We start from the raw sequence: 427604 nt of genomic DNA, 5'->3' as shown, positions 1-427604 counted from the left end.
CACTCACGTATATATACACATATTCATATTTCCCGCAGAGCTGTGATTGGCCAGATGGTTCCAGCCAATCACAGCTCTCTGTGAGAAATAGGAATATGTGTATATATACGGCCGTGCAGGGGACCATAGGAGAGCAGCCCCCGCATTCATACATTATACAGGAGCATCACAGCGGGTGTCAGGAGTGATACCTGCAGTGATCTTTCCTTAACTACAAGTACTACCACTCCCAACATGCAGTACACTCTGCTCCATGCTGGGAGCTGTAGTACCTGCATTAATAGACAGATCGCAGCGGGTGTCAGAAGTTACACTCGCTGCCATATGTATATTAATGCAGGTACTACAGCTCCCAGCATGGAGCAGAGTGTGCTCCATGTTGGGAGTATTAGTACCTGCAATAAGGGGCAGATCCCAGGGATGTCACTCCTCCTGACACCCGCTGCGATCGTCCTTATGTGAATGTCGGGATCAGCTGTTCTCAGGGCTACAGAGCCGGGAGAACAGCTGACGCTGAGCCGTAGGTATACATCGTATATCTACTGCCCAGCAAGAACTTACAGTGAGCCTGCAATGTGTATACAGTATACACATTGCTGGCTCACTTAACCCCTTGCTGAGCTGTGCGCTATGCGCAAGCCCAGCAAGGGAAGAGTTAACTTACACTGCTGGACAGTGTAGGTTAACCCTTTGGGCGGTATACACTATATACAGCTATCTATAGATAGCTGTATACAGTGTATACAGAAGACGAAGTCCAGCTTAGTTCCCTCGAGTCCCGGGCCGGGTTCGTGTAGCTCCGCCCCTAGTGATGACGTCATTAGGGGGCGGAGCTACAGAAGGGAACAAGGCTAGTTAATCTGAAGCTCTGTTCACATTGTACGTTTTGTATAATGTGAACAGACCCTTCTGGCAGTGTCTACCCAGACAGGGAGACTCCAGCTGTTGCTAAACTACAACTCCCAGCATGCCCAGACAGCCAAAGGCTGTCTGGGCATGCTGGGAGTTGTAGTTTTGCACCAATTGGTGGCTCCCTGTTTGGGTAGACATTGCATCATGGGTGCTCTCCCCAGCGGACAGCGCCAAAAATGTCATAACCAATTTTTTTGTGTTTTTTTTTCTTCTCGTTTCAGATCCGTGTATGCAGAGGATTACTGCGGATTCGATGGATTACGGCGGATTATTTTTTTTCCATTTAATAAAATGGTTAACGAGGGCTGTGGGGGAGTGTTTTTTTAAATAAAATAATTTTTCCAATGTGTTGTGTTTTTTATTATTTTTATTGAATTTTCAGGGTTAGTAGTGGAAGCTGTCTTATTGACGGAATCTTTTTTTTAATTTTTTTTATTTAAATTTATTTAAATTTATTATTTAAATTTATTAAAAAAAAATTTTTTATTTAAATAAAAAAAATTTCAAAAAAAACGCATAGGGTTCCCCGTATTTTCATTCTCAGCCAGATACCAACCAAACAGCAACAGCCTGACGTTACCAGGGTGGGCGAGGACCATTGTTACTGGCCCTCCCCAGCCTAAATAACGCCAGCCTGTTACCGCCTAGGCCCAGGAGCGCCATTTTGACGCTCCGGGCCTGTTGGTACCGGCTCTTCCCGGCACCCCTGTGGCGGTGGGTACCGGGGTAATAATTGGGGGTTAGCGCTAGCTGTTTTTGGGGCTAGCACTAAGCCCTAGCCTAGTAATGGATTCCGTCAATAAGACAGCTTCCACTACTAACCCTGAAAATTCAATAAATTAAAAAAAAAACACAACACATTGGAAAAATTATTTTATTTAAAAAAAACACTCCCCACAGCCCTCGTTAACCATTTTATTTAATGAAAAAATAAATAATCCGCCGTAATCCATCGAATCCGCAGTAATCCTGTGCATACACGGATCTGAAATGAGAAGAAAAAAAACACAAAAAATTGGTTATGACATTTTTGGCGCTGTAAGCTGGGGAGAGCACCCATGATGCAATGTCTACCCAAACAGGGAGCCACCAATTGGTGCAAAACTACAACCCCCAGCATGCCCAGACAGCCTTTGGCTGTCTGGGCATGCTGGGAGTTGTAGTTTAGCAACAGCTGGAGTCTCCCTGTCTGGGTAGACACTGCCAGAAGGGTCTGTTCACATTATACAAAATGTACAATGTGAACAGATCTTCAGATTAACTAGCCTTGTTCCCTTCTGTAGCTCCGCCCCCTAATGACGTCATCACTAGGGGGCGGGGCTACACGAACCCAGCGAGGGACTCGAGGGAAGTAAGCGGACTTCGTCTTCTGTATACACTGTATACAGCTATCTATAGATAGCTGTATATAGTGTATACCGCCCAAAGGGTTAACCTACAATGTCCAGCAGTGTAAGTTAACTCTTCCCTTGCTGGGCTTGCGCATAGCGCACAGCTCAGCAAGGGGTTAAGTGAGCCAGCAATGTGTATACTGTATACACACTGCAGGCTCACTGTAAGTTCTTGCTGGGCAGTAGATATACGATGTATACCTACGGCTCAGCGTCAGCTGTTCTCCTGGCTCTGTAGCCCTGAGAACAGCTGATCCCGACATTCACATAAGGAGGAGTGACATCCACTGGGATCTGTCCCTTACTGCAGGTACTAATACTCCCAACATGGAGCACACGCTCCATGCTGGGAGCTGTAGTACCTGCATTAATAGACATATGGCAGCGAGTGTAACTTCTGACACCTGCTGCGATCTGTCTATTAATACAGGTTCTACAGTTCCCAGCATGGAGCAGAGTGTACTCCATGTTGGGAGTAGTAGTACTTGTAGTAAAGGGAAGATCACTGCGGGTATCACTCCTGACGCCCGCTGCGATCCTCCAGTATAATGTATGAATGCGGCGGCCGCTCTCCTATGGTCCCCTGCACAGCCGTATATATACACATATTCCTATTTCTTACAGAGAGCTGTGATTGGCTGGAACCATCTGGCCAATCACAGCTCTGCGGGAAATATGAATATGTGTATATATACGTGAGTGCAGGGGACCATAGAAGAGCAGCCGCCGCATCTATACATTATACAAGAGGATTGCAAGGGACCCCTGCGATCTGTCAATTAGAACAGGTAACTACTACTCCCATCATGGAAGAGTGTGTTCCATGCTGGGAGTAGTAGTACTACCTAAAAAATGTTTTTAAAAAAAGTGAAAAACAAGCACACACTACATTTTTACTATTGTCGGCTACATTTTTAGTGCTTTACCCGCTCACATAAATTGATCCCTGTTTAAAAATGAATAAACATTTCATAATAAAAATGATACATTTCATTAGATACAATTTTTTCCATCACCACTGTATCTTTTTTATTATGATTTTTTTATGATACCCTATGAAATTTTTATAAAAAAGGTATCTCCATAATTTTTTAGGATCGCTAAAGTCCAAAAAAAGAATAAAAAGATTTACCGAACGTACCCGAATACCGAATGTATCCGAAAAATCAAACTATCTGTATCCTTTATATTATCTTTGTTATCAGAATGAATTCTTCACGTTCGTTTACGGATAACGAATGCATTCGTTATTTACAGCATATGGTCGGGAAATAACGAATGTATTCGTTACTTTGCTATTCGTATTATCGTGGCTATTCGGGAATGTTCAAAATATGTTTTCGTGCATTCGGATCGGTTCGAATGCACGAAAACGGTAAAATTCGGTAATTTAGACATTCGTGCCGAACCGAATTGCACATGTCTATTACTCATCATCAGAGTGGACAGTTTTACAGTTCACATTTAAAAGTAGTATTCCCATCAAGGGTGTTTATGTGGATATACTATAAATGCCTAAAATAGGAATGTCCTATAGGAAACAAAGATACCAAAGTATCAAGTGACCAATGGTAAAGCCAAAACTAAGGGGCTAGGTGGTATGTACTTTAGTAAGATTTTGGTACTGGGTGACAAGTGGTACAATTCATGGTTCCCTGCTGTTGTAGAAACATGTCAAAAGTTTTGACCAGTCAAGGTCTCGGTGTTCAGACCCCTATCGATAACTAGAACGAGTGGGAAGAAGCATGTGTAATTTCCCTGGCTCGTTGTGATCCCCATCCAGTTGTAGGGGGCAGGTTTCATAAGAAGTCTATGAAGTACATCTCCTGAAACTGGATGAAGATCTCAGTGAGTAAGGTGCACACTCACCTGCTTCCTCCTGCTCATTCTCAACATGAACACCCACAACTTGACTGATTAAAGGGGTACTCCGCCCCTAGACATCTTATCCCCTATCCAAAGGATAGGGGATAAGATGTCAGATCGCCGCGGTGCCGCTGCTGGGGAGCCCCGGGATCCCCGCTGTGGCACTGCGCTATCATTACAGCACAGAGCGAGTTCGCTCGGTGCGTAATGACGGGCGATACAGGGGATGGAGCCGCGTGATGTCATGGCTCCGCCCCTCGTGACATCACGGCCCGTCCCCTTAATGCAAGTCTATGGCAGGACGCCACGCCCCTTCCCATAGACTTGTATTGAAAGGGACAGACCGTGATGTCACGAGGGGCGGAGCCGTGACGTAACGATGCTCCGGCCCCTGTATTGCCCGTCATTACGTGCAGAGCGAACTCGCTCTGTGCTGTAATGATAGCGCAGTGCCGCAGCGGGGATCCCCAGCAGCGGCACCGCGGCAATCTGACATCTTATCCCCTATCTTTTGGATAGGGGATAAGATGTCTAGGGGCGGAGTACCCCTTTAAGACTTTTGGCATGTCTCTGTGACTAATTCTGGAGAACCAGCTATATAATAACTCAAGAAGAGCATGAGAAAAAATAACGTAGTGGAAACTTTTCTCCAAAAGCATTTGCTGCACATGCAGTTTGCAGCAGGATGTTTGGAAAATGTAACAATTAGCTAAATTGGGGCTTGTAGAAATTATTGCATACTCTGCAGAAACAAATGTATGAATTTGATTTTAGAAAGATCAAATGAAACTGAAAGATCTGCAGCCTAATCCGCCTCAGAAAAGAAAAACAATATACAGTAGATACTTAACTACTTGAGGTCCTGATTTTTCTTAATACAGCTGGCTAAGTGATGATAAAACACAAGCATGGAGGCAAACATTATATCAGGAAGGTGTAGATATCAGACACAATAAAAGCAGAAAAAATTCACAATAAAAGGCAGATGACCAAGAGAAAGCAAAACAATTCCTTTTTTTTAAATACATAAATGCAAAAAAACTAAGGTGATAATAATGATAATGGGGACCTGGTAACTAAGGAGTCAAGAGAAGGCAGAGCTACTGAATCGGCTCTGTATAAACAAAAGAAGATTGAGAAGCTGATGCAGGCCGGGCCAGCACTGTAAACACATCATGCAATGTACTGAACTGGTTTAAATGTACAGGGTGGTCCATTTATATAGATACACCTTAATAAAATGGAAATGGTTGGTGATATTAACTTCCTGTTTGTGGCACATTAGTATATGTGAGGGGGGAAACTTTTCAAGATGGGTGGTGACCATGGCGGCCATTTTGAAGTCTGCCATTTTTAATCCAACTTTTGTTTTTTCAATAAGAAGAGTCTTGTGACACATCAAATTTATTGGGAATTTCACAAGAAAAACAATGATGTGCTTGGTTTTAACATATTTTTTCATGAGTAATTTATAAGTTTCTGACCACTTATAAAATGTGTTCAATGTGCTGCCCATTGTGTTGGATTGTCAATGCAACCCTCTTCTCCCACTCTTCACACACTGATAGCAACACCGCAGGAGAAATGCTAGCCCAGGCTTCCAGTATCCGTAGTTTCAGGTGCTGCACATCTTGTATCTTCACAGCATAGACAATTGCCTTCAGATGACCCCAAAGATAAAAGTCTAAGGGGGTCAGATCGGGAGACCTTGGGGGCCATTCAACTGGCCCACAATGACCAATCCACTTTCCAGGAAACTGTTCATCTAGGAATGCTCGGACCTGACACCCATAATGTGGTGGTGCACCATCTTTCTGGAAAAACTCAGGGAACATGCCAGCTTCAGTGCATAAAGAGGGAAACACATCCTCATGTAGCAATTTCACATATCCAGTGGCCTTGAGGTTTCCATTGATGAAGAATGGCCCCACTATCTTTGTACCCCATGTAGCACACCATACCATCAATTTTTGTGTTCCAACAGTCTTGGAAGGATCTATCCAATGTGGGTTAATGTCAGACCAATAGCTGTGGTTTTGTTTGTTAACTTCACCATTCACATAAAAGTTTGCCTCATCACTGAACAAAATCTTCTGCGTAAACTGAGGGTCCTGTTCCAATTTTTGTTTTGCCCATTCTGCAGCACCTGAAACTACGGATACTGGAAGCCTGTGCTAGCATTTCTCCTGCGGTGTTGCTGTCAGTGTGTGAAGAGTGGAACAAGAGGGTTGCATTGACAATCCAACACCTTGGGCAGCACATTGAACACATTTTATAAGTGGTCAGAAACTTGTAAATAACTCATGAAAGAATAAAGTTACATTAAAACCAAGCACATCATTGTTTTTCTTGTGAAATTCCCAATAAGTTTGATGTGTCACATGACCCTCTTCCTATTGAAAAAAACAAAAGTTGGATTCAAAATGGCTGAATTCAAAATAGCCGCCATGGTAATCACCCATCTTGAAAAGTTTCCCCCCTCACATATACTAATGTGCCACAAACAGGAAGTTAATATCACCAACCATTCCCATTTTATTAAGGTGTATCCATATAAATGGCCCACCCTGTAGATATGGTCCTAGGTAAATGAAATAAACTGAATATAAGCAAAGCTCCAGGACCAGATGAATTACACCAAAGATTTCTAAGATTTCTAAGATAACTCAGTTATTTCTGTACCCTTGTTTATAATATTTAGAGATTCTTGCTGGTATCTTGCTGAGGGACTGGCACAAGGCAAATGTGGTACCAATATTCAAAAAGATTCTAGGTCTTTCCCAGGTAATTATAGACCGGTAAGCCTAACGTCTAGTGTGGGAAAATTGTTTGAGCTGCTCATTAGGGACTACATACAGGAATACATACAGTGGGGAGAACAAGTACTTGATACACTGCCAATTTTGCAGGTTTTCCTACTTACAATGCATGTAGAGGTCTGTAATTTTTATCATAGGTACTCTTCAACTGTGAGAGACAGAATTTAAAACAAATCCTGAAAACCCCATTGTATGATTTTTGAAAAAGTAATTTTCATTTTATTGCATGACATACATATTTGATACAGAAAGGCATAACTTAATATTTGGTACAGAAACATTTGTTTGCAATTACAGAGATCAAACATTCCCTGTAGTTCATGACCAGGTTTGCACACACTGCAGCAGGGATTTTGGCCACTCTTCATTACTCCTCTCCAGATCCTTCAGGTTTTGGGGCTGTCACTGGGCAGTACGGACTTTCAACTCCCTCCAAAGATTTTCTATTGGGTTCAGGTCTGGAGACTGGCTAGGCCACTCCAGGACCTTGAGATACTTCTTACGGAGCCACTCGTTAGTTGCCCTGGCTGTGTGTTTCAGGTCGTTGTCATGCTGGAAGACCCAGCCAAGACCCATCTTCAATGCTCTTACTGAGGGAAGGAGGTAATTGGCCAAGATCTCATAATACATGGCCCCATGCATCCTCCCCTCAATATGGTGCAGCCGTCCTGTCCCCTTTGCAGAAAAGCATCCCCAAAGAATGATGTTTCCACCTCCATGTTTCATGGTTGCGATAGTTGTACTCATCCTTCTTTTTCCTTCCAACACGGCAAGTGGAGTTTAGACCAAAAAGCTCTATTTTTGTCTCATCAGACCACATGACCTTCTCTCATTCCTCCTCTAGATAATCCAGATGGTCACTGGAAAACTTCAGTAATAGTGTAGCATCGGCACAGTCGTCTATTGGTGATGCACTTGGATGGGTTATAGCATAGTAGAAACAGAATAATTCCCGGCAGTCACTCCAATTTCATGTAGTTTTATTAAAATTGGGGGGAGTGCAGGAATTTTTCCGTTTCTAATATTGGCAAACTTCAGACAGACCAGGGCATGCGCTGGCTTGAGCAGGGGAAACTTGTGTGCGCTGCAGGATTTTAATCCAAGACAGCATAGTGTGTTACCAATGGTTTTCTTGGAGACTTTGGTCCCAGCTCTCTTCAGGTCATTGACCAGGTCATGCCCTGTAGTTCTGGGTTGATCCCTCACCTCCCTCATGATCATTGATGCTCCATGAGATGAGATCTTGCATGGAATCCCAGACCGAGGGAGATCCTGTAGTAATCCTGAGTTACATTCTGTATTATACTCCAAAACTTTACTTACTACTCTGCTTTGCGGGGTCACTGTGTACATAGATTACATTACTAATCCTGTACTGATCCTGAGTTATATCCTGTATTATACTCCAGAGCTGACCTCACTATTTTGCTAGTGCGGTCATTGTGAACATACATTACATAACTTATGCTGTACTGATCCTGAGTTACATCCTCTATTATACTCCAGAGCTGTACTTACTATTCTCCTGGTGGGGTCACTGTGTACATACATCACATTAAAGGGGTATTCCGGCCACAAACATATTATCCCCTATCCAAAGAATAAGGGATAAGATGTCTGATCACGGGGAGCCCACCGCTGGGACCCCCGCGATCTCCCTGCAGCACCCGCATTCTATGCGGGAGCTGCATCTCCAGTTTCGGAAACCTCCGGGTTTCCGGGACTGGGGACGTGGCGTCACGCCACGCCCCCTCCATTCATGTCTATGGGAGGGGGCATGATGGGCGTCACACCCCCTCCCATAGACATGAATGGAGGGGGCATGGCGTGACGTCACGTCCCCAGTAGTGTTGGGCGCGAATATTCGCATTTTAAATTTTTATCGTTTAAATGTTGCGAATATATTCGCTATATATTCGAAATTACAAATATTCACTTTTTTCCCCATATGCGCATATGTGAATATTCGCATATGTGAATATTTGCATATTCCTTCTTTTCACTTGTTGGCCAATTAGAATGATGCAAATACACTTGTCAGAGGTTATCAACAACATATCTAGCAAATAATAGTAAAGTTGCCCACCCCCTCACTGTTTTCTTCCTCGAATATGCGAATATTCGCATATGCGAATATAACGAATACGCAAAATATTTGTCTATATATTTGCAAAATATTGCGAATTCGAATATGGGCAATGCCGCTCATCACTAGTCCCCAGTCTCGGAAACCTGGAGGTTTCTGAAACTGGAGACGCAGCTCCCGAATAGAATGCAGGTGCTGCAAGGAGATCGCGGGGGGTCCCAGCGGCGGGCCCCCTGCAATCAGACATCTTAACCCCTATGCTTGGATAGGGGATAAAATGTTTTTGCCCGGAATACCCCTTTAATTATCCTAAGCTACATCCTGTACATACTCACTATTCTGTTGGTGGAGTCGCTTTGTACAGACATTACATTATTTGTCCCGTACTGATCCCGAGTTATATCCTGTATTATACTCCAGAGCTGTACTCACTTTTCTGCTGGTGGGGTCACTGTGAACATACATTACTTATCCTGTACTGATCCTGACTTTTTCCTGTATTATACTCCTGAGCTTTCTGCAAACCTGCTTTAAAAAAATCAAAGTTGGTAATTTAAAAAACTATTTCAACAGGAAGCCCAAAATAGTCTGTGTAAGGGATACAAACTCCTTCAGCAAAAGTTTATCTCTCTGGTAACAGAAGTGTTGTACAGCGGAATTTACCTTGCCTTACAATTCAGTTCTGACGTGGTATTTTGTTGGTTAAGGTGTCTTTCCAGGATAAGCCGACTCTTGTGTTTACATGAGATGAAGCACTATTTCTGGCAATTTAATGAGTAATCTATGTAATTTTCCCTGTGGTTACCCCCCTTAAAGGCTCCATCTCTGTGTCAGCTTTACCTGAGCTGTAGAGTGGATGCATAGTACACTTCATTGCTTACTATCACTGCTCATTGTTGTAAATGTTTTTTACATTGATGGACTGTCCTCAGGATGTCAAGACATGGCTGATGTTTGTGCAAGCTTCGGCTCTCGTACACATACAAAATGATCATGGCTGGAAGTCATGTGCCATTTATTGTGTAGTGGTGGCACTGGGTTACTGCAGCTCGTCTCCTATTGAAATGAATGTGAGATGAGCTGCACTCACCTAGCAGCACCACTATAAAATTAATGGTGTATAGCATTAATTTTTAAGTGTATTTAAGGGATTATCAAGGGACCTAACCAAAAAGAAAAAAAAAAAAAAAAAAAAAAAAAAGCATTTCACATTGTGCGGAATGTTCTTACATAGTCCCCTTGGCTTGTTTCTGGCACCATTCCCTGCTGCCAGATGCATCGTCCTCCTCTTCTTACTGCTTAATTTTCTCTGCCTTCTCCTGCATACCCTATTAAAACTACATTTCCCATCAGTCCTCTCTACTGATTTTGTTACAAAAAGGGCATGGCTTGTTGTTATGATCAGAAGGGGGCATGGCTTAATTACTTATGATCAGAGGAGGCTCTAGTCTATGTGAGGCCTTAAGGCAGTAGTAGAAGGCCCATTTTAGACAGTAGTAGCAGCCCCCTTTGGTGGTAGTAGTATCAGCAGCCCTTTCTAAGTAGTAAAAGCAGCAGCCTTTTATCTAGTATAAGTAGTAGAAGCAGCCCACAGTATATAGTTGCTGAAGTCCCCTTTAGGTAGCAGCCCCTTCTAGTTTGCTATAGCAGCTCCATTTAGGTAGTAGTACAATCAGTCCCCTTTAGGTAGTAGTAGCCTCATTTAGGTAGTTATAGCAGCCCGCTTTAGGTTGTAAAATTAGCTGCACCCTATAGGTAGTGGTATTAGTAGCAGAAGCCCCCTTTAGGTGGTAGTAGCAGCTGCTTTTAGGTGGTAGTATTTGAAGCCCCAGTTGTAGTAGTGGCAGCCCCTCTTGACAAGAGTGAAAAACAAAAAACAAAGATACTCATTTGGCTCACACATAGTCCACAGGGTGGACTCTCTTCTGTCTTCTCCTCTGGTCTGTACTCCAGCACATGATGACGCCCCTCTCTGCCTCTTGTGGCTGCACAATGCGGGTGGCCACAGTGACTTGACAGTGAAAGGAGCCAATGGCTCATCTCTGTGTCAAACAATAGAGCGCTGCTTTTAACTATAGGCACATCATTATGATGTGCTTACAGTTAAATGTGTCCCAGACTCAGCACTGCAGAATGGCAATGCGTACTCACTAAAGGGGGCGAGTTAGGTGGCTACAAGGCCTCCTCGAGTGCAAAGCCTTAGGCAGCAGCCAAATGCTCTGTGGTAATGAGCTCTCCATAACCTGACAACAGAGGTTTTAGTAAGAGCAGTATAAAACATGGCGTTTTTCTGTAAAAATGCAGGAAAAAAAAGCTGCACAACATTTTTTCATTCAAAATGCTGCTGCTAGATGTAAGGTGGGAGTCAATAAGGAAATATCTACTGCATATGGTGTTTCTGCTTGTGCCATTTGTTTAACCTTTTGGTGTTTTTTTTTTTTTTTTTTGTGCCCTTGACAGTTTTTAGAAATTATGGTATGCTCTGGCATTGTTGTCCCCCAATTTACTTGAATTTTTCAAGTAATATATACAACTTTGGGGAATTGAGGACAAAAAAAAAGGAGGTGCAATATTTTTTCAGAACAAAAACACAGCTAAACAAAATGTGTGTCTAAAGAAAGTGTTATGGCACAGAGATTGTAAAATGTATTGTCACGAAGCAGTTAAATAAATTTTTATGCATGTTTTACTTTATCAGCTATTGAGAAAATCCATGTTTTTGTTAGCCCATCTAGGATTACAGAAACACTTTCACACTTTTACTTAACCTGTTAATGATGCAGAGTGTACAGGTACGCCCTGAATCCCAAGTCCTTAAGGACGCAGAGTGTACCTGTACGCCCTGATCCCACTAACAGGGATTAAACCGTCCTCACCAGCGGATAACGGGTTAAACCCCATGGGTCCCAGTTGCTACCGGCAGCCAGGACCCACGGATAATGCCGGGCACTGCAGATCGGGCCAATGCCCGTCATTAACCCCCTAGATGTCACAATCAGAGTTGATCGCGGTGTCTAAAACGAAACTAAAACTGTCCTGGCAGCTCAGTGGAGCTGATCGGGCCTATCGTGACAAAATGGAGATGTCCTGATCAGCTTACCAGACAACGAGAGGGTCCTCACCTCAGAAAATCAGAATCAGAAAATTGCATGTTTTAGCCCCCTATGGGAGCTAGAAATAAAAAAAGGGGGGGGGGTGGAGTTAATAAAAGTTCATTAATGACTTCCTTATTAAAAGTTTACAACCCCCCCTTTTCCCATTATTTAAATAAAATAATGTAATAAATAATAAAAATAATCATATGTGTTATTGGCACGTGTGTAAATGTCCAAACTATTAAAATATGGTGTTAGCTAAACCGCAGGGTTGATGGTGTACACTTAAAAAAATATCAAAGTCCAAAATTGTGCATTTTAGGCCACTTCACATAAAAATATTAATAAAAAGCGATCAATAAGTCCCATCAAAACAAAAATTGTACCGGTAAAAGCTAGAGACCAATGAGTCAAATAGCCCCATATATGGAAAAATAAAAAAGTTATAGGGGTCAGAAGATACGCATTTTAAACATACAAATTTTGGTGCATGTAGTTTATAATTTTTTTAAGTAGTAAAATAAAATAAAACCTACATAAATTGGGTAGCCTTGTACCTTATGGATCTACAGAATAAAAGATAATGGCCCTCATTTACTATTGCAAACCCGATATGTTTTGTTTGATTGTGCACCAGATTCTGTCGCATTGTGCCAGAAATTCTGTCTGCGTCAGATTTTGCGCCAGAATTGAAAAAACCCAACTAACTCTCCATTTTGGAGAAGAAAACCTGAAAAAGGGGTGTGACCGCCAGGAAAATGGGGCGTGGTCTCAGAAAAGGATTGTGTTCCCGATATTTTCACAAAAAACCAACATATTTACTAAGGTTTCCACATAAAATGTGGTGGATTTGAGCTGAGGAAAACCCTACAGGTCAGAGCATGTGTAAAAAAAAAAAAGCAAAATGTAGGGAAAGTGGAAAATGTAGGGAAACCTTAGTAAATACCGTGGAAATAAATTGTGGGGAATTAAAACCCACAAAGAAACCTACTGTTACGCCGAGCGCTCCGGGTCCCCGCTCCTCCCCGGAGCGCTCGCAACATCCTCGCATTTGCAGCGCTCCGGTCAGACCTGCTGACCGGGTGCGCTGCAATACCTCCCTCAGCCAGGATGCGCTTCGCGATGCGGGAGGCGCCCGCTCGCGATGCGCGTCCCGGCTCCCGTACCTGACTCGCTCTCCGTCGGTCTTGTCCCGGCGCGCGCACGCCGGGTCTCTGCAATTTAAAGGGCCACTGCGCCACTGATTGGCGCAGCTGGCTTAATTAGTGTGTTCACCTGTGCACTCCCTATTTATACCTCACTTCCCCTGCACTCCCTCGCCGGATCTTGTTGCCATTGTGCCAGTGAAAGCATTTCCTTGTGTGTTCCTAGCCTGTGTTCCAGACCTCCTGCCGTTGCCCCTGACTACGATCCTTGCTGCCTGCCCTGACCTTCTGCTACGTCCGACCTTGCTCTTGTCTACTCCCTTGTACCGCGCCTATCTTCAGCAGTCAGAGAGGTTGAGCCGTTGCTGGTGGATACGACCTGGTTGCTACCGCCGCTGCAAGACCATCCCGCTTTGCGGCGGGCTCTGGTGAATACCAGTAGCAACTTAGAACCGGTCCACCAGCACGGTCCACGCCAATCCCTCTCTGGCACAGAGGATCCACCTCCAGCCAGCCAAATCGTGACAGTAGATCCGGCCATGGATCCCGCTGAAGTCCCACTGCCAGTTGTCGCCGACCTCACCACGGTGGTCGCCCAGCAGTCGCAACAGATAGCGCAACAAGGCCACCAGCTGTCTCAACTGACCGTGATGCTACAGCAGCTACTACCACAGCTTCAGCAATCATCTCCTCCGCCAGCTCCTGCACCTCCTCCGCAGCGAGTGGCCGCTTCCGGCCTACGATTATCCTTGCCGGATAAATTTGATGGGGACTCTAAGTTTTGCCGTGGCTTTCTTTCGCAATGTTCCCTGCACTTGGAGATGATGTCGGACCAGTTTCCTACTGAAAGGTCTAAGGTGGCTTTCGTAGTCAGCCTTCTGTCTGGGAAAGCTCTGTCATGGGCCACACCGCTCTGGGACCGCAATGACCCCGTCACTGCCTCTGTACACTCCTTCTTCACGGAGATTCGAAGTGTCTTTGAGGAACCTGCCCGAGCCTCTTCTGCTGAGACTGCCCTGCTGAACCTGGTCCAGGGTAATTCTTCTGTTGGCGAGTACGCCATCCAATTCCGTACTCTTGCCTCCGAATTATCCTGGAATAATGAGGCCCTCTGCGCGACCTTTAAAAAAGGCCTATCCAGCAACATTAAAGATGTGCTGGCCGTACGAGAAATTCCTGCTAACCTGCATGAACTTATTCATCTGGCCACCCGCATTGATATGCGTTTTTCCGAAAGGCGTCAGGAGCTCCGCCAGGATATGGACTTTGTTCGCACGAGGCGGTTTCTCTCTCCGGCTCCTCTCTCCTCTGGTCCTCTGCAATCCGTTCCTGTGCCTCCCGCCGTGGAGGCTATGCAAGTTGACCGGTCTCGCTTGACACCTCAAGAGAGGACACGACGCCGCATGGAGAACCTATGCCTGTACTGTGCCGGTACCGAACACTTCTTGAAAGATTGTCCTATCTGTCCTCCCCGCCTGGAAAGACGTATGCTGACTCCGCACAAAGATGAGACAGTTCTTGATGTCTACTCTGCTTCTCCACGCCTTACTGTGCCTGTGCGGATATCTTCCTCTACCTTCTCCTTCTCTGCTACGGCCTTCTTGGATTCCGGATCTGCAGGAAATTTTATTTTGGCCTCTCTCATCAACAGGTTCAACATCCCGGTGACCAGTCTCGCCAGACCCCTCTACATCAATTCTGTTAACAATGAAAGATTGGACTGTACCGTGCGTTACTGCACGGAACCTATCCTAATGTGCATCGGACCTCATCACGAAAAAATTGAATTTTTGGTCCTCTCCAACTGCACTTCTGAAATTCTTCTTGGATTACCGTGGCTTCAACGCCATTCCCCAACCCTTGATTGGTCCACAGGAGAAATCAAGAACTGGGGTACTTCTTGTCACAAGGACTGTCTTAAACCGGTTCCCAGTACTCCCTGCCGTGACCCTGTGGTTCCCCCTGTAACCGGTCTTCCTAAGGCTTATATGGACTATGCTGACGTGTTTTGCAAAAAGCAAGCTGAGACTTTACCTCCTCACAGGCCTTATGACTGTCCTATTGACCTCCTCCCGGGTACTACTCCACCCCGGGGCAGAATTTATCCTCTGTCTGCTCCAGAGACTCTTGCCATGTCAGAGTACATCCAGGAAAATTAAAAAAAAGGGTTTATCCGCAAATCCTCCTTTCCTGCCGGAGCTGGATTTTTTTTTGTGTCCAAAAAAGATGGCTCCCTACGTCCTTGCATTGATTACCGCGGACTTAATAAAATCACGGTAAAGAACCGCTACCCCCTACCTCTTATCTCGGAACTCTTTGATCGCCTACAAGGTGCCCACATCTTTACCAAACTGGACTTAAGAGGTGCTTATAATCTCATCCGCATCAGGGAGGGGGACGAATGGAAGACTGCATTTAACACCAGAGATGGACACTTTGAGTATCTGGTCATGCCCTTTGGCCTGTGCAACGCCCCTGCTGTCTTCCAAGACTTTGTTAATGAAATTTTTCGTGATCTCTTATATTCCTGTGTTGTGGTTTATCTGGACGATATTCTGATTTTTTCTGCCAACTTAGAAGAACACCGCCAGCATGTCCGCATGGTTCTTCAGAGACTTCGAGACAATCAACTTTATGCCAAAATGGAGAAATGTCTGTTTGAATGTCAATCTCTTCCTTCTCTAGGATACTTGGTCTCTGGCCAGGGACTACAAATGGACCCAGATAAACTCTCTGCCGTCTTAGATTGGCCACGCCCCTCCGGACTCCGTGCTATCCAATGTTTTTTGGGGTTCGCCAATTATTACAGACAATTTATTCCACACTTTTCCACTATTGTGGCTCCTATCGTGGCTTTAACCAAGAAAAATGCCAATCCCAAGTCCTGGTCTCCCCAAGCGGAAGACGCATTTAAACATCTCAAGTCTGCCTTTTCTTCTGCTCCCGTGCTCTCCAGACCTGACCCATCTAAACCCTTCCTATTGGAGGTAGATGCCTCCTCAGTGGGAGCTGGAGCTGTCCTTCTTCAAAAAAATTCTTCCGGGCATGCTGTTACTTGTGTTTTTTTTTTCTAGGACCTTCTCTCCGGCGGAGAAAAACTACTCCATCGGGGATCGAGAACTACTGGCCATTAAATTGGCGCTTGAGGAATGGAGGCATCTGCTGGAGGGATCAAAATTTCCAGTTATCATATACACTGATCACAAGAATCTCTCCTATCTCCAGTCTGCCCAACGGCTGAACCCTCGCCAGGCCAGGTGGTCGTTGTTCTTTGCCCGTTTTAACTTTGAAATTCATTTTCGCCCTGCTGACAAGAACATTAGGGCCGATGCCCTCTCTCGTTCCTCGGATGCCTCGGAAGTAGAGCTCTCTCCGCAACACATCATTCCTCCTGACTGTCTGATCTCCACTTCTCCAGCCTCCATCAGGCAAACTCCTCCAGGGAAGACCTTCGTTTCTCCACGCCAGCGTCTCGGGATTCTCAAATGGGGACACTCCTCCCACCTCGCAGGCCATGCGGGCATCAAAAAATCCTTGCAACTCATCTCTCGTTTCTATTGGTGGCCGACTCTGGAGACGGATGTTGTTGATTTTGTGCGGGCCTGTACTGTCTGTGCCCGGGATAAGACTCCTCGCCAGAAGCCTGCTGGTCTCCTTCATCCTCTGCCTGTCCCCGAACAGCCTTGGTCACTGATTGGTATGGACTTTATTACAGACTTACCCCCATCCCGTGGCAACACAGTTGTTTGGGTGGTCGTTGATCGATTTTCCAAGATGGCACATTTTATTCCTCTTCCTGGTCTTCCTTCAGCGCCTCAGTTGGCAAAACAATTTTTTGTACACATTTTTCGTCTTCACGGTTTGCCCACGCAGATCGTTTCGGATAGAGGCGTCCAATTCGTGTCTAAATTCTGGAGGGCCCTCTGTAAACAGCTCAAGATTAAATTAAACTTCTCTTCTTCTTATCATCCCCAATCCAATGGGCAAGTAGAAAGAATTAACCAGGTCCTGGGTGACTATTTACGGCATTTTGTTTCCTCCCGCCAGGATGACTGGGCAGATCTTCTACCATGGGCCGAATTCTCATACAACTTCAGAGTCTCCGAATCTTCTGCTAAGTCCCCATTTTTCATGGTGTACGGCCGTCACCCTCTTCCCCCCCTCCCTACTCCCTTGCCCTCTGGTTTGCCCGCTGTGGATGAAGTGACTCGTGATCTTTCCACCATATGGAAAGAGACCCAAAATTCTCTTTTACAGGCTTCATCCCGCATGAAAAGATTTGCCGATAAGAAAAGAAGAACTCCCCCCATTTTTGCTCCCGGAGACAAGGTATGGCTCTCCGCTAAATATGTCCGCTTTAGTGTCCCCAGTTACAAACTGGGACCACGCTATCTTGGTCCTTTCAAAGTCTTGTGCCAGATTAACCCTGTCTCTTACAAACTCCTTCTTCCTCCTTCTCTTCGTATTCCCAATGCCTTCCATGTCTCTCTCCTTAAACCACTCATCATTAACCGCTTCTCTCCCAAACTTGTTTCTCCCACTCCTGTTTCCGGTTCTTCTGACGTCTTCTCCGTGAAGGAGATTCTGGCCTCCAAGACGGTCAGAGGGAAAAAAAAATTCTTGGTGGATTGGGAAGGCTGTGGTCCAGAAGAGAGATCCTGGGAACCTGAGGACAACATCCTAGACAAAAGTCTTATCCTCAGGTTCCCAGGCTCCAAGAAGAGGGGGAGACCCAAGGGGGGGGGGGTACTGTTACGCCGAGCGCTCCGGGTCCCCGCTCCTCCCCGGAGCGCTCGCAACATCCTCGCATTTGCAGCGCCCCGGTCAGACCTGCTGACCGGGTGCGCTGCAATACCTCCCTCAGCCGGGATGCGCTTCGCGATGCGGGAGGCGCCCGCTCGCGATGCGCGTCCCGGCTCCCGTACCTGACTCGCTCTCCGTCGGTCTTGTCCCGGCGCGCGCGGCCCCGCTCCTTAGGGCGCGCGCACGCCGGGTCTCTGCAATTTAAAGGGCCACTGCGCCACTGATTGGCGCAGCTGGCTTAATTAGTGTGTTCACCTGTGCACTCCCTATTTATACCTCACTTCCCCTGCACTCCCTCGCCGGATCTTGTTGCCATTGTGCCAGTGAAAGCGTTTCCTTGTGTGTTCCTAGCCTGTGTTACAGACCTCCTGCCGTTGCCCCTGACTACGATCCTTGCTGCCTGCCCTGACCTTCTGCTACGTCCGACCTTGCTCTTGTCTACTCCCTTGTACCGCGCCTATCTTCAGCAGTCAGAGAGGTTGAGCCGTTGCTGGTGGATACGACCTGGTTGCTACCGCCGCTGCAAGACCATCCAGCTTTGCGGCGGGCTCTGGTGAATACCAGTAGCAACTTAGAACCGGTCCACCAGCACGGTCCACGCCAATCCCTCTCTGGCACAGAGGATCCACCTCCAGCCAGCCGAATCGTGACACCTACACTCCACTAAATGAGGGGCAATGTGTAATTTTTTCTTTTCTTTTTAAATCCCCCACAAAATATTTTTTTTGTCGTTTGGCCGCAGATTATATTAGAAAATAAGAGATGTCATTACAAAGTACAATTGGTGACGCAAAAAACAAGACCTTATATGGGTCTGTAGGTGCACAATTGAAAGCGTTATGATTTTTAGAAACAAGTAAAAATGACAAAAGGACAAGCGCCCCTAGTGAAATAAGTACCTTAATTACACCAATAAAAAGTAGAAACAGGGTAGGCTCACTCACCCTGCAGAGTTGCGCTGAAAGCACAACACCTGTAAGCGTATATATTATATATATATATATATATATATATATATATATATATATATATATATAGTAAATATGGTCCTGCAACTGTGTTCCTCCCGATCCAACCAACGGAAGGTCCAGTAATAAAGTAGAAAGATAGGCAGTAAAAACTGGAATTTGTTACAGCGCTGGATCCACTGGCCACCAGTGCTGCTGAACTTTCATTCATCCACTCACCAGCGCTACTGGCTCTATCCCTGCCCCCTTTGAACTACACTACGGACCATTATAGCGCTCCGAGAGACCGGATGTCTCAAGGAGATGGCGCAGTCTCCCCAGATACACGTGGAACTGCGCTAGTTTTTGTTACACTACTAATGTTTTCATCAGTAAAATGACATCTACTACAAACTGGTGTAAGGATTCCTCCTTGAGGATTAGCTCTGGGATCGTCCTGGTCACCTGCCACAGGACATGTTCCTCATAATAACACCACAAACCACAGTTCCGCATACAAGTCTGGCTCCTCGCCAGCTTTATTTCCACAGGTTGCAGGTAAAACAAAACAAACAGGAACAAAATAAAGTCCTACACCATCTGGTCACTGACTACACATATCAGCATGCCCTGACTACGAACTGGGGAGCTACCCTCAGCCAGTAAAACATGTGTCTCCTGCAACCTGTTACTCACAGTTCACACCACTTCTTGGACCAATCGCAGCGCCTTCTGTGTGTCTCCCCCTCTAACAGCCAGCATACTGTTTCCCAGGGAGAGCCCCAACTGTTCTGTTTCCTTTCCTTTTAAACACACTTCCCCTTGCTGATACCTCATTAATCAGGTCACAGGTGGATTCTCCAGAGTTAGCAAGGGAAATACACCCTTTCCTTGCCACACAGCCACATATCTCTCCCCCCCCCCTCTGCTCAGACCTCCGGGAAGGAGCACTTTTATTCAAAAGGCAGAGTCCAACTGCCTTTCCTTTTCCTTGGACAACTTTTGTCCCACAGTCTCTGAAGTCCTTGACTTTTTTCTTACAGACTTTTACCAGCCACCAATTACAAGTCTCTCGGTCACACCTCTCCAGTACCAGGTTCTTCACCCTGGTGTGGGCAGGGTTCTTGAAATTAAGCAGAGAGAGGACCGATGCTTCTAACCTTTGTCTTCTTCTGGCTTGCCGGACCTCTGCCCATGCTTCAGAGAATCTTTCGGCCTCAGTGGCTTCACCAACCACTGTCTTGTTCTCTGTAGCTTCAGAGGACCGCTGACACGGGTGCATCTCAGTTTCAACTTTAGAGGACTTCCCACCTGGTTTCACCACAGTTTTGACTTCAGTGCATTTCTCACATGGTTTCACCTCATCCCTTCCAGTTTTCTCTTCAGGGGCACCAGCTTCCTCAGGTTTGGCTTCAGAGTCTTTGGCTCCTTCAGATTCTTGTGTAGAATCAGCTTCTACTACTGTTTGGCTCTTCTCTGCAGCTTCTTCAGGCTTACTCTTCTCTTCACCTGTAGCTTCAGTTGTGCCATTTTCTTTACTCACAGCTTTTGAGGTTGACTTTGGTTTAGCTTCTGCTTCAGAGGATTTCTCTGCCTCAGCAGTACCTTCAGAATTTTTGGTCTGCTCAGGTTCAAAGGATTTCCCGCCTGACTTCTCCTTAGTCTCCACCTCAGAGGATTTCACACCAGGTTTAAGCTCAGTCCTAGCATCAGAGGACTTCTTACAGGGCTTCACCTCAATTTTAGCATTAGAGGACTTTTTACCGGGCTTCAGAGAAAGCATCCCTGTATCCCGTAACTTCTGCCTCAGAAGCCTTTCTTGAGTCAATTCCACCATAACTTGGTCTCTGCTCTCTTTTAGAACTTCCTGGTGCTCTTCCTTTTTCTCACATTTTTGCCGCTTACACTGGAGCTTAGCGGACTTCATCCTCTCACTGTCAAGAAATTCTGTCAAGTCCCTGAGAGTATCTTCCAAAGACAGCAATTGTTTCCTCAATTGTTCATTGTCCGCCAGCACAGCCACCTGCTCGTAGAGTTGCGCTCCCAGCAAAACCAAGGCAGCTGCATGGGACCTTCTGCGCGTTTCGTTCTGCGCTTCCAGGCTCTCTTTTAAGATCTTCATGTCATCTTCCAGCTTTATATATTTCAGCTGCTCACTCTTGAGCTTTGCAGAGATCATCTTCTCAGTGTCCAGCAATTGTTTCTTGGTCTTCTCTAATTCATTGATAAATTTTCCACTCTCACCAATCTGTTCAGATAGATCTGAGATCTCCTGTTGCAAGTTCTTGTTTTCATGTTTCAGAGTCTCAACTTGTTCCAGGGCCTCCTCATACTGCTCACGGAGCAAGTCATTGTCATAACAAGCAGATTGAAGAGCATGTGCAAGGGCACTCTTTGCCTTGACTTCCTCCTCAACTTGTCTCTTAGCTTTAGAGACACTCTCCAGATTGCTGGCAAGAGCCTCAACTTCCATCTTCATTTCATTCTTCTCTTTTTCTATTTTTTCCATGGCTACCAGCCTAGCCTTGTGATCACTCTGCAAAGCCTGATATGCACCATGTAGAAGACTCACTTCTTCCTGGAATGACATCCGCTTGGCCAGACTCTCCACTTCCCTCTCCTTGCTGGTCACAAGACCCTGGGAGCGGGACAGTTCATCCTGCAGAGCCACGAACTCACTTCTGTGGTGCTCCATTACTTTTTCCAGCTGAAGACTCGCTTTTTGCTCTTTCTTAAAGTCAGCAAGTGATTTGTCCTTCTCCTCTGTCAAGCGATTTACCTCTTTTTCTTTCTCCATCAACTTCACAGAAACCATCTGCAGGGTTTCTTCCAGATTCTGGATCTGCTCCAGTTTTTTTCCAAGGCCAGCTCGTCTTTTCTGAGACCTTTTACTGACAGAGGTCTCCTCACTCTCGCTGTTAGACCTTGAGACATCCTCTGGTCCTCTGGCAGACACTCGACCCAGCTCTTCTCCATCTCTAGATGAAGTCTCCCCATTTTTCGGGGTTGCAGCCACTTGTGCCTCATTATTATCATCAACAACAGGTGCCACTGACACCTGGCACTCTTCCTCTCCCACCACGTTGGAAACTCTGGAGACTCTTGCTAAACACTCCAGTCGGACCGGCAATCCCTTGGCGGTAAGTTTGTTGCCCCTAGCAACAACTTCAATGGCTCTGGGCACCAGCGAGTCAGGATGATTCCCGAACAGTTCCTCTGAACTGTCTCTCGGCTCCTTGGCAGACTTTTCTTTTGTCTTGTCACAGCCTCTCCACGGCCTGGCAAAAATGACTAGGGCTACTGGGTCTGCAACAATATCTGGTCCAGTGGTTCGACCTTCCTGGTTACAACCCCTCTCTGGTCCAGACGCCACATCTCCTTCACTTAGGACTCTGTCTGTGACCGTAAGCGCAGCCCCCAACTCCACTGGTACTCTTTTCTGGAGTTTTGGTTTTTCCACAGCCATGTCCGTACCTTCGATTCCAGTCACCTCTTTAACTTGACTCGCAGACTGTTCTTCAGCTCCCCTAGTGGTCTGGCACACTCCCACCTGACAAATACCTAGGGCCTGCTGACATGCCCTGTCCTCAGCCTCTGCAGAGTTAATGTCCCCTGCTATGTGGTGAAAACCAAGTGTTGTGAGCCTATCAGGTGTTCCTGCTCTAGTCATCTGACTATCATCCCACAACTGCTGAAAAAACAGAAAATCCTTCCCCAGCACTACTTCATATTCTAAGGTAGGCTCTATTGCAACCTTGTGACTTATGGTACCATAGGGAGTAGAAATACACACATTAACTGTTTTATAACCCCAGATACTGGCTTGTATAGACACTACAGCAGGGTCTGGCTTACTGCCGCTGGTCTTTACCAGACTTATTACACATTTTGGATCTAACAAAACTATCATCTTTTTACCTTCTATTTCCAGCTCACAAAGGTTTTCTTTTGTCCTGCGAGAGGTGGCAACAGTACTCTTTACATCAGAACACATAAACATAAGTGTTTCTAGAAAAACATTATCAGCCTGCATGGGTTCACAATATACAGCACCATTCACACAGTCCAGTAGAGACCCCCCAGTCCTCACTATTTCCGGAACCTTTGTGTGTGAACTCTCAGGTGCACTCTCAGCATCGCACAGCTGCCAGAAATACGGAAAGTCTCTGCCCAGTACAATTTCAACTGTAAGTTCCGCACATATCTCCATCATATGGCTTACTGTCCCAAAACATGTATCAAAGGTAATTTGAACAGTCTTACCGGGCTCCGGGCAGGACTTCACAAAGGGAATTATTTCTGGCATAATCCGAGATACAGTCTGGCAACAACTCACGGGACCTCGGCTTCATCCTGGCGACCTCCGGTTGTGGCCCACGTCGGTTGCCCCCAGCAACGGCCTGCCGATGTCCTTTTTCCCGAAAAAAAATCTTGATCCGTTGCCCCTATCAACTCTCCACCACAGACACCATCCTGTGCTTGAACTTCTCTGCTGGGCTCCTCCGACTTGCAATCTTGCAGGGGGTTGCTCCTAGCAACGGCTCCTCTCCAACTCACCCGTTGGTTGCCCTTGGCAACGGGTTGCCCTTAGCAACGGTGTGCCCGCATCCTCCACCAAAATGTAAGGATACCTCCTTTGGGATTAGCTCTGGGATCGTCCTGGTCACTTGCCACAAGACACGTTCCTCACAATAACACCACAGACCACAGTTCTGCATACAAGTCTGGCTCCTCGCCAGCTTTATTTCCACAGGTTGCAGGTAAAACAAAACATAAACAGGAACAAAATAAAGTCCTAGACCGTCTGGTCACTGACGACACATATCAGCATGCCCTGACTACGAACTGATGAGCTACCCTCAGCCAGTTAAACATGTGTCTCCTGCAACCTGTTACTCACAGTTCACACCACTTCTTGGACCACTCGCAGTGCCTTCTGCGTGTTACCTTAACAGGGTCTGTGTGTCTCCCCCTCTAACAGCCAGCATACTGTTTCCCAGGGAGAGCCCCAACTATTCTGTTTCCTTTCCTTTTAAACACACTTCCCCTTCCTGATACCTCATTAATCAGGCCACAGGTGGATTCTCCAGGGTTAGCAAGGGAAATACACCCTTTCCTTGCCACACTGGATATACATTACTTCTGATCTAGGTCACACACCTACTTATGAAGCTATTTTTCATTCATAAAGTATGTCTTCTAGCCTCTCATTTGACAGTGTGTATAACGTCAGTTCACTAAATGATGTCTAACAAAACCTTAATTAGCTTAACCATTGTAATTCCGTGTAACCTGTATGTGTGTATATATATTGGATGTGTTCCCATTGTACTGTGTGATACTCTTTGTCTTGAAGAAGGGCCCAATCCGGGCCTGAAACGTTTAGATTTGTGCCTTAAACAGTTTTCAGTTATACATTGTTTAATGTTATGCCCAGTGGATCCAGCGCTGTAACAAGTTCCAGTTTTTACTGCCTGTGATTTTTAGAAAGGAAGGAGGAAAAGACGAAAATTTGCTGCATCCTTAAGGTGAAAATGGGCTGAGTCCTTTACCCCTTAACCCTTTAAGGACCCAGCCCATTTATACCTTAAGGACCCGGTCATTTTTTGAACATCTGACCACTGTCACTTTAAGCATTAATAACTCTGGGATGCTTTTACTTTTCATTCTGATTCTGAGATTGCTTTTTCGTGACATATTCTACTTTATGTTAGTGGTAAAATGTTGTCGATACTTGCATCATTTCTTGGTGAAAAATCCCCAAATTTGATGAAAAATTGAAATTTCTGCATTTTTTTTACTTTGAAGCTCTCTGCTTATAAGGAAAATGGATATTCTAAACAAATTATATATTGACTCACATATTCAATATGTCTACTTTATATTTGCATCATAAAGTTGATATGTTTTTACTTTTGGAAGACATCAGAGGGCTTCAAAGTTCAGCAGCAATTTTCAAATTTTTCGCAAAATTTTCAAAATCTGAATTTTTCAGGGACCAGTTCAGTTTTGAAGTGGATTTGAAAGACCTTCATATTAGAAATACCCAACAAATGACCCAATTATAAAAACTGCACCCCTCAAAGTATCCAAAATGACATTCAGTAAGTGTGTTAACCCTTTAGGTGTTTCACAGGAATAGCAGCAAAGTGAAGGAGAAAATTCAAAATCTTCATTTTTTACTCACATTTTCTTGTTGACCCAGTTTTTTAATTTTTACAAGTGGTAATAGGAGAAAAAGCCCCCCAAAATTTGTAACCCAATCTTTCTCGAGTAAGGAAATACCTCATGCGTGTATGTCAAGTGTTCGGAGGGCACAGTAGAGGACTCAGAGGGGAAGGAGCGACAATGGGATTTTGGAGAGTGAATTATGCTGAAATGGTTTTTGGGGGGAATGTCACATTTAGAAAGCCCCTATGGTGCCAGAACAGCAGAAAAACCCCACATGGCATACCATTTTGGAAACTACACCCCTCAAGGCATGTAACAAGGGGTCCAGTTAGCCTTAACACCCCACAGGTGTTTGACGACTTTTTGTTAAAATCGGATGTGTAAAAGAAAAAAAAAATGTTTTCGCTCTGCTAGCGAACTACAATAATCAGAAAAGAAGGAGTCACATTTGGCTTTTTGAAAGCAAATTTTGCTGAAATGGTTTTTGGGGGGCATGTCACATTTAGGAAGCCCCTGTGGTGCCAGAACGGCAAAAAAATACCCACATGGCATACTATTTTGGAAACTACACCACTTAAGGAATGCAACAAGGGGTACAGTGAGCCTTAACTACCCACAGGTGTTTGACGACTTTTTGTTAAATTTTTTTTTTTACTAAAATGCTGTTTTATCCCCTAAATTTAACATTTTTACAAGGGGTAATAGGAGAAAATTACCCCCAAAATTTGTAACCTTATTTCTTCTGAGTATGGAAATACCCCATGTGTGGATGTCAAGTGCTCTGCTGGCGGACTACAATGCTCAGAAGAGGAGGAGCACCATTGAGCTTTTGGAAAGAGAATTGGTTTGGAATGGTAGTCAGGGGCCATGTGCGTTTACAAAGCCCCCCATGGTGCCAGAACAGTGGACCCCCCCCACACATGTGACCCCATTTTGGAAACTACACCCCTCACAGAATTTAATAAGGGGTGCAGTGAGTATTTACAGCCCACTGGCATTTGACAGATCATTGGAACAGTGGGCTATGCAAATGAAAAATAAAATTTTTCATTTTCACGGACCACTGTTCCAAAAATCTGTCAGACACCTGTGGGGCGTAAATGCTCACTGTACCCCTCATTACATTACATGAGGGGTGTAGTTTCCAAAATGGGGTGACATGTGGGGGGGGGTCCATTATTCTGGCAATATGGGGGCTTTGTAAACACATGTTGCCTTCAATTCCGGACACATTTTCTCTTCAAAATCCCATTGGCTCTCCTTCTCTTCTGAGCACTGTAGTTCGCCCACAGAGCACTTAACATCCACATATGGGGTATGGTCTTACTCAGAAGAAATGGGGTTACAAATTTTGGGGGGCTTCTTTTCCTCTTTTCCCTTGTGAAAATGAAAAATGTAGGGTAACACCAGCATTTTTGTGAAAAAAATTTTTTTTTTTCATTTTCCCATCCAACTTTAATGAAAATTCGTGAAACACCTGTGGGGTGTTGAGGCTCACTATACTCCTTGTCACTTTCCGTAAGGGGTGTAGTTTCCAAAATGGGGTCACATGTGGGTATTTCTTTTTTTGCGTTTATGTCAGAATTGCTGTAAAATCAGCCACCCCTGTGCAAATCACCAATTTAGGCTTCAAATGTACATAGTGCACTCTCACTCCTGAGCCTTGTTGTGCGCCCGCAGAGCATTTTATATCCACATATGGGGTATTTCCGTACTCAGGAGAAATTGCGTTACAAATTTTGGGGCTCTTTTTTTCCTTTTACCGCTTGGGAAAATAAAAAGTATGGGGCAACACCAGCATAAATTTTTTACACTAACTGACTGGTGTAGCCCCCAACTTTTCCTTTTCAAAAGGGGTAAAAAGAAAAAAAGGGCCCCAAAATTTGTAGTGCAATTTCTCCCGAGTACGGAAATATCCCATATGTGGCCCTAAACCATTTCCTTGAAATACGACAGGGCTCCAAAGTGAGAGAGCGCCCTGCACATCTGAGTACTAAGTTAGGGATTGCATAGGGGTGGACATAGGGGTATTCTACGCCAGTGATTCCCAAACAGGGTGCCTCCAGCTGTTGCTAAACTTCAAGCATGCCTGGACAGCTGGAGGCTCCGTTTTGGAAACACTGTCGTACAAGATGTTTTTCATTTTTATTGGGGGGGGACAATGTCAGGGCTGGACTGGGGGATTAAAAACAGCCCTGGAAATAATTTCCTACCAGCCCCACAGCATTGCAGCACTGTGGCAGCCGCCACAGCTTAAGGCATGGGCCCCTCCACTTGACTACCCCAAGGGCTTGCCCGCTATTTTCCCCAATTATCAATAAAAAAAAATGTAAACCACAGGACAAGAAAAACCAGAGCCCTTTAGTTACATAGTTACATAGTTACATAGTTAGTACGGTCGAAATGGAAAAAGACGGAGGAAATATTATCACCATACTGTCACGATGCCGGCTGGCAGGTAGTGGATCCTCTGTGCCAGAGAGGGATTGGCGAGGACCGCGCTAGTGGACCGGTTCTAAGTCACTACTGGATTTCACCAGAGCCCGCCGCAAAGCGGGATGGTCTTGCTGCGGCGGTAGTGACCAGGTCGTATCCACTAGCAACGGCTCACCTCTCTGACTGCTGATGATAGGCGAGGTACAAGGGAGTAGACAGAAGCAAGGTCGGACGTAGCAGAAGGTCGGGGGCAGGCGGCAAGGTTCGTAGTCAGGGTGGATAGCAGAGGTTCTGGTACACAGGCTTTAGACACACAAAAACGCTTTCACTAGGCACAAGGGCAACAAGATCCGGCAAGGGAGTGCAAGGGAGGAGACCAGATATAGCCAGGGAGCAGGTGGAAGCCAATTAAACTAATTGGGCCAGGCACCAATCATTGGTGCACTGGCCCTTTAAGTCTCAGGGAGCTGGCGCGCGCGCGCCCTAGAGAGCGGAGCCGCGCACGCCAGCACATGACAGCAGGGGACGGGAACGGGTAAGTGACCTGGGATGCGATTCGCGAGCGGGCGCGTCCCGCTGTGCGAATCGCATCCCCAACGGCCATGACAGAGCAGCGCTCCCGGTCAGCAGGACCGACCGGGGAGCTGCAGGGAGAAAGACGCCGTGAGCGCTCCGGGGAGGAGCGGGGACCCGGAGCGCTAGGCGTAACAGTACCCCCCCCCCTTAGGTCTCCCCTTTTTTTTGTCCGGTGACTGCCTCCCCTGGGATGAGGACACCGGGAAGGAATGGATGGTTTCCTCAATGGCAGGCAGTACAGCAGGAGTAGGAATGGGGAGGGAGGGCAGAGGGTGAAGCTTGGCACGGGGCAGGAAGACACAAGGACGGGAGCCATGAGGGGACACAGAGGCTTGCCTGATGGGACTGGGAGGGGGGGAGAGGCATTTCCTGTGGCAGGCAGAGTCCTTAACGACCTTAGGGGGACCGGATACAGGAGGAACCACAGGGTCACGGCAGGGAGTACTGGGAACCGGTTGAAGGCAGTCCTTGGAACAAGAGGGACCCCAACTCTTGATCTCCCCAGTGGACCAGTCCAGGGTTGGGGAATGGTGTAGAAGCCAGGGTAGTCCAAGGAGAATTTCGGAAGTGCAATTGGGAAGGACCAAAAATTCGATTTTCTCGTGATGAGGTCCGATGCACATTAGGAGGGGCTCCGTGCGGAAACGCACGGTGCAATCCAACCTGGCTCCGTTGACCGCGGAAATGTGGAGTGGCTTGACAAGACGGGTCACCGGAATGCGGAATTTATTCACCAAGGACTCCCGAATAAAATTCCCAGAGGCACCAGAGTCCAGGCAGGCCACGGCTGAGAGGGAAGAGCTGGCTGAAGAAAAAATCCGTACAGGCACCGTGAGACGTAGAGAAGCCGACTTGGCATCAAGGGATGCCACACCCACGAGAGCTGGGTGCGAGCGTGCGTTTCCCAGACGTGGAGGACGGACAGGGCAATCCACCAAAAAATGTTCGGTACTGGCACAGTACAGACAAAGATTCTCTTCCTTACGGCGATTCCTCTCTTCCAGGGTCAGGCGAGACCGATCCACTTGCATGGCCTCCTCGGCGGGAGGCCTAGGCGCAGATTGCAATGGAGACTGTGGGAGAGGTGTCCAGAGATCTAAGTCTTTTTCCTGGCGGAGCTCTTGATGCCTCTCAGAAAAACGCATGTCAATGCGAGTGGCTAGATGAATGAGTTCATGCAGGTTAGCAGGAGTCTCTCGTGCGGCCAGAACATCTTTAATGTTGCTGGATAGGCCTTTTTTAAAGGTCGCGCAGAGAGCCTCATTATTCCAGGAAAGTTCAGAAGCAAGAGTACGGAATTGTATGGCGTACTCGCCAACGGAGGAATTACCCTGGACCAAGTTCAGCAGGGCAGTCTCAGCAGAAGAGGCTCGGGCAGGTTCCTCAAAGACACTTCGAATTTCCGAGAAGAAGGAGTGTACAGAGGCAGTGACGGGGTCATTGCGGTCCCAGAGCGGTGTGGCCCATGACAGGGCTTTTCCAGACAGAAGGCTGACTACGAAAGCCACCTTAGACCTTTCAGTAGGAAACTGGTCCGACATCATCTCCATGTGCAGGGAACATTGCGAAAGAAAGCCACGGCAAAACTTAGAGTCCCCATTAAATTTGTCCGGCAAGGACAGGCGGAGGCTAGGAGTGGCCACTCGCTGCGGAAGGGGTGCAGGAGCTGGCGGAGGAGATGATTGCTGCTGAAGTTGCGACTGAAGTTGGTGCACAATGGTGGACATTTCCGACAGCTGGTGGGTTAGATGGGCGATCTGTCGGGATTGCTGGGCGATCACCATGGTGATATCCGAGATATAAGGCAGAGGGACCTCAGCGGGATCCATGGCCGGATCTACTGTCACGATGCCGGCTGGCAGGTAGTGGATCCTCTGTGCCAGAGAGGGATTGGCGAGGACCGCGCTAGTGGACCGGTTCTAAGTCACTACTGGATTTCACCAGAGCCCGCCGCAAAGCGGGATGGTCTTGCTGCGGCGGTAGTGACCAGGTCGTATCCACTAGCAACGGCTCACCTCTCTGACTGCTGATGATAGGCGAGGTACAAGGGAGTAGACAGAAGCAAGGTCGGACGTAGCAGAAGGTCGGGGGCAGGCGGCAAGGTTCGTAGTCAGGGTGGATAGCAGAGGTTCTGGTACACAGGCTTTAGACACACAAAAACGCTTTCACTAGGCACAAGGGCAACAAGATCCGGCAAGGGAGTGCAAGGGAGGAGACCAGATATAGCCAGGGAGCAGGTGGAAGCCAATTAAACTAATTGGGCCAGGCACCAATCATTGGTGCACTGGCCCTTTAAGTCTCAGGGAGCTGGCGCGCGCGCGCCCTAGAGAGCGGAGCCGCGCGCGCCAGCACATGACAGCAGGGGACGGGAACGGGTAAGTGACCTGGGATGCGATTCGCGAGCGGGCGCGTCCCGCTGTGCGAATCGCATCCCCAACGGCCATGACAGAGCAGCGCTCCCGGTCAGCGGGACCGACCGGGGAGCTGCAGGGAGAAAGACGCCGTGAGCGCTCCGGGGAGGAGCGGGGACCCGGAGCGCTAGGCGTAACACATACATATTACCATCATACTGTTACTAACCAAATACTGTATACTGAGACCAATATTACCAATAATACCAGTATACAAGGAGGAATATTATCACCATACATATTACCATCATACAGTTACTCACCAAATCCTGTATACTGAGACCAATATTACCAATAATACCAGTATACAAGGAGGAATATTACCACTGTACATATTACCATCATACTGTTACAGACCAAATCCTGTATACTTAGACCAATATAACCAGTATACAAGGAGGAACTATTCCTCCCATACAGTGACCATATAGTGGTAGATATTAGCTCTACACAGGCTCTGCAGACCATGTAAGGGATTACTGACAGTTACATCAGGTGACGTCTTCTATGATTGGAGGCATTCACTTTCTGTTTTCTTCTCCTAGCGGCCCAGACCATCATGACGACTTTTTCCTTTCACAATTCATCTCCACAGAACCTGCCAGACAAACATTTTAGGCTCCACGCTTTTCCTGCACCTATAACGTTCCATACAGTAATATTAGAGTGGCTAGATAAGTATGTAGACCCCCCTGTATATAGTTGCAGTACCACATATACAGTATAATCCTCCCCTTTAGGTGTTAGTAGCAGCCCCCTTTAGGTAGTGATAGCCAGCAGCAGCCCCCTTTAGGTAGTGATAGCCAGCAGCAGCCCCCTTTAGGTAGTGATAGCCTGCAGCAGCCCCCTTTAGGTAGTGATAGCCAGCAGCAGCCCCCTTTCAGTAGTGATAGCCAGCAGCAGCCCCCTTTATGTAGTGATAGCCAGCAGTGCCCCCTTTAGGTAGTGGTAGCCAGCAGTGCCCCCTTTATGTAGTGGTAGCAAGCAGAACTTAGGTGATTATAAGTAGCCCCCTTAGGAAGGAATAGAAGAGAAAAAACATATTTAATTGGCTCCCACGTGGTCCATGGCCTCTTATCTTATGTCTTCTTCACCATTCTGTGATCCGGCACATGATGATGACGTAATTCATGTGCCGGAGTGCAGAGGACGGAAGCCCGGGCCTCTTCTCGGCGCCTGCACAATGTGGGCGGCCCACAAGAGTGATTGACAGGGTTAGGAGCCAATGGCTCTTCGCTCTGTCAATCAGCCGAGCCCGAGCACCACATTGAACTATAGGCGCGTCTGAAAGACGTGCTTGTAGTTCACTGCATCCTGGACCGGCCATGGAAGCATGAGACTGCTGTGTCTACAGCGGTCCCCTGCTTCTGTGCCACGGCATCTGCAGGAGGGTGCAGCGGGGGCCTGTGCCCTTACTGGAGTACTGGCTGTACCCCCCCTAACGGCGGCCCTGGCTGCATACAAGGTCCTGATACTAGTATCAGGCCCTTGTATGCAAGTATGCATGGGCGGCCCGACCGCGGTCCGATCTATAAGAACGGGTCAGGTCGGTGACTGAGCACAGGCCGGCCACTGCGGCCCCAAGGTGAACGGCCTACCGAGAATTTTCCCAGTATCCCAGTGGGCCAGTCCGACCCTGAATAGTGTAAGGGGGTGTTTATGTAGTGTTTTACCCTTTATTTTGTGTTAGTGTAGTGCAGTGTTTTTAAGGTACATTTGCACTGGCCTGTTACGGTGAGTTTCCCGCTAGGAGTTTGCGCTGCGGTGAAAAATTTGCCGCAGCCCAAACTTGAAGAAGGAAACTTACTGTAAACCTGCCCGTGTGAATGTACCCTGTACATTCACATGGGGGGGGGGGGGGCAAACCTCCAGCTGTTTCAAAACTAGAACTCCCAGCATGCACTGACAGACCATGCATGCTGGGAGTTGTACTTTTGCAACAGCTGGAGGCACACTGGTTGGAAAACCTTCAGCCTCCAGCTGTTGAAAAACTACCACTCCCAGCATGCACTCATGACCGAAGAGCATGCTGGAGATGTAGTTATGCAACAGCTGGAGGTACGCAACTACAACTCCCAGCATGCCGAGACAGCTGTTTGCTGTTTGGGCATGCTGGTATTTGCAGTTTTGAAACATCTGGAGAGCTACAGTTTAGAAACCACTGCACAGTGATCTCCAAACTGTGACCTTCCAAATGTTGCAAAACTACAAATCCCAGCATGCCCACACAGTAAACAGTTGTTTGGGCATGCTAGGAGTTGTAGTTTTGCAGGATCTGGAGGGATACCGTTTAGAGACCACTGTATAGTGGTCTCAAACTGTAGCCCTTCAGCTGTTGCAAAACTACATATTCCAGCATGCCCATACAACTGTCTGGGCATGCTGGGAGTTGTAGTTTTGCAACATCTTGAGGGCTACAGTGTAGAGACCACTGTATAGTGGTCTCCTACTGTAGCCCTCCAGATGCTGCTAGGCAACTTACCGTTTTCCGTAGGATCCAGGGAGCCGTCCTGTTCTGCCGCACGACATCGCCGCCCGCCGTTCACAGTCGCCCGCTGCCTCAGGATGGGTAAGTGGATCTTCGGCGCCCGGTCCCCTTCAGTTCTCCATTCTGCCCCGCCTATTCTGGGTGGGCAGGATGGGGAAAACGAAAGTTAACCCCCCCCCCCCCCGCCCCCGATCTGCTATTGGTCGTCGCTTCTGACGACCAATAGCAGGGATAGGAGGGGTGGAACCCCTGCCACCTCACTCCTATCCCTTCAGGGGGATCGTAGGCGTCTTACACAACCGCGATACTCCTTATATTCCGGGTCACCAGGTCACCATAGACCTGTATAACCCGGAATAGGAGCAAATCGCAAGTGTGAATTCACTTGCGATTTGCGCCGATCACCGACATCGGGGGCCTGATGACCCCCCTGAGCATTTGCGCGGGGTGTCTGCTGATCAATATCAGCAGTCACCCCAGTCCTGTCCCCGCCCGGCGCACAGCAGGGACCGAAATTCCCACGGGCGTATGATACATCCTGGGTCCTTAAGTACCAGAAAGCCAGGGCGTATCCATACTCCCTAGGTCCTTAACCCCATAAGGACCCAGCCATTTTACACCTCAGGACCTGGCCATTTTTTGCACATCTGACCACTGTCACTTTAAACATTAATAACTCTGGAATGCTTTTAGTTATCATTCTGATTCCGAATTTGTTTTTTCGTGACATATTCTACTTTAACATAGTGGTAAAATTTTGTGGTATCTTGCATCCTTTCTTGGTGAAAAATCCCAAAATTTGATGAAAAATTTGAAAATTTTGCATTTTTCTAACTTTGAAGCTCTCTGCTTGTAAGGAAAATGGATATTCCAAATAAATTTTTTTTTATTCACATATACAATATGTCTACTTTATGTTTGCATCATAAAATTTACGTGTTTTTACTTTTGGAAGACACCAGAGGGCTTCAAAGTTCAGCAGCAATTTTCCAATTTTTCATAAAATTTCCAAACTCACAATTTTTCAGGGACCAGTTCAGGTTTGAAGTGGATTTAAAGGGTCTTCATATTAGAAATACCCCATAAATGACCCCATTATAAAAACTGCACCCCCTAAAGTATTCAAAATGACATTCAGTCAGCGTTTTAACCCTTTAGGTGTTTCACAGGAATAACAGCAAAATGAAGGAGAAAATTCACAATCTCCATTTTTTACACTCGCATGTTCTTGTAGACCCAATTTTTGAATTTTTACAAGGGGAAAAAGGAGAAAATGTAGACTTCAATTTGTAGCCCAATTTCTCTCGAGTAAGCACATACCTCATATGTCTATGTAAAGTGTTCGGCGGGCGCAGTAGAGGGCTCAGAAGCGAAGGAGCGACAAGGGGATTTTGGAGAGTACGTTTTTTTTAAATGGTTTTTGGGGAGCATGTTGCATTTAGGAAGCTCCTATGGTGCCAGAACAGCAAAAATCCCCCACATGGCATACCATTTTGGAAACTAGACCCCTTGAGGTACGTAACAAGGAATAAAGTGAGCCTTAATACCCCACAGGGGTTTCACGACTTTTGCATATGTAAAAAAATAAAAATAAAATTTCACTAAAATGTGTGTTTCCCCCCAAATTTCACATTTTTGCAAGGGTTAATAGCAGAAAATACCCCCCAAACATTGTAACCCCATCTCTTCTGAGTATGAAGGTACCCCATAAGTTGACCAGAAGTGTACTATGGGTGAACTACAATGCTCAGAAGAGAAGGAGTCATATTTGGCTTTTTGAGAGCAAATTTTGCTCGGGGGCATGTCGCATTTAGGAAGCCCCTATGGTGCCAGGACAGCAAAAAAAAACAAACACATGGCATACCATTTTGGAAACTGTAAAATACGTGTAGCTCACTTAGGATAAAAGAAATAATGTGCTTGAGGTTAAAGGTGTTGCCTTCACCCAAAAGGCCTAATGTAATATGTAGAAATTATAAATAAAAAATATTTATGTGAACCAGTCCTCAAAAGCACAGGGGAGAGAAAAAGGAAAAGACTAGTGGACATGGGATCCAAGAATGGTCTTTATTATATAAAAAGGATATATATGACCAATCGCCTAGCAGGGCCCTTGCTAAAGGCGAATGGAATATACTGGGTAAAAAATAGATATAATAAAAAATACAGAATATAGTAGGATTAAAATGAGATAAATATGATGGGTAAGTAGCACCAAAGAAAATTCATTAATTAAATATCTGCTGCATATATCAGGAGAAAACGTTCTCAGTCCATATAATTCATAGGGATATTTCAATGAAAAATCCACAAGAAATGTCCAGAATGAAAAGTCACAATTAGTTTGGGTGTGTCCGGAGTAACGGTATATGGTAGTGAGTGTAGCGACAATAGCTACAATAGGAAATTCATGGACAGGTAATGTAGACAATGTGGCAAACACTGTCAGCGATGAAGATGTCAAGTCTCGGTGCACAGCACCACTCACCCTCCTTTGGAGTCCTCAGGTCCGGGCTGGCACGGCTGAGTCCGGCACTCTGGATATCAATGCCCGCCTGGGTGGTATGCTGGGTGAATGGCTGAATCTCCGGGGGTCCGAGTGTCCTGGGCTGGCACGGGAGGCGTCCGGCCTTGGGGAGGATGATGTCCAGGAGTAACTCTGCCGACCGGGGCTGTGAGAGGATGCAGGTAACAGGTGGTGCGGATTGCACGTATGAATAAGGTGCTAACAGCGCGCATGCAGCAGTGGTCCCGGAATCGCGGGCATCCAGCTGTTGCAATTGGAATATGGCAGATACAGTCTATTTGAAGTGATATACACTTATGGATAAGGTGCAGATAATGGGCTAGATGCGTTTCAAGGCCGCGGGCCTTTTCAAACACCTATAGCTACTGAAGAAAAGGCCCGCGGCCTTGAAACGCATCTAGCCCATTATCTGCACCTTATCCATAAGTGTATATCACTTCAAATAGACTGTATCTGCCATATTCCAATTGCAACAGCTGGATGCCCGCGATTCCGGGACCACTGCTGCATGCGCGCTGTTAGCACCTTATTCATACGTGCAATCCGCACCACCTGTTACCTGCATCCTCTCACAGCCCCGGTCGGCAGAGTTACTCCTGGACATCATCCTCCCCAAGGCCGGACGCCTCCCGTGCCAGCCCAGGACACTCGGACCCCCGGAGATTCAGCCATTCACCCAGCATACCACCCAGGCGGGCATTGATATCCAGAGTGCTGGACTCAGCCGTGCCAGCCCGGACCTGAGGACTCCAAAGGAGGGTGAGTGGTGCTGTGCACCGAGACTTGACATCTTCATCGCTGACAGTGTTTGCCACATTGTCTGCATTATCTGTCCATGAATTTCCTATTGTAGCTATTGTCGCTACACTCACTACCATATATCGTTACTCCGGACACACCCAAACTAATTGTGACTTTTCATTCTGGACATTTCTTGTGGATTTTTCATTGAAATATCCCTATGAATTATATGGACTGAGAACGTTTTCTCCTGATATATGCAGCAGATATTTAATTAATGAATTTTCTTTGGTGCTACTTACCCATCATATTTATCTCATTTTAATCCTACTATATTCTGTATTTTTTATTATATCTATTTTTTACCCAGTATATTCCATTCGCCTTTAGCAAGGGCCCTGCTAGGCGATTGGTCATATATATCCTTTTTATATAATAAAGACCATTCTTGGATCCCATGTCCACTAGTCTTTTCCTTTTTCTCTCCCCTGTGCTTTTGAGGACTGGTTCACATAAATATTTTTTATTTATAATTTCTACATTTTGGAAACTAGACCCCTTGTGGAACGTAACATGAAATAAAGTGAGGCTTAATACCCCACAGGGGTTTCACGACTTTTGCATACGTAAAAAAAAAAGAAAAAATCACTAAAAGGTGTGTTTCCCCCCCAAATTTCACATTTTTGCAAGGGTTAATAGCAGAAAATACCCCACAAAATTTGTAACCACATCTCTTCTGAGTATGGAGGTACCCCATAAGTTGACCTGAAGTGCACTACAGGCGAACTACAATGCTCAGAAGAGAAGGAGTCATATTTGGCTTTTTGAGAGCAAATTTTGCTCGGGGGGCATGTCGCATTTAGGAAGCCCATGTGGTGCCAGGACAGCAAAATAACCCCCACATGGCATACCATTTTGGAAACTAGACCCCTTGTGGAATGTAACAAGGTGTAAAGGGAGCATTTACCCCCCACTGGTGTCTCTCATATCTTTGGAACAGTGGGCTGTACAAAATTTTTAATTTGCACAGCCCACTGTTTCAAAGATCTGTCAGACACCTGTGGGATGTAAATTCTCACTTCACCCCTCATTACATTCTGTGAGGGGTGTAGTTTCCGAAATGGGGTCACATGTGGGGTTTTGTTTTTTTTGCGTTTGTCAAAACCGCTGTAACAATCAGCCACCCCTGTGCAAATCCCCTCAAATGTACATGGCACACTCTCCCTTCTGGGCCTTGTTGCGTGCCCCCAGAGCACTTTGCGCCCACATATGTGGTATCTCCGTACTCGGGAGAAATTGCGTTACAAATTTTGGGGGGCTTTTTTCCCCTTTACCTCTTGTCAAAATGAAAAGTATAGGGCAACACCAGCATGTTAGTGTAAAAAGTTAATTTTTTTACACTAACATGCTGGTGTAGACCCCAACTTCACCTTTTCATAAGGGGTGAAAGGAGAAAAAGACCCCCAAGATTTGTTAGTCAATTTCTCCCGAGTACGGCGATACCCCATATTTGGCCCTAAACTGTTGCCTTGAAATACGACAGGGCTCCGAATTGAGAGCACCATGTGCATTTGAGGCCTGAATTAGGGATTTGCATAGGGGTGGACATAGGGGTATTCTACGCCAGTGATTCCCAAACAGGGTGCCTCCAGCTGTTGCAAAACTCCCAGCATGCCTGGACAGTCAACGGCTGTCCGGCAATACTGGGAGTTGTTGTTTTGCAACAGCTGGAGGCTCCATTTTGGAAAGAGTGGCGTACCAGACGTTTTTCATTTTTATTGGGGATGGAGGGGGGCTGTTTAGGGGTATGTGTATATGTAGTGTTTTTTACTTTTTATTTTATTTTGTGTTAGTGTAGTGTAGTGTTTTTAGGGTACAGTCACACGGGCCGGGGATTACAGCGAGTTTCCCGCTGCGAGTTTGAGCTGCCGCGCAAAATTTGCTGCATTGCAAACTTGCAGCCCGATACTCACTGTAAGCCCCTGCCCATGTGAATGTACCCTGTACATTCACAGGGGGGGGGACCTCCAGCTGTTGCAAAACTACAACTCCCAGCATGCACAGTCTCAGTGCATGCTGGTAGTTATAGTTTTGCAACAGCTGGAGGCACACGGGTTGGGAAACACTGAGTTAGGAAACAATGTTTCCCAACCAGTGTGCCTCCAGCTGTTGCAAAACCACAACTCCCAAACATTCTCAGGCATGCTTGGAGTTGTAGTTTTGCAACATCTGGAGGACTACACTTTGCAGACCACTAATACAGTGGTTACCAATCTGTGCCCTTCCAGATGTTGCAAAACTACAACTCCCAGTATGCCAAAACTGTCCAGGCATTCTGGGAGTTGTAGTTCTGAAACATCTGAAGGGCCAGATGTTACAGAACTACAACTCCCAGCATGCCTGGACAGTAAGGGCATGCTGAGGATGTGTAGTTTTGCAACATCTGGAAGGGCACAGTGGTCCAAAAACTGTGGACCTCCAGAAGTTGCAAAACTGCAACTCCCAGCATGCCCAAACGCCAAGGGCTGTCTGGGCATGCTGGGGGTTGTAGTTTACAGGGTCCCAATACAGTAATGCATGTCGCTTTACGGCGACGTGCATTGCTGTAAAGGGCCCGACCGCGGCTGAAAATCTACTCACCTGTCGCCACCGCCGCCGTCTTCATCGTCTGGATTCGGGTCTTCAGGGACAAGGTAAGTACCGGGGGCCGGTCCCCAGCACTCCCCCGTCCCCCGCTGCGTCCTCCGGTCTTCCTCCCGTCCTCTCCGGACTTCAAGGGGCCGGGCAGGACGGGAGGAAGTAACCGCCCCCCCTCCTGCGATTGGTCGGTTAACTAACCGACGGATCGCAGGGAATAGGAGGAGGTGGCAGGCTTGCCACCTCGCTCCTATTCTTTATCATGGTCCTGGCTGTCTGTGACAGCCGGGATCATGCAAAATTACCGGGCGGTCGGGTCCCAGAGACCCAATCAGCCCGGTATCGCCGCAGATCGCAAGGGCGATTTCCCTTGCAATTTGCTGCGATCGCCGACATGGGGGGCCTACATGGCCCCCCTCGGCGTTTGCCCTGGATGCCTGCTGAAGCATTTCAGCAGGCATCCGGTTCCCATCTCTGCCTGGCGAGCGTCAGAGACCGGAAAACGCCAGGACGTACGGGGACGTCCTGGGTCCTTAAAGCCCAGGGTGCGGGGACGTCCCCGTACGTCCTGGGTCCTTAAGAGGTTAAGGGGTTAGGGACGCAGGGTTTTTCCATTTTTGAATTTTAATTTTTTCCTCATTACCTTCTAAAAATCATAGCGCTTTCAATTTTGCACATAAAATTCCATATGATGGCTTATTTTTTGCGCCACCAATTCTACTTTGCAGTGACATGCCAAAAAATCCATGGCAAAACAGAAAAAAAATTCATTGTGCGACAAAATTGAATAAAAAATTTAATTTTGTGATTTTGGGGGCTTCCGTTTCTAGGCAGTGCATTTTTCGGTAAAAGTAATGCCTTATCTTTATTCTGTAGGTCCATATGGATGAAATGATACCCTACTTATATATGTTCGATATTGTCGTACTATGGAAAAAAATTCATAACTACATGCAGGAAAATTTATACGTTAAAACTTCTCATCTTCTAACCCCTATAACCTTTTTATTTTTCTGTATACGGGCCGGTATGAGGACTCATTTTTTGCGCCCTGTTCTGAAGTTTTCATCGGTACCCTTTTTGTATTGATCAGACTTTTTGTTGTTTTTCATTATATAAAAAGTGACCAAAAATACGTTATTTTGTACTTTTGAATTTTTTTGACCATTGACCATGCGGTTTAATTAACGATATATTTTTTATCGCTCGGACATTTCCTCATGCTGTGATATCACATATGTTTATTTTTATTTACACAGTTTTTTTTATGGTAAATGGGGGATGATTCAAACTTTTATTAGGGAAGGGGTTAAATGACCTTTGTTAACTTTTTTTTTCACTTTTTTTTGGGGGAGAGGTCTCCGCTCGCATCCTAGCTGATCGGGACATCGCAATTTTATCGCGATGTCCCGATCAGCCCGACTGAGCTGCCGGGAAGCGTTTACTTTCACTTTTAGATGCGGCGGTCAACTTTGATCGCCGTGTCTAAAGGGTTAATAGCGCGCGGCACAACGATCCGTGCCGCACACTATTAGCCCAGGGTCCCGGCTATCATTAGCAGTCGGGACCGACCCGATGTGATGCGGGGTCACGGTGTGACACCGTTTTAAACACCGGGATCGGGCGTAGGGCATACAGGTACGCCCTGCGTACTGAAGGAGTTAAGGGGTTAAGCTGTATGTGGTATTACAACTCTATTCTATTCACTTCAACTGAGCTGCAGTACTACACTAAAACAAGTGGGGTGCTGTTTCTCTATGGTTTTTAATCCTATTGGTTTCTAAAACCTATTTAACCCCTTAAGGACCAAGCCCATTTTGACCTTAAAGGACCAGGCCAATTTTATTTTTGCATTTTCGGTTTTTCCCCCTCGCCTTCTAAAATCCATAACTCTTTTATATTTCCATCCACAGATCCATATGAGGGCTTGTTTTTTGTGTGACCAATTGTGCTTTGTAATAACATCTCTCATTTTACCATAAAATGTACGGCAAACCCACAATTTTTTTTTGTGAGGATTATGAAAAACACAATTTCTAAAATTTTGGAGGGTTTTGTTTTCACACTGTACACTTTACGGTAAAAAATGACATGTTTTCTTTATTCTGTGGGTCATTACAATTAAAATGATACCCATCTTTACATACTTTTCCATTATTGTACTGTTTTTAGGAAATATCAAACTTTTTGTACAAAATCAGTATGTTTAAAATCGCCCTATTTTGACCACCTATAACTTTTTCATTTTTCGGTATACGCGTTTGTATAGGGCTCATTTTTTGTGCCTTGATCTGTACTTTTATCGATACCACATTTGCGTATGTGAAACTTTTAAATCACTTTTTATATATTTTATTTAATAAATTGTCACAAAAAAAGGCAGCAAATTTGGACTTTCTTTTTTTATGCTTATTTTTATAGTTCAGCGATCTTCTGCTCTGGTCTGCTCGATCTTAGACCAGAGCAGAAGACCCCTGGAGATGGCCTGAGGCAGGTGAGCGGACCGCCGGCCTCCATTTTAGATGTTTGAATCCCCACGGCACAGTGCCACGGGTGATCCGATCATCCAATTAAACAGCCGCAGATGCCGTGATCTGTATTGATCACGGTATCTGAGGGGTTGATGGCAGACATCAGCGCAATCACTGATGTCTGCCATTACCGGCGGGTCCCCGGCTGCTGATAGCAGCAGGGACCTGCAGTGCATGATGCAAGCACTGCTCCAATGCTCACGGTCATGTACAGGAAGTAAATGTACCCTTGCACCAGGACATACATTTACATCCGTGGTCAATGGGATAAAAAATGATCCCACATAGCTAGATCTGCCAGCACATCTCAGTCTAAATGGATGACACCTGTCCTGGTACGTAGCAGATGATAGCAACTGTAAGAGCCTAGATATGCTCTTCCTTGAGGAATGATCCTTGTTGCAAAATTAAGCATACTGAGAAGCGACTGCAGTTCTGCCTTAGTGGATAACTGTGAAATGACAACCTTATGAATGGCTTCCTGGATCCTGATCAATTGGTCACCAGGTAAGCTGGCTTGTATCTTTATGGTATATAACCGAAGGCCTAAAAAAGTAATCTCTGTACTGGTACATAGAAAACCATCAAGATAATGTATCAGGTGATTACAGTGACCACAGTTAACTAAAACCCAGTGGAGAGCCTGGGCAAACTGGTCAAAAATCCACGGGCTACTTTAAGACCCAAAGGTTAATTTGCTTGCGAAATAATATAGACCCTGCCACTTTATACCGTGCCATTGCCACAAGCTACGTTTAATGGGAAGCAACTTAAAGGCATCCAAAATATCTGCTTTGGATAATGCCACCAGCAAAGACGCCAGGTTAATATCCTTGCCTTCTATTATATCTGTTTTCAAATTTGCAGGTATAAACTGAGAGTGAGCCACATTTGGAAACAGCATGGACCCACCTGAAGAACTAGCTTGTGATGTAGTGGGATTAATAGTAACCTGAGAAATAGAAGCAGTAGTAGAAGGCTTGAATAGAATCTAAAGAGGCTGTCTCTTGACTAGGGCCCACGCCATTAGAGGATAGCAGAACAATTCTGCCTTTACTGCAGAAGACGGTATGGTATATGTCTTGTCTGTAACTCTGCCGTAAGTTTCGGAATAGTCCATGCTCTATAGGATGTTATACTGTCATGGTCCGATAGTTGATCGGTGACATCCGGGAGGGAAGCAACCTCATCTATGTCTGAGGCGTGTGACATAATACTAGAAAAAATAAATGCAAGAGTCAAGCAACGCAAGGCCAACAAACCCTACACCAATTCACCTGATTTAGGAAAAGTGCCTACTGAAACCTGTATAAGCTGCTAGCAACTAGTAATAGCAGTTCGTAAACCGTGTGACAAAAAATAATGAGTACGTGTAGTTTATAATTAACATAGTACTAAGCGTAACCATCGTGCCTGTAGCTGCAACAGAGAACCCAAGTGAAACGCGACTAATATAATACATAGTGTCAACCATCGTGCCTGTAGTCGTGACAGGAAATATCCCAACTATGATACCTGGGACCGAAAGTAAACCAAATGTGACTATCGTGCCTGTAGGCGTGACAGGAAATATCCCAATTGTAACACATGAAACTGTAAATAAATTAAGCGTAACTATCATGCCTGTAGTCGTGAAAGAAAAACTACAACTATGACCCCTGAGACCATAAGTAAACCAAACATAACCATCGTGCCTGTAGCTGTGACAGGTAACCACGTGAGCGTACTACAGCACCTGTGTATGAGAAAGGTAAATGACCCAGCATATCTATATATATTTTAATTTTATTTTAATTTTTTTTATTATACTGCTAAACCACAGCACTTATAGCTCAGTGTTTCCCAAACCCAGTCCTCCAGCACCCCCAACAGGTCATGTTTTTTGGATTTCCTTAGTCTTTCACAGGTGATATAATTATGGTCAGTGAATCAGGCATCACTACAGTTATATCATCTGTGAAATACTAAGAAAATCCAGAAAACATGACCTGTTGGGGGTGCTTGAGGACCGCCTTTGGGAAACACTGTTCTAGCTGAATCAGATGTATGTATGATTGTACAACCGATAAATATGAACATCATACCACCATAGTGCAAAAACAAGTGTATCCTTAAACACAAACTAAATGCTCAGTGAATAACCACCCTAACTACCAGAGTGAAATTATTGCTTGACCGTCACCACTAGTAACAAGGTAAAGTAGAGCAAAGATAGAATAACCAGGCAAATTAGATGTCAACAGGAGATTTAATACCTAAAAAGAAATATGAAAACTTATAAAAACCATAGCATAAGCTATTATTAATGCACCCCAAAACACAGGATAAACCAGCTGGCGAGGTGATGGAAAACAGGAAATGGACTAGCTATCAGGCACCTGAAATCGTAAAAACACACAATACATACAACATACAAAATGCATTTACTTATTTAACCCCTATTCTTTTTTAATTTTTAATATTTTTTTAATTACCTAAATTAAGGACTCCAGGGCTAAAAAGGAACACTGAAGCAACACAACAGAAAAAAACTCAGAAAAGTGGTTTAAGTGACAACATGATATTGGCTGAAAAACAGATATAGGAGCAAAATGACATGATTGTAATCTATCTATATAAAAAAAACATTTTTTTTTTTTTTATTACCTACTACTGAGCTTCAACACTTCCTAAGGACGCTTGCAAGAAAAATGACAGACACTGCACCTCCAACGTGACATATAACTCATAAACAGTGTTCATAAACAGTGTATGAAAATAAACTGAAAAACAAACCAACACGCTGTTAGGACCGATATCATCTACTGACCACATACTATTACTACCTGCTGTTATGTGGCAGCTGAGGTATCCCAGACTTCCAGCACGGAGAACAGAACCAGATATTAAAAAAATGAGACTATGAAAACCCTGATTGCATACATTATAGTGTATGCAGTCACCCCTCATACCTAAACTTCTATCCCCTCACAAGCACAGATTGCTCCAGCAGGGATCTGAAACACACACACACACATATCATGATGAATATATATATATATATATATATATATATATATATATATATATATATATATATAAAAGGGGTCAGTACTTTCCTCAGGGAGAGGACACCTCTTCAGGTGTAACGGAGATTCAGGTTAGGCCATTTAGCACTCCGCAGGCATTCTGGGTAGGGGAATATGCAAAGCAGCTCATTACACAACCTTTTCAGGTAGTGTTCCCTGGTATTCCTTAACAGGAGCTTAGCTGATACCAGGGAACACTACCTGAAAAGGTTGTGTAATGAGCTGCTTTGCATATTCCCATATATATATATATATATATATATATATATATATATATATATATATATTCGAGTATAAGCCGAGTTTTTCAGCACGATTTTTCGTGAAAACACCCCCCTCGGCTTATACTCGAGTGAACTCTCCGCCCTCAGTGGTCTTCAACCTGCGGACCTCCAGAAGTTTCAAAACTACAACTCCCAGCAAGCCCGGGCAGCCATCGGCTCTCGGGGCTTGCTGGGAGTTGTAGTTTTGAAACCTCTGGAGGTCCGCAGGTTGAAGACCACTGCGGCCTTCGACATCCTCCAGCCCCCCCCCCCCCTCACCCCCTTTAGTTCTGTACTCACCTCCGCTCGGCGGGACGTTAGAGTGCGCTGGTCCGGTGCTGCAGGACTGTCCGGTGGGGAGGTCGTCCAGTGGGATAGTGGTTCCGGGCTGCCATCTTCACCGAGGGGCCTCTTCTCCGCGCTTCGGGCCTGGCCCCGGAATAGTCACATTGCCTTGACGACGATGCAGAGGGACGTTCATTACCAATGTCCCTCTGCGTGGTCGTCAAGGCAAGGCCTCTATTCCGGGCCCGAAGCGCAGAGAAGAGGCCCCCCGGTGAAGATGGCAGCCCGGAACCACTATCCCACCGGACGACCTCCCCACCGGACAGTCCTGCAGCACCGGACCAGCGCATCCTAACGTCCCGCCGAGCGGAGGGGAGTACAGAACTAAAGGGGGTGAGAGGGGGGGGGGCTGGATGATGTCAAAGGCCGCAGTGGTCTTCAACCTGCGAACCTCCAGAGGTTTCAAAACTACAACTCCCAGCTTGCTGGGAGTTGTAGTTTTGAAACATCTGGAGGTCTGCAGGTTGAAGACCACTGTATCAGACATTGACAAGCGGTGATGATGAAGGTGGGGACATGTGGTGATGATGACAAGGTGATGATGAAGGGGGGTGTGGGATGATGACAGGGGAATGATGAAGGGGGGGTGTGGGATGATGACAATGGGATGATGAAGGGGGGTGGGGATGATGACAAGGGGATGATGAAGGGGTGTGTGGGATGATGACAAGGGGATGATGAAGGGGGGTGTGGGATGATGACAAGGGGATGATGAAGGGGGGTGTGGGATGATGACAAGGGGATGATGAAGGGGGGGTGTGGGATGATGACAAGGGGATGATGACAGGTGGTGATGATGAAGGGGGGATGATGATGAGGGTGTTAATGACGGGGGTCTGGATGATGACAGGGGGGAAGATGTATTTCCCACCCTAGGCTTATACTCGAGTCAATAACTTTTCCTGGGATTTTGGGGTGAAATTAGGGGCCTCGGCTTATATTCGGGTCGGCATATACTAGAGTGTATATATATATATATATAAATATATATATATATATATACATACATACATACATATCATGATATGAGTAACGAAGAGCTCTTAACCACACATGAAAACATGATGAGGCTAGATACTAACAACATAGATGCATACCTCACAACAGCAAGGCACACGGTTCAACCTCCGCCGCACACTGCACGACGTACAAACGACCACCAAGGTGTCAGAGTAACGGCAACAACTTACAGACCAACGCTGCATAAAGCAGATAACAGCACCCTGTAAGACATAAAACCTAGGGTACAGGCTTGAATGTAGCCCCGAACAGCAACCTGCACCCTACTCCACACAAAAGCCCAGATCTTACTTGAGAGCCAAGCACTAGTGCTCAAGCCCACATTTGCCGCTGTAACACACTGTAGAGAGATGAATCCCACCTGATAACACAGTAGGAGGGGAATACCAGCAGCTTATATGGAGGGGAGTTGTCCCTCCCACAAATCCTTAGTAGCTTTGCCTCATACACGTAGTCCCCCTTATATTATTCTTTAATATCTTTTTCAAATTAAAGCTTCTATGTTTTAAACCATTCTGGAGTGCTGGAATTTCATCTCCTGTGCGATTATCCTTTGGATTACATATTAAACATCATTCTATAGCAAACGGTAGATAAAACCTGCATTTTCAATGTAATATTGCCCCTCTATAAATTGTAAAAACGCATCTTGAATACAGGATTCAGTTTTGGGTTCTGGGCCTCTTAACAGACCCCTGCCACACAGTGCAGCTGCAGTCCCCTCAGTGCATGGCTGCCATGAGGGGAAAAAATTGGGGCAAAAGGAAGGGGAGTGCTTTAGAGCAGGGTGCTGGCGTTTCCCCAGCTTTCCGCAGCAAGCTTGCAGCAGGAGGTAGTGGCAAGACTGAAATGGTTTCCCTTGCAGCGTCCTTCTCCAGAGGCCCATGATCGCAGGGGATCTGACCCCCTAGAGGACTATAGGACCCTTCTGCAGGCCATCTCTACTGACTCTCCAGTTTCCCTGCCTAATACGCCATCTAACCTGTGGCTATGGGCCTTTGCAACATCTCGGTCCGCTGCTAAACCAACACTGGAGGTGGTGTTCATTGAGCTCCAGAGGTGTATTCTCACTCTCTACTGCTCAACAACTCAAGTGGACACAGTACAATCTGACATTTCACTCATTCTCTATGATCTGTGAGAACGTACAGATCGCACCTCTGCTGCTGAGGGACGCATCAGTGATATTAAGGATGCCGTCGCCCCTCTGGTACGGGACAATAAACCTCATTGCCAGCATATTGCACTCTTGAAGGCTAAAGTGGACATTCTGTAAAATAGTCTCTGCCGAAATAATGTGCTGATTGTAGGGTTGCTGTAAAATGTAGAGGGACGTTTTTATATAAAATATGTGGAGGGCTAGCTTAAGGACTTTTTTGGCGCTTCTAACCTTACTTCTCTGTATGCTGTGGAAAGGGCCCATAGGATCCCTACTTGATTGCTGCCTCTTGAAAGTCCTCCACAACCTATGCTAGCAAAATTGCTGCACTAACGCTTGCTGTGGATGGACATGTGTTATCTTTTTTTTTCCAGAATACTCTGGAGAGGTCCAGAAGAAAAAGGGCCACCTTCATGGATGTAAAGAAATGGCTGCGCTTCCTTGAGGTCTCCCACTCTATGTTGTATCCTGCATGTCTCCAGGTGGCTGCCATGGTCTTAACTGAACTGGACCACTGGTGGAGTATAAAGCTCTGATAACATTGATGCCTTAGTTTTTTTTAAACGGGGGGGGGGGGTGTTCCAAGTTCCCTTCTCTACTGATGTCACTTAGTCTACACCCTGGGAGGACGAGGGAGGGGCTACAGACTGCTCTTTTGCAGTTTTAGTTTGTTATTGGCAACATTTCTTCTTTCATTTCAAGCAATTTGCCTGCCCTCTGTTGATAGCAGGGTATGCTCACATATGTACACTGTAGATTTTGTTTGCTGTTCTTATGTTTTGATGTTTCTCCCTCTTATCTTTGTTTTCATCTTACTTCCTTTCTCCTTCACATTTATGTCCACTAATGGCAATGGTATCAGTGCCCGCTCATGCCACAAACCACAGCCACACCTAAGTGTGTGTGTGCACTTACTATTGTTTGTTCAGCTTTTGTTCTGACCACTATTCTCTGTCCTGAGTGTATTTTCTGTATTTAGTAGTCCCTCAATGCCGGGCATGTATAATTGGGCACTGCTTGGTGACTAAATAGCTTTTATTGTCTCATGCATTTGATTGCTAAATATGAAAAAAAAATGTTTTTTTTTTGCTTGGGTGAAATATCCGTGGGCTGGGCTGTATTTAACTTGGTGAGACAGATCTATCCCACTATTGTATGTCTCACAGAGACCCGTTTGTTGGGTAATGCTACCTCCTTCTCCAAAGAGCATAGGTTGGTCACTTCTTTCATTCCACCTTTTTCTCTTATGCGAGAGGGCTTAGTGTTTTAGTGCATAAAGCTATCCTGTTCAAGGCTCTATCTACCTCCATTGACCCAAAGGGGCATTTCTTATGTATAGTGGTGTGGTTCTTCAGCATATACTGTCTGGGTTTCTTATTGCCCTGGTGCTATTTTAATGAATATCTGGATGCTTCCTTCTCCATCTTGGCCTACAGGGCTGGCTAAGGTTCTTGGGAAGGTGGGTTTGTTGGACATATGGTGCCATTGCAATCCCTCTGCACGTCAATTCTCTAATTACTCTGCTACTTATGGGGCTCTATAGAGATCTGGCAGTTGGTGATGCCGATGTGGCAGGAATGGTTATGGAGGTTGAATACCTAGCCAGGGGTCTATCAGATCATTCCCCTATTTAAGTGAAGGTGCAAGTGTCACATGATATTAGGGAAGGTTGTCCTCCATGGAAATTGAATCAGTTCTGGCTGCAACTGTTGTCTACCTCAGAAATTATTGCTGCTAAGATGACCGAATATCTCACTCTGAATGCTGGTTTGGTCATCGTCTCGGACTTGCTCTGGGCATTTTTGCGGGGCCTCTTTATTAGAGACATTAGCACTAATAATTACTGTACTAGGAAGCAGTAGGGAACTTTTACATCAGGTGGTTGTGAATGCTGAGAGTAGTTATATTCTTGACCAGATATATGCCGCATGGGAGGATTGGGTTCACAATCAGACCGACTATAAACAATACAAATAAACAATTGGTTGTACAGGTAAATTGCTAGCCTCTAGTGCCAGGTCCCAGTGCACATTGATTGTCTCCAAGACTCTATGGGGAGGGAGGTTACTGATGATAGGGGTATTGTGCAGGTGACTATAGAGGTGTTAGACACGTACACCTCCATAACTGCTTGTTCTATTGCAGAGCTGGATGATTTTGTGAGTTGTGTCTACTTGCCTTCTCTATTTATGGATCAGTGAGATAATGTGGACTATTCTCCTACTCTGGAGGAAATTTCAGGGTCTCCTGTTGCCGCAGCTTTTTTTGCAGCTTTTGCAGGTGCTCCAGTCTGTGGAATCGGAAAGGTCATCTCCCTCGCTCTATGCCTGACGCGAGAGGGATGCACCTTCTGAAGCCGAAGAAGAATCTGCTGCATACTCTGTTGTGTGCTAATGCAAAACTGCTGGCAAGGACACTTGCAAACAGATTGGCGAAGATCATCCTATCCTTGGTCCATGGGGATCAAAATCTCCTTATGCCAGTTAAGTCTACTGTAGACAAAATTTGCCGGGTCTTTCTTAGTATGCAGATGATACTGAAGGATGCTGACACTAGGTCAATTTTTTCACTTAATGCTGCAAAAGCTTTTCATAGCATTGAGTGTAATTACCTATGGAGGGTTATGGGGTTTGGGTCTAGATTCATGTCCTATGTAGCAATATTGAAGAGCATGTAGCATTATATGCAGACAATATGCTATTGTTCCTGCGTGAAACTGAAAGATCCCTGGCTCCCGTTATGCATTTGATTTCTGACTTTGGCTCTTTTTCTGGCTTACAAGTCAGTCCTTATGCCCCTAGACCTGGAAAAATCTAAAAGGTTTGGGGGCTCACACTAAATAATTTATACCGAGGTACTTGTGATACACATACCCTACGCTGTCATCTGTGCCACTCCGGGTTCGACATTCCATCTAGACAAGCTCTCGGACACTACATCTAGGCTGGCCACCCAGCTGTGCCAGTCCCCAGCAGTGAGGTCTGATCATCCCGGAGAAGCTGCAAGCGGTGCAGTGAGCGGTGCACAGCACCAACCTCTTGATACCAATTTGTCTCAAACTTGCTACAATATCGGTGCTCATTTGTTACAAACTTGCTACTAACTGTTGAACTATCCACTATCTGCATAAAACTACTGATACCTTGGATACAATTAACGGCTTTTCCAACCAACTTACGGGTGGCAGTAATAACTATAAATGATTTTATTGTACTTTTATTCCTATCTACTTATACCTGTTTTTTTAATTGTTATATTTATGCTTACAGTCCACAGCAAGGGCCCTGCTTGGACTTATACATTATTAAATATTTTAATATTAATACATTTGAACATACTTGTTTAAATTAGCATTTCTAATTATTCATTTTAATATCTCTTCACCTCTCACATATTCCCCACTCATTATATTTTGTTACATTATATATATTTTAAAATTTTTTATAATTTGTTTTAAAATTTATTATATTTTATATTAATTTTTCCACACCACACTTGCACTCACTTTACCTAGCCCACATTCTGCACACAAATCCATTTCATCACCTATATATACCTAGAGGTCTGTCTGTTTCTGCTTTTTATTGTATTGCCTATAGACCTGTTACTTACTATTCCTCAAATTGCGGCATCATGTATACAGCTGGTTACTAGTTTTAAATATTTAGGAATACAGATCTACAGATTTACCCCTGGAAAATTGAAAGTGTTATGATTTTTAGAAGGTGAGGAGGAAAAAACAAAAATTCAGAAATGAAAAAATGGCCCGAGAGTGAAGGGGCTAACCATGCTTGTTGGGTATTCTAGGATGTAGGGCGGAACCCTCTGGAGTTGAACTGTCTTATGAATATCATGTCAGGCCAGGAAACCCATAGCTCAATACTGAATAAGAGCCAGTCTTTTTACTGTCGCTGACCTAACTATCCTTTCCTTCAGATATAATGCTTGGGGCACTTTTATTCTCTGCCCTGCTTTTGTCTATTTTGGAGGTTAGCACAGATGGATTGGTACTGATGATGGACTTGGGACGGTTTTGTTTGTGGGTGGGGTGGATGGTGCTGTTGGGGAGGGGGTTCTGGGAGAGAGAGGGTTGTGTATATGTGTGATTATACCTGTTAAAATTAAATAAAAAAAATAGAAAAATGGTAAGAACTCTGGCAACTGACATTTAATGTGGATAAGTGCAAAGTAATGCACATTGGACACAAAAACCCAAGGGCAGAGTATAGAATATTTGATACAGTCCTAACCTCAGTATATGAGGAAAGGGATTTAGGAGTAATTATTTCAGAAGACTTAAAAGGTAGGCAGACAATGTTATAGAGCAGCAGAAAATGCAAGCAGGATGCTTTGGCGTATAGGGAGAGGCATTAGCAATAGAAAGAGGGAAGTGCTCATGCCATTGTACAGAACACTGGTGAGACCTCACTTGGAGTACTGAGCGCAATACTGGAGACTGCATGTCCAGAAGGATATAGATACTCTAGAGAGAGTTCAGCGAAGAGCTACTAAACTAGTACATGGATTGCAGGATACAACTTACCAGGAAAGGTTAAGGGACCTTAACCCCTTAAGGTTTTTCGGTTTTGTGCTTCAAAATGTAAGGAAAAAAGCCATTTTGTAACTTTTGGGGGCTTCCGTTACTACGCAGTACATTTTTCGGTAAAAATGACACCTTATCTTTATTCTGTATGTCCATTTGATTATAATGACACCCTAAACCTAGGTTTGATTTTGTCGTACTCATGCATGAAAATGTATCCGTTTAAAAAATTCTCATATTCTGACCCCTATAACTTTTTTTTATTTTTCCATGTACGGGGCGGTATGAGGGCTAATTTTTTTGCACTGTGATCTGAAGTTTTCAGCGGTACCATTTTTGTATTGATCGGACTTTTTGATCGCTTTTTATTCATTTTTTCATGATATAAAAAGTGACCAAAAATACGCTATTTTGGACTTTGGAATTTTTTTGCGCGTACGCCATTGACCGTGTGGTTTAATTATATATTTTTATAATTCGGACATTTATGCATGCGGCAATACCACATATGTTTATTTACACTTTTTTTTATGGGAAAAGGGGGGTGATTCAAACTTTTATTAGGGAAGGGGTTAAATGATCTTTATTAAAGGGGTACTCCGGCGCTTAGACATCTTATCCCCTATCCAAAGGATAGGGGATAAGATGCCTGATCGCGGGGGTCCTGCCATCTAAGCGCCAGAGTACCCCTTTAACCTTTTTTTTTTTCTTTGCAGTGTTATAGCCCCCTCTTGTGGCTATAATACTGCACTAACTGATTTTTTACATTGCTCATTGTTATCTCATAGGATAACATTGATCGATGATTTTGCCGCTTGACTGCTCATGCCTGGATCTCAGGCACTGAGCAGTCATTTCGCGATCAGACACACAGGAGGAAGGTAGGGACCCTCCCTTGTGTCCTCCAGCTATTCGGGACACCGCGATTTCTTTCACTTTAAACGCGGCGATCAACATTGAATGCCGCGTCTAAAGGGTTAATAGCGCGGCACCGCGATTAGTGCCGCCCACTATTAGCCAAAGGGTCCCACGAAATGGAGTGGACTCAGGGCATACAGGTACGCCCTGAGTCTATAAGGGGTTAAAGGGGTATTCTATGGATTTTTTTTATTTGTCTATGCTACAGGGGCTGTAAAGTTGGTGTAGCTAATAATATAGTGTCTGTACCTGTCTCTGATTTTTGGTCACACATTCTTATGTGATCTTTGCTCTGAAGGTTCATTTTTAACAGCATACAAAGTGACTCCTTTCTCAGGTATTCCCAGGATGCAGTGCGGCTGAGACCTCACTAGTCAGGTGATAACAGGGAGCCTGTTCTGCTTCAATGGGTGGAGCGAACACAGGGAATTTGCAACAGTTGGAGGCACCCTGGTTAAAAAGCATTGGTCTTTTACATGGAATTCAGCAGGCTTATCGTTCAATGGGTGGGGTGGCTGATGTGTGGGTGGGAGAAAAGTGGAATTATGGGATTTCTAGTAAAAGAGAAAACTCTAACAGGAAAAAGCCAGCTCACAAAAAGAAAGCCACAGCTTTATGGTATCAACTGGCTCTGGAAAGTTAAACAGATTTGTAAATTACTTTTATTAAAAAAATCTTAATCCTTCTTTCTGACAACAGTGCTCTCTGCTGACACCTCTGCTTGTCTCAGGAACTGTCCGAAGCATTAGAGGTTTGCTATTGGGATTTGATCCTACTCTGGACAGTTCCTGAGACAAGCAGAGGTGTCAGCAGAGAGCACGGTTGTCAGTTAGAAAAGAACAACTCAACTTCAGGAGCTGATAAAAAATCTGAAAACCTTCCAGTAGTTAATAGAAGTAATTTACAAATCTGTTTAACTTTCTGGAGCCAATTGATATATAAAAAAAAGTTTTTTTCCTGGAATACCCCTTTAACCCAAAGACAAGCACAGATCCTTCCAAAGGATGTCCATTACTGTCTGGCAGGTAAGTGCCAAAATCATCTTATGGTAGATAACCCCTTTTAAGAGGTACTCCGGTGGAAAAAAAAAATGTTCATATCAACTGGCTCCAGAAAGTTATACAGATTTGTAAATTACTTCTATTAAAAAAATCTTAAAGGAATAGTCCACTGTAGAACAACTTATCCCCTATCCTAAGGATAGGGGATAAGTTTCAGATCGCGGGGGGGGGGGGGGGGGGGGGGGGGGGGGGGGGGGACCTATCAGTGGGGCCCCTGTGATCTCCCGTACGGAGATTCGGCTGACTGGCCGGAGAGCGAGTGTCAACCACCACACAAAGCGGCGGCCGACATGCCCCCCAATACAGCGCTATGGCAGAGCCGGAGCACTGTCTTTGGAAATCTCCAGACTTGCCATAGCGCTGTATTGAGGGGGCGTGTTGGCAGCCGCTTCGTGAAGTGGTGGACACGCGCTCTCTGACCACCAAGCCGGGGGCCCGTGTGGGATAGGGGATAAGTTGTTCTACACTGGACTACTCCTTTAAGCCTTCCAGTACTTATCAGCTGCTGTATACTACAGAGGAAGTGGAGTTGTTCTTTTCAGTCTGACCACAGTTCATTCTGCTGCCACCTCTGTCTTTGTCAAGAACGGTCCAGAGTAGGACCAAATCCCCATAGCAAACCTCTCCTGCTCCGGACAGTTCCTGACTTGGACCGAGGTTTCAGCAGAGAGCACTGTGGTCAGACAGAAAAGAACAACTCAACTTCCTCTGGAGTATACAGCAGCTGATAAGTAATGAAAGGATTAAGATTTTTTAGTAGAAGTAATTTACAAATCTGTACAACTTTCTGGCACTAGTTGATTTGAAAAAAAATTGTTTTCCACCAGAGTACCCCTTTAACATGTATAGTTTTGAAGAAAGACGACACAGAGGGGATATGATAGAAACTTTTGATTAGATAAATGGAATGAACACGTAAAGGAGGAGACTTTGCTCAGTAGTGGATGCATGGAATAGCCTTCCTGCAGAAGTGGTAGCTGTAAATACAGTAAAGGAGTTTAAGCATACATGAGCTAAGGCTATTCTTCATATAAGATAGGGCCAGGGACTATTATTGGTATTCAGAATACTGGGTAGACTAGATGCTTCTTTTCTGCCGACACATTCTATGTTTCTATGTTACAAATGTTATGTTACAAAAAATGTGGACTACATGAATCGAAACATAAAATATTTAATAGATCATCTGTTTTGTTTTCTCGAATACATCAAACTTTTTATATTTAGAAGGTTAGTAGCAGAAGTTAATTGTTAAAAAAAAAAAACTCTGAATGAATACTGAATGAAAATAAAACAAAATCACAAAGTAAGAATGGAGAACACATGTACAGTATATTACTTCCGTTACCTACTAAATGTCCAAATCCAAATTTATATTACAAGTTGTTAATACAGTAATTCATTATCTTGCATATTTATAAAATAAATTATACATTCTGTTCATAAAAATAGGATACTTTTTTTCCCCAGCATATTATAACAAATGAAAACTAAAATGACAACCGACCTTCTGACACACAGTTTCAAAGGCATTACAGTACTCTTAAAAGGAGTACTCCGCTGGAAAACTTTTTTTTTTTTTTTTAATTAACTGATGCCAGAAAGTTAAACAGATTTGTAAATTACTTCTATTAAAAAATCTTTATCCTTTCAGTACTTATTAGCAGCTGTATGCTACAGAGGAAATTATTTGCTTTTTAAAAAAATATTTTTTGGTTGTCTTGTCCACATTGCTCTCTGCTGACATCTCTGTGCGTGTCAGGAACTGTCCAGAGCAGCATAGGTTTGCTATGAGGATTTTCTCCTCTGGACAGTTGCTGATACGGGCATCAGGTGTCCGCAGAGAGCACTGTGGACAAGCCAAAAAAAGAAATTCAAAAAGCAAAGAATTTCCTTTGTAGCATACAGCTGCTAAAAAGTACTGGAAGGACTAAAACATGTTTAATAGAAGTAATTTACAAATCTGTTTAACTTTCTGGCACCAATTGATAACAAAAAATTAAAGAGTACCCCTTTAATGTTGGTAACTAATGAGGGGGTCTTGAACCTTCACCACTCCTTTACCAAGACATTGGGGGACACATATGTGATTTGGTGATCCACACAAATAAGCCCATATTTGGTCTGCTGGATTTACTAAAAGGATCACAAAATTACACCACATATTGAGGTGGTATATATTTCTGATACTTTAGGTGTTGCAAGTCAGCCCTAAAGTTGCATGTGAAAAGGGCATGCCCCCCCCCTTGGTGTGAGTGCCACAGAACCCTATAAAGTCACAATATTTTACACAAAAATTAGCAAGTTAAGAGGGTCTGTGCCACTGACTTGGCTCGATAAATGTCTCCCACTATCTTCTGACATTTTGGTAAAGATAGTTTGATTCTTCACTTTTAACACTGAATATTACATACAATTACCTGTATGTGTCTCCTTTACTAAATGTCAACCAACTTCATTCGAGCAGGTAGTTTGTTTTCCCAAAGAATGTGCAAGAAAAAGGGTGAACCAGTGAAAATCATGTTGTCATTTGTCAATTGATCGGGTCTATTGCATGTAGTCAAGCTTATACGGACATGAAGAATCTAAAATGTACAAATGGCATCCTAAACTTGAGAATCGGCTAGAAAATAATGTCCAGTGTGTGCTTGCATTGATAGTCATTTATCACATTTTTATATATATATATATATATATATATATATATATATATATCCAATTGTTTACTAGACATGTGCTGGTAGTTACTAAGCTATTACATCAATAAGCCCTGAGACCTAATACAATCTTTAGTTTTTACTTAAATTGTGTAAACCATTGATTCAAGAGGTTACAAACCTGTAGAAGAATATGCAGCATATAGAGAGAAGCAACACTGCTGACTTTCACACAGTGTATAAATGAGATGCATAATACATTACAAAAAAGTAAACAACCCATACTGTAAAATATTTAGGCTCAGCACAAACATTAATGGCATAATGCAAGAATATGTCCTTTATGTTCGCTATGTGGGGGCTCAACCTCTGAGACACGCGCCAATCTCTAAAACATATTGTTTTGTTTTTTTCTGAAATTCCATAGTTGGCTCATAAAAGTCAACAGCCCATCCATGTGGTTTTCATAAAAGATTGATCTGAGACAGTAAAAGTGCTCTTTAAAAAAAAATAAAGTACTGCAGTCACTTTGTACTAGGAATCATCTGGGGGGTCACAGTAGTCAGCCCCCACTGATATTAGCAACATGTCCGTAATGGCGTATATAGATATAACCTCATTGGGGAGATTTATCAATACCTGAGCGTAGGAAAAGTTGACCAGTTGGCCACAGCAACCAATCAGATTGCATCCTTTAAAAAAGCCCTCTGAAAAATGAAACAAGTGATCCGATTGGTTGCTCTAGGAAACTGGTCGACTTTTTCTCTGCACGTTTTGATAAATCTTCCCCATTGTCCTTTTTACATATATAAGGTGTCCATCACATATTTGTGAGCTGTTCAGATTGTGCACAGATGTCCCATCAGGCCAAAATGGTATAGCCAAATAACCGAAAATAGGTTACATCCAGCACCAGATTAATAAAACTTCAATATTTTTACTAGAAAAAACCTTTAAAACATGTTATATATGAATGACAGGATATAACTTATACACTAAGAATTGTAGAAGTTAAAGGACAACTGCAGCACAATATACACTTATCCCCTATCTACAAGATAGGGGATAAGTGTTTGATCGCGGGGGGTCCGACCGCTGGGACCCCCCTCGATCTCCCTAACGGGGCGCCGCCATTAGCGCTCATAGTTGGCGCTGAAGGCGCGTAGCGTCGACCTAGAGGTCCACGTTGACGCCTCGCCTCCCCGCCTCTCCCCTAGAGATGTATGGAGGAGGCGTGCCGGCCGCAACGTCATGCTGCGGCTGGCACTCCCCCTGGCCCCGTACAGGAGATCACAGGGGGTTCCAGCTGTCGGACCCCCCGCGATCAAACACTTATCCCCTATGCACAGGATAGGGGATAAGTGTTAATTATGCTGCAGATGTCCTTTAAATCATACTACCAGTACATGACTGGTCATACAGATTTCTACAGTTTTCTGGATTTAGTGGTGGATGAAACCTGTTTTGTACAATATGCCATCCATGATTGTGCTGGGAAAACCTCTGCTGTACATATTTAGTACGTCCGCTACCTAGTAATAACAAAGTCATATATAGAGGTACTACAGACATGCCATATGCATTTGTTCAAACTCAATAAAAAAAAAAAAAAATGGAGAAAATCAGAATACAACCGAAAATAAATAGGATCCACAGCACAACTATATTTCACCCCAGAGATTTAAATTGCACAGAACCCAGAATGTCAGGTTTTATATTAAGGCAGATGCATTGCACCTAAAGTACGGCCCCATTCACACCATGTTTTGGTGAATACTCAAGACTGTATGTTGGCAATCTGACAAAATGGGATACTGACATATAGCCTGATGTGCCCATTGACTTAATGGACTTACTGCAGCCTATATGAGAATGCGTTCAATACGTTTCTTGAACATAGCCTTTATGTATGTAGGACTTGCAAAGATTAAATCAATGGGCACACTAGGGCTGGGCGGTGGTTCCACGGTATATAACGGTATTTTCACCCCCCCCAATCATGTGACCCGCCAGCGCTGTTCTGCCCAATCCCCCCCCCCCCGCTCCAATCATGTGACCCGCACGCGGTGTTCGGCTTCTTCTCCCCCCAAATCATGTGACCCGCCAGCACTGTTCTGCTCCCCCCAATTAATGATCATCCCAGCGGGGTACTACTCACATATGTCACCTGCAAGCACTGCCCTCCTCCTCTTTGTTGGGGGCCGCAGGCGATGGAACTCACTGTACGCCAGTGGTCTCCAACCTGCGGACCTCCAGTTGTTGCAAAACTACAACTCCCAGTATGCCCGGACAGCCAATGGCTGTCCGGGCATGCTTGGAGTTGTAGTTTTGCAACAGCTGGAGGTCCGCAGGTTGAAGACCACTGCTGTACGCTGCCCGGGCTGCAAAAGATACAGAAAATAAACTTTAACATACCTACGTCGGCCACACGCTGTTCCTTGGGACTGTAACTTCGGACAGCCATCAGCCTATCACCGGCCGCAGCCATGTCCCGCCCCGGCCAGTGATAGGCTGAGTGCACTGTCATGTAAGAAGCCGGCCAAAGCTTCTTCCCGTTTTTTCCAGAGCTCCTTACATGACAGTGGGCTCAGCCTATCACTGGCCGGGGCGGGACATCGCTCCGGCCGGTGATAGGCTGACGGCTGTCCGACGTTCCCGTCCCCAGCGTGTGGCCGACGTAGGCGAGTTACAGTTTATTTTGTTTATCTTTTGCAGCCTGGGCATAGGTATACAGCGTACAGCAGTGGTCTCAAACCTGCGGACCTCCAGCTGTTGCATAACTACAACTCCGGGCATGCTGGGAGTTGTAGTTTTGCAACATCTGGAATTCTGCAGGTTGGAGACCACTGGCGTACAGTATAGAGTTCTAGCGCCCGGCGGCCCCCAACAAAGATGAGGAGGGCAGTGCTTGCGGGTGACATATGTGAGTAGTACCCCGCTGGGCTGATCATTAATTGGGGGGAAGGGGGCAGAACAGTGCTGGCGGGTAACATAGGATTAGTTCCCCGATGTGGGGACAGCGCTGGGCTGACACATTCCCGAGGGGGAGGGGCTCAACCAGTATTGTGGTATGGGGGAAAATTCATATCGTGCAGGACAAAAAATTCGGTATGAAGCGGTATACCGCCCAGCCCTAGGGCACACTAGGCAATACATTGACTTCCCATTGAGAGAAGTTGCTGACATTCTGCGGAGATTATAGCATGGCATATGCACCAAATTGTGGTGTGAATGGGTCCTAAGAAGAGGTGTTAAAAAATACATATACATTACATTTTACATAACAAGTCTGTCTTGTCAGTGTATTTTAATGTTATATGATGGCCTTCTGTCATTAACTTTGCATCTGCCATACAATTAGATGGCTTCTTTCTGATCTCCTGTATCTTGTTTGTAGAAGATCTCCATAACCCTCATCAGTGTCTCCAATTTCATCACCTAGGTAAAATAAGTAAATATGTAAGTACTGTAGAAGCATAAAAAATAGTGAAGAAATAACAAAGACCATCTATCTATTGTAATTCATTACATACCAATCTTGAAGTTGATGTATCCTTCACCTCCACTCATCACTAACATATTTGAGTTTGTTGCCCTCTTACTGCCCCCTCCTGGCAAGGAAAGGTTGATGCAACCTGTTGAGTAAATGTTTTCAGTATTATTATAATCACTATGGGGGAGATTTATCAAAACCTGTGCAGAGGAAGAGTGGTGCAGTTGCCCATAGCAACCAATCAGATTGCTTCTTTCATTTTCCACAGGCCTCTAAAGAGGCCTGTGGAAAATGAAAGAAGCAATCTGATTGGTTGCTATGGGCAACTGCACCACTCTTCCTCTGCACAGGTTTTGATAAATCTCCCCCTATATGTTTTTCTTTATATTCATTTTTATGCTATCACTTTATGCTATGTAGCTCTAGGTGGACACCGCCAGCCGGTGTAAGAAAACAAGGTGTTGGCTGGACTGGATAAAATGACATGAATGTTCCCAGCAAATAAAGTTTTTTCATTGTATACTCCTTGCCAAAATAAATAACACACAGGGGTATAACACCAAACTTTATATGTGTAAATGCAATTATATAAGTAAATTACAATATTGGATATTGAAAGGAATGAAGGATACGTTTATTGGGCAAACTATACAATTAAGGAGGCTCTAGTACCCTGTCGGTTTGCCTACAGCCTTGATACAAAATGTTGCAAGTAGGCCTGTAGATCCTGCACACCCATTGGTTGCTGAAGCTGGTTCGATACGGAAACCCTTGCTGTGTGTAAGGGAGCATTATCCTGCTTAACAATGCCACTGTGACGCCATATCATGAGAGGCAACACATGTGGCTACAGGATGTCCTGCAAATATCATTGATGGCTGCCCTGATCATAACACCCGCAGTTGTGGCAGTGTGTCACCCCATAGCAAAAGCAGGATTAAAATGCCCACCACAAAGCCTCCATATTTGAACCCCACTGCCACCAGATCCCAGACAGAATCTGGATTCGTCACTAAAGATAATATGATTCTAGTACATAGCAGTCAAGGTTTCTCATCCATAGCACCACTATCATTGGCAGGACACATAATGGGCACTGTGCCACCTTGTCTGGATGGTGGGCAAGGAAACTGTGGGAGCTGCTCACCTTTGTAGGCAGATCATATTATCCTCTCAACTGATGGGCTTTTTCGGGCATTCAGAGCCTGTTCGCGGTGCATTCTCACATAACCACTGCTCTTAACAACTACTAACAGCTTGGTCAGAATGACCTAGGTGGTGGGCATTGTGTTGAAACTGCCATCCAGCTTCTCTCACTCCAATGAGTTTTAAAGTCTGTCAACTGGACAAAATGTCTTCTAGTGCATCAAAGAGACATGTCTAGCAGTCAATGATCTCTCACCAAGAGGTCTACTACCTAAAAGTAGCCTATGAGAGCCTTTTTTACAGGACAGCTGGGAAGGCACAGTTTTGCTGTTTTGTGGCAAAGCCAAGTGTCTAATCAGCCCACACCTGTAATTATTTATACATCTGCCTTAGACATAACTGCATGCCGAGTTTTGCAGCAATCCAACAATTCCATCTGTGTGGATCTTTTTTTTCAATGAGTGTACATAAAATAAGTGTTATAACTTAGTATGGCCTCTATTGTCAATAGATATCCAAACAAGGTGGATCTATTATACTGTACAGTGACCCCCCGACCTACGATGGCCCCGACATACAATCATTTTAACATACGACGGCTTCTCAGAGGCCATCGCATGTTGAAGGCAGCATCAACACACAATGCTTTTGTATGTTGGGCCATCGCATAAACGGCTATCCGGCAGCGCAGACTGCTTCAGCTGCCACCGGATAGCCGTTTACGGTGCCCCGTGTGGTTCGCTGACGATCACTTACCTGTCCTCGGGGCTCCGGAGCGTCCTCTTCGGGATCCCCTGCATTGTCGGGGCTCTCCATCGTCGTCATCACGTCACTGCGCACGCCGTCCTGTCATCCAATAGGAGCGGCGTGCGTAGCGACGTGATGGCGGCGACGGAGAGCGAGGTTGCCGTGGAAACAGAGGCCTTGCCAGAGCGGCAGGGACACCCTGGGGATGCGGCGACAGCAATGGAGGGCGACATCCAAGGCAGCAGTGACAGTCCGGAGCGGGGGGGACACGTGAGTATAACCTCCAATACCAGTGATCTTCAACCTGCGGACCTCCAGATGTTGCAAAACTACAACTTCCAGCATGCCCGGATAGCCGTTGGCTGTCCGGGCATGCTGGGTGTTGTAGTTTTGCAACATCTGGAGGTCCGCAGGTTGTAGACCACTTTCCTATACTTTACATTGCATGGATCCCTCAACATACTATGGTTTCAACAAACGATGGTCCATTTGGAACGGATTACCATCGTATGTTGAGGGACCACTGTATATAAGTAAACAAAAAAACTAAAACAAAAGAAGAGTGCATATGTGAGGTTTGCCCAATGGTTACAAGCGACGGATAAATTCTAGGTATCGCTCACTTGATGTGGTTGTATACATGGCACAACACCATAAATAGCCTGCGTGCGCTATGAGTGCTAGAGGAACGTAGCTGCAGCCAAAGATCTACTCTGGAAAATCGGCCACAATACCACAGGAAAAACTGGTGTAAATAAGGCACTATTTGTAGTGGTAATGCTGGTTTACTATATATGATAACCCCTTTAACATTTCTAATATACTTAATAAGAAAATGTTATTTCTTCTAATTCAGGACAATTGATTCTTAAAAAAGACAGCTGTAAGAATAGGAGCTGTAAGTATAGGAGAACCCAATAGAATACAAGGGTTGAAAATAATAATGCATTGTCAAACATATAAGACATAATAGGCCAAATGAATTGCAACAAGGATCATAAACACCATTTCTAGAGGATAACCATCCATAAAAACCCTGCACATTTATTTCTCAGTCTCTTGATGGCCTTACAAATCTTCTCCAACTTTTTCCGAACCAAGTTGGTGTCCTGGGACTGTCAGTTCTTTGGGGAGTGGTCAATGTCTGGTTGTCACTTATGAAGGCTTGTATGTGCGCTGCCATACAGTACCCATATTCGCTACTTTAGTAGTTCCATTCGTGGACCCATGTACAGTACTGTCATTTAAATATACTGTATATTTCATAGTATGTATTAACAAATAACTTAATGCCATATGTCCTACTAGAGTTTAAACAAGTGCCCTGATGATACAGTGCCACACACCCTGCCGAGAGTAATGTCTAGGCAGAGCAGTGTAAGGCAGTCCAGGCGATTGGCCAATGTGTGATTACTGCTGGTGGTAAAACCCCTATAGGTAGACATTTTTAGAAAAAAAAAAATAATGGTGTTGGTCAGAATGATATATATATACACACCTACATTGCAATTTAACTGGCTTTTTTTCTAATAATATCACATTACACTATGGACGCTCTCATAGATATGCCATATGCATAGATGTGCATGTAACTATGAACTTTCAGTTGACCTCTATAGAGCAGGCTCGATATATGCTACACGGGCTGTAAAACTAAAGTAGTTTATAATATAGTGTCTGTACCTGTGTGAGACGGTGGGCTCACAATTCTTCTGTGATTTTCATTAGGGATCGATCGACTATCTGTTTGGCCGATATTATCGGCCGATAATCACGATTTTGGGCATTATCGGTATCGGCAATTACCTTGTCAATAAGCCGATAATGCCCCACCCCCCGCACAGCGACCACCCCCCCCCCCCGACACGCCTCCCCGCCCTGGCCACATTGCCTCCCCCATCCCCGGTTTTATAATTACCTGTTCCCGGGGCCCGAGGTCCACGCTACTTCTGGCTCCTGCTGCGTCCTGCGTTACGCTGTGCGCAATGACGAGTGGCTTGACGTGACCCGGCGTGACGTCACCGTCAGTACGCACAGTGACAGTTCAGGAGGACGCCACCGGAACCAGATGTAGAGTGGACCCCGGGAACAGGTAATTATAAAACCGGGGATGGGGGAGGCAATGGGGCCATGGCGGTGCGGTGGGGGGTGCGACGTGGGGCGGTGGGGGCGCGGAGCGGTGCGGCGGTGGGGGGAGCGGTGCGGCGGTGGCGGTGATAGGACTCAGGACCCCCGGACAGGCAGGGGGAGAGAAGCAGGTGGCGGCGGCGGTCTATGGCACCGCAAAAGCCACTGCAGTTCATTGATTTAAAGCGCCCGCTTTAAATCAATGATCTGCAGCGATGTCACGGGGGGATAAATAGCCGATAACTTATACCGATATTCAGGTATAAGTTATCGGCTATCGGCCCTAACCTCCACCGATTATCGGTATCGGCCCTAAAAAACGATATCGGTCGATCCCTAATTTTCATTTTCAAATATCTGTGATATTTATTTTTTACAGGGTACAAAATTACTCAGGTCTGGGGTTTTCCCAGGCTGCAGTTTGTCGAGGCATGACAGCACTAGTCAGGTGTGCAAAGGGAGAGAGATCATTTTGCAACAGATGTAGGCACCCGGGTTAGAAAACACTGGTCTTTTGAAAGGAATACAACTCATTTGTGTTTCAATGGATGGGGTGGCTGATGTGTGAGAGGGAGGAAAGTGACCTCAAACTTACAAACAAGAAACTATGGGATGTTTAGTTTGAGAGAACAAAATCCAACAGGAAATACCCAGTTCACAAAAAGATATCCACAGCATTATGATAATCTCAGAACATAGCCATTTAGCCCCAAAAGACAAGCACAGATCCTACCTAAGCATATCTATTACTTTCTGGCAGGTATCACCTTATAGTGGATAACCCCTTTAACATTTCTAATATACTTCATAAGAAAATGTTATTTCTTTTTTATATAAATCATGGCTTATAAAATCATGGCTTTGTCCGAGCTTAAGCACAGGCAAAATCACACAAAATCCAGTGAGTGAGGGTGGGCTAGCACTCCTCTGTCTGATAGGACAGGAGAGAGCACAGAGGAGTCCTAGGAGTACTAGCCCAACCTCACTTACTGGACTTTGTCCATGCCTGTGCTTCAGCTTGGACAAAGCCATGATTTTATAAACCACGATTTTCATGGAAAAATAAATAACATTTTCTTATGAAGTATATTAGAAAGATTAATGTTTAGCCAAGATGTACAACATATAAAAGGTTTAGGATCTGACAGAGCCCATTTAATGATGTTACCAAGATAATTCAGTAGCTCTATGCCTGCTGCATGTTCTATAGTTTCACACCTATTTATTTACATGTCCTATGCCTTGCTCTGCTGAAATTTTATGTATGGTTATTATATGCAATTCATTATTACTTGGTCTGTATCATCCATACATGTGTTTGTTGAAGAATCTTGTAATACCGGTAGTTCCAATAAAAAGGTATTACAAGATTCTGCAACAATCATACGGTTGATTTATTTTGGTTAATTTTACTTTGTATCTAGTTGTGCCCCAGCTACTGTGAATATTTCATTTCCATTCATCCATGTCCTTTTATATAACACTTTCTTTGGATATATACTGACTTCTATTGACCAAAGCAAGTTATAACACTTCTTACATATACATTCAGCCCATCTGGATATATGCTGACACCTAGTGTTTGAAAGGGACATTGCTTGTTCTCCATTTTTATTTGAAAGTTTGTGAACCTTTCAGAAATGTCTATATTTCTACATAAATCTGACCTAAAGCAACATCAGATTTTTCACACAAGTCCTAAAAGTGGATAAAGAGAACTAAATCAAACAATGGAGTCAATAACATTGGAGGCAAATATATCTGTGAGCAGCAAAAGTGTGTGAACCTTTGCTTTCAGTATCCTCTTAAAGGGAAACTATGGTACAAAACATCTTATCCCCTATACAACGGCTAGGACACCAACATTTGAATTTGTAAACACAGATGGAGAAAAGCTGTACAAAAACAACACATGGGTGCATATTCTGTACTGCTACATCTGTCTTCTATGCATGTACATTTGAGGAATATTCCCCTTAGTCCTTGTTTGTTACATAGTTCTTTAGGTTGAAAAAGGACCAGAGTCCATCAAGTTCAACCTATAACCTTATTTTGTCCCTTCTGTGTTTATCCAGAAGAAGGCAAAAAATACTTATGAGGACAATTGCCACATACCAGGAGGAAAAATTCCTTCCCAAATCTAAAAATGGCTCCTGAATCAACTTTTAGTCCCTTTTAATTTATTAACCATAACCTGTAATATTATTATTATTAAACACATCCAGGCCTCTTTTTAACTCTTTTTTATTGTGTTCACCATGACCACTTCCTCCAGAAACCTTCTTTTCTCCAGACATCCTCCCATTCCCCTTACTCTGGTTGCCCGTCTTTGAACCCTCTCCAGCTCCACTATATCTTTCTTGTACATTGGTGCCCAGTACTGTACACCGTAATCTATGTGTGGTCTGACTAGTGATTTGTACAGTGGTAGAATTATTTCCTTGTCGTGGGCATCATTGCCCCTATTGATGCACCCCATGATTTTATTTGCCTTGGCAACAACTGCCCGACACTGGTCACTACAGCTAAATTTACTATGAACTAAAACTCCTTTTCCATGTCAGTCGTCCCAAGTGTTCTCCCGTTTAATACATAATCCCAGCCCGGATTTTTCCTTCCCATGTGCATAACCTTACATTTATCAATGTTGAACCTCATCTGCCACTTCCCAGCCCAATCCTCCAACTTATCCAGATATGTTTGTAACAGTGCACTGTCCTCTATTGTGTTAACCACTTTATAGTGCTTAGTATAATCTGCAAAGATTGATACTTTACAACACCTCTACAAGGTCATTAATAAATATATTAAAAAGAATATGACCCAAAACGACCACTGTGGTACCCCACTAGTAACAGACACCCACTCAGAGAATGAACCATTAATAACCCCTCTCTGTTTCCTATCACTGAGGTGGTTACTCACTCACTTACAACCCCCCACCCCCCCAGCCCAATCAAATCAAAATATATCTAAAAGAAGAGTAAAAACAAGCACTCCATATTGTAAACACGCTCCGATGGAGAAATAGAAATATGTGCTAGAGCCGCTTACCGAAGTTGGTTGTGTAGCCTCATACACAACAATGGGAAGCGTGAAAATGAAATATAGGTGTTGTCCAACTGCTGCTCTCCTGCCGTGGTAATAGGATACTGTATAAACAGGGTAAGCTTTGCGAGAGTCTTAAGTTGGTGAGCGCTGAAAGGATCCACCACTGTTAAAGGCCAGGAAGAGTTAATGGTAAATCTTCCTTGCTTTTAACCGTGGTGGATCCTTTCAGCGCTTACCAACCTGCGACTCTCATCAAGCTTACACAATTTAAATCAAGATATATGACATCCAGCGATTCACCCAGGTCCAGTGTTAAAGGAGTACTTCTGTGGAAAACATTTTTTTTTAAATCAACTGGTGCCAGAATGTTAAACAGATTTGTAAATTACTGCTATTTAAAAATCTTAATCCTTCCAGTACTTTTCAGCTGCTGTACGCTCCACAGGAAGTTCTTTTCTTTTTGAATTTTTTTTCTGTCTTACCACAGTGCTCTCTGCTGACACTTCTGCCCATGTCAGGAACTGTCCAGAGTAGGAGAGGATTGTTATGGGGATTTGCTCCTACTCTGGAAAATTCCTGACATGGACAGTGGGGTCAGCAGAGAGCATGGTGGTCAGACAGAAAATAAACTCAAAAAGAAAAGAATTTCCTGTGGAGCATACAGCAGCTGATAAGTCCTGGAAGGGTGAAGATTTTTTTAATAGAAGTCATTTACAAATCTGTATAACTTTCTGGCACCAGTTGATTTAAACAATATGGTTTTCCACCAGAGTACCCCTTTAAGCTCACCTCCTCATAAAAAGCTGATCAGGTTAGTTTAACAGGACTGATCCTTCAGAAACCCATGCTGATATGGAGTCATACATTTATTTTCATTTAGAAACCAGACTAAGAAAACCAGTATACAAACAACAGATGTTAAACTAACAGGCCTATAATTCCCGTGGTCACTTTTAGTCCCCTTTTTGAATATTGGTACCACATTTGCTATGAACCAATCCTGGGGAACAGACCCTGTCACTATAGAGTCCTTGAATATTAGATATAGGGGTCTGTCTATTGCATTACTTAACTCCCTTAGAACACAGGGGTGAATGGTATCTGGACATAGTGATTTGTCTATTTTTTTTTTTTGTAGGCAGCACTGTACTTCTTCCTGGGTCAGAAAGGTGACATATACCGGGGCATTTATCTTATGTTGCTGCATTTAACCTGGCATTTCATTTTCCTCTGTGGCTACAGTGGAGAAGAATGTATTTAATATACTCGTTTTTTCCTTATCCCCGTCTAGAACTTCTACCTCGTCACATTTTAAAGGGCTAACATTTTCATTTTTAACCTTTTTACTATTTATATAGTTAAAGATGTCAGAATAATTGGGCCAGAATTACTTTGCACAATTATACTGGGAGGCGTCCATCATATTTATGAATATACCTTTCATTATATTTCTGATAGTTAGATATGTATTATCTATCATCATTATAATTGTTATTATTAGTAGCATGGTTAAGTTATGTGGTCAGTATACTATGTGTAATCAATGTAGTTTTCCATGTACCTATAATTTTAGCATGTATATAATGTAATAGTCTGATTTTGTCCCATGAAGAGAGTCTGCAGTTATGGCTTATCTTATAGAGTTATAACTAAGTCTAGACAAACTACTAAGGGCCTATTCAATAGTCGATTTTGGGTGGGACCATTAATGCCACGATTTGATGGAAGACCTGTGAAAATCCCAAAATGTATGCTAAATGTCGTAGTCTATTCCAGCTAACTATATTTATTGGTCATTATCTGGAAGGATAACTTGACATGATGGTACAGATTTATCAAACTGTGTGAGAGTAAAAGTGGAGTGATTTTCCTATAGCAACCCATCACAGCTCAGCTTTCACTTTACAAGAGCTCATTGGATGAGCTGTGATTGGTTGCTGTGGGAAAATCACTAATTTTTTTCTCTCACACAGTTTGATAAATCTGGGCTGATCTATCTATATCTTGTGTAATGGCTGGTATTTTTCAGGGGATTATTTTGGCAACTCATGGACAAGAGTGCCCTCTCTGCTCAGTGAAGTAATTACATCTGGGTGAGACAGAGGTCTAGCACATTTTTGCTCTAGGGATCTCTCTCTCGCTCCTCAGTTCACAAAATTGGTTTTTAACAACCAGTTCCGACAAACTGGGGATAAGCCTCGAAATCCCACCCTTGTCTGGACGAGACATCTGGATGGATGGAAAGAAAAATGCCAGGTACACAGACGCGATACACTGGAACGAACTTGCTTCAAACGTTCAGGTTGAAGATAAAAGTTCATTTATTAGCCAAAAGTACACAAACGCGTTTCAAGGTACAGCAACCTCTTTCTCAATGTGAGTTTGGCGCCACACACATGACATTGATACACACATACAGCATACATATATACTTTTTATGCAGGATTGGAAAGTTCCAGGGGTCTCCATCTTGTCTGGTGTCTTTAGCTCCACTTCCCTGCTCTAAGCTTGGCACTGTACACCCTGCAGCGCCCCTGACTGTAGAGCTGTATGCATAGTTTATACAGCAGCAGGAGACCATTGACTGAGAGAGGAGAGGGGCCCTGCTGCTGATTACATCTTCCTGCCTGTCACCAGGGTCAGTATAGTAAGTTGGGAATTGTATGAAGGCAGGGAATGGTGACAGACAGGAGGATACTGTATAAGGCAAAGCCAAGCCCAGGACCATCTTAGCAGGGAGGCCAGCCTGCAGACAAAGTGCAGAGGAAGAGGGGAGGCCCCATGATTTTACGTAAAATAAACACGGGGCCTGTTCATTTTGCCAACATATATGCACTGTGCGAGGCAAAGTCAGGGGCACATATGTTACATATTGCACTTGGCTTACCATACAGAGCTGTGCTGTATAAGTTGGTCAGTAAGCAGTGCAGCTCTGCAGCAGGGAGGAGACAAAGCACAAGTTCAGTGGGTGGGTGCAACCTTATTTGTGGGGTCATGCACATTATGGAACTTAAATGGGCACTGTCAGACACAATAACTTTTTATATGCTGTACATCTTGGCATAACATTAACCTTTTTTAATATACTTCATAAGAACATTTAATTTCCTTTTTATAGAAATCATAGCTTATAAAATCATGGCTTTGTCCAAGCTGGAGCACAGGCATGAACAAAGTCCTAGGAAATGAGGGTGGGCTAGCATTCCTCTGTCTGATAGTACAGGAGAGAGCACAGAGGAGTACTATCAGACAGGAGAGAGCATAGAGAGGAGTACTATCAGACAGGAGAGAGCATAGAGAGGAGTACTATCAGACAGGAAAGAGCACAGAGGAGTACTATCAGACAGGAAAGAGCACAGAGGAGTGCTATCAGACAGGAAAGAGCACAGAGGTGTGCTATCAGACAGGAGAGAGCACAGAGGAGTACTGACAGGAGAGAGCACAGAGGAGTACTGACAGAAAAGAGCACAGAGGAGTGCTATCAGACAGGAGAGAGCACAGAGGAGTGCTATCAGACAGGAGAGAGCACAGAGGAGTACTATCAGACAGGAAAGAGCACAGAGGAGTACTATCAGACAGGAGAGAGCACAGAGGAGTACTATCAGACAGGAGAGAGCACAGATGAGTACTATCAGACAGGAGAGAGCACAAAGGAGTACTATCAGACAGGAGAGAGCACAGAGCAGTGCTATCAGACAGGAGAGAGCACAGAGCAGTGCTATCAGACAGGAGCGAGCACAGAGGAATATTATCAGACAGGATAGAGCACAGAGGAGTACTATCAGACAGGAGAGAGCACAGAGGACTCCCATCAGATAGGAGAGAGCACAGAGGAGTACTATTAGACAGGAGAGAGCACAGAGGAGTACTATCAGACAGGAGAGAGCACAGAGGAGTACTATCAGACAAGAGAGAGCACAGAATTTTCTTATGAAGTATATTAGAAATGTTAATGTTTTGCCAAGGTGTACAACATAAAAGAAGTTTTTAAATCTGACCGTACCCATTTAAGAAAATATATACAAAACAATAGACACAGTATTGGGAGGATGTTACACTGAATTTTATCTACTGTCTAGTGACACCCCAATATCCAGTGCAGGCCGTAAAATATAAACTCTAAACTAATATTTCAAAAACCAAAGAGAGCACAACGGAGTAATTTCAAAAAAACGTATGTGCCAAATATGCACAAATTTTATTATTTCCGTAGAAGATAAGACAGTGCATAAATAAAAAAACATGTATATGCGAGAAAGAGGAATACAACAATAGATGGTGATATCACCGGCTCTGCACAGAAAGAGATCAAGGTACATAAATAATGGAATATATCCCAATTCAAATATAAAAGGTATATGTGTATAAACAGATGGCATAAGCACATCTAAAGTATATATATGTAGCTATTGCACATTAAAGGATATTGCACATAACAAAGGTAGCTCATATATAGAGCTAAACAGTGTAAACATTTAGAAAAAGTGCTCTGTGCATATAACAGCTGCCTGTGGATGCAGCATAAAGGGATACAGACCTAATAGCAGCGTATAAACCAAGGTGCTGTGCACTGGCAGAGACCAGTATAGCACCACTGCAACGTACGTTTCGGTACGTCCCCTTCGTCTGGGACGAAGCTGTATATATTGTATACTGCCCAAAGGGTTAACCTACACTGTCCAGCAGTGTAATTTAACTCTTTCCTTGCTGAGCTGGCATAGCGCACAGCTCAGCAAGGGGTTAAGTGAGCCAACCATGTGTATACTGTATGCACATTGCAGGCTCACTGTCAGTTCTTGCTGAGCAGTAGATATGTATAGCTGAGTCCCGACATTCACTTCAGGATGATTGCATCGGGTGTCAGGAGTGACACTTGCTGTGATCTGTCCCTTACTGCAGGTACTACTGCTCCCAACATGGAGCACACTCTGCTCCATGCTGGGAGCTTTAGTACCTACATTAATAGACAGAGCGCAGCGAGTGTCACTCCTGACACCCGCTGTGATCCTCCTAAATAATGTATAGATGCAGCCGGCCGCTCTTCTATGGTCCCCTGCACTGACGTATATCTACACCTACTCATATTTCCTGCAGAGAGCTGTGATTGGCTGGAACCATCTGGCCAATCACAGCTCTCTGCGGTAAATATGAATATGTGTTTATAAATGGCAGTGCAGGGACCATAGAAGAGCGGCCGCCTGCATCTATAAATTATACAGAAGGATCGCAACGGACCCGGGGCGATCTGTCAATTAGTACAGGTACTACTACTCCCATCACGGAACAGTGTGTGCCATGCTGGGAGTTGTAGTACTACCTGAAAAATGTAGACAAAAAAAGTGAAAAACACACACTACATTTTTTATATTGTTGGCTACACGCCCACATAAATTGATCCCTGTTTAAAAATTAATTAAAATTTTGTTATAAAAAAAAGATCAATTTCTTTAATACAATTTTTCCATCACTACTGTATCTTTATTTTATTATTTTTTTTTAATACGAAATTTTAATAAAAAAAAGGTATCTCCATCACTTTTTTGGATCGCTCAAGTCCAAAAAAGAATAAAAACCGCCTGCGAAAACCCCAAATTTAAAACCCACATGGCGTTTTTCTTGTTTTTTTTTCACTCCCATAGACTTCTATGGGAGGAAAATGCCAAACTTTTCCAGGAAAAACACCAAAGTCTCAACAAGAGATCATTTTTTTAAAAACTGCCAAGGAGCCTAAAAACACCAAAAGGATAAAAAAAAAAGCCAAACTGAAAAACGCCAAGTGGATATGGCATTTTGCAGTTAACTATTGACTTGCAGCTAACATCTGGCCGCAGCGTTTTTTCACAAAAAAAAAACACCATGTGGCAGAATGGGCGTTTTTGCCAAACCTAGCCTTAGTGTGTGAAATGGAGGACTTTAGCTGCTACAGTGCAAATGCCACACACACAGTACAGTGATCTGGATCCTGACAGGCATTACTGTGGCTGTGCTGCTGTGTGTTATGTACTTGCCTTGCCTAGGGTGCTGGCCTGACTTCTACTCCAAGAGTGTTCCTTGACACCTCAATCACACAGTAGGTGACTGTCTTAGAATAACACATCACACAGCGGAACAGGTTAGGAGGACAAAGTTGGACTTTGAGAGAGGCAGAAGAGTCGAGCAATGTATTTGTTTAATTTGCAATTTCAGCCTCAAGCTAGTGGCAAATTTGATAAGGAGGCTTATTAGTTGTTGCACTATATATAATATCTTTTTTTATCCTCAAACGTTAAAGTAGGGGGCAGTCATTTATAGTACACCTCCTTTACCCATCACCCATACTATATAGAGCAGAATTACTTTCAACCAGGTACTCATGGCCAAAGACAGAGGAGTGAAAAAAATAATTGGAAGAGTTGTCCAAGAGCCACGGACCACTTGTGGAGAGCTTATAAAATATCTGGAATTAGCAGGTACTATTGTCTCCAAGAAAACAATAAGTACCGTATTTTTCGCCCTATAGGACGCACCGGCGTATAAGACGCACCCTATTTTTAGGTGCAAAATCTAAAAAAATTTAAGATTTTGAACCCAATAGTGGTCTTCAACCTGCGGACCTCTAGATGTTGCAAAACTACAACTCCCAGCATGCCCGGACAGCCGTTGGCTGTCCGGGCATGCTGGGAGTTGTAGTTTTGCAACATCTAGAGGTCCGCAGATTGAAGACCACTGCATAGGAGGTAATACTCACGTGTCCCCGCCGCTCCGGACCCGTCACCGCTGCCCTGGATGTCGCTCCATCGCTGTCGCCGTGTCCCCGTCGCTCCGGAACATCTCTGCTGCCGGCCGGGTATCCTCCCTCTCCGTCGCCGTCATCACGAACGCCGATGCACGTACGCGATGACGAGGAAGGAGAGCGCCGGCCATACAGGGGATCCCTGAACGGAGAAGACACCGAGGAGGCAGGTAAGGTCCCTCCCGGTGTCCTGTAAGCACTAACCCGGCTATTCAGTCAGGCTGTTCGGGACCGCCGCGGTGAAATCGCGGCGGTCCCGAACAGCCCGACTGAATAGCCGGGTTAGTGTCACTTTCCCTTCAGACGCGGCGGTCAGCTTTGATCGCCGCGTCTGAAGGGTTAATACAGGGCATCACCGCGATCGGTGATGTCCTGTATTAGCCGCGGGTCACGACCGTTGATGGCCGCAGGGACCGCCGCGATAGGGGTGTATTCGCCGTATAAGACGCACCAACTTTTTCCCCCCAGTTTTGGGGAAGAAAAATAATACAATCCGCCACAATGGCCTGAATGCACGCTCACCACTCAAGGCTCCAATGTTGAATAAAAAGCATCTTCAAGCTTGTTTAAAGTTTGCTGCACAACATCTGAAAAAGCCATTGAAATACTGGGAAAATACAGTGTGGTGGTCAAATGAGCAAAATTAAACAGTTTGAATGCCATAGTACAATGTTTGGAGGAGAAATGGCCCTACACCCTAAAAACACCATACCAGCAGTGAAGTTTAGAGGTGGGAACAACATGGTGCGGGGCTGTTTTTTTTTTTTTTTAGCAAATGGTACAGGCAAACTTTACATAATTAAAGGAAGGATGAATGGGCCAATTTACTGAGACATGATTGTCAAAAAATTCCACAAAAAATCAAACACACAGCCAAGAAAACTCCCAAATGGTTTCACAGAAAATAAAGCTGGCCCATTATTCAATACTTTTTCCCTTTGTCATTTCACATTATTACACATAACTTATTTTTCTGCTTGTGTTGGTTGCTTTTGGTTTCTTTGCATGTGTGTATTACTTGGGTTGTTACCAACATCTGGTTTATTGTCAATAGCACCTTTGGAAATATATTTAGTGAGAAAAATAGTGAAATATTCAATACTTATTTCACCCGCTGTATTTTATTTAATTTTGGGTGCTTCAGGGCCAATTATCCCTTTTCTATAGACTTAAAGGGGTATTCCAGGCAAAAACTTTTTTTTATATATCAACTGGCTCTGGAAAGTTAAACAGATTTGTAAATTACTTCTATTAAAAAATCTTAATCCTTCCAATAGTTATTAGCTTCTGAAGTTTTGTGTCTAACTGCTCAATGATGATGTCACGTCCCGGGAGCTGTGCATGATGGGAGAATATCCCCATAGGAACTGCACAGCTCCCGGGACGTGACATCATCATTGAGCAGTTAGACAGAAAACAACAACTCAACTTCAAAAGCTAATAACTATTGGAAGGATTAAGATTTTTTAATAGAAGTAATTTACAAATCTGTTTAACTTTCTGGAACCAGTTGATATATAAAAAAGTTTTGGCCTGGAATACCCCTTTAATGTCCCTATTATCAAATAATTTTCTATCTTTTCTATGGGTACCATCATTTTTGTCCAGGCCAGTTTAATTATTTTGTTTTTCAAAATGATTCTGTTGAATCACAATTTAAAAGCAATTCTGGTTTCATTAGTTAATTTTTACTATATTTTTATTTATTATTACTTTTGTCAGTTTAAAGGTAGGGTAACATGTAGCTTATGCGCCGGGTATTTAACACAGTAGGAAATTCACCAGGCAGCGGAAAATACATAGCATATTTTGCTACAGGCAGATACACACAGCTTCTCCACTGCAACCCTGTGTGCACAGGAAGGTTTGTATATAGAACCAAATGCCCCGGAAGGTGCTGGGGTTAATCTATACAAACACCAAAACCCCACACCTGGCTGGATACCAGGTGGGGGTGCCAGATCCCTGTATTAGTGCACCCTCCCTACTAAAACTTAACTTTTACTGTGGTTATATCCTCTTTTACCCCTGATGACGTGACTGGTGTCACGAAACATGTAGGGAAGGCTGTGCATTTAAGTTTTAATAACAGCAATAGATTCATCCTAATCCCTGTAGCACTGCCGACACAGGGTGATTATATACTCTCAAATTGGAGTTGGTGCACGTTTATAAAAGGGTGATATTGCTGGGTTTTTAAACTTGTTTATGGTTCCCCATAAGTTTTATGATATAACCACAATAAAAGTTAAGTTTTAGTAGGGAGGGTGCACTAATACAGGGGTCTTGCACCCCCACCTGGTATCCAGTCATGTATTGGGTTTTGGTGTTTGCACAGGAAGGTTTGGAGTCGGGCCCACCCATCACAGTCATGTCAGTGCACCGCCTCCACACCTCACTGTGCCCTGTGTGTCTGCCTGTAGGAAAATATGCTGCATAATACCCACTGCATGGTGGATTTTCTGGCAGCGTAAAATACGTGGCAGTTCTTTCATGGAGCATTGTGGATTTTCCTGTCTTTAACGCAAGGTTACTAATAATTTTGCCCATGTCTGTATATGGATTTAACCACATTATATTAATTTTGTCCATGTCTGTATATGGCTTAATATTATCTAAAGGCATTACCCTATGAGACCCTCTGCCTTTTTTTTGTGTTGATACTGACATAATATTGGAAACTTTACTGGACATTCTCTGTGACCTTTGCAAAGGTCATTCCACTGGAGGGGGAACCTGAGCTAAAGCTATTGTGAATGAGGTTTTATCTATATACTGGTGTAACCTTTCGCTATAGTACTGTACAGAACTCTTTCCAGCAGCCTCCACCTTATAAACGTAAACAGGAAGTTTCCACTTAGTTTTAGGCCTAGTGGCTAAAATGAAAACTGACAGATTTTAGAATTACTTTAAAATATAGATGTTAAAATGGAAAATTAGAAAAAAAAGAAAAAAAAAACACCAAAAATTCTTAAAAAATGTTAAACAGAAACTTGTTTAAACAATGGCCCATTTTTCATGACACATTTCCTTTAATTTTGTATTTAGAAAGTAAGTGAATAATAAAAGAAAAGCTTAGGAAAGGTGTCTAGCTTTTTATAATAATAATCTTATGCTAACTTTTGTGTATGTTTAATTCTTCAGTCCATGAGTAAGGTCTGGTAAGGCCCCCTTCACATACATCAGTTGTCCGGCAGTGTTTACTTGCGGCATGCACTGGAGGGAAACTGATGCTAGAACCGACCCCAATAAATTGAATGGGACAGCTTACAATCATCCGGCAATATAAACAACCTTGGGGATGTAAGTCCCCTCAGGGAAACCCTGAATAAAGACCCTCCGGTCTAAAACTTAACTTTTATTCTTTTTCAAACTAGTAATTAAAGGTGCTCATTTGCCACCAGGTGGCAGTGTGTGATTAAAATTACAATCCCTTATTTGTTATATTTCAGTTCTGTAGCATACTATGCTTGGAGGTACCTCACACTCTTGAAAAAGCCAGTTCCTACTGGCGAAACGTTGAGTCAGAGGTTAATAGATTTTAGCTCAATCCCTGTTTTTGAAACTGGTTGGACCACGGAGATGCGTGATGCTAAGTCTGTAGACGGCATCAGAGCAGAGTACTGCAAACACATCTCTGTGGTCATTACATCCAAGCATAGTATGCTACAGAACTGAAATATAACAAATAAGGGATTGTAATTTTAATCACACAATGCCACCTGGTGGCAAATGAGCACCTTTAATTATTAGTTTGAAAAAGAATAAAAGTTACGTTTTAGACCGGAGGGTCTTTATTCAGGGTTTTGTTAGTTATAATCATCCGGCATCTCAGTTTTTATGCTGGATGGTTGAACACGCCAGGCGGCACTGGACCAGCTTGCTACGTTCCTCTGTCCAGCTTGCTGAAACAACGGATGCCGATTCTACACAACCGATGACAACTGATGCATGTTGTCATCAGTTGTGTCGAGATTTAGGCCGAGTTCACCTATGGCGGACACCAGACATACGTAGACCCAGCCTAAGGGAACAAAATATGTAGATAATTTTTGGGAGTTATTTCCAGTTGTTCTCATGTGAAGACCTATGCTGTTACATGCACTTTATGAATTTTTAAACAAGATGAAATAAAAGGATTGAAAGATTTTATGCAAAGTGCTGGCATCAAGGACTTTTTTTTTTACTGAACTGGGAAATAGATTCTTACCTGGAACACATGCAAAGAATTTAACAGAATCTCTGTGGCCATGAAACGAGACTTGTGCACACTCCAGGGAACAGTAGGGGCCAGTTGGATTAAATATGTCTTTGTTTTCTCCTGTCCGTTCCTTTGCTCCTGCAAATTTAGTGCAATCATTATAGTAGGTTTATTGATTTGTTTAAATTATTTTTATTATTGAGGATATACAGATGGTTGCAATAAAGAGAAGACATCAGCTTTGTATTGCCTTTTATGATGCCCCAATTATATAGTGAGTAGTCACAGAAGAAGAGTTGCAGCATCCAGTTACACTGCCTAGACCCTCTTATTGCCCATTCAGACTTTACGGAAGTGCCAAGAACTTCATGCAAAGGGTGTCAATGTTGCCTGTTCTCCTGACTACTTACCAAGTGCCAGGACCGCCAATATAAGTTGTTTTAAAACTTACAGCTACAGCATCAGTAGGCTGTGAATTACATCTAACAGGTAATGGAAGCAGCTTATAGGGCATAAGGACGTTGGCAAGTACTCTATAAAATGTTTTTAAAAACTTAAGAATGCATTTTTTTTCATGCATTCTTATAAACTTACCATGTTTTAAAAGCAACATCGAAAACACTTTATAATATACTCATTTTCAAACATTTAGCCATAACCTTTTACACAGCACAAAAGTATATCACAAAGCTCCAATAGATTACCATACCAGTGAAGATTGCTGTTGGATACTGATGCTTAGAGGTTCACAGGGCTCTCTAGGCTACTGGGGTTTTATAGACCGTAACAGGAGTATGTGGCACAAAAGAGCAACCCCCAGACCACTTTTCAGCCACAGATACAGATGAAGACTATGGTTGAGCATAGAGACATTAGTTCCCTGACCAGCCATTTACTCAGACTACAAAAAGTTAGCTACACATTGAGGACATCTGTACCAAGCTGTGGAAAGCAGATGCAGGAAAAAGTCCTTGCTGCTTATTGTGCTTATTTGGTTCCTGGAACAAAAGGTATACTTTTAATATAGATGGATGGGTAAAATAAACAAGTAACTCAACCACTGTATGGGAGCACAAAGGGAGGTATGATAACCTAGTGGGCACTAAAGAGTACGGTTTTGGGGGTGCTATAACTGTGTGGGGGCACAGAGAGAGAAAACTACTTTTATGTTGGGCACCAAACAGGGACACTATTGCAGTCTGGGGCACTATGCATAGGGAGTTAATATAGGTTCAGGGGTCAGTTGCAGGGTTGGAATTTACTTGTTTTGCCAAAAAGAAGAACATGGACTAAAGATGACCAGGTAGCAAACTCTGGAGTCATCTAAGGAAGTTATATCAGTGGTTGGGGACAGATGAGAGGAAAAGGTAAGAGAACATTTACAATCAGAGAAGAGGAGTCACAGGATTTCAAGTGCGTATTTCATATGGGCTAAACAAATGTACTTTATATATGTTCTTGGTGCTTTTATTGCATGAAAAAAACACTTCAATGGAAGCCCAAGGTGTTGAAGAGGATTTGCACAGAGTCCGCTCTGTCCTCGGGTCACAAAGCTTCTCTCCTCTGACGTCTTGCTCACTCTGTTTCATTAACATACACGGTTTTCCTGCCAGCGGCGAGCCGTGTGTATTTTCTACTAATGCACCATGAATGTGAAGTTGGCGTGACACAGAGTAGAGGTGTTGCAAGCCAAGGGGAACAAGGACCCCTGGCCACACTTCTTGGACACTCTGGGCCAGCACAAAAGTCTTCCTACGCAATAAAGGCACATAGGATTTCACAGCAGCCAACAAAAAAAAGACTCTTTAATAACTTTACAAACAGCAATCAGCAAAATTAAAAATATATGGTTAATTGTATCCCACTAGCACCTATCTGCCGGGATCTGAAGCTCTGCACCTGGTATGGAGCTTACCATTTTTCTTTAAAGAGGACCTATCATGACTTTTAAAGTAAATTAAAGGGATTTTATTTCTCCTTATTTTCAGGTCTAATCAGAGCCTCCTCTTACTTCTTGATTTCAATGGGGTGGTCTCTTAATCTGTGATGGACACTTTAGACACAGAGGATTTGCTGGATGTGTGCAAGCTACTAGCATTTTGCATGACACACTGACAGCATTTTGCATGGCACAAAAACAGAAGAGATGTCAACGATTATGTTTACACAAATATAGGGTTCCTGGCAGATAAACTGGCAGGGGAGATAGTATGTATGTGAAGGATCCTGGCTCTCTGCTGATATGTTTAAAAAGGGTGAGAGGTCAGCAGCAGTCTGGCCACTATTTCAAGAGTGAAGAGGTGGTCTGTAACCTAGACAACAAGCAGCAAACAACGGTCAGAGAGGAGCAGCTATAATGTGAAAGTGAGGCAAGTTTTGAAAGTATATATATATATATATATATATATATATATATATTTTTTTTTTTTTTTTTTTACAAGAGTATATATTTACATGCCCTACAATTTAGTGTTGAATTCCTCTCTTATTCCTTCTTAGGCTCCTTTCACACTATGAGCATTCATCCGTTATTAAACATCCGTTATCTGTGTAAACACGGATGTATAATAATGGATGAAATAATGGGTGCTAACAGCTGAATAACGTCTGTCAAAATAACGGCATATTCATCTGTTAAGACCCGTTATAACATCAGTCATGTACGGCCGTTTTAACACCTCTGCCTAAAGACTCCCACAGCCGGGACTACTACTACTCCCATCATGGAACTGACTTGTTTCCATGATGGGAGTAGTAGTTCCCCGGGTGCGGGAGTCTGCCGTTGGCTGGGGAGGCTACATTAGTGTTTGTACTGCTACCCCCATCATGGAACAGACTCTGTTCCATGATGGGGGTTGAAGTAGAGGGGCTGACGGAATGATCGCACCTGGTCTCACTTTTGAGAACCGATGTGATTAGAAGTTATCAAACAGGGAAGCGGGCGGCATGCTGCGTTCCCCTGTGATGTATGGTGTATTTTTACTTCCTTTTTTAAATTCCCCGCTGGGAGCCGTGAATGGCCGCTACGGAGGAGCCATTCAGGGCTCCCGGCGGGGTTTTTAAACTTCAGTGCGTCCCATTATTCCCCCCCATGTGTATATGTATGATTACCCCCCCTGTATATAGATGTGCTGCGGGGGTCAAACATAGATCCATGTCTGGCCCCCACAGCGCTTCTATAATCATAGGCCTTCACAGTGCTAAGAATGAAAAGTATTCTATCCACAGCGAATCGGGCCGGCCGGAGTCCCGGCCAGATGCAATGCTGTTAGAATACTTTTCCTTCATAGCACTGCGAAAGCATATGATTATAGAAGCGATGTGAAAGGGGCATTAATGTGGGAAGACGACCCAGCCTATTCAGAGTTTTGTAACACACAAAAAAAAAAAAAATCATAAAACACCTTACGGTCTAATTACAATGTTTTAGCCACATAAATCTATAAATCACCTTACCATTGGAGAAAGGGATGGAAACAATAACACCGCTGGAAGTTCCAACCCACAAGCGATCACAGAATACAGACAGTGCAGAAACTTGTGCCATTGACTTAAAACTGCTAAAACCTGCAAAATAAGTTTTCATATTTTATTATGTATTACCGGTATTTAATTTTTATGTTAATCTTAAATCAGAGCCCACAAAAAAATAAAAAAATAAAATAAACTAAATAAATCACCTATACTCCACTAAAAAATTGCAAATTAACACTGCTCTCTGTCTTTTTCATCCTCTCTTGTCCCTCACTTGTCTGCGCTTTGAATGACTCAGCTTTCTCCCTCACTCTGCTGATTCACTGCTCTCTGGAGCAAGCCTGGCAGTCCTGCTATGTAACCCTTTCCTCTATTGTTTTATGCTGTACATGTTACACAGAGAGGAGGAAGGATTATTGGGAATTATTGCCTACTTAAATCTTCCTATGTCATAAACGTGTGTCATCTTTTGGCAGTCCTGTAATGCTGGGACTTGTAGTTTTGGAATAGTTGGAGGTACAGTGTTTGGATAACTATTTAACAGCAGTGTTGCCTTCTGTTGTGTTCCTCCAGCTTTTGCAAAACTACAACTCCCAGCATGCCCAGACATAATTTGGCTGTCCAGGCATGCTGGAGGCACATGTTTGGTAAAACTGTGTTACAGCAGTGTTGCTGCAAGCTGTGTCCCTCCTGTAGCCTTGTCCCATGCTGCTGTGGGACTCATCAGTGTCCCAGGAGGTATGGAGACCCCTAATGGAGTGATTTCAAAGGCAGTTTTCTTTAATAAAATGTGAAAATATTTTAAAGAAGTTTATTAGAAAAACTATTGTTGTTTTGCCATGATGTAAAAGGAGATTTTTTAACACTTACCGTAAAATCTCTTTCTCGAAGGATCCATTGGGGGACACAGACCATGGGTGTATGCTGCTGTCTCTAGGAGGTATGACACTATGGCAACAAAAAAAGTCGGCTCCTCCCAGCAGGATATACCCGCCTCCAGGCCCTGAGCTAATCAGTTTTAGTACCAGAGCAATAGAAGAGGACCGTCAGGTCAAGGAAAAAAACACGAACTGTCCGAGAACCAGAAGAAAAAATATAACTGAACACACCCTCGGACAGAGAACCAAAGAGGAACCCAAAAAGGGCGGGAGCTGTGTCCCCCAATGGATCCTTCGAGAAAGAGATTTTACGGTAAGCATAAAAAAATCTCCTTTTCTCTATCGGCTCCATTGGGGGACACAGACCATGGGACGTACCAAAGCCATCCCTTGGGTGGGCAGATAGTCAGGCAGACGGCTGTTCCACTGCCGCCTGCAGCAGATTACGGCCCAGACTAGCATCAGCCGATGCGAAGGTATGACCAAGTAGCCGTCTTGCAAATCTGCGAGGCCGAGGCCTTGTTCTGGAGAGTCCAGGATGCTCCAACAGAACGGGTAGAATGAGCCACAACCCTGAAGGGAGGAACCTTCCCCTTACAGCAATAGGCTTCCGAAATGGCAGACCGGATCCACCGAGAAATGGTGGCCTTGGAAGCAGGTTGTCCCTTGCGACAACCTTCTGTAAGCACAAAAAAAAGAATCACACTGACAAAACGAATCAAAAGCGAATGACCAGGGAGTCAGGAGTTTGTCTGGCGCAGAGAGGAACCATCAGACAGCCAAGTAAAATCAATGGATTTATTAGATGCAACGCGTTTCGCTGCGCATGCGCAGCTTCATCAGGCATGATGAAGCTGCGCATGCGCAGCGAAACGCGTTGCATCTAATAAATCCATTGATTTTACTTGGCTGTCTGATGGTTCCTCTCTGCGCCAGACAAACTCCTGACTCCCTGGTCATTCGCTTTTGATTCTACTCTTACCCAGGAGGGCTGCAGTGGACCTTCTTTCATATCTCTTCTGCTCTTAACCTTGTTGTGTGTGGGCGCACAACCAACTTTGGTAAGCGGCTTGGGAATCACCGTCCCCTACCCCCACCTGCAAGATCTACTGATCCCGCACATGAGGCGCCTTCCTTTCTTTCTCTAGACTGACAAAACGAAGAAGTGATAGAGAGGTAAGACCTAACAGCCCGAACCACATCCAGTTTGTGGAGTAAATGCTCCTTAGGATGAGAAGGAGCGTGACAAAAGGACGGAAGAACAATGTCCTCATTGAGATGAAAAGCCAAAACAACCTTAGGCAAAAAGGAAGGATCTGGCCGGAAGACAACCTTGTCCTGGTGTAGCACCAGAAACGGAGAACGGCAGGAGAAGGCTGCCAATTCAGACACTCTCAGAATGAAGGTGACAGCAACAAGAAACACCACTTTCCAAGAAAGGAGGCGCAGGGACACCTCCCTAAGGGGTTCAAAAGGTTCACCTTGGAGGACCCCCAAAACCAGATTCAAGTCCCAAGGGAGAGAAGGTGACCGATAAGGAGGGGCAGCATGAGCCACTCCTTGAATGAAGGTCCGGACATGAGAATTAGAAGCCAGAGGACGCTAGAAAAGAATAGAAAGGGCCAAAACCTGACCCTTAAGGGAACTGAGAGACAATCCTAGTTCCAATCAGACTGCAAGAAAGAGAGAAGACGGGGAATAGAAAAAGTAACAGGAGACAAGACCTGAGCTTCACACCAACGAAAATAAGATGCCAGGTACGGTGGTAAATTTTTGCCGAGGAGGGCTTACGAGCCCTGAGCATAGTGTGAATGACTTGGGAAGAGAAACCGCGGGCTCTCAAAACTGCGGTCTCAACCGCCACGCTGTCAAATGCAGCAACTGTAAATTGGGGTGGCAAAGAAGACACTGAGACAGCAGGTCTGAACGAAGTGGAAGGCGCAGTGGATTGTCTTCCAGGAGCCTGACCACGTCGGCATACCACGATCTTCGGGGCCAATCCGGAGCCATCAGTATGGTGGGAATGTCCTCCGCTTTAAGCTTCCTCAGAACCCTGGGAAGGAGCGGGAGGGGAGGAAACAGATAGAGGAGAGCAAACCCCGCCCAAGGAATCACTAGGGTGTCCACAGCTAGCCAGAGGTCCAGAGCTACCCAGAGGTCGCAGAACTGCGCGAAGACCTCTGGATGTAGGTACCACTTGCCGAGGTCGGCTGAGGATCGGCTGAGGAAGTCCCCTTCCCAGTTGAGCACACCCGGAATGTGAATCGCCGAAATGGCCGGAACCTTGTTTTCCGCCCAGATGAGAATCTTTGTCACCTCAGCCATGGCTGCCGAGCTGCGAGTGCTGCCTTGCCGATTTATGTACGCCACGGCCGTGGCGTTGTCCGACTGGACACGGACAGGGCGGGACTGAAGCAGGGACAATGAAGAAGGCAAAGAAGAATCGCCCTCAGTTCCAAGATGTTTATCGGAAGAAGGGCTTCCCGGGGAGACCAGAGGCCTTGAACTTTCAGTCCCTGAACACACCGACCCAGCCCGTCAGACTGGCATCTGTTGTAACCACCTGCCAGTGGAGGGGAAGAAATGATCACCCCTGAAGAAGAAGGGGGGAGCGGAGCCACCAGAGCAGAGACTGACCGATCTGACGAGGGAGAGCAATCTTGCGATCGAGAGACAGAGGAGATCTGTCCCATCGAGAGAGAATCGCCAGTTGAAGGGGACGGTAATGAAACTGGGCAAAGGGTACGGCCTCCATGGCCGCTACCATCCGACCCAAGACTTCCATGCAAACGCAGATGGAAACTGGGACCTAGGCCCAAAGGGAGCAGACTCCTGACAGGAGAGTCAGACGTTTGTCCGGCAGAAGGCAAACCCGGGCAGAGGCCATGTTGAATTGAAGTCCCAGGAAGATCAGAGACTGGGTGGGAGAAAGGACAGACTTGTCCCTGTTGACCATCCACCCGAAGCGATCCAGGGTCTGGAGGGCGAGATCCACATTCTCCAGGGTCTGGACTCTGGTGGGAGCCTTGATGAGAAGGTCGTCCAGGTAAGGGATCACTGAGACTCCTCTCGACCGCAACAGGGCTATCACTGGCGCAAGGATCTTGGTAAAGACTCGAGGAGCAGTGGTCAGACAAAAGGGGAGGGCTACGAATTGAAAATGCCCCTCCGGAACCGCAAAGCGGAGATACTGTTAATGGCCAGGAAATATTGGAACATGGAGGTAGGCATCTTTGATGTCCACCAAAGAAAGAAATTTCCCTTGTTCCATGGATGCCACTACCGAACGGAGGGATTCCATTCGGAAGTGGCGGATGAGAAGATGACGGTTGAGACGCTTGAGGTCTAAGATTGGCCGCACAGAACTGCCCTTCTTGGGAACCACAAAAAGATTGGAAAAGAAACCCCGAAAACGTTCCCTTGGAGGAACGGGGACAATAACTCCCTGGAGAATCAGGGACTGGAGAGCCTCACGAAACTGCTTCGCCAGAGAAGGAGACCGAGGGGCCCGGACTGAAAAAACGATCTCTCGGGAGGGAGGCAAATTCGATTCGGTATCCGTTGGACACCACATCCCTGACCCAATAGTCCTGAATGTGTGTGGTCCAGATGTCTCGAAAAAATAAGAGGCGACCTCCCACCCGAGAAAAATCTGCGGGTGGGGGCATCACTTCATGCGGAAGTGGGTTTGCGGTTGCTCGATTTGGCCGCAAAACGGCCGCTTGGTGTCCGACTTCCAAGACGGGCGCGCCCGGAATGAGGGAGCCTTCTTGTCCCGCGAAGGCGCCTGCCCAGACCCCTTATTGGGCCAAAAGTCCGAAAGGACCGAAAGTAAGAGGACTTCCTCTGGGAAGTAGAGCGAGCCTTATTTTGAGGCAACAAGGAACTCTTACCCCCCGTCGCCTCAGAGATAATCCCGTCAAGGCGCTTGCCAAAAAGACGGGCACCAGTAAAAGGAATCTCAGTGAGAGACCTTTTGGAAGCGGTATCCGCATCCCAAGCCTTAAGCCACATAGAACGGCGGAGGGCTGCCAGGTGACCCACAGCAAAGGCAGCACAACGGGCTGACTGCATGGAAGCTGTGCACAGAAATTCCCCAGCTTTAGAGCATTGGAGAACCAACTGACAGAGTTGTGAGCACCACACCGATAGGGCCTTGGACACCCAAGCCGAGGCGAAGGTGGGAAGCAGAGAAGAGCCTGCTGCTTCAGAGGCAAACTTCGCTAAGGACTCCACATTCTTGTCCGTCGAATCCTTGAAAGCAGCCGCATCTGCTAGCGGCAGTGTAGTAGCCTTAGAGAGGCGGGAAATTGGTGGATCCATCAAGGGAGGGGAAACCACCTTAGAGACAAGGTCCTTGTCGAATGGGTAACGCACCTGAACCTTCTTCATTCCCGGGAACCTCTTCTCCGGATGTTTCCATGCAGATTCCAGAAGGGTGTCAAATTCAGCATGAGAGCTGAACCTTTGAGGTGCTGGTTTAGCACAATGAAAGGATACTTCAGGAGTCACGTCCAAAGATCCTGGGTCCTCTAAGTGAAAGGTATCTCTTATGGCCGCAACCAATGAGTTCACCATTTCAACTATATCCGAGCGGTCCTCCGAGTCAGATGCCGATTCAAAAGCCTCATACGCCTGTTCACCAGGAGAATGTGAACAAGTGGAGGCAGCCCTGGAGGGGGGCGACCCTGATCGGGTACGCGGCTCTGGCGAGGCAGAGTGGCAACTCCGGGAACGTCCTCTGGAGGAGCGACGTTTGTGACCAGATGACACAGGGGGCGGGACCCACGAGGGGAGCACCCACATCTACCTGAAGACTCAATGGAATAGTCAGAAGATGCCCCCCTAGCATGCTTGTGAGAGCATGAAGTATGTGGAGAAGAGGAGCGGGGCCCTTTAGAAGGTCGGCGCAGGGCAGACCTCTTCAAGGCAGACACCACGTCACGGGAGGCCTCAGCCACCGAACGGGAGACTTGAGTCAAGTCAGCCATATATTGGGATAGGGAAGAAACCCAGGCTGGATGGGTGGCCGAATCCATCGGAACTGAAAGAGCATCCGGGGGTACCAGGGGGTCTAGGGCAGCAGAGGAGCAGGCAGAGCAAGTGGGTTCAGCAGAACCAAGCATTTTGGAATTGCAGTTCTTACAGAGAAAATAGGAAAGTAACACTCCAGTTGTCTGTTTAGAGGGAGGAACAGTTCTGGGTACGGACATCATGAAAAAAGAACTCTCTCACCCGAGTCTGTGTCCCTTGTGGCAGCTGCTGTGAGGAGAACTCCGCTCCGTGTAAGAAACAGGCCAGCCAATAGCCAGAGAGGGGCATGCCTGGAGCAGGGGCACTGTCTGATTGGCCTCTGCCACCGAAAATCGCACACACGGCGCTGATTGGAGGACGATTCACACCTCCAGTAAGCTCCGGCAGCCCTGTGGGCGGAGCTATAGCGCCCGACCGCCGAGAAGAACAATAGTAATGGCGCCCGCTCCTTGCCCCGAGTGCACATGTAAGCCGCATATGCACCCGCGGGGAAGTGAGCGGGCGAGACACATATCCGCCGGCAGCCGTCTGCTGCCGAAGCGAAAGTAAGTCGGCGTTTCATGTGCCCGAACAGTACAAGCGCCGCGGCTGTCAGACACATAGAATAACACACACACGTGCATAATAATAAAGTAAAGCACACATTCCCAATATGCCATTGCTCGCCCCTCTTTTAGAATAAAGATAGAGCCCCTAACACAGGCCAGCCCCTTGGACCCTGAAAGGTGGGCCAAAAAATGAGGGTCTCCAGAGATTGCAAGTCAGCACCTAAAGGGAAGGATATATACTCACCTCAGTCAGAAGAACTTACCTAATGGAGTCTTCTGTGAGGTCTTCAGTCAGCTTTCTGTTACCTGCAACATGCCGAGTTACCATGTGCGAGCGAGGCGAGCAGGGAAAAGGGGGACCCATGAGGTACAACCCCAGGCGCTGACCTTTGGCGAGAGGGGGTGAACAGCGCATATACGCAATGTCTGTGCCCCCTCAATCGCAATGGGGAAACACTGAGCCGGAGTTCCTGAATCCCCACCTGAAAACATGAAAGAAAACGGAATAAAAAACTAAACACATTCCCTAACTAGGAAAATAATAAAACAGAAGACCTGGTCTGGAGAAATCCAGACCATGTCCACCTCCTTCAGACACTAAGCTAAAACTGATTAGCTCAGGGCCTGGAGGCGGGTATATCCTGCTGGGAGGAGCCGACTTTTTTTGTTGCCATAGTGTCATACCTCCTAGAGACAGCAGCATACACCCATGGTCTGTGTCCCCCAATGGAGCCGATAGAGAAATAGTTTTTATATGTGACACTGCCCATTTATTTATAATCTGTCAGCTCTATATCATGCTCAAAGGTTGCAAACATTGACAGATAGCTGACAGGGAGAGAAAACAAATGACACCTGTCTCTCAGGCAATGGGCATTTATTTGAAAAGCTATAAAATAATTTATAACTTTACAAACAGCCATTAGCTAAGAGACAGGTATCACTTTCTTTTTTTTTTTTTTTTATCTCCCATGTCTGCAGTTCTAAGCATGATATAGAGATGACAGATTCCCTCCAGAAGTAAATAAAATTTGGAAAAAAATTGTTTTATATATATATATATATATATATATATATATATATATATATATATATATGTATATACACACACACACACACATATATACAGTCATGGCCGTAAATGTTGACACCCCTGAAATTATTCAAGAAAATGAAGTATTTCTCACAGAAAAGGATTGCAGTAACACATGTGTTATACACATGATTATTCCCTTTGTGTGTATTGGAACTAAACCAAAAAAGGGAGGAAAAAAGCTAATTGGACATAATGTCACACCAAACTCCAAAAATGGGCTGGACAAAATTATTGGCACCCTTTCAAAATTGTGGAAAAATAAGATTGTTTCAAGCATGTGATGCTCCTTTAAACTCACCTGGGGCAAGTAACAGGTATGGGCAATATAAAAAAAAACACCTGAAAGCAGATAAAAAGGTTCACTTAGTCTTTGCATTGTGTGTCTGTGTGTGCCACACTAAGCATGGACAACAGAAGGAGGAGAAGAGAACTGTCTGAGGACTTGAGAACCAAAATTGTGGAAAAATATCAACAATCTCAAGGTTACAAGTCCATCTCCAGAGATCTAGATTTGCCTTTGTTCACAGTGCGCAACATTATCAAGAAGTTTGCAACCCATGGCACTGTAGCTAATCTCCCTGGGCGTGGAAGGAAGAGAAAAATTGATGAAAGGTGTCAACGCAGGATAGTCCGGATGGTGGATAAGCAGCCCCAAACAAGTTCCAAAGATATTCAAGCTGTCCTGCAGGCTCAGGGAGCATCAGTGTCAGCGCGAACATTTATCAGTTGACATTTAAATGAAATGAAACACTGTGGCAGGAGACCCAGGAGGACCCCACTGCTGATGCAGAGACATAAAAAAGCAAGACTACATTTTGCCAAAATGAATTTGAGTAAGCCAAAATCCTTCTGGGAAAACATCTTGTGGACAGATGATAAAGCAAATCATTCTACTGTTTACCAAAAATGGAATGAGGCCTACAAAGAAAATAACACACTACCTACAGTGAAATTATGTTTTGGGGTTGTTCTGCTGCCTCTGGCACTGGGTGCCTTGAATGTGTGCAAGGCATCATGAAATCTGATGATTACCAACGTATTTTGGGTTGCACTGTACAGCCCAGTGTCAGAAAGTTGGGTTTGCGTCAGAGATCTTGGGTTTTCCAGCAGGACAAAGACCCCAAACATACATCATAAAGCACCCAGAAATGGATGGCAACAAAGCACTGGGGAGTTCTGAAGTAGCAGCAATGAGTCCAGATCTAAATCCCATTTAACCCCTGTGGATAGATCTTAAAATTACTGTTGGGAAAAGGTGCCCTTCCTTTGCAAACTGCTCCAGGTCTCTTATTGGAAGAGTGGTTCAACATTCCGGCTGAGAGGTGTAAGAAGCTTATTGATGGTTATAGGAAGTGACTAATTTAAGTTATTGTTTCCAAAGGGTGTGCAACCAAATATTAAAGGGTAGCTCCCACCATCCTCTTTTTTTTTTTTTCTGTCCCTGCCTATTGCCCATCTATCCCTAACCCCCTCCCTGCCTTTATTTATTTTTTTATTATCTAAAAAATGGCATTTTGTCTGCCTGGTAGTGTGCTCACTACCAGGCAGACTTCCCTAGCAGGCACCACGTCACTGATGCTTGCTGGGGGCCGACTTCCGCCCTTAGTTCTCCTGACAGGGTGCCTCCAGCTGTTTCACCACTACAACTCACAGCATGCCCTGACAGCTAATAGATGTCAGGGCATGCTGGGAGTTGTAGTGGTGAAACAACTGGAGGCACTCTGTGTTGGAAGACACCCAGCCCCCGACCAATATCACCCCCCCCCCCCTCACCTGTGCCGGAGCATGAGCGGGGGTCCGTAGCAAGCAACAAGCGTGTACCCGGCTTCCTGTCTTGCTCCTACACTCTGTAAACTGTCTCTATGTTTCTGGAGGATTGAAAGTCCTCCAGAACCATAGAGAGAGTTACCAGAGTGTAGGAGCATGACAGGAAGCCGGGTACACGCTTGTTGCTCAGTGTGTGATGGGCCCTCCTGTAAATGGCGCTCCCCCCGGTAATGACAGGACACAACTGCGAGGAGCAGAGAGGAGGTGGCGTATCTCCACTGGAGCCGTGGCTGTAAGGAGAGGTAAGAGCCATGTGCCTCCCTGCTGCAGGGAGAATATGCAGCAGGGAGGCAGCCAGTGTGAGAGTCCAGGGAGCCAATGCGCAGCCCTGAATTTCACTGTGCTCGCTCTCGCCTGTTTGATTGACAGGCGGGAGCGAGCACCGCAGTGACTGGAATTTCGACTCATTTGCCAGGCTCAAATGAGACGAAATTCTGTAGTGACGTCACTGCCGAATGCATTCGGCCACTAGGAGGGCGACCCCTAGTGGCCGAATTTAAAAGTGATTTTAAACTGGTTTAAAATCACTTTTTTTAATTAAACTATATTAGAGATATGTTGTAGTACTTAAGTACTACAACATATCCATTTTTTTTATTTCATGACAGTGCCCATTTAAGTTAAGGGTGCCAATAATTTTGTCCAGCCCATTTTTGGAGTTTGGTGTGACATTATGTCCAATTAGCTTTTTTTCCTCCCTTTTTTGGTTTAGTTCCAATACACACAAAGGGAATAAACATGTGTATAGCAAAACATGCAATTCATTTCTGTGAGAAATACTTCATTTTCTTGAAAAATTTCAGGGGTGCCATGACTGTATATATTTTACTCAACATTTCAGTTTCTCTCTATTTTCAGGATCTTTGTCATCAGTATATGGAAAAAAAGATTTTATCTGCCTGTAAAACAGTACATACGTAAAGGCTCCAATACACATTAGACGTGTCAGTCCACTGTTTTTGGTAAGACTAACAAACTAACAAATGATGTTGGGGGAGAAAAGGACTAAACATGTTAGATTGTAACGGCTCTATCATTTTGTTCTTGCAGCGGTTTACTTTCCCTTCCTTTGGCTAGGACTCCACTGAGATTTTTGCCCTGCGATTTTTGTGGCATAAAAATACCAGAAAAAACACCAGAAAAACCGCCACAGTTTTCCCCTGCGTTTTGGCGTTTCTTCTGGCATTTTTACCTTTGTGTGTAGAATTTGCCTTTTTCGGCCCCTTTTGCGTTTTTTTTTTTTTACAAAATTGTTGGGTACCAAAAAAAAAAAAAAAGGATGCAGTAGGGGTCTAAAAATGTATTTAACTAAATGTTTTTTTTAGCACAAAATTGTAATAATTTTTTTTATAAAGTGTGTGTGTGTGTTTAACTTTTTTATTTTTTGACATTTTTTATCTACTACTACTACTCCCAGCATGGAACACACTGTTCCATGCTGGGAGAAGTAGTACCTGTACTATAGACATATCGCCCCGGGTGTCAGTCTGACACCCGATGCGATCGTCCATAATATAGCAGAGAAGCGGAGCGGCTCTATACAACGCTCGCACCTCTGCTCTGTACTTCGAGTGATGTTCTATTCACATCACTGGCCGGTCATATTTTCCGCCCAGAGCTGTGATTGGCCGGATGGTTGCAGCCAATCACAGCTCTGAGGAAAATATGAATGAATGAGTGGCCGGCCTGGAGTACAGAGCAGAGCATGGATGTGAGCGATGTATACAGCCGCTCCATCTCTGCTATAGACAGGACGATCACAGCGGGTGTCAGTAGTGACACCCGCTGTGATGTGTCCTTAACTGCAGGTACTACTACTCCCAACATGGAGCACCCTCTGCTCCATGCTGGGAGCTGTAGTACCTGCATTAATAGACAGACCGCAGTGAGTGTAATTTCTGACACCTGCTGCTATCTGTCTATTAATGCAGGTACTACAGCTCCAAGCATGGAGCAGAGTGTGCTCCCTGTTGGGAGTAGTAGTAGGAAAGATCACAGCAGGTATCACTCCTGACACCCGCTGTGAGCCTCCTGTATAATGTATAGATGTGGCCGGTGCTCTCCTATGGTCCCCTGTACGCCGTATTTATACACATTCCGATTTCTCACAGAGAGCTGTGATTGGCTGGAACCATCTGGCCAATCACAGCTCTCTGCAGGAAATATGAATATGTGTATATATACGGCAGTGCAGGGACCATAGAAGAGTGGCCATCCGCATCTATACATTATACAGGAGGATCGCAACAGGCGATCTGTCAATTAGTACAGGTACTGCTACTCCCATCATGGAACAGTGTGTTCCATGCTGTGAGTAGTAGTACTACCTAAAAAATTAAAAAAAAATAAACTGAAAAACACACACACACACTAAATTTTTATTATTGTCGGCTACATTTTTAGTGCTTTACCCACCCACATAAATTGATCCCTGTTTAAAAATTAATAAACATTTTGTAATAAAAAATATAAATTTCGTTAGATACAATTTTTTTTCCATCACTACTGTATCTTTTTTATAAATTTTTTTTATGGTACCCTACGAAATTTTAATAAAAAAGATATCTCCACATTTTTTTGGATCGCTAAAGTCCAAAAAAGAATAAAAACCGCCTGCAAAAACGCAAATTTTAAAAACAACATGGCGTTTTTCTTGGCGTTTTTGCTCTTCCATAGGCTCCTATGGGAGGAAAACGCCACAATTTCAGGGCAAAAAACGCCAAACTAGGTTTTGTCGGGTGTTTTGAAAATCCAGCCTCTGAGCCCGAAATTGCTGAAAAACGCCAAAAGGATTAAAAAAACACCAAACTGAAAACGCCAAGTGAATCTGGCATTTTGCAGTTTACTATTGACTTGCAGCTAACACCTGGACGCGCGTTTTTTCACTGAAAAAACGCTGTGCGGGAAAATTGGCGTTTTTTACTGCATTTTTGCAAAAAAAAACCTCAGTGGAGTTCCAGCCTTACAATCAGAACTCAGGATCTCTCCGCTGTACCTTCATTTGCACAGAGAGCATCAGAAGACCTCAAACAGATACATTTTACTTGAACAGATATGTACATAGGAAATTCTTAAAACCAGATTTGTACTACTGGGACATTTATACACAATGGCCCTGATTTACTAGGAGTGGAGTATAGATTTCTTTGTGGATTTTAATTCCCTACAAGTATTTTTCCATGGTATTTACTAATGTTTCCCTACATTTTCCTTTTAGTTTTTTACACATGCTCTGAGCTGCGGGGTTTTCCAGAGCTCAAATCCACCACATTTTCTGTGGAAACCCTTTTTGGTGGCCATGCCCCCTGTTCCTGGTGGCCACGCACCTTTATCAGGTTTTCTGAGTAAAATGAAGAGTTGGTCGGGTTTTTTTCTTTTTTTGGCGCAAATTCTGCCACAAATTCTGGTGCAGACACAATTTGTGGTGCAATGTGCTAAATTCTGGCGCACAATCAGATGAAACAGGTAAGGTTTAGAATAGTAAATCAGGGCCAATGTCAGAACTAAATATAGCTAATTGTTCAGCTTCATATATACTATAAAAGCTTTAATCAAATGTTTCCCTAGGCACTTTTAGCACTCGTGTCCCCTATTGAGTTTTGTTGCAAGCAGTTTAAAGGGGTACTCTGGTAGAAAACTTTGAAATGAACTGGGGACAGAAAGTTAAAACAGATTTGTAAATTACTTCTATTCAAAAATCTGAATCCTTTCAGTACTTATTAGCAGCTGTATGCTACAGAGGAAATTCTATTCTTTTTGAATTTCTTGTTTTGTCCACAGTGGACAGTGGAATTTTTTGTTTCGCCCACAGTGCTCTCTGCTGACACCTCTGACTGTGTCAGGAACTGTCCAGAGCAACATAGGTTTGCCAAGGGGATTTTCTCCTGCTCTGGACAGTTCCTGATACGGGCATCAGGTGTCAGCAGAGAGCACTGTGGAAAAGACAAAAAAAAAAATCCAAAAAGAAAATAATTTCCTCTGTAGCATACAGCTGCACTGGAAGGATAAAGATTTGTTAACAGAAGTAATTTACAAATCTGTTAAACTTTAAGGCTATATTTACATCATGTGTTACCCACTACATATAGGGGATATATCAGCACCCAGTAAAAGGGATGCTGGCATATACTGCCTCATACTGTCAGCAGCTTCGTTCACATTACTGGCCTAAAAAAAAAGTCACCTAGTGACCATGTTAGGGCCATTTCCAACATATATGGTTACTTTGTGGGCCGTAAAACTCAGCCTGCTGCACTGTTCAGTTCTGCCAAATGTATGTTTGAAAAATGGACCAAACATAGTAACTTGCTGAATTCATCCAGACCATTAACACCTTAGCGAAGCATGTCATACATTTACGTCACGTGCATCATCAGGGCTAAGCTTGCTTCATCAGCCGCCAGCACTCATTATGAATTACCAAATACAGTGATGTTGGTAACTTAACCCTTAAAATGTCCCTATCAATAGTATTGATGGCACTAAAAGCAGATAATAATTGCACAAGAACATTTGACATGATATGCGCTGTACATATCACTCACCAAACATTCTTTGAATGAAAGGCTCTAATTCCAGTTCTTGTAAAGGTTGCCCAGTCTCTGGATGGAACAGACGTAGAATAGAATCCAAGCGAACAGATACCCACACTCCATCTCTAGCAGCAGCAATATGTCTTACTTGACTTTCAGAGCGAGGTGTTGCTTCAAACCATATCTAATTGTCAAAAAAAAAACAAATTACATGTAGGTATTTGTAACTATTGCTACAATGATTGATCCTACATTAATGCTATGTGGTCCATTGGCGGAATCTGAGATAAGAGGCTGGAATAAGAGACTAGCAGCTGAGGACTGGAAAGAGCCATAACAGGAGCTGAGGGGCCCAGGTAGGCAAGAGTTTTTCTTTTTTACATTTACCCCAACAGGCATGGACAAAGTCCAGTAAGTGAGGGTGGGCTAGCACTCCTCTGTGCTCTCTCCTGTCTGATAGCACTCCTCTGTGCTCTCTCATGTCTGATAGCACTCCTCTGTGCTCTCTCCTGTCTGATAGTACTCCTCTGTGCTCTCTCATGGCTGATAGTACTCCTCTGTGCTCTCTCATGGCTGATAGCACTATCAGACAGGAAACCCCCCACGTCACTCCATATTGTAAACTACACCCCTCAAGGAATGTAACAAGGGGTGCAGTGAGTAATGACACCCCACAAGCGTTTGACAGATTTTTAGGACAGTGGGCTGTGAATCTGAAAAATAAATAGGGGGTGTAAATGCTCCCAAAACCCCTTGGTTTTTTGGAAGCGTTTGCCTCGGAACCTATGTAACTATCAGCCATTCCAATGCAAATCACCAATTTAGGCCTGAAATATACATGGTGCTCTCTCACTCCTGAGCCATGTTGTCTGGCCCCAGAGCACTTTATGTCCACATATAAGGTAATCTCGTACTCAGGAGAAATTGCGTTACAATTTTTGGGGGTCTTTTTCTACTTTTAACGCTTGGGCAACACCAGAATGTTAGTGTAAAAAAATGTAATTTTTTTTTACACTAACATGTTGGTGTAGCCCACAAGTTTTCCTTTTCATAAAGGGTAAAAGGAGCATAAGCCCCCCAAAATTTGTAACACAATTTCTCCCAAGCACTGAAATACCCCATATGTGGCCCCAAACTGTTGCCTTGAAATACAACAGGGCTCAGGAGGGAGAGAGCCAAGCGCATATGAGGCCCAAATTAGGGCTTTGCACCGGTGTAGCGGACAGTTGCAGGGATTGTGAGGCTCTCATATGGAGGGGATGTGCTGGAGGCTCACCTTACATGCGACTTTAGGGCCAACTTGCAACACATAAAGTTGCAGAAATATACACCTCCTCTACATGTGGTGTATATTTCTATGACTAGCGCAAGGGCAGCCACAAAGCCGCAGGACTTACTAAGAGGCAAGCCCTTTTCATGGCCATACAGTAAAGTGGGGTGTTGTACTGTTGTGGACACGCCACTCCAGTATTGCCTAAGCTTTGGATTATGGGATAAATTTGGATGCCTGGATGGCCAAAAAAAAAACATGAATCTGTGGCTCCTACCGTCCGGAACTGGGGTGCAGATGAGGTCACCTATATGGGGGACAGGGAAAATTGTAAGGGGGACAGGGTTGCTAATATGGCGGACAGGGTTACTTGTATGGGGGTCTCTACTAGCACCACCTTCTAGGGGAGCTAATCATCAATGGATGATGAGGAGGGGGAAGAGGAAGACTCCACTTTCTTCCTCTCCCCCTCCTCATCAACCATTGATGATAAGCCCCCCTAGAAGGCGGTGCCGCAGGGTATTTCAAGTAGAGACCCCCATACTAGTGACCATGTCCTCTTCTCCCTCACTGGTCGACTCTGTTTGAGGCAAGAATAGAGTATCCTCCTCCACTGAAAATACTCTACGGCAGTGTTTCCCAAACAGTAAACCTCAAGTTGTTGCAAAACTACAACTCCCAGCATGACTGGACAATCCAAGACTGCCCTGCCTTGCTGGGAGTTGTAGTTTTGCAACAGCTTGAGGCTCGCTGTTTGGTACACACTGCCCTACGGGCCATATTTAATTTTTATTGGTGGTGGTGGTGGGGGGGGGGGGGGGTAACAGTGTGTGTATATGTAGTGCTTTACTCTATATTTTGTAGGTGTAGTGTGGAGTAGTGTAGTGGGTACATTCACACAGCCGAGTGTTTATAGTCAGTTTCCCACTGGGAGCTTGTGTTGCGGCAGAAAATTTGCTGCAGATCAAAATCGAAGTGGGAAACTGACTGTAAGCCCGCCTATATGAATGTACCCTATACTTTTTTTTTTTTTGTCAGTGCATGCTGGGAGTTGTTGCTTTGCAATAGCTAGAGGCACACAGGTTGGGAAACACTGAATTAGGGTCTGTTACCCAACTCTGTGTTTCCCCACCAGTGTGCCTCCAGCTGTCACAAAACTACAACTCCCAGCATGCACAGCTGTCAGTGTATGCTGGGAGTTGTAGTTTTTACAACAGCTGGAGGCACACTGGCTGGGAGAGCGGGTCGCAGTCATACACACTGCCCCCGGCAGGAGCCCTGATTAGTCGGACCCCCTGACCAACGAATCAGGGCAATCGGGAAGTGGCATCAGTCTCGGACAGAACCAGAGACCGGAATGGCACGGAAGTGCCGTGATTCGCTGCTGTATGCCTTCAAGAAAGTCATGAAGTCTTTCCAGTCAGACATGGTGCTCTTTGCTGCCACCTATGTCCTGTCAGGGACTTTCCACAGGTTTGCTATAGGAATTTTCTCCTGCTCTGGACAGTTTCTGATGCAAACAGAGGTAGCAGAGAGCCCCATGTCTGACTTGAAAGTCTACATGACTTCAAAGAAGGGAGTACAGCAGCTCATAAAGGCTTGAGATTTTAAAATATAAGTAACTTACAAATCAATATACCTTTCTGACACCAGCTGATTTTAATTTTTCTTTTCTTTTAGAATGCCTCTTTAATGCTGACTGATGCCAAATTCTTGGTGAAGAATCCAGTAAGGAATCTTGCTCAGACATCTGTTGATATTACTGTACCCAAAGACAGGCACAGTATGGGCATTTTTGTTTAAGCTTAACCTTTTAATAAAAGTTGGCAATTTGTTCCATATAATTTTGCAGCAATGTATAAAATGTTTGCTCCGGATATGTATGAAATAATTTCATACAGTATGGACTAATATCTGTTCCATTAGAAGAACTGGTGACCTGTTTATGGATGTGATTTCACTTAATTTAAATTCACTTGAATTAACAGAAATAATTACTTTAATTTTGGCCATCCTTGGATCCACGACATATATTCTATTCCTGTAACCACACCACACTTCTTCATGAACAGCCACAGAACAGCGGATTGTTTGTTGTGGCCTACCCAAGTCCACAACTTTTGGATTGTCCAAATCCCAGTACCTAGCTGATAAAAAATAAATTAATTAAAATCCCAACATGAAAGCTTCATATTGAAATCCTTTAAAATTTTCAGTTTTACTTACCAGCATTCCTTTTAAAAATTGCTAGTGTCCCATCACCCAGAGTAGTTACTACACGGTCATTGTTATGCCTGTGGTTAGATGTAAGAAGGAAGACCAATAACCAACCATATAAAAACAAACAATACAATATATAAAATATAATCTCATGTAATAGGGACAAGCAATCAGTTCAGCTCATTTATCTTCTGGTCATTTATTATAATTTTTTTTGACAGGTAAAAACATTGCTTGTTGAACGCACATCTACCCATGCAATAGGGGATGTGTGGCCGACGAACAATGAAGCCAAAGGGCTGCACTAACTATCCAGCGATCGTTCATGTGGCCCTCCTGCGTGATCCTTGTAATAGGCTCTTTAAGTGTGCACCGCTCTACAAGATCAGTGTTCAACTAAAACGCCTTGGGTCATGTAATTGGGCCCTTTGTATATATTGATTACACTACATCTTTTACAATACAGTAAATGAGTTTGGGTTAAATTTTTCTCCATAGGGAGATCTTTTTGTACAGTAGTATGGCAGTAAACTGTAAAAGCGATCTAGTGATAAAAAAGTTAATAAAAACATTAAAAAACATAATAAAAATTTTAATTCCCCCACCTCTTTTTCAAATAAAAGAGTAAAAAAAGAATAATAATAAATGAATGCAAGAATTACTCAGTATTGGTCACATCACCTCCCAGAATTTTTTTTTATAAAAATTACTTATTCATTTTTAAAGTAAAGTAGTGCAACATAACAAAAATTATGTAGATTGGGTATCGATGTAATCGGGTTCTTTTTAGATTTAAAGGGTACCTCTCATCAAATAAACGTTTGATATATTTTAGATTAATGAATGTTGAATAACTTTCCAATAGCATGTTAAAGAAAAATATGCTTCTTTCTATTGTATTTTTCCCGATCAGTCCTGTCAGCAAGCATTTCTGACTAATGCTGGAGTCCTAAACACTCAGAGCTGCCAGCCTGCTTTGTTCACAGCCAAACAGGCTGTGAACAAAGCAGGCTGGCAGCTCTGAGTGTTCTCCTTTGTGAACAAAGCAGACTGGCAGCTTGTAGTGTTTAGGACTCCAGCATGAGTCTGAACTGCTTGCTGCCAGGACTGGTAGGGAGACCCCTAGTGGTCATTTCTTCAAAGTGGAAAATTAAATAGAAAGAAGCATATTTTTTCATAACATGCAATTGTTAAGTTATTCTGCATACATTAATCTATAATATATCAAAAGTTTTTTTGATGAGAGGTACCCTTTAAGGGCACAAAAAGGAGATTTTTTTTGTACTCACCATAAAATCTCTCTTTCTCGAAGCCTTCATTGGGGAACACAGGAGACAATGGATATTATGCTGCTGCCAGTAGGAGGCTGACACTAGGCAAAAAAAAAAAAGAAGTCGGCTCCTCCCAGCAGGATATACCCACCCACAGGCACAAAGCTAATCAGTTGTGTCACATAGCAGTAGGAATAGCCAAACAAAAAAGGATATGCGTCCAAAAGGACACCAGAAAGTAGAGCTGGGCGGTATGAGCAAAAACGTGTATCACAGTATTTTTAAGTGATGGTGGTTCCACTGTATTTAACGGCATTCCTACCCCCCCCCCCCCCGTGTCCTGGTGTCCTGGGCGCCGCTTCTCTTCCGACACCCCCCCCAATGAATTATCAGCTGCGCTGTCCCCACATCTGTCTCCACATCATGTCTCCGCAAGCGCTCCTCCGCTCATCCTCCTATCATTTGCGGTCCGCTGGCGCTAGAAATCTGTACTGTACTACAAATAACGTTTCCCGGGCTCTGGTACCATCTTCACTGTTCTGCGCTGTGGTCCTCTTGCTGTTTTCTTGGGACGGGAAAGTCAAAGAGGCAGGACATCGCTGCGGCCGGCGATAGGCTGAGCGCACTGTCATGTTTGAAGCTGGCCAGCTCCTTACATGACAGTGCGCTCAGCCTATCAGCGGCCGAGGCGGGACATCGCTGCGGCCGGTGATAGGCTGACAGCTCTGTGACGTTCTCATCCCCAGGACTGCAGCGGAGGGACAGTGAGGCCGGTAACGGGGAATGTCGGAAGGTGAGTTAAAGTTTATTTAGTTTATTTTTGCAGCCCGGGCAACGTTATTTGTAGTACAGTACAGATTTCTAGCGCCGGCGGCTCGCAACTCCTAGGAGGATGAGCAGAGGAGCTCTTGCGGGTGACATTATGTGGGGACAGATGTGGGGACAGCGCAGCTGATAATTCATTGGGGGGGGCAGAAGAAAGGCAGAACAGCGCTCGCGGGTCACATATGATTAGTTCCCTGATGTGGGGACAGCACACTGCGGCAGATAATTCCTTCATTCGAGGGGAGGAGGGGACCAACCGGTATTGCGGTATAGGCAAAATTCATATCGTGCAGGAAAAAATCATTCGGTATTCAGTATGAACTGGTATACTGTCAAACCATACAAGAAAGTAACAACAACCTGACCAGGTAACCGTAAATGGGTGGGTTCTGTGTTCAACAATGAAGGCTACGAGAAAGATTTCTCCTTTTCTCGGTCGCCTCATTGGGGAACACAGGAGACCATGGGACACTGTAAAGCAGTCCCTGGGCTGGGAAAAGAACTGCCAGAGAAGTCATGGTCAGGCCAGAGACTGGGCCATAACTATTCGCACAAGAAAGTTGATGAGGCCCAGAGGAAACCCAAATGCAGAAACCAACCTCCTGGAAGCCCCCACAAAACATGAGGGGCGAACTAAGACCCAAAACGAACCGTGCTGAGCAAAAACAACAATAAACGTTTGCCCTGGAGGTCTGCCGGGCCAAACCCATCCTGGCAGGAGAGTGGAACACACCTCCGAAGAATAGACATAAGATGCAGGACCACCAAGGCCTGGTCATAACAGGGAAGAGAGAGCGCAAAGAGAACCCTCAATGCAGAGATTCTTCCAAGCAAGGCGAACATGGCAAGGAAACAGGAACTCCCAAAAGAGAAACGCACCAGAGAGGCTTAAAGGCAGAGCCCTGTCAGGAGGCCAGCCACAACCGAACGACAAAGGCTGAGGAGGGAGGATGACAAGAAAAAAAGCAGCTGAGCATGACCAGCAAGAAGGCAAGACTCAGAAGGTGGAAACCAGAGCTGCTAGAATGGGACGATGAGAGAAATAAAGCAAGACTCAGGTCCAGGCCCGAGCGCCAGCAGCAGGAGGCGGAATACCTCACCTAGAATAGGATAAACGCACTGACCGCATGCGAAAAAACAGGCGACCAGCAAAAAACCCCATATATCAGGGGGGCCAGCAATGATCACATGAGCACTGGTTGGGCATTCTGTTGTAGGCAACAGTAGTAACCACTAGCAAGACCACTGACACCCTCTCTCCAAAGACAGGAGAATGAGACGGACAAACTAGATGGAGCAAATAGCTCACTAAGCTCAATATCATGCCTCCCATGGGAGGGGGACTATGAAATCTGGAGTCAGAGTGGGAACCAACCAAATCCGGATAGAAATCCACCTGAGCAACAGCCGGTACCCTGCAAACAACTTCCTCTAGAGAAGGGGGCAATGAAAATGCTGTATCGGCCAGTACAGGGACCCCGGAAGCTACCCCTCCAATAAGGGGATAGTGTGCCAGCAGTGAAAGCTACAGCAAGTAGCATGCAAATTGCTGCTACTGCAAAGTCAATGAAAGTGGATGCCAGGACTGTTGAGTGCCCCAAAGAACCTGCAGAGTCACACCACCGGATCCCTTGTAGGAGGAGCCGGACACCGTAAACTGATGCCACGTATGGAAGTGATAAAGTGGTCGCTGTTGCTGTAGAAAGTTCCCTTCACCTGCATGGACATAGTCTTTGGTCTCCTTCCACTGGTAGTAGGGGACCGGAATTTCACTGCGGATGAGGTAGACAGTACCCTCCCATGGACGTTATAGAGAGTCCCGCGTTATGCTGGGACACCTTCTCGGGAACTCCCATGGGGAGCAGCTGTAGATGTTGCAAACATCACACCCTTCATGGGTGTTGCAGAGGGTCCATAGCACAACAGTCAACCCAGCGGGGTACCGAAACCGCAGCCTCACATGCGGCAGACGTCACAATCTCTATGGATGTTATAGAGGGTTCATTTTACATCGGTCAACTCTCACTCACAGTGGAGTTATCGGAACCACAGCTGTGGTATGCTCTTCCTGGGCATAGGAGTTGGTCCACTTTACATTGAACCACCATATGAAACGGTATAGGCCGAATCCTATCCATAAGGCTGTAACTCTGGTAAAACCCTATACCTCAGTGAAAGTGACCAACAGAATGCTATGGAAAACGGCAAAGGCCCGAAACAGTCGATCGGGAACAGGGGTCAGAAGGCATCTAGTCCCCTGTATGCAAATGGAACAGTGCGAAGGCCATCACCACAAACACTTGGACCAAGGGTCCAGCATTACTAGGGTGTGAAAGGGCCAGTCAGGTGTTATTCCATCCCCGTCCATCAGATACAACCCCCTACAGCGGGTTACTCATTATCAAACAGAGTCAAGGCGAGAGTATGCCCTCAGGCCAGACGCAGGAGGAAGGGGATGTGTGTCGCATGGGAACACTAGGCCAGCGAATAGAGAGAGGACTACGAAAGCACTGAATCGCTAAAACTGCCTTTGGTGCACTGAAACGGAAGAAACTGCAATAACTACTTTTGGCCACTAGAAGTGGGCCCAGCACAAGATTGAAACAATGCTGTATATAATCCAGCCACTGGAGGGTGCAGAGCGCTCATGATACATATTTTTCTTTATTTTTTACCCCACTCTCCTCTCCTTCTAAACAGTGCGGCCATCTGGAAAGGGCACGCTAGAGAAACCATGCCCCCGGTAGCCGCCCAAAAAAGCGGCCTACAAAAAGTAAGGAAGCCGGGGCTAAAAATGATGGCGCGGCTGGCCCGGCCGCACAGTCAGTTTAGGACGGGGACTGGACTTCTGGCACGGCCGCATCCTCCCCTACTGGGTAGTCGCCTGGCCACATGGGACCAGAGAACCTCTGCCCAATGACACAGGTGCAGCAAGCAGAAGGTCTCCACCCAGCAAGGGAACAGAACGCTGCTACTCATGTGCGAGGAGAGACACACTACTACCCTTCTCAAATTCCGGACATAGCCAAAGCCCTCCAAACTACAGTGGGTCTGTAAACCCTCACTGCAGCCGGCAAGGATTGGGGGAGGCACGCGAGGTAGCAGAGATAGGGAGGGGAATGTGACCCGATGAAGGGGGACAGTACTGTCCCCTGCAGGCATGGCCATGAGGGATCCGGCCCAGCGCAACTACGTGTAATGATGGCTGAGGAGCTGGACGCTGTATAGGAAGAGAATAAGGAAAAAACCTTAGAAAAAAGGGGAGGGGAGCAGTACATATTCACCCGCAGACCCCATCTTCTTATACTCACCCTGAAGTCTTCGGCCAGCTAAAAACTGAGCTGCATCACGCCAAGCTGCCATAGCGAGGTGAGCAGGGGCAAGTGGCTGACCCGGACCCAGGGTACTCCGCCAGGCACTGACCATTGGCGAGAAGGGGTTGACGGCCCATACTCTATGCACCATGCTCCTTTATCACATGTGGGCGATCAGGCAGCGCCATTCTCCTGTCGCCAAACCTAGTAAAATAACAAAGGGAAAAAATCTTAACTAGACGTACCTAGCTAGAAAATAATAAAAAAGAAAAGACCAGGTCTGGAGAGCTCCAGACCTGTGTCTGCCTCCTACTGACACTAAGCTAAAACTGATTAGCTCTGTGTCTGTGGGCGGGTATATCCCGCTGAGAGGAGGAATTCTTTTTTGCCTAGTATCAGCCTCCTAGTGGCAGCAGCATAATACCCATGATCTCCTGTGTTCCCCAATGAGGCGACAGAGGAATATTTTTTGTGCATGTGCAGCCTACACTCTGTTCTCCCTCTATGGGCTTTCCAAACGTTGCATAATAAAGCACTTTGAGCTGTCCTAGCAGTTGGACCCCCACCAATCTTCAAGCCATCCCCTATTCATAACTTGATTAAATACTAATATTCCTTTAAGGATTACTTTTAACTGCATCCTTTCCTTTTATCCAACCCACCCGCTATAGGAGCAGACAAAAGGTCAGTCTGGCATGTCCCTCAGATCCCAACACCCACCAAAAGACAGTATTTATTAAAAAGTATTAGTATCTGTCAATGGCCATTCAATGTTCCAGCATTTACACACTGACCCAAGAAGGCAGTATCAAATAGATGAACATTCCATAAAATATATGTTTATGCAGGATACAGCAATCTTTCTTGGAAGGTGGGAATCTTAACAAGTATAAAGCAGTCGGCAAAAATTGCTTTGTCAGGAAGGGGTTAATATGAGCTGTAGCTCATTGCCATTTTTCATATCTCAAAGTGGCCCAAAAACTAGAAGGGGTTGGGGATTGCTTTCCTTAACACAGAAGATTGGTTGTAAACCTATACAGTAGATTACATACACCCTTACCAATGCTGCAGATTTGCAGCAAAGCCCTTTAATGAAAAATGTATGCTATACCTAAATGTAGCCAAACTTTACAACCTACCTAAGGGTGCATGCACACCACGTTTTCACTGTACGGGTGCCAGATCCGGCTGGGGGAGGAAAAAAGCGTGCGCTCCCATACCCCAGCCGGACCGGCGCTTGAATCCATTGACTTTAATGAGCCGACCAGAGTCACCATTTTACTCTGGTCGGCTAATTTTTGACCCGTATCCGGTTTTCTGACCGGACCTCAAAACGTAGCACACTTTATTTTGAGGTCTGGTCAGAAAACTGGATACCGGTCAAAATGAGCCAGAGTAAAATGGTGACTCCGGTCGGCTCATTTAAGTCAACAGATTTCAGCGCCGGTCCGGCTGGGGTACGGGAGCGCGCGCTTTTTTCCTCCCCCAGCCGGATCCGGCACCCGTACAGTGAAAACGTGGTGTGTATGAACCCTTATTCTGCTCCCTGTACAATAGAAAATGTCATTTTTAAAACAATATGCATAAAAATCTGTCTTACGTAATACTGTGAATTGCATCTTTAAGTTGTATTTTCTGAAGGCATGTCCTCCATCCAGATACAGCCGAATGAATGAATAAACTAATAAAAGTAGTAAAAGTTGAAATGGAAATTAATTAATTGAGAGACAACTAGATAAACATATATTGAATAAGAATAATCTATGAACATAGAACAGGGTAAGAGTGCATAAGAGTGGTCCCACACCATGTTGTGTCCTTGTACTTTATCAGTAGTTGCCGCAAATCTTTGGCAATCCACGGTAACCCATAAAAGTCTGCAGTTTACTGGGAAAGGGTTTTTGCCAACCACAGATGAAGTACCGATACAGCAAAAGTCTACTGCATGTGGTTCCTTTATGCGGTAACACTGAATAGGAGCACCCTAAATGTACACCAAATATATAACGTGCTGAATAAAATATCATAGTTATGTGTCTCCTATGTGACTCTAGGATTAGACACGGTATATGATGTTTTATACTTGTGAGAAAAAGACAAAAGTATTAAACTTGTCTGATAAAAGGTACTTTTGTGCTTGAAAAGAAAAAAAATTATTTATACAGTCATGGCCGTAAATGTTGGCACCTGTGAAATTTTTCAAGAAAATGAAGTATTTCTCACAGAAAAGGATTGCAGTAACATGTTTTGCTATACACATGTTTATTCCCTTTGTGTGTATTCAAACTAAACCAAAAAAGGGAGGAAAAAAAAGCAAACTGGACAAAATGTCACACCAAACTCCAAAAAATGGGCTGGACAATATTATTGGCACCCTTAACTTAATATCTGGTTGCACACCCTTTAGAAAAAAAATAACTGAAATCAGTCGCTTCCTATAACCATCAATAAGCTTCTTACACCTCTCAGCCGGAATGTTGGACCACTCTTCCTTTGCAAACTGCTCCAGGTCTCACTTATTGGAAGGGCGCCTTTTCCCAACAGCAATTTTAAGATCTCTCCACAGGTGTTCAATGGGATTTAGATCTGGACTCATTGTTGGCCACTTCAGAACTCTCCAGCGCTTTGTTGCCATACATTTCTGGGTGCTTTTTGACGTATGTTTGGGGTCATTGTCCTGCTGGAAGACCCAAGATCTTGGACGCAAACCCAGCTTTCTTACACTGGGCTGTACAGTGTGACCCAAAATCTGCTGGCAATCCTGAGATTCAGGGGTGGACATACCATATGTGCAGCCTGTTCAGCTGCACAGGGGCCCAGGAGCCCAGGGGGGTCCAGCCGGAACTGAAACTGTTAGCTAGTCAGTGAGTGACAGTCACTCACTGACTGTTGGGGCCAGGTCCGTCTTTAAAGCGGGGCAAAAGGGGCAGCTGCCCCGGGCCCTCTCATTCCTGGGGGCCCAAAAGCAGCTAGCCCCTTTTGCCCCACGCGGGGCCCTGGTCATGACAGGCGGGCTGGGAAACAGGCGGGGCAGGCGTCAAAATTTTAGACTGAGGGAGAGAGGGAGGGGGCCCACCACCGCCGCCGCCCACTACCTTTTTCGGGAGGGAGGGGGCCTTTTTCTAATTCATTGCCACCGCCGCCCGCTACTTTTTTTTTTTTTTTTAACTCATTGCCGCCGCCTCCGCAGTCAATCTTCCACAGGCAGCCAATATCCCAGGACTGCTGTGGCTGCCTGGGAAATAGCCACGCCCGCTGACGTGATGGGCGACATCACGGCGGGCTGCGGGCATCATAGAGATGAGAGGAGCGGAGCAGAGAGGAGTCCTCCGCTCCTCTCTTTCAGTGATTTACAGCCCCCACACGGCCTCCAGACTGCAGCGTCAATCCCCGCCAGATGGACCGGTATATCATCTGGATTACATGTGAGTTGTGGGGTAGGGGGTTGTTTGGCAGGGGGGTGGGGTTAGGATTGGGGGGGGGGAGGGGGTGGAGCAGGGTTGCGATTGTGTGTGTGTGTGTGTCTGGTGGGGGGGGGGAAGAAATTATGCATGTGAGTGGAGGATAATAATGATTATTATAATCCTCCCCTCACATGTATGTATCATCTCCCCCTCACATGTATAATCTGATAACCCTCTCACATATAATCTTATTAAGAGATTATACTTGTGAGGGGACACATATATGTGAGGGGAGGATTATAATAATCCTCTAACGTGTATAATCTCCTCCTGACATTTATAATCCCCTCCTCACATGTATTATCCCCATCTCACATGTATAATCTGATTTTGCGATTATAAATGTGAGGAGGAGATTATTAGACTATACATGTGATGGGGAGATGTTACATATATGTGAGTGGAGGATAACAATAATCCCCTCCTCACATGTATAATCCCCTCCTCACATGTATATAATCCCCTCCTCACATGTATAATCCCCTCCTCACATGTATAATCCCCTCCTCACATGTATATAATCCCCTCCTCACATGTATAATCCCCTCCTCACATGTATATAATCCCCTCCTCACATGTATAATCCCCTCCTCACATGTATAATCCCTTCCTCACATGTATAATCCCCTCCTCACATGTATTATCCCCTCCTCACATGTATAATCTGATTTTGCGATTATAAATGTGAGGAGGAGATTATTTAGATTATAGATGTGATGGGGAGATGTTACATATATGTGAGTGGAGGATTATAATAATCCCCTGCTCACATGTATAATCCCCTTCTCACATGTATGAGGCTTGGTTCACATTGATGAATCTCAAGAAGCGATCCCTTTGGTCGGCACTAGGACCGTGCAGATCTTTTTGCAGATCCGCTCAGAAATGCATTGCTGTCTGGAGATTTTTCAGTGTGAACCTAGTAATTATAATAGTTATATCCTGTATTATATTCCAGAGCTGTACTCACTATTCTGCTGGTGAGGTCACTGTGTACATACTTTACATTACTTATCCTGTACTAATCCTGAGTTATATCCTGTAAATCTTTTATTAGAAAAATATAAATCATAACAAAACATAAACCAGCACAACTTTGCCATAACGGAAAACAACAACATGAAATAACATAAACCCAAACTTTACATTTAAATAAAAGAACAAAAATCCTGCCTAACCGGCCAGCCCAGCTTTCCTACTAGAACTAGAAATATTATAACTACACCTTTCATAGCCAAACAACACACTCATAAGAAACATAAAAATAGCACTATTTCGCTTTAACTCAAAACACCCAAACTCGGGAAAAATCATACATAGAAAACACAAGCACTCACACTGCACACCATGTTTTTTTTTTTTTTTTTAAATAATAATATTAATAATAATAATAATAACACTATACCACACTCACACATGCACACATATATATCCATATATTAACTACATTTAACCAAGAAACCAAAAATAAATAAATAAATTAAATTCAACTCAAAATACCCAAACTCGGGAAAATATCTCAGAAAACACAATACACACATGCTTACACACATCTTTACTACATACTACATATATAAACCAAAGAAAATAAATCCACAACGGGATACTAAAGAAACATTACTACAAAAACAAAACTGGTTCGACTGCCATGTCTATCTCTCCTATAAATACTATATACTTAAAAAAAAAAAAAATAATAAATAAATAAATAAAAAAATAAAAAATAAATAAATAATAAAAAATAAAAAAATTAATAAATAAATAAAAATAAATTTTTTTTTTATATAATAATATTACATACATTATACATACTATATACATAACTAACTATATACACTACTATGCACAACACTATACACAAACTATATACACCTATAAATAAATAGAAAACACACCTACAAATATAAAAGAACATTCTACACTAAACTGACCCTTCACCCACACCACCCGCCCTCCTGTACATGGGTCAGAGTTTTTTCCATACAGTTCATAGTCCTCAATGTCCAGTCCACAACTGACCCATGCCAGGTCCACCAAAAGAAAAGACCACCACCACCCACAAATATACCCTCCCAACCTAGAACTCCTCCCAACCAACTTAACCATAACCAGCTTTAACATACATAAGCAAACAATACAACCCACTTTAGGCCCAAGTTCGGTGCCTGTAAGCCCTTCATAACCATAGCCTCTGAAAACAAAACAAAAAGCTAGGGTGCACATGCATTAGCCCACCACCAGGAAGAAGGATGGCAATCCTGATACATACAAAATGTATATTCTTTCCCTAACTGCACCCTACCTCTCACCCTACCATTATCCCTAAAGATAAACTGACCCTACTATCACCCTAACCCTGTCCCTGCATCACTGTCCCTAACAAAAACAAGGGTACTCTACCCAAAAGGTCTAGTACCTAGGGCACATCAAAAGAAAACCCTCTCCATAGGAGAGAAGCCCTACTGGTACCAAGACTGCCATACTCCAAAGACCTGATCTTCCCGAGGTCACCGGTGATGTTCCTACAGACCTCCACCTCGGAGAGGACTTTGCGCTGATTAGACACTAAACACCGTGCATTCCACGTGTAGTACCTAACCACTAAGCTGACTAAAAACAAAGTGCCCCGATCTCGGCCACCCAGGTTCCTGAATGCCCCATAAGCCCACTCTGGATAGGTAAGGCCGGCAAGTTGACTCCAGCCGATGGAAGCGCCCACCCGGTTGTAGACCCTTATATTAAAGGGACAATGAAGCAGGAAATGGTCCATGCTTTCCAGCATGTCCCCGCACTCTTCTCGGGGACATCCCCGGTCATCAGATCTCCTGCACTTCAAATTGTCCCTCACATATAGCTTCCCCTGAAAGCAGCGCCAGGCCAAGTCCCAAAACTTCTGGGGGATCCTTTTCATATTTAAGAGATACAACCCCACCCTCAGATCCCGACCTGGGCAGTCCCTGAGCGCCAGAGGCTTCTGGAAGTGGGTCAACAGAACCCGTTTGTCAAGGAACTGCCTTGACTGGGTGCTGATCTCCCACACTCCCAGACCCCACCGACGTATCGCCTTCAGAGTCGGGGTAGCGTAAGCCGGAAGATGCCCATGGGGTGTACGGAGGTCCTTCACTTGCCCTCCTGTCTCCCATTCCTGGAAGAAAGGCCGAAACCATTCCCTGCAGGAGAGTACCCACGGAGGAGCCCTCTCTGACCAGAGGTTAGCGATGTTGGCTTTCAAGAAGGTGTTTGTTAAGAACACCACAGGGTTTACCATAGATAAACCCCCTAGTCTCCATGTGCGGTACGTAACCTCCCTCTTGACTAGGTTCATCCTGTTCCCCCATAACAGTTGGAAAAACAGGCTGTAGATCCTAGTGTAGTAAGCCTCTGGCAAGATACATACACTGCCCAGATAGATAAACAAGGGGAGCAGGTACGATTTGATCAGGTGTACCCTTTCCCTGAGGGTCATAGACCAACCCTTCCACTGATTCACCCTATGAGTGGCATACTGTAGCTTACCGTCCCAGTTTTTGGTGGGATAATCATCCTGGCCGAATGTGATGCCCAGAATTTTTGCTGAGTCTTGGGGCCCTGGGAGGGTGTCCGGGAGATCAAAAGTGGGATCTCCCCCTCCCAGCCAGAGACTTTCACACTTATCCCGGTTGATCTTAGACCCGGATGCCTCCGAGTAGCGTTCCACCTCCGACATCACCACATCGACCTCCTCTCTCGAGGACACGAAAATGGTGACATCATCAGCGTACGCCACCACTCTCTGGGCGACATCCAGCTCCGCCAGACTCATCCCGACTCCCGCCAACGGCCCACAATCTACCCTCCGGACGAAGGGATCGATTGCGAACACGTATAAAAGCGGGCTCAAAGGACAACCCTGACGGACTCCAGACCCCACCTCAAAAGAGCGGCCAGACCAACCGTTCACCAGCGGGAAACTCTCTGCCCCTGCATATAAGGTCTTAAGCCAATTAATAAAAGCACACGGTAAGCCATATCTCAGGAGGACGGACCAGAGGTACTCGTGGTTCACCCGATCAAATGCTTTGGTCTGATCCAGGGACAGCAAGTACCCCTTCCAGAGACCTGCACTACTCCGCTCCACTGCCTCCCGGACACCGAGAACAGCACTTAAGGTGCTTCGGCCTGGAACAGAGCAGTGCTGGGCCCCCGAAAGGAGCCGGGGTGCAAACTTCACCAGCCGATTAAACAGTATCTTGGCCAGAAGCTTCCTGTCCGTATTGAGAAGAGCTATGGGCCTCCAATTCTCAATACGGCTGGGATCTTTACCCTTTGAGAGAAGAATCAGGGCTGACCTCCTCATTGACTTCGGCAGAGTGCCCGAGGAGAGACACTCATTGAATACCTCAGTCAAGAGGGGAGCTAAAGACTCCTTAAAGGTCTTGTACCACTCGGATGTTAAGCCATCCGGACCTGGTGACTTCTTGGGGGCAAGCCCCTCAATCGCCAGTCTCACTTCCTCTTCCCTGATTTTTTCTGCCAAAACATCAAGAGAGGGGTCTACCCCTGGCTCAGGAATGGTTTCAGCCAGGAAAGCCGACATCCCGTCTCGATCTAGATCCTTCCTTCCCAAGAGGTGCGAGTAGAAGGATCTGACGACCTCCAAGATCCCTGATCTGGACCGATTCAGAGATCCCGTACTATCAATCAGTCCTGAAATGACTTTACTACTCACTGACATCTTACAGTTTCTGTAAGGGTCGGGCGAGCGGTACTTCCCGAAATCCCTCTCAAAAACCAAAGATGCGTGCCTATCGTACTGACACCTCATCAGCAAGGACTTCACTCTGGAGATATCCTCCCGGCTACCTCCAGTCGAGACGAGAAGCTCGAGTTTCCTCCTCAGTCCCTGATACAGGCGATACCTATTCAGGGACCTGAGGCTCGAGAGCTGGCGGAAGAACCCCGCAACCCGCTTCTTGAACATCTCCCACCACTCTGACTTACTACTACATAGGCCCAGTAAAGGTACCTGACTCTGAAGAAAATCCTCAAAGGACTGTCTTACCTCCGCTTCCTCCAGGAGGGCCGAATTCAGCTTCCAATAACCTTTACCCATCCGAGGGGTCTCTGAAACATTCAGGGAAAACAAAATCATACAGTGATCGGAGAACTCCACCTCAACCACGGACACTGCAGAAGAGACAGCTTCCTCCTTCAAATAAAACCTGTCTATTCTAGACCTGCAGCTACCTCGATGATAGGTGAAACCCGCGTGGCCTGAGGGGCTCCGGATGTGGGCGTCCTCTAGGCGAGCTTCCCTAACTATACTATTGAGAGCTATGCTATCATAAGCCAACCGATCATTGGAGCCTCTCCTATCTTGGGATCTCGTGACAGTATTGAAATCCCCTCCAAAGATCACCTGTCGGCTTGTAAAAAGAAAGGGCTTAATCCTCATAAAGAGATCTTTTCGTCCCCACTTGGTTTGTGGGGCGTAGATGTTAATAAGCCGGAGCTCTTGCCCCTTCATGAGGACATCTAAGATCAGGCACCTCCCCATTTCTAACTCAATAACCCGTCTGCATTCAACAGGAGCGGTAAAAAGGACCGCCACCCCACTATACGGCTCAGCCGCAAGAGACCAGTGGGAGGGGCCACGCCTCCACTCTCTCCTGGCTTTTACCAGGGAGGCTAGATCTGACAACCTGGTCTCCTGCAGATACAAAATATCGGCTTCAACACGGCCGAGAAAATCAAAGGCTGCGAATCTAGCCGTATCAGACTTTATGCTGGCACAGTTAATAGATGCCAGCGTCAATGGGGTGAGTGCCGCCATCATGGGTGATTGAGTTAGATAGCCCTAACCCCCTCATTTCTGTTTTTTCTTTACCCCCTCATCCCCGGAAGAGGAGGCTTCTTTCTCTTTAAACCTTTTTTTGGACTCAGACTGGTCCATTTTTAAATCGCCATCTCCGCCTGGCTCTGGTTTGGCCCCATCCCCTGAGGAAATTACCCCATGTGGACAGGGCCCAGTTCCCCCTGGAGGCTCCCCCACTTCAGGCACCCCATCCTTGACCCCCCCCCCTCCATGGAGGGGGAGGAGATGTCTTCAAGGACAGAGTACCGGTTAGACAGATCAATCAGAGGGGGGGCAGGTAAGCTTCCGCTTGGGACCTGGTCCGTAGCACGGGGACTAGAGGGCTCTGACCTCTTCTTTCTCCCTTTACTGCCCTTCTTTTTTTGCCTCTCCTCACCCTCCTCATCCACACTTTCACAGTGGGAGGAATCGGAAAGATCGGCCTTGCTGCCCTCTTCTTTACAGATTCTCCCCATTTCCTCATCCAGCACATTCTCCTCCAGGGCCTCAGCAGTTTCAGGACTGACCTCTGGAGCAGGGCCAGAAGCTACCCCTGCCACATGGGAACTCTCCAGTTCCCTGCTCCTTCTGCGATTAGCCTCCCGCCTCAGCTTGGCGGGACTTTTCCTCTTCACTGACCCTGTTGCACCTTCACCCGTATTCGTGCCCTCCCCAGCTGAAGCAACATTACTGCTGTCTCCAGCCAAGGTGACCGTCGCACGGGCAAAGGCGCTAGGACAACGGCTGAAAGGGTGTCCTAAGACACCACACAGATGACACCTGATCTGTCTACAGGATGCGGCAAGATGACCTACCCCACCACACAGAGCACAGACCTGCACAGTACAGGCTGCGCTAAAGTGAGTGGGGCTGCCGCACCTGTGACAGACCTTGGGCTGCCCCTGGTAGAAAATTTGGATTCTGTCTCTCCCAAGAAAAGCAGCTGATGGGATGTGGGCAACAGTGCTCCCCGAACGCTTCAGTTTGACGGAAAACGTCCAGGCCCCAGACCAGATCCCATGTTCGTCATAGTTCTTTTTTGGCATGTCCGTCACATCACCATATCGGCTGAGCCAGGTCATGATATCATAGCAAGATAGTGACTCGTTACGTGTCAAAACGGTCACTTTCTTGGTCAAATTCTGACGGGATATTGCCTTTACGGCAAAATCCCGCCAGCCGGGCTCGTTTTTCACCACCTCATAGTTCGACCAGAAGAGTTCAAGACCCTCCGGCCGAACAAAGCTGATGTCAAACTCAGAAGTAGCGTAGGGGTGGATCAGGGCAAAGATGTCACTTGCCCTGAATTCCATTTGGAGGAGGAGCTCAACCACCTTACCCCGTGGCGGACACGCATCTTCGCCCCTCCACACTAAACGGACCACATTCCTACGGCCACTTTCCTGCTCGGATGTCGGGAGGGACCAGACCACCTCCCCATTATGTTCTCGGAATGCGCCTAAGCCATGTCTTTCTATCCAAAAAGACAGGTCAACCTCACCCCTCCCCTCTACATGGATTGACCTGTCTCCCCTACGTAGAGCCTCCAGTAGGCGCTGTTGCAAGTGACCACCAGAGCCAGACGGAGATGGGGATCCCCCTGATCCCGCGGCAGTGACGCTGGCATAGCTTCTGGGAGAAGCAGCCACTACCGGGGGGGCAGTCGAACCAGAACCTGATCCAGACCCCAAACCAGCACCTTTATTCTTAACAGAGGTGTCTGCCACCAATCCTCTCTCTGGCATTCCACTACCACCCCTTTCTTGCGCTCCACTACCACCCCTTTCTTGCGCTCCACTACCACCCCTTTCTTGCGCTCCACTTGCACCCCTCTCTTGCGCTCCACTACCACCCCTCTCTTGCACCCCACTTGCACCCTTCTCTTGCACCCCACAAGTTCCCCCCTCATCCACACTGCTACCACAACTCCTCCCATGCACACTATAACTCACATTCTGCACATTACCATTTTTAGTCACATTTTTTCCCTCACTTTCACTCTTGCCTACACTGTCCCTTGATGTATTAGAGGCCGGGCTGGCTTGGTCTATAGCTCCGTGTACAAGGGTTGCTGGCTTAAGGATCAGCGCTGCACAGCTCCTCCGTTCAGTCTTCTGGGGCACGGACACAGGCTCCGCCCCCTCGCACAGCGCCATAGATTTTGGTGGGAGCTGTCCCACCGGATGCACTCCCGCCCCGCTTACTGCAGCTGACGGGCGCAGAACCTCCCCCTTCACAGGGGAGAGTCCCGACGCGCCAGAACTGGTACCAACTGTGTAACCTAGGGGACCGCCCCCTGAACCAACAAGGTCCGGCACCCGGACACTCCCCCCCCTCACAGGGGAGTGCCCCGCAGTGCCAGGACCTATACTGCCAGCTTCAATCGGGGGACCGCCCCCCAAATTGGTAAATCTGCCGCTATTTTCTGGTGCCTGGACACCCTCCCCCCTCACAGGAGGGTGCCCTTTTTTTTCTATAGCACCCGCGGCCATTTTGGGTGCACTACTGTATCCCCCATGCTGGCCCCGCTCCACTACAGAAACGGGGTCTGGCAGATTGGGGGACCCAGCACCCTGAACCGACTTTTCAGCCGACCCAGACTGCTGGAAGGGAGAAAAGACAAACTTCACTGCCTGTGTCTTCTTCCTCTTCTTGCCCTTCGCTTTTTTTCTTCTCCTCTGGGCCCAAATCATCCCCGAAAGAAAAATTTTCTAGACGAGTGGGGGACTCCTGCATAACAATTGCCCGCAGGAGACCCCCATCTGCCAAGCCGCTGCAATCACTACAGTCACTGCCATCATCATCATCCTCACTGGAGGGAGGTAAGGCCACCTGAGCCGGGTTTATGTAGTCCTCACTGAGGGTAAGTGGGGGGTCTGGGGTAACAGTGGTGGTACAAACAGAACCCGTGTCCATATCCCCCTCACTCACATCCCCCTCCTCACCTTCCTCCATCTCCTCCTCCTCCTCACTCTCATCTTGGTGACTTTCTTTTTCTGCACCTCTGGAGACCCCCTTTTTGGGGAACCTCTCTTCATTTAGAATCTTCTCACTGAAGAAGCCGGCCCCAGCCACAATGTCCGCTCTCAGCTGAACAATCTCCTCCACCTCTTTCTTTAGTGCTCTCACCTTTGCAGTGAACGCTGCTCTCTTGCCCTTGGCTGCTGTATCCGCCTGGTAAGTTGTAAACCTTATGTCTTCTCTAAGACCACAAAGCTGTTTCCCAAGTTGCTCATATTGGGCCATCTTTGCCTGGATTCTTGAACCAAAAGTCTCCAGGGATTCCCTTGGCCCCTTGACCCCCCATTGCTGGGGTTCTGAGGAGCCTGAGGTAGAAGCCTTCACTCCACTCCTCTGCCTGGATGAGCTTCTTTTCCCAGAGGAACTTTTGCTGGAAGCCTTGCAGCTCCCAGCTGGGGATGGGGCCCCACATGGCGATGGGCCCTGGTGGATCGTCTCACCCCATCCTGGCTGCTGGCCGTCGCATTTTCCTTTGCACCCCCCGCCGGCCGGGTACGGGGAGTGCAAGATGAAGCCTCCTGGGGCTCCATAGCAGGAAAACCCTCTACCCAGGTATCTGCCACACACCTGGGGAGGGGCGGATGGAAATCACTGCTTCACTGGAAGAGTCTGGAAGTAACAGGAGCTCAGACACACCCAACCTCTCTCCAGAGCTGTACTCACTATTCTGCTGGTGAGATCACTGTGTACATACATTAAATTACTTATCCTGTACTGATCCTGAGTTATATTCTGTATTATACTCCAGAGCTGTAATCACTATTCTGCTGGTGAGATCACCGTGTACATACATTACATTACTTATCCTGTACTGATCCTGAGTTATATTCTGTATTATACTCCAGAGCTGTAATCACTATTCTGCTGGTGAGATCACTGTGTACATACATTACATTACTTATCCTGTACTGATCCTGAGTTATATCCTGTATTATACTCCAGAGCTGTACTCACTATTCTGCTGGTGGGGTTACTGTGTACATACATTACTTATCCTGTACTGATCCTAATTTATACCCTGTATTATACTCCAGAGCTGTAATCACTATTCTGCTGGTTAGGTCACTGTGTACATACGTTACATTACTTATCCTGTACTGATCCTGAGTTATATCCTGTATTATACTCCAGAGCTGTACTCACTATTCTGCTGGTGAGGTCACTGTGTACATACATTACATTACTTATCCTGTACTGATCCTGATTATATCCTGTATTATACCCAGAGCTGTACTCACTATTCTGCTGGTGAGGTCACTGTGTACATACATTACATTACTTATCCTGTACTGATCCTGAGTTATATCCTGTATTATACTCCAGAGCTGTACTCACTATTCTGCTGGTGGGGTCACTGTGTACATACATTATGTTACTTATCCTGTACTGATCCTGAGTTACATCCTGTATGATACTCCAGAGCTGTACTCACTATTCTGCTGGTGAGGTCACTGTGTACATACATTACATTACTTATCCTGTACTGATCCTGAGTTATATCCTGTATTATACCCCAGAGCTGTACTCACTATTCTGCTGGTGAGGTCACTGTGTACATACATTACATTACTTATCCTGTACTTATCCTGAGTTATATCCTGTATTATACTCCAGAGTGGCCATTGATATAACAGAACCTGAGGAGCATCACAACAGTTGAATCTAAAAGTTTCCTTAGGAGACTAGGTGAGTGACCTGCTGCTTCCACCATAAGTGGTAAAGTGAGCCTTCATTTACTGCAATAGTTACATTTTGCACAATGGGTGCCACCCATTGTACAAGATGTCACTATTGCGGTGAATGTAGGGTCACTTTACATTATTTATGTACTGATTTATATCCTGTATTATACTCCAGAGCTGTACTCACTATTCACTAGACTGTCCGGGAATGCTGGGAGTTGTAGTTTTGGACCACCTGGAGAGACACTGTTTTGAAAACACCTCCTTAATCAGTATTTTCCAACCTGGGCTCCTCCAGCTGTTGCAAAACTACAACTCCTAGCATGCCCCGGACAGTCTTTAGCTGTCCAGGCATGCTGGGAGTTTTAGTTCTGCAACAGCTAGACGCACTCAGGTTTGGTAGGTAGGTCCTTAGTCCATTGTTTCCCAACCTGGGTGCCTCCAGCTGTTGCAAAACTACAACTCCCAACATGCCCAAACAGCCAAAGCCTGTTTGGAAAACACTGGACTAAGGGCCTACCTACCAAATGTTACGTGGCTACCCACCTACCAACCAAACTTATACCTGCCCACCTACCTACCTAAAACCAAACCTTTTACCTGCCTTCCTACCAACTGAACTTACTAACTGCCTAAATATCTTGCAAATTCACTACTTGCCTACCTACTTAGAAAATGTTCTACCTACCTAACTACCAAATGTACTACTTGCAAACGTACTACCCGCTTTCCTAGCAAACATATTACCTGGGGGGGGGGGGGGGAGGCATATTCTTTGCACAGGGGCCCTCTGCTGTCTGTGTCCGCCCCTGCTGAGATTTCATAATGTCTTGCACACATTCAAGGCACCCAGTGCCAGAGGCAGCAAAACAACCTCAAAACATCATGGAAACTCCACCATATTTCACTGTAGGTACTGTGTTATTTTCTTTGTAGGCCTCATTCCGTTTTCGATAAACAGTAGAATGATTTACCAAAAAGCTCCATCTTGGTCTCATCTGTCCACAAGACGTTTTCCCAGAAGGATTTAGGCTTACTCAAGTTCATTTTGGCAAAATGTAGTCTAGCTTTTTTATGTCGCTGTGTCAGCAGTGGGGTCCTCCTGGGTCTCCTGCCATAGCGTTTTATTTCATTTAAATGTCGACAGATAGTTCGCATTGACACTGATGCTCCCTGAGCCTGCAGGACAGCTTGAATATCTTTGGAACTTGTTTGGGGCTGTTTATCCACCATCCGGACTATCCTGCATTGACACCTTTCATCAATTTTTCTCTTCCGTCCATGCCCAGGGAGATTAGCTACAGTGCCATGGGTTGCAAACTTCTTGATAATGTTGCGCACTGTGGACAAAGGCAAATCAAGATTTCTGGAGATGGACTTGTAACCTTGAGATTGTTGATATTTTTCCACAATTTTGGTTCTCAAGTCCTCAGACAGTTCTCGTCTCCTCTTTCTGTTGTCCATGCTTAGTGTGGTACACACAGACACACAATGCAATGACTAAGTGGACTTCTCTCCTTTTTATCTGCTTTCAGGTGTGATTTTTATATTGCCCACACCTGTTACTTGCTCCAGGCGAGTTTAAAGGAGCATCACATGCTTGAAATGATCTTGTTTTTCCAAAATTTTGAAAGGGTGCCAATAATTTTGTCCAGACCATTTTTGGAGTTCGGTGTGACATTATGTCCAATTTGCTTTTTTTCCTCCCTTTTATGGTTTAGTTCCAATACACACAAAGGGAATAAACGTGTATAGCAAAACATGTGTTACTGCAATCCTTTTATGTGAGAACAATCCTTTAATGTGCCAACATTTACGGCCATGACTGTAAATATACTGTATTTACCAGGATATACCACGCACCGGCCTATAACACGCACCCTCATTTTATCAAGGATATTTGGGTAAAAAAAGTTTATTACCCAAATATCCTTGATAAAATGATGGTGCGTGTGTGTGCGCGCATGTGTATACCCCGATACACTGTTTCTGACCCCACAGAAGCCCCCAGGAAAGGCAGGGGGAGATAGGCCGTCGCTGCCTGCTTCTCTCCCCCGCCTTTCCTGGAGTCTAGAGCCCTGCTGCCGCTTCTCTCCCCCTGGCTATCGGCGCCGCTGCCCCTTCTCTCCCCCTGGCTATCGGTGCCGCTGCCCCATTGCCGGCGCCGATAGCCAGGGGGAGAGAAGCGGCGCCGGCCCCGTTGCCTCCCCCATCCCCGGTTGTATAACTACCTGTTGTCGGGGTCGGGTCCGCGCTGCTTCAGGCCTCCGGTATGCGTCCCCTGCATCGTTGCTATGCGCTGCACGGCGCGGCGACGAGTGACGCCACTTGTCATTGCGTCTCGCAGCGCATAGCAACGATGCAGGGGACGCACACCGGAGGCCTGAAGCAGCGCGGACCCGACCCCGGCAATAGGTAATTATACAATTGGGGATGGGGGAGGCAACGGGGCAGCAGCACCGGCAATGGGTGCCGCTGCCCCTTCTCTCCCCCTGTCTGTCGGTGCCGCTGCCCCATTGCAGGCGCCGCTTCTCTCCCCCTGGCTATCGGCGCCGGCAATGGGGCAGTGGCACCGATAGCCAGGGGGAGAGAAGGGGCAGCGGCGCCGACAGTAGGGGGAGAGAAGCGGCGGCAGCAGGGCTCTAGACCCCAGGACAGTCAGGGGCAGAGAAGCCGCTGCAGTTCATTGATTTAAAGCTCCCACTTTAAATCATTGAACTGCAGCAACTTATCGGCGTATAACACGCAGATAGACTTTAGGCTAAAAATTTTAGCCTAAAAAATGCGTGTTATATGCCGATAAATACGGTAATTATTTTTTTTTTTTAGGCTGTAACAGTATTACTCCTACAACAGAAGAGACTTAAAAAAGAAAAAGGGTCAGCAACACAGCTTAGAAAAGTTTAACATCTTAAAAACAGTCATAAACATGTTTTTCAGCCTACTTATAGGCTCAAAATTATAGAAAACGTGTAATATGTAGAAGAAAACCAGCCTTTCATGCTCTCCCAAAAACCCATTAGGTGGATTTTCCTCCCTACTTTCTGGCTCATTGTGGCCAGAGCATAGGCACATTCTGAGTTTTTATCAGAATGGTTGGACAATTTGTCAGTTACAGTCCATGGTTACCTACATAAAGAAAACAAAGGAGGGAATTTATCATGGGTGGTATAGGTGAATGATTTTCTACACCTTTCATTTGTGTGTGGTAGTGTGTAAGGGTAAGGGTAAGGGTATTTTATTAAAATGGTCGCATGGAGTAGGATAAATATGGTGTTAGTACACATTTTTTTTAAATTGCACTTTGGCACACCTCTTTGTATGGGTCCTCCTCAGACTAATTTCTGCAACTTTTTAACCCCTAGTGACAATTTGGTTGGGTTACATTAAGTCTTCAGAGTGGTGATATGGTGAGTTTAGTGCTCTCACTGCTGTTATTGAGCCCCTAAGATTCTTCTCCATGAACAGCTATTTCTCATTCTCTGTATTTCAGGAAGATTGACCAGAACTGTGCTTATTGCCAGTAGTACACACACAGTTACTTCTTCCCTTAGCTGCCTGTCGGCATGCCATTAGTGCTAGTGGGATGAACAAAACATGCCTGCACACTAAAGTGAGGGGAGAGGGGAAGCTAAGATACAGGAGACAACACTATGTAAATAAGCAGCAGCACAGCAAAACTAATGCTGGTGGAGAGATAAAAGGGTAGCCCTGATTACCATTCTGTGACACTGCAGATCCTGAAGGCTCATTGATTGCAGGTAAACTGTCTTCCTCTCTCCCTTCTCCTGCACACAGCGGTGGATAAGCCCCCCTTCCTATGTTCTATACTAGATTGTGTTACTAGAGACAAAAGTTCTCTGACAACAGGCAGTTGACAGCAGACTATTGAAAAGGGTCAAACCTTTAGAGCATTTTTGTTCTAGAGGCATTTTAAGGAGGTATTTTTAGTAAATGATGTGGTTTACAGAAATGTTAGAATTAAATTTACATAAAGTTAATAATGTTGAATAAGGACTAAAACTATATTAATTGCGGAATGTAGACAGACATAGTAAGAACAATGAGTTTCTTATAACCTTCCTTCCTGTGTTCCCAGCCAGATTGTGGCACCTTTATTGACATCTCTGCAGGCTTCTTGCTCCTCTTCTTCACAATTCAGTCTGTGGGCTATAAAAGGAGATTTTTTTTTGTACCGTAAAATCTCTTTCTCACCTTCATTGGGGTACACCTATACTGATGGGTATATGCTCTTGCCACTAGGAGGAGCTGACACTAGGGAAAAAATAAAAGTTGGTTCCTCCCTGGCAGTATATACCCACCCACTGGAAGTGAGGTAATCAGTTTTGTCACAAAGCAGTAGGAGAAGACCATAGAAAAGAATCCCGGATAAAAAAAAAAAAAATACAATAATCGGAAAAAATTATCCGGACAAAAAAGAAATGGGTGGGTGCGGTGTCCCCCAATGAAGGCTTTTCTCAGTCACTCTTCATTGGGGGGACACCAATACAGGGCGAGAATAACAACCACCAGCGAAAGGGCATTAGTCCCGAGACTGAACCCACTTGTCCGTAAGACCTGCGGAAAAGACCCTAGGCCAGAGATAACTGAGGCAAAGGAACAGAGCTCCTGGAAATCCCCAGTCCCTGGAGATGGACTGGGACATCAACAGAAGGGACCATCCTTCGCAGAGACTCTAAACCTACGGCCGTTCTGGAAAGACAAGAAAGGTCGACTAGGAAGCCAACTCTAAGAAACACAGAACCAGACAGAGGGTTAGGCGGCTAAAAACAAAAATGGAAAAAGTTCATGACCAGAGAACCCCATCCAGAGTCAACTGATTCAAGAGAAAATGGTGGAAAAAAATGGTGGAGATCAGAAAACCAGAAAGATCAGAAAACCACTGGAAAAAAAGAAAGAGACAGAAACCGGCTCTAGAAAAGTCTGGTGCAGAAGATCGATGATCTGAATATTTGCAGACCAAAAACCCCTATCCAGGATCCAGGACTGGTGTAATCTGGACGACTGGAACGCCTTCCATCTCAAGAAAACATAAACTCTGAAGGAGAAGATGGAAGAGTAAATGGCCAGGAGAAGATGGAAGAATAAACAGCAAAGAAAGTGGAGTGGAGGACCCTGAAAAGGAGTATCCCGGAAAACACCGGAGAGGTCGTCAAATCGGAGGTGCTCGAGTCTCCTGGAAGACTGACTCCAAAGGGTAAGGAGCCCAACGTCCACAAAACGCTCCAGGTGACAAACATCCATGCAGAGAGACCGACCCATAAATGGGATCACGGAGAAGTCTGGGCAGGACCGCTACACATGCCTGAGACCTCAACCACCACTAAGGCCCAAAGAACAGGAAAGCCGACATAGAAACTAAGGCACACCACAGGATCCTAGCAGTGTCTAAGACAAGGAGACTAACCGGTCTCGGACCCCAGCAGTCTGAGCGGACCAGAGAACCCACAAGCAACAACCCGTCAGGACGGGAACGGAGACTAACCGGTCTTGGACCCAGCTGGGAGTCCCAGGCTCTGGACACAGGAAGGTTACTACAGAAGACTGTGGTGTCAGTGATTAACATGATTACAGGAAGGTCCGAGGCACATCCCCACCGACAGAAGGAAGGTGGGTACTACATGTGCAGAGGGGCCGAAGCATGCATAGGGACACAAACAAGGTTACCTTACGATCGTAGTGGAGTACCAAGACTGCAGACATGAAAGAAACTGCAGACATCCAAAAGTGCGGCGGTATGGAAGACAGGCTCAGCAACTAACGGTGTGTCACAACCATGCCCCTAGCAGACCAAAGTGGAACTCTTAGAAAGGAAAACAGAGAGTGCTACTGTTGTTGTGAAAAGCCATGGAACCTGTAGGGAACAACCACACGCCATCTCCTGAAGGTGCCACACACCAGGACTGCTGTCGCAGATGCAAGAGATGAAGGAGGTATGTGGGGCAGGAAACATGCAGACACGGTCTGATTGGGATAACAGGTTCAATGAACCAACAAAGACACACTTTGTAAAACTTCACATGGAAAGTGAGTCACAGGAATGCAGTCACGGGAGCAGCAGGAAAGGGGGAGGTGACCAGGTGGATTAGAAACCATGCAGGCACAGTCTGGCTATATAGCATAGGGACCATGGTCACACCGGGTCCCGCCTTCAGAACCACACATTGAAAGTGGGTTACCAGCCTTCAGCCAAGAGAATGGCAGGCATGTAGAGAGGGACCTCTGTGTGGTGCCCATGGGATGACTCACTCGGAACTACACCTCAGCAATGGGTAACCTGAACTTCCGTTCACGGAGTGGGAAGTGTATGGCAGCTGACCCGACGTAGCAGTAAATCATGCAGACAACCATCTGGCTGACCTTATAGGATTCCTGAACGCACAGGATCACTCCTTCGAACCCTCCCACAAAAAAATGGGGTACTGGAGTGCGGCTGATCCGATGGGCAGCCTGGTGATGTTGAAGACCATGCAGACAAATGTCTGGCTGACTGGCATCAATAGTCCAGAGTCCTTCCACCAGCAGAGAGGTACGGGACACCACAGCCATGCACGCAGCAGCCCAGAGGAGAGAATTCCCGTCACCATGGGAGATCGGGGGAAGCTAAGGAGCCTTGGATTACTCCCTGTCGCCCTGGCAGTGGAGTACCGTAACTCCAGAAAGGCGACCCAAAGGTGTAGAAGACTATGAAGACCACTGTCTGGCTTACTGGCACTCTTATAGGGACACTCTTCTGGACTCCCACACTAAAAGAGGGGAGCAGGAACTCCAGCAAAACACACAGCAGCCCCTGACAGGAGACCGGCGGCAGAAATAGTGCAGAACAAAAACACTGTGCCCCTTTGTTGATGTGGGAGATCAGGGGAGGCTAAGGAGCCATGGATTGTATCTCCGTCGCCCTGCACAAGGTCCATTATACATGGGTCACTCCTTCGGATGCCACTCGCTAGAAGTAGGAAGCCGGAATTCCAGCCACTCCCCAGCGGCAGCCATGTGATGAGTGACTGGTGGTGGAGGAAACCGACGCAGACCACTGTCTGTGGCATTGGGTCCAGTCCATGTCCATGTAGGGACACGTGCTCGAAACCCTTGCACTAGAAGTGGGGGTCCAGCACCACAAAGACCTGTGGGAGGAAATTGCCAAAGACACAAGAGAACGAGAGACCTTGGAAGGCCCTCAGCTAAGGTCAGGGATGCAGATGCATCTGCAGGGGTCTCACCCCTAGGGAAGGGGCCGGAATGCCGCAGAAACGCCACGCAAAAATACAGGTCATCACACAGGGTGGCGGAATCAAATGGTAAAGTGGCCCCAAAAAATAATATTTAATATATGGTCCCCAGATCGGAAACCCAGCAAGATTAAACAGGTAAAAACTGACATCAGAACAAAAGGCTGTAATAAGCTGGGAGCTCAAAAGGACCAGAAAGCAGAGGCTGCAATCTACTGAATGGCCACAAGAGGGAGAAAAGAACCTGGGCTGAGAAACAACACTTTTTTTTATTTTTATCAAGAAGAGTGCAGGAAGCAGTGTGCTGTGCACGGACACAGTGTCACCGAGGGCCGATACCCGCCGGGCCCCCATGAGATAATGAAAACGGAGAGCCCCCGACCCGCAGCGTGCACAGTCACCGCAAAACAGGGAGCTGCCGTCACTACGCACACTGCGGGAATATGCTAGAGCCGAAAGGCGGGCCCCGCCGTCCGGGCGCTCTGTCTCCCAACGCCCGGAGAACAAGGGGAGGAAGAGGGGCGGAACAAATTATTGTGTGAGGCGCATAATGGCACCGAAGAAAGTGCGGGGAAGCTGCGGCAGCCGGCAGAGCTTCTAGAGACCTACAGGCCCTCAGAGCCCCCACACCCGAGAGCCCCAATAAAAAACGTCAGGGATATCCCTCAACTAATTCCTGGAAGAGGAAGGGGGGGGAGAATGCTGCAGGCATGGCACCACCGGTAGCGTGACCCAGAGGCCACGGGGGTCTGGCCCAGCACAGCCACGTGTAATGGTGGCTGAGGAGCTGGCACTGGAAGGAGAAGGGACCCCCGGATAGCCAGGAGAGAAAACCTAGCAAAGTACAGAAGAGGGGAAGGGTATATCTTGCCAGGGAGGAGCAGACTTTTTTTTTTCTTTCCTAGTGTCAGCGCCTCCTAGTGGCAAGAGCATATACCCATCAGTATAGGTGTCCCCAAAAGAAAAGCAACCAAGAAAGGATATTTAAGCTACAATGACATTACAGATCGTTTTCACATGATTCAGGATAAATCACAACAAAGTACAACTGGATAACTTCATTCCCCATCAACCTGATATGGATTTTATCAGTGACCTAGTAAATATCTGACCCCCGTTATAATTCGTTATCAGAATGTATACACCAAAGTAAATCAAACGGAGTCCTGTCAGTCTCAAATACTTCATACGTCTAACCTTTACTGGCATTCATCCAGTTTATATAACCATTGCAATTAACATACCCGCCCTCACTAGGGAGATGTTTTTTTAACCTCGGCATACAATAGAAGGTATGCTTTTTCTGTTAGATTTTTGGAGGGATTCAAGGCGTTGTTCAGGACAGGAAATCTTCTTACACGGGGGGGGGGGGGGGGGCAAGGAGCAGAGTAGCGGGCTTTACCAAATAGTCTTTTTTATAATGCATGCACATATATATATATATATATATATATATATATATTTATATATACACACACACACATACATGCATCCACTACAAACCCACCTGCTGAAGAAAAAAAAAAAAATTTGAAAGTTAACTGGCCTTATATGAATACGTAATTTTGACTGTAATGCCACTGAAATGGGTAATGAATAAAAGCCCGGTGCTTAGGATAGATTTATTAATACTGCCTTTAGAACTGAACTAGATGTGCCAAGTTGTTCATGCTGTATGTTAAATTTGGCATATCTTTAGACATTTAACATTATGCCACCTCAATTTTGGTCAATTTTAAGCCACACCACTTCAGCTCTAAGCCTCGTCTAGTTTATCTGGGAAGGAAAGTGTTTTTGCATTGTGCATTTGCTATCTGATTATTGTTGCCACACAGTGTTGTGTCCTGATTTCACATACAACAAAGGGCAATATCTGAATAGAGTTTGCACATTCTCCCCATATTTTCAATAATTGTCTAAGCATACTTTGAAAGCTCTTCCCTTTCTTAAAGTGTATTTTACAGTACAGTGGTCCTGCAAAAGCTCAAAATACACACTTTAGCTGTTCCAGACCCATACAGAGAAGTGGATTTAAATCAATTTTCTCATAAGTAAGAAAAATCAATACCTGGTACACAAGTCACGCAGAGGACATGTGCATTGTGAATTTCAAACTGGTCCATAACATGGTTTGAAGAACTTGCATCTATCACCATGATCTCGCTGACAGAATGTGTACCGGAACAGATCCAAGCTAAACTATTCAAGTGCGTACCCTGTCCACGTGAACGAATATTAGTACATAAAAAAAAGAACAATACTGTCAAGCACAGAACACAAAATATCTGTTAACAAAATATCTGTTATTTTTCACAATTCATGATGGACTAAATTTGAGAAAGTAATTGTCATTGTTCTGTGCTCTGAATTGGCAGTGAATAAATAGTATTAAGGGGCTCCACCTTTTGGAACCAATTGATGTAGGTACAGTGCCATGCTGGGCGGTACAGTAGCTGAGGCAACCGGACCACGTTTAGTGAAGCTCTATGCATCAGAATAGGGCTTGTGTATGGAGTTTTGCTGAACTTTGTATGGTTACCTCAGCAACTGTACCTCAATTTGAAGCCTGCATCTCCACAGGCTGGAGCTAAAGAACATGTGGGATCACAACTTTCGACTTACGCTTTAAGGGTAGAGTCACACAGAATGGATCCGCAGCATAGCTTAAGCTGGGGATCTGCCGATGATGGACCCTACAGTGTGCCTCCAGCTGTGTCTGCTCGTATTGGCAATCCGCTGCTACGAGCAGACACGTGTTCTGCGAGTCGTCACGCACACTGCGAGTACACTGCACGCAGCGAACGCTGTGTGTCTGCTTGCAGCAGCGGATTGCCGCTATGAACAGGCAGGCACAGCTGGAGGCACATTGTTCCACGTGACCCTACCCTAACACTTCTCTTATGCATGCCTGTGCTATATGTGTCTGATTTATGTACTTCTAGACATTAAACTTAGTGTGCGATGCACGCTGTGTATCTCCCTTCTCACTGCAAGCATGCCTCATATCTGATAATGGACAGCCCTCCCTGCTTGATTTTAAGAGCTGACATCACTCCCAGGATGGGCTGTCAATCATCATAGCATACAATCATTTTCCAGACAAAATACTGTTGAATATTGCACTATTTGATCTGGGAGTTTTTTTTTTTCTTCAGAACCTGTGTAACTTTTAAAGCAGATGTGAATAAGGCCTTACATCACTGTTTCTTTCGTCCACTAAGTCTGTTGCTGATGTTCCAGTTGCACACCACAGCTGAAAAAAAGAAAATATAATAAGATGTATTATAACTGCCAAGTTCTACAGTAAATAAAGAAATAACAAGAACACACTAAATACAAAAGATACAACATCTCACAAGACTGTATGCAAATGTTTTCCATAATAAAAAGCTCAATTAAAGGGTTATCAAGGAATAAAAAAGTAGACCTAATTTCTGCTAAGGCTGAGTTCACACCACATTCTTGCAATACAGTTCCCGTCACAGTTTTTTGAAAAAGAAAAAAAAAAAAAAAAAAAACGGATTCCTCAAAACCTGACTAAACTGTATATAAACGTTAGAACAAACTTTTATCCGAATACGGCTGAAAACCGTATACAGTATAAAAAATTACGGTTGCATCTGTTTTTTAAGAAAAAAAAATGTATACGTTTTTAACTTTTCACTCCATTATGAATAAAGTATCACTTGTTTGCACAGTTTTTTTTCTTGGAAATTCAATCAAAGTCAAAAACTGTATGGTGAACAACGGATGGAACCGTATGCACATACGGTTCTGTACAGTTCCCATTAACTCCCATGTTAAAAAATAAAAAAACACATACGTTTCAATACAGTTTTTCACCCGGACCAAAAAAACGTGGTAGGCTACAGTTTTGGATACGGGAAAAAAACTGACAAAACTGTACAGTATGCAAAACGGACACAACCTGATGCATCTTTCGGCATACGGTTTTCAATGGAGAGTCAATGCATATGGTTTTCAATACGGTTCCGTACGGTTTTCAAATTAAAAACGTATACGGGAACTGTAGTGCAAAAACATGGTGTGAACCCAGCCTTAAAACATTACCACACCTGTTCTGACGTTGTGTGTGATATTACAACTTGGCTCCATTAACTTCAATGGAATTAAGCTGCAAAAGCACACACAACCTTAGAGCAGGTATGATGTAATCAGCTCGGCCCTGCGCATGCACTGTAACCTCTGTTTCTCCTGGCTGTCAAACAAAGTAGTGTAGGAGTTCACAAGCGGGTACAAGGGTGTTCTTATAATGGGAAGATGTTAAACTATGCTGGGCTTTTGCAGTCTAGAGTCAGACTCAGTGGCCGGCATTTATCATTGTAGGTTAAGTGAAGCATTTATCATTGTAGTGTAAGTGAAGCATTTATCATTGTAATGTAAGTGAAGCATTTATCATTGTAGGTGTAAGTGAAGCATTTATCATTGTAATGTAAGTGAAGCATTTATCACTGTAGGTGTAAGTGAAGCATTTATCATTGTAATGTAAGTGAAGCATTTATCATTGTAGGTGTAAGTGAAGCATTTATCATTGTAGGTGTAAGTGAAGCATTTTTCTACACTTTTTTTGTGTGCTGGTAATGTGTAGGAGCACCACATATATTAAATGGTTACAGAGCATTTGATAAATTTTGTGCAGGTCACATTTTCTGAAATTTCTCTCTTCACATAAACCAAAAAGCTAAGCTAAGTCTGGGCTGGTGTAGTTTTAGAGACTTTTCAGTGGAATTGCGCCTGTTCACAAAAAAGTGCAGTTCATGAAACCCTTCCATATCATGTGTACTGCCAAAATCAGTGGATTGAAACTCAAAATCAGCAGAAATGTGTAAACCAAAAGGCGCAAAAAAGGCGCAAATAAACCCTGCTTGCGCCTTTTTTGCGCCTTTTCTAGACACAAAAAACTGTCTAAAGACAATGATAAATGTCGGCCAGTGAGCTTTATGATCTATCTTGCATATGAAATAAAACCATGATATCTCGGTAATAAAAGGGGTCAATATCAGAAAGGTTTTGACATATTCAGGTTGAGTAGCTCTTTTGAACCATGTTCTTGGTTTGTGTGCTATAAGCTATTTATACCCATACTTCTGCTATTAAAGGGTTTACCTTTATTATATCCCCACTTGCCAACTATGAAAAAAAAAATGAATTGGATAGAGAGGTACTATGGGGGAGATTTATAAAAACCTGTGCAAAGGAAAAGTTGCCCATAGCCACCAATCAGATCACTTCTTTCATTTTACAGAGGCCTTGTTAAAAATGAAAGAAGCGATCTGATTGGTTGTTATGGGAAACTGTGCAACTTTTTCTCTGGACAGGTTTTGCTAAATCTCCCCCTATGAGTTTAGTCTAACAGGATTAAAAAACCTAAAAGCATTTTTTCATGCTGTAATAATATGAAACAGGGGGCGTGGTCTGGCTACCTAGCTGCATGCACGTCTGAAATGTGAGCTCCGGCTCCCGCTGTGATATAAGCAACTTTCCACTGCATCCAGCCTTCTAATTCTGCACTCATTCGGGTGCTGGGGCCCTCAAGCATGCCTGGGAAAAGAAGGAAACCTGCTGGACATGCCAAACTGGCGAAATTTTACTTTTCCAGCGGGAATCCTGCAAGATGGCGGCGGCAGTGAAGGAGGAGGAGAGAGGTCTCCGGACCACGCACAGCTCGCTTCCCTCACAGTGCCTCTCTCCCCATGCCCGGCTGAGACGCTCCACGTCGGACCCTGCCCTAATGCCTCAGGACTCTGCAGATGACCGGTCTCTGCTGCCTCACAGCCCTCACACCTTACCGGGCCTCCTGGGCTCCTGCCTCGCGGTGAGTGACCGACCCCATGCCTGCGGCTTCTGCAGCTCTCTCAAGCAGTGCCCGAAACTAGACGCACAGGCTGCTGAGGAGGGTCAGCGCCCCCTGCTACTGTGTTCTGCTTCACACGACACTGGGGGAGATGCTCTTATGGCTCCGCAGGTGACGCTGACTGACACCGCCATGAAAGAGATGATGCTAGTGCAATGCAAATCCCTACTCTCCGACACCCCTTACGCTCAGAGATAGGAGACCTGGGGAATAGAGTGGACAACCTTGAGCATAAATTTGGGGACTTTGCAGTCTCCCATAATGATTTAATAGATGCTCATACCACTCTAGAGGATGACGTCTCTATGATCAAGGCAAAATTAGCTGACCTGGAGGAGAGAGGGAGGAGAAACAACATTAATATGCACGGCATCCTGGAGTCTGTGCCTCCTCGGGACATTCCACAGTATGTTCGTGCCCTCCTCAAAGCCACTCTGCCCGACTTACCTGATACTGACCTGGAAATCGACAGGGCGCACCGGGTCCCAGGCCCAATACCTTATATTACGATTTTTCTACTCGTTATGATGGTACTGAAAATTGTCAGTATCAATGCTAATGGCCTTAATAGCCCGATGAGAAGGGCCCATTTATGGCATCAGGCGAATACTCTGGGTGGGGATATTGTTTGTGTCCAAGAGTCCCATTTACTATCTACTGATGCACATAGGCTGTCGCACAGGGCATACCCTCATATTTTCCACTCTCATTTTCACAACAAGTCTAGAGGTGTAGCAATAGCTGTCAGAAGAACGGTAGCTCTCTCTATCACTAAGCAAGTTAGTGATCCTATGGGTAGATATGTTATGTTAGTTTGCACTCTCAACAATGCCCTATACACGCTAGTATCCCTCTACGCACCCAACACCAGTTACGCTTCTTCCGCTCTTTGATGCGTAAACTCCACTCTATACAAGCAGGCAAGTTTATAATATGCGGATACTGTAACATCACTGTAGACCCCCTCATTGACACCACATCTCCTCAAACAAGACACTCGACATCGCTAGCTGACATCCTTTGGCGAGAGGACCTATATGACGTGCTTGAGCGCGACTACACATTCCATTCTGGGATCCACAACTTGTACTACAGGATTGACCTGTTTCTTGTCGATAGGACTGTACTTCCCCTGACACTTGCATCCACCATTGACACTATACAGTGGTCTGACCACGCAGCAATCACTATCACTATAGATGAACACCTAAATTCCCCTTCCACATTCTTTTGGTGCAGCAACCCCTGTCGCCTTTCCCACCCCACCTCCCGGTCCCAAATAGAGAATGATTTATCTTAGTTTTTTGCTCTGAATGTGCCTTCCCCAGTTCAGCCGAGTACGTTATTGAACGATCACAAGGCGTGTGTATGACAGCGACACTCACTGAACTGAGAAAGGTTGAAATGGACAATAAATCTAATCCCTCCTCCATCCTAGCTGCCAGAATGAAAGACCTCAGACAAGACCTTAGAGCCCTCCTTCTAGCTTCGTACGAAAAATCGCTTCACAAGACCAGGACGACCTACTACTCCCAGAGTAACAAAGCGGGTAAGCTACTGGCTGCACGCTTGAAGGCCCAACATTCCAAGTCCAGGATCCCCTACCTCTTCCACCCCCGCACCAAGGCCAAGCTTTACACCCCTTCTGAGATAGAGCTTGGTTTTAGTGAGTACTATGCACATTTATATAATTTAAGTTACTCTACCCCAACTCCTCCTAACATAGCAGACATGACTGACCAATTCCTGACATCTATCAACCTCCCTTCCCTAGCCCCACATCGCCTTCTCCAACTCAATACCCCACTGAAACCTCAAGAAATTGCCTCGGTCATCAAACAACTTCCCAAGGACAAAGCCCCGAGACCGGATGGTTTTGCTAACCACTACTATAAAATTTTAGATCTCTCCTGGCTCCCCATCTATGTACCTTTTTCCAACAGGTTCTCGACTCGGGCACTTTCTCCAAAGAAAACATGCAAGCATTAATAGTCACTATTCCTAAACCCGGCAAACCCCCTGACAACCCCCAAATCTTACGCCCCATTTCCCTTTTAAATTTGGACGTTAAGCTATTTTCTAAAATTATTGCCAACACTCTAGCCACTATCCTGCCCTGCCTCATAGCCAGTGGCGTAGCTATAGAAGCCACAAGGGTCGCAATCGTGACCGGGCTTCACTATACTATATGCTGCAGCAACAGGTCCCGGGCCCGCCGCTGCCAGCACTTTTTTAAAACCGCCGGGGCCCTGTTGCTGCAGCAGGGTCAGACGGACAGGCAGAGGGCTGATGAGAGCAGCGCAGGCAAGCACGTGACCTGTCACAGCCTCTGACCTCGCGCGATTTATCCCCTGCAGCTGTCAGTGACAGGAGCAGCAGACTCTCCAGCTTCACACCGCAGCGCCGCTCAGGAAGGTGAGTAGAGCTAGGTTTGGGGGGAGGGGGTGTAATGGGGGGTAATGATGATGAGGAGTATGGGGAGGGGGGGGTGTAATGATGAGGAGGAGGACGGGGTGGGGGGTGTAATGATGATGAGGAGTATGGGGGGGTGTAATGGAGGGTAATGATGATGAGGAGTATGGGGAGGGGGGGTGTAATGATGAGGAGGAGGACGGAGAGGGGGGGTGTAATGATGATGAGGAGGACGCGGGAGGGGGGTGTAATAATGATGATGAGGAGGACGGGGGAGCAGGGTGTAATGATGATGATGATGAGGAGGAGGAGGACAGGAGGGGGGGGTGGACTATCACTATACACAGTGCCTTCCTCTTACAAACTAGTGCACCAGATCTCCAGATGTTGCTAAGCTACAACTCCCAGCAAGCCCAGACAGCCAATGGCTGCTTTGGCATGCTGAGAGTTGTAGTTTTGCAATAGCTGAATGGCTGTCCGGACATGCTGGAGGAACACTGGAGCAGTCGCCCATAGCAACCAATCAGATTCCAGCTTTCATTTAAAAAAAAAGTGGTCTTTGAAAAATGAAAGCTGAAATGTGATTGGTTGCTATGGGCGACTGCTCTATTGTTCCTCTGCACAAGGTTGGATAAATCTCCCTTATTATTCTTGCCATGAAAAAGCAACGGGAACCTCCTGTAGGAATGGAGACAAGCATGATTTCATTTACATAGGACTGTATATTGGTGGTATAGGAGTGATGTCGTCATTTACATGGGACTGTATATTGGTGATATAGGAGTGATGTAATTTACATGGGACTGTATATTGGTGGTATAGGAGTGATGTCATTTACATGGGACTGTATATTGTTGATATAGGAGTAATGTCATTTACATGGGACTGTATATTGTTGGTATAGGAGTAATGTCATTTACATGGGACTGTATATTGGTGGTATAGGAGTGATGTCATTTACATTGTATTTTTTTGAGTTCTTCCCCATAATAGCAAAATGTTTGGTTAATGCCAATCTACGTATGGCTTTGGCCATATCTTCCTCAAAGCAACAATAGTCAAATTTTTCATGCATCTCAAAATGTAACCCTTTATTTAACACCATAACACAGTCCTCGCTTAGAGAAATGTCTGTTAGGTTCACTACTATATTTTCATTGTTCAATGTCTCCAAGTTACTGTTTTCCATTTCACAGCCTTTCCTTTTCCTTTTCCTCCTTCCTCCTCGGAGTGTTCTTGCCCTAAAGGGAACTCTCGGGGCATGTCATCTCTCTTTCTTGCTTGTTCTACAGTAGATGGTTCATCAGATAAACTAGAATCTGACTCAGTCATGAGACGTCATGGATACCTTGACCTTTTTTAAGCACACCTCTTCCTGTGATCCCGATATTCCCGGTCTGACGAAGCACTTCGGCGCCATATGGTCCGTCACCAAGAGGACACCCCCGCTTGTATCCCCTAAAGACTACATGAATAAAGTCTAATCGCAACAAGAAGCCTGATGTGGTGAGTGCTCTGCTTTTTCTACCTTTATTGTTTGGACGTGATTCACCTGTTTACTGCGAGCGTGGAAGCACCATTATTGGCACCTCCAGCGGTTGCAAGGGGACAGTACTAAATCCCGGTAATTTCACACCATATAGCGTGAATACAGTAGTGCCGAGCATACTTTCTTTGCTTTATGGGTAATTTACATATCTGTTTAACTTTCTTGCACCAGTTGATTTGAAAAAATTTTTTTCCCACCGGAGTACCCCTTTAAAGTAACATTTATTAAAGCTAACATATCCTTAGTTTATGTAAAGAATAAAATGTCACTCACCTTTGTTCTAGGATCCTTCTGATCTAAGAGTCGAAGCTGGACTAACACAGGCACATCCTTAGACTCACTTTCTGCATTACAGTCACCCTAGAACATACACAAAATAATTAACAAGAAAATTTATATTTATCATATGAATTGCATACAAGATCATACATTCATAAATCAGTCTGCTATTTTTGAAGTATCCAATGGGGCTAAAGGTGAAAAATGTCTTCCAGCTAAATCTGTGCTACTCCAACACCAGCAGCCAGATGACTCTCGTAAACACAGTAAGGGGCTGCTGTATTTTTAAGAATATTTGTTGTTGCAAGTAGACATTATCTGTATGATTATACAAGCCTGGACTGTATCAAACCAAAGTTGAAGCAGACTTTGTGAGTGTCATGACAGGTAAAAAAAAGACTGCAAGGCCCAGGTAGAGTCAGGAATTAAAACTGAAATTGTGCAAATCTACCAGGGCATAAATCTAGAAGTATGTTTAGTTCTCACTGTAACATTAAACCAACGTACCCTATTTTGTAAAACAGCAGGAATGCTCCAGCCATGAATCTGTGCTCTCCCATGCTCTTTCCATATGTGAGAACGAATTTGGCGATAATGTTCCTGTTTTTTTCCTCGAATTGAAACAGCATCAACATCACTGTTGAAGAACAAAGACATTTATAAAACCTTTAGCTTCCCATCACTGTATCGCTTTGGCATTTTTTTATGCTCATATTTAACTCAATACTTTTTTTTTTAGCTACGTGAGTAATGCACTGCGTGTAATAACACAATAGGAGTAGTAATAATAATAGTGTGCAGTAAAACATTTTTCAGAACGTCACTAAATTATCTTTATACTAAATTAAGGAAGCAATAACTCAATGTACTGTATGATGTACAAGGAATAACAATGCTATTTTACTTTTTTTATACTGGCATGGCAACTAATTAAATTACAAAAAATGATTAGGGAAGTTAATTTCATTGCCTATATATTTTATTCATAATTTATTTGACAAAGGGTATTTAATTTTTGTTAACCAAACGCTATGACTAATATTGTTGCAATTTTTGCCAGGGGGGCGAAAATTGCAACAAAAAGGTCTTCCCAGGTTGATTGACAGACTCAACAATCGTTCGGGGCCGACTGACAAGACCAGAATGGGGACACATCACCATTAGCTAAGTTTAAACTGCCCACCGGGACTTCTGGAATGCCACCACCCGCCAGGACTTCCAGTGCAAGCAGCATTTCAGCTGAAGACCAAAATTAAATGGTACCTATCACCATCAATGAAATGTAATATATTATAGATTAGCCTATCTGAATTACTTTTCTAAAATACGTCTTAAAATTAACCACAAAAAATTTGGCCACCAGGGGTCCTCCTTCTGGTCCTGCCTGTAGTCCTGCAAGCAGATTGTCTCCTGCAGCAGCCGTAAAGAGACAAAATTCAGGAAAAGCAGGTGGGACCTCAGGTCAGCACAGTGTATAGAGTTGTATATTTCCCCTCCCTTTCCCTTTAAGCTAGACTGTAGAGCAGGGTTTCCCAACAGGGTGCCTCCAGCTGTTGCAAACCTAAACTCCCAGCATGCCTGGACAGCAAAAGGCTGTCCAGTCATGCTGGAAATTGTAGCTTTGCAACAGCTGGAGGCACCCTGGTTGGGAAACATTGCTGTTGAGTCATGAAGCCTTCAGTGCATAGTGCTAAGTATTGTGCTAAACATTGTGCTGGATATTTCTGTTCCCTTTTGCAGCTGTTGGGCAAAGCTGACACACCGTAGAGTTCAGAGCACAGAGATGAGAGATGGGGTGTGTGCGGTCTCAACCAATCACAGCCAATCTCACACTTAACTGCTCTAGACTGTGTGTTCAGAGCAGCATAGAAAAGTGAGGGAGAAAGTTCTCCCCAGCAGGGCCACAGATGACGTCATGCCAGCTGGGTATCCCCCTTTCCTAGTCTAAGAAGGCAGAAAACTGAAAAATAATAAAAATAAAGGGTTATCATGATCAGGCAGTGAACTGGGAGGATTAAAAAATGTATCAAGATCATGATAGGTAATTTATAAGCAGTTGACTAAAATATGACTAGAACTAAAATTTATTTGGCCCCCAAAATTAACACTCTGTGACAAGAACATGTTTCATCTTTCATGTTCTCAAAGCTAATTTAAAGGGCTATATGTAAAATAATGGATACTATAGTGGTACTGCCATGAACAAGAGATGACATAATAAAACAAAATGTTCTTCTTAATACAGAAGAGGTAAACCTGAACTACTAAGATTTTTAAGTAAGAAGTATAAAAAGAGCTGATGATATACATATATAGTCACATGAATTGTGTCAAAAATGCCACTGTTATGCAAAAGATCAGATTTCACCACCCCAAATATTAACACTACCACCACTTTTAAATGAATCACATAAATCTTTATTGAAAATAACCATATATTAAAAACATTTAATAGACATAAATAGGCACGAAGAATCATTTCATACAGGGGAACAGAGCGGAGTAAGGCAGAGTAAATCACATAATAGTAAATCATCAATAGCTTAGTCTCAATTCATGTATATGCAAGTACATCAATAAAGTGCATTGTGCAGTCAAAGAAAGGCAAACTAAGAAAGGAGACAGAACATAACACAGAAAAGTCCCAGCAAAATACCATACAAACATGCCTAACCACCATCGGCACAAAGGGCTTATGCAGACGGTGGTAAGGCATGTTTGTATGGTACTTTGCTGGGATTTTTTTTAATTGATGTACCTGCATATACATGAATTGCCTTCCTCCGCTCTGTTTCCCTGTATGAAAAGATTTTTGGCGCATATTTATTTCTATTAAATGTTTTTCGTATTTTTCGCTGTATAAGACGCACTTTTTCTTCCCCAAAACTGGGGGCAAAAAGTCGGTGCGTCTTATACGGCGAATACACACCTATCGCGGCGGTCCCTGCGGCCATCAACGTCCGGGACCCTCGGCTAATACAGAACATCACCGATCGCGGTGATGCCCTGTATTAACCCTTCAGACGCGGCGATCAAAGCTGACCGCCGCGTCTGAAGGGAAAGTTACACTAACCCGGCTGTTCAGTCAGGCTGTTCGGGACCGACGCGATTCCACCGCGGCGGTCCCGAACAGCCCGACTGAATAGCCGGGTTAGTGCTTACAGGACACCGGGAGGGACCTTACCTGCCTCCTCAGTGTCTTCTCCGTTCAGGGATCCCCTGTGTGGTCGGCGCTCTCCTTCCTCGTCATCACGTCGTCGCGTACGTGCGTCGGCGTGCGTAACGACGCGATGATGGCGACGGAGAGCGAGGATACCCGGCCGGCAGCAGAGATGTTCCGGAGCGACGGGGACAGGGTGACAGCGATGGAGGCCGACATCCAGGGCAGCGGTGACGGGTCCAGAGCGGCGGGGACACGTGAGTATTACCTCCTATGCAGTGGTCTTCAATCTGCGGACCTCCAGATGTTGCAAAACTACAACTCCCAGCATGCGCGGACAGCCAACGGCTGTCCGGGCATGCTGGGAGTTGTAGTTTTGCAACATCTGGAGGTCCGCAGGTTGAAGACCACTATTGGGTTCAAAATCTTTAATTTTTTAGATTTTGCACCTAAAAATAGGGTGCGTCTTATATGCCGGTGCGTCCTATAGGGCGAAAAATACGGTAGTAATTTTCAATAAAATATTTATGTGATTAATTTATATCTGGTGGTAGTGTTAATATTTGGGGTGGTTTGGTTACTTCACACTACACAGATTTGTGTTGGTTATTTCAGAATTATTTCTGTTTCTCTTGTTGGAGGCTAAAAGATAAAATAAAATGTAAAATTTGCTGCAAATCTTAGAGATGCTTAAATATAGGGGAAACCATGTTGACAAGTGATACAAAACAATGCCTACGTCTTTTTTTTTTCTTCCTTCAATAAAAGGTTTTTTTCTTCTTTTTTTTTTCAATAAAAGTTTTTTCAGAATAAATGTGCAAGCAACTCACTCTGAGGTATTAGACATATGGAAATTCACAGACTGGTTTGGTGTTACACTGTGTCCACCAGCAGAATACATGATAGCAGCAGAAGACTGGGCTCTGTTCAACACTGGAGAAGGTTTTGTTGGTGGCGTTACTGCTTTTCCTTGTGGGGCAGCAGAGGAACTAAATAATCTATCAAACCTGTTCAAATACAGCAAAAAATGTTTGACAGGTTAGATGTTAAATATAACACACAGTATTCACTAATCTATAAATACCATTAGAATGTCCTATGTGTATCAGTAAATAAAGAGATAAGTAACTTACAGGTTACGTTCAGAGGTTCCAGTATATGCTGTGGAATTAACCTATGGAAATCCGCAGCAAGAGTTTCTCTGCATAAAATCTGTTCACTATGATGTGGATTTGATGCTGAAGATTTTATTTCTGACTTTATTCTGCAGATTTTATACTGTGTCCACAGGACAGGGGATAACTGTCTGATTGTGAGGCAGGGTCAAGGGAAAGAGTATCCGGATAAAAATTAAAGGGGTACTCCGGCCCTAAGACATCTTATCCCCTGATGTCACGACCCCGTCCCCCGTGTGACTTCACGCCCAACCCCCTAAATGCAAGTCTATGGGAGGGTGCGTGATGGTCCCGTAGTCGTGAGGCTTCAGACTTGAAGCCTCCAGAGCTGGCGTGCAGCTGACACAGGTGGGTACTGCATAAGAGACTGCGGGGGTCCCCAGCAGCGGGACCCCGTGATCAGACATCTTATCCCCCTATGCTTTGGATAGGGGATAAGATGTCTTAGGGCCGGAGTACCCCTTTAACTAGAACATTTATCATAAATGTAATGGTGGCTAAAATATATAAGTATTACAGTATGGGCTTGCCACAGGCTCCTTGTGGCAGCTGTAATAAAAATGCATTCTTAAAATAGTTATACTGTATAAACATACACAATTATATGTGAAATATACTACAGTGTGTAAGTAATACATAAATCACTTAGACAGAGCTCTATCTGACCCTGTATTAGTTCCAAGGGATACAAAAGATCCTTCAGACAAACATGTATCATTTACAGACAAACACAATCAGTAAGCTAATTTAACTCCGATGCCGTCTCCATGGTTTATTTGTTTCCTTATGCATGATTCAATACAACATTTTCCTCAGCCTAGCAATCAATACCTTTGCTGAAGGTGTTACCAGACCCAGCGACTACTGAGTACAATGTGTAATGTAATGTGATACATTATAACTACTTAAACAACATATTTATAATAGAGCTGCCATAAGGGCCCTGTAATAAACATCCTAATTAATTAATTCATCTTTACCTTTTTATTCTTTTGATTTCTCACTCCCCAGCTAACATATTGTTTGTTATATTTTGCTATTTGGTCCTATACTAGTCAATTGAACACCTCAATTTACATATATAATTAAAGGGGTATTCCAGGCAAAACCTTTTTTTTATATATATCAACTGGCTCCGGAAAGTTAGAGATTTGTAAATTACTTCTATTAAAAAATCTTAATCCTTCCAATAGTTATTAAAGTTTTCTGTCTAACTGATCAATGATGATGTCACGTCCCAGGAGCTGTGCATGATGGGAGAATATCCCCATAGGAATTGAAAAGCTCCCCCGGGACGTGAGTCATCAGAAAGCAGTTAGACAGAAAACAACAACTCAACTTCAGAAGCTAATAACTATTGGAAGAATTGAGATTTTTTCATAGAAGTAATTTACAAATCCGTTTAACTTTCCGGAGCCAGTTGATATATAAAAAAAAGTTTTGGCCTGGAGTACCCCTTTAATAGGTATCTAATTTTATTATAGGTACCTGTTTACGAATAGCCAGGTTTAGAATAGAAATAACTAGTAGGACTGTTACTTCTAGGTATTGTATATCTTTTTTGCTACATGAGGTAATATGCACCACAGGTTACTGTGTATATTCTTCCCTTGAGTCTTGGTTTGAGCTTCATAGACCTATTTATATTTTACACCCACACCATTGTAAAACATGATGTATGCCCAGAAGTCCTCTATAAAGCATATCTGTCATTACAAAAGATTTTTTTTAAACCTACATGTTTGTAAGTTTAACCCATCAGAGTGGTGACAATGGGGGACATGTATCATTTCCAGTGTATAATAGAAGTTTTTTTACCCCTCTGCCTGTTGTGTAAATTTGGCGCAGCTGCGTTAAATTTATCATTCTTGTGCAGCTACTTTCTTGAATTGCGTTTAAATTTAGAATTCTCCTCAGATCATAAATTTACACTGCAGCTCTATTTAGTAGGAGCTTTGTCTGCAGCGTATCTGCACCTAAACAGTAAATGTGTCCTCGTTATTAGTTTTAGAATTTTTTTTCTTCATTATGTAGAGTTTTAATCTCACAATAATACCACTTTTTGCACCCAATTATAACACATCAATTATACCAATGTCCTTATTCTTCATTTAACATCTGTGACACCCCTGTGCAAATCACCTCAAATGTACATGGTGCACTCTACCTTATGGGCCTTGTTGTGCGCCCGCAGAGCACTTTGCGCCCACATGTGTGGTATCTCCGTACTCCAGCTAAATTGTGTCCCAAAAAATGGGGATCTTTTTTCCCATTTACCTCTTGTGAAAATGTAAAGTATGCGGCAACACCTGCATGTCAGTGTAAATAATTTGATTTTTATACACTAACATACTGGTGTAGACTCCAGCTGTTCCTTTTCATAATGGGTAAAAGGAGAAAAAGCCCCCCAAAATTTGTTAGGCAATTTCTCCCGATGATCGGCAATACCCCATATGTGACCCTAAAATGTTGCCTTGAAATACGACAGGGCTCCAAAGTGAGAGCACCATGCGCATTTGAGGCCTAAATTAGGGTTTTGCATAGGGGTGGACATAGGGGTATAATATGCCAGTGTTTCCCAAACAGGGTGCCTCCAGCTGTTGCAAAACTATAATTCCCAGCATGGCCAGACATGCTGGAAGTTGTATTTCGGCAATATCTGAAGGGTCAGATGTTGACGAACTACAACTCCCAGCATGCTTGGGCAGTCTGGGCATGCTGGGAGTTGCAGTTTTGCAACAGCTGGAGGTCCACAGTTTGTAGACCACTGTATAATGGTCTCCAATCTGTGGTCTTCCAGATGTTACAGAACTACAACTCCCAGCATGCCTCGACAGAGGGGGCATGCTGAGATTTGTAATTTTGGAACATCTGGAAGAGCACAGATTGGAGACCATTATTCAGTTGTCTCCAAACTGTGGCCCTCCAGATGTTGCAAAACTACCACTCCCAGCATGTCCAGAAAGCCAAAGGCTGTCTGGGCATGCTGGGAGTTGCAGTTTTGAAACTCCCAGAGGCAGCAGTGAGATCGCTTTACGGCGATCTCACTGCTGCCAATGAAGATGCCGCCCTGCTGCTGCAAACTCACCACGGGGACGCACCACCCCCGGGACCGCCGGAGGACCGCTCGGGACACTGCATGGCCGGGTAAGTGATGCCGGGGGACGGGTAAGGGACACTTAGCAGAGCGGTGTGTGTCCCGATCCCCGTGTTCGGGACTCACACACCGCGCTGCTAAGTATTCTGATAGCGAAACGCTGCTATCAGCTAGTCAGATTTGACTAGCTGATAGCTGCGATCGCTGGGGGAGTGGGGGATGAAACCCCCCGTGGTCACATGGTAAGATGGCTGGCTATCAGTGATAGCCACCATCTTACCGGGCGCTGGGGAAAAGTATAACGGAAAGCAGTAAATTGTAAAAATAAAAGGAGAATGATCTACAGTGTTAAGTGGATTACAAAGCTATTTTAATGTGACGGGGCTTGTTCAATGATAAGTTATCAAACATTTCCTATGTAAATGTATTAAATTGTTGGATCATAAAACAACAATATACAAGTGATCTAATGAATAACTGAACTGTAAACAAATATTCTATATGCAAATTATTTTAAAAGTGCTTTGGAATAACCAAGGAGTAAAAAGCAATATAAAGCAAACCAAATGAGGAATTGAGATAGGAAAGATAAAACATTCTGGTGGTTCCTTAGTAGAACTTTCCTTCAGAAATAGAAAGGATTGCTACGTGCAGTTAAAGTTGGCTTATATTTATGGGGAAAAAGACGCACGTGCGTCAAAATTTTTGGTGCAAAGGAAAAGAACGCAGGTAATAAATCCATGTGTACTATAGATGTCACTCCAAGGTACCCTGATTCAGCCACATCTGGAGGATATGCTCTACCAAAACGTGCGCAAAAAAATGCGCAAAAAAAAGGGCTTGCGCAAAATTTTGCGCAAAAAAATACACACAAAACAGGGGTAAAATCTTTGATACATGTCCCCCAATGTGATTTTCGTGCTCTTACCAGTTTGCCTGTAGCACATATATACATTTACACCCATAATGGTCTGGCCAATCACAGCACAGTAATAATACATGGGCTCTGCAATGTGATACATAAGCAGAAAGGAAAGAAACTGCAGCATCATCACAGCAAGGAAGGGGTTACACAAACCACAGAACTGTTATTGGTGCCGAGATGAGAGGGAAGTTTTAATTTACCTTTCAGGCAAAGCTTTGATCCTTCTTGAGGAGTCAGACAGGCTAACACATGCACAACCAAGAATCTTTTCCTCCCTCCTGCACATAGCAATAGCTAAGCTGTGAACCTAGTTCCTCTGTTAGTTACTGAATCCCCCCTAACAACAGGCAGTGTATAGCAAATTACAATAGGGGAGTAGTGAGGCATTGTTGGTAAATGGTTGGTAAATAAATTGATTATTACAAATATGTTACAGGTCACACAGGCCTCACATGGAACAACGTTGCTTTAAAGGACACATTTAAGCTTTATCTACAGTACAAAATGATCTGAGAACAAATATCCTAAAAATGTACTAAAGGGCAACTAGATGAGCAAATGTTAAAATGCAAATAGCACGAAAGTTGTAACCACTGTGTACATAAATATGAGCTTAAAATACCCTTTACACATCAAAGTGGTTTGCTGCGTTGCCAAGCGATATAGTTAATATGTGCTATGGTATATATACCTCATTCTTTTTGAACGTCAGACTTTGCCAAAATATTTTCAGCACTGAACAGTGAATGCACTCATCCAAACAGACCTTAACCTGTTGGAAAAACTGCCTAATTTCCATTTGGTATAACAAAAACACTAAAGAAACATAAAACTACCTAAAAAATTCCATTACAATCCCTAACATTACAATATATAAAAAATAAATCTATTTCTTGGTTCATAATGTGCATGTCTTTAACTAGTGGTGGTCTCCATTTAACTGTTATGGGGTATTCACATCTCAGTTATTTATGTAATATATTACAGAATATGCTATACATGTCTGCTAGGGGCGATTACTACCTCTGGGACAAATGTATTTTGAGATTGAGGCCCCCTTTATTTGTTATATCTAGATCTATGAGAGTTATGAAAACAATCAAACTGCCAAAATATATGATATTGAATACCATACAAATACATGCCCAAATCTCTATTGTTTTTCCACCTGGATGCAGTGGCTAGCAGCCAATTTATCAGGAGAAATGTGTGTCTGGAATATCTGCAATTTACAAAGGTGTGGGTCATGCAGATGGGACCACACTTAGACATTTATGGCATATTCTTTAGTTTAGCCATAAATGCCAGAGACAGAAATAACCCAGGTAAAGATGTATAAACATCCTGCTGAGTTGGTGGCTGCAAAAATGATCCAACAAGTCCTGCATTAGGTAATTTTTGCATAAATTGTGCTTATTCACCAGGCTGTCAGAGCGCAAAGGTGGCACACACCAATAACAGTCTACGTTAAAGATTTATCAAAACCTGTGCAGAGGAAATGTTGACTAGTTGCCCATAGAAACCAATCAGATCGCTTCTAATTCTTCAGGGGCCCTTTTAAAAAATAAAGAAGCAATCTGACTGGTTGCTATGGGTAACTGGCCAACTTTTCCTCTGCACATGTTTTAATAAATCTTCCCCTATTTCTCCTGACTCTGCACATTCGGTTCTCACTAGAGAAAGTGTTGTAAACAGGGATTCAGTCCTGGGAAAAAAGTGTGGGTACTCACCCAAGATTTCTACTCAAGGACTGGTCCTGCAGGACTCTTGCTTATGGTAATGGTGTTCCTGCTGTGGAAAAAGTGCAAGAACTCAATTTCCATGCATTCCTGCAGGACTTGAGCCCTGGTAGTAAACTGGTGTCAGGCAGCTCTGACAAAGGGCTTATCTCCTGTGAAAACTATGGCTTTGTTATTTTGAACACTTCTGTCCGTGTACAATCTGTCTCCTCGGCTGTTGAAAACTCTTTCAATAATTTGACATCACTGAGGGGGACTCTTAATAGTTCCCAGTCAAATTATTTTAAAGGAAATATGTCAGTGCTATATTACGCTTAGAGCCCAAGTGTGAAGAAGGTGTTGCCGAGCTGCATTATGGCTGCCTCCTCCCTCCTAGTAGTGATGGGTTGCTGCAGCTCACCAGCACTTTGACGTTGAACTGTAAACATGCTAACAGATTTTTAGGGTAGGGTCACTTGTAACGGATCCGCAGCGTATTTTACGCTGCAGATCCGCTGGTGACCAGATCCATTTTGAGCCTTCAGCTGTTGCCACCCCCGTTCCCCTGCCTCGCTCCACCCTGTTCTGCTCGAAATGGCAATCCGCCGCTAAGTGCAGCCACACAGAGGGCCTGCGAGTCGGCGAGTGCACTCTGACATTGCGGAGCAGTTGCTATGTCTGAGTACACTGCACATTACTTTGTAATGACATGTACACTGCACATGGCCTCAACTCAGACATCGTGAAGCAGCCACGATGTCTGAGTACACTGCGCTGCGATGTCAGAGTGCACTCGTCGATTTGCAGGCTCCGTGTGGCTGCTCATAGCGGCGGATTGCCGCCGCAAGCAGACCAGGGGAAGAGCGAGGTGGGGGAACAGGGGTGACAACCGCTGGAGGCACAAAATGGGTTGGGCCACTGGCGGATCTGCAGCGTAAAATATGCTGTGGATAAGTTATGTGTGACCCTACCCTTAAAAGTGGCTGTACACTTAACACTTATCTCTCCTGACCTCCACATACACATGAACGCTCGGCACAGCCATCATCTGTTGGTGAACAGTCAAAAGGCTGCTATACACCTTAGACAGTTGGCTGGATCCACTGAAGAAGGAGCATTTTTCTTACTTTAGTCTATAAGCACCTTAACAAGAGCTATAGACACTTTTTAAAGCATTATACTTACACCTTCCAGAAGGAAGATTTTTTCATCTGTACCTCTTGAACCTCCTTGGAAGCCCTGAAAAAATGCAGAAAATGTTTTATTTTTCTAACAAACAGAAATAAATGTAGTAATTATAAATATATTTAAAAAAACAACAACAATTGATAAAAAAACAAATTTAAAAAAAAACAAATGCAGTAGCACTTTATTAATAATGTGTTTTCAGATAAAGAAGCCAAGGAAAGATGGAAAAATCTCCAAAAGGCATCAAATTACAGATTAGACATTCTTATATGTCAACAAAAGTTAGATTTTAGTGCCATCATTTACACTTTCAAAATAACAGAAAACAAAAAAAAATAGCGTCTGCAAAACTTTGGGCACCTTGCAGAATTTATAGCATGCACTGCCCCCTTTGCAAAACTGAGACCTGCCTATGTCATGGATTGTTCTCAATCACCATCTGGGAAGACTAGGTGATGTCAATCTCAAAGGTTTTAAATGCCCAGACTCATCTGACCTTGCCCCAATAATCAGCACCATGGGTTCCTCTAAGCAGTTGTCTAGAAATCTGAAACTGAAAATAGTTGACTCTCACAAAGCTGGAGAAGGCTATAAGAAGATAGCAAAACTTTTTCAGATGCCAATATCCTCTGTTCGGAATGTAATTAAGAAATGGCAGTCATCAGGAACAATGGAAGTTAAAGCAAGATCTGGAAGACCAAGAAAAATATCAGACAGAACAGCTCGCAGTATTGTGAGAAAAACAATTAAAAACCCACGTTTGACTGCACAATCCCTCCAGAAAGATCTGGCAGACACTGGAGTTGTGGTACACTATTCCACTATAAAGAGATACTTGTACAAATATGGTCTTCATGGAAAAGTCATCAGAAGAAAACCTCTTCTATGTCCTCACAACAAAAATCAGCGTTTGAACTTTGCAAATGAACATACAGACAAGCCTGATGCATTTTGGAAACAAGTTCAGTGGACCGATGAGGTTAAAATTGAACTTTTTGGCCGCAATGAGCAAAGGTACATTTGGAGAAGAAGGGGAACAGAATTTAATGAAAAGAACCTCTGTCCAACTGTTAAGCATGGGGGTGGATCAATCATGCTTTGGGGTTGTATGCCAGTGGCACAGGGAACATCTCACGAGTAGAAGGAAAAATGGATTCAATAACATTTCCGCAAATTTTGGATGCTAACTTGATGCCATCTGTGAAAAAGCTGAAGTTAAAGAGAGGATGGCTTCTACAAATGGATAATGATCCTAAACACACCTTGAAATCCACAGGGGATTACATCAAGAAGCGTAAACTGAAGGTTTTGCCATGGCCTTCACAATCTCCTGACTTCAACATAATTGAAAATATATGGATAGACCTTAAAAGAGCAGTGCGGGACAGACAGCTAAGAAATCTCAAAGAACTAGAAGACTTTTGTAAGGAAGAATGGGCAAAGATACCTCAAACAAGTATTGAAAGACTCTTGGCTGGCTACAAAAAAACGTTTACAAGCTGTGATACTTGCCAAAGGGGGCAGTAGAAGATATTAACATTTTTTAGTTTTCTGTTATTTTGAAAGTGTATATGATGGAAATAAAATGTAACTTTTATTGACATATTATAAGAAAGCCTAATCTGTAATTTGATGCCTTTTGGAGATTTTTCCATCTTTCCTTGGCTTCTTTATGCACATTAATACAAATTTTTACCTGGGGTGCCCAAACTTTTGATCCCCACTGTATTACATCTACATTTTAGGTTAGCATTTTCTGATATTTTAAAGCAGAGGAAGCCTAAGAAAATTAACATTTTGTAGCCATAATGGTCTTAGAAAAATGTGCAGGTGTAGTTTCTACTTGTAAAGACCCAATTGAAAGGGAGTCTCTAGTGCAATGCTTCCTGGTGAGAAAAAAAAAAAAAAAAAAAAAAAAAAAAAAGTAAGCACTTATCCTCCATCTACGCTGCATTATCAAGCATGCTCCAATTTCTCATCTCATCTCATACATACATTTAAAATATGCACAAAGCCAAAAAATACAAATGTTTGAAAAAGGAGATTTTTTTTATGCTTTATCTCTTTGTCGAAGGATCCATTGGGGGACACAGACCATGGGTGTATGCTGCTGTCACTAGGAGGTTTGACACTATGGCAACAAAAGAAGTCGGCTCCTCCCAGCAGGATATACCCAGGCGCTGAGCTAATCAGTTTTAGTTCCAGAGCAATAGGAGAGGACCGACAGGTCAAGGAAAAACACGAACTGTCCTAGAACCAGAAGAAAAAGTATAACTGAACATACCCTCGGACAGAGAACCAAAGAGGAACCCAAAAAGGGCGGGAGCTGTGTCCCCCAATGGATCCTTCGAGAAAGAGATTTTACGGTAAGCATAAAAAAATCTCCTTTCCTCTATCGGCCCCATTGGGGGACACAGACCATGGGACGTACCAAAGCCATCCCTTGGGTGGGCAGATAGTCAGGCAGACGGCTGTTCCACTGCTGCCTGCAGCACTTTACGGCCCAGACTAGCATCAGCTGATGCGAAGATATGAACCCGGTAGAACCTCGAGGAAATGTGCAAAGACGACCAGGTAGCCGCTTTGCAAATCTGCGAGGCCAAGGCTTTGTTCTGGAGAGTCCAGGATGCTCCAACAGAACGGGTAGAATGAGCCTGAAGGGAGGGATCTTCCCCCTACAGCGATAGGCTTCTGAAATAGCAGACCGGATCAACCGAGAAATGGTGGCCTTGGAAGCAGGTTGTCCCTTACGACGACCTTCCGTAAGGACGAAAAAGTAATCGCACTGACGAAAGGAAGAGGTGATAGAGAGGTAGGACCTAACAGCCCGAACCACATCCAGTTTGTGGAGCAAAGGCTCCTTGGGATGAGAAGGAGCGGGACAAAAGGACAGAAGGACAATGTCCTCATTGAGATGAAAGGCCGAAACGACCTTAGGCAAAGAGGAAGGATCTGGCCGGAAGACAACCTTGTCCTGGTGAATCACCAGAAACGGAGAACGGCAGGAGAGAGCTGCCAATCTTGACACTCTCCGAATGGAGGTGATCGCAACAAGAAACGCCACTTTCCAAGAAAGGAGGCGCAGGGACACCTCCCTAAGGGGTTCAAAGGGGGAACCTTGGAGGACACCCAGAACCAAGTTTAAGTCCCAAGGGGGAGAAGGTGACCGATAAGAAGGGGCAGCATGCGCCACTCCTTAAAGGAAGGTCCGGACATCAGAATTAGAAGCCAGAGGACGCTGAAAAAGAATAGAAAGAGCCGAAACCTGACCCTTAAGGGAACTGAGAGACAACCCCTGTTCCAATCCCGACTGCAAGAAGGAGAGAAGACGGGGAACGGAAAAAGTAACAGGAGACAAGACCTAAGCTTCACATCAACCAAAATAAGACCGCCAGGTAAGGGGGTAAATTTTCGCCTAGGAGGGCTTGCGAGCCCTGAGCATGGTGCAAATGACTTGGGAAGAGAAACCGCGGGCTCTCAAAACCGCGGTCTCAACCGCCACGCCGTCAAATGCAGCGACAGTAAACTGGGGTGGCAAAATGGACCCTGAGACAGCAGGTCCGCGCGAAGTGGAAGGCGCAACGGAGCGTCGTCCAGGAGCCTGACTACGTCGGCATACCGCGTCCTTCTGTGCCAATCTGGAGCCACTAGTATGGCGGAACGCCCTCCGCTTTGAGCTTCTTCAGAACCCTGGGAAGGAGTGGAAGGGGAGGGAATAGATAGGGCAGGGCAAACCTCGCCCAAAGAATCACTAGGGCATCCACAGCTAGAGCCAGAGGGTCCCGGGACTTTGACACAAATGGAAGAATCTTCTGATTGTGCCGAGACGCGAAGAGGTCCACGTCTGGAATGCCCCAGAGGTCGCAGACCTGCGTGAAGACCTCCGGATGTAGAGACCACTCGCCAAGGTCGGCTGAGGACCAGCTGAGGAAGTCCGCTTCCCAGTTGAGAACACCCGGAATGTGAATCGCTGAAATAGCCGGAACCTTGTGTTCCACACAGAGGAGAATCTTTGTCACCTCAGCCATGGCTGCCGAGCTGCGAGTGCCGCCCTGCCGATTGATGTAAGCTACGGCCATGGCGTTGTCCGACTGGACGTGGCAGGGCAGGTCTGAAGCAGGGTCTCCCAATGAAGAAGACAAAGAAGGATCGCCCTCAGTTCCAAGATGTTTATCGGAAGAAGGGCTTCCCGGGGAGACCAGAGGCCTTGAACCGTCCAGTCCCTGAACACACTGCCCCAGCCCGACAGACTGGCATCTGTTGTGACCACCTGCCAGTGGAAGGGAAGAAATGATCGCCCCTGAAGAAGAAGGGGGGAGCGGAGCCACCAGAGCAGAAACTGACGGATCCGAGGAGGGAGAACAATCTTGTGATCAAGAGACAGAGGAGATCTGTCCCATCAAGAAAGAATAGCAGGTTGAAGGGGGCAGTAATGAAACTGGGCAAAGGGTACGGCCTCCATAGCAGCCACCATCCGACCCAAGACTTCCATGCGAATGCGGATGGAAACTGGGACCTGGGCCCGAAGGGAGAGGACTCCTGACAAGAGAGTCAGACGTTTGTCCAGTGGAAGGCCAATCCGGGCAGAGGCCATGTTGAATAGAAGTCCCAAGAAGATCAGAGATTGGGTGGGAGAGAGGACAGACTTGCCCCTGTTGACCATCCACCTGAAGCGATCCAGGGTCCGGAGAGTGAAATCCACATTCTCCAGAGTCTGGACACTGGTGGGAGCCTTGATGAGAAGGTCGTCCAGGTAAGGGATCACTGAGACCCCTCTCGACCGCAAAAGGGCTATCACCGATGCAAGGATCTTGGTAAAGACCCGAGGAGCAGTGGCCAGACCAAAGGGGAGGGCTACGAATTGAAAATGCCCCTCCGGAACCGCAAAGCAGGGGTACCGCTGATGGCTGGGAAATATTGGAACATGGAGGTAGGCATCCTTGATGTCCACTGAAGAAAGAAACTCCCCCTGTTCCATGGACGCCACTACTGAGAGATTCTATTCGGAAGTGGCAGATGAGAAGAGGACGGTTGAGACGCTTGTGATCCAAGATTGGCCGCACAGAACCGCCTTTCTTGTGTACCACAAAAAGATTGGAATAGAAACTCTGAAAGCGTTCCCTGGGAGGAACGGGACAATGACTCCTTGGAGAAGTAGGGACTGAAGGGCCTCCCGAAACTGCTTCGCAAGAGAAGGAGACCATGGGACCGTGGACTGAAAAAAAACGATCCCTGAGAAGGGAGGCAAATTCGATGCAGTATCTGTTGGACACCACGTCCCTGACCGAGGAGTCCTGAATGTGTGTGGTCCAGATGTCTCGAAAAAGTAAGAGCGGCCTACCACTTGAGAAAAATCTGCAGGTGGGGGTTTGACTTCATGCGGATGTGGGTTTGCGGTTGCCCGATTTGGCTGCAAAACGGCCAGAACAGGTGGTGTCCGACTTCCAAGACGGGCGCACCCGGAACGAGGGAGCCTTCTTGTCCCGCGAAGGCGCCTGCCCAGAACCTTTATTGGGGCCAAAAGTCCGTCTGAAAGAAGAGGACTTCCTCTGGGAAGTAGTGCGAGCCTTATTTTGAGGCAATAAGGAACTCTTACCCCCCGTCGCCTCAGAGATAATCTCGTCAAGGCGCTTGCCAAAAAGACGGGTACCAGTAAAAGGAAGCTCGGTGAGAGACCTTTTGGAGGCGGCATCCGCATCCCACGCCTTAAGCCACATGGAACGGCAGAGGGCCGCTAGGTGACAAACAGCAAATGCTGCACAGCGGGCTGACTGCATAGATGCTGTACACAGAAAGTCCCCAGCTTTAGAGCATTGGAGAACCAAAGCAGATAGATCCTCCGGGGATGATGCCGCCAGGATACCCTGACAAAGTTGTGAGCACCAAACCGTAAGGGCCTTGGACACCCAGGCAGAGGCAAAGGTGGGAAGTAGGGAAGAGCCTGCTGCTTCAGAGGCAAACTTCGCTAAGGACTCCACCTTCTTGTCCGTCGGATCCTTGAAGGCAGCCGCGGCTGCTAGCAGCAGTGTAGTAGCTTTAGAGAGGCGGTAAACTGGTGGATCCAATGAGGGAGGGGAAACCACCTTTGAGACAAGGTCCTTGGCGAATGGATAACGCGCTTGAACCTTCTTCATTCCCAGGAATCTCTTGTCAGGATGTCTCCATGCAGATTCCAGAAGGGTGTCAAATGCAGCATGAGAGCAGAACATTTGAGGTGCTGGTTTAGCACGATGAAAGGATACTTCAGGAGTCACGTCCGAAGATCCTGGGTCCTCTAAGTGAAAGGTGTCTCTTATGGCCGCAACCAATGAGTTCACCGTTTCAACTGTATCCGAGCGGTCCTCTGAGTCAGATGCCGATTCGGAAGCCTCATCTGCCAGTTCACCAGGAGAATGTGAACGAGTGGAGGCAGCCCTGGAGGGGGGCGAGCCCGATCGGGTACGCGGCTCTGGAGAGGCAGAGCGGTGACCCCGGAAACATCCTCTGGAGGAGCGACGTTTGTGACCAGATGACACGGGCGGCGGGACCCACGAGGGGAGTGCCCACGTCTACCTGAAGACTCAATGGAAGAGTCAGAAGAGGCCCCCCTAGTACGCTTGTGAGAGCGTGAAGCATCTGGTGAAGAGGAGCGGGACCCTTTAGAGGGCCGGCGTAGGGCAGAACTCTTCAAGGCAGACACCACGTCATGGGAGGCCTCAGCCACCAAACGGGAGACTTGAGTCAAGTCAGTCATATACTGGGATAGAGAAGAAACCCAGGCTGGTGGGGCGGCCGAATCCACCGAGACTGAAAGAGCATCCGGGAGTGCCAGGGGGTGTGGGGGAGCAGTGGAGCAGGCAGAGCAAGTGGGTTCAGCAGAACCAGGCATTTTGGAATTACAGCTCTTACAGACAAAATGGTAAACTAATGCTCCAGTTGTCTGTTCAGAGGGAGGAACAGTTCTTGGTACGGACATAATGAAAAGAGAACTCTCTCATCCGAGTCTGTGTCCCCAGGGCAGCTGCTGTGAGGAGAACTCCGCTCTAGAATAGATAGGGAAGGGAGAAAAAAACAGCCAATAGCCAGAGAGGGGTGTGCCAGGAGCAGGGGCACTGTTGATTGGCCCCTGCCACCTACAATCGTGCGCACAGCGCTGATTGGAGGACAATTCGCACCTCTTAGAAGCTCCGGCGGCCCTGGGTGGGCGGAGCTAAAGCGCCCCGGCCGCTGGAGTGCCGAGAAGAAATACCGTAATGGCGCCTGCTCCTTGCCCCGAGCGCACATGTCGTTCGCATATGCGCTCGCAGAGAAGTGAGCAGGCGAGACTCTTTTTCGCCGGCAGCAGTCTGCTGCTGAAAGTGAAAGTAAGTTGGCGCTTCGTGTGCCTGCATAGTATAAACGCCGCGGCTGTCAGCCGCATAAGTAAAAACACACACAAACACACAAGAGCTTAGGTGCATGTGAAATAAACTGTGCCCCGTTCAAAATGCCACTGCTCACCCCAGAAATAAAGATAAAGCCCCTTGTCCAGGCCAGCCTCATTAGAACCTGAAAGGTGGGCCAAAAACTGAGGGTCTCCAGAGGTCTGCACCTAAGGGAGAAAGGGAAATATACTCACCTCAGTCAGAAGAACTTACCTAATGGAGTCTTCTGTGAGGTCTTCAGTCAGCTTTCTGTCACCTGCATCACGCCGAGCTACCATGTGCGAGCGAGGCGAGCAGGGAATAGGGGGACCCGGACCCATGAGGTACAACCCCAGGCGCTGACCGTTGGCGAGAGGGGGTTAACAGCACATATACGCAATGTCTGTGTCCCCTCAATCGCAATGGGGAAACAGTGAGCTGCAGTTCCTGAGTCCCCACCTGAAAACAGGAAAGAAAACGGGATAAAAAAAACTAACACATCCCTAATCCAAACCATGCCCACCTCCTTAGACACTAAGCTAAAACTGATTAGCTCAGGGCCTGGAGGCGGGTGTATCCTGCTGGGAGGAGCCAACTTCTTTTGTTGCCATAGTGTCAAACCTCCTAGTGACAGCAGCATGCACCCATGGTCTGGGTCCCCCAATGGAGCCGATAGAGAAATAAACCTAATAAACAAAAAGAAAAATAGCCAGCACAACTACCTAATACACAGGTGTATACACAGGTGAAATGAGGCCACCTCCACGTGGTGGATGGGAGGACACGTTTTGATCAAAAAGAGTGCGCTAAGAGCCTAAATTTTTTGACCAAGAGTGCTGCTGCAACCTTCTTTTTTTGTATACTCTGTATTTACCACAGCAGCATGCACCCATGTATTAGGTAGTTGCGCTGGCTATTTTTGTTTTGTGCAACTTCGGGGGAATGGCACCCGCAGTAGCCGTGCACCCCTCCCCTTTTTCACAGGAAGTATTTTAAATTGATAATGGATCCAGCATGTCACCCAGTCAGAGGCTATATGCCCAGCAGAGGTGAGTGTTATGAGTGTTAGGCTAAGAATGTGTGTTAGGGTCCCATCCGAAATTAGGCTACCTGGGCGTGGTGGATGGGGGGGACGACACGTCTTGATCAAAAAGTGTGCTAAGAGCCTCTATTTTTTGACCAAGAGTGCTGCTGCAACCTTCTTTTTCTGTAAAACCTAATAAACCTAATAATTAGAAAACATATAATGAACATGGTATACACAATGAAATAGGATTTTCATACATACATAGTATACATAAGTTTCTTATCACGGTCATACTTTTTATATCAACTCAGTAAGACTACAAGTCACAGAAAAATATAAACCCTCTAGGAGGCGTGTAGCCAGTACCAAAGTGCAAAAAGCAATTCACAGAGGGGTACACATTTATAAAAATTTACTTTTAATCAGATACTAAAAACTCCAGTTAGGGGGTAACCAGTGCAAGGCTGTTGTATACTGATTATTAGGGACTTTTTAGGGTGAAGTCCAAGGGATAGTTCGGGGCATGGGTGAGTGCCCTGACAGTCCCTATGGGAGCAGGGGTAGGCCACAAAACATCTCCCTGATAGGGATTTTTATAGGGATAGTATATTCCATTCAGCCTGATGTCATCCCCCTGCACCTCTGTACATATTATCCCAGTTGTCTAAAATTTGCTTTTGGACATCACATCATGCCAGTCTAGTTACTTATAGGGTCACACCATCTCCAACCCCTATGCCGTGGTGGCCTTGGTGTTGTCCTTGCGTGTGTTTTTTTTTTGTGGGGTGTTTTTTTAGCATCTGATTAAAAGTTAATTTTTATAAATGTGTACCCCTCAGTAAGACTACAGACTACAGACAAATTCGAATGACATTCTTTATTGTTGCGTTATACTCATTTTTGTGTACAATTTTTTTTTCCCAATAGGTTTGTATTAAAAATGTTTTCTTTTTCTTCTGCAGCCTGTATGTTTTCGTATACACTGAAAGTTTGATTGTAAACTTTCAATTGATCATAAGGTAAACTTTCAATTGATCATAAGAGAGGGAGCAAGACAGTCCGACAGATTCGCTCTGAATGGGATAGCTATATAATCCAGTGACTTTATATTTGTGTATATGATTGACTTTATATTGTAATGGCACATCTATAAAACTAGGCCCTTACTCTTTAACACATACCTCAACATTTCAGTTCTGCGTATTGCATCTTGAAGTTCAATAAGTTTCTCCTTGTACTGATTCCTTTCCATTAGAACACGTGCCATTTCTGCTCTGGTGAATCGTTTTCTTTGGGAAGCTGGAATATCCACCTTTGAGGAGATTACACACAGCATTAACCTCCAAAATTATTACCAAAGTAAAATAAAATAAATTACGTGTATGTATATACACACACACACACATATATATATATATATATATATATATATACACACACATACATACATACATATACACATTGATTTCAAGAGAAAATTAAACATCAATTCTCAGAACCACATTAGACAGTACAATTAGATTTTTAAAAAAATGTATTGTTAATAGGGATTTCAATGTCCTTTTTGTCTATAAGTAAGGGAAAAAAGTTAAAGAGTAGCTCCCACCATCCTTTTTTTTTTCTGTCCCTGCCTATTGCCCATCTATCCCTAACCCTCTCCCTGCCTTTACATTCTTTTTTTCCTATCTGAGAAATGCCTTTTTGTCTACCTGGTAGTGTGCTCACTTACCAGGCAGACTTCCCCAGCAGGCCCAACGTCACTGATGACTGCGGGGGGGCTGACTTCCGCCCTTAGCTCATCTATACAGAGTGCCTCCAGCTGTTTCACCATTACAACTCCCAGCTTGCCCTGACATCTACTGTCTGTCAGGGCATGCTGGGAGTTGTAGTGGTGAAACTAGAGGCGAACCTGTGTTGAAAACAATAACTTTATTGTTATGGCCATGGCCGCAGCGCTACCCCGAACCCCGCTCCACCCCCCAAAAAGACATACCCAAGTGCAGGACAGTCCTGAGGCAGCAGCGGCGTGTATATGCCGGGAGGAGTGGCCGGCGTGTGAGACCAGGGAGCCAATGCGAGCATCCTCTGTGTTCTCAGTGCTCGCTCCCGCCTGTCTGATTGACAGACAGGGAGCGAGCACAGGCTGACTGAATTAGGACCGATTGGCCGGGAGGCGGGGCCTACGTGTGAGGCCAGGAAGCCAATGCGCGCATCCTCTGTGTTCTCAGCGCTCGCTCCCACCTGTCTGATTGACAGGGAGGGAGCGAACACAGGCTGACTGAATTAGGACCGATTGCCCGGTCGGCATCGGTCCTATTTCAATCGTGACGTCACGGCAGGCTGCAGCCAGCCACTAGAAGGGAGACCCCAAGTGGCCGGTTTTCAAATATAAAATACAATATTTAAAAAAAAAATTTTAAATAATGAAAGTATATTAGCGATAGTACTACAACATTTAAAAAAATAAAAGTTTGGTGACAGTGCCCATTTAAAGAACATAAAAGCAGATTTACTGTTAACAAAACACTATAGGTCCGGTGCAGTTAAGCCATCAAGTGTTTAAGACACTTTTTCTACATCAGCCAACAAGGGGTGCGGTTTAGCAGAAAGGGGCATGGCTTGAGATGCAACACTGTAAATCCAAACTGTGCCAAAATGTTGATGAAAAAATGATTACAGTTTTCAGCGATCATTTGCAATGATAAATAAGGCCCAAGGCCCATCATTGCAGGTGGCTGAAATGAATCAGGATCCTGCATGAACAATTGTACGTTGCCTGCTCCAGGTAAAATATCTTTCAGCTAATGTCAATGATTTTTCTTAAAGGGGTACTCCGCCCCTAGACATCTTATCCCCTATCCAAAGGATAGGGGATAAGATGTCAGATCGCCGGGGTCCTGCTGGGGACCCCGGGGATCGCTGCTGCAACACCCCGCTATTATTACTGCGCAGAGCGAGATCACTCTGCACGTAATGACGGGCAATACAGGGGCCGGAGCATCGTTATGTCACGGCTCCGCCCCTCGTGATGTCACGGCCCTCCCCGTCAATACAAGTCTATGGGAAGGGGGCGTGGCAGTCATCACGCCCCCTGCCATAGACTTGCATTAAGGGGACGGGTCGTGATGTCATGAGGGGCGGAGCCATGACGTCACGCTGCTCCGGCCCCTGTATCGCCGTCATTACGCACAGAGCGAACTCGCTCTGTGCAGTAATGATGGCTGGGTGCCGCAGCAAATTTGTAAATTTGTCCTAAGAATATCAATCTTCATGCACTCTTAGATTTAGGGACATATCTTTGTGTGTTTATGTATTAGGGTGCATTCCCATGTACAGCATCTGCTGCAGATTTTATGCTGCAGATTTTTTTATTTAGACTAATTGAACACAGCAATAAATGGGCAGCAGATGTTGTGTGTGTTAATGTTCCCCTATAGTGTAAATTTAAACAACCTATTTCTGATATTTCATTAATGTACCTCAGCATCCTCTCTGCATAGTTTTCTTGCTTCATCCAGTTCAATGCGAGTCCTAAAATTAAGAAATAGACACTTAACGTTAAAAGCACTTTAACTGCAGATCACACTTTGAATACTGTGTACAGTACTGGGCACCAGCACCAGTACAGAAATCTCCCATGGTCTATTTATACCCATGAATGTATCTACAACAAGGGGGCATCCTCTACGTCTAGAGAAAAGAAGGTTTTTATACTAGCACAGAAGGAGGTACTTTACTGTAAGAGTAGTGAGACTATGGAACTCTCTGCTAGAGAAAGTGGTCATGAAAAGAGCTCAAAAGGGGCCTGGATGCATTTTTGGAGAGTAATCACATTACAGGTTATGGACACTAGATTTATAGGGACAGAACATTGATCTAGAGATTTATTCTTATAGCCACATTTGGAGTCAGGAAGGAATTTTCACCCCTTGTATGGGGTAATATGGGTTTTTTGCCTTCTCAGTGAATATCCTTCACATTTTTTGGTAGGCAATATTTGGCACTGTATAATGGTTTTATAAAACCATGCTGTTTATCAAAGGATAGGGTATAATAAGATGTCTGATCGCTGGGGGACCGGCCACTGGGTCACCCCGTGATCTCTGTGCCGGCACCCTGGCGTTCTGAACATCTATGTTCAGAAGGCCGGGTTCGGGCGACCTCGGTTGTGACGCAACGCCATGCCCCCTCTATTCATGTCTATAGGAGGGGGCATGCCGAGCGACCAAAGCGGTCACATCCCCTCCCATAGACATGAATGGAAGGAGCGTGGGGTAACATCACGCCCGCCCAAATATAAAAACACCCCCCTGCGATCAGACATCTTATCCGCTATTCTTTGTATAAAAATAAGATGTCCAGGGGCGGAGTACCACTTTAAAATTATTAAAAAAATTAATAATTTAAGACTGTTCAGTTTTGAGCAAAGATTGTTTAGGAAGTGACTATGTACAAATATATCAAAGGCCAAAACTGTAATCTACTGGGACCAGTAACTATGACATGTGGGGGTCCATTACGTCTAGAGGGAAGATTTTTGTGAGAGCATGGAACTTTCTGCTTCATTAAATAAATTTCAAAGATGTCTGGTCTTTTTTAAACATAATAAACATTGCAGAGTATCTGTATAAGTTTGCTGTGATGAGGGATGAGTTGATCCTGGGATTTATTCTGTCATATCTGGAGTGAGGAAAGAATGTTTTCCCCTCAACACTGCAAAATAATAGGTTGAAGTTGGACTTGTGTCATTTTCGACCTATTAAATGTTACCTTGTTAGAGCTCTCTAAAGAAAAGAAATGCATATACAGTATGTAAGATTAATGTTTCCAATTGATGTTCTAAAAAAAAAAACAGTACAGTTAATTCCTAACTATATGCCTAAGACAAGAATGAACATCTGACATCATAAGTAAGAAAAATACCTATTGTTAAACCGCATGGATGCTTGAGTCATTCTTGGCAAAATAATGACAACAAGTCTCCTTTGATGAATGACATGTCTAGAAAAACTTCTCAATATAATACTCCAGCTAAAGATATGGTAACCTGTCACATTTCGAAAACTTTTACTAACCTGACATTTACTAGAATTTCACTGATAATTTTAAGAGAAAGCAACACACTCACATCTGAAGTTCCTGCTCTGTCTCTCTTTGCTTGAATTCACATCGAGACAGATTTTGCATTACAGAGTCTCTCTCGCTTTTGAGTGCCTCTCGCTCTGCCGTCAACTCCTCCACTCTTGCAATAAGACTCTTTCTTGCCATATCAACTTCAGTCCTGTGAAGAAATAGTAGTGAATGCAGATCTGAAAATGTCCATTATTTTTAAAAGAACTAAAGTTTTCATTGGCAGGAGCCAGGGTGCTGAGCCACCAAAATGTTTAAAGCAAAGGGGCAAAAGCGCTCAGCTGAGCTCTGCGTCCTTCCTTCCTGATTGACTTTCCTCGGAGAGCTTAGCATGTGAAGTGCAGATCCATAAAAAGTATATTGTTTAGAGTTACTGTAAAATCTCTTTCTCGGAGCTTCTATTGGGGGACACAGGACCATGGGTATATGCTGCTTGCTGCTAGGAGGCTGACACTAGGCAAAAAACAATGTACCTTTCTCAAGCGCATCATTTGGGGACACAGGACCATGGGATGTCCCAAAGCAGTCTCTGAGGAGGGAAGACTAACATCCCAGCCAGCAAAGAAACTCAGGCGGAGGGCCGCCTGCAGGACCATGTGGCCCAGGCCTGCGTTGGAGGACGCAAAGGTGTGGACACGGTAAAACTTGGCAAAGGTATGCAGAGACGACCAAGTTGCCGCCTTGCAAACCTGCAGAGCCGAAGCCCAGTGGCTGACCGACCAGGATTCCCCCACCGCCCAGGTGGAGTGAACCGTCACTCGAAAGGAGGGTACCTTACCCTTACAACGATATGCTTCCGAAATGGCGGAGTGGATCCACCGGGAGATAGTGGCCTTGGAGGACGGAAGCCCCTTGCGCCGCCCATCGGGAAGCACAAACAGAGTCACACAGCCAAAAGGACGAAGTGTCCGACAGATAGGTCCGAACCAAGTCCAGTTTGAGGAGCTAGAGTTCCTGCGAATGAGAAGGGAATGGGCAGAAGGAAGGCAACACAAGCTCCTCATTCAGGTGAAAGGAAGTCAAAACCTTGGTTTGAAAAGAGGGTACCGGCCTAAGATGCACCTTATCTTGCTGAAGCACCAGAAAAGGGGAATGGCAAGAGAGGGCAGCCAATTCTGACACACGGCGAATGGAGACAAGGAAGGTCACCTTCTGGGAGAGAAAGCAAAGGGAAACCTGACCAAGAGGCTGAAACGGAGTGCCCTGCAGAGCATCCAAAACGAGGTTGAGGTCCCAAGGTGCTGTAGGGTACCGAAAACTGAGGGACCTTGTGAGCCACGCCCTGCAAAAAAGTGCACATGTGAAGGTCGGATGCAAGGGTGCATTGAAAAAGAACAGAAAGAGCCGAAACCTGCTACTTGATGGAACTGTGGGCAAAGCGTTTCAAGGCTCGATTGTAAAAAAGACAAGAGGTTCGGCAAGGAAAAAGAGGTGGGAGAGAGAGAACGAGCCTCGCAACAGCGGAAATAGGCTCAACAGGTACGGTGGTAAATCCTGGCGGACGAAGGCTTCCGGGCACGGATCACCCGGGAAGAGAAACCCTGAGCACTCAAAACCGCGGTTTCAACCGCCACGCCGTCAAACACAGTGGAAGTAAATTGGGGAGGCAGAGGGGTCCTTGGGAGAGAAGGTCAGGATGATCCGGAAGACGGAAGGGAACATCTGGTACGAGATTGACCATGTCCGCGAACCACATGCGACGAGGCCAATCCGGGGCCACCAGAATCACTGAGATGCCCTCTGCCTTGAGCTTCTGGACGACCCTGGGAAGAAGTGGAAGAAAGAGGTAGGGGAGAGCGAAGAGGGTCCAAGGGACCACAAGCACGTCTATCGCTAGCGCCAGGGGATCCTGTAACCTGGAGACGAAGTGAGGTACTTTACTGTTTCGGCATGACGCAAAGAGATCCACGTCTGGAGGTCCCCAGCGGTGACAGATTTGAGCGAAGACCTCCAGGTCGGCGGTGGAGCGACACAGAAAGTCCGCTTCCCAATTGTTGATCCCAGGAATGTGCACTGCTGATATGGCTGGGACGTGAAGTTCTGCCCAAGAGAGGATCCTCAACACTTCCTTCATGGCCACCGAGCTGCGTGTGCCACCCTGGCAATTGGTATATGCCACGGTGGTGGCGTTGTCCGTCTACACCCGTACCGGAAGGCCCCAAAACAGGTGACTCCAGTGAAGTAGGCACAGGAAGACAGCACAAAGTTCCAGGACATTGATGGGGAGACCAGACTCCGACGGAGTCCAACAGCCCTGTACCGTTTTGTCCCAGAAGACACCTCCTCAGCCGAGGAGACTTGTGTCCGTGATCAGGACATGCCACTGGAGAGGCAGGAAGGCGCGATCCTCCCGGAGCAGAGGAGACTGGAGCCACCAAAGGAGGGAGCGATGAACTCTGAGCGGAAGCTGGATCCCGTGGTGGAAAGACAAGTGGGATTTTTCCCACTGAGAGAGGATGGCCCACTGAAATTCGGCAAAGGGGACTGCCTCCATGGAAGCCACCATCTTGCCCAGAACAGACATACAGGCATTGACAGGAACTGGACCTGGCCGCCAAAGCAAGTGAACATCCGACCCCAGCTCCCGAAGCTAGTCTTCCGGAAGAGTGAGACGAGCTGCTGCCGTGACGTCGCGAGAAAGGTCAGAGATTAGGACGGAACCAGGTTGGATTTTTCGCGGTTGATGATTCAACCGAACCTTGAGAGGGTCTGTAGAGTGATGTGGAGACTGATTCTGCTCCCAGAAGGGCGCCTTGATGAGAAGGCCATACAGATAGGGAAGAACCGATACACCCCGAGAGTGTAGGAGAGACATTACTGCCGCCAAAGTCTTGGTGAAGATTTGGGGCGCAGTCTTCAGCCCAAAGGGCAGGGTGACAAACTGAAAGTGACCCGCAGGAACAGCGAATCTGAGAAACTTCTCATGGGCCGGAAAGATTGGGATGTGCAGAAAGGCATCCAGTATGTCCACGGAAGAAAGGAACTCTCCTGGATCCATGGAGGTGACTACTGACTGCAGGGATTCCATCCGAAAATGCCGAAGCCGTACAAAACAGTTCAGAAGCTTTAAGTCGAGAATGGGACGAACAGCGCCGTCCTTCTTGGGAACAACGAAGAGATTGTAGTAGAACCCTGAAAAGCGTTCCCGAGGAGGAATCGGCACAATAACTCCCTGGGACAGAAGGGTGCGAAGGGCCACCTGAAAAGCTGCAGCAAGAGAGGGAGATTGTGGGGGGGGGGGGGGGGGGGGGCAGGACCGGAAAAAACGATCCCGGGGAATAGAAGAGAATTCTTTGCGATAGCCATGGGACATGACCTCTCGAACCGAAGCATCCTGAACTTGCACCAGCCAAATGTCCAGAAAGAGGGACAGGCCCTGGAGACGCTGATGGCCAGCCGCACCAGATCCCTGCAGTGCACACAAGAAAGTGACCGCAGCCATCAGCACCGGAGCCGTGTGCAGAATAAAGGTGAGGCGCACGGCAAGGCAAAGACAAGCAGGCAGAAGGGATTGACCGGCCCTCATGCAAAGTTAACCCCCAATAACCCAGAAAAAAAAACTCTGGATCCCCCTCAGCCCATAAGGACCCCCATTCAGGGAGAAGTGGCTCGAGAAGGGAGACAGGAGCAAAGGGGGGACCCGGACCCAGGATACACCACCAGAGATAAAATCTTACTAGACACTGATACTAGGAAAAAAACTAAAGTAATAGGAACAGGTCTGGAGAACTCCAGACCTGTGACTGCCTCCTGCTGACACTAAGCTAAAACTGAGTTGCTCAGAGCCAGGGGATAGGTATATCCTGCTGGGAGGAGCCTGCTTTCTTTTGTTTTTTTTCCCCTAGTGTCAGCCTCCTAGCGGCAAGCAGCATATACCCATGGTCCTGTGTCCCCCAATGAAGCACTCGAGAAATGTCTATGGGATGATCAGAAGTGTATGCAACCTGATAAGGAGCGAAGACTCAAAGCTCTCAACTGAGCACCTCTGTCTCTTTGTTTCAGAAATAGTTTGGGGTCTCAATAATCAGACCATAAAAGATCAAAACCTATGACATGTCAAAAGTTATAAAAATGATAGGTATCCCTTAAAGGGGTATTCCACAATTTAAAGTAATCCCCTTTCATGGGGATAACTAGGTGATCAGTGGGGTTCGGACAGCTAGAACCCCCACTGTTTACGAAAATGGAGGACAAATTTTTCCCTGCAATGCGAACTGCGCATGCACGTGTTCCGTTCACTGTTTAAGAAGCAGCACTTGGCAAAGTTTGGAAGCAAAATATGCCGGGCTGCTCCTTTTATTGTGATTGACAGGGGTCCCAGCAGTTGGACCCTCACAATCCCATTGTTTAAATAATTGGAACACCCCTTTAACTGTTACAACATGATCTGTAATTATGGCAGGTACCCAACTTTCTACTTAATGTAGGTTTTTCAGGGTTTGTTCAGGGTATGTTAAGGCTATGTTCACACATTGCTGCTAATTAGCGGTATCACAGGTAATTACTGTATTTGCTTTTGAGCAAATGACTGCAATTGCAGTAAAAATGGCAGGTTTTACAGCAATTATGCAATTTATGCTAATTGCTGTAAAATGTGTGGTCGCTCATGGCAAAAACGCATGCAGTAATTAGCTAGGGAACTGCTAATTAGCTGCAGCATGTAAAGACAGCCTTATCTACACACAGGAGATAATTTAAGGGTAAAGGACTGAGGATTGCTGTCATCTGACATGTATAAGGCTACACTCATATCACAATTTTTCAATACGTTTTCGTATAAGTTTTCTCCCCCAAAACGGGAAGCATAAAACTGATAAAACAGAATTGTGCATTATAAAAATAGTATATTGTTTTTATATCTGTAAAAAACGTAATTGCACAGTGGCCCACAGACCCCAGCAGACAGGGGTACTACAACTATCATCATGGAACAAATGCATTTCCATGATGGGAGTAGTAGTTCTCCCAGCTGCTGGAGTCTGCGGTCGACTGGGGAAACTACAGTAGCTACGTAAGTTTTTGTAAGGTAGGTCAATCTACATGTTTTTCTATACGGTAGTATACGGTATTCAAATCGAAAATGCACCCTTAGTTATAGAACACTTAGGATTAGAAAAACATGGCTGTTATTTTTTTCCAGAAACAGCTTCACATTGGTCCACAAGTTGTGTCTGACATTGTTACTCCGCTCTACTGAAGTAATTGGGGTTGAGCTGTTACATCATACATAACCTGTAAGTCACAACTTTTGTTAGCAACACTTTAATAATTATTTTAATTGTACTATTGGCTTTTAACATGAGCTACAGTATATATTTAGTTCTGTTCCACATATAGTTTTTAGATCAGTATTTGTAGCCCAAACCAGGGGTGGGTCAAAACATGCAAAAAGGTGAAACTATTTCCTATATAATTTTCATCTGTGTCGGTCCTACTCCTAGTTTTGGTAAAAATACTGACCACAATACTGTGCGTGAAAGGGAAATATAAATAATACATACATTAAACAGCTATAAAAATGACTTTATTTTGCCCTATATTTTCTATTTCTACAAAATAATTTACAAATGCCCAAGCCAACATGCTCATTAGTAAACTGGTTATGGGCTTTTATGTCTTACAACAAAATTTAAGCTATTTTTCTTTTCAGGTAAAGTATAAAGTACCATATATACACAGTTTATTCTGCTTCTGACCATATATGAAAAAGGGAAACACATGATAAAAATAAAATGAGTATATTTATTAGGCTTACTGTGCATCTCTCAGCTGGGCATTCTCCATCATCAAGGCATCAACAGGATTACCACCTTGAGAATCAACATAAAGACACATGAAATATATGGTATGGTTATAATAAAATGCAAACAAAGATAATGGTTATGGTATAATATTCTCAGCACTATAAAAAGGAACCTGATAGTTATTTCATGCTGTTCTAAGCAAGATGAAAAAAAAAGAGACAGTGTGTGTTTGTACAAAAACTCAAATTTACTCTAAAATGTTGCAATGGTTTAAATGAGGTAACTGGAGTGGTCCCAGCTGCTGAACCGCTGTTCTCTCTAAGACTCTGTCAACACAGGTGTACTCCGGCCCTAAGACATCTTATCCCCTATCCAAAGGATAGGGTGATAAGATGTCTGATCGCGGGGGTCCCGCTGCAGGGGACACCCTCAATCTCTTATGCAAGCACCCACCTGTCTCATGCACGAAGCGATAATCGCTCCATGTCTGAAGACTCACGACCCCGCCCTCTTGTGATGTAACACCCCTCCAATAGACTTGCATTGAGGGGGTGGGGCGTGACATCACAAAAGGGCGGAGTCATGACGTCATGAAATTCCGGCCCTGGGGTCGTGAGTCTTCAGAGACTGAGCGATCATTGCTTCGTGCAGATGAGACAGGTGGGTGCTGCATGAGAGATTGCAGGGGTGCCGAGCGGGACCCCCGCGATCAGACATCTTATCCCCTATCCTTTAGATAGGGGAAAAGATGTCTTAGGGACAGAGTACCCCATTAAATTCCAACTGATTGCCATAAGAGCTTCAAAGTAGGACTGCTGCATGGACAAAAGTAATACGTGACTTTCACATGATTCCATCAAGAAGTTCAAGATGAAAAAATTAAGAAAAACACAGGTAAAGAGGTGTGTTGTAACAACAAGAAAAGAAAGAAGAAAAAGGAAGGGGAATGAAGCACTAAGTTGGAGAACAGATTATCTGTACATGAAAGAGAAGAAGCCAAAAAGGTTAAGAAACAGTGTAGCGCAGCTATGGAAGAACTCTCTTCAGACTGCTCAGTTGCAGGACTTCTCCAGGAGGAAGGAATGACCACTGATTGACAATTTATACTTCACTTCCTCTTGGATCGCAGAGAAAAAATGAAATGAGAAAAAAAAAATTTGAGTACCAGAGTTCTACTGACTGGAACACTTTCAACAGGGTCATTATGCATAGGGCCCTCTCTGGGTGAGCTACTGGTAAAGAGGGTGTTTTTAGTTTGAAAGGCAAAGAAAAAAGAGAAATGGCTGTTTGCCATGGCGCACACACACACACACGCGCACACACACACACACACACACACACAGGGACTTCCTTTCCCTTTGTTATTTAGTCAATTATACCACAGCACATACACTTGACTCCCTACTGCTATGACAAAAAGCTACTATAGATGATATGTGGCAGGAGAAGGGTTACTAATGTCCTGGCGATGCAAGGTGTTATATAAGAAGGAAAGAAAGAAAGAGAAAAAAAAGAACAAGAAAGAAAAAGATAGAAAGAGAAAGAAAAAGATAGAAAGAAAGAAAGAAAGAAAGAAAGAAAGAAAGAAAGAGAAGGAAAGAAACTAAAAAAGTAAGAAAAAAAAAAAAAAAAAAGAAAGAAAAAGAAAGAAAGAAAAGAGCCTGATGAAGGGAGTTACACTAAAAACTGATATGCTACTGCTGATGAAGATAATGAAAAGCTAAGAGGACCCCTTCCTCTTAGCTTTTCATTATTTTCATCAGCAGCAGCATTTCAGTATTACCGTACATTCTGGAGGCTTCACTGTATACATACAATAGTAACAGCACAGAAGACAGCTGTCCAGAATGTTATAATTGGCCAAAGGTGAAAGGGAAGCCATGATTTATTTTTCAGGGACAGTGTGGATCCTCTGGAGAAGGCAGACAGCATCAGCTTGTATTCACACAGTCCAGGCTCTCCCCTACATATACTACTAGCTAAGCCCCACCCCCACTTCCTGTACTCCATCTCAGTTTCTCAGTTATCAAAGACAGACTATGCCTTACAACAGGCAGTAGACAAATTGGTACCAACAGTGTGTTCCTATCTGGGGAAAACAAAAGTCTTCTCCTATGCTGGAAGTGGTAAAATTAATAAACTAGTAGTTATGTGAACAGTAGACCTCAATCTGTTTAGATATGTAATGGAAGAATTAAGGTGCTCAGTTAATTATAAATGTTATATGAGTGATAACCTAGCTCCTGTACGGGCTTTGCTTTCTCATTTGAGTAATTTAATTTTCAGCTGGTCTTGACGCATATTTTTGTTTTAACTATTTGTTCATGGAACTATTTTTAAGTTACATAGTTACATAGTTAGTACGGTAGAAAAAAGACATATGTCCATCAAGTTCAACCAGGGAATTAAGGGGTAGGGGTGTGGCGCGATATTAGGGAAGGGATGGGATTTTATATTTCTTCATAAGCATTAATGTTATTTTGTTGCAGGAATGTATCTAATCCTGTTTTAAAGCTGTTAATTGTTCCTGCTGTGACCAGTTCCTGAGGTAGACCGTTCCATAAATTCACAGTCCTCACGGTAAAGAAGGCGTGTCGCCCCTTGAGACTAAACTTTTTCTTCTCCAGACGGAGGGAGTGCCCCCTCGTCCTTTGGGGGGGTTTAACCTGGAACAGTTTTTCTCCATATTTTTTGTATGGGCCATTAATATACTTATATACGTTTATCATATCCCCCCTTAAACGTCTCTTCTCAAGACTAAACAATTGTAACTCCTTTAATCGCTCCTCATAGCTAAGATGTTCCATGCCCCATATTAGTTTAGTCGCGAGTCTCTGCACCCTTTCCAACTCCGCAGTGTCCCTTTTATGGTTCAAGACTCTGTTCCCCTCTCTAACTCCCAACTGTCTCTTAGATAACCAATGCACAGTCACTACCTACAAAAGTGGATCAATCCAACACAGCAGCACATAAGCCTACTTATACTATCTAAAATGTATGAAGAGAGTATTCACTCCCTATTATGTTATGTTAAATTTGAGACAAATCCCTTTTTTACTAATTTGTTTTTTCTATATAAAATTGCAGCTTTGGTTTTGTTGAAGCAGTGCAAAAACCCACTTGTGAAGTTGCTGCTATGATTAACTATTCAAACCGGCCACTAGATGTCAGTACAATCCGCATTAATATCCACACATCACATTTCTTTTGTTTTGCATTCATCACAGCTCTTTTGTTTTGCAAGTGGATTTGACATCTGAATATATTTTTCTATATAAAAGGCAGCATAATTAGTTTTGTTGTGAATAGTAACCTAAACGGTACAAGAGGAATTGTCCCATTTGGCTAACAGGAGCACAGAAAAGTACTGAAGGCTCATAGTTAGGTGTATTCATGACAGACCTACTCAGCAGACAGTCACCATAGACAGGAGTGGGAAGAGTGAAAATACTTATTTCTAAGTCTACCTCATATATTAGCTAAATGGCACAAAACAACACCATTGTGTCAGTTATTGTATTAACAGCAGATGGCAGCATCACACAGTCATATTCTTGCTAGTACAAAACACCATAGATGCCGGGGCTCAGCAATAGGAGTCTGGCTGCTGACAAGTAGGAGAAAGGAAGAAGAGACAGGAGGAGGGGAAGTGCTTCATGTTCCTTCATCCCTCCCAATAACCAAGAAAAGCTGCTAGGAGTAGGGTAAGCAGTGTATAATAGGGGAAGAGAAGCTTTACTCTGACCAGGGGGAATCGCTGGATGTCGTATATCTGGATTTTTCCAAAGCATTTGATACGGTGCCACATAAAAGATTGGTGCATAAAATGAGAAGGATGGGGCTGGGGGAGAATGTGTGTAAGTGGGTAAGTAACTGGCTCAGTGATAGGAAACAGAGGGTGGTTATTAATGGTACTTATTACGATTAGGTGACTGTTACTAGTGGGGTACTACAGGGCTCCGTCTTGGGTCCTGTTCTATTTATTATATTTATTAATGACCTTGTAGAGGGGTTGAATAGTAAAGTAGCAATCTTTGCAGATGATACTAAACTCTGTAAAGCGGTAAACACTATAGAGGACAGTGCACTGTTACAAATGGATCTGGATAGGTTGGAGGTTTGGGCTGGGAAGTGACACATGCGGTTCAACACTGATAAATGTAAGGTAATGCACATGGGGAGGAAAAATCCGGGCTGGGATTATGTATTATATGGGAGAACACATGGGACGACTGACACGGAAAAGGACTTGGGAGTTTTAGTTAATAGTAAATTAGCTGTAGTGACCAGTGTGAGGCAAATAAAATCATGGGGTGCATCAATAGGGGCATAGATGCTCGAGACAAGGAAATAATTCTACAGCTGTACAAATCACTAGTCAGACCACACATAGAATATTGTGTACAGTACTGGGCACCAGTGTACAAGAAAGATATAGTGGAGCTGGAGAGGGTTCTAAGATGGGCAACAGAATAATACGGGCAATGGGAGGACTACAGTACCCAGAAAGATTATCAAAATTAAGGCTATTTAGTTTAGAAAAAAGAAGGCTTAGGGGAGACCTAATAACTATGTATAAATATATCAGGGGACAGTACAGAGATCTATCCCATGATCTATTTATACCCAGGACTGTATCTATAACAAGGGGGCATCCGCTACATCTGGAGGAAAGAAGGTTTCTACACCAGCACAGATGGGGGTTCTTTACTGTAAGAGCAGTGAGACTGTGGAGGTGGTCATGGGGAACTCTGTAAAATACTTCAAAAGGGGTCTGGATGCTTTTTTGGAGAGTAATAACATCGCTGGTTATGTATACTAGATTTATAGGGACAGAACATTGATACAGGGATTTATTCTGAATGCCATATTTGGAATCGAGAAGGAATTTATACCTCTAGTATGAGGTTTTTTTTTTTTGCCTTCCTCTGGATAAACTCAGTAGGGACTCATTAGGGATATAGGTTGAACTTGATGGACTCTGGTCTTTTTTTCAACCTTATGAACTATGTTACTATGTTAAAGGTTTACGTGGTTTTAAACAGAATTTTTGGTCAGTCAGTTGGTGCCTTAGCACTGTAGGTTTAGGACATCAGTATGTACAATGCTTTCGGAACATCTTCAGACCCTTTCACTTTTTTACATTTTGTTATGTTGAAGGTGCTAAAATCAGAGTGAAAAATGATGGGGGAAAACTTTGTGACTTAATAACCCATAATAACAGAATTTTTTAAACTTTTACAACTTTTTAATTGTCACACAGACATAAGTATTGAAACTCTTTGCTAGGACACCTGAAATTTAGCTCTGAGGTCTCCCATTTCTCTTGATAATCAGTGAAATTTTTCTACATCTTGATGGGATTCACCTCTGGTAAATTCAGTTGATTTAACATGATTTTGAAAAACACACCCTTGTCTATAATGCCGTGCATAAGTATTTACCCCCTTTACTTTTTTACATTGTGTCATAGTATAAGCACAGATTCAAATTTATTTAACCCCTTAGGCTAAGTTTCTACTTTTTTTTTTTTTTTTTTTTTTTTTTTGTGCATCTTTCCCCAAATAATGCCAAAACGGCCCCAATGGAGTTTTTTCATGTTAGCTGTAAATCAATGAGAAATCACAAAATTCTTTTTCCACTTTGCGTTTTTCAGTTTGGCGTTTTTTCACTCTTTTTTAGCTCCTTGACGGATTTGCAAAGTTGCAACATGTTGAGCCAATGGCGTTTTTTTTCCCTTAAAATTGTGGCATTTTTTTCTCATAGAAGTCCATGTGATTTAAAAAACGCCAAGAAAAACGACATGTAGGTTTTAACTTAAGCGATCTAAAATAAGTGATGGAGATACCTTTTTTAATAAAATTTCGTAGGGTACCATTAAAAAAAATTATAATAAAAAAGATACAGTAGTGATGGAAAAAATTATATTATATATATATATATTATAATAAAAAAAACTAAATTTTTATTAATTTTTAAACCGGGATCAATTTATGTGGGCGAGCAGGGAACTAAAAAATGTAGCAGACAATAATAAAAATGTATTGTGTGTGTGTTTTTCACTTTTTTTTCTTTATTTTTTAGGTAGTACACTACTACTCCCAGCATTGAACACACTGTTGCATGATGGGAGTAGTAGTACCTGTACTAATTGACATATCGCCTGGGTCTGTTGCGATCCTTCTGTATAATGTATAGATGCGGCCGGATGCTCTTCTATGGTCCCCTAAACTGCCGTATATATACACATATTCATATTTCCCGCAGAGAGCTGTAATTGGCCAGATGGTTCCAGCCAATCACAACTCTGTGGGAAATATGAATTGGTTTATATATACGTCAGTGCAGGGGACCATGGAGGAGCGGCCTCCCACATCTATACTATACAGGAGAATCAAAGCGGGTGTCAGGAGTGACACCTTCGCTGTGATCTTTCCTTAACTGCAGGTACTACTGCTCCCAACATGGAGCACACTCTGCTCAATGATGGGAGCTGTAGTACCTGCATTAATAGACAGATCGCAACAGGTGTCAGAAGTTACACTCGCTGCGATCTGTCTATTAATGCAGGTACTACAGCTCCCAGCATGGAGAACAGTGTGTTCCATTTTGGGAGTCATAGTACCTGCAGGTAAGGACAGATCACAGCGGGTGTCACTCCTGACACCCGATGCGATCGTCCTATCTATTGCAGAGATGCGGAGTGGCTTTCTCCTCCTGAATAGAACATCACTCATTCATATTTCCCTCTGAGAGCAGGGATTGGCTGCAACCATCCGGCCAATCCCCACTTTGGGAGGAAAATACGAATGAGTGATGTCAATTTCTATTCACATCACTCGCCGGAGTATAGTACAGAGATGTAAGGGCTGTATAGGGCTGCTCCGAATCCCTGCTATATTATAGATGATCTATTAGTACAGGTACTACGACTCCCATCATGGAACAGTCTTTTCCATGCTGTGAGTAGTAGTACTACCTAAAAAATGTAAAAAATAGAGAGAGAAAAAGTTACACACACACTTTATTAAAAAAAAATTAACATTTCATTATAAAAATATTATTTTGTTATATACATTTTTTCTCCATCACTACTGCATCTTTTTTTTTATTTCTTTTAATTTTTTTATTTTTTGGTACCCAGCTAATTTTGAAAAACGTCAAAGGGGCCAAAAATGCAATTTCCACTTAAAGGTAAAAAACGCCAGAAAAAACGCAAGTAGTAGGCCACAGAAAAAAAACAAGAAGAAATTTAGCCTTAAGGAAACAGCCCACTTGGCCTTAAGGACACAGCCAATTTTATTTTTGCATTTTCTTTTTCCTCCTCACTAGAGATGAGCGAACTTACAGTAAATTCGATTTGTCACGAACTTCTCGGCTCGGCAGTTGATGACTTTTCCCGCATAAATTAATTCAGCTTTCCGGTGCTCCGGTGGGCTGGAAAAGGTGGATACAGTCCTAGGAAAGAGTCTCCTAGGACTGTATCCACCTTTTTCCAGCCCAGGGGAGCACCTGAAAGCTGAACTAATTTATGCAGGAAAAGTGATCAACTGCCGAGCCGAGAAGTTTGTGACGAATAGAATTTACTGTAAGTTCGCTCATCTCTACTCCTCACCTTCTAAAAATCATAACTCTTATATTTTCATCCACAGACTAGTATAAGGGCTTGTTTTTTGCATGACCAGTTGTCCTTTGCAATTACATCACTCGTTTTACCATAAAATGTATGGCAAAATAAAAAAAAAAAAATACTATTTGTGGAGAAATTGAAAATAGATTTTGTTTGCTTTATTCGGTGGGTCAATAGGATTAAAATGACACCCATGATTACATACTTTTCTATTATTGAATAACTTTTTAACCAAATAAGTGAATTTAAAATCCCTTTATTTTGAAGACCTATAACTTTGTCATTTTTCCAAGGGGTGGTATGAGGGCTCATTTTTTGCGCCATGATTTGTACTTTTTATTGATACTACATTTGCATATATGAAACTTTTAATTATTATTTTCTTATTATTATGTGAAAAAAGCAGCAATTTTTAACTTTTTATTTATTTTTATTTTCTTACGTATACGCCGTTCATCGTACATTATATTTTGATAGATCGGACACTTACCCACGTGGCAATAACAAATATGTTTATTCATTAATTTTATTAAAAAAAAATTTTCCACTTTCTGGGGGTAAAATGGGGAAAAAGGAGAATTTAAATTTTTTCAAATTTTTTACTTTTTATTTTTACATTATTTTTACACTTTAACCCCAGAAGGACCCAGGGTTTTTCCCCTTTCGTTATTTCCTCCTTACCTTTAAAAAATCATAATTCTTTTATCCATATGATGGCTTATTTTTTGTGCCATCAATTCTACTTTGTAATGACATCAGTCATTTTACCCAAAAACCTACAGCAAAATGGGAAAAAAAAAATCATTGTGCGACAAAATTGAAGAAAAAACACACTTTGTAACTTTTGGGGGCTTCAGTTTCTACACAGTACATTTTTCGGTAAAAAGATACCTTCTCTTTATTCTGTAGGTCCATAGGATTAAAATGATACCCTAGTTATATAGGTTTGATTTTGTCGTACTTCTGGAAAAAATCATAACTACATGCACGGAAATGTATACGTTTTAAATTGTCATCTCCTGACCCTTGTAACTTTAAAATTTTTCCGCGTACGGGGCGGTATGAGGGCTAATTTTTGGCGCCATGATCAAGTTTTTTGCGGTAGTTTTTGTATTGATCTGACTTTTTGATTGCTTTTTATTCATTTTTTCATGATATAAAAAGTGACCAAAAATACGCTATTTTGGACTTTGGAATTTTCTTTGCACATACGCCATTGACTGTGTGGTTTAATTTACAATATATTTTTATAATTCCGCACGTGGTGATACCACATGTTTAAATTTTATTACACTTTGTTTTTTAATGCCAAAAAGGGGGATGATTCAAACTTTTATTAGGGAAGTTTTTTTTTGTTTTGCAATGTTATAGTTCCCATAGGGGGCTATAACACTACACACATTGATCTTTTACATAGATCATTGTTATCCCATAGGATAACATTGATCAATGATTCTGCCGCTTGACTGCTCATGCCTGGATCTCAGGCACAGAGCAGTCATTCGGCGATCGGACACACAGGAGGAAGGTAGGGGCCCTCCTTGTGTCCTCCAGCTGTTTGGGATTCTGCGATTTCACCGTGGCGGTCCAAACAACCCACTGAGCTAGCCAGGAGTAGTTTACTTTCACTTTAGAGGTGGCAATCCACTTTGAACGCCGCATCTAAAAGGGTTAATAGCGCGCGGCACCTCGATCAGTGCTGCACGCTATTAGCCATGGGTCCTGGCCGTTGTTAGAGGCCGGGTCCGACCTGCTATGAAAGGGAGTGGACTCAGGGCGTACAGGTATGCCCTGCGTCCTTAAGAGGTTAATAGTCCCTATAGGGGACTATTTATAGCAATCATTTGATTGCTAATACTGTTCAGTGCTATGCATAGGACATAGCACTGATCAGTGTTATCGGCTACAGTGTTATCGGCTATCTTCTGCTCTGGTCTGCTCCATCTCAGACCAGAGCAGAAGTACCATGGAGATGGAAGGAGGCAGGTGAGGGGACCTCCGTCCGCCATTATGGATGATCGGAACCCCCGCGGCAGCGCTGCGGGTGATACGATCATCCATTTAACCGACCGCACTGCCGCAGATGCCGTGATCTGTATTGATCACGGCATCTGAGGGGTTAATGGCGGACATCAGTGCGATTACTCATGTCATCCATTACCGGCAAGTCGGACCTGCCGCGCATAACACGAGCACCACTCCGGTGCTCGCGGTCATGTACAGAAAATATGTGTACGTCCTGGTGCATTAAGTACCAGGGCATCAGGACGTACATTTACGTCCTATTTCGTTAAGGGGTTATCTTGGGATTTTATGTAGCGAACCAACACAAAATGGTATATGATTTGGAAGTGGGCATAAATATTACATGGATCTCAAAATTATTTCCAAAAAATGTTGAGAGCATATGTAGTCAACCTCTTTACTGTAAAACTCCTAACAAAGATGTGGTGAGATCAATTACCTTCACAAGTAACAGTTGCAAGTCATAAGTAGTAAATAGGGTTGACCTGTCTGCAATTTAATCTCAGTACACATACACCAGTTCTGTGAAGGCTTCAGAGTTCAGAGTTTGCTAGAGAGCATTACTTAATAAACAGGAGCATTGACACCAAGGAGCTCACCAAACTGGTCAGGGATTAAGTTGTGGGGAGGTACAAAAGCAGGGTTAGGCTATGTTCACTAATGGGAATGTCAGCATGGACAGAGGAGTGATGGCAGAACATGCCGACGTTAGGACTGCTCGGAAGACAGCAACGCATTTCCATGCAAAGTCTGCAGAATGAATAAAAAAATATCCCAAGCTTTGAAAAACTCAAGGAGCACCATAAAAATAATAATCGGAATATGATACAGCTGAAAACCAGTGAAGCTATCAAGAAGCCTATGGTAACTCTGCAGGAGGGCTACAGATTAACAGCTGAGGTAGGAGAATCTGTCCACAGGACAACTTGATTATGACTAAGGCTGAGCATATTAGTTTAAACGCATCACAAGTTTGTGCATCCTGTGTGTTCTGTATCTATTCTAACAGAGATGTGAAGCTTTTAATCTGGATTCAAGCTGTGCTGGACATCTTTTCTTATCGTTTGCATTCATAAAATGGTGGTCCGAACAGTCCTTAACACAGCAGGCTGGGGTTAGCTAGTTTTGGACTTTCTTTCTACAACTATTAATGATGAACTCATGAAATCTGGAGTGGCAAAAAGAAAGCTGTTGAAAGTGAGCCACAAGAAAGCCTGTTTAGAGTTTACCACAAGTCATGTAAGAAAAACAGAAAATGTGGAAGAAGGTGCTCTGGTTCAAAATGTGTGGCAGAGACTCAACACTGCCCCTAACCTTGAGCACATGAGTAGCATCATGTTGTAAGGCTGCTTTTCTTCAGCGGATACAGAAAAACTGTTCAAGGATTGCCCTGAATTTGAAGAAAAACTGCAGTCTGCAAAAGACTTGAGACTGGGACAAATGTTTATCTTTCAGACGGACATTGGGGGGAGATTTATCAAAACCGGTCCAGAGGAAAAGTTGTTGAGTTGCCCATTTTTGAAAAGGCCTCTAAAAAATTAACCTCTTAACGAACAAGGATGTAAAATTATGTCCTGTGCTGAGGTACTTAGCGCACCAGGACATACATTTACGTCCTGTACATGACCGCGAGCATCGGAGCAATGCTCGGATCATGCACGCTGGTCCCGGCTGCTGACCAGCAGCCGGGCATTGGCCCATCTAGTCTGCCCAATAATCTGAATCCTATGAATAGTCCCTGGCCCTATTTTATATGAAGGATAGCCTTATGCTTATCCCATGCATGTTTAAACTCCTTCACTTTATTTGCAGCGACCATTTCTGAAGGAAGGCTATTCCATGCATCCACTACTCTCTCAGTAAAGTAATACTTCCTGATATTAATTTTAAACCTTGGCTTCTCTAATTTAAAACTATGTCCTCTTGTGGTAGTTTTTCTTCTTTTAAATATGCTCTCCTCCTTTACCATGTTGATTCCCTTTATGTATTAAAAGTCTCTATCATATCCCCTCTGTCTCTTCTTTCTTCCAAGCTATACATGTTAAGGTCCTTTAACCTTTCCTGGTAAGTTTTATCATGTACTCAATGTACTAGTTTAGTAGCTCTTCTCTGAACTCTCTCTAGAGTATCTATATCCTTTTGGAGATACGGCCTCCAGTACTGTGCACAATACTCCAAGTGAGGTCTCACCAGTGTTCTGTACAGCGGCATGAGCACTTCTCTCTTTCTACTGCTTATACCTCTCCCTATACATCCAAGCATTCTGCTAGCATTTCCTGCTGCTCTATTACATTGTCTTCCTACCTTTAAGTCTTCTGAAATAATTACTCCTAAATCCCTTTCCTCAGATACTGAGGTCAGGCCTGTGTCAAATATTGTATATTCTGTCCAAGGATTTTTTACACCCCAGGTGCATTATCTTGCACTTGTCCACATTAAATTTCAGTTGCCAGAGTTCTGACCATTCTTCTAGTTTTCCTAAATCCTTTTCCATTTGGCATATTCCTCCAGGAACATCAACCATGTTACATATCTTTGTGTCATCAGCAAAAAGACACACCTTACCATCGAGACCTTTTGCAATATCACTATTGAAGATATTAAACAATATTGGTCCCAGTACAGATCCCTGAAGTACCCCACTGGTAACAAGACCTTGCTCTGAATATACTCCATTGACTACAACCCTCTGTTGTCTGTCATTCAGCCACTGTCTAATCCACTCAACAATATGGGAGTCCAAGCTCAATGACTGTAGTTTATTAATAAGTCTTCTATGTGGGACAGTGTCAAAAGCCTTACTAAAATCTAGATACGCGATGTCTACTGCCCTTCCGCCATCTATTATTTTAGTCATCCAGTCAAACAAATCTATAAGATTTGTTTGACATGGTCTCCCTGAAGTAAACCAATGTTGTTTTTCATCTAGTAATCCATGGGATTTTAGATGTTCCACAATCCTATCCTTTAGTAGGGTTTACATTAATTTTCCCACTATTGATGTCAGACTTACTGGCCTATAGTTGCCTGATTCCTCCCTACTACCTTTCTTGTGAATGGGAACAACATTTACTAATTTCCAATCTTCTGGGACGACTCTCTTAATAATTTTGGGTGTATTCCATCAAGCCCCTGTGACTTATTTGTCTTCACTTTAGATAGCAAACATAGAACCTCTTCCTCTGTAAAGACACATGCATCAAACAATTCATTCGTCTTCCTCGCTAATGGAGGTCCTTTTCCTTCTGTAAAAACTGAACATAATTATTCATTAAGGCAGTTGGCTAGCCCTTTATTCTCTTCTACATACCTTGCTTCCTTTGCTTTAATTTAGTTATACCTTGTTTTAATTTCCTTTTTTCATTTATATATCTGAAGAATGTCATATCCCCTTTTTTCACAGACTGAGCTAGTTTTTCTTCTGCCTGTGCTTTAGAAGTTCTTATAACTTGCTTGGCCTCTTTCTGCCTAGTTTTGTAGATTTCTCTATCTTCATTGCTCTGGGTTGTTTTATAATTACTAAATGCTAGCTTTTGGTTTGTTATGATTTTGGCCACTTCTGCTGAGTACCACAGTGGTCTCTTCCTTTTCCTGCTTTTACTGACAAGTCTAATGCAGTTTTCTGTTGCCTTCAATAATGCGTCTTTTAAGTAGTCCCATTTCTCCTGGACTCCATGTAATCCGTTCAAGTCTGACAGGGACTCATTTATGATTAATCTCGTTTTTTTTAAAGTCTGTTTTTCTAAAATCTAAAGCTTTTGTTTTTGTGTGATATGACTCCTTCACTGCTCTTATATTAAACCACACTGACTGGTGATCACTAGATCCCAAGCTTTCGCCTACAATAACATCATATAACAAATCCCCATTTGTGAATAAAAAATCCAAAATGGCCTCCCTCCGGGTTGGCTCCTCAACCACTTGTTTGTTTTAGAGATAATCCCAGTAGGGAATTTAGAATATCTGTACTCCTGGCAGAACAAGCTATTTTGGTTTTCCAGTTTATATCCAGAAGATTGAAGTGTCCCATTATGATAACTTCTCCTTTCATTGCCATTTTAGCTATTTCTTAGACTAGTAGATCATCTAATTCTTTAACTTGGCCAGGTGGTCTATATTTCGCACCTACACGAATTACTGTCTCTGACTCTATGTTGGCCTCATTAACTTGTATTCGTTTAGATTTTATGCTATCTTTCACATATAGGACCACTCCTCCTCATGTCTTGCCTTCTCTGTCTCTTCTGTATAAAGAGTATCCTGGTATGGATATGTCCCAGTCATTACTTTCATTAAACCATGTCTCAGTAACAGCCACTAAATCTAAATTCTCAGATGCCATTATTGACCCAAGTTCATTGATTTTATTATCTAAACTGTGGGCATTTGTAGACAGGACTCTGAGCTTGTCATTTCTTAACCTTTGTGCTACTGACATGTTCTGACACTGTTTCGGGGGGGGGGGGGGGGCAATTGGACTCATGGATTATCACTCTTTTGCCCCCCCCCCCCCCCCCTTCCTAGTTTAAATACTCCTTAGCAAAGTCTTGGAATTGTTCACTGAGCACATTCGTTCATATGAGAGAAAGATGCAAATCATCTTTTTTGTACAGTTCCTTACTATTCCAAGTAGAGCTATCATAAGACACAAAGCCAAATCCTTGCTCTTGACACCATTTACTACATGAACATTATGCACAGGCAGAACTTCAGAAAATGAAACAGTGGATGCAAAATCCTGTACATCATTACCAAGTGTTATAAAAGATTCCTTCACCTCTGAAACTTCATTGCAAGCCAGGTCATTTGTCCCTAGATGGACAAGAACATCCACATCCCCTCCCTGCTTTGCTTGCTTAACAATATTTAGAATACATCTTCTCTCTCTTCTAGCAGTAGCACCCGGAAGACATGTCACAAAACCATTTTCCTTAAGCTCCACACTCCTTATGATTGAATCACCCAGCAACAGCTGCTTCCTTTCAGATTTGACTTTATCTTTTTTGTCCTTGGCTGCAGTCTTGCATACATTAGACATAGGAGTCGATTGGTTCCTCACCTTCTGTGCTTGGGCCAACATACATGTTGCCCTTACATTCTGAGAGTGCTGCAAATGAATTATGGAGAACCACAGACTGTGAGACATGTCTTCTATCCTCAACTCTAAGTCTTCCAGAACCTACAGTAACCAATCTGCCATTTCTAGGGGTCCTCTGTGGCAGTGGCATTGCAGCAGTCCCAGTCTGAGTTTGTTTAACAGATAATTTAAACATCTCAGATTTCAAAAATGCAATTTCCTGCTGCAGTAAGGAGAACTGTCTACAGATCTGACAGCATCCAAACCTCCAAAGAGTGGAAGCTGAAATAAATGCAACAATTCATGCACTGAACCAAGTCTGCAATTTTAAAGAGGAGAAGAATTCAAAACAAGCATATCTTAAATTTTTTAGACTGTATCCAGCGATATCTGTGATCGCGCAGATGTCTGCCATTAACCCCTCAGATGCCGTGATCAATACAGATCACGGTATCTACGGCCGTGCAGTCAGAAATATGGATGATCGGATCACCCGCAGCGCTGACGCGGTGATCCGATCATCCATAACGGCGCACGGAGGTCCCCTCACCTGCCTCCAGCTCTGGTCTGAGATTGAGTAGACCAGAGCAAAAGATAGCTGATAATGATCAGTGCTATGCCCTATGCATAGCACTGAACAGTATTAGCAATTAAAGGATTACTATAAATAGTCCCCTATGGGGACTATTAAAGTGTAAAAATAATAGTAAAAAAAGTTTTTTTTTAAAATTGTGAAAAATCCCCTCCCCCAATAAAAATGTAGAATGTCCTTTTTTCCCATTTTACCACCATAAAGTGTAAAAAAAAATTAATTAAAGGAAATCTGTCATCAGAATCACCCGCACTAAACCTGTTACACAGGCTTGTAGTGCGGGTGATCCTGATTAAAACGCTCCTTACCTGGTTAAAAATGGTTCAGCGGTTCTTCAGAGCTGCCGCCCGGCTCATGAATATTCATGAACTTAGACCGAGAAAGAAGAATTAGACCAGGAGGATAAGTTAATGAATATTCATGAGCCGGGCGGCAGCTCCGCCCAGCTAGAATGATGTGTGGCCGAGTCCCAGATGATAACAGCTCCCACTGAGTCCCAAGCCAGGGAATAACAGAAAACTAAAAATAAAGATATCTGAAGAACCGCTGAACCATTTTTAACCAGGTAAGAAGCGTTTTAATCAGGATCACCCGCACTTCAAGCCTGTGTAACAGGTTTAGTGCGGGTGATTCTGATGACAGATTTCCTTTAATACACATATTTGGTATGCCACGTGCGTAAATATCCGAACTATTAAAATATAATGTTATTGATCCCGTACGGTGAATGGTGTGAACTTAGAAAAAAAATGCACAAAATTGCTGCTTATTTGTCACATTTTATAAAAAAAAAAAAAAATTTATAAAAAAATTTTATAAAAGTTTTATATACACAAATGTGGTATCAATAAAAAGTACAGATCATGGTGCAAAAAATGAGCGCTCATACCGCTGCTTATACGGAAAAATGAAAAAGTTATAGGTCATCAAAATAGAAGGATTTTAAACATACTAATTTGGTTTAAAAGTTTGCGATTTTTTTAAGCGCAACAATAATAAAAAAGTACGTAATCATGGGTAATATTTTAATCCTATTGACCCACAGAATAAAGAACACATCATTTTTACCGTAAATTGTACGGAGTGAAAACAAAACCTTCCAAAATTGCGGTTTTCTTTTTAATTTCCCCACACAAATAGTATTTTTTTTGTTGCGCCATACATTTTATGGTAAAATTAGTGGTCATTTTGTAGGACAACTGGTTGCGCAAAAAACAAGCACTCATACTGGTCTGTGGATGAAAATATAAAAAAAGAGTTACACGGAGGAAAAAACGAAAATGCAAAAAAAAAATAAAATAAATAAAAAAGGTCAAAATGGGCTTGGTCCTTAAAGGGGTACTCCGCCCCTAGACATCTTATCCCCTATCCAAAGGATAGGGGATAAGATGTCAGATCGCCGGGGTCCCGCTGCTGGGGACCCCGGGGATCGCTGCTGCGGCACCCCGCTATCATTACTGCGCAGAGCGAGATCGCTCTTCACGTAATGACTGGCAATACAGGGGCCGGAGCATCGTTACGTCACGGCTCCACCCCTCGTGACATCACAGCCCACCCCCGTCAATACAAGTCTATGGGAAGGGGGCGTGGCGTTCGTCACACCCCCTGCCATAGACCTGCATTAAAGGGACGGGCCGTGATGTCATGAGGGGCGGAGCCATGGCGTCACACTGCTCCGGCCCCTGTATCGCCCGTCATTACGCACAGAGCGAACTCAGCAGCGGGACCACGGCGATCTAACATCTTATCCCCTATCCTTTGGATAGGGGATAAGATGCCAGGGGCGGAGTACCCCTTTAAGGGGTTAAAGATGCAATTTATTAGGTTTCTATGGGCAAATCAGCAACTTTTCCACTGGACAGGTTTTAATAAATCTCCCTCAATGACCCTAAACTTACAGCCAGAGCTACAATGGAATGGTTTAGATCAAAGCATGTTAATATTCTACAATGGCACAGTCAAAGCCCAGACCTGAATCCAGTTGAGAATCTATGGCAAGACTTCAAGGGGTTCTCCGGTGCTTACACATCTTTTCCCCTATCCAAAGGATAGAGGATAAGATGCCTGATCGCGAGAGTCCCGCCGCTGGGGACCCCCGTGATCTTGCACGCGGCACCCAGTTTGTAATCAGTCCCCAGAGTGTGTTCGCTCCGGGTCTGATTACAGGCGACCACAGGGCCGCCGGCGTGTGACGTCACGCCTCCGCCCCCGTGTGACGTCACGCTTCGCCCCTCAATGCAAGCCTACGGGAGGGGGCGTGATAGCTGTCACACCCCCTCCCGTAGGCTTGCATTGAGGGGCGGAGCGTGACGTTACACGGGGGCGGAGGCATGACATCACACGCCGTCTGCCCTGTGGTCGCCGGTAATCAGACCCGGAGCGAACGCGCTCCGGGGACTGATTACAAACGGGGTGCTGCGTGCAAGATCACAGGGGTCTCCAGCGGCGGGACTCTCGCGATCAGGCATCTTATCCCCTATCCTTTGGATAGGGGAAAAGATCTGTAAGCACCGGAGAACCCCTTTAAAATTTTCTTTTCACAGACTTCATCCAATCTGACCAGGCTTCAGCTTTTCTTACCAGGAAGAATGGACAAAGGTATCCATCTCCAGATGTGCAAAGCTGGTAGAGAAATACCCCAAACAACAACTGTAATTGCAGAAAAAGGCGGTACATTGTTGTTTGTGTCCAAATAAACGGTATAGTGGACCACAGGTCCCACCTCTCGGACTGTTTGGACAACTCCTACATGCACTATTTCTCCCGTTACTATCTTCCATCTCAAAATAACGGACGTTATTAATAACGGGTTAAAAAGGATAATGTAAAAATCCCATAGACTATAATAGGATTTTGTAACTGCCATTTTACAGCCTATTTTCAGACAGAACTTCGAACGGATCTTTAAAACAGAGTAATTTTTTTAGTGTGAAAGAAGCCTTACTATCAAAGGTTTGAGGATAGTAAATAATAAACTAAAAACACAAAATACCTTGTAAGTCCGCACCCTCATCAACATCTGCAATAAATTCTGGACTTGTTCCATACATCTCATCAAATAGTGAATCATTGTTCCGCTCACGTGCTTCCTCTTCTAGATCTGAATTAACTTTGGGATTACTAGAGGGAGGACACAAACATAAGATTTTATTTAGGTCAGCAAGAATACTAATAATATATAATATGAAAATTGTCACATTGTACAAGGCAAAAAAAATATAAAACTTATATAGAAACATAGATTGTATACAGAAAAAATCATAACATCCATCAAGCCTTAAATGCACCCTAAGATAAAAATAATCAGGTAATATTTCAGGTTTATTTGAATGTATGTGAATTATGTGAAATCTGCTGCATAAAAACTGCAGCTTCAAATCCTACGCATATAATATGTCCAGAATACTGTACATGTGGCTAGACTCTTAAAGCGCAACTCCAGTGATGGCTCGTCCGTGAGTGCCATCTATGTCAGAGACTTGCGCAAACCAACGGCTTTAAATCAACGTGTTTTGCCTAACTCCCATGCAAATCTGGGACTTCCAAATCCATAGATTGTGCACCATAGTCTCACACATGTCTCGGCCAATTCTTGGAGGAGAAAATAATCCCCTTCAGGGACTTCCATTGACATCAATGGAGCTATGATTCCACAAGGATTCCAAGCAGATATTAAAGGGGTACTCCGGTGAAAACCTTTTTTCTTTTAAATCAACTGGTGGCAGAAAGTTAAGCATATTTGTAAATTACTTCTATTAAAAAAATCTTAATCCTTCCTGTACTTATTAGCTGCTGAATACTACAGAGGAAATTATTTTCTTTTTGGAATGCTCTCTGATGACATCACGAGCACAGTTCTCTCTGCTGATGTTATTATAATAATAATAATAACGCTTTATTTATTGTTGTCCTTAGTGGGATTTGAACCCAAGTCCCCAGCACTGCAAGGCAGCAGTGCTAGCCACTGAGCCACCATGCTGCCCTTAGCATACATTTGCTATGCATGGTTGCTACATCTGCTATGCATGGCTGCTAAAATGGACAGAGATGTCAGCAGAGAGCACTGCACTCGTGATGTCATCAGTGTTCCAAAAAGAAAGGAATTTCCTCTGTAGCATTCAGCAGCTAATAAGTACTGGAAGGATTAAGATTTTTTAATAGAAGTAATTTACAAATATGTTTAACTTTCTGCCACCAGTTGATTTAAAAGAAAAAAAAGGCTTTCACCAGAGTACCCCTTTAAGGCAGAATCCATATGGAGTCTGTCTCAAATTAACTAGTGTGCATGAGTTTCCTCCTGGAGAAGTAGAGAATTTCAACCTTTTCCACTCAGGAAATTCAGCTATGAAGTTCTGCTGTGTGAATGGGCCCTAAAAGTCAATAAGAGGAAAGATGCAGGCTGCAAGGTAACCTAAGAAAATCTGGCAGCACTGTCACATACTGGCTATTCAAAACTGTATGTCGAGACAGTCATATTTAAAGGGGTACTCCGCCCCTGGCATCTTATCCCCTATCCAAAGGATAGGGGATAAGATGTTAGATCACCGCCGTCCCGCAGCTGGGGACCCCGGGGATCGCCGCTGCGGCACCCCGCCATCATTAATGCACAGAGCGAGTTCCATCTGTGCGTAATGACGGGCAATACAGGGGCCGCAGTAGCGTGATGTCATGGATCCGCCCCTCATGACATCACGGCCACTCCCCTTAATGCAAGTCTATGACGAACACCACGCCCCCTTCCCCTAAACTTGTATTGACGGGGGCGGGCCATGACGTCACGAGGGGCGGAGCCGTGACGTAACGATGTTCCGGCCCCTGTATTGCCCGTCATTACATGCAGAGCGTTCTCACACTGCGCAGTAATGATAGCGGGGTGCATCAGCGGCGATCCCAGGGGTCCCCAGCAGCGGGACCCCCGCGATCTCACATCTTATCCCCTATCCTTTGGATAGGGGATAAGATGTCTAGGGGCGGAGTACCCCTTTAATGTCATTTTAATAAAAGAAAAACAGTGTTTTCTATAAATTCTTATATTTAGTTTTAGTCAAAACTTTCACTTAATATAACCTTTAAAGCAAACCTGTCAGATCCCACAAAAAAAAAACTGTTATATGTAACTCAGTACCTCATCAGAAACATGTACATGTCACTTTAATGTCTCTATCAGATCCGTGGTCTTGCAGAATCTTCCCAAAGTAAACAAAATGCTCCTGGACACGTCAGTGGTCGGGAATGACAGATAAATTTCATAACAACATGTGCAAATGGCAACGCTCTCCGGGGGATGTACACAGATATGTGGTTTCATTTTGTAAGGCAAACAAATAAAATTTTACATTTTTGCAGACTTTGCTTATGCCCTGAGTCTCAGTGATGTAAAAGATATATATGCCAAATTTCAAGAAGATTGGATAATATTTAGAGGTTGCAAACTTTGATCAGTTTTGTAAAAGTAAGCAAAAAATATGACTTTTCAATGTTAATTACCGTATTTTTCGCCCTATAGGACGCACCGCCATATAAGACACACCCAATTTCAAAATCTAGAAAAAAAAGATTCTGAACCCAACAGTGATCTTCAACCTGCGGACCTCCAGATGTTGCAAAACTACAACTCCCAGCATGCTGGGAGTTGTAGTTTTGCAACATCTGGAGGTCCGCAGGTTGAAGACCACTGGTATAGGAGGTAATACTCACGTGTCCTCGCCGCTCCGGACCCGTCACCGCTCGTCACTGCTGCCCTGGATGTTGCCCTCCATCGCTGTCGCCGCATCCCCGTGGTGTCCCCGACGATCCAGACGTCTTCTTCCCCGGGATCCACGCTCTCTGTCGCCGTCATCGCGTCGCTACGCAAGCCGCTCCTATTGGATGACGGGGCGGCGTGTGCAACAACGTGATGACGTCGAAGGAGAGCGCCGGCCATGCAGGGGATCCCGACACGGAGCAGACACCGAGGAGGCAGGTAAGGTCCATCCCGATGTCCTGTAAGCTGTTAGGTACGCCACAATTTCACTTTGGCTTCAGACGCGGCGGTCAGCTTTGATCGCCGCGTCTGAAGGGTTAATACAGGGCATCACCGCGATCGGTGATGTCGTGTATTAGCCGCGGGTCCCGGCCGTTGATGGCCGCAGGGACCGCCGCGATAGGTGTGTATTCGCCGTATAAGACGCACCAACTTTTCCCCCCCAGTTTTGGGGAAGAAAAAGTGTGTCTTATACTGTGAAAAATACGGTACTTTTATTGGGAAAACTAGAAATCCCAAACTTAAAATATTAAAACTAGACACTAAGATTAATAGGTAGTACGATAGGCAAAACGTGTTATATTAATCAACTCTGAACAATGCAATCCCTTCTTTTGTTCGCTTGGTGACGACTTTTATGTGATGCTCGACTACCCTCAACAAGAATTGTTTTTGTTGTTCGTCCCTGACTGATTCGTTACACTTTTTTATCAGAGCAATTCCTCTTTCTGTGGTATCATTGACCACATTAAGAGCGTTCACATGGCTTCTTAGAGAATCACTGCAGTATTGCAGGTTTGGTTTCTAAATTTGTAGTCATATTTTCCTTATCAGCCTTATTTTCTTATCAGAGTAATACGTTCGTCCAAAAAAGCCAATCCTACGTTTGTTTCTAACAGATGCCAAAGGGTATATCTAAGCAGCTGTGAGAGCACTTTCTTTGACGTCTGCATATGGGTAAGTGCTCAGAAGCTGTAGCATATCCAAATCATTCTTTGGAGCCCATCGACTTACAATTGCCTCGTGCCAAAAGCGAACATGTATGAGGCTGAAAAATTCTGCAACCCGTTTCATTCCTTTCAATTCTCGTTGAGGAATATTCAACTGTATAGTGAAGAGGACAATTTTAAGTGCATATATTGCCTCTGCCATCCACTTTGCTTGATGCAGAGCCCCTGGGATCCCGAAACTGAAAATTAGAAATGTCACTAGTTTGATATAAAATGATCATTGTGTGCAACCCCTAAATATTATCTAATCTTCATGAAATTTGGCATATATAGCTTTTATATCACTGATACTCGGGGCGTAAGCAAAGTCATATGAAAATCACATCTTTGGAAAAATTAACCACCCTAATGCCCCCCTACCTGAGGCTAATGAATACAATGATAAACGGGACTATTTATATTTACATAAGTATCTACATCACTTCTTGTCGTCATGGCCCAAGCCCCTCCACTTCCAGCCCAGTGTCTATGCAAACTTCCGGTCCGGTGGAATGCACATGCATCTCACCAGACATCACTGCCGGTTTCCGCTCACATGGAGCGCATGTTGCGTTCCACCAAACGGCACATCCTCTGATCTCCTACGTAGAGCGCTGGAATGCGCTCCACCCAGGGGAGAGTAGCGCAAAATGGCCCATACATCTAAGGAACATGATGATGGTACTATTTATGTGCAAATACCGGACAATCATACATACAATGTGTTATTATACATGAATATGTACAACAAAACATACAAAAGTATTGAATAATAAAAATTACAAAATCTGCACATATTCATTAGCGTGAGGAAGGGGGGGTATCTGTGTACATCCCCCCAAAATGCGTTGCCATTTGCACAAGTTTTTATGAAATAAATTGTTCATTCCCGACCACGGACGTGTCCAGGAGCATTTTGTTTACTTTGCGAAGATTCTGCAAGACCACGGATCTGAGCTTCCTGTGATAGGCGGACTTGGAGGGGGGTTCCAGTATATTACGCTCTGGCCCCCCACCGTGGAGAGTGAGTAGAGATACTCATTTTTATCTATAGTTCTTATATGCTACATTGTCCCTATCCTGAGTGCAAGTGTATTGTTTTTTTATTCCTTATTTCTGCATATTCCTTGCCCATATCGAGTTCACACATGATTTGGGGACCACACTGTGCACTTTACTGTAAGAGTGGATCTTCAAGAAGAGGATCAAAAGGGTCATATGTTCTTCCCTTTCCCCGTTATCCCTTGTCTGGCTTTAGGTGTTGTGGGGCGCCATTAAACCATTCTATGGTGGCTCCCCATGTACACCAGGTGAGTCCAGTCTATTTTATTGCTTAAGAAAAGCATTGGATGAGCGCTGTCTTTTTTGTAATTTTTTCTATTCCATTTTTTTTACAACAGTGTTGCCTACATCTTTTGCAAAACTACAACTCTCAGCATGCCTAGACATCCTTTGACTGTCCAGGCATGCTTGAAGTTGTAGTTTTCCAACAGCTGGAGGCACATGTTTGCTAAAACTCTGTGTTACAGCAGTGTTGCTACAAGCTGTGTTCCTCCTGCAGCCTTGTCAATCAGCCATCTCACGTCCATGACCCTTGGACACCCTCATGCTGCTGTGGGCCTCATCAGTGCCCAAGGAGGTTTGGGGACCCCTAGTGGTGGGGTTTTCGGAGGAAGCTTTCTTTAACAAAGTATAGAAGTATATTAAAAAAAATTAATGTTTTGCAAAGATGTACAACATATAAAAAGCTTTTTATATCTGACAGTGCCAATTTAAAAGCAGACCAAACAAAGTAAAAAGAAGACTGCATTTAGTCTATTGGAGTCTGTGGCAATGGAGCGCTATGCATTGAATAACTTTTTGATGATATTCTGACATATAAGCATGGCAGAGCATTAAAAGAGATATCCATTGAAAATTAACTTATCCCCTATCCACAGGATAGGGGATAAGTAACTGATTTCAGGAACAGTGTGGATGATCTTTAGCAGACAGACTGGCTCAACTTGCAGGTACATAGTCCAGGCTTACTCAGGCTCTCACTCCTGTATATGGCACATGCTCAGACGCACACCCACTTTTTGTGATTTGTCCTGATCTAACTGTTACCCGAGACAGATTTACACTGACAACAGGCAGTGGGTAGCAGATTTAAGAGAAGTAAGACACATAGTGGCCAAGACTTTACATCAGGGAAAGTTAAACAGATTTGTAAATTACTCCTATTTAAAAATCTTAACCCTTCCAGTACTTATCAGCTGCTATATGCTCCACATGAAGTTCTTTTCATTTGGAATTTCCTTTCTGTCTGACCACAGTGCTCTCTGCTGACACCTCTGTCCATGTCAGGAACTGTCCAGAGCAGGAAAGGTTTGCTATGGGGATTTGCTTGTACTCTGGACAGTTCCTAAAATTGACAGAGGTGTCAGCAGAGAGCACTGTGGTCAGACAGAAAGGAAATTCAAAAAAGTTAAGAACTTCCAGTGGAGCATATAGCAGCTGATAAGGACTGGAAGGATTAAGATTTTTAAATAGAAGTAATTTAGAAATCTGTTTAACTGTCTGGCACCAGTTGATTTAAAAAAAAAAAAAAAATGTTTTCCAGTGGTGTACCCCTTTAATGAAGTGATATACAAATATGATAGCAATCACATAGAGGGGCATTTACTAATCTTTTACTATGTAGTCTGGTTTTTACCCTGTTTTTTTCTACTTCATTTTTGACTATGTGCGACAAATTTACTAAATTGTTGCACGGCATTAATAAATTTGGCACACGTAGGCAAAAGTGGGAAATTTACTTCATGTAGTAGAAAAAATAGTCTGTTCCTTTTTCCTGCTGTCTGAATAGGTTTGGCTGCTAGGTTTCCTTCTGGATCTTTAGTTTTTTAGGTTTGTTTTTAGCTTTTTCACCACATCTAAATAGTTCAATAACTAAATTGTAGTCAAGGCTCAGAATAGTGGTAAACGGCATTTAGTGTGTGTGTTTATTACATTTTTTTAACACTGTTTTTTCTCCCTAAATGTACTTACTCTTTTTTTTTGTTACTTCTTCTACAGATCAGTGTATCCTGTGGACTCCTTCGGATTCGGTGGACTACTTCGATAACCAGCGTTTTTCTTTGTTTGATTTTAATAAAGTGGTTAACGAGGGCTTGTGGGGGAGTGTTTTTTGTAATAAAATTTTTTTAAAACCTGTTGTGTTTTTTCCTTACTTTACTTGACAGGCTTAGTAGTGGAAGCTGTCTTATAGCGCTAGCGCTAACCCCCAATTATTACCCCAGTACTCAACGCCCCAGGGGTGCCGGAAGGAGCCGGTACCAACAGGCCCGGAGCGTCAAAAATGGCGCTCCTGGGCCTAGGCGGTAAAAGGCTGGAGTTATTTAGGCTGGGGAGGGCCAGTAACAATGGTCCTCGCCCACCCTGGTAACGTCAGGCTGTTACTGTTTGGTTGGTATTTGGCTGAGAATAAAAATAGGGGGGACCCTATGTGTTTTTTTTTTTTTCAATATTTAATTATTTATTTAAAAAAAAAAACCGCATAGGGTCCCCCCTATTTTTATTCTCAGCCAAATACCAACAAAACAGTAACCCAGCCTGACGTTACCAGGGTGGGCGAGGACCATTGTTACTGGCCCTCCCCAGCCTAAATAACGCCAGCCTGTTACCGCCTAGGCCCAGGAGCGCCATTTTTGACGCTCTGGGCCTGTTGGTACCGGCTCTTCCCAGCACCCGTGTGGCGTTGGGTACCGGGTAATAATTGGGGGTTAGCGCTAGCTGTTTTTGTGGCTAACGCTAAGCCCAGCTTAGTAATGGACTCCGTCTATAAGACAGCTTCCACTACTAAGCCTGTCAAGTAAAGTAAGGAAAAAACACAACAGGTTTTAAAAAATTTTTATTACAAAAAACACTCCCCCACAAGCCCTCGTTAACCACTTTATTAAAATCAAACAAAGAAAAACGCTGGTCATCGAAGTAGTCCACCGAATCCGAAGGAGTCCACAGGATACATGGATCTGAAATGAGAAGAAAAAAAATGGGTTAATACATTTATTATCACCTGCTCACATATCTCCCGCCCCACAAGACTACAACTGCCAGCATGCCCTTACAGTAAGGACATGCTGGGAGTTGTAGTTGTGTGGTACAGGAGATGTGTGGGCAAGTGACAAGCTTGTCCCCTGCCCCCAGCTGCAGGACTACAACTCCCAGCATGCCCTTACAGTAGGGTGGGGCGGAGGCCGGGCACAGTGTTTCCCAACCTGGGAGTTGTAGTTTTGCAACATCTGTTTTAGGCCAGTGTTTCCCAACCAGGGTGCCTCCAGATGTTGCAAAACTACAACTCCAATGAGGCACCCTACAACATCAGGAGGCACCCTGGTTGGGAAACACTGTTTTAGGGCTTGGGCAACTTACCAGCTTCCGTAGGATCCAGCGCCGCATGACATTGCCGAAAGACATTGCCGTGCGACAGTGCCGCCTGACGATCTCCGTCACCGATAGTCGCTGGAGCCTCGGAAGGGTAAGTGAACGTCTTCGCCGGTCCCCTTCAGCTGTTTAGTTTTGCAACAGCTGGAGGACTACAGTTTACAGACCACAAACCAGTGGGCTGCAAACTGTGGCCCTCCAGCTGTTGCAAAACTACAACACCAAGCATGCCCTGACAGCCAAAGCCTTTGGCTGTCAGGGCAGGAGCCCGGGCTGAAATTACAGTGAAGCCGCCCGGCCTCCCCGCTACTCTCACTTATGGGGACACTGATATCCCCCCCCCCCCCCCCTTGTCTCACGCCCGCGCCGCTCAGCTCCCGCTGCTACAAGACTACAACTCCCAGCGTGTCCTCACTGTAAGGGCATGCTGGGACTTGTAGTCTTGCAACAGTTAGCAGACAGATGGGAGTTGTGTGGCACTGGCAGGTGAGAGGGGTGGATGTAAATCACTGCAGTGTCCCTGTAGCGAAGTGAGGGTAGCGGGGAGAAAGTATGTCGGAGCCCGGGTGGCAGTAGCTTTTCCTGCTCCATGTTGGAGCTGGAGTAAATTTAGTCAATTTTTACGGCCGTTGCGACTGTTCATTGCGCAGCTGCGACTGTCTCAGTTAATAAATATTTGACCACTGCAAGTCAAAAATGCAAACTAGCGTAGATCAAGCAGGAATTTTTTTTTTTACTTTCTAGCTCTTGCTAGAGAAAGTCGCACGAAAAATAGGGTAGGCGCAATTGCGACAATTTAACGCGAAAAATAGTCAGAAAAAAATGACTAAACCCCTTAGTAAATGCCCCTCATAGGCTATGAAATGGATGGAAGTTGTGTGAAACAACATTGCCCATTAGCACTTCAACTCTGTATTGTTTTAAACACTTTCCACTTGTCTAAAATCTTCATCACAACAAGAGCAAAATCATAAGAAATTGATAACTCACTAACCTTTCTTCAATAGCTTCCAAATTTATTTTCAGTTCTGGAGTAGAATTAATGATGTCATCAACAACAGATGGTATTTCTGGCTGCAGGAGTTCTACAGTGCACAAATAGAGCAAATAGTATTGCAAACATATTATTAAAAGACATAAAAATGCACAAATCAACTTTATTCACTCAAAAACGGTATCAGGCTAAATCTATGAGTCTCTAGTGGGAAAATATAAGCACACAAGCAACAGTAGATCAGTTCAACTCACAACAAGGCCTCACACACAGCCATGTAAAAGCTCTGTACTGGCATAAAAGGTCAAAGGTCACCAACAGATTTTCATTTGAACTCATCAATAGGCACACAGGGGGAGATATATCAAAACCTGTCCAGAGGAAAAGTTGCTGTGTTGCCCATAGCAACCAATCAGATTGCTTCTTTCATTTTCCACAGACCTTTTAAAAAATGAAAGAAGCGATCTGATTGGTTGCTATGCGCAACTGAGCAACTTTTCCTCTAGACAGGTTTTGATAAATCCCCCCTAACAAAGTTAACTATTGTTTTCAGATAGTTGGTCATACAACTTCATTAGCTGTTGGCCAAATATTTATGCGGTCGATGGCTCTCTCTCATAGTCTCTCCATAAACGACTTCCCTACAGCTCTCCTGACGGCTTATGTTGCTGAGAACAAAAGCAAAGTAGTTAAAATCCAAAATGTCCAACCCCTATCATTCCCAATATCATCTGTTAGGAGGGCACCATACATATTAGACCAGTGATTCCCAACCGGGGTGTTCGTCACTGCCCAGGGTGCCGCAGGATTTTGCCATCAATTTCTTTTTTTAATTTCCCGCCCCGGCCTGCGCGCCTGTGGCTCACCGCAGGGGGGGAAGGGAAGCTTGTGCGTGCCCACTGCCCAAACAGCCTCCCCCTGCATCTCCCTCCCCCTTGCGGCACAGTATGTGGGGCCGAAAATGGTGCCCTGCCGGAGAGAAGGACTGGCGGTGGAAGCTGCGCCGTATTCCCGTGCCGGCTTGCAGGCACTGTACCCTTTCCACCCATCTGTTACTTCTTCTCAACCCTGTCCACCCCCCCCCCCCCCCCCCGGTCACCCATGTCCCCCGTTACCCATGCCCCCCCCCCCCCGTCACTTATGTCCAACCTCGTGTCATCCATGTCCACCTCCCAGTCTACCCAGTCACACATGTTCACCCCCCCATTCACCCCTGTCCCTTTGCCACCCCTCTTTTATCCCCCTTTTCATCCTTGTCCACCCCCCTTCACCCCTGTTAAACCCCCCCCCCCGTCTCCAATGTCCACCACCATGTCCAACCTCCTGTCATTTGTGTCCACCTTGGCCACCCCTGTCCATTCCCCTGTTGCCCATGTTCACCCCTCCCTGTCCACCCCTCTGACCACCCCCCAGTCTACCCCTCTGTCACCCATGTTCACCCACTATTTAACCAACCCCTCTGTCCCTTTGTCACTCCTGTCCACCCCACTTTTACCCCCTTGTCGCCCCTGTCCACCCCTCTGACCCCCTGTCTCCCATGTCCATCCCCCTGTCTTCCATGTCCACCTTGGCCACCCCTGTCCATCCCCCCCCTCTTACCACCCCCCAATCTACCCATGTCACCAATGTCCATCCCCTATTCACCCCTCTATTTTACTGTGGACAGCTGCCTTGCATCTTTCCTGAGAAGGGAAGCACCGTTTGAGAATTTCCTCTTTTTTGGACTGTATCCACGACTCTGCAAACAAATCCAGCTGACCGAGAGGCATCTGGAAAGGACACCGTGGCTGCTTACCTCCATTACCACCGCGAGTCTATATGCCTTCTGAGGTGGTAAGCCTCCATTTTCTGTGCACATTGATGCTATCCTAAACCACCTGCACTAGGAGCATACCTTGTTTTTTCTTTCTATTTATTCTATCTGACCCCCTGTCCCCCAGTTCACCCCCCCCCCATCTCCCATGTTCACCACTCCCCCCCCCCGTCTCCCATGTCCACCCCTCTGTCATCCATGTCCACCTTGGCCATCCCTCTGTCACCCCTCTCCATCCCTCTGTCACCCATGTTCACCCTCCTGTCCACCCCCCCAGTCTACACCTGTGTCAACAACATCCATCCCATATTCAACCCTCTGTCCTTTTGTCACCCCAGTCCACCACTCTTTGTCACTCCTGTCAACCCCTCTTTTACCATCTTGTCCACCCCTCTGACCCGTCTGCCATGTTCCCCCTCCTGTCATCCATGTCCACCTCCCTATCCACCCCTGTCACCCCCATCACCCATGTTCACCCCCCATTGTTCACCCCTCTGACCACATTTTTGTCACCCATGTACACCCTTATTCACCTCTCTGTCCCTTTGTAACTCCCGCCCACCCTTCTGTTACCACCTTGTCACTCCTGTCCACCCCTCTGTTAACACCTTGTCACTCCTCTACACCACTCTGCCACCCATGTACACACTTCTACACACCTGCTGGAAAACAAAAATAGGTTTGATTTGCAGGTTTAACAGTGAAACACTGAAGAATTGTGGCAACGATGGCCTGGACCCGGAGTGTCAGTGCCCGTCAGTGTACCGGCCGTTAGGAAGATAGCGGGAGAAAAATTTGTGCATGTCATGTCTTTTTCACCCACTATCATAATGGGACTTATAACGGATGTTAGAGGAATACTGGGAATGGGATTCTCTTTGCCCCTTTTAACTCTTGTTTTGCTCCATTACAATAACGGACAATAATGGCACCCAAAGTAGAAGAAAAAAAAAAAAAAAGCCATTAACGTCCGTTTGTAACAGAGCAACAGTATAGTGAGAAAGGAGCCTTACATGCCTTGCTATTATTGTACTGTTTTTTAAAAATCTCAAACTTTTCTTTTACAAAATCAGTACGTTTGAAATTGCCCCATTTTGACCACATCTAACCTTCTCATATATATTTCCATATACGGGGATGTGTGAGGGCTAATTTTTTGCACCATGATCTTTTTCGAAACTTTTGCATATATGTGACTTTTTGATTGCTTTTTATATTTTTTTTAAATTAATATTAATATTTAATAATATTATTTGAATAGATTTTCCACTTTTCTTTACATTTATTTTACAACATTTTAGAGGACTACTTATAGCAATCATCACATTACTAACACTGTTCAGTGCTATGCATAGGCATAGCACTGATCAGTGTTATCGGGGATATTCTTCACTGCTCAATCTGCTCAATCTCAAACCAGAGGAGAAGACGCCGGGGAAGGGACAGAGGCAGGTGAGGGGACCTTAATCTGCCGTCTTGGCTGACCTGATGCCTGCGGCAGTGTCGCAGGCGATCAGATCAGCCATTTAATTATTGATCACAGCATCGGGGGGGGGGGGGGGGGGGGTTAATGGCGCTCGTTTCATAGCTGTGCCAAAAATGTACGTCACTATGCGCAAAGTTACTGGGAAATTCGAAATTCTGAGTGATCCCTCTTATCCTGTGTTAAATGAGTTGTCCTAGTATTAGATATTTCATTTTCCTGCTAATTAAAAGCCTAACAACTTTTCATTCTGAAATGCTCCTGTGCCAAAATATTGTTGATACATACTTGTTAGAGCACCCTCGGATGTTTTCAAATGAAATCAAATAAACACCAACCAAATGTGTTCATTACTGGTAAGAAGCCACCACTTATTGCACCTGTTCTCAATGACCAGCCTTGCACAATAGCAGAATTTATTCTACTGCCTGCATACATGAGAGGGCAGGTGGGGGACTTAACTGCTGAGCATGTGTGACCACTAACAGTAAGTGGACGTTCTGAGAGAATATCAAGAGAACACCAAGGGTGTCAGTCTATATGAAGCAACAATGACAAAAGTATTTTTTTTACATGATTTCAACTGAGAAAGGTGTTTTGTAGGATCTAACAGAATAACAGGACCCTTATTATTGCTTTAAATTAGTATATTTTAGCACACATAGTTATGTGTGCTAGGAAACTATAAGTTAAGAGCTTGGTATCTGAATGCAATAGCTGTTTACCTGGGGTGTGTGGACTTTGTTGAGGTGGGATTTGCAATTTAGTTTGAAGGCAACCCTAAGCAGACTAATCATATCCGGGTGTATTCTCGTCACAGGGTGTGTATGACATTTTTAACAAAAGTAATTTATCATTTTACAAAAAGAAGCAAAATCCCTATATTCTGATTTGTCACCTGGAGGCTAGTATAATCCTTTGTTGTATACCAAAAGGATGGAGCTATGGATGCCTGGGTCTTAGTTTGTATTTGTGTGTTATTTTCTTACTTGAGCAGTAGTTGTCTGTATGTGTTTCTCTTTGTTTCTCTTGTCATACAAACAACTGCTGCTTAAACAAAACAAAACAAAAAACACACAAATACGAAATAAGACCCAGGCATCCACCGATCCATCCTTTTGGTATACAACATAGAATCACACCAGCCTCACAGTTAACAAATAAGAGTAACGTAGAGAGAGGTACTTTCATATGTCATAGCACATACTGACAGAAGGTTACAAAAATAGACATCAATACGTAATATATAGTATACTAGATTTAGTAATTTGGTCATATTAGTGCAAAAATATTTTTTATGCTTACCGTAAAATCTTTCTCGGAGGATCCAATGGGGGACACAGAACCGTGGGTATATGCTCTTGCCGCTAGGAGGCGCTGACACTAGGCTAACAAAAAAAGGTCAGCCCCTCCTGGCAGGATATACCCCGCCTACTGGCCCTGAGCTAATTAGTTTAGTCCCAAAGCAGTAGGAGGCAACCGACAGAAAAGGAAACCAGCAGGAGTCCGAGGGAACCAGACAAGAAAAGGAAACCGATCCACCCCTTGGACAAAACCAACAAAAACTGTATCCAATCCATGGGTGGGCGCTGTGTCCCACAATGGATCCTCCGAGAAAGAGATTTTACGGTAAGCATAAAAAATCTTCTTTTCTTGGTCGGAATCCATTGGGGGACACAGAACCGTGGGACGTACCAAAGCAGTCCCCGGGGTGGGAAGAAAAGTACCCAACTCAAAATCAGGCAGAGGACGAAGCCACTGCCGCCTGCAACACCTTTGGACCCAAACTGGCATCAGCTGACTCGAAAGTGTGCACCTGGTAGAATTTGGTGGAAGTGTGTAAGGACAACCAGGTGGCCACCTTACAGACTTGCAGGGACAAAGCCCTATTGCGTAGAGCCCAAGAAGCCCCAACGGAACGCGTGGAATGCGCTGTCACCCGAAAAGGTGGAACCTTGCCCTTGCAGCGGTACAAATCCGAAATGGTAGAGCGAATCCACCAAGATATGGTCGCCATGGGAGCCGGAAGACCCCTGCGACTACCCTCAGGGATCACAAAAAAAGAGTCTCCCGGTTGAAAAGAGGATGTGACCGAAAGAGAAGTCCGGACAGCTGAACCACGTCCAGGCTGTAAAAGGAACGCTCCTTGGCACTGGAAGGAGACAGACAAAAAGGAAGGAAGAACAATCTCTTTGTTCACATGAAAAGAGGAAACCACTTTATCTCGATGAAGAACCAAAAGAGTGGAACGACAAGAAAGAGATGCCAACTCAGAGACCCTCCAAATGAGAAAGGCGAATTTCCACGAAAGAATAAGAAGAGAGGCATCTCGAATGGGTTCAAACGGAGCCTCTCTCAAAGCTACAAGTACTAGGTTGAGGTCCCACGGAGGAATGGGAGACCTGAAAAGAGGAGCCTTGTGGGCCACTCCCTGCAGGAAGGTGCGGACATGGGAGTTAAAGGCCAACTGCCATTGGAAGAGAATAGAAAGAGCAGAAACCTGACCCTTAAGGGAGCTAAGGGTCAACTGTTGGTCCAGCCCCGATTGGAGAAAAGCAATAAGGCGCGGAAAAGAAAACACCACCTGAGAAAAAGACTGCGCATCACACCACCGAAAATAAGCTTTCCAGGTGCGGTGGTAAATCCTGGCCGATGAAGGCTTCCATGCCGGAAGCCTGGTACGAATTACCTCATGGGAAAAGCCGTGCGCCTTCAATACCGCGGTTTCAACCGCCACGCCGTCAAATGCAGCGACAGTAAATTGGGGTGGCAAAGAGGACCCCGAGACACACGGTCGGGGAGAAGCGGAAGACACAGCGGCACGTCATCAACCAGCCGAATGATGTCGGCATACCACGCGCATCTAGGCAAATCCGGAGCCACCAGAATGGCAGGAACGCCCTACGCCTTGAGTTTCCACAGAACCCTGGGTAGGAAGGGAAGGGGTGGAAAGAGGTAAGGTAGACGGAAGGACAACCACAGAATGACTAGAGCGTCCACCGCCAAGGCCAGAGGATACCGCGACTTCGCCACAAAAAGGGGAACCCTCCTGTTGTGGCGGGACGCAAAGAGATCCACATCCGGGGGTCTCCAGAGATTGCAGATCTGTGAGAACACCTCCTGATGGAGAGACCACTCCCCCAGATCCGCCGAAGAGCGGCTGAGAAAGTCCGCTTCCCAATTGTCCACACCTGGAATGTGGATCGCTGAGAGAGCAGGGACTCGAGCCTCGGCCCAGAGAAGAATTCTGGAGACCTCCTATATCGCCGAACGACTTCGCGTACCGCCTTGGCGATTGAAGTATGCGACTGCCGTCACATTGTCTGACTGAACACGGACCGGCCGACCCTGAAGGATATCATCCCAATGGAGGAGGCAAAGAAAAATTCCCCAGAGCTCCAGAAGATTGATGGGAAGGCGGGATTCCTGAGGAGACCAGCGACCCTGGACCGTCAGGTCCCGACACAGCCCTGGAGGCTCCCATCGGTAGTGACAATCTGCCAATGAAGAGGGAGGAAAGACCTCCCCAGAAGAAGCAGAGGAGAATGGATCCACCAAAGAAGGAATCGCCGCACCGCCAGAAGCAAAAGAATCCAGCTATCCAGGGAGAATGGAGACTTGTCCCACCTGGCCAGTATGTCCAGTTGGAGGGGGCGACAATGAAACTGGGCCAAAGGGACTGCCTCCATGGCAGCTACCATCCGGCCCAAGACCTCCATGCAGAAACGATTTGGAAACAGGGAGGGTCATCTCGGCGACGGACACCCAGCTGTAGAGAGCGCTGTTTGTCTAAGGGAAGGCTAAGGGAAGACACGGGCTGCTTCTGTGTCGAAGAGGAGACCCAGAAATATCAGGGACTGGGAAGGGGACAGATGCGACTTCTCCCAGTTGATCACCCAGCCGAAAGAGGACAAGGTGTGAAGAGTGATCTGAAGACTCTCCCGATTTTGGGACCGGGACGGGGCTTTGATTAAGAGGTTGTCCAGGTAGCGGAGAACTGAGATCCCCCGGCTCCGAAGGATGGCAATCACTGCCGTCATGACCTTGGTGAAGACCCTGGGAGCCCTGGCTAGACCAAAAGAGTGCCACAAACTGAAAATGGCCTGCTGGAACAGCGAATCGAAGGAATTGCTGATGAGCTGGGAAGATAGGGATGTGGAGATAGGCATCCCGGATGTCCACCTACGAAAGAAACTCACCCTGGTCCATAGAAGCCACCACGGACTGGAGAGACTCCATCCGAAAGTGGCGGATACGTAGATGGCGATTGAGTAACTTGAGATCCAGAATGGGGCGAGCCCTCCTTCTTGGGAACTACAAAGAGGTTCGAGTAGAATCCTGAAAAACACTCCTCTGGTGGAGCTGGCACTATCACTCCCTGAGAGAGGAGTGAACGTAAGGTGGTATGAAAAGCCACTGCCAAGGAAGGGGCCCGCGGAGGACTGGATTGGAAGAAATGGTGATTGGGAATGGAAGCAAATTCTATCCGATAACCCACTGAAATGATGTCTCACACCCAAGAGTCCTGGACCTGAGCCAGCCAAATGTCCTGGAAGAGAGACAGGCAACCTCCCACCGAAAATAAGACATGGGTGGGGGCGCCCCTTCAGAAAGAGGTAGGCATATGGGTACCGGATTTGGCAGGAAAACTGCCAGATCGGTTATCCGACTTCCATGAAGGGCTTTCCGAGATGGGGGGGTGCACCTGTTTGGAAGGGCAACCCGATGCAAACGTAGGAAAGGAAGTCCCTTTCCGATGGGGTCGGAGCCAGTCTTATAGTTACCTGCATCACGTCATGCTGCTACAGTCCAAGATGAGCAGGGAAAATAAGGGGACCTGGACCCAAGATGCAACCCCAAGGTGCTGGCCGTTGGCAGGAAGGGGTTAACGGTGCATTAGTATTATGTCCCGTGCCCCTTGGCCACATATGGGGGAACAGAAAATAAAAAGGATAAAAGAACCTAAAACAGGCCCTAACTGTAAAAATTAAAAAAAAGAAGACCAGGTCTAGAGAGAACCCCAGACCTGTGTCTTGCCTCCTAGGACACTAAGCTAAAACTGATTAGCTCAGGGCCAGTAGGCAGGGTAAATCCTGCCAGGAGGGGCTGACCTTTTTTTGTTTGCCTAGTGTCGGCGCCTCCTGGCGGCAAGAGCATATACCCACGGTTCTGTGTCCCCCATTGGATTCCGATCAAGAAATCTTGCCTTTCTATACCTTCAGCTTGTGGCTGCAGTTCATCTTTTAGCGGAATTGCTTCATTCTCGGGCACTTCTTTAGGAAGGTTATTTGGAACAGCTTGAGAATTGTTTTCTGTGATCACTGGTTTACATTCTTCTATTAAAACCTAGTACAGAAACATAATGTTTGAATTGTGGAGTATTAGTAACATTTTTAGTTTCAATAAAACAAAACAAACCCCAAAATTAAGCCCCACACCCCCAAAACAGCCTTACAAAGTCATTTATAAAACAGCATGCATGTTTCTTTTCCTTTATTTCAAACAGCCGGTCTAACTAAACAAAATTGTCAAACTGTGTCTCAAGGTAAGGGTGCGTTCACAAGGCCCTGTTTTTTTATCACCGTTTTGTTTGCTTTTTTGCAAGCTGTAAACGGATTCAAAACAGTTTAAAAAAAATCCCATTCATGTCAATGGGATTTTTTTTTACAATCCGCTTGCACCCGTTTGCACTCATTTGCATTCATTTCCGTTTTTTTTTTCGGCAGAAGAAACGGCACATGCAGTATTTTTTCTTCCGTCCAAAAAATTGAAGAAAAAAGGGATACAGTAAATTTAACATTGAAGTCTATGGAAAATGAATGAGCCTTTAATGTCATGGATGAGCTTTTAATGTCATCCGTTTTTACTTTTGAGCATGCTCAGAACATAAAAAAAAACATTTTTTTGGTTTATTAACTGAACAAAAACGGATCCAAACAGATAACGTTCGTTAGCATCCGTTATTTTCCGTTTTTTGGAAAGTCTGTTTTTAATTTTGACGGGAGAAGAATGGAACGGGCAGCCTAACATGACAAGCATCTAGTATGGAAAACCATGGAACCCTCATGGGAGTAGGTGTGTTCATAAATAGAAATTATATGAAAGTGTCTGGGGACATAACTGAAAAGAAGGTTGAACACTAGTAGGCGAACAAATCAGCACCTATTGTGACAAATACAATAGACCAAAATGGAACCTTATCTGTTCCCGAGAAACCAATCCAGAACCATGTTTTGTTCTAGAACTAGTGTCTGTAAAGACAGGAGATCACTCAAGCGGAGGCCATTGTTGTGGCTATAAGAGCTATTACCCCACAATGGGGTATGACGTGGGACCCCTAATGACCTGCATTTCTCTAACCTTTCACCATATTTAAAAGTATGAGTGTTAGGGTGGGGAGCCACGGAGTAAGTATTAATTGTATGCAAATCTAGTGGCTTACAGGCTGGAAGGTTGGAAAAGTTTTGCAGGAGGAGTTGCTGAGGTCATGTCCAACCACTACATTCCAACCTGATATACTGAAGCAGAGCAGGAATGTAGCAAATAGATATGAGTGAATTGAACCTGTAGATTCAGAGTTTGGTCAAAACATTGCTAAAAGTTTGGACATTACATTTTTGTGCGTTTTTATTCAACAGTCACCACTGAGTACCATTTGTTTGTCCATATCCCTACATCTTGCCATAACTGTGCCTTAAAATCAGCTCAGAAGAACATAGATACACTCCTAGGTGACCTAACATTGTTATACAAGGCTTTTAGGTCACTTAGTGTTATATACATGTATTTGGGTTATTGTGAAGTACAGAAAGGACAGAAATAGTTTGGTCAGAATCAGAACTTTTTGCCAGAGGTCTGTGAACCGACAGAACCAAACTTTTGAAAAGTTTGCTCATCTCTAGTTGCAAACCCAGGGGTTTGACACTGCAATGACTCCCTTCAATTTGTCCCTTTGCAATGTTTCCAGTTTTATGCTAGGGAAATGTTTCCAAATATAGGAGTTGTGTACACATACATCAACTGGGGCATCCAAATATTTTTATTAAATTTGCCTTACTATAGAAAGTCTAAGTTTAGACCATGCCTCCAGATTCTGTGTGAGTTTATTTACACTGGTGTCTAAGCCAGTCAATTAGAGAAGCATCATGTTAAAGGGGAACTCCAGTACTTTAAAACCTAAAAGTACATTGCTTGTGTATCTCTGATGCTGCAATAGACAGGGAATGGATTGCGTGCCGTCCCCATTGCTCCATGTTCAGGGGGAGCCGGGCCCAGTTCTGGAGATCATGGGGGTTTCAGCAGTCAAGACACCTACGATCTTCTAAAAATGATGTTTTTGTGTTCATGTCCCTTGCCAGTACAGTGCAGGGTACACACTGGCTAGAGGAGAGCTAATTTGCATACATGCATACAAAGTGACATAGCTAAGCTCGCACATAGAACTTTATTTCAAAGCATCCAAATAGTATACAGAATATTTACAGAATGTACACACAATCTTCCACCATTCTCTCAGTGAGTAGTTTGTGTGTAAATTATATATATATATATATATATATATATATATATATATATATATATACATATACACATACATACATATATACACACACACACACACACACACACACACACACAGAGTCTTACAGTCTCTCATGTCTCTCTGTGCGAGTATGAATGTAATGTAAAGTAAATGCCAGCATGACCTATATGCATTTAAATGTCATTTTGGTCAAGATCTGAACAAACAATTACATGAGTCAAACTTTTCTCATCCGTGGTGACCTAGTAGTCTAAGAAGTTGAGAACAACCAGATCATTTTACAGCAGCAGAAATAGCACATGAAACAGAATATATTTAAAAAATTTAAACAGTAGAAGATACATGTTTAGTCTGAACAAAAGCCAAACTCCTCCTACACATGAGTGGGACAAAAGGGGAAAAAATGACATGAGAAAACTGGAAAACTTACCTACCACAAGCAAACTACAGCACTTCCTTTTGATGTAACCGGTTGCTATAGATAATTGCTCCAATAAAACAAATCATCACAAAACATTGTAATGAAACTTAAGATGTCTACGTGCATACTTTCCAAACTGAAGACAACATAATAAAAAGAGATGTTATTCATTAAAACCGAAATGTGACAATCCAGCAGGTATGTCTATCACAAAAATGCAACACAACATGGAATTTCATGAGACCAGAAGTCAAGACTGAGCAGCTATAACAATCAGGAAAAGTCCTATAAATTAAAAATAAAGATAATAATAGCATTTTAGATATAAATTATTACAGTGGTTGTTTTTTTTAAAGGTTCTCCACATTTTAGTTATTTGGAGCAAAACAAAAGTTATATTCATAGGAAAATAAAATTAAACTAACCACTCCTATGTGTTGCCTTAATTTTTCTTTGTGCTTTCTATGTCTAGCATGTAGTTTCGGTGCACTAGCATTTCGGTTTTAAGGAAAAAAAATCACTTGTGATCATCTTGTTCCCTTGGTCCCGCAAATCTTCTCCACTGTGAACTCACTGCCAAAAACACATCATTTCTTGGTTTCCTGCCCTTTTATGAGTATGACTTTAGGGAAAGTCGGAGACTTGGGTTGAGTTGAACTTTAAACAGAGCGAAAAGGTCACAAGGCTGCTGATGAAACCAAATCTAAAATGTCAATCACACTTACTTTTTCAGTACTAAGGTTGTAAGGGTATCCACCATCTGGAATGCTTTCTAGAGATGATGGGGCATCCTGAAAATCTTGCAGCATTAACTTCTTCTCCCTAAATATAAAGATCAAATTACTATTTTAAACATGTTAAAGGGGTTACCCAGGTTTAGTTCAGGATCAGTTCTATTTAAGTGAATGGAGCCAAGTTGTTATATCACATACTAGAAAAGCTTACACTGAATAAAAGGCACAGGTACATTATTCAGTCATTATGAGAATCAAGTTATAGGACGTAATGCTTTCTACCAAAATTACCTATTGCATACAAGACTAATAGTCATGTGATGCGTTCCATTGAGATGACATACTGTGCATACATTTAGTGCATATTAGTGTTGTATGATGCCTTCCACTAAGATGATATACTGCACATGTGTCTATTGTGCACATGTACTTGAGATGATATATTGTGCATGCGCTAAAGCATCTTGTTGTATTTGATCTATTGCGCACGCACCCAATAATCATGTGATGCACCTTATTGAAAGTTCTACTGCACATGCCCTTGGTAAGGTATGGGGTGACTATCTTTCTGACCCCTACTAAGCACGGATCATGTGATGCGTCATGATGGCGTAGGCTCACTAGCTTATACTTATATGGAGGCGTGCGCCTGAAATAGGATCTGGGGGCGGATTTACTCATTACATGCGGCCATTTGAGACATGTGAGGCTTTCACCTAATCATACATTTATGCTATCATATATTATGCATATATATCGGTGGGGGCACATTTGGGCACAACAGCCCAGAAAGTCGCTAGGCAAGTGACGGAACGTGTGGGGTTCGTGGGTGACCCTGTCCTTGTTGCATCCTCCTCACTTCTGTCCTTCCTGTTTGGTTTGCTATACATGTGTATTTTTTGCTTACTGTGACCACTACTGCTCATCTATAGAGTTTGGACAGGTTGTATTACTATAAGTTCACTATAGACATTATTTATGATCTGTATAGTGTAATTATATTTATTTTGTTACCTGTCCTTGCTGCATACTCTTGCTAATTGGTCATTTGCAAGTGAATCATATTACAGTATTTTTTTCTCTTATTTGTTATCTTATTATTTTCAATTCAAATGAATATTTTCTACATTTTATACATATATATATATTTTTTCTGGTTGGTTGCATATTCTTTTTAATCCTACAGGACGGGGACATTTCCTTAGGGGAGGGGGCTCATGGCCCCTCTTCAGGGTTGTGCTGTTGCTTTGGTTGTTTTTGAGCTTTTTAATTGTTTTTTTTATATCCCCCCCCCCCCAATTACTTTGTATGTAGCAATTTTTGGTATTGATATTGTGCAATAATAAAGAGATATATTTCTTGATATTTATAGTACTTTATTATGCACCTTTTATTCAGATTTTCTAGTGTGTGGTTTATTCTATATATACCGTATATATATATATATATATATATATATATATATATATATATATATATATATATACCGTATATACTCGAGTATAAGCCGACCCGAGTATAAGCCGAGACCCCTAATTTCAACCCAAAATCCCAGGAAAAGTTATTGACTCGAGTATAAGCCTAGGGTGGGAAATACCTCATCCCCCCCTGTCATCATCCAGACCCGTCATTAACATCCTCATCATCCCCTTGTCATCATCCCACACATCCCCCCTTCATCATCCCCTTGTCATCATCCCACACATCCCCTTATCATCCCACACATCCCCCCTTCATCATCCCCTTGTCATCATCCCACACATCCCCCCTTCATCATCCCCTTGTCATCATCCCACACATCCCCCCTTCATCATCCCCTTGTCATCATCCCACACATCCCCTTATCCCACACATCCCCCCTTCATCATCCCCTTGTCATCATCCCACACATCCCCTTATCCCACACATCCCCCCTTCATCATCCCCTTGTCATCATCCCACACATCCCCCCTTCATCATCCCCTTGTCATCATCCCACACATCCCCTTATCATCCCACACATCCCCCCTTCATCATCCCCTTGTAATCATCCCACACCCCCCCCCTTCATCATCCCCACCCCCCTTCATCATCCCCACACCCCCCCCCCTTCATCATCCTCTTCTCATCATTCGCCCTCAGTGGTCTTCAACCTGCGGACCTCCAGAGGTTTCAAAACTACAACTCCCAGCAAGCCCGGGCAGCCATCGGCTGTCCGGGCTTGCTGGGAGTTGTAGTTTTGAAACCTCCGGAGGTCCGCAGGTTGAAGACCACTGCGGCCTTCAACATGCGGACCTCCAGAGGTTTCAAAACTACAACTCCCAGCAAGCCCGGGCAGCCATCGGCTGTCCGGGCTTGCTGGGAGTTGTAGTTTTGAAACCTCCGGAGGTCCGCAGGTTGAAGACCACTGCGGCCTTCAACATCATCCAGCCCCCTCTCACCCCCTTTAGTTCTGAGTACTCACCTCCGCTCGGCGCTGGTCCGGTCCTGCAGGGCTGTCCGGTAAGGAGGTGGTCCGGTGAGGAGGTGGTCCGGGCTGCTATCTTCACCGGGGGCGCCTCTTCTCCGCGCTTCCGGCCCGGAATAGAGCCGTTGCCTTGACAACGACGTATCTGCATCGTTGTCACGGCAACGTGACTATTCTGAGGCCGGGCCCGAAGCGCTTAGAAGAGGCCTCCCCGGTGAAGATAGCAGCCCGGACCACCTCCTCACCGGACCACCTCCTTACCGGACAGCCCTGCAGGACCGGACCAGCGCCGAGCGGAGGTGAGTACTCAGAACTAAAGGGGGTGAGAGGGGGCTGGATGATGTTGAAGGCCGCAGTGGTCTTCAACCTGCGGACCTCCGGAGGTTTCAAAACTACAACTCCCAGCAAGCCCGGACAGCCGATGGCTGCCCTGGCTTGCTGGGAGTTGTAGTTTTGAAACCTCTGGAAGTCCGCAGGTTGAAGACCACTGCGGGTGGGGGAGTTCACTCGAGTATAAGCCGAGGGGGGTGTTTTCAGCACGAAAAATCGTGCTGAAAAACTCGGCTTATACTCGAGTATATACGGTATATATATATATATATATATATATATATATATATATATATATATATATATATATATATATATATACACATACACACATATATATATATATATATATATATATATATATATATATACACACACACACACACACACATTTTGGGATTGAGCCCCCCCCCCCCCCCCCTTTCCGATATAGGTTTAAAGTTGTTATATCACACAAAACCTGAGGACAGATGTGGTGCTTTTTTCTGAATGAATTGCTGTGTTTTTCTATTCCTGGATAACCCTTTTAAAATGGTACATTTAGTTCACGGAAAACACAGTTCCAGGAGTGAACACATAAGGGAGTTATAGTAACAGATTGTAAGCAACATAGTAACTTTTCTTTTTTTTTTTTTTTATCAACCTTAAAAACTCAAATCAAGTTTAACAAGAGTACCTGTCACTGCAATCTAGCAGCAGAATGTGTGTAACTGGTTGGTCATTCTCGTAGCCCAAGATGACACAATAAGGAGCAGAAATGCCAGAAGTCCCATAGACCTTGCATGCACAGGAAACAAGATACATTGGATTGTCTAGGGCGCTATTTCTATTGCAAATTCTTAGGCACCATTAACATAAAATATTAAATTTATTAGAGAACAAAACAACATGTTTTTGGTCTGTAACAGGCCTTTCATCAGGTTAGTGCGTGACAGGTACTCTTTAAATACAACTAAACTACAACTAAACTCAGTCTAGGGGGCCTGTTCGTGATATTTGTTGTGCAGGATTCCTCACTGTATCATGGCTCCAGTTATGAAAAGAAACCAGCAAAGATATATGCAAGCATTATACTCAGGAAAATATTACACCTGTTCAAGCTTTAGTTAAAAGTTGTTTTTTGGGAAGCCAACAAAAATGAAGCTTACATTTTGTACAAATCTTCACAGAAAAAGTAAAGCATAAAAAGGAAGGTTTTACATTAAAGCACTGCGGTCATTACAAACAACATTTGAAACGTCGATCAGACAGGCCAATAGTTGTTGATCACACCGGCTATCGTGAATAGACTTCTATACAGAGAAATGGATGGTTCTCTTGGCCGATTGAGGATCTGAAAACAATGCTGCCCACTTCCCCAGTTAGGTATCAGGTGGGTATCAGGAGTGAGACCCGGTGTGATAAACAACTTATGACATGTCTAATCGACATGTCAAAAGTTGTTTTTAATGATAGTAATGCTTTAAGGGAGTTCTACTGGTTCAGTAATTACATAAAGCTGCACAAATAAAGTTCTTCGAGAAAACCCACACAAGGAGAATACACTAATTTAATGCAGATGTTGCTCAATATTGGAGTCCTTTAGTTTGAGGCGGTAAGGCATCAGTGCTCTGAAACACCCACATGAAACTAAGTGTCTTGCAAAACAGATTTCCCCCTTTTGTGGCCACTCAAAGTGACCCGACTGTCTATAAATTATACCACATATTTTACCAGAGTGCTGAGAAAACAACTTTTTGTTCTTAAAAAAACATAAGTTGTCATATAATATTGCTTGCGTATTTCATGAACAGCCAACAGAGTTTGTGGGAATACCCTGTAGATCAGAATCTGGTGTGGCACAAGTGTAGTAAAAGCATAGATTTTCTCAAGAGGATTACAAATAACGTCACTGCACAGTTAGTTAGAAAGGGAGGATACAAAAGTACGAACCAGGTTTTGTTTTTTAACTTTCTGTAAAGTCTCTTTCTCATAGTAGCTGGAGGAGCTTGAAAAAAACAAACTATTTGGCAAGTATAAAATCCAGTACCATGAGATTTCCAAAAGCAGTCCCAGGGGCAGAAACAAAAAAAAAAGGAGCTAAGCAGTCCAGACCCCCATCTGCCGAGGCAAGAGTGTGGAAGGGAAAAATTAGAATCAAAAGTATGCAAGAAAGAACAAGTAGCAGCCTGGCAGAGCCACTGCCCAAGCTGCATGAGTAGAATGATCCAGAAGAGAGGAACTCTACCATTGCTGCAGCACACAGTCAGAAAAGTGTAGTCAGTGCTGGAACCTGCCGAATTAAAGAAAACAAAACAGATGGGAGCACGCTCCTATTGCATTACCCAGAGAATTAAGCAATTGCGCTTAATTCCAAATGAATTGACAACATTGGAAGGAGAATCGAAGGATTCATAAGCAGATCATTTATAAACATGTAACATGCAGGATGTGGATAAAAGTCATATCACTGCTACCACAATGGGGGCCAAAGTGGTCCCATCATATGCAAATTTATTCATGGGTACCTTTGAGGAGGAAGAACAGTGAGATTCTAAAGCATGTCAGACTAATGTTGGTATATACAGTCACAAGCTGTAAATGTTGGCAACCCTGAAATTTTTCAAGAAAATGAAGTATTTCTCACAGAAAAGGATTGCAGTAACACATGCTTTGCTATACACGTTTTTTTCCCTTTGTGTGTATTGGAACTAAACCAAAAAAAGGAGGAAAAAAAAGCAACTTGGACATAATGGGCTGCACAAAATTATTGGCACCCTTATAATATTTAGTTGCACACCCTTTGGAAAAAATTACTGAAATTAGTAACTTTCTATAACCATCAATAAGCTTCTTACACCTCTCAGCCGGAATTTTGGACCACTCTTCCTTTGCAAACTGCTCCAGGTCTCTCTTATTGGAAGGCTGCCTTTTCCCAACAGCAATTTTAAGATCCCTTCACAGGTGTTCAATGGGATTTAAATTTGCACTCATTGCTGGCCACTTCAGAACTCTCCAGCTCTTTGTTGCCATCTATTTCTGGGTGCTTTTTGACATATGTTTGGGGTCATTTTCCTGCTGGAAGACCCAAGATCTCGGATGTAAACCCAGCTTTCTGACACTGGGCTGTACAGTGTGACCCAAGATCTGTTGGTAATCCTCAGATTTCATGACACACATTCAAGGCACTCAGTGCCAGAGGCAGCAAAACAACCACAAAACATCATTGAACCTCCACCATATTTCATTGTAGGTACTGTATTTATTTATTTATTTTTTTGTAGGCCTCATTCCATTTTCGGTAAACAGTAGAATGATGTGCTTTAACAAAAATCTCTATCTTGGTCTCATCTGTCCACAAGACATTTTTCCAGAAGGATTTTGGCTTACTCAAGTTCATTTTGGCAAAATGTAGTCTTTCTTTTATATGTCCCTGTGTCAGCAGTGGGGTCCTGCTGGGTCTCCTGCCATAGCGTTTCATTTAATTTAAATGTCGATGGATAGTTTGCGCTGATGCTCCCTGAACCTGCAGGACAGCTTGAATATCTTTGGAACTTGTTTGTGGCTGCTTATCCACCATCCTGACTATCCTGAGTTGACACCTTTCATAAATTTTTCTCTTCCATCCACGCCCCGGGAGATTAGCTACAGTGCCATGAGTTGCAAACTTCTTGATTATGTTGTGCACTGTGGACAAACGCAATTCTAGGTCTCTGGAGATGGACTTGTAACCTTGAGATTGTTGATATTTTTCCACAATTTTAGTGCGCAAGTCCTCAGACAGTTCTCTTCTCCTCTTTCTGTTGGCCATACTTAGTGTGGTACACACAGACACACAATGCAAAGACTAAGTAAACTTCTCTTATTTTTATCTGCTTTCAGGTGTGATTTTTTTTTATATTGCCCACACCTGTAACTTGCCCCAGGTGAGTTTAAAGGAGCATCACATGCTTTAAATAATCTTATTTTTCCACAATTTTGAAAGGATGCCAATAATTTTGTCCAGACCATTTTTGGAGTTTGGTGTGACATTATATCCAATTATCTTTTTTCCCTCCCTTTTTTGGTTTAGTTCCAATACACACAAATCGAATAAATATGTGTATAGCAAAACAGTTGTTACTGAAATTCTTTTTGGTGAGAAGTACTTCATTTTCTAGAAAATTTTCAGGGGTGCCAACATTTACGGCCATGACTGTATATAGACAACTTGATTTTTATAAGGGGAAAGTCCTGATGACTCACTGACACTTCTTTTAGACACACTCAATAATAACAATTGGGAGATTCATTTCATGATAAATTCTACTGAAGAGAAAACTGAATTTCTCGATTTAGGTGTCATCCATGATGAGATCAGGTTCAGTACTTCTACCTTCCTGAAAACTGTAGACACTAACAGTTACCAGGATTACACAGGTGGCTTAGAGTCAATTTAAACATTTCCGAAAAAATTGTATGGAGGATATCACAGCTTTATGCCAAAGGTTGTCCAGAAACTTTGATATCAAATGCATTTAGCACAAAAACTGTGAAAAAACAAACACAAAAAGAATGCCCACAAGCATAGAACAAAGATCCATCAAATCAATTTCAGGTCAATGCAAATTTATCACAATTTTCAACAAATCTGCCAGAGAAATAAAGCGGATTCTTAGCAATAACTGGTATATACTTCAAAGTGATCCCTTAATAATATAATCACTACCACTAGTTCCTATTACCATGTTCAGATGGGTACCCACTCTAAAAAACCTTTTGGCTCCTAGCCAACTCAAGCAACATAAAAAACGGTCATGCCCATCTAGTATGAAAAGCAGCAATCTATGCAGTAAACCACTGTGCTGATGCTATTCTGAAATCAAGCATAGGATAATGTCCTTTACTTCACATTCCACCTTAAATAAGTTTCCCATCAACATTTGTCCTGCTTCCAAATCCAGCTACGATAATCATATGGGTTCAATCTTCATTAATTCTGGATCGTCTATTATTTTGTGTTATACTTCTATATATTAGCTGTTACTTACCTTTGGCTACCCTGGTTCCATCTATCTATGCAATGCTACACCATCTATCCTTCTTCTGCAGGTTCTTCAGTTAGTAGAGCATGTCCTCCTATACCAAGTTCTACAGTATTGTTGCATCAATAAGAGAGCACACCAAGCTTGTTCTGTGTGCGACCTCATGTGGAGTGGGTATTCCTCCCCCTACATGTTCAGTATACGATTTAATATTCCTCAATGGACGCTCCCTTGAGTTGAGAGTGCATTCCTCCCAGCACTCTACATTTCCGCTATTTACGGATGCTCTGTCCCAAATACCCTTGTCCAAGAACCCTTGTTCTAGTTTATATATGCCATACATAAATTTAATTTGCTATCTGTAATTAATGAATAATAATTCATGCACTTATAATCAATAACAGCACATAAATTATAAATAATAATATAACTATATTTTAAAGAGATTATAACAAAAAAAATATATTTTATATATTAAAAAGTATATATATAAAGTATATATATATATAAAAAATAATAATTACTGAGGGGGGGGTTGACCCGATGGATAAGATGGCTGCTTAGGTGACTGGCTCCTGCTCCCTGCGCCAGCCATTTGCTCCGCAACCACCTGGCTGAAATCTATAGGGAAGCCGTCAAGTAGAAGAGCTAACCCTCCTGCTGCTACCCAGCCTCTTCTTCACTGCGGTGATGCCCGCTACCTTATCCGTTTCTGGACAGTTTCTGTGATGGAGCGCAGACCTTTGGCATCCCTGGGCTGTGGCGGAGCACTGACACGCTCCCGCAGCTTCTCAGTAAGTGCCGGTGGATCCCGGTCTCCTAGACAGTGCAGCCTGTCTCCTCGTCAGGAGTGTGGGCGAACCACGGACCATGCTGTGGCCTGCTACTCCCAGCCTGTAGTACGGAACTTCCTCTTCTCTGCCTCCATCCTGAGCAAGACGCCATCTTCTACATCCCCAGAGATCACTCCTCACCTGCAAACACCCGACAAGTTGGTGGACGACTCTTCCTCTGCTCCTCCTGCATCCCACTGCTTCTGTTGACTTTAAAAATAGGCAATGGTGCAGCTCAATGACTTAGCCTTGGAGTGGGCTCCACCAAGATTAACTGCTGGACACTTATACCCCTAGTGTCAACAATATATTAATAAAAGTAGAAGAAAAAAGGAGGGGGGGCGGGCAGTCCTCAGGTGTACTACTATGGGATACCTGTGGGATACCTGTGGAGATCAAAGATGTGGGAAGAAATAGAAAAGAAGGGGGAAAGGGGTAGAAATAGGGGGTGGCATTGATCTATAAAGCATAAAACCATATGCAGTAAAAAAAATACAAGTAATCAAACTATACCATTAGGAATGGAGTGGTATGCGCGGCCTGTAAATGAAAGTCACAAATTCAGCTATGCAGGTTGTTCCTCCTGAGTGCTATGCTCTCCCTGTAGATAAAAGCCACAGTGTCAGCTATGCAGATAATATCTCCTGAGCGCTATGCGCTCCATGTAAGTGAAAATAGCGATGTCTGCTATGCAGATGGTTGCTCCTGGGTGCTGTGTGCTTCCTATAAATGAAAACTATAGTTTCTGCTGTGCAGATAAGATCCTGGGGGACTGTGTCCCACTCACCAATCAGTAGTTCTTCTTGGGAGCTATAAGCCACGGGGTACCGCTGCAGACGGTTCCCCATAGCGAGGTGCCTGGCGGGTGTTGGATGGTATCGCTGCTGCTGTCCTCCTCGTGTCTCAGAGGGCGTGCTCTGTAATTAGTATAATAAACCCCCAAAAAAGGAGCTATTTGCACGAATAAATGTACAAAAAATATCAATCTTTATTATTGCATAATGCATCACAAACAATAAAATTCATATTTAAAGCAGGGAGGAATACACAACAGAAGGCGGCAGCCTGGGACTAATGTAAACAACAGTTCCTGGACCATCTGGAGCATATATCAAAAAATAATTTGTGGCCAAAAATCATAACATGGGTTAAAAAAAAAAACAGCACAACACTAAAGGTGTATATATATTAATGCATATAATGTTATGATAATAAAGTGCTGGTCCAATGATCGATATGCTGCTGCATTAGTTTAAAGCCACATGGAGACATAGGTCAATATACCATGGATACCAACCACACTATGCTCTGAAAGTTTTACGTCCCAGGATGCCACCACCCCAACACGTCTTTCAGTCCTAAGACCTTTGTCCGGGGGTGTCGGCATCCAAAATGAGCGCAGGTTTTATACTAGATAGGGGCCAATCATAACATTCATAGAATAATTTAGGTGATCTCACCTGACCGATCGCAGCGCGCAAGCGCACATCCGACCCACCAGCCCGGACTTCTGGGTGGGCGTGCCGCACAGAAATCACGTGATAAATCACATGATGACCCATGCAGCAGCACGTCACCAGATTCGGGAGCAGGACCTGGGACGGAGGCGCGTGGAATCGGAACAGTGCGAACACATATTGAGCATATATGTGCATGAGGAGTAGCGGCATCTAGTGGGGAGTTGATAAATTACATTGAATACTAATTTGCAATGAATACTATAGTAAAGTACAACTTAGATCACAGAGAAAATGAATACAAGATATTTGGTATAACATTTCATGACCCCATGTTAAATAAAGACATATGAAAATATAGTGAATGTATAAATATATAATTCATAGTGAAAATAAATAGTGAAAAGTGAGCTAAGTGCAGGTGAAAACAGTGATAACATGTGAGCATGCAAAAAATTATTACCGTATTTTTTGCCCTATATCGCGTATAAGACGCACCCAATTTATAGGTGCAAAATCTAAAAAAATTAAGATTTTGAACCCAATAGTGGTCTTCAACCTGCGGACCTCCAGATGTTGCAAAACTACTACTCCCAGCATGCCCGGACAGCCATTGGCTGTCCGGGCATGCTGGGAGTTGTAGTTTTGCAACATCTGGAGGTCCGCAGATTGAAGACCACTGCCTAGGAGGTAATACTCACGTGTCCCTGCCGCTCCGGACCAGTCACCGCTGCCCTGGATGTCGCTCCATCGCTGTCGCCGTGTCCCCGTCGCTCCGGAACGTCTCTGCTGCCGGCCGGGTATCCTCGCTCTCCGTCGCCGCTGTCACGTCGTTACGCACGCCGACGCACGTACGCGACGACGTGATGACGAGGAAGGAGAGCGCCGGCCATACAGGGGATCCCTGAACGGAGAAGACACCGAGGAGGCAGGTAAGGTCCCTCCCGGTGTCCTGTAAGCACTAACCCGGCTATTCAGTCGGGCTGTTCGGGACCGCCGCGGTAAAATCGCGGCGGTCCCGAACAGCCCGACTGAACAGCCGGGTTAGTGTCACTTTCCCTTCAGACGCGGCGGTCAGCTTTGATCGCCGCGTCTGAAGGGTTAATACAGGGCATCACTGTGATCGGTGATGTCCTGTATTAGCCGCGGGTCCCGGCCGTTGATGGCCGCAGGGACCGCCGCGATAGGGGTGTATTCGCCGTATAAGACGCACCGACTTTTCCTCCCCAGTTTTGGGGAAGAAAAAGTGCGTCTTATACGGCGAAAAATACGGTACATATAAATATGTGCTAAAAATATACAATATGAAAATATATAATATATGAAATTATAAAAATATACATAGATATAATAAATATAAATAATACAAATAAATCATTTGTGACAACGTGCTATATAAGGCACACTGGAAGGCAAAGTGGACATGCGCATAGCAAAAGGTAGGAAAAATTCAGCTCACCGTTGTAGTTCTCAGACCCAGATCACATATATGGTAACACACCTCTACAGCTGGAAGACTCGGAATGAGGCAAGGGCCGTGTTCCCAGGTGCAGCAATTAGGCAGAAGAGGAAATAGCATCCGGCTCCCAGACTGGATAAAATACTGGCTTTATTGGAAAATATTAAAAACCAAACTGGAACATAATGTAGATAAGAACAAACGAAACGCAACCAACGCGTTTTGACCTGTTCACCATGATTAAGACTTGTTAACAGGTCAAAACGCGTTGGTTGCGTTTCGTTTGTTCTTATCTACATTTTGTTCCAGTTTGGTTTTTAATATTTTCCAATAAAGCCAGTATTTTATCCAGACTGGGAGCCGGATGCTATTTCCTCTTCTGCTTAATTGCTGGACATGTGCATGCCAGTGTGCAAAAAGTGATACTTGAGATAACAATTCATAAAAATATTCATTGATAAAAATTAATTCATGAGATACCAATATGAATATTAGTAATTTACTGTGTTTGTTGAATAATAATAGTAAATATGTATAGTATAATGTGAAATCCAGTACAGCCAGTCCTCCTGAACACAAATTCTTTTTTGATATATGCTCCACATGGTCCAATAACTGTTGTTTACATTAGTCCCAGGCTGCTGCCTTCTGTTGTGTATTCCTCCCTGCTTTTAATATGAATTTTATTGTTTGTGATGCATTATGCAATAATAAAGATTGATATTTTTTGTACATTTATTATACTTCTTGGAGTCTATTATATAGGTTGTTTTCACACGTAATACAGGGAAATAGTATCTCTTACGGGGTTTAGTGGGTAGTTTCTTTGGTTATCTATAATTCGTATGCAGCGGCTGTGTAGATTTTAGGCTTCGATTCACGCTGTGTCAGTGGGGGTCGCAGCTTGAGGTGGATGATGGGGATTGCAGTCTGATCTGGCTATAGACATTACAGGAGGTCTCCTCCTTTCTTCAGTAGCTGGAATATAGTGGGGATAGTATCCTTTTTATACTAACTTCATAAATTGGTCTGATCATGGAAAAGGTGGAAAAGCAGGATTGAGGGAATGGGAAGAGGGAAGAAAAGGAAAAGGTAGCTGTGAAATTGGTAATGGGTCCGAGTGAGTAAATGGGTGTGTGTAAATCCATTGTTATAGATGGAAATTTGAATCCATATCCAATATTTCAGGACTATCACAATATAGCAGTACCTGAAAAAATGTGTGGAATAATAAATAGTGGTGGTCTATACATTAGACAAGTATACAGGTGAAACATAAGGTTCAAGTAGGTCACGGGTGCAGATACATGTAATACCAATAAGGTGTGGATGTAAAAATGATGAATAAAAAGGATGATTTATAAAAAGACATGATGGATATAAAAAATTATGGATAAAAGAAATAAAAATGATAAAAATCGATCTGATGTTAATAAGAATAAAAAATGAGTGTCAAATACACTTTCAAATTTTAAATGGTATTCAAGTGGTAAAACAATAAAGTGAAATATAATACTAAGGAAATGTAAAAGATGATACAATAAGATCCTAAAAATAGGGATTAAAATAAGGTTTGTTATTGGGTGATATGGTGAGACATAAATTATCTGTAATGAGGGCGATGGTATCTTTCCTGTGTATTGTATAGGTATGTTCTATATGGGTTATACTCCCCTTGTGTATAAAATAGTGAAGGTTAGTTGTTGGCACTAGGTAGTTACGTTCAAAGGGGCTAACAGGCCTGGACATGCATGGGCACTAATCAGCCAAGCTCCGTGCCTGTCATGGCCTTGGAAACCCCCCAAATGATTAAAAAAAATTTATATTGTATAAAATATTTTATAAAAACCCAAAAAGTTCACATCCTACATTCAATCCTTTCGGTTCGATACTTTTAAAATTGAAGATCATCCTTGTCTCTGCCTTTGACATTTTCCATTGTGAAATTGCCCCCTCTCCATCCTGCCTTGACTGTCTGTATGGCGGTGAATCTTAGTTCTGCGGTTCATGTTCTTTTTGTAAACATTATGGGGGATATTTATCAAAACCTGTGCAAAGGAAAAGTCGACCAATCAGATTTCTTCTTCCATTTTTCACAGGCCTTTTTTTTTTTTTTTTTTAAATGAAGGAAGCAATCTGATTGGTTGCTATGGGCAACTCAGCAACTTTCCCTCTGGGCAGGTTTTGATAAATCTCCCAGAATATAAATATGAGAATTCAAACCGCGCTCTTCCTCCTCTCCGGCACAGCAACTTACCCCTGATGGGGACGCAGAAGGGCACCGCTCACCCTCCTGGCGTCGATCCTCCTCTGTCCCAGAGCTGCACAAGATCGGGACTGCTTGCCTCCATCACCGCCCTGACCGGCCTGCTCGGCAGGCAGGCATGGATCCGGAGGAGGAAGAAGAAGCTTGCAGCACCTGTTCTTCCCCGGGAGCACGTCTCTCAGACCGGCTAAGCTCCCCAGCAATCAAAGGCTCTCCTGCTCTGCCTCCTCCTGCGATGGTAGCTCTGCAAGTTAAGGTAGGAGAGACTGCAAGCGTCACTAAATCTCCGGCAACAGCTGCCGACCCCCTAGCAAACATACCAGTACTAGGGCAGTCCCTCACTGATACTGCCATGAGGGATATGCTCATGATGCTACGCTCAGCCTTTCAGCAAGATATGAACCTGCTAGTTAACCCCTTACAGAACATGGTTCACTCCCTAGGCCAGAGGGTAGATCATATTGAACAAAAATTCAGTGACTTTGCTACTTCACACAATGCTCTCATAGATTAACATTATGAAGCGGAAGATGAAATCTCCATGCTTAAAGCTAAAGTTGCAGACCTTGAAGATAGGAGCCGTCGCAACAATCTTAAGCTTCGGGGAGTCCCAGAAAGCGTTTCTCCTGCTGAGATACCTGAATATGTTCGCTCTCTGTTGAAAGCGGTTCTCCCTGATAGCTCTCTGCAAGATCTTACAATTGATAGAGCTCACCGCATTCCCAGACCTAGACATTTGGATGACTCAGTCCCTAGAGACATTCTAGCCCGCATTCATTTCTTCCATGTGAAGGAACGTTTCATGGAATACACTAGAAAAAACAACGGCCTTCCTGCTCCTCACCATCGCATTTCAGCATATGCCGATCTCTCAGCTGCTACCTTGAAAGCTAGAAAAGATCTACTACCTGTTACCACTGCACTTCGTTCAGCCAAAATTCTATATAGATGGGGATTCCCCCTGCGCTTGTTGATTCGGAGAGATGACAAAACTTTCATGATCCGCACCCTCTCGGAGGGGGAAGACCTACTTAAAACTTGGAACATCGCTCCCGTTATCGCTTCAGCCACATCTTCTGAAAAACCTCAGCGGCCCCAGCGGATGGATAAAGACTGGGCCACAGCATAAATTTCGCCTTGTCCGGATTGTTCACTACTTACTTCGTGGCCAGACGAGCTCTGGTGATGTGCCCATGACCTCTGGCTTCAGTGTGGACTCTGACCCTCACTCCCTGGAAAACGGCACTGTTCTCCGTGTGTCGTCTGTTTTTACATGTTTAATGTTTTGTTTTCTGTTCATTGTTTTTCCCCAAGTATTGACAACTCTATATCTTTCCGGTCTCTGGTGTCTGCTCTGCCCTGATCTGACGGTCGCACGCTGGCTGGGGGGTGCGATCCGTTCCCTATTTGAATGCTCTCTGCAACCCTACCAAGCTATCTATGCTGTTGTTAAAATATGGCTATAACATTTGCAAGCATAAATGTGAATGGTCTAAACTCACCGCACAAACGCTCATACATGTGGAAAGAGGCACAATCTTTAAAAAGTGATATATTATGTATTCAAGAAACACATTTGCTAGCCAAAGATGCATCACGTGTAAAACATCCTGCTTTCCCTCACATATTTCATTCTCATTTCAGCTCCAAATCCCGCGGGGTCCTGATCGCCATAAAAAATTTGGTTTCATTCACTTTGCAGGAGGTTGTGTCAGACCCAGGTGACAGGTATGTGATCCTCCGATGCTCTATCAATGCCGTGAAGTATACAATAGTGACTGTGTATGCTCCAACATATTGGGCCAACTGAGATTTCTTAAACGATTATTTCAGGCCACATGGGGATCTTTGGTCGTTTGTGGTGACCTTAATACTATTGCTGACTCTCTATTACAACGTGATTTGAATGAATACTTCACTACATATTGCCCTTCTGTTTCTGATCCAGTGACTCTGTGGAACTGCCATAAAGCAGTTATTAGAGGTCAATGTATCAAGTATGGCTCCATCTTGAAAAAAGAGCAGGAGAAAAAGCTGGAGGAGACACTGGCTCTCCTGGACTCGGCAGAACAATCTAACAAAGCTACACCATCTAGTCAAGCAGCTAGCCTCGTAGCTGGTCTACATAGGGATCTACGCTGCCTTCTCTTAGCTACATATGAAAAGTCTTACCACAAGCTACAAGCCAGATATTACTCTCAAAATAATAAAGCCGGTAAGTTACTGGCCAACCGGCTTAAAAAACATCAATTACGTGCTCGCATACCATACTTGTTGCATCCGTTCACAAAGGAAAAACTATATACCCCTTCTGCCATTGCTAATGGTTTTCAAGCCTTCTATTCTCAACTGTATAACCTACGTGATTCTGTCCCCTCCCCCCCTGATCTGGTTGATTTGACTAACGCCTATTTATCTTGTTTACACCTACCTACGCTTTCCTCCTCTCAACTTTCTACTCTATGCGCTGAGATATCCCCCGAGGAGGTTTCACACATTATAACTTCAGTTCCCGCTGACAAAGCCCCTGGCCCAGATGGATTTATTAATTCCTCTTATAAATCATTTAAAACAATTCTAGCCCCTCATTTAGCAGCGTTCTGCCAGACTGCCATGAACTCTGGTAAGCTCCCCATGGAGAACCTTCAGGCGACAATTACCACCTTAACAAAACCAGGGAAGTCGCCTGATCGTCCCCAAAATTTTCGTCCAATTTCTTTACTAAACCAGGACATTAAAATATTTGCAAAGTTACTTGCATTCCGTATCTCACCAACTCTCCCCTTTTTGGTCAACACTGACCAATCAGGATTTGTTACTGGTAGACAGGCTTCTGATAATACAAGACGGCTATTAAATATATTCCATCACCTTGAAAAAACGAACGGTTCCGCCCTCATTTTAGCCCTGGACGCCGAGAGGGCCTTCGACCGCCTTAGGTGGTCGTACGCCTTCTTGGTCCTTCAACATATGGGTTTCTCCGGGGGGATTCTCTTGGCGCTTCAATCTCTCTGTTCTTCTCCTTCTGCCAGAGTATTAGCCAATGGCGCTCTCTCAGACTCATTCAAGATCACAAACGGGTCAAGGCAGGGGTGCCCATTATTTCCCCTCATATATATATTATCTATGGAACCTTTGGCCCAGACTATCAGACTAGATGGTAGCGTATCAGGGGTTGTGGTTGGCGGTAGATTGCATGTCATCTCGCTATATGCGGATGATGTGATTCTATTATTGACAAGGCCTGAAGTCTCCTTGCCAGCAATCATGCATAATATCTCGATATTTGGAGACATATCTTACTACCATCTTAATCAGTCAAAGACACAAGCCTTACCTATCAACCTCCCCCCTTGTCTGCTCTCATCTCTGAAAACATCATACTCTTTCGATTGGCAGTCTACCTCTTTACAATATTTGGGTATACGTCTATCACACCCTCACGCTACACTTTACAAAGAAAATTACGCCCCTTTACTATCTTCCATTCTAGTGGAAACTGACAGATTAACAAACTCTGAGATATCATGGGTAGGATGAATAGCTACTTTTAAGATGTTTCTGCTTCCCCGCTTTCTTTACCTGTTCCGCACCCTCCCTATCTTATTGCCACCCTCTTTCTTTTCTGCAGCTCAAAAACTGCTTCATTCTTTCATTTGGGCGGGCAAGCGACCGAGATTATCAGTGAATATATTGAAAAAAACAACAACAATAGGAGGTCTAGGATCTCCAGATTGAAAAAATGTATTACACGGCCACTCTAGTGTCCATGTTGCGGCATTGGTGGTGCAATCAGACAGATCTCTCATGGATAGAGATGGAGAATATTTCAGTGTCACCGTTTACCACTAAAGACTTATTATACTTACCATACTGGGAACTCTTCCCCCCCCCCCCATTCTGTTGAACCCGCTTGTGAAAGCAAGCTACTTAGCTTGGGTAAATTATATCCGTAACTCCACCCCCTCTACTCCCCCTACGATTGGAGACATACCTCTTACGTTAATACAATCTATCATTCCCAACTTAGATTTGTCATTATGGATAAAACAAGGTATAACACAAGTGAAAACAATATTGGAATCTGCACACCTCACCTCCTTTCAAACGATAAGCACTAGTTTTAACTTGCCACCACGGGAATTTTATAAGTTTCTCCAAATCAGACATTTTATACACTCATTGACTCCTACCACTAATCCACTTAATGGGATAGCCATCAAACATCTAGCTACACCGATGAAAGGTTTGAAGCCCTTATATAATGGTATGCTGTACTCCACCAACTTCACCAAAACTTACCCTATACGCCTTTGGGAGAAGGATTTGAGTTGTTCCTTCTCCGCGGTAGAATGGCAGAACGCATTTAAATCTATACACTCTACTTTCCAATGCTCTACCCACATAGAATCAGCTCTAAAAACTATCTTAAGGTGGTATTACACCCCGGACCGCCTAGCATACATATATCCCGGGGTATCACACTCTTGCTGGCGATGCACTAACTCTATAGGAACATTATACCACATATTGTGGACTTGCCCTAAACTTCAAATTTTTTGGAAATCATGTAGAAACCTAATAACCAGTGTTCTAAGACACTCTGTCCTGTGGACCCCATACTCAGAGTTGTTGTTTCTCAGTTTACAAATGATACCACGCCATATTAGGGACCTCTACTGTATCATTTGCATCCTAGCTAAAATCGCTGTGGTCACCCATTGGAAGACTGATCAGATTCCGACTATTGAATACCTGATTAACAAAATTAACACTACATATTCCTTTGAAAAAATTATTGCTTTGGGTTCTGGGCGCTTTCAAAAGTTTAAAAAACGTTGGGAACTTTGGCAATCTTCCCACCATTGTCGAGCTATATAACAACAATCATCCCGAAACACACCAATACTTATTCGATACAGGAGTCTGACCATTCACCCACAAACACTCTCAGTCAAGTTTTATTATATTAAAGTAACACAACCTCGCAATTAGCAGAACTGATGCCGAAGGTGTTCTACAATGTAATGTTATGGATCATGGTTCATTTGACCGGAACCGCTTTATTCATAAACGCTCAAAACTTTTTGTTTGTCAATGTTTCCTTCACCCCCCCCCCCCCCTTTTGTTGGTTCACATACAGTTTAGTGGATCTGTTATGTTAATATATGTGCATACAAGAGTGGATATGACCTGTGTCCTATACACTTTGTTTTTTTCAGCTGTAATGCATGTACGTTGTTTGAAAAATCTGTAATAAAAAACTATTTGCGAAAAAGAAAAAAATATGAGAATTCAAATTGGGTATTTATACCATCCATGTAAAGCAACGCATTACGTGCAGATCCGACTATGTTGACTATTGTTTAATTTGCAGTTGCAGTTTATTTTACATCAGAAAAACCAAACGCCCCTCTTTAACAGGATAGGAGAACACCTTTCGCTCTCTCAGAACAGGCATCAGGTCTTCAAGATTTATTGCTCATATTACTGAATGTCACAATAAAAACCCAGAGGGATTATTTTTTGCTGCTCTAGAGAGTTGAAGTATCGAGTAAAGGCATGGATAGACATCAAACACTTTTGCGCAAAGAGGCCCGGTGGATACTCCAGATGGATGCCACCGGCCCTCTGGGCTGGAATGACAAAAATGAAATGGCTGTCTTTTATAGATTAAGTTGTAATCCTTTCCAAAAAATATTTTTCTTACCTGCTGTTTGAGTTAGATTAGTTTTGAGACAGAATTTTTTCACATTTGGTGTTATGTACATTATGGGTTAATGTGTTTGCGTATTGAGGTGTTGCATTGACAGCACGCCCCATGAGCTATAAACTTACAAGTATGATGTAATCACGTATCAGGGGCCTGACAAAGCGCTTAGCCGTGATACGGTCCCGTTGTTCGTCATCATGTGAACCCCCACCCCCGCTGTTTGTTCCACCTGTCTGCCTCCCCCAGTGTCCGTTTATATGTGAGCAATAAAGGAGCTATTAATGTTGCAGCGTTGGAGGAGAGTGCTCTGTTCTCTTGAAATTTCTATTTGGAAGATATCTGAGGATGTCACTTTTAGTTTTACCCGTATCCTGGCATCAGACAACAGAAGGGTAACCCTTTAATGCTTTATAATAATATACTTATATTGTTAATACACGGGAAAGATACATGAACGCGTGATAAAGAGATACAAGAAGTCAAGAACTCCAACCTGCCTGGACAGTGTACACGTTGCATTCATTTATGACTGCCAATAACCATAATATAAATATTTTTCAGCACTACTCACAAGCCCTGCTGTGAAGTGTTTCGCACAGAGAGTCGAGAAGCTTCTAAAGAAAGTGATCTTTGGTACCTTAGCTCTTTGTAGTTCTTCACAATCTGCAGAATACAAAGTGATTAGCAATTTTATAATGTAATTTACTTATTTTTTACTATACACACATATTGCTTTACTACTACACAAGGGAAGAAAATTATTTTTAACACTATTAGGATGAATGTATGATAATTTCTGCCATAGTTATCATAATAGCTGCTGAACATATATGTCAGTTTCTTAGATTTTGCTGCATTTGCTGTCCAGAAAGCAGTTAAATTATCATATGTACATCAGGATCTGCTATTACAGTCCTCAGATTTTGCTGTTTGGCTGCTTTTTGCTCAGTTCCATTAGGGCAGAGCCGTCATTTATTTACTGTAAGGAACACACCTGTACCGACGTATTAGATCATTTTAATATTAAACTACAAATTTTACTGTATGCTTAAAGGCTGGTTGGCAGGGCCGGACTGAGGATTTTCCAGGTAGGACGTCCACCCTGCGGACCAGCGGAGGCCGGCCTAATGTCTGCACCATATGCTTGGCGACTCGATGCTGCCAAGCTTGCTAGCAGCAGGCCGACTGTCCATTTTGTGGCCAGGCCACCCACCCCCCACTGGCACACAAGGTAGCACCATGTCTGCGGCCTCCTCTGTGCAGCTAGTGGTGGGCTGGGGAGCTAATAACTCTTACCTTCATTTTTTGTGTGTCGGAGCTAAGAGCTAAAAGCTTCTTGCCCGCCACTAACTCTTCCCTTCAGTCTGGGGCCTGCTTTACGCTGCAAAGGACGTCTGCACGCCACCTTCACCAGAAAAGATTGGGCAGGTGTTTTTGTTAGGGTAAGGATCATCACCCAATTGAATATGAAGCGGAAGGGGGGAGGACTGGGGGGAAATTAATTCTACCTACCTAATATGGAGGAAGGGGAAGGGAAAATCAATCATATCTACTTATCTAATATGAAGGGGAGGGAGATCAATCCTACCTGTCTACCTAATATGGGGGAGGGGGGCAGGATCAATCTTAGGGGGTGATCAATCCTATCTACTTATCTTATAAGGAGGGGAGGGGGGATCAATCCTATCTACCTATCTAATATGGAGGAGCGTGGGGGGGGAATCAATCCTATCTAATATTCAGGAGGAGGGGGGGAATAAAGGAATCAATCCTATCTACCTACCTATCTAATATGGAGGAGTAGGAGGGGGGATCAATTCTATCTACCTACCTATGTAATAAGAAGGAGGGGGTAATCAATTGTTTCTACTCATCTAATATGGAGGGTGGGGGTACAATCCTATCAATCCTATCTACCTACCTAATATCAAGGGGCTTTCCCACTTATGTATTTCATATGGCAGGGGTATCAACCTACTTAATATAGGAGGTCTACCTACCTATGGGATCTACTTAACTAAACATGGCTTTGTACCAAAAATGGGGACTCTGTCTAAATATCTAATACTGAGGCTCAACCTATTTACCTAATATTGTCAGGCCTACCTACCCAAAATAGTCTATCTACTTACAATAATCAGGGCCTACCTATTTTGAGGAGTCTACCGACCCAATGGGGGGATGTTGTTGCAAGATGGGCAATAAAGGATAAACCTACCAAAGAGGGCATTATTACTACTTGGGGCAGTATGGATTGTATTTTGTGTAGGTGGGAAATAGATGGATAGGATGCTGGAAATGTGAGGCACCTAAAATGTTTATCTGACAGATTCTGCTGAGACAAATCACAGCTGGGAGAAGTTGTTATGATGGCCTGGGATGGATGGAGAAAAAAAAACATTGAACAACCCCAATCAGAAAAGATGTCACCTGTGAGTACCAGGATGTAACAGTATGAGATCACCTGTTGGTCTGCAGAGCCTGTGTAGAGCTGGTATTTACCACTATATGGTCACTGTATGAGGGAATATTAGTTATATTGATGCTTGTATACACCTATGCATGTGACCATGTGGTTGTTATGTGTTTATATATTCCACTTATTTACCTTCACGTGTAGATGACGTGAGCGTAGGAAAAGGTGTGATCAATTTCTGCCAAACTGACCATAGTACATTGTGCACCACAATTTTTCTGCAAGATGGGGTGAGCGGTGATATAGTATGTGGGCTAGTGGGATTTATGTTCAAGGGCTGCTGTTTAGTCCCAGTCCGGCCCAGCTGTTTGGTTGAGCGGCAATGTGATGTATTGAGTCCCAGCAGTGGGCTTCTTTCTGGTGCCAGGACCCAATATATCACATTACCACTCTGCCAATCACTAGTCGAGACAGGACACCGCTGCTGCCAGCAAATAGCTGAGCTGCAGTCTGACGCGTCGATCCCTGGCACCAGAATAAAGACTGCACTGGTGACCCGGGCAGCATTACAGAAGGCATCTGGGTAGCGGCAGTAGGTAAGTAGAGGTTGTTGGGTTTTTACTTTTTAATTGTAATAGCAGACAGCCTAGACATGATTTTAAAAGAAAAAAAAAAAGTTTATTGAGAAGTACCCTTTAAAATGACTGCAATAATGTTAATTTTAATGCTTTTGCATGTTTCCCTCATCTTTTAAGAGCCATAACAATTTGCATGACAAAACGGACATGTTATCATAATTTTGTAGGACATTATGAATACAATGTCCCCCAATTGATATAACTTTTAGTTTTGTTTTACTACTAAAAAAATGCTTTGCATATACATATTCTGATCCTTATAATTGTTTTATTTTATTGTTTATTTCATCTATATGTCTGTGCTAAGGTGTGTTGGGGCTTGCTTTTTGCCACGCTGCTGTCCCCAGAGAAACAGCTTGAAGGAAGAACAACATAATCCTGACAGCCTGTGTGATTTCCCATGGCTCCCTCTATGCTTTTCTCCCTATCTACACTACATTCAGCCTAAGTAATCTGCATTTCCTGAACCCTTGGCTACATTTCCCTCTCTCCACTCTCCGATTTGCTGGAGCTGAGTGTTGTTGGATCTATTCCAGTAGCAGGAGGACAATTTGCTACACTATATGAAGAAAACTATTAGGACAACCCCTTAATCATTAAATTCAGATGTTATCTTGAGACCCAATGCCACAGGTGTATACAATCCAGCACCTTTCAATGCAGTTTGTGAAGGAATGGGTGTTTCTTATAAGATATAACATACTAGAGGTAAACTCTCCTCAAGCTTGGGCTTAGATGGCTCAATAGTGTCTAACTATATATAGATATATGTAAATACATAGAGATTAAGTCAGTCAGATATAGGTGGATAAAAATTAAAACATTCATTTATCATATAGTTGAGTTTCACACTGCATGGCCCTTGCAGATGAACTCAATAACACTGATTCAAGTTATAAAAAAATAATTAAAAAAATATATAATATCAGAGTATCAAAACATATTTAGCATCCATAGGTAGCCGTATATATGTTGTATAAATTGTATCTAGTGTCTCTGGTAATATGTAGTAGACACTGCATGTATTGAATTGTCCGTATTAGAACTTATCCAGTACTGGATGCGAATGTCGAGTGTGCAACAGGTCATGTAGAGATTTCTCCTTTATTGGATACTGTGTATCCTTGTGTGGATAACTCCTATGTGGGTGTGAAATATTGTCAATATAAATCAAGGGACTGGATACACTGTAGCACACTATGATCTCACCAGTCCCGACGGGTCCCTTGGCGCTCTCACACTTACCCTCTGCGGGTGCACGGACACCTAGTCGCTCCAGAATGCGAGTCGTCAGTGTTGGCCTTCATGGGGAGGGGTGAGATCTATTGCCAGCGTGATATCCGTAGAGGCTTGCTGATGGTGGTGTCCTTGTGCGTTATGCGCATCCTGCCTCTGACTTGGTAGATGTGGATGGACTCGGATTGTTGCTTGCACTTTGGATTCGGTATGTAGTGGCTGTACATATGGAGCATATACACAATGTATAGGCTAGACGTGTTTCGTGATATTGCTCTCTCACTCTCTTTTTCAATCGCTATTCTTGAAACGCGTCTAGCCTATACTTTGTGTATATGCTCCATATGTACAGCCACTACATACCGAATCCAAAGTGCAAGCAACAATCCAAGTCCATCCACATCTACCAAGTCAGAGGCAGGATGCGCATAACGCACAAGGACACCACCATCAGCAAGCCTCTACGGATATCACGCTGGCAATAGATCTCACCCCTCCCCATGAAGGCCAACACTGACGACTCGCATTCTGGAGCGACTAGGTGTCCGTGCACCCGCAGAGGGTAAGTGTGAGAGCGCCAAGGGACCCGTCGGGACTGGTGAGATCATAGTGTGCTACAGTGTATCCAGTCCCTTGATTTATATTGACAATATTTCACACCCACATAGGAGTTATCCACACAAGGATACATAGTATCCAACAAAGAAGAAATCTCTTCATGACCTGTTGCACTCTCAACATTCGCATCCAGTACTGGATAAGTTCTAATGCGGACAATTCAATACATGTGGTGTCTACTACATATTACCAGAGACACTAGATACAATTTATACAATATATATATATATATATATGGCTACCTATGGATGCTAAATATATTTTAATACTCTGATGTTACATATTTTTTATAACTTGAAATCAGTGTTAATGAGTTCATCTGCAAGGGCCCTGCAGTGTGAAACTCAACTATGATAAATAAATGTTTTAATTTGTATCCACCTATATCTTACTGCCAATTTTTAATATGAATCTCTATGTATTTACACATATCTATATATAGTTTGACACTATTCATCCATCTAAGCCCAGGCTTGAGGAGAGTGTACCTCTAGTATGTTATATATTTTGTCAGGTTGTACAGGACACACAAATTTCTCTGACACCAGTACTAGTCACGAACAATAGAACACTGTCTCTATCTTTTGGTTGAAGCTACCTATCTCTTGTTTATCATAAGAGATCACTTATTGTCCATGTGGTTGTGTATTTGGATGCCACTGCAGCAATTCTGCCCTTATAGATCTTCCATAGTCAACTGCAAGTGGTATTACCGAAAAGTGTTGATGTTTAGGAACCACAGCAACTCCGCAACAAATTGGAGGACTAGCTGAGTAAGGCTGCCGATTGCTAAATATATATATTGCATAAAAGTCACTCATTTGGGAAAAAAAAATATAATAATTATCTGGCACCAAAAGCTTCAAGGCATGTGTTTCTATGACCGAGCAACTCCATGCAGGCACAATGCTAAGTAGTGATGTGAAACACGCTGCCACTGGACTCTGGACGAGTGAAAACTTGTACTGTACGGTGAGGAGTCACACTTCTCTATCTTGCAGTCTGAAGGATAAATCTGGGTTTGGCGACTATCAGGAGAACGTTGCCTGACTGCATTGTGCCAAGTGTAAAGTGAGGTGGTGGAGAGATAAAACTATGGAGTCGCAGCTCAGGGGTTAGCATAGCCCCTTTGTCCAGAGAATGGAAACATTTAGTTGCGGTTTGGATTTTAATCTCTTCTCTATATCCAGCAAAAAACAGAACACAATATGTCTGCCACTTCTGTAGGAATTACATACACTCCACAAGTGATCTCAGCAGTCTGGGATGAGAGTCGGCTATTGTCAGCTGGAGGTGCAGAACTATCATAGAACGCAGTTCACACAAGCAGGTAAGTAGGAGATAAAAAGCAGACAGTTGCCCTCACCACTCTGAACTTTTACTTCTTTATTCGGGTACAGTCATAACTGATGCAGGGGAGCATCCAGGGGACGGAACTGTTTCACATGGGATACACACTTCGTCAAGCCAATGCAGCATTGGCTTGTTGAAGCATGTATCCCACACGAAACGGTTCCGTATCCTGAATGCGGCCCTGCATCAGTTATGACTGTACCTGAACCTACCCGAATAAAGAAGTAAAAGATCAAAGTGGTGAGTGCAACTGTCTGCTTTTTATCTCCTACTTATCTCCTCTATATCTGTCTGCAGCTCAAATGGGCACTGTCAGATCCCAAAACTTTTCATATGTTTTATCTGTCAATCACGCCTGTAGAGCGTGGTTACAGACAGAGAGATGTGACTAGTTACTGCTTGGTTTCCGTTATTAAGATGCCTAATATGCTCTGCTTTTAAAGGGGGACTCTGGTACTAGACATCTTATCCCCTACCCACAGGATAGGGGATAAGTGTCTGATTGTGGGGAGTCCGGCCACTGGGACCCCCTGCGATCTCCTGCCTGACACCCTGGAAATCTGCGTGCACGGAGTGATCTCTGCTTAATGTAGGATTACTGTCGATCACAGCCCTAATCTATGGCCATCACTCCCCCTTCATATATCGCTATGGGAGAAACCCGAACGTTATATCTCCGTCTCTCCCAAAGACATGAATGGAGGGGGCACGTCGATCACGGCCTCTCCAAAGCCTAGCACAGCCGGCGTTTCGGGGGCAGCCAGAGATCGGGGGGTCCAAGTGGTCGGAACCCTTCAATCAGACATCATGTCCCCTATCCTCTGGATAGGAGTTAAGATATCTAGTATCAGAGTTCACCTTTAAGGCATCAATGTCACTGACAGATTCATTTAAGTATGTTAGTGATATATTTTTTCAGAATTAAAGCTATATTTGTTATTAGAAAAAAAAATTCAGATAGTTACCTTAGCATGGAGTTGTGTAAGTGAGGTAAGCTCCTTGTTCAGAAGTGCCTTTTGCTCCTCCAACCCAACAACTAATGGAAAAAAAAAATATTATACCACTTAGTAACATTCTAAAATAACACCAAATCAAAACACGGAAGCCCGTATGCAGCGCTCGGAACAATAAACTTCTGGATGCTGGGGAGTGGAGCAGTGGAGTACCCCTTTAAGGGTTTATTCACATGTACAGTATCCTGGGCATATTTGATGCGCAGGATTTGAATCTGTTTTCAGTCATTTAGTTTACATTGAAATCTGCAGCATAAAATCCTAAGCATCAAATATGCGAAGGATACGGTATGTGTGAAGAGACCCTAAAGATTAGATTGTTTAGGCAAAAATAATTTGTAAGGCAACATATTAAAGAGAACATGCCATCATTTTTATGACTGCCTGAACCATGGGAAGTATTAAAAGAGGAACAAGCTTTTTTACTGCTACTACTTCTGATTTACTACACAACACTTCAGCATTTCAGAGAAATCATAGTTTAACCCTTTGGCAACACAATGTAACTGTACATCATGTGCGCAATCAGGGACTATGAAGTGAGCACATGAGCTTTAGCAGCCAACACTCACCATTTATGACAACATCAGCTATCACCTCTATGTTGGTGATTTATCCCTTTAACGACATGTATGTCCTTGTGCCCGGGTACTTAAAAGGGTACTCCGCTGGAAAACTTTTTTTATTTTTTATTTAATCAACTGGTGCCAGAAAGTTAAACAGATTTATAAATTACTTCTATTTAAAAATCTTAACCCTCCCAGTACTTCTCAGCTGCTATATGCCCCACAGGAAATTCTTTTCTTTTTGAATTTCCTTTCTGACTGACCACAGTGCTCTCTGCTGACACCTCTGTCCATTTTAGGAACTGTCCAAAGTAGGAGCAAATACACATAGCAAACCTATCTTACTCCGGACAGTTCCTAAAATGGACAGAGGTGTCAGCAGAGAGCATTGTGGTCAGACAGAAAGGAAATTCAAAAAGAAAAGAACTTCCTATGCAGTATAAAGCAGCTGTTAATACTGGAAGGATTACGTTTTTTAATAGAAGTAATTTACAAATCTGTTTAACTTTCTGGCACAATTGATTTAAAAAAAAAAATGTTTTCCTGGGGAGTACACCTTTAACGCAGTAGGACGTACATTTACATTCTAAGCAGCATTCTGAATATGTAGACAGTGCAGGAGCTGCACTCGCTTCACAGATGGCAGGTCTGGGCTGCTATCAGCAGTCGGGGCCTCACCGCTAATGCCTTTAGATGTAGTGATCAATACTGACCTAAAGCACCTGTGGGAATTGGTTTCACTCATTGGACCACGCAGGGGGTCCGATGAGGTGGCCAGAGGTCCCTTTTACCTGCTCTGTGATGCTCTGCTGCGACCCTTTTGTATGATCTGACCTGCCTAATGCAATTACATAGCACTGAACAGTAATAGCAATTTAAATGTAAAATAAAAATGTTTCTGCAAATTTGAATATACCCTCCCCCCAAAAAAGTAACAAAATTTCCCCATTTTTAAATAATAATAATTCATAAATAAATAATTAAATAAAAAATAAACAAAAACCTATTTGGTATTGTCGTGTGCAGAAATGGAAATAAAAAGGGATCAAAAAGTCACATATACGCAAAAGTGGTACTGATAAAATCAAGACTCAAAAATGAGCCCTCATGCAACCCTATACACATAAAAAAAAATATAAGAAAGTTATAGGGGCTGAGAAAATTAATAAAGTTATAAGGGTCAGATTGGAAAAAAAAATTCTAAACACTATAACACTATTTATAACATTTTTGTTTTTTTTAAGCAGTACAATAGAAAAAGATGTAAACACTGGCACTGTGTAAAAAGACAAGAAAAAGAAAAAGTTTCTAAATCGGTACAATTGGTTGCGCAAAAAATTAAAAAACATACCGTATGGTTCTGCAGATAATAAAAAATAAAAAAGGTATCTCTCTGAGAAGGCAAGGAGGAAAAAACTAAAGGAAAAAACGCAAAAAAAATATTGGCTGTATCCTAGAGACCAAAGTGGGCTGAGATTATCTTGTTCTAAACTCTGGTTTGCCAATCAATCCTTGCTACCATCTAACTGTACAATTATAGGATCTCTATTCCCATTAATCCCTATTACGCCTCACAAAAGTGATATTATGTCCTAGTTTAGTCATAATACTTGCTATTATTATGAGGGCAATGTCATTTACTCTTATAGAACTTTATTTTTATGAATCTATGTCCTCCATAATAACAGACATTCATTCTTTTGTTTTATTCAACATGGTCAAAAATTTACACCCGTGTTTATCCTTTTGTTGTGGAATGGAGAAAACTACATTATGGTTAATTGTATTTCTATCTTTGTTTTATTTGAAAACTATTTAGACATTAAAATGGGCTGCACTCTTTTGTGGTTAAATTCTGAGAACAGCAATTGTGGCATTTAAAAGGTAAAATTATGTGTGCTGCTTATTTATGGTGAACGAGTGATTGGCACCTTACAAACAAGTTGTGGGGTGCCAATCTAATCGATCAATGCAGTGTCACAGCATTGCCTTAATTAGTATAAACAATGTCATTTTGCATATAAAAAGTTATAAAAGGAGAAGAAAAGAAAAAAACACATTAACTGGTGCCAGGGAGTCATGTGGTGTATTTAAAAATAATAACAAATTTTAAAAACATATAAAAATGTCCATCCCCAAATAAAAATCCCATCCCTTTCCCTATTTTTATAAATGAAAAACGTATACAAAAAGTAGAAAAAGAACAATTTTGGTATTGTCAGGAGCAGCGTTGTCAGAACAATTAAAACATAGCCTTAATCCTCCGCTGTGATCGGCTATAAAAATAAATAAATAAAAACAACATTTAAATGCCAGAAGTGCAGATTTCTGGTCAGATCATGTCAGAAGAAAAAGAAAACAAAATCAGAAAGTCCCATCTAAATTAAATTGGTACCAGTGGAAAGTACAGTTTACAGCAACAAAATAAAAGACCATAAGCAGTCTTGTAACAGAAATCATATTTACATTTTTTTTTTATGTAGTACAATAATAAATACATTTTATATATATACACACACACACACACATATAAATAAATAATTCTAATCATACTGAACTACACAAAAAGTCAAGTTTTTGCAATACAGTTCCTGTATAAGTTTTCAATCGTACAGAACCGTATTGAAAACCGTATACCAAATGATGCATCCAGTTGGGCATTTTTTTTTGCCTTGAACAGTTTTGTCCATTTTTTCCCATATCCAAAACCATAGCCTACGATGGTTTTCGGTCCTGTATTGAAACCGTATACGGTTCTTTTAACATGGGAGCAATGAGAACCATAGAGAACCGTATGTGCGTACAGTTCCATCCGGTTTGCACAGTACGGTTTTTGAGTTTGCACATGCGTGCTGCACACCGAAAGTTCCACCTACCTCCTAGAACTTTCTTTCTGGGAGGGTTTTGGGAATGAAAATAAAAAAAACTAATATTTTTTTTTTTATGGATGCAAATGGACATTATATTTTAAATCATATGGTTTTCAACTGCATAAAGGGTTTTGATACAGTTTAGTCCGATTTTGAGGAATCCGTTTTTCATCAAAAACCTGATATGAGAACTGTATTGCAAAAAACGTGGTGTGAACCCAGCCTTACTGTAAAGTGCATTCCCTGTTTTGTTCTTATTTTCAATGCCACCCCAGCAACAATCGCAAAGCCGTTAGAGAATAAATGGAGTGGTGACCACACATGGGCTACCCACTCTGTTCATTCAGGCCTGCATTTTACTTTGTTCTGGGGATTGGCAGGGATCACAGCGATTAGATTCCCTCCCCCCAATATTTGTAAGGATATTCCATATCCTCTAAATGCTCAGAAAGAAGAAGCCTGGTGGGCAGGAAGAGACCAGCTGGGACTTTTCTCTTGAAGTGAAATATAGGCCCTGATTTACTAAGAAGTAGTGTAGTTTTCTTTGTGTTTTTCTTTTTTCCACCCCGAAAGGTATTTTTCCACGGTATTTACTAATTTTTCCCTTCATTTTTGCAGAGCTCAAATAAACCACATTAGTAAATATGTCAGGATTTTTTGAAAATGTCAGCGGCATGCCCCTTTTTCTGGTGACCAAGCCCCACTTTCTTGGCTGTCACATCCCTTTTTTAGGGGTTTCTGAGTAAGATGGAGAGTTGGTTGGGTTTTTTGGTTGTAAATTCTGGCACATGAAGCATGCAATACAAAAACCTGTTAAAAACTATTGGGATCCCTTTAGTAAATAACCTTCATAGACAGTTTAAAAAGGGGAGTGGCTCCCTATTTATAACAGACTGTGGTTTATGAAGCATGAAACTGATGACCGGTTCCCCTAAACATTATAAGGCTATCACACTGTATGTAAACTGAAGGCTAAAACTTCCTTGGCCAGATCCAGGCACCGCAAAGAAAAGTACTCTCAAGTTGGGGAAGAAAAACAAAGTCCATCAAGATCAACATACTCCAGGACTGATTTACAGAAAGGCAAAAAACATTGATATAGGTGCAGATTGTCTAAAATTAGGACAATGTCCTTCTTTACCAAAAAAAATAATATATATATATATATATATATATATATATATATATATATACACACACATATAGCAATCAGAATGAAAGAAAATGGCTAATTTCCTATATCCAGAAGTCTAGTACCCGTAACTTGTGTTATTATATACAGTATCTGTTAAAATATAAACCTCTGGAGGATGTATAATGAAATGTCAACAGATGGTGCTGTGTTAATGTTAAGTATAGACTGGTTTCTCTTGTGTTACAGTGCATAGTGAAAGTATTCGGCCCCCTTTTTGACCTTTTGCCACATTTCAGGCTTCAAACATAAAGATATAAAACTGTAATTCTTTGTGAAGAATCAACAACAAGTGGGACACAATTATGAAGTGGAACGAAATTTATTGGATATTTCAAACTTTTTTAACATATAAAAAACTGAAAAATTGGGTGTGCAAAATTATTCAGCCCCCTTAAGTTAATACTTTGTAGTGCCACCTTTTGCTGTGATTACAGCTGTAAGTCACTTGGGGTATGTCTCTATCAGTTTTGCACATCGAGAGACTGAAATTTCGGCCCATTCCTCCTTGTAAAACAGCTGGAGCTCAGTGAGGTCGGATGGGGAGCGTTTGTGAACAGCAGTTTTCAGTTCTTTCCACAGATTCTCGATTGGATTCAGGTCTGGACTTTGACTTGGCCATTCCATTGTAGATTTTGCTTTATGTTTTGGATCATTGTCTTGTTGGAAGACAAATCTCCGTCCCAGTCTCAGGTCTTTAGCAGACTCCATCAGGTTTTCTTCCAGAATGGTCCTGTATTTGGCTCCATCCATCTTCCCATCAATTTTAACCATCTTCCCTGTCCCTGCTGAAGAAAAGCCCAAACCATGATGCTGCCACCACCATGTTTGACAGTGGGGATGGTGTGTTCAGGGTGATGAGCTGTGTTGCTTTTACGCCAAACATAACGTTTTGCATTGTTGCCAAAAAGTTCGAATTTGGTTTCATCTGACCAGAGCACCTTCTTCCACATGTCTCCCAGGTGGCTTGTGGCAAACTTTAAACAACACTTTTTATGGATATCTTTAATAAATGGCTTTCTTCTTGCCACTCTTCCATAAAGGCCAGATTTGTGCAGTATACGACTATGGACAGAGTCTCCCATCTCAGCTGTAGATCTCGGCAGTTCATCCAGAGTGATCATGGGCCTCTTGGCTGCATCTCTGATCAGTCTTCTTCTAGTATGAGCTGAAAGTTTAAAGCAGTGATTCTTAACCTTGTTGGAGGTACTGAACCCCACCAGTTTCATATGCGCATTCACAAAACCCCTCTTAATTGGAAAAAAAAATAATGATTTTTTCAAATTCAAAACATAGGAGGTATATATTTAAGTATATATTTATACATAGGTGCACAAAATGAACAAAACTATTAAGAACAAAACCATGAAAACATGATTTTCACACAAAAACATAACGAATATTTACTGCAAATCAGTGTGACTTGAGCTGTTGTCTTTCAGAGACCAGTTCAGAAATGCGCGGCTTTACCTTGGCAAGTGCCACTCTCATGTCATTTTTGCAACAATGGCAGTGTTCCCCCACATTAGGCAGGCCGTGTTCCCCCACATTAGGCAGCCAGTGTTCCCCCCACATTAGGCAGCCAGTGTTCCCCCATATTAGGCAGCCAGTGTTCCCCCACATTAGGTTGGCAGTGTTCCCCCCCCCACATTAGGCAGACAGTGTACCCCCACATTAGGCAGACAGAGTTCCCCCACATTAGACAGACAGTGTTCCCCCACATTAAGTGCAATATAGTCCCCCACATTAAGCTGGCAGTATGTTCCCCCACATTAGGTGCAATATAGTCCCCCACATTAGGCTGGCAGTATGTTCCCCCACATTAGGTGCAATATAGTTCCCCACATTAAGCTGGCAGTATGTTCCCCCACATTAGGTACAATATAGTCCCCCACATTAGGCTGGCAGTATGTTCCCCCACATTAGGTGCAATATAGTCCCCACATTAGGCCGGCAGTATAGTCCCCCCACATTAGGTGCAATATAGTCCCCCACATTAGGCTGGCAGTATGTTCCCACACATTAGGTGCAATATAGTCCCCCACATTAGGCCGGCAGTATAGTCCCCCCACATAAGGTGCACTATAGTCCCCCCACATTAGGCTGGCAGTATGTTCCCCCACATTAGGTGCAATATAGTCCCCCCCACATTAGGTGCAATATAGTCCCCCACATTAGGCCGGCATTATGTTCCCCCACATTAGGTGCAATATAGTCCCCCACATTTGGCTGGCAGTATGTTCCCCCACATTAGGTGCAATATAGTCTGCACCATTAGGCTGGCAGTATGTTCCCCCACATTAGGTGCAATATAGTCACCCACATTAAGCTAGCAGTATGTTCCCCCACATTAGGTGCAATATAGTCCCCCCCACATTAGGCCGGCAGTATGTTCCCCCACATTAGGTGCAGTATGTTCATACAGTATGGCTGGAGGCTGTATGCCTGTGTACTGCCCCACTTCAGTGTTCCGACCACCGCTCCTCGGGTCCGGCCATAGCAGGACCGGAGGATCACTGGTCGGAACACCGAAGCTGACGCGCCGCTGGTAAACACTTACCAACTGCCAGCGCGCGTCCTTCTTGCTTCTTATTCGCTCCTCCGCGCTCCGTTGCCATGGGCACACGCATGGGACGTGAGTGACATCCCTGCGTGCGTTGGCTCCCGACGGTCCCCACGTTTTTAAAGTAAACGCATCACCGCAGGGACTTAACAGAGGCGTCCCTGTGTTCCGAAAGCATCTTTCGGAACACAGGGATGTGCCGAGGCAAAAACACCCGGTGGGCCGAACCCGCCGAACCCGCGAGACTGACTCACCGAACCCCTGGGGTTCAATCGAACCCAGGTTAAGAACCACTGGTTTAGAGGGAAGGCCAGGTCTTCCTAGATTTGCAGTGGTCTGATACTCCTTCCATTTTAATATTAATCGCTTGCACCTTGCTCCTTGGGATGTTTAAAGCTTGGGAAATCTTTTTGTATCCAAATCCGGCTTTAAACTTCCAAAGAACAGTATCTCGGACCTGCCTGGTATGTTCCTTGTTCTTCATGATGCTCTCTGCACTTTAAATGGACCTCTGAGACTATGACCTTGCAGGTGCATTTATACAGAAACTTGATTACACACAGGTGAATTCTACTTATTATCATTAGTCAGTCATTTAGGTCAACATTGGATCAGTCAGAGATCCTCACTGAACTTCTGGAGAGAGTTTGCTGCACTGAAAGTAAAGGGGCTGAATAATTTTGCACGCCCAATTTTTCAGTTTTTTATTTGTTAACAAAGTTTGAAATATCCAATAAATTTTGTTCCACTTCATGATTGTGTCCCACTTGTTGTTGATTCTTCACAAAAAATTACAGTTTTATATCTTTATGTTTGAAGCTTGAAATGTGGCAAAAGGTCGAAAAGTTCAAGGGGGCCGAATACTTTCACTATGCACTGTATATACTCTGCTTTCTACAGTTATGATGTAATTCCTTTATTGTTTTTCATTCGTGATTAAAGAGGTACTCTGGTGGAAAACTTTTTTTTTTTTTTTAAATCAACTGGTGCCAGAAAGTTAAACAGATTTGTAAATTACTTCACAGCAGAGAGCACAGTGCTCTCTGCTGACATCTCGGTCCATTTTAGGAACTGTCCAGAGCAGCATATGTTTGCTATGGGGATTTTCTTCTACTCTGGTTAGTTCCTAAAATGGACAGAGAGGTCAGCAGAGAGCACTGTGCTCGTGATGTCAGCAGAGAGCTCTGTGTTCCAAAAAGAAAAGCATTTCCTCTGTAGTATTCAGCAGCTAATAAGTACTGGAAGATTTTTTAATAGAAGTAATTTACAAATCTGTTTAACTTTCTGGCACCATTTGATTTAAAAAAAATAAAAAGTTTTCCACCGGAGTACCCCTTTAAGTAATATGATTTTGTAACATTTCACCCAGACCTCATAAGTTTTGATCAGTAGTGGTGCTGGTCCAGAGAATCCCCACAGATCGCAAGATATAGCCAGAGAAGCATGTGGCTGTACGCTTAACTTCCTGGATCACTGCTCTATCCCATTTGTTGCAAGAGATTGAGTCTGTTTCCTGCAGAGAGTTGCTGTGGAGTGAAGCACACAGCTGCATGATTCTCCCAGTTATATCTAGCGATGGGGGGTTGAATGAGAGGGGGAGGGGTGTTGAGAATGGAGGCAGCCTCTTCAATGTTGCTAAATAACGCGTGTCGAGGCTAACACACGCCTCTTCATCAGGTAAAACAGGCTTATGTAAGCCTGTTTTACCTGATGAAGAGCTGTGTGTTAGCCTCGAAAAACATTGTTATTTGGCTTAAATAAAGAAGAATATTACCTCCAACTGATGTCTGAGTGGATTGCGCTATCTATCTGGCCTTTTCCTGTACCTCGTTCTCTTGCAAAATCAGCTGGAGATCCCTTAACGCTGACACCAGGGAAGCAGCACCACTCTCTTGGACCTATGTGCATATAGTAGTTGTGGCTGGTACACAAGCAAATCAGGTGCGCAGTTCTGCCGATTGTACATAACGCAAACACACCTGATTATACCAGCAATACCGTCCCATGGGAAGCTCTGCCTTTTTTCTGTTTTACAGTTGTATATACATCTTCAATGTTGCTGACGTGTCCAGAGGGGATCTCTGGACCTATAGTGTGGAACGCCAGTCCGTGGGTGGGAAGGTTGAGTAAGTGAGTTACTGGAAGTGATCCATTGGCCCCAGGTGGTAACAAACTTATCATGGGTCCCAAAAATCTTTGTGGGTCAAAAATGTAAAAAAAAAAAAAAAACACGCTATTTTGTAACTTATACAGGTTTTATTTTATTTTAATTCTTTAAAAAAAATTATAACTTTTTGTACGATAATTATCACGTTTCAAAATGTCCTCTCTTGACCCCTATGATTTTATTTTTCCGTATACGGGGCTGCATTTTTTTGCGCCATGGTCTGAAGTTTTTATCGGTACCATTTTTTATTTGATGGGACTTTTTGATCGCTTTTTATACATCTTTTTAGGGTATAAAGTGACCAAAAATACGCAATTTTGGACTTTGGAATTTTTTTTACGTATACACCATTGACGATGCGGTTCAATTAATGTTATGTTTTTTTTAGTTCGGAAATTTATGCATGCGGCATTACCATATATGTTTATTTTTAGTTTTTTTTAAATGGGAAAAGGGGGATGATTCAAACCTTTATTAGGGAAGGGGTTAAATCACATTTATTAACTTTTAGTTTTCCTTTTTTTACACTATTTTTTTGTCCCCATAGGGGACTATTACATGCAATCCTTAGATTGCATACATTGAACATTGCTATGCCCTAGCATAGCATTGATCAGTGTTATCGGTGCTAGACTGCTCCAGCCTCCCATGGCTGACTGGAGCATCGGGGCACAGATCAGATGGAGGAAGGCAGGTAAGGGCCCTCCTACCATACCCGCTAAGCTGTTCAGAACGCCGCGGCAGCCCAGAACAGTCCGCTGAGCTAGCAGGGATGACTTTTCTCCTGTTTTAGACGTTGCGATCAACTTTTAACGCGGTGTCCAAAGGGTAATACCGGACATCAGCCCAATCAGCGATGCCCGGCAGTAGCCGTGGGTCCTGGTTGCTGATCGCAACAGGGACACACCGGGTATGAAGAGCGCTCAGCTCTTGAGAGTGCTTCATGTAACGGGAGCAGGTAATGGACGTAACTATACATCCATTGTCCTTAATGGGTTTTAAGTGAACATGACACTATTCATCGATGACTTGTGGCATGTGATCACTACAGCGCGACCACCTATCAATAAATCAGGAATCGGAAAAGAAAAACTGACAGACAGACAAAAACCACCACAGGTTTATTAGTCAAGGATGACCAATTGATCTGGAAAAGAGGAAGAGCACTGCATAACGTAAGAGGGACATGCTGTAAAAACTTCAGGAAAGATCCATCTTAAACATCAGAATATTTCAGCTAAGGAAACTGTGAAAGATGAGACTTGGTAAAGCAAAAAAGACAAAGATATGCAGGAGCATAGAAATGCTATTGCAACAACTGACCTAAGCTGTGTAGTCACCTTCAGTATTCTGAAGGTGACTACACAGCTTAGGTCAGTTGGTAAGGATGAAAAAGACAGCTGTGTTGCAGTAATGCTACTTGCAGTTTTCCTAAATCATACACTGCACTGTTTATAGGGGTTTTCTTGGCAGATATATACGATCTATAGCCTTTTCTCAATATAAGCTGTCAAATGCTGTCAGTAAGGTGCCAACATCCGGTGTTTGGGAAAGTCGCTGCATGCACATTACACAGTTAATAAGGCCAGAACTCTGTTCACTGTAGGAACGGTCCTGGTAACTGTGTCTTACCTGCCTATCACATAAAGGGAATGTGTCACCAAATGATATATAAATATTTTTTTAAAGGTTAGATACATTTGTTTATGTTTTACATTTTTGGGGAAATCTAAAAAAAAAAAAAAAAAAAAAAAAAAAAGTTTTCTTATATCCATCCCACGGTTGATCAGTAGAAGGAGCTAAAATGAGAATGTGAAGAGAAAGTAACTTCCTCACACCTCCCTTGTGTCTGTGCAAGAGAAGGGGGAGAAATTCCACTGTGCCGAGCCATCTTGTTGGTGACTGAACAGTGGTAAAGTACAGCTGCTACAGATTAAAGGGGTTATCCAGGAAAAAAATTTTTTTTATATATCAAGTCAACTGGCTCCAGAAAGTTAAACAGATTTGTAAATTACTGATATTAAAAATGTTAATCCTTTCAGTACTTATGAGCTGCTGAAGTTAAGTTGTTCTTTTCTGTCTAAGTGCTCTTTACATAGTTACATAGTTACATAGTTAGTACGGTCGAAAAAAGACATATGTCCATCAAGTTCAACCAGGGAATTAAGGGGTAGGGGTGTGGCGCGATATTGGGGAAGGGATGATATTTTATATTTCTTCATAAGCATTAATCTTATTTTGTTCCAGGAATGTATCTAATCCTGTTTTAAAGCTGTTAATTGTTCCTGCTGTGACCAGTTCCTGAGGTAGACCGTTCCATAAATTCACAGTCCTCACGGTAAAGAAGGCGTGTCGCCCCTTGAGACTAAACTTTTTTTTCTCCAGACGGAGGGAGTGCCCCCTCGTCCTTTGGGGGGGTTTAACCTGGAACAGTTTTTCTCCATATTTTTTGTATGGGCCATTAATATACTTATATACGTTTATCATATCCCCCCTTAAACGTCTCTTCTCAAGACTAAACAATTGTAACTCCTTTAATCGCTCCTCATAGCTAAGATGTTCCAAGCCCCATATTAGTTTAGTCGCGCGTCTCTGCACCCTTTCCAACTCCGCAGTGTCCCTTTTATGGACAGGTGACCAAAACTGAACAGCATATTCCAGGTGAGGCCGTACCAATGCTTTATAAAGGGGGAGTATTATGTCCCTGTCCCTTGAGTCCATGCCTCTTTTGATACATGACAATATCCTGCCGGCTTTGGAAGCAGCAGCCTGACATTGCATGCTATTCTGTAGTCTTTGATCTACAAGTACACCCAGATCCTTCTCTACCAGTGACTCTGCCAGTTTAATCCCCCCTAAGACATACGATGCATGCAGGTTATTAGTACCCAGATGCATAACTTTACATTTATCCACATTGAACCTCATTTGCCAAGTGGATGCCCAGACACTTAGTCTATCCAAGTCATCTTGTAACTTATGCACATCCTCTATAGACTGTACCGTGCTACAAAGCTTGGTGTCATCTGCAAAGATAGAAACAGAGCTGTTAATACCATCCTCTATATCATTGATAAATAAATTAAACAACAGCGGTCCCAGTACTGAACCTTGGGGTACACCACTAATAACCAGGGACCAATCAGAGTACGAATCATTGACCACCACTCTCTGGGTACGATCCATGAGCCAGTGTTCAATCCAGTTACAAACAAAAATTTCCAAACCCAAAGACCTTAACTTACCTGTCAGACGTCTATGAGGGACAGTATCAAATGCTTTAGCAAAATCCAGAAACACTATATCCACAGCCATTCCTCTATATCCACAGCCATTCCTCTATATCCACAGCCATTCCTTTGATGACACGTGTCTCGGGAACTGCCCAGTTTAGAAGCAAATCCCCATAGCAAACCTATTCTACTCTGTGCAGTTCCCGAGACAAGCAGAGATGTCAGCAGAGAGCACTGTTGCCAGACAGAAAACAACAACTCAACTTCAGCAGCCGATAATTATTGAAAGGATTAAGATTTTTTAATGGAAGTCATTTACAAATCTGTTTAACTTTCTGGAGCCAGTTGATATAAAAGTGTTTTTATTTTCCTGGAATACCATTTTTAACATATATATATATATATATATATATATATATACACACATACACACACACACACACATATACATATATATATATATGAAGAATCTGCTGTTACATATTACAATGCCAGTGGGTGACATTTTAACAGATCTATTCCATGGTTCACAGTCAAGTGTAAACATCTCCCCCTGCAGTCAGTCTGCAGCGACCCAGTAAGGGACAGACAGTCAGTGATGCACGTGCGCTCAGTACAGAGACACATACAGACTTTGTACTGAGAGTAGCTCTCACACACAGCTTTCCCAGGCTCCTGAAGGGCACGCGATTTGCTTCGTACTGAAATGTTTACAATAATTAAGGAACCTGGTAAAGTTGTGTGTTACAGCTATGCCCTGTAATGACAATAGAGCCTGACTGTCTCACACAGCTTTCCCAGGCTCCAAAATGGCATGTGATCTGCTCAGTACTGACACATTTCTGGCCATTCAGGAGCTTGGAAAAGCTGTGTGTGACAGTCAGACTCTTATCATTACAGGGCCATGAGTCATTATAGGATCTGACTGCAACACACAGCTTTCCAAGGCTCCTTAATGGCCAGAAATGTTTCAGTACTAAGCAGATCAGGAGCCTTGGAAAGCTGTGTGTGACAATCAGTGAAGGGATCTACACATTGAGGAGGTCAGGATGTGCAGGGACCTGACAGGCAGGTCAAAGAGGTGAGCAGGGGGGGAAGGAGGACGGAAGGGACTGCAGCTCTAAACTTTGTATAAACCTTATCTTCTCCTGTCCCACATCTGCAGAGTGAGCTGAGAGGAGACCAGGGCAGGTCATTTCACCAGCCTGTACTTTGCACATGTGCAGTAAGCAGTCAATGCTTTTCTATGAGACCCTCTCAGTTTTAACTTTCCTATACCCTTGTGCCTGCCATAAAGCAACTGTGTAAGTGTTGTGAAGTGACACATCACAAAGAGGCTACAATATGGCAGCCCCCAGTACACACTTTATTAATAAATAACATTAAAACTACATTGTCCTAAAACTAAATATATAAATGAAATGCTTTACCTTGATAGAACAATTATATTTATAAAAAATAAATAAAATGGTGACACATTTCCTTTAAGCAGGAGCAGAGCTGCAGTAATGCACACCACCACAGTGGGCAGAACCAACTGCTTCTGGCCCCCTTTACTGCATAGTACAGGCATTGAAGCTGTGCTGAACAACTAATCGGAGACCCACCATCAATCATATTGGCCTGGAAAACCCCCTAAAAAGGGCTACTCCGCCCCTAGACACCTTTCCTTTGGATAGGGGAAAAGATGTCTGATCGCAGTGGGGTCACCGCTGGGACCCCCGCGATCTCCGGCGAGGCACCCCAGTAATCCGGGTCAAGGAGCAGCAGTCACACCCCCTCCATTCATGTCTATGGAAGTGAAAGCTAGTACATAGCCATGAAAGGAGGGGGGTGGTTGCGTGACATCACAAACACAGAGGCTCCAGGTTTTCTTGTTCATAACTCTGCAGCACCGGTCGAGAAATTGTGGATAGGGGATAAGATGTCTTGGAGCGAAGTATCCCTTTAAAGGGGAACTCCATTGGAAATGTTTTTTTGACAAATCAACTGGTGCCAGAAAGTTAAACAGATTTGTAAATTACTTCTATTTAAAAATCTTAACCCTTCTAGTACCTATCAGCTGCTGTATACTAGCGATATACTACAGAGAAATTTGAGAATTTCTTATCTGCCTGACAACAGTGCTCTCTGCTGACACCTCTGTCCGTGTCAGGAACTGTCAGGTTAGAAGCAAATCCCCATAGAAAACCTCCTGTTCTGGACAGTCCTGATACGGACAGAGGTGTCAGCAGAGAGCACTGTTGTCAGGCTGAAAAGAACTTCACAAATTTCTCTGTAGTATATCTGTAGTATACAGCAGCTAATAAGTACTAGAACGGTTAAGATTTTTAAATAGAAGTAATTTACAAATCTGTTTAACTTTCTGGCACCAGTTGATTTGTCAAAAAAAAATTTCCACCAGAGTTCCCCTTTAAACAGTGTATGAATCAGGTAAACTGCATTATAGCTGCAACATGGCTGTCTTTCATATCTTCACCAACTGACTTCACAACAAGGCAAGGCCTTCAATCAGATAAGCCAGGAAAATCCCTTAAAGGGGTACTCAACTGGCCAGCGTTCGGAAGTAAATGTTCTGAACGCTGTTTTCGTGCTGCGGCGGTCAGCCACGCCCCTCATGGCATCATGGTCACGCCACTCAATGCAAGTCAATGGGACTTAGACCTGCATTGAGGGGGTGTGGCCGTGATGTCACGAGGGGCCAACCCAGCAGCGCAAAAACAGCGCTCGAAACATCTACTTCTGAACGCTAGCCAGTGGAGTACCCCTTTAAATGTGTTGTAGACAAGGCCTGTGGCAGCAATATTTGGACTTGCATCTTTTCTTACAAGATATTTTATTGACAGGTATCTACTGCATTTACTGAATATAGAGATTATTTAATTTTATAATACTTTCTGGATTACCATATTACGTGGGCAGTACCAATATATTTCACTACTTACTTATTGAACTATGTTTTGGTTATCATATGCGTACTATTCTATTACCACAAGAGCCCTGTGGTGTATTGTATATTATTGTTCAGTTTTATAATAAATGATATAATTTTTAGATTAATCTCACACATTTCTAGCACATATACTCTATTTATCCAGTCTTAATAAATCCTATCTGAACTCCCATCTGTTCATTCTTTTATCTCTATTAAAACATACCAACCCCTTAGATTTGCCCTGGGGACTGTAACTCTTTACACTTTCTTTCCAGACTTGACATTGGAATTTGTAAAATCCAGGTTAGTAAATGCAGAGTAGACAGTATCTTGTAAGGACTCTACAGATAACGACATTGGAAAAGTTACCAATAAAAGGCTCTACAATAAGAAAACTAGAGCTTGTTTCATATGCAGGAAACTGGGACATTTAAAGAAAGACTGTACTATATGGGAAGCAGAACAACAGAAACCACGATCCCTAATCTGTATGTAACTAACTGGAATGGTGCATTTGAAAATGACAAATAATCAGACATTGCAAGGCTGGTGCATAGACTCTGGAGCAACAAGTCACATAACAAGCAATAGACGCTTTTTCACAGCGATTGACTTATAGCAGGAAAAGAGTGGTGTAAATAAGCCCATAGCTAAATAGGGCTAGTCATTGGGAATCCAACTATACCTTTCTAAAGGGGTATTCCAGGCCAAAACTTTTTTTTATATATCAACTGGCTCCGGAAAGTTAACCCCTTAAGGACTCAGGGTTTTTCAGTTTTTGCACTTTCGTTTTTTCCTCCTTACCTTTTAAAAATCATAACTCTCTCAATTTTCCACCTAAAAATTCATATTATGGCATATTTTTTGCGTCACCAATTCTACTTTACAGTGACAGTCATTTTACCCAAAAATTCACGGCGAAACGGAAAAAAAAAATCATTGTGCGACAAAATCGAAGAAAAAACGCCATTTTGTAACTTTTGGGGGCTTCCGTTTCTACGCAGTGCATATTTCGGTAAAAATGACACCTTATCATTATTCTGTAGGTCCATGCGGTTAAAATGATACTCTACTTATATATGTTTGATTTTGTCGTACCTCTGAAATAAATCATAACTACATGCAGGAAAAATTTCATCTTCTGACCCCTATAACTTTTTTATTTTTCCCCGTACAGGGCGGTATGAGGGCTCATTTTTTGCGCCGTGATCTGAAGTTTTTAATGGTATAATTTTTGTTTTGATTTGACTTTTTGATCACTTTTTATTCATTTTTTAATTGTATAAAAAGTGACCAAAATACGCTTTTTTGGACTTTGGAATTTTTTTGCGCGTACGTCATTGACCGTTCGGTTTAATTAAGGATATATTTTTATAGTTCGGACATTTACGCACGCGGCGATACCACACATGTTTATTTTTATTTTTATTTACACTTTTTTTTTTATGGGAAAAGGGGGGTGATTCAAACTTTTATTAGGGAAGGGGTTAAATGACCTTTATTAACACTTTTTTTTTTACTTTTTTTTGCAGTGTTATAGGTCCCATAGGGACCTATAACACTGCACACACTGATCTCCTATGCTGATCACTGGCGTGTATTAACGCGCCTGTGATCAGTGTTATCGGTGCTTGACTGCTCCTGCCTGTATCTCAGGCACGGAGCAGTCATTCGCCGATCGGACACCGAGGAGGCAGGTAAGGGCCCTCCCGATGTCCTGTAGGCTGTTCAGGATGCCGTGATTTCACCGCGGCGGTCCCGAACAGCTCGACTGACTAGCTGGGATACTTTAACTTTCACTTTAGAAGCGGCGGTCAGCTTTGACCGCCGCTTTTAAAGGGTTAATACCACACATTGCTGCGATCGTCAATGTGTGGTATTAGCCGCGGGTCCCGGCCGTTGATAAGCGCCGGGACCGACGGCGCTGCGCTGTGACCTCGCTTCATATCGTGGGAGCTGGCGCAGGACGTAAATATACATCCTGCGTTGTTAAGGGGTTAAACAGATTTGAAAATTACTTTGATTAAAATATCTGAATCGTTGCTATAGTTATTAGCTTCTGAAGTTGAGTTGTTTTTTTCTGTCTAACTGCTTTCTGATGACTCACGTCCCGGGAGCTGTGCAGTTCCTATGGGGATATTCTCCCATCATGCACAGCTCCCGGGACGTGACATCATCATTGAGCAGTTAGACGGAAAACTTCAGAAGCTAATAACTATTGGAAGGATTAAGATTTTTTAATAGTAGTAATTTACAAATCTGTTTAACTTTCTGGAGCCAGTTGATGTAAAAAAAAAAAGTTTTTGTCTGGAATACCCCTTTAATCTCCAATCCCTTTTCAGCACCGATATATAAGCCTTTTCATTACTATGCCATTTAGACTCAGAATCCCAGGGGGCATTCCACAGGATGGCAGGAGCCCAGGTTAATTCAGCCCATGCCCACTTTATCTCCTGGCTGTCAGTCATATGAGTAGGCGGATAAATGTGGGCGAAAATAAAGAGGATATGTGCTGAATTTACCTAGGCTCCTGCTGTGCTGGGGAACATTTCTTGTATTAGCCATCACGCTCCCTCCCATAGACATGAATGGAGGGGGGGTGACATGACATCGAGACCACAGCCACTCGCAGCAAGCATGGAGGTCACCATGCAGACATCTTATCCCCTATTCTTTGGATAGGGAATAAGATGTCTAAAGGAGTGGTTCTGCAGGTGGTGACCACAGAGCACTCCTAAGTTCCTATGCTTCCTGGCAGATGTTTCGGTCACTTGACTGCTGGCGGTGCTTTCACTCTAGAGGTAGCATGAGACGGAGTCTACAACCCACACAAGTGGCTTAGCTAGTGCAGCTCATCCAGGATGGCACAACAATGCGAGCTATGGCAAGAAGGTTTGCTGTGTTGGTCAGCGTAGTGTTCAGAGCATGAAGGCGCTACCAGGAGACAGGCCAGTACATTAGTAGACGCGTGGGAGGCCGTAGGAGGGCAACAACCCAGCAGCAGGACCGCTACATCCATATTTGTGCAAGGAGAAGCAGGAGGAGCACCGCCAGTACCCTGCAAAATGACCTCCAGCAGGCCACAAATGTGCATGTGTCCACTCAAATTGACAGAAACAGACTCCATGAGGGTGGTATGAAAGCCAGAGATCATCAGGTGGAGGTTGTGCTTACAGCCCAACACCGTGCAGAATGTTTGGGATTTGCCAGAGAACACCAAGATTGGCAAATTCACCACTGTCGCCATGTGCTCTTCACAGATGAAAGCAGGTTCACACCGAGCACATGTGACGGAGTCTGGAGACGCCGTGGAGAACGTTCTGCTGCTTGCAACATCCTCCAGCAAGACCGGTTTGGTGGTGGGTCAGTAATGGTGTGGGGTGGCATTTCTTTGGGGGGCCGCATAGCCCTCTATGTGCTTGCCAGAGGTAGCCTGACTGTCATTAGGTACAGAGATGAGATCCTCAGACCCCTTGTGAGACCATATGCTGGTGCAGTTGGCCCTGGGTTCCTCCTAATGTAAGACAATGCTAGACCTCATGTGGCTGGAGTATGTCAGCAGTCCCTGCAAGAGGAAGGCATTGATGCTATGGACTGGCCTGCCCGTTCCCCAGACCTGAATCTGATCGAGCACATCTGGGACATCATGTCTTGGTCCATCCACCAATGCCACGTTGCACCACAGACTGTCCAGGAGTTGGGGGATGCTTTAGTCCAGGTCTGGGAGGACATCCCTCAGGAGACCATCTGCCACCTCATCAGGAGCATGCCCAGGCATTGTAGGGAGGTCATACGGGCACGTGGATGCCACACACACTACTGAGCCTCATTCTGACTTGTTTTAAAGACATTACATCAAAGTTAGATCAGCCTGTAGTGTGGTTTTCCACTTTGATTTTGAGTGTGACTCTATATTCAAACCTCAATGTGTTGATAAATTTGATTTCCATTGATAATTTGTGTGTGATTTTGTTGTCAGAACATTCAACTATGTAAAGAGGAAAGTATTTCATACGATTAGTTCCTTCATTCAGCTCTAGAATGTGTTATCTTAGTGTTTCCTTTATATTTTTGAGCAGTGTATGATAAATATGTCACACAAACAAAACCAAAGCAAAAAAAAATAAAAAAATAAAAAATAAAAAGTGTTCAAAACTCACTTTCCGAATCTACATTCTTTACACTAACACGTTGTTGTAGTCCCAATTTTTTTATTATTACAAGTAGAGATGAGCGAACTTACAGTAAATTCGATTCGTCATGAACTTCTCCGCTCGGCAGTTGATGACTTTTCCTGCATAAATTAGTTCAGCTTTCCGGTGCTCCGGTGGGCTGGAAAAGGTGGATACAGTCCTAGGAGACTCTTTCCTAGGACTGTATCCACCTTTTCTAGCCCACCGGAGCACCTGAAGGCTGAACTAATTTACGCAGGAAAAGTCATCAACTGCCGAGCCGAGAAGTTCGTGACGAATTGAATTTACTGTAAGTTCGCTCATCTCTAATTACAAGGGGTAAAAGGAGAAAAATCCCCTTAAAATGTCAAATTTCTCCTGAGAATTAAAATACCACATATGTGCATGTAATGTGCTTTGTGGGTGGAATCAGAGGCTCATAATGGTCCGGAACTGGGGTGCACCTGTGGATGATGATGAGGGGGAGGTGAAAGAAAGAAGAAAACTCTGGTCGTCTTCTTTTCCCTCTTTGGCGGACATGGATGCAAGCATGGGGTTTTCCTCCTCCACCAAAAATACCCTACGGTAGTGTTTCCCAAACAGGAAGTATCCAGCTGTTGCAAAACTACAACTTCCAGCATGCTTGGTCAGTCATGCTGGGAATTGTAGTTTTGCAACAGCTAGAGGTACCCTGATTAGGAAACACTGCCAACACAGGCAATTTTTTTTTTTTTATGGGGGTGTTGGGAGAGTAACTATATCAGTGTATGTAAATATAGTGTTTTAATCTGTGTTTAGTGTATGTGTAGTGTAGTGTTTTTAGGGTATGTACACACGATCGAGTTTAAAGCTAGTTTCCCAATGCAAGCTTGCAACGGAAATCTCTCTTTAAACCCACCGCATAAAATCACCCTTCTACTTTTTGGTTGGCAAAAAAAGCTGCTGGGAGCTGTAATTGTGTGCCTCCAGCTGTTGCAATACTACAACTCCCAGCTCTCCATCCGGACCAGGATCAGTCAGGCAGAGTGCATGCGTAATTTTGAAACACCCACTGTTTACTATGATTGGTTGGTTTGGTCCTGACCAACCAATCACAGTGATCAGGAGGTGGCTTCAGTGCCACCTCCCTCCAGCTGATTAAGGGTGATTGGTTCTGTCTGTCCCAGGAGACCCGATAGCCCTGGGAAAAAAAACGTGATTTGCCGGGCAGAATTGAATCACCATCCACCGTTACAGGGGGGAGATATCAGGGCCCCCTGGGCGATATGCAGGGATGGCTGCTGTTAGATTACAGCATCCATACTGGGCCCACTTTTGTTTAAAGCGTACCTGTCAGATCCAACAAAATTTTTTTTTTTTATATATACATCACTCAGTACCTAATCCTGACCATGTACATCTATATTTTTATGTGTCTAGCACCTTTATTTATTTTTTTATTACACTTTTAATTTAGCTCACTAGTCTGAATTCCTCTCAAAGGAAGGGGGCGTGGCCTCACTGTGCAGGTTTCTGCTCCCTCCCTCAGTATACTGTCTGCTCACATCTCTCCTAGCATTAGCAAAACTGCAACTCCCAGCTTGTCCTCACTGACCGTATTGGGACACAGGCTGACGGGGAGGATTTTTCCTCAAGCTGTGACCCCTGCTCTCACAGCCGTCAATCAAGTGTGTCCATGACGTAGGTGATGATGCATGGACACAGCATGACTAGTATGTATCCAAGCAGGCAGGGGGGCAGTTGTTTGACTGGCTTTTTCAGTATTAAATACTGAAAATTTTCTAATGAAAGCAATTGCAAAATCTATTGGTTTTGCATGCTTTACAACATATCAAAAGACGAGCATAAGTTACAAGCTGAGTGTGTGAGCATTAACTTGGCAAATGCTGTTCAATGTGGATAAATGTAAATTTATACATTTGGGTACAAAAAAACAGCATGCATCATATGTCCTAGGGGGAGTAAAACAGAGAATCACTGGTAGAGAAATACTTGGGTGTACTTGTACATCATAGACTACAGAACAGCATGCAATGTCAGGCAGGATATTGTCATGTATCAAGAGAGGCTGGAAGGGGCAAAAGAGAAACAAAAACTAATAAGGGGAATGGAACATCTTAGCTATGAGGAAGATTAAAAGAATTACATTTATTTAGTCTCGAGACGCGACATTTAAGGGGGATATAATCAACTTATTTAGGTATATAAATGGCCCATACAAAAAATATGTGGATCCGTCTCAGGTAAAACCCCTTCAAAAGAAAAGGGGGCACTTCCTCTGTCTGGAGATTAAAAAAAAGGTTTAGTCTCTGGGGCAACAAGCTTTCTTTACCATAAGAACTGTGAACTGTCACAGCGGGAACAGCTGAGGGCTTCAAAACAGGGTTATATACAATCCTAGAACAAAACAATGTTAACGCAATATACTTTCACCTCCTTGGTTGAACTTGATGGACATATGTGTCTTTTTTCAACCGTACTATGTAACTATGTAAATTCAAGACAATGACGATCAATAAGGGTAGCATATCTAACAATGGCAGGTCATTTTCAGCATCCTGTTACATTATCTTATTATTATTGTTATAAAGATTCAGTACCCTCTCACAATTCACTTACTATATAAATGCAATATAGCCATAGTCAACTCAAATGGTATTCACTTTCTCCCCTTCTAGACTAATGACTTTCCTATTCAGGAGAGACAAACAAGCTGTTACTCTCCCTTTAAGGCCAATATTTTCTCCTTCCACTACTCTATGTCATGCATTATCACCCCTTGGAGTTGGCTGAATATCACTGGTTCTCCTCTTCCAGTTACTCAGTGAGTTTAGGCTATTTGTTTTGATATATTACAACACAGATATGAACCACCAAACAAGATGCACGAGGGCCCATCACATTATACATTCTCATACCACAAGCGTAAAAAAACAAACATATATATATCACAAAACACACAGAGCTCCATAAAAAAAAAAAAAAAAGAAAAAAAAAAGTTCAATGTTTGTAATTTTGAGTGGATAAGTAAAGCTGTCAATTATACATGGATCACATTTTTATATTCTGTTTTCTTCTGTCTAAGGAACACAGTGGCCCTCATTTACTATTGCAAACCCGACAGGTTTTGTCGGGTCGTGCGCCAGTTTCGGGCATATTGCGCCTGAAATTCTGTCTGCGCCTGAATTTGCACCTGAAATTGCGCCTGAATTGAAAAAACCCAGACTAACTCCACTTTGCTAAGAAAACCCGAAAAAGGGGCGTGACCATGGGGAAAGGGGGCATGGTCACAGAAAAGGGGCATGTTCCCGACATTTTCACAAAATCCCAACATATTTACTAAGGTTTCCACAGAAAATGTGGTGGATGTCAGCTGAGGAAAACCCTACAGATCAGAGCAGGTGTAAAAAAAAGCAAAGTGTAGGGAAAGTGGAAACCTTAGTAAATACCGTGGAAAATAAATTGTAGGGAATTAAAACCCACAAAGAAACCTACACAACACTCTTAGTAAATAAGGGCCAGTATATTTTATTATAATTTCTTCTCAATTAAAATATAAAATTGTACAAATATTTTGAGTAGCTGGGGAAATTCTGGTCACACATGTTTTAGTAGCAGTCATTTTCTCACAATTAATCATTACATTTTGCATACTAGTTTTCAGTGTGGAACTTACTCTGGTCTGCATAACTTCGGGCTTTCATCTCCATGGTCTTAGTTTGAGCTTCCATATTTAGAAAATGGACTTTAACATTTTTCCTTTCCTGTTCAATGCTATCTTCCATTTCCATACACCTCTGAAAAGGAAGTCCAAAAATATTTTTTTTAAGTTGAAAGTAGATAATATTGGTAAAGCAATTAAACAATCAAAATGCATAGAAAAAAGGTACAAGAAAGAATTCATTATTTTTGGTTATTGTCAACACTATATAAAATTCACAAGGAAAACGTAATGATTTTTAAATAGAGAAAGGTTTTATCTGAAAAAGGAGTTGTCATGGCAATTACATTTTTTTTGCAGCTGGATGCAGGTTGTGGGAATCCCTGGTGGGGGTGGTCCCAAATTCGACTTGCGGTATCGGCGCTTCCCCGGAATGCAGAAGAAGTTCTCGCAGTTTACTCTGAAAACTTTTTATTCACTAGAGTATATGTTATACAGAGGCAAATTAGGTACACAGATAGCTGGGTGCCAGGGACAATGCGTTTCGAGAGGGGATTCCTCTCTTAGTCAGGTCTGCTATCTAATAGTTCTCTGTCTCTTTTTTTCTACACCCCACCCCCCTTTCCAATTTAAATTTTTTGGCTAGGGTTTTGGTAAGGAAAAAGAAAGTCAACTACAGATCCTGGTCTGACATTATCCAGTCCCCTGCCATCACCAATACTTCCTACTCCTGAGATGAGCCATTCCTGCAGGTACTGAGTGCACAGCCAATCACTGACTGAGTCAGGACAATGCTGTGGCCAGAGACTGGCTGAGCAAACAGTTCATGCTGAGACCGCTCACCTTAAAGGAAAATGGTCACCCGTTCACCCGCACTTTAACTGGATACACCGGGTTATAGTGCAGTTGAATAGGAGACCGATGTGGGGTCTGGCACTGCTATACCTACCTGCAGTCCGGGCTGTGGAGTCGGTAAATAAATGTTCCGACTCCGCAGTTTTTTGTACTTCCGACTCCGACACCCCGACTCCTCTGTAGTAATATGCGAATGTATTTATAAACACTTACAGTTGAATACAAGAAGCTGTTCCACCAAGTTCTTCTAAGCTCTTCTATCAGAGAGAGGTAGTTGGGCAGAAGCTGCTGCCTTCTCCTTTTTGTGTGCTGATCTGCTGCTGAAGATAGGGCAGTGGGAGGATCCAGGAAGGGGCACTTATTATAAAAACATGATTTCCCTAGTAGAATCTGTCACAAACCGACACGAGCGGGTGGTAGGGTTATCTATAAAATCCCTATTTGTCTACACTAGACCGAAAATAATGATAAAAAATCCCTCTTACACCACCCAATTTAAAGGTATCGCTGCCATCACCTGTCAATTTCAAGCCGACACAAAGCTATCAATCCAATCTGGATACGCTACTATTGCCAAATGGATAAAGGATAGGGGATAAGATGTCAGATTTCGGGGGTCCCGTTGCTGGGGACCCCCAGGATCTCGGCTGCAGCACCCACCTGTACAGCTTCCACCTCACATCGGCAACACTGGAGGCTTCGGATCCAGACCATAATGGCGGAAGAGTGGGACGTCATGACTCCGCCCCATGGGACGTCACACCCCGCCCCCTCAATGCAAGTCTGGGGGATGGACCTCCCATAGACTTGCATTGAGGGGGCGGGGCATCACACGGGGCAGAGTCGTGACGTCACACTCTTCCGCCACTGTGGTCGGGATCCGAAGCCTCCAGCATTGCCGGTGTGAGGTGGAAGCCGTACAGATGGGTGTTGCAGCCGAGATCCCAGGGGTCCCCAGCAGCAGGACCCCCGCGATCTGACATCTTATCCCCTATACTTTGGATAGGGGATAAGATGTCTAGGGGTGTGGAGTACCCCTTTAATACTGATATGCCATTGCTGATGCTGGAGAAAGATATTTGTTAACTACCCTTAACCCATAAATCAGCTTGCAATTTGCTCGTGACTAAGATGGAGACCTTGGGATGATGTCAGGAGGACCAAGCTAAGAAGTCAAAAGACCTAATATGTGACGGTCAGAGAACTCTGGAATTTCCCGGTAGAAGAACTTCTGCCAAGAAAGAAATGGATGCTAGATATGCTAATATATACAGATGCTATACTCAAACAACCAATCAAAATGTAACATGATGATTTTGACGTAATAACTAAACCTCCTCTTTTTGTCAAATGTAAAAACTAATGTGATTTTGTAATAAACAGACAGAACTCCTTGGGAGTCAGTGCCTAGAAGGGGATTTATACCAACATTGTCTGGTGTGAATTTGCTTATGCTGACACTCAGCAAAATAGCATAGCAGTAGCCACTCACAGTTTGAGGCCTCACGTGAAGGCATCCTTGACAAGAGCATTATCTGTATGCTATGATTTATTATTATATGCCAATTCGTTATAATCACTTACAATTTTAATTTTCATATTTCTATATGTTTTGCTTTTTCTTCTGAACACAGCCACATTACCAGTTATAAGAGGGTGTGTACACATATGCAACTAGGTTATAGTATGTTTATGTTTTTGTTTCCCCCTCAAATATTTCAGTTTGTTTTGCAAAGGAATTGTTCACATTATAGGTCACATAAAGGTGGAAAAAGTTCTGACTTTTGAACCATGGCATACATTTACGTCATAAACATGGCAGACATCAGCAATCCTGCTTATGCCCGCCATTAAATCTTGTAGTTGCGGTGCTTGTATACACTCATCAGAACACCTGCAGCGCAATTGCGGGGGTCTGTTCAGTGAAAATGGCATCCAGAGGTCCCCTGACCTCCTCTGTGCTGCTATTCTGGGATGCATGTGTATAGTCTTCCTTTTGATAGGCTGTGGATCGCCACTTTTGCTGATCACATATGTCAAGGCATAGCAGTGAACAGTAAAAGCCATCAAAAGACAGCTATAAATATTCCCATGTGGAACTATAGAGCCATTTTAAGTCTTTCCCGACCTATGAAGTGCATGTACATCTTGGGGTGGGTGAGGGAGTATGGCACAGACTTGGGGGTCAGGTCTGCGCTGTAGCTATCAGCAGCTGGCATCTGCCGGTGATGACAGACATCGGAGATCACTTCGATGTTCATCATTTAACTGTTTAAAGGACAACTGCAGCGGAATTACACTTATCCCCTATCCACAGGATAGGGGATAAGTGTTTGATCGCGGGGGGGTCCGACCGCTGGGACCCCCCTCGATCTCCCTAACGGGGCGCTGGCATTAGCGCCCATGGTGACGTAGTGTCGACCTAGAGGTTGACGGTGATGCCCCGTCTCCTCTCCGTCCCCATACAGTTCTATGGGGGATGCGGGGAATGCTGCCTCCCTGCCTCTCCCATAGAGATGTATATAAGTTTTGTTATATTTTACTACTTTTATAAAATCATAACTTTTTGTAAAATTGTGCTCTTCTGATCTAAGCACCTCTGTGCCAGAGGCTGGTCCCTACAGTTTTGATTGTCTAGAGTGCAGATTGAGCTTATTTTTCCATATACTGGGCTGTATGAGGACACATTTTTTGCACTGTGATCTATAGTCTATCAGTACCATTTTTGTTTTGATGGGACTTTTTGATCGATTTTTATTATTTTTTGTATGCTATATAAAGTGATAAAAGATCAGCAATTCTGAACTTTCATATAATTTATTATTATTTATGTTTATACCATTTATGTTATGTTTTAATAGTTTGGACATGTATGTGGTGGCGATACCATGTTTATTGTGTTTTGTTTACATTATTTGATAAAATGAGAAAAGGGAGAGGTTTAAATATTAATTAGGGGAGGGGCTTATTCACATTTATAAATCTGTGGGTCCTGTCTGCTGAAAGCAGCTGGGATCCACCAGGTCCCAGCTGCATGCTCAACTACGTTCATACAGCGTGCGCAAGAATTAAATGTATGTTGTGAGGGGTTAAAACTGATAATATTCACCCTCTAAGAAATAATTTGGGTGTATTGGTGGAGGATGAGGAAAAGGCCAATATGCTATATGCCTTCTCTACTGAATTCACATAGGAAGATCTAAAAAGTCATATGACATGAGAAGGTATAAATGTAAATTTGCCAGCAAACCTCATTTGTTTAAAGAGTACCTATCATGAGTTTGATAATTTTTTTAATCCTCCCAAGTTCCCCACCCCCCTTCATGATAAGCCACCAGCTGCCCTTATTATTTTTTAATTTAATACCTTGATATTGTTGTGTATCTTCTGCTCATTCTCACTGACCTCCACAGACTGAGAAGGGGCGTTTCCCATCAGGTGTGACATCATCTGAAGCCCTGCTGGGGAGAACTTCCTCCCTCACTCTGCTACACACAGCCCAGAGCAGTTCAGTGTGAGCAGTGGTTGGGTGTGTCCCTTTTTGAGCTCCTCCAGACTTCCAGAAGCAGAGAGAAACAGGCGTTCCATCAGCCCTTTTCTAGCAGCCTCCTGGGAAGAGTTTTCCTGCATGGAGCCCTGGGCTTCTACCTCTCGTTCCTGGCTGGCGAGAGGGGGGGGGGGGGGGGGGGGAGAGAGACCGTGTCTACAGTCGGTTCGAAGGTCGGGGTGAGACGTTCCAGCAGGGCCCACAGAAATGTGGAGCCCACTCTTCCGTCCAAATCCGAAGATCGCAAGGCTACAGGGAAGAGGAGCGGATCCTTCTGCTACCCCAGAACCCCAGTAATGGGGGGTACGGGGTCCAAGAGAGTCTCTGGCAACCTATGGGTCCAGGCCAAGATGGTGGCATATGAGGAGCTGAGGAGAAGACTTCGGAGTCTGTGGGAAGACCTGAAGTTCTCCCGTTACCAGACTGACCATGCCTCTGGAGGTAAGAGGCAGAAATTTTCTGCTCAGGCACGGGCTCTGACGATAGAGGTGGCTGAGGTGGAGGAGGCCAGAAGGAACATTGCTGGGGGTGCAGGGATCTTTAAAGAAAAACTGTCAAATGATGACAGGTTTAAAGTGATGCAGGCAGGTGCAGAAAGCCATGAAGACAGTAGGGAGGAGGATGATGGAGGGGAGGAAGGTGATGCTGTGCAAAGTGAGGGGGATGTCACCCCTAGTGCATGGAACCCCCAACCCCCAAAGATAGCTACCCTGAGCCATATCAAATGGCGCTACCTTCTAGTGATGGTGAGGATATCGGTGAAGAGGACCCGGCCAGTGGGGGTTTGTTGAGAGCCATCATACACAGCAGGAGTCACCTACCAGCTTGGAGGATTTCACCTTCGGTGAGGATCTGGGAAAAGATGATTTGGTGAAGAAAAGGAAGAAAAAGAAAAAAAGTTCAAGAAACTGTGTCCTTTTGTGTTTTGTCCTTTCCAGCAGTCTGGGTTAGCTGTGAAGTTGGTTTAGGCTGCTGGGCCTCCCAAACTGACAGACCCCATTCTTATGGTGGAATGGGGCAAGAAAGGGGGGTACAGCATGGCGGCAGAGGATGCTATAGAGCTAGCCCATCCTGTCGGGCTTATGGTGGGAGGCTCTGGTGCTGCGGGACAGCCCCAGGGTGCGTATACGAGTACCAGAGGCAAGATATGCTGCTGTCTGATTGGGGAGAGCCCATGCAGACAGGCAAAGCTGGCACTGCGGGGATTGGGTCAGCTCCAGACTCCGGAAGCGACATCGCCCATGGAGGAGGAATCATCTACATTGACTCCAGCAGCAGCTAAGATGGCACAAAGGACTTTACTAAAGCCGGCTATACAACAAGTCCCAGCCAGCCCAGGTTATACAAGTCCCAGCCAGCAGGATACCATGGATGCAGGATGTGAGAATGTTGGGTGTAGCAAGAGTGTTGTGTATAGGAGGAGTGCATGTGGGAGTGAATGATGGTGGAGGTAGTGGTGTGAATGGTGGTATTAGTGGTTCTGGGTCTGGTCCGGCTGCCCCCAACCCCCCCCCCCCCCCCCTCCCAGTAGTGATTGCTCCTAGGAGTTATGCCTCTGCTGGGGGTTCAGGGGCATCACTGTCTCAGTCTGATTCTGGAGGCCATTTGCAATAGCGCCTCCTGGAGGCTCAGCGTAGGGGCGACAGGTGGATCCAAATAGAGGGAAGGGGTGAGGTCGACCTGTCTTTCTGGATAGAGAGGCAGGGTTTGGGGGCTTTCCGAGAGCGGAATGGGGAGGTGCTTTGGTCCCTCCGGACATCCGGCAGGACAATAACCGTAGGAATGCGGTCTGTCTGATTTGGAGGGGCGGGGATGCATGCCCAGCGTTCGGCCAGAGGGTATTGAACTCTTCTGGTCAAACTACAAAGAACGAGCCTGGCGGGATTTTGCCGTAAAGGCAATTTCCCATCAGAACTCTGTCAAGAAAGTGACCATTTTGACCCGTAACGAGTTGCTTTCTTGTTATGACATCATGACCTGGCTCGGACGGTATGGGGATGTGACGGACATGCCCGAGAAAAACCTGGATGAGCATGGGATCTGGTCCGGGGCCTAGACGTTCTCCGTCAAACTCAAGCGTTCAGGGAGTACAGTTGCCCACATTACATCAGCTGCCTTCCTTGGAAGTGATAGGATCCAGGTCTTCTACCAGGGGGAGTCTAAGATCTGTCACAGATGTGACAGCCCCACTTATTTTAGCGCAGCCTGTACTGTGCAGGTCTGTGCTATGTGTAGTGGGGTGGGTCATCTGACCGTAACCTGTAGGCAGATCCGGCGAAACCTGTGTGGTGTCCTCGGACACCCTTTCAGCCGTTGTCCTAGCGCCTTCGCCCGTGCAGCGGCCACTTTGGCTGGGGAGAGATGTGAAGTTGCCTCGGCTGGCGAGGGTACGAGCAGGGATGGGGGCACAACAGGGCTAGTGAGGAAAAAGGGCCCCGCCAAATTAAGGCAGGAGGAAAATCGTAGAAGGAGTAGGGAGCTGGAGAGTGCCCAGGTGACAGGGGAAGCTTCGGCCCCTGCTTCTGGAGCTGGCCCTGTAACTGTTGAAGCCCTGGAGGAGAATGTGCTGGATGAGGAGATCAGGAGGCTGCACAGAGAGGAAGGCAATATGGCTGACCCTTCCGATTCCTCCTGATATGAAAGTGTGGATGAGGAGAGTGGGGAGAGGCCCAAAAAGAAAGATAAGGGCAAAAGGAAAGGGAGAAAGAAGATGTTAGAGCCCTCTGTTCCTTGTACTGTGGGCCAGGTCCAAAATGGAAGCTTGACTGCCCCCCTCTGATTGACCTGTCAAACCGGTACCTCTTCCACGATACCATCTCCTCCTGGAGGGGGAACGTGAGGGTGGGGTGCCTAGGAAGAAAGAGCCTCTGGGGGAACTGGGCCCTGTCCTCTTGAGGCACCTTCCTCAGAGGGCAGGGCTAGACTGGAGCCAGATGGAGATGCGGATCATAAGGATCAATCAGAGTAAAAAAGGTCTAAGAGTGGTCTTCGGGGATGAGGGGGCCAAAATGAAAGGAAAGCAAAGGTAAAGAGTGTGGCTGTCTAATTTAATCACCCTGTATGGCGGCACTCACCCCATTGACGCTGGCATCTATTAATTGCACCAGAATAAAGGCTAGATTTGCAGCCTTTGATTTTCTCTGCCGTGTACAAGCCAACATTTTCTTTTTACAGGAGACCAGGTTGCCCGATCTAGCATCTCTGGTTAACCCGTTAAGGACTCAGCGTTTTTCCGTTTTTGCATTAAAATTTTTTCCTCATCACCTTCTAAAAATCATAACACTTTCAATTTTGCACATAAAATTCCATATGATGGCTTATTTTTTGCGCCACCAATTCTACTTTGCAGTGACAGTCATTTTACCCATAAATCCATGGCGAAACGGAAAAAAAAATTAATTGTGCGACAAAATTGAAGAAAAAATGTCATTTTGTAACTTTTGGGGGCTTCCGTTTCTACGCAGTGCATTTCTTGGTTAAAATTACACCATATCTTTATTCTGTAGATCCACGGTTAAAATGATACCCTACTTATAGTGATGTCCCGATAAAAAAAATTTGTAAGTACGAGTACCGATACTTTAATTCTAGTACTCGCCGATACCAAGTACGAGTACTTATATTTTAAAGTAAATCTGACACCAGGGTGATGCGGTTTCTGGCTCTGTTTACCGTGCTGATATGCGGGTTCCTTGTTGTGTACAATGGAGGCGGCTGCTGTAGTATGAGCCAAGATTTCTCTCTTCTCCATTGGACAGAACAGGGAATTTGCAATGACGGTGAGACCGATGTACACATGGTGAGCAGCGGTAGAAACCGGGTCACCTGCACTATCTACCCATAAATTCAAGTTAGTGCAGGTGACTCTGCTGTAAGATTGTCTTTAATAGTAGGTAGCATCCCCTTGCAGACATTAGCAGCAGCCCCCTGGCAGTCATTAGTAGCAGCCCCCCTGTAGACAGCAATCCCCCTGTAGACATAAGTAGCAGCCCCCCTGTAGACCACAGCCCCCCTTTAGACAGTGGGCCCCCATTTAAACAGCAGCAGCCCCCCCCCCTTTAGACCGCAGCAGGGCCCCCCTTTAGACAGCAGGGCCCCTCCTTTAGACAGAAGCAGGGCTCCCTTTAGACAGCAGCAGGGCCCCCGCCTTTAGACAGCAGCAGGGCCCCCCTTTAGACAGCAGCAGGGCCCCCGCCTTTAGAGAGCAGCAGCCCCCCCCCCAGCAGCAAGGCCCCCCCTTTAGACAGCATCAGGGCCCCCCTTTAGACAGCAGCAGGGCCACCCCCTTTAGACAGCATCAGGGCCCCCCTTTAGACAGCAGCAGGGCCACCCCCTTTAGACAGCCCCCCCTTTGGACAGCAGCCCCGATACCGATACCAGTATTGGTATCGGGACATCCCTAACTTTAAGCATTAATAACTCTGGGATGCTATTACTTTTCATTCTGATTCAGTTTTTTCGTGACATATTCTACTTTGTGTTAGTGGTAACATTTTGTCAATACTTGCATCATTTATTGGTGAAAAATTCCAAAATTTGATGAAAAAATAGAAAATTTTGCATTTTTCTAACTTTGAAGCTCTCTGGTTGTAAGGGAAATAAACATTCCAAATAAATTATATTTTGACTCACAAACACAATATGTCTACTTTATGTTTGCATCATAAAGTTGACGTGTTTTTACTTTTGGAAGACATCAGAGGGCTTCAAAGTTCAGCAGCAATTTTCCAATTTTTTACAAAGATTTCAAAATCTGAATTTTTCATGGACCAGTTCAGGTTGGAAGTGGATTTGAAGGGCTTTCTTATTAGAAATACTCCATAAATGACCCCATTATAAGAACTGCAACCCTCAAAGTATCCAAAAAGACATTCAGTAAGTGTGTTAACCCTTTAGGTGTTTCACAGGAATAGCAGCAAAGTGAAGGAGAAAATTCAAAATCTTCATTTTTTACACTCGCATGTTCTTGTAGACCCAGTTTTTGAATTTTTACAAAGGGTAAAAGGAGAAAAATCCTCTAAAAATGTGTAGCCCAATTTCTCTCGAGTAAGGAAATACCTCATAAGTGTATGTTCGGCGGGCGCAGTAGAGGGCTCAGAAGGGAAGGAGCGACAATGGGATTTTGAAGAGTGAGTTTTTCTGAAATGGTTTTTGGGGGGCATGTCCCATTTAGGAAGCCCCTGTGGTGCCAGAACAGCAGAAAAAGCCCACATGGCATACCATTTTGGAAACTACATCCCTCAAGGCATGTAACAAGGGGTCCAGTGAGCCTTAAAGCATACCTGTCATAGTGCAAAAAAAAAAAAAAAAAGAAAAAAAGTGATATGTTACTCAGGACCCAATCCTGATCATGTGCATATAAATCTGCTGGTGAGTAACTTTTTCATTGTGCAGGCTGGAGGGGGCGTGTCAGTCTGTCTCCCTCACAGGAGCAAGCCTGGGCAGTCAGCCAATCAGTACTCTCTACTCTGTAACCCTTTCCTCTCTGGTTTCATGCTGTGCATGTTACACAAAGGAAGATGCTTGGAGTTTGCCTGCAGTAATCAGAAGACATTATGGTGAATTAATCACAGGATAAAATGTATAAAATATAAGAATAGATCTTTATAAAATTAGTGCAAGGATTTTTTAGATAAAAGCACAGCATTTTTATGAATACATGTTCTATCTGTTTTAGTAAAGCTGGATGATAATCAGCATAGCTGTCACTATGTGTGTCATTCATCTTTCACAGACTCCTGAATGTCTTATCAACTTCTTTGTCATTCCGGAGTCCGAGAAAGCTTTGACTATTTCAGCATGCTGGGAGTTGTAGTTTAGTAACAACTGAAGCTGCAGTGTTTGTAAATAACTGTGTTAGAGCAGTGTTGCCTCCAGCTGTTGTAAAACTACAGCTCCCAGCATGTCCACACATCCTTTATCTGTAGTTTTGCATACACTCAATAGAAATCTCCTATACTGGATATCGGTATGCTTTACGGCCGGTATCCAGTATGCTGTAAAATCTAGACTAGTCTGTCTGGCTAAAAGACAGGCGGCCCCTAGTGGCGGCTATTTTGAGCTTGAATTTCAGGTGTATATTGTGAAATGTCATATTATAATGAGTGCTGCAATATATGAAAAGTTTTTAACAATGACGGTGCCTCTTTAAAAGGAAAACTGTCATATGTTTTGTACCTGTGGATAGTGCAGGAGACGCTGAACATTTTGAGTCCTACCTTGCCCGGATCCGCTGCGCCGTTCACCAGTTATAGCTTGTTTTCGGTATATTCAACTTAGCTGCTAACTCGCACAGGCAGGGTTACTGCCTTCAACTGGCGCTGTGACGTAACCGCCACCCGGCCCGCAGCACCGCCTTGCTAATGAATATTCATACGTTGTCTTACATTCTTCGTCTCATCTCTGCCGAGTCCTGGACGATACTGCGCATGTGCGGGATTTCTTCTATACCCGGAAGCTGTCTTCAGCGTTGCTTCAAAGCTGAAGACAGCTTTCGGGTATAGTAGGAAATCCTGCGCATGCGCAGTATCGTCCAGGACTCGGCCGAGATGAGACGGAGAATGTAAGACAATGTATGAATATTCATTAGCAAGGCGGTGCTGCGGGCCGGGCGGCGGTTACGTCACAGTGCCATTTAAAGGCAATAACCCACTACCAGTTAGCAGCTAATTTGAATATACCGAAAACCAGCTATAACGGGCGAACAACACAGCGGATCCGGGCAAGGTAGGACTCAAAATATTCAGTGTCTCCCGCACTATTCACATGTACCCGTGGATAGTGCGGGACAAAACATATGACAGTTTTCCCTTAACACTCCACAGGTGTTTGATGACTTTTCCTTAAAGTTGGATGTGTAAATGAAAAAAAGAAATTTTTTCACTAAAGTGCAGTATTTTTTCCCAAATTTACCATTTTTACAAAGGGTATTGGGAGAAAATGCCCCACAAAATTTGTAACCCCATCTGTTCCGAGTATGGAAACACCCCATGAGTGGATGTAAAATGCACTGTGGGCAAACTACAATGCTCAGAAGAGAAGGAGTCACATTTGGCTTTTATAAAGCATATTTTGCTGAAATGTTTTTTGGGGGCATGTCGCATTTAGGAAGCCGCTCTGGTGCCAGGACAGCTAAAAAAACAAACAAAACAAAAAACACATGGCATACTATTTTGGAATCTACACCCCTCAAGGAACTTAACAAGGGGTACAGGGAACCTTAACACCTCACAGGTGTTTGACGACTTTTTGTTAAAGTTGGATGTGCAAATAAAAAATAAAAAAAATGTTCCCTAAAATGCTGTTTTTTCCCCAAATTTTAAATTTTTACAAGGAGTAATAGGAGAAAACGACTCCGAAAATTTGTATGTATGGAAATACCCCATGTGTGGACGTCAAGCGCTCTGCTGGCACACTACAATGCTCAGAAGAGGAGGAGCGCCATTGAGCTTTTGAAAAGGGAATTTGTTTGGAATGGAAGTCAGGGCCATGTGCGTTTACAAAGCCCCCCTTGGTACCAGAACAGTGGACCCCCCCCCCCCATGTTACCCCATTGTGGAAACTACACCCCTCACAGAATTTAATAAGGGGTGCAGTGAGTATTTACACCCCACTGGTGTTTGACCGATCTTTGGAACAGTGGGCTGTGCAAATGAAAAATAAAATGTTTCATTTTAACGGACCAAAGTTCCAAAAATCTGTCAGACATTTGTGGAGCGTAAATGCTCACTGTACCCCTTATTACATTACATGAGGGGGTAGTTTCCAAAATGGGGTCACATGTGGGGGGGTCCATTGTTCTGGCACTATGGGGGCTTTGTAAACACACGTGGCCTTCAATTCCAGATATATTTTCTCTCCAAAATCCCAATGGCGCTCCTTCTCTCCTGAGCATTGTAGTGTGATAGCAGAGCACTTTACATCCACATATGGGGTATGTTCTTACTCAGAAGAAGTGGGGTTATAATTTTTTTTCCTATTTTCCCTTGTGAAAATGAAAAATTTAGGGTAACTCCAGCATTTTCCCATCCAAATTTAATGAAAATTCTTCTAACACCTTTTGGGTGTTAAGGCTCACTATACCCCTTGTTATGTTCCATGTGGGGTGTAGTTTCCTAAAAGGGTCACATGTGGGTATTTATTTTTTTGTGTTTATGTCAGAACCGCTGTAAAATCATCTACCCTTTTGAAAATCACCAATTAAGGCCTCAAATGTACTGTCAGGATTCGGCAGGCTGGAGGTGGATCCTCTGTGTCAGAGAGGGATTGGCGTGGACCGTGTCAGTGGACCGGTTCTAAGTTGCTACTGGTTTTCACCAGAGCCCGCCGCAAAGCGGGATGGTCTAGCAGCGGCGGTAGCAACCAGGTCGTATCCACCGGCAACGGCTCAACCTCTCTTAACTGCTGAGATAGGCGCTGTACAAGTGATTAGACAAGAGCAAGGTCGGACGTAGCAGAAGGTCAGGGCAGGCAGCAAGGATCGTAGTCAGGGGCAACGGCAAGAGGTCTGGAACACTGGCTAGGGATACACAAGGAACGCTTTCACTGGCACAATGGCAACAAGATCCGGCAGGGAAGTGCAGGGAAAGTGAGGTAATATAGGGAAGTGCACAGGTGAAAACACTAATTAAAAACCATGCGCCAATCAGTGGCGCACCGGCCCTTTAAATTGCAAAGAACCGGCACGCGCGCGCCCTAGGGAGCGGGGCCGCGCGCGCCGGGACAGCACAGATGGGGAGAGAGTCTGGTAAGCAGGTCGGGATGAGCACCGCGAGCGGGCGTGACCCGCATCGCGAATCGCATCCCGGCTAGGGACATTATCGCAGTGCACCCGGTCAACGGGTCTGACCGGGGCGCTGCGAACAGGAGAACGCTGTGAGCACTCCGGGGAGGAGCGGGGACCCAGAGCGCTCGGCGTAACAGTACCCCACCCCCCCCCCCACTTGGGTCTCCCCCTCTTTTTAGAACCTGAAAATCTGTAGATAAGATCCTTGTCAAGGATGTCATCTTCGGGTTCCCATGACCTCTCCTCCGGGCCGCAATTCTCCCAATCTACGAGAATTTTTTTTTTACCTCTGACCGTCTTGGATGCAAGAATTTCTTTAACCGAGAAGATGTCTGAGGACCCGGAGACAGGAGTAGGAGCAACAACCTTAGGAGAGAAGCGGTTAAGGATAAGTGGTTTAGGAAGAGAGACATGAAAAGCATTGGGAATACGGAGAGAAGGAGGAAGAAGGAGTTTGTAGGAGACAGGGTTGATTTGGCATTTGATTTTAAAAGATCCAAGATAACGTGGTCCCAGTTTATAACTGGGGACACGGAAGCGGATATACTTGGCGGAGAGCCACACTTAGTCTCCAGGAGAAAAGACAGGAGGAGTCCTTCTTTTTTTGTCGGCATGTTTCTTCATCCGGGATGAGGCCTGTATGAGAGATTTTTGAGTCTCTTTCCAGATGGTGGAGAAGTCCCGAGTCACCTCATCAACAGCGGGCAAACCAGAAGGCGTGGGAGTGGGAAGGGGGGGGGGGGGAAGAGGGTGACGGCCGTACACCACAAAGAATGGGGATTTAGCGGAGGACTCAGAGACTTTGAAATTGTACGAGAATTCGGCCCATGGTAGGAGATAGGCCCAATCATCCTGGCGGGAGGAAACAAAATGTCGCAAATAGTCACCAAGAACCTGATTAACTCTCTCCACTTGCCCATTGGATTGGGGATGATAGTAAGAAGAGAAGTTTAATTTGATTTTAAGCTGATTTTAAGCTGATTACAGAGGGCCCTCCAGAATTTCGACACAAATTGAACGCCTCTATCCGAGACGATATGCGTAGGAAGCCCGTGAAGGCGAAAAATGTGCACAAAAAATTGTTTCGCCAACTGTGGCGCAGAAGGAAGACCTGGAAGAGGAATAAAATGTGCCATCTTGGAGAAACGATCAACGACCACCCAAATAACTGTGTTGCCATGGGATAAAGGTAAGTCTGTAATAAAGTCCATAGCAATCTGAGACCATGGTAGCTCAGGAACAGGCAGAGGATGAAGGAGACCGGCAGGCTTCTGGCGAGGAGTCTTGTCCCGGGCACAGACTGTACAAGCCCGAACAAAATCAGCAACATCTGCTTCCAGGGTAGGCCACCAATAAAAACTAGAGATGAGCTGGACGGATTTTTTGACGCCAGCATGGCCGGCAAGGTGTGAGGAGTGTCCCACCTGAGAATCCTGAGGCGCTGGCGTGGAGGGACGAAGGTCTTTCCAGGAGGAGTTTGTCTGATGGAAGCTGGGGAAGCAGAGATCAGACAGTCAGGAGGAATAATGTGTTGAAGGGAGGCTTCCATTTCAGAGGCATCTGAGGAACGAGAGAGGGCGTCAGCCCTAATGTTCTTGTCAGCTGGGCAAAAATGAATCTCAAAGTTAAAACGGGCAAAGAACAACGACCACCTAGCCTGGCGAGGGTTCAGCCGTTGGGCAGACTGAAGATAAGAGAGATTCTTGTGATCAGTGTATATAATAACTGGGTATTTGGACCCCTCCAGCAGGTACCTACATTCCTCGAGGGCCAGTTTTATGGCCAGTAGTTCTCGATCACCAATGGAGTAGTTTTTCTCCGCCGGAGAGAAGGTCCTAGAAAAGAAACCACAAGTAACACCATATCCGGAAGAATTTTTCTGTAGGAGTACAGCTCCAGCTCCCACCGAGGAGGCGTCTACCTCCAGTGAGAAGGGTTTAGATGGATCAGGTCTGGAGAGTACGGGAGCAGAAGAAAAGGCAGTTTTGAGACGGTTGAACGCCTCTTTCGCTTGAGGAGGCCAGGACTTAGGGGTGGCGTTTTTCTTGGTTAGGGCCACAATTGGAGCCACAATGGTGGAAAAATGTGGAATATATTGTCTGTAATAATTGGCAAACCCCAAGAAACGTTGGATAGCTCGGAGTCCGGAGGGACGTGGCCAATCTAACACGGCTGACAGTTTGTCCGGGTCCATTTGGAGTCCCTGGCCAGAGACTAAATATCCTAGGAAGGGAAGAGATTGGCATTCAAAGAGACATTTCTCCATCTTGGCATATAACTGATTGTCCCGGAGTCTCTGAAGAACCATGCGGACATGCCGGCGGTGTTCTTCTAGGTTAGAAGAAAAAATCTAAATATCGTCCAGGTAGACCACAACACAGGTATATAATAAATCACGAAAAATTTCATTTACAAAGTCCTGGAAGACGGCAGGGGCGTTGCAAAGCCCAAAGGGCATAACCAGATATTCAAAGTGTCCATCTCTGGTGTTAAACGCGGTCTTCCACTCGTCCCCTTCCCTGATGCGGATGAGATTATATGCACCTCTTAAATCCAATTTGGTAAAGATGTTGGCGCCACGTAGGCGGTCAAAGAGTTCCGAGATAAGAGGCAGGGGATAGCGTTTTTTTATAGTGATTTTATTAAGACCGTGGTAATCAATGCATGGTCGTAAGGAACCGTCTTTTTTGGAAACAAAGAAGAACCCTGCTCCGGCAGGGGAGGAAGACTTGCGGATAAATTCCCTTTTTAAATTTTCTTGGATGTACTCCGTCATGGCTTGTGTTTCCGGAGCAGACAGAGGATAGATTCTGCCCCGGGGTGGAGTGGTACCAGGGAGGAGATCAATAGGACAGTCATAAGGCCTGTGAGGAAGCAAAGTCTCTGCTTGTTTTTTGCAAAAAACATCAGCATAGTCCAGATAGGCCTTGGGGAGACCTGGTATCGGAGGAGCCATAGGGTTTTGACTGGCAGGACTGGGAGCAGACCTGACCTAAGGCGTTTTTTGTGGCAAGAAGTACCCCAGTTCTTGATTTCCCTGGTGGTCCAGTCAAGGGTAGGGGAATGGTGTTGCAGCCAAGGTAGTCCAAGAAGAATTTCGGAGGTGCAGTTAGAAAGTACCAGAAATTCAATCTTTTCGTGATGGGGTCCAATGCACATTAAGAGGGGTTCTTTAAATCGCAAAGAACCGGCGCGCGCGCGCCCTAGGGAGTGGGGCCGCGCGCGCCGGGACAGCACAGGCGGGGAGCGAGTCTGGTAAGCGGGTCGGGATGCGCACCGCGAGCAGGCGCATCCCGCATCGCGAATCGCATCCTGGCTAGGGACATTATCGCAGCGCACCCGGTCAGCGGGTCTGACCGGGGCGCTGCGAACAGGAGAGCGCTGTGAGCGCTCCGGGGAGGAGCGGGGACCCGGAGCGCTCGGCGTAACATGTACATAGTGCGCTCTCACTTCTGAGCATTGTTGTGCGCCCACAGAGCATTTTACACCCACATATGGGGTATTTCCGTACTCAGGAGAAATTGCGTTACAAATTTTGGGGGTCTTTTTTTTCCCTTTTACCGCTTTTTTTTTATTTTTTTAACACTAATAGGCTGGTGTAGCCCCCCAACTTTTCCTTTTCACAAGGGGTAAAAGGAAAAAAGCCCCCAAAATTTGTAGTGCAATTTCTCCCGAGTACGGAAATACCCCATATGTGGCCCTAAACTGTTTCCTTGAAAAACGACAGGGCTCTGAAGTGAGAGAGCGCAATGCGCATTGGAGGACTATATTAGGGATTGCATAGGGGTGGGCATAGGGGTATTCTATGCCAATGATTCCCAAACAGGGTGCCTCCAGCTGTTGCTAAACTCCCACACAGTTTAGAGACCACTGTATAGTGTTCTCAGACTGTAGCCCTCCAGATGTTGCTTGGCAACTCACCGGCTTCCGTAGGATGCAGGGAGCCGGATCGCCGTCCTCTTCTGCCTCAGATCACCCGCTGCCGCCGCCGATGGTTAAGTGGACTTCGGCGCCAGTCGTCATCGGTTTCCCCGTTCTGCCCGGCCTATTGTGGGTGGGCAGAACGGAGAAACCGAAAGTTAACCCCCCTGCCCCCGATCTGCTATTGTTCGTCGCTTCTGGACGACCAATAGCAGGGATAGTTGGGGTGGCACCCCTGCCACCTCACTCCTATGCCTTCAGGGGGATCGTGGGTGTCTTGGACAACCCTGATCCCCCCTTATTTTCCGGGTCGCGGGATACCGTATGACTCGGAATCGCCGCAAATCCCCGACATAGGGGGGGGGGGGGTCTAATGACCCCCCTGCGCATTTGCACGGGGTGCCTGCTAATAGATATCAGCAGTCACCCTGGTCGGGTCCCCGCCGAGCATACCTGTACGCCCTTGATCCCTAAGTGGTTAAAGATCTGTGAGATATGCCTACAGGTCATATATGGGACAACCAAGTATAGTGGATCTAGGCAATTAGGCTAAATGAGCCTTAAACCTCAGCAATTATAATTGTTAGAGGTCCTATGGATGTTACTGAGGTCCATTCCAGGTGTATGAATCACTGTGCTGTTTACAGATCATAGCTTTAGGAGATGATCGCCCCTATGTTTAAGGCAGCAATTCAATGCTCTAGGACAGGGGTACTCAAGTATTTTTAGTGAAGGTCCGCTTATCCAGGTCTGCCACTGCTAAAGGGTAAAGGTCCGAGCAAAGCCCTGAGGCCTGGTTCACACTTAGTGGCCACAGTGACATGAAGGAAATAGACAAAACGACTGGAGTTTGGAGGATGTAAAACTACTGTTTCCTGTATTTTCTGAATACTGCCAGAGACTGTACCCCTGAAAATAATACTGCCATTTACTGTACTCCTGAATTAAATACTGCGGCATTGTGTATCCCTGAATATAATACTTCCACATGCTGTACCCCTGATTATAACACTGAAGGCAATTGTCTATGCTGTGAAGATACGTGATGTGCAGCACCTGAAACTACGGATACTGGAAGCCTGTGCTAGCATTTCTCCTGCGGTGTTGCTATCTGTGTGTGAAGAGTGGGAGAAGAGGGTTGAATTGATAATCCAACACAATGGGCAGAACATTGAACACATTTTGTTAGTGGTCAGAAACTTGTAAATAACTCATGAAAGAATAAAGTTACGTTAAAACCAAGCACATCATTGTTTTTCTTGTGAAATTCCCAATAAGTTTGATGTGTCACATGACCCTCTTCCTATTGAAAAAACAAAAGTTGGATTCAAAATGGCCACCATGGTCACCACCCATCCCTGTTAACTTCCTGTTTGTGCCCCCTCACATATACTAATGTGCCACAAACAGGAAGTTAATATCACCAACCATTCCCATTTTATTAAGGTGTATCCATATAAATGGCCCACCCTGTATAGTTATATATGTTGTTATGTATAAGTAGTTGTTTTTTGTTTCTTTTTTTTTTTTTTTTTTTAGTATAATGTACCAATTTGGTGTCATTTTTAGTTGAGGCAGCCATATTTTTTCTTTTGTTATTTATATATAAAAAGGGAAAACATTTCCAAGTTGGATTATTTTTAGTTTTGGCAGTTGGCCATATTTTTCTTTTTTTTTTTTTTTTTTTTTTTTAAGAAACAAAAAAGTGAGGAAAGTGATTTAGGTCGTTAAGGAATGTGTGTGTGTGTGTGTGTGTGCGCGCTTGGTAATAGGATATTATAGGTAGGTCATTATTTGTTATTTATTATAACCTGGGCTGGCCGTAAGGAAAGTTTCAGTTACTATTTTGAGATGGAAAGTTTGTATTTATGTACAGTTTTGTTTATTTTTGCTACAATCAATTGAACTTGTTTTTGTGTTTTGTAAGTTTTTTTTTTATTTTAGAATTAAAGAGTTTCAGTGGGAGATAGGCTGCGATTGGCCACACGCTACCCCCCCAGCTCTGAGCACTGAACTACTCTACAATTTGACAGCTTTGCCCAGCAGCTTGCAAAGGGAGCATTAATATTCAGCACAATATTCAGCAGTGTGTAGTGAAGGCATCATGACTACAATCTAGCCCAGCTCAAGGAAAGCCCAGTCTAAATATTCAGCTCTATACACTGTGCTTAGCTAAGGGCCCACCTGAATTTCCTTACTTTGGTCTCTGCCAGGCTGCTGCAGGAGACAATCTGCAAGTAGGACTGTAGGCCGGACCAGAAGGAGGACCCCTGGTGACCAAATTTTTAGGGGTTAATTGTAAAAATGTTATTAAGAAGTATATTGGAACATTCATTTAAATAGGCTAACCTATAACATAATTTTTTTATTATTAAGGACAGGTACCATTTAACCCAACAAGAAGTGTGGTGCCGCCTTATTAACATTAAAATAGCTGTGTCCAGGTGGCATCCATCCCAGAGTTTTGCCAGAAATAAGTAAATTGCTAGACAGACATTTTCTACTTGTATTTAAAGTTTCAAGTTGGGTAACGCAGGGGTCAATACTGGGTCTACTTCTTTTTAAGAAAAAATGCCATTTTGTATCTTTTGGGGGCTTCCGTTTCTACACAGTACATTTTTCAGTAAAAATTACACCTTATCTTTATTCTGTAGGTCCATACAATTAAAATGATACCCTACTTATATAGGTTTAAGTTTGTCGAACTTCTGGAAAAAATCACAACTACATTCAGGAAAATGTGTACGTTTAAAATTGTCATATTCTGACCCCTATAACTTTTTTATTTTTCTGGGTATGGGGTGGCATGAGGGCTTATTTTTTGCACTGTGATCTATAGTTTTTAGTGGTACCATTTATATATTGATCAGACTTTTTGATCACTTTTCATTAATTTTTTATGATATAAAAAGTGATCAAAAATACGCTATTTTGGACTTTGGAATTTTTTTGCGCGTACGCCATTGACTGTGCGGTTTAATTAACAAGATATTTTTATAATTCGGACATTTCCGCACACGGACACAGTTTTTTTTTTTAATTGGGAAAAGGGGGGTAATTCAAACTTTTTTTATTAGGGAAGGGGTTAAATGATCTTTATTCACTTTTTTTTTGTAATTTTATAGCTCCCATAGGGGGCTATAACACTGCACACATTGATCTTTTACATTGATCAATGGTTTCTCATAGGAAACCATTGATCAATGCTTATGTCGCTTGACTGCTCATGCCTGGATCTCAGGCAATGAGCAGTCATTCGGCGATCGGACAGCATGGAGGAGGGTAGGGACATAGGGTTTTATTGTGCCACCCTTGCAGGTGAGAAGAGAATTGAGTAATTAAGGGGGCAAATTTACACTCATAAAGACGGGATAGATCAGTCGTGATCGTCATCCCTAAATAGGTGATACCGGGGGAGGGCCAAGTATAAGGAAAGTTAGAGCATTTGGTACTGACCATTGACTTCTGATTTAGATACATTAATTTTGAAGTTGAACCAGTCCCCAAATCCGGCGAGCACGGACATCAAGGAGGGAAGAGAAATATGAGGGTTAGTGACGTACACCAGCAGGTAGTAAACAAAGGCCGAACATTTATATTCGTGTTCTCCAATTCTGACCCCCGAGATGTCCAAGTTGCTGCGGATTGAAGCCAGGAGGTGTTCCAGGATCAGGACGTATAATAGAGGGGATAATGGGCACCCCTGACAAGTGCCATTGGAGATTTGAAAGGACTGTGACAGGGAGCCATTAACCTTTCAGCGTGCAAAGGGGGAATGATAAAGAGACAGAATTTTTGAGGTGAGGACAGGACCAAGGCCAATTGTGTGCAGTGCTTCTTGGAGGGAAGACCAGGATATTCGGTTGAACGCTTTTTCAGCAACTTTTACAGTTGATTGCTAATACAGTTCAGTGCTATGCATAAGGCATAGTACTGATCAGTATTATCGGCTATCTTCTGCTCTGGTCTGCTCGAATTCTCAGACCAGAGTAGAAGACCCGAGGAGGTGGCCGGAGGCAGGCGAGGGGACCTCTGGCTGCCATTACAGATGATCTAATCCCCGCGGCAGCGCTGCAGGCGATTCGATCATCTATTTTAACATGCGCATTGCCACAGATTCAGTGATCCGTATTGATCATAGCATCTGAGGGGGTTAATGGTGGTCATCCGCGCAATCGCGGATGTCTGCCATTACCGGCGGGTCCCCAGCTGTTGACAGCAGCCGGGACCTGCAGTGTATAACGCGAACACCGCTCCCATGCTCACGGTCAAACACAGGACGTAAATGTACGTCCTGGTGCGCCAAGTACCTCCGCACCAGGACGTACATTTACGTCCGTGGTCGTTAAGGGGTTAATGTGTTAAAATAATTACCTTGTAGAGCAGTGGTCCCCAACATTATTATTTTTTTTTTTGCTCTTTTGTTTTATTTGTGTTCTTTTCTTTACTCCATATCCTCTCCCTATTTCCCCAGCCCCCTCACTCACAGATAACGTCTTCTCTAACTTTTACTTTTTCTTAACTATCTGACCTTAATTTCTACTGTCAAAGCTTTGTCTTAATGAACCTACCAGACAAATATTTAAGCACATTTTCCCAGCACAATGATCACCTCTTTACAAACACCCTATATGTATTGCCTCACACAGTAAAAGTGTCCCTTTAGTACCAGGTGACCGCCATACTGCTCCTCTACAGTTGTAGGCCCACTCTGTTCCCCCATGTATTTCTAGGCACCCTCTGTGCCTTTATTTAATTCTAGGCCCCAACACTGCTCCCATACAATTGAAGGCCCCCTCTGTGCTCCTATATAGTTGTAAGCTACCATAGATTTGTAGACCCTCCACACCGCCACATAAGACGAAGGGGAGATTGAATCCTGTGCTGAAAATAATTACATGGACAAAGGTAATTAATGGAATGGGTGGACTACAGTACCAAAACAGGCTATCAGGCTTGGGGTTATTTAATCTGAAGAAAATACGTCTTAGGGGTGATCTGATCCCAATATACAATATATATTAATGGACAGTACAGAGATCTTTCTAATGATCTTTTTATACCTAGGCCGTGACCAAGGGCGTAACAAGGGTGTAGTCTCTACGTCTAGAGGAAAGAAGGTTTCCCCATCATCACTGAGATTCTTTACTGTAAAAGCTGTGAGACTATAGAACTCTCTGCCACATGATGTTGTGATGTCTGACTCAATAAACATGTTGGATTTTTTTGTGAAAATTTTATATATATATATATATATATATATATATATAGATATAGATATTATTATTATTATTGGTTATGGATACAAGATTTATGTGAATAGAACGTTGATCCAGGGATTTATTTTGATTGCCATATTGGAGTCTTGAAGGAACTTTTCATGAGTCAATTGGCAACAGCCTCATGTTTTTTTTTTTTTTTTGCCTTTCTCTGGATTAACACAGTAGGGTTCTAGGTTGTATTTTTTCAACCTTACAAACTATGTTACTATGTCACATGACTAGGGGGCCTGGCTACTGAACACTTTAATACAAAAAGATTGGAGAGGAGGTCTATGTATGGACATGTTTAGAAAAACAACAGACAAGAATAGTCTACTTCATTTTTCAAGCGCCCATCCTCCGTCAGTGAAACGAGCTATTGTCTCAGAGACAACAGATATGCAGAACTATCAAGGACCACCTGGTAAAGGAGCAGAGATTAAAAGAATTAGATGGAAAATTCAGACACTAGGGTTATCCAGCAACTAGTCCCCGGGTGAGGGAAGAGAGAACCCCCAGATCACAGCAGAAATTGATACCTTTCGTGAGAACATACCATCCTCTGACCTACAGGGTTGATAAAACCATCAAGGACCATTGGCAGATTCTAGCGAGAGAATACTGAGGAATTTTCAAATGCCCCCTTGATTTGTAATAAAGATAAACTGATTAGGGCCGATGTGGGCAGTTCTAAAAAAAAGTTGACAAACCTTAGGTACACAGAAAACAGGTACCTACCCTTGCTTAACCTGTGCCCAAAGTAGTAACGTGATAAAAGGTAAAAAAGTTACACACCCTCACTCAGGTAAAACTTTTTCGATTAATAAATTCTTTACTTGCCATTCAAAAAATGTAGTCTATTTAATAAAATGTCTGTGCAGTCTCCTATACGTTGGGGAGGCTAGCCAGCATGTAGGAGACCGCATTAGTAGACATAAGTCGAGCATCTGCTGTAATAACTTGCATCTTCCAATTCCCTGTCACTTTAAAGAAAAAGGTCACACTATTTTGCCACTAAAATTTCAAGTAATTAATGAAGTGATTCCACCAAGACGTTGCAGTGAGATCAAAAAGCATCTAGCCCGAAAGGAAGCTTTTTGGATCCATAAATTGGATACACTAGAGCCTCAGGGTCTTAATGACTTGTCCGATTTGCTCTATTAGATAACAGTTCTTAGACATTTTTACTTACCTATCTCATCTTTCTGCAATGTAATATGCAGTGTATAATTCAATCAAAAAGAAAGAAGCGGAGCACACAAATGTATGACTTGCTGTGTGGATTTGTGATCGGGGCTCCATACGTGTACTAGTGACAGGAAAGATTGCCTACATACCTATACAAGATCTTACCCTAGCATAGCGGTCTGAGTTGTGCCATAACCGCGCAATGAGGGCACGCCTATAGAGGGCATGCACTATAGTGAAGGAATAAGATAAGGGAGGGTTGGGAGGGTTCCACAAACGACACGTGCTCCGCCCCTGTAGGAGAGGGGGAAGTTATATACACACACCCCCACCTGTTCCCAATGAGCCCCACCTGGAAGTGCAGGGAGCGATAATTACTTCCGCCCCTCGCACAAATACAGCCCATCAGGCTTTATACTTGTGATCGGGGCTCCATACGTGTACTAGTGACAGGAAAGATTGCCTACATACCTATACAAGATCTTACCCTAGCATAGTGGTCTGAGTTGTGCCATAACCGCGCAATGAGGGCACGCCTATAGAGGGCAAAAAGCAACCATGCTAGGATGAATACAATTCCTGAAATAAAACATCCTACATCCAGCATCAATCTTCACATACCCAAAGTAGACTATACCTAGTGTGCTGAAAGAGTAGCCCTGACCAACTAGTGACTACTAGAGGTGGTAACCATACCTTTGAAACCATCTGTAAAGAATCAACCTGAGAATAACCTTCCCTGCCAAATACTAACTGAACTATACCTATCACCATCCCTACTTGTGACATTACTTCAAATGGACACGGAAAGGCTAACTTCATAGGCTAACTTCATGGCAGGTCTGACAAGCACCAAACCCCTGCTATTTAAGAGGCAAAAACTAAACTGACAGGTAAATGACAAGAAATACCTATCTACCTGATAGACCGTGTGGGTCATGTCGCATGACAAGGTTCACGAAGGCACCTTACCTGATTGAGACTGTAACAGACATACCTAACTAGCCACTGTACTGACCCAACTGGACTTGGAAGTGATGACCCATTGCAGATGACAGCTCCCTGCGAGAGCAACGTATCTGTAGACGTGACCAATGTTTAGATGAACCATCATGTCTGTAGACCTGACAGGTCTTTGTGACACCGTCGTGCCTCAACCCGTCACAGGTCCCCGCGGAACCATCGAGCCTGTAGACATGACAGGTCTTTGTGAAATCATTGTGCCTGTAAACCCCTTTTTTTTTTTCAAATACGTAAGTGTGAAATGCCATATTGAGATTGTATACAATCTGAAACGTGTCAGATTACCTACATAACCATGTCAAATCAATTGCTCTGAAATGAGACAGCAGCAACCATGATTCAAACCCCGATCCTAAAGAAATGAGTCCTGAAACTGTGTATTAAATGCAGAATATATCTGCAACTAAATGCTGGCCCTCCTTAAAAGAGAATGTGCAATTATGCCGGATAGTTGAATCTGTGTACTATAACGAAATTATAACGTCATCGAGAAATACAACAGACGAGGTTGTATCTGACCTGAAAACGTGTCAGGTCATAACAAATATAACACACGACAAAATTGCTCTGAAAACGAGTCAGTAGCAACTGGCATTACCCCTTTTAACCTGAAGAGGAGTCAGGCAACAGGGTAACATCATGAGTATTCATGACAAGATACCTGTATGAAGCTGGCGTGTTGTTCTGAAGGCGTGTCAGTAACAAAAATGACCAATTGTGTCCAATACCCTAAGCAAAGGATCTACCTCCCCTGTGTGCACTGCATGAAACATGTTAACCGTATGTACGGCATAACCTGCTAACAGTATACCCAACTACAAGTCGCTACTCAATAGGTTATTGCTCTGAGACATGTCTAACAATAACCTATGTGGTGCATCCCCCCCCTGCAGACGTAGGAGGTTTAAGAATATGTGCTCGATATATCTGCAATAAATGTAAGCACCATATGAATACTGTAATCGTGTCTTGTAAATATATGTACAGCCAGAGGTGCAACTGCTATTCAACACTAGGAACGAATGCACATAACCTACCCGCATACAACTATGGTAGTATGCAACAAATGCTGTGTACTGGTGCATGTATCATACACAAGCTGGGAGCGTAAGTACCGTGAAAACGTAAGGAACGTTATGAATTTATGCTCTAACACCATTAGGAGTACCTCATTCATGCCTAGAAAATAAAGTGTAAACATATATCTAAAAAGATAGACAACGTGCAACTATGCCGGATAGTTGAATATGTCTACTATAAGTAACTGATAACGTGGTCATGAAATACCACGGAGGAGGCTGTATCTGTCCTGAGAACGTCTCAGGTCGTGACAATGAACCACAATGTAATTGCTCTGAAAATTTGTCGGTAGCAACCGACATTAACTCCTTAAGCTGAAGGAGTCAGGCAAATAGGGCAACATCCTAACAAAGCTGTATAAGCTTTCCGTATAAACATTATGCACGAATATGCAGTATGAAAGCTATGAGCATGAGTACAGTATAGCTACGCGAGCATATGTGTAGTGTAGACTCTAAGGATGGAAATGCAGAAAAACTATTACCCATGTGCAGTACAACAAAATAAAGCTATGAACGTAACCAGACTATGAGCGTAACGTGCAACTATGCCAGAGAGTTGAATCTGTGTACTATAACGAAATAACATAATCGAGAAATACAACAGACGAGGTTGTATCTGACCTGAAAACGTGTCAGGTCATAACAAATACACCAACGACAAAATTGCTCTGAATACGAGTCAGTAGCATTACCCCTTCACCTGAAGAGGAGTCAGGCAACAGGTTAACATTGTGACTATTCCTGAAATTGGTTGCTCTGAATGTGAGTCAGTAACAACCGCGAATCAACCCCTGAAGGAACGAGTCAGGTGACCGGGTATTGAACAGCCGATTAGTGCCACTAAAATGATGACCACCCTTGAACGAGTACCTGTGCCGGATAGTTGAATATGTGTACTATAACTAACTGATAACGTAGTCGTGAAATACAACAGAGGAGGTTGTATCTGACCTGAGAACTTGTCAGGTCATGACAATAAACAACAATGCGATTGCTCTGAACGAGTCAGTAGAAACCGACATTGACCCCTTAACCTGAAGAGGAGTCAGGCAATAGGGCTACATCCTGACAAACCTGAGTGAACTTTCCGTATAAAAGACTATGCACGAATATACAGAATGAATGCTATAAACATACGTACAGTAAAAGCTACGGGAGCATGTGTGTAGTGTAGACGCTATGGATGAACATGCAGAATAAATACCATTACCCATGTACAGTAAACGCTATGGATGTTAGTGCAGATAACATAACAGAATGAATGCTACATGTACGCAGAATAAGTACAACAACGTGTCAGCATAATAATTACTACCATCGTATGTACAGAATGAATGCTACGAATGTCCATGTAGTGTATTGCTACAATTCTATGTGCAATATACATGACGTGAACATGTCTGTGGTATGAATACAACGAGCGTGTATGTGGTATAAATGCTATGAGCGTATAGTGATATGATACTATGAGCAGTATAATGCTATGAGTATACTTGCGATATCAATGCTAAGAGTGTATGTGCCTGATGTAGGCCATGTGTATGTGCAGTATAAATGCTACAAGTACATGTGCAGTATAAGCGTCGAGCATATGTGCTACGAATTAATATGTGGTATGAAGCTATGAGGTATGAGTACTATGAGCAGTATAATGCTGTGAACATGCTATGAGCGCGTGGCCACAACTGCCCGAAACAGCATGTCACTATGTGTGAGAACCATAGGAAACCTGCGTGTATGAATGCGGTGAACATGTGAACAACAAAACAATGACCGTGTAACCAATATAACTGCCATGAGCGTATGAACCCGGCATGTATGAATGCGATGAACGTGTGAACAACAAAACAATGACCGTGTAACCAATATAACTGCCATGAGCGTATGAACTAGGCATGTATGAATGCGATGAACGTGTGAACAACAAAACAATGACCGTGTAACCAATATAACTGCCATGAGCGTATGAACTAGGCATGTATGAATGCGATGAACGTGTGAACAACAAAACAATGACCGTGTAACCAATATAACTGCCATGAGCGTATGAACCCTGCATGTATGAATGCGATGAACGTGTGAACAACAAAACCATAACCGTGTGACCGATGTAACTGCCATGAGCGTATGAAACCTGCGTGTATGAATGCGGTGAACGCGTGAACAACAAAACCATGACCATGTAACCCATATAACTGCCATGAGGGTATGAACCCTGCGTGTATGAATGCGATGAACGTGTGAACAACAAAACCATAACCGTGTGACCAATGTAACTGCCATGAGCGTATAAAACCTGCGTGTATGAATGCGGTGAACGCGTGAACAACAAAACCATGACCGTGCAACCAATACAACCGCCATGAGCGTATGAACCGTATGAACCCTGCGGTGAACATGTGAACAACTTAAGAACCGTGAGAGTGTGACCACTATAACTGCCATGAGTGTATGAACCGTATAATTGCTATAGGCAGTATACTGCCGTAACCAGTATGAAATACCATTAACATATGAACCGAATGATACTTTGAGCGTATGAACCAGTGATAATTACGAGGTGTTTGATTGCCATGAACGTAACATGGTAGAAAGAACGTAAGACCGTGAACATGCCAAGAATATGTGAACAGCATAAATGCCAAGTTTGTGGACCGTGTAAAACACCAGTGAGTGAGAGAATAACCATGAGGTGAACAGCATAAACGAGTTTGCCCAGTATAAATGCTGTGAATGTATCGTCAGTGAGTATATGTACCGTATATAATGATATTAGCACATGAAACTGTATACATACTATGCGCGTCAGAGCAGTGTGCCATAAGCGTATGAATTAACCATGAGAGTACGGACAATAAGAAACTCATGGAGTTATCAAACCGTGAAGATGCTCTACTCGTGTGCACCTTGTACCAGTAATGCGTGTATGCCCATAATAAACCAAGCGTATGAACCGTATGGATACCATGATCGTGCAAATAACACTGTGTATACTATGATTTATTTGGATGTAGCCTATGTTATATCTCTACAGAGCATTGCACCCTACTGTATACTATATTGAAACAAGACAGTCTACAGAGCACTGCATCACCACACACAGCATATGCTACCCTGCAACGTGATCCTCTGCAGAGTATTGCACCACACCAAACAGTAAATGCCACCCTGTGTTGCAACGAGACCCTTCGCAGAGCACTGCACCACACTGGACAATGCTAACTGTAACGACCCTCTGCAGAGCATTGCACTATGCCCTATATAATATGTTGTATTGAAACCATCCCATCTGCAGAGCATTGCACTAACTGTATAAAGTTTGTTTATAATGAGACCATCTGCAGAGTATAGCACTATACTGTATATAGTATATATTATATTGTAACAAGACCATCTGCAGAGCATAGCACCATAGCTGTATATCATGTATACTATATTGTAATGAGACCATCTGCAGAGCATTGCACCTTAACTATATATCATGTATACTATATTGTAACAAGACCATCTGCAGATTATTGCACCATAACTGTATATCATGTATACTATATTGTAACGAGACCATCTGCAGATTATTGCACCATAACTGTATATCATGTATACTATATTGTAACGAGACCATCTGTAGAGCACTGCACTATACCGTTATACAGTACATGTTATATTGTAACGAGACGCTTTGCAGAGCATTACACTGTACCGTATACTGCAAGGGCACCGTATACCCCGCAGAGCACCGCACCACACAGCAAAAGTTATATTGAAACGACTCTTTGCAGAGCATTGCACCACACTGTATACAGCAAACTTTATATTGAAACAACCCTCTGCAGAGCATTACACTATACTTTAGATTAACGATAGCAGACAAGCTGACAGGACCGCATAACGAGGACTGGGCAGCTGCCGCAACCTGTCCCAAGGGCATAGACAATTGTAGCTGTGCGGGTGGCGGGCGGTCCACATGTCGCCATGAGGCAGCTAGCGGGCTGCGCGAAATGCTGAGGCCGCACCACCCCCAGCACCGATTTAACTCACCTGCTTGCCGCTCCTGGCCCCCACTACCGCTGCGGGCAGAGCCAGCCAGCACCATACCTGCCCAATATTACCTTATAATCAGAGTGAGACAGCATCCCCAGATAAGACAGCCAGCAGAGCTGCCAGGAATGCCGCGCCTGCACCCCCCAGACTCATGATCAGCGAGGCCTCCGCACCGTGAGCAGCAGCTCTGAAGATTTTTGTGGGAGATTCAAACACCAGACACAGGAAGCAGAGATTCCACAAACGACACGTGCTCCGCCCCCTGTAGGAGAGGGGGAAGTTATATACACACACCCCCACCTGTTCCCAATGAGCCCCACCTGGAAGTGCAGGGAGCGATAATTACTTCCGCCCCTCGCACAAATAAAGCCCATCAGGCTTTATACTTATTATCATCAAAAACCGATAGGCTTCAAAATCCCGACAACCCCTAGACTAAGCAAAGCTAGAGCGGCAGGAGCTTCACACCTGGATGACAACGCTGTTTCACGCTCCGAGGCATTTCCTCAGGTCCCTGGTGACAGCTTCCTGTTGCTCGGTATAGTATTTAAATAGTATACACCCATTATGTGTGTCATAAAAATGAACAAATAGAAAAACATACAAAAATGTAGTATGAAATAGACACAATACTATAAAAATAAAAGCAACACATGCAAATTAAATGGAAGGAGCCCATTTTGTTTCGGTCATTCAGACCCAAGGCTGCTAAAGCTTCAGCCCTAATAATCCAACGTGCTTCTGCACGGGCTAGATTTTCATGTCTGTCTCCACCTCTTTTGGGGCACATCAATCTCTCTATGCCTGCGAATTTCAGAGCCTTACTCCTCCACCACGCCATCTGCATGTGGGTTACAAACCTCTGTGCTCCTATTCTGACTGATCTAAAGTGTTCTTCAATACGTATGTGGAGTTTTCGTTTCGTCCTACCTATATAATATCATACAGTACACTACAAAGGTGCTTTGACATGTAATTAATTGTCTTACAATGATTCTGCAGGCACCAAGGGTAATGGTGTTACCTGTCATTTAGAATTACATATAGAACAATTTCTACATTTCATGTTGCCTGTAGGTGTAATGTTTTTTAACCAATATTGTTTATCTTTAATATTTTGCTGATGTTTCATTTTTAAGACATTCTAAATGGTTTTACTGCGTCTAAAATTGATAATAGGACTAGATAAGTCCATATCTTTAATATCTTTAAGGTCACGATTCGGCTAGCTGGTTGTGGATCCTCTGTGTCAGCGAGGAATTGGCGTGGACCGTGCCGGTGGACCGGTTCTAAGATGCTACTGGTATTCACCAGAGCCCGCCGCAAAGCGGGATGGTCTTGCTGCGGCGTTAGCAACCAGGTCGTATCCACTGGCAACTGCTCAACCTCGCTGACTGCTGAGAAGGCATGGGACAAAAGGACTAGGCAGAGGCAAGGTCAGACGTAGCAGAAGGTCGGGGCAGGCGGCAAGGTTCTTAGTCAATATGGATAGCAGAAGATCTGGAAACACAGGCTTTGGACAACACTAAACGCTTTCACTGGCACAAGGCAACAAGATCCGGCAAGGGAGTGCAGGGGAAGTGAGGTAATATAGCCAGGGAGCAGGTGGAAGCTAATTAGGCTAATTGGGCCAGGCACCAATCATTGGTGCACTGGCCCTTTAAATCTTAGAGAGCTGGCGCGTGCGCCCTAAGGAGCGGAGCCACGCGTGCCAGGACATGACAGCCGGGGGCCGGGACAGGTAAGTGACGGGATGCGATTCGCGAGCGGGCGCGTCCCGCTATGGGAATCGCATCCCCGCCGGCAATGTCAGTGCAGTGCTCCCGGTCAGCGGGTCTGACCGGGGCGCTGCAGAGAGAGGAACGCCGCGAGCGCTCCGGGGAGGAGCAGGGACCCGGAGTGCTCGGCGTAACAGTACCCCCCCCCCTTAGGTCTCCCCCTTTTTTTGTCCGGCAACTGCTTCACATGGGACGAGGACACTGGGAGTGATTGTAGGGTTTCCTCAAAGGCAGGCAGTACAGCAGGAGTGGGCATGGGGAGGGAGGGCAGAGGGTGAAGCTTGGCACGGGGCAGGGTGTCACCAGGACGGGGGCCATGGGGAGGCACGGCACAGTCCTGATAGGCCTTGGGGAGACCAGGTGTAGGAGGAGGCACTGAGGCTTGCCTGACGGGACTGGGAGGAGACGTGAGGCATCTCTTGCGGCAAGCAGAACCCCAATTCTTGATCTCCCCGGTGGTCCAGTCAAGGGTGGGAGAATGATGCTGGAGCCATGGAAGACCGAGGAGGACTTCAGAGGTGCAATTGGGAAGGACGAACAATTCAATCTTTTCGTGATGGGGTCCAATGCACATTAAGAGGGGTTTTGTGCGGTAACGCACGGTGCAATCCAATTTAACTCCGTTGACCGAGGAAATGTAGAGCGGCTTGACGAGATGGGTCACCGGGATGCAGAACTTATTCACCAAAGAGTCCAGAATAAAATTTTCAGAGGCACCAGAGTCCAAGCAGGCCACGGCTGAGAGGGAGGAGTTGGCAGAAGGAGAAATCCGTACGGGCACCGTGATACGTGGAGAAGCAGACTTCGTACCAAGAGACGCCACACCCACGTGAGCTGGGTGCGTGCGTGCGTTTCCCAGACGTGGAGGACGAATAGGGCAATCCACCAAGAAATGTTCGGTACTGGCGCAGTACAGACAAAGATTTTCTTCCCTACGGAGAGTCCTCTCTTCCTGGGTCAGGCGAGACCGATCCACTTGCATGGCCTCCTCGGCGGGAGGCACAGGCGTAGATTGCAAAGGATACTGTGGGAGAGGTGCCCAGAGTATATCCGAAACAAGATATCATTGAATTACCATTAGGCACTGTTTATTAACGTTAGAGACCAATGACGCGTTTCAGAGGTACAGTCCTCCTTCCTTAGATTGGCATACACAGCATTATACAAACAACGTATTTATAGAACAAAATGGGCGCCATATTACAGGTGGGTGGAGTTACCCTGACCCACACAACACATGACAAACACCAAAAAAATGTATAACATAGCAATAGCTAATGAATGCATATTGTAACATAAATAATTTGCATATAATAAGTGTGAATAGCAGAAAACAGTACTAAAGACTACAGGGCACAGCATGCCGTGCTGTGTGAAAGTGAGGTTCACTGGAGGCAGATTGTAAACAGTCACATAGCGTTAAACTATCCCGCAGGAGCAAGGATCAATGGGCGAAATTTAATCAAAACCTGTCCAGAGGAAAAGTTGCTGAGTTGCCCATAGCAACCAGATTGCTTCTTTTATTTTTAAAAAGGCCTGTGAAAAATGAAAGAAGCGATCTGATTGATTGCTATGGGCAACACAACAGCTTTTCCCCCAATGAATGTAAACAAACACACACTACTACTAGGGCTTGTGTGTTTGTTTACATTCATTGATCCTTGCTCCTGCGGGATAGTAAAACGCTATGTGACTGTTTACAATCTGCCTCCAATGAACCTCGTTTTCACACAGCACTGCCGGTTCTAGGCCTGAACTTTAGTCTTTAGTACTGTTTTCTGCTATTCACACTTATTATATGCTTCTTTTATATGAAAGTTATTTATGATACAATATGCATTCATTAGCTATTGCTATTTTATAAAAAAAAATTGTGTTTGTCATGTGTTGTGTGAGTCAGGGTAACTCCACCCACCTGTAATCTGGCGCCCATTTTGTTCTAAAAATACATTGTTTCTATAATGCTGTGTATGCCAATCTGAGGAAGGAGGACTGTACCTTCGAAACGCTTCATTGGTCTCTAACTTTAATAAACAGTGCCTAATGGTAATTCAACAATATCTTGCTTCGGATATACTTAACTCCTGGAACACAGAGCAGCACCTGATGTATGTCTTTTTGCCGTGCCTATTGAGATTAGATAGACTAATTTAAGTTCAGGTAGGAGCTTATAAATATGCCACTGTGGGCAAAACATACATTTTGTTTTTTTTCTCTGTACAAAACATTAAAAAGAAGAAGTAAAACTAACTTTAAGGTCCCCAAGGAGACACATGCTTTAATTTCCATTGTGTGAGCTTGCCAGCTGGAGGTCTGGTAAGAAACCATCATCATATATACTTTAACTTTTGAAGGTGTTTTCCAGTTACACCTATTGATGGCCTATTTTCAGGACAGACCATCAATATGATCGACAGGGTACCTAGCTAAAAAATCAGAGCTTGATTGTCGGCCATAGATTTCAATGCCCATTATAGCCTTATCAAGAGAAAGACCTCCAAGGTTAAAGCTGTAGAAGCAGTGGCCTATATTTACTAAAACAGTAATTTTTAATCCCCAGAATTCTGGAATGTTTGTAAAGGTAAAAAAAGGACATTCAGAAAGTTTGTTAACCCTTTAGAAAAGGGTTTAGAAAAATCTAAATCTGCATTTTTACATTAACATGTTCTTGTAACCCCATTTTTTTTTCTCCATTTTTAAAAGTGGTATCAGGAGAAAAAGCCCCTCAAAATTTGTAGCCCAATTTTTCTCGAGTATGGAAATATATCATATGTTGACATAAAGTTCTCTGCGGGCTGGCAACATGGCTCAAGAGGGAAAGAGCAAATGTGGGATTTTTTAAAACAAATTTTGCTGTCATGGTTTTTGGGGGCCATGTTGCATTTAGGAAGCCCCCATTGTGCAGGAACAGCAAACCCCCCACATGGCATACTATTTTGGAAACTACACCCCTCAAGGAACGCAACAAGGGGTATAGTGCGTTGAAATTGGATGTGAAAATGGAAAATTAGATTTTTAACACTAAAATGGCGGTGAAAATTTTTCTTTTTCACAAGGGGTAATAGAAGAAAATAAGAGTCCAAAATATAAAGCCCAATTTCTCCCTATTAAGAAAATGCCCCATATTTGAACGTTAAGTGCTCTGCTGCCACACTACAGGTCTCAGAACAGAAGGAGCGCCATTGACTTTTGGAAAGAGAATTTTGCTGAAATTGAAGTCGGGGGCTATGTGCATTTACAAACCTCCCATGGTGCCAGAACAGCAGAAACCCCCCCACATGTAGCACCATTTTGGAAACTAGAGCCCTCCAGGAATGTAACATGGGTTACAATGAGTACTTACACCTCACAGGTTTTTTTCAACAGTTGGCCGTAAAAGTGAAAAATGTTGCACTATATTGATATTGTTACCCCAAATTTTTCATTTTCACATGGGGCAATAGGGAAAAGGCCCCAAAAATTTGTAGTGCAATTTCTCCTGAGAAACAAAATACCCATTACGTGGATGTAAAGTGCTCTGCGGGCGCACTGCAATGCTCAGAATAGAAGGAGCACAATTGGGCTTTTGGAGTGAAAAAGTTTGTTGGAATTAAAGTCTGGGGCCATGTGCGTTTAAAAAGCCCCCATTGTGCAAGAACAGCATTAACCCCATACATGTGACACCATTTTAGAAACTACACCCCTCAAGGAACGTAACAAGGGTTTATAGTGAGTTCTTACCCCTCACGTTTTTTAAACAGTGGGTCGAAAAACTGAAAGAATAGATTTTTAAGACTGAATTGTTGGCATTAACCAACATTTTTTAGTTTTACAAGTAGTAAGAGAAAAAAATCTCCACAAAATTTGTAGTCCAATTTCTCCAGAATAAGAAAATACCCCATATAAGACAGAAAAGCCCTATGCGGGTGCAAAATAGGGCTTAGGAGTGAGACAGCACCGATGAGATTTGAGGCCTAAAGTGGTACTTTGCACTGCAATGGTTGAGGTTCTGACATTAAATCTAAAAAAAAAAGAAAAACCCCGGCAAGTGACCACAATTTTGAAACTACACCCCTCAAGGAAGGTAACAAGGGGTACAGTGAGTACTTACTTTTGAACAGTGGGCCGTAAATTGAAAAACATTTTTTTTTTTTTTTATTACACTAAAATGCTTGTATTACCCATTTTTTTTACATTTTCACAAAGGGTAATGGGAGAAATTGGGTTACAAATTTTGAAGGGCTTTTTCTCCTGACTATGGAAATACATCCACATATGGGGTAACGCACAACAAGGCTCAGAAGTCATAGAGGTCTGTTTGCATTTGAGGCCTATGGCAGATCAGTAGCTGACGGTTACATACATTTAGAGAAAAATACAAAAATGAAACACCCACATGTGACACCATTACAGAAAGGAACATTTTGGACGCACAGGTGTTTCCTAAATTTTTTTTCCAGGAATGGATGAAGGGTAGCTTTTGAAAATTGCAATTTTCAAACTATGCTCTGTTTCATCATTCCGTGAACAATTGTCGCTTGGAAATACGACAGAGCTCATGAGGGAGAACTCTTCGCATTTGAGGCCGATGTTTCTTATGGACCTAACAGTTACATACATTCAGAGGAAAATACAAGAAAGGAACACCCACATGTGAGCCTATAACAAACAGTACACCCCCTAGGGAAGGTGTATTGAGGTGAAGTGGAGATTTGGAACAGACGGGTGTTCCCTAAATTTATTTTCCAGGAATGGATGAAGTGTACTATAGGGGGGGTGGGGGGGAATGGAAATTGCAATTTTAGTACTGATATGCCAATTCCCAGAACGAAGAGTATAGCCAAAAGTAAAAATTATGCCTGCCCCAAACCCTATGCTCTGAATAATCATTCTGGGAATGTGATGTGAGTAGCCGTCCCTGTTCTGTTACCTCAAATGCAAACCCCCAATGCTGTTGACTTTGTGTCCCATGACCCATTTTTTTTGGGCGGGGGGGGGGGGGGAGGAAAAAAAAAAGATATAATAGGGGCATTGGGAAAATTGTTTTTTTTTTTTTTTTTCTTTGGGGGGGGGGGTATTTGGCTTTAAAATTTGGAAGACAATTTACTCTGGACTGGTACATTGGAGTCTAATTCTGGGGTATTTAAGTCAGGGAAAGAATTAAAATGTAGTGCTCCATGGAAGTGTGATACTCTCTGAAGCAATCCTTAATGCAGAGGCCGGTATGATCGGGGCAAGTGTCGCATTGAGCGATGGTGTCCTTCCGTGTCCCCCTCTTGCGACATACTCTGCATTTTTTCTGGGATCGGCTTTTCTTTCCAGTGTGGGGGACCTCACCTGGAAAGTGTTGGCCGGGGACGATCCGGGGCACTGAAGTTCCAGAGGTGCTCTGACCCTCTCCTTGGCGATCACCAAAGATGAGGGCCTTTAGAACTTCCTCTTGGAACTGCAGGAATGTCTCTGTGTTGCAAGCGTACTAGGACAGTACAAAAGAGTTATACATGGCAACCTGTATCATGCAGACCGCAACTTTTTTGTACCATGCCAGTGTTTTCCACATGGCGTTATATGGCTTGAGGACTTGATCAGAAAGATCAACTCCCCCCATATACCAATTGTAGTCCAGAATACAATCTGGCTTGAGGACCAGTCCCACGGCACCTCGCACAGAGGCAAGGGTGCTGCCGTTCCCATGAATTGTGGACAGCATAAGGACTTCCCTCTTATCCTTATACCTGACCAGCAACAGGTTTTCATGGGAAAAGGCACGGAACTCACCCCGGGGGATAGAAAGGAAGGCCTCTTTGATTCTTCTGGACTGTCCCACAAGCGACCGTGGATCTGGCAGCGAGGGATGTGAAGAGAGGGATACTATAAAAGTTATCCACGTAAAGGTGGTAACCTTTATCTAGCAATGGGTGCAAAAGACTCCAAAAAATTTTCAGACTAACACCCAGAGTGGGGGGGGACATTCCCGCAGAATGTCCCCCCCACTGTGGGTGTTAGTCGGAAAATATGGGAATCTTGTCCCTCATACAGCATAAACTTGCAAGTGTACCCTGAGGTACTCTCGCAAAGTTTATACATCTTCACGCCATACAGCGCTCGCTTGGTTGGGATGTATTGCCGTAAGCTGAGTCTCCCCTTAAAGCTGATGAGAGACTCATCAATAGGGACCTCCCTTCCAGGGACATAGGCCTCCCAAAATTTGGCCCCTTAGTGATTGATGACCGGCCTGATTTTATACAGGTGGTCCTACGCGGGATCTGTTCGGGGGGACACATGCCGCATTATCAGCATAATGCAAACATTTCCAAATGGCCTCGAACTGGGGATGGGTCATGGCCATACTGTAGAGCGGGGTCTGATAGAGGACATCCCCACTCCAGTATTGCCTGACCTTTGGCTTTTCAACTAGGCCCATATACAGAACGAGGCATCAAAAGCTGCACGGGTTTGAGGTGATGAACTGTTTGCGGTGATGAACTGTTGGGCGTACAGGTTCGTCTAGTCAACCATCAGATTGACAAAGTCGTCACTGAAAAAAAAAAACAAATAGTTCATTTCATTGAACCAGACTATGTAAATCTTGATTCCTGAGTCGCCAACAAACTCAGGAATCACAGGCTCGTGAGAGTCCAGACAAGTTCGCCAGTATGGGGCACCAGTAAACTTGGCTGGGGGGCTTGACTAGTTTGAGCGCCAGGGGGACTCATACTAGCATGGGGCACAGGGTCAGGAGCAGAGGAGGTTTGCGGCCTTGCATGGCAGCGACTCCGCTGCCCTGGTGGCTCATTATCATAACTAGATGATGAGGAGGACTAGGAAATAAATGTGGGGTCTTCCTCATCCTCTGTGGCACTGTCAGTGTCGGAGGTAAGTATGGCATATGCCTCCTCTGCTGAAAATGCCCTGCGGGCCATTTCCCTACTCTAATGGGGATGGGGGCATGTGGGAAAAACTGTATTAGTGTATGTGCTGCTTGTGGTGGAGTGCGAGACTACCCCCCCAACAAAAAAAAAACAAAAAACTTCTTTGTGCACACTGATTAGCACTTAGTGGGGGCAGGGAGCACAGAAGTCAGTGATGGTTACGGCCACTCAGCCCAGAACAGTGGCTGGTGGCACGTACAGACCCCCACACAAAATACCAGAAGAATAAAATAAAAACTCGCTTAACCCCAAAAAATGCACCCACCCGAACTCAAATAAAAACGCTGATCAGTGATAAGTCACTGACAGCGGTTGGGCAGGCCGCACACAGAGGTATGGTCCATCCACACAGCACAGGCCTGCTACTGGTGGCACGGAACGCATGGACCCACGGACACCTACAGATGTACACTGAACAAAAAAAATTATCTTTTTCTTTTTTACCTCCTAACTCTGTCACTGCCTAATCTAAAACTGTCCCTAAATGCTGCTGTGCCAGGATACACTTTTATGACTGTGAGGGGGGATATACAGCACAGAGCTCCGCTCTGATCAGCACCAGATGTAAAATGGTGTGATCAGTGCAAAGCAACATGCTCCTGCTCTCCTCCCCCCTCTGTGATTGGTGTGGTCACGATGATTGACCAATCACATCTGTACTGGGGGGGGGGGGGCAACACTGCCACCTCCCAGTACAGTATGGATGGTGATTGGTGGTGTATATTAAACCACTGATTACCATCCTTATCCGGGTCATCGGGTCACACGTGACCCAGATGACCCGATATGGCGATCGCCGATATGGAGGGTCCTCAGGACCTTCTTCGGCAAGGTGCCGGGATGCCTGCTGAATGATTTCAGCAGGAATCCGGCTCCGATCCCTGCCCGGTGAGTGTCGGGGACTGGAAATGCTCAGGGCGTACAGGTACGCCCTGAGTCCTTAAGGATCGGGGATGCAGGCCGTATGCAAGAAGTTAAGGACATAGCCCATGTAAATCATCTGCATGACCTAGGAAGTAACATATATAAGTATATATAAGCATTTTTTCTTCTATGCTGTAACAGGTACTCTTTAACTAAGGGCTAGTCAAAAGTAAACTCCCCTCTTTGTTTTAAATTCTCATGTGATCTTTTCTTGCTATCACTGAATGTAAACATTCTAATTTACATTAACCCCTTAAGGGGTTAATACATAGAGCGTACATGTGGCCCCAAGTCTTGCTCTCATTATATAAAGCATGCTCACGAGCAGAGCGCACTTCATACCCAATGGGTCCCAATCAGGGCGATACCCGGCATTAACCTTTTAGACGCTGCAATAAAAGTTGATTGCAGTGTCTAAAAACAGGGGGGAAAAAAACGGTCTTCAATTGCTATGAGGAGCCGACCAGGACACTCGCGGAAAAATTGTGGAGTCAGCTGAGAGGACAGCAGGAGAGCCCATACCTGTCTGCAGCTCCCCTGGATCGCCACTCCAATGCTCCAGAAAGACAGGGCAGATTGGAGCAATGGAACGCCAATAATACTGAACAGTGCTGTGCTACGGCGCAGCATTGTTCAATGTTTGCAATCTAAAGATTGCATGTAATGGTCCCATATGCGGACTTTAAAAAAATAAGTTAATAAATGTGAATTAACCCCATGCTAATAAAAGTTTGAATAACATTATGTAAACAAATAAACATACGTGGTATCACCGCATGCGTAAATGTCCGAATAAAATATAATGTTAATTAAACCACATTGTCAATGGCATACACATAAAAAAAAAAAGTCCAGAATTGCATATTTTTGGTCACTTCATATACCAGAAAAAAATTACAAAAAGTCCCATCAAAAAAATGATGCAGATAAAAAATACAGATCATGGCGCGAAAAATTAGCCCTCTACATCTCAGTATGCTGAAAACTACATAAGTAATAGGGGTCAGCAGAGGACGATTTTAAGCATATTCATTTTCGTAAAAAAGTTATAATCATCTTAATCGTATTGACCTACAGAATAAGGATAATGAGGGAAATCTATCAATCTGTTTAGACAGTTTTTTGGGTCTAAATTTGTCACAGGAAAAGTCGAGGCTGGCCCTATGAGACTGTTTCTGCAACATTTCATTTAGACCATTTAAATTTCTTGACCATGAGGTTTTCTTATTTAGAACACTGGCCACCAATTTATCTTGTGCGACTTTACGCAGTGCACTGCTTAGAAACAGAAGCTCCCAAGCTTTGAAAAATTGCTTTTTTTTTTTTCATTTTTGTAAGTTATATCTTTACTTACCTCAAGCGTTCCCACGGTGCCTCTGGTGTCCCAATTCAGTCACTGGCTACGATCCTTTTCATGTCAGAAATTGTGATGCTTGATCCAGGAGTGACATCGGGGTCTAAATTGGCATACTGCTCCTCAGCAACTGACTGGCCGAGACGGGACCGCTGAGAAAGCTGACTGGCTGTGGAGATCAGGTGACCTCCGCTTCTAAAGCAGGGCCAGTTTGCGGACTGAAGGCAGAATGGGGAATCATAGAAAACACAAGCAGGACCGGCACAATTCTTCTCAAATCTTCTTTATTGATGCAACATACTCACAAACAGGTAACTTGTGGGGAGGGACACATATCGGGGGGGGGGTACGAAGGCGACAGCAGCAGCCGTTGTTTCGCACAGGTTACATGCTTCATCTGGCCTTAACTTCAAGTACACAGGGATTAAATACAGGTGTGCAATCACATTGACCTATCACCATACTCAAACTAAAAACACCATGAGACTAAAACCGTAACGAAATGGGCGGACCTAGGTAGACAGGTAAGTTACTACCTTAAAGTGCAAAATGCATACAAAAGACTATTAGTCACCAATGCTATTTAAAAGCATACAGACATATCCACCTTATCATTTAATCCCAAGACTCCTGAAGCTTCGGTTCTCAAAATCCACTGCATTTCTCTTTTAAGCAAGTGTCTGTCTGCGTTAATACCAGGGGCTGCTTTAACCCTTTCCAGTCAAGCGAAGCGCAACTCTTCATATCTGCCACTGTGAGTTTCCTTTACATGGTTGATCAAGCGGGGAGCCCCCTTTCCAGTACAGAAAGAGTATAAATGCTCTCTTATACGAATATGCAATTGGTGAATGGTCTTTCCTATGTAAAAGAAACCACAGGGGCAGAATATGACATAAACCACTCCTTTAGTCCGGCAAGTTATCAAATCCCGGACAACATTTGTAACCGAAACCTACTCGCATCACTTTTGTGCCCAACTTGTACTTACAGAAACTACAATTTCTGCAGGGATGATTCCCTTGAGGGACTAGTTCCTTTAACCAGGTGTCTTTACTTTCATTCCTATTACGGTTCTTGTTCACATTAGATTTAAGAAGATCACCAATGCTGTGATTCTTCCGGTAAGCCACTAAAGGCTTTCTTTCAGCAATTGATTTTAACTCCTCATCTGCTTCCAGTATATACCAGTTGCATCTGATGGATCGTTCAACAATCTTATTCAAGATTCAACAATCTTATCAAATGTGAACGTGAACCTTTGAGTTTCTGCGCTGGTTGCGGTTTTTCTTTTAGGTAAGAACAAAGTTTGCCTTTTCCTGGGGTCCGCTTTCTGTCTCCCTGCTTGGATCAAAGACTCAGGATATCCTCTCTCTTTTAACCTTATTTTCAGTTCTTCAGCCTGGACCCGATATTGATCCTCTGTACTATTATTTTGCTTCAAGCGGACGAACTGGCTGTATGGAATTCCCTTTTTGACTGAGTAAGGGTGAGAACTCTTGAAGTGCAGAATAGTATTCTTGGCAATACTTTTTCTGTGTCCCTCGCTAATTAGGGTGTTATTCTCTATTATCAGCTTTACATCTAGGAACTCAAGTACACTTCCTCCAAATTGTTGGGTGAACGACATATTCATTGTGTTGGTCTCATTTAAGTATTGGACAAAAGCACTAAATTGGTCCTGAGTACCAGACCAGACCAACAATATGTCGTCCACAAAGCGGAGATAAGACTTGATGAACCCGATGTAAGGATTACGCATGGAATACACATATTTATCCTCGAAGATAGCTAGAAATTAATTAGCGTACGCACAGGACATCGGCGTCCCTATCGGGGTCCCGGTGTCCTGCCTGTACCACTGCTCCTCGAATTTGAAAGTACAGTTAGTCAGGATAAATTTCAAAGCCTCATTCACGAAACCGACATACTTTTCAGATCTGTTTTTCCCAACGATTCGCTGACAGCCTGCACACCCGCATCGTGGGGAACGTGGAATCAGCATAGGATGGGAGGGGGAGGTAAGAAACAGTTTTTTTTTTTTTTTTATTATTATTTGGGGGCAGCAACTTCAGGTGTAGCCTGCTATTATCTGGAAATATAAGGAGCTAGTGGACACAGCTGGGCTTGAGATTCATTATGGGTTGTACCTAGACTTTCCACTGTTTAAAGTTTTTTGCTGCACTTGCCACATTTAAAATGGATATGATCTATATTCAGATCTGGACTCTATTGGGGAGATTTATCAAAACCTGTCCAGAAGAAAAGTTGCTTAGTTGCCCATAGCAACCAGATTTCTTCTTTCATTTTCCAGAGGCCTTTTAAAAAATTAAAGAAGCGATCTGATTGGCTGTGATGGGCAACTCAGCAACTATTCCTCTGTACTGGTTTTGATAAATCTCCCCCTATTAGTTCACCCTGCAAATGGCATTGTGGGTGGGAGTGGGGGTTGAAGCCAGAAGGGACTGCAATCTACCATCCAGCCTCCTAACTGCCCCAATTACTACTGGCTGACTAGAGATTTAACTAGCTTGGGAGTTATCTCCGATCCCAGACACTGACAGCAGGTATCAGTTAACAGCTTGAACCCGCTGTGTACTGAACCGACTCTACTCCAGAGCCCACTGCAGAAAGGGTAAAGGGGTATTGTAGGATTAACAAGTTATCACAACTCCAAGACCGGTGGTGATGCAGCCACTAGGACCCCCAATAATCACTAAAATGTGGGTCCTGTGGTCGGCACTTCTGAAGATTTAAACAGTGTACGCGGGATCTATTTATCTGAAATTAGGTTTACAGATATCCTTACACAGCCATTAAGGTTGTTTCACATTTAGCAATTTTGTTTGTTTTTGTTTTTCTCTGCGTTTTGGGATCTCAGCTGACCTTATTGACTTTATTAAGGTCCGTGGGGTTTCTGGATGGTGTCCATCATCTCATTGGATTTTAACTGAGCAAAAATCTTTGAGTCATTGCAAAGAATCACATGACTTGTAATAGGAAAAAAAAAAGCCATAGATAAAACACATACTAAAACATAATGGGGGAGATTTATCAAAACCTGTGCAGAGGAAAACTTGCCCAGTTGCCCATAGCAACCAATCAGATTGCTTCTTTAAATTTTCACAGGCCTTCATAAAAATGAAAGCAGCAAGCTGATTGGTTGCTATGAGCAACTGGGCAAGTTTTCCTCTGCACAGGTTTTGATAAATCTCCCCCAATGTGGCAGATTGATCAAAACTGTCTGAAAGAAAAATGCCTTTGTTTATTATAGAAACCAATCACACCGGAGCAATTAGGGAAATGAAAGCTGAGCTCAAAATAGCATCTAAGGCACAAAAGTAAAACACTGCAGCATTCTGGGGAGTTTTTCCAGCCAAAAAAAAGGCTACAAAAACAGTGTGTGAAGAAGATACCAAGGGGTGCATGGAACAGATTATCAATCTTTGAAAATTCTGTATTAATGGTCTCTTCACACTTACAGTATTCTTTGCAGATTTGATGCACAGGATTGTCTGTAAACTGAATGACTGAACACAGCTTACAATCCTGCGCATCAAATTTACACAGAATACTGTAAGTGTGAATAGACCATAAAGGAACTCAAATATGTAAAGAAAGAAACAGAGAAAAAGTGCACTAATGTGCCATGATTCTGATTAGGCAGCAGTGTGAAGATGAGAAGAGAAGGTGTTGCACTCACCTGAGCGTGTTGTGTCCCAGGCACAACACCGTAATCAGCTTAGGTCCCAGGTCTCCGGGGGACACGTGGTCTAGAAAGGGCTGCTGGCACCTCACCGTCCCGGGAACCGGTCCTGGACGTCTGGTCAATAGAGGCAAAGAGTGAGGATCTAATATCCTCGGAAGAACACGGTGCTCCAAAAGCGCTCCTTTTCAAGATGAATAATAGCCGTAGGTCTGGTATTCAATAAAGCAGTAAATACTTTATTCATGCAAGAATGTGCAGGGATAACGCGTTTCGAGGGGTGGAGACCCCCTCTTCGTCAGATCCAATGCTCTGACGAAGAGGGGGTCTCCACCCCTCGAAACGCGTTATCCCTGCACATTCTTGCATGAATAAAGTATTTACTGCTTTATTGAATACCAGACATTCACCTTGAAAAGGAGCGCTTTTGGAGCACCGTGTTCTTCCGAGGATCTTAGATCCTCACTCTTTGCCTCTATAGACCATAAAGGAGATATGTCACGCTAAATATATTATCCCCTATATACAGGATACATTTTAGAACATGAGGGGTCCAACCTCTGCGCCCCCCCCCCCCCCCCCCATGATCTCCTGTACGGAGCCACAGCTCTCCCCGGGAGCGGTGCGTCACAACCCCCGCCCCTTCCATATCTCTATGGGGGAGCAGTCGTGATGCGCAGCTCTTAGGGATAGCTGGGGCTCCATATGTCAGGGATATCCCAGGGGCCCCAGTGGTCAGACCACCCGCAATCTAAAACTCCTGCAGATAGGGGATAAGTTTTTAAGTATGAGACTTCTCCTTTAAACGTTTACTGATACTGAATCAATTACCTATTTTCAAAATGATTTCGCCGGCACCGCGAACCTACAGGATCCCGACCAGCACACTCCCACTTTACCAACAATGAAGAGTTTACTGTCTTATTGGACCTGAGGAAGGCATTCTGTCTATACCGAATTGCGTTGTCCGTTCTTTGCAAATTAAATATATATAGTCCTGTGCCGGCCTGAGTCTGTCGTTTCATGACCATCAGAGATCAGCGCCTCTAAAACCATATTTTTTTTACCCACTTTCACAGATCATATTATGGATTTATTACATTATACTTGTGAGGTATTTAGCAGAATTTCAATGCAATGTTTTTGCAGAATCCGGAAAGCAGAATTTCCGGAAACCTTGTGGAAACCTTGAATATGTCTTAAAATGTTGTTGAATTTCAGGTGGAATCCCACTGAACTAAGTGGGGCTTTGATTTTGAGCACACAGAAATTCTGGTCAAATTCAGCTAAACTGCATAAATTCCGCAGAAAGCTTTGCAGTACGGAATTTGAGCAGAATTTCTCCCGTGTAATTTGGGGTATTTCCATCACAGACTGTTATAGTATAGTCAGAGGACATGCCATGAGAGATGGTACCCACATCTGTGTTGAGAGTAGTGTACCCTGTAGATATAGATAGCATAAAGCATTGGGCTTGTGGTCCAAATCTTAATAAATATTATAATACTAAAAAATATGCAGCTCTTTTTGTAAAACAATACTGTACTACAAGCAGTATAGAAGAGCCGGCTTGGCATTGTCTGGGTCTCCTGAAACTAAGCGACTGCTGTCTTGAAGAGGTGTTCCAATATAAAATTAGATTTTTTTTTCTTACATTTTTTTGAGAGTAATTTAAAAATAATAAACAAGTGATTGTACTTACCTACCCTGATCCTCTGCATCTTCCGTTCCAGTGACTTGCTATAACTATTGTTTGTTCAGTTCCGCTGTACATATTATGGTAAAATTAATTCATGTACAGAATTCAATACAAAGGCGTGGAGGAAAAACCCAAAAATGAAAAGTGATTTGATTAAAGTAAATGTAAACTAAAATGTCAGAGTACGGTAAATCAGCATTAAGGACAAGTCACAAGGGAGAAGAGTAAAATTCACCTGCGGGCTCCATGGCGGTCATCTTACCTCTTCTGCCCGCTTGCGTCCATCCCGCTCTCTTTCATACTGGATCAGCAGTCTCTGCTTATCCTCTTGAACCATCTCCAGTTGGTCTTCCTTCTCCCTGGCACGGGTACAAGTCATTGCCAGGCTTTCAAGTACAGAGACCATTAGGGGCATTAGGCCTGTCACCGCCTCCTGGCCATAGGCGCCAACTAGTTTCTCCAGCTCAGAATAAATGCTCCCAGCCATGGTGGTGACCATCTCATCATACACCTCCAGTGAGGTCCTGCTCTCCACCTCATCCCCAAAAATTTCCTCTATCTTATCATCCATAATCAAATACCCAGAAGTCTAAAAAGTGTTCCTCAAATATCCAGACATGTCCTAGATACCAAGTTACCTACAATGTGAACTGACTCCAATCTAAAGTGGTGTCTCTGCTGCCCCCATACTCTGACAGGTAGGACAGTTGCCCAGGCAGCCTGGATAGTGTTACATGAAGTGAAGCTCGGGCAGATCGTCTCTTCCTCGTCACTTACTTCCTCCCTAGCTGCTCTTGTGACTCTCCAATGACTTCCATAGCACAGACCTCCCCCAGTGGAGCTGCAGACAATTGTGTCATCTGACCTGCTCCCCTGACATACTGCTGCAGCTCGTTTGTTGTGTCCTCCCTGTGATCCCACTCTGATGCCTGGGAGCAGCTGGGAATTGCAGATACCGTGGTGTAAGTTTACAGGGAGTCGTAAGGAATGGAGGAAGGAGAGGGCGGGGCTTACCGATAAATGACAGCCGTGAGGATCAATAGGCAAATGTAAGCGAAAGGGTGTCAGCCAATAGGAGGCGTCGCCAGGTTGGACTTAGCTGCTTCCTGATCTTTGCAGTGTGTGCGAGGTGCTGGAAGAGATACCTTCTGGGATGGTCACGTGACGGTGTGATCATGTGAGTCTGGCATCGGACACCTGAGAAGGCAGCGCTTTCTGCTAACCTTTACTAGAGCTGGCGAGGACCGTGCACCTGTTGTGGCGATAACGCTTTGGCGATGCCTAGAAATAGGAACAGCAGTAACAGAGAGCTGACAGCAGGAGAGCTAGTGACAGGAGGAACAACGTACATGTGTGTGACAGGAGGAGCAACGTACATGTGTGTATGTGACAGGAGGAGCAACGTACATGTGTGTATGTGACAGGAGGAACAACGTACATGTGTGACAGGAGGAACAACGTACATGTGTGTATGTGACAGGAGGAACAACGTACATGTGTGTATGTGACAGGAGGAACAACGTACATGTGTGTATGTAAGGGAGGAACAACGTACATGTGTGACAGGAGGAACAACGTACATGTGTGTATGTGACAGGAGGAACAACGTACATGTGTGTATGTGACAGGAGGAACAACGTACATGTGTGTATGTGAGGGAGGAACAACGTACATGTGTGTATGTGACAGGAGGAACAACGTACATGTGTGTATGTGACAGGAGGAACAACATACATGTGTGTATGTGACAGGAGGAACAACGTACATGTGTGTATGTGACAGGAGGAACAACGTACATGTGTGTATGTGACAGGAGGAACAACGTACATGTGTGTATGTGACAGGAGGAACAACGTACATGTGTGTGACAGGAGGAACAACGTACATGTGTGTGTGTGACAGGAGGAACAACGTACATGTGTGTGACAGGAGGAACAACGTACATGTGTGTATGTGACAGGAGGAACAATGTACATGTGTGTGACAGGAGAAACAACGTACATGTGTGTGACAGGAGGAACAACGTACGTATGTGACAGCAGGAGAGCTAGTGACAGGAGGAACAACATAGAGGTGTGTGACAGGAAGAACAACGTACATGTGTGTATGTGACAGGAGGAACAACGTACATGTGTGTATGTGACAGGAGGAACAACGTACATGTGTGTATGTGACAGGAGGAACAACGTACATGTGTGTATGTGACAGGAGGAACAACGTACATGTGTGTATGTGACAGGAGGAACAACGTACATGTGTGTATGTGACAGGAGGAACAACGTACATGTGTGTGACAGGAGGAACACCGTACATGTGTGTGTGTGACAGGAGGAACAACGTACATGTGTGTGACAGGAGGAACAACGTACATGTGTGTATGTGACAGGAGGAACAATGTACATGTGTGTGACAGGAGAAACAACGTACATGTGTGTGACAGGAGGAACAACGTACGTATGTGACAGCAGGAGAGCTAGTGACAGGAGGAACAACATAGAGGTGTGTGACAGGAAGAACAACGTACATGTGTGTATGTGACAGGAGGAACAACGTACATGTGTGTATGTGACAGGAGGAACAACGTACATGTGTGTATGTGACAGGAGGAACAACGTACATGTGTGTATGTGACAGGAGGAACAACGTACATGTGTGTATGTGACAGGAGGAACAACGTACATGTGTGTATGTGACAGGAGGAACAACGTACCTGTGTGTGACAGGAGGAACAACGTACATGTGTGTGTGTGACAGGAGGAACAACGTACATGTGTGTGACAGGAGGAACAACGTACATGTGTGTATGTGACAGGAGGAACAATGTACATGTGTGTGACAGGAGAAACAACGTACATGTGTGTGACAGGAGGAACAACGTACGTATGTGACAGCAGGAGAGCTAGTGACAGGAGGAACAACATAGAGGTGTGTGACAGGAAGAGAGCATGAAGGTGTGTGTGTGTGTGACAGTAACTTAATTACATTAACCCCTTAAAGACTCAGCATTTTTCTGTTTTTGCATCTTCATTTTTTCATCACCTTCTAAAAATCATAACACTTTCAATTTTGCACCTAAAAATCCATATTATAGCTTATTTTTTGCGCCACCAATTCTACTTTGCAGTGACATTAGTCATTTTACTCCAAAAGCCATGGCGAAACGGGAAAAAAATAATCATTGTGCGACAAAATTGAAGAAAAAATTTCATTTTGTAACTTTTGGGGGCTTCCGTTTCTACGCAGTGCATTTTTGGGTAAAATTACACCTTATAATTATTCTGTAGATCCATACGGTTAAAATGATACCCTACTTATATAGGTTTGATTTTGTCGCACTTCTGAAAAAAATCATAACTACATGCAGGAAAATTTATACATTTAAAATTGTCATCTTCTGACCCCTATAACTTTTTTATTTTTCTGCGTACAGGCCGGTATGAGGGTTCATTTTTTGCGCCGTGTTCTGAAGTTTTAATCGGTATCATTTTTGTGTTGATCAAACTTTTTGATTGCTTTTTTATTCATTTTTTATGATATAAAAAGTGACCAAAAATACGCTATTTTGGACTTTGGAATTTTTTTGCGCATACGCCATTGACCATGTGGTTCAATTAAAGATATAATTTTATAGTTCGGACATTTACGCACGCGGCGATACCACATATGTTAATTTTTATTTACACAGTTTTTTTATGGGAAAAGGGGGGTGATTCAAACTTTTATTAGGGAAGGGGTTAAATGACCTTTGTTATTTTATTTGTTCACTTTTTTTTTTTGCAGTGTTATACTCCCATAGGGACCTATAACACTGCACACACTGATCTCCTATGCTGATCCCTGCAAAGCCATATCTTTGCAGAGATCAGTCAGATAGGGGCTTGATTGCTCAAGCCTGTAGCTCAGGCTTGGAGCAATCAATCGACGATCGGATGCCGCGGAGAGAGGTAAGGAGACCTCCGCCTGCGTCCCAGCTGATCGGAACATCGCGATTTTATCGCGATGTCCCGATCAGCCCGACTTAGCTGCCGGGAAGCGTTTACTTTCGTTTTCAGATGCGGCGGTCAAATTTGATCGCCGCGTCTGAAGGGTTAACAGCGCGCGGCACAACGATCGGTGTCGCATGCTGTTAGCCCAGGGTCGACGCCGTGACCCCTTTTTTCACACCGGGACCGGGCTCAGGGCGTGTGGGAATGCCAAGAAAAACACCAATTCTGCCGGATGGCGTTTTATCGGCCAAAAAACTCTGTGGCCAGATGTTAGCTGTAAATCGATGAGAAATCACACAATTCTTTTTACACTTAGTGTTTTTCAGTTTGAAATTTTTTTTTTCTTTTTGGTGTTTTTTCACTCTTTTTTTTGGCATTTTTCAGCTCCTTGGCGGTTTTGCAAAATTGCAGCATGTTGAGCGACCGAGTTTTTTCCCCCTGAAATCGTGACGCCATGTGGGTTTTAACTTTGGCATTTTTTCAGGCGGTTTTTATTCTGTTTTGGACTTTAGCGATCCAAAAATTGATGGAGATACCTTTTTAAAAAAAAAAAAAAATTCCAATCAAATTATGTGTGTGGGCAGGGCACAAAAATGTAGCTGACAAGAATAAAAATGTAGTGTGTTTTTTTTACTTTTTATTCTTTATTTTTTAGGTGGTACTACTACTCCCAGCATAGAACACACTGTTCCATGATGGGAGTAGTAGTATCTGTGCTAAATGACAGATTGCCAAGGTTCCTTTGCAATCCTCCTGTATAATTTATAGATGCATCCGGCTGCTTTTCTATGGTCCCCTGTACTGACGTATATATACACTTATTCATATTTCCCACAGAGAGCTGTGATTGGCCAGATGGTTCCAGCCAATCACAACTCTCTGCAGGAAATATGAAAAGGTGTATAAATACGGCAGTGCAGGGGACCATAGAAGAGCGGCCGCCCGCATCTATTATACATTATACAGGACGATCGCAGCGGGTGTCAGGAGTGACATTCGCTATGATCTTTTCTTAACTGCAGGTACTATAGCTCCCAACAAGGAACAGAGAGTGCTCCATAATGAGAGTAGTAGTACCTGCATTAATAGACGGATCACAGCGGGTATCACTCCTGACATCCGCTGTGATCGTCCTATCTATTGCAGAGATGTGGAGCGGCTCTATACAGCATTCCCATCTCTGCACTATACTCCGGCCAGTGATGTGAATATAACATCACTCATTCATATTTCCCGCCGAGAGCGGGGATTGGCTGCAAACAGCCAATCACCACTCCGGAAAATATGAATGAGTGATGTTCTATTCACATCACTGGCCGGAGTACAGAGCAGAGATGTGAGCACTGTCTCTGCTATATTATGGATGATCGCATCGGGCGTGTGAGACAGGAGGAAGGCATGGAGATGTTTGTGTGATAATAGGAGAACATGGAGATGTTTGTGACAGAAGGAGAACATGGAGATGTGTGTGTGTGTGTGTGACAGGAGGAGAGCATGGAGATGTGTGTGTGACGGGAGGAGAGCATGGAGGTGTGTGTGTGACGGGAGGAGGGCATGGAGATGTGTGTGTGTGTGTGTGTGTGTGACGGGAGGAGGGCATGGAGATGTGTGTGTGTGTGTGTGACGGGAGGAGAGCATGGAGATGTGTGTGTGTGTGACGGGAGGAGAGCATGGAGATGTGTGTGTGTGTGTGTGTGACGGGAGGAGAGCATGGAGGTGTGTGTGTGTGTGTGTGTGTGTGTGTGTGTGTGACGGGAGGAGGGCATGGAGATGTGTGTGTGTGTGTGTATGTGATGGGAGGAGAGCATGGAGAGGTGTGTGTGTGTGTGTGTGTGTGTGTGAGTGTGAGAGGAGGAGAACATGGAGGTGTGTGTGTGTGTGAGACAGAAGGAGAACATGGAGATGTGTGTGTGTGTGTGACGGGAGGAGAGCATGGAGATGTGTGTGTGTGACAGGAGGAGAACATGGAGATGTGTGTGTGTGTGTGACGGGAGGAGAGCATGGAGGTGTGTGTGTGTGTGTGAGAGGAGGAGAACATGGAGATGTGTGTGTATGTGTGTGTGTGTGACAGGAGGAGAGTATGGAGATGTGTGTGTGACAAAAGGACAGAATGGAGATGTGTGTGTGTGTGTGTGTGTGTGACTGGAGGAGAGCATGGAGATGTGTGTGTGACAAAAGGACAGAATGGAGATGTGTGTGTGTGTGTGACAGAAGGAGAGCATGGAGATGTGTGTGTGTGTGTGTGACAGGAGGAGAGTATGGAGATGTGTGTGTGTGACAAAAGGACAGAATGGAGATGTGTGTGTGACAGGAGGAGAGCATGGAGATGTGTGTGTGACAGGAGGAGATATTGGAGATGTGTGTGTGACAAAAGGACAGAATGGAGATGTGTGTGTGTGTGACAGAAGGAGTGCATGGAGATGTGTGTGTGTGTGACAGGAGGAGAGCATGGAGATGTGTGTGTGACAGGAGGAGAGCATGGAGATGTGTGTGTGTGTGTGTGACAGGAGGAGAGTATGGAGATGTGTGTGACAGGAGGAGAGTATGGAGATGTGTGTGTGTGTGACAGGAGGAGAGTATGGAGATGTGTGTGTGTGTGTGTGTGACAGGAGGAGAGCATGGAGATGTGTGTGTGTGTGTGTGTGTGTGACAGGAGGAGGGCATGGAGATGTGTGTGTGTGTGTGTGTGTGTGACAGGAGGAGGGCATGGAGGTGTGTGTGTGTGTGTGTGTGTGTGTGACGGGAGGAGGGCATGGAGGTGTGTGTGTGTGTGTGTGACGGGAGGAGGGCATGGAGGTGTGTGTGTGTGTGTGTGTGTGTGCGTGTGACGGGAGGAGGGCATGGAGATGTGTGTGTGTGTGTGTGTGTGACAGGAGGAGGGCATGGAGGTGTGTGTGTGTGTGTGTGTGTGTGTGTGACGGGAGGAGGGCATGGAGATGTGTGTGTGTGTGTGTGTGTGTGACGGGAGGAGAGCATGGAGGTGTGTGTGTGTGTGACAGGAGGAGGGCATGGAGGTGTGTGTGTGTGTGTGTGTGTGTGTGACGGGAGGAGGGCATGGAGATGTGTGTGTGTGTGTGTGTGTGACAGGAGGAGAGCATGGAGATGTGTGTGTGACGGGAGGAGAGCATGGAGGTGTGTGTGTGTGTGTGTGTGACTGGAGGAGAGCATGGAGATGTGTGTGTGACAAAAGGACAGAATGGAGATGTGTGTGTGTGTGTGTGTGTGACAGAAGGAGAGCATGGAGATGTGTGTGTGTGTGTGTGTGTGTGTGTGACAGGAGGAGAGTATGGAGATGTGTGTGTGACAAAAGGACAGAATGGAGATGTGTGTGACAGGAGGAGAGCATGGAGATGTGTGTGTGTGTGTGTGTGTGACAGGAGGAGATATTGGAGATGTGTGTGTGACAAAAGGACAGAATGGAGATGTGTGTGTGTGTGTGACAGAAGGAGTGCATGGAGATGTGTGTGTGTGTGTGACAGGAGGAGAGCATGGAGATGTGTGTGTGTGACAGGAGGAGAGCATGGAGATGTGTGTGTGTGTGTGTGACAGGAGGGAGAGTATGGAGATGTGTGTGTGACAGGAGGAGAGCATGGAGATGTGTGTGTGTGTGTGTGTGTGTGACAGGAGGAGAGCATGGAGATGTGTGTGTGACAGGAGGAGAGTATGGAGATGTGTGTGTGTGTGTGTGTGTGTGACAGGAGGAGAGTATGGAGATGTGTGTGTGTGTGTGTGTGTGTGTGACAGGAGGAGAGTATGGAGATGTGTGTGTGTGTGTGTGTGTGACAGGAGGAGAGCATGGAGATTTGTGTGTGTGTGTCTGTGTGTTTAGACAGGAGGAAGGCATTGAGATGTGTGTGTGTGTGTGTGTGACAGGAGGAGAGCATGGAGATGTGTGTGTGACAGGAGGAGAGTATGGAGATGTGTGTGTGTGTGTGTGTGTGTGACAGGAGGAGAGTATGGAGATGTGTGTGTGTGTGTGTGTGTGTGACAGGAGGAGAGTATGGAGATGTGTGTGTGTGTGTGTGTGTGTGACAGGAGGAGAGCATGGAGATTTGTGTGTGTGTGTCTGTGTGTTTAGACAGGAGGAAGGCATTGAGATTGTGTGTGTGTGTGACAATAGGAGAACATGGAAATGTGTGTTTGTGACAGAAGGAGAACATGTGTGTAAGTTATAACAGCCAAAGTTCCACATGCCGTTCAACAATATGATAACTTTTGGTGCAATACAACTAAACATGAAACAGAAAACATACTGAACAAAACCTGTTTTAGTAATTCCCCCCATAGAGGTGTGTGTTTGTGTTTGTGACACCAGAGAAGCTAATGATAGGAGGAAGAGCAGATATGTATGGGATTGAGAGCTGGATAGTAAGTGACAAGAGGAACAGCAAACATGTATGTGAGCATAAGGAGGGTAGTTAAGGACTGGGGGGGACATAGAGGGATGTGTGCAACAGCAACATCATTGTTGACAGGAGGAACAACATGGATGTGTGGGGCAGCAGGATAGTTGGCAGTAAGAAGACTATAGAGGTGTGTGTGAACACTGGGATGTGTACATCAGCAGAATTATAAGTCATTGGAGGAACAACATAGAGGAGTGTGTGGTTGCAGGATAGTTACATAGTTAGTTACATAGTTAGTACGGTCGAAAAAAGACATATGTCCATCAAGTTCAACCAGGGAATTGAAGGGTAGGGGTGTGGTGCGATATTGGGGAAGGGATGGGATTTCATATTTCTTCATAAGCATTAATGTTATTTTGTTCCAGGAATGTATCTAATCCTGTTTTAAAGCTGTTAATTTTTCCTGCTGTGACCAGTTCCTGAGGTAGACTGTTCCATAAGTTCACAGTTCTCATGGTAAAGAAGGCGTGTCGCCCCTTGAGACTAAACTTTTTCTTCTCCAGACGGAGGGAGTGCCCCCTCTTCCTTTGGGGGGGGGATTTAACCTGGAACAGTTTTTCTCCATATTTTTTGTATGGGCCATTAATATACTTATATACGTTTATCATATCCCCCCTTAAACGTCTCTTCTCAAGACTAAACAATTGTAACTCCTTTAATCGCCCCTCATAGCTAAGATGTTCCATGCCCCATATTAGTTTAGTCGCGCGTCTCTGCACCCTTTCCAGCTCCTCAGTGTCCCTTTTATGTACAGGCGACCAAAACTGAACAGCATATTCCAGGTGAGGCCGTACCAATGCTTTATAAAGGGGGAGTATTATTTCCCTGTCCCTTGAGTCCAGGAGTGACAGGAGGAACTACAGTTCAGGTTGTGAGTAGCAGCAGAATAGTTACTGATGGGACAACCAACATTGTAATGTGCATAAACAATGGGGGGATGATAATACTTTGGCTAGTAAAGAGGTACTTTGCCCCTAGGCATCTTATGCCCTATCCAGAAGATCTCTGGCCCAGCACCCCAGTAATCTGCTGCACAAAGCAAACTCCGCTCCGTGACGGATTACGAGCAACCACAGCCATCACACACCCTCCCATAGACATTAATAGAGGGGGTCTTGACGACCACAGCTGCCTGATTCTAGCACAGCCAGCATTCTGAACGTAAATGTTGGGGGGTAGACGTCAGATTCCCTAATAATTGAGGATGGCACCTACACTTGCCACTGCTTGAAGTGACAACTCCAAGTACCTGCTTCAATACAGAGCAATGTGGGGCCTAATTGCCAACTCAAATGTGAGGTATTAGGGTCTTGTTCACAGGAGCTTACACTCTATGAGAAGATTGGGTAAAGACAAAAGTCAGAAAATGCTTGATTAGTCCAGTGATCCTGCCATCTTTTAAGTAGTGTTGTGCACATGATAGTGGATTAGCCAGTGAACCAGCTAGTATCTGTGTGTACCGATATACAGCGAGTGAAATAAGAATTAAACACATCACCATTTTTCTCTAAATATATTTCCAAAGGTGCTATTGGCATGACATTTTCAAAGATTTGAGTAACAACCCAAGCAACCCATACATACAGTGAAACAGTATTGAACACGCTTACTGATATTTGTTTAATACTTTGTACCAAATCCTTTTGACAGCTTCATAAAGTTGCATAGTGGCGTGCATTGCTCTATTCTAATTTTTGGGCCCATTCTTCCACACAGTCTTCAAATCTTGCAGGTTCTGTGGGCCTCTTCTATGAATCATGATTTTAAGTTCTTTCCATAAATTATGAATGGGATTTAAGTCAGGTGATTGGCCATTCTAACAGCTTTATTTTCATACTTTGAATTGATTTGAGAGTTCCCTTGACTGTGTGTAAGATCATTGTCTTTCTAAAATGTCCACTCTGGTAGATGGCAACAGATGTTTGTCAAGAACGTCTTGGTAAATTTGCCCATTCATCCTTCACTTATGTAACTTTTGCCAGTACTGCTGGAAAGCAGCCCCACAACATGATGGCCATGACTTACTAAGACCGGAGTGTAGTTTTCTTTGTGGGTTTTAACTACCTACAAGTACTTTTCCACTGTATTTACTTGTGTTTTCCCATGTTTTTTCACTTTCCTCTTTTTGCTTTGCTTTTTTTTTTTTTTTACGCATGTTCTGAGCTGTGAGGTTTTCAGAGCTAAAGTCCACCACATTATCTGTGGAAATCTTAGTAAATATGTTGAGATTTTCCCAAAAATTTTGAGAACACGCCTCTTTTTTAACCAGATAAGGACCCAGGGTGTACAGGTACGCCCTGGTACTTAAGGACCCAGGGCATACCTGTAGGCCCATGGGAATTTCTGTCCCCGCCGGGCGGTGACCGGACCGGGGTGGCTGCTGATATCTATCAGCAGGCACCCCGTGCAAATGCCCAGGGGGGTCAGGACCCCCCCCCCCCCCCCATGTCGGCGATGAAGTCACACCGGCGATTTTCGGCGATTCCGGGTCATACGAGTCTCCGGTGACCCAGAAAATAAGGGAGATCAGGGTTGTCCAAGACACCCACAACCCCCCTGAAGGGATAGGAGTGAGGTGGCAGGGGTGCCACCCCTCCTATCCCTGCTATTGGTCGTTCACAAGTGACGACCAGTAGCAGATCGGGGGCGGGGAGGTTAACTTTGGGTTTCCCCGTTCTGTCCACCCACAGTAGGCCGGGCAGAACGGGGAAACCAACGAGGACCAGAGGATCATCAGCAGCAGAGAACGGCAATGCGGCTCCCTGGATCCTACGGAAGCCGGTGAGTTGCCTAGCAACATCTGGAGGGCTACAGTTTTAGACCACTAGTCAATGGTCTCTAAACTGTAGCCCTCCAGATGTTGCAAAACTACAACTCCCAGCATGCCCAGACAGCTGTTTGGGCATGCTGGGATTTGTAGTTTTACAACAGCTGGAGGGCTACAGTTTGGAGATCACTGTTAAGTGGTCTCTAAACTGTAGCCCTCCAGATGTTGCAAAACTGCAAATTCCAGCATGCTCAAACAGCAAACAGCTGTCTCGGCATGCTGGGAGTTGTAGTTGCGTACCTCCAGCTGTTGCATAACTACATCTCCCAGCATGCCCTTCGGCGATCAGTACATGCTGGGAGTTGTAGATTTGAATCAGCTGGAGGCACACTGGTTGGAAAATACTGAGTTAGGTAACAGAACCTAACTGAAGGTTTTTCCAACAAGTGTGCCTCCAGCTGTTGCAAAAGTACAACTCCCAGCATGCATGGTCTGTCAGTGCATGCTAGGAGTTGTAGTTTTGCAACAGCTGGAGGTTGCCCCCCCCCCCCCCATGTGAATGTATAGAATACACTCACACGGGCGGGTTTACAGTAAGTTTCCTGCTTGAAGTTTGAGCTGCGGCAATTTTTTTGCCGCAGCGCAAACTCCTAGCGGGAAACTCATCGTAAACCCGCCAGTGCGATTGTACCCTAAAACACTACTCTACACTAACACAAAATGAAGGGTAAAACGCTACATATACACTCCCTTACACTGCCCCCCCCCCCAATAAAAATTAAAAACGTATCGTACGGCAGTGTTTCCAAAACGGAGCCTCCAGCTGTTGTAAAACAACAACTCCCAGCATTTCCGGACAGCCGCTGACTGTTCAGGCATGCTGGGAGTTTAGCAACAGCTGGAGGCACCCTGTTTGGGAATCTCTGGCCTGGAATACCCCTATGTCCACCCCTATGCAATCCCTAATTTAGGCCTCAAATGCGCATGGCACTCTCTCACTTTGGAGCCCTGTCGTATTTCAAGGCAACAATTTAGGGCCACATATGGGGTATTTCCGTACTCGGGAGAAATTGCACTACAAAATTTGGGGGGGCTTTTTCTCCTTTTACCCCTTATGAAAAGTTGGGGGCTACACCAGCCTGTTAGTGTAAAAAAAATTACACTAACATGCTGGTGTTGCCCCATACTTTTTATTTTCACAAGCGATAAAAGGAAAAAAGACCCCCAAAATTTGTAACGCAATTTCTCCTGAGTACGGAAATACCCCATATGTGGATGTAAAATGCTCTGCGGACGCACAACAAGGCTCAGGGGGGAGAGCGCACTATGTACATTTCAGGCCTAAATTGGTGATTTGCACAGGGGTGGCTGATTTTACAGCGGTTCTGACATAAAGCAAAAAATAAATACCCAAATGTGACCCCATTTTGGAAACTACACTCCTCACGGAATGTAACAAGGGGTATAGTGAGCCTTAACACCCCACAGGTGTTTGAAGAATTTCATTAAAGTTGGATGGGAAAATTAAGAAAAAAAATGTTGCTAAAATGCTGGAGTTACCCTAAATTTTTTTTTTTTACAAGGGGAAAATAGGGGGGAAAAATCCCCCCCAAAATTTGTAACCCCATTTCTTCTGAGTAAGAACATACCCCATATGTGGATGTAGAGTGCTCTGCGGGCGAACTACAATGCTCAGAAGAGAAGGAGCGCCATTGGGCTTTTGAAGAGAAAATTTGTCCGGAATTGAAGGCCACGTGTGTTTACAAAGCCCCCATAGTGCCAGAACAATGGACGGGCCCCACATGTGATCCATTTTGGAAACTACACCCCTCACGTAATTTAATAAGGGGTGCAGTGAGCATTTACACCCCACAGGTGTCTGACAGATTTTTGGAAAAGTGGTCCGTGAAAATGAAAAATGTAATTTTTCATTTTCACAGCCCACTGTTCCAAAGATCTGTCAAACGCCAGTGGGGTGTAAATACTCACTGCACCCCTTATTAAATTCTGTGAGGGGTGTAGTTTCCAAAATGGGGTAACATTTGGAGGTCCACTGTTCTGGCACCACGGGGGGCTTTGTAAACGCACATGGCCCCTGAATTCCATTCCAAACCAATTCTCTCTCCAAAAGCTCAATGGCGCTCCGCTTCTCGGAGCATTGTAGTGCGCCAGCAGAGCACTTGATGTCCACACATAGGGTATTTCCATACTCAGAAGAAATGGGGTTTCAAATGTTGGGGGTCATTTTCTCCTAAAACCAGCTTTTTAGTGAGAAATGTTTTTTTTTTCTCATCTACACATCTGACTTTAACAAAAAGTCGTTAAACACCTGTGAGGTGTTAAGGCTCACTGTACCTCTTGTTACGATCCTTGAGGGGTGTAGTTTCCAAAATGGTATGCATGTGTTTTTTTTTTGTTTCTTTATTTTTTTTTATTTTTTTGCTGTTCTGGCACCATAGGGGCTTCCTAAATGGGACATGCCCCCCCCCCCCCCCCCCCCCAAAAAAAAACAAACATTTCAGCAAAATTTGCTTTCCAAAAGCCAAATGTGACTCCAGCAGAGCACTTGACGTCCACACATTTTCTCCTATTGCCCCTTGTAAAAATAAAAAATTTTGGGGAAAACTAGCATTTTAGTAAAATTTTGTAAAAAAAAAAAAAAAAATTTAAAAATCATTTACACATCCAAATTTTACGAAAAGTCGTCAAACACCTGTGGAGTGTTAAGGCTCACTGTACCCCTTGTTACGTTCCTTGAGGGGTGTAGTTTCCAAAATAGTATGCCATGTGTGTGTTTTTTTTTTTTTTTGCTGTTTTGGCACCATACGGGCTTCTTAAATGTGACATGCCCCCCAAAAACCATTTCAGAAAAATTTCGATTTTGAAAATGCAGTAATTTTTCCGCCACGATGTCCCGTCACTGTATAACGCCCGTAATGAATTACGGGCATATACTGGTGCAAACGGGAAGTTACAAAACCCTATAGGCTGCAATGCAATTTAGTCACGGCCGTCAGGGGTTTTGTAACGGCCGGGTTTCGCCGATATAGTGACGGAAGTTCCTAAACGGAACTATTTCACAGTGTGAAAGAGGCCTTAGCTATGGGGATTTGCTTCTGCTCTGGACAGTTCCCAAGACACGTGTCATCAGAGAGCACTTAGACAGAAAAAAAACTCACTTTCAGCAGATCATAAGTACTGAAAGGTTTAAGATTTTTTAATAGAAGTAATTTACAAATCTGTTTAACTCTCTGTAGCCAGTTGATTAATATATAAAAAGTTTTTTTCCTGGATAACCCCTTTAAGGACCAGGCCAATTTTATTTTTGCATTTTAGTTTTTTCCTCCTCGCCTTCTAAAAATCATAACTCTTATATTTCCATCCACAGACCCATATGAGGGCTTGTATTTTTCATCACTAATTTTATTTTGTAATGACCTCACTTATTTTACCATAAAAAGTACGGCGCAACCAAAAAATATTATTTATGTGGGAAAATGGAAAAGAAAACCGCAATTTAGCAAATTTTGGAAGGTTTTGTTTTCACGCTGTACACTTTGTGGTAAAAATGATATGTTTTCTTTATTTAATGAAACCCATGTTATATGACTTTTTAGAATTGTACCTCTTTAAAAAAAAAATCTCAAACAATTTTAACAAAATTAGTATGATTGAAATTGCTAATTGGTAATTTTTTGCGCTGTGACCTGTAGTTTTGCTTATATTTTACTATTTATTAATTTTTTGGGGGAATAAAATGTGACAAAAAAAAGCAATTATGTATATTTTTTTTACGTTTGCGCTGTTCACCGTACAGGATAATTAACAATGTATTTTGATAGTTTAGACTTCTACGCAAACAACGATGCCAAATATGTTTATTAATTATTTTTTGGGGGGGTAAAATGGAAAAAACGGATGATTTACATTTTCATAGGGGGGAGGATATTTTTCACATATTTTTAAAACTTTTTAAAACTTTTTTTTTTTATTTTTTCTTACCTTTTAGTAGTCCCCATAGGGAACTAATTATAGCAATTATCTGAGTGCTAATACTGTTCAGTGCTATGATTAGTACCATAGTTCAATTTAAAGTACCGCACTGCCGCGATCTGTATTGATCACAACATCTGAGGGGTTCATGGTGGACATCCGCGCGATCGTGTATGTCCGCCATTACCAGTGGGTCCCTGGCTGCTCATAGCAGCCGGGACCTGCCACCCATGATGCGAGCACCGGTCCGGTTGCTCGCAGTCATGGAGGAGCTTAAATGTACGTCATCTTGCGTAAGCACCTCTGCACCATCACGTACATTTGCGTCCATTGTCGTTAAGGGGTTAGTTTAAATTTTTTTTGGCTTCTTTTTATGTATTATGGATTACTTGGATTGTTATCAACATCTGTTAAATAGTTTGTTAATATCACCTGGAAATATATTTAGTGAGAAAAATGTGACGTGTTCAATACATATTTCACCCATGTATGACTGCGGGGCTATACTCCTGAATGAAGGGGATGGAGTGAAGGTTAGAATAGCTAATTAGGGAATGTCAAAAATGTTCTTAAGATTGTTCTTAACCACTTAGGGACCAAGGGCGTACAGCGTACAGGATTGCCCTGGTTCCCTGGTACTTAAGGACCACAGGCATACCTGTATGACACTGGGAATTCCGGTCCCTGCCGTTCGACGGGTGGGGAGCGGACCGGGATGCCTGCTTAAATCATTCAGCAAGCACCCCGTGCAAACCAATTCAGACCGGCGACCTGCGGTGATTCTGGGTCATACGGGTCTCAGGTGAACCGGAAAATAAGAGAGATCAGGGTTGTCCAAGACATCCCCCCCCCCCCTGAAGGGATAGGAGTTAGGTGGCAGGAGTGCCAGCCCTCCTATCCCTGCTATTGGTCGTTCAGAAGCAACCGACCAATAGCAGATCAGGGGCGGGGGGGTTAAAGTTCGGTTCCCCAATCTGCCCACCCACTGTAGTCCGGGCAGAGCAGGGGAACCGTGATGTGATCAGCGGCGGGCGGCAGAGGACTGCGATGTGGCTCCCTGGCGCGGCGTGCGGCGATCCTACGGAAGTCGGTGAGTTGTTGCCTAGCAACATCTGGAGGGCGACAGTTTGGAGACCACTGTACAGTGGTCTCTAAACTGTAGCCCTCCCTATGTTGCAAAACTACAACTCCCAGCATGCCCAGACAACTGTTTGCTGTTTGGGCTGGCTGGGATTTGCAGTTTTGCAACACCTGGAGGGCACCAGTTTGAAGATCAATGTGCAGTGGTCTCTAAACTGTGGCCCTCTAGATCTTGCAAAACTACAACTCCCAGCATGCCCACACAGAAAACAGCTGTCTGGGCATGCTGGGATTTGTAGTTTTGCAACATGTGGAAGGCCGCAGTTTGGAGATCACTGTGCAGTGGTCTCTAAACTGTGGCCTTTCAGATCTTTCAAAACTACATCTCCCAGCATGCCCTTCAAGTTAGGTAACAGAACCTAACTGAAGGTTTTCCAACCAGTGTGCCTCCAGCTGTTGCGAAAGTACAACCCCCAGCATGCACGGTCTCAATGCATGCTGGGAGTTGTAGTTTTGAAACAGCTGGAGGTTTCCCCCCCCCCCCCCCCATGTGAATGTTCAGGGTACATTCACATGAGCGGGTTCACAGTGAGTTTCCTGCATGAAGTTTGAGCTGCCACAAATTTTCTGCCACAGTGCAAAATCCTAGTGGGAAACTCACCTTAAACCCTGCCCATGTGATTGTACCATAAAAACACTACACGAACACAAAATAAAGGGTAAAACTCTACATATACACCCTCTTGCACTGTCCCCCCCCCAATAAAAATGAAAAACGTATCGCACGGCAGTGTTTCCAAAATGGGGCCTCCATCTGTTGCAAAACAACAACTCCCGCCATTTCCAGACAGCCACTGACTGTCGAGGCATGCTGGGAGTTTAGCAACAGCTGGAGGCACCCTGTTTGGGAAACACTGGCGTAGAATACCCTTATGTCCACCCCTATGCAATCCCTAATTTAGTCCACAAATGTGCATGGCGCTCTCTCACTTCGGAGCCCTGTCCTATTTCAAGGAAACTGTTTAGGGCCACACATGGGGTATTTCCGTACTCGGGAGTAACATACTTCATAAGGTTGAAAAAAGACCAGAGTCCATCAAGTTCAACCTATAACCCTAATGAGTCCCTACTGAGTTGATCCAGAGGAAGGCAAAAAACCCTCATACTAGAGGTAAAAATTCCTTCCCAACTCCAAATATGGCAGTCAGAATAAATCCCTGGATCACGTTCTGTCCCTATAAATCTAATATGTATAACCAGCGATGTTATTATTCTCCGATAAAATGCATCCAGACCCCTTTTGAACTCCTTTACAGAGTTCACCATGACCACCTCCTCAGGCAGAGAATTCCGCACTTACAGTAAAGAACCCCCATCTGTGCTGGTGTAGAATAATTGCACTACAAATATTGGGGGGCTTTTTCTCCTTTTACCCCTTATGAAAAGGAAAATTTGGAGTCTACACCAGCCTGTTAGTTAAATTTTTTTTTTACTTTTTTACACTAACATGCTGGTGTTGCCCCATACTTTTTATTTTCACAAGAGGTAAAAAGAAAGACCCTCAAAATTTGTAACACAATTTCTCCTGAGTACGGAAATACACCATATGTGGAAGTAAAATGCTTTGTGGACGCACAGCAAGGCTCAGGAGTGAGAGTGCACTATTTACATTTGAGGCCTAAATTGGTGATTTGCACAGGGGTGGCTTAATTTACAGCGGTTCTGACATAAACACAAAAATATCCACGTGTGACCCGATATTGGAAACTACACCCCTCAAGGAACGTAACAAGGGGTATTCTGAGCCTTAACACCTCACAGGTGTTTGACGAATTTTTGTTGAAGTTGGATGGGAAAATGAAAAAAAAAATTTTTTTTTTACTGAAATGCTGGTGTTACCCTACAATTTTCATTTTCACAAGGGAAAATAATAAAAAGGCCCCCCAAAATTTGTAAGTCCATTTCTTCTGAGTAAGAACATATGGGGATGTAAAGTGCTCTGCGGGCGAATATGGGGATGTAAAGGGCTCTGCGGGCGAACTACAATGCTCAGAAGAGAAGGAGCGCCATTGGGCTTTTGGAGAGAAAATTTGAAGGCCACGTGTTTTTACAAAGCCCCCCATAGTGCCAGAATAATGGACCCCTCCACATGTGATCCCATTTTGTAAACTACACCCCTCACGTAATGTAATAAGGGTTACAATGAGCATTTACGCCCCACAAGTGTCTGACAGATTTTTGGAACAGTGGTCCGTGAAAAGGAAAAATTTTATTTTTCATTTGCACAGCCCACTGTTCCAAAGATCTTTCAAATGCCAGTGGGGTGTAAATAATCACTGCACCCCTTATTAAATTCTGTGAGGGGTGTAGTTTTCAAAATGGGGTCACATGTGGGGGGTCCACTGTTCTGGCATCACGGGGGGAGGGGGAGCTTTGTAAATGCACATGTCCCCTTCCATTCCAAATAAATTCTCTCTCCAAAAGCTCAATGGCACATCTCCTCTTCTGAGCATTGAGGTTCGCCCACAGAGCACTTTACATCCACATATGGGGTATTTCCATACTAAAAAGAAATGGGGTTATACATTTTTGGGTCCATGTTCTCCTATTACCCCTTCTAAAAATGTAAAATTAGGAGAAAAACTGCATTTTTGTGAAAAAAAACAAAACTTTTTTTTTTTCATTGACACATCCGATTTTTAACAAAAAGTCGTCAAACACCTGTGGGGTGTTAAGTCTCACTGTACCCCTTGTTACGTTCCCTGAGGGGTGTAGTTTCCAGAAAAGTATGCCATGTGTTTTTTCTTATTTTTTCTTATTATTATTATGTTCTGGCGCCATAGGGGCTTCCTAAATGCAACATGTGTGACTCCTTCTCTTCTGAGCATTGTAGTGTGCCTGCAGTGCACTTGACGTCCAAACATGGAGTATTTCCATATTCGGAAGAGAGGCTTCCTAAATGCAACATGCCCCCGAAAATCCATTTCCGCTAAATTCACTCTCCAAAATCCCATTGTCGCTCCTTCCATTCTGAGCCCTCTACTTTGCTGCTATTCCTGTGAAACACCTAAAGGGTTAACAAACTTTCTGAATGTCATTTTGAATACTTTGGGGGGGTGCAGTTTTTGTAATGGGTCATTTATGGGGTATTTCTAATATGAAGGCCGTTCAAATTCAGATTCTGATTTTTTTTTTTAAAATTAGAAAATTGCTGCTGAACTTTGAAGCCCTCTGATGTCTTCCAAAAATAAAAACATGTAAATTTTATGATGCCAGCATAAAGTAGACATATTGTATATGTGAATCAATATATAATTTATTTGGAATATTCATTTTCCTTATAAGCAGAGAGCTTCAAAGTTAGAAAAATGCAAAGTTTTCTAATTTTTCATGAAATTTTTGAATTTTTCTCCAAGAAATGATGCAAGTATCGCCGAAAATTTGCCACTATGTTAAAGTAGATTATGTCACAGAAAAACATTCTCTGAATCAAATTCATCAGTTAAAGCATCCCAGAGTTGTTAATGCTTAAAGTGACAGTGGTCAGATGTGCAAAAAATTGCTCTGGTCCTTAAGGTGAAAATGGGCTTGGTCCTTAAGGGGTTCACCCCCTAAACATCCAAAGGATAGCGGGGGTCCCAGCAGACGGACCCCCTGTGATATCTGGGCCGGCTTCTGTGTTTGGAGCTTCTGTATTTGTAATGTCACTCCATGCCCCCTTCAATTATGTCTATGGGAGGGGGGGTGACGGCTGTGGTCGCTCATCATTCGGCACCGAACTGAGTTCATCCCATGCACCGGATGAATGTAGGGCCACGCCGGAGATTGCGGGAGGTCCCAGCGGCCAGACCGCTGCAATCAGACATCTTAATCCCTATCTTTTGTATAGGGGATAAGATGTTTAGGGGTGGTGTACCCCTTTAAGGACTAAGCACATTTTGGCTTTGAGGACATAGGAATTTTTTTTCCGTTTCTTCTCGCCTTCTAGGAGCCATAACTTTTATTTCAACAGACCCAAATAAGGGCTTGCTTTTTGTGCGAACAATTGTACATTGTAATGACACCTTTTATGTTACCATAAAATGTATGGTACAACCAAAAAAACAATATTTGTGGGGGAAATTGATAAGAAAACTTTAAAAAACTTTGGGGGGTGTTGTTTTTACACAGTACACTTTATGGTAAAAATGTCATGTTCTCTTTATTCTAGGTCAATATAGGTAATTTTATGGTAAAAATGGCAGCTAGTCATTACCATGGGATTGGTAAGTGACATTGTTTTTAACCATAAGAGGGTGCATGGCATATATACCGTATATACTCGAGTATAAGCCGAGTTTTTCAGCACGATTTTTCGTGCTGAAAACACCCCCCTCGGCTTATACTCGAGTGAACTCTCCACCCGCAGTGGTCTTCAACCTGCGGACCTCCAGAGGTTTCAAAACTACAACTCCCAGCAAGCCCAGGCAGCCATCGGCTGTCCGGGCTTGCTGGGAGTTGTAGTTTTGAAACCTCCGGAGGTCCGCAGGTTGAAGACCACTGCGGCCTTCGACATCATCCAGCCCCCTCTCACCCCCCTTTAGTTCTGTACAGTACTCACCTCCGCTTGGCGCTGGTCCGGTGCTGCAGGGCTGTCCGGAGAAGAGGTGGTCCGGTGGGACAGTGGTTCCGGGCTGCTATCTTCACCGGGGAGGCCTCTTCTAAGCGCTTCGGGCCCGGCCTCAGAATAGTCACGTTGCCTTGACAACGACGCAGAGGTGCGTTCATTGCCAACGTACTTCTGCGTCATTGTCAAGGCAACACCTCTATACCGGGCCGGAAGCGCGGAGAAGAGGCGCCCCCGGTGAAGATAGCAGCCCGGAACCACTATCCTACCGGACCACCTCCTCACCGGACAGTCCTGCAGGACCGGACCAGCGCCGAGCGGAGGTGAGTACTCAGAACTAAAGGGGGGTGAGAGGGGGCTGAATGATGTTGAAGGCCGCAGTGGTCTTCAACCTGCGGACCTCCGGAGGTTTCAAAACTACAACTCCCAGCAAGCCCGGACAGCCGATGGCTGCCCGGGCTTGCTGGGAGTTGTAGTTTTGAAACCTCTGGAAGTCCGCAGGTTGAAGACAACTGAGGGCGGATGATAAGAGGATGATGAAGGGGGGGTGTGGGATGATGAAGGGGGGGTGTGGGATGATGAAGGGGGGGTGTGGGATGATGACAAGAGGATGATGAAGGGGGGATGTGTGGGATGATGACAAGGGGATGATGAAGGGGGAATGTGTGGGATGATGACAAGGGGATGATGAAGGGGGGATGTGTGGGATGATGACAAGGGGATGATGAAGGGGGGATGTGTGGGATGATAAGGGGATGATGAAGGGGAGATGTGTGGGATGATAAGGGGATGATGACAGGCGGCGGTGATGATGATGAGGATGTTAATGACGGGTCTGGATGAAGACGGGGGTCTGGATGATGACAGGGGGGGATGATGTATTTCCCACCCTAGGCTTATACTCGAGTCAATAACTTTTCCTGGGATTTTGGGTTGAAATTAGGGGTCTCGGCTTATACTCGGGTCGGCTTATACTCGAGTATATACGGTATATGCTCTGTTCCCGCTCCTGGTCAATGAAGCTTGCTCAGGTGTGCACTTAATACCCAGTAAGCATCGTAGATCCATAGCTAATGCCGGACATCACCAATCAGGTAGATGGCTGCCATTAACCCTTAACCCCTTAAGGACGCAGGACGTAAATGTACGTCCTGGTGAGGTGGTACTTAACGCACCAGGACGTACATTTACGTCCTAAGCATAACCGCGGGCATCGGAGCGATGCCCGTGTCATGCGCGGCTGATCCCGGCTGCTAATCGCAGCCAGGGACCCGCCGGCAATGGCCGACGCCCGCGATCTCGCGGGCGTCCGCCATTAACCCCTCAGGTGCCGGGATCAATACAGATCCCGGCATCTGCGGCGGTTCGCGATTTAAATGAACGATCGGATCGCCCGCAGCGCTGCTGCGGGGATCCGATCATTCATAACGCCGCACGGAGGTCCCCTCTCCTTCCTCCGTGCGTCTCCCGGCGTCTCCTGCTCTGGTCTGTGATCGAGCAGACCAGAGCAGGAGATGACCGAAAACACTGATCTGTTCTATGTCCTATACATAGAACAGATCAGTATTAGCAATCATGGTATTGCTATGAATAGTCCCCTATGGGGACTATTCAAGTGTAAAAAAAAATGTAAAAAAATGTAAAAGTAAAAGTAAAAAAAAAGTGAAAAATCCCCTCCCCCAATAAAAAAATAAAACGTCCGTTTTTTCCTATTTAACCCACAAAAAGCTTAAAAAACATTTTTTATAGACCTATTTGGTATCGCCGCGTGCGAAAATGTCCGAACTATTAAAATAAAATGTTAATGATCCCGTACGGTGAACGGCGTGAACGAAAAAAAATAAAAAAAGTCCAAAATTCCTACTTTTTAAATACATTTTATTAAAAAAAAATTATTAAAAATGTATTAAAAGTTTTTTATATGCAAATGTGGTATCAAAAAAAGGTACAGATCATGGCGCAAAAAATGAGCCCCCATACCGCCACTTATACGTAAAAATAAAAAAGTTAGAGGTCATCAAAATAAAGGGATTATAAACGTACTAATTTGGTTAAAAAGTTTGTGATTTTTTTTAAGCGCAACAATAATATAAAAGTATATAATAATGGGTATCATTTTAATCGTATTGACCCTCAGAATAAAGAACACACGTCACTTTTACCATAAATTGTACGGCGTGAAAACAAAACCTTCCAAAATTAGCAAAATTGCGTTTTTCGTTTTAATTTCCCCACAAAAATAGTGTTTTTTGGTTGCGCCATACATTTTATGATATAATGAGTTATGTCATTACAAAGGACAACTGGTCGCGCAAAAAACAAGCCCTCATACTAGTCTGTGGATGAAAATATAAAAGAGTTATGATTTTTAGAAGGCGAGGAGGAAAAAATGAAAACGTAAAAATTAAATTGTCTGAGTCCTTAAGGCCAAAATGGGCTTAGTCCTTAAGGGGTTAAAGGGGTACACCCCGGAAGAAGTCTGGTGATGAAACGTAGGGTGCAGGAGGTCCATTACTGCTAACCACTAGGCAAGTTATAAACTCTTACTTAACCCCTTAAGGACCAGGCCATTTTACACCTTAGGACCAGAGCGTTTTTTGCACATCTGACCACTGTCACTTTAAACATTAATAACTCTGGAATGCTTTTAGTTATCAATCTGATTCCGAGATTGTTTTTTCGTGACATATTCTACTTTAACATAGTGGTAAAATTTTGTGGTAACTTGCATCCTTTCTTGGTGAAAAATCCCCAAATTTGATGAAAAATTAGAAAATTTTGCATTTTTCTAACTTTGAAGCTCTCTGCTTGTAAGGAAAATGGATATTCAAAATATTTTTTTATTTTATTCACATTTCCAATATGTCTACTTTATGTTTGCATCATAAAATTGACGTGTTTTTACTTTTGGAAGACACCAGAGGGCTTCAAAGTTCAGCAGCAATTTTCCAATTTTTCACAAAATTTTGAACCTCGCTTTTTTTCAGAGACCAGTTCAGGTTTGAAGTGGATTTGAAGGGTCTTCCCATTAGAAATACCCCACAAATGACCCCATTATAAAAACTACACCCCCCAAAGTATTCAAAATGACAATCAGTAAGTGTTTTAACCCTTTAGGTGTTTCACAGGAATAGCAGCAAAGTGAAGGAGAAAATTCACAATCTTTATTTTTTACACTCGCATGTTCTTGTAAACCCAATTTTTTAATTTTTACAAGGGGTAAAAGGAGAAAATGTATACTTATATTTGTAGCCCAATTTCTCTCGAGTAAGCACATACCTCATATGTCTATGTAAAGTGTTCGGCGGGCGCAGTAGAGGGCTCAGAAGCGAAGGAGCGACAAGGGGATTTTGGAGAGTACGTTTTTCAGAAATGGTTTTTGGGGGGCATGTTGCATTTAGGAAGCCCCTATGGTGCCAGAACAGCAAAAATAACCCACATGGCATGCCATTTTGGAAACTAGACCCCTTGGGGAACGTAACAAGAAATAAAGTGAGCCTTAATACCCCACAGGTGTTTCACGACTTTTGCATATGTAAAAAAAATATTATTTTTTCCACTAAAATGTGTGTTTCCCCCCCAAATTTCACATTTTTGCAAGGGTTAATAGCAGAAAATACCCCCCAAAATTTGTAACCCCATCTCTTCTGAGTATGGAGGTACCCCATAAGTTGACCTGAAGTGCATTACGAGCGAACTACAATGCTCCGAAGAGAAGGAGTGATATTTGACTTTTTGAGAGCAAATTTTGCTCGGGGGGCATGTCGCATTTAGGAAGCCCCTATGGTGCCAGAACAGCAAAAAAAAAAACACATGGCATACCATTTTGGAAACTAGACCCCTTGAGGAACGTAACAAGGAATAAAGTGAGCCTTAATACCCCACACGGGTTTCACGACTTTTGCATATGTAAAAAAATATATATATTTTTTTCACAAAAATGTGTGTTTCCCCCCAAATTTCACATTTTTGCAAGGGTTAATAGCAGAAAATACCCCCCAAAATTTGTAACCCCATCTCTTCTGAGTATGGAGGTACCCCATAAGTGGACCTGAAGTGCACTACGTGCGAACTACAATGCTCAGAAGAGGAGGAGCACCATTGAGCTTTTGGAAAGAGAATTCGTTTGGAATAGTAGTCAGGGGCCATGTGCATTTACAAAGCCCCCCGTGGTGCCAGAACAGTGGACCCCCCCCCACATGTGACCCCATTTTGGAAACTACACCCCTCACAGAATTTAATAAGTGGTGCAGTGAGCATTTACACCCCACTGGCGTTTGACAGATCTTTGGGACAGTGGGCTGTGCAAATGGAAAATTACATTTTTCATTTTCACGGATCACTGTTCCAAAAATCTGTCAGACACCTGTGGGGCGTAAATGCTCACTGTACCCCTAATTACATTACATGAGGGGTGTAGTTTCCAAAATGGGGTCACATACCTAACTCAGTTTTTTCCAACCAGTGTGCCTCCAGCTGTTGCAAAACTTCAACTCCCAGCATGTACTGATCGCCGAAAGGCATGCTGGGAGATGTAGTTATGCAACAGCTGGAGGGATCGCAACTACAACTCCCAGCATGCAGAGACAGCTGTTTGCTGTTTAGGCTTGCTGGAAGTTGCAGTTTTGCAACATCTGTAGAGCTATAGTTTAGAGACCACTGCATAGTGGTCTCCAAACTGTGGACCTCCAGATGTTGCAAAACTACAACTCCCAGCATGCCCAGACAGCAAACTGCTGACTGGGCATGCTGGGAGTTGTAGTTTTGCAAGATCTGGAGGTGCACAGTATAGAGATCACTTTGCAGTCGTCTCAAACTGTAGACCTCCAGCTGTTGCAAAACTGCAACTCCCAGCAAGCCTAAACAGCTCTCTGGGCATGCTGGGAGTTGTAGTTTTGCAACATCTGGAGGGTTACAGTTTAGAGACCACTATAGTGGTCTCAGACTGTAGCCCTCCAGATGTTGCTAAGTAACTCACCGGCTTCCGTTGGATCCAGGAAGCTGCGTCGCCGTCCTCTTCTTCCGTCGATCGTCGCCCGCTGCCGCCGCTGATGGTCGCCGCTGCCGTCGCCGATGGGTAAGTGGATCTTCGGCGCCGGTCCCTGTCGGTTTCCCCGTTCTGCCCCGCCTATTGTGGGTGGGCAGGACGGGGAAACCGAAAGTAAACCCCTCCGCCCCCGATCTGCTATTGGTGGTCGCGTCTAGACCACCAATACCAGAGATAGGAGGGGTGGCAACCCTGCCACCTCACTCCTATCGCTACAGGGGGATCGTGTGTGTCTAGGACACCCGCGATCCCCCTTCTATTCCGGGTCACCGGGTCACCATAGACCCGTATGACCCGGAATCGGCGCAAATCGCAAGTGTGAATTCACTTGCGATTTGCGCCGATCGCCGACATGGGGGGGTCTAATGACCCCCCTGGGCATTTGCGCGGGGTGCCTGCTGATAGATATCAGCAGTCACCCCGGCGCGATCCCCGCCCGGCGCGCGGCGGGGACCGAAATTCCCACGGGCGTACAGGTACGCCCTTGGTCCTTAAGTACCAGGGAGCAAAGGCGTACCTGTACGCCCTTGGTCCTTAAGGGGTTAAAGGGATATTCCGGTGAAAACCTTTTTTCTTTTAAATCAACTGGTGGCAGAAAGTTAAACATATTTGTAAATTACTTTTATTAAAAAATCTTAATCCTTCCAGTACTTATTAGCTGCTGAATGCTACAGAGGAAATTTCTTTATTTTTGGAACACTGATGACATCACAAGCACAGTGCTCTCTGCTGACATCTCTGTCCATTTTAGCAACCATGCATAGCAGATGCATAGCAGATGTATGCTAAGGGCAGCATGGTGGCTCAGTGGTTAGCAATGCTGCCTTGCAGTGATGGGGACTTGGGTTCAAATCCCACTAAGGACAACAATAAATAAAGCATTATTATTATTATAACGTCAGCAGAGAGAACTGTGCTCGTGATGTCATCAGAGAGCATTCCAAAAAGAAAAGAATTTCCTCTGTAGTATTCAGCAGCTAATAAGTACAGGAAGGATTAAGATTTTTTAATAGAAGTAATTTAGAAATATGCTTACATTTCTGCCACCAGTTGATTTAAAAGAAAAAAGGTTTTCACCGGAGCACCCCTTTAACTATTTTTAAATGCCATTTAGCTGCCATGTCCCCATTGCTGCTTTATCTTGCATAGGGCAACCTACTAGGGTGTTTACATTTTGATGCACCTTACAGTCAAATATTTACATATGCATTTATTTTGCACCTTGGCAATAATCTTGCTACTGGTCATTGCTTAGAGCTCCTCTGTCCTCCTTTTCCTTTGGTTTTCCCTGACCTTATATGCCCATTACATTGGACATACGTATACTCCCTCCTTTTTTCTTGTTCATGCTTGGAATTTTAATGTCTTTTTTTAAATGTTTGTTTTCATTTGTCAAATAAAGTTTTTGATACATTGATTACGATACGCCTGTTTCGCTGTATTTATACTTTGTAGTGTATGATCGGTTGCTATTGGCGATTGCTGTTTTGTTATATTATCCCCTATGAAAAGGATAGGGGATAAGATGTGTGATCACGGGGGTCCCGCCACTGGAGACCCCCGCAATCTCTCCTGCTGCACCCGCTTGTCATCAGCTGCACTGAACGAAGATCGCTCCATGCTGATGACTCCTGATACAGGGGCCGGAGTATCGCGACTTCACGGCCCCGCCCCCTCGTGATGTAATGCTCTCCCACCTCAATGCAAGCCTATGGTAGGGGGCGTGACAGATAGTTATAAAAATTATAACTTTTGGTGAAAAAATGAGCATGCCGAAAATCATCCTCTTCTGACCCCTATAACACTTTTATTTTTCTGAATTTGGGGCAGATTTTTGTTTTAATGGGACTTTTTGATCCCTTTTTATAAAGTTTTAGGGTAGAAGTATTATGGTATAAATCAGCAATTTTTTTTTAGGTTTGAGTGACCTTGCAGTTTCATTAATTCTATATTTCAGTAGTTTAGACATTTCCACACAAATGTTTATGTTTACTTTTGTTTATATTATTTTATTTAACCCCTTAAGGACCAACCCAAATAAACCTGTACGCCCCTGAAAGACCAGGCCTGTTTTTTTTTTTTAAATTGGAGATGTCTGTATTTATTAGAGAATAACTCGATAATCGATAGAATATCACGATAATTCTGACATTTTTTTTGTCACTAGGTTGCATATATTTATACATACTGACCAAATCGTTTATGAAATGTATACTTTCAGATGTCTTTCTTTTGACAGCATTTTTTTTTTGTTTTTAATTTAACATTTTAAATTAATTAGAAGCCTAACAATTTAACTTGATATTTTGAAAATTTGAAAACTAATTTTTTTTTTTTGTGTTATGCAAGGTTGGCAGTAATTTGAAGGTAGTAGAACATAGGAACACCCCCCCCCCCCCAAATGACCCCATTTTAAAAACTAGACCCCCCTCAAGGTATTCGCTAGGGGGTACAGTGAGTATTTTAACACTATAGTTTTTTGGCAGGAATTATTACAAAGTCAGTGTTAAAAATTCGAAATTTGCATTTATTTACAAATGCATAATTTGTGTGGCATATTTTTTGTGCATCACTTCTGATTCTATTGCAAGAAATTCACCCTATATTTTATTAAGCTGCTTGGCCTGTGTTTGGAAATACCCCCGTTTAGGCCATATTTGGTTCCTTGGCCGTGTGGTAGGACCCAGAAGGAGAGGAGCGCCATTTGGCTTTCAGGGCATCATTTTAGACCGAATGGATTATAGGCCGCACTTCATGCCTGCAAAGGGTTTTAGCTGCCAGAACCATACATAACCCCCACAAGTGACCCTATTTTGGAAACTACACCCCCTAAAGTATTCATCTAGACCAAAATTGAGTACTTTGAGTCTTTTTTTGTGTGGCTGGAATGGTTACAAAGTCAGTGAAAAAATGTAAATTTTCTTTTTTTATCACAAATGCATTATTTGTGGGACATATTTTTTGTACATTGCATCTGAAAAGTAGAAAATGCGCCCCATATTTTATTACGCTGTTTGTCCCTTGTTCGGTAATACCCCAGCTTAGACCATATTTGGTTGCATGGCCATATGGTGGGACCCAAAAGGAGAAGAGCACCATTTGGCTTTCAGGATATCATTATACAAATTATATACAAAATATACAAATTATATATTTTTTTCACTTTTTTTTTTAATGCTTTGGAATACTTAGTGCCTCTGGCATGTCCTGACAGGCAATAACCAGGGCAGCCCTGCGGGTCCTTGTAAAGACCCCCGGCTGCCCAGGTAACCAGCAGCCCCCCGCGATCGTTGCGGGGTGCTACAGGAGAGAGACAAAGGGAGCCCCCTCCCTCTGTCAAAACTCCTTACAGCTCGTGGTCGCTTCCGACCGCGGCTGTAAGGGTTAAACTGCTGGGACGGAAGTTTACTTCGGTCCCGGCATTGCGGCAGGGTCCCGGCTGTGTGTTACAGCCGAGTCCCTGCCGCGATCTCGTGGGTGCACGAGAACCATGGACGAGTATACACTTGAATCCTGCCTGAACGTGTATTCACGTACATGGTCCTTAAGGGGTTAAAACCTGATCCATCAAGTTAAACCAAGGAGGTGAAGAGAAGGGGTATGATATTTCTGCTGTTTTAATTCTCTCAACTGTTCCTGCTGTGACCAGTTCCTGAGGTAGACTGTTCCATAAATTTACAATTGCTATGGTAAAGAAGGTTTGTCGCCCCTATAGACTAAACCTTTTTTTCTCAAGATGGACCGAGTGCCCCCCTATTTTTTTTTTTGTATGGGCCATTTTATAGACTTAAATAGGTTAATCATATTTAGTCTCTTCTCAAGACTAAACAAATTTAATTATTTTAATCTTTCCTTAATGCTAAGATGTTCCATGCTCCTTATTAGTTTAGTTGTACGTCTCTGTACACTTTCCAGCTCCTTTACTTCTCTACTTATGAACTGGTGCCCAAAACTGAATAACATATTCCAGGTCAGGCCGTACCAATGCTTTATAAGCTGTAGTATTATGTCCTTATCCCACAAGTCCATGCCTCTTTTCATATATGACAAGATCCTGCTGCCTTAGAAGCAGCTGTTTGACATTGCATTCTATCAGTCTATGATCTATAAATACACCCACATCCACAATGAACCTCATTTGCCAAGTGGATGCCCAGTGTCTCCAAATTGGCTTGTAACTTATGCACATCTTCTATAGACTGTCTCGTGCTACAAGATCTACAAGGATAGAAAGAGAGCTATTAATCCCATCCTCTATATCATACATAAATAAGTTAAACAAAAGTGGGCCCAAAACTGAACACTGTGGTACACCACTAACAATCGGGGACCAATCAGAGTATGAATCATTGACCACAAATCTTTGTGTATGGTCCTTAAGCCTGTTTTCCACCCAGTTACAAATCAAAATGTTTAACCCTTAAGACTTTAGTTTGGCAATGCGACGTCTATGAGGGACAATGTCAAACTCCTTTTATTGTGAGGATGATTAACATAAGTAGCGAAACAAGCAGACCTCCACCTTCCCAACCTTTTGATAATATGCTCAGGGACATGATTACAGGAGGCTGCTGAACTTGCACCAATCCGGAAAGAATGGCTGAAAATTTGGAAGCCTTAATACCTAATGACCTAATTAATGAACGGTTGTGGTTTATGAAACTGCTAATAGTGTAAGGGCCTTAATGGCAAAAGGTAAGGGAGGTGCTGGATCTGAAATACCGTGTCTCACCTCAGCATATTCTTTAACCACTTTGACTTTACAGCGGTCAGGACCAGTAGGAAAATACTCCACCACAGTGTTACTCAAGTAAGTTTTGGAAAAGACTAGAGTAAGTTGCGCATAACAAAGAAATAGCTATGGAGAAAATTGGCACTGGACGACGAGGTGGCAAATTCCCCAGGCCTGAGGAAACCATAAAACGCAAGGTAAATAGCTGCCTTAAAGGGGTACTCCCATGGAAAACTTTTTTTTTTTTAAATCAACTGGTGCCAGAAAGTTAAACAGATTTGTAAATTACTTCTATTAAAAAATCTTTATCTTTCCAGTACTTTTTAGGGGCTATACACTACAGGAAATGCTTTTACTTTTTAGATTTCTCTGATGTCGTGACCACAGTACTCTCTGCTGACCTCTGCTGTCCATTTTAGGAACTGTCCAGAGCAGGAGAAAATCCCCATAGCAAACATATGCTGCTCTGGACAGTTCCTAAAATGGACAGCAGAAGTCAGCAGAGAGCACTGTGATCATGACATCAGAGAAATCTAAACAGTAAAGCATTTGCTCTGTAGTATATAGCCCCTAAAAAGTACTAGAAGGAGTAAGATTTTTTAATAGAAGTAATTTACAAATCTGTTTAACTTTCTGGCACCAGATGATTAAAAAAAAAAAAAAGTTTTTCACGGGAGTACCCCTTTAACTCCTTGGGGACAGAGCCCATTATAACCCTAAGGACGGGAGCATTTTTTGCAATTCTGACCACTGTCACTTTAAGCATTAATAACTCTGGGATGCTCTTAATTTTCATTCTGATTCCGAGATAGTTTTTTCGCGACATATTCTACTTTATGTTAGTGGTAAATTTTTGTCGATACTTGCATCATTTCTTGGTGAAAAATTCAAAAATTTGATGAAAAAATAGAAAATTTTGAATTATTCTAATTTTGTAGCTCTCTGCTTGTAAGGAAAACAGACATTCCAAATAAATTATATACTGATTCACAAATACAATATGTTTACTTTATGTTTGCATCATAAAGTTGACATGTTTTTACTTTTGGAAGACATCAGAGGGCTTCAAAGTTCAGCAGCAATTTTCCAATTTTTCACAAAATTTCCAAAATCTGAATTTTTCAGGGACCAGTTCAGTTTTGAAGTGGATTTGAAGGGCCTTCATATTAGAAATACCCCATAAATTACCCCATTATAAAAACTGCACCCCTCAAAGTATTCAAAATAACATTCAAAAAGTTTAACCCTTTAGGTGTTTCACAGGAATAGCAGCAAAGTGAAGGAGAAAATTCAAAATCTAAATTTTTTACACTCGCATGTTCTTGTAGACCCAGTTTTTGAAACGGGGTAATAGGAGAAAAAGCCCCCCAAAATTTGTAACCCAATTTCTCTCGAGTAAGGAAATACCTCATATGTGTATGTCAAGTGTTAGGCGGGTGCTGTAGAGGGCTCAGAAGGGAAGGAGCGACAACGGGATTTTGGAGAGTGAATTTTGCTGAAATGGTTTTTGGGGGCATGTCACATTTAGGAAGCCCCTATGGTGCCATAACAGCAAAAAAAAATGCCATGGTATACTATTTTAGAAACTACACCCCTCAAGGCACGTAACAAGGGGTCCGGTGATCCTTAACACCCCACAGGTATTTGACGACTTTTCGTTAAATTCGGATGTGTAAATGAAAAGAAAATTTTTTCACTAAAGTGCAGTTTTTTTTCCCAAAATTTACAATTTCTACAAAGGGTAATGGGAGAAAAATCCCCCCCAAAATTTGTAACGCAATTTCTCCCGAGTACGGAGATACCCCATATGTGGCCCTAAACTGTTGCCTTGAAATACGACAGGACTCTGAAGTGAGAGAGCGCAATGCGCATTTGAGGCCTAAATTAGGAATTTGCAATAGGGGTGGACCCGATTACAAGGATGGGGCTTGTCTCCAAAGCCCTACAGCAGTGTTTCCCAAACAGGGTGCCTCCAGCTGTTGCAAGACTCCCAGCCTGCCAGGACAGTCTATGGCTGTCCGGCAACACTGGGTGTTGTGGTTTTGCAACAGCTGGAGGCGCCATTTAGGAAACACTGCTGTATGAGACGTTTTTCAGTTTTTATTGGGGGGGGGGGGGCGCGATGTGTAAGGGGGTGTATGTGTAGTGTTTTACTTTTTATTATTTGTTAGTGTAGTGTTTTTAGGGTACATTCACACAGGCAGGGGTTCACAGTAAGTTTCCTTGAAGGAAACCCACTGTAAACCCTCCCGTGTGAATGTACCCTGTACATTCACATGGGGGGGGGGGGGCGCCCCAAACCTCCAGCTGTTGCAAAACTACAACTCCCAGAGTGATCTGACAGACCGTACATGCTGGGAGTTGTAGTTTTAAAACAGCTGTAGGCACACTGGTGGGGAACCACTGAGTTTGAAAACAGACTCTAGCTCAGTGATTGCAACCCATGTGCCTCCAGCTGTTGCAAGACTACAACTCCCAGCATGTACGGTCTGTCAGATCACTCTGGGAGTTGTAGTTTTGCAACAGCTGGAGGCACACGGGTTGGAATCACTGAGTTAGGAAACAGACTCTAGCTCAGTGTTTCCCAACCAGTGTGCCTACAGCTGTTGCAAAACTACAATTCCCAGCACGGCCAGACAGTCAGGGATGCTGGGCGTGTAGTTCTGCAATATCTGGCCCTTCAGATGTTGCAGAACTACAATTCCCAGCATGCCTGGACAGTCTGGGCATGCTAGGAGTTGTAGTTATGCAACAACTGGGGAAGAACAGTTTTTGGAGACCGCTAAGTAGTAGCCTCCAAACTGTAGCCCTCCAGATGTTGCAAAACTACAACTCCAAGCATGCCTAGACTGTCCTGGCATGCTGGGAGTTGTAGTTCTGCAACATCTGAAGGGCCAGATATTGCAGAACTGCATGCCCAGCATCCCTGATTGTCTGGCCATGCTGGGAGTTGTAGTTTTGCAACATCTGGAGGGCTACAGTTTGGAGACCACCATATAGTGGTCTCCAAACTGTGCCACTTCAGATGTTGCAAAACTACAACTCCAAGCATGCCCAGACAGTCAGTGCATGCTGAAAGTTGTAGTTTTGCAACATCTGGAGGACCACTACACAGTGGTCTCCAAACTGTGACCCTCCAGGTGTTGCAAAACTACAACTCCCAGCATGCCCAGACAGCCTTTGGCTGTCTGGGCATGCTGGGAGTTGTAGTTTTGCAGCTTTTAGAAGGCCACAGTGAAGATCACTTATTGCGATCTTCACTGCAGCCTTCTCCGACGCACTTTCCGGCCGCCGCTCAGATGATGACGCCACTGCCCGGGATGCTGCCACCGCAGGTCCGGGTAAGCCGGGCCATGTCCCCCCCCTTCACCGCCCATGTTCCCCCCGCTCTGTACCGACTTCGATCGGTGGGCAGAGCGGGGGGAAAGGAAATCTAACCCCCCGCCCCCCTCCTGCCATTGGTGGTCAGCCTGACCGACCAATGGCAGGGGATAGGAGGGGGTGGCAACACTGCCACCTCGCTCCTATCCTTTAGGCTGGTTGGAGCGGTCTCTGACAGCTCCGATCACGCTTATTTTCCGGGAGATCGGGTCACCAGTGACCTGATTTGCCCGGATCGCGGCAAATCGCAGGTCTGAATTGACCTGCGATTTGCTGCGATCGCCGACATGGGGGGGTCTCAGGACCCCCTAGGCATTGCCACGGGATGCCTGCTGATAGATATCAGCAGGCATCCCGATCCGATATCCGATTATGCATACGCCCTCCGTCCCCAAGGAGTTAAGGACAAGACTCTGCATAAACTCAAAAGGGTTCTGATCAAGTAGTGCGGAAATTTTCCTGAACAAATCCCCCTGTGATAGACAATCTACTAGGGCTGACAATAGGTCTAGATTTCTAAACACCTCCTAAGGATAGCCTTGATAGGATGTGCTGAGAATATGGAAACTCCGCCGGGATTCTCTAATGATAAATGATGCTGTACCCCTGCCAAAAAATGCTTGACGGTATTGTGGCTTAACTTTAGGTCAGAGTGGCAAAAACCTACAAACATAAGGATATAAGTTATAATGTCCTGATCTCCTTGCGGATACCGTTGTCGAAAACCCAAAAAACTTTCCATGCATGGGATTAATCCTTAGCCATGTTTGTAGAAAAAGATTTATTAACAAGATCTCTAGCAATATATAACAAACAATCTAATCCATCACCAGATCTTTGAGTAGAGGAGCTGGGGTAGCAACTTTGTCCGCTCGCATTTGCCGCCACGTTTTTTACCCCATCAACATGTTCACATTTAACATGAAATTTGTGCATGAGACAACCAGACCAACCTCCTAGTAAATTTCATGACCAAGGCTGATCTGGACCTGCCCTTATTGATGATATCCACCACCGCGGCATTATCTGTAAAGAAAACCACAGTCTGCTTGCACCAGTGGTTGCCCCACGTGAAAGCAGCCACGACTATAGGGAAAATTACAAAAAGGAATTTAAATTTTCTAGACCAAAGACCTCCCATGGCCAAGAACCCGACATCCAGTGGATATCCCATATGGCTGCAAAACCTGAATTAGAGGCATCATTGAACAGACCACTGGAATAAAAAATTATACCCCGTTCCAAGATTGTAAAAACCTGCCCAACATAATCAGGTCGGCCATAGCTTCGCTGTCTAAATAAATGAAGGACTGCTGATCTCGAGCCTAGGCGAGCAAGGTTAACAACCGGGAGACGAAAGTCCTGCCCTGAGGGATAATACGAGTAGCAAAGTTAAGCATACCCAGTATCTTCTGTAAATTAAGTTTTGTACAAACGTGGGATCTAGAAAACGTACCGATAATTTACCTGATGCGTAGCAATTTCTCAGCTGGCAACTTTGCTTCCATGGCAACTGTGTCTAACACGTTACCCAGGAATATGATTATCCTGCTGGGGCCTTCCATCTTTTTCTCAGAGCCAGGGACCTGCAACAACTCAAGCAGATTTCTCAAGGCAGACAAACCATATGGATGTTTTATGTGGGGGCTCAATGAGCAGGAAATCGTCCAGGTAGTGTGTGACGTACGGGCAGCCTATAACGTTCTCTAAGATCCAGTGTAATGCCGAGGAAGTGAACTGGTCAAAAAGCCATGGACTACTCTTTGCCCCAAAGATTAGTTTAGTTGCAAAATACAGACCTTGCCATTTCACACCATACCATTTTCACAGATCTGGATGAATCGGCAACAATTTAAAAGCATCTGTGGCCAGGCCCCTGCCCCTAAGCTGATGATAACCTGTATGGCCTGATCCACAGAAGTGTATGTCATCGAACATTTCTCTGATGGAACCAGGGCATTAAGACTGGGAATGAGGGGCAGACAAATCATAAATGAAATGTTTTTTATTGGAAAATTTACCAACATCTATGCCCACCGGACTGACCTTCCAAGTATCAAATGGGGCTGTAGAAAAAGGTCCTATTGTGTAACCTTTCTGAATTTCGGCCTGAATAAGTGTGGTAACTGTGTCTGCATCCCTTAAAGCAGATTGTAGATTATGACACTCGTACATTTGCTGTGGTAATGCCACCAAACCCTTGTGGAATCCTTCTGCGAGACAATGCTGTAACCATTGAGGTCCAGGTGATTCTGAAGACAAGCTGCCAGGGTTTCCACATGCACCACACTTAGTCAGGATCGCTGCTTCTGAGGGCACATGGATTTTGGGTGGACCCTGAAACATTGTGAGCATAGGAGGAGAAGTTTACATGAACAATACTTACTAGATCAAACAGCGCATATACCTCCGGGAATAAAGCAGGATAAACGGTCGCTGAGACTGTCAAGTATGCCTTGCAGTGAGGCCTTAAACTGTGACGGACTACCACTGTGCTATGTGTCGACATAAGCCATTCAAACTCCCACAAAAACTTCCTAGAAAACACAGATAAGCTATAGATTCTTAAAAAATCAGCAGACTTACCGTGTTCCGTGGAGTTGATCAGGCCCCTGGTTGAACAGCTCTAGATTGCCCTGGATGGTTAGAGGTGTTGGCCCACCAGACTTGGCTTTTCCCTCGAGTGTGATCCAGGGAACTGCAATCCTACTTCTGACACCAACTGTCAAGGATGCCTTGCAGTGAGGCCTTAAACTGTGAATGACTACTGCTGTGCTATTTTGCTGAGTGTCAACATAAGCAAATTCACACCAGACAATGTTGGTATGAATCCCCTTCTCAGCACTCACTCCAAAGGAGCTCTGCCCTCAGGACGGCGCAGATGCGCCGAAACTAGTAGAGGAGGCAAATTTCTGATTTTAATCAATTTCACAGATTCCATTTGTTTGGGTACTGCAGACCCATAAGACAGGAAATTACTGGGTGAATCCCAGAATTCATCACTTATCTGAAACTGTGAAATCTGTGTCTATTACCACCCAATCCCTAATGTGCTGGAACTGTTAGAAGGCTGCCGCTGCCTTAGCTGCAAAAGACAAACGATAATCATAAAAGGCATGACCATCATATTTATTACTCAGATCAGTTAGTTTGTATAAATAAATGTCTAATTCCTCTCTACGATGGGGATGTGAAGAACAAATCACGTCACAATAAAGGCTGGAAGCGAGCATAAATTCAGCCAAAGATAATTTGGGATTTAGTCTAATGTCCTTGCTCTTCAGGACGACAGAAACCTCCCAGCATGAAAGTTTTATTTTCAGCCAGATCCTGAGAGGCAATAAGAAGGGAAGCCATATTAACATCCTTCCCTTCTAGGATATCTTTCCGAATGTACGGAGGAATGAAATGCACAGGAAGAATACGGGGTGACTTAACAAAAGTACCTGTAGTATCTGGCTGTGGCGTAGCTGCAGTAGTGGCTGCTGGTGTCAGTGACAACCCTGAATCTGGGATAACAGGTGATGCTGATGTAGACAAATTTGCAGCAGTTTGCAAATTTGTGGAGACTACTGCTGCCGTGGACTCTGATGCTAGAATCCCTAATGTGGAGGACACCATCCTATTCTACATGGAATCTAAACAATTCCTAACCTCGGACAAAGAGGTAGAGAAACCACTCATCATACCTTGCAGCCTGAGTTAAACCTGCCTAGATAGATGACAAGGCACCCTCTTGTTGGCTGGGAGCTGAAGTTTCCGACATCATAATCCAGTACAATTCTGCCTTTTTAGCTGTCACCGGGATTGGAACTTCTCTCCTACCACCTCCGCTATAATCTTTTGTATAGTCCATGCCCTATAAGACGCGGAATTGCCATGTTTGGATGCCCTGGAAGGAGTTTCAGGAAAAAACAACTACTCTATGTCAGACTCATGGGACATCTTCACCTACAACAAAAACCCCCGAGAGCAGCCACCAAAAAAACGAAAAATGCTGACAGGCTGAATAAACAGTGACATAACCCATAATATTGACGTGGAAAATTCATTCCAAGCCCACTTTTACCCTGAACCTCCAACCTCCTCACCCCAGCACCCCATACTGAGCCCCCTAAAATAAATTATCATTTAAATGGGCACTGTCACCAAACTTTTTTTTGATATGTTGTAGTACTTATGTATTACAACATATCTCTAATATACTTTCATTATTTTATTTTTTTTACCATTAAAATAGTTCACTTTACAATAAAAAAAACGGCCACTAGGGGTCTCCCTCCTAGTGGCCGGCTGAAGCCGGACATGACGTCACTAGCGAAATAGGACCGATGCTGGCCGGGCAATCTGTCCTAATTCAGTCAGCCTGTGCTCGCTCCCTGCCTGTCAATCAGACAGGTGGGAGCGAACGCTGAGAACAGGATGCGCACATTGGCTTCCTGGCCTCACACGCCGGCCCTGCCTCCCGGCAGATACACCGCTGCTGCTGTCCTGCACTAAGGTATGAGAGCGGGGTTCGGGGGATTGAGAGCGTGGAGCAGGGTTCGGGGGGGACTGAGAGCGGGGTTTGGGGTAGCGCCGCGGCCATGGCCATAAAGTTTTTGTTTTCAACACAGGCTGCCTACAGTTGTTTCACCACTAAAGTTGTCGTGGTGAAATAGCTGGAGGCACCCTGTATAGGTGAACTAAGGGCGTAAGTCAGCCCCCCCAGCAGGCATCAGTGACGTCGCACCTGCTGGGGAAGTCTGCCTGTCTACCTGGTAAGTGAGCACACTACCAAGTAGACAAAAAGGCATTTCTCAGATAGTAAAAAAAAAAAATTAAAGGCAGGGAGAGGGTTAGGGATAGATAGGCAATAGGCAGGGACAGAAAAAAAGGATGGTGGGAGCTACTCTTTAACTTTAGCAACTGATGTATGTCTATAACAACTTACTAACTGCCCGCAAAATCCTGAAAATAATAACTTCTGAGATACGAAATGAAGGGAAACTGCCATTCCTTACCGTGCTATAATTTTTTTATTTCTTTATTTTTTTTTAAATCTCTCTCACACCAACCACCACAGACATACAAAAAAGACCAGCTACACTAGAAACAAATTGCTTCTTTTACGTTTTCGCTTTTTTCAAAATAGGCATAACACAAAACATGCTCAATCTGCGATGAGTTAGATGAATAGCCTGGCCCAAAATGTTTTTTTGAGAAAGGTCGACCACCAGCAGAAAATGACTAACACCGTACGACAGCCTAACTCAAAAATCCCTACTATACTCCACCAGCCAAAAAAATCTGGCTCACATCACAATGGCGAAATGTGAGAAGCAACAAAGACCCACAGAAAGTGGATGAAAGTGGATGAAACTAGCAAATCTTCCAACCCCCCTCCACCAATCCCCAGATACTGCCCAAACCTACTGACCCAGCTAACTGCGGCTAATATCGGGAAAACGAACCGATAACCTATCCCCCACTTCCCTCTTGGGTGTGTGTGTGTGTATATATATATATATATATATATATATAGATATAGATAGAGAGAGTTCCAGGCTCCTCCCATAAACCCAGGCTGTGACTAGCCTTATACTTATTCTCTATTTAAGCATCTTTGTACACCCATAGGTGAATCCATGAGTTGTACATTCAAGACAGGACCTTCACTTTCCTTGCCATGACCCAGCAGTTATAGACTCTCTGTACAGTCATGGTCATAAATGTTGCAGAGATGTGGATAAAATCCCAAAAAGGATATCCCAGACGACGCTTCTCCTCCCAGGAAAGATGCAATGCAGCAATCCACAGAAAATATAGGTTTATTGCAATAAACCTATATTTTCTGTGGATTGTTGCATTGCATCTTTCCTGGGAGGAGAAGCGCCGTCTGGGATATCCTTCTTTTTGGATTTTATCCACATCTCTGCATCATTATCCAGCTGACCGAAAGGCATCTGGACAGGACCTGTGGCTGCTGACCTCCATGACCATTGTGAGTCTACACTAAAATTAAGTATTTCTCACAGAAAGGATTGCAGTAACATGTTTTGCTATACACATGTTTATTCCTTTTGTGTGTAATGGAACTAAAAAATTCACTGACCTAGGGCTACATAAATGTTTGTAGTCCATGCACCCAAAGATGAGTCACGAGGATAATCTAACAAGAGACTCACCAAAACAATTCCTCCTGATCCAAACAATATATTCTAAATTGTAACCTTTAATTATCATATACTAAAAGATAACAAACAAAAAGGAAGTGGCAAAAAAATATTAATAGTGCAACACCAAAAATAGTGCTAGGAGCCCAGGAGTGCAACATCCGACCACTTGATAATCAGAATTGAGGGTTGACAGCTGGTTTAGCAGATATAGAGTACCCTATCTTAATATAAAGAGAGTGCGGGTAATATCATATGTCAAGCTGATTCAAGATGTTCTAAAAAATGTATAATAATGAGATATATCACAATCAAGGATAAGTTGGCCAGCACTACTGATACTAAACTTACTGCATGGACCTGGCATACAGGCACACGCTGCTAGGCTGAATATACATAAACAGGAGAATACAGCAGCATACTGCTAGCATATGGATACAGATAAAACATGAAATGCAATACAGCTATAGTGCAAAAAATGATAAAGTGAGGTACTTAGCTTACAATTTGGCGGCCAAATAGTTTGGACCATCCCACCGTGGGGACCCACCTCCTTAACAGGGTGGCCTCAACCATGGTGTCGGACCCTACACTCCCAAAGTGAGAGAGAAAACAAAAAAAAAAGGTGATAGAGCAAAAGAAGGGAAGGATAATACACCCCTGGTCTCCATAATACCCCCCAAAAAAAACGTGAATCGGACGCAGGTGTAATTGAAATGACTACTGCAGCCAACAATAATTTCCAAACCAACGCGTTACACCTGTTGAATTTCTACAGTCTCACCAGGGAAATAACATTGGCAATTAACAAAATATCAAGATATAAATACTAAATAGCGCGACAATGGATTAATGCACTACTAAAAATGCAGATAAAGCAGATGAAAAAAATGGTAATAAATCACAGTATATATCTTGTGGTTTGTGGCTTGGGGTAAACCATGTGCCTCAGGGGTTAACAAAATGTCTGCCAACCACCTGGTGAGTGTAGACCCAAAATGACCGACTAAACCATGTGGTCGGTGAATAAAATATTACAAAGCCCAGGTAAATTAGACACTTTAAGCAGAATTACTGGAGCCTAAATATATTCATAAGAACCCAAAGCCAACCTATTAATATGAGGATTTCTGGCAGAGTTATATCCTAACAGGTAACAAACAATATTGACAATCACTCAGAATGCAGCAAAAGATAATAATGTTTAATAAGATAATAAACATATTCTAGTTAAACACTTGTAATACAAACAAGACAATTATCTATGCAGTACTAAGTACATATCACATGATGGCCATAAAGGCATATCAAAGTTATCCAAGTGATTTAATCTAGACAAATATAAAATGCACAGAAATGATTCAGTTTTATACTTCGCATCCCAGGATCTTGGATGAAAAAATGTAGCTGGAAGTTTCAGCTGTTCTGGCAGATGGATCGGCCTTTGTTGACCCATGAGGCCCTGTAAACTTGAGGCCTACATCTTGGAAAATGTTCCAGCCAGAGGTGGAAAAGGGAAAAAAAAAAAAAAAGCCCAACAATGACCAGCAAAGTCTTTTATCTAAAAGAAGCCCCTCCCAGATTCTACACCCTCCAGACTATTCCCTATCCATAAAATACCTCCTAGAAGCAGTCAGGCAGGTCTATAACAAAAGACAGAATGTTACATTGAAATTAACCCTTCTTGTGTTGAAAAGGTGGCATTTAACTCTGTGAAGCTTATGGGCATAAAAACACAAATATAGCAAATAAAATGTATGTCATATTCATATCCATAACAATATAAATTACATGTAGTATGATTTGTTTCCAGAAATCAGGGAAAATGCTGCCTGATTGCAGATGGAAAATAGCACCAACTCCCAGTCACCACACAGCCCTATTTAGATGAACTGTAAACTAAGTGTAACGGAGCTGGATGTGAATCCTCTTACCTGTGTGGCTGATGACTCCGTATCGGGGAGCGGAGTCTAAGGTACCGCTGGCCTTCACCAGAGCCCACTGCAAGGCAGGATGGGTTTGCTGTGGCAGGTGACACCCAGGACGCTACCCCCGACATGGCTCGACCACACAGGTAGCTGGGCAAGGCGAGGTACCGAAGGATAAGGCAGTAGCATAGTCAAACCTAGCAGAAGGTCAAGGCAGGCAGCAAAGGTGCAGAGTCTAGTAACGTAGTGGAAGGTCTGGATACACAGAAAAGACAGACAATAGGGAACGCTTAATCTCAGGCTAGGGACACTGAAGATCTGGCAGGGAAGTGTGGGAGGTGCAGGGATTTATAATATGGTGTCAGGTGCAAACACTAATTATGGGCGCACTGGCCCTTTTAAATTTCAGAGCTCCAATGCGCGCGCTCCCCAGGAGACGGGGATGCATGCACCGGAGCTGAGACAGAGGGACAGCGGAGCGTGGTGAGTGACGGGCTGGGATTCGCATGCGGTGACCCAGGGACACTGTGCTCACGGCCGGAGCGCAGTGTGTAACACTAAGGCTGGGATGTCCTTTCTGACTCCGTTTAAGATCAACAATCCATCAAACAGCAGCAGAGAGTGGGTGATTCCCAAATGAAGATTGCAAACAGTCAAACAACTAAATAAATAAGAACTCCACATTCACTCACATAGCAGGATAGATAGTAGATGCATGACAGCAGTGAGCAAAGAATAAATCCTGTGGTGTGTTATGGCACACCACCAGGAAAGATACTTAACACCCCTGGGAAGACTCTACGCTGATGCGATGGATAGATGGTCTTAGCTATAGGAGGCCATGCTGCGGTTCTCCTATAGCTAAGACCATCTATCCATCGCATCAGCGCAGACAGTCTTCCCAGGGGTGGTAAGTATCTTTCCTGGTGGTGTGCCATAACGCACCACAAGATTTATTCATTGCTCACTGCTGTTATGCATCTACTATCTATCCTGCTATGTGAGTGAATCATTTAGTTGTTTGACTGTTTGCAATCTCCATTTGGGAATCACCCACTATCTGCTGCTGTTTGATGCAATGTTGATCTTAAACTGAGCCAGAAATGACATCCAAGCCTTGTTTACTGTTGATCTACAGCAGGGGTCCTCAAACTACGTCCCGCGGGCCACATGCGGCCCGCCGAGGACATTTATCCGGCCCGCGGCTGCCTGGGACATTCCTGTGTCCCGAAAGATGTTTTCGGGACACAGGGATGCGCTCTCGGAGACCCCGCATTTACTTTAAAAACGCAGGGGCCGCTGGGAAGGTGGCGCACTCAGGGACGTCACTGACGCCGTGCGTGCGCACATAGCAACGGAGCGCGGAGGAGCGGGGCAGCCATGAGGACATGCGCTGGCCAGCTAGGGAAGTGTTACCAGCGGCACGTCAGCTTCGGTGCTCCGACCACCGCTCCTTCCCGAGGAGCAGTGGTCGGAGCTCTGAAGTGGGCAGAACACAGGCATACACTGTATGGCTGGAGGCTGAATGTCTGTGGGGGAACATACTGCACCTAATGTGGGGGATCTATACTGCACCTAATGTGGGGGATCTATACTGCACCTAATGTGGGGGATCTATACTGCACCTAATGTGGGGGATCTATACTGCACCTAATGTGGGGGAACATGCTGCACCTAATGTGGGGTGCTATACTGCACCTAATGTGGGGAGCTATACTGCACCTAATTTGTGGGATCTATACTGTTACGCCTAGCGCTCCGGGTCCCCGCTCCTCCCCGGAGCGCTTACGGCGTCTCTCTCTCCGCAGCGCCCCGGTCGGTCCCGCTGACCGGGAGCGCTGCACTGTCATGGCCGTCGGGGATGCGATTCGCACAGCGGGACGCGCCCGCTCGCGAATCGCATCGTAGGTCACTTACCCGTCCCGGTCCCCCGCTGTCATGTGCTGGCGCGCGCGGCTCCGCTCTCTAGGGCGCGCGCGCCAGCTCCCTGAGACTTAAAGGGCCAGTGCACCAATGATTGGTGCCTGGCCCAATTAGCTTAATTGGCTTCCACCTGCTCCCTGGCTATATCTGATCACTGCCCCTGCACTCCCCTGCCGGATCTTGTTGCCTTAGAGCCTAGTGAAAGCGTTACTGTGTTTGTCCATACTGTGTACTTGACCTCCTGCTTTTGCCTTATTGACTACGATTCTTGCTGCCTGCCCCGACCTTCTGCTACGTCCGACCTTGCTTCTGTCTACTCCCTTGTACCGCGCCTATCTTCAGCAGTCAGAGAGGTTGAGCCGTTGCTAGTGGATACGACCTGGTCACTACCGCCGCAGCAAGACCATCCCGCTTTGCGGCGGGCTCTGGTGAACACCAGTAGTGACTTAGAACCGGTCCACTAGCACGGTCCACGCCAATCCCTCTCTGGCACAGAGGATCCACCTCCTGCCAGCCGGCATCGTGACAGTAGATCCGGCATGGATCCCGCTGAAGTTACTCTGCCAGTTGTCGCCGACCTCACTACACTGGTCGCCCAGCAAGCCCGACAGATCGCCCAACAAGATCACCAGCTGTCGTACCTGACCACCATGACACAGCAACTCCAGTCGCAGCTACAGCAGCTTCAGTCACAGCTACAGCAATTTCAGTCTCAGCTACAGCAGCAACAACCATCTCCTCCGCCAGCTCCTGCACCTCTTCCGCAGCGAGTGGCCACTCCTAGCCTCCGCTTGTCCCTGCCGGACAAATTTGATGGGGACTCTAAGTTTTGCCGTGGCTTTCTTTCACAATGTTCCCTGCACTTGGAGATGATGTCGGACCAGTTTCCTACTGAAAGGTCTAAGGTGGCTTTCGTAGTCAGCCTTCTGTCTGGGAAAGCTCTGTCTTGGGCCACACCGCTCTGGGACCGCAATGACCCCATCACTGCCTCTGTACACTCCTTCTTCTCGGAAATTCGAAGTGTCTTTGAGGAACCTGCCCGAGCCTCTTCTGCTGAGACTGCCCTGCTGAACCTGGTCCAGGGTAATTCTTCCGTTGGCGAGTACGCCATACAATTCCGTACTCTTGCTTCTGAACTATCCTGGAATAATGAGGCCCTCTGCGCGACCTTTAAAAAAGGCCTATCCAGCAACATTAAAGATGTTCTGGCCACACGAGAAACTCCTGCTAACCTGCATGAACTCATTCATCTAGCCACTCGCATTGACATGCGTTTTTCTGAGAGGCATCAAGAGCTCCGCCAGGAAAAAGACTTAGATCTCTGGACACCTCTCCCACAGTCTCCATTGCAATCTACGCCTAGGCCTCCCGCCGAGGAGGCCATGCAAGTGGATCGGTCTCGCCTGACCCAGGAAGAGAGGAATCGCCGTAGGGAAGAGAATCTTTGTCTGTACTGTGCCAGTACCGAACATTTCTTGGTGGATTGCCCTATCCGTCCTCCACGTCTGGGAAACGCACGCTCGCACCCAGCTCTCGTGGGTGTGGCGTCTCTTGATGCTAAGTCGGCTTCTCCACGTCTCACGGTGCCCGTATGGATTTCTCCTGCAGCCAACTCTTCCCTCTCAGCCGTGGCCTGCTTGGACTCCGGTGCCTCTGGGAATTTTATTCTGGATTCCTTGGTGAATAAATTCCGCATCCCGGTGACCCGTCTCGTCAAGCCACTCTACATTTCCGCGGTCAACGGAGTCAGGTTGGATTGCACCGTGCGTTACCGCACGGAGCCCCTCCTAATGTGCATCGGACCTCATCACGAAAAAATTGAGTTTTTGGTCCTCTCCAATTGCACTTCCGAAATTCTCCTTGGACTACCTTGGCTTCAACATCATTCCCCAACCCTGGATTGGTCCACAGGGGAGATCAAGAGCTGGGGTACCTCTTGTTTCAAGGACTGCCTTAAACCGGTTCCCAGTACTCCCTGCCGTGACCCTGTGGTTCCCCCTGTAACCGGTCTCTCTAAGGTCTTTATGGACTCTGCCCGCCATAAGAAGTGCCTCTCCCCCCCTCCCAGTCCAGTCAAGCAAGCCTCGGTGCCTCCTCATGGCCCCCGTCCTGGTGTCACACTGCCCCGTGCCAGGCCTCGCCCTCTGCCCTCCCTCCCCATTCCCACTCCTGCTGTACTGCCTCCCGTTGAGGAAACCCTCCATTCTTTCCCGGTGTCCTCATCCCAGGGGAGGCAGTTACCGGACAAAGAGAAGGGGAGACCTAAGGGGGGGGGGTACTGTTACGCCTAGCGCTCCGGGTCCCCGCTCCTCCCCGGAGCGCTTACGGCGTCTCTCTCTCCGCAGCGCCCCGGTCGGTCCCGCTGACCGGGAGCGCTGCACTGTCATGGCCGTCGGGGATGCGATTCGCACAGCGGGACGCGCCCGCTCGCGAATCGCATCCCAGGTCACTTACCCGTCCCGGTCCCCCGCTGTCATGTGCTGGCGCGCGCGGCTCCGCTCTCTAGGGCGCGCGCGCGCCAGCTCCCTGAGACTTAAAGGGCCAGTGCACCAATGATTGGTGCCTGGCCCAATTAGCTTAATTGGCTTCCACCTGCTCCCTGGCTATATCTGATCACTGCCCCTGCACTCCCCTGCCGGATCTTGTTGCCTTAGAGCCTAGTGAAAGCATTACTGTGTTTGTCCATACTGTGTACTTGACCTCCTGCTTTTGCCTTATTGACTACGATTCTTGCTGCCTGCCCCGACCTTCTGCTACGTCCGACCTTGCTTCTGTCTACTCCCTTGTACCGCGCCTATCTTCAGCAGTCAGAGAGGTTGAGCCGTTGCTAGTGGATACGACCTGGTCACTACCGCCGCAGCAAGACCATCCCGCTTTGCGGCGGGCTCTGGTGAACACCAGTAGTGACTTAGAACCGGTCCACTAGCACGGTCCACGCCAATCCCTCTCTGGCACAGAGGATCCACCTCCTGCCAGCCGGCATCGTGACATATACTGCACCTAATATGGGAGATCTATACTGCACCTAATGTGGGGGAGCTATACTGCACCTAATGTGGGGAGAACTATACTGCACCTAATGTGGGGAGATCTATACTGCACCTAATGTGGGGGAGCTATACTGCACCTAATGTGGGGATCTATACTGCACCTAATGTGGGGGAACATTATCCTGCACCTAATGTGGGGGATCATTATATTGCACCTAATGTGTGTGGAACATTATACTGCACCTAATGTAGGGGAACATTATACTGCACCTAATGTTGGGGAACACTATACTGCACCTAATGTGGGGAAACTGTACTGCACCTAATGTGGTGGAACTGTACTGCACCTAATGTGGGGGAACTGTACTGCACCTAATGTGGGGAAACTGTACTGCACCTAATGTGGGGGAACTGTACTGCACCTAATGTGGGGGAATTGTACTGCACCTAATGTTGGGGAACTGTACTGCACCTAATGTGGGGGAACTGTACTGCACCTAATGTGGGGGAATTGTACTGCACCTAATGTGGGGGAACTGTACTGCCAACCCTAATGTGGATGAACTGTACTGCCAACCTAATGTGGGGGGAACTGTGCTGCGTACTTAAAGTGGTAGTCCACTAATAAGATATATAAGTGTGCATTAAGCCATTGTCGCCCTATTTAGTATTTATATCTTGATATTTTGTTTATTGCCAATGTCATTTCCCTGATGACCCTGTACAAATTTGACAGGTGAAATGGGTTGGAATTGAAAATGATTGTTGGCTGCAGTAGTAATGTTAATTATACCTGTGTCTGAGTTACGTTTTTTGGGGGGTATTGTGGAGCCCCGGGGTGTATTATCCTTCCCTTCTTTAGCTCTATCAACTATTTTTTTTTCTCCCTCACTTAGGGAGTGTAAGGTCCGGCACCGTGGTTGAGGCCACCCTGTTAAGGAGGTGGGTCCCTCAAAAGGCAGGGACAGAGTGACAGGCATCTTAATGCTAGTGGGCACCTTTCCCTCCCTCTTTCCATTCAATCGCCTATATATATCATTATTATAATTTTTTTTAGAACATCTTGAATCAGCTTGACATATTTACCCGCACTCTCTTTATATTAAGATAGGGTACTCTATATCTGCTAAACCGGCTGTCAACCCTCAATTCTGATTATCAAGTGGTCGCATGTTGCACTCCTGGGCTCCTAGCACTATTTTTTGGTGTTGCACTATTAATACATTTTTTGGCACTACCTTTTTGTTTATCTTTTAGTATATGAAAATTAAAGGTTACATTTTGGAATATATTGTTCAGATCAGGTTGAATTGTTTTGGTGATTCTTCTGTATTGAAACTAAACCAAAAAACGGAGGAAAAAAGCAAATTGGACATAATGTTACACCAAACTCCAAAAATGGGCTGGACAAGATTATTGGCACCCTTTAAGGGGTACTCTGGCCCTAAGACATATTATCCCCTATTCAAAAAAAGATAGGGGATAAGATGTCTGTCTGCGGGGGTCCTGCCGTTGGGGACCTCTGCAATCTTGCATTCGGCACCCACCTCTTTGAGCTGCACACCGTGCAGCATAGTGGGGGCGGGATGTCACACTGGGTGGATTTGTGACGTCATGATACTCCGGCCCCGTGGTCGGCACCTGGCAGTTTATGAGCTGGCAGCGTGGCATGCAGCTCAAATAGGTTGATGCCGAGTGCCAGATTGCGGGGGTCCCCAGCGGCGGGACCCCCACGGTCAGACATCTTATCGCCTATCCTTTGGATAGGGGATAAGATGTCTTAGGGCCGGAGTACCCCTTTAACTAAATATTTGGTTGCATCCCCTTTGGAAAAAAGAACTGAAATCAGTTGCTTACTATAACCATCAATAAGCTTCTTACACCTCTCAACCGGAATGCTGAACCACTCTTCCTTTTGCAAACTGCTCCAGATCTCTCTTATTGGAAGGGCACCTTTTCCCAACAGCAGTTTTAAGATCTCTCCACAGGTGTTCAATGGGATTTAGATCTGGACTCATTGCTACCACGTCAGAACTCTCCAGCGCTTTGTTGCCATCCATTTTTGGGTGCTTTTTGACATATTATTGGGGTCATTGTCCTGCTGAAAGACCCAAGATCTCAGACACAAACCCAGCTTTCTGACACTGTGCTGTCCAGTGCGACCCAAAATCCGTTTGGCAATCCTCAGATTTCATGATGCCTTGCACACATTCAAGGCACCCAGTGCCAGAGGCAGCAGAAAACCCCCAAAACTTCATTGAATCTCACCATATTGTACTGTGTTCTTTTCTTTGTAGGCCTCATTCCTTTCTCGGTAAACAGTAGAATGATGTACTTTACCAAAAAGCTCTATCTTGGTCTCATCTGTCCACAAGACATTTTCTAATTCATTTTGGCAAAATGTAATCTTGCTTTTTTACATCTTTGTGTCAGCAGTGGGGTCCCCCTGGGTCTCCTGCCATAGTGTTTCATTTAATTTAAATGTCGACGGATAGTTCTGCGCTGACACTGATGCTCCCTGAGCCTGCAGGACAACTTGAATATCTTTGGAACTTGTTTGGGGCTGCTTATCCTTGTATATATAACTTTGACATCTTTCATCAATTTTTCTCTTCCGTCCACACCCAGGGAGATTAGCTACAGTGCCATGGATTGCAAATTTCTTGATAATGTTGTGCACTGTGGACAAAGGCAAATCTAGATCTCTGGGGATGGACTTGTACCCTTGAGATTGTTGATATTTTTCCACAATTTTGGTTCTCAGGTCCTCACAGTTCTCTTCTCCTCTTTCTGTTTTCCATGCTTAGTGTGGCCCACACAGACACACAATGCAAAGGCTAAGTGAACTTCTCTCCTTTTTATCTTCAGGTGTGATTTTTATATTTCCCACACCTGTTACTTGCCCCAGGGGAGTTTAAAGAAGCATCACATGCTTGAAACTATCTTATTTTTTGAAAGGGTGCCAATAATTTTGTCCAGCCCATTTTTAGAGTTTGGTGTGACATTATGTCCAATTAGCTTTTTTTCCTCCCTTTTTTGGTTTAGTTCCAATACACACAAAGGGAATAAACATGTGTATAGCAAAAAATGTGTTACTGCAATCCTTTTCTGTGAGAATTACTTCATTTTGTAGAAAAATTTGAGTTGCCAACATTTACGGCCACGACTGTGTGTATGTGTGTGTATCTATGTATGTGTGTGTGTATATATATATATCTATATATATATATATATATATATATATATAATATATAGAGTATACAAAAAAGAGGATTGCAGCAGCACACATTGGTCAAAAAATTGAGGCTCTTAGCGCACTTTTTGATCAAAACGTGTCCCCCATACACCACGGGGAGGTTTCCTCATTTAGGATGGTACCCTAGCACAAATTCTGAGCCTAACGCTCAGATACCAACTCGCCTCTGCTGGGCATATAGCCTCTGACTGGGTGACATGCTGGATCCATATACAATTTAAAACACCACCTGTGAGAAAGGGGAAGGGGTGCACAGCTAAAGAGGGTGCCATTCCCCCTGTGTAGTAAATACAAGCAAAAAGAAAAATAGCCAGCACAACAACCTAATACACGGGTGCACACTGCTGTGGCAGATACAGAGTATACAAAAAAGAGGATTGCAGCAGCACACATTGGTCAAAAAAATTTTTGACCAATGTGTGCTTCAATCCTCTTTTTTTGTATACTCTGTATCGGCCACAGCAGTGTGCACCCGTGTATTAGGTTGTTTTGCTGGCTACCATATCTGTAATTTTGTATCCAAATTTTAATCCAAAATAAATCTCTTATGTATCTGTATGCATGATATTATCTTACATTTTTTATGTTATTATTTAATAAATTAATAATGCAGATGATGCTTAGCCAATGATTTTAGAATAATTTTATTTATTAAGATATAAAAATTACAAAATACAAATTAATAAATAACTAGAATACAAAATATAATAAATAAATAATTTACAAAAGAATACAAAATGTTCAAATTTAAATAATCTTTCTGTTTTGCTGTACGAGTCCTATTTTTAATTCAAATGAATGGTCTTAAAATCAATATTTCCTAATTTAACACAATAAAACTCAGACAGCACAGTTAAACCAAAACACTTGTTTGACATTCAGTGATAAGCCGTTCAAATACATACAGAAAAGTACAAAATAACTTTAGAATACAATAAATAAGATGATGAATGATTGGATTTTGAGCTTTTCATATTAATAAGCCTTGGTCTTTACAGTAATTTTTTATGTGGCCACAAATCGCACAAACACCTTTAAAATCCTTGTTTTGGCTTTACATGGTATAGTAGACAACATAATATAATAATAATAGTAATAAAAAAAGAAACAACAATTGAAAACAACTGAAAAGTAAACTAATGTCAAAACCAATTGTCAAGAAAGGAGCAGGACCAGACCTTTAAATGTAGACTGGTAGTAAGATTTGAAATACATATTACATAAATAGATAAATAAAGAATAACGGGGAACATAATTATCTAATTCAATAGAATTATATTAGAATTTAAAATTGCATTTTGCCACACCTTGAGTTAGTTTATCAATAAAGTTGTAAATAACATGACTGGATGAGAACATTAAATATACAAAAAACAATGCGTGTGCAAATAATTCTCAACAGTCTACAACTGTAGTTGGCATTAAAATTCCATATTTTAATAGTAAAATCACTGAAATGTAGTGTATTTGCATCAATATAACAGTATTCCACATACAGTACCTATTTATTTTACCTGGCACAATAAATAAACATAATTTTTTCACTGAATTGCTAGAATGCTACAGCACTTGTTGAGAAAATCAAACGACTATGCATTTTAGCCTTAGACAGTTTAAAGCTATCCGAGAAGGCCCTCAAAAGAAAACCACATATTTAGGCTTAACTCAAGTCAAAGTTCAGATGTTACTACAGTTTCACCAATGTCATTTGCATATGAGCCCAGAGGAGTTGACATGGAAAATAAATACCAACAGTGGCCACACACCCTCACACGCCCTTGTATCGTGAGTCATCAGACACGGAGCAATCTTCGCTCCGTGAGGCTGATGACAAGTGGGTGCAGCAGGGAGGTCGTGGGGTTCCCCAGTGGCAGGACCCCCCGCGATCAGACATCTTGTCCTCTATCCTTTGGATAGGGGATAAGATTTATAGGGCTGAAGTACCCCTTTAAGTTTTATCGTCCAATTATTATTTTTTTACATAGTGATCAAAAGATCATTACAGGTTCTATATATAAGCTGTCATCACTAGGAGAATTTAGAATTGCCTGCCAGCCATTTACATGTATGGCCCTCAAAATAACATTTGATTGAGCCAGAGTGTGAGACAGTTTTCAGAAGCTCTGTTTTAGAGGAGAGTCTCATTAAGCTTTCTGTGCATCCTAATGGGACATGGCCTAATAAAACAATAAAAACTTTCTCACCAAACTTTCTCTCTCATAGGCTCTCATCTCAAGATGCTCTGTCTTGGGCCAGTAACATTGCTTTCCCAAGAGCTACAAATTGTAGCTCCTGCAGCTGACGGAACTATACAAGGTGGGACACCGCTGCGGCCAGTGATTGGGTGAACAGCGCTGTGATATCATGTTTACACCTCCAGCCAGGGAAGCATACTGTCAGCGGAGGTTGGCAGCAGATGAGGCGTTCTAAAACCAGAGCCTACAAGAAAGCGAGGTAGGCAAGTAAAGTTGTTTTTTTTAATTGTTTTATAGGGCAGGTTGGGACAGTAATAACATTTTTATGGATAACCCCTTTAAAGGCTGTTGTCACACTTGCCACTGTAGTTTTTAAGCCAAAGCAAAAAGTGGATTAAACAGGAAGGAAAAGTAAAAGTCTCTCTTGATACTTAAGACATTTCTTTTTAATCCACTTCTGGCTTTGCCTCGAAAACTGTGCTTGTAATGTTCAAAAAAAAAAAAAAATGCTGTATGGAACAAAATAGTCAGTTAACTGCAAGTCTATTGATTAGATGCAAAAAGGGTCATTTTAGTACAAAAGAAAGGTTTGTACAAATATTGGAGTCACTACCTTTTTCCTCCTGTATCCGAGGCAATCACCTTGAAGGCTTAAAGGGGTACTCCGGTTGAAAACATATTTATTTTTATTTTTTTAATCAATTTTTTTAATCAACTGGTGCCAGAAAGTTAAAGGAGTAGTCCAGTGGTGACTCAGTGGTTAACAACTTATCCCCTATCCTAAGGATAGGGGATAAGTTGCAGATCGCGGGGGGTCCGACCGCTGGGGCCCCCTGTGATCTGCTGTATGGAGCCCCGACAGCCCGCGGGAAGGGGGCGTGTCGACCTCCGCACGAGGCGGCGGCCGACACGCCCCCTCAATACAACTCTATGGCAGAGCCGAAGCGCTGCCTTTGGCAATCTCCGGCTCTGCCATAGAGATGTATTGAGGGGGCATGTCGGCCGCCGCCTCTTGCGGGGGTCGACACCTGCTATCTGGGCGGAGAGCTGGGGCCCCGTACAGAGAGATCGCAGGGGACCCCAGCGGTCGGACCCCCCGCGATCTCAAACTTATCCCCTATCCTTAGGATAGGGGATACGTTTTTCACCACTGGACTACCCCTTTAAACAGATTTGTAAATTACTTTTATTAAAAAATATTAATCCTTCCAGTACTTATTAGCTACTGAATACTACAGAGGAAATTCTTTGCTTTTTGGAACATAGAGCTCTCTGGTGACATCATGAGCACAGTGCTTTCTGCTGACATCTCTTTTCATTTTAAGAACTGTCCAGAGTAGGAGAAAATCCCCATAGAAAACATATGCTGCTCTGGACAGTTCCTAAAATGGACAGAGATGTCAGCAGAGAGCACTGTGTTCAGTTCATGATGCCACCAGAGAGCACTGTGTTCCAAAAAGAAAAGAATTTCCTTTGTTGTATTCAGCAGCTAATAAGTACTGGAAGGATTAAGATTTTTTAATAGAAGTAAGTTACAAATCTGTTTAACTTTCTGGCACCAGTTGATTAAAAAAAGTTTTCCACCTGAGTACCCCTTTAAATAGCTATACTTTGTGAACTCCCTCAAACCACTTCTTATACCTTATTATGCTAGACTCTAGTGAACATGGCATGCACAGAATTGAATATTTGAAAAAAATGTAGGGAAGTCATTTTTTTATTTTTTTATTTCAAAGGTGATGGTTTGAGTAGTAAACATAGGTCTGCACTTTGCCATATAATGTTTCACTAGAATATTTTACAATTTCAGAACCACACATTTCAAAAGCAATTACAGAGAAACCTTCTTGAGAAGACCACACATAATTGCATTGAATGGCTGTTCTTCTGTAGAGGTGGTCTTCTGAAACAAAATGGCCCTATACATATTGTATGGCGGACTGAAAAATTGTCATGCAAAATTTGGTTTGGTTAAAAGATGGTCTTCCCAAAGAGGCCGTCTTTTGGAGAGGTTTCAGTGTAATTCATGGGCAAGTGTATGCAGTACATAATTGTGAAGTTATACAAGCAGCCACTAGGTGTCCTTAAAACCTCGTGAATTACTGTTTGCACCGTAGCTATGTCATCAAGTCTAGTCAAGAAAAGCCAGTTTGTTATAACAAGACATAATATTTCTGCACATCTCTAAGTGGAAGGATTGAGTGCTGGGATGCTTGGTGTGTCACACCCTTTCAGAACAGTCCACAAATGAGAAGGTGAACGAAAACAAGAGGAAAATCATAGAAATGCTGTGAACTAAATGTTAGGAGAATCATACAAGCATAAATATTAAAAATAATTTATGTAATGAACACTGAAATGTATTGTGCTGCCAGGCATATTTTCCAGTAACCTGAGATTCATATTTAAACACCATTTAAAGGACCAGTAAAGACAAGCCTTTCTACTCAATATACTGTAAAATAGATGCAAAACATCTAGCACAGGCTATCACTATCTTCGTACTTGCGAAAACAAAAAATGCAGTATGTGGCCTGTTTATATATGAGCTTTATGGTATTTTACATGTAGACCACCCAAAACTCCAATATTGTTTTAGGTACCAACCTAAGATCCTAAAGCTTGTATTACCATGTGACCTCCTGTAGCAATAAAAACTGGAAAATGGCTCATGGGAATTAAAAATGTTTTTGATGCTATTAAAACTGTCTTCAAATGAGCTAAATGTTAGTAAAAAAAAATAATTATAATCGAGTCTCTGTTTATAATGCTACATCTATGATTCAGTATTCACAAGTGATCTTTACTTCTGACTTGCGGGGAAGTAACCCCTCCTTTTTAAAAACCTAGAACCTTTTAATAGCAGCTTTGCTCATTGAGGGTCTGCAAATGCTATAACACATTCATAGTGTTTCAATATCCAATCAAAGTTAATACAATATTTATCCATATTGGAATTTCAGCAGGAAAATGGGAATAAATAAGTGCCAGCACTTAAAGAGCTCAGGTATGTCCAGGCCTTGTCCTCTTTATCAGTACCTCATGGCCTGCTTGCATTCTTCTGCCCTGTTTGACTGACGGGAACTAAATGAAAAGAACATGGGCTGAAGTAACCTGAGCTCTTGCCATGCTAGGGAATGCCCCCTGGGCACTTGAGCTTCATTTATAAACAAAAGGCTTATATCTCGGCACTGTATAGGACTATAACCCAATCTAGTTCTTCTGCTGACAGGTCCGCTTTATTTGAGTCATTATTATAAGTGTGGATTTAAAACATACTACTTTCTAGATATGGAATAAAAAAATCTAATCAAAATGTTTCAACACTTTGAGTTTCAAGTATTCGTGCTAGGCCCCTTTCACATCATATTTGTGAGATATCTATTACTGTACATTGTTTGTATTAAAGGGAGAATTCGAGCAGAAGGAAGAAGGGTTCCCCTCTACCTTCTTCTGCAATCTGATTTTTTTTTTTTTTATAGGATATATGGGAGAAAATAATTCTAATGGGTCTTGTGATGAGGTCGCAATATGATAAAACTGAATAAAGTTAACTGTATAATTTAACCTGTAAATATTGATCTCTAAGAATACAGTATTTGTCAAAGATGTTATGTTTCAGATGTAAACAAAATGGTATTCATTTTTTTTTAAATAAGTAATATCCATAATTAAATATAATAAGAAAAACAACACATTATTACAAAAATCTGTCTGATCATATATTAAATCGACATACTTAAAAAATTAAATATTATTAAAGAAAATAAATAAATAAATAAACGAACAATATTATAAATAGATAGAAGGCATCAGTGTACCATGTAAGAAAAAGTATTATGTACCTGATCTATAAACCAGGTACAAAAGGAGAGGATCAATGATTTGTTTTCTGAAAATGTTTCCAGAACTTTAAGAATAAAGGAATGTCCACTTCTGTCTCATAAAGGCACATCTTTGTTTGTTTCAGATTCCATTCCATTTCTGGAGCAGATGATAAGCTGAGAGCCCATTCTACAACTTATTTCTCATCAGAACTACAAGTCGTGTAGTGTAATCCAAGAAGAGGTGAAAGTGATGGAAAATAGCATGGCCGGTTTGCACTACACCCCACTGGGTGGTTGTGTTAGGAAGCTGTGGCAAAGGGGGATCACTTACACGTGCTATGTTCATCTTTGTCATCTGGAAAATAATTAAAATATAAATTAGATTATGTCAATTAAAAATGGATATATTTTAGGGTACTTTAAGGCTCTGGCCTATCACAACATTTAAAAATGGCTGAATTGCTGTTTTTTTATTTTATTTTACCAAGCGGGAAGCAGGCCCAGACCTGCCCACTAGGCCAAACACTGGCCACAGCAGTATCCCATTTTGGCCGGTGATTGGTTGAGTCAGATGGTCCTGCTTCTAAGACAAGAGGCTAGTAGAAGAGACTAGCAGTGGGGGATAGGACCATAACTCTGTTTTTTTTACCATAACTCTGGCACAATATAAATAATTTGTAATCAATCTTTAAGACCTAAATAGGTCTGTTCATTAGCGGGTTTCAGCTTTGCTGCTATGACCAGTATTGGCCTTTATCGTGGGGCATTTTTTTCATCCCCATCCTCTGGAAGCCTTATTTATTTTTTATTTTTTTACTTTTACATCTTGTTTTTTTACATGAATGGTGAAGTTCCAATTTTAATGGCAAAAATGTGATGTACTTATAACTCTTTCCGGGGGAATTGGAAAAAAAACAGTACTTCTATTCAACTTGAAGCATAAAATACATTAACATAAAATACATTTGTATGTCAGTACAATTACATCATTAGCAAATATCATCCAACCCAGCAGCACTACTCAGTTGGCGGAGGGCCTAGGGTCTGATATAGGGAGATTATTCCTTTTGTCTAAACCCTATTAAACAACATGTAGGGGGTCAAACGCCAGGATTAGGGGTAGCTCTAGTTTTGCTGTATATAGTTATCACAGCACAGGCTCAGGAACTGTTCCTGCACCATCCAAATGATGTAACTGTACATCAAAATACAGCTAGGCACCTAAAAACGTGATGTGCACTTTTTTTCTATTATTGTGTAGAAGTAACTAATGAAATTTGCATATTTTCTCTAGATGTACTTTGTTGGCTGGTATAACGTCTACTTACCAGGAAGTCAATTTTTTTTACCAGCTTGTCAATACGATTATGAATGCTGGTAAATTCGTGATCCAAGGGACGGACAACATGAGCAGCTTTTTTAAGCCAATCAAAGTGCTTTTGATATATAAACAGTTCTGAACTGAGTTTTGTTAAACCAGCTGGAATCTATAATAAGACAAGAAAACAAAATTATTTAAGACATCTAGTTATAATCGAATACATCATTACCGTAGTCATGATAGCACAAATTTGTAGACATGACAACATTTTAAAGGGGGTGTTCCATTTGGACATCTTCTCAAATTGCATTCTACCCATTCATCAGCTGATCTCAGGGCTCAGCAGTTATTTATTTTACCAGCAATAAACAGGTTTTACTTTCACATTTTAGTTTAATGTTAACATTTATTGGTTGACTAAACACATTTTTAATTAATATAAATGTCAATATATACCTTGTAAATTCATACAGACAAAAAATAACTTCAGATCATAAATGACCACAAATCAGAGTAAATAAGAGAGGAAGGATAGAGGTAGAGGAGGGGTACAGTATGTCACCATGACCAAAATATCTAAATATTGAAATTAATGAGATAAAGGGATGTAGACTGTAAAAATCAAGCCTAAGGCTACATATTTCTTACATATGGACAAAACCTGATAAGAGCAGGACAGTGATGTTCCCATTTGGGAGTAACAGAGGTTTTCCACTTTACTACACTGCTCAAAAAATAAAGGGAATACTAAGATAACACATCCTAGATCTGAATGAATGAACAAACCATATGAAAAACTTTCATCTTTACATAGTTGAATGTGCTGACAACAAAATCACACAAACATTATCAATGGAAATCAAATTTATCAACCCATGGAGGATATGGAGTCACACTCAAAATCAAAGTGGAAAACCACACTACAGGCTTATCCAACGTTGATATATATAATGCCTTTAAAACAAGTCAAAATGAGGCTCTGTAGTGTGTGTGGCCTCCACGTGCCCGTATGACCACCCTAGAATGCCTGGGCATGCTCCTGATGATGTGGCAGATGGTCTCCTGTGGGATGTCCTCCCAGACCTGGACTAAAGCATGGTGTGAGACATGATGTCCCAGATGTGCTCAATCGGATTCAGGTCTGGGGAACGAGCGGGCCAGTCCATAGCATCAATGCCTTCCTCTTGCAGGAACTGCTGTCACACTTCAACCACATGAGGTCTAGCAATGTCTTGCATTAGGAGGAACCCAGGGCCAATTGCACCAGCATATGGTCTCACAAGGGGTCTGAGGATCTTATCTCGGTACCTAATGGCAGTCGGGCTACCTCTGGCAAGCACATGGAGGGCTGTGCGGCCCTCCAAAGAAATGCCACACCATAACTGACCCACCACCAAAACGGTCATGCTGGAGGATGTTGCAGAAAGCAGAAAGTTCTCCACGGCGTCTCCAGACTCCATCACGTCTGTCACATGTGCTCAGTGTGAACCTGCTTTCAACTGTTAAGAGCACAGGGTGCAGTGGCAAATTTGACGATCTTGGTGTTCTCTAGCAAATGCCAAACGTGCTGCACATTGTTGGGCTGTAATCACAACCCCCACCTGTGGATGTGTTGCCCTCATACCACCCTCATGGTGTCTGTTTTTGACCGTTTGCCTAGACATATGCACATTTGTGGCCTGCTGGAGGTCATTTTGCAAAGCTCTGGCAGTGCTCCTCCTGCACAAAGGCAGAGGTAGCGGTCCTGATGCTGAGTTGTTGCCCTCCTACGGCCTCCTCCACTTCTGATGTACTGGCCTGTCTCTAGCGCCTCCATGCTCTGGACACTACGCTGACAGACCCAGCAAACCCTCTTGCCACAGCTCGCATTGATGTACCATCCTAGATGAGCTGCACTACCTGAGCCACTTGTGTGAGTTGTAGACTCAGTCTCACACTACCACTAGAGTGAAAATACCGCCAGCATTCAAAAGTGACCAAAACATCAGCCAGGAAGCATAGTACACTAAGAAGTGGCCTGTGGTCACCACCTGCAGAACCACTCCTTTATTGGGGGTATCTTGCTAATTGCCTATAATTTCCACATGTTGTCTGTTCCATTTGCACAACAGCATGTGAAATTGATTGTCAAGAAGTGTTGCTTCCTTAGTGGACAGTGTGATTTCACATAAGTGTGATTGACTTGGAGTTACATTGTGTTGTTTAAGTGTTCCCTTTATTTTTTTGAGCAGCGTATTATAAGTGTGCCAAATAGAATTAAATTATTCAGTAAAAAAAAAATCAACACCGTGGAAGAGAGTTCCAAGGTCTTACTGCTCTTACAGTAAAGAATGTGGATTCTCTCTTCTCATGGCTATAGGCCTAGGTATAAAAAGATCAATGTACTGCATACTATTATATTTGTACATTGTAGTCAGATCTCTCCTAAGCCACCTTTTTTCCAAACTCATTAACCCACAGCTTGATAACTTGGTACCCTCATCCACCCATTCTTTAATTACTTTGGGTGCCCTCATCTGTACCCTCTCTAGTTCAACCATGTCCTTTTATATACAGGTGCCCAAATTTACACAATACTCCATACTATGCCTCTGGCTTCCCTGAATTTCTTTGTAGTTTACCCTCCCCTTTATTGATTACCTTCCTCATTTGGGTGCAGAGTACTGTAGATCCTGTGTCCAACAAAGTCAGGCCAGCTCTCTTATGAACCCACACCCCTCCTTCCTTCACCAGTTCTTGAGCCATGTGTTTGCCTATTTAACCTCCTACTGTGTCTCTGGTGTGGCATCGGGTACAGGTGGTGTTTCAGAAACTGCTCATGAAAGGTTGCCTTGTTGTGAGGGCAAAGGAGAGACTAACTGAATCACATGGAAAATCTTAAGGCATAGGGCACTATTTAAAGAAAAAAGGTTTCTCCATTGCAGATACTAATGTGAAAAAAAATTGTAATGGATTTCTGACTTTGGACTTTATACATTTGATTGAAGGCATTGTACCTTTTTGCAACAGGTCTGTGATGTATAGAGTGAAGTGATGTATATCTCTTTTCTGAGTGCAGTATTGGAGGATTGTTGAAAACTGTGCCAATAAGGAGGGTTTTACTGTTTTCTTAGTATCATGTGTTTTGTACTATAGACTTTACTTTTTTCGTTGTTATTAAAACCATCTAGTTCTGTTTACATTGCATTTTCTGTCCCCTCTATATGCATCTACTCTTTAATCACTCAACTACCTGGCTTATATATTTACATTCCGCTTACATACTTGCCATTATCATGGAAAACGTTTACATCCCCGTTGACATGACATATCAAATTTCTAAAACTCATCCCTGTATTTGGTCTCAGATAATAGCATTCTACTCTTATCTACAAGGGGGGTCAGACATAACCTTATTTTCACTTAAACATTTAGGATACTCTTTGGCTCCCACCTGACACATAGAAGTCCAGAGGTATATGACAATATATTTCCTGATATCTTGCAGATGTTAGAAAAGTTGTTGTGAACAGAGGCTAAGCTGTGTCATCTTATGCTCGAGGTGCCTTATCCTCTTGAAGAAAATTTATAGGGCTGTTACTTACCACTCCTTGTTCCAGAACTGTGTGTCTGCTAGTGGGTGGCCAAGGGTTGCAGTGCATGCCAATTATTATTCTTTCTCAGCATTTAGAAACCTTAATGGTTTTAGGTTGGGTTGCCACAGGGACCAGTGCTCCTGGATGACCCTCCATGTCACCCTTTTTTTGGCTTCAATTGCAGTTTATATTCTGGTTTCATCATATCTTTGATCCTGGATTAGTTTTTACCTTTCTACATGTTTAATCCTTTAACTTTGTCATTCCGGTACTCAAGAGTCTACTTCTGGATTTTGACCTCAGCTAAAAGTCTTGATAAATCTGGTTAGGGTCTACTTAAGTCTTAGTATACCCCCATCTTAGAAATGTTCTTTATATTATGTGGAAAGCAACCATGGAACACATTTTAGATTGTACTATTATCTCACATATCTTGCCAAAATACTATAAAAAAAATTATATATTTCGGTATGTTACTAAATTACATAGATGACTGTATACCTTATATTTGTAGTAATTTACTCAAGGATCATAGAGGTTTAAAAAGGGTTAATAATTGCAATAAAAGGGTACAGTTCTCAACAAGCTAACGTGTGAAACTATTTTAGATTCCTTAAAAATGACTGAAATAGAGTTCTAAAGGCAATAATGTCTGTGTATTCAGTGCACTTGGAAATTAAGCTGACACAGTAATACAGTCATTTGCTGAAAATGACAAAACTGCTGGCAAATGAAGGGTTACCTTGTTTCAAGGATGAAGGAGAGACTGACTCAATCACATGGAAAATCTTAAGGCACAGGGCCCTACTTGAAAAAAAGATTTTTCATTTCTCCATTGCTTGAACTAATGTGGGAAAAAATGGCACAGAATAAACTACTAGCAGTGCAGGCATTTGAAATCTGTTTTGAGACATCATTTGTTAGGCTCGCTGCTACTCGATTTAATTATTTTAACTCTAGGACAGGGCGAGCAACCTAACTATGAAATCTTGCTGAAAATTAGACTTCTGTTCCAGGAAGGAAATACATTTAAATGGATTAAAAAAAGACAAAGTTTGAATTGTTTTCTGAACGGTTTACTGTCTAGGTTCTGCGAGCCATTCTGTGTGCTTCTAACAGCGGTCTGCAGAAAGTTTTAATTGTCCAACTCGCTAACTGTGGATTGCTCATCCTTTCTTTTCATTGAAGTTTTTATGGCTTGCCCTGAATTCCTGTGATATGGCACCTAATTGTCTGACACTTTGGTATATTGGAATGCTAATGTATTGTAGGGTTTTACATCTTTAACAGAACTCAGTAGCACTGTTGTTTGACATCACTTATAGGAGATCCCTTCTCTTGTTTAGCTTGAAGAGGACTGTAGTATAGCTCAAAGGAGAGGGGAAATTTTCCCAAATATGGAAATGTTTTTCTAGCATTTAGGAGAGTAAGGGCCCATGCACACTATGGATATTTTACTTGGTAATTAATTTCCAAGTGGAATTTGCTGTCACTAGAATCCCATTATTCTCAATTGGATTCCACTGCTCATTGGACACTACAGAAATTCAATAGCAGAACTTCTCTGAAAGAATGAATTTGAATGAATTAGTCAATGGGACTTTGATTTCCAACACTTATTTCTGTGGTACAATTCTACGCAAAATAAACTCTAATTCTGGACACCACCGATTCCGCCAGGAAATTCTTTGATGAAAATACTCCATGTGATGTAATAGGGTCTGATATTTGCTTAAAGTTATTACTAAACGGAATGCTACATATAGTTATGACAGTTTGCACTCTTTTATAGCTCTTAATTTGTTGTCACTCATAGGGCATTGCTTTTTCATCCCTTTTCTTATTTAACTTCTCTTAATGTTAAAGGGGTTTTCTGGGCAGTTTTTTTCTTATATGAAGACTGGGCTGTATTTAAAATAACAAAGCAGCACGCTTGGTTTCCCGAGCGGCCGGTCTTCACTGTGATCTTCCTCTTTGTTAGTTCCAGTGACGTAACGTTTCATGGGAATCTGATCTCTGTAGTGTCTATTCTCATCAGCCACTGAGCACGCATTTCCTTTATCCACAAAATGAGGACTGCGGCAGAGACCAACTACTTAGTAAATATAAATGTAAATATATTGCTCTGTTATTTTCAATGCAGCCTCTACCAAATATTAAGAGACATTCCCTGCCCAAACAACCCCAATAAAATGTCCCTGTCATTTAGAAGTTATTTTGTCACAGATTGGTCAAGGTGTCAGAGATTAGTGTACGCTGTGGATTAAAATGTTCTATCACTTGATTCTCTCTGCCTTTCCTAATGATCAGTGGGATCTACGCATTGAGACTCCAACTGATCAAGACGCGTTGCAGTCACATGTCAAAAGTTTCTTTAAATGACAGGTACACTTCAAGAAATATGTTCACTATTGTGGCAATATCTGTAGCTGCAAAACACTGTTAAGGGGGCATCTTTGGTTAAAAAAGCATTTTGGGGGGGGGGGGGGGTATCTGTAACTGACAGATACACATCTCCTTCCTTTACCAAATCATGTTTGAAATGTGTTTTAAACATTACTGTTGCGTTACACACTTTTTTGATGTCAGAACCATATCCATTACAACGAGTCATAAGTATGCCTAAGTTCTCTGTATGAACTTTTGGCACAAAACAATGGATGTAGCCACAGTGGCACAGTTTGGACCTGGCCATAGGCCCAATTTCTCAGTGGTTGGGGAAAAAGCTTTGACTCGACAAAAAAGGACTTGCCAACCAGACAACTCTGATCACCCCTGGCTCAAATGTTCACTAGGAACAAAGCAGTTAAACTCATCAGAATTCCAGCCTCAGTGATATTATCAACAGAAACATTTTAGATTCACTTAAAGGGGTTCTCAGTAATGTGGTAAATGTTACTAAAATAACAGAGCACATTGAATATAAACTGTGTTAAAATTTGGATTTTAGCATACTGGTCTCATGGAATGTAGCCACAAGTGGAATAAGAGTTGGTGGAATTATTTGTTTACACATGTCTCTTTGATACAGGCAGCTCTATGGACATAATACTTCCATTGCTCTTTGTAGACATATTCCATATATACTACTTTGATGATGTTGGACTGGATGTCCTTGCTCATACATCTTGAGCATCAACACACAGTATTTTTCTGTGCTTTGCAAAGAAACTATTCATCTGCATCTATCCCTATCTCTGATGGAACTTAGATGTTTTAACTTAAACACACATACTAAGGCCAGTTTTATAGATTGGCATTTATGTTGCAGTGAACATTCATATGGAGAGCATATAAACTCGGATATTTCTGTTGGTGGTTTAAAAACCATAGTCCTAGTGAGACAAGAAAGCTATGCTGACCACCAAGCATCCAGACTATTTGTACATAATGAAACACTTTATTGTTTTTACTAGAATACTTTTATATGTAATAATTGCTTTTAAATAAGCTTTGACTGTTCTCGACAAAAGAATCACATTTGCTTTTACATTCTTTCTTCTGGCCATTGGGTGTCAGCACAGTTCACTGTCTGGGGAAAATTTTACAGCTGTGCGTGTGTAGACAAAGTTCACATTTTTTTTTGACCGCACTCTCCTTTTTAGTTAGGGCTGTGTTGTTTTGACTATTTTCCTGTTGTGACTTTAGATGTGCATTTTCCTAATACATCCAGTTACGACAGTGAACTAAGACAGGAAATGATTTCTACTTCGCTGCCTGCTTGGATGAACATTGCTTATGATTGTGGGAGTTTTGCTAAGCATTGATTTCCTGGGGTCAGGAATTGCGCAGGAAGCCTCATGTTTGCTAGTTGTTTCCAAAAGATTCCAGCTGTCTGTGACATCAAGCTCTTTTGAATATTGCATTCCGTGTAACATAAAGCTAGTATTATATCACATGTACATCTGACATCATCTATTTATAAGGAACACATTGCCCCTAATGACAATTCATTGTTATTTTTTAATGCCACAACTTAATCTGTGATTGGAACATGATATCATTTCACATTCATAATGTTGGTAAAAATAGAACTGGTATTTACAGTTCATGATTAATAACACTGTTACTCCTATTTGTATTCAAACAGGATCTCTTTCTAAATAGTAGATTTTCCCAGCACTATGTTTATACACTATGAGCTCATATTACTGATAATTGTGTCATTGCTATTCTACTTTTGTACAATTTAGGGCAAGGAAATTAGGTCTTTCTTAAGAAATAAGTTAAGTCCAGTGCCTAGGGCGGCACCTTTCAGCCGGCGACACTAGCTGCAAACAACTACAAGGTGTTTTTCTTTCTGCATCTTCTCCCCTGTCAGACTTTCTATTAAAACCAGTGTCTATCTGGAGGGGAAGGGGGACCCCCCCCCCATATATATGACACAATGCTTCTCCACCTTTCAAAGCCTAAACAAAGCCACTGCTAAGGAAAAACTGCCTAAATAGCGCCTGTGCTGTTTAACTGCTATTATCTGAGACTATGGCTCTGTGTAAAGGTTAAAGTATCAAGCAGTAGTAGTAGAGACATTAGAGTTTAATGTTGCAGGGAAGTCCATGTATATGACATCAGTGTTGCTGCTATTACCTCTGTGCAGGGCTGTTGCCCATAATTGAGATGCATAGAGGATATACAGGAAAAAGCATTGCTTCTCTCCCTAAGCTCCCTCATTCACTGAACTGCCCTGTCCCCGGCACCATGGAGGGAGCTGTTTGAACAGCTCAGTGAAAGATCAGAAGGTTCTTTCCCTGTTCCTGTCGCAACTGACCTGTTCAGAGATGGGAGGATGATTCAGCCTCTAGCAGTGAACTCTGACATTGTGGCTTTTAAATGTTGATTTCTTACATTATTGCACCTTTACTTCCAAGTCCAAAAGCTTTTAGAGCACCAAAAGTTGGGTGACTACTAATATGCATAATATTAGGGATCGACCGATTATCGGTATGGCCGATATTATCGGCCGATAATCACGATTTTGGGAATTATCAGTATCGGCAATTACCTTGCCGATAAGCTGATAATGCCCCGCCCCCCGCACCGCCCTCACCGCACCGCGACCGCCACCCCCCCTGACCCACCGCACCCCCCACCGTAGTGCTGGGCGGTATACCGGTATGGATTTTTGCCCATACCGCTATACCGGTAGGGCCCCTCCCCCACCCTCCGAGTCAATAAAAAAAATAAAAATAAACTTACCTGCAATGGGGGTGGTCTGGGCCATCCATCCTTCCTTCCTGTAGTGTCCGGCGCCATTCAGGGTGGAGGGTGTACTGGTACGGGCTGTCCTTCTCCGGGGGTCATCTTCTCCACTCCGGGCAGGCTCCGGCCTAGTATGCTGCATAGACGCCGCTATGCCGTGACGTCAGGTGCGTTGCTGCGCACAGGCGTCACTGCGTAGCGGCGTCTATGCAGCGTACTAGGCCGGAGCCTGCCCGGAGTGGAGAAGATGACCCCCGGAGAAGAAGGACAGCCCGGACCGGTGCACCCTCCATCCGGAATGCCGCCGGACACTACAGGAAGGAAGGATGGATGGCCCGGACAACCCTGACAGGTAGGGGAGAGAAGCGGGTGGTGGCGGCGGCGGCCTATGGCACCGCAAAAGCCACTGCAGTGCATTGATTTAAAGCGCCCGCTTTAAATCAATGACCTGCAGCGTTGTCGAGGGGGGATAAATAGCCGATAACTTATACCGGAATATCGGTATAAGTTATCGGCTATCGGCCCTCAAAAAACAATATTGGTCAATCCCTACATAATATTGTAGATACCCAGCTTTCCCAGATTTCTAAAAGTCAACCTTGCAACATTAATGCCGTTATTACTGCCTGGATGTAACTGCATCTTCTGCACTTTCCAGGGTATGCTGCTCAGCAGTCAGGACATGATGATAAGGAGTGAGTTGTAGTCTTAACACTATAGCAGTCAGAGCTTTGGATAGGCCACTTAAGAACATTCACAGAGTTGTCCTTAAGCCATTCATATTTTGTTTTGGTTGTGTGCTAAGGGTCATTGAGGGAGATTTATCAAAACCTATGCAGAGGAAAAGTTGCCCATAGCAACCAATCAGCTTCTTACATTTTGAAAATGATCTCTGAAAAATTAAAGAAGCAATCTGATGGGCAACAGGGTAGCTTTTCCTTTTACACAGGTTTTGATACATTTCCCCCATTGTCTTGTTGGAAAGTGAACCTTCGGCCCAATCAGAGGTCCAAACCAATCTGTATCAGTTTTTTTTTAATTAAGAATATCTGGAAAACACCTCCACAGCATAATGCTTCGCCACCACATGGATGACATTGGACTGGTGATGAGCAGTGCCTGGTTTCTTACAGACATGACACTTAGAATTGAGCTAAAAAACTAAATCTTATTTTCATCAGACCTGACAATCTTGTTTCTATCAGTTTTTTCTGGCTTCTTTCTGGCCACTCTGCACACAGGATCTTTGGTGGTAAGCCAGAGTGACCATTGGGTTCTTGGTCATATCCCTTGCTAAAAGCCCTTCTCCCCAATTACCCAGTTTGGAGGGTCTGCCAGTTCTAGGAAGAGTCTTGGTTGGTCCAAACTTCTTCCATTTCAGAATTATGGTGGCCACTGTGCTCTTGGGAATCAGTGCAGCAGAAAAGTTTTGTACCCTTCTCTGGATCTGTTTATTTACACAATCCTGCCTCTGAGCTTTACAGGCAGTTATTTTTCCCTTCATGTCTTGGTTTTTGCTCTGATATGCATTGTCAGCTATCAGACTTTATATAGGCAGGACTGTGTCTTTCTATCATGCCCAGTCACCTGAATTTACCACAGGTGACTCCAATCAAGGTGTAGAAACATCACACATATGAACAAGATAAATGAGATACCCATGAGCGAAATTTTCATTTTTCATTTTTAATAAATGTACAAAAATATCTATAATTCAGTTTTTAAATTCTCATTAGGGTAGGGTCAAACGTAACCCATCCACGCTGCAAATCTGTCGGTGACCTGACCCTAAAGTGGGCCTCCAGATGTACCGCCCAACACACCCCTCCCTCCCCCCCCAACAACGAGCAGCCACACTGAGACCTTCGAGTCACCACGCACACTTGCAGTGACATAGCAGATGTCTGAGTACACTGCGCATGCGTGCAGTGACTTGCACATCCCTGTGTCGCTGCTCGTAGCGGCACATTGCTGCTGCAAGCAGGACACAAGGAGAAAAATAGCTGGAAGCACAATACAGGGTCGGGTCACAGGTGGATCTGCAGCATAAAATATGCAGGGGACCCATTACTGGTGACCCTACCCATATAGGGTATTGATTGCAAAATGATAGGGGGAAAAATTAAAGGGTATAACACTTGTGTTTGAGTCACTGGATGCAACGGTTTATTCAGCCTCTGACTAATCTTAATAAGTATTTTTTAATGTGTCCAGTCTGAAGTGTGGAAATACTTTTCAGGCCACCTGTGTGGTATCTGATCACTATGGGGGACATTTATCATTGATTGCCTTAGTAAGCAAGTTCTTAAGGCCTTTTTGTTTGCTTTAGTTTTGTTTATGTGCTACATATTTATCAAACTATCACAGGGGTTGATACATTTGGAGCACATAAGCAAATCTTAAAAGTCGCAGCTAAAACTTGTGTGAGACTTTTTTCCGACTTTTTAAATTTGCTCACGTATGGGAGTTTTGTCCTCAAGCCAGACCTGGAAGTAGACTTGCGACTTTTTGTAAGGGGTTTGCAATGTTTTTTTTGCCTATGTGCGACTATGTACCTGACCACTGCAAAGTGAAAACGGAAATTTGCTTAAGTAAGGCTGTTTGTAACTTTTTGCGCACAAAAAAGGGCTTAGGCAAAAAAATGTACAAAATTAAAGGCTCTAAATACCTTGCTAAATGTCCCCCCATATGATTACTGTATTCAGGCACAGTATGGTGGTATTATAAAGTTAAAGTATAGTGGTGATATCCAGTCATGGCATTATTATGTCATCCAGGCACAATATGCTGGTAAGTCAATGTATTTATTATCATTTTGTGGTATGTATACAACTTCCAGATTCTGGTATATGATATTGTGCCCTGTATTTTCCAACAAAGGTCATAAATCTTGGGAAACACAGTCCCTACCACTGACCATCAAGACCTGGCTGTGTACTAGGCAAAAGTGCCTAAGTATCACTATGGGCGCCAGTTACATTTATCAGTTGTATCATCAATATGAAGTATTAAGATTTTGCAGTTGACGATCAGGAATTGTGTTATTGTTAATCGTTCGTTAACACTGGCAACTATTAGAATTGCTCAAAAACAAATAAACAATAACAGGGAAGTGTAAATGTGTCTTTAATGGGGATGTATTCAGGCCTAGTGCCTATGGCAGCATGAAATGTAAATACAGTCCTGGTTACAACCCTACTACATGGGTTATTTTTGGCCTAAAAGGCCGATATTTCCCTGTGTATGTGATAGCGATCATCCTACAAACTTTGTTGACTGATTGCTTAGCTTTGTCCTGTCAAAAACATCACATTGTGTAATAGGGGATGCGCAGGCAATATATTATGGCAACAAAGGGCTGTACAAACAATCCAGCATTCCTTTTGTGTAGCACTGCCTGCACTAATGTGGAGCCTTAAATAGGTTCTGTAAATGAGCACCAATCATATATTCTAATGCATTCTAATTACAACTTTATAATGCAAATGATTCAACAGGTTAATATTTACATGTTTTAGTATAAAGTGCTTACACTTGCACTGGTTAAACAATTCACTGTCCTCTAGCCAAGAGTCCAGGCAGTCTTAAGAAAAGCTTTATAAAAGCTTTGTAAATAGTAGTTTAATGCAGGTAGCGTTTAGCAGCTTTAATTTTAAACATTTGTTTGTATAAAGCTTAGAGGAACCCCAAACACTATGCCTAAGAACCTATACTATACTATGCTACATTGTATCAGTTTAGGAATAATGTAGCAATCTAGAATCATTGGAAGTAAGGTTAAAAAAAACTCTTAATATCATGCACATTGCACATTCATTTGGTGTAGAATCATATTATGGTGCCTAAATAAGTCTACAATGCTTTACTTTACCTCTGTTTGCCTAAAAGTAATGAACAAGGAGCACATAGGAGTTTTACGTTATTCTCCCCCCAAGAAGCAATGCTGTGTAGCATTGAAACTTGCATAGTATGAAACCTTAGGGACTCGGTGTGCCTCTGTACAGCCTCCTGCACACAACTATAGCAGGTACAGGAGTCTTAATATATCTTTTTACTTTTAGCCACTGAATGTAAACAAGAAGGTTTACATTCACTGACAAGTTGTAACGGCAGTGGAGCAGTGAATCTGCTGAACCTGTGTGGATGATGGAATGGGCCATACCAGGGAGCGGAGTCTAAGGTGTCGCTGGTTTTCACCAGAGCCCGTTGCAAACCTGAATGGACTTGCTGCAGCATGCGGCACGCAGGTCACTACCCATGTGTTATGTGACACAGGTAGGATGAGGCAATCTCAAAGTCTGGACAGGCAAGATGTCAGGGCAGGAAGAACAGGAGCAAGGTCAGGTCACAGAGCAAGAAGTCTGGAACACTGAAGACTACACACAACTGAAATGCTTTCTCTAGGTCTGTGAGCACAAAGATCCGGCAAGGGTAAACAGGAAGTACTGACACTGATGTCAGCAAGCATCAGTAACCAATTAAGGGCGCACTGGCCCTTTAAATTACAGAGTGACGGCGCATGCGCGTCCTAGAGGCAGGTACACACACACCGGTGACCTGGGGCAGTGGAGGAAGCAGGAGGTGAGCCCAGCGTTCACATGCGAGCGCATCCTGCGAAGCGAACCATGGTACTACCGGCAGAGGAGGACAGGGCAGGAGAGCGCTCACGGCCAGCGTGTCTTGCCAGAGCGCTAGTTGTAACAGTACCCCCCCCCCCGCTTTGGTCTCCACCTCTTTGTAGGTCACAGAAAATTAAGGACCAGGTCATGGTCCAAGATATTCTCCTCAGGCTCCCAGGACCTTTCCTCCACCGGACCAAACCCCTTCCAGTCCACTAGTAAATAATGTCTCCCTCTTATGGTCTTCATCGCCAGAATCTCCTTAACTTCGAAGACATCAGAAGAACCAGACATGGGAGTGGAAACAATATCTTTTTTCGAAAACCGATTGATAACAATTGGCTTGAGAAGGGAAACGTGAAAAGAATTTGGAATAAGTAGGAAGGAAGGCAGACGGAGCTTGTATGAAACCAGATACATTTTTTGCAAAGTTTTGAATGGTCCCAGGAATCGAGGGCCCAATTTGTAGCTGAGAACCCTAAAAACGGATTTATTTGGACGAGAGACGGACATTGTCGCCAGGAGAGAAAGTCGGAGGAGGCCTTCTTCTCTTTTATCCGCCTGAGATTTCATACGGGAGGAGATGTGAAGCAAAGAACGCCAGGTCTCCTGCCAGATGGACATGAAATCTCGAACTTGTTCATCAACAGCTGGCACACCAGAAGAGTCTGGAAGAGGTAGGGCAGGATTAGGAAGATGACCATAGACTACAAAGAATGAAGACATCTTTGTGGACTCAGAGTCTTTGTGTTTGTAGGAGAACTCCGCCCAGGATAAGAGATTGACCCAATCGTCCTGTCAGGCCAAGACAAAATGACGAAGATTATCTCCCAAGATTTGATTTACTCTTTCTACATGGCCGTTGGTCTGGGGATGATAAGCAGAAGAAAAGTCCAGCTTGATTTTTAGACATGAACAGAGGGCCCACCAGAACTTGGAAACAAATTGCACCCCATGATCTGAAACAGTGTAGGATTAGGAAGGCCATGTAAGTGAAAGATATGTTGAAGAAAGTGTTGCGCCAGCTGAGAAGCAGATGGAAGACCAGGTAAAGGAATGAAATGAGCCATCTTAGAGAACCGATCAACAACCACCTAGATGACCGTATTGTTACAGGAAGGTGGCAGATTGGTGATAAAGTCCATAGCAATGTGAGACCAGGGAGTTTCTGTTATAGGCAAAGGCTGTAAGAGTCCTGTAGGTCTCTGCCGTGGAGTCTTGTCGCGGGCACAGGTAACACAGGAACGGACAAAATCTGTGACATTGTGTTCTAGGTGTCATTATATAACTCATATATGGTATTTTTCACTAGGTTTCTGATCTAAAGGCTTCATTTCCAAGTTTACTATATCCATGAGTTAGTGGGAGCAGCCTAGTTTATATGATCGCTTCACTGACTGCACACAGACAGTCAATGTATATCCTAAGAAGCAGTAGCATGAAGGTGATTATAGAACAGTACTGATAAAGGGTAAGATCAAATAATGGGTAAGATCAAATAATGTAAACATGTGTGTTCTCTCTGCAGTCTCTGTATGGATCTCTCCAATCACTTCCCCACCAGTTTCCCTCCTTGTCATCTCTTCCCATAGACTTGTATGGGAAGCATATCACTTGATCCTGTGGTGAGCTGCTATTCTGTATTGTAGTTACAAAAAGAGTTATTTTCAGAGTGAATGGTGAGTTTAGAGGGGGATGGGGTAGGAAAGAAGCCTGATAAGCAGAGAAAGAGGCATTTTCTCTGATAAAAATATATTACAACAAACTTATGTTCCATGTTACTACTAATTTATGCAAAACTGGCTAAAACAACAGTACTTAAGGGTGGAGTTAGTTTTTAGCAAACTTTATAAAACAACAATTTTTTTTTAAAACGAGGATAAGAATGAAATAATGAGAGACAGAGAGAGAATTTAGAAATATTTCAAAATATGTCCTTAATACCTGAATTGTAGACAATTCTGCAGCATTTATAGAGAGTACAGGTAAACTTTCTAACTTGTGCTCGCCTTCATAAGGATACTTGCTTTTCTGCAAAAACAACAATATACATTATAAATGAAAATAATAAATTTGCATTAAATGGTTGAGTATGAAAAGCAAGCTATAGTCCTTAATTCATGAAGCTAAAGTGATCTGCACATTTCAAACAATGTTACTTCTATTCTACAACCACATCTGTGTACTTCTTTCAGACATGAGTATAAAGAATTCTTGAAGAACTTTGCTCTGAGCATCAAAATAGGCTATCCAACTGTTGAAAATACTGAAAATATTTCATTGCAGCAACATTTTTTAATCATTGTGTACTTATGTATCATGACTATATTGTGAACACCAAATCCAACAATCTATATGATTAGACTTGAAATGTTTATATTTTAATAACATAAAAATGTCTGCTTGAACCAATAAAAATCTGCTAAATAGCCTTGCACCCCCCCCCCTTTTCACAGGAGATTTTTAAAGTGGATCCTGCATGTCACCCAGTCAGAGGCTTTATGCCCAGCATAGGTGAGTGGAATGAGCATGTTAGGGTCCCATCCACAGTGAGGCCACTTCCACGTGATGGATGGGGGACATGTTTGATAAAAAAAAAATGGAGGCTCTTAGCACACTTTTTGAACGAGTGCTGCTGCAACCTACTTTTTTTGTGTACTTTATAAAATAGACATACATAGAATAGACTTACAAAGTTGTTGTATAGATGCTTAGTGTCACTTAGAAGATGCTTTGCCATGTTCAATATACTGTCAAATTCTGCTTTAGGATCTGAAGGCTTTGGTTTCAAAAGAGGAATCGACCATATTCCTTCACATAAACTCATAACAGCTAGAAGTAATTGGTAGAAGCTGCCTGAAATGATAAGAAAGATGTACTGTAAACAACACATAAAAATCAATTCAGAATTTGTATATGATGACTTTATTGTACACGTTCAAAAAATTTTATATCATATAATCGTTTTTCATTTTTTCTTCTTTGGGATCCTAAAATTATAATGTACATTTCTTGGGTCTCAAATCTGGAAACAAGGCTGATGCTTACTAAAATAATTGTATTGTCAGATTGCGCAATGAGTTTTAAGCAGATCTCAGCAGGAAAACGGTTGTAAATAAGCCAATGGCCAGATAGACCTAGTCATTATGATTCCAATAGTCCTCTCAAACAGCAAAATATAAGCCCTTTTGTTAATATCCAAATAGGCTTGAGTGGGCAGGGGGCGTTCCTTATCACAAGCAAGGACCTAAGTAAATCCATCCCATGTCCTCTTAATCCCCTTCCCACAATCCTCATGCATCTGCCTAACCTATTTGACTGACAGCCACTAGATAAAGCTGTTGCAAAGTATATTGGCAAAAACTGAACCACTGTGTGCCTGTGATTTCATATGAAGATATGTAGAGATTTTAATGCTGAACAAGAGGTGCCTTCAGCTCTATAGCGCCATAGGGAAAGCCATAATCAGTTGCATAAAATACAAAAAGAGAAACTCTTAAACTGCACCTTTTTTCTGACAGAAATGAAGCACATTAAATGTAGGTCTGGTTGAAGAGTCATATAATCAGGATGCTCTCAGCATTGTTAAGTATAAGTCAGACATCCGTACATGCTTTGAAACTTTAATTAGGCCATAAAGTTTAACTGTACAGAAAACAGCAATAAAAAGGACCCTTTACTATTTCTCATTTTATTAACCTCCTTTCAGCATCTTTGAAGCAGCCTTGTATTGGCTATGTATCACTTAACGTATATACACTGCTCAAAAAAATAAAGGGAACACTTAAACAACGCAATGTAACTCCAAGTCAATCACCCTTCTGTGAAATCACACTATCCACTCATGACAATCAATTTCACATGCTGTTGTGCAAATTGAACAGACAATGGTTGGAAATTATAGGCAATTAGCAAGACACCCCCAATAAAGGAGTGGTTCTGCAGGTGGTGACACAGACCACTTCTCCGTTCCTATTCTTCCTGGCTGATGTTTTGGTCACTTTTGAATGCTGGCGGTGCTTTCACTCTAGTGGTAGCATGAGACAGAGTCTTCCACCCACACAAATAGCTCAGGTAGTGCAGCTCATTAGGATGGCACATTAATGTGAGCTGTGGCAAAAAGGTTTGCTGTGTCTGTCAGCGTAGTGTCCAGAGCTTGGAGGCGCTACCATGAGACAGGCCAGTACATCAGGAGATGTGGAGGAGGCTGTAGGAGGGCAACAACCCAGCAGCAGAACCGCTACCTCCGCCTTTGAGCAAGGAGGAGCACTGCCAGAGCCCTGCAAAAAATTACCTCCAGCAGGCCACAAATGTGCTTGTGTACACTCAAATGGTCAGAAACAGACACCATGAGGGTGGTATGAAGGCCTGACATCCACAGGTGGAGGTTGTGCTTACAGCCCAACACTGTGCAAGTCGTTTAGCATTTGCCAGAGAACACCAAGATTGGCAAATTTGCCACTGGCGCCCTGCTGAAAGAGTCTGGTGACGCCGTGGAGAAGTTTCTGCTGCCTGCAACATCCTCCAGCATGACCGTTTTGGGGGTAGGTGAGTAATGTTGTGGGGTGCATTTCTGGCATTTCTTTGGGGGGGGGTCGCACAGCCCTCCATGTGCTTGCCAGAGGTAGCCTGCCTGCCACTAGGTACCAAGATGAGATCCTCAGACCCCTTGTGAGACCATATGCTGATGCGGTTGGCCCTGGGTTCCTCCTAATGCAAGACAATGCTAGACCTCATGTGGCTGGAGTATGTCAGCAGTTCCTGCTAGAGGAAGGCATTGATGCTATGGACTGGCCCGCCTGTTCCCCAGACCTGAATCCGATTGAGCACATCTGGGACATTATGTCTCGCTCTATCCACCATTTGCATCACAGAATGTCCAGGAGTTGGTGGGAGCTTTAGTCCAGGTCTGTGAGGACATCCCTCAGGAGACCATCCACCACCTCATCAGGAGCATGCCCAGGCATTGTAGGGAGGTCATAAGGGCATGTGGAGGCCACACATAGTACTGAGCGTCATTTTGACTTGTTTAACCCCTTAAGGACCACAGGTTTTTCCGTTTTTGCACTTTTGTTTTTTCCTCCTCACCTTTTAAAAATCATAACCCTTTCAATTTTGCACCTAAAAATCCATATGATGGCTTATTTATTGCACCAGCAATTCTACTTTGCAGTGACATCAGTCATTTTACCCAAAAATCTACGGCGAATCGGAAAAAAAATATCATTGTGCTAAGAAATTGAAGAAAAAAACTAATTTTGCAACTTTTGGGAGCTTCCGTTTCTACACAGTACATTTTTCGGTAAAAATTACACCTAATCTTTATTCTGTAGGTCCATACGATTAAATTGATACCCTACTTATATAGGTTTGATTTTTTCGTACTTCTGGAAAAAATCATAACTACATGTAGGAAAATATATACGTTTTTGTCATCTTCTGACCCCTAGAACTTTTTTATTTTTCTGCCTTTGGGGCGGCCATTTTTGTATTGATCGGACTTTTTGATCGCTTTTTATTCATTTTTTCATGTTATAAAAAGTGACAAAAAATACGCTAGTTTGGACTTTGGAATTTTTTTGCGCGTACGCCATTGACCCTGCAGTTTAATTAATGATATTTTTTATACTTCGGACATTTACGCACACAGCGATACCACATATGTTTATATTTATTTTTATTTACACTTTTTATTTAGTTTTTGTTATGGGAAAAGGGGGGTGATTTGGACTTTTATTAGGGAAAGGGTTAAATCACATTTATTAACTTTTTTTTTACACTTTTTTTTTTGCAATGTTATAGCTCCTATAGGGGGCTATAACATTGCATACACTGATTGCAAGCACTGCTCACTGCAAAGCCATAGCTTTGCATTGATCAGTGTTATCGGCTGTCGATTGCTCAAGCCTTAATCTCAGACTTGGAGCAATCAATCGCCGATCGGACACGCCGGAGGAAGGTAAGTGACCCTCCGATCGCGTCCTAGCTGATCATGACACCACATTTTCACTGCGGTGGCCCAGATCAGCCCCACTGAGATGCGGGAAGGTTTTACTTTCGTTTTAGACGCGTAGTTCAAAGTCTAAAGGATTAATAGCGGGCGTCACCGGAATCGCTGCCGCGCGCTTTTAGCCCCGGGTCCCGGCTTCAGTTACCGGGACCGACCCAATATGACACGCAGTCCCCGCGTGACCGCGCGGTATATATCGCGGGAGCCGGCCACAGACGTAAATATATGTCCGTTGTCCGTAAAAGGACATTACATCAAAGTTGGATCAGCCTATAGTGTGGTTTTCCACTTTTATTTTGAGTGTGACTCCATATCTCGACCTCCATGGGTTGATAAATTTGATTTCCATTGATCATGTTTGTGTGATTTTGTTGTCAGCACATTCAACTATGTAAAGATGAAAGTATTTCATACGATTAGTTCCTTCATTCACATTCAGATCTAGGATGTGTTATCATAGTGTTCCCTTTATTTTTTTTGACCAGTGTAGTTTTCTCGAGGAATATACCAGTTAAATGGGGCATAAAAGAGCCCCAGCTAGATCTATGGGAATTAAAATCCACCAACTCCTGACTTAAACAAGACAGAATAACATTACCATATGTATTTTCATAACCATTTTTCTCATAATGACTCGAACAAATTAATATTGGAATATTCTGGTACAAGCCAATAAAAATCCAACGGATATATGCTGGGAAAGTAACTTGATAAAAGAACCATGTTAGATTGAAAGTCTCACTTTGTCTGGTTTAACTAATAAGGGGCCAGTGCCATAACCACTGTTGTAAACATGCCACCTAATTAAAAGAGAAGGAGGTGTGTGGGCCACAATGTTTATTTAAGTGGTCTCGAACAGCTGGATAACAGAATATTGGCTGCCATCCACCCAAAAGGCAATGTTTCTTCTACATACTGTGGAACACCAGAGAGGAAGAAAGTGATACAACTATGGAACATGGTAAATGCAAATTGCTTACTAGTAATGGCACATTTTCCTTCAATTGCCAAGCAACTGCAGCTGTTTAGACAAGAAAATCCTTTCTCATGTACATATTAAAAAATGACCCAAATTTGAATGACACACTATTTAAAATCTGGGCATCCCAGGCAACTGCCTGGGCCCCAAGCATTGACATTATATTCCTATTTCTGAACTATTACTCTCAAAGGTTACAGTTACATTAACCGTATTTTTCGACGTATAAGACACACTTTTTCTTCCCCAAAACTGGGGGGGAAAAGTTGGTGCGTCTTATACGGCGAATACACACCTATCGCGGCGGTCCCTGCGGCCATCAACGGCCGGGACCCGCGGCTAATAGAGGACATCACCGATCGCGGTGATGCCCTGTATTAACCCTTCAGACGCAGCGATCAAAGCTGACCCTAACCCGGCTGTGAAATCGCGGTGTACCGAACAGCTTACAGGACACCAGGAGGGACCTTACCTGCCTCCTCGGTGTCTGCTCCGTGCCAGGATCCCCTGCATGGCTGTCACTCTCCTTCGACATCATCATGTCGCCCCGCACGCCGTCCAGCCATCCAATAGGAGCAGTGTGCGTAGCGGCGTGATGATGGCGACGTGATGATGGCGACGGAGAGCATGGATCTCGGGGAAGAAGACGTCCGGAGCGTCGGGGACACCACGGGGACGTGGCGACAGCGATGGAGCGACATTCAGGGCATCGGTCATGGGTCTGGAGCGGTGGGGACACGTGAGTACTACCTCCTATACCTGCGGACCTCCAGATGTTGCAAAACTACAACTCCCAGCATGCACGGACAGCCAACGGTTGTCCGGGCATGCTGGGAGTTGTAGTTTTGCAACATCTGGAGGTCCGCAGGTTGAAGATCACTGTTGGGTTCAGAATCTTTTTTTTCTTTCTAGATTTTGCACCTAAAATTGGGTGCGTCTTATATGCCGGTGCGTCCTATAGGGTGAAAAATACAGTAGGTCCCAATGATAAAGTAAATGTACTGTATATAATACTATTAGTGTACTACATCATCACTATGTCCATCAATAATTGCTTCTATTTTAGAGCACTTTTAGAGTACTGGCATTCGTAATAAACCAATAAATAACTTCTTCCATTGCGGTTGGCCCCCTATAAGAGGTAGAGCTTTATTTTGGAGAACATTCTAATCATTAACAAGTTACAAGTTACTTCTCTCTAATATAAAGTAAGTATTGCATTGTCCTGGACATCTGAAGCCATGAGAGTTCAAAAGTTGCTTAAAAGCCTCTGAACTAATAGGGAGATTTATGAATGGACAGTCTTTTGTTCTCAGCTCTCTCTGTCATTGTGACGTCTATTCCTGGCATCTTTGGCAGAACACTCAACCTCAGCTGCCAGATCAGTAACAGGAAACAAATGTGAAAAGTTTACCCTGTTGTTCTTTTGTCTGTCTTTTTTTCCAGTTTAAATAAGTATTGTAAGACATACCAAAATTAATAAAGAAAAAGAAAAGCCAGGAAATAAAAATGCAGGATATTACATTTGTTTTTCTTAACCCCTTAAGGACCCGGGGTTTTTCCGTTTTTGCATTTTCGTTTTTTCCTCCTCATCTTTAAAAAATCATAACTCTTTCAATTTTGCACCTAAAGATCCATATTATGGCTTATTTTTTGCACCACCAATTCTACTTTGTAATAACATCAGTCATTTTGCCCAAAAATCTATGGCGAAACAGAAAAAAAATCATTGTGAGACAAAATTGAAAAAACAAAACAAAAACTATTTGGTAACTTTTGGGGGCTTCTGTTTCTACACAGTACATTTTTCGGTAAAAATGACATCTTCTCTTTATTCTGTAGGTCCATACAATTAAAATTATACCCTATTTATGTAGGTTTGATTTTGTCATACTTCTGGAAAAAATCATAACTACATGTAGGAAAATACTTTTAAAATTGTCATTTTCTGACCCCTGTAACTTTTTATTTTTCCGCGTATGGGGCGGTATAAGGGCTAATTTTTTGCGCAGTGATCTGAAGTTTTTAGCAGTACCATTTTTGCATTGATAGGACTTATTGATCGCACTATTTTGAATTTTGGAATTTATTTGTGCGTACGCCATTGACCGTGCGGTTTAATTAACAATATATTTTTATAATTCGGACATTTCTGCACGCGGCGATACCACATATGTTTATTTTTATGTACACAGTTTTTTTATGGGAAAAGGGGGGTGATTCAAACTTTTATTAGGGGAGGTGTTAAATGATCTTTATTCACTTTTTTTTCCACTTTTTTTGGCAATGTTATAGTTCCCATAGGGACCCATAACACTGCACACACTGATCTTTTACATTGATCAGTGGTTTCTCATAAGAAACTACTGATCGATGATTCTGCCGCTTGACTGCTCATGCCTGGATCTCAGGCACTGAGCAGTCATTCAGCAATCGGACAGCATGGAGGCAGGTAGGGATCCTCTGGCTGTCATATAAGCTGTTCGGGATGCCACGATTTCGCCGTGATGATCCCGAACAGCTCCCTGAGCTAACCGGCATGGTTTTACTTTAACTTTGAACGCCGTGTCTAAAGGGTTAATAACGTGCGGCACCGCGATCAGTGCTGCGCGCTATTAGCCATTGGTCCCGGCCTCTAACAAGGCCGGTCCCGACCCGCTATGATGCGGGGCCATGCCGTGGCCACGTGTTATGGATTGGGAGTGGACTCATGACGTACCGGTACGTCATGGGTCCTTAAGAGGTTAAAGGGGTACTCTGGTGTAAAAAAATTTTAAAATCAACTGATGCCAGAAAGTTAAAAAGATTTGTAAATTACTTCTATTAAAAAATCTTAATCCTTCTAGTACTTATCAGCTGCTGTATACTACAGAGGAAATTCTTTTCTTTTGTGATTTATTTTCTGTCACAACCACAGTGCTCTTTGCTGACACCTCTGTCCATGTCAGGAACTGTCCAGAGCAGGAGAAATCCCCACAGCAAACATATGCTGCTCTGGACAGTTCCTAATATGGACAGAGGTGTCAGCAGAGAGCACTGTGATCGTGACAGAAAAGAAATAATAATAATTTTTTATAGAAGTAATTTACAAATCTGTTTAACTTTCTGGCACCAGTTGATTAACAAAAAAAAAAAAAAAAAAGCTTTCCACCGGAGTACCCCTTTAAGTAACTTTAGCTAAATGTGAATTCCCTTTACTTATTTGCTGCTAGAAAGATATAATACTGATACAAGAAAAAAAAAAGTAAAAAGTTTATAATACCTAGTGCAGACAAAAACTGTTGGTAGTGCCTTCAGGAACAAATCAGATGGCAATTTATATTTTTTTTGAATAGTTCTGTCAATTAGATTACATTAGATTGGTTACTATGAGCAAGACAGTTCTTGTCTGCATCACTTTTCATACTTAAGGCCTACGGTCTGTCAGTACGTTATACAGAATAGTCCAAATAGGATAATTAAAGGGGTATTCCAGGCCAAAACTTTTTTTCATATATCAACTGGCTCCGGAAAGTTAAACAGATTTGTAAATTAGAGCAGGTAGAAAGAGTATGAGTCCGGCACTGCTATGCAGGTGAAGGCAGTTTACTGGATAATAGGTATCCGCTTTCTCAGGTATGGGTAGAGACTGAACGGTGTGTGCTATGTCGGGGTGCTGGTTAGAGAAGGCACATATCGCTTGACACAATCGGGACAATGTAGAGAAAACCGCACTCACCCGATCAACGTGCACAGATTCTTTATTCCGTTGGACATCAACATAGAACACAGGAGGACTTATGGTCGGCAGGAACGCCAGGCGTTCCTGCCGACCATAAGTCCTCCTGTGTTCTATGTTGATGTCCAACGGAATAAAGAATCTGTGCACGTTGATCGGGTGAGTGCGGTTTTCTCTACATTGTCCAGATTTGTAAATTACTTCTATTAAAAAAATCTTAATCCCAATAGTTATTAGCTTCTGAAGTTGAGTTGCTGTTTTCTGTCTAACTGCTTTCTGATGACTCACGTCTCGGGAGCTGTACAGTTCCTATGGGGATATTCTCCCATCATGCACAGCTCCCGGGACGTGATATCATCATTGAGCAGTTAGACAGAAAACTTCAGAAGCTAATAACTATTGGAAGGATTAAGATTTTTTAATAGAAGTAATTTACAAATCTGTTTAACTTTCCGGAGCCAGTTGATATATAAAAAAAAGTTTTTGCCTGGAATACCCCTTTAATACAAGGTAAAATTTATAGAAAGACGGTGTATAACATGTGACCCTTGATCGCCTAGTGGTAGACATACAATGTAAGAAAAGTGATCATGCATAATAAAAGGCTGCACAAGAAAAACATTCCAAATCAAGCCCCAACTTTATTGGATAACAAAAAATGTACAGAAATGTTCCGTTCATTAAAGTCAGATGGTCAGACATTGAAGAGCAAAATGTCATAATATAAGCCAAAACGTGCCGTACAAAAAAACTACTAAAACGTGGTAGTGTTAGACGCATTACTACTAAATGTTGTGTCTTAATTTTAAATAAAAAAAATTGGGCATAACCTTTTTAACTTAATTTGACACTACACATATATACTATTCTTTCCATATTTAGAAGATTTAGGGAGCTCATTTATGTCTACTGCAATGAAATTGCATTTCTTCCCATGTGTAGCAAATATAGGGAGTTCGTTTCATTTACAACTATGGAGGTCACATGACCTTTATAACATGTGTCTTGCCTGTCTTCCAAATATACATAGTTGACGATTCTGGGTGCTATTACATATTCAAATGTTATTCATGTTTTGTTCACATTTTGGGATGTCTGTTTTTGAAGCTAAAACCAAAAAAGATGAGAAGTATCTGCTGTCTTTTTATACACACACATATATATATATATATATATATATATATATATATATATATATATATATATTTATTTATTTATTTTTATTTTTTCCTTTTTAGGACCCAAAGCTGGATTTGGCTTCAAAAAGTACCTTACAAAACCTGATCAAAACCTAAATGTGTAAGAGCTGGTTGAATAGGTTGTTTTTAAAGCTGAAATAAGTGCTAAATATAAATAACAGACTAATTGGTCATTAATATGGTCTTTCTCAGCATATACATATTTTCTTAACCAATTCTTAACATATTCTGATTTACCTTTTTGTAATTGTTTTCTTAGAGGTATTCAAAATAAAAAGTAGAATATTAAGTATTAATCCAAATGTAAATTGCAAATCCAACATACTTGTTAGAAAATCAATTAACCTCCTTAAAGTCATCACAGCATGAAATGTGTTTTCCCTGGTCGTTTCCCTAATTGGCCTTAGAGACTGCATGCACTTAATCTAAACTTGGTTTAAAGATCACTGAATCCCCTTTGGGCTATTTAAATCACTTGAACTCTGGAGCAAAGCCAGCTATTCATAAGTGTACACAGGGAAGACATTTACCTAGCAGTTACATATACGTTCTTAGTTCTTGTTCTTCCTAGCAACTTTATGCACAAACTTTTCTCGGCTTTGAAGAGCAATTCCACACATATAGTTCTGGAATTTAGGACCATAATGTTTTACAGCAAGTTGCCTCTTTCAATTTTTTAGAAAACAAGCCAGAAACATGTAGTATTTGTTTCCTCCAAAACTCTCTTAGGAAAATGCATATTTATTTTATTTTACTTTATTTCCTGTTGCATATAAAATGCCAATATATTTTGCAGTGAAGTGCATAGTTTATCACATTTATATCAGTGCCAAGTGTGTCAGCCTCACCACCCAAACCTCCGACATCATATATCAATATGATGCTATAAGTTTAGAAAATATTGTGCCGATAATATTCTGGCATGAAACTGACCTTAGGGCATAACTGCACTGATTTACATGTCTAAAACCACAAGGTGTTGCATTGAAAACCCTGCTCCCATTGACTTCAGTAGGGCCAGGGCTCATGTTTATAATGGTCTGCACCATCCGTACTATTAACATTACTGGAAAGCCAACCCATAAAAAAACCAACATAGGGAAAATTCGCTTTGGGTTTCACTGAAAGGCCAGGTATGCGCTGTATAATGAAAAGTAAAAATACTCCACTTCTCCCCACTCATGACTGTGGCCAGGCCTGGACTGACATCTGCAGTAGGGTTTCCTTTCTAGTGATCGCTAAATGAATAAACAGTCACTAGTGACTGTAGAGGAAGATGCCAGTCTTGGCCTAGTCACAGAGCAGAGCGCAGGTGAGTATTCTCACACTAAATATATATAGTTGCCTACTATCTCTGGCTCAAAGGATTTAAGTGGTGAATGCAGGGACGCCATCAAGGGGGTACAACTCATACTTCTGTAAGGGGCCCGGAGCTTCAAGGAGGCCCGGCCGGCCCTGTCCTTTTTTTTTGCTTGTCAGTGAGTGACTGTGTTTGTCACTCACTGACTGCTGGGGGCCCACCACTGTACACTGCATGCTGACTGATTGACTGACTACATACAGTCAGCCAATTGGTCAGAATGCAGCAGCGCTCCTCTTCCACACATACCTCCGGCGCCAGCAGCCACTGCCTCTTTAAATCTGCAGTGGCCAGCGGGAGGTCAAACTACCCCCTTCCCTCCCTATCGCCCGTCCACTCGCCGGTAAAAAGCACAATTCACATTGCTCCTGTCCGACTTCCTCCTGCCACCAGCACCGCTCTGAGCTGTAGGCACGCACGTATACAGTTCAGAGCAGGCCATGACCTCTGCCCTGACGCAGGCGCCGATGACGCCACTCATCGGCGCCTGCCCTGTGGAGAAGATAGGACGCAACCCGGCCGTTGAAGATCGCTGTGTGGGACATGGTGTGTATATTTTTTTAATTTTTTGTATGCGGGGACAGGGGGGGGGGTGTATGTATGGGAACCACACACATCATGTTACACCTGACAGCCTTTGGGCATGCTGGGAGTGTAGTTTTGCAACAGCTGGAGGCATACTGGTTGGGAAACACTGTCCTAGCATATTCAGCATACACATTGTGTTACACCAGTGTTTCCCAACCAGTGTGCCTCCAGTTGTTGCAGAACTACAACTCCCAGCATGCCCAAAGGCTGTTAGGGCATGCTGGGAGTTGTAGTTTTGCAACAGCTGGAGGCACACTGGTTGGGAAACACTGTCCCAGCCTATTCAGCATACACATCATGTTACACCAGTGTTTCACAGTTAGTCAATACGCCATATACACCCCCACACACACAGTTCTGGAGTCTTGCATTGTTTTAGTTTGTCTGACAGATTCCTGAATCCATCAGAAGGATGTGCATCTTTTTATGCTGTGCTGCTAGGAGGTCTGGGACAGGGGGTGTGGATAACATGCGTGTAGTAGGCGCTCCCATCCCTTCCTTCTGACGTCAGCAGAGATAGTTGAGAGATTTGTCTCCTGCAGCGATCCTGCTGACAGAAGGAAGCAATGAGGCGCATACTACACACAGATAAGCCCACCCATATCTCCTAGCACCACAGCACAGAATCATTTGATTCACATCCATCTGATGGATTCAAGAATTTGTCAGATTAACACTAAAACACTGCATAACTCCAAAATGGGGTAGGGGAGGGGGCGGATCGACAAACCGTAAAAATGTATGTAGAATAAATTTAAAATGTTATTTATACCTTACAATACACAGCATAAGAATACAACAAAGAAAACTGTGGAATTGCTTTTTTTCCCCTTTCCCCTTTCTCCTTTCTCTGATAATAAGTAAAAGTTAATCTTAACAACATTTAAGTTAAAGGTAATCAAGAAATAGATACCTGAAAAATATAATGTGGCCCACAAAATAATGTCTTCATATGGCTTTTCTGACATGAAATATGATAAAGAATGTATTAAATGTTTGTTATATATTCCACAACACTGCACATAAAATGTAGTCATCTCTCCCTGTCTCCCACAAGGCTTACTATCTATAATTTAGATATGTCACACACACCTAGTAATTACTGGTTACAGCCGCCAGTAGAGGCCAGTGAGCGCCTTTGTTTCTATAGTGACTCTCTCTTCCTGTTCTATGAGCGGGTGCATGCATGGTTTTGCTGTCTCGCTACACATGGCAGGCTTGCACAGTGTAAACCACATACTGTATTTGGTCAGTAGAGCCTTAGCTTGAGTAATGTAGTTTTCCAGATTAAAATAGTGGTCACAATGCAGGGGGCAACTCAGGACCACCCATTTCCCTTACTGCAGAGGAACTGGAGGTTGAGTTCATTTGAATTTATAACATTTTGTATTCCAAAGATATTCTACAGGCAAAAAAAAACAAAAACAAATAAACAAAAGACCTTATGATTGTGGGATAACCCCTTTCAAGGGGTTAAACTTTTACAGTGTTTGGTATCTACAGTGTTTCATATCTACTAAATACACTGCACTGTTTTGTACAGAAAAGTTTTACTGTGTTTTCATTGTACATGAAAGTACAACATTTCTTAGAATGTTTTTGGAAAGTTATCACAAGATTTTTATCACTTTTGAATTCTTTGGAAACTACACGTTCAGATTGCTGAATTGAGCCTTTGAGGTTTAGCTAACATTCCAAGTTTCATTTCATTCCCCGGTCTAGCCAAAAAGGCAGTGAGATAAAGCTCTCATCCAATGAACTCAGAAATGGGTAAGCCTTTGGCATTTAGAACATTCTTCATAGTGCCTGCTGTCAATTTGACATACCGTAATTAATGGGATTAAATTCCGATTACCTCTGTGCTACATCCTGCCACTCACTAAACCCATCTGAGAATCCTAATAAAAATGACTGCATCGTAACTATTCAGTACTACTAAATCTGTCGATCATAGCTGCTGTTGTCAAGCGTATTACTGGCATGTATTTCCCATAGTTCTGCTTTAACTGCTGCTTCTTTCACAGTAAGTAACACAAAAAAAAAAATAAAAAATTAACAAAACTGCTGTTTTATAGTAAGAATATTTTTTTCAAAAATGACATCCATCCTACCTGACAAATACTCACTGTGTTGTGTGTGGTTGTGACAACAAAGGTTAAATCCTGGCATAACGGGGATGGAGAGGAAGCCAAGATGCATATTGAAAGACTGTGTGTGGTCTCAGTAATGGGATGAATGACAGTAATGCTTACTAGCATTACAGCATAAAGCAATGTGTGGGGTCAAAAACTAGGATTCTTTTAGAGTTTTATAGCTACCCTGAATTACAATCCTTTTAATCTTTTTACAATAAAATATAAGGCTGTTTTACAATTTTCGCTTATTTCAATCACTGAAAACTATATAACATGCAATTACACAATAAATGGATGTTAGTTGTAACTTTCTTCCCTTTTCTAAGTTTCTGTTATAAAGTATCCAATTTCAAAATAGTTTGAAAGGTGCAGTGTTACCCTTCATTCATGGGGGGGGGGGGGGTTTAACCTAAAGCGTCACTGTCTTTTGAAAAAGTTTAGATAGCCCAGGGTCTCAGTCCTCTACGATCCGCTATGATCACAGGTTTTAAGCCAGTAAATTGTGCTGCAGCGTTCACCGCTTACCCCAGCTGTCAATAAAATCTGACTAGGTTTATAACTCCTTATCGCAGTGGTTTCAGGACTAATACCCGAGCGATCTAAACTTTTGATGATTTGACATTTAAAGAAACATTTTCTTCTTTGCTTATATAGTGCAGCATAGACTGTGGAGGTTTTGGTGTATGCCTTTTCCTTATTTTTTTTTTTTATATATATTTTTATGCTTATGTAGAAGCCATGGGCTAGGCTCCATTTTGGTTTGCAAATTCACGATGATATGGGTTCTGTAATGCAGCCTACATTTCCCATGAATCCTCTGGCTTTGACTGGGAGTACTCCTGGATACATAAACTCTACACATTGGGGGGTATTTATCAATTTTGCCTGTTGACAGTTTCTTTTTACCTTTTTTTTTTCACTTTGGTTTTCGTGGACATGCACCAAATTTATCATTTGGTGCAAGTTGTTAGTAATTTTGGCTCAAATGTTGAAATCAGCTGTTCACAGCGCCTTTTACACAGAACTTACCACCACAGAGGATGCGTATTTTACCCTGTAGAGCAGGCATTTCGGAGTCCCTCCTGCAGTATATCAGCAAGCGACATGAGTAATTTTCATTTGTGGGGTTTATAGCCACCATGTGAAATGGATTTTATTTTCAACTTGAATAGTTTATTATTATTTTTTTTTTTTGGATTACTTTAGTGCAGTGGTCTTCAACCTGCAAACCTCCAGATGTTGCAAAACTGCAATTCCCAGCATGCCCGGACAGCCGTTGGCTGTCCGGGCATGCTGGGAGTTGTAGTTTTGCAACATCTGGAGGTCCGCAGGCTGGAGACCACTGCTTTAGATCCTTTACATTTTCTTACATTGCTAAGTGTGTTTTCCAAGTGCTAAATTTCTTGGCGGGGATTTGCGCCAAAAAAACGGGATTTGCGCCAAAGATCAATTCGCGCAAATGATGAATTACTGACTTAAGATGAAATCATACACAGGACCATGTGATTTTGAGAAAGTTGTAAAAATGACAGTGGAGAAGATGCGCCAAACTTTGGCTCAAAAAGACACTGCGCCAAAGTATTGCGCCAAAGTTACGTTAAGAAAGACAAATAAATCCTTTGATAAACACCCCCCATTGATCCCTCAGGGATTGAATGAAACGATCGATAATGTGCGATAATCCTGGTCCTAATGCTCTGTTCATATACAGCGTTTTCGTATATAAGCTTTACTTTTTTATATTATTAATTCTCTTTTTTGAATCTACTTAGATTTTTAGATTTGTTCTTTTTCTTTTATCAATAATAATAGATTTTTATTTTAACATTATTCTATGTGATTTGAATTATATGGATTGTGTGTCAGTTGGTATGCACTTTAATTTTTAGCGAAAGAAAGGTACTATATACGAACCTATTTGATCTAATTGAGCATATTTACGAAAACCTAAATATAAATAAAAATATAAATTGATATAAGCAAAAGAACCATTAATGATAATCATGATAATTGTTGGTTGTCTTTCGTGTATATGTATGCACATCCCTCACACTTATATCCTATATTCTATATAGGAATTTGATATATGGTTATAATCTATATATTTTACTCTGTAGATGTTGGTTTTAAAGTCTGAACAGTAAATATTGTTAAAGACGCAATGCAGGTTATGAAAGAGTTAATACTGCTCCATATATCGGATCCCTCCCTACCTTGATTGTCATGCCTGATGAAGCCGCGCAAGCACGGTGAAATGCATTGCATTGTTTTCCTTTCCACTCATCTGATGTGCCTATCCCTGGTCAGCGCCGCTGTAACCCACCGTTCCTTGGAAGTCTTCACCTACTACTGGCTTTGACTGGGGCCTTTGAATATTGCACCTGGTCATCTCATCAGGCTGCTGGTGCTGGAGATCACCCAGGTGAATGTATTAGACTCATAAGTGGGTTGGTGTCCGCTCACACTGTACAGTTCTGGTGCACTTTCTTATTGAAAGTGCATTTTTTAGAGAACTATTGCCATGAGCGGTGGGGAGGGGTCTGGGAGCGAGTGGGGGGGGGGGGGGGTCTGGTAGGTGATGATGTCATACTCTAGTCCAAAGGAAGTTAGAGTCTGACACCCTGTGTTAAAGAAGAACTGCAGCCAAAATTAACTTATCCCCAAGACACAGGATAGGGGAAAAGTAGCTGATTGCGGGGGATCCAACCGCTGGGATCCCCAGTGATTGCTGGAATGAGACCGTGTCTCTCTCTGTGAGGAGTGAATGGAGACATGAATGGAGAACACGCGCTCCATTCATGTTTATGGGAGTGCCGATGATGCCCAAGTGCTGTACTCGGGTCTGTTCGGCACTCCCATAGAAACGAGTGGAGTGTGCGCTCGTCAATGAGAGCCAGGTCCTCTTCTGGAGATCGTGAGGCGTCCTAGCGGAATCCCAGCAATCGGTTACTTTTGGCTGGACTTCTCCTTTAACTTTAGGCACTGGAAGCTTTGGAAAGTCCGATATTGATCACATGATTTGCAAGCGGCAATGTCTGTTCCCCCAACTGCAGACACTACTCTCTGCAGCCCTGGAGTCACCGGCCACAGACTAAGCACCCTGATACCAGAGGCTATGAGGGAGAGAGGAATGGGAGTTAAATATTTTATTGTTTAATTTGTCATCCTGCGCACATTTAAAAAAAATGTTAGGCTGGAGAACCCCAAACATTGAGGGAGATTTATCAAAACCTGTCCAGAGGAAAGGTTGCTGAGTTGCCCATAGCAACCAATCAGATAGCTTCCTTCATTTTTAACAAGGCCTCTGCAAAATAAAAGAGGCATTCTAATTGGTTGCTATGGGCAACTCAGCAACTTTTCCTCTGGACAAGTAATGTATATTACTGCTACATTTTAAACACTCCTATATATGTAATTCTGTCCTTCAGACTACACATTGGGAATGCTAACAACCTTAAATAGACTAGCGTGTGTTATACAAAAAGAATTAAGCAAAGATCAATTCATTTCTGCCAGCCTAACTGGCAGAGACATGCCTTTCAGGCAGTCATTCAACAAACCTATTAGAACAGACCCATGAGGACATCATTAGGCAGGGCGGGGTTGACCGGTGAATAGGTTTTGCATTTGAGTTGAGACGTCCAAATTTTTTTTTTGCCATGTGAGAACATCTTATGTCTCCATAGCAATTCCTCCACGCCGTAAAAGAGGTAAAGCAATGTAGAAGAGGGAAAAAAGGACAGAGAAAGGCTAAAGTGAAATTCGGAAACACTGATGATGTTCAAGCTTTCCAAGGAGGCGAGGCTGGATGAAGTCAAATATTTTATGGAAAGTGGACTGTAAAGAGCAAGGAAAATGGCATTTAGAAAGAGGTGCCATTGAATGGGCCATTCTTTTTCCAACCAAACCAAAATCTTATTGGAACACTTCATGTTCTTCCAGTAGTAGAGACAGTAAGTCTGCGCTTAAATATGCTGCAATAGGCAAAATGCTTTTGCTTTTTAAGAGAATCCTATATTACACTGTGCTGTGTGAGTGCTGTGATAGTTAATCTCTTAGTATAATGAATGCTTTTATACAGAAGTTCACAGTGTAGGTGAAATCACTGTGGTAGGGTGGGCGGATCACAAATACCCAGACCAGCTGTGCAATCTTTAGGGTTTTGCTTACTGTCATGTAAAACTAAGCAGGACTGAGAAGTAAAAAAGAAAAACGAAATTGTAAATAGTAAAGGACTTTGTACTAAGAAGATATGGGATATGGGATATATATATATATATATATATATATATATATATATATATATATATGTCTTGGATTAATCTTTTGTGGCACAAGATGTATTTCTATACTACTAATTTACTAACTTTATAAAGGGAATGTATCCCTTTATTTGACCTTTTCAGAGGTCATTCTACAGGGAGTGGATGCTGTTTTCTGAGCAACAGCTATTGTGTGTATCTATCTTATTAGTGTCACTTTTCACTGTACTCCTGTTTGTGAGATGAAAGGAATTACTGCGAAATGACCTGTACAGAACTGAAAGTCTCAGCCTAGTTTGAAACCTAGTGGTCAAAATGGAAACTGCAAGATTTCAGAATTATTATAAAATATAGATAAAAAAAATGGACAATTAGAAGAAAAAAAAGCACCAAAAATTCTTAAAAATATATGGTTAACATAAAATCTTGATTTACACAACAAGTGATAACACGGTCCTTGTAAAGGGGTTATCCTGTTATTAAAAACTCATCCCGCAATGATGGCCCACTCAGTCAATCACCAGCCACAGCAATGTCCTGCCAGCTTGTCTCGGAAGACAGAGCCGGAGCGCTCAGCAGGAAAAGTTGGGCTCTGTTCTGGAGCTCAGGCACTTATCACCTATCCTGTGGATATAAGATAAGTTTTTAATAACTGGATATCCCCTTTAAGAAAGAGCAGATCTACAATACAAATAGCACTTAAATTAGTTAAAGGGGTGCTCCCGTGGAAAACTTTTTTTTTTTAAATCAACTCGTGCCAGAAAGATAAAACAGATTTGTAAATCACTTCTATTAAAAAATCTTAATCCTTCCAGTACTTTTTAGGGGCTATATACTAAAGAGAAATCCAAAAAAGAAATGCATTTCCTCTGTCATGACCACAGTGCTCTCTGCTGACCTCTGCTGTCCATTTTAAGTACTGTCCAGAGCAGCATATGTTTGCTATGGGAATTTTCTACTGCTCTGGACAGTTCCAAAAATGGACAGAGATGTCAGCAGAGAGCACTGTGGTCATGACATCACAGGAAATGCATTTCTTTTTTTGATTTCACTTTAGTATACAGCCCCTAAAAAGTACTGGAAAGATAAAGATTTTTTAATAGAAGTGATTTACAAATCTGTTTAACTTTCTGGCTCCAGTTAATAAAAATAAAAAAAAAGTTTTCCACGGGAGTACCCCTTTAATGGTGGTTAACCCCTTAACGACGCAGGACGTATATTTACGTCCTGCGCCGGCTCCCGCGATATGAAGCGGGATCGCGCCGCGATCCCGCATCATATCGCGTGGGTCCCGGCGCTAATCAACAGCCGGGACCCGCGGCTAATACCACACATCGCCGATCGCGGCGATGTGCGGTATTAACCCTTTAGAAGCGTCGGTCAAAGCTGACCGCCGCTTCTAAAGTGAAAGTGAAAGTGACCCGGCTGCTCAGTCGGGCTGTTCGGGACCGCCGCGGTGAAATCGCGGCGTCCCGAACAGCTGATCGGACACCGGGAGGGCTCTTACCTGCCTCCCCGGTGTCCGATCGACGAATGACTGCTCCGTGCCTGAGATCCAGGCAGGAGCAGTCAAGCGCCGATAATGCTGATCACAGGCGTGTTAATGCACGCCAGTGATCAGCATTAGAGATCAGTGTGTGCAGTGTTATTGGTCCCTATGGGACCTATAACACTGCAAAAAAAATGTAAAAAAAAAGTGTTAATAAAGGTCATTTAACCCCTTCCCTAATAAAAGTTTGAATCACCCCCCTTTTCCCATAAAAAAAATAAAACAGTGTAAAAAAAATAAAAAATAAACATATGTGGTATCGCCGCGTGCGTAAATGTCCGAACTATAAAAATATATCATTAATTAAGCCGTACGGTCAATGGCGTACGCGCAAAAAAATTCCAAAGTCCAAAAAAGCGTATTTTGGTCACTTTTTATATCATTAAAAAATGAATAAAAAGTGATCAAAAAGTCCGATCAAAACAAAAATCATACCGATAAAAACTTCCGATCACGGCGCAAAAAATGAGTCCTCATACCACCCCATACATGGAAAAATAAAAAAGTTATATGGGTCATAAGATGACATTTTTAAACGTATAAATTTTCCTGCATGTAGTTATGATTTTTTCCAGAAGTGCGACAAAATCAAACCTATATAAGTAGGGTATCATTTTAACCGTATGGACCTACAGAATAATGATAAGGTGTAATTTTTACCGAAATATGCACTGCGTAGAAACGAAAGCCCCCAAAAGTTACAAAATGGCGTTTTTTTTTCGATTTTGTCGCACAATGATTTTTTTTTCCGTTTCGCCGTGCATTTTTGGGTAAAATGACTAATGTCACTGCAAAGTAGAATTGGCGACGCAAAAAATAAGCCATAATATGGATTTTTAGGTGGAAAATTGAAAGGGTTATGATTTTTAAAAGGTAAGGAGGAAAAAACGAAAGTGCAAAAACGGAAAAACCCTGAGTCCTTAAGGGGTTAAAGCATTCTACGAACATATATCCTAGTGACACAATTCTGTGTATTTCAGGTTTAGGAATGACATATTTGTGCTATATAGCACCAAAACAGAGAAAAATATATTTAGGAGGAACATAAAGCCAGACGACAATTGTGAGTATCTAAGAGATGCTTAGAGTCTTCAGGGCTTTTTCCCCCTATCAGTTCCATAAGGTACAAATACAGGAAATATAAACTTTTACAGTACAAATGTCAATCCTAATGGACTTCTGCTCACACCTGAAATAAATCCGTGTTAGGGTTGACCTTCGCCTGTGGTACAGTGGATGTTTTGCAATGTTGTAAACAAATGTGTTTGTGCCTTAAGAGCATTACCCATGGTAGGACTATTTTAGATTCAATAGAATTTCCAGTCAAAAGTTTTCTAAGTTGCAATTTCTCTTTTGTAATATATTTTATTAGATTGTATAAACAGTTTGCAGTGTATAACTACACAACCCCTTAAAAAATGGCTAAATAATCATAGGTATAGTATCAATGTTTTCAAAGCATAGCCTATCTAGACATGTAACAAAACCATGATGGCAGTTTTGATGTACTGAAGCTCACATCCATGGAACAAATTGATATCTTGGTGGAGAACAGACCAATGCTTCTGAACAAGAGGAAATGTTTATGGATATTCCAAGTGCAAAGCCTTATCCCTATTGGTCTAAATGAGGCAATAGAAAACACAAAAGCAGACATGTTATAGAGGATCTGGGTGCTGAGACCACCACTGATTACTAAAATGCATAGTGATCGATTAACTTCTCTTTCTGTCTTTATCTTCATTGCAGAAGAAAACTTATAGTCTACTGACCCTGTGTTCTGCAGGGAGGAGAGAGACAAGGGCTTTTCTGCACATTTTCTCCACTCATTCTAGCCATCATGATCAATCAAAACGTTTTTAATATGTCTTTACTAGATGTCTAAAGTTTTTTTTAAATGACAGTAACACTTTAGGTCCAGAACTTCTGTATGCTTTAATAACATTTTGGTAACTGATAGCATTTGACACATATTGTCACTTCTTAAAATGTTTTTATTGCTACTCAAAATCAGTGAGATACAGTAGAAGTGGGTCACCCATAACTGTGTTGGTCTGTGAATATGCTGTCAGTCCATCTCCTTGATAAAGCCACAGTAGTGGCGAAACATGTCGGGGGAGACAGTATATGGTTTTAACACAGTCCACTATGTCTAAAATAAACCCCAAAAGGAAAGATTTATAAAATTAGGTAGGGTCAGATTAGGCCAGAGAGCCTTTTAGCCGTACATGCGGTGCACAGCAAGTCACGGTGATTGAGCGCCGTACAACCACCAGGAGTAGTTGTACAGTGATCTTTATTTGATAGCCACATATATAAGTGGCATGAGCATTCCTATGTGAGAGCCACTGTAATAGTGGCATCAACATCTTTAGGGTTTTTTTCACCTTAATGTGATATTTATAAAATCAAATGTAGTGCCCAAATTGTGCAGCATATAAAAGAGGGTAACATGACCCCTGATTCAGTTATGTGGAAAGAGACACAGGGCTGCAGAGTGTGGCATTAGATTATTTAAATACAAAATCTCAATAACTGTTGACAATCCATCGTGGTCATATCAGCTATTACCCATAGTGCTGGTTTTCAGATACCTAACTGACATTAGTGGTACTGGAATTTTAATCGTGTGTTTCTCCCCTTTTCTGTTATATTTATATGAGTAATAAAAGTTATGTTTTATTATTTGTAGCGCATGTAATTTAGAGGATATTTAACCCCCTAGGGTTTTTCTGTTATGCTGTTAAGCGGTCCTTTTCCCTTAAGACCCCTCTACTCTATTGGCTTGCTTATTTAATCTAATTTATATAGGGTCACCTTACCATATTTACATCAATTTTATAATTTTTTGCTAATAAACCCCTAAATAGTACACTTCTTTTTATGTAAGTGCTCTATAGTCCTGTTAATTAAAGACACAGCGCAGTTTCCTCTGGCAATTCAGTAGCAATGCAGTAGATTTTGCAATCAGCTCTGACATTGCTTAACTGGATGGTATGGAGGAAGCCATGTACTGACAGCTATTCCATTATAAATGGGAAACCGCTATTTTCCCCTGTATTTACACACAAAGCCTTTTCTTCATCATGAGAATTTTCACTGTTCTTCTTCTTTTTATGTGATTACCCATTCGATCCGCATTCTGATCTCTGCTATTAACACAGGTAACACCCAAGTTATCTGTGTTACATTTTGAAGCCCATCACAAAACAATAATGGTGCCTCCAGGGGCCAGATCTGGCAGGAGAATTTCAATGTCGCTTGTAGCAGTATCCCTGCTGGACAGATCCATGCCATACCCAATTTAGTTCAGTGAGCTGAATGAATTCTGTCAGATTTGCAATGGTAAATTTGAACCTATATGTTTTTCAGGATGAAATGATTGTTCTTTGTTGCTTTTTAAGATATGTGTATTGGATGCAAAATTTGTATTGTTTATATTGTTTTTGTGTAATGCCCTCCTGATCACCTGAATGTAGTTTATTTCTAACATATGTGTATGTATTAAAGGGTACCTCTCATCAAATAAACTTTTGATATATTTTAGATTAATGAATGTTGAATAACTTTCCAATAGCATGTTAATGAAAAATATGCTTCTTTCTATTGTATTCTTTCCGATCAGTCCTGTCAGCAAGCATTTCTGACTCATCCTGGAGTCCTAAACACTCAGAGCTGCCAGCCTGCTTTGTTCACAGCCAAACAGGCTGTGAACAAAGCAGGCTGGCAGCTCTGAGTGTTCTCCTTTGTGAACAAAGCAGACTGGCAGCTCGTAGTGTTTAGGACTCCAGCATGAGTCTGAAATGCATGCTGCCAGGACTGGTAGGGAGACCCCTAGTGGTCATTTCTTCAAAGTGGAAAATTAAATAGAAAGAAGCATATTTTTTAATAACATGCAATTGTAAAGTTATTCTGCATACATTAATCTATAATATATCAAAACATTTTTTGATGAGAGGTACCCTTTAATAAAAGTTTAGTGCCTGAGCCTGTTTACACCTATTGAAGGTTCCAGCCAATGGGAATTAAAACACGTATTTAAAAAAAACTTTTCACAAAAAAGCACTGTCACATCATGGATACATGTCCTGCACATTAATTTTATGTGCTGATGCAAGCAACCCACACCGCTTTCCAGATCAAAGTTGTTTCTACCAGTTAATGTTTAAGATGGTTTCCAGTGGATCATATTATAAATGCCAAAAATACATCTACTTGAAATGTACATATATATATTTTCTATTAAAACCAGTATATATTTCTATTAACTAGTATCTGAAACCTGTTTTTAAATGCCTGCTTTATAGTGCAAAAAATGTGCACACTGCATTAATCCACAAAACTTAGAATAGTTATACTGTATCTGTAACATCTTATGAAATAGTTAGAAAATGGAAAAAGTTTGCAGTAGAGCAGATATATAAACCTTCTATAATTCTAGCTGTAAGACGTCTACTAGCAGATCACACGTGAGTGAAAGCAAACATACTGGATGTGTGTATGTCTTTAGATTCTACAGTTGTGCTAGTACTATTTGCAGAGGTAGGCTCCACCTCCTTGGCTGCTTTTGGACAGAGAATTTCCTGTCCATCTCCAAAAGACGTCAATACAAGCACATGATCTTGTATGAGAAGGTATGTAATGCATTAACGTTAAGTGGGGAAGATTGGTTATTTTGAAATGTCACCAGGGACTAAAAACGTAATACTACTAATATATGTAAACAAATATAATAGCTTAAATGAATTAGTGCAATGTGGCTGTTCTCCAGTGATGCTTACTTAATATACAGTACATGAAGCACTTTAGGCTGCTCACAGGACTCTCGGTGGGTGCATACACTAACTGGCTTGATGTCTGTCCTGGTGACATTTGATACTAATATTATTTTTTGTCTTTAGATGCTCAATTATTTCTCCATATCCACTGCAATTTAAATTGCAAGGTTCTAAGAATGCAGCCTTAGAATGTGCAACAGCAGGGTCAATTTAAACACAAGCAATGCTTTTAGGGCTATGTTCACACATTCCGTTTTTTTTTTACTGCAGATACTGAATTCAAAGGCAGGAATAGATTTGAAAAGAAGAGAAGTCTCAGTTTTCTGAGTAATCAAGAATTTCAATTGAAAACCTTGACATTTTATCTCTTAGCGGCATATCACAAATCGCATAGTGTGTTTTTTTAGTTTTTTTTAAAGAATACAAAAGCCACAAAAAATCTCTAAGTGACTCTACAGAGAATCCACAGCAATTTAACCTCTATACATTAAATCGCTGACGATCACTGTCAAATCCATAGCATTTCCACAACAGAATAGGTATGCTGTGAATTTCTACAGCAAATCTACTATTTCTGAAGTTACCCTAAGAGTATGTTCTCACATCAAAATCTGATTAGTATTTAGATGGCAGAAATCCGTGGTTGGCCCTTGTAACTATGCAACATCTCAGGGCTGCAGGGCGCCAGCTCACACTGCTCTACACATTTTGTGTTAAGATGTGTATACAATCTAGCATGCATACACATGGCTGGTCACTATTGTAATAGTTTCTCTGATACACGAACAGTGTAGAGAACCCAAGATACTCTGCAAGTAAAGGAGGGACTCCTCTCAAATCTCACAGGAGTCCCTTGCTCCACTTACCTCTTACTGCTTACCCAATGATACTTTATTCATAATGTCAGTAAATTTGCTGGCCAGGCACTCTGGACTAGCTCCCACGGGCTATACATATCCACAAAACCTTCCTGCCCCATTGTGCCACCCTGGTAGTAGAGTTGCTCTGGGGTGCACATCTTCAGGTTTTAGACCAGGTTCAGTGAGTTTGTCCAGCCTGAAAGAAGTAAAACCTCAGTGCTTTATGCATTGCTGGCTTATTTCTAAGAACTTGCTGGGCCAGGTACTCTGATTTATTCTGGTTGTTAGCGCATACAGGAACTATTGGGGACATTTATCATTGTAGGTGTAAGTGAAGCATTTTTGTATACTTTTTTTGTGTGTGCTGGTAATGCGTAGAAGCACCAAATTTATTAAATGATGTCAGGGCATTTGATAAAATGTTGTGTACGTACACATTTTCTGAAAATTCATTCTTCACAAACACCAAAAAGCCAAGCTAACTCTGGGCTGGTGTATTTTTGCGACTTTTTGGAGGTTTTTGTGCCAAAATTAGCAAATAAAAAAAATAGTTGCAGTTGATAAATGTATTACCACTGCATAAGACAAACCTTAACAGCTGGTCTGTAAAACACTTTTTTTTTTAAGTGTAAACTAAAAAGTGTACCCACAAAAAACATCTCTAAAGACAATGATAAATGCCCCCTATGCTCCTGCTTCTGTTTCAAGGCAACCTATGCTAGTGGTGTAGGGTGCCACAGAAAGTATTGTATGCAAAGGAGCATGGACTCGCTCAAAGCATGCTATGCTATTAGCGTTCCATGCTGTCCAACAGATGTAGTGTGCCAGCTAAAACGTTGGTGCTGGCTACATCTATATTTTTATGGTAGATAAAAATCTGCAGCAGCAAAAATTGTTTGCTGTATGTTAAATGGGAGGTAGAACCCATATTCCCATATTGCATATGTTGTGGATTGTCATTACATTTCTTGCAGATTTCAATGCAGAATCCCTGCTGAAATCCATGCCAGATCAAACACATGTGAACAGTGAATAACAGTGTTGTAAGCTGCTTCTGTTGTATTCTTGTTGAACCCTGAAGTAATGCAGAAAAAAAAAACACATGTTTGCTGTTCTCTGCATCGTTTCAATTATGAGACAGAAAAGAAGCATCTTATGTACAGGCCGCTTCACTCACAATGTTAACCAATAATAACAACACTAGATGAACATGTTAATCTTATTGTTTAAAATGTTTGGGGAACTAAAAGGCAAATAAATCTGATAACAATCTGCGGAGCTGTGGGATTGCTTTACACTTTTCGACAGCACAATCATTGCTGCATAACAGGAACCTGAACTCCCCTAAATATTGACCCTCTTTCCCATGTCTGTATTTCCCAAATCACTAAACTGCCACAGTGAAACAGTCTCAGTGCTTAGTACTATATTTGAATTACAAAGTGCTAGACGCTGTACATTATTATATTATATGAACATGTCGGGTACAGGAAAAATATCTATGTACTTGCATTAAGAATACAGATAAACTGATGACAAGCTTGTTGACTGTTTCCACAGCAGAATTGTAGATAACGCTCTTAGACATAATACATGAAAGTCATCCCTTCCCATCCCAGACTACTGACCCAAACTCTCTGAAGCTGTAAGTTCACGTTATGCAGACAGGCACACTCAGCCTATACATTCAAAATGTGTCATAGCCTGTAATACTTTTGTTTGAATGTGACCTGTGACCTAACTGAGAATGACCTGTAGACAAGAAATGTAAATATATCTGTGCACACACACACACACACACATATATATATATATATATATATGTATATATATATATATATATATATATATATATGTATCTATAAATGTATACACACACATATATAAATATATATACAAATTCTCATTTTTGGCCCTAATCTAGCAGCATAATTTGGTTTTCAGACACTGTCTTGGTTAGGTCACGTGGGAATAGTTGCTTCCACAACATTTATTTTCCAAATGGCTTTATGCCCTGGCTTAATGCGGTTAGAGTGTTTAGCTCTAGGACATTAAATGCCATAATTCTAGCCATACACATTTCTTCTATCCTTGCTCTTTTATAGGTACTGTAGTAGGAATGCTTTGCTGTAAGTCTACTGAGTGTCATATAGAACAGCTTATGCTGATGAAAATACAAGTCTTGTACCTTATCAACTACTCTTTATGTACCATCCAAAAGCTGTTAGATCTCAACAAGTGCTCTCTGTATTAAAGCTAAATACAATGTAACTTATACATACATAGAAATTAAAATATTTACAATACGGTGAGGAAGCCACTATAGCGATGAAAAGGTTTGACTCATTATATGTGTTCTTTGAAGAAACTTTAGGCACATTTGTCCTTTCAATACAATGGGGGTAATAATGGGTGTTGCATAGTACATTACAAATCCAACTAAACTGTTGCAAAATGGACTATGCTCATTTAAATCTACCTTAAGATGCTTAATAACCTATGACTTATACCAATAATTACCCATTGCACTTTTTTGTTCTTGTACTTTTGAACAACTACTGCTTTTACATTTTGGTTTAGCAATTTTGAATTGATTTCTTTATAGACATAATGTTACATCATAATATGTTAGTGTTTTTTTTTTTTTACTGGCAATGTAATGTATCAGTTAGCTTTTTATATAATCATAAATTTTACTGAATTACTAGGACATAAACTTTGGATTTGCTTTCATGAAAAGTAGTCTAAAAAGAAATTTCATCTCTATACAGCAGGCGGCGCTATGAGCTCATGAAGCTTTGTTGTAAATTTGCTTCTACTGAAGCGATTTATCCAGAGGTGTCTCTGGGTACCAAGCAAAAGAGTTCATAATGATGCACAACAGTCAAAACATTCAAAACTCTCTCACATGGGTTTAAAGCATATCTAAGGCACTTCATGCAATTCTCAAGATATAGACATATAAATGTCCTTGACAACAAAGTAGTAACTAGAATTCCAAAATATGCACAAGTGAAACCTTAGAAAAACAGAAATCTTAAGCAGATATACTTACTTTTCATATTTCGTGTTGCTTCGGTGAGTTGTTTTTGTCAGATGTTTTCTGTTCTGTGATTTTCTCTCTATGTTTTTGCTGTTCCTTATGTACCTTTTTTGGATACCACAAGCTATATCCCTCCTTTATCAGGATTTGTTAGGGTTCCACTTTAATTCACCTGCTCCCAAGCTCTGAGGTAGAAAACAGCAAAGCAATCCCTGTCTTTACTATTAGAAGTGTCTGATTGAGGGAGAGAGTGAGTGTGAGTAACTTAAGTGGATATATGTGTGAGCATTTGAACTCATACCACTACAAATTGGGGTTTATATACAGCACTCATGGAAGAAAGCAAGTCTAACTATGTCGATGAGTGTTTTTTTTTTTTCTCTCAAAAGATGACACATCTTGACTCACATCTTTTCCATTGAGAAAAAAAATACCTCATACCCAAACCCCTCCTTCTAAAAGTTAAATTTGCATGGGCGTCATGCATTAAAGACTATGACACATTCTGCTGCAATTTATTTGCTCTCTTTAAAATGTAAGCTTAAAAGGAGTGGGTGCAGGATGCAGCAGGAAGAAAGGTTGATAAGGTCACTGAAGATACACTGCACTGTCCTTTTCCCACTTACTTTATTGTGTCTGGTTCTAAACAAATTCTTTGTACCTCGGGGTCACGATGATGCTTTCTATTGCTAAATATATTTACAAATATAAGCCTATCTAGAATTAATAAAGCACATAAAAAATAAACATCAGAGAGTTTGTTTGTTAGATTTTTTTAGCTTAGATTTACTTTTTTGTATTGTTTAAAGCTCACATTTGGATAAATTCATGGAACAAATATGTCTCTTAAAGAAAAGAAAACTTCCATTTTCCTTTATAAGAAGTTGTACATACATGTAGAACTCAGTGGTGACAATAAATAAATGAAAATATATATCTCAAAATCTGGTGTCATTTGCACACACACAAAAAAAATTCACTTATGCAACATTTTTAATGTGTTTTAGATACTTTTCAGGCTGCCTCCAGACACAACTTCTGTTCAGCATTTTAATTGCCTTGATAAAAATGCCATTAAAACTTCTTTTTGTGGCGTTCCTCCCAAATAGTATGTATTAGTATATGCATGTTTCATGAGAGGTTTTTGTGGCTTTTATCCTTTTTCTCTCCTGTGTTTTTCACACTTTTCATTTATTCAATGATTTCTATGGACAAATGTTAAAGAAAAATGCCAGAAATTTATTTATTTTTTGCCATTTTTTTCAACCCATAGAGGTTTATGGGAGGAAAAGTATCATAAAAATAAGAAGAAAAACCAAAAACCCCAAAGCATGTTTAATCTCCGAAAACTGCCAGGACCCAAAAACGACACTTAAAAAAAAATGCCACAAACAAACAAAAAAAAAAGCCACAAACAAAAATGCTATGTAGATTGACTCCCAACTAACACCTAGCTGCAGCGCCCCTCTTCAACAATCACTTTATTTTTGCATTTTTACATAAACACGAGTTGGACGCCTTTTTATCTTGCTCAATAAAGTGGCAGGACTTCTGTGAAAAGGGGCAGGGCTTAATATGCCACAAAACTTTGTAAAATTTACAGCAAAAAAGCCAAGTTCTAGAAGGTTTTCAAATCAACTAGTGCCAGAAAATTAAACAGATTTGTAAATGACTTCTATTTAAAAATCTTCCAGTACTTATCAGCTGCTGTATGCTCCACAGGAAGTTGTGTAGTTCTTTTCTGTCTGACCACAGTGCTCTCTACTGACACCTCTGTCCATGTCAGGAACTAGCCAGAGCAGGAGATGTTTGCTATGGAGATTTGCTCCTACTCTGGACAGTTCCTGATACATATAAAGGTGACAGCACAGAGCACTGTGGTCAGAGTAGAAAGAACTACACAACTTTCTCTAGAGCATACAGCAGATGTTTAGTACTGGAAGGCTTAGAATTTAAAACAATAAATAATTTACTAATCTGTATATCTTGCTGGTACAAGTTGATTTGAAAAAAATTATTTTCTTCTGGAATACTCCTATAACTAGACAGTCAGAAAGATACACCGGATTTTCAATGTTATAAATCTGGTGTATTCCTAGACTGTCTAGTCTACCTTGACTCTAAGTTTTTATTTATCAGTACACTAGGTTTATAGGTTTATATTGTTTTATGTCTCGAATATATTCACCCCCTACAGTAATGCAATAGTAATTATCATGTAATACGGAAGCATCTTTGAATTAGCATTTTGTTGTTGTTAAGATAGCAAACTCACTGTCTGTACAAAAAGACAGTACACGGCTCATAAGCTATATAACATTATGTGTAAAGGTTAATACAACAGTTTGTGAGAAATAATTTGTCTGTCTGTTATAAAAGTTATATTGGTTTGAGGTCTGTGTTTGCAAATGATCGGGTACTCATAATGAATCATGTGATATTTGCTTTATCTCAGCATGACAAAATGTTAACTTTCAAGTTTGTTTTTATTACCTTAGATTTTCGTTACTGAATACTTGTTGATTTATGTCATGTCTACTCGATCTACATGTGTAAGTAAAGTCTAAATTGTGGTTCTGACTGTCTCTCCCCTACAGGGCTTAGTGTATATTCACCAGTGGTAGATTTGTGCAGAAATTTCAGCAACTTAAAAATCCATTCTATTACACAGAATAGAGTTTTTTCTGCAACATGTGCGTGGAATTCTGCAACAATCATAGAGGTTTTTGCAACAAGTCTTCTGTGTGAATGGACACTAACCATACAGTTAGCCAGATTAAGGAATGAAGCAAACAGTGGAATAACACTAAATTATATATATACACAAAAAAAAAAAAACCTTGTTTAAAAAATTTGTTATAAGGACAGGCTTCTTTTATAGTCTAAGTAAATTTAAAGTGTTCATTAAAACAGTAATTAAAAACAACTTTTGACTTCTATGAAGAGAAATGGACGGATCTTTCAGCGCGCCCTAGAGTGAAGCACAATGCTGTCCTCTTTCCTGGCTAAGTCAAGATAGGAGTGGGTCTCAGAAGGGAGACCAAATGCGATCAATCTGATCGACATGTCAAAAGTTCTTTTTAATGACAGTTATGATTTACTCCTTTGAATGGCATACCATAAACCTTTTTCATTTTATATTACAGCCTCTTTTACAGGCTATCATTCTACTTGAAGCAGAGTCCTGTTGTTGTTTCCACCATTAGAACTGGTTGCTTTACTTTCATATGTGTGACTTCTCTAATTTAATTCATATTTCTCTATTGCAGTCTTGCACACTGCAGATCATGTCTTAATTTTTGACAAATTTACAGACTAATGTAATATGGTACTCAATATGCCATAGTGGTTTATTACATATACACATCTATCACACCTATATGAGCTGGTTGCACATCCCATTTAAAAACATGGACGTTAATATGGAGTTGGGTCCCCTTTTGTGGCTATAGCAGATTCCACTAGTCTGATAAGGCTTTCAACAAGTTATGGAGCGTTCTTGAAAAATTTTCCCATTTAGCCAAGTGACTATTTAAAGCTTACCTGTCATTTCAGGATAAGCTGCCCTGTGTGTGTATATGAGTACATCTATGGGGTTAATACTGCCAAGATCAGTGCATACTTGGTCATGGCAGCTGCGGTGGGATCCCAGCCGGATCCCACCCCTGATTTCCTTCAGCGCATTGTGCAGCGCAGGAGATCATTTGGACATATGCATACATCCAGTTGTGCCAACATGTTAGCAGCTGGGACTTATGTATACGTCCAATATCAAGAAGGGGTTAAAGTGAATCCCTCAGATGTTTTAATCTATCAGAACTACTGACAGTCCTAAAATGCCATAAGGAAAGGTAAAGTATGCATACATGTGCTCTTTCTTATGCAGTTTGCATGACTGATTAAATGGTTTTAGCATCCTGAAGTGTCAGTGAGGCAGGATCATCTGCTTCTGTGCACCCTGAAATTAGAACAATGTCACATTCCTTTTGTGCCTCACACAGGCAGAGTGGGTAGATAGGCGGCTTGGATGGGGCATTAAAGGGGTACTCCGGTGAAAAACGTTTTTTTTTTTTTTTAAATCAACTGGTGCCAGAAAGTTAAACAGATTTGTAAATTATATCAAAAATAAAGAAATTGGGGTATGCGCAGCTCACAAAGTAAATTAGTCGAGGCTATATGGAATGTAAATCCATATAGTTAAGAAGAAAGTACAGGCAACTCACCACGTTGTAGTAACTTCGTGTTTTTTACTGGGACATGTAGGTAAAGCGGCTCCACGCCACACCGGGATGCCGAACACTAGTGCGTTAACCGATGACAGCTGTTTCTTTCCTTTCAGGAACTTCAACAGATCTGTTGAAGTTCCTGAAAGGAAAGAAACAGCTGTCATCAGTTAACGCACTAGTGTTCGGCATCCCGGTGTGGCGTGGAGCCGCTTTACCTACATGTCCCAGTAAAAAACACGAAGTTACTACAACGTGGTGAGTAGCCTGTACTTTCTTCTTAACTATATGGATTTGCATTTATCTTATCACTATCGCAGTACATGAGCACCACCACATGAAGATACACTGCTAGCTAGAGTGCGCATATAGACTACTTAAGGGAGAATATATAGAGGCCAGCACTTCACTTTCTGTTATGAAGCTATATGGAATGTACTTACACCAAAAAAGTACAAATGTAAAATAATTTGTAGAGAGAAAAAGGTACCAAAAGCCTCTAGACTAATACCATAAATGGTACATGATGATTAAATTACAGAAGAATAAAATCGGACTGTGCTTCACTTTATATGATGAAAAGATATTTAATATAAAATAATTATAAATGAGACATTAGTATAAAATAATAAAAATCAAATCCAAAACATAAATTGATACCTCCTTACACAGGGCCCTTGTGGGGAGGTGATATGTAATATTATACAGTAATAAAATTACTAAAAATCCGCTTATAAATCCGCTAATCCAACATTGTGTAAACCGGCATAGTTCACTTTTTGTAAAGTGCACTCCGTGATCATATGTATTGTAGAATTTCAAGATTTTTACAGACAGCTCATATAGTGGTATAGTTACCAACTCCCATAGATGGTTTAATTGTATGGCTGGACGTCCGAGAGGCAGATGACAAGTGCTGTGGAGGCTGTGTCCAGAGCTGGCATGCGCTTATGGCGACGGGCCCGGTTGTCACAGGCCTAGTAGAAGTCGCCGGTCACGGAGGTGGATGGATTACTCCGGAGAAGGAAACAAACTCGGAGACAGATGGATCTGCTCCGGGGACAAAGCAAAGCCTCGTGGAGAGTCTCTCGGCGTCTCTCGGCGTTTGATGATGGAAAAGCAGGTAAAATGCAGCCAGGTGTAGAAGCAGGATAATACGGAGTTTAACAGGAGGGGTATCGGAGGTAAGAAGATGCGGTGGGTGGATTGCGGTAGTCGTGCGGTAATAGTCTCTTTCTCTAGATGCATTTCAGGGTACCATATGAGGCTACTGAGGAAAGGGTCGTTCATAAATTACCCTGAAACGCGTCTAGAGAAAGAGACTATTACCGCACGACTACCGCAATCCACCCACCGCATCTTCTTACCTCCGATACCACTCCTGTTAAGCTCCGTATTATCCTGCTTCTACACCTGGCTGCATTTTACCTGCTTTTTCATCATCAAACGCCGAGAGACTCTCCACGAGGCTTTGCTTTGTTCCCGGAGCAGATCCATCTGTCTCCGAGTTTGTTTCCATCTCCGGAGTAATCCACCTCCGTGACCGGCGACTTCTCCTAGGCCTGTGGCAACCGGGCCCGTCGCCGTAAGCGCATGCCAGCACTGGACACAGCCTCCACAGCACTTGTCATCTGCCTCTCGGATGTCCAGCCATGCAATTACACCATTTATGGGAGTTGGTAACTATACGACTATATGAGCTGTTCTACAATACATATGATCACGGAGTGCACTATACAAAAAGTGAACTATGCCGGTTTACACAATGTTGGATTAGCGGAAGACTGCACTTTATAAGCGGATTTATAAGCGGATTTTTAGTAATTTTATCACTGTATATTATTACATATCACCTCCCCACAAGGGCCCTGTGTAAGGAGGTATCAATTTATGTTTTGGATTTGATTTATATTATTTTATACTAATGTCTCATTTATAATTATTTTATATTAAATATCTTTTCATCAAATAAAGTGAAGCACAGTCCGATTTTATTCTTCTGTAATTCAATCATCATGTACCATTTATGGTATTAGTCTAGAGGCTTTTTGGTACCTTTTCCTCTCCACAGATTTGTAAATTACTTCTATTAAAAAAAATCTTAATTTTCTGTACTTATTAGCTGCTGAATACTAGAGCGGAAATTATTTTCTTTTTGAAACACAGAGCTGTCTGCTGACATCATGAGCACAGTGCTCTCTGCTGACATCTCTGTGGTGGCTGGTGAGGACACGTTGAGGTGGATCCTCTGTGCCAGAGAGGCGATGGCGCGGGTCGTACTGGGGGATCGGTTCTAAGTAGTTACTGGTTCAGCAGAGTCTGCCGCAAAGCGGGATGGACCTGCTGCGGCAGTAACTACCAGGTAATGTCCCCCAGTAGTGACTCGACCTCTCTGGCAGCTGAGACTGGCGCGGTACACAAGGACTAGACAGAGGCGAGGTCAGATGTAGCAGAAGGTCAGGGCAGTCGGCAAAGGTTCGTAGTCAGGGGCAACAGCAGAAGATCTGGATACACAGGCAAGGGAACACACTAAACGCTTTCACAGGGCACAAGGCAACAAGATCCGGCAGGAACAGGAAGGGGAAGTGGGTATTTATGTGTTAGGGAGGTGATTAGACTGATTGGGCCAGGCACCAATTAGCGGTGCACTGGCCCCTTAAATCTTCGAAAGCCGGCGCGCGCGCCCTAGCGAGCGGGGCCGCGCGCGCCGGGACGAGACCGACACTGGAGGTGGAGGGTGAGTGGAATGGGACGCGATCCACGAGCGGACATGACCCGCCACGCCGTCGCGTCCCCGCCGGCACGAACACAGCAGCGCTCACGGTCAGAGACAGAGACCGGAGCGCTGCTGTCAGCAGAACGACGCGAGCGCTCCAGAGGGACAGCGGGACCCGGAGCGCTGGGCGTTACAATATGTTTGCTATGGGGATTTCCTTTTACTCTGGACAGTTCCTAAAGTGGACAGAGATGTCAGCAGAGAGCACTGTGCTCATGATGTCAGCAGACAGCTCGGTGTTTCAAACGGAAAATAATTTCCACTGTAGTATTCAGCAGCTAATAAGTACAGGAAGGATTAAGATTTTTTAATAGAAGTAATTTACAAATCTGTTTAACTTTCTGGCACCAGTTGATTTAAAAAAAAAAAAGTTTTTCACCGGAGGACCCCTTTAAGTAGGTTTCCCCAATGAATTAAATACTCCCATAATTAAGTGGATGTGTAGTAACATGCTTACATAATGGGCATCTATCTAATTAAGTAGGTAGGTTTCTCCTTTAGGTAGGTAAGGCTTACAGTTGGAAGATTCTCATTAGGTAGGTATGTCCTCAGCAATAAGTAGGTAAGTTCCTCAGTAATGAGGAATTTTACAGTAGACCTTACAGTTAGTCGATAGGATCAATTAATAGATAGGTAGTAGGGTCCAACCAAGAGGTATGTATGTCGGTCCAGTAGCTAGACAGGTCCACCTGCAGGAAGGTAGGTCCTTCAACAGGTAGACAGGTCCTAGTGGTAGGTAAGTCTGTCCAGTAGGTAGGATGCTTAGGAGGTAGGATGTTTCAGTAGGTACGTAGAGCCTGCAGTAAAATGATAGATCTCCCAGTAAGTAGGTAGGCCGTACCAATGCGTAGGTCCTCCCAGTAGGTACTGTAGGTCCTACAACAGATAGGCAGGTTCCCACAGTAGGTATGTCCAACTAGTGTTTTGAAGCTCACAACTGTTTCTTTTCTGTGAGTAGTTCATGAGGTAGCCTGTTTCATATTTTCATAGTTCATATGGTAAAGAAGGCTTATGGCCTCTGGAGACTAAACCTTTTTTTTTTTTTTTTATCTCCAGACAGATGGAATGCCCCCTTGTCTATTGAAACAGTATTTCTCCATATTTTTTTTGTAGGGGCTATTATATACTTAAATATGTTGATGATCATATCCCCTTAAAGAGAAATTGATAGTAGGATTAACCACACTAACCTGAATAAACAGGTAGAAATGACCCTATTTCTATTGCTGCAGATATTCATCTTTTTGCTAATATGGCAATTTCTTTCTGCTGTACGTGTAATGCTTTCTCCCTCCCACTGCATATGATAATCCCACCCCTTCTGCCGATAACACTGCCCCCTTCACAAATATACTGAGGAAGGGGGGATAAATATTTATGGAGGGAGCGGAGTTGTCAGCTGAGGGGGGGGGGGGGGGGTTATCGCCAAAGCAGGTGGAAGAAAGCATTGCTCTTAACCCCTTAAGGACCAGGCCCATTTTGGCCTTAACCCGATAATGACCATGGACGTCTATGCTCATACATTGGCTGTTAACGGGGTATCACGCAGGCTTCCGACTCGAGCCCGCGTCATACCGGCCGGCCCCCAGCTGATTCCTGGCAGGCTATTAACCCTTTAGATCGCCGCTGTCAAAGTTGACAGCAGCATCAAAAGGTGCCTTTATCCTGTTCCTGGTGGTCTAGTGGGGTGGATCGCCGCCCCCCCCCCCCCCCCCCCCCCGCAGCGCAAACACTGTGGAGGTAGCCTTAGGGCTTACCTCCCCTGCTGTGGTTGCTCCGGTGCTCAGAATGATAAAGCCTGGCAGGACCAGGCTTTATCAATCGAGCGCAGAGCACACAGATCAATATGGTCTATGGTTTAAAAACACACATTAACCCTTTCCTTATTAAAAGTTTAAATCACCCCTCTTTTCCCAAATTCCATGTAAAAAATATATACACATAAGAAAAATAAACATATGTGGTATTGCCGCATGTGTAAATGTCCAAACTATAAAAAATATATCATAAATTAAACCATATAGTCAATGGCGTATGCAAAAAAAAAATCCAAAGTCCAAAATAGAGTATTTTTGGTCACTTTTTATACCATAAAAAAGGAATGAAAAGCGATCAAAAAGTCCGATCAAAACAAAAATGGTACTGATTAAAACTTCAGATCACAGCACAAAAAATGAGCCCCCATACTGCCCTGTACCCAGAAAAATACAAAAGTTATAGGGGTCAGAAGAGGACAATTTTAAATGTATTAATTTCCGTGCATGTAGTTATGATTTTTTCCAAAAGTACGACAAAATCAAACCCATAAAAGTAGGGTATCATTTTAATTGTATGGAGCTACAGAATAAAGATAAAGTCTCAATATTACCGAAAAATATACTGTGTGGAAACGGAAGCCCCCAAAATTTACAAAATTGTGTTTTTTCTTCAATTTTGTCGCACAATGATTCTTTTTCCTGTTTCGCCGTAGATTTTACGACACTGTAAACACTCCCAGGTGGTCCAGTGGGGTGGATCACACTCTTCCTGTGCTGGCTGCCGCTCTGAGAATGATAAAGCCTGGCAGGACCAGGCTTTATCAAGCGAGTGTAGAGCACACAGATCATTGTGGTTTTAATGAACCACATTGATCTGTATGAGGAATCCAATGATTTCTCCTAAAAGTCCCCTAAGGGGACTAAATGTGTAAAAAAATAAAAAAATAAAAAATAAATAAAAAGATTAATAAAAGTTTAAAAAAACACAGCTTAACCCATTCCTTATTAAAAGTTTAAAACACCCCCCTTTTCCCAAATTCCATATAAAACATATGTGGTATTGCCACATGCTTAAATGTCCAAACTATAAAAATATAATGTTAATTAAACCACACGGTCAATGGCATATACGTAAAAAAAATACAAAAGTTCAAAATTGCGTAATTTTTGGTCACATTGTATACTCAAAAAAAATGTATAAAAACTGATCAAAAAGTCCCATCAAAACAAAAATGGTGCCGATGAAAACTTCAGATAAAAAAATTAGCCCTAATACTGCCCTGTATATGGAAAAATCTAAAAGTTATAGGGGTCAAAAGAGGAAATTTTTAACCTACTAATTTTCATGCATAAAGTTAAAAAATTTTTAACAGAAGTAAAAAAAAATCAATCCTCTATAAGTTGGGTATCATTTTAATTGGATGGACCTAAAGAATAAAGATAATGTGTCTTTTTTTTTACAGAAAAGCGCGCTGCGTAGAAAGGAAAGCCCCCAAAATTGACAAAAAATTTTCAGCATGGCCCCACAAATATTTATTTTCTTCTTTCAACGTAGATTTTGTGGTAAAATTATTAATGTCATTACAAAGTAAAATTGTTGGTGCAAAAAACAAGCTCTATTGGAATCAGAGTTGAGCCCCTGGGCAATAGCCCAATTCCCCCCTTTGCACCTCCCCATGCTGGTCCTACTGAGTTAGAAGATTTTTATGTAAGACTTTCAGTAACATTAAGGGCTTCATGCACATAATCAAATATTATAATTAAAACAAAGCAGTGATTCTTCTGCTTCTTTTAGGCTGGGCTCATACCACATTTTTGCAATACAGTTCCCATATCAGTTTTTCTTTTTCTTTTTTTATAAAAAAAACAAACAAAACAGATTCCTCAAAACCTGACTAAACTGTATCAAAACGTGTGTACAAATTTTTATCTGTATACGGTTTAAAACCGTATACAGTTTGGAAAATGATGTCTGGTTGCATTTGTTTTTTAAGAAAAAAAAGTATACGTTTTAAATTTTTCACTTCATTATGAATAAAGTTTCACTTGTTTTGATTGAAATTCCAAGAAAAAAACTGTGCAAAGTCGAAATCCTTATGGTAAAAACCGTATGGAACCGTACACACATACGGTTCTGTACGGTTCCCATTGACTCCCATGTTAAAAAAAAATGTATACGTTTCAATACGGTTTTTCTCCTGGACCAAAAACCGTGGTAGGCTACAGTTTTGGGTATGGGAACAAAAATTGACAAAACCGTACAGGATGCAAAACGGACACAACTGGATGCATTTTTTGGCATACGGTTTTCAATGGAGAGTCAATGCATACGGTTTTCAATACGGTTTTATACAATTTTTCGAATTGAAGACGTATACGGGAACTGTATTGCAAAAATGTGGTGTGAACCCAGCCTTACTTATGTAGCAATCCTCATTTTTCTCTTGTGACTATGTAATTTTTGCAATACTTCAAAAGAAAAGGCCACAGGCGCTGATCATACTGTAGTCCAAGGTGGCATACAGGATGGGATGCAAATTTTCTGACTCATTCTGTATCACTCTGGACATTCCTATAGTGAAGGCAAATTGATTTACAGTATCTAAGATAAGAGTATCTGTAATGCTTACTATGCATAACATTTGTGTATGGATGACCTTACATCTCATTGATGGTGTGGGCAAAATTAGTAACTGATCAAAAGTTATTAAGTTTGTGTTGCATGTAGAGTTGGCAAAGCCAGAATGATTAAGTAAAATGACAAACTGATGTGGAAATTGTGAAATGTACTGTCTTATGAATGAAATACTCGCTATTAACATCATTTTAAAGAAACAAATATGAGCTAACTGTAAATGTAATCACTAAGTGGCAGATATCCAACAAGGGAACATTTGTCTGTGGAGGCTTTTTTTTTTTTTTTAACAGCACGCTTTATGGGAATTTCTTTGAAGTGTAATGTTTCTTCTAGAGCCATTCAGCTTAACTAATATGGTTCTACCTTATATGTTACATTGATAGCAGACTATAAAGGCAAAAAGGTAAATATCCATCTTTAAACACTATCTTTCTAAATAATCACAGTCAGGGCCAGTTTTAGGCTTAGCGTGACCCTGGGCAAAATTAAAAGTGGGGTCCAAAAAGTCGTAATAGTTCACTAACCAGTTGTAGATTTTCAGTCACTTCAATTACCATAAAAATTATCTAAAAAGCTATTGAAAAGTCCCATCAAAACAAAAATGGAAACTACAAATCACAGTGCAAAAAATGACCCTTATACATCCCCATATACTGAAAATTGAAAGAGTTATAGGGATCAGAATAGTACAATTTTAAGCATATTGATTTTCATACAAAAACTAAAGTAGTAAAAAAAAAAAACCTATATAAATTGGGTATTGGGTAAAACTATATAAACCGTATGGACCTACAAAATAGAGATAGAGTGTCGTTTTTACCAAAAGGTGCACTGCGTAGAAACAGATGCCCCCATCTTTTACAAAATGGCGTTCTGAACCAGTGCATGGTATGACATGGCATGTCTGCTACCCATCACCACTGCAAGCATCCACTGCTCTTTGTGGCAGAGGACACCACCACTATTGCGCCTGATCCTGAGGTGGTGAAGGTGGTGTTATGGAGTTCCATGAGCCCCAGACAAATTTGCGCCCGCTCTTCCCCTCAGGTCTCCGGACATTTCAAAACCAGCTCTTCAATATACATTTCTTGCTCCGCCTCCCCGCTCTGTATTACTGGCTTCTGTGTGTGTGTGCTGCTGCGGCCTCTGATCCTCCCACCTGCCTGACTTCCATCATCCTGCCAGTTTTCTCACTCCCATCATCCTCACACTAAGGCCCCTTACACACTGCCGTTGCTACCCATCGAGAACGGCCATTAAAGTCTCTTTTTTTTTCTTCAGAAAATGGCAAAAAACTCACGATAAACAACCAATGAATATGGGGAGTGACTATATTAAAACATAACTTTTACTAAGTATTCTTAAAATAACATCAGTGCTGCATCCAGTGTGGATGACTAAGTGCAATAACCGGACAAAACATAGAAATAATTATCTCAATACTCATCATGGGCTCATGGATTTTTTTTTTTCTGATGAATTTAACGGTCGTTCTTGTGACCGAGAGCAACGGGAATAGCAACGGGAATTTTGACGGGAATAGCAGGAGAAAAAGACGGAACAAGCAGCAATTTTTCTCAGGCTCCCCCGGCAGCCGTCACACTGTCGTGTGCTAACGGCAGTGTGAAAGAAGCATAACCACACTCTCATCATCCTCCCACTGTCTCCAAACACACATATATACGCGTTTATATCCAAGAGTATACCTTTATAGCAATTGCTTACAATACTTATTCACACACATAGATCTTTATTTGGAGACACATGAGTGTAATCATGTTGATGTACTAATAATTTAATAAATATTTATACATCACTATATGCATTTGTATATGTACACACACATAATATATATCAGTGTTTTCCAAACATTGTATTGAAAGCTTTTGTAAAACTACAACTCCCCGCATGCCCAGACAGGCTTTTGCATTCCGGCCATGGTGGGAGTTTTACAGGGTAGGCCATTTATACGGATACACCTTAATAAAATGGGAATGGTTGGTGATATTAACTTCCTGTTTGTGGCACATTAGTATATGTGAGGGGGGAAACTTTTAAAGATGGGTGGTGACCATTGTGGCCATTTTGAAGTCGGCCATTTTTAATCCAACTTTTGTTTTTTCAATAGGAAGAGGGTCATGTGACACATCAAACTTATTGGGAATTGAATAAGAAAAACAATGATGTGCTTGGTTTTAACGCACTTATAAAATGTGTTCAATGTGCTGCCCATTGTGTTGGATTGTCAATGCAACCCTCTTCTGCCACTCTTCACACACTGATAGCAACACTGCAGGAGAAATGCTAGCACAGGCTTCCAGTATCCGTAGTTTCAGGTGCTGCATATCACAGCATAGACAATTGCCTTCAGATGTGAATGGTGAAGTTAACAAACAAAACCACCGCTATTGGTCTGACATTAACCCACATTGGATAGATCCCTCCAAGACTGTTGGAACACAAAAATTGATGGTATGGTGTGGTATATGGGGTAAAAAGATAGTGGTGCCATTCTTCATCAATGGAAACCTCAAGGCCACTGGATATGCGAAATTGCTACATTATGATGTGTTTCCCTCTTTATGCACTGAAGCTGGCACGTTTCCTGAGTTTTTCCAGAAAGATGGTGCACCACCACATTATGGGTGTCAGGTCCGAGCATTCCTAGATGAACAGTTTCCTGGAAAGGGGATTGGTCGTCGTGGGCCAGTTGAATGGCCCCCAAGGTCTCCTGATCTGTCCCCCTTAGGCTTTTATCTTTGGGATCATCTGAAGGCAATTGTCTATGCTGTGAAGATACGAGACGTGCAGCACCTGAAACTACGGATACTGGAAGCCTGTTCTAGCATTTCTCCTGCGGTGTTGCTATCAGTGTGTGAAGAGTGGGAGAAGAGGGTTGCATTGACAATCCAGCACAATGGGCACATTTTATAAGTGGTCAGAAACTTGTAAATAACTCATGAAAGAATAAAGTTACGTTAAAACCAAGCACATCATTGTTTTTCTTGTGAAATTCCCAATAAGTTTGATGTGTCACATGATCCTCTTCCTATTGAAAAAACAAAAGTTGGATTCAAAATGGCCAACTTCAAAATGGCCGCCATTGTCACCACCCATCTTGAAAAGTTTCCACCCTCACATATACTAATGGGCCACAAACAGGAAGTTAATATCACCAGCCATTCCCATTTTATTAAGGTGTATCCATATAAATGGCCCACCCTGTAGTTTTGCAACAACTAGAGACACTCTCTAAAACACTTGTATGTAAATACTAACGGACAGGATATGGATGTCTGGGCATGCTGGGAATTGTAGTTTTGAAACAGCAGGTAACACACTGTTTGGAAAACACATGAAGAAAAAATATACATAATTATTTTTTTTCTGTGTTTTCCAGTGTGTGCCAGCTGTTTCAAAACTACAACTCCCAGCATGCCCAGACATATATATCCTGTCCGGGCCTGCTGTTTATGTATATATATATATATATATATATATATATATATATATATATATATATACATATATATATATATATATATATATCTTTTGTAAAGCCTTATATATTTGCTAATAATAAACTTTAGGAGTCAATTGACACCTAATTGACATGTCCAAGATAGCCGGTGATGTGAAGCTGTGCTGTGGCAATAGGCAGTAATACAGGGCGGGGAGGTGGTGGTAAGAAATGTACCGTATTTATCGGCGCTTTTAAAACTTAAATTTAAGGCAAAAAGCCTGCCTGTGTGTTATACGCCAATAAATCTTCTGGTCACTGATTTAAAGCGGCCGCAGCGGCTGCTTGTTAAGTATTAGCAGCACGGCCACGGCCACTTTAAATCAGTGACCAGCGGCCTCCCCGCACTGGAAAACTGTCACTTGTTTTCTCCCGCACTATCCACAGGTATACTGGTGGATAGTGCGGGATACGCTGATTAAAATGAGCCCTACCTTGTCTGGATCTGCGCCGCTGTTCAACCGCAATTGTAGTTTTATTATGTGTTGAAATTTTCCTGTAACTGGCACGGGCGGGGCTTCGATGCTTAACTCGCACTGACGTCAGCGCCGCTTATGAATATTCATCCCCCTCCCTCCTGTTCATCCTCTCTTTGCCGCTCGTAACTGGAGGGAGGGGGGATGAATATTCATAAGCGGCACGGACGTCCGTGCGAGTTAAGCGCCGAAGCCCGCCCGAGCCAGTTACAGGAAGATTTCAACAGATTGTGGGAGAATGGCGGCGCAAGACAAGATAGGGCTCATTTTAATCAGCGTCTCCAGTACCTGCGGATAGTGCGGAAAAAACAAGTGACAGTTTCTTACCTCCCCCTCCCTCATCATTTCCCCTTTTCCCTGCTTTTTATATATTTTTTTATTTTCCTTACCTGGCTGCGCTTCGGCTGTCTTTCGGGCTGCGGTCAGTGAAGCAGATGAATGACGTCCTCTCCCGGTTCCTCTGTGCGGCATCAGTGACGTCACTTTTCATTTCCTGCAGTCGCTGAACTCTGACTAGCGGCGGTTACAGGAAATTAAAAGTGACGTCTCTGATGCTGCGCAGAGGAGCCGGGAGAGGACGTCATTCATCTGCTTCACTGACCGCAGCCCGCAAGACAGCCGAAGCGCAGCCAGGTAGGGAAAATAAATAAAAAAATGAAAAGGTGAAATGATGAGGGAGGGGAAGAATAGCATAGGTGGAGGAACATGATAGGGAGGATGATGAGACAGGGTGGGGGGATGATGAGACAGGGGGAAATGATGAGGGGGGGATGATGGGGGGCATGATGAGACAGTTTGGGGGGGATGATGAGACAGGGTGGGGGGATGATGAGTGGGGAATGATGGGGGACATCATGAGACAGGGTGGGGGATGATGAGACAGGGGGAAATGATGAGGGGGGAATAATGGGGGGACATGATGAGACAGGGTGGGGGATGGTGAGACAGGGGGAAATGATGGTGGGGGAGGCACTAAATGCTTAATGTCTGTATGGCTAGTGGTGGTCTATGACAGGGGAATTGATAAGACATGGGGGGGATGATGAGACATGGGGGGTGGCGATGAGAGGGGTAAATGTGGCACAGGGACTGATAAAAGGGAAGAAATGATGTGGCACTGGAGAGGACGGGACCAAACTGAGTTCAGAAGAAAACGAAGTTGGGGGGATGATGTGGCATTTTGTCCAAGTCATTTATTTTTCTTTTTTTTTTAACTTAAATTTCGCTGTTAAAATGGGGGTGCGTGTTATACTCCAGTGTATGTTATACGCCGATAAATACGGTATATTGAAGAGCCAGATCAGAATTGTCCAGAGACCTCTGGGGAGGAGCGGACAGAAAGTTGTCCAGGGTGCATGGAACTCCTTCACAGTGGCCCTAGAATAAATGGGGAGATGGGGAGGGGGGATGCAGTTTTCCACCGTTGTGCTAAATGCGACACTAGGTCTGGGTCATATTGGCCTAGTGATAAATACACCACTATTAAAGATGAGCGAATCTGACAAATCTGAATTTGTTAAGAATTTCATGAAAAATTTGATTCGCATTGAATGCGAATATCACTGCGATTCTGTTGCTCGAATCACTTCATTAAACTCCGTTTAGTGCGGTCCAGGCTCCAGGGCATCTGAAATGGCGGATAAACATGTGAGGACATGGGGCAAGGAACTCTGGGAAGGTGGTTAGGCGTGATGACCCTGAATCACATGCAGGATCAGCAGCCAGTCACCCCTGTGATGTCACAGCCCTATATAATCGGCAGCCATATTCCGGGTCGTCACTTTCTCTTCCTTTCACTGCAGAGAGATAGGACAGCGATGTGTGTTACACAGGCAAGCTTTTTACAGCAGTGTTTCACCTCACAGTCACGTCAGCGTTCTGGTGGATAGAGAGCAGTGCATTTTTCACAGATTTTTTTTTTTTTTTACTGCAGCCATTAACCTCCCAGTCACGTTCTACAGCATTGTATTACAGAGAGGGGCAGAGAGCTGTGTGTTGCCTCATACATTTCAACAAGCTGGCTCAGCTTGAGAAACAGCAGAGGATGGAGGAATAATTTTTCAATTTCTCTGTGTCTCTGTTCCACAACAAATGGTCTGCTGGTTACCGACCGAAAGGTAATTTCAGTTGCGGTTCCAGTTCGTTTTGTATATTTAATATGAAGTGCAAACATGTGGAACTAGCAGGAAACTAAATTACGGTGAGACAATGTATAACATGTAGGTCTTCTCATGTAGTGTATGCATTAGTGTGTAACTGTAATTTATTTTACATTGGGAACACAAAAAGGCCCCCATTCCACAGAATCCGGGAACACGTTTGATCGCTCAGGACCGGCATTGAAGCCACAAGATTTATACAACATATAAATGAAGTTCATTCAAAAGAAAAACGTGGATTCCGGTTTGCCGGCCTTGAGAGGATCGAACACGGATATGGTTGAAAAACTAAAGAAGAAATCCTATTGAGAAGAGAAACTATATGGATTCTTTGTTTGGAAGCAATGGGACCCTTAGGTCTTAATGAACGTACAGAGCTCAGTGCGTTATTATAAGATTAATCTTTGTGTAACACACAGATGGTTTTAACATGTTTTTATTGCACTTACCTTTTGTTTGGATAGTTTCCATGTCAACAGAGGGGAGGGATATTTAAAGGTGTTTCCGGCTGTAAGACACTGTGGGCCAGTTGAAGCATATCTTGCGAAACTGCACCGTAGCCCTGAACGAACATCCCCCTGTATACCGTCCACCCGTGTCCTGCACTATTTGTACCCTTCATGGCACAATAAAGAAGCATTGAAGTTTACGCATTTGATGAGTTGCCCTGGTTTTCAATCTATGTATTGGAATATTGTTGTTGGACTGTGCAGTATCCAGAGAGCACCACCTTGCGTGGTTCGGCCAATAGAGGTATTGAGTTGTATGTACGGCTGATTAGGTGAGCTGTGCCGAGTTATTTTCTACACACGAGTATCGTTTAAAGGCTTTTCAGTTTATATTCTGAGCACGCTATAGCCACAGAATTAACACTACTGAATATGGAGATGGAAACCTATAATATTACCTCAGAGACGGCTGTTAGTGCAGGCCGGGTGGACGCTGGGATGTTCTTCGCGTCGTGTGAACACAAGGATGAAATTACACTTTTAAGCACAAAATCACTTGAGTTTAAAGTTCAATCCCTAGCCGAAAAAGAGACTAGGCTCTTTTGGACCATTAACTCTTTGGAGGCATATGTTACTAACCTACGTGTTCCAAGAGGACTACGTGTATACAAGTCTTCTTCTCAATATACAGATGATTCTGACTTTGTTAAAACATGGAATGATTTACATCTGCAACATTCTTTGGAAATTCAAAAATTAGTATTGGAGAGAAACAAGTCAGAGTATGAAACGGTAACGGCAGAGTTGTGTAAAGCGAAATGTGAAATGAGAACACGACTTTCAGAACAACAATTTTTGGTGTTCTTACTGAACTTGGAAAAAAAAACTGAGCCTCTTTCAAGAATTAAAGTTGTGAAGCGAGATAAATTTATTAGAGACAAAAAGGACTTTGAAAGTCAGCAAGTCTTTACATGGAATAAAAGAAATAACATTAATCGAAAAAGTTAAAAAATGTATTTAATAAATCAAGTTTGAGCAAAAATAAAAATAAAAGTTTGGATTTCATGACAACAGATACAGATAGCAGTGGATCGGCAGAGTCTACTGAAGATATAGTAAATATCAAACAAAAGGCGGTGACCGTCCCTTTAGACCCAGGACCCATAGAGGGAGAAGAAAATCAAAGAACCCTGAGGAAACGCATGCCAAAACGCAAGAATGTGACCTGGCGCAAATAAGTCCGGAGAACATAGTAGTGAATCTTGCAGATGAAGAATTTGATGAGGATACTATTACGTTATTGAATAAAGGACTGAACTTTGGTCTCATAGAACAGTTTGATTTTGTCCAGTTTCAAGAAGATTTTTTCAAAGGTGTTTGAAAAGTGAATTTAAAAAAAAAAAAATTCTGCAGCAAAAAATAATAAAATTGAAGTATTACCTGAAGGTGATATTAGTTGTAAAATTGGACCATTAGGTTTTCGTATATCCAACAAATTTACTGAGGAAGAACATGAACTTGTTATATTTCTTGCAGACACCGTTGAACATGATGTTGAGGGACTAGATAGCAATAAGAGTGAGATCTTTACGGGTGGTAATCCTTCGTTGTTTAACCCTCCTGTCACACCGGGTAGTCCACTTGATTTATTTCAGAAGTTATTTACGAAAGAGGTTAAAGCACTTATTTACCCTAAGGCTAATAGTAACGTCTCAGAGAGAGAAAAGATAGCCCTTAATAAATTAAGAAAAAGGGAAGATATAGTTGTTACTAAAGCCGATAAGGGCAGAGGTGTAGTACTCTGGAAAACTGCTGATTACAATAATGAAGCCCTGAGACAGTTAGGAGATGAATTCACGTATTGCAAGTTGAAAAAAAGATCCCTGTCCACAAATAATTAAAATATAAGATCTTTCCTTCGGAAATATCATGAGAAAGGTGTCATTAGCAGGAAAATTGCGGAACGTCTTCTTCCTAGAACAATTAAAAACCATCTTGGTACATATTGCCTAAGGTCCCTAAGTCGGTGACCCAGCCCCCGGGACGTCCCATTGACTCTGGGATTGGATCACTGACTGAATTTTTGTCTAGCTATATTGTTTGGGTTGTGTCACCATTGCTGAGAGAATTACCTTCTTATCTTAGAGACACAGGAGATTTAGTAAACATTTTGAATAATTTCCAGTGGCAATCTGGATTAAGGCTATGTTCCGTGGATGGGGAAAGCCTATATACCCGCATCCCATTGGATGCAGGGATACAGGCCATGACCACTATCCTACGGAGGATGGATAAATCAACTGATTTTGTAGATTTTGTTATGGAAGCCCTCACATTCATTTTGAGCAATAATGTCTTCCAGTATGGAGGGGTGTGGTATAAACAGCCACCTCATGTGCTTATGCTAATATTTTCCTCTCCATACTGGAAGACAATTGGGTTTTTACATCCAAAAACCCTTTCAGTGGAAAAATTTTACTTTTTCTCAGATATGTGGATGACCTTTTCATTATTTGGGATGGGTCAAAGGATGAGTTCTCAGCTTTTGTTGACTATCTTAACCAAGTAAACAGGGTCAATATGTTTTTTACATATGTATTTGGTGATCAACATCTTAAATTTTTGGACGTACAAGTAGATATTGTTGATGGGAATATTATTACATTGGGTTTTAGGAAATCTATTGCTAAAAATTCATTATTACATTACCAGTCTTCACACCCCCCCCAGGTTAAAAATAGTATACCATATAGCCAGCTAGCTGGACTCAAACGGATTAACAGTAATCATTTCATATTTCAAAAACAGGCTGATGAGTTACAATATCGCCTGGAATTGTAGAGGCAAGAAAGAAAATTGAAAAAGTACCAAGAGAAGTTTTGTTGAGAACGAAAGAAAAAAAAAAGAACAAAAAAAAGCATTTTTTCTTTTTCCAACACTCCTATTAATAATGTGGTAAAAAATGCTATTATGAATAACTAGTATGTCCTACAGGAAGATGTGGATATAGCAGAAATCACTGCTGAGAAACCAATTATTACGTATAAGAAAAATAAAACAATAGGAGAATTGTTGAGGAGGAGAAAAAACGCTGTTGAGTCAAATTGGCTGTCTGAATCACGACCGAAAGGTAATTTCAGTTGCGGTTCCTGTTCGTTTTGTATATTTAATATGAAGTGCAGAAATTTGGAATTAGCAGGAAACAAAATTTACAGTGAGACAATGTATAACATGTAGGTCTTCTCATGTAGTGTATGCATTAGTGTGTAACTGTAATTTATTTTACATTGGGAAGACAAAAAGGCCCCTATTCCACAGAATCCGGGAACATGTTCGATCCATCAGGACCGGCATGGGAGCCACAAGATTTATACAACATATAAATGAAGTTCATTAAAAAGAAAAATGTGGATTCTGGTTTGCCGGCCTTGAGAGGATCGAACACAGATATGGGGGAAAAACTAAAGAAGAAATCCTATTGAGAAGAGAAACTATATGGATTCTTCGTTTGGAAGCAATGGGACCCTTAGGTCTTAATGAACGTACAGAGCTCAGTGCGTTATTATAAGATTAATCTTTGTGTAACACACAGTTGGTTTTAACATGTTTTTATTGCACTTACCTTTTGTTTGGATGGTTTCCATGTCAACAGAGGGGAGGGATATTTAAAGGTGTTTCCGGCTGTAAGACGCTGTGGGCCAGTTGAAGCATATCTTGCGAAACGGCACCGTAGCCCCGAACGAACATCCCCCTGTATACCGCCCACCCATGTCCTGCACTATTTGTACCCTTCATGGCACAATAAAGAAGCATTGAAGTTTACGCATTTGGTGAGATGCCCTGGTTTTCAATCTATGTATTGGAATATGGTCTGCTGGTTATACTAGTCTGTAGATGGTATAATACCCAGCAGTCCATTCCTAATAGTCTTTGAGAGCGTGACATTTTGGGTTTAGTACACAGCAACAGTGTGCTGCAGCACTGTTGTGTACTGCTGGTGTTGTGCATAAATACATTTTTTAAGCATACTGTAGCGCATTTTTCCGCCCTCATCAAAGTAATGTATTATTTTGTACCCGTTAATCGGTCAAGGGCCTAGATACAGGACACCGGCTGGTGTTTTACTCCAATACGTTTCATGAGCGTACTGTAGTGCATTTTTCTGCCTTCATAAGTGCATACCACATGCCTACATCTAAATAGTGTACTATTTTGTACCTGTTCATCTGTAAAGGGCCTAGATACTGTGAAAGTCAAGGCAAAAGTAATCACCGGCTGGTGTTTTACTCCAATATTTTTTTAAAGCATACTGTAGTGCATTTTTCTGCCCTCATAAGTGCATACCACATACCTATAACTAAATAGTGTACTATTTTGTACCTGTTAATCTGTCAAGGGCCTAGATACTGTGAAAATCCAGGCAAAAGTAATCACCTGCTGGTGTTTTACTCTGCTTCTTCTTTAAGCATACTCTAGCACATTTTTGTGCCCGCATAAGTGCATACCCCATACCTACATGTAAGTAGTGTACTATTTTGTACCTGTTAATCTGTCAAGGGCCTAGATGGCAAAAGTACTCACCGGCTGGTGTTGTACTCCAATACTGTAGCACATTTTCCAGCCCTTATAAGTGCATACCACATACCTACATCTAAATAGTGTACTATTTTGTACCTGTTAATCCGTCAAGGGCCTAGATACTGTTTAAGTCCAGGCAAAAGTACTCACCGGCTGGTGTTTTACTCCACTTCTTCTTTAAGTGTACTATAGCGCATTTTTGCTTCCACATAAGTGCATACCGCATACCTACATCTAAATAGTGTACTATTTTGTACCTGTTAATCTGTCAAGGGTCTACATACTGTCAAAGTCCAGGCAAAAGTAATCACCGGCTGGTGTTTTACTCCACTACTTCTTTAAGTAGAGCATTTTTGTGCCCACATAAGTGCATACCACATACCTACATCTGAGTAGTGTACTATTTTGTACCGGTTAATCTGTCAAGGGGCTACATATTGTGAAAGGACAGCCAAAAGTACACACCTGCTGCTGTTCTAGACAAATACTGTTTTAAGCATAGTGAAGCGTTTTGTACTCCCCTCATATATGCACTAAGTATGTCAGACAGAGAACTGCCAGAACACGCACAGAGGTGTGGCAGAGGCCTAAATTAATCAGGCAGAGGTCGCAGCAGACCAGGGGCGAGTGGCAGCAGGAGTCACAGTGAGAGGCCTGAGCTCCCGGTATCAGCTAGCGGTCGTGTCTCGACCAGCAACCCATCTGCCTTTACCGATTGGTTAACACGGTCATCCACTTCCTCACAAGTGACATCTGATACCCCCAGTCAACAGTCGGTGGGTTCCTCAGACACAAACCTCAGTTGGCATGGCCCGGGAGCAGTCCCTGTCCTCCCATTGCCTCTGTCCTATGCTGTTCCTTTCCCTAAAGAAGTATCTTATGCTTTGGGTTCAGCTCCACTATTCAGTGAGGACGATCTAATAGAGGACAGTAAGCAGCTACTGCCCAGCCAAGAAGTGGAGGAGACATCCGTTGCTTCCTCCGCTAGGCGGGCAAGTAGTGATGAGGAGAGTGACGTGGGAGGCGTTGTTGCCATCGTTCAGCGTCCTGAAGCAGACACTGTTGAGGAACCTGAGGAGGACATCAGTGATGTGCAGACACTTGTTGATGATGATGAAGCCAATCGCAATTAAGAGCCGGGTGCAGAAGGGGCTTCATCATCATCATCAGGAGAAGGGGGTTGCAGGTTGCCCATTAGGCAGCAGCTGAGCCAGCAAAGTGGTAGCATGGTTGGCAGTCAGCATGGTGGCAGAAGTGGAAATTCTAGAGCCAAATGTGCCTCGGGAAAACCACCTGCTTTGTGGCAGCCTACCTTCCTGGGAGGTAATGGAACAGGGGTTCTGGAGATGGCAGCAGTAGTAGTCAATTAGTGCGGACTGTTGGTGGGAAAATCAGCTACTCAGCAATGTGGCAGTTTATCTTCAAGCATCCAGAGGAGGTTAATCTAGCCACATGCAAGATGTGTTGGCAGAAGCGTGGCCAGGGTCCCAGTGTTGGCACCACGGCCCTGCATCAACATATTAT

At 43.5% G+C, this 427604-nt stretch overlaps 2 protein-coding genes and 1 long non-coding RNA gene across 9 annotated transcripts; 1 reads left to right on the top strand and 2 right to left on the bottom strand.

Moving 5' to 3' along the window:
* Positions 1-59617: 59617 nt before the first annotated feature.
* Positions 59618-338685, bottom strand: LOC130294597 (C-Jun-amino-terminal kinase-interacting protein 4-like). Of its 7 annotated transcripts, XM_056544681.1 has the most exons (28): positions 303052-303179; positions 302300-302396; positions 255981-256101; positions 232559-232629; positions 225904-225995; positions 205817-205913; positions 202344-202473; positions 193832-193922; positions 184670-184797; positions 166365-166419; positions 160608-160760; positions 158959-159010; positions 156661-156791; positions 147068-147121; positions 139798-139974; positions 136315-136444; positions 135802-135888; positions 128889-128945; positions 127761-127908; positions 122522-122612; positions 106043-106123; positions 99039-99106; positions 98811-98959; positions 95555-95726; positions 81610-81720; positions 78163-78291; positions 60150-60251; positions 59618-60054 (listed from the first exon to the last, which is right to left on the bottom strand). In XM_056544681.1, the coding sequence occupies exons 2-28, from the start codon at positions 302372-302374 to the stop codon at positions 59951-59953; spliced, it is 2856 nt and encodes a 951-aa protein (XP_056400656.1). In that variant the 5' UTR covers positions 302375-302396; positions 303052-303179; the 3' UTR covers positions 59618-59950. The 7 variants fall into 7 exon arrangements, with proteins under 7 accessions (XP_056400656.1, XP_056400659.1, XP_056400655.1 ...); XM_056544684.1 differs by lacking the exons at positions 302300-302396; positions 303052-303179 and adding an exon at positions 338622-338685; XM_056544680.1 differs by lacking the exon at positions 303052-303179 and having other exon boundaries at positions 302300-302998.
* On the top strand, positions 134649-166341 carry LOC130294598 (uncharacterized). Its single transcript, XR_008848543.1, has 3 exons — positions 134649-134659; positions 135272-135485; positions 166260-166341. It is a non-coding gene; the product is annotated as an uncharacterized LOC130294598 (long non-coding RNA).
* A 19771-nt stretch (positions 338686-358456) lies between the features above and the next one.
* IL11 (interleukin 11) lies at positions 358457-409246 on the bottom strand. Its single transcript, XM_056541705.1, has 5 exons — positions 409156-409246; positions 375716-375879; positions 374968-375054; positions 359638-359796; positions 358457-358664 (listed from the first exon to the last, which is right to left on the bottom strand). The coding sequence occupies exons 1-5, from the start codon at positions 409244-409246 to the stop codon at positions 358497-358499; spliced, it is 669 nt and encodes a 222-aa protein (XP_056397680.1). The 3' UTR covers positions 358457-358496.
* Positions 409247-427604: the final 18358 nt, after the last annotated feature.

The sequence above is a fragment of the Hyla sarda genome, chromosome 10 (assembly GCF_029499605.1).
Source record: "Hyla sarda isolate aHylSar1 chromosome 10, aHylSar1.hap1, whole genome shotgun sequence".
NCBI classification, from domain to species: domain Eukaryota; kingdom Metazoa; phylum Chordata; class Amphibia; order Anura; family Hylidae; genus Hyla; species Hyla sarda.
Note: the sequence above shows the minus strand (reverse complement) of the source record. Positions and strands in the feature narration are given on the sequence as shown.

Bases quoted from the DNA above. Each gene is read 5' to 3' on its own strand.
- LOC130294597 (XM_056544680.1), bottom strand. From the start codon at position 302,608: ATGGATGATAAGATAGAGGAAATTTTTGGGGATGAGGTGGAGAGCAGG. The intron at 160,761-166,364 runs GTAAGCCTAATA...ATTTCTTCACAG, and splicing joins GCCCAGCTGAGAGATGCACA to GACTGAAGTTGATATGGCAA. The intron at 60,252-78,162 runs GTAAGAATCTAT...TTTACTCAACAG, and splicing joins ATTCTTTGCATGTGTTCCAG to GTTGCATCAACCTTTCCTTG.
- IL11 (XM_056541705.1), bottom strand. From the start codon at position 409,246: ATGGAAACAAACTCGGAGACAGATGGATCTGCTCCGGGAACAAAGCAA. The intron at 375,055-375,715 runs GTAAGTCTATTC...TTGTTTTTGCAG, and splicing joins AGCATCTATACAACAACTTT to AAAAGCAAGTATCCTTATGA. The intron at 358,665-359,637 runs GTAAGTAGACGT...ATTATTTTCCAG, and splicing joins TAAAAAAAATTGACTTCCTG to ATGACAAAGATGAACATAGC.